The following is a 576,716-nucleotide window of genomic DNA, read 5'->3' as shown; positions in this document are numbered from 1 at the left end:
TGTAGGCAATAACTCACAGCCTTCTTAATAGGTGAACATGGTAACTAAACTTCCACTGGCAGGAAATGAGGCTTGCAGGTTACATGATACAGGTAGGACTTTGTTGAAGATGATCTTTATTTTTCTCTTCAATCAATACCTGTGTTGTTAGGAAGACCACATTTTATTATGGACTGCTATATACAGCAGGTCTGTTTTCTAGTATTTGAATCACTGACACACTCAAGATTATGTGATCCCAAATGAGACATGTTGCACAAAACATGCTGACAATTATTTCAACAATGGTTCCGTTAATTTGCTGTGCATTATGTTTAAAGTCCAAGGACAGAGACTGCTTCCTAGCAGTAAGCAATAAGTGAAATAGGCCTTTTTAAATGATTGTCACTGTTTTAGGTTGAAGGAACAGAGTCGAGCTGATGTGTTAAAGGCTAAAACTGTAGGCAGATGCACTCTAATGGAACTGAAGGAGAGACTACTCTGAGATACAACTGGCAATCTAGAACAAAGAACATGAAAACGTGTTAACAGATATTTCTGTCATTTAGATGGAAAATCACTTAGATGTTACAGTTTTCCTGCTTTCCCATCAAAATCTTCTAGAATTCAACATAGCAATCATGATCTAAATACATCAAACGGCAAGGATTCGTATTACAGATTGAACCTCTGTAGTCTGGCACCCTCAAGACTTGAATAGTGCAGAACCAGAGAATTTGCCAAACCATGGGAGATCAATATGGCCTAGCAGCATTACCAACACTTCCACTGCTAACCGGGCTCTTAGAAGACATTTGGGGGTAAATTACAGCTAAATAACAGCACAGAACAGGACTGGTGCCCATAATAAACTTTATGGGATGGCAGGAAACTTGGCCACACCCATGATAAGTGGACATCTGGTTAACCAAAATCATGCGAGACCACAGATGTTCTCAGATGAGAGAATGCCAGACTAGACAGGTTCAATTTTTATGAGAATAATACCTTAGAATCGGTACAGAAAATCTGATTGTGTCTCCAGCACAATGAGACCCAAAAAACCGAAAATCCACTACCTAGCCCAGCAGGTCAAAGAACCAAAGCCAACAGGCCCAAACTGGAGCTGAGTCAGAACTTTGGTCTTCTCTCCCAATCTGTACAGAACACTAGGGATAGGAAGACCTGGAGGGAACACAAAAGAAAGAAAAGTTATTCACTTTGTGTAGTAACGATGGTTCTTCGAGATGTGTGTCCCCCCCCGGATGCTCCATGGTAAGTGTTGGGCTCATCCATCTCCGCAGCATGGAGTCTCTTCCAAGCAGCAATGAGTGGGGCTACGGCTATGCTAACCCGACACGCCATTCACACCACTGGTAATAGCATGCATAGCCCCACTCTCTCCTCAGTTACTTCATTGACACCCTAACTATGTGTATTGCACCAAACAGAGGGGAGGCAGGTGGGACATGGAGCACCCACACAGACACACATCTTGAAGAACCAGCATTACTGCATGAAGTGAGTTACTTCTCTTTCTTCTTCAAGTGCTACCGCCGTGGATACTCCACAAGAGGTGACTGTAGAGCAGTACCCCACCAGATGAATGGTGGGTTTTGATTCAATGCAACTATTGTGGACAGTACTGCCTGAGCTACTGTCATATCTTTGTCTGCAGGGGCCTGCAATACATAGTATGTCATGAATGTGTGGTTAGAGGACCACGAGCCTGCACGACATATGTCATATAAGGGTACTCCCTTTAAAAAGACTGTGGATGTTGCTACTAATCTCGTGGAAGTGCCCTCAGAAAGGCTGGAAATGGTTTGTTTCTGATAGAATAGCATTGCACTATGCATGTAGATAAGAGTTTTAATATACATTGGGATGAAAAGGGGCAATCCCTTTCATCCTTCTGCAATGGATAAGAATAATATTTGTGATTTTCTAAAGGACCACATCTTGTCTATTAAAAAAAAAAGGGGATATGGCAGTTTGGCCTCCACATGGGAAGCACGTGGCTTAGCGTAGAAGGTGGGCAGAATTAAAAGTTAATTAATACGGAATTGGGAGCACACTTTCGGTGGAAATGCAAGATGTGGTCATAGGACCACTTTCTTTTTGTGGAAAGTTGCATATGGAGGAGAGTGAATCAGGGTTACTACGTCACTCACTCCTCAAGCTGATATTATTGCCACTAGAAACAATGTTTTCATTGTTAACGTGGCCAGAGAACATGTGGTCATTGATTCATATGGTGGTCTCATGAGGGTGTGAAGGGCCAGTTCCAAGTCCCAAGCCGGGGTATAGTCTGTGACGAGGCATGGTGTTTTGCAGGCCTTTCCAGATCTCTTTACAACCAGATGAGGGAACATTGAGAGGTCTTCCATAGGGGGATGGAAGACTGTGATTGCTGAAAGGTAGATTTGGAGTGAAGATGAGCATCTTTTAGGTAAAGGATGGAGTCAAAGATCGCATGCAGTGGAGCTTTGGTAGGTTGTATGCCCCTTTCAGAGCACCAGGATGAGAAACAGTTCCACTTGGGAAGGTAAGTTTTTTGTGTTTTTTCTCATCTACTCTGTAAGAGAACACCTCTCACTTGCTGGGTTTAGTGGTGTGCGCGCTCTGGTACTCACAGAGAAACCAGGCTGTCAGAAAGAGGGTATGCAGTCTGGGTGAAGCATGGACCCCTTGTTCTGGGTGAGCAGGTCTGGACAGCTGGGAAGCAGGTAAGGAGGATGACTAGATAAGCGAAAGAGTAAAGGAAACCAGATCTGTCTGGGCCATGCTGGAGCAAGGAAGATGGTTCATGCTCCATCTGTCTGGATTTTCCTGAGGATTCTGGAGATCAGAGGAATGGGTGGAAACACATACAAGAGGTGAGTGTTCCAGGAGAGGAGCAAGGCATGTTCTAGAGATATGTGCCCTTTGCCTGCTCTCAAGCAGTACAGACTGCATTTGGAATTCTCCTGTGTTGCAAAGAAATCTGCAGCTGTATGGCCCCACATACGAAAAAGGTGGTGGGTCACATTGTGGTAGAGCTCCCATTCACAGTGCAGGGAGAAATGGCAGCTTACAGTCTGCAAATGTGGTGTTCATGCCCAGCAGGTATGATGCCGTGAGGATGATGTTGTGCCCAATATACCAGTTCCAAAATTTTATGGCCTCAGCACAATGGGATTGTGACCAGGCCTCTGACAATTGATATAAAATGTTGTGGTATTGTCTGTGAGGATCAAGAGAGTCTTGTTTTGAATGTGCTGCTGAAAATGCTTGCAAGCACTGAAAACAGCATGTAACTCGACACGGTTGATATGTAAACTCTGTTCATTCCCGGTCCATCGACCCTGGTCATGATGCTGGTGGCAATGCACTCCCCAGCAGAAAAGAGAAGCGTCCATTGTAATTTGACAGGTGGGTTGGGCCAATGAAACGGGACCCCAACTAGGATGTTTCATTGTTGGGTCCACCATGGTAAAGACTCAAACTACCTTTCGAGGTAGTGAAACCCATCTGTGCATTTGATGCTTGCTGGGGTATACGCTGACACCAGCCAATGCTGCAGGCCGTGCAAATATAGCCAGACACTGGGGACAACATACATAGTGGCAGCCATGTGACCAAGGAGACAAATGCACATAAGCACAGGAACTGTAGGTCTGATGGTAAGTTGTGATATCAGGCACTTTATAGAATCTTAGAATGCTAAGACTGGAAGGGAGCTTGAGAGGTCATCGAGTCCAGCCCCCTACCCTCATGGCAGGACCAAGTACTGTCTAGACCATCCCTGACAGACATTTATCTAACCCGTTCTTAAATATCTCCAGAGATGGAGATAACACAACCTCCATAGGCAATTTATTCCAGTGTTTGACCACCCTGACAGTTAGGAACCTTTTCCTAATGTCCAACCTAAACCTCCCTTGCTGCAGTTTAATCCCATTGCTTCTTGTTCTATCCCCAGTAGCCAAGAAGAACAAGTTTTCTCCCTCCTCTTTATGACACTCTTTTAGATACCTGAAAACCGCTATCATGTCCCCCCTTAATCTTCTTTCTTCCAAAGTAAACAAGCCCAATTCTTTCAGCCTTTCTTCATAGGTCATGTGCTCTAGACCTTTGATCATTCTTGTTGCTCTTTTCTGGACCCTTTCCAATTTCGCCACATCTTTCTTGAAATGCAGCACCCAGAACTGGACACAATACTCCAACTGAGGCCTAACCAGAGCAGAGTAGAGCAGAAGAATGAGTTCTTGTGTCTTGTTCATAACACACCTGTTAATGCATCCCAGAATCATGTTTGCTTTTTTTGCAACAGCATCATACTGTAGACTCATATTTAGCTTGTGGTCCACTATAACCCCTAGATCCCTTTCTGCCACACTCCTTCCTAGATAGTCACTTCCCATTCTGTATGTGTGAAACTGATCGTTCCTTCCTGAGTGGAGCACTTTGCATTTGTCTTTATTAAACTTTATCCTGTTTACTTCCAACCATTTCTCCAATTTGTCCAGATCATTTTGAATTTTGACGCTATCCTCCAAAGCAATTGAAACCCCTCCTAGCTTGGTATCATCTGCAAACTTAATAAACATACTTTCTATGCCAATATGTGCATCGTTGATGAAGATATTGAACAGAACCAGTCTCAATACAGACCCCTGCGGAACCCCACTTGTTTTACCTTTCCAGCAGGATTGAGTATGGTTATCCAGCCAGTTTTGCACCCACCTTATAGCAGCCCCATTTAAGTTATATTTGCCTAGTTTATTGATAGCCTCTTGGTGTTGTGTAGGGAGATAAGCTTGAGCAGTTGTGGAGTCAAGCCAAACTCCTATGAAGTCTATGCATGTGGTAGGTTCCAGGGTTGACTTGGCAATATTTACAAGGAACTGCAGGGATTGTCGGAGATGTTTCGTGGATTGGACTGTGTCTCTTGTGATCTCCTGAGATGGTCCTTGGAAGAGGCAGTCATCAAGATATGGGAATATAGTAATGCCTTCCCATCTGAGGTGCAAAGCTATTGGAACAAGGACCTTGGTGAACACCCTGGTAGCAGCTGAAAGCCCAAAGGGCAGGACTCTGTATTGGCAATGTAGTGCTCCAAGGGCAAAGTGCAGAAAGCATCTTAGAGCAAGGTGAATGGTGACATGGAAAGAAGCATCACCTTCCTCACCCCAACCCTCTACCTCAGAACAGAGCCTCCTACCATGTGCTGACACCCATCCCGACCCCAGAGCCCCCTCCTGCATGCCAAACATCTCATCCTTGTCCCCACCCCAGCCAGATCCTTCACGTCCACCTCCACTTATTCCTGTTAACTCAACCAGAATACGTGACTAATCAGAATCCGCCCCCCACCCCCCACACACTCCCAACAACCTGCTGGATAAAAAAGTTTTTACTGTATTCCTTTTGGAAACCTATGACTGTGCCTTATTTACGTGTGTATGTATTAGTCTTGTAATTAACTTTTCCTTCTCCTAATAAACTTTTAGTGTTATGTAACATTAGCTACAAACATTGTTTTTGCTGAGAGATCTAAGATACAACTGACCTGGGTATGTGAATAGTTCTTCAGTTTGGCAGCAACCTGAATATTGTGATTTTTAGACCATATATAACAAAAGAGGCTTGCCTGGGTAGTAAGGCAAACCAAAGTTCCCAATGGGGCAGTCTGTGATTCTAAGCTGTTACAGTGCTTGGGGAGCTCACACTTAATACTTGGGTAGTGAAATCTTATTACACAACACAGTCATTTTCAGGTTTGTGTCCTGGTTTGTAACAGTCTGTCCTGAGATTGGCATCTCCACTGGAAAGCCACTCAACACAGCCAGATATCCATACAGAATTCTTTTGACACCATTTGCTAGAAAGATTGGAAAGCTTATGAATCACAAACAGCAGAACATGGCAAATCCAAGAGACAAGCAGGGAGTTATGCACTTTTGTGCATCTCTTAAAGTTTCAGCTTGTATCACATAGCAAACAGTAAACCCTGATGTCATTAGGATATTTGGAACAGGAGTCTGCCACAGCTCACTAGCATGATCTAGGGAAGAAGAATGACCAAATGATTAGGGTGTTAGTCTTTGACTTCAGTGACCCATTTTCTCTCTTTTTTCACAGGCTTTTGGTGTGACATTAGACAAAATATTTAATCTCAATTCCCAATCCCTCAAAAGGGAATAATAGCACTTCCCTAGCACCCAGTAATGTTGTACAAACACATTAAACACTGTGGTGCTCACTGTTGTAATGGGGGGACATTTAAGATTCTAAAATACATAAATATCATTAGGGCAAAAAAGCAACTGTAGCACCTGTCTTTATTTCCTTCCCATGATCCTGAGGCCAGAACAACAGTACCAAGGTTATTATTCTCTTCCCTATTCCTTTGATTTAGGGCTGGGGAAAGAGCACTGGAGCTATCTCAGTTCTATTGCTGGTGTTGGGTAGCCAAACATCCTACTGCCCCTAAGACTTCACCAAAAATACTTAAAAGGAGGAGTATTGCTGATGTTAATTTTCTTAGCACATTGATTATTTGATCTGCCTCCTTACAGATGATTAAAAAAGCATGTAATACTATAGAGAGAGCAAGTGGGTTAGATAATATTTTTCATTGTGCCAACTTCTGTTGGGGAGAGAACCAACCTTGTCTCTCTAACATTCTGCAATCAGCACTGCTCTAACAATACTACATATTATCTAACGTAACATTTCTATTGAATAGAGCAGAAAACCTTAAACTAACTCTTTCCATTCTGTTTTATATGTCTAAATGGAACATGGTGAACATTGGTTACCATAGTAATGACAGAAGTGAGGAAACTTATACCAAAACTAATTGCTCCATATATTCGTACAAATCATATCTCTCACTCTGAGCATTAAAACTGAAGAGTACTTTTGAACTCAATTTTTTAAAAAGAAATAGTGGTGAAATGAAGAAAAAGCATATTAGAATGGTTCATATACTTACAGATGATACACATGTGTAATCAACCATTTATATATTGTTTTATATTACTGTATATTTCTTATAACATGCCCCTTTGAATTATTTTTCTATTTGCTCATTGTAAACAAGCCAAAGTCTGATAATTTTACAAAATTTCAACATAATAAATTATAAGACTATTGTGTTTCTTTGGAATATTAGAAATAAGTATGGGGGAGAAGCAAGAAGAACTTGAAATGCTAGTAAATAAACACAATTATGATATAGTTGGCATCACAGTGACTTGTGAGATAATACACATGACTGGAATATTGGTATAGAAAGATACAGCTTGCTCAGGAAGGACATGTAGGGAAAATAAGGAGAAGGTGCTGCCTTCAATATTAAAAACGTATACACGGACTGAGGTTGAGATGGAAATAGGAGAGACTTGTTGAGATATTCTGCTTCAGAATAAAAGAGGCAAAATAGAAGTGTGTTGTCATGGTAGATCTACTACAGACCACGTAACTAAGAAGGAAAGGTGAATTAATCTTTTTTCTGTACTAACAAAATCATGTAAAGCATAGGGTTTGGTGTGATGGGGACTTCAACTATCCAGATATCTGATGGGAAAATATCACAGCAGGGCAAATATTATCCAACAAGTTCTTGCAATGTATTGGAGACTTTTTTCCATCCACAAGGTGGAAAAAGCTATTGGAAACTGGTCCATATCTGAGGGTGGAACTAGTTGAGAATTTGAAAGTGGAAAGCTGTGTGGATGAAAATGGTCATGAAATGATAGAGTTCATGATTATAAGGAATAGTCAGAGGGATAACAGCAAAATAAAGACAAAGGTAAGGTCCCAGGGGAAGCAAGTCTAAGAGGAAAAATCAACTGAAGACAGCAGTTTTTTGAAGAGACCTTATTAAGGGTGCAAGAGCAAATTATTTCACTGAATAATTATTCCACTGAATAATTATTCCACTACCATAGCTTAACCGTGAGAATGATCAAAAAGGATTCCTACAAAAAATGGAAACTAGGTTGAGTTGTAAAGGATGAATATGAACAACATAAATATGTAGGGGCAAAATTAGAAAAGCGAAGGCACAAAATGAGTTCAAATTAGAGACATAAGGCTAACAAGAAAACATTCTACAAATATTTTAGAAGCAAGAGGAAGACCAAGGACAGGGTAGGAGGAAAAAGTAACAGAAAATGTGGAAATGGCAGAGGTGCTTAATGATTTCTTTGCTTGGGTTTTCATGAAGAAGGCTAGTAGCAACTGGATGCCTAGCATAGCGAACGTCAGCGAAAGTGCAGGAGGTTCAGAAAAGAACAAGTTACTTAGTCTAGTTAAATGTCTTCAAGTCACCAAGCACACTGGAATACTCAAGGAACTGATTGAGACAATATCTAAGCCATTATCTTCGAAAAGTCATGGAAGACTGGAGAGATTCCAGAAGGCTGCAAAAATTCAGATATAGTGCCTGTCCATAATAAGGGAAATAGACAATCCAAGAAACTACAGACCAATCAGCTTAACTTCTGTACCATGAAAGATAATAGGACAAATAATCAAGGAATCAATATGCAAACATCTAGAAGATAAAAAGTTGATGAGTAACAGTCAGCATGGTGAATTTGTAAAGAACATGTCATGTCAAACCAACCTGATAGCTTACTTTGATAGGGTAACAAGCTCTACATATAAAGAGGAAGTGATAGATATGGTATACTCAGATTTTATTTTCCTTAACTTTGGATAAAACGAGAAGCAATGGGCTTAAATTGCAGCCAGCAAAGTTAAGTTGGGTATTAGGAAATAATTCCTAACTGTCATGGAAGTTAAGGGGGTCAGGTTGAGGCTCCAACGGGTTTAAGCCCAGGGGCAGTCTGGTGCTGTGAGGGGTTTAAGCCTGGGGGTAGAGGGGCCCGTTTGAGGCTGTGAGGGGTTTAAGCCTGGGGCGGGTGCATTTTAGGGCTGGAAGGGATTTAAGCCTGGGTGTGGGGCTGGGGAGGGTGAAAAATCAAGATTTATTAAAAAAAAAATTCCCAGCATCCCCCCTACCCCGATTTTGAATTGCCTTGGGTCACAAAGTCTTACTGAATTGTCAAAATAGGTCACTGTCTCAAAAAGGTTGGGAATCACTGGTCTAAATGGTACTTGGTCTTCCCACGAGTGCAGGGACTGGACTTGATCTCTCGACATTCCTTCTAGTTCTGATACTATAGAGTAACTGTAAATATTGATCCAGGGAACTAGGATCTTCTTCTGTTGACAACAAACTTAATCAAGTACCTCTGCAGCTTAAGAGATACTGTGGTTTGTTAGAGATCTGTTTTGACAGGTGTGTGCTAAATCACGACTTTCCTAGTTTTGTATGCGTTAAAGAATGTAATGGCATTTATGTATTATCACTTATAAGATGCTGCATCTACTCCATGCCTGCCAAAAACCACAGGAAAGGAAAAATTATGTTAACTGCTTTACCCGATATGACAATTTTGATTCTCCCCCAGCAACCTAGGGATATCAGCCTTCCAGCACCTATTGTTTTATCACATTAACCACAAGCCTTTTCTGAACAATCACGACTATCCCAACAACTATAGCAAATTTTCGCCCAATAAATTCTCAAGATCTGCTGGTAAGCACCCAATGAGTATAAGTCCTGATGCAATAGCCTCTGCTTGGAAATTACATAACTTAAAAACTGACTAATAATTCTATCACAACAGGAACCTTGCAGAAACACAGGGAAGCATAATCAAAGGCACACGATATCAATAAATCAAAACAAAGTACATACTACCTGTTTTACTCATGTGTCCCACTCCTTCCAAAGAACTACCTTTTCCAGCTCAATAACTGCATGTGACAGACTGTTTATGGTGGTAGCAATGGAAAAAGGGGCTTGGGGGAACTTTTCAAAGGTTTGGATAGTACATGTATTTTAGTAAAATCAAGACACATGGATAAGTGACTAGCTCATACAGAATATTTCTTGGGAAATTCTGTGCCAAAAATTAAAATATGCACACAATGTTTTAACACTCTGCGTGTTCTGTCAAAATAATATAATGCAGTTACATTAATTTCAATTTTTGATATTTTATTTCAAAATATCTGTCAGCAAGTATGTCTGTAACAATATAGACAATAAAAATAGTTTCAACAATATTTTTGACAAATAGATTCCTTACCAGATACATTAATACTGAATTTTAAGTAATTTATTTAAAACTACAATACAGGAACTTATTTCCCACGCCTCAGAAGCAGTGAGAAAGCTTGGAGACACAGGGGTAATGAAGGAGCTGAGAAGGAAGTAATTGCTGGGAAAGAGCCTGAGAGTAAACCTGGATGCTGTTGGATGGACATGTCCATCTGCGGCCCCACTCGCTCTCACCCGTCCCTTTGGTCCCTGCATGCTCATTCAGCCACCCCATTCCCCCGATGGCTCTCCACCTTCACTCACATTCAGCCCCTGGATCAATGCTGTCACTCCACTACTCCTGCGCCCTTGCCTCAGACTTTTCCTCCCCACCCCATTAGCCCTTCTGAACCCCAATCTGTGTGAGCTCACCAGCAGTCCCATGTGCCTCACCGCAAACCCCTTACCCATGCCTCCTCAAATGGTCCCTGCAGGCAGGGAGCTGTATGGAAGGCAGTCTCCCTTTTCCTCTCTGCAGCTGCCTGCTCTGGCTCATGAATTTGCTGCTCTGTCTCCTGACACCAATGGTGGGCTAAAAGCATAATTTCGGCTTTACTTCACTTCCCTGTCAAAATCTGCAGAAGATATTAATTATGAGATTGAGCCGCAGTGCAAAATTCCCCCAAGAGTAACAAAATAATTTATTTAATACCAATAGTGGAGCACACACTGCCTCCAAGAGCTTATAACAAAACAAACAACAAACCCATACACAGAGCCAGAACTGACTTAAAGGAGGATGGGATTTTTTTTTGGTAATTTGTTGTTTAGTCTGTTCATAAATTATATCTTCTGTACAATATACTATGAATAATTCAAATAACTGAGAGGGTAGAAGAAAACTGTGATCCACATACATATACCGCAGGTTAGGAGCCTCATGGAAGAACAAGGAAACAAAAGTGAGAGACGAGAAAGAAAACAGAACATGGAAACTGGCTTCATTGTAATATGGAGGAGGGGAAGTTGGGAAATTGTTGGCCTGAATGAAGCTTATAAGGCAAAACCAAGAAGTTCAAAGTTGATGCATTATGAAAGGGAGGAATCAGCAGGAAGATGTGCAGGGTGAGGAAGACACAGTAAGATCATCGGTGGTTTATTTTAGTGACTAGATTTTAATTTGAGCAGTGCATCCAAAGTGTGGGGAAAAAAAATCAGACTGTCAAGAAAGAGAACACTAAAGCTACAGCCACACTACAGCAGAAGATTGACCCACTCAGGTTATTCCTCTCAACCTTCCATGGACAAACATGGAAGTCACCCGCAGATAAAGATTTTAGCTACGCGATTGGTGTAGCTAAAATTGCGTATCAGCATTTGACTTCTATGTCTAATGTTGATATAGCCTGAGAAAGTCTTATGATGAATTAGAATGCAAGAAGCTAGAAAATGAAAAGTGAAGTAGGAATGTCTGTATTTAAAGAATGCGGCAAAGTGAAAGAACTGTGGCAACAGATTTCATTTTCAAAATAACCTCTCAGAGGATTGAGTTGGGCCTGTGAAAGGATCCTAGCTACATCAAAAGGTGTGGAAAATTACTACAAAGGACTCCCCAAAGAATAAAAAACAAGACAGATAATTCATACCATAGCAAATTCTTCTGAAATGAACAATCAAGAAAATGTATTGGAAAAAGGTAAAAAATACATTTGACCAGGACACAAATGTTATATTTTCCATAGATTCCAGAGTGAAGAAAGATGAAGAGCTGATTGTAACATAAGGAGATGATATTTGGAATTCTTTACCTAGATAAACTCAAAGAATGATATCCTAGCTCCACTGAAGTTAATGGCGAAAGTCATATGGTCTTCAGTGAAGCCAGGATTTGATATAATGTCACTTACAAAAATATACATTTTATAATTTTAGATCAGCTAACATCACCCCAGAAAACCCAAAAGCAGCAAGAAACTACACCACAAGACTGAAACTAACCAAACTTCAATTTTAATCTTCCCATTTTTTCCACATTCAACACTTCGTCAAATTTTTAGATGTTATTCAGAGTATCTGTGGTTTTATAATTTGATCAAAACAGCTCCTAGCCACAACTGGTCTTATTGCGGTGTGCTAAAATAGGATAGTCCCTCAAAAGTGAATGAAGGACAATTTTTAAAAGCCTATTTATTCTATTAATCAAGAATTCAAGACACTACTCCTCACCTGCAAACACTTACACTTGAACCTCCATACTCTGAGTGCCCCTAATTCAGGAGCAACCATGGTATGGACTTGGGCATGGGGAGGAGAAAGTGTGTCTGCTCGCTGGAACTTCCCTTCCCCCTCTGCTGGTGCAATGACAGCACAAGGAAGCACTCCTCCAAAAGCTTTACCTCACCACTCTGTAGCAGCAAGAGACAGAGTCCAGGAATGACAGAGCGCCTGGAGCCATGTGCGCTCCCAGCGCGCTTACCTAGGCCCAGCCTCCTGCACCTTCCCACACCAAAACCTGCAATATTCCTTAATTTGGCATACCCTGATTCCCGTTGTTGCTAAATAGATGTTAAGTCTACACTATGAAATAAAGCCAAATTGATTGAAGTCAACTTTTTACTGCTACATTCTATAAAGTTGAAGAGGTGTGTCGACAAATTTCCAGGAAGTTGACACAGTGTGTCTCCATTGCCTTAGCTAGGCTTGCCTGTGTCAGCAATGTATTGTAGATACCCATCTGACAGTGCCTGAAGCCCTGTTACATTCTGGGCTTTTGTGCCAGTATGTTACGGGAAAAAATAGCTACATCTACACTAGCCCGAAACTTCGAAATGGCCACGCAAATGGCCATTTCGAAGTTTACTAATGAAGCGCTGAAATGCATATTCAGCGCTTCATTAGCATGCGGGCAGCCACGACACTTCGAAATTGACGTGCCTCGCTGCCATGTGGCTTGTCCCAACGGGGCTCCTTTTCGAAAGGACCCCGCCTACTTCAAAGTCCCCTTATTCCCATGAGCAGATGGGAATAAGGGGACTTCAAGGTAGGCACGGTCCTTTTGAAAGGGAGCTCCGTCGGGATGAGCCGCACGGCAGCGAGGCACGTCAATTTTGAAGTGCCGCGGCCGCCCGCATGCTAATGAAGCGCTGAATATGCATTTCAGCACTTCATTAGTAAACTTCGAAATGGCCATTTGCATGGCCATTTCAAAGTTTGGGGCTAGTGTAGACACAGCCAATGTGTTGCACATGCTTGTGGGTGTCTCGTGTCATCATCTGAGCATGCAATGTCCCCACCCCCTCCACCATTAGAAAAGAGCCAGCCAGCCCAAGAAATTTTGCTTCATTGTTCAGGCCATTTTCCCAGTTCATGCTGCTGCACAGCTCTAGCATGGGTCATGAACAGCTTATAGCCATTGCACTGTGTTTTATGGCCACTTCCCGAAGCATCTTGCAGTATTTTACTGATAAAGCCAGTGACAGGATGAAGTGGATGAGGATGATTCAGATGATGATAATGAAGAACTGGAGACCAGGAATGCAGAGCTAGCATGGATATATTGCTTGCAGTGGAACACTGGTTCTACAGAAGTGAAACCAGCACACAGTGGTGGAACCACATCATTTTGGAGGTCTGGGACAACCGGCAGTGGCTGCAGAACTTCTGTATGTGGAAGGCAACTTTCATGGAACTTTGTGATTTGCTGTCCCCCACCCTGCAGCGCAGCAATACCCCACTATGAGACCTGCTTTGACAGTTCACAAGCGGGTGGCAATTGCTCTGTGGAAGTGTGCAATGCCTGACAGCTACTGTCAGCGGGAAATCAATTTGAGGGGGACAAGTCTACAGCACAGGCCACAGTGATCCATGTAAGCAAGGCAATATGTGCAAGTCTGGTGTGGAAGATTGTGACTCTGGGAAACGTGCAGGACATAGTGGATGCTTTGCTGCCATGGGGTTTCCTAACTGCGGTGGGGCCATAGATGGAATGCACATCCCCATCCTGGCCCCAGACCACCTGGCCTCAGAGTACATATACTGCAAAGGGGACTTTTCCATAGTGTCACAGGCGCTGGTGGATCACAAGCTCATTTCACCAATATCTACATGGGATGATCAGGAAAGGTGCATGATGCATGCATCTTTAGAAATCCAGGTCTGTACAAAAAGCTCCAGGATGGGACTTTCTTCCCAGACCAGAAAATCAAGATTGGTGATGTGGACATGCATATAGCGATACTGGTCAACCCTGCTTACCCTCTACTCCCTTGGCTCATGAAGCCATACACATGCACCCTGGACCACAGAAAGGAGCACTTCAACTATAAGATGAGCAAGTGCAGAATGGTGGTGGAATGTGCCTTTAGCCATTTAAAAGCCAGATTCAGGTGTCTTTTGACCTGTTTGCTCCTTTGCAAAGCCAACATTACCCCCGCCTCCTACCTCATTGTTGCAGCAGACTAATCTCCATAAGATTTGCAAATGAAAGGAGGAAAATTTCATGCCAGACTGCGTTGCAGAGGCAGATGCCCCGCAGTGCTTATGCACAGCTGAACACAAGGGCATTCATCAGCGTACATGCAGAAGCAACAGAAGTCAGGGAGACTTTAAAAACTAGCTTTGTGAATGAGCATACTCCACATGAATCTGCTGCATTTTACCCGTGTTATACCCTCCCCCACAAGGATGTGTGCTTGACCTTTATGAAAGCACCTCCAACTACACACCACGTGAACCAATAAATAACACTGTGGTTTTCATAAAAACATGTGAGCCATTTGCAGTATGGCAAGGTCCTGGGCGTAGACCACAAGACTGTCCTTGCCCTTCCCCTCCAAGTTCAGGACCCCTGATAAGGGGGAGTCAGACATTATCATGTGCAAGCCAGCCAACAGGATGAGGAGGCCACCTAACTGAGTCCTGTGGTGGATGTCCCTCTGCTATTCCAGCATGGACCACAGGGTATTGGTTTGATCCTTGACAGCCATCAGGAGTTCTGCTGAGTCCTGGTCCTGGACCAGAGCATGTTTTATTGACACTGCAACATGCTTTGTCACCACTGCTAGGTCCACTTTCTGTCAGCAGCGGCTTTGCCTTGCTCCCTATCTGCCTTTCCAAACTGCTGGGGAATGAGGCCCTGTTTGGGTCTTTCCCTGCAGTGCATTGCAGCAACCCTGTGTTCCCGCACTCACACTGTTTGTTGAAGATGGTCACGGTCAAAATTTAGATGCAATTTTTAATATGCAACAATACACTGACCCATATAATGCATGGGTCTCTGTTTGACAATCACTGCAACTTTTGTTTTCCAAGGATACTTTTGGCTTCTTAAGTATGACAATGAATCAACCTCTGCAGAACAGACGCTATTCATTATCCAGACCATTTCAACTGTGGACAGGGTAAGATACTGGTAGCTTAAGGCTGGTGTGGGTGAGTGTTGAAACAAAGCCCTGTAAAATGAAAGCATGGAAAAAAAACTTTTTCGGTGGCTCATGGATGGCTGTGGGGGTGGGACAGGTCTGTAAAATATAAAGTGCAGAAAAAATGTTTCTCAGAAGCTGCTCATAAATCTTATGCAGGGAAAAGACCATCTGAAGCAGGGAAAGCTCACACTGGACATGCTGGTGTCCAGGAGGACGGTCCACACAGCCCAGCAGCCATGTAGTGGGGGGAGGGGTCAAGTCCACCAGTTGCCTGGCGGGCTGAGCCAGGGGTCAGCCCTGTAAAACGTAAGTCACAGATAAAAAAAACTCTCTGTAGCTGCTCATAAATCCTTCACAGCCATGTGGTTGCAGGGGTGGGCAGAGAGAGGACCAGGAGAGCCTGCCAGCCACATGGAGGCAGGAGATAGAGAGCCCACCAGTCACATGGTGTGGCAGGGCAGTCCTGGAAAATGTAAATGTCCAGGGAGAAGTGCAATAATGTTAAGAGGACAAACTTTAATGAAACTTCCATTGCTGATTTTAGGTTGCAAAAAGAGACACCAGCTACCTAACGGAGTGAAAAAGAAAATGTGCTCATACTGTGAGAGCACAGGGCTGGAAAATTTGCCAGAATGCTGTGTGGTTCCCTGTTGCCAGATTACTTACTGGTTATCTGGCATGGCAAGGTGTGCTATTGTGGAAGTCACAATAAATCAGGCATCCCCAAAAACCTTGTGTGAACAATAACAGAGTAATTGCCTGAGACCTTTATGGAGATCTCCAAAAAGGATAACCAGGGCTCCCACCCCAGAAATATTAACAAGCTGTTTTAAGGAGCATACGTCCACCACACCTAACCCATAACCTGCTTGTCGCAGTTTAAAAAATATACTCAGCAGAAGAGCCCTCTTCACCATTGCTGGATCCTGGAGCATCAGGTGCTGATGAGGGGGTTGGCTGCAGGGTGACAAGGAGCTCCAGGCTGTCAGAATCAGTTTCCTTGGGCATCTGCAGAGCGGTGGTGTCTTCCTCTTTATCAGCCTCCACCTTCTCCTAACCCTCTCGGCTCTCAACAGAGACCCGAGGACCACTTCCTGAGGAGTTGATACTACCCTTAGGGAGTGTGGTTGGGTCCCTCCCAAAAATGGCATGGAGCTGCTTGCAATAGTGGCATGTTTTGGGAAACGTTCCAGATAACACGCTGGCTTCTCTCACCTTCTAATAATTCTGCCTGAGCTCCTTGATTTTAACCCAGCATTGCTGAGCATCACTGGCATGACTTTTTCCATCATGCCCTGGGAAATATTCCCACAAATGTCCACCTTTCTTTCGCTAGTTTGCAGTCTGCTCAGCACAGAAATGAGATCCAGGATCTTGATATGGACCCATGCTGGGGCTCTTTTGTGAACCTGAGAACTCAGATCAGAATTAAATCCATGAGAACTCATGATGGCAGGATGTGATGGCTCCTGAGGTGTGCTGTCCATGCTGGTCAAAAAGAAAACGAATTCCCAGGTTTCCTGTTACCTGCTTTCTGAGCATCTGGAGGGCAGCAGAGGTGAAAGTGACCATAATGGACACCTGTGGGGCATTGTGGGATACCTTTGGAGGCCAATAACATTGATTTAAAGGAACACCATTTCCACACAAGCATTAATTCAACCTTTAAAATTTGAACTTGGCATTGACTGCATCAGAGGGGCAGGGCTAGAAAGTCAGCCTTAGCAGCCCTTAAAATTGAGCTAACGGTAGTTGCAGTGAAGACAGTCACATTGTAAAATCAAGCTAAGTGCCTTAAAATCCACTTTATGACGCAACATAGACATAGCCTAAGGGGTTCAAGTGTACTAACTTGTTTAACCTTAAATATAGGAATAGTCCCATTAAACAGATAAGTTATCTATTGAACTTTGATTTAAGCAACTGCACAAATTTTTGCAGGATTTTGGTCTGAAAGTATGTTGGTTGTTAAAACAAAAACAGCTCTTTTCACAAATCTTATGGTTTAAATAGAGCCCGTGTTTCCCTTCTATGAAGATAACAGTATTGATTGGTTTTGGTTGGGTTTTTTGTTGTGTTTGTTTTGATTTTGATGATGGTTGATGGTTTCAGATTGATATGTACAACATAATACTATCATAAATAAATCAATACTTTAAATATAGAGCCACCTCTACTTTAATTTCCCATTTCAATTTATTTTAGGTTTTACAACTTCTATATGATTTGAAAGGAGAGGCACAACTTTTTAGAGACATATTACTTTTCGCTGTATTATACTTACTTCTATTGAGTTTAGCCACAGAAATCACAAAAATTAAATGACAAAAGTTTGGCAGGAACACACAAGTTATTTTAGAAACAGAAAATGAACAGATTACATTGCTAAGCTGTATGAATTTTCATTTATGTCTGCTATACTTTAATTGAACATTCCTTGCCAAAGACCACACCTAGTACTGCGTAACTTATAACAGATTTTTGACTGCAGCTGAACATGAATATTTTGTAGTAGTGTTCAGATCTTGGAAGCTAATTATTTCATTAGAAAATAATTAATAGAAGAATTCAAAATTTTGCTAAATGATCAAACTGCCTTTTGCACCAGGGTAGAATATTTCACACTAGTCAGTACCACTAACATAGGAGCACAACATATCTTGACCACCAATAAACTACATCTATAGAAGTACAAGAGAGTAAGATAACATCTTTTACTGTATCAACTTCTGTTGGTAAAAGAGACAAGCTTTCAAGCCACCAGAACCCATCTCAGAAAGGAACTCTAAGCAAAACAGCTAAATGCAGATTGTTTAAGCATAAAGTAGTTAGCTCACTCTGTTGGCGCCCCATCCCACCACCATACACACATCACCTCTTTCTAGGATGTACTAAGGCACTTGAAAACTCTAGGTTTTTTTTATAGAAAATTTAGCAATTAGCTGACAGACCACTATATCTAATTCCCATATAAAAGAAAGAAAATTAAATATATTTCACCCACTCAGCTCTTATACTAACACATATGAAGCTCCCCCCTCCCTCACCAGAGCTCCAGCATGGGGCCAGTGCCAGAGCATGGGTCCCCCTGCTGGACAGCAGGGCCACAGCACCAGGTCAGAGACCTCCAGTGGAGCCCTTGCTGTGGTGCGGTGCCTGCCTTTAACCCCACCAGAGCCTACTCTGTAGAGCCAGGGCCAGAGCCCTCCTCCCCCCGCTAGAGCCTCCTCCACAGGACTGGGTGGCAACATGGGATAGGGCCAGAGGCCTTCTCCAGAGTCCTAGCTACAAGATTAGGGCCCCCCTGCCCCTCCTCCAGAACCCTGCTCCCCTCCCCAAGCCTCCTCCACAGAGCTGGGGCTGGAGGCCTGTGGCAGAGTCCCCCACTGTGGTGGGGAGGCGGTCTCTGTCCCCATCCCCCAAAAGCATCCTCCACAGGGCTGGGGCTGGAGCCCTGCTACTAATTGCCCCCTCCACAGAACAGGGCTGAGGGCAGAGTCCCCATCATGCTATAAGTGGGACTCTTAGAGACTTTTAAAAGTATCAACAGCACTCAGGCCGTACAAAGAGGTTAAAAGGTAAAATTTCTGCACTCTGCTTCAAAATGGTTGCTGACCCCTGGTCTAGTGGGTTACAACAGGGGGGAGATACATTTGGGCTCTATGTAAGAACATCAGAATGGCAATAATGGATCAGACAAATAGTCCATCTAGCCCAGTATCTTGTTTTCCAACTGTATCCAATGCCAAGTTCTTCAAAACGTATGAACAGAAGAGGTAATCAAATGATCCAGCCTATCATCCATTTCCAGGTTCTGACAAACAGAAGCTAGGGACACCATCCCTGCCCATCCTGGCTAGTAGCTACTGATGGATCTATCCTCAAACTTCCTTTGTGCTTTCTGGAACCCTGTTATAGATTGGGCCTTTCCACCATCTCCTGCCAAATAGTTCCAGAGGTTGATCACAAAGAAATAATTTTTGTTTTAAACCTGCTGCCTATAAATTTCATTGTGTGAGCTTCTTGTGTTATGTTATTAAAGTACCAAATAATACTTCTTTATTCTATGTTTCCACATAATTCACAATTTTCTAGACTGCTATCATATCGCCTCACCTTCAGTCATTTCTTTTCCAAGCCGAAAAGTCCCACTCTTTTACTCTCCATATGAAAGTTGTTCTGTTTCTGTTTCCCTTTCTGTAACTTTTCAAAAGCCAATATAGTTTTTTAGATGGGGCATCCAGAGCCATACACAGTATTCAAGATATGGGCAGGCCAGATATTTTATACAGAGGTAATACGATATTTTCTGTCTTATTATCTATTCCTTTCCTAATGATTTCCAATATTCTGTTAGCTTGTGGATTGCCACTGCACATCGAACAGATGTTTTCAGGAACTATCCACAATTATTCCAAGACCTCTTTTTTGAGTGCTAACAGCGATTTTAGACCCCATCATTTTTGTATGTATTGTTGCGATTATAGTTTTTTGTGTGCTTTACTTTGCATTTATCAACACTGAATTCCGTCTGCCCTTGTGTTGCTCAATCATCCAGTTCTGTGAGATCCCTTTACAACTCTTAGCAGTTTGCTTTGGACTTAAAAATTGTGAGTAATTTCATACCATCTGCAAATTTGGCACCTCATTGCTCATCCCCTTTTTCAGGACAATTTACGAATAAGTTGAACAGCAGAAGTCCATGAAGAGCCCTGAAGCACATCACTGTTTAGTCCTACCTCTTTTTTACCTATCTTTTAAGTGGAGTTCTTGGCAGTGCTTTCATGATCACCTAGCCATTCTTCAATAACTTGAATGGCAAGCCTTTTGTTATCTTAATCACCCAGGCTTCCTCTGTTACACAAACTTCCTGCCCCAAAGCAAATCTGGGAGCAGCACAAGCTCTGCTGCAGTTAAAAGCTGCCTCTGGAGCTAGGACATGTGCTTTAATCAGACCTCAAGAATGAAATCCAGGGGATTTAAATTTTAGGGGAACTACTGGGTCTCCCTACCCCACTTAAATGGTGCCACTGGGCCCCAGCCACCCTCTCTTTCATGGGCTCATCACCAGCTCCATCCCCCAGCCAAGTCCCTGCCTCCTAGGTATGCCCATGGGCTGTGCCCAGCCCCCACTCACAAGGTGGTGGTGAATGGTGCAAGCACAGACTGGAGCACAGCAGAGGAGCAAAGGGCAGCTTCACAGCTGGTGGCTGGAAAGAAACAGTGGTTTCCCTTTCAAAATACTGTACCAGAGAGGTAGCCATGTTAGTCTGCATCTCCGAGAACAACAAGAAGTCCTGTGGCACCTGATAGAATAACATATTTTGGAGCTTAAGTTTTCATGGGCAAAGACCCGCTTCATCAGATGACCCAGATGCATCTGCTGAAGCGGATCTTTGCCCACGAAAGCTTATGCTCCAAAATATCTGTTAGTCTATAAGATGCCACAGGACTTCTCTTTAAAAACACTCTTTCTCTCCCGTCGGGTGTGCGGCAGTTCCCTGCTCCTCCAGTCTGTGCTCCCTGCAACCTGCCTGCTCTCTTGAGGCTGAAGATGAGCCTCCCTCCCTTCCTTCCAGGCTTCTAGTTAGGGTTGCCAACTCTCCAGGCCAGACATACTAAATACCATTTGTGGCAATGGCATCCCATCTGGTACAGTTGTCAATGTCCCCTCAGCCTGGCTGGGGGTGTGAGAAGCAGCAAGCAGGGGGCTCAAGTTCTTCCCTCTCTTTCCCACCTAGAAACCACTCAACCAAAACAAAACAAAAACAGCACCAGTGCTTTTTTTCCTAGGAAAAAAGGTGCCAGAACTCTGCCCCCACCGCCAGACTTTAATCCCCCCCCCCACACACCTGTGGCCCCAGCCCACTGCCAGGCTTTAACCCCCCACCACACACACACCTGTGGCCCCAGCCCACCACCAGGCTTTAACCCCAACCCTACCCCACACACACGTGGCCCCAACCCACCACCAGGCTTTAACCCCACCCCCACCCCACACACACGTGGCCCCAACCCACCACCAGGCTTTAACCCCACATCCCCCCGTGGTCCCAGCCTGCCGCCAGGCTTTAACCTCATACCCCTGTCTGCCGTCAGACTAACTCCCACCACACACACACACACCATAGCCCCAGCCCACTGTCAGGCTTTAATCCCACACCCACCCCTGTGGCCCCAGCCCACCACCAGGCTTTAACTACAACCCCCCTGCTGCCCCAAGCCACCACCAGCCTTAACCCCACATACCTCCTGTGGCCAGGCTTTAACCCCACACCCACCCGCAACCCTCCCATGGCCCCAACCCACTACCAGGCTTTAACACCCACCCATGGCTCCAATCTGCCATCAGCCCTAAACCCACACCCCAACCTGGCACCAGCCTTAACCCCCCTGCCTCCCTCACAGTCAGGCTTTAACCCTCCCCTCCCCACCCCACCACCAGCCTTTAACCCTGCCTCCCCATGGCCCCAAACCGCCACAGCCTTTAATCCCCCAAACCACCCCTCCACCCAACACAAGATTCCCTTACATTTCAAAAGGAGCGCCACAAGCTGCTGCTCCTTTGCTGGCTGCCATGTTCCCTTCCGCATGGCTATGTGGCTTCCCTCAGCCCTCTGGCTACCTCACATACAATGCAAGAGGGATAGCTCACTGACCTGCCACACTGAAAGAGCAGGGCTCAATTTAATAGGTTTAATGGCTGGCACCGGCCACTAAACCAACTAATTGAGTCCTGCTCTTTCACTGGCAGGCAGGGAACTGGAGCTGGAGCTGTGGCAGCCACAAGTAGCTGCTTGAAGAGCCGCATGTGGCTCAGAGATGCCTTTTTAAAAGAGATGCCATGTGGCTCAGAGATGCATTTTAAAAATCGGGGCCCAGAGAAAAAAGGTGGCGGAACTGAATTCCATTATGTTCTGTCAGAAAAGTAGCCCTGAACAGCACACATACACCTCAGGTTACAACATAAAACATATGAAAAAGAAAATGTAAATCCCGGCTTTACAATGTATCTACTCCACAGCTTAATAATGCAAATATAATAGCTCCTTACAACTGCATTCAAATAAAAGCTCTTTGGAAAATTTCTTAAAAAACAACTCCAATGTTTTACTTGATGAATTTAACACCTACCATTGTAATGGCAGGAAAATGTTGACTGTTACTAAATTGCTAGGTTTACAAGAGCCTCACACTTGTATTTCTATTGAGCATGAATGGATTCTTGGCACTATACAATCAAAAAGGCAACATCACAAGCAACCCATACACTAACAAACAAGGCAACACAGTTCAAACACATAATAACAAATAATTCAGTACTTAAACCTGGGTGTATGCATCAATTTTGTATTGGCACAACTATGTTAGCTAACGTTCTGATTTCTTTTAAATCAACCTAATTATCAAAGTATAATCCTGAATCTCCTTCCTGTGAGACAATAAGCATGCGTTAAATTATATCAGCATAGTTCAAGTGCAACACATTTTGTGTAAACAAGATCTTAGGAAAACAAAAAGCAGCCAAGTAACATTTTAATCTTAGGAAGTGAAGTATTGCAAGCTTGAAATAGTTGTACTGTTACTGATATTCAGTAATAATGGTTTCTTGCTCATACTTGTAAAGGCAAGAGATCCACAAAGGTTGATGTTTTATGTAAAATTATGTAACATGTTATATTGGTGCCTAATGCTTTTGCCATTTGAAAAAAGCACTTTTCTGTTCTTACCCCTAACACTGAGATGACAGGCAAACTACAAAAGTGAGCAACAATGATTTACTAGGACATTTGCCACAGGAGGAATCAGGTTAGTCTATATCTGCAAAAACAATGAGGAGTCCTGTGGCCCCTTAAAGACCAACAAGGCTGCCTGGCCACGCGCTGGGAACTTGCGACCCCCGTGCATCCCCAAGCAGCGGTCTGCCATTGCACCCAGCCAGGACCTGTCCCCCAGCTCCACCCAGCGCACCGGGGATGAAAAGCACCGCGCCGCACACCTAGCCCGCAGCCGCTACGTCCGTTTTCCCACGCCAGAAACGGGGGCACAGACTCAGGGGAGGGGCGGGAAGGGAACCCAGGGCGGGCGCACGGCCGGCTCCAGGTGGGGCAAAGGCAGGCTAGAAGCAGGGGTGGGGAGGGCTGGGGTCACGCAGAGCTCGAGGGAGAAACCGGTCGGCAGGCGCGGCGCAGGGGAGCGAGGCGGAGACAGAAGAGCGGGGCCATGCGGAGGAACCGAGCCTGTCCACGGCGAAAACGGCACGCTCCGTGACGAGTCACTCCCACCCGCAAGCCCGCACATTGGCCACCGCCCCGACTCCTCCCGAGGCCCCGCCCAACCCCCGCTACTCACGTGCTGAATCCGCCCACCAGAGGGGCAGGGCCGCCCCGTTCTGCAGGATGGGGAGGGGCTGGAGCCACGCCCCTTTGCCCTCCCCCGCATCCGTGGCGGTTGGGAGCGTTGTATCCCCCTCTGAGAGATCGTTAGTCCCGTCTCCCGGCAACGGCAGCTCCCTTCTAACCCCGCCCCTGCGGTAGGGATCGTCTGCAAATCCTCCTGGCCTCTGCGGCCCGTGTCCCTGAGCGCTGGGGCTGCAGGCCACCACGCCCCGCTTCCTCCGGCCGTGGCTGAGCCGGACACTTGTGGGGTGCGGGGGTGAGGAACTAATAGATATTGCGGGCAAAGGTACACTGCACGTGAGCAAGCGGATTTCTGGTTGCTCATACAGTCAGTGCCCGGACTAAAGTTATTTTACATCGCTCTGCGTCCATAATTTGGCGCGTACGCACCGTATCACCAGCTTGTTTGTTTCATTCCTTTGCCTGCTGTGCTGCCCCGTACAGCCTTTCCAAATCCCCAAGTGTTTCTAAAACTTGGTGCTCCCAGGAAAGAAAGAGCTGAATGCTACCACTGCAACATAATTGATTTTAAACGGGCACAGTAATACTGCCACCCCAAGTGGTCCGAAAATCCCACCTATATCATCTGTATCTATAACCATCTATCCACTTTTTATCTGTTCTCTGGTTCTTGAGTTTAAGATTTATAGTTTCAAGCTTCTTTGCCACAATGGTAAGGCTAGAAATCTGCTTAAAAATAGCAATGTGTCTTGCTTTCTCCCAGGAGTCCCGAAGCTGGAATTTTGAAAAACAAAAAAGAAAATGTGAGACTTGGAATAAATTTCTGAGATTTTATAACACTGGCAAATCAACTTTCAAATCATGTAGGCAGATTTGTTTCTTTGCCAATGTTGTTTATCACACTTTATACTTTTAAACAATCTATCCTGTTTTTAGATGTAGTGAAGGGGATTTCTAAAAATGATAAATGCTCCCACTAAAGTCTTTTCTTTTCGATCAGCTTAAAAGTCTGATTGGTAAAGATAATAATGTTGAAGTAGGACCTAATCAGATCAGCCACACCATTGTGGGTTCATTCAGCTGCACATCTACCAATATAATTTATGCCATCATGTGCCAGCGATGCCCCTCTGCTATATACATCAGACAAACTAGACAGTCTCTACGTAAAAGAATAAACGCACACAAATCAGATATCAGAAATGGCAATATACAAAAACCCGTAGGAGAGCACTTTAATCTTCCAGGCCACACAGTAGCAGACTTAAAAGTAGCTATCCTGCAGCAAAGAAATTTCAGGACCAGACTCCAAAGAGAAATTTCTGAGCTACAATTCATCTGCAAATTCGACGCCCTCAGCTCTGGCTTAAACAAAGACTGCGAATGGCTGGCTAAATACAGAAGAAGCTTCCCCTGCCTTGGCGTTCACACCTCCAGATCAACTGCTGGTAGTAAGCCTCATCCTTGCTGACTGAGCTGACCTTGTTATCCCCATCCTTGCTCTGGCTTATTTATACCTGGCCCTGCAGATTTCCAAGACCAGCATCTGATGAAGTGAGTCTGTGTTCATGAAAGCTCATGCTCAAATCTTTTATGTTAGTCTATAAGGTGCCACAGGACCCTTCGTTGCTGTTACAGATCCAGACTAACATGGCTACCCCTCTGCATGTTGAAGTAATAAACTTTTGGAACATATTTGACTTGATACTGTACATTTTGGTTTAAAAACAGCATGATGTAAGCATAGCACACATTAAAACGGATTAAAAGTTGGCTAATGCACATCTTAAAATATAACTGAAAAGGGGGATTCAAATAGGTGTTTCTCATGAGGTCCCATGGGGCTTACTTCTGGGTCCCCTACACATTTTTATTAATGACCTGGAAGAAAAGAGCAGCAGTCATACAAGTGCAAAATACACATATTTTTAAAAAATCTTCTGTTGAAGATTCCCCTTACACACTGAAGGATCACACCAGTCTTTATCACAACAGCATTGCACTGGGAATTTATGTTCTGCTGATTAATCACAACCACACCCACTTTTTTTCCATCACTTCTTCCCAGACCATGAAAGCAGTGGAGCTGACATACAGCCTGTGCAAGCTAATTGGCAAGGTGTGGGGAAGGAGGCTCTGTGCTCCTGGAAGGGGTGAAGCATTGGGTGGAAGGGGTAGGGGTGGAGGTGGGGCTGGGGCAGCCAGCCCTCAGTGTAGCCCAGGGTTTGGTGCAACCCCTGTTCTCTCCAGCCCTCAGAGACAGTAGCCTTTGACTTCTGAGGTGCTATGTTTAGAACATGGGTGCTTGATCCTGCAATCAGATACCTCCACATGGTGGATATTTGAAGTCACACAAATTGTCCCTCTTTAAATCCTTCTGTAAAAATCGCCCACTCATGCATCTGATGACATGGGTCTTTGCCCATGAAAGCTTATGCTCCAAAATATCTGTTAATCTATAAGGTGCCACAGGACTTCTTGTTGTTTTTGAAGTCATACAGACATTGGCATCAGTGGGGTTCTGCACTGTTGCAGAAGTCCTCTTAAACATGTCCAGTTGCTAGATGATGCCCAGTTCTGTGATCCCGGGATCAAATTGTGATAAGATTAGAAGTGGCTATGCCTACATTATTTAGTTTTCAAAGCCTTCAGTTTTCATATTTCTTAGATTTTCTATGTGCCTCCTAATTTAGGCCAAAGAAACATGATTGCAATTTCCAATGGAGCCCAAGTTGCAAAGTAACTCCTACATCTTGTATTGAATTGCCTATGAAACTTACTGCTAATAAAATGTAAAATACAGTATTACTATAAATTATAGTCTACTTTACAATTAAAACATTACTAAGTGTAATCTAACTATTTAGCTGTTAATTTTCAAATTTAATTATCTTCAAAACAAAGTCAAACATATTGGATAAATTCCTTAAACATCCAAGTTTTAAACTTAGCCATTTTCCATCTGGAGTTCAACAGATCGCACATAAACAAATTTGTTTGCATAGTCTCAGAAGCTGAACAGCTAAAACAAATCCACCTAAACACAGCACAAATTAAAATTTAAACATTCACTCCTACAATGACAGCCTATTTACCATGTTTCACCTCAGAGTTATTTTTTATAATCAAGTTGCAAACCCCCAAAAGGAGAATTTATAGTAGAAGTAATGTCACAATTTCAAGATATTGGACAGCAGCTGTCAAGGCTTTTCCCACATTATTTCCATTTATAAACTGGAGGCTTAAAATAAGTGTCACTTGATTGTTCATGTGCCATGTCATTTGTCTTATATTTTTAATTCTGCTATCTCATTAAACTTTGCTTACTTGCTCTTCAACCTAACTGCAAGATTTACTGAAACTAGACAGAAATATTAATTGACAGAAGCAGTGTCTTGGAGGCCAAGTGGCACAGTAAGTTACTGCCCAAGCCTTTCACATCTGGAAACCTACAGTAAATTACAATTCAGCTGGGGTCATAAGTGACAATAAATTTGCCTGAATATTTGTCACATCACACATTCACAACACAAATTGCTGACCACAATAGGACTGGAATACTAAATTGCTTTGCCAGCCTCTTCTGAAAAGAAGTGGGAATAGCATCTGCCTATATCTTTCTTAACACTTCTATTCAGTCACGGATTAAGATTTAATAATAATCACACTGCACATTAAAAATGTACATATGAAGAAAATGGTAATAATTAAATTCTAGTCCAAGCACCTATCATTTTATGGATATTTCTACAACTCTCTCAAAATCATCTTTTTATACTCCCTTCAAGTCCAAAAACATGCAGTATATCCTTCCAACTTTGATTTATTTGCAGTGTTTTTCCATTACATTTTCATAACATTTTGCACCAAAGTTACTGAACATAAATTGGAAAAAAGTCTTGTACCGATTTCTAAGCAGTCAAGTAGGGGTTAGATTCCTGGAGCATGCTAATTTTTTCATTGGAAGACAATGGCACTGACTGGGATCTCTCCTAGGCTGTGTCCACACTACAAAGAAATTTCAAAAGGAAGAACATCAAAAATCAAAATTGAAATAAAGGATTTCAAAATAGCGCAGCTACACACACAAAATGGATCACTGTACTGATCTGCTATTTCGAAAGAACCCCCCATGCTTCAAAAGGGAGCGTCCACACAGGAACATGGGCTCTTTCAAAATAATCAGCTAGGAAACACCACGCATGGGGTCACATGGCCGACAAGCCCTTCTGGGTCCCACAGCCCGCAGCCACCTTAAAGGACCCCTCCCAAACATGCCCACCCTTCACACACAGAGCACCACAGAGCAGTACACAGCACTGCGTGGAGCATGCTCTGAGGACAGGAGGAGAATGGAGCAACAGCAGCTGTCCGAGGCCAATGCCTCCACCCACACCGGGACCCAGGTGATGACTGCCATCCTGTGTCTGGCGGATGCCCAGGAGCCCACCTACCCCCGCCCTCCCCACTGGGGTCCTGCAGGCCCTGGTAATGGGGCAACCACTGCTCCCCATTCCCCATCCCCCACAGTGCCTCTGCAGTCACCCCAGCAGTGGGGACCGGTGGAAGAGGCTGGTACTGGGCCAGGGGAACGATGAAAGGTGGCTCAAGAACTTTAGAATGACAAAGCAGACATTCATGGAGCTGTGTCAATGGCTCACATCTGCCCTGCAGCACATGGACACCCGCATGTGGCCTGCGCTCCCAGTCAAGAAGCGTGTGGGGATCACCCTCTGAAAGCTTGCCACCTCAGACAGCCACCATTCAGTGAGGCACCAATTTAGGGTAGGCACGGCCACCACTGGAGCCATCCTCCTGGAGGTAAGTCAGACCAGGGCCCCACACCCACCCTGGGAAAGGGGGCACAGGGCCCCTGGGTTGGGGGCCTTCAGGGGAATGGGTAGGGAGCCCCCTGATGTGCAGGCCCCACATGTCAGTGCCCCCCTTCTACAGGTGGTCCAGGCTATCAATCGCATCACCCTGAGGAGGGCTGTCCGCCTTGGCGCCTTGGACGACGCCATGGCAGGATTTCCAGCCCTCAGTTTCCTGAACTGCTTCGGCACACTCGATGGCACGCACATAGCTATCCACACCCTGGACCACAGCGTGGGACACTGCATAAACTGCAAGGGGTACCACTCTGTGGTGCTCCAAGCGCTCGCTGATGCCCGGGGCCGGTTCTGTGACATTTGCGTGGGCTGGTCCGGGCGAGCCCATGAAGTCCGGATACTGTGCAACTCCTGGCTGGAGCGGCACATAGAAGAGGGCACCTATATCCCTGCCCAGGAGCTCCTTGTGGGGGACACAACGAGGCCACCATGTATAGTGTCCAATGGGGCGTACCCTTTGCAGCCGTGGCTGATGCGCCCCTACAATGGGCACACCACCACCAGCCAGGACACTTTTAACAACCGCCTGAGCCAAACCTGCAACACTGTAGAGTGGGCCTTCGGATGCCTCAAGGGGCGTTTCCGATGCCTGAATGCATGGCTGGACATCAGCCTGCCCAACATCCCCAGAGCAGTCATAAGAACATAAGAACGGCCATACTGGGTCAGACCAAAGGTCCATCCAGCCCAGTAGCCTGTCTGCCGATAGTGGCCAGTGCCAGGTGCCCCAGAGGGAGTGGACCGAAGACAATAATCAAGCAGTTTGTCTCCTGCCATCCATCTCCAGCCTTTGAGAATCAGAGGCCAAGGACACCATTCCTACCCTTGGCTAATAGTCTTTTATGGACCTAACCTCCATGAATTTATCTAGCTTTTTCTTAAATTCTGTTATAGTCCTAGCCTTCACAGTCTCCTCTGGCAAGGAGTTCCACAGGTTAACTATGCACTGAGTGAAGAAGAACTTTCTTTTATTAGTTTTAAACCCTAGTTTTAATTTCATTTGGTGTCCTCTAGTTCTTGTATTACGGGAACAAGTAAATAACTTCTCCTTATTCACCCTCTGCACACCTGTCATAATTTTATATACCTCTATCACGTCCCCCCTCAGTCTCCTCTTTTCTAAACTGAAAAGTCCCAATCTTTTTAGCCTCTCCTTATACGGGACCTATTCCAAGCCCCTAATCATTTTAGTTGCCCTTTTTTGAACCTTTTCCAGTGCCAGGATATCCTTTTTTAGGTGAGGAGACAACATTTGTACACAGTATCCAAGATGTGGGCGTACCACAGATTTATGTAGGGGCAATAAGATACTCCTTGTCTTATTTTCTATCCCTTTTTAAATAGTACCTAACATCCTATTTGCCTTTTTGACAGCCTCTGCACACTGCATGGATGTTTTCAAGGAACTATCCACAATAACTCCAAGATCTCCTTCCTGATTAGTTATAGCTAAATTAGCCCCCATCATATTGTAAGTATACTTGGGGTTATATTTTCCAGTGCGCATTACCTTACACTTATCCACATTAAATTTCATTTGCCATTTTGTTGCCCAGTCACTCAGTTTGATTATATCTTTTTAAAGTTCTTCACAGTCTGCCTTTGTCTTGACTATCTTGAACAGTTTAGTGTCATCTGCAAACTTTGCCACCTCACTGCTCACCCCCTTCTCCAGATCATTTATGAATAAATTGAACAGGACTGGTCCTAGGACTGACCCTTGGGGGACACCACTAGTTACCCATCTCCATTCAGAAAATTTACAATTTATGCCTACCCTTTGTTTCCTATCTTTTAACCAGTTCTCAGTCCATGAAAGGACCTTCCCTCTTATCCCACGACAACTTAATTTACATAAGAGCCTTTGATGAGGTACCTTGTCAAAGGCTTTCTGGAAATCTAAGTATAATATATCCACTAGATCTCCCCTGTCTGTATGTTTGTTAATCCCTTCAAAGAACTCTAACAGATTAGTAAGACATGATTTCCCTCTGCAGAAACCATGTTGACTTTTGCCCATCAAATTATGTTCTTCTATGCGCCTGACAATTTTATTCTTTACTATTGTTTCAACTAAACATTCACAGCCTGTTGTGGTCTGCACAATGTAGTGGAGGGCAAGCATGAGCACCACGTGCCAGGGTGGGCTGCGGACCGCAGCCCTGGCTATAAGCAGCTGCCCATGGCCCTGTGCCGCCAAGCACATCACGAGAGGGTTAGGGTCCAGGAAGCCCTCAGGGAAGCCTTCAAGCGGGAGCCACGCTGACCTCTACCTGCCACGCTGGCTCACACCCACCCTGCAGCACAGCCCCCCCCACACACACAGGGGACACTAGGGTGCGCAAAAAAGGGTTTAATAACTGGGAGCCAACTATATACATGTAAATAAATAGCACTGGTAAATATGGTGTGGGGTCTTCCTAACTGGGAGCTAAATATGGGGGAGAATGGGGGAGAACTATATACAATGTGGGGGGCATGCCCCTGTGGTCGGGGCCACAGGCATGGGTGGGTCTAGTCCCCCATGGGGGTAGGAGGGCAAGACCCCCCAGCGGGTACGGGGGACCCTTCCACCCCAGGTGCAGTGGTCCTGTTGGGGCCAGAAGGGGGCTGGCAGGATGGGGAGCTAGGATTGGCCAGGGGCTAGGGGACAGGGTGGGCTAGGTGAGGTGGGGAGGATGGGGTGCTGGGGGGACTGGGGGGAGAGAGCCTCCCCCAGGCTCGCACTGGCAATCAGCCAGTAGGCCAGGGTGAGCCAGGCGGACGAGGTGAGGGTGGGTGGGATAAGGGTGGTGATTTTGGGGGCGGCAGGAGCAGGTTCGGGGGTGGAAGGCGGGGCTGGCAGGGAGGCTAGCCATCTGACGGCTGCAGCTGCCTCAGCCCAGACCTCCCTCTGCCAGGCCTTGTCTTCCCGCTCCATCTGCAGCCACTCATGGAGCATGGCAGTCTGCTCCCGGATGGCTGCAGTGTGGGCCTCCGCCACCTCCTGAGGGTCATAACGGTGGCACCATTGTCCCCTCCGGGGGTGGGCAGGCAGCAGCCTGGGCAATGGGGAGGAGGGTTCTCTGGCTCCATCGGATGGTGGTGCGGGTGTGGTCCAGCCCTCAGAGGATGATGCTGTGGAGACACAAGGGAGAGAGAGGACACCCATCAGTGCTGTCACCTGAGCCCAGATGCTCCACCCGCACCTCCCCTGCCATCCCCTGACCATACCCCAAGGTGGTGCCTCCCTAGATGACCTCCCCCTTCGGGCTCCCACGTGCCCGCTGGAATCACATCTGTGGGGAGACAGCTGGCTGCGGCCTGGCCTCTGCACCCCTTCCCGGTCGGGAGGACTGGAGTGCTGTCCACAGGCGTGGGTGCTGGATGGGATGGGGGCATCCTGATTCTGGGATGGGGCAGGGGAACATGGGGTAGCCTCCCACCCCAGGCTGCCCGATCCATCCGTTACCTACCTGAGGCTCCTGAGAACAGGTCCAGGGACACCCGCCTCGAGGGAGCCTGGCCGGAGGTACCAGAGCTGATGGCGATCACAAGCGGCCATCCTCCTGCGAGTTGCTCCCTGGCTCCACCGGTGTGGTCTGGTTCCATGGTGCCGGCTGGTCATGTGGGTCCATCTCCCAGTCTGTGTCAGGCCCGCCTGTGTTGACCACCACTGCCGGCTTGGGGATGTCCTTCGGGCTGAGGAGCTGTTCCAATGCCCAGTAATGCAGGCACCATGGGCCGGCTCCTGCCCCCATTCGCCTGCAGGCGTCCCTTGCCTGGCTCTAGGACTGTCTCAGCTCCTTCACCTTGGATCAGACCTGATCAGCCGTGAGCTGGGGGTGTCCCTGCCTCCACAGCCCCAATGACAGGCGTTCGAAAGCTGCTGCGTTGCGGGGCTGCCCGGTGCTATTGGAAGAGCACCTCCTCCTCTGCCCAGAGGCTGAAGAGGTCTTTTACCTAGGCCTCTGCCCAGGAGGGGCCCCTCCTCTTCTGGCCCTGGCTGTCCTCTGGTGACCCCTCGGGCTGGGAGGCAGGGGCCTTCTGGGGGTCCCTGGAGTGTGGGGGGATTGCCATCCAGCTGGTGGGCTGAGTGGTGTGTCTGTCTGGGATGCTGGAGTGTTTGCCAGGCAGAGTTTGTGCTCCTCAGGCCCAGGGCACGCTCTCAGCTTCCTGCATGGGGTTTCCAGGGCTGTGCGGCTTTAAGGGACTAGCCCGGGGACCATAGAGCCCCGCCAGACCTTGCTACTGCGTCTCCACGCTTCCTGAAGCCGCCGCCATGGCAGACCTGCAATTTCGAAATTACAGGCCCAGAGTGTCTATACATGCCCTGTTTTGAAATTTGGTTTTCAAGGGGCTGCTCTTCTCGATCTCAGATGAGAAGAGCAGTTTTGAAATTCGTGCCCCTTTTTGCCAAAAACAATTTCAAAAGAGGCTGTTGGGCATGTAGATGCTCCGCAGCCTCTTTCGAAATTGGGCCCCTTTCAAAATTAATTTTGAAACAAGGGGCTAGTATAGAAGCACCCCTAATGTCCTTGCAATACACTAACAGGTTCTACTAGTACTGTAAGCAAGAATGGAAAAGCCCAGTGCTATACTTCACTCTTTTTTTCTCACACAGAAGTTGAACCTGAGAACATATACATACAAATATAATTTTCATCTTAAAACAGATTCATAGAATCATAGAACCATAGAACAATGGAGCTGGAAGAGACCTAAAAAAGTCATCAAGTCCAGCCCCCTGCCCTAGGCAGGACCAGACCCATCAGATGAGCCCAGCCAGGGCTTTGTCGAGGTGAGACTAAAACACCTCCAGGGATGGAGACTCCACCACTTCCCTGGGTAGACCATTCCAATGCTTCACCACCCTCCTCATGAAAAAACTTTTCCTAATGTTCAGCGTGGACCTTCCCAACCGCAACTTGAGACCGTTGTTCTGTGTTCTGCCATCTGTGACCACTGTGAACAGCCTCTCTCCAGCCTCTTTGCAACCTCCCTTCAGTAAGTTGAAGGCTGTTATCAAGTTCCCCTTCAGTCTTCTCTTCTGGAGACTAAACATACCCAATTCCCTCAACCTTTCTTCATAGGTCATATGCTCCAGCCCACTAATTATTTTGGTCACCCTCCACTTGACCCTCTCCAATGTGTCCAAATCCTTACTATAATTGGGGGCCCAGAACGGGACACAGTACTCCAGATGCGGCCTCACCAAAGCTGAATAAAGAGGAATAATCACTTCTCTGGAATGCTCTTCTTGATGCAACCTAATATGTCATTAGCCTTCTTGGCTACAACGGCACACTGTTGACTCATGTCCAGCTTCTCATCCACTACAACTCCCTGGTCCTTTTCTGCAGAACTACTGCTAAGCCAGTTGGACCCCAGCCTGCAACAATGCTTGAGATTCTTCTGGCCCAATTGCAGGCCTCTGCACTTGTCCTTATTGAACCTCATCAGATTTCTTGTGGCCCAGTCTTCCAATTTGTCTAATTATATTTGGCTGATTATATTAGTCAGCATGTCAGAGGAAGGTCAACAACATTTTACACTTGTTCTTTGCTGCATTAGGCAAGAGGTCAGAGTAATCAATTAATACAGTTTTTCAAATAATGGTTTAAAATTTGCATTATTTTACAGCTATGAACATAATCCTGCCCAGTGGTAAACAGCTTCTACTCTAGTCTTTGAACAACTCTTCCATTTACTAGTTATGTTGCAATGCACCCTGTATTTTCCACTTTTGAGAGAGTATCTCTGGAGTTAAACTAGAAGATATCGTCAAAGTTATCAGTGTAAAGGCTATTTTGTTTCTCCATCTTGAGTGAAATATTTTAATGTTTTTCAAAAAGTGACATGAAAAAGACTGGTTTTAAACAACTCCATTAAATCAACCAAGTGTCTACTTTACCAGTATGGTAATCTCTATGCCTAATGAGGGAAGAAAGTCCTGTATTTAAATATTTTCATTCCTGCCTGCCTCCAACAAGACTATTTCCCAGAGCCAGTTATGAGCCAGCACCTGGCTTGTTCCCTGTTTTCTGTCTTGTTGGACCATTGCTCTTCACCTTTATCTTTCTGAGGCCCACCCCAACATGCTATAAAAATTCCAGGGGTCTGCCTTGCCACAACAGCAGTTTTTTTCTGCATATCCAGTACATTAAAAGCCACTACCAGCATTGGAGGGTAGAAAGCAGGGCAATGGTCCCACACAGCTAAGTTGCTCAGGCTTTGTCTTCACACCCATGTGTCAGGGCTCAGGCTTCCACCCTGTACCATGGGGCTCAAGCATCAGCATTCTATCTTGAGCCACAGCAGCTCTCACTGGCCCTGCAATCTGGTTTATTTTTGGTGGAACCCCCAAAATCTGCTTGCAGCCTACTAGAAGGTCTTGGAACCCTAATGGAGAACCGTTGTTCTAGGCATCAAGTCCAATCCTTCACATATTACTTCATGAGAAGGAACCTAACTTTATAGCACTAACATCCTAGTCACTAAAATGGTCTCTAGCACCTCCAAAATTTGCTGTCAAATCACATTATTAAGGTCTTGATCCTAGAGCACAAAGCATATAATGGTGTGCAAGGTAGTTGTGCTGAAGTGTAAGTAGGGCTGCATGTGATTAAGTGTATGCTTAGACCTTGATGGTGAGAGGTAGTAATCCTCAAGCACCCTGTATGCTTGCTTCCTTACTTTCAAGTATATATAGTAAAAGTGAATTGCATATGTGAGAGAACAGGTAACTCCAGAGAGATCTGGGCTCATATGTAATCTTCAGTTACCCTCTATTTTCCCCCCTTAGATTTTGTGCCTATTACTAGGCAACAGAATTTTGGCAGCCAAGTAATAGCTCATCTACTAAATAAAGAATCAATTTCTTTTGTGCTCATTGTCCTCCTCAACAGTATTAACCTTGTGTTTACATGCACAGAGGCCATGTCTACACTAGCCAAAAACTTCGAAATGGCCATTTCGAAGTTTACTAATGAAGCGCTGAAATACATATTCAGCGCCTCATTAGCATGCGGGCAGCCGCGGCACTTCAAAATTGACACAGCTTGCCACTGCACGGCTCGTCCAGACGGGCTCCTTTTCGAAAGGACGCCAGCTACTTCGAAGTCCCCTTATTCCCATCTGCTCATAGGAATAAGGGGACTTCGAAGTAGGTGGGGTCCTTTCGAAAAGGAGCTCCATCTGGATGAGCCACGCGGCGGCGAGACGTGTCAATTTCGAAGTGCCGCGGACGCCTGCATGCTAATGAGGTGCTGAATATGTTTTTCAGTGCTTCATTAGTAAACTTTGAAATGGCCATTTGCATGGCCATTTCGAAGTTTTTGGCTAGTGTAGACATAGCAAGAATGCTATACTTACACCGTGCAGGTGCAGACCCTTAGGCTATCTCTTCACTGCAAAAAGAGTTGTTTACCTCAAGATATCCATCTCAAATCAGCTACCTCAATGGGAAACTTTAGTGGAGACAAGTGTAACAGGGTGTGTATACTCCCACACTGGTCATAAGAGGTTAATACACTGCGAATGGAGGAAGTTCCGTCCCTTTGTCACACTGAGTATGCACCAATTGCTGAGTTAGTATAAAAAGGAGCAACTCACCTCAGTCTGGGCTGGGTGCTGGAGAAGAAGTACCTGTAGTAGGTGCTCCAGAGGTGGACCAACTGCAGGTGCTAGCAGTGGCAGCTGCAGAACCAAGATAATGGAATGAGCCTCCAGATCCAGTGGAACCCTGGGCAGAGATTTGCACTGTGGATCATGAAGACCCTGAAGCTTCATGGATTGCCCTGCAGCCAGCAATGGCAGTAAGTGACCCAGGGAAGTTGAATGAGTGGTACCTCCCACATGGGTGAGCTTAGTGTATTTTGGTGGGATTCCCTGCTATGGCCCTGGTAGACTTGGATTGGTTTGACCTCCCTACTGGAGGTGTTGCTGCACCCCCCTCCTTCTAGTAACAATCCCCTTCCTATTGGACATTAGGCTGTGCTGCCATGCAGGCAAAGGCTAATCTGTAGACTGCTGCCATATTTGCCTGTTACTTTGTGGGTGTGCTCCTTCATTAGGGTTAGCCTTATGCAGGGGTGGGGGCATTGCTGATACTTCCACCAGTGTGCTACTTGTATTCTTCTATGGAGCTCTACTTCTCTCTTGCTCTGTCTCCCTCTACTGGGAGCTATTCTACAGAGTCTAAGTTCCCCAAGACTGGGTTCTACCCCACTGCCCCCAGAATCAAACACACACACTTGTCTGAGAAGACCAGTTAATCAGCACTCACAAGCTGTCCCTGAACTCAGTAGGTAGGTTACAAGGTAATGTGAAGCTGTAGCCCACATGTGCCCTTGGACTCAATAGTCTGGGTTTAAACAGTATGTTGAAGTGCTACCCTCATATGTCCCAGAATCAGCACCTCCCTATCCCACTTTTTTCCACTTTGCACCGCAGAGAATTTAACAGATTAGTGTATGAGGCTTCTGAGTTGGAGTAAATATTCAAATTTGACACACTAACACATGGTATGAACAGAGACATCAACTACCTCATGCATTACAAAGAGTGCTTCCCTTTGATGTTCGTAATTATCTCAGATGGCTATGGTCTGAAGAAGTGGGTCTGTCCCATGAAAGCTCACGACTTAATAAATTATTTTGTTAGCCTTTAAAGCGCTACTGGATTACTTTTTGTTTTGATAGTATCTAGACTAACATGGCTATCTCTTTATTACAAAGACTGCTTCCATTTTGTTGATGCTTGTAATTATCTCAGACAGGACAGCTAGCATTCCCCCACCTCTCATGCCCTTCCTTATATCTTATTTGATTTTGCAATAAAAACTGTCACTTTCTTCTTTCTGGTCGTCTGTACTCATAAGTCAGTCTGTATTGGAAATGAAATTGAGCTGAAGAAGGGGGTCTGTCCCACAAAAGCTCATAACCAAATAATTTTGTTAGTCTTTAAAGTGTTACATTGTTGCTGGTTTTGTTTTTTGTTGGAGTACAAACTAACACAGCTACCTCTCTGTTACTAATTGAAATTGAGGAATTAACACTGAAATCTCAGAATTACAATAGCTACAGTACACAACTTAATGTATTAACCATTCAGTGCATACATAATGAAGGGTAACAAATGTATAGGGAGCTAATGTAATCTTGACAATGGACTCCACTATGTCTCACAGTGCTATACTTTTATCCTATAGTGTCAATAGTCACTGGTGAAATCAACTGCTAATAGTCTCATACTTGCCTTGTCTGATATTGAGGCACTTTCATCACTGCATGCAAGTGATAATACACCCATGCACCAAGTTTGTGTGGCTTCTGCTCACTAAATACATGGACATCTGTTATTGAGACAAATAGTTCCTGTAAATAGTGCATCATTCTGATTTTATTGACACTGATATTATGCTACTGTAAAGCAAGAACAGATCTGCAACAAGGGTATATGTTACAGAAGCTTCAGAGATAGAAAAGAGTAGGAATATTTCTTCCCTTTGCTCCCTCCCCTATACATTGCTCCATTGTGCCCGAGAAATATAAATGAGCTGCAAGAGCCTGGGGTGAATTCCTCAAATGGTAAAGCAGCTTAAGGCTGATGTAAGCAATAGTGTGTAAAGCACTGGAGGTGGGTGAAGCTGCTGCTTGTGGAGGCAAGATCCCCAGCCCATGGCACCAACCATAATACAATGCTGTTCTTCCTAGGCCCTTCCCCCTCCCTGCCGTTTCACACCTTCCCCACTGTCTCCCTCTTCTCTCTGCTCAACCATTCCAGCCAAATCCTTGAACCTAAATGTAGGAAATGACATGTGGGGAAAACACTTGTCTAAAATTTCTTTCTAAAGACTATGGAACATGTTTTCCAGTGCATGCTGGATTGTGAAGGCTGGACATGCAGAAGATACCTAATAAAGCATTAAGTTTTGAAATAAAAATGTTAGTCACAGGTTTTGTGATATAACCTGAAGTTTGTCAGATTTATTTGAAGAAACTTTGTAATAATGGTAAACCAGTTGACTTGCTAAATACACCATTAAATATTATGGAAAAAATTGGTGCAACCCTTCTCTTTTATATTTTCTTAATCAGTATTTATAAGCTGCTTTTCTAGTTTAAATACTCTTACGCCTTCCTAAAATCATTCCAGGTTGTTTTAGTGAGTTTAAATATGCAACAAAGAAATTAGTCAGAGCTGTTGACTGTGGTCATAACAAAGTCCATTGCTTTTCAGCTAATTTATTGTGATTTTTTTTTTGTCTAACTCATAACATGCTTAGGAAACTTCACTATATGATTATGTTAAAATGTTTCCAAAGATTTTAGGCATAATGAGGGGGTTACATTTTGGTAAGATAGTGATTTTTTTTTTTTTGGTCCAGCGATTTCTTAAATAATTTGTCAAATAGAAGTAAAAGGGAAACTCATTTGACCAGCTATCTGGAAGAAAAGGAATGTTGTCTAAGGGGTCTCTTCAACAGTGGGGTGGAATGAAAGTAGGGCTGAACAGACAGGACAGATTTTGGAAGAAGTTTTTGTGCTATAATCGTGTGTGTTGAGTGGTCTTCTGAAGAATCTATTTTAAAAACTGTCTTAAAATCCAAGCATTTAAAGCTAAAGTTGAATACTCTGTGGCTGCATCTTATAAAATTACAGCTATAAACGAATTGCATAGATATTTAGATGCACAAACTATTGAAATATTAAAGCAAATTTTAAACTAAGATCCTGTAGGCATAGTAATGCACAACTGATTGTCAGTAAATTCAGGGTTGGCACATGCCTGCTAAATGGTTTTATTACTACTACGTGGCTCTTCCACAGTTTCAATGTTCTGCTAAAAGGTCTGGCAAGCTGAAGGGTTTTTCACTTTTAAGTTAATAGATACATTTGGGGGAAGAGTAACATGTCTGCAAGCAGCAATATAGTAAGCCCTCAAGTTACAGGAGGCCTGTGTTCTTGCAACACCTGCATAACTCGAATGTTCATGCAAGTTGAGGGGAGATGGGAACCAGGCTACAGCCTGGCTCCTGGATCCCCTCTGCTTGCAGAGAGGGGAAACTGAGCAGGGCAGCAGCCTTGGTCAGTTTCCTGGCTCCAGCCAGTGGCAGGGAGCTGGAAACCAGAGGCAGACAGGCCCCCCTGCACTCCACCAAGCTAGAGAACTAACCAGGGCTAATGCCCTGCTCAATTTCCTGGCTCTGCAAGAAGAGGGGAGCCAGTAGCCAGGTTGACATCTCATTCCCAGCTCCCTGCTATTCCAGGGCTAGGAAACCACTTTGCTCAGGGTCAGCAGCCTGACTCACAGCTGCCACCAGCAAGGAACTGCTCCTGTCAGTGGTGGGCAAGAATCAGGCTGCTGAGCCTTATAGGAGCAGTTTCCCTGCTCCTGTCAGGGGCAGCAGTCAGGTTAACTGGAGATGTGCAACTTGACTGTGCATATCTAGAGGGTTTACTGTAGTCTGTAAGCTTTCAGGAACTGGCAGAATAGGGACAGGAAGAGGGGTGAAGTTTAGCGTTAAGATCCAGGGGAGACATTACATCCTGAGAAGCAGGTGCAATAGGCAAAGGGTGGCAGTGGGAAGAGCCAAAGTGCTCAGCCCTACAGAGATTCTTGGCTGCAGCTGTGTACTCCAAGGGCAATGCACATTTATTTTACTTTGTCTTCCATAACATGAACACAGCAAAATGTCTTGTGATTGGGTGTATAATAGGGATGACTACCTGTAGCCAGACAGAACCCCCCTTTTGCTCTACTCCATCTTGCCTTCCCTAGGTGCTTCAGAGCACAAGTGTTAAAAGAAACAGCCCAGCCCTGGAAGGCCCGAGGGCACAGATGGGCTTCTCAGCCACGGTGTTTGATGCTCCAGGAGCAAAGCTGATAAGAACAATGGGCTAATTAACAGCCGGGCCTCCGACTGCCCTTGGCTGATTACCATCAGTTGATTTGCCTGCACACTTGGTCCCAGACGAAAGGAAAATCTCCGGCCCGTTAAGAAACAAATGCCCTCAATTGTCTCTACTTTGCAGGTGTGGACTAAGCCCTTGAACTCCCTGTGAGAACCAGCATCAGTCTAATTCAATTGGCATTTTTTTTTTAAAACAAGGAAGAAACGTACGTGACCCAATGGATATAAAAGAGGGGTCCAGCAGACCCCCTATTTGAGCTCCAATTATCTTTCCTGTTGGACAGGAGGGTGTGGTCTCCCGAGGTCCCTGGGGACGCCTGACTCCTCGAGGGGGAAAAAGGGAAAAGGACGACTTCCCAAGGGATTGAGAGAAACTGGCCAAGCCACATAGGTAATGCAGGGGTGAGAATAAGACCTACTAGATATTTTACTTTTCATTTTTGCGTGCTTTTAACAAGTATAGATCTATGAATTAGTGTATGCTAGCTATTTGTAATCAAAGTATAAACCTTGTAACAATTGTAACCACAACAGCTTACCTCGCTGAGTAAACAAAGTAATATTGTAACAGTAAGAGATTAACTTGTTAGATAAATAAACAAAGTAATTAAGTGGTAACCTGACTCCTCCTGTTACTGTGCAAACCAAACACAAAACAAAAAACCCAGCTGCTCTAAGCCTGGTCACTGGTGGGGCTCTGCCCTAGCAGCTGAAATCTCGTATTAATACAAGGGCATCTCACCAGACCATCGGCTAACACTACCCCAGTGGCAAAGGAAGGGTTAAATCCAGGCTCCAAGGGTATGTCAGCAAAGCAGTTACTTTGGAATAATGGCCACTATTCTGAAAACTTTGCAAGCGTCTACACAGCAAAACTGCTATTTTGAAATTGTAGACTGCTTATTTCAAGTTCTGTAAACCTTATTCTATGAGGAATAGTGCCTATTGCTCTACTCTAGACATAGCCCACAATACATTTTCTTTCATTGGCTATGCTTACTTAGCATGGCCATTCTGGAGTTTTTCCTAATGGCCAAATCAAGGAATACTAATGAGGTGCTAAAATGAATATTCAGCACTGTGAGCCGATCCCCAGGTGCCAGCTAAAGGTCCGGTGGGGCAAAGGGCGTGATGCCACACCAGCAGCTACGCTAAGCAGCCAGGGCAGGCTGGGTTCTTTGGTTTGTGTTTAGTTCGGGTACAGCAGCAAGAGGAAAATTACACTGCGAGAGGCTTTAACAGTTACTTTTTATTTATACAAAGATAGAAACAATTTAACTAAGACAAATGATTAAAGTCCAAGTTAGTACTCGGTGGTTTTTAAAGGGGAAACAACACAATTTAACTTAAGAAAAGTTTTAGACAAACTAGCTAGCTTAAATGAATACAATTAATGTGTACACAAGAAAGGCAAGTTGCAGGTGTGATTTTCACCCCTGCCTTAAGGCCTGGTGGAACCAGAGTCTTTCCCTCAATTCCTATAGGAAAGAAGTGTAATACAGGTGTAATTCTTACCCCTGCCTCCCAGATCCAGTGTGACCCAGAATCTTTCTCTCAATCCCTCAGGAAGAAGTAGATACCAACCAGGTGTCCCCAGTCTCGGGAGTTAATTCCAGACCTGACCAGCAGGTGTAGGTGATTGAACTCAAGGGGGGGGGGTGTCTGCCAAGCCCCTTTATACTCCTTTTGTCACGTACACTTCTTCCTGGTCTCAAGTGGCCAATTGAGAGGAATATGTTTTGAACCCCAGGTTTCCCAGGGAAGGTGCAAGGCTCAATTCGCACCTGTGAATTGTGGACAATTGGGCACCTTTGGAGGTGATGGGCGGAGGTTCCCTGTCCTTCCTGGGGACGTGATCAAGGCGTGTCAATTACCGAGATCAGCCAGAAGGGCGGCCATTAGCTAGCCCATTCACTGTCTAGTTTTTGTGTAGAGTAGAGGGGCTGGGCAAGACAGCACACCTATGTTCCCAGGACATCAAAGGCTACCTGTCTCCCCTGCTTATTTCTCTCTCTGTCTCTCCCAGTGGGGGGGAGAGGAAGAAAAGGCCAAGTGGGGGGTTCATGTCTGGCTACAAGCACCTCATTAGCATGCTGCCAGCCATGGTACTTTTTGAAAAGGACGCCCGTGTAGACAAGCCACACATGAGCGAAGTGCGGCACTTCTGGAGTGCTGTGGCTGGCGGCATGCTAATGAGGTGCTGAATATTCATTTTGGTGCCTCAGTAGTATTCCTCAATTTGGCCATTAACATGCCCTTTCAAAGTTTTTTCATAAGTGGAGACATAGCCATTGCGTAGTAAAATATTAAATAGAATCTTAATATAGTGCTAGATTAACAATCCCCCAATTCCTTCTAAGTGCCCATCGGCAGAGTCAGAATTAGTGTACTCCTTAGCTAGTTACTGCTTTCTATAGAAACTTAGTCCAGTAGGACTCTATTTTGTCCAGCTTCAGACCCCAGAAAACTAACAGAAATAAGTACATAAAAAGACTTCCAGATTTGTTCAAACCCATCTAACAGTTCAAATTTGGTCCAGGTCCTCCTAATAACTACCCCCTGATTTAATTTTATTAGTTACTTGGTTTATTTAGTTAGCTTCCTAAGTTTGGACTGTAGACCCATTGGCTTTATTAAAATGTATATATGACATAGAGCTCAAGTAGGTGTGAAATCTATCCAGTCTCTCTTAGCTCCTCAGTCATCAGGATTTGAATCATCCCCTTTGTATCCTTGAATCATACTAGGAGTTATTCTCCTCACAAATGGACACTATCACTGCCTATTTCATTTAGGAAAGCACAGCTTTCGCAAATGACTTATAGCACCATTTGGACTCTCTACAATGATCGACAAAACTAGAAACTGAATGCATGGACATCCTCCAATTCCAACAGGAACCCCATGATGAACGCCTTGCTGATAAGATGGATACCCATACCCATCAACAAATGGCTCAAGGGAAATTTATAGGAAATCCCCCATCAATTTACCAGAGCTGTGCCTGGTGCACAATGCCTGATGTTTCCTACCTTACATAAAGAATAAATCAAGTCACAGAGTCCAACAACAGTGCCTGTGTGTTTTACATCAATCACCAAAAAGTTAGGGCAGGGTCAATCCCATTCACTATGCTCGGAAGCCATGACACACGGGCTGGTGTATACACTGTATTATAAACACTTCAGCTTCCTACCTTCCTGTCTGTCAGAACTTGATGGCAGATATGGTAAGCGGACACTCCTCTTTAGACCACATGAGAAATGAACAAGGGAGTTCTGCAGTCAATATTTCACCAATGGAGCACTTTGCTTATTGACTTATTCATATCCCAAAGAATCACAAATGTGCAATATTCCGTTCGAGAGTGGGAATGAGACCCAATTGCTGGGGGATACCTTCATCATATTAGATGTACAAGTCATGTATGATCTCCCAATATCACACATGATAAACAAGATATTGACAGACAAAGTCTACATCATACTCATAGTTCTGACATGGTCCAGACAAACATGGTCACCTTATCTGATGTGAATAATATACACTTTTCAAGCTTTCCCTTGTGAGCTGGACTGGGTGTTTTCAGACTCATAGTGACATTCTTTACGCAAATCCAGAGAAATGCCACCTTGAAGCACGGGACCTGCATGGTTCCATCATGGTGAACTATCCTGTTCAGAACAAGTTAAACATCTCTTACTAAACATCAGGAAAGTAATGGTATGTAGTACTTATCTTCAAAATGGAAGTAATTTTCTTCATGGTGTCCAGAGAAATAAATGACGGCTTCAACAACACTGTTACTGAAAGTGCTGGAGTATCTGTTAGAGCTAAAATGATTGGGTTTAGCAATGAGCTTGATCAAAGTATGTCTCAGGGCCATTATAGCACTTCATCAGGAGATTGACAGGACCTTGATCTTCATGCACTCTGTTATTTGATGCCTCATCGTTGGCCTTCAGAAGACTTACAAGAGTTTCACAAGTGTATTCTTGCCTGGGACCTCAATCTGGTACTGAAATGTTTCACTAGACCACTGTTTGAAATCTAGTCATCTGTTCCCTTCTGCATTTATCCATGAAAACAATCTTTCTGGTCACTATTACTTCTGCCAGTTGAGTGAGAGAGATAGGGAGGATCACCATATAGGCCCCTTCACTCCATTCTTTAAAGACAAGGTCACCACACCCAAAATTGCTACTGAAGGTAACCTCACCATTTCATATGAACCATATTCTCTAACAGACCATCTTGCATATATGAGACACGCATTGTCCTTTTACTTGGAAAAGGACAATCTTTTGGAAGGTTTCCTAAACTTTTTGCACTACTACCAAGCATTCAAAAGGATGTGCAATATCTACTTGGACACAAAGTGGATAACTACACAAATTGTCCAATTATATCATATTTGGACTCTTCTGCACGTATCAGAGTTCATTCCACAAGCTGAGTATCCATGTCCATAGCATTCCTAAGCAATGTACCTATATTATAAATTTGCAGAGCAGCCACTTTGGTCTCTTTTCAGACACATTCACAGTTCATTATGCAGTCAAGGCTCCAAGTCTGACACCATACCTGGCTAAACCATTCTTTCTTCTACAATTCCAAACTGAAATCCCCCGGCGCATTGTTCTACTGCCACCTGAAGTGGAGCATCCACAGGGATAGCCTTTGAAGACGAGAACATTAGTAAACTTGCGCAGTAATGGAGATTCTTGGAGATACGTCCCTGTAGGTGCTCCATGGCGGCTCCTCCTCTCCTCTACTTTGGAGTCTGCAGTAAGAATATTGAACTAGAAAAGGAACTGGAGGGAGTGGGCCTGGCATGCACTGAAGGTGACACCAGCAGAAATGCAAAACCCTTACCCTGTATAGATAAGAGTGAGGACACTGCTTCTGTAAATCTTCTATCAATGGCACTGATGCACCTGAAGTGGAGCATCCACAGGCACAGGTCCGCTGACCAGATGTGGTCACTTTTCCCAGTGCCACAAGAGAAGAGAGCAGAATCCCACAGATCAAAGCATCTGGCAGCAGACATGGCTGCTTAGCAAAGGAATTTGGTACTAGAAGGATCTGCCTCTGTAAGAGACCAAGCTTCTTGGGAATGTTAAGGAATCCTTCAAAAGTCTTATTATAACTGTAGCAGGAAGGTTACTCTGCTCCAGGGGGAGAAAGTGAGTACTGCCATCTCAGTACCCCACTGATGGGATTGGTTGGGGGTGGGAAACTGGCTGAGTACCAGCTCCTCTTCCCGCCCCACCCCCCAAAAGGCACTACTTTTTTTGATCCTAAGATTCATGCATTTTGAGGGTATGCGGCAGATGGATACACAGTCTAAATCTATGGCTTGGCCAACTCAAATCAAATGGACAGAAAAATGGGTGTCTTAGAACAACTTCCTGTAAGGGAACTTCATAACCAAGGACAAGCAAGAATTTATAAATGTCTTGCTGAGAGAAAAATTGTTGTATCAGAATTATTCAGTGTCCCCCTATCCTGTTATCAGATTGCAACATTAGTTTTTCTGACTGAAAGCTCGCTAACTATATTGTTCCACATCAAATTCTTAAACAAAAATAACTTCCCTGGGTACAGCCTGACAGTCATTATTTTGATCAAAATCAAGAGGTCACAGGAAGTGACCACTTAAGTGTGACCGATACATTTGAGCAACACTTAATGTTTTAAAACACTAATTTATTAAAAGATTTTCTTGTTAATCACTTTAATGACCTTTTGTTCATTTCTGATGAAGAAAAATGAGCAATTACACTAATGTTAAAAACATCAATCTCTCCATTTGCATCTGATCTACATTTTTCTATGGTAACATTATCAAGAAACAATTTAGCAATTAACACTCAATTTAAATGAGGAATTAGTTTAAATAAATTATCTGTGTTCTCTTAAAGTAAAACTGTCAAACTAAATAGCAGGGGTCTGTTAATTATGTTTTCTCTCAAAGTTCAATAGTTATACTTTTTAATTATATTTTAGCCACTCGCTTCGGAGAAACACAAATATGTTGATGTCTGCTGACAGTTTATTTAAAAAAAACTTTTCCAAAAAAATTAGCCATGTCACTTTTGAGCAAACCCAGTTTTACATAATAATGAACACAAAATACAGGTAGACCCATGACATGGATTAACTGTAATTTCACTTGCTGATATTGCTACTGCTAGCAAGTTCTAAGATTCATTCTACAGTGACTGCATTATGGAAAAAATGAATTGCATGTTGAAAACAAAATTCTCATACCTGAATATGGATTTTGGATGAAATTCTGGTCCCTTTGAAGTTAATGGCAAAATTCTCACTACTGTAACCAGGATTTTGCTTATGGAGTCTGATATACTATTCTGTGGTGATTTCAGTTTAAAATTCCTTGTGGTGTTTTTAACTACTTTTGTCCATGTTTCCAGTATAAGTGGCATTTCTTTTTCATTTAAAATCATTTAATGAAGAACTTCTATACATATAAAATGAGAGAATTCCTCAGTGACTTATCCAGAAAATATTCAAAGACTTGGCTTTACTTATAAAACATGTGCCTTAAAGTGTGCCCTAAACATACCCCATCAAAAAACAAAAACCACAGACTGTTATGGATCTGGGGAAGAAGTGTGCTCCAAAATTATGAGGTGGGGTGGGTTGTTATGTTTAATCATCAGGACTGAATTGCCTGGCTTTGATTGTTTTAAGGGGAATTACAACATTGTCAGGATGTGAAGGATGAGCTCAAATTAGAACTCTAAGGAACAAATTAGTATTACCCTGCATATGGTCAGAATCAATCCATAAATTACTATGAGGCATATGAACAGCTCTATGAATAGTACTGTCTTTCATTTTTTGAAGTCACAAGAATGTAGTCCATTACTTGAATTACTTCTTTGGGAGGTGAACATGCCACTTTCCCAATAAAATGTGTCAGGAAGCTTCTTGTCTTTGAAATATAAATATCATAGGCATATAACTGCTCTGATCACAATCTTCTACATTTTTAAGCAACCAGTTACTGAACACATTGCAGCTTTTAACATGTGGAAGAAATAAATCATGAGGATTACAGGACCCTCAAAAGCTACAGAAATCTGGCTTTTAGTAAAAAGACCAAAATGTATAAGTTTCAGATGGACTATTACTCTGACGCCCTGTCTACACTACAAAAATAACATTGATGTTGTTTACTTCGAAGTTTAGTGTCTACACACACCCTAGTTCGAAATTAAACTTCAAAGTAGGGCACTACTCCATTCCCGTGAGTAAGGACTTCAAAGTTAACTTCAAAGTAAGGGAAAACGTGGGTAGACACTGTGCAGGCTACTTTGAAGTAGCCCCTAACTTTGAAGTTAACTTCAAAGTTAGTTCCTAGTGTAGCTGCACCCTGAAAGTGGGAAATTCCAAATGTTAGAGACTTTTACTGATAATGTTGAAAAAATATTGTGATTTTGAATTAAAAAATAACATTCTACAAAATGCAAAAAATGGTTGAAAGTGTTAATATAGCCTCTTTATAAATACTGCATTTTTATGATCATCCATTTTGAACACATTTACTTCATTTTGTAAGTGCCCTCTCAACGCTGCCTCTCTTTTCCCATTGACTTATGAGAAAATAAATACACATTTATACACAAATTGTTGCACATTTATTTATATAGATATAGGTATGAACAATGTAAATAAGTTTAAGTTGTAGTGATTTGTACCTCTCAGTGGACTCATGTGTCAAATATAATGTAAATCCATTCGCTACCTCTAGACTTTCAAATCAGCATGTGTGGTCTTACTACTACAAGGCCCAGAGCAGTTGCATAAGGAAGGCAAACCACATTGGGCCCATAATATCATCATACTAATGAAGGGAGAGTTACAGATGAGGTTGAATTATTGTACAAGAACCCTATTTTCAACTATATTGTGTTTTGTTCATATTTAACTTTGACAAAGTACTAGTCTTCATGTTAAAACTTTCTAGATTTATCTGAATGTGGTGTCTATGGTTTTGTTAGTTTCTTTTGCCAAATTTAAAAATGTTACACTTTTGTAACTCAAAAGAATAAATGAAATAAAGGAAAGTTTGAGTGTTAGAATGGGGCAAATCCTCACATGTCATAAAGCATCACAGCTGAATGGCACTTTGACAATTTATACCATCTGATGATCTGCTTCTGTGTTCTTAATACTCAAGTAAGTGAAAAATTTTCTTTGGTTAAAAACTGACACTAGCTGTGATCGTCACTCTTTTATTTAAGAAAACAATATTGACTACTGTGATGGTGTCTACAAACTACATACGGGGCTGAAAGTGGTTAAAGGATAGTACTGGGGCCAGGTAGCCTCATACCTACCACCCTAGAGAACTTGCTCCAAGTGGAGTCAGAGCTGAAAACGGAACAAGCCAGCTTAGCAAGTGGGAGGGTAGGGAAGTGTACAGATATACCTGGCAGGGTTCTAATAGACATACTGAAGAAGTCTCCCTGCGATAAGACTATATGCTGAACCCTGTTAGGACCAGCAGCTTGGTTTCTTCGTTTTTTTTTTTTAATCCCTTAGCTGGGACCAGAAGCTGATGGAGGACAGTAGTTGTCAGCAGTGACCCAGAGAGGGTTAATCAGCAGGTCCTTTAGGAGGCCAAATACTGTTGATTTCTGTAGGACCCTGGGTACCCTACCACTGGCCCATTACTGGGTGGGTGATAACCACTAAGCCACTTGGCCCACCAAAGACTCTCTTACATTTGGTGGAGAAGGAAGATAGTGTTCCAGGTCTGAGAGAGGGACAAACAAAGTGCAACACACACATACACAACATCATGGATAGGCATGGAGAAACTACCATGGGTTCTCAAAAACCAAAAGCAGTAGGCCACCCAGCAGCAGCAACAGCAGAGCCAATTGCTACAGTAGCTCACCACTCAACTACAGCAGGATGCGGCAAAGCAGCAGCAGCACCAGCAGCTGATTAAAGAGGTGACAATACCAGGAGTAACAACTCTGGCTCGTTTAGCAGCTGGTGAGACATATACCCTGGGCAACCTTAAGCCTAACCATTGGAGTGAGGGAGGGGAGGGAAGGACGGACATGGATCCAATCCAACACACTCAAGTAAAGCTGACCAAAATAGGACCCACAGATGACCTTAAAGTCTCCCTTCTCATCTTCAAGCAGATGCCTGTCACAGTGCAATGACCCAAAGAGAGCTGGGCCACGTTTTTGGCCCCTTACTTGACTGGATTGGCCCAAGCCACATCTTGGAGTCTTGATATGCTCAGTGTCCTAGACTATACACATGTCAAAGTGGTGACCTGAGATGCTTTCAACATATCACCAGAAACCTAACTGCACCAGCACTACCTCAAGAAAATCAGCTCAGGTGCATGGCCTTGGGTGACTGCTCAGAGCCTTAAAGAACATTGCTGGCACTGGTGCCAGCCAAAGGCACATACTGGGGTTCAGGGGCAGAAAAGATCATTATGGAACAATACACCCAAATCCTTCCAGCAGGGGCATGCAATAGGGTGGTGACACATCAGCCAGAAGCGGTGCAGAGGCACTGTCATTTACAATTATCTGATGTCCCTCAGGCTAGGGGCTGAAAAACTAGCTGCTGGCCTGTATGCCCCATGTTCCTGTGGAGCATCAATACCGGAACAGCAATAAGGATAACTGGGATTATCTGGATGTCCTATTATAGTGGGATGGGATACAAGGAACAAGAAAAGAACCTGATAGTTCTCCCCACAATCACCAGAGCTCTTCCTAGCCCCAGCCTTGCAATCTTATCCAAAAGGATGCCATCCCTTGAAAGAACTTAAGAAACTAACTCCACCCACTAGGAACTGTTTTGCAGCTAGTTCATCTCAAAAAGGGCTTCCTATTCATGGACAGTAATTACAGGCTGATCTGGACAGTCAAAGACAGAGCTCAAAAGAGTGGCTCTGGCAAGAAGCTGATCATATTACAAGTGGATGGACTAGCTGCACAAGGGCTAATAGACTTAGGCTGCAGCCAGACCCTAGTCTGGGAAAGGTAGATGGGGACAGAAGGTAAAGCTTCAGAGATAAACTACTTCCAGTGTGTCCACAGGGACATAAAACCCCATTCAATGAAAGAAGAACTGACTGCAAGAACACAAGGAGATGGTACAGGCTGGAGTGAAAAAGAGCTGGTCTATCTGGTTTTATTTGTGTGTGACCGCAAGTTATCTGAAGAAATAGTCAAATGGCAGCAGAGTCCCTCTGGAGAAAGCAGAGCTGGTGCCAGAGACTCAGGAAAACAACACATAGGTGCAGTAGATGAGAGGGGGCTCAAAGGAAGATGAAGATCTAGGAGAAGGACCACCCTTATGGGTGCAGGATCCATTTATTGTCTAAACCTAACCAGGGCCTTAGTGGCTTGCCACCCCGTTACCACAAGCATGCTATCCAAAAAAGAGGAACTTGGTAGAAGAATGGAGAAACAACTTCATACTGAGCAGGGTTTATAAACTGCTTGCCCATGCAAATAATAAAGTACTGGACTTCTAATAGTTGAAACAGTGGCCGCATGTTGAACTAATAGAGGAGATGGAATACTAGCTGATAAAGAATCATAGGATGGGAGAGATAAGAGTGCCACTTCTGGGACTGAGGAAGGTCAGAAGGGGGGTACTATAATTTGCTCATATAGTCCCATTTGGGACCACAGAGACCTTTCTTTGCAAATGACTTATGGCAGAGTGTTCTCCATCTGTGGACCTACTTTCACTCCCTTATTTCCTCATGTATCTCACAAGAGTTCCTGTGTGCAGTAGCAACTGAATTTTTGAATCCTTGAACTCCTTTGTGGAACAGGGAGTGTGAGGGTTGCCAGGCATCCAGTTTTTGACTGGAATGCTTGGTTGAAAAGAGACAGTGTGCCATCTGGCCATTAAAAGTCTGGTTGGTGGTGCAGTGGAGGCCTAGGGCTAAGGCACACTCCCTACCTGCCTTGGGTCTTTTGGCTCTTTGCATTACTACTGTGCCTGCAGGCACTGCACCCACAGCTCCCACTGGTTGTGGTTCCTGGTGATGGCTCTGAAGTGCCCATTGGCTGGGAATCACAGCTAGAGGAAGCAACAAAGGCAGTGCACAGAGATCCTTGCTGGCTGCTCATCCACCTGGGGCTGCAGAAACCTGGCAGTCACTTCCTGGGAGACATAGTAGGCACTGCTAGGACCCTGAACTCCCTTCCACACCCTGCCACTGCGCTAGCCCAGAGCTGCCTCCAACATTGCAAACACCTCATCCCCAGTTCCACTCCAGAGCCCACAATCCCCTGTACCTCAAACACCTGCCCCAGCCTGGATCCCCCCACTACACTCCGAACTCTTCATTCCCCACCATTCCTGAGCCCACACTCCCTACTGGAGTCCGCATCCCCTCTGCAATCTGAATCGCTTGGCCCCAATTTGGAGGCCTCTCCTGCACACTAACCCACTCATCCATGACCCCACCACAGAGCATGAACCCTCAGCCAGAGTGAAAGGGAGTGATGGAGGGAGAGAGGGGGGATGGAGTGTGCAGTGGGGGCCCCAGAGAAGTGGTGGGGAAGACTGGGACTTCAGGGCATGGGGCAGGGAGCAGTGTTTTCTTTTGCGCAATTAGAAAGCTGGCAACTCTTGTGAGTGCTGTCTGGGGTTCTCTGCTTATTTCCTCACCCAGAAAAATTATGACCCTTGTAACCATCCCTGTTGTTTCATTATTTGTACCCAGAATGCTGCTGTTTTTCTCAGTTGTGCCCCCTCTCTGTTAAGGTGCAGGCCTTTAGTTTTGGGTGGGCTTAGGTTTGCCAATCCATGGTACAAATAGTTACCTTGTTTCTGCGTGATCCATAATCACCACAAGAAAAAAGGAATTTAGAAAAGAAACCTTGAGCAGAAGAAATTAAGTTAAAAGCTCCACCAGAACTGAAACTCTCTAGACATGTGGAAGACAACTGAAGGAAGTTATAACAGAACTTCAGTCTGTATCTAAAAGATAAAAAGTAATAAATGAGTTAAAAGGAGTAATTCAGAAGACTGCCTTATATTTGACGGTAGCTGATTCTGAAGGATTTGATGCATGCATTTTCTGTTCACTGAGGCAGAGAGAGCTTACTATAAGAATGTATAGTGCACACTCCACATAAACACAAAACATGAATAATCTATTTTTAATCAGAGAGTACAAAAGGAATATGCAACTACAGAAGGGTTTGACTGATCTGAATCTACAAAGCCAGTCTTGGAATTTTGGGACTCTAACTGAATTCCTGATGAGAGACCAGATCATGTCTGACGTCTGCACCAAACTGCTGAGAGAGACTATGTGGATATCCAGTAGTAAACTTTGACCAAAAAAAAAAAGGCTGTTAGAATTTGCTACCCAATAGAAATTGTGCAGTCCAGAATGGATGTTATGGAAGGTGGCTGATATTCTGACTCTACAAGCATGGGATGACAATGCAAGTGCCAGACTAGCCACGGTGGCAGTAATGAAGGACTGTGGACCAAATCTTTCCCACGCCTGTATACCTGCTGAACATGTCAGAAGATAGGAGAGGAGTTAAAAGAAGAGGATTAAGTCAAGTGGTGGCTGTTCAAGAAAGAGAAAGGATCTATGTCTCTTCTTCTGGACCAGAGACAACTTGCCAGCTAGGCAAGCCTTTCTATTGATAGGGAGAATGGGATCAGGGAGACTGAATGGGCGATTTTGCTGGAACACCGATCTTGAAGAAAGGGTAAAGTCCTGCAAAAAAAAAAAACTTTGCTAGACAAACCTTTTTTGAATACCTGGGGTTTTTTCATTTTGGGACTCTGATACAGAAGAATGGCTTAGTTGGAGGGCTAGATTTCCACAGTATTGGACTTCGGAAGAGGCAGTGGCCAACCATTAAGCTGCATCTACACAGGCCCTCCCTTTCAGAAGGGGCATGCAAATACAGTCAATTGGAAATGCAAATGAGGCATGGGTTTCAATATCACACACCTCATTTGCATATTCTCACATGATCTGGCTTCTGTAAGAGCTGTTTCCAGAAGCCAAAGCAGCCATGTGGGTTGGGTTCCTTCGAAAGGAAACCCCGCTTTTGAAACTACCCTTCTTCCTGAAAAAAATTAGGAAGAAGGGTACTTTTGAAAGGGGGGGTTCCTTTCAAAGGAATCCCCTCCACACTGCTGCTTTGGCTTCTGGAAATAGCTCTTACAGAAGCCAGATCATGTGAGAATATGCAAATGAGGTGTGAGATATTTAAATCCATGTCGCATTTGCATTTTTGATCAGATATATTTAGCTGCCCCTTTTGAAAGGGAGAGGCCATGCAGATGCAGCTTTAGAGGACAACTGGGGCAGGATGAGTTCTTCTTCTTGGCAGTCACTTGATAAAGACTAGGATGTCTCCACGTCACCTCCTATTTATGAGTCCGTTGATGGCTGATTAGCCCAATTCTGGACCTGCTGATCTTATCACAGAAGGGGCAGGCGTTGGCATATGTTGGGGGAGGGGGTAGTTTTTGACAATGTTTTCCTCTACTCCCACCACTCCTCATCTGTACTGCAGCGGGATCTCTTAAATTGTCACTTCCTCAAGGATTACCAGTCTCCAATGTAGATGGTCTTGGGCAAGGTTCTCTCAAGTGTCGACACTGATGCTGTATTTTTTCACATGTGCCTTCAGCATGTCCTTATATTGCTTTCACTGCCCCTCAACGCTCCTCTGTCCCTTCTCCAACTCAGAAAACAGAATCTGTTTTGGGAGGCGCTGATCAAACATCCAAACTACATGGCCAGTCCAAAGAAGCTGAAGATGACTGATAATAGCTTCAATGCTGGACATGTTTGACTGTTCCAGGACACTAGTGTTTGTGCACCTTTCCTCCTCAGAGATATTTAGGATTGTCCTCAGGCAATGTTGATGATATTATTCAAGTGCCTTCATGCTACACTTGTATGTTGTCCAGGTTTCACTTGCATACAGTAGCATGGGAACAATCAGTGCATGGTATACAAGGAGCTTTGTCTGGGGATAGATGTCCCGGTTCTCAAAGACCCTTTGCCTCAGGTGGGCAAAAACAGACTTTGCACAGCTCATATGATGCTGTATTTCCTCCTCACTGTCAACTTTAGTGGAAAGATGACTTCCAAGGTATGGGAAGTGCTCCAGAGTTTCCAGCAATTCTACACTGACATCAATAAAAAGTACATGAGATTGCCCCATCGGTGAGGGTTGGTGAAGCACCTTGGTCTTTTTGGCATTCCGTGTGAAGCCAAGATTCTCATACACTTCAGTGAAGGCATTTAAGATGGGCCAAAGGGCTGTGGGAGAAAGCAGCAACCATGTTGTCATCTGCATACTGCAGCTCCATGATTGGGGTCATGGAGGTCTTCCTTTTAGTTGTCAGTCACCTGAGATTGAAAAGTTTCATGTTCATTCAATTAGCCCCATTTTGAAAATAAATCAGGCTCCTTCCTGGCATCTGAAATAAAAGGGCTGTCCCACCAGAAATACGACAGATGGCCACTCTATGTACAGCTGATGTTGCTCTGACAGGCTCTAAAGGCTTTCCTTTTTGCTGCAATCAAGCATTCAATTTCTACATCATTCTCATCAAACCAGTCCTGATGCTTCCTGGACGGGTAGGCGATGGTTTTTCCACAAACTCCAATGATGGCATTTTTCAGTTCAAACCAGTGCTCTCCCACATATTCAGGGTGTACTGCTGGCAGCTTCCTTTGGATTGCTATCTGGAAGTCACTTCATCCGAGGGGGTTCTTCGGGCCTTGTAAGTCAATCTTTCATCAGATCTGTTTCCTCTGACTTCTCTGTTTGGTGACAATCCTAACTGCCATTGTGGGTTGAATAAGGTAGTGATCGGTCCAGCAGTCATCAGCACTAGTCATTGCACATGTAAGAAGGATATCATGCTGGACCCAAGTGTGGATGATGACATAGTCTATGAGGTGCCAGTGCTTCAATTGAGGATGTTGCCATGAGGTCTTAAATTTGTTTTTTGGGCAGAAGAGGGTGTTCATGATGATGAGCCCATCTTCCGCACATTTCATAAAGAGGACCACTCCACAGGTGTTGCTGTTGCTGACTTCTTTTCCAATGGTAGTCTGACAGAGGTTCACGTCTCTACTGACCCTGGCATTGAAATCCCCCAAGAGATTAATCTTCTCTTCTTTGGGGATGCCTTTCAGGACTCCGTCCAACTGGACGTAGAACTTCTCCTTGACATCATCTTCGGCATCTAGAGTTGGCACATAAGCACTGATCACAGTTGCCTGTTGTTTTTCAGCACACTTCAAGTGGGGAGTCATGAGACACTCATTGATGCTGACAGGGACTTGAGATAGGATTTCTATCATTTTATTTTTGATTGCAAATCCTACTCCATGAATTCGTTTTTCTTCCTTTGGTGTTCCTTTCCAGAAAAATGTGTGCCCTCCACCTTCTTCTCTTAGCCGTCATTCTTTTGGTATATGCATTTCTGCCAGGGCAGCTGTATTGATGCTGAATTGTTGCAGCTCTCAGGTGATAACTGCCATGTGTCTTTTGGGTCACTCGCTGTCTGGCTTGTCTTTTGGAGTCTGAATATTCCATGTTCCAAAGTTTACTGTTCAATTTCAACTCCATGGAGGTGAACCCACTGGAAATGGTAATCCAGTTTTGGCGGGGGAGGGGGGGCGGGAGGGGCTGAGGTGGACTATGTTTAGGGCAGCTTTTCTAGCCCTGTCCCTATACGGGATGTCAAAGTTTGACTCAGACTCACAATTTATCAGACCACTCTGTTTTATTAGCAAAGCCGCTCTGCTAATACATTTAGAAGTGAGCCCCCCGAGTGGGGCTTGTGTCTCTTAATTTATACAGTTTTTTGGAGAACCAGTTACAGAGAAGTTACAGACAAAAGAAGAAAAAGATTTTAGTCACCACCCTTCGAGATCCCTGAGACCAGTCACATATCTTCAATTAGCTGCCACCCTTAACAATCTCCTTTAACAGCTTCCAGTCAACTTAACTAATTGCCCTTCACACCTTCCATTCTGATGCCTGCTTCTTAGACGTGCTGGCTCCATCTTAATTGCTTCTCCATTCAAAAGCTAACTGTCCCTACGTGTGCTCCCTCAGATACTTTGTAACATGTTTTGGCATGCCCTCTCATCTACAATGTATCCAGCATGTCCCCTTATACAACGTTATACTTATACAATGTTATACTTCCACAATCCCCCCTTTTGGTCAAGGCTACGCCCATGACCAACGACTTACTGGATTCCATACATCAATCGTTCTTTTTCATTACTTTCACTGGTGACATTTAACAACATTAGATTAGCACTCTGGTTTGATCCCAGGTTGAGAGGAAGTTTATCTTTCCATACCCGGTTCGCCATTCTCCAACCTTGTTTCAATAGTCCCATACACCATGGGACACGATGTATTGGAGACAGCTGCTCCTCCCTAGATTCAGCCCTGTCCCATTACACACCCAGCACCAGTGGCCCTTTCCTTTCACCACACTTATAAGTTTAGGAACATATGTTTTTCCCAGCCCCCAAGTGTCATTTTCCTTCCATGTCCTTTTACGTTGATAGGGTTCTCCAGCAAGCTCTGAGGAATTCAAAGGGATTGCCATGGTGGGGATACTAGCTTGTGAGTGAGCTGGGATGTGGCTGCAGACCCAGCAATTAGAAATATTCAGGATCTGGGCTATCTGCACCTGTTGTTGGATGAAAGAATTGTCACTGTCACTCTGGATTCCCCAGACCCTCAGGACACAGTAGCTGAGGATTAAGCTTCTCAAAGGACACATGTTTGAAGCAGGACCCTTTCTGGTTCCGACAACCCCTTTCGAGGGAACCGCAGTCACGGTTTTACATCCACCAGGCAGCAGGCGCTAGGCTCACTACTGCTTCTTGTTTGTTGGGTCCTGCTGTCTGCTTACCCTCTGCTTCTGGCAACCCTTACGAGAGCGCAGATTGTAAGGTATTGCAGGCTGTTCCTCTTTGTCTTCTGGGGTTGAAGCTGGTTCTGCGTGGTCTTGCAGAGGTGCTTGGTCCCCTGGAGGTGGCACTGGCTTACACTGTGAGGCGTGGATCCATGCAGCGATGCTGGATAATTTCACTGCTGTCTGGGTGGTGAGCAGTACCTGGTATGGACCCTTCCACCGGGGTTCCAAGGTGTGCTTCCGGAGGTGGTGCCACAGGTAGACCCAATCACCAGGCTCAAGAGTGTGACAGGCAGCAGAGGTGGGTTCCGTCAGCCAAGCTGCTTGCACCTGCGAATGGAAGGAGCTCACAGCTTGCATTAACCCTTTGCAGTACTGGAGGAGCGTGCTGTGAGTTAGGTTTAGGTCTGGGACTGGGGTAATAGTGGCCATTGTTCGCATAGGGCATCCCATGATGATTTCAAATGGACTCAATTTGTGTCTCTGGGATGGGGATGACCGAATTTCCATAAGGGCCAGTGGTAAAGCAGCTGGCCAGTTTAACCCTGTGGAACTACAGATTTTTGCCAGCTTATTTTTAAGCACACCATTTCGCCTTTCAACTGTCCCTGCACTCTGTGGATGGTAAGGGCAGTGCAACAGGTGGGTGACATGTAATTTAGATGTTGAACAATTTTTCCTGTAAAATGTGTTCCCCGGTCACTAGACAAAGTGGCAGGAATTCCCTTGGTAGGGATAATGTGGTTTAACAGACATTTTGCAACAGACAATGAATCAGCTTTGCGACAGGGAAAGGCTTCAATCCAACCCGAAAATAGACATATTATAACTAAAATGAATTCATATTTCTGACACTTTGGCATTTGTACAAAATCAAGTTGCCAGTGTAGGAAAGGTGCTTGAGGCAAACCCCGGAACCCTTGTGTTACTTTTACAGATTTGCCTACATTGTGGCTTTGACAAGTAACACAAGTGGCACAGTGGCGGGTTGCAAAGGAGCTGAAATGGGGAGCCCACCACCCCGCCTTACTCATAGCAGAGACCATCCCCTCCTTGCCGACATGCGAAACACCATGTAGCAGGGCGGCTAGAGACGGGTAGAGTGAGAGGAGAGCGGAGGACAAGGGACTCAGACATCTCGACCAGGCGCGCTGCAGCAGCTACAGCGCGTAGGCAAGGGGGTAAACCCTGGGCTACAGGGTCCAAGGTTGCAGAGAAATAAGCCACTGGGCGATTTCTGTCACCGTGCTCCTGAGTAAGAACCCCAAGGGCACATGCAGATTGTTCGTGACAGAAAAGGAGAAAAGGCTTGTCATAGTTAGGTAATCCTAAGGCAGGGGCAGAGGCTAAATTCTGCTTAAGGGAGATGAAAGCAGCATTTGCTTCAAGTGGCCATGGCATGGGGTTAGGTACAGAGGATCGAGTGAGTTCTTGGAGTGGTTTAGCCAGAGAAGCATATTGGGGAATCCGTTGCCTACAGAACCCTGTCATGCCTAAGAATTTTCTGACCTGGCGTGGACAGCAAGGCTGGGGAAAGCTAAGGATGGCTTGTACCCGGGCTGGAGAGAGTGTACGGGAGCCCTGGGAGAGAAGGAAGCCTAGGTATGTGACAGAGGTTTGGCAGAGCTGCAATTTTGTGCGAGAAGCCTTATGACCCTTGCTCGCTAAAGCTGTGAGAAGTGTTAGTGAATCAGTTTCTGAGGCAGACAGAGAGGGGGAGCACAGGAGTAAGTCGTCCACATATTGGATCAGTGTGGATCCTGATGGGAAAACCAGATCAGCGAGATCCCTGGCTAGGGCTTGAGAAAAATAGGATGGACTCTCTGTATACCCCTGGGGAAGGGTAGTCCATGTATATTGCTGACCCTTGTAGGAGAAGGCAAAGAGATACTGGGATTCAGAGTGAACTGGGACAGAGAAGAAAGCGGAGCACAAATCTACAACAGTAAAGTGGGTTGCATTTGGAGGAATAGACGCTAGTATTGTAGCGGGGTTAGGAACCACTGGAAAAGAAGGTATGACAATACAGTTAATAGCTCGAAGGTCTTGAACAAATCGCCACGATTTGCCATCAGCCTTTTGAACTGGGAGGATAGGGGTGTTACAGGGGCTGGAACAAGGGACAATAATTCCTTGTTCTTTTAATGTGGATATAACTGGAGCAATCCCAGCCTCTGCCTCAGGATTCAAAGGATACTGAGACAGGCGAGGCAGAGGTTTGGAATTGTCTACAGTAATCCGAACTGGGTCAGTATTTAATCGGCCCACTTCAGATGGGTGAGATGGCCATAGGGAGGAAGGAACCTGAGAGATTAGGTGCTCTAGGGACGGAGTTAAGGGACAGCAAGGGACCGGAGTGGAGAGGGAAGTTTCAGACAGCAGGGAGGATACAGAATCACATAAGGAAGACTGAGGGATTTGCAGATAGACACCATCTGGGGAGCAGTAAATAGAACAGCCAAGTTTGCATAGCAAGTCCAGTCCCAGAAGGTTTGCAGGGGTGGAATCAGAGAGGAGGAATGCATGCTCCTCAGAGAGGGGACCGACCTGAACAGACAAAGGTTTTGAGAGGGGAAAAGAGGTAGGGATCCCTGTAATGCCAACAGCAGACACAGATTTTCCAGATCGGGGAACCACAGGCAAGTCAGTGGTGCGGATTGTAGAAAGAGAAGCTCCAGTATCAACAAGGAAAGGGAGAGAGAGATCATTTACAGTCAGGACACATTCTCCAGTAGGGGACAGAGGTAATAAGGGAGCTAAAACTTTCTGAGGTTCCCCAGCATTCCGTCATTGTTGGGGTGAAAAATAGGGTTGGGGATCAGCTGGAGGAACCAGCGCGGGGTTCACTTGATTTCCCATACAATTATTAGGTCGTCTTGGACACTCTCTTTTCCAGTGTCCAGGCTGTTTACAGTAGTTACAAACCCCAGTTAATCCAGCCCCCCGCCCCCTTCTGCAACCCCGTCCCTGTCCCCGGTGTGGTCTGCTTAGCCCTGAATAATGCTGTATCTGCAGAGCCATTAACTTTTGGGAGGACTGTTCCTCCTTTCCTTTTAAAGTGCGGTGGCAATGCTCTGCTACTGCCAGCAATTTGTCCATGGTTTCAGTCTGCCATCCCACACTTATTCGTTTTAACATGCTGCCTGTGGCAGGGAGAAGACCATCAACAAATGCATGTGCCAAGGCCCCCTGCCCATTTACATCAGGCTCTTGAATTCCTGAATGTTGTAGGAAAATATCAGTTAGCCGGGACCTATAGTCACCTGGGCTTTCTCCTTGCCCTTGCTTACAGCAACGTATTGCTGTCCAGTTTGTTTTAGGAGACCACACTTTGGGAATGGTTTGATGCAGGCGCTTCCAAAGAGCCATACACTGGTCTCTGTACACCGAATCTGGGCCAGTACTTTTTATGGTTGAGTGGCATGCCTCAGCTGGCCAGTCTGCGGCAGCCAACCATTTATCATAATAACTGGCAGGAGCTAACAATTTGCACAGTTGGAGGAGATCTGTCTCAGAGGGTTCATAGGTTTCACAGATTAACAGAAACTCCTCAGCAAATTTGACAGAGTTTTCCTGTGGTTTGGGAAAACCTTTAACTATAGATAAAAGTTCTGTACGAGTCCAGGGCTTATAATCCCATATGGACTCACTTTCTCCCATCTTAAGGACTCGTAAGGGTGCCACAACAGTTTGATCAGAGTCTCTCATTCACCTCCCATCAGGTTCTCTTTTCCAAGAAGAGATGTCAAGAGAATCTTTGCAGTCTGCTTTGGATTTCTTCTTCATAATATTTTGCAGAGCTGCAAGGCCAATGAGGGTATCTTCTTCACTTTCATTATCTGTAGTCACTGAAGATTTTTCTTTTTCTGATTTCTTATTTGCGCAGGAGTATGGTGGGGGTCGGGTTTGATCCGGATCATTGCACAGGACTGGGCAAAGGGGAGCGCTCGGACTAGTGGTGGGAGAGACTGCATCCAATTGAACTTTTAGTTTTTTGCTAGAATTTTTAAGAGAGGTGAGTTTTGACTCAGTCCATCTACGATTTGCCTCTTCCCACCACTGCATGAAGCAGTTTACTTCTCCTCTCTCCAATTTGGTTTTTGGGAGGACGAGTTTGCTTTTTAAAGCGTCCACTCGATCCTTGTCCCAAGAACCTAACAGTGGCCACTGTAATTTGGGGTTCTCTAGAGCTAATTTGGACCATTTTTCAAGAAACCTACAAGAGTCCAGACCCCTCCTAAAATACACAAAATAAGCCAGAGTTCCCTTAGGGAACTGTTCTACCTTAGACTTCTGATTACCCATCCAGGAGGACTTCACACAGCACTCACACAAGAAGGAAATTCGGGCTCGGCAGAGTGGTACCCGGTGCAACACACAGAAAGGAGCCCACAGGCTACTGCCTCAACTGCCCTTGCTTTCACACCAGGGGTTATACCCAAGGTGTGGTGCGGCTGCAGCTGTGCAGATTCCACTTATTCAGACCGTGGGGACGGGGACCCCTTGGTCAGCCAGTCTCCGGACAGAGATGGCTCCCAGATTCACACACACACCACAGGGAAGACAGATAGACACAAAGACAAGACAGTCCTCAAACCGGTTAAAGCACAAAAATAATAATTACCTGAGACGTCTGATTCCAGAAGCTGGATCCAAAGACCCCTACCCGAACAGAGTGGGAACCAACAAGTTCAATGGCGTAGACTGCGCTGCTGCTGTGTACCTTTCTGTCTTGTGGAGGATCGCTTGGACTAAGCATCCAGGCGCCGGCTGCCACGATCGTCCTGCAAGGCAGTCAGGGATCACACAGCCTCAGCTAAGCCGCTTGCCATCTCAGTGGGACCTCCAAATTGTCAAAGTTTGACTCAGACTCACAATTTATCAGACCACTCTGTTTTATTAGCAAAGCCGCTCTGCTAATACATTTAGAAGTGAGCCTCCCGAGTGGGGCTTGTGTCTCTTAATTTATACAGTTTTTTGGAGAACCAGTTACAGAGAAGTTACAGACAAAAGAAGAAAAAGATTTTAGTCACCACCCTTCGAGATCCCTGAGACCAGTCACATATCTTCAATTAGCTGCCACCCTTAACAATCTCCTTTAACAGCTTCCAGTTAACTTAACTAATTGCCCTTCACACCTTCCATTCTGATGCCTGCTTCTTAGACGTGCTGGCTCCATCTTAATTGCTTCTCCGTTCAAAAGCTAACTGCCCCTACGTGTGCTCCCTCAGATACTTTGTAACATGTTTTGGCATGCCCTCTCATATACAATGTATCCAGCATGTCCCCTTATACAACGTTATACTTATACAATGTTATACGTCCACAGGGATAAGTGGAGTGGATCCAACATAGAGATGTTCTGTTGTGGATAGAGTAGCTGGACCTTTGTACCATCTCAGTCCTTGAAACAGAGTGATACATGCATCCACCACCTACGTGCTTGTCCATGACTAAAAGCTTCTGTATTTCACAATCCTGCTCCCATTGCCATCCACCAGTCACTGTGGGGCTTATGTTTAGGAGAGTAGTATGCACAGGAAGATGCCTGTGAGTGACTTCTTTTAACATGGGGGGACTGTTGCACTGCAGCCACCACACAATTCTTGATGGAGAAAAAGCTCAGGTCCAATAGCATGGAATCCATGATGACTGGGACACTCCTATCAGCTGCAGCCTTCACCTGCCATCACAGCCGTTGTGGCATGACCCTTGCTATCCTCTGCCTGTTCTGCCATTGAGGACTTTTAGGATCATTCTTCATCTGGATCCTCCTCCTGACTTTGCCGCCAAAGGTGACCCTTATGGGAGTATGAGACTTCCTACAGCATTACTCTCGGGTTCACCCTGACAAGGTGATGATCGGGAGAGTGAGGTAGGATGACTAGTACTGTAGTGTGCTGCAAGGGTGTGCTGTGGATGTCAGCCTTCCCACAGCATGATTGACAATCCAAAATGCTACAAGAGACCAGAGGCATAAAAGCACATAGAACAGGAAGTCAAAGTCAAGCAAAAACAGCGCAAGGAGCAACACGTGCTGTCACAGGCAATGAAACAGAGAATGCCCACCATATGGAAAAATGCAAATTTACAACGGACTACATCACTTGCAAGAATTTGCAACCACCACAGTCGGTGCAGAACTGATAACGAGCATGATGATAGGATCACTAGCTTATTGGAGTAATGGACTATGCTGAAGCACAAGATGAATAAACTATCAATCTGAAAACAAATGAGATATTTAGTACTTTTAAATTAAACACTAGTCCAACAATAGAAATACTGCTAATATCTCTAAAAAGCCATAGCTAGTGAAGGTAAATGTGTAAAACATATGGGCTATGTCTACACCAGCCAAAAACTTCAAAATGGCCATACAAATGACCATTTCGAAGTTTACTAACAAAGCACTGAAATACATATTCAGTGCCTCATTCCATGCGGGCAGCTGCAGCACTTAGAAATTGACGCGGCTCGCCCAGACGGGGCTCCTTTTCGAAAGGACCCCGGCTACTTCGAAGTCCCCTTATTCCTATCTGCTCATGGGAATAAGGGGACTTCGAAGTAGCTAGGGTCCGTTCGAAAAGGAGCCCCGTCTGGACAAGCTGCGCGGCGGCAAGCCACATCAATGTCGAAGTGCCACAGCCGCCCGCATGCTAATGGGGCGCTGAATATGTATTTCAGCGCTTCATTAGTAAACTTCAAAATGGCCATTTGCATGGCCATTTCAAAGTTTTTGGCTAGTGTAGACATAGCCATGGTCTATTATGTTGAGCTTACTCCCAATAGAGAAGTATATGAACTTCATGTATTGGTAAATAAACTGCAAAATAATACAATCTGTAATAGTACCAGGGGAAAGAGTATCCATTTCTAGGTCTTGGTGAATTCTTGTTAACTCTTTTAATGCATAAAAATGTGTGTTTAGTTTTATCTGCCTTTTTAAAAATATATGAAAAAGCTTTACATCAATTAAAGTAGGAAATTTATGAACAGATACTAAAATTAATTTCATTAGAATGTTGCAGTTTGAAAAAATAAAATTGAAAATCAGAAAATTCAGAAATAAAATGCCCCAAACAATCTTTATATTTTTATGGTGTATACCGTCCAGATAACATAATTATGGGTATATGGTAATTATCATAACTACATTTCAATCTTTAGACAACTAAGGAAAAGTTTCACAGGGGTAGCTATATCCATCTGTATCAGTACACACCACCAGTGGGTCCTTCAAAGAAGATCAACAGTTATTCCTTCTGTCCTCTGTCCAACCCAGAACACTTATTATTACGAGCAGTACTAATTATCAGGAGTACTTGCAGGACTGAGTTCTCCTGATTCTGAAGATACTGATTTATTTAACTCTCACCCTAAGTAGTTTCATTGACTTCAGAAGGGTTATTCACATACTCACAAATAAGCATGTGTGGAAGTCTGCAAGACAAGAACTTTAATTTATAGCCTGTTTTAGTATGAGACACTCTGGGACCAGTAGCCTCCCTTAGATAGGTCAGGATAGATATCCGTTCTGTATGTGGGTGGTAAAATGAATCATAGATAGGGATGTTGCAAGTCTGTTGAGAGGAAGGGGACTATATGTACAGAGTAAGACATGAAAATAGTGTAGTATCAACTCTAGTGGGAAGATATATGCAAGATAAGGTGTGAGGTGTTATTGCAAAGGCTGGTAAAGAGCAGGTGAACTGAAAGAGGAGGAGGAGGAGGTGGAACCACAGTGGGTCACACTTTGGGAGACAGAAGATAGAACGGAAAAAGGGTTTGTTTTGGTACCAGCAGCAGTGGGGCACTATTTGAGTGCTGGGGTGGTGGGGGAAGAGGGCATAGGTCTGTCCACCAAGGCCCGTCCCCCAGCCTAATGGGAAGGGCTACCGGACCCAGACTCGATGGGATACTTGGGACAAATAAGAAAGACTAGGGAAGGGTGGTGAGTGTCACAGATTTAAAGCAAGGGACCGGAAGGGGACCTAACAGAGAACCCCAGGCAGCACCCACACCTGCTCAAAGCTGCCTAAGGGGGCAGTGCACGCCACCCAAGAGAACTCTGCCCAGATGTGTGAGATAAGAGAAGAAGGGTAGTAGGCTCCACAGTCGCAGAGTACCCCCTCATCCACCATCCTCCTCTTGGCGTGATAAATCACAGCTTTGGCGAGGGCCAGGAGGAGGTCAATGAGGAGGTCTTGTGACTTTGTGGGGCAATGGATGGAGTGTGCATATAGGAACAGGTGGGGGGAAAAGTGCAGCCAAAACCTCAACAAGAGGTTCTGGAGCAGCCAGAACAGGGGCTGCCACCTGATGCATTCAAGGTAGGCATGTGCCAGGTTTTCTTGCATGCCCCAAGAGGGGCAAGCGTCCGGGATGAGGGTGAACCACACCAGGTACACACCTGTGCTCATGGCTCCATAAAGGAGCCACGAAATGATATCCCCAGTGGGCGTCGGGATCAAAGTGGAATACAGGCTGGCCCATCGGGGCTCCTCACCCCCCCTTAGGTGTCAGGTAGTCCTGCCATTTGGTGTCAGAGCAGGACTGGAGGATGAGGAAATGGAGAGTATGGAGCATAAGCGTGTATGGATGTGTTCTAGGTGCACTTCTAAAACAGGCTGCAATTAGCACAGCCGGCTGGGAGTATGGGGGACACAGGCTGGAGGGAGGGGGCTCGAAAACTGGGACCCCAAAACCAGTGCTGGAGGAGTTGCAGTGAAGACGAGCGCAGAGGGTAGACTCTCACAGGGCTCGCTTCAGGAAGGTGAGCGAAAGGCGCGTACGCGCAAGAGGGTGCAAAGAGTGCAGAGCCCCACGATGGCAGAAGGGAGCAGGAAGGTACGTTTCTCTCACACTACCAGTGCAGCAGGACTACACTGCGTGGGGTGGCAGCGTGCCGCGGGGGTGTACCTGGATGGAGGCTGAGGGTGCAAAAGGCAGGAAGGGGCTTAACGCGCACCGATCCAACTCCGGTATGTGTGTTGTGAGGCGATGGCCTTCAGAACCTGGGTGGGAGCTAAAACAATTCCATTTATAACCGAGAACAACCACGACAGCTCCAGTGTGCCTCCGCGCCTCACTTAAACGACTACGCCTCCAGCACTGCCCCGCCCACGACCAACGCGTACGCACAGGCTCTGACTTTGTCCAGCGCTGCCCCGCCCACGACCAACGCGTACGCACAGGCTCTGACTTTGTCCAGCGCTTTTGACGACGGCGCCCAAGGGAGACTACACTTCCCATGGGGCAATGCTCCAGCCGCCTCCGTCCGCGCTTTGCATCCTGGGATCTGTAGTCTCCCGCTTAGCCGCCCCTCTCTCCTTGTCTGGGGGGAATGGGGCAGCCGCCCTAGCAGCTCTCGCGAGGTTTTTGAATCGCGCTGGGGCTCGCGCGCGGCTTCCTCGCGAGGGCGGCCGCCTTGGCCGGGATGTTTGCTGCGGTCGCCATTCCCCTGTGTGACGTCATAGTGCATTGTTGTGAGAGTAGCGGAGCATCCCTCAAGCTGTCAGCTGTGCTGCTGCTGCTGCGGGAGCCCAAGCCCGAGCCGGCCCAGCCCCCTCCCCGCCGCCCCGCCCCGGGGGCTTTGGAGCTCCGCGCCCGCGCAGCGCTGTCTCTGTGCAACTCCTCCTGGCCCCCTTCTCCCGCACGTCCCAGTCCGCCCTCCCCCCGCCCCCCTAGAGCCACCTCAATGAGATGCAAACATGAAAGACAAGAGGAAGAAGAAGGACCGCACCTGGGCCGAGGCTGCCCGCCTGGTAGGTGCTGCGTTCGCGTGGTGCGGGCCCCCGGCGAGCGGAGGGGGCGACCAGCCCCCCGCAGGACCCCGCCGCCCCGGCTTTGTTGCAGTCCGGAGGGGATGTTGGAGTGAGCGTGCGGAGCTGGGCGATTGACTCGCCGGGCGGCAGGGGGGCGGGTGTGCTGCCTCCCCACTTACATGGGGCTAAGGGGCTAGCCAGGGGTTCCCCCGCCCTCGAGTGTGTGAAGTCCCCTCGTCCCCAGGGGGCGCCTCTTGTCCTGGTATGCGGGCGTGTGTGAAATTCCCAGGGCAGCCCCCTTCGTAGCATGTGTATGTGGGAGAGACGTACCTCGAGCCCCGTGCCCTGTACTGTGTGGGGAAAGAGCTACACTTTTCTTTAGCGCGTGTGGGATCGTAACTACTCTGTGTGTTTGTGTGTACAAGAGAGGGCGAGCATGGAATTCCCTTTTCCCTGCCCCTGTTTGTTCTTATTTCAAATATCCCAGGAAAGCACCCCCCCCTTCAATAATAAGTAAGTGAGAGATCCAAAGATTTCACTGTGTGGGAGAGAGAGTTATCTAGGGATTCCTCTCCACCCATCTGAATAGAGAAGTAGCCCAGGCAGTCAAGCCCACCTCTCAGAAAGCTGTCTGGCTCTATACATTTAATGCAGCCCCAGAGGGCTGGGGAATTATTTGTCTCCCTCTTTCTCCAGTATTTGTTTTTATGTGACTCTGTTTTATTGTTTGCTAAGTGTATTAGGACACATCATTTACTTTGTGCTTCAGGACCCTTTTGTGTGGATTCTCTCCATTCTAGGAATTTCACAAAGTGTGTGTGTACAATACAGCATGTGTGGTTGTATGCCAGAGTGTGTGCGCCTTCCCTGAAGACGGGGTTGGTTCAGCATCAGTTAGATGCAGTTACAGAAGAGAGGGCAGCTAGAAAGATGTGCTCCATTTTATATATATGTATTTGGTATCCATTTCAATTTCATATTTTGCCCATTATTTCAACAATTAAATTAGTATCAAAACAATGTGATCTTTTTCTTGTGATGGTAGCAAGTGTCTTGTTTCATTTTTTTTTGTCTGAGGATTGCTGTGAAGTACAGTCCTTTTAGAAAGGATGTATCTTATGGGATGCTGGACCATTACATCAGAATTGCAGCCTGTCAGTGCTTCAATTGTATTATTTATACCAAAATAGGAGGCAGTCCTAACTGTAGATGTCACTGCCCTTGCCTCATAGGAGTCTTGCAGTGATTGAACATATGAGGTTCAATGGATGTGTGACAAAAAATCAGTACAGTTAGTTTAGCATTAGCAAGCTTGGTTTGAAGCAGACACTTTTACATTTGTAAAATATGTCTGTCTAAAACAGGAAACATGCCGGCTCCAAGGTTCTTGCTTTCTCACTTTTGTCCTTCCACAAGTCAGTGGATCCCGGTAAAGGTGTAAGGGCACTAAAAAGCGCTCTCTTTCTCAAAGAAGTTACTAGAATAGATGTTCCAAAGTAGGTGGACTTCAAAGCTCTTCATTCATTGCTGGCTGCCTTCTTTGTATTGTAACCTGCCAGACTTCATTAACAGATGCTTAAAATACATGGAGTTCTGTCTTAAGGTTAACGTTACTTTTATGCAATTGTTGTAGCTGCCACAGTCCATGCAAGTGAGAAAATCTCTGTTAACTTTTCCACAGAGTCAGCTACACTTTAATAGTTTCTAGATGGAACATAAATGGATGTGATATAAATGGGGAAGAGTTAAGAATCAGTCCCTGTTTGAGTCACATTATTTTTCTTTCATTCCAAACAGACTTGATTGTAAAGACCCGTTAGGATTGGTAGTTGAAAAGTGGGCAAGGAAGGATGGTGCTTGTTGTATAGTGTTTTGTCCAGCCTTCCCAAATTACTAAATTATCCAAAACTTGTCCAAAATCTATTTCTTATACCTAGTGAATAGTACCTGCTTGCTTTGGCCCTGATTCTGCAACAGGATCTCATAGTGCAGGGATTTAGGTTTACCATATTCCTATTTAGGCCAAATTTGTGAGTCCTTATAGTGTTTTATGTACAGGACCTCATGGTTCATTATGATTGCATTTCTTGGAATGCATCAATAATGTAATACCGCAAGGCTTGATTGAATCAATTTTTCCAACAGCAAGTAAAGAATGAAGTGATTGATACGTACTCACAAGTAATGACTTGTGTTAGCTAGATCAATATCTGTTATAAAATTGAATGGCCAATGAATGTCTTTCATTTTAAGAACGAGAATTTTAGATTAATGTGGTATAAGTACAGATTTTTTTTTTTTAATTTCATATAAATAACCTACTAGAGATTGCACGTCTGAAAACTGGAATTCTCTTGCCTGGCAATATGCCTCATCCGGCAAGACTGAGGATGCTCCTGGGCCAGATCACTAGTTCAGGAAGGCACACGAGCTAGTCTCCTGACAGCATCACAGGAGGCAGTGGGTCTGGGTCTGGAGCTGGCATGGTGCCAGCGTCCCCCAGCAGCCCCGTTTGGACCTGGCCCCAGGGAGCACATTGCAGGAGGCCAGCAGGCGCACCCCAGGATCGGGGTGCATTCACCTCCCCTGGTCTATCAAAATCCTTTGTTTGGGACCACTGAGGTACCAAGGGTGCTGGACCAGGCAGATGCAACCTGTAATGTGTTAAGTTTGTACAGTGGAATACTCCAAAGTTATGAAATGACAAATTTAAGACTGTTCATTAGTGCAACCTTAACTCCGCTCCCTTGTGTATGTGTATGCATTACAGTACAGTCTTTAAATGATATGTTGATGCTTTAGTTTTTCCACAGCACCTTTAGCTCACACTATACAGTTTGGGGACAGTGCTCAGTGAATAAATTTTGAGGTTATTTTCACTTTATGATGGTTGTTCCTCTAGTATGTGTTCCCATGCTCCATGTACCATACCTCTTCCAAATCCACAATGTTATTCTCTTATTTACTTTTGTTTATCACCATTATGGTACCAGGAAGCCTTGCAGACATAAATTGATTTAGCATTACAACTTACTCTTGAAGTTGAGTTATCGTTACTTTAACGCATGCGGAGCCAAAGCTCAGAGGATTGTCTTGTCCAAGGTTGCATAGGAAATCTCTGAAAGAGGCAGAAAAAGAATGCGTATTCCCTGGGGTCCATTCCAGTTCCTTAGCCCTAAGCTGTTGTGGTAGAAGTGAATATAATGGCAACTGTGGTGTCTCCAGTTCAAACTCACATGTCCCCGACAACAGTTGTATTGAATAAAGCTGGGGTAGTCTGCACCCCACACTCAAATCATTACACAACTCTTTTTCCTTTTTCAACATGCTCAATGAACAAGGCAGCAGTTCTGCAGGAAAAAAAACCCCAGCAAATTATTTAATAGTAAGGCTGTATTGTAATGCATATGTTCATGTGGTCAGGCTTAAGGTTGATTGGCAACCTTAACTTGCTAATTTCTTCATACTTAAATAAATTATCTTTGTAATATTAACATTCTTGTAGTGTTCTTTGTATATAGTCTTATTTTAAGACTTATTTATTAGTTTCTTCTTAATTGCCATTGTAGTCAGCTGTTTGTGATACCACATTAAAATGTTCTCTACTGTGCAATCAGTAAGGTAGGAAAATTGGAGACATTCCTTTTATTTTATTTTATGCAGGATGGCGGGGTTAGTTTGAAGTCTTCTTTCCATATATAACACCCTACCTCTTTCCTCACTCACCTCCACTAATCATGGAGAAAAAACATGGCACTGCCTACAACATTCCTTGGCTATGAAACCATGCAAAGAACCAATAGAGAGGTGGCAGACTGTTAAGAGATTGTATTACAGAATCCATTGTGCAAAGTACATATTTTAAGTATGACAAATTTCAAGCAGCCACTGAAAGAGATATCTACAATCTATGACAAATCACAGCCAGTTTTCACCAGATTACTAAAAGGCACATATGCAACCTGTGGATTGTCGTCTTATCAGATTTTTGCTGTAGACCCCTGATATGCCAGAGCTTTTTATGTTAAAAAAATGTTTTTTGCAATGGGGGGAGGGAGAGAAGAGAATAGCTGCCCCCCTTTTCCTCCTACAATTGAATTATTATGGTTCATTTATTCTTTGAGTTTAGTTGTTTGTTCAGAGAGTGCAAACCCACCAACTTTCAGGAAAAAGCTTTAAAAAAAATTAAAGCAACTGAAAATGACTCCATTGCATGGAAAAGCTTGTTCAGTCTTAATTCTAGGTGTTTTTGTGCTCAGAATTATAATGTAATTGGAAGTCCTGAAATATTATTGACTTCAGTCCAATAGTAATTTGGTGCCTTGCATTGGATTTTTCAAGTTCGTTGGTTGCATAAGACATACACGGTACAGATGCATCACAGAAGAATTAATTACAGACCAGCTGTTGAAATTTTTAATAGCTGCAATAAGCCAGCAATTCTGGTAACTTTTCTCTAGATTACAGGGATTTGTCGACGGAGGTTTCTGTCAGAAGATATCTTCTGACAAAACTTCTGTTGACAGATCGTGACTAAACTGCCAAGTGGATAGCAAGGGTGATCCAGGCTGCCCGGCAGCTCTATCAGCAAAATGGCCAAACAGAAGCATAGCAGACAGGGCTGCCTTGTGTGCTAGAAGCCATGTCTGTTGGCAGAGGGACCCCCTGGAAAGTCCAGACCTCTTTTCTGTTGATGCAGGCGTTATTCCTCCTGAGGAGTGGGGTACAGCTGTCAACAAAAGTGCTGCATTCTGTTCACTTTCTGTTGAGAGAATGCCTTGGGAATCTTGGGCTTTGCTGGCAAAACCCTCTATTCTGGACCTACAGGCTGTGTCTACACATGCCGTTTCTTCCGGAAGCGGCATGGTAATGAGCAGCAGGAAGATGCTAATGAGGTGCGGATGTAAATTTCCCATGCCTGATGACTATATGGCCACATGATTCGGAGTCCGGATGAAGCTCTTCCGGACTCCAAAATACATGTGCAGATGTGTGGCCTGTTGGGATCTTCTGAAAGCAAACCGTCCTTCCAGAAGACCTCAGGAAGAGGGGGCTTCCAGAAGATCCTCTCAGGTCACTCATCTGCATGTGTATTTTGGAGTCTGAAAGAGCGTCTTCCGGACTCTGAATCACGTGGCCATATGCTAATAAGGCACAGGAAATTTGCATCCATGCCTCATTAGCATCTTCCAGGCTGGTCATTACCATGCCACTTCTGGAAGAAACTTCATGTGTAGACGCAGCCACAGTGTTTTCAAATTTTAAGTTCGTCAGTAACTTCAAAATTGAAGAAGCCTCAAAAATAATAATCAAATACAGATTTACAAATACGCGGATGTTGGGAATGGTCACTGGTATGTTACAAGAATGTATTTCTGGGAAAATTTCAATACAGATTTGGAGCGAATTGATGGCGTGTGTTCTTTTGAGAGTTAGTCTGGCAGTGGTGTATCTATGAGTTGTCATAGACCCACACTAAGCCATTAGTTATGGCTGCCAGGCAAGCTGCCTTGCTCTTTATGACCCAGAAAGGTAAAATAGGCTTGGCGGAAGCAGCTGAGGCAGACTGGTTAAACCCTCAAGCTCACTGTAACCAGTATAGTGCATGAGGCATTGAGCGTCTGCCTATGAAGTATGGTGTTTTATTGGAACTGTTTGAAAGTATTTCTTGAGTAAGTTGCCCTCATCACTGTCCTTCTCACTTTATTCTAAGTGCAGCTGTAATGCACACTTGAGCGATAGCTTACACTTGATACTAGGAGTAGCTGCAAATTCTAGAAGTGGCTGATTAGCACATTTATGTTTAGGGTCCTACCAAATTCATAGTCCATAGGATAAGGAAAAATTGTAAATTTCATAATTTAAACTATTTGTTTGAAATTTCATGGTGTATAATTGTAGTGCTCCTGATCCTAAAAGAATTTGTGGTGGGGTTGCAAGACTGTTGTAAAAGGAGTTGCAATATTGCTACTTTTCTTCTATGCTGCTTCTGGGGTGCTACATTCAGTGCTGGGCAGCTGGAGGATGGTGGCTGCAGGCCAGGAGCCCAGCTCTGAAGACAGAGCTGCTAACAGCAGCAGTGCAGATGTAAGAATGGCACATTATAGTATTGTCACCTTTAGTTCTGTGCTGCTCCTTCCAGGCTGAGACCTCACTTTGTAGCTTCAGCTATCCGACCACCCAGCTCTGAAGACAGCAGCATGTGGGTAAGCATGGTATGGTATGGTATTTCCACCCTTACTTCTGTACTGTGGCTGGGAGGGCACCGTCTTCAGAGCATGGCACCAGGCCAACAGCTGCCACTCTGGCTGCCTAGCTCTGAAGTCAGAGTAAAAGTAAAGGTGGTAATATTGCTCCCTCTTTAACATATGTTGGATGCCTCCCCCCGACTGCAACTCCCTTTTGAGTCAGGACCCCAGGAATTTGAGAAACTCTGGTCTCCCCTGTGAAATCTGTATAGTGTAGGGTAAAAGAACACAAAAGACCAGACTTCTCAAGGGGTGACTGGATTGCACAGCCTGCGGTCCATTTTTTTCATGGGCATGAATTAGATAGGACCGTGTTTAGGTTCGCTAGACTGTTCAGTGCATGCCTGTGTTTCCTCCTACAAGCCCTGTTCATAATGAAATCAATGTAGAGCAGGGTCAGCAACCTTTCCAAGGCAGAGTTCAGAAATTTGACCTCTTGACCTCATATGTCCAGCCCATGTCCCGCTGATACTTTTTAAAGTCACTAATGGTACTGCTTGCAGCACGGTAAGGGCTCTGTCCCCAGCTCCATGCTGCAGAGGGGACTCCGGGGGGAGGGAGGCTCTGTCCCCAGCCCCCAGAGGGGTTTTGGGGGTGGGGGGAAGCAGGATCCCAGTCCTGCGTTGTAGCTGGGGCTCCAGGGGAGGCCTCAGGCCACATGCTGCAGCAGGGCCCTGCACTCTGGCCCCAACCAGGCTCCCTGGTGCTGCAGAAGGAGCTTTGTGGGCACAGGGGGTCCCGACCCCTGCCCCATAGAGCAGACTCAGAGGGTGCGGGGTTCTGGCCTTGGCCCCATGGAGGCGGCTCTGGGTGTGGAGGGGAGGCTCTGGCCCTAGCCCTGCGCCATGGTGGGGCTCAGGCACTGTGCTTCCACCCCCTCCCATGCTGCATGGGGGAGTAGGGGTGGGGCTGGAGCATCTACCATGTACCACTCTAAATTGGCTCACGTGCTGAGAGTGGCACACGTGCTGGGGGTTGCTGACCCTTGATGTAGAAGTTTACTCAGATTGCTTAGCATTGTGCATGTTTTGTTGAGCAATGCAGAATTTTCTTGGTAAAGGTGATAAGTTGAGGAGGGGTTTTTTAATGTTTTGATGCTGCATGTTTCTTTTTGTAGCTTCCTGGTAGGCTTCAGGTCTTATTTAAGAATAGATTATTCTTGCATACTATTAAAACCTAGCCTTTTAATTTTAAGTGGGAAGTTTATATGACCGTTAAAGAAATTGTCCACATATTATTGCAATTCATTTGTTCTTTGCTTCAGTGAGAGAGTAAGTGGAAGTAGCTGATGCTGTATTTATGAAATATATTACACAGTTGAAGCTTAAAACCTTTTGAAAGAAACTTCATGGATTTCTAAAAATGGGAATTTTACATGACTTTGTTTTACTACATTAAAGGTTTCTTTGTTGTTGGCTTAACAGAGACCTACTATTATTTCCATATTTCTTCTAAGTTAATTCTTTTTGTGATATACAGAAATATTGATGATTCTGGAGGTTTTGATGGTTTTTCCCTTTGATCTGCAGTCAATGCTGCTTTGAAGATCTGTGGTGGTGGTGTGCGTGGGGAGGGTGGCGGGGATAATGTTATTTATTTGCCTAAAGGCTGCTTTAGATTTTTTTTCTTTCCCTATTCAAAGCAATTGCTGCACTTGTTAGGTAGCACAACGCCTGCATGTATGTCTTTATTGTTTGTGGTTCCATGTATGTGGCAGCACCACTGTTTTTAGCATGGCGTATTCTACAGATTAGTAGATTTAAAAAAAATGTAAACAATTTACTTTAGCAATATGTGGACGGTGACCCTATTAGGCAGGATGACAAACATTAATCTTACAACTAAGCCTTACCTTTTTCTCTGAGATGTACTGAAGACATGTCTGTCTATTAACTGTGATGCTTCAGATACAAATGAGGTACTCTGGAGCATGGAGCTGGATCTTTGAGCATAGATACCGAAAAAAAAGAGGAAAATGTTATTTGCTTTTAAAGTAACCTCGACAGCTACAAAAAGCCCTTGGAAGAGCCTTCATCTGCCTATAGATTATTGCAGTGCTCCGGACAGCTTCCTTAGTAGTTGTGATATCACAGCATGGGGGCTGGTGGAACATTGCAGAGAATCAGGAGACAGATGTCTGTAAATTCTGAAGACCTGGAATGAAATCAGAATAGGGCAAATTTGGATTGGTCATGGGCCCAATCCTGCAAGATACTAAGTGCCTTCAATCTCCTTTGTTGTCATTTGGAATGGAGCCTGCTCAGCATCTCCCAAGGGGTCCTCTGCTCATAGTGTTATCTAGGCTTATATTCTAAATGCCCTTTTCAATGAGAGTATTTAATATGTATTGCTGCAGTTAATGGAATTTACCTTTTATGTTTGCAGGTCACCTTTAGCTAACACTCGTGGGCTAAACTGTTTCCTGGTTCATATAGCATCATATTTCCTCTATCAGTTTTCTGATTCAGAAACTACTGTTGTCATCTTGCAATGTGAAAGGGTAAACATACTTTTATAAGCAGTTGTCTACTTCCCCCATCACAGGTGTTGCATTTGCAGATTTTTAATTTTTTTTAGAACAAGGCAACAAGCACATTGATTTATTTATTTTTTAAAATCTGTGTACAGTAAAACCTCACTTTGTGCATCTTCAGGCTGCGCAAAACTCACTTTCATGTGAGTTTCACACAACTTGAAGATACATGGATGTCAGCCTGCCAAGCTTCCCGCAGCGGCAGGCAGCTAAGACCCCTTCCCCCTGCCTTCCAAGAGCAGCACTAGGCACCACTCTGGGAAGGTAGGGGGAAGGCTTTTAACTCGCCTAGCTGCTTGCCACTGTGGGCAGCCAGGCGGGCTGAAGCCCCTTTCTCAGAGCAGTGTTGCTGTCAAGCTGACAGTGGTGCCTCTCTGAGAAGGTAAGGAGAAGGGTTTTAGCCCTCCAGCTGCCCGTTGCTGCAGGCAGCTGGGGGGGCTAACCCCCCTCTTGCCCCCTGCCAAGATCAGTGCCCCTGTCATGGCCCCAGCTCAGCCCCCGACCTGCATGTGGGGCTCCCAACCCCCAGCTCACTACAGCCCCGCACGGGGCTTGGGCTTCAGCCTCTGGTGTGGCACACAAGGCTCAGGCTCCAGCCCCCTGCCTACCACCCCTGTGGATCCTGCTACAGCCTCCGCAGACTCAACTCCAATCCCCACACACCCCGGCTCAGCTCCACCCTCCCCCCACCACAGCCCTAACCCACCCCAAGTTTAACCCCTTGGCCCTAACCCACCACCCAAGCCCCCCCTCCGACTTACCCAAAATTTGGGATACGTGAAGGTTGCGTGGAGCACAACCTTCACATATCTTGAGGGACTACCGTACTGTGATTTTTCTAAAGGTCCAGATCAGGATCTAAAGGAAAACATGATTCCTGACCCTGAAAAGTTAGAACCGAGATTGAAACAAAGCACAAGTGAGTGTTTAAAAAGCAATCAATCAAGAGGTGAAGGATGATGAAGTATCACTTGCTGACTTTGTGGATGGCTTGATGAGTCTGAATCATTTGAGTATTTTTAGTAAACAAACTGACATTAGTCATCAGTGATGTAAGTAATAATAGCATGAGTGGGTTTTGAGCTAGAAACTGTAGAGCTGTTTTAGTTAGTTCTGGGAAGGCTTTCAGTGCACAAAAGAAGCGTGTAAGAAAGCAGAAATGTGAAAGAATTGAACAAATGGATGGCTGGGAGGACTGACATCACTGGAGAAGGGCAGGATACAATACAAGTGATGAGGAACAATAGGTAGAGATGAGTGGAATGAAGGGCATGAGAATGAAATCAAGGCATAAATGTTAATAAAATGGGAGATAAGCCAGAGGACACATTAAAAAAATTAAAAGGTGTGATATACAGCAATGGATTAGAGTATTTTAGTGGTTGTGTTTTGTATGGATTAGAAGATGATGAACCCACGTCTGAGCCATGGCAGAGGTGGGGAACTCCAAGCCCGCAGCTTGTGTGTGCCCAGACCTCAGAGCTCCCTTCAAGCATCGGCTTGTGGTGGGGTGGAGGGTTTTGAGCCCTAATCCTCATGGGCTGGATCCATAGCATGGGCTCTGTTGGGGGCTGGAGGCAGGAAGTGGCTGAGGGCTCCGTTGCCACTTACCACTGTTCCCAAAGTTGGTAGAAGAGACTGGGGAGCAGCAGCAGCCTGCCCAGAAGCCTCATACCACTGCTCTGATTGGCTGGAATTCTGGCCAGTCACAGCAGTGGAAGGCAGTGTCTGGGAGCAGAGGGATGGGGAGCAGAGTCATGGGTGTCTGGGGATGAGTAGGTAAGCTGCATCCCTGTCGCCCTGACCCTGTGCCCCTCAACTGCTTCAGCCTGCTCCTGCACCATCTTCCCACCTGCCCAGATCACCATCCCTGTTCTACAACCCTTTCTGCCCAGACCCCCACCTATAGCCTTCTCCTGCCCAGACCCCCGACCCTCAGCCCTCTCCTGCATCCCACTCTGGCTCAGATCACCTACACCCAGCCCACTCCAGCAATTGAAGTTTGGATTATTATATTTAAAATATTTTTCACCATCTCAGCAGTTTTTTGTTTTTATTATGATTAGTTTGAGCTATGGAAATAAACTGGTTAACTTTACTGTAGTTTTCATGCAGTGGAAGAGACTACTTCTGTTTTTTGTTTAGTAACAGGATATGAAGATTATTTTCTTTTAACATTGAAGAATATAACACCTACATATTTAATAACTAAATTTGTTTTTATGGTTTAGACTATCTGGAACAGTTTAAGGCAAAATGTGTTCCTGAGCATGCGTCCTAAGATTCCTCTGGCTACTGCATGGTATTGCCTTAGAGGCACAAAATGAACTGGATAGTTGCGATGGAGGCTTCAGCTGAGGAAACAACCTTTGTGTAAAATGACCTTTCATCTTTATGTTAAGATGATTGTCTTTAGGGAAACAGAGTTTTCTAAGACCACAGTCTCTGGAGCTGGTTTCCAAGATTGCAGGTTGTTGCGGAGTCCGTTTAACTTGCATGGGGATTTTGGTAGTGAACATTTTAAATCTATGGTTATGACGTGTGTTAAATTATTTTCAGAGCTTTTGTGACGAGGCAAGGGGTTTTCCTTTTCCTAGAATACCAGTTTTACAAGAATGTTCCATATCCATGAAATGAAAATATTCCAAGACTGCTCCATTGAACAAAAGAGCTCATTTTGTGCTAGAGCTCCCAGAGAGTTGAAGGATAAAAAAGTTTTTTTTTTTTTTTTCCTGTGGACTGAAGATGACTTCAAATTATAGTCCTTCCTGTGCTGTCATATATTGCTTAAAGTGTGAGGAAGGCTCTTCTATCTCAGTCACTTCCTAGTTTATAGGCGTGCAACTGATTGACAGCTTGACATCATCCACAAACTTTGTAAAAGTACTCTCTGTGCCATTATCTAAATAACTGATGAAGATATTGAATAGTACCAGACCCAGAACGATTCCCTGAGGGACCCCACTCATTATGCCGTTTCAGCACAACTCTGAACCATAGATAACTACGCTCCGTGAATGGTTTTCCAACCATGTTTTTTTCCACCCATGTTAGAGTAGCTCCATCTAGGTCGCGTTTCCGTAGGTTTTTTATGAGAAGATCCTGCAAGATGGTATTAATAGCTTTACTAAAGGCTAGATATACCATGTCTACTGCTTCCCCCTTCTCCAGAAGGCTTGTTAGCCTATCAAAGAGAGCTTTCAGATTGATTTAACACAATTTCTTTTTGACAAATCTATGCTGACTGTTACTTATCACCATATCTTCTAGACTGTTCGGAAATGGATTGCTTAATTATTTGCTCCGTTATCTTTCCTGGCACAGAAGTTAAGCTGACTGTCTGTGATTTCCTGGATTTTCTTAATTTCCCTTTTTATAGATGGGTACTATTTTTGCTTTTTTTTCAGTCTTTTGGAATCTCTCCCACATTCCATAACTTTTTAGAGAAAATTACTAATGGTTCAGATATGTTAGGCCCTGGTCACTTGAAGACATGTAATTTTTAATTTCATTCTGGACATCTCTATAGACTTTAAGGTTACTGTATTGACATGTTCTACACTCAACTTGTACCATCAATGGACTGTTTTTAATCTGAACCTTTCCCTTTAACCTTATGTGTCTTGAGTGGCATTGCTCTCAGTGTCATTGAAACACTCAAGTCTTCTCACCATATCAAGGTGAAGTCTCCGGGGAAGGGCAGGTTGTTGAATCCACCAGTGAAATTCCCTAATTTCTTGGGGCTATAAAAATCCACACTGTGCAGTCAGAAAACTCTTACTTTAAAGGTGGCTTAAACATGAATTTAATTTCTTTCTTAAAGACTAGGCCTAAGTTAGTACTAGGAGCTGATAATGTTTGCTTTGTGGTTCTAAAGAAGGGCTTGCTTTAGGGGACAACTCCCCTCATCAAGGCCAGTGTAGAGTTCAAATAAGGCAGAATGAACCTTCAGTTGAATAAACCATATGCTAATTTCCCAATAGGCATTTTTTGCTCTTTACTGTAGGTTGACCCTCTCTTGTCCATCACCCTTGGGACCTGACTGGTGCCAGACAAGAGAATTTGCTGATCAACATGAGATCAATATTGTCTAGCACATTACTAACACTTCCTCTGCTTATTGGGCTCTTAGAAGACATTTAGGGGTAAATTACAGCTAAATAACAGCTCACAACACTGAGAACCGGAACTGGTGGCTGTAAACAAACTTTATAGGACCATGGGAAGCTTGGTTCCGCTCATGATATGTGGTTGTCCGGCTAACTAAAATCATGCCAGATTTCGGAGTTTGCTGCATGAGAGTGTTCTGGAGTAGAGAGGTTCACCCTGTAGTTGTTTTTTCCTTGGTGTTTTCACTTATCAGAAAATAAACAGACCATTGTGTTCAAAGTAGGGTGAAGATGGGATAGTGAGAGAGCGAGCAGTGAACTGAGAGAGGTACAAAATAAAGCTTAACTCCTGGTTCATCAGGAAACCCAGTTGTGTGAAAGTGATGTTCTTGTAACCTAAGAAAATCCTATGTTTCCCTATTGTCCAGATTAAAGTATCTACTTTGTTTGTATTTGGCAGGACAATGCTGAAATAAATTTGTGGCATGCAGGCTGATTTACTGTACTCCAGATTTCCCACCACTGCGTGTCGAATTCTTGTTTGTTCTGATTTTGGAATGAAGCAGGCTTATGGTCTCTGGAGCTTATGGCTGCTGTCAGCTAATGACCTGACCTAAGTGCTTTAAGGTTTTACTCAGACAAACTTGGCATCTTAATTTTGGGCTGTGGTGACAAACTGTTGGTATAAGGATCGCATCTTTTTCTCTGTTTTACTATTACCTCTGTGATTTTGAACTCAGAGTTCATCTTTGTTCCTTATGGCTGTTTCTACACAGGCCACTTCCTTTGGAAGTGGCATGCTAATACACAGAGCGAAAGATGCTAATGAGGTGCAGATGCAAATTCCTCGTGCCTCATTTGCATAATGTCGTACTTTAGGAAGAAGGGGCCTCCGGAAGAAGGATTCCTTCCGGAAGCGCCACCGCCCCCCCACCCCCAACCCGGTGGCTACACTTCTGCGTGGCATTTTGGAGTCCGGAAGAACTGTCGTCTGGACTCCACATCACATGATGTTATGCTAATGAGGCACAGGGAATTTGCATCTGCACCTCATTAGCATCTTTCGCTCTGTGTGTTAGCATGCCACTTCCTTCAGAAGTGGCCTGTACAGAAACGGTCTATGACTATGAGGCCCTGTTTAATTGGTCTGTCTATGAAGATTGGTACCTTCTATTGAATTTAAATCTCTAAGGGAAGATTTTGTTTATCTGAAAAACCACTGTGTTGACTATGTAAATACAGTGACTCCCAACTATACTGTATGGTACTTCCTCGTCCCGGCGATGTTGCCTTGTCGTATAGCTGATTTGTGTCATTTACTGTTGACATCAGAAAGGAATTTTTTAAAACCTTATGCTTGGGCTTCTTGAAGTCCTTTTTGAAGACAGGGAAGATAAAGATGTGGTTCTTGGGGAAAACTGATAATGCTTATCATTTGATGTATTCCGAAGGCAAAAGAATCATAGAATCATCTTTTGAGTCACAGGTTGAATGATAGATGTGGTCTAGCAATAGCCAGTGAAGGCGAACTTCTGTAAAAGGATCAGGGCAATTCTTCCTGTTAAAAACAAAACAAAAAAACCTGCTCTCCTTCATCAAATCTTGGTGGTTGGTATGCATTCCAAACACTTACAGTTCACCACAGTTGTAATCAAAAACACTTTCTGCCATGACAAAGACTGGGAATGTGAAAATACCATATGCTTTGTATGTTTTAAAAACAATCCCAACCCCAGAACAAACAAAAGAGCAACTGATGGTGGAAGGTACTATGAAAGGATTTTTTTTTCCACCAGCGATTAGGAGTGGTCACATTGTTCTCAAACAGAAAAGCTAAAAGTGATCATGGAAGTCTTCCCAGTAAAAGCACTAGGGCACCTCCTTGTTAAACAGACAGATCATCTTTTGTTCTATCAGATCTGCTTGTATCATGTCCGACTTTTGTTCATAATGGGTTTGAAACAGTGATATTTGCCAAACTTTATACTGTACTAACTACACAAACATAAATTGATTCCACCCAATGAGAACCCATTTCGGATGCAGCTAATGTAATTTAAAGCACAGTAAGTGGGAAGACAGTAGAAAGAGATTAGAATTGAGAATGAATAAGATAAAAAACCCAAGTAAAATGTGCATTGGTTGGTGCAGTGACACATCCAGGTCAGGGCATTCGAATGGGCCCTGACTTCAGATGGGCAGGCAATCGGGCAGAGGCATGACCTAGTGACTAGCTGGGGCCTAGTGTACTCTGCTCACCCAACCTCTGCTCCACCTGGAGAGTGGAGTTGGGGACTGTCCACCCGCATTCTTGCTGGGGAGTTGAGCTGGGACTTGGGCTTACTCCAAACCTGTTCTGGGCTGGAATGCTGGGTGAGTGGATGGAGCAGGACAAGCCCTTATGCTCCTACCCTGCTCCCCAGCTAGATCTCCAGGTGGAGCTGGGTAATCCCCTGTGCCTCAGTCCTGCTCCTGTCAGGAGTGCTGGGCAACTGGGCAGAACAGGGTGAGTGCTGGAGCCAAAACTGGGGCTGGGTGAGGAGGTGGGTGGATATGGATACTCGCAGGTATGCTGTGGGTCCGTGGCCCATCAGTGGCTATATCCCTGCTTTGGTGTGATGATATGAAGTACTGGTGTTCCCTTGTTTGACTTGCTTGAGCAACTGACAGCTGTACCATTTGCAAGTAAGATATTGGTGCCCAACTCATAACATCCCACACCCGCATGTGTTTTGCTTTGTATTATGTGCAGCTGGTATTGGTGACTAAGCTCTAGTTACTTTAATTATCTCATGAGGAGAGGTGGAATAATTCACAGTCGCCCTTCCTGGCCTCATTCATAAAGATAAATGCCTTAACATGACGGCTGATCTTTGCTATGACATTAGCCATTTTATATTTAACAAGGATAGCAAAATCCCACTGACAGCTAATAAAGAATTCTCTCTGTATATATGATTTGAGAAGGCAGTATTTCTCTAGTTCAAAAATGTGACTTTCCTGTCTGCTTTGGGAGCATTTGAATCACAAGAATTTGATTGTGCCTGTGAATTGACTAAGTACAGTGGTGTTATGTTACAGTTCAAATTGTTCAAGAGGGACTTGAAATCATTCTGTAAGTTTGGAAACTCCCAAATCCCATTCACGTGTAATATCTGCTCCTTCAAAAATGGAATGATTCTCCCCCTTAATAAAATAAGACAAGGGCTTTCATTTCACTTTTTTGCAGGCATTGTCTTTCCTTCTCTCCCTTCCCTCCCTACCTCCCACACACCTTAACAGATGGGGTTGGGGAAATCAGGTGCTTTTTTTCTTTTTTGAAGGAAATAGACTCTTCTCCTCTCTTGGTTTAGTTTTCTTTCTTCTGACCCTTCTTTCTTGCACCCCTGCCCATTGACTCTAGGCACGTACACTTTGGTCATCTTTACAAGGATAAAACTTACCAAACTTTCAACCAATATTTAATCCTTACATCAGTAATAATGCAGCCTGGCTCATCATCTTTCCATGTTTGGCAGTAGGTAACACTGTAGGGAGCAGCGCTGTAAAGCTGGCAATGGGAAAGGAAGAGAGCAAACACTGGGTCTTGCAAAGATCAGTAATCTCTGTACAAAGACAGACATGGAATGTAAATAAACTTTTCATCCAAACATCAAAATGCTGTGCAATGAGGATAAATATTATATTAGTTTTACAGATGGGAGAGTTGAGTCAGAGCTACAAGACTAAAGGGTCACATAGCTAAATAGTATCTCTTTCAGCATTATTGTTTAGATGTAGTATAATGTAACAATCTTATTTGTAAATAAAGCTTAGTATAATCAGCTCAGAGTGACATGGCTATAAAAGCTTAATTGTGTTCATGCCTCATAGTATACCCATAGGAGTCACAACACAAAATTTGCTTATTTTGTTAATTGTATAGATAACTCTGATCTGGAAAAAGTATTTTAAAAGCTGATAGGAAGTAACTGTAGCTAAACATGTATGTCCCTAAGCACATTTTGTTCTTAATTATATATGTTACGGTTTAGTGTTTTTTTTCTCTCTGTAATCTTATGCCTATATCTTTAGGACATCGTCTAACAAAATAACTCCTTGTCGGAGGGGAGTGGAAAGAAAACTGGCATAACTGTCTCCTCTTGTTAAATCTGGTACATTTAGAGTTTTGCCAGTAGGAATTATGTTACTCACTTTGGAAGTACTCCTTAAACATTACATTTGCCCAAGGAAAGTAAGTGAGGGAAGAATTCAGAAGACTACCTATTTATGTGTTTTGATTCTGACCATGTTGAAATACCAGCAACACTTTTAGTATCGGGGGAAAAAAAAACCAAAACCTATATTAGTTTTGATTAGAGTTATATAACATTTATAAAAAGTGAACATATTGAGGCTTTTGTCAGCTATTTTTCCTCTTCATCAGTCACATAGCAATCAATGTGCTCATAGTGTTTCTTTATATTGTTTCCTCATTGTTATCTACAGCATAGAATAAGGGGAAGCTGATGGAGGACCCAAGCTGCTGGGGTGGTAAGGAACAATCTCAGTCACATAAGCATAGTCTCTTTCTCCTCTTTTGGGCATTGAAAGAAGTATCCACTGCCTGCTGCAGGCAGTTAAGGATCATGGCTGTGAATTCAGGGCAGTTTTTAGCCAATTTGCAATATGGTCGTGGGGAGAGAGGGGCTACCTTTTCTTTGCTCTTGCCACAGTGGAGCTACCTCTCACTCACAAATAGTCACAAATGACGTAGAACCCATGTTTGTGAGCTAACTGCACGCATATGACACAGATTAGAACTCCCATCCTAATACTCTAAATCTGTAGCACCCTGTCACTTGAGCTTAAAAGAAACTTTTTAATTGCTAATAGCTCAGGCTGTAGTGGAAATGGGAACAAAATTCAGTGTGTCTTGTGATAGTTGCCTTTGATTTTGATCTGGATCTTGCCAAGCAATCTGGTAGCATGGACCCTGCACCTGTGCAAAATCATATTATAGTCAATCATACTATAGTCAATGGGAAGTGCCAGGGTCTGTGGTAATTGATCCCATTGCAGGTTTAGGATCATAGTCATTATTACTTCCAAAGTGATAAAATGGGAAATTTACCCTCTGCCTACTAGCTGGAGGGCCTATTTTACTAGCCATGACAAAAAATGTGTATGTTGCCACAGTCTCTGAAATTTAAAGGAATGAAAGAGCTGTTCTGTTCTGTTGTATATTGTATTCATTGAGACATTTATTTTGAATTCTAAATGCAAGTGTACCATTTATTTTGAATTTTCAAAGAGCCCTAGGTTCCGTTATATCAGTTAAAAAATGACATTATGCAAAACAAACAAACAAACAAACAAAAACCCCTCAAAACTGGTCCATTTCTCCTTTAAACCAGCCCATCCAAACAGTAGAACAGACTAATCATCTATCCTACCTTAAAGCTCCATTTTCTTACTTCACCTTCATCCTAACCTATGAACTGGACAGGCCTCATGTAGCCTGAAGGTCAGCTTATTGGGTCAGTTTCAGACCAAGATGGGGAGTAAATTGGAAAGTCGATATGCTGACAGAAAACATTCTGCCAGCTGTTTTCCCCCAGATCAACTGAAGGGATGGCAGCTCATGTGTCTGTGCTAACTGTGGTGTTGGCTGTATGAATTTTGAGGATAGTATATCTTAAGCAACTATAACTTTATGGGTCAGCTAGCAGATGTACCTGGCATTGCGCAAATCTTTAACTGAAGTAATTTTTTGAAAATAAATGAAAAACGTGTATCCTTTTTCTGAATGTATTATTTATTAAAGAAGTAGAAAAATGAAGGCTGATGTCAGGGTTTTTTGGGGTGAGAAGGGGGGCACGGTGGGTGAGTGCAGAGGTTTGGTGTGGACTCAAGGCAAGGGGTGGGGGTGCAGAAGTGGAATCAGGGGTCTCAGGACAAGGGGTGGGAGGTGAGGGTGTTACTGGGGCCACCTGTGGCTGTGAGGGTGGTGCTGCTCTGGCAGCAGCTCCTCTCGGGGGCCAGGGCAGCAGTCCCCAGCCAGTAGCTCCTTCTGGGAGGGAGGGATCCGGAGCTGCATGCTTGCTGGGTGGAAGCTGGGGCTCTGTGGACTGGCCTTGGCCTCCAGTTGCCCCCTCGCCTGCAGCCTGTCTGGTGGGTGAAGGACAGCCTCTGGTCTGCTGCTGCCCCCCCCACCCCGGCCTGCAGTTTTTCCAGGAGGTCTTTGGGATATTGTCTGCCCTATCCTGCAGCCTGTTGGAGGTGGTGTAGTGCTCTGCGGGCTGATGGAAGCCTCCAGCCGCCCCCCCTCATCTGGCACTGGTGGGGGGCAGTGCTCTGAGAGCTTCCCTCAGCCTCCAGTAGTCCCCTCCATTCTGTTGCCTGTTTGAGGTGCAGACACCACTCTCCCCTGAAGTCTGTAGGCTGTTAACATGGAGGTGAGGCTCTGGGGGCTGGCACCATTCTCCAGTGCTTCCCATTTAACCTGCAGACTGTCGGGGAGGCAGGCTCAGGGAGCTGCCTCCATTTGGCGCCCCTCCCCTGCAGGCTGTCTGGGGTGAGGCAGGCTTCAGTGGAATGCCTCCTCCAGTTGTGCCCTCTGCAACTCTCCCTCCCTCCTGCCCCATGATCCCCAGGCTGTTGGGGGGGCTGACTCTGGGGGGGTGCTCCCCTCCAAGAACCACCCGCCCCCCATGTGAACTGCTGGCTGTTTGGGGCTGAGCAGGCTTCGGTGGAATGCTCCCTCCGGTTGCCCCCCTCACCATTTACCCCCAGTGGTCTGTGGGCAATCTAGGGGAGCCAGGCTTCAGGGGCTGCTCCCCACTCCAGCTGGCTCCCTCCAGTTGCTTTGCTCCACCCTTAAAAAAGTGTCTCAGTAACACTTCCTCCCATTCATAACTGTATAACGTTGCTTATGGCAACAGTAATTGCTTAAATGGAAAAGTAATATTAGGAAAGTTATTAATATATTTTTAGTGTCTTTTAATGCAGCTGGAAATGAAGAGAGCTAGCATCATGTGACCAGCCAGCTATCTGTAGACCACCAACAAGCAAGTGCTCCATGAACCACAGTTTGACAACTGCTGCAGTAATTGTGGTGTATCTTTCTTCATTGTCATCAATCTTTTCTTCCTTTTATCCTTCACTCTGTTATATTCTTTTTCTCACCCACTGCATTCCCTACTTCCACCCCCTTGTCTCTTCTCATCCTCAGTCTCAATGGGATACATTTATCAAAATCTATCTTCTGAATGATTTACTCATCAGTCTCTCCTCTCACAACAGAAGACTTTGAAGTTTTACCAGAAGCCTAGTAGCCAGAAAGCTAAGTCAGCTATCCAAAAACCAATACTAAAGACTTGTGTGGGGCAATGCCTTGGTAAGAAGTCAACCCTCTTGCATGATGTCTGCCTCCCACCAGCCTGCCTATGAACACCGGAGAAGAAGCAGGTTGCAGTTTCTGTCAAGCTGCTGTCTGAACCCCTGTCTGGGATTCCATCTTTCTATTAGTTATCTAGGTAATAGATAACTTAAAGTGCGAATGTTTTCTGTCTACTGGAAAGAAGAAACAAATATTAATTCTGCTTTTGCCATCCATCCTTGTGCTTCTTGGCCATATGCATGGGTCTGTCTGTGGGCTTCAAGTCATCCTCTGGCATTTTGACTGATTAGAAAAATAGCTAGGCAGTATCACCCATCTCCCAGCTTGTGGTGTTGGGGTTTTGATCCAGTGTCTTTATGATTGCTTGGACAGTAGCTTTGGCAAATGGTAGAAGTGAAGAGTACCTGAATCTTCTCAGCTTTCCGGTTGTTCATAGGTATGAACAGCAGCAGAGCCGTGGGAGCAGTCTTGTCCACTAGTTTAAGAAGATGGTACTGTATCAGTTTGCACTGAGTTCATATTGAGAGCTTTTTTTTTCCCCTGCACACATAATTGCTAGAATCTACATGAGCGGATGGTACTTGTTTGCAAAAGCTTCCTACTTGCTACAGGAGAACAGCGTTCTTGACTTCTGTGATTGTTAAACCTGTAGATTGCACCGCTGTCTGTCTTCTCTGTGTTTTGAGTTGTTTGGTAATGGCTGAATTGCAAACGGTTGAGCAGGTCTGGTTTTGTGCATTAAAGAAGAGTTGTGCATGTATATTTTTAAAAAAAAGCCTGGTGATATGTTATATCTAGAGATGACCTTGCAGCCAAACAGGTTATGGTACAGAGTTGGGAGACATTGTTAATACAAAGAAGGATTGGGGGAAGAACTAAGTGATGATCTTGTGTGATGCTCTCTGATAGAAAATGACCACACAGATCATTGTTGTTTTATATTTGCAACAAATTTTGTCCAGTTTTTTTAATGAGATGTCTATGTAAAGATCATTCTTTGCTGGTTATGGTTATGCTTGTGGTATGCTTATATTGTTTTTTATTTGAATTTGAGTATTGGCTCTATATCTGATTTCTAATATTTGATTTTCGGGCAATGTCCATAAAGTATTTAGCCAGCATGTCTAGGAGGGACTATTCAAATGGAAGTGCTCATCAGAAGGACACTTAAACTCACAGTGAAGTATGGGAGGCACCCAACTACACTGAATGGACTTCTCTGCAAAGATTATCATGGGGACAATGGCTTTTATCAGGAAAGAACTGGGTCATGCATGGACAGGTGATTTGCCCATGTGATGGTTCATGTGACATACTCCATCTTGTTACTGTACTTTTCCACAGTAAGAACAATGAGAGTCGCTTTGCATGTGAGAAGATATAAAAGGCCTGGGGGACACCTCCCTTTTCCCTTTCCTGCTCCAGCTTCTCCACTGCTCAAGCCTCTGGATTGCGGACTTTAAACAAATGGGAGCATTCTAACAAAGGGTCTGAGGTCCTTCCAATGATTTGGAAGTAACCTGAGGCTTAACTTGAGCTAGCAGTTTATTTCATCTAAACCCAGGGTTGTGAGTTCAATCCTTGAGGAGGCCATTTAGGGATCTGGGGCAAAAAGATTTTTTTTAAAAAAGGAAAAGGGATGGTGCTTGGTCCTGTCAAGAGGACAGGGGACTAGACTCAATGACCTCCTCAGGTCTCTTCCAGTTCTATGAGATGTGTATCTCCAATTAAACCAAGGACTTTGCAGTTGTGTGTATTTGGTTTCTTTGATCAATTTTAGCTCTCACTACTATGTCTTTTATGAATACAATTTTCATTTTTAAATACTAAAGGATTGGCAACACGGTGATTTTTGGGTAAGGTCAGAATTACATATTGACCTGGGTGTGTGTCTTGTATTTTAGGATTGGAAGAACCTTTTATTTGATGAGATTGGTTTTCGTAATCATAGATCAATACTAGCAGCTTTCGTGGTGATACAAAGAAACTGGAGTGTTTGAGGGAGTTGCCTGTATGACATCCTGTTAGCCAATGTGGAAAAATAGAAGTTTTTTTTTTTTGTTTTTTTTTTTACTAGCTTGGTGTACATTGTAAGTCTTGGGTTATGACTGTCCTGTTTCTCAACAATTTGTCCTTAATTAGATACTGTCAGTAGTATGATACCAAAGCTCAACTTTTTTACACACTGAAGATCAGAGTGGCAGAAATGAGATGAAATTTAATACCAGGAAGTGCAGGTGCAGCACTTGAGGTCTAATAATAATAAGTATTTTTGCTATAAGATGGAGGCTTATCAACTGGATTTGACAGAAGGAGAGAGACCTGAATGTGCAGGTTGAGAACAGGATGTCTGAGTCACCAGGGGTGGTCGGGGTGCGCAAATGTGAGTCGAAGAGACATCAGGCAAGATATTTACATGATAAATAAACAAATATTAAAGACTTGATGAAAAGTTTGATAAGACCTCATTTGGATTATTGTGTATAGATTCTGATCACCCTATTAAAGAAAGAATTCAAACTGGAACAGTTGCAAAGGAGAGCTAGTAGAAGAATCAGGGAAGGGACGGCCTACATTATGAGAGAAGACTATGAGTTTGGCTTGCTTGCCTGGAAAAACAAAGGTTGACTGAGAATGCAGTTGATCTTTGTAAAATACGTTAGAGGAGTAAACACCAGTTAGAATGAATGAAGAGCTATGAAATCCAAAGGACAGTGTTGGCAGAAGAACAAATGGTGGTATAAATTGTCAGTGAATAAATTCAGCTTAGAAGAACATTTTTATCCATCAGAAGAATGAGCTTCGGGAACAGACTTCCTATAGAAACTGTAGGTGTAAACAACTTTCTTAATTTTTAATAGTGGACCAGATAAATTTGAGGTATGCGGGTGGGGATTTTTGGGTCTCTCCTTCCTCTGAAGCACCAGACGGTCACAGCTGGAGATGGGACTGGACAGGATAGGCTGGTGCTCTAAAGGGGAATTGAGCATTCTCTCAGCACTGGTTCTTGCTCAGATGGTCAGTGTCTGTCTAGAGGTTCATCATGAGTTGGGTCAAGAAGGAATTTTCTTTTGGACCAAATTGGCCCTAACCTTGGGATTGATTGGTTGGTTGGTTTGTTTTGGCACTTTCCAGTGCAGTGAGGGTTGCTTGCTAGGATCGTGTGGGTATCTCACACTTAATTCTCTTTCATGGCAGCAGCCTCCAGTATTGGTGCACCTTGATCTCTCCTATTTTCTGCTTGTGTCACATTATAGTTTAATCTCCTGTGGGCTATGATAATTTAGTCTAATATTGGCTGTTGGGTTCTTTGACTTAACTTGACTGAAACTCATCTACAACTCTCCTCCACTTGGCTGTCAGTTAATAGCCTGCAGGAGGTATGTTGTAATCGGAGGTCAGAGATGATCTTGTGGTCTTTTCTGTCCTTAAACCATATGACTGTGACTAACACAATGTTCTCGATATCTACCACCGAGACACGTAATTCAGTTCCAGAATTCTCTTGGCAACATATACTACCACTTTACAGAAAATTACGTTTTCTTGTGGTGGTCGTGACGTTAGGTACTGTAGGCCCACAAGGATAGGTGCAGTTTTCCCAGAACAGTATTTTTGATTTCTTTTTTCCTATCAGATGTAATTAATCTGAGCTAGCCAGTTAAATATATTTTGGTCACTCTGTACATCACCTGTACGTGGAAAAAATGGCATGAATTCAAAGAATTCATAAGTACTCCTGGAACAGTAATGTTTATTAATAGGTCTATTTTCTGCAAATAGCTCTCAAAAGTGCCATGTGACCAAATAGGGGTTTGGGGTCAGAGTCCTGCTCTTTTCATACTCTCCAGATCAGCAGAGTATGGGTGAACTGCAGAAGTATCTTGGTTGCTCTTGTACTGAACCCTCATCTTTCTTAAGGAGTGTCATGATAGGGTTCAATGGGATCTTCTTAGTCCTGCGTGGATGGTGAATTTTCATTGCTAGTTATGCTTAATGGCTAGGTCTACACTAGATACATCTGTTGACAGAAGTTACTGTCGACAGGGAATTCTCGCCAGTATTCTGTCGATGGATTGCATGTAGATGCAACTTGCTCTGTCAACAGAGAACTGCGAGGCTGCACTGCCCTCTGGTGCCAGAAAACAGAATGGCAGCTCTGCAAAGAGGGCTGCCCCACAACTGGAAGTCTTCTCTTTCGACACAAGTGTCTGTACTGCACTTTTGTCGACAGCAGTCTGTCCAGAGATTGTCTCAGATTTTTGAGGGATAATACTGTTGCGGAAAATACAGAGTTCTGTCGAGAGAATTCTTTAAGTGTGTGGATGTTCTCTGAGTTATGTTAACAGAAGACCCCTTCTGTTGACAAAACTCTGTAGTGTAGACCCAGCCAAAGTGGAAGAATGAATGGAGGATCCTCAGGGTTACAGTGTGAATTATTCCCTTCCTTCCCCAGTCTTAGAAAACATGTTGGCCTGTATCCCAAAGAGCTAGTGGGAGAAGACTCAAATTTTTCTTGGCTGTAATTTGACTTTGTTCTGGGGTCCTTAGCATTACTAGTCATTGAGCAGGTCCAAGTAAATTTTAAATTGTTGGTGAATGGGATGGGGAATAGGAGAAAGAGTTAAGAGATAAAACCTTCCTCCCTTTCTCTTGTCTTACCAAGGTGTTTAAAACTGTCTTAAGCTATTATTTTATGATTTTACTATTACCATTACATTACTACTGTCTTAGTGGACAATTTACTAGTTCAGTTTTAATTCTTTAGTGTTGTTTTGAAAATTCATGGAAATATAGTATTTTTCGGGGGAAGAGGTGCTCTCAGGAGGTTTGCGTTGTTGGTTCATGTATAAGTGCAGTCTGTTCATTAACTCAGGCTTTTTAATAATATTGCTGTATATGTGGTGTTCTGTATTGTCATCTCACTCTGTTTTCCATAGGTAGATGGAGTGGAGTGGGTATGTGTGAGGAGAAATCCTTGACCTTTATTGAACTTCTTCAACTAATCACTTTTACTTTCTTCAAATAATGAACTACTTTAAAATAAGCCTGTTAACATTTTTCCTTACACAAGAAATATAGTCTAGTTACTGCATATAGCTAAAATAGTCTTCTTAAAAATTATTTAAAAAAAAACCAACCCCTATACGTGCATAAGGATGACTTTTCTTTCAAGAAGTACTCTAAATCAAGAAATCTTTGCTTTTCCCTTAAGGTAACTTTTGTGGCATGTGTGTGTACACACTTACATAAATATATCTATCTATCTAACTATCTATATGTTCTGAATGGTTAGATGATTACAGTTAAATTTGTCAAGATATATGAAACCACAGCCCACACTGTGCATCCAGCGATGAAACCATTTCACACAATGGGCAATTGTTCATTTCAACACATTCAGCCTTTCTAACATTCACTCCATTTTAGCATGTCATTATATTCAGAATGTATTTGCTTCATACTGTGGTATTTAAAAGCTGCCTTGCGGGTTTGATGAAAATCAGTGTAGCGTTGTACATATTGCTATGTCAATTTCATTTTTTTTTGGTTTTGTTTTGTAAAGATGATCTTCTGTATCCATATGTCTGGCTATTGTTTCCACAATCTGTTCAGTGCAGCTTCCTCAGCACATACTGCCCTCCCTTCTCCCGCTTCCCCAGACAGGGTGATTTTTGATGTTTTGTTTAGCTTTATTGTTTCCTTCCCACTGTCATCAAATTCACATTGTAATACTTGGCACTTTTACTTCCTTTATAGAGTAGGATGTGATGTCATAGAGAAGGGGACAGGGCTACCCAAATTTTCTCAATTGCAGGGAGGAGCTGCCCAGGTGTGCTGAGGGGCCTGTACTCAGGAAGAGAAACAGGGAATCCTCCACAGTGAGTAACCCCACTTTCAAGTGCACCCAGTTTCCTTCATAGCCATATTCAGTACAGTGTAGTGTCCTCTTCTGCCCTTTCCAGTTTGCCCTCTGGAGTGTTCCCAGTTCAGTTCAGTTTCCCTCTTTCCCCTCCATTTTACTGCATATTCCTTTTTATTTTATCCTTTTCTGTTAACACTATGCTCCTTCCTTACTCTAAAGGTTGTATTTTCCCATTTTGTTCCTGGATGTTGCTAATATCCATCCTTCTGTTCTTAATCTTCACTAACATTGTCCTCTTTCAATGAATTAATCTGTCTTATTGCTACTACTTCCTGTTTTGTCTGTTCCTTTCTCTCCCTTGCAATTATCTCTTTCCAAGATCTTCGCTGATTCCTTTGCCTCTTTTAGTTACTTTCTTCCCTACTTTCCCCCTTTCAGGTAACCATTCCATTTTCCTTTCCTTCAACTTCCATGTATAATCTTTCCTCTTTACATACACATTGTTAAAAGCTCAGTTCCGCTCCCAAACCTTTCAAGTGCAGCCCTTGTTTCTGCATTTTTCTTTTGTAGAACTAAACTGTAAAAATAAGAAGCTGGTCTGATATGTCAAACAATATGGTGCCAAGGATTTTGGTAATTAGTGTTTTGAATTGAGATCAGGAAGCTACCAGAACTGTAAAATGGCAGAAGGGGCCTGGGGAGCTCAAGGAAATGGTGAAGGGTATGGAGGCTTTGCTTCCTCTAGGTCACCTGCTTGAATTACAGTCCTGGTTAGTAGTGATTGAAAATATTCACCATTCAGTCTTTGGTGATGTATGTGATATGTTTTGGTGGTATGTCTCTAGTTCTTACTGGACAGGTGTCCATGTTACAGCAGCTACCATCACAATTGGCATTAATTGGTAACTAATAAAGAGAGACAAAAGATTGAATGAGCATGGAGACCAAGCTAACTTCTCATTTGCCAGAGGTGGAAGTGCAAGTTGTTACTGAGTCATGTTGGAAAGACACTGTGTGGAAGCTTGCATTGCCATTGCCTGTGCTGTACCTTTTCTGTGGGTAAGGGATTTCAGGTTCCAGGGCTGTCAATCTGGCACTTTACCTAAGCTAAAGAATGGCCGAAAGAGTTAACTGGTTCAAACTGAAAGGGGATGTAAAGCAAATGAAAATTCCATGCCAGTATGTCTGGTTTGGGATGAGGAATGGATTAATTTGGGCTCAAGTGGAAAAGGCAAAGGAGTGGAAAACTGAGCTGAACTGGAAAACATACTACAATCTGGTGAGTCATGTGGCATCTTGTGTGCTTCTGTGACTGTTTTGACAACTTAATTGTGTATCGCTTTAAAAAAACATAAAAGCATTTAAAATTTGAAACCTATCATGTCACTTCTTACAGTGGCTCCTCCTTTGCAAACAGAGGTTTTTAGCCTTTTGTTTCTGAGGTCATCACAAAATGTAAGCACAGTACTTCATTGACCTCAGACTGTTTTAAAGTAATGAATAAAAACAAGCACTGTCTATCATGCTTTATTTATTTTATTTTTGCCCATCAGAGAAACTATACTGCAGTATTGGTCTCCTCAAATAGGTTTCATATTTTAACTCTTTTTAGTTTATTTTGTATATTTGGGTGACTATTCCCATGCATTTCAGCAGATGAGGCACACAAGCAGCAAGTAAATCTCACTTTTTCTGCAGTCCTGGACTATATCTGGCCTTCCATCAGACAGAGGACTCCAGTCTCAACACTACAATTCCCCCCTAAAAAATGATTAGGCAAAAAATGCATGAACACATGAATCTTTCGAATTCACAGAATGGCGTTGTCTTATTTACACATCTATATTATTTCTTCTTAGGCATTGGAAAAACACCCCAACTCACCAATGACTGCAAAGCAAATACTGGAAGTCATTCAGAAAGAAGGGTTAAAAGAAACAAGGTCAGTATTTATATGTTCAATATCTCTTACAATTTCTTAGAAAACAATTATATCTAGTATTCATGAGGTGCCACTTCTAAAATAGTATACATTAGCTAAATCAGTATGTCAGTACATGACAAATTTATTTGACTTTTTATAAAGTTTGCAGTGTTTTAGTTGTGTTGGTCGCAGGATAAGAGAGAGACAGGGTGGAGATGAGGTTGTTTTTTTTTTGTTTTTTTGGATATAATTATCTTTCAGCAACAAAAGTTGGACCGATTAAAAGATATTCTTTAGGTTTCTTAAATGATCATGTGACTCTCTTAGGCTGTGTGTACACTTACCAAAAACTCTGAAATGGCCATGCTAACGGCCAAATCGAAGAATACTAATGAGGTGCTGAAATGCATATCCAGTGCCTCATTAGCATGCCGCCTGCCATGGCACTTCAAAAGTGCTGCGGTTCGCTCCACTGCGGCTTGTCTACACAGGGTCCTTTTCAAAAGGACCCCACCACCATTGAAATCCCCTTATTTCTGTGAGGTGATCCAAGATATAACTGAGAGCTCGGACCTGAAAACAAACAACAGGAAAGGAGAGATTAGTTTGTGAAGAAAAGTAGTAATGAGGCTTGAATGTAGGGGATATCTTTTTTTCTTGTATGACTGGGTGTTGAGGAATAACTGGTTCGAGGGAATTTCTCTTCCAAGATAATGTGTCTTTAGGCATTCTCCTTATTTTGCTGCCACAGGTCAGCTTTTAGTTATATATTATTCCATCGTCTCACTGTGATGCCTAAAACGTAGGTTATCTTTTAAAAACAGCTAGTCTAGTAGAATAGTAATGCATTCTATCTGTTACATCTGAACATAAACTGTTTACCCCAAAGAATCTTCCCTTCGTATTATGTTATGTTTCTTGTATGCAGAAGCATTTCTTAAGAAGCAAAAGGAATAATGTTGTCTTTCACATTATATAACCATACAGATTACTAGTAAACTGGGGGCAAGCATGTTGTAAGATACAAGTGTGTTTTAGTGGAATGAACAGCAGCAGCCATTAAGTCTCATTGGAAGCTGTATTTGCCCCTAAAGCTCTGCAGATACAGTAGCTGTTCTGAAATCATTTAAAATGTTTTGTGCCGGTGCCAAGGAAGGAGGAGAGACCCTTAGAAAATAAATGTCGGAGCTTAGGCTCAGTGCCACGAGAATATGCAAACAACAAAGTCCTACAAAACAAATCGCTTGAAAATTGTGTGTTAAGATATTCCATGGCAGAGAAGGAGCTACGGATTGTTCTTTTGAGTCATGTGACATGAGACTACCGCACTTAGGCTTGCAATTCTATTCTAATTATTCTTGTTATTATAACAACACCTCTTCATAATTCTCAGTGTTATTCTCCTCATTGTGTTGTCTGAAAGAGGAAGCAGTGTGTAGAGACTGGGTAGCAGGTGAAGCTCGCTCTTTAATATGCTGAAAATACAGATAACAGAAACAGTACCGGACTGTAAATATAAATAAATTATACAACAGGAAGAAGAATCTACTAATGGGAAAATCAGCTTTGTAGTAATGCATATGCTCAGCATGACAGGCAAGAAAAGGATCGACAAGTGTCAGTTTTTGTATTTGTGATGTAGTTTGATCCGTATGCTGTAAAATGAGTACAGCACATGTGTGAGTTGTAGTAATTAACTGTACAGAATGTCATGTGTGGGCTTGAGCACTCCTATTGCTGAAGCCAGGATAAATCCCTATACTTTCTATTCTTTAACTGAAGAATTAGTATAATGTTAGAAAGCTGGGGAGCCCCAAACTGAGGACCCCAAAATGATTGTTGTAGTTTTCTGGAAATTATGACATTTGTAAGAATCTAATTTAAATTTAAACAAAGTTTAGGTTAAGTGTTTTCTACTGCACTGCACATTGGCAAAATTAAATGCTCATAAGAGGTTTTGGATTGACAATCTTGATGGTTAAATTCCTCTACTGGAGCAGCAGCCTGTCAAAATTTATTCTATTTAGCCTTGCTAATTTAACTATGATCTAAAGGAACCCATTTCTAGGGCTGTCAAGGCACTTGAGTCCCATGTTGCTATCTTCTTAGGACTAGTGGTAGATTTTGTGATGAATAGTCAGCTTGTAAACCCCACTTTCTCTTCCCTGTTTAAAAAAGAGAGAGCTGGAATCAGACCAGCAGTGTCTTGGTGCACTGAACAGCCTTTGTTCTTTGATGCCTTTCCTCTTCTCAGCTGCACTGCACTGGATTTGAACCAGCAGTAATGGGTATGTACCTACTCCTTTTTCTTTAAAGTGATAGGCTGGGTCTACACTAGAGAGTTTTGTCGACAGAAGGGGCTTTCTGTCGACATAACTCAGGGAGAGTCTACACACTTAAAGCATTCTGTTGACAAAGTCTCAACAGAACTCTGCATTTTCCTCGACAATCTTATCCCTCAAAAATGTGAGGCATAACAGTCTCTCGACAGAGTACTGTCGCCGACAGTGCAAGGTGGACACTTCTGTCAACAGAGAGGACTTCCAGTTGCTGGGCAGCCCTCTTTGCAGAGCTGCCATTGCACTTTCTGGCACCAGAGGGCAGTGCAGTCTGGCAGTTCTCTGTCGACAGAGCAAGTTGTGTGTAGATGCAGTCTGTTGAAAGAGGTTCTGTCGAGATTACCTTGTCGACAGTGAGTTCTGTCAACAGATGCTTCTAGTGTAGACATAGCCATACAGACTAGCATGGCTACCTGTCTGTGCTTATAGTGATATGTTTATTAGCAAACCTTAGCAATTGTGGATGAAGTTCTCTCAGACTTCTCCTCTGGCGTGTTCAGCGTACATCAAATAGGACTGCTAAGTTTGGTCATTTTGCATATATACAGGCTGCACCTCCCTCATTCAGCATGGTCAGGACCTGACATGTTCTGAACTACAGAATTTGCCAGACCAGGAGAAGTCTAGGGCTTCTGCCCCAGACAGCCCCAGCCTCCCACTCCCCTGGGACTCCAGGCTTTCTGTGCTGCCATAGCACACCATCTCCCAGCCTTGCACTCTTGGGGTTGCCACAGGGCTCCAGCAGGTGGGGGCTCTGGCTTCAGCCCCATGCTGTAGTGGAGGCTCTGGCCCTGGCCTTGTGCTCCATTGGGAGCCTCCAGCCCAGCCCCATGCTGTGGTGGAGACTTGAGGGAGGGCTTCAGCTCTGGACCCAGTCAGGCTGCTGGCCACTGCTCTAGGCCCAGGCGCTGCGCTGCAGATGCAGTTCTGGCCTCAGCCCCAAGAGTCTGGTGCTGCAACACCTGTGGTCTTGAGGGTCCACAGGTGGTGCCAGATGAGAGAGTACCAGGTTTAAGAAGTTCATCCTGTATTACAAAAGTAACTAATCTAAAATTTCTTGCTGTATTCACAGTTTAGAATTAATAACTTGCAGGTTTTGGCAGTTTTATTTTTTCGATTAGTTGCCAGATTTTTGGAGGACACTCTTACCCTTTTAGGCCCTTACATTTATTTCTCCTTATAACATCAAAGATGTGGTATTCCTCACAATTTTGTTATATTTTCAAATTATACTCTAAGTTAAGCACAGAGAAAATTTAAAAAACAAACGCACTATGGCTGTTTCTACACATGCCACTTTAAAGTGGCATGCTAATAAACAGCCTGAAATATGCTAATGAGGCACATATGTAAATTCTCAGTGCCTCATTAGCATAAGGTCACGTGATATGGTCCAAAAGACAGCATATTTAGGGCTGTTTATTAGCATATTTAGGGCTGTTTATTAGCATGCCACTTTCGGAGACAGTGGCATGTGTAGAAACAGCCTATCAGAAACCCACATGCACTACAAGGGAATAACAAACAAACCAATGGTCAGAGCTATTCAGGAGAGTACACTTAAACAGATTTATATTACGTTTGAGATGCATATTTGTTTTTGTTTTTTTTAAAAATATCTTTCCTGCTGTGACAATCATTTGTAAAAAGATCACCATCTGGACAGTCTCCTTTCTGTACTTGGAAAGAAAATACACTTGTAAAGTAAACAGTTTTGGGACTTGAATGCTTGTCATTTTTCTTAACTGAATAAAAAGAATTGAGTCTCTAAAGGCAAGTGTTGGCAAACAATGCCAAATTGACATCTTTTCCTCTTTTATTTACAGAACAGCTGTAATGCACACAATAATAGTGCAAACTTCAGGTTTACTTTTCATGTACCTCAACCTTATTCTGAAATAATTTGCTTTTTTTGGAGACAGTGTAGGTTATCAATGTGCCTGTTCAAACATTGACATGGCTGCTGAAACTGCAAATCAAGGTGTCACGTGCCACTAAGCTACTTTTAAGTAGATTCAGCTACAGGTTTAACCTCTCTAAGCCAGAATCCTTTCGTTTAGCAAAATCTGTAATCCAGCATGATTTTAGTTAGCCAGAGGACCACTTATTATGAGCATGGCCAAGTCTCCTGTGGTCCCATAAAGTTTGTTGATAGCTGCCAGTCCTGGCTCTCAGTGTTCTGTGCCGTTATTTAGCTTTAATTTACCTCTAAATGTCTTCTAAGAGCCCAGTAAGCAGTGGAAGTGTTGGTAAAGTGCTAGAAAATATTGACCTCCCATTGTCCAGCAAATTCTCTTGTCTAGCACCAGTCAGGTCCCAAGGGTGCTGGATGAGAGAGGCTCAACCTGTACTAAATTATTTCACACAGGTCACTAAGTAGTGGTTCAGTGGTAACAATTTTTCGATATTACTGGCAAGAGCCAAATTTTAATTCTGTTCCATTACCAACTTCCATAGCTTTCAAAGCTACCCGTTTCCTTATAAAAACAAATGCCATGTATGTGTACCATTGGAGCTTATGGTTAATTTTATTTCCGTGACACACATTTTGATGGAAACTTCTTTTAGCTGTAACGTTTCTTATAATAGAGTAAGATAAGAGGAGCTAGTGAGCCAGATAAGGAATGAAAATAAATACGTGTGTTCTAATATCATTTAAAAAATGAGGCAAAATCCGCAATGATTTTAAAGGTAGAAGTTTTATTTTGAGAGAGGAAAGAATCAGTATAAAAATTACATTATAGAAAACATCTTTTAAAGTTGCCAAAGTCCAGATGTGATTAAAAATAAATTTTCATGGTGATAAGGCCCTATGTCAGTCAGTTTCATCTATGGGAGAATTACACAATTAGACAGAGAAATTGATGTTCTGGCAACCATTCACAATGATGACTTGTAAATGGAAGTTAACTTTGACAGAAGTTGTTTGGCTTCCATATTTTAAATGTACAAATTTTTTCTCCATTATTTAGGTTTCAGACGATATAGTGTAGTTGGGAAGGACTTGAGAGAAATCTTTGTGCAGGAGATCTTCTGATGACTCTATTTCTAATTAAAAGGCATTATAATGGTAATTTGAGTGTGTCTGTAGGATGACAAGAAAGGGATTCTGGAAAGAACTGACTCATTTTTCAAACACAGGCAATGTTGGTTTTAAAGAAACTTCCAAGGGATTGAAAAAAATTTCAGGAACTTCGTTACCAGGTATTAGGGGATAGATATGAAAACTGGGGAGGAGTATACCCCTGATGATGTTGAAAGAGAGTGCTCTGATGAATAGATAAGCTCCCAACTATCCCTAGGTAATGGAAGAATGTGTGTGTAGGGATTTTTATAGTGGGCACTGATCCTGGGCTACTTTTCAGTGCTTTGTCTCTTTTATTAGTCTTGGTGCAGTAATTTTCTAATATAGGTGATGCTCAATCACCCTGTAGTTGTTGACTGGATCTTGGCATTTCCAGAGCCTCTTGGCTGCTGGGAGGGGAGTGAGGATGTAGTCCTTGGCTACTGCACCCAACTCATTGCCTTGACATTTTTTTGGAAGTGGATCAAGTTTGTGTGGGTTGTCGTGGAAAAAACTCCACTGCCCGCTTTTGATGCGTACAGGTTTCCTAGGCAGCCTCATCAAGTTGGCATGATTTGTGACAGCTCATTGCTGCTTACAGGTTTCAGCAACTATAGGGAAGCTGAGCTAGAGCCACTTAACTTCACTCTGTTGCTGTTTGAGAAAGCTGTGAACAGCAAAAGTGGCAGTGGAGATCTCTGTCTGAAGACTAGAAAATACAATGCTATGCTGGTTTACATAAGATTGACACTTGTAAGTATTAGAAACTTTTTCTTTCAAGTGAAAGTAAATGCTCCCAAAATTGATGGCTGGGGCTTCCATGCTCAACATGGAACACTTACCCACTGACCTAGGGCAAGTGATTTCTTTTTCAATTGCTGCAGTGCATACAGGGTTCCTTTATAGAAAGCTCCAAGTGTTTTAAATCACCATGGAACATCAAGGAAATTTATTTTCATTTTGTTAAAAAATGGAAACCAATTGCACTTCCCAAAAATAAAAAAGGCAACTGGTTCCATAGTCCTGAGGTAAATAAACTAAAAGTACAAACTCTGAATAGATCTGAATTATATTTAGAACAGAGTTAGAAGTAGCAGTATGAGTTACTTGTTTTAGTTAAGAACAAAACAAATGATTCCCAAGTAAAAGACTGTAATGTTGTGATTCACAGAATCTCCATTTCCCATTCCTTACTTATGTCTTCAGTCATGTAGTGATTGTCAGTTTCTGATGCTGCAATTTTTGTTGGTTTTTTCACTGCTCCGGAAAGGAGTATTGCATTCTACAACGTTATTTTTGAATTTTTATCCCAGATAACGCTTACAGTGCTAAACTGTACAAAATACTAAATCCCTGCTCACATGCAGACTTTCCAAAGATGAAGCTTTTTCCTGAAGAGTGTGTTTGTCGAGAAAGGCATGTTTGCAGCCAATGGAAGAAAAACACTATTAAACTTTCCACCTCCAGTTAGTGACTTCCCTGTTCCCCAATAGAGTAGCAAAAATAAATAAAGTTAAGGGAGAGATAGCTTGGTGGTTTGAGCGTTGGCCTGCTGAACCTAGGGTTATATGATTTCAATCCTTGAGGGGGCCATTTAAGGACCTGGGGCACATGGATTTAAATAAAGGGTGGAGGGATAGCTCAGTGATTTGAGCACTAGCTTGCTGAACCCAGGGTTGTGAGTTTAATCCTTGAGGGGGCTGTTTAGGGATCTGGCACAAAAAAGAAAAAAAAAAGTTGGTGCTTGGATGATGGTGCTTGGTCTCGCTATGAGGGCAGGAGACTAGATCCAATGACATCCCAAGGTCCCTTCCAGTTCTGTGAGATGTGTATCTCCATATAACTCAGAATTTTGAACACCTCAGGAATGGAGGTTTCTATTACTCTGAAGTGTTCGTTAACTATGAGCAAAGCAAAGTAGCAGTATGTGAGTGTCTTACAGAGAGAGACAATGTGTGTATGTGTATGTGCATGAGAGAGAGAGAGGGAGATGTACACGTCTCCTTTATGTACTCTGTCCTTTTAAGTAGATTCCCACCTTGAGATACTGCAGCAGCTGCCAGCAAGCTCCCTCTGTTCTGAGCCCTGGTGACCCCTTCATTCCTGCTCTGTGGAGATAGAGTACGGTGGCAGAGGGAGTGGGGCACCTTGACATCAGTACTCCAGTTCCCTCTGCTCTGCACAGTAAGTAGGTGGCTCCTGGGAGCAGCTCCAGTGCTGGGCAGGAGCAGCATGGTGGTGGAAGGAGGGACATCTGAAGTGCACAGCACTTGATCGTCTGCTGGGTGACCATCCAGCTATGTGGCTTAGAGGACATATTGCTGCCGAGGACTCCTGTTCATGACCTGTTTCTTGCTTGGTAACACTCAGAAACACCTTCCTGCTCTTTCTCTCTGGAATAGATTAAAGAAAAATTTACTAAATGAGAATTAAAAAGGCAATAAACTAAGAAAAGGGGCAAAAGAAAAGACTCTTGCAATTCAGATGTAGCCCATAGACCCTGTATCTCTCTGTCCTCCTTCCCCATCACGCTTGAGGATTCTGTACTTGGAAAAGATTGTTCCTTACCCTTCTTGCTCTTCAGGAAAGTTTGCTCTGAGTATCTTCAAGTAACTGTGATTGGATTATTGCACAAATCTATAGAGGAAGAAAGAAATCCTGCTCACTCTATTGACTGCATTGGTAATGACCAGTAGAATTCTTAATCGCACCTCTTCCCTTCTTGAACTGGGTTCTTTCTTAGCTGTCACATAAAATGTCAATTCGACTTTCTTCCTCACCTCCCATTCCTCTCTGAAATGTGCATTGGTTATCGTTCTTGTACAGTGATCACTCTGCCACACAAGGTCATGCTGTCTACAGAGTAGCAGATAGATTCTGGTGATGATGATAATCTGTATGAAGACTAAGAAGAGGTATTTGTCATCAGTAACAATGCTGGTTCAAACCTTTCTACTTTTTATCCACTAAGGTGTTAACAATCTTTTCTCATCTAGCTTGCCGATACTGAGATTTCAGAGCCCGAGGAGGCACCAGAGAAAGATTGTGATTGGGTCAAGATTTTTGCTGAAGGATTTACATACACTCTTTGTGTAGAAATATTACACCAGTGTATTTCCTTAAATAAACCCATTATGTCATCCGTTACCTGATAAGAGCCATCAAAGGAGAGCCCCTAATCTCATGTAGTTGTAATCTCTCCATCGATAAATGGCACCCTCCCTGGTCAATCTTAATATTATGCTCACCAGGTTCTTTAAGTGCCTAGCTTCTAAGGTGAAAGAAATGAACTGGATCCTGGAACTTTTTTTTGTTGCACCAGTTCTGTGTACAAGATGCCTTGAAGCAGAAACACTGTCACAAATGAAAATGTCTCTGTCTCTGCTTTCCCCTACATCCTCCTTCCTCCCCCAACCCCTGGCCACAGTCGCAGTACTGCTGTTGTGTCCTAGAGAAGCCGTGCCTACTGAATACCCTATCTAGTACAGGGATCAGCATCTCCCAGCATGTTTGCCAAGAATGGCATGTGAGACGATTTTCATTGGCACGAAAGGCAAAAGCTCAGTCCTGCCCCTCCTCCCTCATGCAGCTGGGAGCTTGCTCAAAGCTATGCCCCCTGTGGGTTAACAACAGACCAGCTAATGCTACCAACCACCACCTAAACGGTAAAGCTCTGCATCCTTGTTTATTTATTAATTAAGTTGTGAGTAGGACTATTAGTGACTTTATATGGTGCTGGTGATACTTTTTATAGAGGTCAAAAGATCAAATTTTGGTGCTCCACCTTGGAAAGGTTTCTGAGCTTCTGATCCCTGCTCTAGTACATTGCCTCAGTCTTACCTGGTTTCAGGTTCTCCAGCTGTTTCTGATCCTCTCTGGAATCAATGTGTCAGAAACACTCTTCATCGCCTTGTCCTTGTGGAAAGCATCCCTAGTTTGTTGGTTAATGAATCTGTTAACTGGAACTTCTGGTTTGATAATAGAGACAAATTGACACTAAGGGCCTTATTTTCAGTTCAGAAAGATTTTTAGGATATGATTCTAATTCAGAGGAAAAAATGTATATTAATTTCTTTGAATGTAGGGCTTTTGGGAAGGTACTAACAGGGACTCTGGAATTTCAAGGCACTGCATTTGGATCACAGCTGTAAGTACTTTATTTCGTGTGGGCATTTAGTCTTGTGATGTCTCTTAAACCTATTGGGTAAATTTTTAAAAAATGCCAAAGTCTTATCTAAAGTTATTGGGATATAGGCTCCTAAGTGACACAGGTGCTTTTCACATTTTACCCTGTGCTTCTACATCTTTTGATCTTTCTTTTACTTTCTCTCTAAGTCTGTGTTCAATGTCTGTGGGATGGCTAACTTTAAAGACCCTTTCTCAGTTGATGCTTTTCTGCAAATAAGGTAGATGAGGTTGGCAGCTCTATTCTCTTTATTGCCAATCTGTTTCTGGTTTTATATGGTATAGGGAGGCTTTTCTTCCTTTCTCCAGCAATTTCAAGGTGTCATCTTGCTCAAGAAATACTAGTATTTCCCAATTTTATTCTTCCACTCAAAATAAAGAAAAAATGTGTGCTCTTTGACGGTTAAAGAACCTTAAAATTCAGCTTTAAAACAACAAAAGATTTTTGGTCTTCATGGTCTTATAGGAAAACCCAAGGATGGGTAAGTAATTTGAGTTTCCAGAGCCTATTCAAGTGAAGCCCATGGGAGCCTATTCAAGTGAAGGGATGCATTTTTTTTTTCAGTGTCAGAAGTTGTTCTGCCTTGCATGTAGTCATACTCTGGGACAGAGACAGGAAATACTGATGTAAGAGAGAAATAAAGGTTACGTGTGCATTTGTTCATCTGATGTGATGAACATTCAGCAGATTTTTTGGTTATGGAGTGATGAGAGAAGTTGTCTGAGCAACTTCCACCCATTCTTTCAATAAAGACAGCTAGAAAGATCTCCTATGTCAGGGGTGGGCAAAATGTTTTTGATTGGAGGCCACTTCAAGATTTTGGAAAGTGGTCAAGGGTCACACTCCTGGGGGGGTGAGGTCTCGGATGGAAATTGGATGTAGAAGGAAGCTCAGGGTAGGGGGTGCACAAGGAGGAGTTTGGGTGAAGGAGGGGTTTGTGTCTTAGATATAAATTCAAAGTTAAGTTTATTATCATGTAGGTTAAATTTAAGAGGGAGTCGGAAAGGGAATTGACATTAAGTATTTGTATTTATAATAATGGACAGAAACACATAGTATGCAACAGCTTCTGTCCTGAAGAGTTTACTAAAAATATCAAGACAGAATAGGATGGGAGGGGAATTGTCGAGAAGTATGGAGACAGGCAGACTGGAGTGACTTGCCCAGGATCGCAAAAGAGGTCATTGGCAAAGCTGAGGATGGAAACCTGTTACTGTGATTCTCTACTGGTACTTTGTCCATGAGACCTTTCTCTTTGTGTGCATATATGTGTAAATATGAGGGCTATCAAGTGATTAGGAATTAATCATGCCATTGAAAATAATAGAAAGTCATTAGTTTAAATAGTTTTGGATATTTTGTACATTTTCGAATACTTTTATTTCAATTATCATACAGAGTAAAAAAGTGTACAGTGCTGACTATGTATTTTATTTTTGGTTCTGAGTATTTGCACTGTAAAAACAAAATAAATAGTTTTTGGTTCACCTAATACAAGTACTGTAGCACAGTCTCTTCATCATGACAGTTGAATTTACAAATATGGCAAAATGTACAAAAATAATTTCACTTAAAACAAGGTAAAACATTGGAGCTTAGAAAATTCACTCAGTTCCCCTGTCTGTACAGTCAATCACTCAGACAAGTTTGTTTATATTTACAGGCAACGATGCTGCCAGCTTCTTGTTTACAATGTCATCTGAAAGTGAGAACAAGCATTTATATAACACTATTGTAGCCAGCATCGCAAAATGTGTACATTCCAAATATGTTAGTCATCTGTCCTTTCATGCTTCAGTTAGCAGTCCTGAGGACATGCATCCATGCTGAAGATTGGTTCTGCTAGTGTGAACCCTGTACCTGACCATTTCATCATCTGAGTCAGATGCCATCATAACAGATAATTTTTCTTTTTGGTGGCTCCAGTTGTGTAATTTCTGCATCGGTGTTGTCGTCTTTTTAAGACTTCTGCTCCTCGCTTTGACCCTCTCAGATTTTGGAAGGCACTTCAGATTCTTAAACCTTGGGTTGCTGTAGCTGTCTTAAGAAATTTCACATTGGTGCCTTCTTTGCATTTTGTCAGCTCTTCAGTGAAAGTGTTCAAAAAATGAACAGTATGTGCTGGGTCATCATCTGAGACTGCTAGAACATGAAATATAAATGGCAGAATTCAGGTAAAACAGAGCAGGAGACATATATTTCTCGACCCGGAGTTCAGTCACAAATTTCATGCATTCTTTTCTTAACAAACATCATTCACATGGAAGCATATCCTCTGGAATGATGGTCAAAACAGGAAGATGCACATGAATTTTAGTATATCTGGCATATACATACTTGCAATGCCAGCTATAAAACAGGCATGTAAATTCCTGTTCTCACTTTCAGGTGACATTGTTGATAAAAGCACCCAGCATTGTCTTCTGTAAGTGTGAACGAAGTTATTTCTCTTAGCAACTGGCTAAACAAGGAGTGCATCTGAGTAGCCTTGCAGTTTCTGAAGTTTTGTATTGTTTTGTTTTGAATGGACTTATGTAACAAATCTGCATTTGTAAATTGCACTTTCACAATAAAAAGGTTGCTCTCCAGTACTTGTATGAAGTAAATTGAAAAAGTACTATTTTTTTCATTCTACAGGGCAAATATTTGCAATAAAAATGATGTAAAGTGAGCTCTGTGCACGTGGTATTCTGTGTTGGAATTGAATCGGTGTATTTGAAAATGTAGAAAAACACCCAAAAACATTTAATAAGCTACCAATTGAAATTTAATGGTGTGATTAATACTGGGATTACTCGTGATTAATTTTTAAAATTGTGATTAGCTTTTTATTGCATTTAACTTGCATGATCGACGGACCTAATATAAAGGGGGAAAGGTGGAGGCACCCTATAATATAGTTGTAGCCTAATGTAATACAGGATGAACCTCTCTAATCTGGTTCCTTTGGGACCTGACTAGTGCCGGATGAGAGAATTTGCCAAAGTATGGGAGATAATATTGTCTAGCAGCATTACCAACAGCTATACTGCTTCCTGGTCTCTTAGAAGACATTTAGGGGTAAATTACAGCTAAATAATAGCACAGAACACTGAGTGCCAGCACTGGTGGCTATAAACAAACTTTATGGGACCACAGGAGACATGGCCACACCCATGACAAGTGGTCATCCAGCTACCTAAAATCATACCAGATTACGGATTTTGCCGGATTAGAGAGGTTCAATCTGTAACTGACTGCAGATATTCAGGTTTTTTAACTAATTTGTAGGAATAAAAAACACCAATCTAATCACTCCATCCCTTTCCTTTGATCTTTCCAATTTTAGAACAGTTACATTGTTTTTTTAAGTGTTCCCCTTTTGTGCTTTGGCACTGATCATCAAAGAATTTAAGCATGTGCTTTAGCAAACTGGGGCCGTAGAATACTTGATATGCTTATTCAAAATATTTGATTTATTCTTTTTTATTTATGTTTGTGATTCTACATTGTTTAGTGCCTCAGTTTTCTGCCTAGTGAATTCTGTAATGCTATAGTCTAGTATGTCTGGTCCAGCCATGTGACATAACCATCTCTCCAGATTTTATGGAAGACATACAAAATATTGTTGCTTGTTTTTATAAAGGATCAACAACAAAATAAAGTTTATTTTAAATCAAGTAGTAACCTGGGAAGGTACTTCACGATAAAGGTCAGGAAAATGGGAGTGTAATCTATATGAGCAGCTTGCTTTCCTAGCTATAATATACATATATTTTAATTTTATTTATCTAGTTATTTCAGGGTATTTTTTTACCCATCCTGTCTACCCCCAGGGTTAGATAGGAGTGCTAAGTGCTTGAAGCCTGTTTAAAGGTAATACAGGCTATTTTGTAGTTACATTGCTATATTATAGCTTACCCAGAAAAAGTGTGAAGGTTTTACAGTTATTCCATGTTTAGTTGTAATTGGAAACAGTAGTAGAGTTACATTTTGTGATGTGCTAAATGTATGTCATTTAAGCTCTGTAAAGCAAAAACATTTTGGCCGCGTCTATACTACAGTGATCTTTTGAAAGATGATCTTCTTTTGACAGAGCATGTCCACACACAAAAAAGCTGATCAAAAGATTGATCTGCTTTTTCAACACAGAGCATTCACAGATCCCCTGCTCTTTTGAAGGAACAGGCCAGGAATCGAAAAATCCAGTGCCACGAGGACTGCTTTTTTGAATAAAGGGTCTATGGAGTGTCTATGCATGCTTTTTTTCGAAAGGAGGTGCTCTTCCTGAGCTGGGAGTGGAAGAGGGCTTGCAGAAGACACATTCTTTGTTTCAGGTTGGAAGAATGCATTTTGTGTGCGGACAGTGTATTCTTTCGAAAAAGGGCATGGTTTTCTGACAGAACTTGTTAGTGTAGATGGAGCATTTGTTTGAATATGTCAAAGTCTCTACTGTTGCAGTGTAACTCTGGAATTAGGATCCAAATTGTGAATGACTTTAATATTGCAGCAAACAAAATAGCAGTCAAGTAGCACTTTAAAGACTAACAAAATAATTTATTAGGTGATGAGCTTTCATGGAACAGACCCATTTCTTCAGATCATAGCAATACCAGAACAAACTCTCTGTTACTTGTCATATTGCAGATGTCACTTGTTTCTAAGTATAGAGGGATGGGGATTAAACAATTGTTACAATGAATAATGACTAATTTATTATACAGTCTTTTTTGTAAGATTTACAAACTTCCCTAGCTGAACTAAGAATCAGCACTTTCTCTCAGAAAAGCTGAAAATTTAAAGCTGATCTAAATTTGTTATTTTGAAGAAAAAAAGGAATTATAAAGTCAGGTTTTGCTAATATATTGCTTAAGGGGGGCGACAAGTCAGAAAAAAAACACACATCTGGTCTTGATGTCGTCTGTATCAAATTTTGAAGTGACAGAATGCATTTGGGAACTCCCGTTCATAATACTGTAGTTTCTATTTCCATACAGATTTTATGCGTTATTAATTTTGTGTCTCAAACATTTTTATATTTGAATTTCAAAGGATAGATGAACGCAGGTTGCCTTTGTTATACAGCACCAAAAAGTACAGAAAAACATACCTTGTGTTTCACTGTGAAAAGGAAGTGGATCATGGAATTTGTAGAAAGGGCCACACAACTGTAATTTTTGCAGGTGATGCCTATCTCCCACATCCAAACAATAAGTGGGTTGAACCAGTAAGAATTAAGATTTACAGATGTGTACAAATCTTAAATTAAACACACTCAGAAGTCACAGGGAGAAACTCTTCCTAGATCACTAATGCGTTTTCTTGCCAGTGCAAGTTTCTTCCCTGTATCCAATATGTATTCCAGTTTGGTTGAAAATGACTGAAATAATGAGATTTTCCACTGTTTTAGCTGATCTTACTTCTTGGAGAGCATTTTCCTGATATTCAACCTTAGAACTTTTCCTTGATCAGTTCAATCCTTTTTACCTGTATCAAATCCAAGTGGGTGATCATCTGAACACTTGCTAATTTAAACACTATTATTTAAAGAGTGGACCTGTTGTCTTAATCGGTCAGCTTTGGTAACATCTCCTGGTTCAGAGGGAAGCTGTAAAATGGCTTTCTAGTAATATGACCCCCACCCCACCCCCGCCTTACTGTCTGGCGCTCTTAGCATTTTGTCACTGAGATTGGGTGGAGGACACAGCTTGTGAAGGCCTATGCGCAGCTTAGTGGTTGTCTGCCTGTAATACAATAATTTGAACTTCTTTCAGTTCAGAATTTCAGACCATCTTCCAGGCATTGAAGACCAGAACCCTGCTGCTATTGGGGAAGATATGAAAACTGAAAGGGGAAAAGTGGGGGACAAGGGGAATGCTGACAGCTGATTACCAGAACAGCTGTATGCAAATCTGTAATTGGCTATAAGTACAAGGACTGTTGCTGGCACCCATTAACGCCAACCAGCATAACAATACTCAAGCTCTATTGCAGGGGTGGGGGAAACTTTTTTGAGTGGTGAGGCCACAGACCCACAGAAAAATCAGTTACTGGCCATATATGTTTTTAAAAAAAAAAAAAAAAGCCATCTGACTGATGTGGTCTCTGACAGACACAAGGACACTCACCTCCTGCCCCTCACATACCAGCCCCAGAGCCTAAAGGGGCTAGGGCTAGTAGATATTATGTCTCCCTAATGGTCTGAGGTGGGGCCTCAAAATGGGGGTTCAGTATGGGCAGAGGATGCCAGGAAGTGAGCTTGGAGTGTGGGGTTGGTGGAGGTCTAGGAGGGCGGTAGGGTTTGGGAACAGGTGGGGGAGGTCTGGGTAGGAGGGGGTGCAGGAGCAGTCTGGGGGAGTGGGTCTGGGCGATGGGGAGGGGCATGTACCCTGGTACAGCTCCCCTACTGCCCACCTGCTGCTCTAAGTTGCTGCAGTTCTGGCCAATCAGAATGGTGGGAGAAAAGCCTTTCCAGGCAGCACTGTGCTGCACTGCCATTCTCCAGCCAGGGGAGAGGGACAAGGAGCAGAGGCATTGTGCAGAGCTGCTTCCTGACCCCACCAGGCAGCCCAGACTTACCTGACTCCAGCCCACAAGGGTCAGGCTCCACATGGTCTGGATGCTTGAGCCTCTGGGGACAGATCCAGGTGAACTGCAGGGCTGAGGGTTCCCCACGCCTTCTCTGTTGGGAAGACAAGCAGATGAGATGAAGAGGCTGGTACCCTCAATTAATTATATCTCAGAAAGAAAGAAAGAAGACAAATGACTGGGAGGACTAGGAGGAAGCAGGGGCAGAATGGGGAAGTAAGTACAGTCTCTATGATAGGGGAAGGGGAGTAGAGACATACAGAACCCCTGCCAGGCAGGGGAAAGGTTAGGTGGTGGTGATAATGGGATGTGGGGACACACACAAAGCCACTACCATTCAGGCCTATCTTAACCAATGTGCACTTGGGGCACTTTCACAGGACTTCCATCTCAGTGCAGGGGAGGAAAAAAACCAAAACCTAAGTTTGAACTTTTTTGCTCTATTTGCCTTGACAAGTAAATGAGACAAAACAGGATCTCTTTCCTTACCCTAAAAGGACTCCCGTTTACTTGCACTTGGGAGCTGACAGATGGAAACTGGGCACTTATTACGTAGAAGATGCTTGTTTCATGAGCTGGAAAGAACAATAATCTGTAGCTTCTAGATCCCTTTTTAAGTTTTACCAGTTGCTTTATAGGACTGCTTTTGTCATGACTGAGATCAGCTTATCTACTATAAACAATCCAATAAAGGACTATCATTATGCTTTGTCTTTTAGAAGAGCTTGAAATGTCTCCATCTCTGTCATAGTATATGTATCTTAAAACAATTGTTCATTTGTATTGAAAATAACCATCATTGTTTTCCATTACTACTTTTTGTTGTGCTAGCTGTCTATCTCTTTGTTTAATAGACTATTAAAATACTTCAAATATCTTCATTAATTAGAAATTGAACCACATTACCTGAAGAATGACATCTTGAATAAATCATTTTGTTAGTCTTTAAAGTGCCACATTTCTGCTGCTTTGCTTTGTTTTGTTGGAGTACAGACTAACATGGTTACCTCTCTGTTACTATCTCTCCTTTACAACTACCTTCATCAAAAAGTGAGACACAGGTATCTAACACTTGAGGGGGGAAAGACTGAAAGAAACTTGCAAAAATGAATTGAAAACAAACAGAAGTTTACTCAAAAACTATTACATTTTTGGTCATATATATATTGATAGAAGGTGAAAGTCAGCCCAGTTTCAACCTTTTCATATATTTTAAACATCAAAGAAATTCTTGTTTTTGCAAGATTATTGTATGCATACATACCTCAAACTGGAAGGGACCTCGAGATGTCATACAGTCCAGTCCCCTGCACTCATAGCAGGATCTATCACCATCCCTCATAGTTTTTTTTTTTTTTTAAACAAAGAGCTAACCTGTCCCAGAATAGAGGCCACACTTATATGTATACCCCAAAGTAAAATACATACTAAGAGACTGAAAAAAGCGCCACCATGGGTGAACACCCATGTAAAACAAGCACTGAGTGATAAGAAGGCATCTTTCAAAAGGTGAAAGGCAAATTCTAGTAAGGTAAATAGAAAGGAACATAAACACCACCAAATTAAGTGTAAAACTGTAATAAGGAAAGCCAAAAAAGATTTTGTAGAACAGCTAGCCAAAAGCTCAAAAAGTACTAACAAAATGTTTTTTAAACACAATAGAAGCAGGAAGCCTGCTAAAAAAAAACAGTGGGTCCCTTAGACGATACAAATACAAAAAGAGCAATCAAGGACAGTGAAGCCATTGCAGAGAGACTAAATGATTTCTTTGCTTCAGTCTTCATGGCTGAGCATGTTGGGAGATTCCCAAACCTGTGCTGTTTTTTGTGGGAAATGAAACTGAGGAACTATTTCAGATTGAAGTGTCATTAGAGGAGGTTTTGGAACGAATAGATAAACTTAATGTTAACAAATCACCGGGACCAGATGACATTCATCCAAGGGTTCTGAAAGAACTCAAATGGGAAATTGCAGAGCTGTTAACACTAGTTTGTAACGTGCCCTTTGGATCAGCTTCCGTACCTAATGAATGGAAGATAGCTAATGTGAAACCAATATTTAAAAAGGGCTCTAGAGGTGACCCTGGCAATTACAGACCGGTCAGTTTAACATCAGTTTCGGGCAAACTGTTGAAACAATAGTAAAGAATAAAATGTCAGGCATGTACAAGAACACAATTTGATGGGCAGAAGTCAACATAGTTTCTGCAGAGGGAAATCATGTCTTACTAATCTGTTAGAGTTCTTTGAAGGAGTTAACAAACATGCAGACGGGAGATCCAGTAGATATGGTATACTTAGATTTCCAGAAAGCCTTTGACAAGGTACCTCATCAAAGGCTCTTATGTAAATTAAGTTGTCGTGGGATAAGAGAGAAGGTCTTTCCATGGATTGAGACCTGGTTAAAAGACAGGAAACAGAGGGTAGGCATACGTTATACATTTTCTGAATGGAGAGGAGTAACTAGTGGTGTCCCCAAGGGTCAGTCCTAGGACCAGTCCTGTTCAATTTATTCATAAATGATCTGGAGAAGTGGGTGAGTAGTGAGGTGGCAAAGTTTGCGGATGACACTAAACTGTTCAAGATAGTCAAGACAAAGGCGGACTGTGAAGAACTTCAAAAAAATCTCATCAAACTGAATGATTGGGCAACAAAATGGCAAATGAAATTTAATGTGGATAAGTGTAAGGTAATGCACATTGGAAAAAACCCCAAGTATACTTACAATATGATGGGGGCTAATTTAGCTATAACTTATCAGGAAAGAGATCTTGGAGTTGTTGTGGATAGTTCCTTGAAAACAACCATGCAGTGTGCAGAGGCTGTCAAAAAGGCAAATAGGATGTTAGGTATCATTAAAAAAGGGCTAGAAAATAAGACAAGGAGTATCTTACTATCCCTACATAAATCTATGGTACACCCACATCTTGAATACTGTGTACAGATGTGGTCTCCTCACCTAAAAAAAAGATATCGTGGCACTGGAAAAGGTTCAGAAAAGGGCAACTAAAACGACCAGGGGCTTGGAACAGGTCGCGTATGCGGAAAGGCTAAAAAGATTGGGACTTTTTAGTTTAGAAAAGAGGAACCTGAGGGGGGATGTGATAGAGGTATATAAAATTATGACAGGTGTGCAGAGGATGAATAAGGAGAAGTTCTTCATCGAGTGTCCCCGTGGGTGCTCCACAATAGGCGTCGGGCTCGCCCAGCGCCGCAGATCAGAAATCTTCCAGCAGTTTCTCCTGGATCACGCATGCGCCGGCGCGCGCCGCTCCCTTGCGCGTCCCTGGCCACGTGCGCTATCCGGTCCCCACCAGTTCCTTCTCAGCTGCCATCGGCTGCAGACGGAATCCGCTCAGGCTACGGCCAGAGTCAGATTAGACAGTGTTTTTAGGTGTAGATTGTTGTTTCTTTTCAAAAAAAAAAAAAAAAAAAAAAAGACAGAGAGAGGACAAAGAGAGTATTAAAAAAAAAAAAAAAGAAAATAATAAAAGAGAGAGAGAGGAGCGGAGAAGAGGAGTGGACGTGAAGGCCAGTAGGCCGCCTGCTGCCTGCAGGCGAGTGTCCGCGATTCGGGGAAACAGGCACGGACTAGGTGCTAAGTACCATATTAACAGTACAGACTCACCGCGATGGCTTCTTCAGGCTTTAAAAAGTGTGAGTCCTGCCGCGAAGCTATGCAAGCTTCCGATGGGCATAGTGAAAGCATCCGATGCCTGGGGGAATCACACGTTACCCAGAAGTGTTCCCACTGTGCTAAGCTCACAGCCAGGGCCAGGAAAGACAGAGAAATGTGTCTTAAAATGCTCTTGTTTGATAAGGCCCTCCAGCCAGATGTGCCGGAGAGGCAATCAGAAGGGCCCTCTGGGTTTCACAAGAGTAAGGCAGCTTCTCTCACCCCCTCAGTGCAAAAACGGAGGAAGCTCTCCCCAGCTCGATCGCTGCTGGCGGTTTCAGCGAGCGGGACGGGCAGAGTGCACAGCCCCCAGCCACATGCTCAGGCAAGCGGCACCGCGGCAGCGCACGTGGCAGAGGCTGAGCCTCTGATTACGAAACAGCTGGCACGCGCGGCGCCTAGAGCGTCCGCAAGGCAAGCGCCGGAACCGGCGGCAACCCCACAGGCAGCACCGACCCCTGCGGTACCAGCGGTGCAGGGCCGACAGGCACGGAGCCTGCAGGCACCGGAGGACATTATCCGCGCGGCACCGCAGCTGAGCGGGCCGAGCGCGGCACCGACAGCGGGGCCGAGATCTCCGGCACAGGAGGAGGCGGTGCCAGCCCTGCAGGGGAGGGGAAAGGCGAAAGCAAAAGCCCAGCACCGCAGCCCTTCTCCAGACAGGGCTGCGCTGCTGCTAGCAACAAGCCCTCCCCCTGTGCTACACACGCCGCCCACAAGGCCTGGGTCTCCTCCGGCCTATCCAGAACCTCCTTCTCCGTTCCTCCAACCAATGTCACCATGGCTTGGGCCACCTTCACCCTTTCTGGGCCTGGATCCACTGGAGTACTATCACAAACCAGTGTCACCGCTATCTGTGTCATCGCGGAGGTCTCACTCTCCCAGGCATTGGGGGTACGCACCCCGAGAGTGGTCCAGGTCTCTGTCCCCGGACCCGGGCCCGTGCTGCCTTGGTCGTTCTTATCATGCTGGACACAGGCACCCCAGGGCTATGCCCAGGGGCAAGTCCCCCCCGGCTGTCCAGTACCCCCATGGGCACTCCCGTTCGGGGATGGAAACTCAGTTATCTCAAGGGGAGTTAATTTTAGAACCCCGAGACTTTCCTTCGCAATCCTCCGGCGAGCAGGTGTACCATCAGCTGCAGGAACCTGTGAGTTCAAGGGAAGTTTACCCTAGTGGTTCCTCCTCATCCTCTCCAGATGAGGCCATGGCCCCCATGGATGTCACTCCCCTGGATGACCTTAAACAGTTTCAGGAGCTGTTTAAAAGGGTGGCTTTCATGCAAGGCATTCAGACGGCAGAAGTGCAGGAGAAACATCACAAACTCCTGAAAAATTTGAGACCCCCGGCTTCATCCAAAATTGCTATCCCGCTGGACGAAGCCATTATGGAGTCAGCCATTACCATATGGCAGACTCCTGCCTCCATTCCGCCTGTGAACAAGAGAGCGGATAAGAAGTACTTCGTCCCGGCAGAGGGCATGGAGCTCCTCTTCAGTCACCCACAACTGAACTCATTGGTAGTCGAATCGTCCCAGCAGAGGTCAAAGACTTCTCAGTACAAATCGGGGGGATCGGACAAAGATGCCAAGAAGTTAGAGCTGTTCGGCAGGAAGGTATGTTCCTCTTCCACCCTGCTATTGAGAATGGCAAATTATGCGGCACACCTAGCAAACCATAACTTTGATAATTACTCCAGGCTTACTTCTCTCATGGATTCACTTCCGGAAGATAAGAAGCCGGTGTTGAAGGCAATTGTGCAAGAGGGCTACGCAGCTTCGAGAACAGGAGTCCAGATCGCCCTGGATGTGACAGATACGGCGGCATGCTCAACGGCTACAGCAGTGGTCATGCGTAGAGAATCCTGGCTCCAGACATCGGGCATCCTGAGGGATCTAGAGGCGAAGATCGTGGATCTTCCCTTTGACACGCAAAAGTTGTTTGCAGACTCAACCGACTCGGTCCTCCACTCCAGTAAGGACTCGAGAGCTACACTTAGAACCCTGGGTATTTATACTCCTCCATATAGGAAGAAAAAATATTACCCTCAGCAAAGACACTACCCGTACCAACCACAGCGTGCGCAGTATCAACGGAGCTACGACCAAGGGCGACATCAACAGCAGCAACAGTACAGAACTCCCAGGCGACGTTCCCAACAAAGCCGTACACCCTCGGGACAGGCCCAAAGGCAACAAGTTAGACGGGCATGTCGAGGGCTGCACTATCACTCCCATCGCACAATGCCACTCTCATCTCATGTCCATCATCGCCTCAGACCGTTTCAATCGCAATGGCAAAAGATCACCGCAGACAAATGGGTGCTGGAGATCATAGCCACGGGTTATGCGATCCCTTTCCAGTCGCTCCCACCGACGAAGCCTCCCTCCAGGCCCCACCTCTAGGACACTACCCACGAGGCGAGGCTCAAACAGGAGGTGGACCACCTTATGTTCACAGGGACGGTGGAAATAGTGCCGGAACAATTCCAGGGGAAGGGATTTTATTCACGCTACTTCCTCACAGAGAATAAAACAGGAGGCTGGAGGCCCATCTTAGATCTTCAGGGCCTCAACCGCTACTTGCGCAAGCAACGTTTTCGGATGATTACAGTCGCCTCCATACTCATGGCACTGGACGATGGAGATTGGTTTGCAGCCCTCGACTTACAAGATGCTTACTTTCATATAACCATCCACCCGGCACACAGGCGCTTCCTCCGCTTCATGGTCGGCAAGGAACACTTCCAGCACAGGGTTCTTCCGTTCGGCCTCTCCTCGGCCCCCAGAGTCTTTACCAAAACTCTGGCAGTGGTGTCAGCCTACCTGCACAGACGGGGGTATTCATATTTCCATACCTGGACGACTGCCTATTGAAAGGGGCCTCAAAGGCAGAGGTCCTATGCATGATACGCGTCACAGCGGACACGTTTTCTTCGCTGGGCCTAGTCATCAACCTCGCGAAGTCAAAGACCGACCCCACACAGGACATAGAGTTCATAGGGGCAAGCATAAACTCTATCACAGCAAGAGTGTACCTACCCGACGCCCGCTTTCGCGCCATCAGTTCGCTGGTGCAAGTCATTACATACAGTCCCACGGTGCCAGTCTTAACGTGCTTACAGCTGCTGGGCCATATGGCGGCAGCAACATTTGTGGTACAGAATGCCAGATTGCACATGCAAAGCCTGCAGCATTGGCTGGTGAGCGTCTACAAACCGGCATCCCACACTGTTCACAGGGTGGTGTCACCTGCGACAGAGGTGCACAGATTCCTGGCGTGGTGGGTAAACCCCAAGAACTTGCTAGCTGGGGTGCCCTTTCACCAACCACAAATTTCTATTTTTCTTACTACCGATGCCTCCCACATAGGATGGGGAGCGCACATTGGCGACAAGGTGACGCAAGGGCTATGGTCCCCTGCGGAACAGTCACTGCACGTAAACATACTGGAGCTCAGAGCAGTGTTCAACGCCTGCAAGCATTTCCGAGAACACATATATGGCAAGGTAGTCGGGATCAATACAGACAATACCTCCACTATGTTTTACATAAATCGACAGGGAGGAGCCAGATCCCATGCCCTATGTGCAGAAGCAGTCCGACTGTGGAACTGGTGCATCGCCAACAACATTACGTTGAAAGCCTCGTACTTGCCGGGTGCTCACAACGTGAAAGCAGATCAGCTGAGCAGGCGCTTCGCACTCACGCACGAATGGCAGATCTGCTACGACCGATCTTTCATACATGGGGGTTTCCCCAGATCGATCTGTTCGCCACACAGCACAACAAGAAGTGTCCCCAGTACTGCTCCAGGGCAGGAGTGGGGCGGGGGTTCCTGGGGGACGCATTCATGATTCCATGGAAGGGCCCCCTACTTTACGCGTTCCCCCCCCACAGCACTTATCCACAAGGTCTTGCAGAAAGCCAGAAGGGAGAGAGCTCGCATGATACTAGTAGTCCCAACGTGGGATCGGCAGCAATGGTTTCCCTTGCTTCTGCGCATGTCGGACCGCCCACCGCTCCCTCTACCGGTGGCGCCGGACCTACTCACGGAGGCCCAGGGGTCCATAGTGCACCTGAACCCTCAGAGTCTGCGCCTACAAGCATGGCTAATCCATGGCTCAGCTCCTTAGAAAGTACATGCACGGAGGGAGTACAACAAGTCCTGGAAAGTAGCCGAAGGACCTCCACCAGGAAGACTTATAAGCAGAAATGGACTCGATTCACAGCCTGGTGTTCCACCAAGCAATTAGCTCCCCTTGACATTCCTATACCAATAATACTTGAATACTTATTGGACCTCAAGAGGGGCGGACTTTCCTTATCCTTGCTAAAAGTCCACCTCGCCGCTATATCAGCTTTTCGGCATACAGAGGAGGGGCCCACGGTATTTGCCTATCCTATCATTACCAGGTTCTTGAAGGGGTTGGTAAACCTGTATCCCCCTCGGAAACCGCTTCCACCATCGTGGAACCTGGACTTGGTGCTCAGCACGCTCACGGGTCCACCTTTTGAACCATTAGCCACGGTTCCCCTACGTCTCCTTACGATAAAAACAACCTTCCTCCTTGCAATTACGTCAGCTCGCAGGGTCAGTGAGCTCGCAGCAGTTATGGCAACGCCGCCCTGCGCAGTGTTCTCAAAGGAGGCGGTAACCTTATGGCTGCACCCAGCCTTTGTTCCAAAAGTTTCTTCAGAGTTCCACCTTAACGAACCAATAGTTTTACCTGAAGCCTCACAGCTCCAGCAAGGAGGCACACCTGCATCTCCTGGATGTGAGGAGGGCGTTGGCCTTCTACATAGACAGAACTAAGTCCTTCCGGAAAACAGACAGGCTTCTAGTTTCTCTTGCTCCCAGATCAAAAGGAGAAGGTCTCTCTTCACAGAGAATCTCAAAGCACATTGTGTCCTGTATAAAAATGTGCTACAAACTTCGAAAGACTCCTTTGCTGGCCCCGCCCAGGGCTCACTCCACCAGGGCGGTGGCGGCGTCAACAGCCTTCTTTAAGGGCATCACGTTGAAGGACATCTGTAGAGCGGCAACCTGGTCATCCTATGACACCTTCACCAAGCATTATGCCCTACATCGGGTATTCCAAGAGGATACCCGCCTCTCGACAGCAGTCCTTTCGGGGGCAAGCTGCACATAAACCGATTACCCACCTCCTTTCTTGGGTTACTGCTGGGTAGTCACCTATTGTGGAGCACCCACAGGGACACTCGATGAAGAAAGAGAAGTTACTCACCGTAGTAATGGTGGTTCTTCGAGATGTGTCCCCATGGGTGCTCCACCACCCGCCCATCCTCCCCGCTTCGGATATCTGTCTAGTGTCTTTCAGGAGCATCCGAGGTGGTTGGTCAAGGAACTGGCGGGGACCGGATCGTGCACGTGGCCCGGGACGCGCAAGGGAGCGGCGCGCGCCGGCGCATGCGCGATACAGGAGAAACTGCTGGAAGATTTCCGATCTGCGGCGCCGGGCGAGCCCGACACCTATTGTGGAGTACCCACAGGGACACATCTCGAAGAACCACCATTACTACGGTGAGTACATTCTCTTTATTTACTTGTGCCCATAATACAAGAACTAGAGGACACCAAATGAAATTAATGGGTAGCAGGTTTAAAACTAATAAAGGAAAGTTGTTCTTCACTCAGCACATAGTTAACCTGTGGAACTCCTTGCCAGAGGAGACTGTGAAGGCTAGGACTGTAACAGTATTTAAGAAAGAGCTACATAAATTTATGGAGGTTAGGTCCATAAAAGGCTATTAACCAAGGGTAGGAATGATGTCCCTGGCCTCTGATTGTCAGAGGCTGGAGATGGATGGCAGAAGACAAATGGCTTGATCATTGTCTTCAGTCCACCTCCTCTGGGGCACCTGGCACTGGCCACTGTTGGCAGACAGGCTACTGGGCCGGATAGACCTTTGGTCTGACCCAGTATGGCCGTTCTTATGTAACTTTGAAAGGCCTCCTCAAGGGTTTAACGCATAACCCTGGTTTTACAAGGTCAATGTTCTAACCACTGTGATGTCCCTCCCCTCACCATATTGTAACCTTAACTAACTACATCAGTATATCATTTCTCCAGATTATATATGGGAAGGCATGAAATAAGGCAGTGATGTCATAGAGAGAGTTGCCCTTTCTAGATTGGCACTAGACGGAGGAAAATTATGGAAATCTGAGACATCAAAATATTTTGAGTAGTTGTGCTAAACTACTCAACGTGGTCTAAAATCTTAGCTGGATAAAGAAGATTACGTATTTGGCCAGATTATCAGTAATTTCATGAGGTTGCGGGGAGGACTTGATTGAAACAGAAAACTACTTTTCCAAAGGGAGGCATTGACTTTTTGTTTAACCAATACCGTACCCATTTCTGTCATATTAATTAGTCTTTATAGTCCAGGAAGACATGGACCCACATAACATGGCATTCCCTCTGGTATCTCTGGGAGTGAGCGGCCAAAAGGCAGCCAAAGAGGTCTTAGTTTTTGCTGTCTGTGGCTATTCTCTTGTACCTGTAAAATGTAGTGTGGTCCTGAGTTTCCTCACAATGAGAGGAATTTGACCCAAGCATCACACTTCAGCTTATCAACCAAAACAAACATGGTAGTTGAAAATATAAGGCCTTATTGCGGGTGTGAAGGATGCTGCTTTACCTCCCAGGCCAACATCAGGATAGAAGTATGCTATCTCAGACTGTAAGAAGTCGTGGTTTGGCCTTGACATCAGTTAAAATTTGGAACTGCTGAACCTCCAGTGTTGAACCTATGAGCTAGATCACAGATGCAACCAAATGACTGTCAGTTGAACCAGTATCCATAATCCCATGGGCATCATGACAGTACAGTTCTCAGTTGCATCAGAAGATTAATCAACACTTCCAGCTCCTCCACAGTGGCTGTCTGTACCCAGAACCCTGTTGTTTACGTTTTCATGCAAATAAGCAGCCTCAAAAATGCAAAATGGCAAAAGGGAGTTTTTTGCCAGCAGTACCATGTCTACATTGCTTGATTTCTGCCACAAATATACAAACTGGCCTTATGAATATCAAATTGGCTGCATGAATATGCAAGTGAGTCCCCATTTTGCATTTTTGAGACTGCTCATTTGTCAAACTGTCGGCACTAGGGCTTAGTGTAAACACAGCCAGTGAGAGCCTTCGTCAGAGTACTGAGAACTATGCAACACTGTGGGGTATTGAGATTAAGTTGGGACTAGTTTTGATTTATGCATGCTGGTATTCACTTATAGGGTGGACACACTGCTTTCAGTCTTATTTTTGTGTGTCCACTTTTCAGGATTACTGCAGTCAGCACATCCACAGAACTGATGTATTCTCTCACCTCTGGCTTCTGCTGTTGCCTGCCTAGTTGCAGCCAATTATTGTGTCATGTAACCAGGTTTCTGTAGTGCATGAAAAATTAGGGAGTCTTGGCTTTAATTACATGATAGATAACTGAAATTTTTATTAACCTCTGATCTTTCATTTAACAGTAGGAACCAGAGAATGGGGTCTATGGGACACCAATACTCTAATGTCTTGAAGGGAGAAATCAATGAAGTTGAGATTAGACATTTGTTACAGTGTGTTTTTTTAAAGCCCTATTTCAGGTAACTGTCTAAGAAATCTCAGGTTTTAATTTTTATCAAAATTATTTTCTAGATGTCAGGGTTGAGGATTAAAGTTTGAAATCATGATGGTAAAGGTTGAAAAATAAGAAGGCAAATAAGAAGAGCCCAAAATATATTGTGGAGTCTTTTTACATATCCTGATTTTTAAAGCCAGTCTTAGGATTTTAATGGGCCAAAGTTTTGATAATTTTTCAACATGTGGAGTTGGCCCTACTAGAAAAAAAATAGTTATGTTTTACTCCACAATCCAAAAATAAGTCCTCAAATCTATGCCTGTTTTTCAGGGAAATTCATGGTATATAAATAAGGGAGGACATTTTTAAAAGTGGTCTTTTCTCTTCCAAAATGTTCTGTTTGGGTGGGAAAAGAGACAGAAGGGAGGCTCATGCTTTTTTGGTGTGAATGTTGCCTTTGCTAAGTGCTAAAATACATACTTGGTGAATGTACGTATATTTTCTGATCAAAGTTAGGCTCTGATATTCTGGACATATTAAGCACTTGCTTGGCTTCAGACCTTGTGCATGTCCAATGATGTGTGTATGTGCAGGATGAATGTTATAATTTTACCCTGGATACATAACGTAAGCATTAAATAGAGTTTTACTACACAATACATAAACAATATTTTCATTATCATCAATTACAAATGCTTACCAAACTTTCTACTCTGAGTATTATCAAATAATGTTTGCCACTTAATGGCTGTGTCTACACTAGCCCCAAACTTCGAAGTGGCCACGCAAATGGCCATTTCGAAGTTTACTAACAAAGCACTGAAATGCATATTCAGCGCTTCATTAGCATGCGGGCGGCCGCGGCACTTCGAAATTGACACGCCTCACCGCCGCGCATCTTGTCCCGACGGGGCTCCTTTTCGAAAGGACCCCGCCTACTTTGAAGTCCTCTTATTCCCATGACCAGATGGGAATAAGGGGACTTTGAAGTAGGCGGGGTCCTTTCGAAAAGGAGCCCCGTCGGGACAAGCCGTGCGGCGGCGAGGCGCATCAATTTCGAAGTGCCGTGGCCGCCCGCCCGCATGCTAATGAAGTGCTGCATATGCATTTCAGCGCTTCGTTAGTAAACTTCGAAATGGCCATTTGCGTGGCCGTTTCAAAGTTTGGGGCTAGTGTAGACGTGGCCAATGGTATTAATCCAAAAGGAAATATTTAGACATGGAAATCAAGATAATAAATGATTAAAAATAAAGATTGTGTTGTGATAAAATACACATCTCTTTGTAAGTAGCAGGTAAAACCCTTGACCCATTTAAGTTAACCAGTATTTTTGTTATTTACTTGGGATAAAGATTTCTCCCAGTAAAAGTAATGGGATTGTCTGTTAGGAGGGCAGTATTAAGATTTATCATGCCCTGAATAATTCATTTCTTCTCAGATTGGTGAATGAATTCTGAAAACGATGTGATAGGTAAAATTTTCACCTAACAGCCTTAACTGGTTATGTGAAGAAATTTTTAAAGTGTACTGAGATTATAATGTATACTAAATGAAAAAGCCACTGTTAGAATTAATAAACCAGTCCAGGAAAAAACAAACAAACAAACATAAAACAAAAACTCAAATAATTAGTAATAACATAATGGGCCCTGCTAACCATAACTCCCTCAGTATAGTGATACAGTGTGCATATTCCAATTCAAGCAACATACCTTCTATATTTAAAATGTGCGCCCTGCACAATAAAAAAAGACTGAAAAGACCACCCCCTCACACACAATGTTAACTTGTACCAGTAGTCTAGTACATGTAAAATGTGAATTGTTTCATAATTATATATACCATGACTTCAGAATATAGATGAGAGTTTTGGACAAAAATATTTTAAAGGCATGGGTGACTGTGCTAGGCAGAAAAACTTTTATCACTTACACTTACTTTGATGTGTTCAAAAGCAAGCAGATATCCTTTTGCTAATATTCTAATTCTGGTATCAAGAAGTATTACCATAAGATTCTTGATTTTTGGTATTCTTTGTTCTCTTGTCTTTTTGTTTGTGACACTGTGTCATTTCTGATATCACTTCACCAAGGATTGAGCTCAGGATATTTAAAGGCTAAATTACTACAGAAAGATAGGATTTTCCCAACTCAGCTTGTGTTATAGAGGAAAGATTCTTCCTTCTGTTGGTCTATTCCAGTGTCCCCCAAAATAGGTTCTGTTTTGTAAATCATTTTAAAATGATTTTTTAGTTATTGAAATATAATGATTATGCTGAAACTGGATATTTTCCCCACATGTGCTTTTCTCCTTGCCTCTTTCTACTACCCTGATTATAAAAAATTGGTGATGGATAAAAATGAAATTTGGAAAAACAACCCATTTGGTGTTCAGTGTCAAAATAGTAAACTGCCGCTCTCAAAACAAAACATATGAAAAATAGTGACCCATAAAAAGCAGAGGGAAAATTTTGGAATGGTTAGGAGAGGAAAATATTACTTTCTTGCATGTTTGGCATTTTAAAGAAGGACTAAAAGATGCAGTCTTTGCAGCGTCTTGCCCAGAAATGGGAGAAACGTAATGTGAGTCTTAGCTTGAGTTGTTAGAGATATGAGCTTTCTATTGGAAGTCTCTGAGTGATTGTTATCTTTGACTTCCGGCATACTTTGTACAAATAAAAAGAGATTTTATTTCTAAACGGCTGATTTAATCCACTGTTCTCCCTGCTTCTTTACTAGTAATCAATGCACCTTTGAGACAAGAGTGTTGTAGGGAAGGAGGGGGTCTTGTCTAAAAGTTTTGTTTGGTTATTTTCACAATCATTGTTTGTTGTCCTACCACTGTGTTCATCTTCCTCATCAGAGATTTGCATTGGACTCCTTGCATTGTGTATCTGTGATTGTTTTCTCCTTGTTGAGGAAGTCAGTAAAAACACGTAGCTTCATGTCTTATAGCATGCCGGTCAGAACTCCTTACATCTGAGGACAAAACAGATAGTTGCAACTCATCTTAAACACCCACACGTTTCAATAACCACTTAGTTTGGGGAGTGGGAAGGGAGGGGAAGAAAATAACTCTTCTAGGAATGAAATCTACCTGTGTGTCATCTTCATATGTTTTCCCTACCCATCCAACCTCCACCTTCTGAATTCTCAACAGCTAGCGTTTTGTTACTAATAACATTGCCGTAAAACATCTTTGTTCCTTGGTTCATGTTTTTCTGCTGGTTTTTCTTCTTTTGAAGTCAGTCTTTTGTTTTTATATTACCCCTGGGAATAATATGTCTGCACTTAAAAATATCCTTCCTAGGAAAGAGAAGTGTCCAGTGAGGGGGAATGAAATTAGGGGAGAGGGTCAAAATTGTTTCGAAACAGATTACTGTGTGGTCCCCACATTCGTGAATTTAACATTGGCAAATTCAGTTATTCTCGAGCATCTGCTTTGCAAGCTCCAGGGTGGGCAGCACCCAGGCCATGGGGCAGGGAGCGTCTGTGGCTGCTGCTTCCTGGGGCTTCGGTGAGCAGCACCCGCACTTGCCACTTCCTGGGGCTCCAGGACAGGGAACGCCATCAGCTGCTGCTTCCCTGGGGCTCTGAGCCCCGTCCCTCATGTTCACGAAAATCAACATTTGTGAGGGTTCTGTGTTCTGTATATTTCAATGCTTTTAATAGGATCTCAACATCTCTTAAAATAAAAAATGGAACCATAGTCACTGTGATCAGGGAAACAGTTATAGATGCTGTTAGCAGCAGAATCCAAATTTATTTGTGATTGGAGATAGCAATGTTGTGGTCTGTAGATGGTGCTAAGAAATCATCCTTGTGAAGTAAAACAGTTAAATCTCTATTGTATTGATATTTGTCTGACTGAATGATCATAGAATCATAGGGCTGGAAGGGACTTCAGGAGGTCGTCAAGTCCAACCCCCTGCTTCAAGAAGGATCCAATCCCAACTAAGTCGTCCCATCCATGACTATGTCAAGCCAGGACTTAACAACCTCTAGGGATGGAGATTCCACCACCTCTATAGGCAACACATTCCAGTGCTTTGCCACCCACCTGGTGAAGTAATTTTTCCTAATATCCAACCTACTCCTCTTCTTCAGTAACTTCAGACCAATACTCCTTGTTCTGTTATCTGTCACTACTGAGAACAGTTTCTCTCCATCCTCTTTAGAGCTCACCTTCAGGAAGTTGAAGGCTGCTATCAAATTACCCCTCAGTCTTTTCTGCTGCAAACTAAATAAGCCAAAATCCCTCAGCCTCTCCTCATAGGTCATGTGCTCCATCCCCTTAATCATTTTCGTTGCCCTCAGATGAACCTGCCACAGCACATCCACATCCTTTTTATCAATGCTCCAGATGTGGCCTCACCAGTGCTGAATAGAAGGGAACGACAGCTTCTCTAGATCTGCTTGAAATGCTCCCCGTAATGCAGCCCAATATGCTGTTGGCCTTTTTGGCTATAAGGGCACACTCTTTACTCATACCCAATCTTTCATCCATCATAATCTCTAGATCCCTTTCCACTGTACTGCTGCTTAGCCAGTCGGTCCCCAGCCTATAACAATGCTTGGGATTCTTCTGCCCCCAAGTGCTGGACTCTATGTTTCTCTTTGTTGAACCTCATCAGATTTCTTTTGGCCCCATCATCCAATTTATCTAGATCACTCTAGATCCTATCTCTACCCTCCAACGTATCTACCTCTCCCCCTAGATTGATGTCATCTGCAAACTTGCAGAGGGTGCAGTCCAGTCTCTCACCCAGGTCATTAATAAAGATGTTGAACAATACCGACCCCAGAACCAAGCCTTGGGGCACTCCACTTGAAACTGACCACCATCCAGATATTGAGCCACTGACCACTACGCGTTAGGCCCAACCTTGAAGCCAGCTTTCTATCCATTTTATAGTCCATATATCCAGTCCATACTTCCTTAACTTATGGGCAAGAATGTTGTGGGAGACTGTATCAAAAGCTTTGATGAAGTGAAAGTATATCATATCCACTGACTTCCCCATGCCCACAGAGCATGTTACCTCTTCGTAGAAGCCAATCAGATTGGTCAGGCATGACTTACCCTTGGTGAATCCATGACTACTTTTGATCACTTTCCCCTATTCCAAGTGCTCCAAAATAAATTCCCTGAGGATCCCCTCCACTATTTTCCCTGGTACTGAGGTAAGGCTGACCAATGTATAGTTCCCTGGATTGTCGTCCTTTCCTTTTTTAAAGATGGGCACTACACTTGCCTTTTTCCAATCATCTGGAATCTCTCCCGATCTCCAAGAGTCTTCAGAGATAATGGTCAAAGGCTCGGCAGTGACATCTGCTAATTCCCTCAGTATCCTTAGGTGCATTAAATCCAAACCAATGGATTTGTCTAGATCTAGTTTGTCTGAGTAGCTCTTGCCTTGTTCCTTCCCTACCGAGGGCTGCCCTCCCTCTTCCCATACTACATTATGTAGCACCTAGTGTGGGAGCTGGCCTTGTTTGTGAAGACTGAAGCAAAAAAAAGCATTGAGGACTTCAGCTTTTCTTACATCATCTGTCACCAAGTTACCTCTCTCATCCAGTAACTTCCCCACACCTTCCCTGATAATGCTTTTATTGTTAACATGCCTGTAGAAACACTTCTTGTTACCCTTCATATCTCTTGCCAGTTACAGTTCCAATTGTGCCTTTGCTGTTCTGAGTACTGCCCATAAAGTTAAGCATTGGGCATAAGGTTAATTTTGGATGGAGAAACAGTCAGAAATTGTAAGCAGGAATTCCCAGCCTTTTTATGAACTTGGGAAAGTGTGCATTAAATATTCCACTTTAATGTTGCAAATTCAAACAGGACTGCATATTGGTTTCTTTGAGTTTTAAAATACTGGATTAAAGTAGCAGCATAATTAGGATCAGCTAAACATATCAAGACTTTTGTTAGTGAAATAAGCTGAAAGAATATGCCCACTATTTTTCTGTGCCGCATATTCAAATTAAAACTGAGCAGAATGAGAGATTTTCATGAACAACTCCATTTGTAGATACTTCAGCTTCATTCTGGCTTTCAAATGGCCACTAATTTACTTAGGCTTTAGAAATTTCAGAGAGAGAAGATATACTTCTAAACATCCATCAAGTGAAACAAAATTGTTACATTAAATAATTGCTACTTATTTCACCAAGTAGTGTTTTTTGGATTTCTTAAACTGATTGGATGTTGGCACAATTCAGCACACTTTTCCTTTTAGCAATGTGTTGGGTTTCCTTTTTTTTTTTTTGCATGACTAAAGGTGATATGTGCTTCTGGACTTTGATATTTCCTTGGTGTAATTTTAGTTACATTTGCATTTGTCTTATCAGTGGATGCGATTGAAAAAACAGTATTTTTACACTTGTCATAAAAATAAGGATGAATAATTTCTCTGGGCTCAGTTCCATTGAGTTACATCAGAGGTTCTCAAACACTGAATACTCCTTCTTTGTGTCTATAGTCATTCAAGCTCCCCTGTGCCTCCCTGCGCGGGTCTGCCCTGTAGTTTGAGAACTGCTGAATTAGATGTATGTTCACAAGTGGGTAAGTTGTCTCTTCTGTATTGTGTGTGAGATTTTAATACAGTCACTTCCAAAATCTCTTCGGTGTTTACCACATGAGAATTTTTGTTACTTTCCACAGAAATGTGTCAGTCTGCTCTGAAGGTTCATATCCTTGTGGAATTGAATATTCATGGGGAGAAAACACAATTAGTAGTTTATTTCTCTGTTATGTTTTACCTCGTAAATTACTAACCAGTAAAATACTGACTCCATAAAGAAAAAAGCAAGTTAAAAAAAGAAAACCTTAGTGTGTGGCATTTCCCAGAACAGACTAAAGAAGCTTGTGAGGGTGAGGCTAGCCACTTTAAAAATAGCTAAGTTAAACATCACTAGTTAGTAATAACTTTCCACAGCTCCCTAGTGGGGGATTAAATGTTGGAAAAGCAAGTTGATTAAAATAATGCTAAATGTGTCTTGTTTGACATGGTCATTTAGTTTCATACTTAATTTGTTGAAGAATATGTGAAAAGCAATGGATAACTTTCTGAAATGATACAGAGATTTGGAAGCTAATGATTCATTTTGTATTCAAACATTTTGTGGCAGATTGTCTTGTGTTTAGTACATTTCTGAAAATAGCATTCTCCTAGTTTTTTCATTTTCTCAACAAATACATTTAAAATCACATGTGCCTGTGAAATACAATATAAATATCACATTTTCTGTACATATTGGCCGTGTCTACACTAGCCCCAAACTTTGAAATGGCCATGCAAATGGCCATTTCGAAGTTTACTATGAAGCACTGAAATACATATTCAGCGCCTCATTAGCATGCGGGCGGCCGCGGCACTTTGAAATTGACGCGGCTCGCCCCGACGGGGCTCCTTTTCGAAAGGACCCAGCCTACTTCGAAGTCCCCTTATTCCTATCTGCTCATAGGAATAAGGGGACTTCGAAGTAGGCTGGGTCCTTTCGAAAAGAAGCCCCGTCGGGGCGAGCCGCGTCAATTTCAAAGTGCCGCGGCCGCCCGCATGCTAATGAGGCGCTGAATATGTATTTCAGTGCTTCATTAGTAAACTTCGAAATGGCCATTTGTATGGCCATTTGGAACTTTGGGGCTAGTGTAGACACGGCTAATATGTATCAAAACCAGAATTTATGAGGCAGCGCGATTGGATTTATTGGCTTAGGGGTAATCTCCTTTTATGCCATTTACTACTCCTTCCTTGGCTTATTCTTCATTGCATAACCTTCTCTGTTGCCTTTTCTGCTATGTTTGTTCTTAATGCCAGCCATCAGCACTGGAGCAGAAACAGAAAGTAGATTATTTTTTATACTATTTGTTATAATTATTAGCAGGCCACTTTATAATGAAAAAGTGAAGAAAAAATCACACTTTCTTGCTTATTGCAGAAAATAACAATAACAAAGTTACATACTCTTTTAGTGGGTTTGCTCAAATACCTGCTCGTGGCTTCTTTTGAATGAAGAGGAAGTCCTTTGTTTGGTGTTAATATCTGTGGCAGATATTTTAGCGCATGCTGAGTTCTTCCTGCTTCTGTATCTGTTTATTCTAAAACAGTTTTTGATGAGGATTTCATGAAGTGCTTTTTTTAGTTCCTGCCTGAGTTTCATAACCATGCATTTTAAAATGTGGTGGTGGTGGTGGTGGTATTTCTGTATTCTGCATACTGAAACTATCACATTGGAAAAGGTTATTTAGGATGGCATGGAGCTTTGAAACTTCTAAGACTAGCCATAGCTGGATCAGATCAGTGGTTGATCTAATTCAATAGCTTGAAATGGTGAATGCTTTGGAGGGAATGAGCAGAATTAGCAATGATTAAATGATCCATCTAATGTTGTCCAGTCCCAACTTCAGAGGCTTAGGTGCACTTGAAGCATTGGGTTGTGTCTCTGACCATCTTGGCTAGTAGCCCTTGATGGAGTTATCCTCCATAAGCAAATCTAATCCTTTTCTGAACTCAGTTTTGTACTTTAAGCCCTCACAGCATCCCTTCTCAATGTATTCCACAGGGTCACTGTGTGTTGGGTGAAGCAGCCCTTTCTTACATTTGTTTGTTTTTGATCTGCTGCCTGTTAATTTTGTTACATTTTTTTATGTGAAGGGGAAAGAACATATCCTTATTCATGTTCTGCTCACCATTCATGATTTTATAGACGTCCATTATATACCCCAGTCTTCGCTTCTCTAATAAACCAAAACAGCAGTCATGTAGCACTTTAAAGATTAACAACATAATTTATTAGGTGGTGAGCTTTTGTGTGGCAGACCCACTTCCTCAGGCCTGGAGATATAACATTTCCAGTACAGAACTAACCATTTTATAATATAGAGATCCAAACAAATTCAGATAAAAACTGACAGATACATAGAACTGAAGGGGAGCAGCGAGGGGTGCAAAATGCTGAGCACTAATACTAATATGCATCCTACAACAAAGAGACTTTAACAGCAGATTACAAAGGGAGACATGTGAACTGGAGCTCATGCTCAAATTCGATACCTTGGCTCTTGGCCTTAATAAAGATAGTAATTACCTCACGCATTACAAGACAGTTTCCCTAGCTTTGATATTCATAATGATCTCAGGCAGAACATGTAGTATTTCACATCCTCACCCCTCCCTTTCGGTTCTATGTATCTGATTTGTCAGGTTTTATTTAAATTTTTTTGGATCTCCGTATTATAAAGTCTTCAGTTCTGTACTGGAAATGCTACATGTCCAGATCTGAGGAAGTGGGTCTCCCCCACGAAAGCTCATCACCTAATAAATTATTTTGTTAGTCTTTGAAGTGCTACATCACTGCTGTTTTTTTTATTAGAATACACACTGACATGGCTACCTTTCTGTTACTGTTCACTTTACTAATATGAACAATCCCAGCCTTTTTTAATTTCTTGACATATAGAAGCTATTTTATACACCTCATTTTTTGTTCCCTTTTCTGTACCTTTTTCCAATTCTAATATAGCTTTTTGAGGTGGGGCAGCCAGATGTGTACACAGTACAGGTTGCACCTCTCTAGTCTGGCACCCTCAGGACCTCAGTGGTCCCACAGGAGTGTTTTTGCTGGACCAGGGAAGGTTAATATGCCTCCATCCCTGGCCGCCCCCTATTGGCTGGCTGCAGTTCCATGGCTCTGCAGATGTGGCTTGCCACCACAGCCAGTTCCCCAGCACCCCAAGTGGCTGCCAGTGGATGAGGGCACTCTGGCCCTGGCGCAGCCAGAAGACACTGGTACTCTGTCCCCGCCACCCACAGAGCAGCTTGGGGATGCCACCTTCAGTCCCAGCCACACTGCCTCCTGTGGGGCTGCCGGGAGTTTGGCTGGTCTTGTCTTCCAGCTGTATGGCCCAGAGAGTACCAGTTTTAGGAGGTACAACCTGTACTGAGGATGTGGATGTACCATGGATTTATAAACTGGCATTATGATATTTTCTACCTCATTAAATATCCCTTTCTAAATGGCTTCTTAACATTCCATTTATTTTCTGACATTGCTGCACATTGAGCAGATGTTTTCAGAGAACTGTTCATTATAACTATGTCCACATTAGAGCAATCTGTCTACAGAAGATTTTGTTGGAAGATACTTTCTGACAAAACTTGTGTTGACACACAGCAAAGCGGTTTGCTCTGTCGATCTTCTCTGTCAACAGAGAGTGACCAGACTGCCCAGCCGCTCCCTTGTCAAAACGGCCACCCGGAACGCTATCAGATTGGGTCACATGGCTGGGAATCCCTTCTGGGAGCTCCAGCAAGATGCACCCTTAAATGCCCCCCCGAGACTCCCGTTCCCTGCCCATGCTGAGGCGTGCCTACCTCCATGAGGGCCAGCACAGCTGCTAGAGCAGGACTTCAACACTTCCTGGGAGACGCAGCTCTTTCCAGTGAGCCATGGTGCCAGAGCAGCTCTGGACTTGTGTTGGCCCCATGCAGAGGTGCTTCAGCACCTGCTGTGCCTCCTCATTGCCATCCTTTTCTTCGTCGTGGAGGGCAAGCCTGGCGCCACTTTTGAGGTACTTGAACTGCATAGTGCCTGCCCTCCCTGGGTGCACAGGCAGATGTGGAGGCACTGCACGAGTTCCAGCTGGTAGAACCAGCTGGTCATGGGGCACTGGCATGACCAGCAGTAGCTCCAAAATTTCTGCATGCAGAAGGACACCTTCCTGGAGCTCTGTGCCTGGCTCGCCCCCACCTTCTGGAGACAGGACACCCAGCTGCAGCCTGCCATCCCTGTGGAGAAGTGGGTCGCAGTTGCCCTCTGGAAGCTTGACACCTCCAGTAGCTATTGCTCAGTGAGAAACCACTTTGGTGTGGGGAAGTCCACCGTCATGGCTCTCCTCATGGAGGTAAGGCACTCTTAGGCTGCAGTCCTCGCATGTGGGGGGCCCTTGGGAATTGGGGTTGAGGGTGCGAGAGGAGCCCTGTCTTGTCCCCAGGGGACCAGGCCATCTCACCCTTACACAGCCCTACTGCCATGGGTGGGCAGTCGTGTGTGTGTGTGTGTGTGTGTGTGAGGCACCTGGAGAGCTCAGGGGGGGAAGGAATGGGAGGGGGCAGGGGACCCCCCCTGGGGTCCAGGGATTCCCTCCCTTAGGCCCTGACGTATGTTTGGTCCCCTCCCCCTGCAGGTTGCGACAGCAATCCCCTGCCGTCCTGCTGTGGAGGGTTGTTCGTATGGGAGATATGGATGCAGTCGTGGATAGACTTGCCACCCTGGGGTTCCTGAACTGCATCAGGGCCAGCGATGGGACCCACATACTGATCTGTTCCCTGGACCATAGCACAGCCAAGTATATCAACTGAAAGGGATAATTCTCCCTGGTAATGCAGTCCGTGGTTGACCAGCAGGGACGGTTCACAGACATTTATGTAGGGTGGTCAGGCCAGGCATGCAACATGCACACGTTCCACAACTATGTGGCTGTGGCAGAGGATGGAGGCAGGCACGTTCGTCCCCCACCGTGAGCTGGCGGTTGGGGATGTGCACATGCCACTGTGCATATGGGGGACATAGCATACCTTCTCTTGCCATGGCTTGCGAGGTCTTACATCAACCAGCTGGACTCAAGCCAGGAACTCTTCATTGCCTGCCTCAGTCAGGCCCGGATTCCGGTCAAATCCACCTTTGGCCACCTCAAGACATGTTTTCAGTGCTGCCCGGGGTAGAGGGCGGATGCTAGCCGTGGGTATGAGCAACCACGCTCAGCTCTAATTCACCAGGCCCATCGGGATAGGTGCAGATTCAGGAGGCCCTCATTGACAGCTTCTCCCACGGTCCCCAATACCCTCCCCAGTCCCACAGCCCTAAACTGTCCCAACCATGACCCCTCACTTAATCTCCTTAGGTTACCCAACACCTACCCATTAAAGAGGGATGTGGGCATGGTGAACAACTAACTGTTTTAGTTAAGCAAAGAAAAATGTGTTGAAAAGAACCGGTGTAATTACAAATTGTTTACAATAAAGCAAAGTGCAAAAATCCTTGAACTAGTGTGTGGGGGAGCTCGGGACAGTGGGTGGGGGCATCAGAACTTGTATGTGGGTGCTTGGAACAGGTGTGGGGGTGGCTTCAGTCCATAGAGGGAGTGGGGGCCTGCAAAAATGAGGGGGAATGGGACCCTGAGTGGCATCAGCCCCAGGATGCCCTCCTGCTGTGGGTTGGGGGCCCCAGTTGGGGCTGGGTTGGGTCAGAACCAGGGACATATGGATGCGGTGGGGCTGTGGTGGGGTCTGGGTGGGCAGGAGGAGTGGGGTGGCCTGGGGAGTGTGGGGGGTGGACATGGCCCTCAGCCATTGCAGGAGGTCCAAGACGCCTTGCAGGATGGCTGGCAGTGCCAGGGCCAGGGTGGGGAGGCACGTCCTCTCCTGCCAGATGCTGGTGGTAGCGTCAAAGCGGGGCATGAGTTGGTCCCAATCTTGTGACCACCACTCCCCGTTGTCCCACAGCCACTGCTCCAAGAGTTTGGTCATCCTTCAGACAGCAGCACTGCGGTCTCTCTGGAGGTCCTCCTGCATGCGGCGACAGCCCCTCTGGCTGGGGGTCTGCACTGGTGGTGAGGTGGGGCTGGTCCGGCCCTTAGACAATGCGGGTCCAGCTGTAAGGGAGACAAGGGGGGAAGGTGAGTCATTCACGTAACAGCCCCTAAGGCCCTGCTCCCCACCATGAGTGGCAAACAACACTCCCCTGGGCCAAGGGACAGGAATGTTCTGAGAGCAAACCCATGTGTGGCCTGCACAGTGGGCCTTGCCACACGGGGGCTCTGTGGTGCCTCCTGGACCTTGCTGACCTCGCTCTCCCCAGGAAACGGGCTAGCAGCCAAGGCGGGTGTCCAGCCACAGAGTGGTCCCCTCGTGGGTGGTTCATGGGCTGGGAGCAATCTGGCCCTGCCTTCCTCCACCATCTCCCCCCACAGCTGCAGCTTGCAACACTGTCTGCAGGAGCAGGTACTCCCTGTTGTCTGTGGGTGTGCTAGGTGCCACATTTTTGGTGTGTTGGAGGTCAGGCTGGTTACCTTGTGGTCAGCTCACTTCCAGCTGTGGCAGGTGCTGGCAGCCCTTTCCTCCCCCTCTTTCCCTCTGGGACCTGGGGCTCATTCAGCCTCCCATGAGGCTGGCAGCAGGCTGACGCCAGCACTTGGGAGCTGTCTGCTGGGTTCAGGTAATGCACACTACCCTGCATATGGTTCTGCGTGCCGGGACTGCAGCGTGAGGTCCTGCCTGAGGTGGCCTGGCGACGCTCGCAACATGCCCCGTCTGTACTCGCCTCCTATGCCCTGGGGTGTGTGATGCATGGGGTACTCCCTGGAGAGACCCTTGCTGAGCTCCACAGATGCCCAGGAGGCGGCCTGGTTGGCGGGGGCCAACTCCCAGCTTATGACCAGGGTGGGGCTGCTGGCCTCCAAGGCTGTGCCTGCCTCTGGCTGCAGCGGGGGTTGGATCTCAAAGTCCTGCTCCTCCTCTTCTGGGGGCTCCAGCTGTGGTGGTGGGGGGACTCCAGCACGTCTTAGTGTTATAGGTTGGAAGTGGTCTCCCCCACCAGGCTGTCATGTAGCTGCTTGTAATGGGGGCAGGTCAACAAAACCCTCTAGTGTAGACATAGCCTATGACTCCCAAGACATCTTTCTTGAATGGAAACAGCTGATTTAGACCGCATCATTTTGTATGTACAGTTGGGATTATGTTTTCAAATGTGCGTTACTTTGCATGTATCAACACTGAATTTCATCTACCATTTTGTTACGATGTCATCCAGTTTACTCAGATCCTTGCAGTCAGCCTGGTACTTAATTATCTTGAGTAATTTTGTGTCATCTGCAAATTTTCACACCTCTCTTTTCACCCCCTTTCCAGATCATGTATGAATGCATTGAATAGTACAGGTCCAGTGTAGGTATTTGGGGAAAACTGCTTATTTCTCTCCATTGTGAAAATTAAGCATTTATTCTTTATTTTGTTTCCTGTCTTTTAACCAGTCAGTGACCCATGAGAGAACTTCCCCTCTTATTCCATGATTGTTGAAGAGCCTTTGGTTCAAGACTTTATAAAAAGCTTTCTGAAAGTAAAATAATGTTATATCAGTTGGGTCACTTGTCCATGTGCTTATTGACACCTTGAGAGAATTCAGATAGTTGAGTTGACTCCTCATCCATAGATGTGTATTCATATATGTGTCTGAAAATTCTGCCAAGTGTCTGATACTGAAGTCAGTTGTACTTGGCAGAATTGCCTCTGGAGCCTTTTTAAGAATTTGTTACGTTAGCTAACCTCCAGTCTTCTAATGCAGAAGCTGATTTAAGCAAGGTTGTATGTCACTTACATGTCATTTCAAAGTTGAGGTCTTTATGAACTGTAGGGTAAACACTATTTGGTCTTATTGTTCAATGTAGGACAGTTCCCCAAATTTGTCACCGAAAATGATTAGATAAGGTGTGGGAATCTTCCTCAAATTCTCAGCAGTGAAGATTGCTGCAGAGAATTCATTTAGCTTATCTGCCACATCTTTGCGTTTGAGAGCTCCTTTAGAACTCTGATCATTCAGTGGCTCCACTGGCTGTTTTGCAGACTTAACTGCTAATGAGGTACTTTTTTTTGCTGTTTGCTAGTTGCTTTTGCTAGTTGCTCTTCAAATTGTTTTTTGGCCTGCGTAATTATATTCTTACCTTAGCTTGCCAGAGTTTTTGCTCCTTTCTAGTTTTCTTAGAAGGATCTGACTTCCAATTTTTAAAAGATGCCTTTTTGTCTCCTCTTCTGTTCTGTTGTTTAGCCATGGTGGCATTTCTTATAATCTTAAATAAATACATGGGGGTATATAATTAGTTTTAGCTTTTGTTATGGCATTTTTTTAAAGTAGCTTCCAGGTATTTCATCCATGCAACTGTGCATTTTAATTTCCATTTAACTAGCTTTCTAATTTTTAGGGAGATCTCCTTTTGAAGCTAAATTCTGATGTGCTGGGTTTCTTCCGGTATTTTTCTTCAACTTCAGTATGTTTATCTCTCATCTTGTTTTTTTCCTCTCTACTTTCCCTCAAATGCAGAACAAAATACATCGTAAGCATATTTTGTAAAATGTTGTTTTCATTTCCTTTCTTTTCAGGGAATGCTCATTAGCATAAGTGAATGTCATTTAATGATATATCCTAATGATATGCTTATGATATGTCCTATTCTTTAGAAGCTAAAAATAAATATGCAGGGATGTATTTTAGATAATGCCTCACAGAAGGGCACATATGATCAGTTAAAAGAAAACAAGCATAGACTTTCTTACCAAAGTGAACATAATTTTTAAATCCCATTTCTGTCCATTCACTGTATGTTGACTTTTGTATTACAGTGCACACATTTTTCTAGTTTAGCCACCTACAGTATGGTTAGCATCTTATTCAGTACAGTTTTTTCTTTGTACTGTACCCTTATATGAGAAGTTTTTCTTTGTTCAGAAAAACAATGTCACATTATTGGTTAAAGGTCCACGTCAGCAGCTCTTGCTTTCTAAAGTGTATATACTCTGTGGGAGATTAAATAATCTGTAACAGAATACCTTCTCTGTCTGCTTCAGTGAACCACTATTTTACATTATTACCACTTTGTTTATATGGGGATGAGTAGAAGTCCCAAAAGCCTTATGAGAACTATAAATTATTTTAATCTCGTGTAATATCAATAGTCCCTATGTTGGTGTAATTTCTGTTACATTGAATTTCTGGACCTGTTGCTTTAAATTAGATGTGAATGCTGTAGAATTACTTTTTCTACTCAAATTGCTTTATAAGTGTGAGCTACTGTATGAGTGTGGAACTTAGACCTGGGCAGCTCTAAGCAAACAGAATTGAAAATTTGACAATGGCCCCACCCTGATCTTGTAGGGCATGTGGATTTGATGAAATGGACAAGTTTGCGGGATCAGAGCTGTGTATGTGTTCATGTGTATTTCCTGGTTGAAATGGTTTTGCTTACTTCAAGTTTTATGTCCGATGGCTCTTGAAAAGGAGAGGGTAATAACTTCATGCTAATTTGCTACTGTGTAAGAAGGATCTTGATCCAGAGCTGTTTGAAGTCAATGAAGGTATTTCAATGGTCTCCAAAAGGGTTTTGGGTCAGATCCCATATGTGCTGCATTACAGTGAGCGAGCAACACGCTCAGTCACGGCTTCCCCCAGCATTTGTGACTGTGATATATATTGAAAAAATATTAGCTTAATTTATGTATAGTCTAGGGAAAATGTCTTGCTTTTATAACATACTTGCATAGTACAAAATGACTTGGCTTTTTATTAGCTCTAGGAATTAGTAATAAGTTGCAGAACTTTCACTTCTGGTTTGTTTCCAGTAGTGGTCAAAATTTTAGTGTCTGTTGGCTTTTTGGTTGTCTGAGTGAGATGAATAGGTGATTTTAGGACCACGCTCGACTGTCATCTGTCTCATTCTAGAAATTGTCCTCAGATTTGGAACTAAGTGATGCCTTTCTAAATAGCCTTTATAAGGAACCTACATGTGTGTGGTGGCTAAACTCCTCTCACTGCTACTTGCGGTACTGTAGGGAAGTATTTGTCTGCTATGCTGTACTTGTTTAAATTGAATCTGATCAATTAATTTTCCTTATTTAAACTAGTGTACTTGCCGAGCTATCTTTCTCATTGCACTCCATCTAGCAAAGCAAAAAGCAGTCAAGTAGCACTTTAAAGACTACCAAAATAGTTTATTAGGTGAGCTTTCGTGGGACAGACCCACTAAACTATTTTGCTAGTCTTTAAAGTGCTGCTTGACTGCTTTTTGTTTTGATAGTGTATGGACTAGCACGGCTTCCTCTCTGTTACATCTAGCAAAGATGATTCAAATTAAACTTATGCGAGAACTTAAAGGTTTTAATTTATTTAAAATATTTTTCATTGTGTTTAGTAATCTTTTAAAATTTGACTTTTGTCCTTTTCTCTGTGGCAGAAATTGTTCTTCAGTTCCCCCTGATGTTTTGTGGAGGATAATTGAACATAGTCAGATTTCTTGCCTGCTTCCAGAGGTTTGATTTAATTAATTCCTGCTGCAGAACCAGCAGAGGGAGCTCAAAAGTACAAAATACAGAATACTTTTTAAAGGGAAAGAACAGAAGCTGGCCCCTTCAATGGAAGTTTATGTGCATATTAGGAAGAAGGTATCACACAAAGTGTTTAAGAACTTGTGTCCTTCCAAATCATAACAGTTTTAGAAAAGAAAAAAATTTGGATCCTAAACTACTTGTCAATGTCTTTTTAATTATGAAAAAGTCTTGACACCATTTTTATATTGGAAGGTTAACCGATTATTCTTTTCTTTCTTTCTTTTGTATGTGGTTGCTTTGTGACTCTCTCTTCTTTATAGGAAGTAAGTATCTTTTAAAATATTATATATTTTTGAAATTATTTTCTAAAAGCACTTGATATTTGTGTGCAAGAGAATAAATTGGTTTTATTGTGGTAACAGGAAATGCCCACCTCAAAGACACACATTGCTAGATATAAAAGAACTCAAATATATTTTTCATAATAGCAAAATAGTTTTCAGCATTAATACCACAGTATAAATTTTATTTTTCTGAAGGTTGAAATAATTTACACATATGGTCATTTATAGTAACAAACACTTTTTTGGCATGTAGGTTTATAACGTGTCTCTCTGAGAGCCACAAATACCAAGGTACAAGGGGCAGCTTGATCAAAATTGAACTGATTCTGGTACTTAAAGAACTTTGGATCATTTTGTATCCTCTGATGTTCATGGAATAAAATAAGGGCAGCGGTAATTGTAGAATGGTTAGGAAGGCCATAGGGAATGGGAAAAAAAACAACTGTGTAGCTTTTCAAGATACTCTGGGGCATCTACAGCTTTGACTGTATCAAATGCAAGACAGAGTGGTAGCCTGTGAAAAGAGGAGTGTATCCTTCAAGAAGGGAGATTAGGTTGGTGTGCTCATTATATGTGGCATACATTCCTAGCAAACTTGGGTAATAGTCAGCCTCAGTTCCATTTAGTTGCCATCACATTGAATGGTTGGGTCTTTGGTCGCTGGATGTAGGATGCAGCCCTGTGCTTTCTGATCCTGTATGTGGCAAGTGTCTTATGAGAATAAAATAATGCAGCTTTAAATCAAGGAGTGGTAAATCTCCACTTCCCCCTCTTGGGTGTGCTACAGGAGGGAAGCCTCTGTAGGGAATGTGGAAGTTGGCACACCAGATACATGTATGAAACAAGTATATCAATAATTAAAGTACTTACTGCTGTGTTTGTTGGGATGGATTCCTTTGTAACTCCAGAAGTGGTTACTATTGTTTATTTACCAGTTGGCAGTATTTGTTTGAAGATTAAGATATGTGATGTAAGAACAATAATGGCAGAGGGGGAGAAGTTCTATATTTTGAGTTAATTCGTCTCGTGTTAATTGCCTAATGAGATATCTAAACCGAAGTGTTGTGACCAGAATATCTCTAGATGGGCCAGCAGCAACAGTAACAAGACAACTCAGTGTATTCCAGCTATACAATAACTGTACTTATTATTTACTTATATTCCTGAACTGATCACATAGTGTTGTATCAGCGCAAAATCACACGTAGGATTCTTTATATTCACAGGAAAAATAATTTTGGTAAAGAAATAACCCCGTTAAAATGGTATGTTGTATGTTTTAACATTTACCATTTAATATCTGGCATGAAAATCTGTCAGAAGCTGTTTTAGCTGTAGTATTGTGTTTTTAATGAAGAAGAATGATGTATACAGTCTGAAAGTCAATGCCGAAATGGATATTGTGCTAATATGGTATGTGGGGTAACCCGTAATAAATTATATTACACAACTCTTCTGTTATGAAGATACCTTATGACTACTTACAAGCTGTACTGGAACAACCAATAAATGACCATATCTTGCCATAAACTTAATTTACTTGTGTTGTGGACAAATTCTGCATTGAGATACAACCGCTGAACTTATTAGGAGCAGAGAGCACATAACAGGCTAGAATTCAGCTCCTACCAGTAAATTCTGCCAAAAATTTTTGAAACACTTTAAATAGGGACCAGTATATTTAAAAATTATAATGGTCTTATGAACCATAAGTCCTGCAGAATTTTTGTATTGCCTTAAAACTGTGTGTTAGTTTCTGAGGAACTTTTAAGTCCCAGGTCCAGAATTTAGCTGAATGTAGTGTGAGTCCTGCAAGCACAAATACTTAACTTCTGCACATTAATAGTCCCATTGAGTTAAGTGTAATTACTCATGTGCATAAAGTTAAGCATGTGTGTATCCAATATCTGAGTCTGTGTGAAGAAAGAGTTGGAAGTTCAGTCTCTAATCATAAGTAGGGCGGTGTGTATGGGGAAATATAATACCCCTATAAATCCCATACGTAACTTTAGTTGTTCCATTAATATGAAAGAGGATACGATTGTGAATACTCTCTGCACTGTCACTGTCCCCCTGCCCTCCCCACCCAATTAACTTTTCAGAATAATATAGATTTAGCCAGAGCACAAATGTCTGCTTTGCTTTTCCCTGGCATGTAAAATCTGGTCTTGCCATATGTTACATAAAGATATTTGTGTAAATTAAACATTATGTGAAGGCATTGATTTTATTTGATCATTTTAAAAGGTATTTTGAAGTTCATTTCAATATATTACATGTAATTACTGTTCCACTAAAAGAATTAACAATGTTCATGCATGTTTCTATAGTAGCTGATGTTGGACATGTTAGGAAAATACTGTCCTAAGTAATTTTAACTTATGTTAGTTTAAATGCGTTTTTCCTTGGGCCCTTTATTATTCTTTTGTTGTCTTTCATCCTATAGGATACAGCTGCCCTTAAACTTGCAACTATTGATCATTCATGTGCAGCAGCCACATTGTCTGTAACATTTTGAAAATGAGGCTTCGTGGTGTTATTTGTGAAGTAGTTTCATGTAAATATTTGGACTTTGGTTCCTTTAAAATGTGGAGCTGGTTGCTGTATGAAGGAAAGCATAATTATAATTCACAGACTTTTTGCCTGAAGCGTAGGGGACAGATGCATATGATTAAGTTTGAAACTGGACTGTTATTGTAATGTAGATGTTTTCAAGGTTGGGAGAATTTAAAAAAAAAGAAGGTAAGGGAAGCATGAGGTTAAAAAAAGACAGAGGGAATAGTTTTACAAGAGGCACTCGATCTTGGACTGCTTTATTTTTGCACAATTTTATTTTTCAGTGGAACCTCTCCATTAGCTTGTCTGAATGCAATGCTACATACTAACACTCGTGTGGGTGATGGAACATTCTTCAAAATCCCCGGGAAGTCAGGACTGTATGCTCTCAAAGTAAGTTGAATTTTTGAAGATACATAAAGTGGATTAATAGCTCATGTGCCTTAATAGATATAAAGATAAACAAATTAGATTCTCTGTGGAGTAGAGGATCTGAATGTGTTTCTTCTAACTGTTTTCAGATGTCTTATAATGGAAGTAAGTGCAAAATGCTTTATCTCAGAGAGAGTATTTGTGTTCTTGAATTTGTGGTATGCTAAGAAAAAAACATGCTGTAGCTGAAATATAGCTTTTTTTCAGAGTTGTTAACAGAAAAGCCTTTGTTTTATAAGCAGTGAGTTTAAGAGGGTCGCTGACTTTTTCATGAAATAATTGTGTTACAATTTCAATTTTGAATGGTTGAAGAATATTTGAAAGTTCATTACAGTATAAATAGCATTAAAGTTACAGGTTATTTTAAATCAGCAATGTAATTACAGTGATAAAATCCTGACTGGTTTGATATTAAGTAGTGATGATGGTTGTAGTTGTGTTTTTTTTTCTTGTGGCTGGTGGAGGCTGTGCTGGTTGGAATTTTTCTCCCTGATACTAATGGTCAAGCGAGAGTAGCTTGATGCTGGAAGTGGGGGAGGGTGAAGTAGGGGTAAGAAGCTAATAATGTGAAATTATATCTGTCATGGTCTAGATTCAGCCTGTTGAAATTTTGAGAGGAATCCTTTGATATTTGTCATACAAAAATAGCTGTGCACAATTTAGAAGCAATAAAAGTGCTATGGACAATGCTGCTCATTAGAAATAAAAAAGCACTATTTTCAAATTAAAAATGAATGGATTTTAGTATCACCATTTTCCTATTTGCTAAAAGAAGAATGTTTAGTTTGGTATTGTTTTAAATCTGAAGATATCCCTGGCTCAAATCCAGGTATTTGCAATCATTCCCATGGCTTGTGAGTTCCAGGTTGCTGCAGCTATTTGAATTCAGGAAACAGGCACAGGCAGAAGGAGAAACATTAAAGGATTTGTATCTCTGTTGCAGCACTTTGGACGTTCAGCTAGATGACTAGAATTTTTAAGTGCCAAACAAGTCTGTTCAAACACAAAATGTGAAAGGCATTACATTTTGATTTATAACTTTTCATAAAAATCTAAATTGTGAGTTTGAGAACTTGAAAATCAAAAGCTTAAGAGCTATCTCATAAAGGTCATGTTTTATGTCTTTCCATAAAATAACTCTTATACAGAAAGCAGATTAGTTTTTTTTGAAATGTAGACACTCAAATGTGTTTCAACAGTTTACCTTTGGGAAAACCTAAAAGTAATATAAATATTTTTAGTGGCTGGCTTCAAGTTATTTTTCTTTTCTCTCCCCCCACTTCCCTTAAAAAATTGCAGAAAGAAGAATCTACATGCCCAGCAGATGGAACATTGGATTTAGGATGTGAATCTGAATTAGATGGCACTGAAATGGCTGAGACAAACAATAGTAATGGAGAAGAAAATGGAGGTAGGTATTCTTAATTTCACTCTAAAGGAACTACAGTGGAAAGACTATATACCAGTTAGGTTCAGTATTCATGTTTTCAAAATTATGGTGGTTTTTTTTTTTTTTCAACTAATTCAGATAATTTTTAAAAACAGCTTTCCAATTTTGTTCTTATAAAGGCCACAAGAGCAAAGTGGCCTTTTTTTGTTTTTAAAAGACAGGTATATTGTGAAGTCATGGATTATTAATGTTCTGAGTATACTTGGCTCTCACTTAGTATTTCCCCCCTTCTCCCTCTAGTATCTCATATTCCTTCTCAGGCCCCAATCTTATAAAATGTGGATAGAGTCTGTCTGGAGCCCCATTGACTTCAGTGGATTTTGCATGAGCACAGGTTCTTCCAACACAATTCTTTGTGTAGAAGTATGATTTTAAGTTTATAAACTCTTTGTGCTGGGGGACTTATCTTTGTGTGGGTATAGTGCCCACCATAATGGTGGCAGTGTCACCTAAGTCTTAAATACTAATACTCTGAACAATCATATTTCAAAATTCTACCCTTGGGCACTAAAATTTTTATATTTTAGTGGCAATAAATTCATATAAAAAGAGAACCTAATCCCTCAAATATTCATCATCTATAAACTTCTAAACCAAGTAATGAGAAATAGTGATGAATTCCATAGTTCTTGAAGATAACTAGTGAAGTGTTTATATTGTACATACTTTACAGTATATTGGAACTTTTCAGGGCTATATGCCACTGAAATAGTCCTTTTTAAACATTTTCTCTCTTTTTCCTCCCCTCTTGGAATTTGACCCACTAGTGGGTTGCAGTTTACCCTTCTGGAGTCCTCTGTAGGATAGGGATGGATGAATGTTCATGTTTGGATTGATGTATTCTTAGGAGCTTTTATTACTCAGATAAATATAAGGAATACTAAAACAAGGAAGTATTTTCAAGTGGTTTGGGCATTTGGGTGTGCTGGGTTCATGGCCCTGCTTTGCCAGCAAATTCCTGTGGGCATGTCAGTTAGTCCCTTTGGCTACATCTACACTGACTACAGAAAATCAACCACTTAGGTTCATTCTTCCAGGGTGCTGTTTTATGCATGCATAAAACTCTGCATTCTGGGGTCAGCGTCAACACGGAACTCCTTGCAAGCCGTGAGGATTAAAGAAGATCAACAGGAGGAATGCTTACATCAACCTTCTGCCATGAAGATAGCCGCGGAAGTCGGTGGCTGCAAAGTCGATTTTTGGCACACAATTGGCGTCCCAAAAATCACATAGCAGCCCTCGACCTTCCGGGTAAATGTAGATGTCACCTCAGTGCCTTGTTGTTCATTTGTAAAATGGGGCTGATTATATTTATCTGCCTTGCAGGGGTGTTGTGCGAATAAATATACTAAAGATTTTGAGGTGCTCGGATACCATGGTTATGAGGCCATTTCTGTACTTAAAGTAGAAGACATTTGAGAATGGCATGATGAGATTGTGAAGTACAGCTTCTCATGGGGGTACTAGCATTCATAACAATAACGAGTTTAGTCAGTGGCCATTTCTAATAAGACTTTTAATATTGGTGTTATCCATTTCTCATCATATTTGCACTAATCATCCTAGTTAAAGATAACTTAAATGAAGAACAAAATGCTGGCCTGCTGTTCACTAGTCTAGAATAAAGAAAGACATTTTCATGGATAGCTGCCTTTTTATCTTGCATATCTTCAGATTTTTGAAGCTGGATAGAGCAATAAAGCGTATGTACTGTTAGGTGGCTTAACTTTTAATTTCCTTGCTTTTTGATATCTGTTAGATATATAATGTGTGTGGCCTTCAGTAGTACACGGGGTAGTGTTTTTCTATAAATACTGTTCATACATGTATATGTAGCATTGCAATCTCCTAGCCCACATTTGACCCCTCTTTTGGACTCTGGTAAATAGCTGAATTCTAGCAAGTAGGGTGGATAAGATGAAGATAGTATTTAGCAACAAAAAGTTTGAAAAATGTAATACAAATGTAAAAAGGGGGAAGTCGATACCAATGACTATAGTAACACCTATGGAAAACAGAAAACTGGTAAGGGAACTAAAGCTCTGCAATAGGCCTCCAAGGAAGATTGTGGAATATTGTGGAAGATTTTTTTTTTCCCCAAGAACAGGTTGGAGAAGCACTTGTCAATGATTGTATAGCTTTGCTTGGTTCTGCCTTAGTGCAGGGGCCAGATGTGATGTCTCATGAGGTCCCTTCCATTTTACCTTTCTGTGATTCTGTGTACTCACATTTGTCAGTCATAGTGATGTACCTTATAGTCAAACATTTACTAGACAGGATGTTAAACAGCAACTGCCACAGATAAACATTTTAAATCTCCAGGTCTTGATAATGTATACTCAGTTATTCAAAAATGTTGGCCCTGGTGTTCTCTGAATTAATGGTGGTGATTTTTAAATAAATCTTGGAATATGGTAAATTCCAGAGGATTTGAAAAAATTACTGTTTTGTCAGCAATTGAAAAGATAAAGGGGGCGAGCCTGGTAACTATAGCGAGGTTGGTCTGACATTCTTGGGCAAAATGATGGGAAAGCTTGTGTGAGATAAAATCAGTAAATAATTAAAGCTTGTACCATTGCTAATGTCAATCAACATAATTTTATGAAAAGTAGGTCTTATCAGACAAACTTGTTACCATTTTTTTATGAGAATACAAGTTTAGTTCATAAAGTGCTGCTGACATAACAGACATAAGGCATTTGACTTAGTACCGCACAACATTGTGGTTAAAAATGAGCAGTGTAGATGATAATTGCAGCTCGTATTTCACAGATTAAGAACTTGCCAATTGAGTGATCTCAGTAGGAATCATCCAGCATGATATTCTAGCCAATTAGGCTAATGCAGTCCTTGAACGTATAGATAGGGGAATATCAAGCAGAAAAAGGGAGGTGGTATTACTTCTATATGAAGCATTGGTAACACCATTAGTAGCATACTGTTTCAATTTTTGATGTGAAGAGTGTAGAAAAATAGGAAAAGTTCAGAAGAGAACTATACAAATAATATGAGCTTTGGAGACATGCCTTACAGCGAGACTCTTAGGGTGCTCAATCTCGTTGTTTCATCAAAGAGAAAACTGAGAGGTGATGTATTGTTATTGATAAGTACTGTATGGAGAGAAGATTCCTAGTAGAACAGAGCCGCTTTTAATCTAGCAGGCAGAGGTTTTACAAGATTCTGTGGCCAAAAGGTGGAGCTAAATAAAATCAGGTTTGAATTAAGACACGTATTTTGAACAGAGTAAGTAGTTAGTGGAACAGTTTACGAGGGGATGTGGTAGATTTTCAATTACTTGAAGCCTTTAATATCTCTTGCCTTTTTTAAGAGTTTCTAGTTCACCTGTAACTACGATGACTACATTACCCTACGGCAAATACGTGACACTGGCCTCTAGGCATGGGGGAGCTGTTGAACCATGTCAGAGCTCCTCCATGATGGGAGCAGCTTCCCCATAGTGAGGCACCAGGGATGGGAGCTCTGCGGCCTCCTGATGAGGGGGAGTGGAGGATGGGGGTTCCACAACATCCAAGCAGGGGTGTGCCAGGGAATGAGGAGGCTGCCCCATGTCAGAGCTCACCAGCAGTGGGGTTTGCCTCCATGGGGTTCCAGGGAATGGGGCAGCTGCCCAGCAGAGGAGCTCCCTGGCAGCAGGGGCTGCTATAATCAGATCCCGGATGCAAGGGAACAGGATCCCCACAAAATACGAGACAATTAGCCCGTTTTCTTAAAGAAGTTGGAGCGCCTGTGAGACAGCTTACATAGGGTCCCGTCCCAGGAAAAACAGGATGGATGATGACCCTAACTGTGGCAGGTCATGATACAAAAATAACTGAATAAAATGTTTTGGCCTGGATGTTATGGGAAGTAACACTAGAAGATCATAATTTCTTTTGCCTTAAAATCTACAAATCTGTAAAACTTCAAAATTCTGGGTATTATCTGTACAGAGTATTTCTTTCTTCTTGTCTCTATAAAACACAATCTTCTCTCCAGATTTTTTATTTTAATATTTTAGTCTTAAATAGGAGCCTCAGGCAAGGATCAGGACCCCATTGTGCTGGACACCATACAGACACAGAACACTAAGATCATTACTGTCCCAATGATGTTGAAAATGTGAAATGACAAAATAGATGCTAGAAGTTGGGTGCACCTTGCTAAAAATAAGATGAGCAATAAATCTATTGTGCTTTATGAGTCCTCTTTCAAAGAAAGGAATATAGCCACTTGAGTGAGTCTGTGTATCTTTGCTTGGGTTGTAAATGTGTCAGCATTAGTTTGTGGGCAGCAGCATCCAACTGCCTGAAAGAATCAGCATGAGTACCCAGTCTTCATCCATTGACAGAAGAAAGTCAGCAGCTGATGTAAGTGCAATCTCTGTAACATATTGAATGGGTGAGAAGACTTAGTTTCAGAGGTTGCCAGAGTGGTTCTACCTGACCTTCTTGATGGTCTTTTCCCAACATGAAGATTGAAGACAGGGTGATAATTGGAGTAATTTTTCATCCTGAGCAAGTTTGTTGAGCAGGAGAGTACCATCCAACAATATCTTCTGTAAAAGTAGGTAGTACCTAGCAGGGTGCACTGAGGGTCAGCTTCCCCCAGTGTCTTTTCATCCCTTGTCTTTCAGTCATAGCCTTCAGGTTTCTCAGTGCATGTTGAAATTCAGGTAGAGAATACTACGCTCTTCTACTCTTCCTTTTCCCTACACCCTGCTACGGTTTGTCCAGAACAGATATGAACTTCTGGATTTGGATCTGAAAAAATTTTTTAGAAAAATAATTTTAGAATTCTTTAGTGATTCATATGTGATTATTTCACTGACTGCTGTGCTAACAACTTGGATTAATTAGGTGGATGACCATCTGGAATGGCTGCACATCAAGATTTTGCAGATGTTAAGGTGAAATCTTTCTTCTTTTCCAGGCATATGCTAAAAAAAAATATTCATGCCCCAGTTACCTGGTTTGGAATGAGAATTCCATCAGTAGCCTTCAGGCAGGTTTTCTTCTCATCAGTTTTAGGTCATCCCCTAGACCCTGAAAAAATGAAGCCGTGACTAATGTGTAAAATGCAGAATAGTATAGTCTAGGTTACGTTATGGCTACAGAATCCTGGTGTCTGTAATAGATCACAGTACCAAGGTTTATAGTCAAAACAGTATCCATTTCCAAATTATTTGAAACCCATTGGGTTCTGTCTGCCAACTTGGTCCTTCGCTCCAATCAGAAGAGTGCATCGTAGTCTCAAGGTGGAGACAGCAGCAATCCATTAGAAGGTGTGACTGCCACTTCCTATCCTAATCTGTTCATAGACCCTAAAGTGTGACCAACTCTGAGCAGGGCCAGGTCTACACTAGGAAATTAGGCCTGTAAAACTGATCGATCAGGGATGTGAAAAATCCACATCTCTGAATGATGAAGTTAAGCCTATTCAATCTCAGTGAAGACAGCATCAGGCCAACAGAATTCACCCATCCACTGCTTTTCAGGGAGGTGGAGCACTTATGCTGATGGGAAAACCCCAGCTGCAGCCTTCGAAGTGTACAGAAGCCCTTGGTGAACTTATTACCTCCTAACAAAGACTAAAGTTGCCAGCGCTTATATTAATTTTGGAATTTCTTTATTTGCAAAAGTGAAACTGAATACATTGTGACAAATTCATCTCTAGTGTAACACTAATGAATGTCAAAACAAAAAGCAGTCAAGGAGCACTTTAAAGACTAGCAAAATAATTTATTAGGTGAGCTTTCATGGGACAGACCCACTTCTTCAGACCATAGCCATACCAGAACAGACTCAATATTTAAGACAGGCTCTTAGATACAATTGCTTTTGCTCTGATCAAACTGACAGAGACCAAAAACTACAGGATCTTTACCAAATATACATAAACCTGAATTACCCACCAGGAGAAGTAACAAAACAAATCGACAGGGCCAGACGAATACCCAGAGAACAGCTACTCCAAGATCGGCCCAAAATAGCCAAGAACAGAACACCACTGGTCATCACCTACAGCCCCCAACTCAAACCACTGCAACGAATTATTAAAGACCTACAACCTATCCTTAATCAGGATGCCACACTCCAGAAGGCCCTAGGTGACAGGCCTGTTCTCTCCTACAGACAACCTCCGAACCTTATGAGGATCCTCACGAACAGCCACTGTCTATACCCCAGGAATACCAGTCCTGGAACCTTTCCTTGCAACAAAGCCTGCTGCCACCTTTGTCCACATATCTTTCTGGAAATACCATCACTGGACCTAACCAGGTTATTCACAGAATCACAGGCACTTTCTCATGCTCCTCTACTAACATCATATATGCCATCATGTGCCAGCAATGCCCAGATGCTTTGTATATTGGACAGACTTCTAACTCCCTTAGACAAAGGGTTAATGGGCACAAAACAGACATCAAAACACTCCAGATCCACAAACCAATTAGTCAGCATTTTAATGGAATGGGCCGTTCTGTTAATGACTTAAGAGTATGCATGTTACTGAAAAAAAATTTCTCACTGCTATTCAAAGGGAAACAGCTGGGCTGTCTTTTATATTCAAATTCGGCACATTAACATGTGGTTTGAACCGGGATGGGTATTTTCTGAGTCACTGTCGGGGCTCGTCTGCATACTTGGCTTAATCTAATTCTTGACCTCGCCCCCCACACCTCCACTCTCTGATTTGCTCACCTAGATCATTCTTTTCTGCTTTGTCCTCCTTGATTCCTGTTTTTGGTTCTCTGTGCCTTAAATATTGAGTCTGTTCTGGTATGGCTATGGTCTGAAGAAGTGGGTCTGTCCCATGAAAGCTCACCTAATAAATTACTTTGCTAGTCTTTAAAGTGCTACTTGACTGCTTTTTGGTTTGATAGTATATAGACTAGCACGGCTCCCTCTCTGTTACTAATGAATGTGGTAGTTTAGCCATTTAATGTAGTGGATATAGTAGTTTAGCTGTTCAGAAGTTGAAAGATCAGATTCCTCCTTAGTCTTGAAATTTTGTCTTTGCAGTTGCTAGTTAGTTGAAATTCTGTATGTATTCTGGGCTAAAAAATCACAAGGATATAACTTATGACTGTGTGGAACTCATATTCCTCCTTCATTGAGACTTTCCACACTGTTTCTTCCTAGGAATGCCGTTTTGGCTCATTCAGTTTAGCCAGTGACTTACAGCAATTGGACTCTTGGGAAAGATGCTCAGAGATTCCACTGAATGTGTTTGATGTATATTCTGATACTAATATTCAGTGGGTTTTTCCCTAGCAGAAATTTACGGGGCTCTTCATCAGCCTATAAACTGAACAGATAACCCAGATTTGATTTGTTTTCTTCATTTCTCCACTAGCAGTTATAAAGGAAATCTATCACTCTCCTCTCTCTAGGGCAAGATTGACCTACCCTTTTCTTCATTGCTGTGGGTGGGAGGGTCCCAGTTACAGATATGGTGCAGTGTGAGAAGTTGGTAGCTAGTCAGGTGAGGTCTTTTGGCTCTGTTATTTTCTGCTATTGAGATGAATCGGTAAAGCCTATAGTGTGGGTGGTTGGTTAGTGACAGATCATATGCCTCAGATGGAAACATGTTGATTTGCTATGGAATGAAGATATACACAGATTTCTGTTACTTATGGAGTTTTTAGTTTCCGCTGTATTTTGTGCTTCATTGGCTATTTTAACATAAGCATATAATTTTTTCCTGTTTTTTTCTTTTCCAAAATAAGTGTTCAAGCACTGCTACTGATGTTTTCACAATGCAACTATATCCTCATACAAAGAACCTCACAATCACAATTACTTCACTTCCCAAACTATATTTTGTTTTATAAAGAATCAAGCTAAAAATTGGAGATGTGAACTCTTCTGATTTTGCAAGTTAAGCTCTGCAGATCAAAGAGAGATTTAGGTGAATTGCTTGATATATCTGTGTTGGCAACCCATGACCAATTATGTCAAAACAAGTGTACATCTGTGTCATCCAAAGAAAATATATGAAATTTTGAGGGATATTTTAGTCAGATGCATATGTTTTTGAGGATGATTTCTATATTGTTTAATATTAAGAATGTGGGCATGGATTTGATTCTTGGATAGACAACAGTTTTTAGCATATGGTAGCAATATTGATTTGTTTTGTTGTATGGCTATTAGTAGATAAACTTTCTCATCTGCTGTGATTAGCACAATAAGGAAGAAATTGTAGTTCTGTTGATGATTATGGCCTGATTTTAAGTCAGTCTGGCCTTTGCCTTTATGAAATCAAAATCGGCTGTTTAATTAATTTGGAAAGAGGGGGCTACATAAGCTTTCAGGGATATTTTCTTTTTCTGTAGATCATAGATAAATATGCTTATTATTATTCCTAATAACTTTCAGTGCTGTTGGTGCATAGGCGTTTTGAATTATATTTCAGTAAATATTTTTGAGTGCATCGGTATACTTAATATTGGTTTGCCAAGCCTCGGTTAATGTTTTGGGAAAGCTATTGAGCCACACTGTCAAAAGATGACATGCTCGTTTTGTTACTTTTTTAACCCTTTTTCACATTAGGCTTTCTGAATACTCATTAAGGAATTTTTGCCTTCTACTTCCTCTCTACCTGAAACCCAGCTCCTCTTGTCAATTCAAAGATCTAATAATTTGTGACCTCCCAGCCACTTGCTATTCACTTCCTCTACTGGGTTCTGTACCCTTGGAGGAGATGACATGTGGAGTAGAACACTAGTGCTAATTATACCACTGAATGAAGCATCTCCCTTGCCTTAATTCTGCTTGCTGCCTTTTTCTTCCCCTATTTTCTCTTGGCACTAGCTGTAAATAATTGCTAACAACCCAGGTGTTTCTTGCATTCTGCTCCATGTTACTCAGAACTTTTGGCATAGACAAACAGTTGTATCGCTTCTGCTTTATAATCCAGAGAGAACAAAGGATTCCACACTACTGATCCAGTGTTTGAGTTCATGTGGCAGTTACATCTTCTTACCTTTGGTGTGTATGGGCATGTGCCCTGTTACTTCTAGCCCTTACTGCTTGTAACTACTTTTTCCCGTTATGCTATTCTTCATTCTGCTTTGCGTATTTAGAGTGGACTGTTTCATTGCTGAGGTGTTGCTTTTCTCAATGCTGGTTTTCCCTCGGCAGTATTGCTTTTGCTTGTCTTCTTTGACTTTTCCATTTAGTTTTGCTTCTTTCATTCATGGGAAGAAAGATAGTGGACTCTCCTTCCTCCCCCTATTATATAGTCTTACAAACATTGTGGCTTTGCCCTGAAGTTTTTGCATCAAGAATATGACGTGTCCTGTGTCCTCTTATCATTTGAATGGGGATACAGGTTGAACCTCTGTAGTCCGGCATCCTCAGGATCTGACCGAATGAGAGAATTTGCCAGATTATGGGAGGTCAATATTGCACAGCAGCATTACCAACACTTCTACTGCTTAATGAGCTCTTAGAAGATGTTTGTGGTAAATGACAGTTAAATAACAGCACAAGAAAACTGAGATTCAGGATTGGTAGCTGTAAATAAACATTATGGGCCTATGGGAAACTTGGCTGCACCCATGATAAGCGGTAGTCCGGCTAACTAAAATCATGCTGGATTATGGATGTTGCTGGCTGACAGAGTTCTGGATTAGAGAGGTTTCACCTGTGCAGCATCATGATATTAAGAATTTGTATAATCACCAAAGTAAATGAAGGGGAGTTGGGTTTATATCCTGGAAGCTGCATGAAAATTAGAACTGCCTATTTATATAAGGAGAGGTTAGGGTTCTCAGTCACCATGAAGGAATAAAATATATGCTTTGAGACAGCTACCTTACTTCTTACTTTCTTATGAAGGACACTTTGTGGCTTTGCTGTTGTATTTTTTTCTAAAATTCATTTGTTTTTAAAATGTTTCAGATTTTATGTACATAGAACTCCTCTTGCCTTTCCTTCAGTTCTGTGGCCCCTTCGCTTTGCCGGCACCACAAAGCTAATAGCAATGTAAAAATCATGAAAATTTCTTACCTAAAGCAAAAACGCATGTGGAAACAGAAGTTGAGCAATTTAAAAATATCAAGCTTCTGTTTTTGGCTTGTGTGTTTTGTATCTCATGCGCACAAATATTGCGGAGATGGAGTTAAATAATTATTTCGACTAGTATGTATGTTTGCTGCTGACACTTTCTTGCTGCATGTCTCTTAGATAGTGAGCCTTGCTGGTAATGTGGAAAAAGACTGATCCGCACCATTGTGATGCAGTTTAACTGAAGGCATTTTTGCTTATCACCTCCCCTGGGTGTTGTGAGGCATGATTTCAGCATCAGGGGAAAAAAAAGACAAATTTCACATATAAGCTTCTGGCAAAACTCATTTCCGATCCACTGTGAGACCTGTACTGACATAGTGATAGAACTTAAAAATAATTCTTTCTCCACTATTTATGAGATGAATATTGATTATTTTTTCCTTCCAAGGTGAAAACAAATGTTCGATATGTTACCAGGTATACCTCATACTGGCAATGAATTATTGAAAATGAAGTTGTTGGAACTTCATACTTTTGTAAATACAAGCAAACAATTCAATAATATTAATGGTTAAAGGCAATACTGAAGATGAAGAATTTGAGTAGAAGTCAATTTTCTGTGTGGTCTGCTGAGCAATAAAAAGAAAAACACACAGCAAGGCAAGATAAAAGTATAAGGCCAAATTCACTGCTGACATGTGTCATTGCAACTCTTTTGAGTATCCCAAACCTACTTTTAAAGATGTGGCTCATGCCATTGCACTTTATGAGATACTATCTACTGGGTTGTTCACATGAGCATAGAATTATAGTAGATGTTCCAAAATATGTGTCAATCTTTGCTGTGTATCTGAGGGCAGGATTGAAATCAATTGCTGTGTGTGCACGAGGAAGTTTATCCAAAATTCAAACTGGTTCTAATACAGTTTCTGCTGGATTGATGTTCAGAATTGGTGGGAGCAGGAGTAGAGACAAGGCTTCTGTGTGTGCTCATATATTTGCAGACATTTTATTTATATCCACTGAAAAGTGCAACGGGATTTCTTGGCTGTTTTTGCACACTTAATATTTTTAAATATATTTGGTGTTAAAAATTAAGGTACTTTGCTGTTTTTATTCTAGAGACCCTCACACAAGCACATATTCAGGCAGCTGTTTAAAGCAAGTACTGTAACATTAACTTATCAAAACATGTATTTTTAAGAGACATGAAAAATAGCAACATATATTTGCTTGGGACACCAAAGCTCCTCCTTGTGAGCTATTCCAGTCTATCATTCAAATGAGCATGTGTGTGGGGTTGGTTTACCAAGCAATATTTATATGATGGGCTCCTTAGAAGTAATTGCAATCTGTTGTTCGGTTACATATTTATAAATATTTTTAGAACATAGGGCCATCAGTGTCTCTCTTCTAAATATATATTGAGACATATAATAATCATGTTTAACTTCCCAGGGAAAAGAAGTTAATGTCTATTTCTCTTTAGAAAATGGTGAGATGTGTAAAATATTTCAATTACCACTTCAAGGCTTGATGACATGGAAAATATCCGTGAGTTCCTGGCTGGACAGATTTTGATTCTACAACAAACAGCCTGGCTTGCTCAAGAGAACAGTTTAGTTTTCTGATATGAGGAGAACCCTGCATGGGAAGGAGTGTGTGTGGGAAGGGGAAGAGGCTTGAAAAAGAGCTTAGGGTATATGATTTAGCATCCCAGACTCCACAATTTCTCTCCTAGCCCAGCCCCTGTTGCCACTTAAAGTTTCGATGTATACAAGGGGAAATTTAACAGTATAATTAGCCTGCTCTTGTCATACTGGTGTAATTCCCAACGTGAATGTTTTAAACTGGAACTCAGCTCTCACCTCTGTTAAAACCTAGGGTTGAACATGATTGGGAGTGAACATTTGTGAAGTGATGCATTAGACAGTAGGGAATGGCTGAAAATTCAAGTTGATGCAGACTCTGGGATTCCATGACTTTAGTGGGCCATCAGCCATAGAGACTGCTTTCTGGGAATAGGGACCCCTTCTTCCATTTTTATGAGCCTATAAGACCTCAAGTGCCTAAAAAATCCTGTTCTTAAAATGCCTTTTTTTTTTCATAGTTTGTCCGAAGCAGGTACCTGAAGAAGTGTCTTCCAATCGAGACTCGAGCCTTATTAACACACCAGTGCAAAGCAAGCTAGTGTCTTCCTTCCAGCAGCACACCAAAAAGGCACTTAAACAGGTAAGCTGGTATTCATTCGTAGTCAGGTGGCTTTCTATTCAGCATATTGCTTATGAGTATTTAAACAAGAAATCAATAAGAATATGCCACAGAAATATTTTGAGACATTTCTGATAAAGATTCCAGGAATTTATTTAGCTGGACTTTTTTTCTTGGTCTATAAATATCTGCAATAAGAATTGTTAGGGGGAAAGTTTTCAAGCTTTTGCATTCTGTACACTAGTGTTGTACTGCTGCTTATTGTGTACTTGAGTGTTTTCAAAATGGTCTCTGTGTAAGTGAAAAAAATTATATATTGTCACTTGCTAGGTTTTGTTTGTACAGTATACTCTTTCATGTCCATCATTCTGTCACCCAAACTCTCAAATAAACAGCATTTTAATCATAAGTAAATTTTAATTACATTTTCCATAAGTACAGAATAGTGATAGTAAATACAGCAAATACAGTATAAGTTTACAGTGTACAATCCTACTGTGGTTGGTAAATAAAGTACTCTACATACATTTTTGTTTGTTTCTTAATAGCTAATCTTGTTATTCTTTGGTGTTATGCATTGCTAGGTATACCTCTCTATTAGCCAGAATATTTGACTATCCGGCAACCTCCCGGTCCCAGGGCTGCTGGATATGAAGGAGTTTACTGCATAAACGTTTTCATAGAAAACCATTTTTTTTACCATAAACATTGCAAAATAGATTTTATGAGAGGTTGTAGCACTGAAAAGTGAGTGCACTGAATAGAACAGGCCCACATGCTGTATTTAATGCAAACATACAGTACTGGAGAGTGTCTTTATTTTGAGTAAATAGAGATTGGATGGATTTGGGTAGCACAATGAATAATAAAACTTAGAACAGGTGATTAAGTATTCATGGTTTGATGTTAACTAAACCATATAATGATGTGAGACGTACGTTGCTAATAGTGTTAATCAATTGCATGTCAGAGCAAAATGAAGGAAAAAAAATCATAGAAATTCTTATCATTCTTCCCCTGCTGTCTATTTGGCAAGGCAGAAATTGTTTCCATTTCTTATAAAATTTTACTTAAACAAATAAAATAAAACTTTTCTTAAATAGTGGTGTATTGAGGTTGTGGTTGTTTTAAATGTTTCCCTTATTTTGTTTCCAGGTTACATGTAGTAAACGAAAATGGTAGATGAAGCCAACTATCTCACACTAGGCCATTCCAGAGTTATTAATGTAGGCCACAGCTCAGCAAAGCGCTTAACCATGTGCTTATGTCCATCCTTGTTCATCAGAACATTTTAGCACTATAGGATAAATTCCATTAAAGTCAGTAGCATTTAAGCATGTGTTTGAAGTTAACTTTAAACACAGTCCTTAATGAATTGCACAATAGGGTGACTTCTTAAATTGGAGTCTTTAGGCTCAGTAAGTCCAGCAGAAGTAGAGCAATGGGTGCAGCAGACTTTACTAATGGTGTGGAATATGTGTGAGTCGTGAGTGAGGCAAACACATTCATGAAATGTCATTGTATGTATATTTTCTGTAATATGAATGTCTACTGAAATTTGAGTAAGCCACTATTGTTTTATATGAACTCCTAACCTTTATAGTAGAAAAGAGTCAACATTCATCAAAACACTTAGGCTATGGTTACACTACAGAGTTCTGTAAACAGAAGTGACTGTCAGGAAAGGTTTCCCAGCAAAACTTCTGTTGACAGAGTGCAGCCACATGGAAAAGCCAATTGGGAGAATGCTTGGCTCTGTCGACAAAGCAGTCGGACTGCCCAGCTGCTCCCTCAATAAAACAGGCACCCAGAAGAACAGCAGACAGAACTGCCCATTGTTGTGGATGCCCTGTGTGTTGAGAGAAGGCCCCCCACAAGAGCGGCCACACAGCTTTTTTGTTGACAGACTCTGTCGACAGCAGCGTTATGCCTCAAAGCTTTGGGGCAGAACACTGCTGGCAAAAGTGCTGTGTTTTGTCCAGATACCGTTGACAAAATGCATTTTGTGCGTGCATGTTCCATGAGTTTTGTTGACAAAACCAGGGTTTTTTGCCAACAAAACTTGCTAGTGTAACTGTAGATTTAATAGTAACAGAGAGGACGTGGGTCTGTCCCATGAAAGCTCACCTAATAAACTATTTTGCTAGTCTTTAAAGTGCTACTTGTCTGCTTTTTTTTTTTGTAGATTTAATGTCAGATTTGTCACTTATCTGCTTTTGGTGGAATGAAGGATTTGGAAAATAGTGAAAAGAAAAATAAATGAACAGAGACCAGAAGCTTAATTAACATAAAATTTTATATAGGAGGTGGCACTCCTTGCAAAGCTGGCCATAGGACAGTATGGCTGGGTCTACACTTACCTTGAATATCAATGGCTGCTATGCAATTTTAGGTACATCAGTTGCATATCAAAAATCAATTTTGCAACAATCAAATTTGCCCTGTCCTCACTGCAGAATGTCGATAGGAGTGCTCCTCCCATTAGCATTCCTTAATCCTTGCGGCTCGCAAGGAGTTCCAGGGTTGACACTGGCACCAGAACGCACTGTTTCGTGCATATGTCAAACAGCACCGCAGAAGATTCAACTGAAGCTTTTGATCTTTCGCGGCCAGTGTAGACCCGGCCTAGGTGTGCAGGAGCCCCAGAAGTCAAAGTAGTCAATAGAAAGAATGGAAAGCAGTTATAATTTAGATTGTGATAATTAGCTTTCATGTTCCAGGTTATGAGATTATTATTATTACTACTGTCTTCAAAGAATGTTTTACTCAGAGTACAACATTGCACTCTTGAATTGGTGTATTGGGCTGATGAGGTGTTTTGCTCTACTTTACTTGCCTATAAACCATTGGGTATTGGCCACCTCCATAGGCAAGATGCTGTAAATTCTATAAGATAGGTAAATGGACTTAACAGCAGTTTTATTAAGATAATTACCGTTTGAATCTTTATTCACGTATCATCTAGCCTCTCTTGAGAGTTCCTATTATTTTATGGACACGTATATTGCTTTGTTCAAAGAGATGCTGTAGTATGCTTGAATACAGAGAAACATTAGGCAATTGTGTGTGACATTTCACTAACTGATATTAATTTATACTGGTTCTGTTCTGTGATAACAAGCTAAACTTCCGTTATGTACATAGTAAGAGCTATGTATGCTGTACAATGTCACTGTGAGTGCCTGTCAAATTGTACATTTATTTTTTCTTTAATAAAACAGTCCCTCACCAAATCACAATCTAGAAAGCATTCTTTCAGCCATTTTCCCTTTGCCATGTTAAACAAGGGTAATTTTTTTAAAAATTACTATTGGTCTTTTGCTTAATTTTAGCCCATTAAGTGTAAATGAAAGTCAGGCTGATCAAATGAAATACACCTCTCTCTTGATTTACAAACTTCAAATTTATGAATTTTCATTACAATGAACCAGGTAAATGTATACCTATTTTTCAATTTATGAACACTGTTTTTGCTATAGCGAAGAAACAAGTTTTATCCAAACATCCACAGTATAGCCAGTGCTCCACTAGCAGCTCCATTTTTAATTTACAAATTTTTACCTTACAGTTTTCATCGAACAAATTACTTTCATTAATCGAGGGATAGTTGTATTTCTCGAACTCAGGTGGAATGGTCTGCTCTGTTAACATAGTCATTAAACCACACAAATCAAATGGAGTTGGTTTTAGAATATTATGTCAGAGTTTGGGTTGCTTTTTTAAAAAGATTTCTATAAATATTATTTTTAGACCACTAAGAGTAGTCTTAGCTTCCCCACAACTTTGTGCATCTTAGGACATGCTTTCACTTGGGTACTGGGATTTGTTCCAGTACCACTATGCTTCTGTAACTATGCTTGTTGTGAGAGGAGGGCATCTTTTGAGCTCTGGGACCAGCCCATGACTAATTCAATATGACACTGGGGAATGGGAACTGTGCTTAATCCCTGGGGAAGGTGTAGTACCAGTCCACTATAAGAATGTGTGACATAGCTCATTTCTTTTGTCCTCATCTTGCAAGGCCTGTGTTAATGTCCCAGTCATGGTGCTTTTGGCATTGGTGCTCTTGCTTTTGGGGCCAGCATTTTGAGTATTTCAGTCTTGGGTGTTTTTCCAGTGTATGGCACATTTGTCTCCACTTCGTATAGAGTGTGTTATGGATTTCTACCACCTGACTTTCCTCTTGTTTAGATCAGAATGGAGGGTTCCACAGTTTATGCTGGCTTTCTCTAAAAAAGTTCCTGAGATAGAGCTCCCATCTATGTGTGGCTTCTGCTGGCAGGTTCTTCTTTGCTAGCTTCTTATTTCTTCCTTGCTTTTAGAAGCAGGTGCATGCCACACAGCTCTTCTTATCCAGCATCATTGGAGAGGGAATGTGGCATACATTCCAGTGTTGTTTTGCCTTCTCTGATCTTGTCTACACAAGATGATTTTGGTCTGCTGACCAGTATGGGGATCTCCTGCCATGCCAATAACAATCTGCACACAGTTACTACCAATGGAAAACAGGTGCTCCCACCACTATTTCAGTTGTACTTTCTTTGCTGCATCTACACTACTGTGATCTTTCGAAAGATGGTCTTCCGCAAGATCTTCTTTCAAAAGAGTGTGTCAACACACAAAAAAGTGGATCGAAAGATTGATCCACTCTTTTGGTAGAGAGCATCCATACAGGCCCCACTGTTTTGAAAGAATGGGCCGGATAGAAAAATCTGGCACCATAAGGACCGCTCTTTCAAAAAAAAAAAAAAGGGCCCGCAGAGCATGTACATATACTTTTTTTTTTCCCCCCCAAAAGAAGCTTTTGAAAGGAGGCACTCTTCCTGATTCGGGAGCAGAAGAGGGCTTCTGGAAGAAGAGCTGCATTCTTTCGATTTCGGATCAAATGAGTGCATTTTGTGTGTGGACACTCCATGTGTTGTTTTGAAAAAGGGCATGACTTTCTGAAAGACCTTGCTAGTTTAGAGGTGGGCTTTGTGAGCAAAGTTATCTCAGCTATAGATCTCAAGTGCAGCTGACTCAGCAACAGTGATGGGCAACACTCCATACTCCACTGCGCCTCTCTGGAAAAATTTATGTTCTGTTGATTTGAGGTCAAGTTTTCATCACATCACTCACCTGTAGTGAACAGGCTGCAGCATGCACGTTAGATCCCCAGGTTCACACATTCTCACCAGCATCCACTTCTTTGCATTTGCTGTATTTGCTAAGCTGGTCTTGGAACCTTTCTCTGAAGAAGCTCTCATGTGGTCATATCTACTTACTAGTCTGATGCAGCTGCCACAGTACATTTTGGAGCATCTGGGATGGTGAAGTGATGGTGTCTGCTGAACTCTTTTGTGACCAGGTGAAAAGGATTTTGCCAAGGAACTTATTTGCTCCATGAGACCATGCCGGAAGACAATAAAAAGCCTGACACTGCAGTGAAACAAAGTGTGAGATGCTAGAAGACCATTAAGGCAGGGAAGAAAATCTTCCTCATTTTTGGGACTTTGGAATTAAAGGAGCAGAATTCCTTTTTGAGTACACCACGGCACCCAGCTGTATGCCGTGGAGAGAAGAGGAGGACAGATTGAGGATCAGAACATATTTGCAACTGTACTGGACCCCAAGCCCTCTTGTTAGAGACAAGTTCCAGAAACAGCAGCCAAGTGGGTTTTGGAGGAAATGGTGCTCAGGAAATGAGGGGACCTCCACAAAAGGTATGTTGCTGCTGCTGTTTTTACTGCTTTGGGCTTTATCTGCATGCTTGATGCCTGGGTTCATCAGAGCACTTCTGTAACTGTCACGATATGGGTGGATGCAGTCTCTCATGAGGGAGGAAGGAAACCCTCCATATCCTTTGTTGTCGTAGCATAAATGGCAGCCTCATACCCTATACTCTAGTGAATGCTGCCAGATTCAGGGGCTCTGTCCATATGCCCCATGCACAATGCCCCTTTTGTCAGCTACACTTGCTATTCCAAGTAAGGATACAAGTACATGTTGAACCTCTCTAGTCCGGAACACTCTCATCCAGCAAACTCCATAGTCTGGCATGATTTTAGTTAGCCAGAAGACCACTTATCATGGGTATGGCCAAGCTTGCCATGGTCCCATAGAGTTTATTTACAGTCACCAGTCCTGGCTCTCAGAGTTCTGTGCTGTTATTTAGTTGTAATTTACCACTAATTGTCTTCTAACCGCCCAGTAAGCAGTGAAAGTGCTGGTAATGTGCTAGAAAACATTGACCTCCCATCGTCTGGCGAATGATCTCATCCAGCACCAGTCAGATTCTATGGGTGCTGGACTAGAAAGGTTCAACATGTATTTAGAAAATTCTGCGTAGTTTCTGAGCCACGCCACTAGACCACAAGGTGACCAAGCAGGGAAAACTAAAAATGCATTTACAGAAACAGATAGAAAATGACAAAATAGAATGCTTTCAGAAAGCTACATGATGGGGACTGTGGCTTGGTTCATACGTTGTTTTGGGGTGAGAGACCATGAAGCACATATCTGTTTCCAACCACATTTCATTCTGCCTTTCTATCAAACACATGAGACATAATTATGTGGTAGCAACCTGCTTTAAAACAGCTATAGGCCAGAACAGTGGAAGCATGGCTTTGTCAATCAGCACAAGGCAGTGGCTTATCAGAAAATGGTATAATTTAGCCCAGTTTCCCAAGTGTTCTAAAAAAACATTTCTGATGAAGAGGGTGGTGTAGACATTAACCCTTAATTCAGTTCCCAAACTCCCTGACCACTCATATTAACTCTCTTCACTTTCTTCAGCTCCATTGCACATCTTGTATTACCACTTGATATATAATTGAGCTAATACCTCTGTCTCTGTGCCTACCCTCTCTCTACCCTGCTAGCAATTCCTTTCCTTGCTAGAAGCTAGTGTAGAGGTTCTTTCAGGCATCTTGCATTCTTCAGTAAGTAACCCAATGTTAGTCTACATTCTACTGCAGTGTACATCTTTTACCTCATATAACATATTCAGACCCCTTCCAGCTAACCTAAAAGCTCATAGAGGAACAAAAACAAATAAATGTTAGAGAGACAATCATTTTCATCTCAAATTGCAGCAGAGGATATCTTTCTTGAAGGTTTGGAATTCCAGAATGGACTGAGAAAGTGTTTCTTGTATTTCATTCTTGGTATTGTAAAGGCTCTAGTGTATTCATATGCATATTAACTGTTCCCTTATATTTCATTTTAGAAACCACCACTTTATCAAGGCCACAACTGGGAAGTGCTGTCTCAACATAAACTGAGTGTGATCAGACATCAGGCAACACGAGTGGCAGATGCTTGACAAATCTTCGTGTCAAAAGGTGACAAATGAGAAAGATGAGTTGTTTCTTTACCTTCAGGGAAACACAGAAAGGAGCAGTGGCAGCACATACTAGGTGCAGACAAAAAATAAAAGTCTTAGGAGGACAAACTAAGTTGCTTTTTTGACTGCTGAGACAAATGGAGGGAAGAGAACTGAGAAGTCATGATTTAAAAATACCATGGCAGGACAAAGAGACTGAAAGCGCAAGTGTTCAAGAGATTGCTTTTCAGGGAGTATGTGCAGAGCCCAGAAACTAAGTGCTTGGCTTGTCCTTTCACAGGTTACTGTGCATGGACACCAGTTCCTCAGCAGTGTGTCACAGTAGGGGACAGTAGCAGTATGTATAGAACTTGCCTCCTGGTCATTTCCACTCGACCCTTGCCTATTGTCAGGGAAAAGAACAGGAGCACCTTTGTTCTCTGTTCTTATTATGTTCAGTAACTAACTGTGTGTGGGGTTGTGGTTGATTGTGTTGGGTGCTTATTGCAGTCGGCCTACGTGTTTTAGTGTTTTAATAAACATGGTTTTCAGAAGTTTTCTCTAAAAATTTGTTAAGCAGAATTTTTAGGCTCAATAACATTACCATATTAAATTCTTCTGGGCACTTTTCTCCTTCACTTTCTCTCTCACCCACAATCATGAAAATGTGTCCTTGTATTCATTGCTATCTCAGGTCAAATCCACTACAACTGCACTGTTGTGATCATTTCTTGAGACTGGGAGGGAAGGCGGGGGAAGGCTCTTTATTTATTTAGGGTTGCATTTATACTACATTCATTCCCCTTTTGAAAGGGGAATGTAAATGAGCGAGATTGAAAATGCAAATGAGGCACAGATTTACGAATCTTGTGCCTCCTTTGCATATTCTCTTACGATCTCATTTCCAAAAGAGACTGCTGAAACAAAATAGGAAGAAGGGTTCTTTCAAAAACGGGGCTTGTTTTCGAAGTAACCCTGTCTACACGGCTGTTTTTGTTTGGAAAGCAAGATAGCACAAGAGCATGCGAATGAAGCATGAGATATGTAAATTCACACCTCATTTGTGTTTTTGATCTCACTCATTTGCATTCCCCTTTTGAAAGTCCTCCAAGTGACTCATGGAGCCAGTTAGGCTGGGATGAGTGTATATCGAGTCTCTCTCTCTAAGTTGCCCTATGTTTTACCTGTACTGCTCATTTAGATGTCCCCTGCCCCCTCTGTTGGGCCACATGTAATGTCTAGCCATTAATTTTTCATTACCTCTAGCAGAAAATTCTCCATGAGCAAAGAACTAGCTCCACCCATTCAGCCTCACTGCCATTTTGAAAATATTTTGCGGAAATGGCTGTATTTCCCAGGGCGACATAGAAGTTGGACCACCTTCTTCCATGACGCTCTTGGATTCCAAGTAGCCTTCTCAGATCTCTCACAGCCTATCGCTTTCAGTGCTATGCTGCAAAGTGTGGGATAGGCGCACAGATGGCAGAGCATCTGCAATATCTGGTTGTCATGCTGAGTGGGAGAATGGGACAAATCTGGAGAGCAGCAAAATGCATTGCACAATTGCTGTTTACATGGGCGCAGTTTCACTAGTGCTGTTAAAAATGGTATGATCCATGTTTGACTTGGGGAAAACAGAGAGGAAAATAGCTGGGCATATCCTTTGTGTGCTCTGTGCACCATGCTTGGAGAATTTGGCTTAAAGGAAAATAACAGGTTTTTATTTTAAGAACAAATCAGCATTAGGGCGTGGCCGCATGGCCCAGTAGTTCAGATCAGGGGGCTATGAATTGCAGTGCAGATTAGTGTGCTGCACTGCACCGCACCATGTAGACCCTGCTAGTGTGAACTAACCAGTACCTAGATCACAGTAACATACTCCTGTTTTGTTATTAAAATAGAAACCTGGGGCACAAGCTGCTTCCTGTGTCTTTTGTGTGCCTGTTGCTAAGTTGGGAGAGAGTAATTCTCCATGGAAAATATTTCAGTTGATCACTGTTAACCACTTAATACTACATAAACCATTTTTTTTCTTTTTTGAAAGCAAAAACACCAGCGAGCCAACGCACATGCCATCCTTGTCCCCATTCGCGTGCAAGTCAGAATGGTTTTTTTTTTTTTTTTTACCACAGACATCAGCTCTTTTATCTTTCCAATTACTTTGTGCTGTTGAAAAGCAACAAATAAAACAGATTTACTTTTGTCTTGTAATGATCTGTGGAAACTGTCGCTGTGAATGTATGATCAAGCTTCTTATTGAAGTACTGCACGTTTAACACATACATGCCGATGTGTGCTTTATTACCTTTTGCCTCCATGCCGGCACAGATGTACACAATGTTCGGTTGTTAATTTGTAATACAGTGGCATACAGAAGCCAGACCAGGAATAGCACCCCATTGTACCACTATGCAAACACATTACAGCAGTAGGCTCTGCTCCAAAGAACTTGCAGTGTAAATGGACACAACAAAAGGTGGGACTCCAAAAAAGAATTGGAAGTGTCATGCTCAAGGCTACAGAAGAGGCTGGTGGTAGAGATGAGTCTACAACCCGGGTCTCTGATTTCCAGACCAGTACTCTATCCACCAGACTACACTGACTCTCAGAATTGCTTACCTTTGACTCTTACATACAATGCTAATCCTGGTCCACAGGTTTAACATGGAATAAATAAATTCCTTCCATGTATTTGGATCTTACTCTGATGTTCTGTAGCAGTTTTCATGAGACTGTTTTAATATAATAGTACGTGGTGCATAGTGTTGCATTTGTGTATTTGTAATTCAGCCTTTTTAATGTGTGTTTAAAAATCTTAAGTATGTAGCAGTCACATTAGAGTGTTGTAAGTATGTTGTAATGCTTACTGCTGTGGGCTTTTTTAAGTATCTATGAAAAAAAGTGCCAGTGAGATTTTAATTTAATGGAGAAACAGCAATTGTTAGACTTTTTTAATTTGGCTAGTATACTTAATTTTAAGCAAAGGTGCAAAAACTGAATTTATGGTTATGTGAAATGAGTTGGTGTTACACTGTAGATCTATTTACCCTTTCCAATTTAGAATCCCTGGCGTTGGTGTTGGCTCATTATTTAATCTGCGTAAAAGAGTTTCTTCAGCATGTCATAGGTACTTGTTTTCATATGGCAGAACAGAAAAAGTCTGTAGCCCAACATTTCTGATTCATAAGGTGTGAAATTTCAAAGGTTATGTTTCATGATAAGAGTTTCAGAATGTAGACTTGACATTTAGAGAACAAAGTAGTAATCCAGGATGATGGTGCCTAATTCAACCAAGTGTTACAGATCTGTGATGTTAATAACTGACTTTTTTAACATTCTCAGCACGTCATGCATTTAATCTCAGATAGAAATGTTCCTCTGTCTTCTTCATCGGTGTGCTGTACTGTTGTGTTATAAATTGTAGATATGTAAAAAATAAGACACTGCTAAAACACAGATTTCAGAGCAGTATAAAGTATGAACACAACACCTGGGCTACATCTAAGCTAGAGAGTTTTGTCGACAACCCCGGGGTTTTGTTGACAAAACTCTCAGAGCATCAACACACAAAATGTGTTTTGTCAACAGTCTTTGGACAGAACTCAACACCTGCTCTTCCAGTCTGCTTTTGTGTGTGGACGTGATCTGTCGAGAAGTTTTGCCAGAAGATTTCTTCTGACAGTAACTTCTGTTGACAGATTGCCGAAGTGTGGACGTAGCCTTGATGTTTTGCTCTTCTGGGTTTAGAGGGGAATTTAGGATACATGTTTTTTCTTCTTCGCAGTTACTGTTTGGCTTGATAACATTTTCTTTTATTCCTCCACTAAGGGAAGCTTTTTAGAGTCGTTAGAAAGGAGAACAGCCATTTTCTTTCCTACTTTAAAATCAGTTAAATATAACTGGTCTTTATTTTAGGAAATATGATGAGACCGCCACTGAATTGCTGCTCTCTAGTGTGGGTATTTTTTTTTAAATGCTTCCCTTTGTGACTACTTAATAGAGATCAGCTGGGAATTAGATTTCTTCAGTTAGCATAGTGCACTGTGTATCAGAAAATGTGTATTCTCTTTTTGACTCTTGTGTTTTACAGTGTCTAGACAAATCACTTTGCATCAGTTTCCATAATAGGCACGTTTATAGGGCATTTGAGTATTTTGGATCAAAGTCGCCAGCTAGGCGACAAGTGTTTTGGTTGCTTTCAATCAATTTTTATTGCTCAAAAGGTGAACGCAAATTCATTATGCCAGGCTTTGTAAGGAACATGAACATAATATACAACAAGCTATCATTAATTTTCCTCTTTGAGGGGAAAAATGAGGAATATTTCATGTTTGTCATTGGCAGAAAGTCCACAGGTTAAAGAATGAGCTTTACAAATCTACGTGGAAAGTTTGATGTATGGATTATTTTTTAAATGACAGGTTTTAAAAACTTATCTGCATCCTATCTGCACCCCCCCTGTGCCCCTGGTTGCTCTTTTTTTTCTCTTATGCTTCTGTATATGGTTTCCTGGGTGGTGTGGTGTGGTAATACTGTGCAGAAATGAGCCATATTGCTAGGAGTCTGCAGATTTTGTGCTGGTTTGTGTGTAGGGTAGGGTGGGGGTGAGAGTGGTTTTCCCCCTGGCATCTACCACAAAAGTAGTTTATAAATGACTAGATATATTTTTTAAAACAACATGTGTTTCATTTAAAGGGCAAATACATTGTCTGTAAGATTATGGATATGTGAACCTAATTTCTCTTTTAAAAATGGCTCTAAAGGTCCCTTCACCCACTTTCCTCTTCCTCAGTTTTCTGTTTTTCTTTCAAACCGCAAACGCCCCAGCTAGGAATTCACGTCTGTATATGCATCACAGGTGTTAGGCCATAGATGTATAAGATGCAGACTTAGTGTCCTTTAAGCCTTTTCTGGTATTGCAATAAAATACCCACAGTTGGTCTGTGTCAGCTGACTCAAGACTACTGGGATTGGGCTGCCGGGCTATAAAATTGCAGTGTAGATATTCAGGCTCAGGGACCATACCCCACATGGGATCCCAGAGCCTAGGCTCCAGCCTGGGTCTGGATCTGCAGATTGATAGCCCCTCAGCCTGAGTCAGCTGATGCAGGTCACATGTGGATGTTTCATTGTAGTAGAGACATGCCGAGGCCTTTCAATGGGGAGTTGGGGCAAAGAGGAGGAATGACAAAGGGGGTGGTTGCCATGGGGCCTGGTAATTCAAAGAGGCCTGGAGCTCCTGGCCACTGCCCCTGCTGCTGGTGTCTCAGGTCCTTTAAATTGCCATTGGAATGCTGCACCATGTGCTCCGCGTGGCTCTCAGGGCTGGGGGGAGGGGTGCTAGTGCTGTCATTTGGGCACTGCTGAAGGTGGAATGGCCCCACCCCATCTGCCTGAAGTTCCACCCCTTGTGAGGGCACAGAGTCTGGCACTTCCACACCTTGCCTGGGGACCCACAGAAGCATTTGGCTCCCCTGCACATACCATTACTCCATTTCCACGCCCATTGTCAAATCTGGAAAAACTTTTCTCTAGGAAAAAAAATTACAATTCGTTGTTCAAATGTGGCTCATCTGGTTTGTGCCCTGCTCTTCTTCCCACATTCCCTCTGCACTGCCCTTTCTGCTAATCAGAAGATTCAAGCCTAGGGATTTCTGTGATAATAGTAGAATACAGGAGCACTAACTATAGCCTTATATACGAAAGCCCCAATCCAGCGAACCACTGAAGTGTTGCATCTGATGAATCGGGTCTTTGCCCCCGAAAGCTTATGTTCCAAAATATCTGTTAGTCCATAAGGTGCCACAGGACTTCTCATTGCTTTTGGAGTTAGACTAACACAGCTACCCCCTAATACTGAAGTGTGTCTAACTTAGTATATGAGTAATCCCATTCACTGAGAGGTCAGTAGAATTATTATCATATAGGAGTCTTCTCATATCCTACAGTAGTCTTGTATCCTAAAATTCATCCTCCTTGGGCTAGGTAAATGCAGATAATTTCCATCTCAAAAGAGTATGGACACAGTTTTTTAGTCCAAATTTACTGCTTCTGGATTTTGGTTTTATGGGTGTCTAAAAGGACGATAAAACCATAAACCTGTGCGTGAGATTTATTCTTAAACTTCTCTTTCAGCAGTTTTCTTTCACAAACCTCTCTCTACTAGACTTCCACTTCAACTGCCCAAAAGGCCTTAAATACAGGGTACAGCTAAGAAGCTCCATCTGCCCTGATGAGTCAGAAGGGTTTAGCATCCCCCTCACACAAGCTGGGCTGACAAAAAACCCAAGCACCCCCTTACAACACGTGTCAACTTCAAATTATCCCAGGTTTTTGTTTTGTTTTGTTTTTCATATCTTTCCTTTGGGAGGTTTGAGGGAGGACAGGAACGGATTGTGATAATATTTATATATTTTTTCCCGGAAACCATATTCTTCATTGGTAGTTTCATAACTAACTCTGGTAAAAATAGAACGTGTATGTAACTTTCTATCTTTCATCATCCTAGGCCCCAGTCCAGCATATATCTGCATGTATAGATTCTTACTTCTGCTGGGACTCCAGACACAAGGGTCAATGCATGGCAATAAATTTCCAGGATTGTTCCCATAGTTAGCTGCTTGATTGTTAAATAGGATACCATTGGTCACAAAACCCTATTATGAAAATTTAATTTATAAATTAATCTAAGTGATAAAGAGAAGGGTAGTTTTGTATTGGATGCTCAGATACATTGGAGATGGGTTCATTAGGAAATGCCTAAGATCAAAATAAACTAAAATTTCTTGTTGATGGAAAGTGCCACATCTCTTACTTTCCACATCAAACTGTGAGGTATCAGGAAGAAAATATGCCTCTTGTACAAATGTCCTAAGTAGTATGAACAGTGAATGGAGATCTACACAGTACAGTGTTCACACCAAGCTTAAGCTGTACCAGAGCTGTGTCATATCAACACTACTATACAGCTCAGAATGCTGGCAGATGACAGAGTGAGACCTTGCCAAGCTCTCGTCCTTTCACGCCACCAGCCTTTGCAAGATACTTCTCATCTTTTGGCCAAAAAAAATCTCCATCCGTGACCTGCTCCTGTGATGCCACCAGGAGGACATGACCACTGTCTTCATGAGAAGACACTGCAGATGGATAGGGTAGGCGATGAGAAGGGAGGCAGGTGCCATTGTAAAGATAAACAAGAAGTCCTGTGGCACCTTATAGACTAACAGATATTTTGGAGTATAAGCTTTCATGGACAAAGACCCACTTAGTCAGATGCATGAGTCATGCATCTGATGAAGCAGGTCTTTGCCCCTGAAAGTTATGCTCCAAAATATCTGTTAGTCTATAAGGTGCCGCAGGACTTCTTGTTGCTCTCGAAGATACAGAGTAACCTGACTACCTCTCTGATAATTGTAAAGATAGCACTTCACTGGACTCCTGATGGATGACGGAAATGTGAGAGGCTCAAGACAACGTGGTGGCGTTCTGTTGAGGCAGACGTGAAGAGAATGAACTACAGCTGAGACACTGGAGAAAATGGCTAAAGACAGACAGAAGTGGTAGAGGACCTTCATTGCTGCCCTACACACCAGCGGGTGTAACAGGCTTTAATTGTAACTATATAGGAAATACTGGTTGTCATTAGGTGCTCATGATAAGGTTGAGGTCAGTGGTGGAGGTGAGTGAAAGTGTCCTGAAGGGTTGGGCTCAGTCTTGAGGAGAGGTGGACTCTGTTCATGGGCACTTGCTCAATTTCATTATAGGAGTTTCCCACAGGAGACTACTGGTATATAATTGTCTCTCTACAGTTGAACTCGTATATGAAGTTGCCCAGGGAGTTAGAGAGGTGGGTTGTTGTTACATCAGTATATTGTTATCACACAATTGTTCATCTGTTTCAATTAATCCTTCATTGTCCTTTTTTAAATTTGTCATTGAAATGACATTGTTATTTGGGTAAGTGACATCTGGGTTTCATTTTAGCTAGGCAATACTATGGATTGAGGGAAATGTTCTGAGAGAATTTTTTGTACTGTGTGCATGCTGGCATGGCAGGTGAGGTGTGAAATATGGGGTTAGTTGGTTTCTACTTGTGCTGACCTTTGGGGTAACCTCATGTGAGTGGCTCTTTGCTTTGTCTCTTTTGTTTGATTTCCAGACATTGTATTTTTGTTTGCAATGTATGGTGTTTAGATGCCTTTGGATAAACATCTTCTAAAGAAATTAATGAATAATTTTACTATGTTTTACATGTCAGAATATATTTTACAATGTATAAAATGACATAAATGGTTTGGAAGTGTTCTACCTTTGCAAAATGTTTTATTGTTGTATTACATCTGAAGTACAGAATTAACTCCAGTCACTGATATTTAGTAAGAATAATCCCTTTAGTCCTCATAAACATATCCTTTGTTTGGGTATCATCTGAAATAAAACAGAATTCAGAGAGTAGATAAAAGTGTAATATTAGTATTACAGAAAATTAGACTTTATATAAGATCTGTTATTGACTCATTAATGATGACTTTTTCCAAACTTTCAGTTTTTGTAAATTTCTTAATTGGCAAATGTTCGTATTCATATAATGTAAAACTGACTCTCCTGTCATTTTTGTTATAAAAAAAACGTGGCAGATATGCACCATTTCTAAACTTTTAATATTATTCTATTACGTTATTAGCCCCTTGTAGTTGAGCCATTTATGAAACTCAGAGTGCTCCCATTTGCAGGGATTTATTCTTCTATCATTTTTTTCCTTTTTTTTTTTTTTTGCCAGAACACCGTCATGTTCGTGTTCTGAAGGTTAATGCCCAAAGTCAAGCAGACAGAAGCCAAGTGCTGCAAGGTTTCCAAGATTAGGACTGATTCCCTTCACAGAAATAAATGATTCCTGCCATGTTCAGTGATTTTGTGCAGCGCTACTCACGGCTGAGCGAGTGCATCAATACTGTAGTCCTTACATGCTGTACATACTGATGACACTCTGTGTTAACTTGATTGACTGAGCAGTATACTGGAGAGGATGCACCTGCAAGAGATGTGCAGACACACATTTTTATTCTGGTTTCAAAACATTTATTTTACATTTATTTTACTTGGATGTCTTAGTTTCAAATTCCATGCATTATCATGTTGAGCTGCTAAGGTAGAGCAAACCATTCTGTGCTTCTTTGTTGTTAGAGCTTTATTGGGAAATGATCTGAGGTGCACCTTCTTTATTTTTTTAAACCAAAAGCCTGATTTTATGCTTTTAAAGGAAAATTACATAAAAGGGACTACTCTGAAATCTGAAAATCAGTAACCATGTAAAGTACAGATGTCTTAGTTTAATGATAAGTAAGTAGCTCGTGTAATCCACTTAAAAGCAGTATTTTTGTTACATTTTTTTATGTTTTGTTATTTTTATAGGCTTTAAGACAACAGCAGAAAAGAAGAAATGGAGTCTCAATGATGGTAAACAAGACTGTTCCTCGTGTTGTTTTGACACCATTGAAGGTGTCTGATGAGCAGTCGGATTCACCTTCAGGTAAATAGCTAAAGGAGTGTGTGAAATATCAGTTTTAGTCACAAAGCCTTCCTCTGAATGATTCTGTAGCATACAAAATTTAGAATTGCTGCAAATAATGGTACTTCCACAGAGTAGTTTTGTTTAACTTCTTTATTTCCTTACCAAATCTAGTGAGTCAAAAATGGAGGATTTTTCTTTGTTTTAATAAAGGACTGAAAGTACATAATAAAACAACAGTTGCTAGGAGCAGCTTTAAGGGAATGCAAAGTAACATTTCTTTTGGCTATGGAACTCTAATGGAAGACCACATGCTGGCATTCAACGCCATCAAAAAACAGCTCCTCTGTGAGTGTGAATTTTTGTCTCAGTTCTCCATTGCAATATCAGAGTTCCCTACATTAGCTTTTTTGTTCTGGCAACATTCTTATTACCACAGTGCAACCCTGACCTTTAGCTGCTTCATTTTAAAAAAGATCCTACAGAGATGTACTTCCATGTTTATAATAGATTGATGATTGTGTTTTCCAGGTATTCTACTTTTGTAAAAATTACTTTGCAAAGAATTGTTTTTCCCCCTTTGTTTGCTTTATTACTTCATAACATGGAGTTTAATTATTTTAAAGATATTTCTTGAACATCATAGCAGTGCCCTATTTAAATTGGATTAGTGAACATTTTGATTGACTGCAGTGTTCAGCAAAATTTATTTTTCTCCACTTACTTGATTTATTGAGTTTTTCCTTCTATTTCCTCCAGTGCTCATGAATCAAAGTGTGACCAAAAAGGTTTATTACTTTTCAGCAAGTATCACATAAAATAGATGTTGTTCTTGATTTAAAAAAAAAATGGTTTTTGTTGTGAAGGGGAAAGAAGATGCATCCCTACAATGTTTTTTCTCTCTTTTATTTTTAAGGATCTGAATCTAAAAATGGAGAAGCAGACAGTTCTGATAAAGAAATGAAACATGGGCAAAAATCGCCAACTGGAAAACAAACAAGTCAGCACTTAAAGAGATTAAAAAAGTCTGGTTTAGGTGAGTAGGACTTGTCGTTTGTTAGTTTGATACTGAAGTTTAAGTTTTTATAAACCGTGTAATCTCCCTTTAGAGAGGGTTTTCTTTTTTTTTTGGCCACTGTCGTATGACAATGCTATTATCAATGCAAAAGCAGGCCCTTTCCCAATAGCACATCTCCTTTGGTGGCTACCTCATCTCTGTGAACTCACAGTGTTGCCTCCATTTAGGAATCTTTTTCCTAGCATGCCGTCCTTCATCTGGCCTGTAAATTTGACAACACCACGTAGCTGCAGTCTAAAGTGGCCATTTTGTAACTAAGTCTTGCTTGCTGCATTGCCCTCTTTATTAGCTGGGAAGTATTCCTATCTCCTCCTATGCTTTCCCAGTCTTCTCGTTCTTATTCCCAAAGAAAATGGCACATTCTTACATACTTGTGAGGAGAAATCCTGTTAGTTTAATTGTATTTTCGTATTCTGTCCCGTAACGAGGCATGGTACCTTCCTTTTTATACTGATTTTAGGACTTGTGCATTATTTTGAAGCTAAGTGGCTAGAGTGGTAAATACCATTTAATAATTAAGATTTTTTTTCATCTTGTTCATCCAATGTAGTGGATGATGATCTGCACTTGATGTAAAATCTTGTGCTAATAGGACAGAAAGTAATCCTTCAGAACCCAGATATTCCTGTTCTGTTGTGATTTTTTTCTTTTCTGTAGAAAATAGTTTACTGTTCACACAGGCTACATCTACATGGCCATTTAGCCCAACGCTGCTGCCAGCAACGCTATGCTAATGACAGTTCATGAAATTGCAAATGGAGGACAGTTTGCAAACTTGCTCGGCTAATTAGCATAGATTTTTTTCAGGCATAAGGGACTGGTGACAGAGAGGGGCTTAGCCAGCAGAGGCACATCCACACAGCCTCTGTACTGCTGGCACACCACTTGCCGACAGCAAAATCAGTTAATTACCACAACTGCGTGAGTTTGCCAGCGATCCTCCATTTGCAGTTTCATGATCTGTCATTAGCATAGCGCTGCCGGCCGCCACACTGCGCTAAACGGCTGTGTAGATGCAGACATACAGAATAGGGTGTTTCATTTCGTCAAATTCTTGGCTCAGCTTTGCTCCTATCCCCAGTTTAGAAGCATCAGTTTGCAAAATAAATGGTTTTTCAAAGACTGGTCTGTGTAAAACAGGGTAATCACTTAACTGTTTATCTCCACAAAGGATTGTTCACATTCAACAGTCTGAGTTCTTTTGACATGTCTGGTGAAATCTGTTAGTGGAGCAGGCATCCCGGAGAAGTTAAGAATAAACTTTCTGTAGTAGCAGGCTAATCTTAAGGATTTAAATTTTACTTTGGTAATAAGAGCCTTGGTCACCTTTAGTGTCCTGTCTTTGCCTTGTTTTATTTTTATTAATCCATTTTCTGAAGAAGGAAAAAACCTACAAGGTATTGTATTTCTCTGTTTGTGAAGCAACGTCTTGCTATAAACAGCTGTAAGTAATTCTTAGACTGCTTCTCCTGGGTGTGCCCGATAGTTCACCCAAGTCTTTTTAAATAAGAGACCATCATCGAGTTATGTGACTCAGTTTCATACATTGCCTTGCAGCAGACTATCCATCAGTCTTTGAAAAGTGGCTGGTGGGTCATATAGACCAAATGGCATGGTTGTTAAAGAAATAAAAATAATCCCTACGGTGCTAGAATTTGTTTTACAATGGGCTGTTGGGTATAGAGGGATCTTCCACTAATCTTTGTCTACTGTTGAGCGAGATTTTGCCGCCTCCCTTTTCCTTAGTATTTTGTTAGTTACTGGAATTGGATAGTTATCAAATGTAGAGACAGCATTATTTTTTTTTTCGGAAATCTATATAGAAGTAGCTCCCTTGTCTTTTGGGGTTACTGGGGAATACCATGGGCTTCTGGAGGTGTCAGGAATTTTTAATTTGAGCATGTTTTCTTCTTCCTCTGCCAAAGTTTTAATCAATTCAGATATATGCTTGAATCTTTGATTTAAGGGTTTATGGCCCTCAACATCTATTATGTGAGTAAGTATCATAGTGTGTTCCGAGGTACTAGTAAAATAATTGCTATCTACCTTTAAGGTCCAAATCTCAGTGATGTGCCTAACTATCTGAATTTCCAGACACTTTCTTGGTCTCCCAAATTTCTTCTGGTGCACTCACTGATTTACTTGTCATACTACAAAAAGATAAACAAACAAACAAAAAACATTCTGACCACTTTGGGGTTCATTTTACCCTTTAGGACAAATTCACAGAATATAATTTTTGTCCTTGTTTACCAGTAGTGTTAATTGCATGAGATGTACAGGACTTACACATCTCAAAGACAACATGATCCTCGCCCTTTTGCTGCTAATTTAGTTTTGCTGCTGTGGAGAAGAAGCAAAACTTTTTTCACCTGATCTATATTAAATTCCCTTGCTTTGTTATCACATCATGAGTTCTGGTTTATTGAGACTTATGTTAATTTTCTCAGCTTGAAATAAGATAATCAGAGTGAGTTTCTATCATCTTTGGAGTGTACTCTGTAACTGTGGGGGTCCTTTTTTTTTTTTTTCTTTTTTTCTGACCTCAGTTTCCGGTTCTTTGATAGCCCTGGGTCTCCTAGATTGATGGTCATAAAATAATCCAAAAGGTGGCTGCCCAAGATACTTTTCTGTAGGAAAAGAAGAAATAGATCATCTCATCTCTATGTTGGCATCCTCCTGAGTATATTTTAAGTGTGTTTTTTCAAGGTTTCTTTACAGTAGTCTACCTGCACATTATTCTGGGATGATATGTTGTGGTGTTAAAGCAGTTACTCCTACTAGTCTCTGCAGTAATACTGAATTGAAGTTGGTATTGATAGCAGCGTGAAAAAGCCAACACATCTATGCCTCAGCTCTGTGAAGATGAACCCTTTAATTCTAGAGCAGATCTTGGAGGGTTAAACAAATGTTTATTTTTTGATACATCTTTTCCATTTCTATTAATTTTTCCATAGAAGGGGAAGCTACTAGCAGGGAGGAACAATTTTTCTCCAATTTGCACCTAAAACATGAAGACAGATGCATCCTACATTGTTAATAGAAAGGAATGTAAACATGTTTAAATCATATACCTCATGCTTACTCGTATTGCTCTTGGGAATTGTGTTTTTTCTGCATGTATAGTTAGTGAGTGGAACAGATGGTGAAGACGATTTAATGTGATGTGCTCATTAAAATGAGCACTTCTTCAACATGATTGTCCTACATAAGAGGAGATTCATTTGTTTTTCTTGGAGCTTTTGCAGTATTGAAATGCAATATATTGGACACATGTATTTGTATAAAGATACACTTTGTTGAAGCCAAACTAATCCTTAGTCAGTATTGTTTGTTGAGAAGTAACAAGGAATTACAGGAAAATTTGTTTAAAGGGGAAAACTGGAGAACTGGCAAATTGGCTGCAAACTTTTAATTGGATAATATAATAGCTTTTCAGCAGAGACCGAACAATGAAGTTCCTAAGAAATTCAGAAAAATCAAATTGTAATATATTTTTATTAATGTTACTCTCCATACTGAGTGACCTTCAGTAAAGGTCTCTTTGCCCATTTCCCGATCCATTAAATAGGGATATTAATCCTCCTTTCTAGATCATCTGGGGGAGCCTCAGAGGAAAGACCCAATGCGAATATTGAGTATGCTCATCATTAACAATAACAGAATAATAAACAATCCGTGAGACTCCTTCAAAACTGTGGTATGAATCACCTTTTGCTTGGGTTTGATCTTCATGAAGTGCATCTCTTTTTAGGACTTTTGAAATATTAAAAATGCAATTAAATAAGAATCTCTGGTGATTGGCCTCAGCAGATTCTGTCTTCAACATTTCTGCTGAACCTTCTGGTTATAAATCTACTCTTTTTTTAATCTCACCTGGAACTTGCAGGTTCTTTTGGACTAGCTAGGTCTTGTGAGCTAATTTCATGAACCTCTGTCCAGTTTGATAGAATCTTAGCTGGAGCCACTGCTGACACACACTTGTCCCACACAGTGGTGGGGCATGTGAACAGAGCAGATGGAGGATGTGCCATGTGTGCAGCCCGAAGGAGTCACATTTCACCATGCTGCAGTGTCCAGTTCACTACATGTGGTGAACGGCAAGCGTATTAGACACAACAGTTTCAACTAATAAACTAGACAGTCTTCTCCTTTCTGATCACATATGTCTCAAGCAGCGATAGTGCACTGGGTGTTTTTTTGAGAGGTAGTAAAAATACAGAAGAGTGGCAATACGTAGAAAAAGCAAATACATAGGTTAGGTGGACAACAATGTGCTGCAGGAACACAAATTAACACTTCACTCTGTGTAATAATTTCACCAACCTGGGCCTATTCAAGTAGCCATGTGTTCTAATAGACACTCAGTCTTGTGTGAACTAATTTTGCTTAGCGGTATATACTTAAAATATGTTAGTGAAATGACAGGAAAATGTACTTGTTCAGCCAAATCAAGATATCCTGACTTCTAGTTCAAGAAAGAGAATATTGGTCATAGTGTAGACTGAAACATGGTTGCTGAGAAAGGTGAGGTAGTACGCTTTGGGATGTAAAGAAAGAAGCTCCTAGGCTCCAGGAGAAGAAAGCTGTATTTCTTTTAACAAAGCTCTATCTTATTGGTGTGCACTGTAATATATAAAATATTAATAACTTTTGAGAAAAATTGCTCCTATTTGCTTTATCTGTGGTAAAGGTGAATATGTTGTTTATTTACTCCAGGACATTTGAAATGGACCAAAGCAGAGGATATTGACATAGAAACACCAGGATCAATTCTAGTGAACACTAACCTGAGGGCTTTAATAAACAAACACACCTTTGCTTCCTTGCCTCAGCATTTTCAACAATACCTCCTGCTTTTGCTTCCAGAAGTAGACAGGCAGGTAAGTAGAAACATAAAATATTTGCTTCCTTACTAATAACTTTTGTTTTGGAAGTAGTTACAAAGTCTTACTGGATTCCATTCAAAATCATTGTTAAATGAAACTTGTAAAATAATTGTTTTTAGTAGCTGTTTTACATCAGCTAGTTTTAATTAACATTCATGTGCCGATCATGTGCTGTCCCCTTGCTTCCTCCACCTCATCTCTGATCTCCCTGAAACCCAAGCCACTCCATTACATCCTGTACAAAATGCAGCTGGTCGGATTTACCTTTCTCACCTGTTCAGTTCCTCTAGTGTTTCTCCTTTGTGTTCTGTGGCATGCTTAATCTTTCAAAGCTCTGCACGGTCTCCCTGCACATCTTATTTTTTGCTGTGCTCCCATCAGCCTCTGCACTTTCCAAGTACATTAGCCTCTCTCACTCCTATGTCCGTGCCTTCTTCCACACTTCAGCTTACTCTGAAACAAAATTCTCAGTTCCAGTGCACAAGGCCCCCAGCCTCTCACCTCATTCATATCCCTGTTAGAAGACTTAATTCTTGCATTGGCCCCTCTAGTGCTGTGGACTCTGGCTCTGTGCCCACTCTGCTAGGCATAATGGGAGTGGCATGGAAGGAGGAGATACAGTTGTCAAGGTATTAGTTCAGATTTCCCAACATGTGTTGTCCCATCTGTATGTGTCCTATAAACTCTGTTCCTTGGGTAGTGGAGCCTCTCTATCTTTTGTCCAACATGTTGTTAGGTTACCAATTAGAAAAATAGTAGTTTAGGTAGGTGCATGAACACTTGCTTCATTTAAACACAAGTATAGGCTCAGTGACTTCTATCCTCCCGCCCCTGCCTGGGTGGTGGACACTGGGTCCCGCAGCAGCCGGCCCAGGCAAGCAGCCCCAGCTGTGCAGCATGGTGGTTAACCAAATGTGCTGGTTATCCAAATGCCAGGTAACCAGGCTTTTACTGTATGTCAGTGGTTCACAAACTTTTCGGCGTCACGGCCCTCTTTTGATTTTTGAGAAACCCTCACGGCTCGCCTCCACCTCGTCTTTACCATCATCCAACATCCCCTTTAACAAAAAATTCAATTTGCAATTTAAAGTAAACACAACAGCTTAATATACAAATGTTATTTAAAATTAAAAATAAGTACAAATAATTTTTCTTGGCCCCTTGTGGGTGCCTGGTGCAGCCCCAGCTGGCCAGCTGCCTGAGCCCAGTGCCAGCCTCCAGAGCTGCCCACATGCCAGCTGCCCACCCGCCTGAGATCTGTGCTGCCAGAGCTGCCTGCCTGAGCCCCACACTGCTGGGACCAGCCACCCACCCCAGCCACAGGCCAGCTGCCCAAGCCCCATGCTGCCAGGGCCAGCCACCAGCCCGAGCCGCCCAAGCCCTGCTCTGCCGTGGCCAGCTGTCAGAGCCCCACCAGTCCCCCAAGCTGGCCAGCCACCTGACCCCTGCGAGCTGTCCACCCGAGTCCCTCTCCTGCCCTCCCACAAAGCCAGGCACCCCCAGCCCCCCATCTAACCCCATCCTCCTTCCCCCCCAGCCCACACTCACTCTCATTTGCAGAAGGCAACCATCTCCACACGGGTCTTTGCCAGCTGCCTGCTTTTTATAGCAGCTGTGCCAGGTCACCCATGTAAAATGGCAGGGGTTGAGAGCCGGAAGCAAAGGCTTGATCTTTCTTCAGTAGGGGGGAATAATGCGGGGAGATAGGTCACCTCACTCCCCCCCCCTTGGAATTTCTTTACGCCCCTTCAGCGGGGCACACCCCCCAGTTTGGGAAATCATGCTGTATATGCTTAAATACTTTGCTGAATCAGGGATTGATGTTGTATGCAGACCATCAGAGAATTAGGTTTCCTTGTGTTCCAGGTCCACAAAGGATTTGATTCTGTTACAGCCCCAGTTACAGAGCTGGCTCTTAGGTCAAACTGTTGTGACTCATGGCTTTAGCTCTTGAGCTCTTTGGTTCATTCTTCAGTTTTTGTCAAGATGTCAGATGCCACAAAAACACAACAGAAAGCAGTGAAATATAAGATCATCAGCAAGAGGGCAATTCAAGTGCTGATGTAAATTGACTCCATCTTAACAAATTATTATATGGTGTATTTTAAGGGCTCTTCAAACCATGTTATTTGTCAGCAAGGAGTATTTGAAGTGAATGAAAGCCAGATTTGCATCAGAAGTTATGTAAAAATATTTATTCTCATGCTCCTCAGATGCACTTTAAATTATTATGAACCAAATTAAAAAGGACAGTGTTTCATCAGGCAGAAAAAGAGAATTAGTCTTAAATTTGTGATGTAGTTAAAATTTTATTGATAATTTTCGGTTATCTAAGATCCTTAGTGATTCAGAAGAGATAGGATTGTCTTGTTAGATTTCATTGTTTCCTATCCAGTGCAGTCATAGCTAAACATTCATACTTCAATCTGTAAAACTACTGGTATTATTTACAAGCTTCCTAACATGAAATTTTAAAAAGATAGGAACCATGGTAATGACTTATTGACTTACTTTCATTTAAGATAATGTACTTAGTAAAAACCACACCCATGTGCTGTACCATTGCAAATCTATTTTTTGAGTTTTATATTGGCTTTCTTATGAGCAAGAATGTTTGTTGAATGAGGCCCTAAATTAGAAATATTTTTTTCATTAATAGTTCCTTCTCATTTTTGTTTCAGTAAATTTTGATGTAATACATAAGAGTGCAGCAGGCACAGTACCACAAAACAAAACACATCTCATCTATGGCCAAGAAAAATAGTTTTGAAAGACTACACCATCAGCCTCAGACTCTTGCAGCAATATTTTTCTTTATTCTCATGTTTTTCCTGTGCCCCTTTTTGTCTTTCATTTGTCTGAACAGAAACCCAAGCTCTTTTTTAAAAGTGCATTAGTAAAAGAGGAGTGGAAGCACAAGTCTGCGAGTAATGGGCAGGTTTGGTAGCTGGAAGAATGTTTATTTCAGGCTTTTTTGTCTCTTGAAGAAGAAATGGAAGTTCTTGGGGCCTGTCCCTGACCTTTATTTTTAGAGGTTATAACATGGAATGTGCCGATCTGACATCTGAAAAGTTGCCCCCTAAGGCATGCTCCTGTCTGCCACAGGAGTGAGCTGATCAAAGTAACAACGCTCTGTCATAATCTGCCTTCGGGAGTGGGTCCTGGGCATTAATACAGATGGGAATGGGGGTGGAGAAGTGGGAACAGTGAAACGTAGGGCCTGTTGGGTTTCTGTTTTCTGAGCCTCTCCCACTGAAGCAGGCTGGGCATCTCTTGGCAATCTCTTTTTTGTTCCCTGTAGCAGCATTGAGAACAACAAGAAGTCTTGTGGCACCTTATAGACTAACAGATATTTTGGAGCATAAGCTTTCGTGGGCAAAGACCGGCTTCATCGATTTATTACATTTATGTAGCATCTTTCATCACGGCATTTCACATTGCATATCCTTATCATACTGCTGAAATGCAGCCATCTCTGGGGAGGACAGTATCAGACAACTACTGAGTGCACAGTAGTATGGGAAGGGGAAAAATATTTTGCAGTGTAATTCCATTGGATTTTGTTATTTTTAATTTTTTTAGTGTAATTTATGGAGAAAAGAAATATTTTTGGGTTCTCTGTGAAAGAGTATGGAGCTCTGTCTTTGGGGGAGTCTGCCTGGTGGGCTTCCCAGAGCCTTGTTCCCAGAAAACAATGTTGTCCTTATAACACATTGGCAGCCTGCTTGGCAGGCTGCTCAGGAGTAGGGAACCTAATAGTCCTGGGGACCCCTAGTATGCATGGTGGGGCTCCCAGGGCTTCTGGGCCGTTGACAATATAGACAATTGCTTGATCACACTTTGGTTTGTTGTGAAATATACTCGAGAGATTGAATAACCACTGTTAATTGTGTTTATTAATATGGTACAGGAAAAAGGTCTATGCAGCCAGGCTCCAAGGAGCTGTCCCTTGCGGCTACGTGTTTTATCCACCTAGCACAGAAGATGTTCTCCCCCAGTTACACATTTCTGATGGCCTTAGCAATAGGATTATAGAGTTTATACATCTCTTTACACATCGCTGTAAATCAACTCAGAAGTTCCTTCCTGATCTTTGGTTTGGATACGTGCATTCCATGTACTGGCCAGTGAAGGTAGAACAAATGCATGTCGACTTCTGACAAGTTTCTTATGCCATATGCTTTAGCAGATGCACAGAAATATGGTATATTTGTAAGTGAACAAAATTATTATATGGGCCAGTGTAGGCTATTTCATTGTTACAATATTTGTGCTTCCTGGTGGTGGTGGTGGTTGTGTGTTTATATATGTGGGTGTGGATAATATATATTACGATACATATTTATATGCTTTCCAGTGTATTTTAGCCAACAGGACTCTTGCCCTCCAGGTGAATTTGCAGGAAGCTAGGCAGGTTTTGAAAGTAGCCTTGCAGGCAGAGTTCTATCAGAATGGTATTAAAATCAAACCATTTCTTCAAATGTTTAAGTTTTGAAAAACTGGCGATTTCCAATGGCAAAAGTCTTTTTCAGATGTTTTGTGGCCTATTCTAATTGGGACGTTTCTGTTATTCATCAGCAGTGTTTTCTGGACTAAAGAAACCAATACTTTTATTAGTAGTTTGCACAGAAACCACAGTCTAAGTGTCTGAAGAGGCTTTCAACATACTCCAGTAAATATACGTGTTGGGACCATAGAGTCTCCCTTCATCTCAGTTGCAACACTCCACTGGAATCTTTTAGAACTAAGTGTTCGTTTAAACACACCCTTCATTTATGTGTATATGCATATGTGTTCAAATCCATTGGTACCAACAGTGTAAACAGTAACGTGGAGTTGGCTCTCAGTGGCTGGTAGCATGTTAAGCACTGTGTTGTCTCATTTTTCTTGAAGCAGGTCTGTGTAACGTGGTGCTTGACGGATTGGGAGCTGGTAATGTCCTGTATACATTCTACTGCTTCTGTTGCTGGTGGAGCTGAAATTGTGATGACTACAGTGGGGAAAATGTCCTAATCTAAAGAAGTTTTGGAGAGGAAATAAGTCCTTTTAATGAGACCCTGATTATAAAAGTGCCATCTGCTCTGATAAATTCAGTTTCAGCAAGAAAGTAAGGTGCTTTTCCTCATTGTCACAGAGCTGAACAAAATGGACTTCCCGTTGTTTGTTTAGGAACACTGATCTTAGGGACCCTCCAAGCCCAACTAGCTTCTGAAGTGTGAGAATTTAGCTCTTAATCCTGGGAAGTATATGGTTCCTTTGAGGTTGCCTCTCAGCTTAAATCTGTTCCCATGCCCTCTCCTAGGCCAGTGGGACTTCCTTCTGAAGAAATGATCCAGTGCACCTCAGTGCTTCCTTGTAAGACTTGGATACATAGGGAAGGTCTGAAACACCCCTGAAGATTGACTTACTCATGGTCGATCCTCCAGGGCTTGATTTCACATGTCTGGTATGGACGCTGGGAATCAACCTTGCAGGGGACGCAGTTGACTCCTATATTCCTCGCAAGACACAAGGAGTAAGGAAGATCAACGTCAGAAACTCCCCCATAGACCTTCCCTTGTATAGACAGTCAAATTAGCCAAGCACATATACTTTAATTTTAGCTATGCAATTGACAAAGCTAGAATTGCCTATCAGTGATTGACTTTCTTAGGTTAGTGTAGACGTAGCCTTGGTGTCATGACTGTGATTTGTTTTACAGATGATGTCAGCTCCAGAGGGTGTAAGACAAAAATGAGCAATAGCAAATGGATAGCAAAAATTAAATCTCTCCTTATCCACATTCATTTTATGTAACTGAAACAGAAATCTTTTGGTTTGACTTCAGGTCACCCTGGCTATTTCTGGCAAGAGCTAGGTAGTCAGTAGGGCAAAAAAAAATCTACTAGGCAAATGCATAAATAAGAAATCACAAGAGGACGTGAATATTTATGGTTCATAAAAACAATTTCTTGACACAAGACACTGCATAATGTCTCCTCTTAAACCAAAAGATTATCACACTTTCCTCAAACACTTTTGTTTGTAGCTCTGTGACAGCAGCACTGAAGCCTATCGTATGGATCAGTGCCAGTAATACTGATTTACGACGGTAATGGGCTGCCATGTTCAGGTCAATTCCACATAGAGAATATTTTGTTTCTGTTTCACATTACTGCCCTCACTCAGTAGGATTAATGCTGGCATTTCACATCTAAAGCAATTCTCCATGCTAAAACTCCTTTCAGATTCTTCACCGAAAAAATGTATAGATCATTTTTAAATAAGTTTGTGGTTTCGTACACTGTAATCCCTTGATTTAAGTGGAGGTTGTATCCTGGACAACCTCCATGTAAATCAAATTTCGCGTAAATTGTGGGGCGGGTAGGGGAGATCCCTGGAATTCCCCTGGCTGGGGGAGCGAGCAGCTGGAGCCTTTGCAGAGCCCTGCTGCTCCTCAGCTTCCCCCAGCTGGGGGAAGCCGGGGAAAAGCAGCACTCCACTCCCATTCCAGCCTCCTATTTCCCCTGGTTGGGAGAAGCGGTGCGGCCGCCATCTCCAGCTGCCGGCTTCCCCCACCTGGCGGACGTCTGGGGGGGGCAGCCACATGGCCTCCCGGCTTCTCCCAGCTGGGGGGCACACAGCTGCTTGCTCTCCAGCTGGGAGAAACTGCGCCGCAAGCATGTGTGTTCTCATCGGGCTCTCCCAACTGAGGGAGCTGGGGTGGGGGTGGGGGTTCAATTTGTACTTAACTCACATTAATGTGAGCTAAGTGCAAATCGAAATCACACTTTGAGGGTTTACTGTGTTGCTTTAAAAGAGGCAAAGTGATCCAGAGACCAGAGACCAGCAAAACTTTGTTTTGAAAAAGTTGTTGCTTTTCTTTAGCATACAGCAGAAAAACATCTATAAAAAGAACTTCCTTATTTTTAAGCCTTTGCTGAAATGGTCTGTATTTAGGTTGAGATACTCAAGTATTTCAGCAGTGATCAGAGAAGGCAATTGTCAGCTGCAACATTTGAGCGGAACAAGATGAGACAAAGATGGTTTGGCAGTTCTCAGTTATTTCTTTCTGTCATTTTTATTAATGCTTTAATATTGTTTTAACAGATAGCCCTGCTGTGTCAGGAGAGAGCAAGTTCAGCTTCTTTTACACACTGTACGTTTTTAATAGTACAGCCCATCATTTTGATGGCTTTCTTTGCAACGGTTGTACTTCAGGCAAACGGTTTGACATTTTATGCAGTGTCTCATTAACCCTTCTGTGTACATCTTTCTATTCAGAATTCATCCTATCTTTTGTATTGTTTTCACATGATTCCTTTTACATTTTTCTCTGTAGAATTATTGTGTGACAGATATCCAACCTCAGACATCACCTCAATTTATATTTATTTTCAGCCAATTGTACTAATGCTTTTTTCTTTATTGGTGGTTTGTTTTTGTCAATTCTTTATCATTGGTACTGAGCTTTCTGTTACTCTTTATAATTGCTCATGTAACTGTTTACTCATTCAAGAACTACACTGAAATAATTTTTAGGTTGTGATAGAAACAGATGTGTTAGAAGGAAAAATTCATGATACGGGTGAAGTGCGCCACAGATCTTGTGTATGCAGGCACAACTGGGCACATTGGAAAAAGTGATTAAAATGGCATCTTATGGTGTTTGGAAACTGAAGGCCATATGGTATGTTTCCACCCTTAACTGATTTCACCTGTGACAATCTGAACATTTTTCAAGTTTACTTTACTTTCAAGTTTAGCTTTATAATGCATAATTCATATATAATTTCTAAAGTCATAGCAGTTACAAAAGTAGAAAAATTAATTTTATATGGATATGTTGGTTCATTTTATAGTACATTTTCAAAAACACCAACATTGAAATATCTTTGCCACTTTTGAAAATGTGAACATGTTCCTAAGTCACTTAGACATTATTGAAACTTTTATCTGTGCCCTACAGCGCAAGGTAATGGCTGACTTAAAATTAAATTTACTGAGCCAGTGGCTCTGTACTCAGTACAAATGTATCTTTCAATGGCTATTGAAGTCAGTCTCTTGATAGTGATTTCACTCCTGACTGCTTTTTAGTATTCACAATATTTTGACAAATTTAATATTTCCAGGGTGCACAGATTACTGTTGAGTGACACGGTAGAAAATATACCCATACCCATCTAAACTTGTATTCCAACCATCTCGCTCCTAGTGGTGAATCTGTGTTAGTGGTAATGCGGCCGTGAAAAGGTTTCTAAAACCATGCTGCTGCTGCTAAATAATAGTAATAATAATAATAATAATAATAAATAAAAGTGTAAGTGAATTGAAAAAACTATGGGACTTGGCTCTTAACCGGGAGGATTGACAATTTAATTCATTTCATTTAAGCTAAGCATGGCTTCTTGAAACAAAATTTTGTATGGTCGCAAAAGTACAGTCAGCAACTATTGCAGGTGGCTGCAGTGAAAAAAATTCCCAAAATGCTTCAGAGAAAACAAGTAAATGTGCATATATGCATATCCAAATCATTGTGAATTATTTATGAAGAGGGTTTTTTGCAAACTCACTAATGTACAGTTGTATTTGGTGCTTCTGGTCCCAGCTGACTTCTGCCATTTTCCTGGATGTCCCTGGCTCCTGCTGCTGACCCTCCCAGCAGATCTGGTCAAAAAGGGATCCTGGGAGCTCCGGTCAGTATCATTGACCAGGCTGTTGACTCTCCAGTTGGCAGCATGGCGCAGCGGGGCTGGCAGGCTCCTTTTCTGCCTCTACCCAATGCAGTTCCCAAGATGCAGCCAGCACATCCCCCTTTGGGTCTAATGCATTGAAGCAATCAGGGGTATCCGTGTGCTGCCTCTGCTCCAAGCATCGTCCTCACCAGTGCTATTGGCCTGGAGCCAGAGTCAGTGGGAGATGTGGGGCAGGTTCCTGTGGCTGGGGCAGTGCACAGAGCAGCCTGGCTGTGCCTTCAAGTAGAAGCCTCAGGGGGAGCACGCTGCAGCTTCCAGGAGCTGCTTGAGATAACCCCCTGGAGCCTGCACCCTTAATCCCTAGTCCTGAGCTCCTCCTGCCCTTTGACTCCAGCCCAGAGCACCCTTCTACACCCCAAGTGTCTCAGCCCCCCCCCAGGCCCCAACTTTCTGTCCCAACCTGCAGCTCCCTCCCACATACTGAACCACTCATTTCTGGCCCTGCCCCAGAGCTCTCTCTCACTCTTACGCCCCAGTGCCTGAGCCAGCCTAATGAAAATGAGGGAGTGAGGGTGGGGAGAGCAACCTTAGGAGAGGGTTATAGGAGGAAGGGGATGGAGTAAGTTGGGGGAGGTCCTTATAGGAAGGTGAGTCAGGGGGCTGGGCAAGAGTTTTGCATTCATAGAAAGTTGACAGCTATAGCCCTATGCTCATCCCCCCTCCTTGCCTTTTGACCACATGCCTGAGAATATCAGCCCTGGGCTAAAGCACAGAGCTGGAGACCCTCAGCCAGAAGGGGGTCAGTAAAGAGAGGCTGACGCCTGGAGCCCTGTAGGTGCAGCAGGTCAGGAGAGTCTGAAGACAGAGCCCACTTCCAGAGCCACAAGCCTAGGGAGGGGAGAGAAAGGGGCTTAAGCTTGCTCCCAGATGCGTGAGGCTGAAATGTGTGGGGAGGATGGATGCAGGCTGAAGTACCTTATTTTTCTTTTCTTTTCTTTTTGCAGTGGAAGCCCCAGTCAAGATCAGAGCAATGTCATGCTGGGGGTTGTGCAAACACTACAATGGACCGTTTTTGCCTAAATACCATGTTTTTTTGAGTCTCTGCAAGCCTTTTGGTGATTGTTGAGAAGTGTAAATGTTTTCTAGAACCCATAGGCTTAGTGCTCTGGAAGCTGTTTGTTCTGCAGACAGGCTTGCTGATGGGAAGAAGGGTAAAGAGGTAGTTGACCCAGGATCTAGCAATTCAGAAAGGTCTCTGGCTCCTGGTGATGGTAGCAGTGGTGGCTGGAGCCCCAGGCCATTTAAATTGCTGCCAGAGTGCCATGAGGCAGATTTAAAGCAACTCTCAGGGCTGCTTGCGCGGTGCAAGGCTGTCTGGCGTGCTCCAGGAGGTGCTGAGGAATGGTTGCCCATCAGCCCCACCCCTTCCGCCTGAGGCTTTTACCCTTCTGCAAGTACAGAGTCCAGTCTCCCCCACCAACTCCCAGCCTTGCCCAGGGGCCCAGCAAGTCTGTCAACCCACCTGTGTGCAAGCTGTCCTCATGCTTCTTTGTAATGTCTCACTGCACCACACGTGCTTGCTGCAATACACAGGTCTGGACAGAACTATTGAAATTGCTGCTAGTTGGAGCCAGGCTCCACCTACATTGGGACAATGTGATGTTACTGTTAGCTGTAGGCTGCAATTCGTTGCTGAAGAATTGCTGTTGCCATCATTCTTATCCAGGTTGCACTGTTGTGCAATCTGACCATATAAGCATAGTGTGCTATGTGTCTCGCACTTCTGATTGTAGTTTGTTTGTTTCCAGCTAGTGCAGATTTCTGTCATTGAGTTTTTGGTTTTATATGGCACAGTGCAAGTAATCTCTAGCTTTTCTTGTTCAAAAAATGGATTTTTACATGGAATATTGATATCATTTAATTTTACAAAATATATTATTTACACTGGAAAATATTTTTATTGCATGTTTAAAGAACTTTGGTGCAGCATTTCTATAACTGAGATGCTCTTACAGTCAACCTTCTAAGGGGCTGCTGCTGGAAACTGTGGTATGGATACACACAATGCACTAGGCAAGAAGTGTACTAGACTAGGGCAACTAAAACACTATGACTAGTGAGAATATACTGCATAACAGCAAATTAAAATGGGTGTCAAATCTCAATAACGTGGCAGCAAAATAGTGAAAGCTACTCTCCAGTGTTGCCATTGGTGTAAAAGCATTGGAGATAGATCAGTGGTTCTCTTCCTCCCCTAATTGCAGCGGGGGCGGGGGGGGGGGGCATATGCAGCTATCTGTGTGCTATGTTGGCCGCAGTTCCTCCCCCACACAAACAATCTGTATAGCTTTGAGGATGTCACATGGACCACAGCTATGTGCTTTTAACTACTGGGCTAGACTACTGGTGGAAGAATACCATAAAATTCTTAGCTTACCTGCATCCAGGGAGTTATTAGTAAGATGGATTTGGCAGGTGATGGGGAGAGAGAGGCATAACCATGTTTCCCTCTTTCCCTGGGCTAAGCAAATCACTGCTTCTTTCCTAGCCACCCTTTTTCCTCTCATAATGAAAACATGGCATGTTAAAATAAAGGGTAGGGCATGGGACAAAACAGCATTTACTGTTGTATCTACTTTATTGTTCTCTACCCTGCCTGGCTCACCCTATTATATTTTGACACCAAAATTGCAGTCTGATCTTTTGTATATATTTTAAACCTCTGCTGATTGCTCCTTTATTTTTTAATAATTTCTCTGTTTGTGGGGGAGGGTTCTTTTTCCTCTGGGTTTTGACCTCATATTTTTTATATCATTTTTTCTCTTTTCCTAGGGGTCAAAATCTCTTTATCCTTGTATGTGGGGATGTAGTGTTGTTGAATGGTTAGAAGAGAGGTTGTTAACCTTTCTGTGGCAGACTGCCAAAATTTGACCTTTTGACCTCTGTGTATCTGTGCATTCCCTTAGTAGTAATATAAACACAAGGGTTTTATGGGTCTAATAATTATTTGTAAAATATTTGAGATTGCCAGATGGAAAGTGCTGGCAATTACCATTTGTGTTCCTTTGGCATTGGGTGAATTATAGCAAAAGATTGGCTTGGTTATTTTTTACTGAAATTAAGACAATTAGGTTTTTATATATACGATCCTACCAAATTTGTGGTATATTTTGGTCAATTTCATGAACAAAGGGTTTTAAAATTAGTAAATTTCATGATTTCAGATAATTGTCTGAAATTTCATGGTGTTGTAATTGTAAAGGTGCTGACCCAAAAAGGAATTGTGTGAAGATCTTAAGGTTCTTGTGTTTGTGAAGAGGCATGGGGCGGGGGGTGCAACACTGCTACCCTTATTTAGTGCTGCCACCAACAGTGGCACATGTCCTTCAGAGCTGGGCAGCTGACGAGCAGCAGCTGTTGGGGAGAGTCCAGCTCTGAAGGCAGAGCAGCAGGACAGTAGATGGGATAGGATGGTACTGCCACCCTTATTTCTGCACGGCTGCCTGCTGAGCTGGGATCTTAGTCAACAAATTTGACACCACAAACCAAGGATTGAACGGAGACTGAGAGTGACTGTCCAATTACAGAAGTAGTTTCTTCGCTCTTGATGTTCACATCTCCACGTTAGCTACTGATAATGGGCACCATCCTCCCAAACTGAACTGACCTGATTTCTCCTCTCTTGGTGTGCACAACTCTCACATTAACTGCTGATGATGGGCCACATCCTCCGTGAGTGAACAGACCTTATGAACTTTGGCCCTCCCCTTGACTGACCCCCTCTTTAAACCCTCCTCTGGAACCCCCCACTCATGCATCTGACGAAGTGGGTCGTTGCCCACAGACGCTTATGCTCCAAAATATCTGTTAGTCTATAAGATGCCACAGGACTTCTTGTTGTTTTTGAAGATACAGACTATCTCAGCTACCCCTCTGATACTAGTCAGCAGCTGCCGCTCTCTGGGTACTTAGCACTGAAACCAGCAGTACAAAAGGACAACATGGGCATAATATTACCACCCTTCTGCCCTGCTGCTGCCAGGGTGCTGCCTTCAGAACTAGGCACCCAGCCAACATTACAGACACTGCTCTCCAGCTGCCCAGTTCTGAAGGCTATACCAAAGTAATGGTCGCAATACTTTGACCATCATGAAATAACCTTGCGATCCCCCTGCAACTCCCTTGTGGGTCAGGACCTGTGGTTTGAGAAACCCTGGTCTACCTTGTGAAATCTGATTTATAGAGGGTAGATGCACATACAAGGCCAGATTTCACAGGAGGACACCAGGTTTTATGGTCCATGACATGTTTTTTGCATGGCTGTGAATTTGGTAGGAACCTATTTATATTCATGACTAAATATTTACAACTGGCTATTCACGGTAAACCTTTTTTATGTTTAATAATCACTAATTTTTCCTGTTTAACATACTACAATGCCATGTGAAATTGTTTACTTACTTATGTGCAATACTCTACTTTTCTCCTTTTTGTCATGGAGAGAAGTATACATGTTTTATTTTTGTTAGCCGGTAGGCCTAAAGGCATCTAATTCTTTACAGTTATTTTTCCTCCTCCTTCAATTCCTCACCTCCTCTGCCTTGTTTGATGACTTCCTCTTTATTCATTTATTTTCAAATTCTCAAAGCCTATTAAAGACGCTGTTCTTCATTCATGCTTTTGCAGATCACAACCAACAGCTGATCGTCTTTACCTCACCAGTATTTGGGGGTGAAGGTGAGAAAGTGAAGGATGTTTTGAATTTTCCTCAATATGTTATGAGCTTTACAGTGTCTCAACTTTGTAACTTGTTCTGAAGCATTTGTTAGTGATACATGTATGAGACATGCTGTGTGAAAATAATAGTGACGGAGAGATAGTTGTGCTAGTCTATATACTATCAAAACAAAAAAGCAGTCCAGTAGCACTTTAAAAACTAACAAAATAATTTATTAGGTGTTGAGCTTTCGTGGGACAGACCCACTACTTCAGATCATAGCCATACCAGAACAGACTCAATATTTAAGGTACTCCTCCTGATTCACAAACCTGTCAGCCAGCACTTTAATGGAATGGGTCATTCTGTTAATGACGTGAAAGTCTGTGTTTTACTGAAAACGAACTTTCACGGCTGTTTGGAAAAAAAGGCTGCTGGACTCTTTTTTATATTCAAATTCGACACATAAACACATGGTTTGAACCAGGATGGCAATTTTCTAGCTCATTATAGGGGCTCTTATACATACTTTGCTTTATCTAATTCTTGAGTCTCCCGCCCCCTTTCTGCCCCTCTGCTATCTGATTTGCTCACCTTGACGATAATTTTCCTGATTCAGCCTTGATTACTGTTTTTGGTTCTCTGTGCCTTAAATATTAAGTTTGTTCTGGTATGACTATGGTCTGAGGAAGGGTCTGTCCCAAGAAAGCTCATCACCTAATAAATGATTTTGCTAGTCTTTAAAGTGGTACTGGAGTGCTTTTTTGTGTGAAAATAAATTTTAGTTGTACTTCTTTAATACATATGCAGTTACAAGATGACATCGTATTTTTTCTTTTAATTTACTGTAGCTTAGTTTTAAAACCTCCATATCTTTTCATATTTCCAGATTTATTATTCTGTTTCAATTGTTCATGTAATTTCTGTCATCTCAGCTGTGCCACATTGGATTCCATTATCGTTCTTGACATGACAGTGTAATGGAATAAATATAGCTATCCCAACTGACTGCTTGATTTAAACAGGATCTGAATTGACCAAATCACATTTCCCTTTGAAAATATATGGCTATACTTCTGTGATCTTATTGGTATATTCCCGTTATCAAAGAAGATGGCGGGCTGTATCTCAGTTTTGTTGTTTTTTAAACTTTTCAAAATATTCTTACTATTTTGTTTTGCTGCATTATAGTTCTTGTGGAACAGGCATTTTTAGCAGAAGCTTTTCTTTTCTTTTCTCTCTGTATCTCCCCATTCAGATTTAGATGTTTAGATAAAATAATATTTAGCATTATCCGTAGAATCTGTTTCTCTCTTCTGTATAGAGATGTAACTTATTTTTCTTGTATTATGCTGATGCTCATTTGGAGTTTGTTCTGTTCTCCCCATGAGATAATAACCATTTTCTGGGCTAAATAAACTATAGCTAAAGGCTGAAACCTCTGTAAGAGACATTGTTATTGGGTAAACAGTAATATTCAGATTTATCATTATGCCAAAATGCCACAGAGTTCTGAGGAATAATTTGCAATTGTTCTTTTTCTTTTTCTTGGCATCAGGATGAAATGCGATATTGAGGTTGGCTGCGTATGTGAGCCAAAAAGGTATTGAGTTCTGAGGGTAGTAAAGAATCATCTGCATAAATTTGCATAGAGTACGATTACTGGCAACTACCTTCATTTTGAGTCTGTATCTGTTTTGGCATTCGTGCACTTGTCAATTTTAGTGTAGTGTGCTGTGTTGTCAAAGAAATGTCCTGATTAGCTGCATGTTCACATGTGTTTGGTTTGTGTAACCCTCTGATTCCTCATTATCTTTTTTTTTGGAAACTCAGAACCTCCCTTTCCTTCAGAGACTAACAATACCTATTAAATATATTTTGACAGTCTCCAGAAAAGATACGTTTATCTGCAAATTCCCAGACTGTTTTCTCTGTATCGTAAAAACCCATATGTATGTGAATATATGTAATTACACACAGCTCTGCTTCTGTTTCAAATTAACCTCTCTCAACAGTTCCTTATCTTCAGTCAGTGAAATACAAGTCTATTCTTCAGTCTTTGTTTTTGGCAAGTCCCACTGTTTTTAAAAGGTTCTATATTTTCCAGCTGCCATCATGTCTCATTTCCACAATCCATGTCCTTGAGAACCTGAAATATACGATTTATGTTATACTTCTTAATCTTCTACTCCTTTATTGTTTGTTCTCCATTTTATTGCACATCTACCTATGTACTTAGCTCTCTCTTTTCCTCTGCTTATTTTCATAGGATGCATCATTCTTTTTTGTTTTTATTTTTTAATATCAAACAGTTGATGGAGCGGTTGAAGTGTCATAGTGGAGTTAAGTGAAGAATCAGTTTTAAAAGGGCATTGACAAGAGTAGGGGAGAAGGAGCTAAACTTAGCTGCCTTTGATCTGCATACAAAAACCACCTCTTACCGTGTTCTTGCAGTGTTCTTGTAGACTGTTGAGAGGACTTTACAACTTTTTAATTCATTTTTTTCTCTCTTGCATCTATTTGATTGGTGCTTTCTTTCCCTAGCTTCTTTGCTTTGAAGTGATACGCTGTAAAGACTGGATTTGGCTAAACCACCTTACCACCAAAAGGCACTTGGTATATCACAGTGGTTCCCAATCTTTTCAGTAGTGCAGATCCCCAATTGTCCCCCCCACCAAAACTGTTCATGGAATGCTATCAAAGCCAATTCTAACTGCTATGTACACTTTATTAAATGAAAAAGGAAACCAAAACATAGATTTTTGGACAGAAATTAATATTATTATTGTAAGATATTTATTTAAAAATAATTGATTGTAACTTTGCAGTTTATTTAAAACTTATTTTCTGTGATCATTTTTGTTTATCTTTTATTTTTTTCACAGACCCCCTGCAATACAGTAGGGTTTGAACATTCGCGACCTGAGGTTCACAAATTCAATTATTCATGATCGCCAATGAGTGGCTGCTTCTCCAGGGTATGGAGCTCTGGCAGCCACCACTTCCCGGAGCTCCGTGGCAGAGAACATCAACAGCTGCTGCTTCCCCGGGGCTCCGGGCAGGGAGCGCCAGCAGCCACCTCTTCCCCCAGGGCCCCGGGCAGGGAACACCGGTAGCCAGGCTCCATGCGAGAGCAGCTGCCATACAAGATTTGCAAAAATTCAGCATTTGTGAGGGTTCTCAATGTGGAACCCTTGTGAATGTTGAGACCCTACTGTACCTACAAACCCAAGTTGAGAAGCACTGGTATAATATTTTGGTTTCTGGGCATGGTGAGAGTATGACTCAAAGTCCCGTGCATATTGCTTACCAGTTTCTTAGGATGAAGAGCGTAGTGGTAGAAAGTGCTTTCTGAGGGTGTTTCACAGGAGACAGTTTGAAGAACGTCACTATAAAGACTCAGCTTTTGTCCACAATAACTGGGATATCATAAAGTCATTTAACATTTCCTTATGTCTTTGTTGAGTTTCCTTTACATATGCTCTGTGATGTTGTTCAGCATCCCATGGGAAAGCCTTGAGTATTAAATGTCCTTAGGGCCTGTTACAGCAGCTCTGGAGCAAACTACATTGTATCCTGAAAGAAACAGATTCTCAGCGTAGCTCAACATCAACCATTTCAGGAGTCATGCTCTTCAGAAATCTGTTTCTGCAAAATACTTAGTGTCTGCAACGCCTAAAAGTTTAAATGAGCATTGCAGTCATTCAGTAGTTTTCTAAGGAGTTGTTTCTATGATGGGGCTTCAATTCTTTGTGAACAAAACCCTTATAAATGTCAATACTTAGTTTACTAAGCACAGAGTAAGGAAAGTGGGAGGTTTGGCCCATATAAATATACAATGACCATAACCATCGTGAGGATGAATACTGAGGTGCGCCAGGGATTCAGGCTAGGGTAGATATTTAATATATTAATCGGGAAAAGCAAATGTGGTGAAAAAATTTGCTGATGATTCAGTTATTTAGGTTAGTAGAGTATGAAAAGGGAGAAACTACTGAAGGCTGGAGCTAAGAGGGGCTTTGGGCAAGATTGTCATAAGAAATTCAGTGTGGATGGGCGTAAAGTAATGAACACTGGAAGGAAAGTTTTGAAATACTCATTGTTGGTTTCTAAGGTAGCTCTAACCACTCAGAAACAATGCTCTAGCAGTTATTGTAGACAGCTCAGTAAAAGAACAGATGAACAGAAAAGAAAACCATGTAAAATGTTAGGTTATATATACGGAGTAAGATGACTTTTAAAATATTGTTACATTATGTCAATTGATAATCGGCCATCATCTTCAGTATTATGGTCAGTACTGGTCGTCCCATCTCAAAAAACATGTCGCAGAAATTGAAAGGGTCCAGTGTAGGGCAGCAGAAACAATGAGAGATATGAGAACAGAATAAGGTTAGAAAAATGTAATTTAGAGAGGAGAAAAATAAGTGATGACATGATGGAAGAATATAAAATAATGAACGGTATAGGGAAGGTAAATCAAACTGTCCTCTTCTGTCTTTTTCATAATGCCAGAGTCCAGTGAAATTTAAAAGGCAACACATTTTACACTTATAAAAACAATGTACTGTGTTTTTACGCAACATACAACTAATGCATGGAATGCCTTGCCATACGACAAGAAGGTATTGAAAACAAGCAATTTATCAGCTTTCCGTTAAAATTACATGCTTATTTAGCTAACAGCATCTACAGTAATATTAAATGAGCTAATCTATTTATGAGACAAAACCATTTATACTTACAGACCTATGCCAATTAACTCCTGATGTTAGGAAGAAACCTCCCTCAATGGTAGCTTGTCTAATGATTGGCCTTTGTGAGGTCTCTTGTACCTTCCTCTAAAGAGTAAACAGGCTGATTCTTGGCCTCTGTTAAGAATATGATACCAGACTTGATGGACCACTGGTCTGATCTGGCATGATAAACCTTATGTTCTTGTCTACAGAGAAATCCAATATCTTTGTTCTTGGTAGGTTTTTTAACAGAAACATTGGTATTTTATCACTAACGAAGCCATTGTTTTGCAGAGCTGATAGATTTTCACTGGCAAGTAGAGCAGTTTAAATGAAAACCACTATAGTAAACTCTTTCATATCTGGTAGCCCTGGGATCAGGAGGTTGCCAAATAGTCAAATATTTTGGATTATAGAGAGGTATACCTGATGGTGCAGAACACTAAAGAAAACCAAGATTAGATGTTAAGAAACAAACAAAAATGTATGCAGAGTATGTTATTTATGAAACAGGTCTTTTTCCACTAAAGCTTATGCTCCAAAATATCAGTTAGTCTATAAGGTGCCACAGGACTTCTTGTAAGTATTGTACACTGTAAATTTATACTGTATTTATTTGTATTTACTTTCACTATACTGCACTTAGGGAAAACGTTACTAAAATTTACTTATGGCTAAATGACAGTTATTTGAGAGTTCCAGATAATAGAGTGCAATATATGGAAGAGGTTACTGTATTCTGGTGTTGTCAGTCATGGCAGTGTCCTAGTTACCTGCTTCCACTTGTTGCATTCTGGGTCCCTGGAATGAGTGTAGTGACAGAAGCAGTCTATTGAGAGGTGACATCAAGATGTTGCAGTTATAGAAAATCAGGGGGATAATCTTCCAACCTCTTGGCCAGCAGGTATCTTAATCTTATTCTTTGGATGGATAATATGTAGAGTTTTGTATTAACTGTCCCATGCTTTAATATGGAGTGTAGAAGGTTTCAGAGAACTCCCTGGCAAAACTGACTCTCAGGAGATTTGACTAGTGTGAAGGACAGGACAGAGCATTGCTCTTCATTAATGTACCGAGCTGAGTCTTAAAGGAATTAAGGCAAAACCAGTTAGGAATTTCTGAACATTGAACGTCAGTCTGATTGTTAAACAGCACAGAGACTGGCAGGAACAAATATAAAGCTTGAAATATTTAGGTTCTGTTTGTATAATGCATGCCATATTCTGTTGCAGAGGCAGCATGTTTATTTTAAAAAGTGTTGAAGTGAGCAGAACAGATGAACTACTTATAATGCTGTACACAGCCATGCTTGAGATCTGGGATTCAACTCCCAGTGTTAATCTTTTGCTTCCCAGTCTAGCAATAAGGCAATACTTCCTACCCCATAGGCTTAGAGTATTTTGCCTTGCTATTTTGATGGCCTTCTCCAGCTGTACAATGAGAGGTATTGTTGTACCATAAGCGATGTCCCTCATGCCCATTCTCACTCAGTAGCATAATGAGTGGTCATTATGAAGGGTATAAAGTTGGGAAAAATCTTGTGTGAAAGAAACAGAGGCAAGATGGAATTTTGAGGGATACCAGGCTGCCTTTGAAGGCATGCCCATTTAACATTTAGGGGACAACATGTGATCCAAGTCGTATTTAACAAAAGAGATAGTGCCTTATTGAGACACTAATATTTTCTAAAGATTATGTAGTCTGGACTATTGGGTGCTTCTGAGATGATTCAGTAAGAGTTAGTGAATTGCGCTATAAAGCAGATTGTTATATAGCCTGACAAAAGCAAGATGGGTACTGTGGCTTGACTGGAAAGTAGACTGAGAAGTTGAAGTCGATATTGAAGCAGGTAGAATATGACTACCTTTCAAATACCTTTCTCACAACAAGGGGATTATCAATTAATCAGAGGAATGATGAGAGTAAGGATTTACTTTTTTTTTTTTTAATAGTAGTGTAGTGAATAACAGTTTTATAAGCAAGGGACTGTGATGGGATATATTGAGCAGGCAGTACTGGTATATTATTTTTAACGGGCTATTTAATCAGATTTAAGGAGGAATTAAGGTTTGTATCTGAATATAGTATTGTGACCTGACAGACTTTTGCTGATCTGGTAGTATATAACCTTTTTGTGGGGGGATGTGGGGGGGTCACTTATATATAAATGTTATACTTGGGAAACAAGCAATTCCACAAATAAGTAACTGTGCGTGAAAAATCAGTTTTTACACATCCAGCACCTGTTTTCTATATGCTATTTTAGAGTCTTAAAAATAAGTGCTCTCAATGTCCATTAAGGTTATCTCACTGCACTGTGACTGTCTCCTCCACTATAGTGCGTCATAAGCACTTTTTCATAGTACTGCACAGTAGTGCCTCAAGTTATGCGAGGGTGAGGCTCCCGCACAACCCTTGCATAACTTGAGTTTCATGTAAGTTGGGGGGCAGCTTTTTTCCTGGCAGAACACACGTTCTGCAGTCAGGAAAGCAACAGGAGCAGCTGGAGCTCCTTTGGAAAAGTGAGTCCTGAGGTTGGGGGTGCAGCTGGGGAGGGCCAGGGGGTTAAGCCTGGGGTGGGTTAAAGCTGCAGGAGTGCGGGGGGTGGAGTTGAGCTGGAGCCACACACAAGGGTGGTGAGCAGGGGCCGTGCCGGGGTTGCAGGGTAAGCTGGACCCTAGGGGGTTTGAACCAGGGCAGTGCGGAGGGGTGTTGAACTGAAGCCATGGGGGGTTGAGCCAGGGCTGGGGGGAAGTGGGATTTTGAGTTGAGCTTAATGCACGTTAATGTGACTTAAGCGCAACTCGAAATCATGCATTTTGAGGGTTTACTGTACATTGTCACTTATGTACTCCCTTTCACTTGCAAGGCAAGTACTGTCCCCTCAAGACTCATTGGTAGTATGATGCCCGTGGTAGAACTGCCAGCTGGCTTTGGCTACCTGGCTGGCCTGTGGAGTTGCATTAATGTGTTCTTTTGTTTAAAAATAATGCAGCTTGTCTCTTCAACCTCATGAGCTTGTTACTGTTGCCATCATCTCCCTTGCATTGTAAAGAGGTGCATGTTGCAGACCTCGTCTGGCTTTTGAACTCTCTGAGACAAAGGGGTGTTTTATTGTACGTTTGTACAGTACAGGTTGAACCTCTCTAATCCAGAAGTCTCTTTTCTGGGAACATGAATAATCTGACATGATTTTTAGTTAGCCAGACAACCACTTATCATGGGAGTGGCCAAGTTCCCCATACTCCCATATTTTAATCCAAAATGTACAGTATCATGGTAGAGTATTTTATGATCCTACATATTTACAAAATTGTGGCTGTCCTTACAGAGACCCATATTTGTATAATGTAGTAGAAAATATCATTTTCTTTTAAAAATTTGGAACTTGTATTATTGCATGCTTCTTGTCAGTGTTAAGTGCTTTCAAAACCAGTGTTACAACCAAACACATAACTAAAGATGGCAAGGTGTATTTTCTTACAGGCCTTGTCCTCTTTTATGTAACTCTTTTTAAGTACCTTTGGGAAATTCTATTAATTATAGGCCCATTTTCCCCCACACTAAAAATGAAAGCATAATTGTGGTTTGTAAAATTTATCACATGACATAAGACACATGGTTTAAAAGCGCCTTCGCTTTTAAAGCTGGATCTCCTATTTTAGTACTATGAGGTACTATTGTCAGATCAAACAGTATTACTGCCTGGGTTATTTGGGCTCAGACATATTTTTTTATTTAAGAAACATATGTGGTACTTCAAAGAAGTAATGTGGAAAGAATTAGTAGTAGTTTTGTAAATAAGTTGGAGAAAGGACTGATTTTAGGGGAGAAATAATGTATTGGCCTATTTAGTGCCCTCTTAGGGAACAGCAGCTATATGGGGCAAAATGCACCCATGTGAATATTTTCATGTCCCTCCTGACATGCCAACAACATTTGCATTTCATTGGAACTGCAGAAAATATCCCTCATTTTATTGCCATGCAGATTCTGCAGTAAGGGAACCCATCCACAAAGGATTAAAATTAGACCTTGGCAGAAAATTCCTAGTGAAGTAAGTTTCATGTTACTGTTTGGCATTACCATGTCCTGTTATGAAAACAGCCACTGAGGTGTGACAGTCTTTTTTTTTTTTTTTTAAGTCTTATCTTTTTAATTTAAGTTCCTAGTTTGAACTCTTCATAAAAGAATTGTGGGCTTGTTTTAGACTGAGCACTTCTAGACAAATAGGAATTCAAAGCCAGACAGAAAAGAATATTAAGCTTTCAAGATATGTTTGGTGTTCCAGCTCATTAATGCACTGTCTCTGTAGGACAACATTTCTAAAAGACCATAAAAATTAATAGTGTATTTTAAAAGTGCTTTATTGGCATTTTACTCCAAATTCTAATTTAGCTCTAGCTCTTAATTGTGCCATCTCCATGGATGGGATATAGGAGTAAATGCTCCCTTTGGCTTCAGAAATTTAAATTCTTCTCATGCTTTTTCAGTTCAAGTAGAAATTAATCTTCTGTTAGATGCATGATCCACCACCAAACACCTTGGGACCAAAGGGCTCTTGGTCCTCTTTTTGAATATAGTCTTTGGAGAGAATTGGAAGCTATGCATGGCTTCTCTCATCATGCTCATATCACTTTCAGATCTGCATTAAATCAGTGACTATAAACAAATCTAATGCTTCAGGTCAGATTGGCAGGGATCTTGGGAGTCTTTTGCCTTTCTCTGTGATATGGGGGAGATATCACCTGCTACAAGTACCTGAATGTGTCCCTTATCAATTCCCAACCATTCCAGGGATATCAGACATTGGTGGTAGCTCAGTCTCCCCTGTTTTCTGCCTGTTGCATGCAGCAGCTTAGAACATGGACAATATTGTTCTGATTTCACTTGGGTATTATATTTTGCCAAAAAGATTTCAAATATTTGTTTACTGTCAGTGTTAGTTGTGACACAGTCTTTTGTTTGGCACTGCTGAGAGAGAAAAGGGAGAAGAGGGATTTAGAAAACTGATTAGCCCCCTCCCCCCGGCAGTTGGGTTCTTGTTTATTCCTGAGTTTGCTCCATTGAAATGGAGAGAAGTTCAGTGTTTGGAAGCAGGACACTACTGCCTTGTCCTGATGCAGTCATTTCTATGCTACGCTTAAATAAAGTAGCAGTAGCTCGGGAGGGGGAGGGGGAGGGGGAGGAACCAGGGCAGACTAGGAATCAATGGATTCATGGCATTTTAAAAGTGCTGGGAGGGCTGGAGAGAAGTAGAAAGTTCATGGCTTCAGTCCCCTGGTGCGTGAGCAGTACAAGGGGGAGGGGAGCAGATGGAGAGGGGGTGTTTGCAGCCTATAGGTGGAACCCCAGTGGGCTATATGCAGCCTGCAGATTGCCCACAACTGGACTAGGTAGTGGTCACTGGTTCCATGCTTCATTATTGTTCTTTCTTTCTTAAACAATTCCTCCAGATTAGTTTGAAAAATAAATCATGACCAATTTCTCTTATTGGAGTGGTTTCACTTTCTGGATCATGAAATTATTTTCTGTGTAATTTAGGAACTGTTTCTTTAATGTCTGTTTTGGTTGTATGTCCCCCTACCCTGCCCCCCTCCGCCCCAACAGATACTTGTTAAAATCACCCATCAGCACCAGAGCCTTAAAAAACTAGTCTAGGAATTTTTTAGTCTCTTTCCTGTCCTTTTGATGTCCACAGTAATTTCTGCTTTGTTTTTTCATTTCTTGCACCTTTCCCCAAAGATTTTCTGCACCCTTTGTTTGGTCATCTAAAGGCATCTCTGCAGTAGTATATAGAAACTAAATTCCCATCTTCTTATCAGTTCCTTTTTCCTGGATGTAGATCATCTTCTCTATTTGCAATCTCTGCTCCAGTTCATGCTAGACCATTGAGCTGATGAAAAAGATGCATGACTCAAACCTTGGTCTCCTTAGGTGTAGGGTGTAGGAGCTCTGCAGCGACAACACATGCCGCTTTGGACCAAGAAAGGAAGCAGGATATTACTTTCCAACAGCTATTGATATTGTATTGGTATTGCTGTGTTCAGACAAACAAAAAAACAAAACAAAGCAGAACAAAAAGCAGGCTAAGGTCCCAATCCTGCAAAGAGAACCACCTCGACAGACACCTGTGTCCCTACAGAGCCCCAATGAAGTCAGTGTGGGCCCTGTACTGTTTTCCATGCAGGGCTGAGGTACCCAGCTCTCAAACTCCACATTGATCAGTTGCCTTGTTTTCACTGCTTTGCATTTTAAAATGTGCTCTTGTGTTCCTTCGTTCGTAAAGCAGAATACTATGGGATTGGTCATCAGCAGTGACATGATTAAATGGGTAAAACTGGAGAGCGATAAATCAGGAAAACAATTAGGTAGATATGGTTAAATATTATTAAATGTGATTGTGACATCTGCTCCTTTCTCAGTTCCAGATTTGGGAGTGGGGAAGGCAGCTGGAGTTATGTTCACAGTTAAAATTAGTGTGCTGGCATGCTGAGAATTGTGACGCTTTGCACTAGCAGCTGACAGAACAAGCAGTCAAGCCTTTATCTCTTAGCAACCTCAAAGAAATGTATAATGAACTATACAGAGCGCGGGTTACCTTTGACCTGAACAAATTGGCTCCTACTAACCCCTTTCTGTCTGATGTTTGTATCTGTTTTTTTGTTGTTGCTGCTGTTACAGGAAAATTACTATAGATTTGATGTACCTGTAATGTATTTTGTGTATTGATTTTCCTAGTTAATAATTTATTATCTACAGTATTTCAATATGCTCCCATAAAATTAAAAAGGAAGCATGTCCAATAGGCAATAAAAAAGACTCATATTCGAATTGTTTAAATCACTTATTGCAGATGAAGTAGTTAAAATAGTATTTTCGTAATCATGTTTTATATAGTAAAAATAATTACTGTTTTGGCACACCAGCCATTTTCACCCTGCTGATGCCTGTAAAATTACATGTACATGTTTTTATTGCTTTTTTATTGATAATGTTATACTATTTTTCTCCTTTTAATGTTTTTGTTAAGGATTTTTTTTCTCCACCGTGCTGTGAGCAAGTATGGTATGTTAGTTGGCTTGGGAGCTAGGTTTCTTCAGCATAGAGAAATATGCTGCAGTTAATGCCTTCATTACATTTAATGAATTTGTTTTTGTGTTGTATTCCAGGAAGATGCACAAGTACAGTAATGATCTGGATTTTTGGTTGTTTGCAACTCTGGACATATTGGTCTCAAGATAGATAGCAGTGATTAAACCACATCAATCAGTTGCAAATTGTGTAATCATCAGAAATACTGATAATTTTTAAAGTAGGCACATAGACGTTGGATTAGGCCACTTGCATTTACAGTAATGACTATAATGAAAATGCTGTTTTAATTCTAGTATTTGATTTCCTTTGTTATTCCCACTTCCTATCCCTTCCCATTCCTCTTAATTGGAACTCTATTTTTATATAATCTTAGTTGAAGCTATTTCTGACAGTTTCTTCTGCTACCATCGGCTTATTTTCTAGATGGGAAGTGATGGAGTTTTGCGCCTCAGTAGTTCTGCTCTAAATAATGAATTCTTTGCATATGCAGCACAAGGGTGGAAACAACGATTGGCAGAAGGTAACTCTCTATTTGTTCTCAGATTTACCAAATATTAATTTTTAGGAAGGATGCCTTTGTTTCTTAGCCAAGATAAAAAAATACATATTTGAGAAATATTTTTGAATGGAAAATGCAATACAGCAGAAATTCAGCAACAGTAATTGCTGATTCAGTTTTGAATTTATTCTAGAGAATCTCTTTTCAGTTAATTTAATAGTTCGCTATGGCAGCTTATTTGGGCAGTTTAAAAATAACTAAATAAGCATTTTCATCACTGTCAGCTTTGGAAACATAAATGCATGTGACTAAATCCCTCCAATATACTTCAGGAATAGCAAAAGTGTTAGTCTTTCTGGTTACACTCACGTTTGTTTTTCATTAAATTGCTATTTGGATGGCTGTAACAAAGAACAGGGTATATGTGTATCTTTATACAATATATAATGGTCCCCTGTTAGAGTAAACCTAGAAAACTTTTATTCAATATGTTAGTATTTGTTTTTTAGGAGAGTTTACTCCAGAAATGCAGTTGCGCATCAGACAAGAGATTGAAAAGGAAAAGAAAACAGAACCTTGGAAGGACAGGTTCTTTGAAAGGTTTTATGGTGAAAAGTAAGTATTGGACCAAAAACCATTTTGTTTCATTTTCTTTTAGAAGGAAATGAAAATATATTCTGTGCATCACATGGTACAGTCACATATGTTGTAAAACTTAATAAACCAGTTAGCAAAGGCTACACTTCCTCAGTGTAAGAAATTGAGTAAGATTATATTGGCGTGTCAACATTTACATGAAAAATATATTTTATGGGGTTCAAAACTCATCCACAAAAATCATTCTGTACAGAAGTTAAGATAGAGTCTGAACATGAGAATAATTTCTATTTCAAAAGTATTTTAGCAAGCCAGTTTTTGCCTTAAATTATAAACAAAGCTTTTGTAGAACCTAAGACCTGCAGTGATATTTTTAAACATTTTTCAAAAATCAGTTTAGAATCTGTCTCTTAAGGGACCCAAATATTCCAGCTTAGGCTACATGCACACAGTATAGAGTTAAAATTGACTAGAGAATAACCTCACAGAGGTGAAAATGAGTAGTTTAATTTTTTTGATTTGGTTTGGTTTGTTTGGGATGAGGTGCAAACACAAAATAAATATCAGAAGAGGGGTCAAGTGAATTAGATGTATCAGACCAAAGGCTCAGCTGGTATAAGTCATAGTTCTGATGTCAGTATATGTATTCCAGTTAACAGCGGCCAAAGATCTGGCCCTTAAATTCTTTCTGTTTTAAAAATCTAATGTAGGTAAAGAAATGTTAGGGTTTTTTTCTAAACCCGAGAATGTCCTTTTAGTTTTTTTCAAGTCAGTCCAGTTGTCTTTGACTCACATAGTGCTAAAACATAGACTTAGATTTTTGGTTTTTACTTAATTTTTGTGCACTTGTAACTTTAAAGTAGCTTCATTTTATAGCTTAGAATACATCCTACGTAACATTTTTGTGGACAGCGTCTGTGTTTAATAGAAACAAAAGGCCAAAGGCACCAATATAATGTGTGGGATTGTTTATATTTTATTTTAAAACAGCATTTATTTAGTTACACAAGCAAGGACGTTCAGTCTATGTCTACACAGCCAAGTTATCCTGAAATATCAGCAATTAAATGATGCACATGCTATTTCAAAATAAATTCAAAATAGCAGGTGCGTCATTTGCTATTTCAATTCCAGTAAACATTTCCTGAGGAAAAATGCCTACTTCGAAATAGGCCATAATGGGCTCCAGTGGCACTATTTTGAAATAGCACTATGGACCTGGAAATGCTATTTTGAAATGTGTTTTTGTGTGTGGTTGTGATATTTCAAAATAAGATATTTTGAAATGGCCATTTTGAAATACTTTATTTCAAAATAGAGCTGTCGTGTAGATGTAGCCTCAGTTGCCAAAATCTGTCTGTCTATCAGGATAAGTCAGGACTAAGGCAGTAACTAAAGCATTGTGCTTTGACACTACACCATATGTGCTAGCATAGATTTTTACACCCCTGTAATATTTAGGTAAAACAAGGCAGGAGACTAAAGGACTTAATTTAAAGTTAAACTTTACATTTCCTTCCTAGCAACTTCTTATAACATCAGCACTATTTGTACACTATTTTTATCTGTTACGCTAGGGCCTCACAGTATGTCAACAGGACAGCTCTTTTTGATCAAGTGACAGAGCATTTTCCTTGAAAGCCTGGAGACCTGGATATAATCCAGCTGTTGACCTCTTCATTTGAATATATATAAAGCTAGCCATTTGTGTATGGAGTCTGATGGCCTTTAATTATGCACATTAGTATTAAAGTCAGAGTTACGAAACTCCATGCGGAGGGGAGGACTGTTTTGAAAGATGGCCTTCAGACTTCCTACTGTAATTAAAAGTGTAAGCACAAACTAAGCACAATGATTAGCTTATTTTAATGGAAACAGTGTTCCAAATGTTCTAATGGACGTATTACTTATTGGGGGTAGAACAGGTTGAACCTCTGAAATCCAGGACACTCTGGTCTGGCTGGAGAGTAGATTTGCTGGACCAGAGAGCCCTGATGGGTGGGAGTGGGCGATAGCTGTGAGTCTTGCAGCTAAAAGCCCAAGCTGGGGCCAGGCAGCTGCAGCAAGGATCGGAAGCCAGAAGGGACTGAGAAGCTGGCAGGGGCTGGGCCACAGCTGCCAACGGCTGGGAAGCACCTGGGGAGTTGCATCCGAGAATCGAGACTGGGAAGCCTGGGCTGGGAGCTGCGGCTCTATGGCTTCAGAGACATGACAGCCAAGAGAAGGGGCTCCCCTGATCTGGCAAAATCCCTGATTTGGAACCATGGAGGTCCCAAGGATGCCGGACTAGGGAGACACAATCTATTAAATATTTTAAGGATGCCACAAAGGCCAACAGATAAGGTTCTGTATATGGTGACACATGGCAATACTGTAAGTTCTGTATTGCAGGCTGTAATACTTGCAATGTCTTTTCACCATTAGATTGAACCTGTTTTTCACTATCTGCTCTGTTTCATCTGCATCTTTATTGTCTGGCTAATCTGTTGGCATCAGCTATTTCACCTCCCCAGGTCCCTCCACTGCTTGACTTGTCTTATGTATTTTTTGTCTTAGTAGAGTACTTTTTGTCTAGCAATATCTTTAGTGTCCTGTGCCCTAATAAATCTGTTAGGCTACGTCTACACTAGAAGCATCTGTCTACAGAAGTTACTGTTGGAAGAGATGTTCCAACAAAAGTTCTGTTGACAGATCGCATCTACACATAAAAACGATCGATCTTTTGATCTGCTCTGTTGACAAAACGGCCTCCGCTGGAGCTTCTACACAGCTTTTTTGACAGTTTGTGTCGATAAAACCCCCTGTGGCTGGGTCTATACTAGAGAGTTTTGTCGACAGAAGGGGTGTTCTGTTGACATAACTCAGGGAGTGTCTACACACTGAAAGCATCCTGACCACAGAGTTTCAACAGAACTCTGCATTTTCCTCGACATGATTATCCCTCAAAAATTTGAGGCATAACAGTCTCTTGACATAGTACTGTCAACAGAAGTACAGCACAGACACTTCTGTCAACAGAGGACTTCCACTTGTCGGGCAGCCCTCTTTGCAGAACTGCCATTGCGCGGCTACCTCTCTGATAGTAGAGCAGGTTGCATGTGGATGCAGTCTGTTGACAGAAGTTCTGTCAAGATTTCCCTGTTGACAGTAATTTCTGTCAACAGATGAGTCTAGCGTAGACATAGCCGGTGAATTTTATCTACAAAACCCAAAGTTTTGTGTACAAAACTCTCTAGTGTAGATGTAGCCTGTCTTTAAGGTGCTTTTGGACCCTTCATTGCTTTTGCAGATCCAGACTAATACAGCTACGCCTCTGAGATATTTATTAAAAGTGTTCGGTCTACTTGCTGCTTCCTACCTTGTTTTGACTTAGGTTATTTAAACTTGTTTTGAATATGGTTTGGATTGTGTGCCTTCAAATAATTTGATTCCATTGAAATGGAAGCTTTTGAGAGCTCCAGTTATTCATCAGCTGTTTCTCAATGGTGTTGGTAGCAAACTGGTTCTCATATTAGGATCTAACTTATTTTCCATCTTCAGTTAGTGGAGTTATTTTGTTGTGGCCTCTGCTAAGTTTAACTGCTTTTAACTCACTAAGTTTCATCATCTACCCTGGAGCAGGATCTTTAATAAATTGAGAATCTTGGGATCATCCTGTTTAAACATCCTGTTTAGCACCCCTACACCCCCTTTGAATTCATAGCTCTAGACTATATCCCGGAGGCCTTCTATCTGTTTGCTGCATTCTGTGTATTACATAATATACAACAAAGTCTCCTTCCTATTATTCACATCCATCCATTTTATTTTCTGTTTTCTCTGTGACCATTTTGGTAATCTGATTTTGAAATAGTAAATATCAGGTCAATTGATGTGCTTGATAATGACAAGGTGATGTGTAATTCTAGGTATATTATTTATTTACACATTAGAAAAATTAATAATAAATATTAAATAAACAAATAAAAATAAATGAATAATAAATAAATAAAAAATAAAAATCAATATTTATTATTTATTTACACATTAGAAAAACTTGATTGTCATGTGATGAATTCATTGACTCTAGTGATTTTAGACCATAGTGGCTACATCTTTTCTCACTCTCAGAGATCAGATTGACTCTGATGGTGCTAACAGGCTGTTATCTCTAAACACTCAATTTAGACCAGTACTGTCTGAATTTTTATACTGTTTAAAACCCTTAATTAAATGCCAAAATAGTCACATTGTTTTCCCTTTACTGTGAATTACTGTATCATCCTCCATTTAACTTTGATGTCTATTTTTAATTTCAAGACTGGCTCTCAGGTTTTACCAAATAATTCCACATTTGTCAGTTATATTCACTTTCAGTACAGTGAACACCTTTACTGTCAGCCTGATCCTTTCCATGTAGTTTCAGGTTTGTCTCTTTTTGAAAGAGTAGAAAGACTTGCCAGCTGTGCACATTATTATTGCCTTATAACCAATGATCTTAAAGCATTCCTGTGTTCCAAGCTTCTTGCTTTACTGTTCTTCGAGCCCATGGAAACATCTTTTAAGTCATAAGATCAGAAATAATATTGCCCCGATGCCTTTAATGAATACATGCCATTGAAATGGAATTGTCAAATTAAAATAATGGGATAGGTTCAGCAGATTAATCCCTCCTCCTTTTTATTTCAGTTGTATCTCTTCCCCATCATTGAAATTACTGGCATGACTGTATCTGATTATATTCAGCTTTTTCTTGCATTTCCTCATTCTTGTGCTGAAATATTTTTTCTATATTACAGTGTTTTTCTACTATGTATTCTATTTTCATATGTTCAGGGGAGCTTCAGCAATTTCTATCGTGGAGATGCTGATCATGGTATTTGCTGTCTGTTATTACTTCTTCAAACTAGAGGGTGTGGCGTCAATGCCAGCACCTCCAGTTCTAGCACTACTGCCTATATTACTTAGCATTTGGTAGACATTTAGGGTCAGATGCTCTCCAATGGCTTCCTATTTAAAAAGGCTAAAACCAGCGTCCTCTTCCTGGCTGTCAGTTGTGCACTACCCTTTCCATCCCACTCCCTTTCCTGCCTCTCAAGAGACTGGGAGTTCTTTTTGGTTCCTGATTATGGATTATTTTTATAACATGATTGTTATCACATAGTCAACAATGCCATCTGTTAGGAATTCCTACAGTGTACCACTAAAAATGTTGATTCATTCCATGGTTATTCCATAATTGTAGCTGTTACAGTGCAGAACAAAATGAACTTCCTATTTCCTCTGTCAGCCTTTGCAAATTATTCAAAACCAATGCTTGCATAATTTCCGTTACCTTTCATTCTTGCACATCACTCAATTATTCAGTTATACATTCAGTTGACATATAATACTTCAGACCATCATACTCCTCCCACATCTACAGCCTAGAATGTGTGTAGTTGCCAGCATTCTGGAGTTTTACACTGCCATTGGGCTGGCCATCGATGGTCCATTGCAAAGATGCTGCGTATTCTCTTCCTCCATTGCTTGTGTTCAGAAAAGATGGTGAAGAGGGCCTTAAGGGATCGTGCTCTTTTTATGGTTTTCTGTCAGTCTATCTTGTTTCTAAATTCAATTGTCATTTTTCTACCTAATTCAATGACTTCATAATTTTTTACCAATTGTCAGCAACTCTTAGATGAGTAGTTAGTTTTATTTGTGTGAAGCTATAGAATTACATGTAAATTAATAGATAATCTTTTAGGTAAGAAAGGGATTAAGGAAATACCTTAAAATAGAAGTGTAATCAAGGGGCAACATTTTGGCTTTTTTGCACTTCCATCACTTAAAATGTACAGATTATAAATGCCTTATTTATTGTGTGTGTAAGAATGTTAAATGTTTTCTGTAAAGAAATCTGGTGATTTGTGTATTCGTATACATACATATTAAAAAATGTCTAGTGTATTATCTTAAAAGAGTGCTGTTTTATATGCTTCTGAAATGGAGTGAAAAACACGTGAGCTGGCCATTGATATTTTCATACCTTGTGTAGTAGACTCTTGATTGAAAAATAAATGAGGATGAAATAGGGTTCTTTTAATCTTCAGTTAAGAAACATGAAATGATTAGAAGTTTATAAAGAAAACAAAAACAGTTCATCAGCTGGAGGCAAGAATGAGATTTTTGAAGTGCAACTTTCCTTGATAATTTAGGCAAAAAATGATACAAATATTTTTTTCTAAACCACCTTTAAATGTCAAGCCAGAATCTTTTTATTGGTTTTAAGTAATATTCCTGCAGTATTTGCAATGCTACTAATGCAGCATTGCCCTAGCATATGAAAATCAGAAAGGGAAATGGAGTGTAAATAAAATCAAAGTCTGCATTTTATGTGCAGTTTGGATAAAATACCAAATGTTTAAATAATAAATAAATAAATTGTGTTTGTAAAATTCCTGAAGTGTTACTTATCAAAGGCAATATAAGTAGTATAGATAAGGGTGTTTGTTTTCCTAAACATATACAGCCAAATCCTCAGCTAGTGTAAATTAGCATCACTCTGTTAACTCGACCTCATCTATTTTAATATGACAATGCCCTTTTAGCAGTGTATGTTCAGTAAAGGTGTAAGACAAAAATCAAGTCATAGCTTAATTCTGTCTGTGATTATATGGCATTTTAACTTAAGTGATTTGTGTTTTAGGCTGGGAATGTCAAGAGAAGAATCTATGAAGCTTACTGCAGTCCGGAACAGTAATGAAGATGAGAGTAGTTTGCTGTGTGGATCTTCTGGCATACCTGGCCCTTCTAAACAAGCACCTTTTGAGGACCACGAAGAGGAAAGCATGAAAATTGCACCTCTTCCTGAAAGAGATATCTGTCAGTCTCTTTGTAACATGGAACAGGTTCCAGTCAAGGATCTAATGGGGGAATCAGATTCTGAGGATATATTGGTGCCTGATGAATCTGTAATTCAGGAAGAGATTGCTGAGGAGGTTGAGACAAGTATTTGTGAATGCCAAGAGGAGAACCATAAAACAGAACGTGAGTTTTCTGAGGAGCCAGTGAGCCCAGCTGGTGCTAGTGAAGAAGTGGAAGCAGTGCCACTTGCAGACGACTCTGCAACCTGTGTTATGATGAATGATGGAATTGATACTTTATCTCATATTGAAATTAAAATGGAGTTGAAATCAGAATGTCCTCAGGAAGACATGTCAGTTGTGATTGATCAGCTGGAGGATTGCTTATCACCTGCAAAATCTGCTTCACCTACGAATTCTCTCATTGATACAGTAGAGAAGGATTCTGAGTCTACAAAACAGCTAAGTGCTCCAGAAATACAAAGCTCTGCTCTAGAAGGTTCATTTTTCACTGATGGAGGCATTGCTGTGGATATGGAGCTACAGAGCGACCCCGATGAACAGTTATCTGAAAATGCTTGTATTTCTGAAACTTCCTTTTCCTCGGAAAGCCCAGAGGGACCTTGTATTGGTATTGCCTCTCCAGGAGGTGACACACAGTCTACTTCAGAGGAACCTTGTACTCCAGCGTCTCTTGAAACAGCTTCTTCAACCGAGGCATCCAGCAATGAAAATATTGAAGCTGATAGTCAGCAGAAGATCATGGAGGAAAGCCTGCATGCACCTTTAGTGTCAGAAATATCTCCAGTGTCCAATTCGTCTGTAACCTCAGAAGCATCTCTGACTTCAAATTTACTTTTGACATCAGAGGCATCACCAGCTTCTAATTTACCTTTAACATCAGAAACCTCTCCCATGTCTGATTTACCTTTGACATCAGAAACCTCTTCTGTGTCTTCTGTACTTCTAGCTTCTGAAATATCTGTGACAGCTAGTTTACCTTTTCTGTCAGAAACATCTCCAATTTCTAATTCTCCACAGAGTGAAAGACTTACCCTGCAACAAAGGAAATCACCATGTTTATCTGAAGAATCCCTCTCCCCTTTAAAAGAAGATACTTCAGTCATCCCCAAGCTATCTCCAGAGGAAAATCTTGTTGTGCAAGAGAAACAGAATCAGAGTACAAGTGATACTGTGAAATTAGGTCCACTAGCAAATATACCTGAAAGTTCAATATTGGAAGAGCCCCAGAGCAAAAATCTTACTCATCAGTCATGCAGATCGCATGCTGAAAATGACAAATCTTACATTGCTTCCATTTCAGAACTCTCTTCAGCAGAAGTCATCAAAATTAAAAATCATAATGTTCAGCAAAGAGCTGAAAAGAAAAGTGTACTCCTGCCATCAGAGGTATCTGTTGTATCAGAAGGAACAGCGGGGAAAAGCACTGAACTCCTTCCAGTAAAACTACACGATAAACTATATACCTCATCTCTAGAAAAGACTTCATTCTCAGAAGTGTGCAGGAGCAAGTCACACAAACAAATCAGTACACAGAGCCGGCTGGAGAGTAACCATTCTTCTAAGTTATTAGAACCCACAAAATCGCCTGAACTAAGAACTGAAAATAGAGATGCCGATGTACCAAAAAGGAAGACTGCAGAGCAGCACACTTTTGGAATCTGTAAGGAGAAAAGAGCTAGAATAGAAGATGATCAGTCTAATCGTAATGCTCCATTGACAAGCCCAGCTGAGAAAGAGCAACCACCCAGAGAAGAGCCCCGAGTCCCACCCCTCAAGGTAAAGTGATGATAAAAGCACAGTGAGTTAAAAGGCTGAAGTTTGATATTTGCTGATTGCTTCTATATATTTTTTCAGTGTCTAGTATAGGGACAGAAGCAATCACAAGTATCTTTCTCTCTGTGTTGAACAGTTTGAGTTACCTCTTTTGTTGCAAAGGTACTTTTTATGAGGGAAAGCTGCCCAAATGTACATATGGATGTATATCTGAATAAAAATAAATTAATGGACTTTTCCATTCTTTCTTATTACCTTTGCTAATTCCTCAGTGGCTACGTCTACACTTGGTAAAATCTTAGAAATGACCATGCTAATGGCCAGATTGAAGAATACTAATGAGGTGCTGAAATGCATATTCAGTGCCTCATTAGCATGCCAGTGGCAAAAGCATTTCAAAATTGTCACTTTTCACTGCCGCACGGCTTGTCTACACTGGGGTCCTTTTCAAAAGACCCCGCCAACTTTGAAATCCCCTTATTCCTATCAGCAGATAGGAACAAGAGGATTTTGAAGTTGGCGGGGTCCTTTCGAAAAGGACCCCCTTCTGGACGAGCTGCATGGCAGCGAAAAGCAAGAATTTTGAAGTATCGTGGCTGCTAGCATGCTAGTGAAGCGCTGAATATGCATTTCAGCGCCTCATTAGTATTCATCGATATGGCCATGTCGAAATTTTTATTAAGTGTAGACATGGCCAGTCTACAACATTCATCATTAAGTGAGGGCTTGCTTTCTCACAGTCTGTTTTTCTTTCTAGTTGACTTCCTCAGGGAAGTTAAAATATTGAATTTGTTACATCAGAGTCATTTTTATGACAACTGGTCAATTCTTCAGTCTTCCAAAGGGATCCAGATTGAAGGCAGAGAGGTGCGGTATGGATTCTGGAACACTGAGGTGCATAATGGCTGACGTATGAGATTTCCCTGTACCGTTAGGGGGCAGAATGCCAGTTGTAAGGGAGAAGATCCTTATTAGAATGCAGATGTCTTTCCCAGCAGAAAAGCAAAGGTGGCAAAATATTGACTAGATAAATTGCTTTGTGTGCAACTATCTGTTTTTTTCTTTTTCTTTTTTAAAGTTAGCCCCAGTTGGAAAGTTCTTTTTAATATCTGAGGACAATCAACTTACTGAGCCTATTTTATGATGTTTTGCCCATCTTAGTTTTATATATTGATGATGCTGGCCAACATTTATGTCCAGTCTGCTTAACTCAAGACACTGGTTGTGCAGTGTGAGTTCCCAATTATTCATTTATTTGTTACTGCTGTAGTCATTGAATATTGCTGATCTGGCAGGAGGGCAAATACAGTAAATGTTTCGATTACAAATACTACGGTATGGATCAGCTAACAATTGTAGACGAGCAAGGATATACTTAGAAGATAGCCTGCTCTAACTTTAGTGTTACAAAGACTCCAGCTTCACATATGGCATTCTAATAACTATGTAATGACAAGAAAAAGTAGATCACGAGGACGAAAAGAGTACTGTAATTACAATTTAAAAAATTTAACAAATAATAGTTTCCATTTTACCAATCTTCAAATTGCAAAATAGAATTGAAAAATACCTGCTTTTGAACTTCTGAAAGCAAAATATTTCAAAGGAGCATTTTAAAGTAGCAGTGTATTTTGAGATGTGTTAATTTAAGGTTGGTTTGTTTTTTTAACTCAACTGTTAAAGTAACCCTTTTTGAAAAATTAGGGGAGGAAAATATTCAAGAGATGAGTTCTAGATGATGGTACCTTTTGTTGGTTGCTAGTTCAAACCCAGCTGGAATCAGCAACACTGATTTTTGGTCATGATCTGGTAGGTATTCATTGGTAAATGTGAAATTACTTTGATCTCATTCTATTTCCCAGCTAAGAAGTTTCCACATTAAAAAACCGCCACCATAACTAGTACTAACTGGCAGACAGGACAAGATTTGGCAGACAGGACAAGAATTGAACTGGCATGTAGAATTAACTGCTCCTTCCTTCTAGGTCAGGACTGAGGCCCATTGGCAGAGCTGTGTGTGGGAAGTTATGTTGACCCTGTTGTGCTGCACTGTAGAGTAGCATAAAATGTATGTTACTATAGCTCTTGAACTTGTAGTTCCCCTGTTTTCTACTAGAAAGCCAGATTCTTTCAATACCACATGGCACCATCAAATTGGAGACAATGGCAGATCCTCTCAATAGCGAGCCTCATAGACATTGAAAGGAGATACAGAACAATGACAAGCATTTCTTAAAACTAATTTTGGAAAATGTTAATCGTAACTTTATTTAATTAGTATTTAGGTCTGTAAACTGTGCCACTGATAACTACTACCTTTCTTTATAAAAAAAAATGCCAATGTCACAGATTGTAATGGCTCTTCTGTAGCGTTCACTTCCTTTCATTTACATTTATCACAAGGGTACTTTTCCTGTAAATGTTACGTAGCTCATTTCTCTTCTGTTGTGCAAAGGAAAGTCACCACACTGATCACTGAGGTCCCACTAACTTGGACAGCTGAAAAATGTGTCCCTTTTGAGACGTTAAAATACTGTTCTGCCTGGCTACATATATTTAATTAAAGTGAATTGCAGTGATTGTGGTTGGTTGGAGCTTGTTTTTGATGTGGCCTCCTGACTCTTACATCCCAATCTTGCAAACATCTGTGCATGTGCCTGCCTTCATGTGTCATACAAATAATCCCACTACTTTCAGTGAGATCATTCATGTGTGCTCATTTAATACCTAAATATTTGCAGGATTGGGGTCACACAATAGTGAGGAGGTGATACACTACAAAGATACTACAATAGTGTCCTAAAGTCAGGGTGCTAGGGGAAGAAATTAGAAATTTTTGTGATTCACCCCTCTTAGGTCACAGTCAGTAATTGACCCTTTGTACAGTATGAATTTCACACTGAGAGGAATCTCAGATGACTCCTAGTGGGAGGAAGGGTTTTTTGGTTCCATTTATTATTGCAGTAAATGTTTGGTATAACAAGGAAAAGGTTGAGTAGTTACCAAGGCTTGCATGCCCTGAAGTCAGAAGCAAACCCCTATATGATTATTCTTCAAATATTTGCAGTAGGTATTACCTAGGAAGCCTTTCTGCAGGCCCATTGTGCTGGACCAACTAGATACAATGTCGATTAGGAAGATGCCATGAATTATATCAGATAACCATTATATTTTGTCACATTAAATCAACTTCCTTTCTCAGCAAAAGAGTGGGTCTGTGGAGGCTAACTCTGGTGCTTCTGTTAGAGGAAGATACAATAGTATAAAGAACATACTATTAATTTATAGCTTTTTTTCTGCCTAACTGCGTGGAGTTCAAGGTTGGAAGTGATGTCCAGATCATCTGATTTGACCTCTAGTTAACTCATTATCATGCTCTGAACCTTTTAGGAGACAGCTGAGAAATGTAATCTATATGATAGCCAATTAAAATGGTTTTCTTTTTTCTTCTTTTAGATTCAACTTTCAAAAGTTGGACCACCCTTTATCATAAAGAGCCAGCCTGTTTCGAAACCAGAACCTAGGGTTTCCCCAAGTACATCAGTCAGCAGTGGAAGGAACACTGGGGCTAGAACTCTTGCCGATATCAAGGCAAGAGCTCAACAAGCAAGAGCCCAGAGAGAGGCGGCCGCCGCAGCTGCTGTGGCAGCAGCTGCAAGCATAGTATCTGGAGCCATGGGGAGTCCCTGTGAAGGTGGGAAGACAAGAACACTGGCACACATCAAGGAACAAACAAAAGCCAAACTCTTCGCAAAACATCAAGCCAGAGCTCACTTGCTCCAGACCAGTAAGGAAACAAAATCACAGCTTAGTTCAAGGGAAGGTCCTTTGTCCTTAGAGCCTTCAACTCCTTCTGACACAAAGGTAGAAGTATCTACTGGTGTCATTATAGTTAATCCTAACTGCAGATCTCCTAGCAACAAGTCTGCTCACCTTCGGGAGACTAGCAGTTTACTGCAGCAGTCACTTAACACAGCTACATTGCCAGAAACTGCTAGCGACATATCGGTGCACAGTTCTGACGAAAACATACCTATGCCACATTTGTGTGAGAAAAGCATCTCATCTACCTCCACTGAAAATAACAATGTGCCAGTGCTTTATAGTAAAAATTCAGTCCCTGTGTCTGTTTGCAGTGCTGCTATGCCAGAAACCATTCAAGACCTCCCCTTTGCAAGTTCAGTTGACAAATCCTCTGTTTTAATGTCTATTGACAGTACAAACACAACAATTTCGCCTTGCAGTGTAAACATGCTGAAGTCCACCCCAGCAGCTGATACACCATGCATAGCCATTGTACCAAAAGGTATTGATAACACTATTGTCCCAGCCTCTATAGACAGTACAGTCTTATCAAATTCCATTAATGAGAAGAGGCTGCCAATATCAAGTAGCAGTGCTAATAATGCAGTCTCTAGTCAATATACCACTGTGCCAACTTCATCCATTGCAAGTAACTTGCCAAATCCTCTCCCAGGCAGCTCTGTACTTATTCCCCCTGTGGGGACTGCTACTAGATTTTCTTCTGATAAGATAGCCATAACTGGATGCAATGAGCAAAGTACTGTATCCCTTAACACTACTGTTAGAGCAGCTTTAAGCTGCAGTGATGCAGCTGCAGTCATAGACTCCATTGCAAGACCCCCCATTTCAGTGTTTTCCGGTCATATGGTGTCAGTAAGTTCTTATGACAACACTACTAAATTAAGCGCTGATAACTTAGAAAAAGGTTCCGGACCCCGAAACCGAATAGATCTTTCCTGTAAATCTCAACCAGTGAGCTTTACACAAACAGCGATGAACAGGTCTATACCTTGTAAAGTCATTGTTGACCACACTACGACATTAAACTCCAATTTATCACTGTCTGCTTCCATTGAAAATACAGAGAACTGCATAGATCTGCAGAGCAGACTAGTGAGGGTGGAAACTGCCTTACAAAATGTAGCATGTCCTCAAGTGTCTGTAATAAGCAGGCCTGAAATAGTCAGTAATGAAAGCCTTGAGCACAGTTCCAGCTTCTTAACTGTTACTGCAAAGCAAGAGGGCAAAACGTTGCAGGCAGCTTGTACAACTCTTCAAGAAGTGCCTCTTACTCAAGATAAATTAATTGAGGTTGTTGCCCCCAGCCAAGGTTTTGTGGAGCAGTTACGAGGTCCTTCGGCCTTTAAAAGTGAAGCAGATGCTGCCTGTGTAAATCAGTTTAACACTAACAACAGAATTTGCTGGCATGATGAAGAGGCAATGCACACAGACCAACCAGTGGTTAGCCATCTTAACCCAAATAAGCATAAAGAATATACAGAGCAAAACTGTTTAAAAAATGTCAAAACTGAACCTTCAAGTTATACACAAATCTCAGAGTTGCAGTCAAGGAGTCTTCTGACAAGCATCAATGTTCCTGTTAAATCAGAAACTAATGAATCTGACAAGTGCTTCAGGATGGACACGGAAGATTTTACAGGACCTGAAATGCCTAGCCAGGCTGCAGATATAGCCACAAGTACACAGCCAACACAGGCCTCCAAGACATCTGTTACAGATTCCATGGAGGACTCTTTGTCATTGACGACGGAAACCCTAAAAAGAGTTACAAGTGCTGGAAGCTCTAGCTGTCGTTTGTCATCAGTTGAAGCCAATAATCCTCTCGTGACACAGTTACTGCAAGGCAACCTGCCTTTGGAAAAAGTGCTGCCACAGCCCAGATCAGGAGCCAGACTAGAAATTAACAGGCTTCCCTTGCCTCTGCAAACTACCTCAGTGTGTAAAACATCAGCATCTGAGAGAGGTATGGTTGAAAATCCTTCCAGCTCACCCAATCCAGATGGCAAAGGATTTACAGCAGGCAACATAGCCTCGCTGCAAATAAGAAAGCGTGAAAACCACCCAAAAAAGAGGATGGCCAGGATTGTGGGTGAGCACACTCAAATGAAAGGTGAGCCTGGGAAGCTCCCAATGGACACAGATGTTAAAGTGGCTCCTTGTGTAATTAGTTCCAACACAAATCAGCTAGGGCACGGTCAGCCATTTAAGCAAGAGTGGCTGAGCAAACATGCCATTCAAAACAGAATTGCTCACAGTCCGGAGATCAAGCAGCAGAAGAGGCCACTGCCTTCATGCAGTTTCCAACAGAATTTATTTCACGTTGACAAAAATGGCAGTTTTCATGTAGAAGCTAGTACCTCACATAGACAGCATTTTTACCAAATGTCCATGGCTGCAAGAGGCCCCATGCCTACGGCAGCTTTGTTGCAAACGACTTCAAAAGTCCCATCTGGCTGCAGTGCTTTTGCTTTCAGTAGACACCTGGAACAGAAGGGCTTGGGAGAGGTCAACATTTCTACAGCAGCTCATCAATTGAGGCTAGGAAGTGTTTTTTCACCTAATATTCAAATTAAGGAAGGTGATGACATTGCTTGTGCCTCACAAACTGTACAGAATAAAACATTAGTTCCTCCTCCTCCTCCTCCTCCTCTTCTTCCTCCCCCTATTCCTAACACAGAAGTCCCATCTGATCAAAAACAACCAACAGTTACTATGGAAACCACTAAAAGACTTAATTGGCCTCAGCCAGCAAGCATCTGTAGCAATATAAAATCTGAGCCTATTTCTTTTGAGGAAGGTTTAAGCAACAGCTGCGAACTGGGCATAAAACAAGCTTCCTACGATCAGAATGAAGTAAAAGAACAGTTAAAAGCATTTGCATTAAAAAATGCAGATTTCTCTTCCTATTTACTCTCTGAGCCACAGAAGCCTTTTACCCAATTAGCAGCGCAGAAAATACAAACACAGCACCCGCAGCAGCAGCAGCAGCTCTGTGGAAACTACCCAACTATACACTTTGGTAGCACAAGCTTCAAAAGAGCAGCATCTGCAATTGAAAAATCTATTGGAATTCTGGGAAGTGGCTCAAATACAGCCACAGGTCTGTCTAATCAGAACGTGCAGATTCCAGTTCAGAAATTTGCTGACAGCAGCAATGCAGATGAACTGGAACTGAAATGCTCTTGCAGGCTGAAAGCCATGATAGTATGCAAAGGCTGTGGAGCCTTCTGCCATGATGACTGCATAGGCCCTTCAAAACTGTGTGTAGCTTGTTTGGTTGTACGGTAGAAACTGAGTCAAAGATGCAGTATCCCTTGTCAGCATGGGAGAGCAAAACAAAGTGGAGGAATTGTAACATTTTAGGCCATTTTTTTTCTGGTGATACTCTCTTTCAAGCTTTAATTACTTCTGCTTGCATGACATTCCATGGAAAGAGGAAGAAATCATTACAATTTCTTTTTTAAAAAATGACCAACGGTTCCTAAACTTCTGTAACCTTTCTTGCTGTCCAAAAGAAAAGGTTTAAAATGTTATTCCTGGATTCTGTTTATTCGCACAAAGTGCAGCACCCTATTTACCTGCTTATAGATTATGATAAAAGACCCTCTAGGTTAAGAATGACGGGTTAGTTGTGTGCTCATAATTTTAACTGCTGGGATACTGTATTGCAGAGATAACAAGATAGCTAACAAATTGAGTAAATGCTGCATTGGATACTTTAGCTTGGTGTTCTGTTACAAGTCAGCCATCAGGGCTATTAAATTAGCATGCAGTTTTTTTAATGATGATTGCTTTCTTGAACTCACCTTTAGTACCCATGACTAATTTATAAAGTCAACCTAGAGAGAGAGAGAGAGAGAGATTTAATTAAAGGAACTTTCTCATTCCTACACAAAGCATTGTGGAGGTGAGGTTTTAACTGTCTGCTGTTCTTGCTGATATCCTAAGAATTAGTTTTGTAAATGTGCTTTGATCAGCTGGACCTGTCTAGAATCTTGTTGGCTTTATTGGGGTATAGAAGTAACTGACTTCTCCTAGAGATCTGATCACCATGTCTTTTATCCTGTCCTCCCTACACCTCCCTTGTAAACCTATTTAGTTATCTATCTCAAAAACATATATTGGTCAGCTTTAGATAACGGGTTCTGGATTTCAGTAGCATTTTCAGGTCCTAAGGTTGATCCTAAGGTATAATTCATGACTGAGGAGAGATTATAGTTGTGTTGAGCTGAATGGTAGAAAATCAGTTTTTTCCTCCTGCCTGTATGATTTACTATCTATTTAAATATGTTTCAGAATTTTTACTTTTAAGAAATATTTTCAAAAATGGCTTAACACTATATTTTTTTCTTTAAGATTTCAGACCACTTAATAGTATTGTTTGGGCAGCTTGGAGTAAAGTGGTAATTTTTTAAAGGGATACTGCATCTTTTAAATCTTCAGTATTTATCCAGTACTGTATTTATGTTGGGAACTGCAGGTGCGTTCCAGGTGCATTAACCACCATAACATCCGGGGACAATAGTGGTAATTTTGGGGCCCTCTTTCCACCTAAATTGAAAATATTATAAAAGGATAAAGCACATGCTGGTGTTGGGGAGAGGAAAAAAATAATCTTGCTTTTTTTTCTTTTGCTTCAAATTCAAGAACACAAAATGTGCAGTATGAGCACCCATACATTGACTTGTGGCTGTGACCACCCAAACAAATATGAGCCTAGAGAACAACATAATTTTTACCATGACAGTAGAGCCTCACTAATACATAGACCTTACTGTCTGCACCAAATCCTGACATTCTCTCCCTGGTTCTCAGTGAAACAGGTAATGGCCATGAGTTGTGAGGTCTCACATTATTTAGATTTTAGTATTTATACAAAACATCTAATGCTACGCATTTAATAATATATTCTGAATTATTGACGTGAACAATAAAACTATCCAGTGGAAAAGCACATCAGATATTCAGGTTTAATTGTTTATGATCATTTTTGACTCACTGATTTATAATCTTGTATTTTTTAATTGGTCTCCCTGGCATCAGTGCATATCAGTGAGAGCCAACTGTGTATTTACATCACATTTATTTGCTTGTGGGACCATTTTCACAAACATAAAATATGCTGTTCCTTTTGGTTGTCTTTAAAGGTTAGCTGGAACATTTGTAGGATGCCCGTTCCTGCCCAAAGAAGTTTTGTGGTGCAAGTAGAGTTCTGTTTTGCTATTGTGGCAACATCTAAGTATTGAAGTTTGACACCATGTGAGCCAAAGCTGTTGAAGATTCCACTAACAAAATAGTCGCTGATACAGTAATATATTTTGTGTATACAAAAATGCTCCTTGACACGAGGTGAAAGATCATACCCGTTTTCCACTTATTCAAGCCTTTCCATGGCATGAAAAACAAACCAAAAATAAACATTTGAAAAGTAATACCCAGTGGTATGCTAATAGCTACCCACGTAGGAGCTATAATGGTCACATGGGTAAACATTAATATATTGTATTCATACATTCCAAAACATGTTTAAGGAGCCTTGTGTATTGGATTTATATCTTATTGTATTTACACATGGCATAGATAGAATTTATACCCTTAAATAAACAGATTGGCCAGTTCTTAGAATCAAGATAACCTGTGTTTATATAAACCCCCTGAAAGCTGGGAATATTGATTTCTGGCTCAGAATTCCCTGTCCACTTCACATACCAGTATTTGGTTTGAATTGCAATTTTATAAATCCATTCTACCTGTGACTGGCATGGTATTGAAAGGAAGTGCAGCAGCATCCAAAAATGTTGTATTATTTTTTTAATGGCAGAAAATACTAATTCATGTCAATGGCATTTTTGTACCATGACTGCACTTTGCATATTTGAGATAAGCTGTTACATGAAACTATTTTGGACAAAGTGATGTTTAATAATATAACAAAATCTACCATGTGCCAGTCCACTGACTTCTATTTGATGCCAGTGGAGTTTCATTAGGAATGAATTTGACCCATTGCATAGAAATATCTTGTGATTGACGTAAGTGGTTCTGCGTCATGGGGTAAAATTCCAAAAGCATTTAAGTGATTGAGGAGCCTCAGTCTCATTGACTTTTAATTTTAAAGTGGGATTTATGTTTCTAAATTATTCACGTGCTTTTGAAAATTTTACTTCTGGTCTTAATTTAAATGAGAATACACCTAAAATTAGAAATGACTTTTGGATTGCTCCTGTTTTTGTCTTAATTTTGTCTGGATTTCTGTCCCCATTTGACTCTGGATTCTAGTGATCGTGCAGTTTGCACTGTTGAGCATTTAAGGTTTATGCACTGAAGAGTGGTGAAAAGAAGCATTGCTTAAGAAGACACCTCTGTGTGTTTGTGTTTGTGTCAGTCCGTCCATCCTTCCTGCAAAAATAATTTATGCACATGCATTTTTGGAAAATATCCAAAGTTTTTTTCCTTAGTTGCAGCACTTTTAGGAGAGAGGAAGAAAGAGTCTTGTTCTCCTTCTTCTCTTTCTTCTGTCCTTCCTTCCTTCCTTTTTTGTAATCTGCCTATATTTGAGGTGTATAGCTAACATTAGGGCATTTGTAGTGTGTATGTTTTGTGCAGAACTAATTTTTGAAGCAGAAATTCTCTTAGTTGAAATAGTGGAAAACAATTGGTGAACTAGGCACTCCATATCAGCATTCTGTTTACCTGCTGAGGTTTAGCACATGAAATCAATTAACTTAAAAATAAGGTTGAGCCATAAAGGGAAATTATGCGCCTTTTCTTGACGAGGGCAGTCTGTGCTTTTAGAATAAGCTCCAGAATGTTCAGATCTTTTTAGGGCCCTGGAATTCCTTGCACGGGTTATAAACTGGTGCATATGGTGCTTTGTAATGCAGTTTCTGAAGTAAAATTATCTTATGCTGCACCTCCCTTTCCCCTTACAAAAACACGCACAATTTCAGAATAGTTATTGTAGCCTCTGGTTTAGCAAGTTCACCATGGGGTGGTGAAGTACCAGGATGAACACTCAGAAGCTCAGAAATGTCATGTAAAGGGATCATCTTAGCTGACACGTGAATGGCCTGGCTTTAAACACTGAATGGGTTTCTACAGTTTTGTGACAGTCACACAGCTGTTTTTGTTTTTGATTTTCTTTGTTTCTGTAGAACACTGAGGGGAGCAAAAAGCAAAAAAAAAAAAAAAAAAAAAAAAAATCAGTGTGGCTAATCATGGACCTGTGTAGCTAAATGTTTCTGGATCTAAAAATCCTGTTTTCAGTCATCATGCTTTTGTCACTCTTAAACCAACAACATTTTTAGTCTAATTTAAAGGAGCTGCTTCTTTTATAGCACATAATATTTCGCTTTGTACTATATTTGATAGTTACAGAATAATTTAGTCTGTAGAATAACTTCATTGTATTTGTACTGTTCATGAACGTTACAAGAAAAGTGCTTTACTTTGTTGCCATAATTCTCTTGTACTGCTGTAAAATATTTCTGCTTTACAGAAACCTAACTCAATTCACAATGTCAGTACAGGGTTTTTTATAATTTTAATTTTGTTTTATTTGTCAGTATTTTGAATGTTTACATCTGTTTGACATTAGCCATTCAATGCCTTTTTAGGGCAGTATTACTCCTGGAGTGTAACAGCAATGTGAAATCAACCCATACTTACCATGCATGAGAAATGCAGATTTAAGAGGGAAATTCCGAACATTCGTAATTATTTTTTTTATCAGCATATGGAGAAGTAAAAACCCTCCTTCAGTCCTCTACCAAAGAAAATCTTATTCCCACAAGAGATGCTCAGAAATGGTTCTCTGAATCCTTGGAAGTGGGGGTAGTTAATTTCAGTGGGGTTGCTACAATTTAATACTGTTATGCTTGCTTTGTTACCTGACTAAATGTGACTAAGTGAAAGAAGCATTTTAACGATTTTTTGAAAGACAGTGTTTTCTTTAGAATTCAGGGATCATGGCTTTCTTTAATGGTGCTGTTTGTTTTTATTTAAAAAAAAAAAAACCTACAAAAACGACCACTCACAAAACCATAAATAAATTCAGTTGTCTCCATATTTTCTCTCTTCTCCCCTTTTTACCTTCCTTGTCCCCTGAAAATAACAACATGGGCTTCAATATTAAAATATTCTGGAAAAAAATAAAGAGATAAAATATATTTGTCATATGTTTTTCTTTTGTGCTTGTTCACTGAACATTCCAGCCAGTGATGGAGAAAGAGATTCGGAAAATCTGTTCTTTTTAAACTTGATGATCATTTATTGTATGATTGAGACTGGGCATCATCTGTTATGGCATAGCTATGGCCATAGGAAAGTAAAACTGGGTGTGAATATATTGGGTTTTAAGTAGAGGATTCACACAATGTAACAGATTAGCTGTATTAGCTTTCAGTGCAACTCCTACGTATGCACTAAGTGTTTTTGGAAACCTGACTCTGACTAGGTCTACACTATGAGATATATTCAAAATTAAGGCAGTTAGTTCAATATTACCATGTGATTGTCTTCACTGTAAATACCGTTAGCTAGATTCAGGGAGCCCTAATTTCGTAATTATCATCATATCATCAGAACCTGCTGGGTGTAGCATCAAGTTCAAATTGGAAAGTTTAAATAGAGGTGAGTGTGGAAGCACCATGTTCTAAAATGGAATTTATTAGCCTCCAGAGGTGCCCCGTATGTAACCCACTATGCCCCTCAATGCTCCACTCTGGCTGCTGCTCTCCTGGGCTACGTCTACACGTGAAGCCTACATCGAAATAGCTTATTTCGATGTAGCAACATCGAAATAGGCTATTTCGATGAGTAACGTCTACACGTCCTCCAGGGCTCGCAACGTCGATGTTCAACTTCGACGTTGCGCAGCACCACATCGAAATAGGCACTGCGAGGGAACGTCTACACGCCAAAGTAGCACACATCGAAATAAGGGTGCCAGGCACAGCTGCAGACAGGGTCACAGGGCGGACTCAACAGCAAGCCACTCCCTTAAAGGGCCCCTCCCAGACACAGTTGCACTAAACAACACAAGATCCACAGAGCCGACAACTGGTTGCAGACCCTGTGCCTGCAGCATGGATCCCCAGCTGCCGCAGCAGCAGCCAGAAGCCCTGGGCTAAGGGCTGCTGCCCACGGTGACCATAGAGCCCCGCAGGGGCTGGAGCTAGAGCGTCTCTCAACCCCTCAGCTGATGGCTGCCATGGCGGACCCCGCTATTTCGAAGTTGCGGGACGCGCAACAACTACACGGTCCCTACTTTGACGTTGAACGTCAAAGTAGGGCGCTATTCCTATCCCCTCATGGGGTTAGCGACTTCAACGTCTCGCCGCCTAACATCGAAGTTAACTTCGAAATAGCATCCGACGCGTGTAGCCGTGACGGGCACTATTTCGAAGTTAGTGCCGCTACTTCGAAGTAGCGTGCACGTGTAGACACGGCTCTGATGTGCTGGAATTAGGTAACAGGAAGACTGTGAATTTCAAAGCGGGAGCAGGAAGCCTGTGGGCTCATGTTTGTATGAGAGCCCGAGAAATGTCTCTCTTTCTTTGCTACTAGTTCTGTGAGTGCATCTACCCATTACAAATAGCCCCTGCTGGGAGTTTGTGGTTCTCTCTCTATACCTGGTATTCTTTTTCACGCTGTGTGGGGGTTGTGGGATGCCGAGAAACTTCTCAGTGGTTTGCGTTTGTGCGCAAACCGCTTCTCCCTCCACAGGCACCACACAGTTGGGGTCTTTCCCATGATCGGCCACATCATGTGGCTAGCCCCCGACCCAATAAAAGGACACGCCTGCTGTTCAGTGCTGACCGTGCTGCCAGGCAGCACCATGTCCTGGCTTGAATGCAGTTAGGGCTCTGAGGGTAGCTAAGATTTTCTGGAGGTTGCAGCTGTTTGGGGAGACTGCTTGAACTGGCCCTCCACCAAAAATATTTTTGGAGCCTTTCTGCTGGCTAAGCAGCTAAGCCTTTTGTGGGCTTGCAGCTGCCTGGGGGCCTACTTCAACTGCACCCCCTACTGAACCCCCCTCCCACACCCCAACAAGGACCTGGAGGGCTAGCTGCCACCAGGAGAAGTTTCCCCAAGTAGCTGAGATTTTTGGGGCCTTTCTGCCACTAGGGGGGAAGTCTCCTCTGGTGGCTATGAATTGCAGGGGCTTGCAGCCACCAGGAGGAACAGTTCAAATGGCCCTGAAGCCCTGGACCCCGCACTCCAAAACCAAAAAAAAAAAGATTTTCGGGGACCATGTCAACTGACCATTCAACCTCCCAAATACCAAACCGCCGCACAATGGCAATGAAATTTGGTGAGCTCAATCCCTCACGTTGACAATTTCTGTGTAGTACAGAGGGAAGATAAAAATCTTTTTTCCTAGCCTTTTCTATCCTCTTTCGTCTAACTCTGCACCCCTTCATGCAGGGAAGAGAGGGTGGAGGGCCAGTTGAGAATACAGGCTGCACAAAAGCTGTATAATTCACTGGGAAGCCAAATACCGTCCCCTCAGCAACTCTCTTTTTTCAAGAACTTTGCTTTTGACTCTTTCTTCAAGCTTTTCATTTTCCCTGTGTTATATTCAGGGATCAGATACAATCAAGGGAAGGGAGCCAGTTGAGAAGACAGACACTTCCTAATTTTTATAAAATCCATGTTAATTCAGTTTCAGCTGCAGTTTTAAAAAGCAATTCAGTTATGGAAGACAGATTTCTGTTGATTTGCCAGTCTTTGTTGATGCCCTATGTGAGGGAATGAGAGGAAGTTCTGGCAGTGCAGGAGCTAAACAGAGCCTGTTTGCCCAATCAGCCCCACCCCGTTTCACCTGAAGCCAGGGTCAGGCCTGAAGGCTGGATAAAAGGAGGGAAGCTAGCCCAGTTCAGGGCTGACCAGCAAAGAGGCAGGAGCTGGCTCTCACTCCCACAGAGCCTGAACCAGAGCTGCCCCTGGCCTGGCTGCCAGAGGGGACAGCCACCAACAACCCCCCCAACCCCCTCCCCCCAACACCCCTCAAGTGCAAGGAAACCTGAGGGAACCCTGCCCCACTAAGGAGGGGAAAATTAGACTCGGGGGGCCACATCCCAAACTTAACCTACAGTATCTAGTAAGCAGGCTGAAGTCCTATACCTTGGGCCCCTAGGTACTATGGGGGACGTAGCCACTAGTGAGATCCACCTACATCCTACTTTTCCTTCCTTCTGCCTAGAAAAAGGGATGTTTGCTTACCATGGGAGGGGAATGACGAAAATGCAATGTGGGAATGTGCCAAATGCTAACGAAAATATCCAGAATGCTACAGAGATGAGGGAACTGTGGGATAGGTTCCCATAATGCACTGCTTTCACAGTCAGTGTTTGCCACCTGAGTGTGGCAGCAATAAGTTGACTTTATGAGGAGCACATGAGAAGGTGAAGATCTCAAATTTGAATTGATAAAATCCAGTGTTACAAAATTGGTATTAATTAGTTTGAATTTACCTCATAGTGTACGTGTAGTCTCAGCACACATGAATGCCACATCCTCCTGTGATCTCCATTCCTCTTTACTACCAACGAGAACTTAAAAAGCCATGCCTCAGTGGCCTGTGGGTGACTTGTTCTCAGTTCAAACCCATTACCAAGTGATAAAACCTGAGTTGGTTTATAAAACCTGCTAGACCCACAGCAGATAGAAATAGAGTGGGGAACTCATGACGCAAGAGACAAAATGTTCCTAGAGCTTTTTCCTTGGAAAGAACTTTGCAAGCATAAGCCACTTGGTAGGATGGAGGGATAAAAGCATAGACAGCAAATAATTTTTTCATGGGCCTGCTCAAAAATGTTAAGGTCCAATCCTTTGCTATGCCTTTCTAGTAGTTAGGCCACTTCAGGGCCCCATTCATGCATCAGCAATGTGCTAGGCACTGTGCAAACAACAAAACCAAAAGACAGTGTCTGTCCTAAGTAGTTCACAATCTAATGAGTTACTGGGATTTCCCCACCCACCTTGGACTTCAGTTGTGCTTTGCAGGTTATCCAGCTCTGCCAGGAGTCGCAGATGGGCTTGCAGAGCCTAGACCAGCCTTCTTTTATTTAGTAACCAGAAGATTCACATGGCATAGCTCAGGTCCTTCAGCACAGTAGCTGAGGATGGGGGCATGCAGGAGTATGGGAGGTGGGGGCTCAGTGCAGGGGGGGTGGGTTGCAGGAGTCAGGAAAGGGGGCTGGGAGGGCAGCAGCTTTCCCCATGGCCTTGCTACCTAGCTGCTGGCATTGCTCCCTGGGGCTGGCCCCAGGTGGCAGGGGCTGTGCTGTCTAGCTAGTGGCACTCTGAGGCTGTTGGAGGCATGCGTGCATGCTAGCTGCTCTCCTGTGGTCATTCTATAGCGTAACTCCCCATGCTGGTGGCCCCCTTCTGCTCAGTTGGACTATGACCATCCCTGCGACCAGATCCCTCCTTTTCCATTTGGTGAGAAATAATCACATTCCGTGCACGTCCCATCGTCCTGACACAGCCAAACCCTGACCTGCATACCAAATTCAGAGGTCATCGCTCTTAAACAAGCGGGACTCTTGGACAGACAGACATTCACATTCTCAAATATATAATAGTTGTTCAGCCATAGACTGCAATAGGTTTTTATCTTACTTCTTCAGGTGAACGCCAAACAGAATTTCAATATGTTTACAGTCACCTGTTTACTGTTGCATCTGTTACTTTAAATAAAACTTTTCAAAAAAGCTTTTTGTAGTGTTTTGTGTTTCTAGAGCAGAGGTTCTCAAACTGGTCCATGAGCTCCATTCAGGTGGTCCCCGGATAGTTTCCCCTAAGGTGCAGGTCTGGATGGCCACACATGACAGAATGGAGAGCTCTCCTCCTAGTAAGTGGAGCTGTGCAGGTATGTCTCCACTAACTGGGTGCCTGGACCCTGGAGAAGACACACAGAAGGTGAGGTGGTGCCCTTGTGGGGGTTTAGGGGCAAGTGAAGAGAGGGCAGTAGAGTGAGATGGGCAATAGGAGGTAGGTGTGGCGTGAGAAGAGGGGATGGGGAAATTTGAGACATGCTTGGCTGTAGTGGCCAGAGAGAAGCAATCTTCCCCGGCGCCAGAGCTGCAGTTGCTCAGGGGAAATGACCCTCCTTCCAAGCCTCAGCTCTTGGGTGCTGTGGCAGGGGGGAGAGGGAGAGGTTCCCCCCTCCTGCCCAGCTCAGTAGCTGCCTGTGACCAGTCCCAGCTTTATATCAGCTGTGGAAGAGGAGAGACATTTGGAAATATCCTTATATGGAGAGCCAAGACCCTCAGCAATTTTCACATGGTCCACAAATAAAAAGTCTGAGAACCACTATTATAGGTTATCTTCTGTCTGAGCATCCCAGCATTCCCCATACAATATTCAATTTAATCCTCATAGCACTCTTGGGTGATCCTCACTTTTATAGTTGTGGTTGTTGAACTTCAGAGAAATGAAATAACTCGCCAAGGTCACACAAGAAGTCTGCAGCAGAATTGTGGGGAAACCATGTACCTTTTACTTCCTAGTTCAATACTTTGATCAGAGGATCTGTTTAAAATAAAGGACAATAGGCCTGAACTCTCCTCCTTAGTCAGTTGGGTGGGGAGGGAGAGAGAAAACACATTTGAGTTTAAAATCTCAGCAGTGTAATTTAATGTTTGTGGAAAACTCCAGCAGTGGAGAGAGGGGGTAATTCACTGTCCCCTGCAGCCTGGAACATGGGCCATTTGCAGATTTAAACAGGTGTAAATTATAGATTCTTTGCCATTTGAAATCTTTAAATCATGATTTGATGATTTCAGTAACTCAGCCAGAGGTTAGAGGCCTGTTCCAGGTGTGGGTGAGTGAGGCTTTGTGGCCTGCGAAGTGCAGGAGCTCAAACTAGTTGATCATGACAAGTTTGAGCCTACGGTGCAATACAAACTAATATCGTGCTTCTTTAGCACTGCTCTATGTCTCTCTGTAGAGAGAGGATATAGGTGCTACCAACAGATGGACACAGTCTTGTTGTCTGTGTAGGCAGGTAGAGTGCTCTTTTTTTCTCTTAGTAGTCTTCTCTTTCCAACAATCTGTACCCATACATTAAGATTAAATATGTCAGAGTACGGTGGGAGTCTGTGGATTGTGTTCTCATCCTGTATTCATATATGGGAGAGATGGAGATGGCTTTCTGAGAGTGGTGTGCCTCATCTCTTCTAGTGGTCAGGGATCGCCCTGAGAGAATGTGGCCCTCTGGTTACATATCCAACATTCTCTCCCATTTTGAGCTGTGGTTGGAGTCTGCAGAATCCTTCCTTCCTTGACTTATTTAGTGGTATGACCAATAGTGCACACTTTCATGGTTTCCCATCCTGCACTGTCTGCACCGAAAGCATTTTGAGCTCATTTTCCTTTGTGTGTGTTAGTCCTGTAGGCAACTGTGCTGAAGTAAGGTGGAGGCACTCACAGCTACAGTATTTCTAGCGAGAATTAGGAACTTTGTCATTTACTGTGCCGCTCACGGTAGGGAGCACACCCCTGCCCAACAGCAGAGAAAGCACGAATAACCCTGTAGTAGTGCCTTTTGTATTTATGCCTTTCTAGGATAGATGTGTTGGCATTTTCAGTGTCTTATGGGCAGAGGGCCTCATTCTCTCATTTTCCACAGATATGGCTGCTGAAGTCCCACCCGCTTGCAGTGGAAAATCTATTGAATTGATGTATCTTCCTATAAACGTTACCTTCTTCTAGGAATTTTTGAGTGACAGAGTAGATGGATGCATGGGCTTTGGCCTCCGGCAGGAAGCCCAGAATTTCACTTGGGAACAATCCACTGGAGCAAAATGAGGAGAAGATGGATGGAAGTGAGCCATTGTGTGTCATCCTCTTCCTGTTGTGGCCTTGATCCTGGTGGTCTGAGCGTGCTCAGCACTGCCTTTGTGTTCTTCCCAAGCATCCTCTTCCATCAAGAGGCTGAGAGTTTTCTTCTGCATCCTCAGGCATGTTACCGCCAATATAGAGGATGATATAGGACTGGGTGTCCCAAAGAAGACACGTTTCATCTGAAGAGAAGCTGGGATATCTTGGATGTTCACTTCAGAACTCCAACTGTGTTGTGTGGAATTGCGAGTGTCCCCTTCTGTCCTGAAAAGGAAGAGGCCATCTTTTGGAAATTATTCTGAACCTTCAACTCAAGGCATACTAGAATATGAGGCTCTAATGTGATGGAATTGTGATGTTCTGGCTTTTAAACACCCATACGGGGAGAATTTGTGTTTTTCAGCATGGATGACATGCTCCTCCAGATCCCTAGAAGGTTTACATCTTCCACATACTACAGGTTGGGTTGCCTATGGCATAAGCTAAAATCCTTTGGGTGTTATTGTCAGAGGCTACAATGTGAGCAGTTGTGCATGCTGGTTGCAGCTAGAGTCAGAAGTCAGGAGGTGGAGTGCAGGTTCAAAGCTGCGTTACCTCGTGTTGAGGCCAGGCAGGAGCAGGGCTGGGAACAAGCAGGCACACAAGCTATCCTCAGCCATGGGTGAAGGCTTTGAGCAGCTACAAACTGCTGCTGGGCTTAAAAACTGGTCTTCCAATTCTTCCCGTCCGTCAGACTGTGTAGCCAATCAGGCAGCCTACTGCAAGCCAGCTGTGCTCTGAGCTTGCCTAGAGACTGATTTGTTGCCAGCTCTAATTCCTGACCAAGATCATTTGCCTTTTTTTAAGTAGGGCAGAAGAGAGGCCTGAGCTTTAGCTTTCTGTGGGTGTAAGCAGCTAAGTGTTATAAAGCAAAATAGAGCCTAGCATTCTTATGCACCATGAATACTTAAAAAAAATTGTATTTACAAATTAGCTACTCCAAATTACATGCCTCCTAGAGTATTAAGAATATACCCAACAAGCTTACTCTACCATTGAATATTTTTTGAAAAGCTGTCAGCAGTTGAGGGAGTTTCTATGAGATTAATGAAAGCAAAGGAAGTTCCACATTTTTCAAAAGTGACCCTGGCAATTACAGTTCCAAAAGGTCAGCATCCGTCTATAAGTAAAGTCCTGCTGCAAATACTATGAAAAAAATGATGTAGAAATGTCTATGGGGAAAGAGGGTTTAGGGGCTGGTGCTTGCTCCTTTACCCTACATAAGAACATAAGAATGGCCATACTGGGTCAGACCAAAGGTCCATCGAGCCCAGCATCCCATCTGCCGACGGTGGCCAATGCCAGGTGCCCCAGAGAAGGAGAACAGAAGACAATGATCAAGTGATTTATCTCCTGCCATCCATCTCCTGCCCTTGTTATGAAGGCTGGGGCACCATACTTTATCCCTGGCTAATAGCCATTCATGGACCTAACCTGCAAAAATTTATCAAGCTCTTTTTTAAACCCTAATAGAGTCCTGGCCTTCACAGCCTCCTCGGGCAAGGAGTTCCACAGGTTGACTGTGCGCTGTGTGAAGAAAAATTTCCTTTTATTAGTTTTGAACCTACTACCCATCAATTTCATTTGGTGTCCCCTAGTTCTTGTATTATGGGAAAAGGTAAATAATTTTTCTATATTCACTTTCTCCACACCATTCATGATTTTATATACCTCTATCATATCGCCCCTCAATCGCCTTTTTTCCAAACTGAAAAGTCCCAGTCTCTCTAGCCTCTCCCCATATGGGACCCTTTCCAAGCCCCTAATCATCTTAGTCGCCCTTTTCTGAACCTTTTCTAATGCCAATATATCTTTTTTGAGGTGAGGAGACCACATCTGCACGCAGTACTCGAGATGTGGGCGTACCATAGTTTTATATAGGAGAAGTATGATCTCTTTTGTCTTTTGTCTGACCTCTGGGTGCATAGAAGAACCTAAGAAACCCTTCAAACAGATATTTCTCAGTAGCTAAGGCAGGGGTCAGCAACCTTTCTGAGCTAGAGTGCTGAAATTTGACCTTTGGACCTCTGTATGGTCCAGTGATACTTTTAAAAGTCACTTATATTCCTACTTACAATGGCTTAATACATAGTTAAATAAATTGAGATGCAGCACTTTATTGTTTAGCTGGTGGTTTTTAGCATTAACTGGTCTTTTGTTAATCCACAGACATAAGGCTTTTAGCAAGTGTATGGCTGCACTGGGAAGATGGTGGGGCCGAGCTCCTACTTCACATGCCAATGAATATCAGCTCACAACCATTCTGGGCACCAGGGCTGGTGGTTGCTGACCCCTGAATGAAAGCAATATAAAGTAAAAAGGGTGTAATTTACTGCTGCTTTGTACCTTGTGTAGTTATTGACAAAGTGTGAAGTGGATGAACAGGCTATCAGCAAAATGGTCATGCTGCATATCCACTCTGAATTGCCATTATGCTGGTGCAAATGACTATGCAAGGTGCAAAGGAATGGTGAATTGGACCTCATGCATGCAGACATTCAGAGAATCTACTCAAAAAAATCAAATCACAATGTTAGGTTTTGATTGACTAGCTATTTGCTTATCATGTACTGACGTTGGATTTCAATCAGAACGGTGCAGAATGAATACATAATGGCCAGGAATCTCTGCACACTTAACCAGTCAACCAATGTGCAGAAAGACCACATTCAAGCTGTGGAAAAAGCACAATGCGGTAATGCCCCCTGCCAACTGGCCAAGGAAACGCTTCTGCTGAAGAAAAAAATGATTATCTGTCATCCTACTAAAAAGAGCAGAACCCAGGTTTGACAGACACAATATTGTAGAGGAAATAAATGTCAATCATAATATTAAAAAAAAAACTATGATGGTGTTGGATGCTGAGAATTGCTAGTAAGTGTAAGCATTTTCAGGTATGGATTTCTTTGTAAATTTTTATTCGGAAATTATTCATAGTGAGGAACAGTTTTATATAGGGTCTGATTGATTGTCAGAGACAGTTATTCTTTGGGTATACTCCGATTTGGATTACAATGCTGTCCACATTTTAAAGATTTTAAAGGTCAATATTGAGCTGTCTAGCTCTCTGCACCCACAAAGGCTTAGATTGTAACCCCAAAGTGAACTCCTTGGGTAGTCCCCTTGAATTAAATGGGAATTCTTCTAGAATAAGATGTTACCCAACACAAGTAAGGGAAAAACAAATTTATGCCTAAGGAGTTTGGTGTCCAATGATCTTTGTTACTAACTTACTAGTGTTGTATATGGAGGTGAAGTCTGGCTGAAAATCAGACCCATAATGCTTGAACGTGCATAGCTTAGATCCGGGATGGGCTGGTGCTCTCCCTCCCCAGGCTCTACAGCAGTTACCTCTGGTGTCCCCTGTTCAAGATGGGGTCCTAAAAATAGTAAAAGTCCTCTGGTAGATGCATTTTCCATCCCTTCCACCTCCATGAGGACCAAGAAAAAGTATTTTGTCCTAGTCAAGGGTTTTGAGTGCCTGGATGCAAACCCACCTTTGGGCTCACGGGTCATCTCAGTGGGCAACAAGAAAATCATGGGACAATCTAGTTCAATCCTCAAAAATAAGGGGGCCTAGAGGCTAGACTTTTTTTGGGGAGAGAGATTTATTTAATAGTCAGCCTCAGTTTCAGGTGGCTAATCACCAGGATCTCTTCAGGAGGTACAACTTTAATTTATGGGACTCCCCCATGAGTTCAACGAGTCCCTTATCCCAAGACTCAACTCAGGGATTTGAGGCCCTAGAGGATGGTAGGGCAGCAGCTAGATGATTCCTCCAAACGATATGGGCCACTGCCAATTTCACATCTCAGGCGGTTGCGTTAGTGGTGGTCACAAAGTGCAGCTTTTGGCTTCAGACCACTGACCTGTCCCCAGAAATGCAGGCCTCAGCGTAAGATCTTCCCTTCGATGGGAACAGACATTTTTGCAGAGCAGACCAATGTCAGGCTACACAGTCTGAAGGGCACCCAAGCTACCCTCCACTCACCAGACCTGCACATGCTGCATTTGGTGCAGAAGAAGTTCCAGCTGCCCATCCTGCAAAGCCCTGCAGCCTCAGCAAGGGCCTGCATGGAGAAGGGATAGAGAAACTAGGTATATTAGTTACCACCCTCCATCCTCATTCTCAACCTTTGCAAACCAGCCTGGCAAAGTATCACGGGGGCCAAAAGCATTCATTCTGGAGGTGCTCTTGAGAGCAATGTCTTAGGAAGCTTCATAGGTCTGTTTCATTCTTTCCTCAGCTGCCCTCATCCCTATTGTTCAGCCTGCTCTTGGGCTACCTGAGACCATTGGGTGTTAGAGATCTTGGAACTACGCTCTGCAATTCTCAGCTGACCCATCTTTCCCGTCCCTCTTCAGTGACCTGGCTTGTGAGCAGTTCCAGTTCATGAAGCTCATGCAGTTGCGGGCAGGGGTGGAAGTCCCTGGAGCATGAGGGGAAAAGGGTTTTACTCCCATTACTTCCTAATCCCAAAAGCATGCCCAGCCTCATCTGTGGCCACTGCAAGTGTGTTTGATGTTGGTTTACCTCACCAACAAACACAATCTGGATCAGGTAGTCAGGAGATCTGTCTGCCTTTGGTCATCTGTGAATTGGTGGTTGGGCCCACGAGTTGGTGTAGGAGGGAGTTCCCTTGGTGGCCCCACCCCATCACTGACACTGGTTTCCAATGCTTCAAACCCACCTGAGCTAAATCAGCATCTAGAAACACTGGCTGCAGGATCATCTATTTCTCACATAAATGTCTGGGAACTCAAAAGTGGTTTGCTTGACCTCCCCGGTCTTCCTGCCCCACCTGAAGTAAATGACAATACCGGGTCGTAAATGGTAACACCACCATAATGTATGACAACAATAGGCAAGGTGGAGTGAGATCATCAGTCAGATGCCAAGAAGCTCTCCACCTTTGGGGCTCCTACGAAAAGTATGCCATTCATCTGCCAGAGCCAGGAACACGTTAGCAGATCACTTTTCAGCAGGGTCGCCTTGTCTCACCATGAGAGGTCACTTCACCCAGAGGTGGTCAGGGTGATCTTCCAGAGCTGGGGGACTCCCAAATGGACATGTTTGCATCTGGTCAGCCCAGGAAATGTCACACCTTCTGCTTGGTCTGGAGAAGGGAAAGAGACTCCCTGTTGCTCCCATGGTCAGGGGATCTGATGTATGCCTGCCTTCTGGTGGTGTTGATCCACAGAGTTCTTAGGATACCTTCATACTGTTCTATTTGATTTTCATGATTGCCCCTTGTGGTCTCGGCACCACTGGCTCACCATGCTACTGCACTTTTCAGTGGCCACTCCACTGAAGCTTCCTCTTTTGCAAGACATGCTGTCCCAGAACCATGGCAGTCTTCTGCACCCAGCCCTGGTGGAGCTGCATCTGGCAGCCTGGTTACATGGTTAAATGCTGAGGAAGGGAATAGTTGGCCTGTGCCCAACAGATCTTTTTGAGTACCAGAAAACCCCTCACCAGAGCAACCTCCCTGTCCAAGCAGCAAAGGTTTGTGTGTGTTGGACCTTGGATGGGGTATCCAGGCTAAACATGCATCACTGCAGGTGATCCTGAACTATCTTCTGCACCTAATGCTCCAGGGGTTCTCCATGTCTTCATTTAAAACCCACTTGGCCACTGTTTTGGACTTCTACCCTCTGCTCCTGGGCAGGTTGGTCTGTGTTCATGACATGACAGTTTAGTTTTTGAATGGGAAGGAAAGCCTCTACGCACACATCCAGGATCCCACTCCTCCCTGGGACCTGAATCTCATGCTGCTGCAGCTCGTGGGTTCACCCCTTCAAGCCTCCAACTTCCTGCTTTCTTCTTCTGGAAGGTTTCATTCCCAGTCCTGGTAATGATATGCAGCATGTTCCTTTGTAGCTATATTGATTCAGTGTTCATCTGTTTGCGGGGTTTCTGAGGTCAGGGTGCTTACTTTGGAGCCAAGCTATATGGTGTTCTTTCAAAAACAAGGTCCAGCTGTGGTTGAATTCAGCAATCCTGCACAAGATAGTGCACAGTTTCAAACCTGCCAGGACATATACTTATGTCTTCTTTCTAAAATCTCCTAAATCAAAGAGAAGTACAAATTGTATGCCCTGAATGCCCAGAGCATGCTTGCCGTCTTATATCAGCTGAACTAAGTTTTTTCACAGGTTAGAGTCATTGTTTGATACCAGGCTGGGGAGGGTGGAAGGTTGTTCAGTGTCTGTTCAGAGGACTTTGTCCTGGATTATGGCCTGCATCCATTACTGCTACATTCTGGCTACAGCATCTCCATCACCATGACTGCCTATCTGACCATGATGCAGACTACTCACAGGCTTCCTGGCCCAGGTGTTGATTCAGGATATCTGAAGAGCTGTTGCCTGGTCATCCACTCGTGCATTTACAGCTCATTACGTGCTTATTTATGTGCACGTTTACAACTCATTATGTGCTTATCTGGCAAGCCCTAGATGATGCTTGCTTTGGTAGAGCAGTATTACAAGCTGCTTAACCATGAACTTTGAGTCCCCATTCATGGGTCCTGCTTGTGAGTCACCTCGAATGGAATCAATATGAGAAAAAAAACAAAAACAAAACCTGTTGCCTGTCTTTTGTAACTGTTGTTCTTTTGAGATTTGTTTCTCATATCCATTCCATTACCTGCCCTCTGATCCCTCTGTTAGAGTTGGTGGCAGAAAGGCACTGAAAGGGCATTGAGCCTAGGGTGCCTAACGCACACTGATGCGTGAGTGTGGTGTTCAAGACAGTGCCACAGCTGACCCTATTCATACCAACGGCTGAGCATATGGTCACGCACACCCTTATAATGGAACGGACATGAGTAACACAGCTGAAGAACAACACTTATGAATGAAAGGTATGGAACCATTTTTCATAAATCAAAACATTTTGGCTGGGCCTACACTACAGAGTTTTGTCAACAGAAGGGTCCTTCTGTCGACATAACTCAGGGAACGTCCACACACTTAAAGCATTCTCTCGACAGAACTCTGCATTTTCCTCGACAGTATTATCCCTCAAAAATTTGAGGCATAACAATCTCTGGGCAGACTGCTGTCGACAAAAGTGCAGTGTGGCCACTTCTGTCGACAGAGAGGACTTCCGGTCGTGGGGCAGCCCTCTTTGCAGAGCTGCCATTCCATTTTCTAGCACCAGAGGGCAGTGCAGTCTGGCAGTTTGCTGTCGACAGAGCAAGTTGCACATAGATACAATACATCGACAGAATACTAGCGAGATTTTCCTGTCGACAGTGACGTCTGTTGACCGATGCTTCTAGTGTACACATGGCCTTTTAGTATAAATACCTCTAGTGTTTTTATTCATGCAGCTACTCACATCTTTTTTTCTTTGACTGCTCCTCTCTCCTCTAACTCTTCCAGCTCTGCTTTTCTCCTCACTTCCCTCTCACACCATGGCTCCTTCTGTACATCTTCAGAGGGTGCCACAAGCCTCTTGTGCTGCACAGCTCCAGCCAAGCTGGTTCCTCAACTGTGTTTTCATGGTTTGCCTGCCTCCTCACTGTCACTCACATTCTGGAAATGGCAGAAGAATTTGGGTCTTTCGTGGTGTGTCTACAATGGATTTAAAAACACATGGCTGGTCTATGCCCACTGACTCTGGCTTGTGGGACTGTTTAGGTATGATGTAGATGTTTGGGCTCTGACACAGCCCCAGATGAAGGACCGACCGCTGTGAGGTTGTAGGGTCCAGATCTTGGGCTGCAGCTCATGCCTCAATGTCTACATTGCAGTTAGCCCAAACTCCACAAGCCCAAATTAGCTGGTGTTGGCTCCCCACAGCCCTTAGGATACGTCTGTACAGCATTTTGGAGCCCACGGGAGCAAGCCACCATCCTGGGTCAATAGACTCCACTTAGCAATCTAAAACCAGCTATGTAGACAGTGCTTTGAAGTTTCAGTTCAGGCTTTGAAGTCTGGGGAAGGGGTGGCCTAGGCTTGGATGTTCACTCCTATAGGCCCAAAATGCTGTGTAAACATACCATTAGAATGTATCTTCATGGTGAATGATTCTAGACTAGCTATTACTGATTCATTCCTTATGTGGATACTCCAAAACACATGTCCACATAGGGACTTAATCAAGCATAGCTGTTCTGCTTGGCATTCACCCTGTCTTAATCAGAATTAATTTCTCTGGACAGAAGAGCCATTAATATAGGCCGCTACCATCACCAGTCTCTCACTGTTGCTGATCCTGGAGGGAAGATGGGGGAAGTCAAGAACATAATGTGTTTGAGAGCATGGATGGTTCATATATGGACTTATAAGTTACAAACAGAAAAATAACCCCATACACACCCATGTAGGATATACCAGCTTAGCTTGACGTCTGGGTATGTTCTTTTGTTTCCACAGCACTGTCAAATGAAAATGGTTAAAAAAAAGTTGCTTTTTATAACACTGACCTGGAAACTTTTCTAGAATTGTCTGCCCCTTTCCACCTCCCCCAGCCTGACCCAGCCTTTCAATATACAGCTTCTGCTAGAATCTTTTCTAGACCTCATGTCTGGCTTCCCTCACAAATGTAAAGAATCAGTATCTGTCTCCTCACAAGTCCTTGTACAGTAGTTCATATTATTGGACTGCTGTAAGAAAATACAGCCACAAGAAAATAAAAGCTCATCAGTGTCTGGCAAAAGGGCGCACAATGAAGAGCAAAGTACCGTTAGCAAAAGAAGCTTAACAATACATTGCTGCACATAAATGGCTGTAAATGTCTTTAGATCTAATTAATAATAGCAGTTGGAGGGCATGGGATTATTATTAATTCATTATTTAATTAACTAGCATTAGGGTAATGGTGGTAATGGAATACAGGATACTGAAGCGTTGGGGAGATGTGTGTGTGTTTTCATGTTCCCCATAAAAGGATAAAATTTATGAGGGTCTGGGCAATACAGAGGATGTGACATAGACACAGTGTTAATGATGGTATATGAATAGGTAAGAATACTCTTTAGTCTGCAGAGAAAAAGAGCCCCTCACAGGGCAAGCCAGGTCCTGGTAGACGTGCTGCTAAGCAACTACCCAGGCCTACCATAACATTTGGGATTAAGAACAAGAGAGGCTCTGAGGTAGGGGAAGAAGGCATTTTGGACAAGGATGCTGAGGTCAGTGCTTGAGGGCAAGAATGCCGGGAAGTGCTAGTCAACATGCTGAAATGCAGGTATTCCAGCTCTGTGAAGCCTTGCTGAGATGTGGGTGCCAGTTTTGTGCCAAGTCTAAAGGGCCTATCCAAATATTATGGATAGACTAGTCCTACAGGTACTAGTTACACGCTCTGACTGGATCCAAAGCCCACTGATGCCAATGGAAAGACAGCAATAGGCTCAGGCAGGACTGCCAATAGGGGAGGGCAAAGGGGTTCATGGCTGCTGCTACCGCGACAGACATATGGCATGCTCCGGGCAGTGCAAAGAGGTGTCTGGTGGGGAATGCAGCATGTTCCTGGTGGCACTGAGGCTGCCCCACCCATTCTGCTTGAGGCCCTGCCCCTTCTGGGAGCATGTAGCCTGTCATTCCCCCCACCTTACCTAGGTGCCTAGTGAGGCTGTTGGCTTCCCTGGGCTTGGGCTCTGCTGCTAAGTCACTAATTTGTATCCAGAAATGAATTTACCATCTGTCAAGTCCACTTAAATGAGGACCAATATGAATTTAGTTAATATGAGGCAGCATTCTTTGTGGTTTGAGAATCTCTCATATACCATTGGTTTGTCAAATAATTTTATGTTGTTTCTTGTTTCAGGAACTAAAATCCCGTTGACCAAGATCTTAATAATGCAATCTGTCTTGGCATTCCTGGAATTTACAAGACTGAAACAACTGAGATGCATGTCCTGTGAAGCTCTGCTAATCACCATATTTTAAATAGAATTGTGGTATCTTTCCCATTTAAGCAGCCAAATACCGAGTAAAAGCAAAATTTGTGTAGCTAGTATAAAATATATTTAGTCAGAAAAGTCTGGGCATTTCAAATAGTGGTTTAATTTCCAACTTTAAATAAAGCTCAGACACTAATCTTTCAGGGGAGCAGTTTTATGAGTCAAACTTACCAAATCATTAATGAATAATTTAAAATTCATATTAGATTCAGAGGAGTGGAACTGCATTAGTGAAGAAGAAAATTAAGAAAAAAAAATAGTAACCAGTAAATCATGAGAAAGGGCAAGATTTTATTTCTGCTGTCTCAGTGCAGCAGTTCTTGAATGGTGGGTTGGTTTCCTTTAATCAGAACAGAGAAACGCATCAGTCCTGGCTAGAGAAATATTGGGTCATTCTTTAGCCCTCTGGTGACAGCTTCCTTGTTTCCCCCACAGCTCTCTCTTAACAAGTCAGTTACGATTACAGTTACTCTCATTTTTTTAATTTTTCTCATAATTGGGATTCTTTGTTGTTTGTTTGTTTGGGGCTATTGCTTTAAAAATACTGCATGATTTGGTCTTAATGAGCAGAAAATGTGGAGTACATTTGTCCCACTGCAACTGCCTGCCTGTGAACCAGTCTGCAGCTTTGGGTACATTATGGCTTTTCCCATCACCAATAAGACAGCAAAAGTAGGAAGCAAAGGAGACAGTAGCGCAGTTTTTTCTCAACTCCAAATGCTACTTGAGAATCTTCAGTATGGATTCAGCACCAGAGCTTCAATTCTTAGCCATTTGAGTGCTGCGACTGGCATAGAGTAAGTATGTAAGTACTGTTTGTTGAAATCTGTAGTGGGAATCAAGACGTGAACTTCTGGGGACAATTCCTGTCAGAAGAACTACAGTGAAGCGCAGACAGAGGCATTGTAGCTTTAGGGATAATACTGTTTTCTTCTGATTAAGTTGCTTGTTCAGTGTTGGAAGAACGTGATTCTTTGGCCTGTCATATCTGGGTGTCAAATCATCTCTGGTGGCCCATGAGGCACAGCATTTAATTTTCAACCTGTTTTTCTGTGCAGAAACTAAAGATATTTGTGATTTTTTCTCTCTTTCTTGATCTGTAACAGAATTGCAAGGGGAAAGGGTCCAAAATCTTCTATGTACAGAGAGGCAATGAATCTAACCAGGTTACTAAGGTACAAATCTCTTGAGTTTTCTAAGCCATCCTCTAAATCTAGTCAGAAAGGAAGTCTACCCCATCACAAGCAGATGGGTCTCCTCACTGTAAAGAAGGACTGCCATTAAGTTGAGTCCAGGGAAGCTAGAGCTAAAACTGTTTGCTGGTAGCCAAGATGATAGATTAAAAACATCTGGCTACTGAATGTTGAACCTGAGGCATGAGAATCTCATATGGGGGATAGATCCCTGCTTGAATACTGCATACACATGTGCTCACCTCATCTCAGAACAGATATATGGGCATTGGAAAAAGTTCAGAAAAGGGCAACAAAACGATTAGGGCTTTGGAATGGGTGTCATATGAAAAAAGATTAAAAAGACTCAGGCTTTTCAGCTTGAAAAACAGGAGACAAGGGGAGATGTGATAGAGATCTATAAAATCATGACGAGTTTGGAAACAGTGAATAAGCAAAAGTTATCTATTTGTTCCCATAAGAACTAGGAGGTTACCAAATAAAATTAATGGGTAGCAGATTTAAAATGAACAAGGGGAAGTTCTTCTGCACACAATGTCCGGTAGGCCTGTGTGAGTCCTTGCAAGAAGATGTTGTGAAGAACCGGACTTTAACAGGGTTCAAAAAAAGATAAGTTCATAGAGGTTAGGTCCATCAGCAGCAGAACAGGTAGGAATGTTGCCCCTAGCCTCCCTTTGTCAGAGGCTGGAAAAGGATGACAGGAGAGGGATCATTTTGATGATTATCTGTTCTGTTCATTCTCTTTGGGGCATCAGCCATTGGCCTCTATTGGAGGACAGGATAACTGGGCTAGAAGGACCTTTAGTCAAACTCAGTATGGTCATGCTTATGTTCTTCTGCAGTAGAGCGGGTCAGTAGATCTCAGAATGAGTGGTGGGAATGATAATTCTCCATTTTGGAAATGATTCAGGTGGATCAAGGATCCCAGTGCAAGAAGGGAAGACATTTTTTATGGTCTTTGAAGGGAGAGATTTCTACCAGAACATTCTACTGTGCCTGAGAAAAAATTTGCTGTATTAGTCAGTCCAGACTATCTTAATTAGTTTATTCCAGAAAAGATTCCCAGAACTTCATCAATGGCCCTGGTCGAAACCTCCCCTTAATGGGCCAGTTTCCCAGAAGCCAGGTGCCTCCATCTGTGACAGCAGTCTGAAAAGTTGTTCTTCTCAGCAGCTAACATTTTGGACCAAGAAAACATTTCTGCAACCATCTTTAGTAATCAAATAGAATCTACTCACTTATCAATCTATTTTCAATAGGTAAAGGAGTAAACTCTATTTTTGACTTTCCCAGGACGCTTTTCTGTTCTGTATTTAATTTCTTCAGTCTTATGTCCTCTGCTTTGGCTGCTCAGTAGGCCTGGTTTGTGTGTAGTAGTGGATACATAGGTTAGCTGGACAGTGTTCAGAAATCACCTCTTCTGGAAGAATATTATCAGTTAGGGACCCCTTTTCCAATTGAGTTTTGGTGACCCAATTCATTAAGATCATATTATATATCATATTTCAGGTTCCCCCATTTGGCCCACAATCAAATGCTTCCCTATCTAGCTGCTTCCTAGCTCTCTGGGTCTATTGAAGTGCTGTTATCTGGTATATCTTTGGAGCTAAGACACTGTGCAGAGCCCTAGATGCACCAATGCCAAAGTGTTTTTATCTCAGCTATCCTGCCTTGGGTGTGATTGAGGAAAAGTGAATTTTGGTTAGGCTTGAAAGGGAACATATTGTCTTTGGGTACTATGTTGGTCCAATTGTGAGGGCATTGGCTTAAAATTTGGGTGATGTTGGCTCATGTTCCTGCTCTGCCACAGACTGCTTGGACAAAACACTTAGGCCACATCTACACGATCAAGGACTTTCAGAAAGTCAGGTCCTTTTTCGAAAGAACACACGGTGCGTCCACACGCAAAATGCGCTCTTTTGTTCCAAAATCAAAAGGATGAGGCTCTTCCTCTGGAAGCCCTTTTCTGGTCCTGCATCAGGGAGATTGCCACCTTTAGAAATCTTCTTTAGAAGAAAAGCATGTGTAGATGCTCCATGGGTCCTTTTGTCAGGAGAGAAGTCCTCATGACATCGGATTTTTCGATCCCTGGCCTGTTCTTTCGAAACAGTTGGGGCTGTGTGGACGCTCTCTATCGAAAGTGCGGCTCAATCTTTCAATCCACTTTTATGTGTGTGGAGACACTTTTTCGAAGGAAGATCTTCCTGAAGACCATGTTTCGAAGAATGGCTGTAGCCTAGACACAGCCTATGTCTCTCCATGTCTCAGTTCCCTGTGTGCAAAATGGGGACAGTAGCACTTTGGTTTCTCACAAGGATACTGTTTAGATAAATACATTAAAGATGATTAGATACTCAAACACTGTAGAAGGGGGCCTTTATCAGGTTTGGGGGTGTATGGGGTGTACAGGGAGGGGTAGTACCTCTGTTGGAGGGACTTGTCGTACCCCTTTGGGGGTAGTCCGTCCACTTTGGTCCCCGCCTGTCACTCAGCTCTCACTTGTGGCTCCAAGTAGCTGCAGCATGCGCAGCGGCCACACCCCGGGCAACGGCTTTGACAGGCCGGCCGAACCAAGTGAGTGTAACCGATGGGGCTCAAACCCTCGGTGAATTTTCGGATGTGCCTACCCAGCATGTGAAGTCAGTTCTGGTGGACTAGGCGGAAGAGATCATTTAGATCCAATGGCCAAGAGGGCAGTTCTGCAATGCTTTGTGGAAAGTGAAGGGCTTGACAAGGCACGAACAACGTCAAGGCCATCCACTGCAACCAAAGAAGTTACCAGTCGTGATGATTCTGTGTACCACTGGTGCCTGGCTTCTAAGGTCAAGAGAGTGGGATTGCTCCTGTGCAACAGCTCTACCACTTAAAAAGCTTTCACACACAGGTCCTGTGCAAATCATCATATCATCACATTACCCAAGTCCTGCGGCGGTGGGGGAGGGGTGAAGCGACAGGTGGAGGTTACCACTGGGAGTCATAGTCCCAATCCCGCACATAGGCGGCCTGTGGACAAGTGGTCGTCCAGCTCTGTACCTGGTACAGCAGAGTTGCCCGGCAGCAGCCCAGGCATCTGAGCAGTCCTCTTTAGGACAGCACTGCTCACCCTGGTAAGGGAAGGGCCTAGAAAAGGTGGCCTAAAAATTGCCTGCCCTACAACAATAACTGGCCAGCAAGCCATGGCTGGCTGTTCAACCCTTCTTGCAGTCGAACCCAAAAGAAAGATTTGAGAAAACTTACCATTGGTGTATGGAATGTTCATACTTTCATGAATTGAGAAGCTCTTGCAAGACCTGAGAGAAGGATAGCTCTCGTTGCTTGTGAACTAGCCTGCTGTAACATCGATATAGCAGCATTAAGTGGAACAAGATTGGCTGGGGAAGGTTTCTTGAGTGAACCAAGAAGTGGTTATACCTTCTTCTGGAAGTGTAAGACTGAGACAGAGGATAGAATACATGGAGTCGGTCTGGCAATAAAAACCTCATTGATGCGTCAACTCCCAGACCTTCCAGTGGGTATCAATGAAAGATTGCTGAAACTACGCTTCCCACTGAACACCAAATGTCTTGCCACCATCATCAGTGCATATGCACCCACTCTAAGATGCCCTGACAACTCAAAGGAACAATTCTATGAAGATCTTGACAGACTGATCAAGGCCACACCTGCAACAGGCAAACTACTCCTACTTGGAGATTTCAATGCCCGAGTCGGGGCTGACAACGAGAACTGGAAAGGAGTAGCCAGGCCACATGGTGTAGGCAAAATGAACAACAATGGACTACTCCTTTTGAGCCTTTGTTCTGAAAACGACCTGACTATTACCAACACTCTGTTCTGACAAGCGGATAAATACAAAACGACGTGGATGCACCCTAGGTCTAAACAGTGGCATCTGATAGATTATGCCATTGTCAGAAGGCAAGACATCCAAGACGTACTGATCACCAGAGTAATGCGAGGCACAGAGTGCTGGACAGATCACAGATTAGTCAGGATGTCTCTCCAACTTTACATCGCTCCCTCTCGGCACAAATGCCTTAAGCATGTGCGACCTGCTTTTAACATAGCCAAATGGAAGGATGCCCAATGTTTAAACAATTTTCAGAAGAGTCTTGATGACAAATTAACATCCCACGGTCAACTGGTTGGTACTGTAACTGAAAAGTGGGATCAGTTCAAGCAGATAGTGACTGACACAGCAATAACATCGCTTGGACCAAAGAAAAGAATACATCAGGATTGGTTTGATGAGAACCAAGAAGAAATATGTTCAGCACTGGAAGCAAAGAGAAAAGCCTTTATTGAAGGGCACAATGACCCCTCCTCAGCCTCCAAGTGGGACCATTTCAAGCACCTTCACAGCAAAACACAGAAAGACCTCCGTCAGATACAAGACAGCTGGTGGGAGAGCAAAGCCAAAGAAATTGAGCACTATGCTGAGACCCACAACTCAAAGATGTTCTTCAGTGCTATTAAGACTGTCTATGGACCTTCTAAACCAAGGACTACCCCATTGCTCTCATCAGACAACACAACGCTGGTCAAAGACAAAGAGGGCATCAACGAAAGATGGTGAGAGCACTTTAGCAACCTCCTTAACAGACCATCGACTGTGAATAACAACGTCCTCAATAAAATTCCACAACAACCCATCCTGACAGATCTTGACTTTTCACCCACTATAGATGAGATTAAGAAAGCTGTTAGCCAGATGAGTTCAGGAAAAGCTCCCGGAAAAGATGGGATACCAGCAGAGATATATAAAGCGGCAAGTCCAGCAGCACTAGCAGCGTTCCATAGCGTGATCATCAGCATCTGGGAGGACGAAAACTTACCACAGGACCTCTGCGATGCTATTATTGTCTCCCTTTTTAAGAATAAAGGCAGCAAAGCAGAATGTGGAAACTACAGAGGCATATCCCTCCTCTCCGTTGGAGGGAAGATCATCTCCTGCATCATCTTGAACGACCTAATAGCCACTATTTCTGAGGCAAATCTACCTGAAAGTCAGTGCGGTTTTTGACCTGGCCGGAGCACAGCCGATATGGTGTTTGCTGTCAGACAAATACAAGAGAAGTGCATTGAACAGAACATGCACCTGTATGCTGTCTTCATAGATCTGACAGAGGTGTTTGATACCGTCACCAGGGAAGCCCTTTGGACCATTCTAATACGACTTGGCTGCCCAAGAAAATTTGTCCAGATTATATGCCTTTTCCATGACGACATGACAGGCGAAGTACCATCTGATGGAGCCACATCAGCCCCCTCCAACATCACCAATGGCGTGAAACAAGGATGTGTTCTCGCTCCTGTCTTATTTAACCTGTTCTTTGCATGCGTCCTTAACCATGCAATGAAAGATCTGGACCGAGGTATATACTTGAAATACCGGCACGATGGTTCACTTTTTGATCTCCGTCGCCTGAACGCAAAGACTAAGACAGTGCAGAAACTCCTTTCTGAGGCACTCTTTGCTGACGACTGTGCCCTTATGGCTCACACTGAAAATGATCTTCAGCACATTGTCAACAAGTTTGCTGAGGCCTCGCAACTTTTCAGACTACCTATTAGCCTCGGAAAGACAGAAGTTCTCCATCAACCTGCACCTGCATCAAATGCTCCTGTCCCGAGCATCTCCATTGATGGCACTCAGCTTAAAGTAGTGGAGAACTTGAAATACCTGGGTAGTGTCATATCCAGTGATGGATCACTGGATAATGAGATCAACGCGCGAATATCCAAAGCGAGCCAGGCACTTGGCTGTCTGCATGTCAAAGTTCTAAACCAGCATAACATCCAGATGTCAACAAAACTGCTTGTGTACAGAGCTGTTGTTCTCTCATCTCTTTTGTACGGGTGCGAAACATGGACACTGTATAGGCGTCACATCAAGCAGCTTGAAGCATTCCACACGCGCTGCCTCCGTAACATCATGAAGATCCACTGGCAAGACAAAGTGCCCAACCTTGAGGTCCTCGAGACAGCCCAGATGACAAGCATCGAAACGATGATTATGAAGTCACAACTACATTGGACCGGTCATGTCAGCCGCATGGATGCCAACAGAATCCCTCGCCAGCTTCTGTATGGTGAACTCTCCCAGGGCACCCGGCGTATAGGTCGTCCACGGAAATGCTACAAGGATACCATCAAAGCCAATCTGCAGTACAGCAATATCAAACCTAGGGACCTTGAGGACGCCACCAGTGACAGAACACAGTGGCGTGCAACAGTCAGAAATACCTGCATTGCCTTTGAGGAAGACCACTGCTGATATCTACAAGAGGCACGCGAACGACATCACAGAGCATCAGCAATGCACAACCCCCAGATTGCAAACTTCCCATGCACCATCTGCGGCAAAATGTGCACCTCTAGAATTGGCTTATACAGTCACCAGAGGGCCCTCCATAAGACCAGTAACAGATGATCTGCACAGATTTGTCATCATCGGATCAATGGACTACCATTACTCGCTGCTGTTATGTCAATCCAGGAGTTAGCTCTGTTCCAGCCTGGAGTGCTCCCTTCTGGGCAATATCTCCCCTGCCATTACCTGCTTCGCACAAACCACCACCACAGCACTGTCTCATAAGCTGTGTCCCTTTCTGGCTGTGGCACTCCCTTCCCCTGAGTACTGCCTGACTGCAGAACCCATGTTCTGCGGTCTTCTCTTCTCAGAAATCCCAGTTACCCTGAAGCCTGATACTTGCCTCAGTGCCTGACTGCTGTCCTTCCAGTAACCCCCATTCCTGCAGGGACAAATTGCAGTCCAACTCGGCCATGCTCATCATTGGCAAGGGGGTAGGACCTCACTGCCTGATCTTACCTTGGCTGCCTTTGCTGCCCTAGTGCTGCCTCTGCATGGGAGTTCACCAGGCGGGAACTTCCCAGCCCCCACTTACCTTCCCCAGGACTGTTCTGTCCAAGGTACCTCCATTTGTATAGGCAGAAAATCCTTCTCTCTCCCAAGCTGAAGAAAACCTGACTGTGTTCTGCAAACCATTTCATAGGTCCTAGCTGGGCCCTGATTAGTTGCCTCACATTCCCTCCTGACTGTCTCCTACATTAGACCTTCTTCCAGCGCTGATTCAGTTCTTTATGCTCCACTGTAGGGCAATTGCCCTGTCACAGGGCCCCAAAGAAACACTTAAGACAAATGTTATTTGAGTGGCAAGGTATATTAACTGAACTTAATGTGAATGTTGTCTTAATTTGAGATTTCCTTGATTTTTAGTGACCCTGGTGCTAGAGAATAGAGTTGAGGAACTGTAATCATAAGTGTAATGTGTTTCATGGGGGATATACTCAAGGAACAGCAAGCAATCCTATCTATACCTTAGGAAAAGCATATTACACTACTGCAAACAGCACTAAAATTCAGTTTTAAAATGGAGTCATATAAACATTTCTAAACCATCCTGTGTGTGAATTTTTGTTTCTACTCAGTTTCCAAGGCTGTGAAGATATCACAACATAGTTGAGTGTCATTTCTCTAGAGCAATGCAATATTTGCTTCTGGAGGAAATGATTTTGCTATTGTTTGCTGCAGTTAATGACATCTGTAGCCTGTAGTAAATTTAGACAGTAAATTACACCTTGCATTCTATTGACTAATTCTATCTAATATACCAGCTTTGCACTACAGTATGTCCCCTGGGTTATTCTACATGGTAATAATAGCATGTGCTCTATCTTGTACATATTAATTTTTAATTATGTTTGCATAATGTGTGAAGGCAAATCAATTGAAGGTTGACACCCCTATTTCAGAGTAGGAAAAACTAGTCAATATGAGCTCATATTATGGATTGGACTACTTGTGTGTCTGATATGCAAACTATACAGGTAATAAATATCAATATAGGAGAGCCTGCAGAAATATTTTACTATCAAAAGTATGAAGAGTTCACTGACTGTGAAAGCCAGTCTTCTGTGATGAAAGGCAGCTGACAATACTTTGGTAAATTCTTCATTCAGGTGAAGTACCTAAAAGCGAAAAATACTCAGTGTTAAAGGGAACACAGCAATGAATGATTTGTGATACACTTGTGAACTCCAGCATCTCTCAATCCAGCATTCCTTTGTTTTGATCAGATACATGTTTTGTGAATGGAATTTGTGATACAACTTCACTGAGGTCAGAAAAGTGATATAATTTACCAGGGAAAACCTGCCCCCCAACAATTGGCTGGCATATCATCATTCTAAATCATGCTTAGAGGTTACATCTCTTGAATTTAGGGTAACCATATTTCCCAAACTCAAAACAGGACGCAGCATAAGGCTAGCCCAATGCCACCGCTTATGGGGTTGACATTGTTGCACATTCCAGTCCCACTTCCCATGTGGGGCTGGCCCAAGCCCTGCCTCCCTGCCATCACCCCAAAGCTGGAGCTGTCATCACTGCTTGGCCAAGTCCTGCTTGCCCCATCCAAGCCCTGTCTCTCCCTGCATGGGGCTGGCATTGCTGCTCATGCCCCTTTATGTTCCTCCGTACCCTGCTTTTTCAACTAATGCCCACTTTTGCCAAAGAAGTTGGATCTCTGGGCCAGAACTCAAGAGAGGGACTGCCCTGTCCAAAATGGAACATAGGGGCAGCCGACCTTAATTGCAATGTGTACAAAAAAACAGGCTAAATCCGTTACTCATAAATAATTATTGAGACTTTAATTATGGGCTCAATTATTGACTCGGCCACAGAGCCTGAGTAAGATGCAGCGCGTAGCTGCAGTGCCGCAGAAGCAGACCAAAACTCAACATGTGACTTTGAGAATGACTCTGGGTCCTTCCTCCCACCACCCCTTGATTTCTAGGGAAACCACTTTGTGCCAGTCTTATACCTAGTGCTGATGCTTTCCCCTGGTGTTGCCAGCTACACCGCATTGCCTGTCTCTACCTGCCTGAGCCTAACAGAATAATTCTTTGGAAGTGGCAATTTATAAACGGAATATATTTCTGAGCTTTTCCTGTTAACCACAAATTGATCTGAGGTACATGACAGTGTGCCAGCCAAGATAAGCCCAACTGTGAAGAAACTGCCTAGATCTGACTTGTCTCAACCTGTCCTCAACCTTTGCACGATTCGACAAAGTGCAAAGCAATAGAATGCCAGGCCCTGTATTCTACATGCCGTATCACAAAGTAGATTGCGAGCTGAATTTAAAAATGGACCTTAGAGCTGCAGATGAATGTCTTCTATCACCAACAGTAATGCTCATATGGTTCCACGTTGCCTGCTGTGGCCATTTCTCTTTATGCAGTAGTAGAAGAGTAAGGAACAAGCATCTTCCATTTTAATTAGTGTGCTATCGTCAGCATAAATACTAAAGCACTTTTGGATCCTCATGGGCCTACCATGTTTAATTGGCATGCAGAAATTACAGCTGTTTTATATTATTGCAGATAGAAAACTGGAAAACAGATGAAAAATATTGATTGTATGGAATAGCTGCACTATTCCTAATGAAGAGAATAACATGATGAATACATCATCAGAGTCCTGATTTTTTATGTAGTTCAAAATATAATTAAAATTTTAACTGTTCTACTGTCACACTATTTGCCTGGCTCTCTTTGGGACAGTCACTAGGCCCAGCTCTGTAAAATTCTGAAGGAAACACTATATAAGTAAGTAGATTTAAAACTATAATTGTCAGGAATTTTGTACCTTATTGTAAGGGAGTGAGAAGAAGGCTGGGCAAGGCAGGAGTTAAACAGGGCTTGTTTACCCAATTAGCCCCACCCCGGTTCACCTGCAGCCGGTGTCAGGCTTGGAGGCAGTATAAAGAGGAGAAGCTAGTCCAGTTTGGGGCTGACCAGCAAAGGGGCAGGAGCTGCCTCTGGCACATGCAGACTCTTGAGTCAGAGCTGCCACCAGGTCGGCTGTCAGAGGAAGGAGCCTCCTCACCCTTCCCCAGGCAGAGAGGGGGGAGAATCCCAGAGAGTTCACCCCCCACAGAGGGGAAGCTAGACTCTTGGGGCCACGCTGCAAACAAAGACCACAGCACTTAGGAGTGGGCTGCAGACCTACAACCCGGGCCTCTAGGCTCCACAAGGGGCCTAGCCACTAGACCACCCCAGCCCTGCTGAATGGCTGTCCTACTGTGACAGCCATAGACCCAGCGAGTGCAAAGCACTGAAGCACAATGGAGCCCTTGCTGAAGTGGATGGTGGAGCAACATGCTAGCCAGCAGCAGTAGCAGCAGCAGTAGCAGCTGCTCCAACAGATGACCCAGCAGCAACAACAGCTAATGGGGAATTAGCAACTCACCAACAACAGCTGATGAAGCAGGTGAGTTCCCTGCTATGACCCAGAGCCCTGGAGGAGCTGCCAGCACCTGCACCGGTGCCAATCAATCTCGCACAGATGGGGCAAGGAGATGATCCAGAGGCATTTCTAGAGATGTTTGAGCAGTGGCCACCATAGAGCAGTGGGCCTGAGAGCTGGGGGTGGCCATCTTGGCACCGTACTTCACAGGGGTCGCTCAAACTGTGTACCTGGCTCTGGATACTGTGACAGCTCAGGACTATGCTCAGGTCAAGGCTGCAATCTTGGATGTCCTGGACATCTCAGAAGAGACTTTCTGCCAACACATCCGGGGGAAGCATATCCCCCTGGAGGCCAACACCGCCTCATTGCCCAGAAGCTGCGGGATGCCTACTGGAGACGGGTGAAGCCCAAAACAAAGACTGGGGTCCAGGTAGCTGAGCAGATAATGCTTGAATAATTCACCTGGATTCTGCCCTCTGGGGGAAGGGAGTGGGTGATGCAGAACCAAATGGAAAGCATAACCACAGCCATCCAGTTGATGGAGAACTATCTAGCGGCCAAGTCTCCTGCAGCGACTCCATCTCTATGCCCCAGGGCAGCCAGAGGCACCGTGGCTGAAGAGAACCAGGGGTTGCAAGGCCAGGGTGGACTGCAGTGCCTGCCACCCCTCCCTGAGTCCCGAAAGATGTGGGGCTCCTGGCTGCAACCCTGGGGCCTCAGACCAGCCCACCAGCTCCTCCATTGGGAAACCAGCCACCCATCAGACAAGGCACCAGGGTCCCCACTCATGCCCAAGCCTTAAGACACTGCTCCATACCCATCCTCACCCCAGACACCTTGAGGAGATCTCCCAAAGTCCACCTCAGAACAGGACCCAGGCTTTTTGTGAGGGGGCTTTGGGCACTGGTCCCAAGACTGCCCATACATGGAATGCAACTTTGGGAAGCTCTGGACCCCACAAACACAGGTGTGCCCCATGACCCTGCGAAGCTCCCCATCCCCCTGGGCATCAATGGGGCAGAGGCAATTGGGCTTGCTGTGCTTTAAATGAAGCACACGAGATCTTTTATAGAGGAAAAGGCAGTATGCAGCATTTATTGAGAATACAACAATAGCATATGCTTTTCAGACACTCACACACTATGCAAGCAGTCCTACCAGATGATGTTATAGTTACCAATCCAGAGCCTAGATCAATTTAGTGGCCAGCTAGATTGATAACAGAGGGGTAGCAGGGCCTTGCTGGTTGCGATCCGATGCTCTCTTGGAGTTGGTAGCAAGACAAACCCAAAGTCCCATGGCAAAGCACCCTGCTTTTATAATTCTTTCTCTGTTGAAGTCTGCCATGTCAGTCTGTGACTGGTGTGTTATCTTTTTGATGCCAGTCGTTCTCAAAACATCTCCAAAAGGTTCATTCTGTCTTAAGGGGTGCCTGCTCCATGCTTTAGAATCATCAATCTGCCATTCTGATCACTTATTGATCAGGGGTACCCACTGGGTTAAGTCTGTCTTCACCCATGCTTTGCCCCTCCTTCCTTGGCCATCTGGCTCTGGGTATAACCTTCACACCTTTATCTCAACACAGACATACCACTTTCACACATGAACAATTCTTACAAGGACTCTCAGAGAAAAGCAGAGCAAAAGGCATTATAAATCAAACAGTTAAGGCTTCAGCCTTCAACATCATCCTGTAATTTTGTTAACATAGTCATAATACCAAAACTGTCTCTTTACCCACTAAACTCACTAAATTTTAAAACAGAGACGTATATTCAATTAAAGAACTTAATCGATAAAATGAATAACATATTAACACATTTAACGTTTTACCTTACATCGCTACATTCTTAAGCCTCAAATTCAAAGTATAAAGAAAATAAAAGAGAATACAACTTTCAGCTCCAACAGGCTGATTGACTTGGCGTATGCCCAGATCCTGGTTCGGCAAATGCTCGTGCCTGACCTGGGGTCTCCTCAGTGCACTATCAGGCTGCAGTGTGTCCACGAGGACGTGCAGGCCTACCCCTGCACCCAGGTAACCGTACGAGTGGGAAAGCACGAAGAACCGTTGATGGCTGGCCAAGCCCCAGCCCTTGCCTATCCAGTGATACTGGGTAGAGATTGGAGATATTTTGGAGAACCTGTAGACTATTATCCCTTCCTACTTCTCCATGTAGGAACTAATGATGCATTCAAAAGTGACCTTGACAAGATCATGGCAGATTATGTAACCCTAGGAAGAAAGATGAAGGAATGTGGAGCACAAATGGTGTTCTTGGCCTTGCTCCCTGTGAAAGGAAGAGGTCTGGGTAGGAATTGTCAACTTGGAGAGGTTAATGTGTGGTTGCATAGGTGGTGTTGCAGAGAATGATTTGGTTTCTTTGACCATGGTATTCTCTTTTGTGAACAGGGGTTGCTTAGAAAAGATGGGATCCACCCAATGAAGAGAGGAAAGAGCATCTTTGCGGGCAGGCTTGCAAACCTAGTGAGGAGGGCTTTAAACTAGGCTCATCGGAGGACAGTGACACGAGCCCTGAGATAAGTGGGGAAGGAGTAGGAAACAATAAAGTAGGTTTTCTGGGTGAAGAGGAGAAAGTGGGCCAATCAGTCACTTCTCTAACATGCTTGTACACAAATGCAAGAAGCCTGGGAACAAACAAGAAGAATTTTAGAGTCCCTGGCACAGTCAAAGTATGAGGTGGTTGGAGTAACAGAGACTTGGTGGGATTATTTGCATAACTGGAGCATGGTCATGGAAGGGTAAACCATTTAGGAAGCATAGACGGGGAGAAAAGGAGGAGGGGCTGTGCTCTATGTGAGGGAGCAGTGTGATTGCTCAGAGCTCCACTATAAGGAGGGAGAAAAACTGGCTGATTGTCTTTAGGTTAAGCTTAGAGGCAGAAACAACAGTGGTCATGTTGTAGTTGGTGTCTGCTATAGACTGCCAGATCAGGGAGATGAGGTAGATGAGGCTTTCTTCAGACAGCTAAGAGAAGTTTCCAAATCACAGGCCCTGGTTCTCATGGGAGACTTTAATCATCTGGACATTTGTTGGGAGACCCATAAAGCAGACAATCCAGGAAGATTTTGGAGAATGTTGGAGATAACTTTTTGTTACAAGTGCTGATGGAACTGACCAGGGGCTGTGCACAACTTGACCTGCTGCTCACAAACAGGGAAGAATTAGTAGGAGAAATAGAAGTGGGTGGAAACCTGGGCTGCAGCGACCATGAGATGGTAGATTTCATGATCCGGACAAAACGAAGAAGGGTGAGCAGTAATATACAGAGGGCATCTTGCTGCACACAAGATCTGATGGGAAACTGTTTAATCTTGCAAAGCTCAAAGCTAAGTCTAAGGTGCGGGAAGTCCTCATCACCTACATGCTGTTCGCAGACGATGCTGCTGTCGTGTCTCACACAGAAGACCACCTTCAAAAACTGCTGGATCAGTTCTCCAAAGCGTGCAAGGACTTTGGGCTTACCATCAGCCTAAAGAAGACAAACATACTCGGTCAGGATGTTGCTGAATCCCCATCAATCAGCATTGACAACTATACGTTAGAGGTCGTCCACGAGTTCATTTACCTCCAGTCCACCATCACTGACACCCTGTCGGACACTGAGCTAAATAGGAGGTTCAGAAAAGTGGCCACAACTCTGTCCAGACTCAGCAAGAGAGTGTGGAATAACAACAAGCTGTACACTCACACCAAAATGCAAGTCTACAGAGCCTGCATCCTCAGCACCCTCCTTTATGGCAGCGAGACTTGGACCCTGTATGCCCGCCAGGAAAAGAGGCTGAACGTCTTCCACTTGCGCTGCCTCAGGCGCATCCTTGGAATATCATGGAAGGACAGTGACCAACACCGCCGTCCTTGAGCAAGCTGGAATCCCAACCATGCACACCCTCCTCAGGCAGCGTCGGCTCCGCTGGCTTGGCCACGTCCACAGGATGAACGATGGAAGGATTCCAAAAGACATCCTGTATGGTGAGCTAGCCTCTGGCAAAAGACCTCCCGGACGCCTCCAGTTGCGCTACAAAGATGTCTGCAAGAGGGACCTCAGAGAGGTAGACATCGAGCTGGACAACTGGGAAGAACTAGCAGATGACTGCATCAGATGGAGGCAGGGGTTACACAAGGGCCTTCAGAAGGCCGAGATGAGGATTAGACAGCTAGCAGAGGAGAAGCGAGCACACAGAAAGCACACTAAGGACTTGCCAGACACCCACCACATCTGCAAGAGATGCAGCAAGAACTGTCACTCTTGGGTGGGTCTTCATAGTCACAGTAGATGCTGTAAATGAAGTCCTCAATTGAAACTATAAAGGGCGCTATCCATAGTCTATGCAGACTGAAGGATGCCTACTCCAGACCCTTGATTTCAGCAGAGCAGACTTCGACTCCCTGAGAGAACTGATGGGCAGGATCCCTTGGGAAATGAAGATGAAGGGGAAAAGAGTTCATGAGAACTGGCAGTATTTTAAAGAAGTCTTACTGAAGGCACAGGAACAAACCATCCTGCTGCATAGTAAGAAATGCAAACAGAGTAGGCAACCAGCTTGACTTAACAGGGAAATCCTTGGTCAGCTTAAACTCAGAAAGGATGTGTATAAGAAATGGAAACATGGACAGTTGACTGAGGAGTATGTATATACAGCTGGAGAATACTGGGCAGTAATCAGGAAAGTGAAAGCACAATTGGAACTGCAGCTAGCAAGGGACATGAATGGTAACAAGAAGGGTTTCTACAGCTTATTAACAATAACAGGGTTGTCAGGGAAGGTGTGTGGTGGGGGGTTACTGGATGAAAGAGGTGCGCTAGTGACAGATGATGTAAGAAAAGCTGAAGTACTCAATGCTTTTTTTTGCCTCAGTCTTCACGGACAAGGACAGCTCCCACACTGTGGTGTTAGACAATGCAGTATGGGAAGGTGGAGGGCAGCCATCAGTGGGGAGGGAATGAGGTAAGAGCTACCTAGAAAAACAAGAGAGACTTTTAACATTCCCCTGTTTATACTGCCAGAGATCATATTTGCCCCCTTTGGCCAGTGTTGGACTGGGAGCTCAGGTTCACCTGATTATCCACCATTGCTCCATGCCTCCCCCACCACCCCCAGAGCCACTGCTTTGCAGGATAAGAACTGCCCAGCCTGTGAATCTGGCCTGCATTCTTTTCTTCCAATCTTTTTCATTATATTTGGTCTTATTGAAGTACACATTGTTAGCTTGCGAGCAGTTTATGAAGCGATCCAGCTTGCTCTCTGTCTGGTAACCTGTTCATTATTTACCACTCCCTCACTCTTCCTGTCACCTGCAAACTTTATCAGTAATTTGATGGTTTCTTCTGTGTCACTGATAAAAAATTTCAATAGCATGGGGCCATGAATTGATCCCTGTGGGACACCTGTAAACTGCTCCCCCCAGAGGGTTTCCTATTTACAGTTACCTTTTGAGACCTGTCAGTTAGCCAGTTCTACATCCATTTAATGTGTGCTGCATTCATTTTCTGTCAGCCTAGTTCCTTAATCAAACTGTCATGCAGTGCCAAGTCAAATGCCTTACAGAAATGTATGTTACACAAACGCCATTGCCTTTATTGAGCAAACATGTAATCTCATCAAAAAATGCTATCCAGTTAGTTTGACAAGACCTATTTTCCATAAGCTTGTGTTGATTTGCATTAATTATATTACCTTCCTCTAATTCTTTATTAATTGAGCCAGGAGTCAGCCAAACCATTATTTTGCCTGGGATCGATGTCAGGCTGACAAACCTGTAATTACTTGGGTGACAATTGCTGACAATTAAGCCTGTTGCGTCTCATGATGTCTCCTTAAGCCTCTGTATGAGTGTGCTTATGGTGAAGGGAAGAATCTGTCCTTCATGACCTTCTGAGAGCTGTCTTAGAGAACAGAAAAGTTCACTTGATTCCTGCTAGGCACTACAGACAGTCTCATAGTACCAGTGAAATACTGTGTCCAAGGAGCCAGGAAAGTCCACTAAATAGAGTATGAATTTCTTGCCACTGTTTATGACTGTAAGGAGACCATCCAATGATGCAAACAGATTCAAGACAGGACTGTAGTAAGCAAGATCACTTGCATCCATCAATATTTTTGAAAATGATAAAATAATGCAAAATATATTTTCAAATATTTTAAGCAATATGAAGGACAGTAGTTCAATCCAGAGCAAGGTCTGCTCCCAAAGGTCAATAGTTCTTGGTACTGAAGACCTTGTCTCATTGCTGTTATAGCTATGATTCAGTGATATGCTGACAAAAATCATTTGCTCACTTTCACTGTCAGTAGATTTCCCTAAGGGATCTTATAGTCTATTATTCCTTTTTTTCCATACCGTTGTAAACTCTTTTATTGTCTGCCCTGACATCTCTTGCAATTATCTTTTGATTTTCCTTTATGCTATTCTAATAGGCCTTTCAAATTTCACTTACTGTTATATTTTCTTCAACCACCTGAGCTGATGATCAGCTCTGTGTTCCTATGAGTTTGCTTCTATTGCGGCTTCTAATTTCCAGACATAATTCTGTTTCATCTGCCTTGAATGTTGTCAACCTCTGCTTTTTCCTTACTCTGTCTTTGACATATAAAACTGCCCATCTTCCCAATTTGTGTCTTTTAAATAGCCTGTAATTCCTCAGTATTTAACCCTCGTCCTTTTCATGCACCTCCCTGTCTTCTGTTGCACAGATACAGCTTTACCATTTTCTGCAGATATTTTTATTTCCTGTTTTCTGGTAATTGTATATAAAGTTTAGCACACCTCCTCCAGAGTACATTTGTTTATTGGCTATGCTAGGAACCCTTTCTTTGTATCATGCAGGAATCAAAGTAGATAATCACAATGGTTCCTTGAGGCTTTAAAAACCATGAATCTGTATTTCTTCTACTTTTCCCTTCCTCTGTCACTTTCCACACACTGACCAATTTAATATTCATCCCACTCATCTTTACCCTTCAATAGCACGTTGAATTCTCTCATGTTCAGATGAAAGGCCTTTTGCTTTTGAGTCCCATTGTGAAGGAGCCTCCATGTTTCAGTAAGCTAACCTCTTTCAAAAGCTATTCCTCATTTCTGTTCAATCTGGCTTTCTTCAAAGGGTCCTTTAGGGTGAATATTTTTAGATAATGACTTACCTCTTTCATTCTTTCCTAAAAGATTTCCATCTTCACTCTGCATATGTCAAGGCTTCCAGTTTTAATAACCACGACCGATTTCACCACAACCCCTTGTGAAGCTTGTTCATGCATCCTGTGCTCCTATTGGCCAAGTTCATCTCTGGTATAAGCAGATTCAACTCTGATTTAATCAGAAAGACCTTCTTCCACTAAAAAGTTACTCTTCATCCATCCTCATAAACTTTAGAACTTGAAAGTATATCTTAAGATCCTTGTCCATCCTAGAGCAGGGATGAGGAAACTTTTTATGTTGGGCCTCATTTTTCATCCCTGCAGATGACAGGGCCCGCGCCAAACCTATCTAACGTAATCCAAACCAAAGGAGATGTTGGTTATGTTCATATGAAAAAAAAAAAAAAAGCTTTCAGTGCATGTAAGAAAATAAATAGAATGTAAAAACTTTATTTGGTATGCGAATACACATACATAAAAACAGTAACATATTTCAACATTTTTAAATAGATGGATGAGTCTGAGACCCAGGAGCTGATCGTGCTGCACACCTGCTCACTATCAAAATTTCATGCACCTGCAAGGAGGCCCACCCCCGACTTTGCATACCTCTATCCTAGAGAACAGATTCAGAACTAAATTCTGCCATTAACTTAAGACCCTCAAAAACTACAGGGATAAGGATCATGTAAGTACCTATATAGATGGGCCATCCTGCCTTTTCCACGTCTCTACTTTTTTTTTGTGTCATAAATTAATATTTTTCTTTCTTTTTCACTGTTTTCATTACATTCACTTTCTCTGCTCATATGCTAGGAGGAGATGTTTGTAGAGTGTAAGTCAGCCATATGATGGAGGAACAGATTGACTTCATATTTTTTTGGTCGGAAGGTGGAAGATCGTGACTATTCTGGATGATGTCTGCTATGTGTCCCTTTGTGGTGGATGGTCCCACTGAGATATGAGACTGTTTATGACATTAGCTGGTAGCACTAATCTTTTTTGCTCAGATTCTTTTAGTTCTGGTGGGCCTTACTTTCCGTCTGTATTGATGATTCACGCTGAGGGGAGGTATATTGTACTTGCATAAGTCAAATGCTTCCACTGTATCTGCTTCGTGAATCACGCTGGGGATCTAAACTATATGAAAATTAGTCCTAGAGGGCACTCAAATCAAGCACTCACATGAGGCAAAAAGGACTGTTACAGTCTACACCAAGCCCAGTAGTATATGGAGCACAGTTCGACTATGGCCATTAATAGCTCCCAGAAAGAGTTAAAAATCCTTATGAGCTCTGTACATACTTACATGTATTAACCTTGTCATATTATTCCGTGTTCTAAGAAATTCTCTCTGCCGTTTTGACTGTGGGGGCCAGCCACTAGAAGGCAATGTAATCACACAAACTGAGTCAAAGTATTGCACAAGGTTCCCACTAAAGTAATTGACCTGAAATCAACAATGCTCTCCCAGGAGAACCACCTGGGTGTATGATAGGCAAGATGACATTAAAAACTCAACCTTTGTTTTTCATGCACTAATTCCAGTGTTGCGATAGTTCCCAGTCTAAGCATAGGAAGGTACTGTGACTATTGCCAGTAGCTGGGCATTTCAGTGCTGAGATTTTAACATCAGCGAGCATATGTAATTTATATACAGTTCAGTGTTGTGTTTGCAAACTGATTAGCTTATGGCAAAGTACTAAAAACAGTTAACTGCAAGTAACAGCATTTCTTGAGAATTACTTGTTTCTCGGAAGTGTAGCTCTGAGGAAAAAAAATAATTGCTTCTGTGGACTTGCTGCCTAGAACCGTGAGTAATAAATAACGTCCCCATCAGGAGTTAATGCAGCCTAAGGCTCAGTTCATATGTACAGACTTCTATTGGGCTAGAATAACATACACGGGGAAAACATTCTGTTGTTTACCACCCAAAGCATAATTTGGCTTAGTTACCATCAGAGATGATACTTCCCTGCATCTTGGATTTTTCAAGGAGAAAACAGGCCCTATGCACCTGTTCCACTCTTTTCATAATTTTACATATTCAGTCAAGAGTCCCAGCAAATGGTCCTTTCAGCGGCTTTCTGAGGGAAATGTTATATGAAGCCTGCTTTTGAGTATTTTCTACTTTTTAATTTCCAGTGAAATATCTAAACAGGAAGAAGTGGGGGAAGCCTTGCTTCATAAATCAAAAGACTGTCAGCTAGTTGGCATGAATCTCTTTCTTTCCAAGACACATGGGCTGCTTCTACATAGGCAGGATCTTCCAGAAGAACGGCTCCTTCTTCCGGAAGATCCACAGTGTCTACACATGCAAGGTGCTCTTCCAGAAGAAATCTGGAAGAAGGAGCCCCGTCTTCTGGATTCCCTACTCTGCTGTGGACTCAGGAAGAGGGCCTTCTTCTGGAAGATTCTTCTGGAAGAAGGCAAGGGTAGACGATCCCAGATTGCTTCCTCCAAAAGAAGAGGTCCACCATGGCGGTGGCCCGTCGAAGAGCAGGGACGTGCCAGGCAACCCTGGCGGACCTCTGTGGTCTCTGGATCATGCAGCGTTTAAAGCTGCAAGGACCCGGAGACCCCATGGCAGGAAGCTGAGAGTATGAAAGAGGCAGCCCATCAGGGCTGCCTGCCACTCTCCCGCAAGGCCCTGCAGTGGCTAGCGAGCCCCAACCTGCAGAGATGGCCAGCAGGCCAGCACTCCGCATTGCTCAGGAGAGTCCCAGGGACCCAGACCAGGGCAGGCAAGACCCCGCCCAGGCTCCAAAACAGGGGGTGCCCTCCTGGACTGAGCCAGAGCACCAGAACCTCCTGGGGTTCTGGCGCGATGAGGATGTCCTCTGGGACACCACTGGGCACCGGAGGAATGCCCCAGCCTTTGCCTGCCTCGCCCAGGGCCTGGCTGCCTGTGGTCATGCCTCCCGGACACCAGAGCAAGTCAGGTGCAAAGTGAAGCTGCTGCAGCAGGGGTACGTGTGGGTCCAGGACAGCACCTGCAGATCCAGTCTTGCCCCTGCCAGCTGCCCCTTCTACCGGGAGCTTCGGGACCTCCTGGCTGCAGATGACTCCTCACCACCCCACTCCTCAGTGGAGACAGCCGCACCTGAGCCCCCCGCCGTGCTGGAGGAGGACGAGGGACCTGCCACTGTGGACATCCCATCTGATGGGGAGTCCACAGGCAGGCCCCTCATCATCGCGGTACCCTCCATTGCCAGCAGCCAGGCCCCCTCCAGTCAGGCATCACCTGATATATACAAGGCCTCCTCGGGTAAGTGTGCACCACGGCAAAGCCCTGGGGAGAGGGAGGGGAACACCTGGGCATGGGCCTCGAGGCCCCAAAAGCCCCAAGCATGCTGAGGCCCCCCCAGGCAGCAAGGTTAGATCCAGAACCCCCCATGGCCAAGTGCCTCCACAGTCTGCAAGCCTGTTGCCAGGGTGGGCTACCATGAACAGTGCCCCAGACCCAGCATCGTGCTGTGGCTAGTGCATGCAGGCCTGCACAGCAGCCTCCCCTGGCACAGGGCCATCTCGTGGGTCCATGGAGGGCGTAACTAGCCAGGGAGACTGGGGCCATGCCACCCAGGTTCTGGATGTGGCAATGACTCTCCACTCTAACCCCACCCTCTCTCTCTCTTAACAGCAGCACCATCCGAGAGTCAGAGTAGCCAGACGAGGAGTCCAGGGCCTGCCAGTCCTGTCCAGGCTGGAGGACCCAGCAGCCCGCCAGCTGGGCCTGGACACGCCCCCGCAATGCGGTGGCCACGGGTGCGCCAGACCAGGTGCAGCTGCCACGGGGACAAGCTTGCAGCCTACACCAAGGCCCTCCATGACCAGAATGCCCTCTCCGAGAGGCAGCTGGCCCTTGATGAGGCCAAGCTGTGATGGAGGCAAGACACATGGGGAGAGGTGGTGGGGATGCTCCTCACTGTGTGTGGGACTACCCAGCCCCCTCTGATGCCCCCCTGCTGTCCCCGTCTGAGCCCCCCCACTGTTGCCCCAAGGCCCCCCCGCTGTCCCCCCCTCCTGTCCCCCATGCTGGCCCATTGCTGCTCCCTTTCCCCCAAGCCCATGACCCTGAGGCCCTGGCCACACTACTGCCCCCAGGCCTGCCCAATGCTGTGCTGAAGGATCTCACAGAATGGCTTGTGGGCCCTTTGGAGGGTCTTCCAAACCACGACCTTCCCTCCCCCGGCTCCTCTGCTGAGGCTGGGCCAGGTGTTGATTGGCCCTACCTGCCGGTGCTTCCAGCCCCATCGGTGCCCCACAGGGGACTGTGCACTTGGGGTGGGCGGGGCACCCGTGGGCACTGGAGCTCATGCTCTTCCACCCCATCCCTTGATTAGGGCCTCCACCATTCCTGCCCCAGTTCCTGTGCAAGCTAAAGTGCCCCTGTCCCCTTACACCCATGTATATAGTTAACTCCATATGAGGTTTTAGGTGTTAATATTATTATTCCCTATTTACTATTTACATTGGTTACTGGTCTTAAAAGTTAAGTGTTAAATACACATTTACATTTTGCACCCCTGTGTCCCTGATTATTGTGGGGGAGGGTGGGGTGTTGGGGGTGTGTGTATGGGGGGCCTGTGGGGAAGGGTGGGGGGGTTAGTAGTCTCCTCGGCTGAATGCCTCCTGAAGCACCTCTCATATCTGGAGGCCATCACGTTCGAGCTGCCTGTTGGGGGCCCAAGTGGGCTGCTGTTAGCTGGGGGCCAGCTCCACCATCCAGTCGTGAGGCAGGGTCCCCTCACGTGCCTCGATGAGGTTATGGAATGTGCAGCACGTGGCCACCACCTGCGGGACATTCTCCACTCCCACATCGAGGTGTATGAGGAGACACCTGAACCATGCCTTCACATGGCCGAAAGCACCCTCAACGGGATACCAGGCCCATGTGAGCCAGGCGTTAAATAGCGCCTGGGAGGGTGTGAGGTGGCCCAAGTCTGGGTACATCAACCAGGGCTGGAGTCGGTAGGCCGGGTTGCCCACGAGGCAGAGGGTCATCACGATGTCCCCGATGGTGCACTCTCGCCAGGGCATGAATGTCCCAGACTCCATCCTGTGGAACAGAGCGGAATTCCACAGCATCCACACGTCACGTGTCCTGTCTGGCCAGCTGACGTAAATGTCCGTGAACTTCCTACGGGCACCCACCACCACCTGGGGCATGATGGAGTGGTACCCCTTGCAGTTGACCTATCGGCCGCCACTGTGGTCCGAGGCCCTGATGAGGGTGTGCGTCCCATCCATTGCTCTGAAGCTCTGGGAGAACTCAAGTACGGAGAAGCCCTCAACAACTGCGTCCAAGTCCCTGATGTGCACCAGCTGCCACACCAGCATGTGGTTGATGGCCCTCATGACTTGCAGGGGAACGGATGCACTCATGGACATATGCAGAGGGGTCCCTGCCCCCTTCCCCGTCCACCCCCTCCTTCTCTACTGGGCTCCCCCTGCTGGGGAACCACTCTGGTAGTGGCCATGTGGTATCCCCTCTGGGATAGAACTGCCCTCCCACAGCCATGCCCCCTCCCAATCGGCATCTGTGGTTCCCCGAGCCCGCTGGCCCCCTCCCTCCCGCCAGTGGGGCAGGGTCTGGAGCAGGGCTTAACTGGAGGATGAAGTCCCTGACAGTGGATGTACCCACCCTGAACTGCTGCTCGATGGACCGGTAGCTGTCCGAGGTGGCCAATTTCCATATGGCAATGGCCATGTGCTTCTCCGAGGAGAGGGCTGACCTCATCCAGGTATCCTGGCATTGTAGCATGGTGGTGAACCAGCTGCAGGTCTCCAGGAAGGTCTCTTCCTTCATCCTCTGGTTCTGCAGCCAGCAGTCATTGTCCCACTCCCCCATGATGACATTGTCCCACCAGTCTGTGCTGGTGGTGTGGGTCTAGACGTGCTGAATGGGTTGGAGGGGGCCCGGCAGGGGCGGTGGGGTTTCAGGACCCAAGGGCCTGGGACTCTGTCTCCACAGGAGGCCAAGGAAGGTGGTCAGGAGGATGGCTAGCCTGTGGGTGAGGGAAAGCCTGATGTCCTGCAGCTGCTGGGAGTCCATGCCTGCTGATCAGTGGGAGCTGGACAGGGACCTGGGTCTGGCTTGCTGTGCACGGACGTGGCAGGCCTCAGCAGCGTTTGCAGGGAAGGGGCTGCTTGGATGGGGCCCTCTAAAAGGTCGTGTGGCCAGCAGCCCTGGAAGGACTACCTGCCCATGTGACCCCGTTTGCGTCGTTTCCTGGCCTGTTCTTCCAGAACAGCACAGTGCATGTGTAGATGTGTTCTTCTGGGAGAAGGGGCGGCTCTTTCGGGAGCTCCTTTGGTATTTAGGTGCGCTCTTCCGGAAGAGAATCATCCGGAGGATCATCTTCCAGAAAAAGTGGCATGTGTAGAAACGGCCTTAGTGTGTTGTTCAAGTTTATATGGATCATCCTGATATTTTGTCAACTCTTTTTCTGATGGTCACTCAGAATGCCCTCCCTCGCTTTGCCTTGCCAATAGTTCCTCTCCTGCAGTTTGTCTTTTGGCTCATGGGCATAGCGAGGGTCTTTGCACTCCTTTTCCTTTCTGCTTGTGGTAAATGTGCAACCCTGACAGGCACCTGCCACTGTCTGAAATAGATGCTGCTCTGTGACTCAAAAGCTGTGTCTACACGTGCACGCTACTTCGAAGTAGCGGCACTAACTTCGAAATAGCGCCCGTCGCGGCTACATGCGTCGGGCGCTATTTTGAAGTTAACTTCGACGTTGAAGTCACTAACCTCATGAGGGGATGGGAATAGCGCCCTACTTCGACGTTGAACATCGAAGTAGGGACCGTGTAGACGATCCGCATCCCGCAACGTCGAAATTGCCGGGTCCTCCATGGAGGCCATCAGCTGGGGGGTTGAGAGACGCTCTCTCCAGCCCCTCAGCTCACTGGTGGCTGCGTGGAGCAGCCCCTTAAAGGTCCCCTCCCCCTCCCTGCCTCTGCAGGAAGCTGAGGGAACGTGCAGGCTGCAGCCTGCACACGCGGCCAGCCTGCACCTCCCTCAGCGACCCAGCCAGCTGCGATGGCTGCCCGGCAGCCCCCCCAGCACCCCCAAGGGACCCCCCCAAGGGGAGCCAGGGCTCACAGCCCAGCCAGAGGGGCAGCCAGTCTGGGAAGCGGCAGCGGGGCCCCTCCTGGACGGAGGCCGAGCTGCGGGACCTGCTGGGGCTCTGGAGCGAGGAGGAGGTGCTCCAGGTAATGGGGAGCAAGAGGCGGAACACGGATGCGTTCGCTCGGCTGGCCGAGGGCCTGGCTGCCCGGGGTCACCCTGCCCACACTCCTGACCACATCAGGAGTAAGGTCAAGGAGCTGCGGCAGGGTTACTCCCGGGCCCGGGATGCGGCCAGCTGATCTGGGGCCGCCCCCGTCACTTGCCCCTTTTACAGGGAGCTCAGGGACATCCTGCGCTCCCGGCACACCTCCTCCCCTCTGGCCACCCTTGATACCTCGGCTGACGAGCCCCAGCAGGCCCTGCAGACGGAGTCCGCCCCGGAGGCAAGCCCCGCACCCTGGGGGCCCCCCCCAGAGGCCACCCCCGGGACATCGCGGCAGGAGGAGGAGGAGGAGGAGCAGGGGGGCTCCTCCTCTGCAGAATCCAGCCTGCAGATCCTCCTCCTGCCATCCCAGAGCAGCAGCCGGGCCTCCACCCCCCGGGGATCTCTGGACCGTGGAAGCGGACCGACAGGTAGGTACCCCCCTCTGGTGGACACCCCTGGGCTTGAGGGGCGGGGGTAAGAGATATGTGTCCAGGGCCCCCCACATGCTCACATGGCTATGGCCCCAAGGACACCAGGGCCATGGCCATCACAGCACTGCAGCCATCAGCCCCTGCCCCCCCCACCCCGCATGACAGTGCCATGCCCCATCCCCGGGCCAGGGGGGAGCGGAACCTCGAGGGGCCCCCGGGAGGAGGGGGTGGGACACCCCGCAGCAGCAGCATGTGATGGAGTAGGGGGAGTGCCAAAGGGAGACTCAGGCTACATATGAGCAACAAGAGCCGAATAGCTCCCAGGGCCAAAGGAGGATCCTGGGGCTACAGCTGGCAGGTGACACCTCTGCCCTGAACAAACAGGAGGGAGGAGCCGAGCTGGCTTGGAATTGGGGGGCGAGGGCGGGGGCCACAGGTAGAGCCTAGGGGAAGGGAGAGCTGGTAGGCAGCCAGCCTGAGGAGGGGGAAAGCTGCATCCCAGAGGGGCACCCCTTGGGTTCTTCTCCCCACGACGGGTTGGAAGGACTGTCTCTTCCGACAGCTGGTGCTGTCACTCCTGGGAGAAACTGGGCATCTGTGGCCTAAGAAATCTCTCCTGCTGTCAGACCCTGCGGAGTGAAGTGAGAGTCGCTCCCACCAGGGGATGGGGTGCAGGGCAGGGGGACCCCTGAACCCCATCCATCACAGCAGCATCTCCCGGGGATGGGGATGGGGAACCTGCAGCACAGGGCTGGGGGGACAAAGGCCACGGCTCGGGGCCCACACTAACACCTGTCTCCATTCTTCTTCCCCCCTTCCTCTCCTGTGTCCTGCACCTGCACCATCAGAAGGACCGGAAGAGAGCGCTGGCGAGGCGTCAGTCGTCCCGGAGAGCCCTCCGGGACCATCGCTCCAGGGCAGCCCCTCGGCTGAGGACCGACCGGCCCCACGGCGGGCTAGACGGCGGACCCTGCGCCTTCAACCGCCGACGGCAACGGACCCCCAGCTGCTGGCCATCCACCGTCGGCAGCTGGAGCTCGCGGAGCAGCACCTCCAGCTGCAGGAGCGGGCGCTGGCCTGGTGCCAGGAGGCATGGGGGGCCTAAATGGACACATTTAACCGCCTGGTGGACTACCTGGCCCCCCATGCCACGCCAGCTGAAACATCGCCCGCCCTGCCTGCTCCTGCAGCCCCACCACCAGCTGCTCCGCCTGTCACCAGCCCGTCCGCCGTCGCCCCGCCACCCACCGGCGAGGGCCGGAGCACCGAGGGACCCCTGGAGCCACCTGACACTCGCCGGCCACCATACCTTCCGGTCCAGCCCGCTCCCACCCAGCCACGGACCAGGCTGCAAGCACGGCGGGGCTCCCGGCCGGCCACGCCCAGTGCCGGGCTATAGGGGCGAGGGGCCCGGGACGTGGCGCCCCCCCTTGTATATAGTTGGACCCTGTTTTTTTCGGCCCCCCGTTTGCCCCGTCCCGCCCATGTACATAGTTCTCCCCTTTATCCTCCCTGGTTTTCTTTTTATTATGTCAGACAGTTGTTTCTTTGTATTGTTTTATTTTTGTAAATATTGCTTTTGTTGAACGTTTGTACATAGTTTTCTGTTTGTGGTTCACATATTTATTTACATCCAAAAAAAAAAGGGTTCGGAAAGAAAAAAAAAATTTACGTTCAGCCACAGGTGCGTGCTGTCATTTGTCCAGGACAAGTGGGAGCGGGGGGCGGTGGGGTGCTCCATGGTGTGGGGGAGGAAGGGGCGGGCAGTAGGGGGCCTGGGCAGAGTTCACCCCGCGGCCTGTTCATCGAAGTGGGCCCGCAAGGCCTCCCAGACCCAGGTCCCCTCGGGGTCCACCTGCCGACTGGGGGCAGCAGGTGGCTGGACGTGTGCCCTAGCAGCCTCCGCAGCCCAGCCCTGGAAAAAGGTCTCCCCCTTGCTCTCGACCAAATTGTGCAGGGCGCAGCAGGCACCCACAATCTGGGGGATGTTGTTGGGGCCCGCATCCAGGCGGGTCAGGAGACATCTCCAGCGTCCCTTCAGGCGGCCAAATGAGCGCTCCACCACCTGGCGCGCGTGGTTCAGGCGCTCGTTGAAGCGCTCCTGGCTAGCGGAGAGATGGCCCGTGTAGGGGTGCATGAGCCAGGGCCGGAGGGGGTAGGCCACATCTGCGATGACGCAGAAGGGCATGGTGGTGTCCCCCAGAGGGATCTCCCGCTGGGGGATGTAGGTCCCCGCCTCCAGCCGGCGGCACAGGCCCGAGTTCCGGAAAACACGGGCGTCGTGGGTGCTGCCAGGCCAGCCCACGTAAATGTCCTGGAAATGTCCCCGGCTGTCCACCAAGGCCTGGAGGACGACAGAATGGTAGCCCTTGAGATTCACGTATCGTCCTCCACTGTGATGCGGGGCGCGGATGGGGATGTGAGTCCCATCCAGAGCCCCGAAGCAGCTGGGGAAGCCCAGGGTGGCAAAGGCGGCGATGGTGGCATCTGGGTCCCCCAGCCTCACGAGCCTGTGCAGGAGCATGGCGTTGATGGCACGCACAACCTGCAGAGAAAGCACATGGGACAGCACGAATGAGGGGTGAGCAGGGTGTGCGTGGCCCTGCCCTGCCCTGCTCTGCCCTGCTCTGGCCCCCCTGCCCTGCCCTGCCCTGGCCTCCCCTCCCCTGGCCTCCCCCCATGGGTTCGCTTACCTCCATGAAGACAGCCCCGACGGTGGCCTTGCCGAAACCAAACTGCTGGCCCATGGATTGGTAGGTGTCCGGAGTGGCCAGCTTCCAGACAGCGATGCCGACCCGTTTCTGCACTGTGAGGGCACGCCGCATGGCAGTGTCCTGGTGCCTGAGTGCGGGGGTGAGCCACTGGCACACCTCCAGGAATGTCTGCCGGGTCATCCTGAAGTTCCTGAGCCAGCGGTCGTCGTCCCACTCCCCAAGCACCAGCCGCTCCCACCAGTCGGTGCTGGTGGGGTAGCTCCACAGCCGCCGGCGTGTGAGGCGGGGGGGGGGCGTGGTGCTGCAGGGGTAGGGGTTGAGCCCTGCTGCCCTGGGGGCATCTCCTCCCCTGGGGCAAGGAGGTGCTCAGCTGCCTCCCACATGGCATGGGTCAGGGCAAGCCCTGCTCCTGCCGGGAGGGCTGGGTGGACCTCTGGCTGCTGCTGCTGCTGCTGCTGCTGGGGGGTCCATGACTGCGGCGCCCGGGGTCTGTTTGCCTATGGCTCCTCAGACCACGTGCTGTGCAGGCTGTGTGTGTTTGGGAGGGGCCCTTTAAGGGAGCGGCTAGCTGTTGCCCCGGAAGCGCTAGTCCGCCCGTTGACCCTGTCTGCAGCTGTGCCTGGCATCCCTATTTCGATGTGTGCTACTTGGGCGTGTAGACGTTCCCTCGCTGCGCCTATTTCGATGTTGGGCTGCGCAACGTCGAAGTTGAACATCGACGTTGCCGGCCCTGGAGGACATGTAGACGCTATTCATCGAAATAGCCTATTTCGATGTCGCCACATCGAAATAGGCTACTTCGATGTAGGCTTCACGTGTAGACGTAGCCAAAATGTTTCATTGCAAAGAGTAAGGAGGTGCGGAGGAGGACTCTTTTGCTTGTAAATAGCCCTTCCCTGGTGCTACAGCTCCATTCCTGGTAATCCAGCTGGTTTCAGTTAGCTCATCAAACCAAATGCCTCTGTTTGTTATAGCAATTCATTCATCTGGCATTGAGATGTTATTTAGCTAACCCTGGCTGCAAGTAGAATTATAAAACAATCTCTTCATAGCTTTTGAGATAGATACTGCTTGGTGTAAATCAGCATCTGTAGCGCCTTTGACTTCAGGGTCAGGTTACACCGATTCAGTGTCTGGTCTTTCCCTCCTTTGTCCTTGGAGAATAAAGACTCTAGCAGGACCAATACAATGCTGCTCAGAAACACCTTGTAATCATCCTTTGTTCTATCAGGGTCCCACTACAAAGGCTTAAACAGTTGGATGGTATGCCTCAATTACTACCAATCTGCTTTTATGTCAGAGAGTTTGTGTGCAGTGCGAGAAAAGCAAAATCGGCCCTAAACCAAATCTAATTAGCAAGATTTTCACGTGTCTTGCCTGAATAGATCATAGTGAAGAGAAAGGCAGGGCAAATCATAGCTGCGGAAGGACAAGTCAATACTGATAGACTCCCTCTAATCCACAAGGCCATTGTGTCTGAGGGCAGGAGGGCAGAGTTACCTGTGTGTCTCCTGATTGGCCGAGAGTGAGGTCAGGGTTTTGTTCAAGCAGGTGCAGAACCTGTTGTTTATTTAACAAGGTTGGCAGCTGTTGCTGCTGCTTCAGAGCAATTAAAGAATATGTTGTTGAGTAGGAAGTTGCCAGGTGCTGGCTGGCCTATAGGTTGTGACAAGTGGGGCAAAATTTCACACAAACACCTGCCAGCATCCCAGGCAAACCTGTACTATTATGTTCCTGCCATTAAAGCCTTTGTGGGTTTTGCTGACAGCACATTGTGTACTTCAGCGATCACAGTAAAGGGTTTGAAAAGATAAGATACATAAGTGCCTCCTTACTTTTGACAGCTGCAAGACCCAAATGCTTGTGAAACATAATGATTATTCCTGATGTTACCCTTTTATACAAACTGGCATGATTTCGCCTCCGGCAGTGGAGCTACGCTGATTTATGCCTATGGGCAATTGAGCCTGCCATATGCATTGAGGCTAGGGCCAAGTGGTCACCCTGGTCTGCATGGTGGGGAGGGGCATGCTTATACTTAGAACTGCTTGTGTCCTAAACTCTAGCGGTTACGCAGGTGACTGATTGGAAACTGCAATATTTAACTGATACATAGGCATGGGTAAGTATTTGTGAGGAAAAAGTGAGGTCTCTGTTGCAATTCTGGCCATTCACATACCTAGGCATAAAACTTGGCCTGAGTAATAGGTAATCTTTTGGGAGTGCTCTGTTAGGTTTCAGATATTAACCCTTCTGTGTTGTCTGCAGCATCACGTCTCTGCGGGGTGCAGCAAAGACGGAGCTAGTGACAGGTCCCTGAGTCTCTGTGCTGGTTTTGTCAAAGTTTAAAAGAGGTTTGGGGATGCTCTGTGCTATCCCAGCTGGCAATGGCCCTCAAAGGGGTCTTCCACCAGCTGAAAAGAGCTAACCCTCTGCGGTGCTTTGACCTCCACACCCCATCCTTCCTGATCCCAGCCAGCCTATTTACAGCACTGAAGTGAGGGTGGTGTGGTTCACAAAACTCGGCTGGGTCCGTATGAGCAGAGGATTCCTATAGACTGAAGAGTTTTGAGAGTTTTTCTTCTTTGAGTGCAAAACCTACAGTCTCTTGCCCTCTTGGGTGAAAGTTAATTACATTTTCCTCTTGTGGAAAACAGCCTTGCACTGTAGATCATCTCTCTTCTTGATTCCATCCCCCACTCCCACCATCTTCTTCCAGGAAGGTGATTCAAAGCTTTTTTGACTCAATTTGCTCACACCTCAGAGTTAGTTTTTTTGAGGTCATCAGGTTCAGGTGCCCTTCAACATTTCATTTTGTCTGGTGTAGGATCTTCATTAATATGCAGCATTCAGGATTAAGGTAGCATATAAAGGCCTATCGCAGAGTAACAATAGGTTGTTTTGTTTCACATGAATCACTCTACCACTGGCCCATGAAGTCCATATTTCAGCTGTGATCTGCATGGAACTGCTTTTAAAAATGTGTTGAGGTTTCTCTTCATTCAGGAAATGCACTATTTGTTTAAATACGACCTCCTGCCATTCCTGAGCATGTTGGTGGGAAAGAGCCAAAGGGAGAAGGTTTCGCATGGTGGTTGGGGAAGCATGTTAATTTCAAAAGGAACACAAAAAATTCTCTTGATTAACAAATTTCATTTACTCAATAGTAACTGAATTGTTTTCCTCTCATAAGCTTAGACTACAACTGCATTTCCATAGTTACTCTGGTGTGGTACCAGTGAATGAGTGCTGATTCCCTGTCGGTGTCTGTTTTACATTGCAATTTGAAAATAAAATCCAAAATGGTATTTTGAAGTACATCCTTTGGGCAAAAGCTACATTTAAATAGCAAGCAATAAAAGAAGGAAGAAATAATAGGCATCAAATATTATTGAAGCAGGTAATAAATCTAAGGCCGTGTCTACACTGGCCCCAAACTTCAAAATGGCCATGCAAATGGCCAGTTTACTAATGAAGTGCTGAAATACATATTCAGCGCTTCATTTGCATGCGGGCGGCAGCGGCACTTCGAAATTGATGTGCCTCGCCGGCGCATGGCTTGTCCCGACGGGGCTCCTTTTCGAAAGGACCCCGCCTACTTCGAAGTCCCCTTATTCCCATCTGCTCATAGGAATAAGGGGACTTTAAAGTAGGCGGGGTCCTTTCGAAAAGGAGCCCCGTCAGGACGAGCTGCGCGGTGGCGAGGCGCATCAATTTCGAAGTGCCGCGGCCGCCCGCATGCTAATGAAGCACTGAATATGTATTTCAGTGCTTCATTAGTAAACTTTGAAATGGCCATTTCCATGGCAATTTCGAAGTTTGGGGCTAGTGTAGACACGGCCTAAGCGGTGAATGAAAGGGGTCAGTGTGTAAAAGGCTATTGTGGGATAGGCAAGTCAACTAGAGAAGTTATAAATGAAGGACTAATAAGCAGCCTCAGTATTATCAAGAGGAGAAAGGGAGGCAGGGGCATTGGTGAATACAGCAAGAGAGTCAGAACACATTCCATAAGGGTTGAAATTTTTCTTTGACTTCATTCTGTTTCTGTTACTAGCGTGTGTCACAGGATGCCACCTTGTGTGCATGACTGAATGTCTGAGATCAGCATTCCATGGTGGGGCAAAAGCTGATGAGAAAAAGCTGGGAGGTCAGTGAGCCTACATAAAATGGCCAGAGACAGAATAACATGGCTGACTCAAGGTTGGAAACATGTTAATTCTACATAGAGTTGGACCAAATACTCAGTGCTAACCCTTCCACCCATGCCCCTGGTACTACTGATCTAGCTATTAGGCACTATAGGTATGTGGAGAACACCAGCTCCACAGAGTGGGCAGCCAAGAACAAAGAGGGCCCAGGCTGGGAGACTGACAGACATGACTTGGATCTCAGATCCTCATTCTAGTGACGGGGGTTTAGCAACTGAAACAGATGGGAATTGAGCCAGTGTGGCAGGACAGAGAAGACGCAGATGTGCAGGCGATGATCATTAAATAGGCGGCTTTTGCAGGCTTGGAAAGGGTAGTGGTGTGAATACAGCACTAATGAGCTGTAGCAGGATAGAGAACCAAGAACAATAAGATGTAAGAGAGAGCTCGGGTTGCTTTCATTTCACCACATCCCCTAGTCTGAGTTACCATCGTCACTTGAATGTCTGGTGGGTAGTGTGGGCAAACTCACTATCCTTGGCAGGGCCTTCCCGTTCCTCACCCCAGCTTTGCTTGTTTTGAGCAAAGTATCAGGTAGTGTGTAAGTCACGCATTTTTTTATAGAAATGCTAATTTGCATAATATTGCATATTTGCATATTGCGCTCAGCCACCATGTTCTCATGCAGTGCAAAATTCCGAAGACAGGGGTGTGTGCCATTCATTTATGTGTTCTATTACCTTCTGTTGTTTTAAAACTGGTAGCATGCTGGAAAATGGTTGGAGGGCAAATACAAGGAAACCAATGACGGCCAAAGCCCAGAATAACTGAGCGACTGTATACAGCTATCTGCTCCCCTTTTTCCCTGAGAGCTGTTTGTGTTTTCAAAATGACAAGTGGTGTGGTTTCCCAGGGAAGAGCTGGGGGATAAGGGATGTTAGTGGGGAAGTGAAAAGAGGGTCCCTCTCTTCTTCCCCCACTTTCAGAATGGAAAATTAGAACACTTCACAATGGAGGGCCCGGTGGGGGAAAAAACAGTAGTAAGTCTCCATTCGGGCCTAGTTCCAGCCTTTTCCCTTGTGATCTAGCTCCCACTCTGCCATTGTGGGCTCCATCTATACACTTCAGCAAATAAACAACACTTTCTTGACCATTTGACTCATTTCCCCAGGCACACCAGCCCTACAGGTCCTCAGCTCAGAACTGAGAAGACAAAGATTTTTGAGGAAGCAGAAAACAACTCCAGTCTCAGGTAACTCGGGTCAGAGGGAAATCCTGTCGAAGTTGTTTTGACAGGTTGTTCACTTTAGAAAGTGTGGCATTCAAAGTCAATGAAATGAACTGTGCATTTTGATAATTAAACCCGCTTTTCTTGCAGTCCCATCAATTAGCTTATAACACTGTTACAAAGAAAAGCATTTGTCAGGATTTTGCCTTGAGCAGCAGTCAATACAAGATGTTCAGCCATTACATCATCTGTGTGTAACACAGTGTTTTTTAAAGTATTTATTTATTATTGCAGAACACCCAGAAGACAAGGAAAAACCTCTAGCAAAGAGAAGTAAGCTAGAATTTAAAGGCACAAGGGCAATCCTTCAAATGTATCTTTTATGCGTCTAAAGTGATCCATAGCATTGTGACCAAGATCCCATTAAACAGAGCAGCTTCCAGCTGAATCTTCCCATGACATTTTCTGATATTACTCTCCAGGCAAGGCACAGAACTATCAGTGCTCCTCTTCCTTCAACGGAGCTGGAATTTGATTGTTACTTTCAGTTCAGACACTCGGGTGGAAAGCTAAACTTTTAAGCTGATTGTGGGTGAAATGGGAGCTACTGTACCTTACCTGGAGAAAAACTGTGTACTTAATTCTAGGGTCAAAAAAATTAGGTTTTGGAAGGTGGATTCAGAAAGAGACCCAAGGTCTGTCCTCCAGGGGCTGGGAGAACACTGGCATCATGTAATGTGTAGCCCTTCAGAGGGAACCTGTCACACTGGCTTTAGTGGTCACCTACAGAATAGCCCAACCAGCAGATGCCCAGCCCATCCTCAGTTGGCACCACTGACCTGTCCTATGCTGAGTGACCAGAAATTATTCCAAGGAGATGCTCTTAGTTGCTACTGTTCTGATCATTTCCCCTTCGGGCATTTGAGCCATGCTGTAGCTTCTGAAGTGCACAGTACTAGCATCTTGGATAGTACATGAAAAGCAATTCCAATGATCTAAACAGTAGTAGCTGCTATTAAAATCAACCATCATCCACTGTTGCCAAGTAGTATCAGAGATATCCCATTCTAAGTAGGAGGAAGATTGCAGCATCTCCGATATCACCACAGGGCAGCGATTGATAAATGCTGACTTCTTAATCGCAAGTGCTGTCCTCCTACCAGGCATGAGGGTCCTTCAGAGATTCAGGCTTTGAGTCAGAGAAGCATCCAAATTGGGCAAATGTTTTACTGCCTCTTTTAAAGCCAGATCTCCCACACCTACACAATTATTGACAAGGGAACAGTGATATTTTAAATGTTCCTTCTTAAAGCCTCTTAACTTCACATAGTTGTTACTATGTCCTTTGTGAGAGTTAAACCAATATGCCTTATAGGCAGGCAAAAGTTCTCACCTTTTTCAGTTTGTAGGACGTAGCGTAGGTGTGATTAACATAACATAGCCAACACCTGCATTCTTTTCTTGGATGGTGAAGTATACGGTAAAGTACTTTACCGTTAGTGACAAGTTTCAGAGGGGTAGCTGTGTTAGTTTTTTTTCTGCAAACACAACAAGGAGTCAAGTGGCAACTTACGCACTGACCCATTTATTTGGGCGTTAGCTTTTATGAGTTGGAGCCCACGAAAGCCAATGCCCAAATAAATGTGTTAGTCTTTTAGATGCCACAGGTCTCCTTGTTTGTTTTGTTTTTTTTTTAACCTGCAATTCTTTCTTTCTGGGAATAGTTTATTTGTATATTTATATGGATACCAGTATGTAGTGTCAGTAGTTCAGCGTGTTTAGTGTATTAGTTGGGAATACTGTTGCAATGTCCTCTATTGTCTTAATTTTTAAATGTCTTGTTTTGAAATTTATACCACCAATTTTGTTAGACACTCAAAGGATGTCTTATATGCCTGATAACTGTAGCGTATGAAGCCTCTCACCTCTATGTTTTTGCTTCTTTCCCCATGAATAATGCCTGAACGAAGTTACAAGCTTTGGTATATTTCTAGTAGGTGGTTTGATGGGCCCATTGGGAAGTTGACTGAGACAGTGTACGCATCACAAAAATTACTGGCATGGTTGGGCACTTACAACAGAGCCACCAAGGCAGAAATGGAAGAGCAGATGATCTGTCTATAACTCCTAGAGATGGTGTCTCCAAGTCAGGGCTCAGCCACGGTGACTGAACAGTACAGAGCAGTACCTCTGACCTGTTCTGACTCAGACTACAGTTTTCCATGAGCCCCTTTACCCCCCAAATTAAATTCAGTTAATAAAATGAGACATGAATACACTGAATGGGGGTTGAGAGGGTACGTGGACCACAAGCCCCATTTCTTCCATGCCCACAGACTGCTCTGAGCACTTCTTATTTGCAGCCACCATTGTGTAGTTTGTTTAGTACAGGTTCATCCTCTCTTGTCTGGTACCCCTGGGGCCTGACCAGTGCTGGACCATGGGAAGTCAATATTGTGTAGCACATTACCAACATTTCCACTGCTTACTGGGCTCTTAGAAGATATTTAGGGATTAATTACAGCCAAATAACAGCACAAAACACTGACAGCCAGGACTGGTGGCTGAAGCAAACTTTTTGGACCCTGTGAAACTCGGTCCCACCCAAGATAAGTCATCATTTGGTTAACTAAAATCATGCTGTATTACGGATGTTGTCAGACCAGAGTGTGCTGGCCTAGAGAAGGTCAACCTGCATTTTAATCCCACCACGCCCTTATGCTCTGTAGCTTATGTTTCCACCTCCTCCTCCAAAAGGTGGGGGGGGCAGAGAGCTTATTTGTAGACGTTCCTTTGTCTGGCCCTCCTCACCTTGTCCTCCTCTCTCCCCTCACCCCATGCTTCTTTCTGTCACTTCCCTGTTAATTCACAAATAGACACATTGTGTTATGGGCCAGAGAACCAGTTACACCCCAGCCTATTTAGAGGAACCTACTAAATACTAGTGGAGCTCACAATGCTGGCTCAGGTGCTAAGCCCTCTGCACTGGGGAGACGGGGCAGAGAATTTCAAACATGGTGTCTCTCAGGTAACTAACTGGGCCCATAGTTTGTTTGAAGTGTGTCCAATTGGTTTCCTTGCCCTCAATGCTATAAATCAAAGCTCCTTGTTTAAATAAGGCCTCCCAGCCTGTCTGCTTATTCCTGCAGTGAAATCAGTGTGCTGAGTTTAAGACACAATAGTAATTACTGTACCACACACAACCGATGCCAGAAACACACAGTTGTGACTAACAATACGGAATCAAGCCGAAAGGGAGGATAGATGGAAAAGGTGAGAAGGGGAGAGTCTGCTATTCAAACATGAATTCAAGCAGGGTAATGCTGAAACCACTGCCAGAGTAAAAAGTTTATTGTGCAAGTGCCTCTTTCAAGTTTGCTCCATTGTCAAAGTGCTCCTCCATGTACAATATTGCTGTGCTGTAAAGCCCACAGAGAGCCAAACGCTTGTGAACAAAAACTCTTCTCCTGCTGGGGCTTATTACTGTAACTTTTATTAGCAACAAGTGACTGCAGTCTTGCCTTCCTTCTTTTTCTAGCTGATTACAGTCTGAGGCTGATTGACTGTGTTGACTAAAGGCAGCTGTCGAGACACGCTTCCCTCTTACCCACACAAAGGCACATGAAGAAAATAAACGCCAGAGTTCATATGTGCAGGAGAAGCTTAAGATTTTGATTGCCTGGGTGGAGGTGGGAAATTGGCTCCTGTCTCTCAGGAGCTTGGGACTGATAAAGGGCACAATTTCCACATACGTACAGAAGACAGCAAGGTTATCACATTTGACATCCTAGACTTGAGATTTGCTCTCTTGGGCCCTTTGCCCTAGATCACTGCTCTGAGAGGTGTTGGGGATGCTTGTTCCACCTGACGTAGAATGATGCACATATATCAGAGCTGGGATCTCAAGGTTAGCAGCTTCCAGGAGGAAAAATACAAATGTTGGTGAATCAAACACAAACAGCTTGTCCCATTTCTAAAATGTCTCAGGACACATAGAAGCACACCTGTAAAACTGACTAGGTTTTCACCAGTGAATTAGTTACTGCTTCTGCAGCTGCTGCCACCCAGGTCTTTTCCTTCCACCCCTTTATCAGAGCAAATACTTTCTGCAACAGCCATCAGCAAATGCGCTGGCACTTCTCCGGTAACTGGGGACTCTTGTCTGCCTCAGTGCACTGGTGCCTCATTAGGGACTAGGACATGGTTCTTCACATGAAATTCAAACAGTGCATGGACGGCAGAAGCTACTCTGGAACAGAGAGCACCGTTACACTGTATAGTCTCTGGATAAATTACCCTTTTCCATTCCACGCACAAGGAGTATTTGGAGGAGGAACTTACCGGTTAAAAAGACATCCAGCCCTGTAGAAGAACAGATTTAAGTAATCTGGTTTGCATTTGAACTGGTGCACACAGGTATACAGGAGGAAGTGCTCCAGGGAAAGGGACTGTGCCAAGCAGGTGGACTGGACTGTTTCCATTCGATTTGAGGAACAGTGTGCTTTGGATATCTCCTTCACCTTATCTAGAATCCTATTAATGGGGAAAACCATCTCCTTTATAAATGGAGTTTTCTGACTCAGTGTATCTTGGTTGGCTTTAGCACAAAGTAAATCAATTGTGTCCATTACAAATGTCTGAACAGGTGGGCCTAGCGAGGGGCCTGCTACAGCTCTTATACCTCAGGTAAGAAGCAATTTGATGCTGGAAGAGGTACAGCTGACCTAATACCGTAACAATGAGACCCATCTGACAGTGATCTTATGTAGCCGCCTACAGGTGGTCTCAAACCTGGGTCCTTGGGAGCTGAGTGCAGGCATCTCTACAGTTTGAGCTAAAACCCATCTGGCGCTCAGCTAAGGCTGTAGAGGAGATGCAGTCTTTCTTGCTGTAAGTGATCTGGGTGCCACTACACAGGAGAGCGACCCGCACCCAGTTACACTTACACTTATGGTGCGAGAGGAATGAAGCAACAATGACTATACAAAGGCAATAATGCTCATAGTTTTCAGAACAGGTGAAGCCAACCTGCAAAATTCAGGGAGAAATTTCATTACCTCTCACCCCTTGACAAAGGTGTGGGGTGTTTGGATGCAACTACTGGCTCAAGGCCAGTTCTATAGCATATGGCAAATGCAAGCCCTGTTCACACGGAGAGATTCTGAAGCATGTAGGACATGGTATGTGGTCCCAGCTTTTCATAAGTGTCTCTGCTTAACGAAGTTTTCCATAACTTTGGCTGTGGCTGTTATTGACCCACGGCAGGTTTCTCAAACTTCATTGCACAGCGACACCCTTCTGAGAACAAAAGTTACAATGTGACCATGGGACAGGGAACTGAAGCCTGAGCCCTGCTGCCCTGACTGGAGGGACTAAAGCCTGAGCCCCCTCTCCTGGCTGGGGTAGGGCAGAACAGAAGCTTGAGGCCTTTGAATTCAGCCCAGGGCAGTGAGGCTCAAAATTTAGGCTTAGCCAGAGGCCCCAGCAACTCTAACACCAGCTGTGGCAACCCCATTAAAATGGGGTCGCAGCTCACTTTGGGGTTCAACCCACAGTTTGGGAATGGCTGGTCCACAGTAATTTTCTGTTGTTCAGCAGTACTGCCATCTTTTGGCCTTTCCTCATGAGATGAACAATAGAAGAGAACAGTAACAGGGAGGGAGCCGTGCTCGTCTGTACACTATCAAAACAAAAAGCAGTCAAGTAGCACTTTAAAGACTAGCAAAATAATTCATTAGTTGAGCTTTCGTGGGACAGACCCACTTCTTCAGACCAGAGCCAGACCAGAACGGAACTCTTAAATATTGAGTCTGTTCTGGTCTGGCTCTGGTCTGAAGAAGTGGGTCTGTCCCACGAAAGCTCAACTAGTAAACTATTTTGCTAGTCTTTAAAGTGCTACTTGACTGCTTTTTGTTTTAACAGAAGAGAATATGGAATTGTGACACCTGAGCAGAGATTCCCCATCTCATTTTGTCTGTGTAGGCAAAATGGCTCTGTGAGTCCGTGATGGGGATGGCAGCAGACTCAGCCACGGCCTTTTTGGGAAAGTTGTCCTTACAGCGGCTGCCAGACAAAATCAGAGTATTTCAAAGCTGCTGTGTGGCAAATTCTTTGCATTCAATCCTTTATTGTGATTAGGTTAAGACAAGTCTGTGCTACCCACAGCTGAACTGATCGTTTTTGAATGTTCCGGATGGCAGAATGTGTTAGTAATTCCTTCTACTTTGTTAATAAAGGCGGTGTTTAAAATCTCCAAATCTATGTTTATGCTGCGGAGCTATTTCGGGATAATATCCCAAAATAATACCTCTGCATCTGGTAAATGCACCCAGTGTTTTGAAATACTCTTTGAAATATCAGGAATATTGTTTCAGCATCCCTCTACCCTCCCGTTGCAGGAGGAATAAGGGATGCCTCGAAATAGTGCAGTATTTCACACCAAATCCTGGTGTGTTGACACCACCAAATCCCGAAATAGCCTGTTTTAAAACTGACACGAAATAGGCTTAGCAATTTGTATAACGTAAATGGCATATCTTAGTTTGAGATAGGGGCACAGTGTAAGCGTAGCTGAGATATTACACAGGAGTTTTCCAAGTTGTGGGCTGGAGCTGTGTATGAAGGCTTCGCCAGTGGAAGTGACACTGATATATTTTCAATAGAAGAAAATAGCCGCAAATTTGTCAGAGCTGGTTATATTCTCAAGTCAGGATGTAAAGCTCAGGAAAGACAGCCACCTCTGTAACAGATTTTAAATGATCATTCATTTCATTCTGCCTTCTTTGTTTGTGCTTATGTTCTTTTTGCTACTAGGAATGCTTTTTAAATGGCAAGTCCTTTGTACTTTAGGGCCAGGTCTGTGACCCTCATGTGAGTAACTGATTTCATACAGGCTAATCACATGAGTTTGGCCTTTGGGCTTGAGCTGTATTAAGACAGAATCTTGGAATTCAGATGTGTCTGAAAGTAGATCTAAAGGATGGCTCTTATGCCTAGAAATGCTTAAAAAATATACTTGGGCCTTGAACCTTCAACAACTCTACCTAGAAACCTAAATCCTGACTGAGTTTATTTGTTTTGAATTTGCATTAAATATTGAAAGCTCGACTCAGTACTCACTGTCGGCAATGGAAAGACCCCTTCACTTTCAATGGGCACTCCTTTAATAATAATTTTTCTTCCACCTTCAATTCCAGTGCTTTAAGTGGGGCTGTCAAGGACCAAATGTATTTTTAAAAGTATTCCTTAGAATGAGAACCATCAGTTTCAGTAAAGTCTAAATTCCAGGCTTCATCTTTGTAAATGCTAGCTCCAGGAGAAAATTAAAATTATTCTGTTATTCCAAACTATAATCTGCAAACATGACTTGCAAAAAGAGGCATAACTTCTATTAGAAAACTGTCCCACCTCCAGATAGGGCATCTGAATTTGTAATATGTAATGGTACTATTGCCATGCAGCAATTAATATAAGCCAAATTCAAGCTCTGCCTGCCAGCTCCCTCTCCAGTTTAAGAAAGGGAGCTGGAAAAAATAAAAAAGTGAAGTTAAGGCATAAAATGATGTATGTAATTGCTGCTGTTTGGGAGGAATTGCCCAAGCATACTCAACAAACTGTGGGAGAACGGTTGATTTTCATTTTTATAATATAGAAATGGATTTATGCAAGTCTGAAGGATCCAACCATGGCAACAAGTTGGTGCCTGATATTATTACAGCAATTTCATAAGGTAGGAGGACAAAACATAGAATACAGCTGAAAAGCTTGAGTAGGCATTAATAACTGCTCACTGGTAAACCATTATGTGGGAGCTGAAACTGCCTCCAGCGTACCACAGATAATGTCTGACCAATAATGAAATAGGGCAATTCAACAGCTAAGCAGAAGTGTTTCAACTAAACAGCCTTAAAAGCAGTATGAATATAGGTCAGAGTAGAATCAAATGGACATATTTGAAATAGGCTGGTAAGAATGGGTACCATAAAACCTGAATTTAGAACTGGAGAGATGAGAAAAGCACCCCTCAAAACATTCTGTGGAACTTTCGAAAATTGCATTTCTGTATAAATTCAACACCTACACAATAAATGGTGCAGAGCTGAGGGGTTAAGTGACTATCTCAGATTGGTGCCAGTAAGGCTTCCCTACCACTCAACCCTGTTTTCCATGTAAGGTCTTCATGTATTTGTGCACCAAGGCAGAAAACAAGCCCGTTTGGTCAAGATCATGAGTTTATGAGGGTGCAAGGCCAATAAATTTGGGTAGTCAGCAGGAGGGAATAAACCTGTGACCACAGGGGAGAAAGCCCTGCACTCTACTGCTTGAACTAAAAGCCAGCCGCCTTTCAGCTAGGCCTGTAGAGTAGACTTCACTCTCACTTGTCAGTGGTCTCAGTGCCTCTGAGAATACATAGGGAGAAATAATTGTAGAGTCTAATTCTGCTACCCGCCTTGAATAGTGCTTCAATTATTTCTTATACTGTTAGTTTTAAATTAATTTGAAACACATTATGCTTCACACAAGAGGCCTGTAAACCTCCTACCCAATCATAGTACAAGGTTGTGGAAAACAATAGCTGTAGCAGTCAAATTTCTTCCATTTCTTTGTTACGCTTATCAGTTTGAAACTACCTTTTACATAATTATTTTTCCTTCCTTTAGAAGGTAAAAAAACCCAAATGTGGTTTGCAGGAAGGGGAAAAAACACAGTCAACTTAAAAACCTGCTTCTTGATCAAGATTGAAGGGGATAGTATCATTTCAAAAGAGTTATACCCATATATGTTTTTGGTTGTCTCTGCCAGTAGGTGTCATGATACATCAACCTGTGAAACTGTTTCATATTCTAAAGGGTTAAATGTGTAAATTAAGACTAACAATTACTGACTGCTCCCTAAATTATTAGCTGGTGATGGTTAAAATAGTGGTTAATTTTCTTATGTGCCCCAGCAAGGGAGTCTACTGTGTGGGTGAGGCTGCGTTACAAATAAAAACAGCTGTCACTACGAAACAATTGCCTTTTTAATGCCTGTGGAATACAGTAATTTCCTCCTGCGCTAGACACCTTACCTGGCATTTGGTAGAATAATAATAAAGGAGGGGGTAAAAAAAAAAAACTGCAGAGACAACCTCCTCAACCCTGTGTGTTAAATAGAGTTTAATGCTCAGTTAAAGATTAAATACATAGGTAAACAGGGCTGGATTCAAAAGGGCTGAGATGACTGAAACTAGGATTCATTAAACCCCTTGTGATGGCCCCCAAGTCCCATATATACCTACAGTCATTGGACAACTGAATGTTTGGAGTGAAATTTCCTTAGGTTTCTACATTTGAGAGTGCACATCCCAGCCCCCTGCCAGGCATTCAGAAGCTAAGGCCCATGGTAACAAACAAACAAACAAACCAGAAGAATGTTCCTTTCCCTCACTCACCTGCAGGACCCAATCTAGTATGTGTGAGCTGAGCACAGAAGTTTGGCCCTATATGGTGCTAAAAGGTTTGCTGAACTAACTCTTTGGCCCAATGGGTGGGAGTGTCCAATGGCCCTGAGAACTGAGCTTAGGAGAGAGGTCCCTTAAGCCATGCATGTTTTTTTTAAAATGGAAAAAGACTGAATCTTGATTATATAACTAAAACCTGGGATAAAGAGCCAAGTGCTTCTTTTAAAGGCTTTACAATGGCCAAATGCACTATACAATGCCATGCTCCTATCAATTTATGATTATATTTAATTAAACAAAAAACACTCTTCAGACTATACTGGACACCACAGACATGCCATACAATTGAAACTCTTCATTTGGCTTTATATATGCTGGTGTTGCAGTGCAGTACAGTTCAGGGCACCTTTCTCCAGCTGTTATGGGACCATCCTCTGGTTAAATATCTGTGGAAAGAAGATGACAATGAAATTAAAATATTTTGGGGCTTTAGCAAGCAAACATCACTCAAGAATTACATAGTAGGCTGTTTACTTATGAATTTGGGCATTTGTGGTTTTTGAGAGCAGCTATGAGGACGAGGCAAGTAAAGATTTACAGAAGGGCAAAGTACATCAAGGCAGAGAATAAATGAGTGTCAAATAACAGGTAGTCAGCAAACAGCATTGAACCTGTAACTAGAGAAGCTAAAGCCCTATGCATTACCAATGAGCTAGAAGCCAGTTAGCCTCCAAACAAACCTGTAGAACAGGGACTTCACTGTCTCTTGTCAGGGTCTCAGTGCCTCTAGGGTTGCACATATTTTTCAGACGTCTCTGACCTACTGACTGAGGAAGACCCATTTTGAGACATGAGGAGTAACTGCATGAGTTAAGCTTTGTCTAGATTACAGGGTTTTGTTGACAAAAATGGCTATTTTGTCAACCAACCCTGCAGAGTGTTCAGCTTGCAAAGCGTGTGCAGGCAATGCTAAGTCAACATTGGCATGGTACTGGCACAACAGAATGCAGCTCATCGTGGCTAGGTGTAGACTGCAGGGGTCTGTGGACAAAAGTTTTGTTGACAGCATGCATCCAGACTGTAGGTATGACGGCAGAGATCTGCTGGTTGGGAGCATTCTGTCGGCATCCTTATATACCGAGTTCCACAAGGAAGAAGGGATGTCGCAACACAGGTGGGTTAATCTGACATTTGGCCTCACATGGACAGGCCAAATGCTGGACAAGCCTCTCCCAACAGACCTGTCGGAAAAGCTACGCAAACGCAGTGCACAATTTCCTTATTTTTGCTGATGGTTCTCGGCACTTTAGACACAGGCTATGCGGAGACACACGGCTGTCAGCAGCTCTGTTGCCTACATGCTACTCTGGATGTTCCGGGGGGCGGCGTCTGTCAACAGAAAAGGCCTCCAAGGTGCCGTTTAGGTGCCTCGGTGGACACCTTTGCCCTCAGCAATCAGTACTCTATGGGTCCTGCCTCCAGCCATTCTTAAAGCCACAGGGACCCCGGGCAACACTGAGGCAGGAAGCTGAGCACATACGCGCAGCACGGCTAGCAGCTGCTGTGTCCCATGCCCTCATTCCCCCCCCCCCCCCCCGCACACACATGTCATCCAGATGCAATGGCAGAGGCCCCCTCCCAGGGCCTGTAAGGGAGCAGCCTGAGAGGGCCAAATGCCATGCACCTTCCTGGAGCGAGGCAGAAATCCAGGCCCACCTGGATTTGTAGGCAGAGGAGGAATGCCTGCAGGAGTCCATGACCCACCACAGAACTGTAGCGCTTTACACCAGAATGGCCATTGCCCTGGCTGACCAAGGCCCCCCGCGCCCCCGCCCCGACCACTACAGCATGGAGCAGGTCCAGGCCAACGTAAAGGACCTTCGCCAGCGTGATAGCTGTACTCAGGTAGCTGTCTGATGCTCCAGGGCTGGACCAGGCACCTGCCCCTTTTATTGGGCGTGCCAAGGGAGTCTGAAGGTGGTGGTGCAGCGTGTTCCACCCACCCCACCCAGCCTCACACCACAGCATCAACATGATGCTGAGGCCCCCCCCCCCCCCCCCGCCTCAGCACATAGAACCACACACAGCGCATGTGTGTGCGTTTTTTGTGTGTGTGTGTGTGTGTGTGCGCGCGCGCGCGGTGCACACACACCACCTGGAGCCAGCACACAATGCCCAGGCATGGATGGCATCCTGCTGCTAGCCTCAAGGGAGGCTGCATGAGCCCCAGACCCTGGGGGTGGGGGTGGGGGTGGGGGTGGGGGTGGGCCCTCCCCTCCCCTCCCCTCCCAGCACCTGCCACAGCTGGACGTGGGCTAGCCACAAGGGCACGGGCCTGACCCCATGGCCAGACACATGGAGGCGTGCAGCACCCAACACGCGAGCATGCCCGCAGGCACGAGGCAGCACCTGCTCTTGCGGGCAGTGCTGCAAGCCACATGGCTATGAGTGGGCAGGCTGCACCCAGCTCACCCATCACACATGAGGGGATTCCGCTGTGTCCAGACACCACCTTTGCCAACCACCCCACTGGGCAGGGGGTGGTGGGGGGGTGTCATGCAGCAGTCAGCACAGTGCCGGAGGCATGACAGAGCCCCCCCCCCGCCCAACATGGCAGGGCCCACTGTGCAGGCCACATATTGCTTTGCTCCTGGGACAGTCCTGTGCCTTGGCCCAAGGGGTGTTGGCTGCTGCTTATGGTCAAGGGCAGGACCTTAGGGGCTGCATTGCATGAATGACTCACCGTTTCTCCTCCTTTTCTGCCATACAACTGGATCCACCCTGGCCAAAGGCTGAGAAATCCCTCACCTTGCCACCAGGCTGAGCCTGCAGACAGAGGGGCCATTGGAAGATTTTTGAGGCCACGCAGTGGGACCATAATGCCACTCTGTGGGTCATGCAGGGGAGAATGGAGCACCACCTCAGGACTGACATGGAGTGGTGTTCATGGGCCTGGGACCAACTCATCACCCACTTTGACACCATTACCAGCATCTGGGGGACATGATGGACCAACTGCCTGTGGCTGGCCTCCACTCTTGCTGCCCTGCACCCATCAGCCCTCCTGCAGGGCATCCTGGATCCCTACTTACTCCAGTGGGTGATGGCCATGGCCAACCCCACTGCTCCCCTCACCCACCCAGCCCTTGCTGGAGTGCCCCCGCTCTGCCTGCACACCCTGTCGAGGTGCAGCCCCCCCCCCCCCCGAGTCCCAGCCCAGCCCAGCCCTGAACCTGCAGTGGGAAGGGGGTGGGGATTCCAGGGTTGATGCTGCTTAAGATCCTCTTCCCCTTGGGTTTGCATTCCCTGCCCCCTGCAATTCAAAGGTCTGCCCCCCCCCGCAGCTCCCTATCCAAGATGTGAGGCCCTCACCCCTTGTTCCAAGCCTTCCCCATCCCACACCCCCCCCCCACTGTAAAAGGCTATGTGCATCATTTCCCTGTAAGTAGGTTGGAATGGCATGGTATTGGCATATTTTGCTTTGTTTTGAGTAAAACCCACTTATTTGTTCATGACACCCACATCCACGATTGCTGTGCAGGCGTTGGAGAGGGGTGAAGGGGCAAAAGGTGGGATCATGGTGGGGCTGGGGTATGACTGTGGGCCTCAGGCCCCTGCTGTGGTGCCCTGGGGAAGGTAAGTGGGGGCCAGGGGAGCAGCTCTCCCTCAGTGCTTTGCAGATCTGCAGCCTGTCCTGATGTGCTTGGTGGATGGCAGCTGTGCCTGGCTGCTCATAAACATGTCCCTTGTCACCAGCAGCTGTGCCCCATCCCAGCAGGAAGGCCATCGCTTTACCCTCCACAGTGTTGTGCAAGGTACAACACGCTACCACAGCTTGGTGGATGTTGTGCTCCCCCCACATCCAGGTAGGTGAGCAGGCACCTGAAGCATGCCTAGAGGTGGTCAAAGGTGCAGTCAGTCTGCGTCCTGGCTCAGTTCATCGAACAGGACATCAAATTGTTACTGGCTGGGGTCCAGCTGGTCAGTTTAAGGTTTCAGCTGCCTGGGCATAAGGGGATAGGCCACTTCCCTCACAATGCAGAGTGGCATCTGAATGTCCCCAACCATCAGCTCATAGCAGGAGATAAATGTGCCCCCTCCAACCTTCAGCACAGGCTGGAGTTATGGAACATGGGAGCCTTGTGTGCCCATCCCACTCACAATGTTAATGACTGCAAACTGGCCACGGTGGTCAACCAGGACCTGCAGCACCATTGAGAAGTAGCCCTTGTAATTTATGTACTTGGCTACGCTATGCCCTGGGGCACAGATTGGGATGTGAGTCCCATTGATGGCCCTGATGCGGTTCAGGAATCCTAGGTTGGCAAATCCAGCCACAACCTCATCAAAGTCTCCCATACAGATGACTCTCTGCAGCAGGATCGTGTTGATGTCCAGCACGACCTGCAGAGGGAGGTGACAACACACGTCGGGGACTGAGGGAGGGAGTACCTGGGCCTTGCGGGGAAGTCCCCATCCCCCTCCGACCCCCCGAGGGATCCAGGCACTCCACCACCCTGCCTCCGCTCGGCAGCAGGCCTGTGTAAGGGTGGGTTCCCAACCAAATTGCAAAATAGGGCATGTATAGACACTCTGGGACTGCAATTTCGAAATTGCAGGTCCGCCATGGCACCGGTTTCAGGGAGCACGGAGACACACTAGCAAGATCTCAACCCCACTCCTTGCACTCTCGGCCCTGCTTCCCAAGGGTCCCCCTTTGAGGGAACACCCCACCCCCCCTACCCATGCAGGGACTGTAGCCCAAGAGTGTTTTACTGCCATGAGGTGTGCTCCAATGCTGGACTTCCCCATGCCAAACTGGTTGCGTACGGTAGATGTTGGGGGTGTTGAACTTCCAGGGGTTGCTTGCAAGCCACTTCACCATGTGGCTGGTGGGCTGCAGCCAGGTGTCCTCTCTCCAGAGGGTTGGTGGGCGAGCCAGGCACAGAGCTCAAGGAAGGTGTCTGTCCACATTTGAAAGTTATGGAGCCACTGCTGGCTGTCCCACTGCCCCATGACCAGCCCATCCCACCAGTCACAACTGGCGTAGTGCCGCCAGAGCCGCCTGTGCACAGTGGGGTGGGTGCAGGTGTGACCAGCCTTAAAGGTGGTCTCAGGCTCACCTGCCACAAGGAAGAGGAGGATGGCTGTTAGGAAGATTAGCAGCTGCTGCAGCGCTTGCGGTGGGGCCACCACCAGGAACTCTGGCAGCAAAAGTCTCCACAGGACCAGCTGTATTACCCACCAAGAAGCGAAGCCCTGTGCTAGCTGTGCTGTCCTTTGAGGAGGTAGGTATGCCTGCAGCAGAGGTAAGGAATGGGTGTTGGGTTGGGGGGGGTTCCCTTTAAGGGCGCATTTGTCAGGGCTCCCAGAAGGAAATGGTGACCTACAACCCAGTCAGACGGAGTTCTGAGTGGCCATTTTGCCGATAGAGGGCCTGGCAGTCTGGCTACTTTCTGTCAACAGAGCGGATCGCTCTTTCGATCTGCCCTGCGGCCTGGATGCAATCTGTCAACAGAAGTTTTGTCACAAGATGCATTCTGACACGAACTTCTGCCAACAAATCCCTGCAAGCTAGCCACAGTCTCAGAGGGAGTCCGGGCTCTGGTTTTAGAAACATTTGTCTAAGGAACAGCCCAGAGCCCATTGCAGATCTCCTTTCTTTTCCTCCATCCACTCCCTCCACTCAGGTTTTCACACTTTCTCTTCCTTGCCTTTGATTTCTCCCCATTCACGATAAAGTTTGGATTTAAAACGTTAGTGTGTAAAAATGTTCTGCATATGTAAGTTATGGCTATGCTGCATGTTCTATGTGCTAACAGCCATTTATAATTGCCATGTCTTCTTCCTTTTTGTATCAAAATGCTTAACTGAAAAGTAAAAATTATTAAGAAACCCTTAATTATGAAAAAAAAACCCCAAAAACAAACAAACAACAACGAATCAGTCAAAGCCCTTGGGTGACTTTACTTAATGAGTGACCTGGATAGTATTGTAATTGAGGCGCAAACTAAGAACATTGAAGTTTTCACTCATTTGCTGGCTCTGCTACCTGCAATGGAAAGCTCCCTGTTGGCTAAGCCAATGGGAGTTTCTATCAGTTGAAAGCTCTTCCAACCATCAAAGTCCCCCACCGTCCCCACACCCCTCATATGGAAGATGAGAGGAAATAAGTATGCCACGATTGTGGTTCTACACTTCTCAAATTTTTGTAATGAAAAATAAGTAAAGAATTTTGTTGGTTCAAAAAAAAAAAACCTCTTCTTTCCTACCCCCATGTTTCCCATGTGTATTCGCCTAAACATGTAAATTGGGTCTACTCTACAAAGTTCTGTGTACAGAAGTCACTGTCAACAGAGTTTTGCAAACAGAACCTCTGTCTACAGAACATATCCACATCTAATAGGGGCTTCCCCTGTTGACGCCCTCTGTCAACAGAGAGCGGCCAGCCTGCCCAGGCTTCTGCCAACAGAACAAGCCAACTGGAAGCTCTGGAAACAGGGCAGCCCACTGAACCAGAAGCCCTCTCTATCGACAGAGGACACCCTGCAGTGTCTACATTACTCTTCTATCTACAGAATCTGTTTATAGAGGCGCTATACCTCAAACTTTCAAGATAGCACTCTGCCGGGAAAAAGGTTGTGTTCTGCCAACAGATCCTAGACAGAACGTACTTGTAGTGTGGATGTTCCCTAGTTTTGTCAACAAAGGCCTCCTCTGTCAAAAGAAATTTGTAGTGTAGACACAGCGGTACTGAAGTACTCTTGCTTCTAATCGTAAAGAAATGCCAGGATCTGAGATCACATAAGCAACGCTACAATAATAAACCAGCAGGCATGTGGAATGGAAGTGAAAACAATTTTAAGTTTCCATGTGGATGTTGTAAAACACTTCAAGCAAAAATAATGCTGAAAACACTTTGACTGTAAATCTTAATTAACCACTGTAATCTATACCCCTCCAGCTTGTGGGGTTGCATGGCATCTCAGAAGAAGACATTGACACGTGCACCTATCTGCCATTGATATATTGTAACTGCACCTTTACAGCACCATTTTACAAAGATAAATAGGGTACCAAAGCAAAGATGTAATTATAAGCTGAATTACATATATTCACAATCATTAGGAGCCGTTTCAAGTTTGTTTTCATACATTCATTAGTGGTAAAGAAATTAAAAATGCTGACATAAAGCTCTCTCTCCATACTGAAAAAAATTAAATTATGTTTTACATTAAAAACCCAAATGATTAGTGGCATTACCATGGGCACCTGCATGGCCCCACAATATGTTAATATATTTATGGCTGACTGGGAGCAATGATTCCTCAGCTCTCATCCCCCATCAGCCCTCCTTTACTTACGACACATCAATAACATCCTCATCATTCAGAGCCAGGGTAGAGACCCTAGAAGAATTCCACAGAGACTTTAACAATCTGCAAGTCACCATCAACTTATGCCTTGACCACTCCACACAAGAGAGAAATTTTCTGGACACTACAGTACAAATCACTTATGGCCTGATCAATACCACTCTCTACTGGAAACCCACTGACTGCTATACTTACCTACACGCTTCCAGCTTCCATTCTGCACAAAGGACACAATCCATCATTTATAGTCAAACCCTGAGATATAATCACATCTGCTCTGATCCTAGTAACAGAGACTGAAAACTACAAGATCTCTACCAAGCATTCATAAACCTCAATTACCCACCGGGAGAAGTGAAAACACAAATTGACAGGGCCAGATGAATACCCAGAAACCAGCTACTCCCAGATAGGACCAAAAAAGCCAATAACAGAACACCACTTTTCATTACCTATAGCCCCAACTCAAACCGCTGCAATGTATCAGAAAAGACCTACAACCTATCCTAAATCATGATGCCACACTCCAGAAGGCGCTAGGTGACAGGCCTGTTTTTTTCTGTAGACAACCTCCCAACATTATGAGAATTCTCACTAGCAACCACAGGCTACACCACAATAGTACTAATCCTGGAACTTTTCCTTGCAACAAACCCGTTGCCAACTTTTGTCCACACATCTATTCTGGAGATGCCATCATTGGACCTAACCATGGTAATTACAGAATCACGGGCACAGTCTCCTGTTCCTCAACTAACATCAAATATGCCATCATGTGCCAACAATGCCCACACACCATGTACATAGGACAGATTGCAAACACTCCTTGACAAAGAGTGAATGGACATAGTACAGACATCAAAAAACTCCACATACACAAGCCTGTCAGCCAGCACTTTAATGGAGTGGGCCATTCTGTTAAAGACCTGAAAGTCTGTGTTCTACTGAAAAGGGACTTTAATAGCCCTCTACAGAGGGACTGCTCAGAACTATCATTCATATTCAAATTTGACACATTAACACGTGGTTTGAACAGGGACAGCCATTACCTGACTCATTATAAGGCCTCTTCGAATACTTTGATGTTTTACCTAACTCTTAACTTCTCACCCCTCATCCTCCGCTCTTCTGATTTGTCAACTTTGATAACAATTTTTGGACCTCTCTGCTTTATATATTGAGTCTGTTCTGGTGTGGCTATGATCTGAAGAAGTGGGTCTATCCCATGAAAGCTCATCACCCAATAAATTATTTTGCTAGTCTTTAAAGTGCTACCTGACTGCTTTTTTGTTTTGACAGAATACAGACTAACACGTCTACCCCTCTGTCACTATTCAAAAATGAATTGAGTTGAGGATCTGAGCAATGCCAGGAAAATCTTCTAGTACACTATAAAATACCCTGGGAGAGGTTAACTGTCTTACCTTTTCTTTGTCTCAGCTGTCCCTGGCATCAAGTTGAGGCCTGGCTTTGGCATGGTGAGCCCCAGAGTTCTGGTTCTTTTCCGCTGTCAGGCAGCTGGATGGACAGACTGCTTAACTGAACATTTGAAGCACATCCACCCTGCAAGAGAAGACTTGGGAAATTCTGCAGTCCTGGCACCATTACAACCTCCTTGCACATGGAGAGCAAAAGCCTGCATTAGTTGGGCTCTCTTCTGTGGCTCTTGCGGCTGAGGACTATAGAGGACTCTTGTTGTCTCAGCAAGAGACGCCCCCTACCTCCCTCACTCTGAGGCAGGAAGTTGCAGAGGAGTGTGGACATATTGCCTGAAAACATAAGGGGCTGACATAAAATCTCTTGCTCCTGATTGGCCCTTCAGTTTCTGATGCACACTAGAGGAAAGGAGCAAAGCAGTCTCTCCCCTGGGAAGAAGAGCCACAGCACGTTTTAAGACAAGAGCAAGAAAAGAGCATTAATTATAGTAGGAGAGAAATACATACACGAAATGAGAGGCAGGAATTAACAAGAACTTGCTACAAGATTCACAGCTTCAATGGCAAGTGCCTTTAAAGGACACGATGGATTTTTTAAGAATAAATTATACTCGTTAGATTATATTCCCTGGAGCCAGGTTTAAGCTGTGAAACCTCAGTGATTTGGACCTCATGATTTATGCACTGCCTGTCCCTGCTCTTATTGAAGAAATTCTTCGTTAGGGCCAAGTTCCGGCTAGATCTCACAAATGGATTCACTCAATGATTTTGGGAACTGAGCCATTGCAACTCCCATGGCTGGAGCGGACATCCCCTTTTCCTATTTAAAGAGGACAATGTTGATAACTAAAGGGACACTATGTTTGTTTCAAACTTTATAATATTTCACAATCATTAAACACAGAAATATGTTTATTTACCCAAACAAAACAGAGGAAATAATTCCAGCCCTCAGTTTTTTGAATTTTCATTTAAATTTGTGAACATGAGTTCACAACTTAGACGTTTGTGTAACTATGTACCTCCAAAATACTCATATTTCATAGCCTTTTTCACATTAATATTCACCAACAGTATCACAAAAGTTCTTTTTTTTTCCTTTTTTTTTTCTTTACATAACTGTAAGCAATAGTCATTCTAGAAACACTAGAGGGGAAAAAAAGCATAGCAATGTCCACGTTACATGAAAAAGTGCACATTACTGGGTCACAATCACAGTCATTACTTGGAAAACTATAGGTAACAAGTAGATATAAAATATCACTGATGCCTTAAACTCATTGTCAAACTGAATTACATAAAATTTTGTACATGAAATAAGGCAAATCCAGGAATGCACAAGGAACTTGATATTCAACAAAAGCTTAACAGAACAAATAGTACAGTAAGCATGAACTAAAGTACTTGTCTCTATATAGTCAAAATAAGCTTGCCTTTGTGCACAAAAACCACTATTAATGTGTATTCAATCTTATAAAAGAAGAAATAGGGGGTGGGAGAATTTAGGGGAGAAGAGAGAAGAATTTAATTAAAGTTGCAGCTGCATCCATTTAGCTGTTGTACAGTTTTCAGCTAGGTGTGGGCATTATATAAACCATACTGGCAATGTCAGTGGCCTTTTTTTTTTCCTGTACGTCTTTTGTTTAAAGGAATAAATAAATAAATAAATAAAACAAACAAACACAAGAGTGCAAATTTTCAGATTGTCACTTGCAACCTCTTCACATTCAATCATCTACAGCCAATCGCTACTTATGGGACTGGTATAAGACAGCAGCAGCGATCACGGAGTTAAACGAGCTAGCTGTAAGAAACCAATTTTTTTTTTTTTAAAAAATGATATGTTTTTAAAAAACCCTTCATCTCTATTCATGGCTAATAAAGTACAGGATGAAGGTGAGAATGGCATGAATGTCAGGAAATGCATGCTTCCTTTTGAAGTGATTCCAGTGATAACCGTTAACAGTACGTAAGGGAAGGGTTATCCAGCATCCAGAGTTATTTGTTGTAGAAAGAATATGAAGTTGGGGAGACGGGCAGGGTCTGGGGTTTCTGGAGAGGAAAAGAAGGACTTACAATAGCTCCTCAAAATGTTTTTAGGACCAGTGAAAAAGATTACCAAAGTAAAAATGAAAAATTTTGAATGAAAAAAAAAAGTTTTTTTTTCTGTTTTGTTTTTATAAAAATTACATTTTTGAAAATACAAGATCCTTTTCATTGCAATTGTGTCCTGTGGCAACAGGACTTTTGGCAACTTTTTGCCATATACTGCAGCTTAAAGTCCAATGAGTCAGTAGCACATTTCACTAATATTGCACTTGGATCTTGAACCAATTTTTACCACCACAGCATCTTCACTTTTCCTCCACTTGTTAGAACGAGTTAACATTTTCAAGCCACTCTTTTGATATTTATGCTGACGCACTGAAACAAAAAACAATAGGCTGGACACATTAAAGTACCTCAGAACTATTGGAGGTCAAAGTTCACTTGAAGCACCTTAACACATCACTTTGCGGATGAAGAACAGTGTGGCATTATGGTAATTAACCCTCCTAAAAAGCCTCTGCTCTGGGAACTCAAAATGTCATTAGTGGAAACTCCGAGATAAGACTAGGCCAGCCTGAGGGTCATGTGACTCAGTTCTGCTGCAAAATAAGGTTTTCTAGTTCATCTGCAGAACGCAATAGAAACGCTGCTGATTCTCGATACCCTGCAACAAGCTGCCGTACTGCATTTATTTCAGTTGGACTCAGCTGGGGTCTAGAGCTTGTACTACTGGAGGATCCGGAGCTGGTTGCTAACTGCCTCTTCATACTGAGATCTGTTGGACCTGGACATAACACACAGAAATAAAACAAGAAGCATTAGTTTTCTTCTTCCAGCAGGTGGGGGTGGGGGAAAAGTTTTCTCTGATAGATTTGTAGACACAATTCAAGGAGAACAAGCTCCTTGCCACTGAGTGTCAGTAAGTGGTGGACAGTAGTAGCTATTTGCTGCAGTTCATTTTTGTATGTAATACGGTTCTTTTATTCCTTGGCTTCTGCTAATATAACCCAAGGTACAGGCTCACCAACAGTGGAAAATCTGCCTCCCTGGACAGCTCAGCAGTTTAACCCATTTGCAAACTCTCTCTATTGGGGAGTTCTGGAGCTGGTGGGCAAGGAAGAAAGGGGTACAGCCAGCACATGCTGTGCGTGTCTCAGCCCCACTGTCAATTATGTTGTTACCCACCCATCTCCGAACTGTGATTCTCCCTTGGGTGCATTACCCTGCCTGGCCATAGGCTTGTATAAATTGCTTACTTGCCCCTACACAGTGACACAAGCTCATTGACTAAATAGACTCACACCTATTTATACTGCAGTTATCCAGAGGCCAGATCATGAACTCCTTACTCCCACTGATGAGCAGTTACTCTCTCAAACTTCATCAGACCAGTCATGTAAGCATCTGCTCATGTTTGCCCGCTAGACCTAATGTTGGGTGTAAGCTATCGTGAAAGAAATGTAGCTCTGTGGGACAGCTGGGCCATATAGCAACAGTCTGTATGTTGATGCATACGGAATCTCTGACAATTGCCCTACTGAACAGGGAGCTAACACCAATCATGTGTCAGTGCCTTTGATTAGAATATATTTTATGAAGAGAGTGCAGTAAGCCCTGGATTTAATAGACCCCCCATTTAATGGACTTTGGAAATAACGGATGTTTCCTGCCAGCCCCACCCCGCTGAGTAAATGCCGACGACTCACCAGAGCTGCTGGGGCTGCCGCCACGGCCAGAGCTGCTGGGGCTGTAGGAGCCACCTGGGGGACGGAGGGCTGTGATGGGGTGCGGCAGCTCTGCTTCCCCGGCCCTGTGCACATGGAGCATGCTGGGGCTCAGCTGCTGCTGCCTGCCATGATGGTGAGCAGCAGCCATGGCACTGGAGCCTGCTGCCCGCTGGCAGGCTGAGGGCAGCAGCCATGCTCTGCCTTCACGCTGGTGGCTCGGAGCCAGGGGCTGGAGGAGCTGTAGTGCCGAGCGTACCAAGAGCCGCAGGAGGTGGAAGGAGCCAGGCTGGCATGCAGCTCCTTTTCCAGTAACTGGGAGAGGGAGTCAGAGGTGTGAGGGGAGGAATGGGGCAGGATGGGGAAGGGAAGAGGGTAGCAAAGGACAGGAGTGAGTGATGGGCTGGGAAGGGCAGTGCAGTGCCATACAGTATAACCATTCAGATTTAATGGACTTTCAGCATTAATGGACACCCATTTCCCCCCAGCTAGTCCATTAAATCGAGGGTATACTGTATTATCAAGACAGTTTAGTGATCTCACACACAAGTACAGCTTTCTGCTAAGGTGTAAGAATGACTACTAATCAGCTAGTTTTCATAAAAGCCTGAGTTGTGTGAAATGTCACTGAAAAACTGCTATATCATGACACTTCTCTTGCTATTACACATAATTTGATCAGATGATTTGCATTTTACCTGTGGATTTGTTCAGGATGGACGTCTGTTTTGGTGGGTGAAAGCCTGTTTCGTTTTGTCAGTAAACTAAGTAGTCAAACTCTAGTCTGTTGTTTGTAAGTCTAACAATATGTTGCTCAAAGATTTTCCCACGGGTGCGAATTTACATTTTTGTGTGCAAGAGGACCAAGCTAACATAGTCCTCATCTCTGAAACCCTCCAGCACATTGGGCTCAATTTACCTGAGGGACTGCCTCACACTACCAACCAAACCACCAACTTCTTCCATAGAAGTTACATTCCAACATTAAAAATAGATGTCAATCTCAAGAGTAAATCTTGTATGTGCAGGGGCCAGAGCTTCTCCGGAACTGCGCTGCGTACAGGACTTCCTTCCTGAAGAGACTGGGATAAATATGAAGCTCCAGAACAAAAATGCAAAACCATCTCATTTCCAGCTGTCCCTCAGTATCTCCAACAGAATCACAGTTTAAGATGTGATGAGGGAACCAACAACTTCCTCCTCAGTGGAGGAATGGAAGGGAGGCAGAGAGAGGTAATACTATAGTGGTAAGGCCCTGGTGATGGGAGCAGTAGGTAATTGGATGTTCACAGAAGCACTAAGGCTAGGAGCTATATCCACTGTAGGTAAGAACTAGCCTTAAATGTTACTTAATTCTATTTCTTTTTTTGAAAACCCTGAGATTAAAGCTAACAGCAGGTAACGCTGATAATGCTAAATTCCTGCAATCACTGAAATCAACGGCAAACCATCCAATGGCTTCAAGGGGGAGCAGGCAGAGTCAGAAACACAAAAACACTGGTCATACACAGCCTCCTGTTAAACGTATTCCAGTCTGTAACTGGTGGTATGAACAGGTGAAATATAAAAACAGCATAGTCTTCCATTCCCAGCCTAGCCCTCCAAGGGTAAGATTGTTTGTGTGAACAGTTATTCCAATGCATGATGAATGAGAGAAGAAGATTAGAAAATCTCCTTAACTGTTGTCATAAGCTATAGGGCAATCATCATGAACCGCTAAAGGAGAGCTCTAAGGAAGTAAAACTTACTAAAGCATATTGAAAAAGAGTATACAAATCATACTGTCAGCTTAGTTGAATGGTGGCAAGAAGCCACTAAACACTTCTATGTTGTGTCTATACTGAACAATTGGTCACTGAAATTTAGAAATCGCCATACACCAGATGAACCTTCTTTAATTTGTATGTTCTTCCCTGGACTCTCATTCATGTCACATCCAGAACCACACAACAGAGATGGCAGAACAAAGGTTTTGTGGCAAAACAAATCTTTTTTGAAATGAGAATGAATGGTTTTGCTCCTCTTTACATTTCTCGGCTTTTCCTTGCAGTATTTCAGCACATGTAGCAAGACACCTCTCTCCAAGGAAAACTAGAGGTAGGTCTGATCCACAAGTAGCATGAACTGGTGTGGTTCAATCAAATCAACTGAAGCTGAGGATCCAGCCCAGTATCTCAAAATGAACTCCCACATGGAGATTTTAACTCCACAGTGTGTATTTTGCTAAAATCCCAAAAGAAGCTAGAAGGAAAATTCTATGCCTACTGCAACCAAACTCTGCACATGGCATATGCAATGGATCATCAAAACTCAGTCAGAATTCACCTGTGACAGACAAACTTACACGGTAAACTGAATAGGGGTACACTGGATTACTGAAGATGTGGGAGGTCCAGCTATATCCACATCTATATCCAGTTGCCTGTTTGTGGCACCTCAGTCCCCTGGGCCTACAGGTCTTCTGGAGCCCCTTTAAAGATCTTGGGTACACCACCTGATAAAAGATGAGGAGGTGCGAAGGGAAGCAGCTGGATGAGCTGCAGGGTTGGAATCCCACATGTAAAGAGCAGATTGAGCAGGTATCAGTGACCCAGGTTACATCCTGAAAACAGTTTGAAAAATAAAGATGAACTCTGGAACACAGAGTTTTAAAGTCCAAAAGAAACCAGCCACCCTCCCCTCCCCTCTTTAATGTTGCCTTTTCTAAAAAAATTTCCCACCTTAAGTGCAGTGAACCACCCCTTCCTTGATGGTTGAATCATCTCTTCCTAAATAGCTGTGCTGAGCCCTTATCTCACTGAGTACATATACGGTGCCACAGAAAGCCACAGGAACCAGGCAGACACTGTTTTCGAGTCATGGAAACTTTATGTACCCAATCAACATAGAGCCCCATTGTGCTGTGCTCTGTATCGTGTCACCCAAAGACTTGGCGCTACATTAAAAAGTTTATAATCTAAAATGGAAAGCAACATTTGAAGCATTGGAGGAAAAACTACTACCAAACCTGTGTTGGGGCTTTTTGGATGACTGTACTCAGTTAAGTCCAGCCAGTCCCATCTGTGCTTAGTGTGTCAGGGCCGAGGTGGCCATGGTGTAGGAAAGAGTAGTGGGCTTACAGATCAGTGCAGGGACCACAGTGTGTGTGTATTTGGGGCAGCATGGAAGAAGCTCCAGAGCCTTTTGTGTGAGCAGACCTGTGGCCATGGGGAGGAGGGGCAGTAAAGAGGAGCGATTGCTCAAAGGCCCAGTGATACAAAAGAGCCTGGGATTCCCAGCCACTGCTGCGTCTACTGTGGCAGTGATGGCGGTCGGAGCCCTGAAGTGCCACATGGCGTGCTCTGGGCAGTGCAAAGGACTGCCTAGCTCCAGCCCTGCCCCTTCTACCTGAGACCCAACTTCTTCTGAGGCATGGAGCTGGGCCACCACCCTCACCTTGCCCAGAGGTCTGGCATGTTTATCAGACCCACTGTGTGTAGGAAGCTGCTAGAAGCCAACAAGGCTCTCACAGCGGCAGACAGGAGCAAGCACAAGGCAACGTGATACATGAGTAAGGCCAATGAGGTCAGGCAGATTTGTGAGGGGCCTACAGAGATCAAACAGAGAAGCTTGAACTTGATGTGACAAAACGGTGGAGCAAGTGGAGGAATCCAGTACGATGGACAATGAAATCGGAGTGCCACGCAGCCCTAGCAGACACATAGTGTGTGGACAGAAGGGAAAGCTGCTAAAAAGTCATTAAACATCAAATCCATTGCACTGCTCAGAGACATCCCTACCAATTTCAGTCAGGACAACGGTAGTTGTTTCCGTACCACATAATTTTCCATCCCTGGCCATTTTGAAAATACAGTGGAAGAATTTATTTTGTAAAGGGAAAGGTATTTTCCATTCACGCTTCTTGTACTCTGAAGCAGCTGAACCATCGTTTCTCCAGTTTTCCAAAGGGACTGACTACACAGAGCCACACTGGCCCCTGTGAGCTCCAGGAGACACAAGGAAAGTGCCAGCTACTACCCCTTTGTAAGATGCAGCATGCTCCTCTCTCCCACCCATGCTGCAGGACTGCAAATAGTGGAGGAAGAGTCTATACTTTCCCTTGACTGCCGGAACAGAAACTGTGCTTCTACAGCGTATATGGTAAGGGATAGGCTGCACTCACCTAAAAGAATTCCCTTGGGTTGGAGAACGAACCTAGGCAATTTCATCCTGAAAGATTTAAAACATTCAGAATGACTGCAAATAAAAGGGCTAGAGTGGAAACATGTACACCGCTTTGCCTAGCGCTGTCACGAACACCCCCTGGGTAATAAATATAGTGCAGCGATATTTCCATTTGTGCTAAATCACTATCCACTTCACCTCCACCTCAGTCTGAAAAGAAATGAAGTGTGTATGACACATAGTGGCTACACTGTGGTACCCATACACAGTAGTACACGTTTAGAACAACATAACTCATTTGTAACTTCATCAGTCAGACTGCTTTCTACGTGAAATAAGGCACAAACATGTCATACTCTTCCCTGTCTGTACTTCTCTGCCCGTCCCTCTGCAATACCATATACTCAGAGCAAGCGGAAGCTTCGTTAATAAGAATTAATCTATAAAGATGTACACACCCAGCTGACAAATTGTATGAACATAAACCATCATCTATACAGAAGTGTAGCTGGGATTTAGGCACCTAAAGTGGCATTTTGGCACGTAAGGTCTTTTGTGAAATCTAGTCCTGGGTGTACTCCAGCAGTTAGCAATGCATATAACTACAGGGCTATAAATGGTCTCCTCTGAGACTGCTTCACATTTGTCCTGTTGAAGCTGATCCACTCATACAAGTAAATACATTTCCTGCTTCTGCGAGACTAGATTCTGGGACTCTCACTTCCCCGGTGAGGGCTCTAACCAGCCAGCCACATGCTGGCTAGCTCAGGCCTAGTCTTGCTGCCCTGCGGATAAATAAGGAAAGAATCACACCTGGGGATTACTCTCTGTGCCCAGATTCTCTGTTGCTCCTGGGTTGCAATGCTGACCCTACTTCCGCCTGAAGAGCTGGCCACTTCTGATTTGGGACCTTACCTTTCCTCTTGTCTGGCCAGGAGGAGAGCAATGTGGAGCAGCAGTCTCTTGCTTAGCAAATCTATCATTCATGTTCAGGATACATATTCATGAATGTATCATTCATCAGTAAATCTTTCATGGACCTTTATCTCCTGAAGCCACTGACACAAATTATCAAATCTGGGGAAAACTGGGTAGCATACACAGAGTTTGTACTCTGACACTCCAAGTGCAGAAGGTGGAAGCCTGCAACAAACTTTAAAAATACGTTGCCTTTATAGGCTTCTGCTTAGAAGCTTACCAAGGCCACAGATTCCCTGGTCTTGGAGGTAGTAGCAGCTATCACCCAAGTGAGAAAACCCCTTTTAGGAACCCAGGAAGCCACACTTGAGATGTCTCCCTGTGGGGTAACCCCAAGCTATTAGCCCTTCCTTAGCAGACAGCTTCAGAAAAAAAGGAAGAAATTAAGCAGCAAGCTGTTAGCTGAGCTTTCAGTTTTAGGCATAAACATACACAGATCCTTCTCCAGGACACAAAAATCGAATAGTTACCTTAAAAAACCAATCGTTTATCAAATTAGCTACTGAGCATATCTGATATTAAATACATTGCTGGGCAAATGACTTCACTATAAACTGCAAAATCTGAAAATAAACTAGCTATTGCCTCATAAACTGCTCAGTGGCAAAGACAGTTATTTAAAATTCAAGGGTCAGATGGACGATATGACCAGCGGTGATAAAAACACTAATGGCTCATGAGTGGTAACAGCATATATGCGTTGTCTCAGTAATAATTGCTTCAGAATTGTGCATCACCAGCGGGTAACTGCCAATTTGATAGTTAATAGCCTGCTGAAAACAAATGACATTCTAATAAATTTATCATAGATTATCAAATTGGTTGTTCTTATTGTAGACAATAATTATAACAGCAATACATCATTAAAAGCCTCACATGTTTAAGTATGTGTTAAAAATGTCAAATTATTTTACTCCATAACAATTAACTACATTTTTTTCATCAAATAAGATGCAAAAGTCAATGCCACTTAGCTATAAAGAGTTGTGTTCCCCAGAAATAGGTCACTTTTCATACCTTGAATGCTATTATTTATATTCTTTTAATTGTATAATTTTATTCAACTTTTTCAAGTGCCACTGCAAGATGTTAACTGCATTCAGACTGTTACATATCCCACTCCAATATAATTAGCCTTTGATAATTGTTTACTATTTATTTTTCATAGTAAGCATTATTTATTACGATTTTATTTTGCATCAACCGTGTTTCTCATCTTCCTCTCTCCCAAATGAGGGCAGATATGTGAGAAGCAATAATTTCCAGGGCTGTGACATGTCAGACCACGCTAACAGACACTAATGAATTGCACTATGTCTTTTTTCTCTCTTCCCCTTCCCTGTTTTTTTCTTCAGTTGCATGGGAAACTAAAAAACTCAGCTCATTCAGTTAATGGACCCACAGCTTTGCAGCTTGATGCAGAAGAAAAAGATGTCTGTAACTATTCGCTGTCACACATTTTCAAGTGACAAACACAAGATGCTTGGAGCTGGAGGTGATGACTGAGGTCCGGCAGTGTCGGCCCTTACCATCACAGGAAAGCCTCGTGGGAAGTATACTGACCTTCTTCTCCTTTTTCTGGTTTTAAATAAAGTACCCCCTTTTAAAAAAATTATAAGTACCCTCAGACTTCTCTCGCATACCCCTAAGGGTACGCATGCCACCTGTTGAGAAGCATGGCCCTAAGGTAATCTGAGGTCTTGAAACGAGTGCCATTCAACCTTTCCGTATTGCTGTGACCTTTTCAGGAGTCAGAATTGTTTTGCATACCACCAAGTTATACCTCACTTAAAAACTACTTACCTAAAAAAACATGCAAAAATGTCATAGGAGACTACTGCTGAAAACTTGCTTTCTTTCCACTGTCTTATTATCACATTAAATTAATTGGAATAGAAATATTGTACTTACATTTCAGTGTAAGGCATATGAAGCAGGAGAAACAAGTCATTGTCTGAATGACTTCACAAGTGTTTTAATGTAAGCTGCTGTAAAACTAGGCGACTATCCAGAGGAGTTGATATACCCCGTGCAAGATGTTGGTGTTCCCCCAAAGGTACACGTACCTCTTGTAGACAAACACTGGAGTACACCTGCCTCTCATAAGAACATAAGAACAGCTATACTGGGTCAGACCAAAGGTCCATCCAGCCTAGTAGCCTGTTTGTTGACAATGGCCAGTGCCAGGTGCCCCAGAGGGAGTGGACCGAAGACAATGATCAAGCAATTTGTCTCCTGCCATCCATCTCCAGCCTCTGAGAATCAGAGGCCAGGGACACCTTTCCTACCCTTGGCTAATAGTTTATGGACCTAACCTCCATGAATTTATCTAGCTCTTTCTTAAATTCTGTTATAGTCCTTGCCTTCACAGTCTCCTCTGTGTGTCCTCTAGTTCTTGTATTATGGGCACAAGCAAATAACTTCTCCTTATTCAACCTCTCCACACCTGTCATAATTTTGTATACCTCTATCATGTCCCCCCTCAGTCTCCTCTTTTCTAAACTCAAAAGTCCCAATCTTTTTAGCCTCTCCCCATAAAGGACCTGTTCCAAGCCCTTAATCATTTTAGTTGCCCTTTGCTGAACTGCTCACCCCCATCTCCAGATCAGTTATGAATAAATTGAACAGGATTGGTCCTAGGACTGACCCTTGGGGGACACCACTAGTTACCCCTCTCCATTTGGAAAATTTACCATTTATGCCCACCCTCTGTTTCCTGTCTTTTGACCAGTTCTCAATTCATGAAAGGACCTTCCCTCTTATCCCATCACAACTTAATTTACATAAGAGCCTTTGATGAGGTACCTTGTCAAAGGCTTTCTGGAAATCTAAGTATAATATATCCAGTGGATCTCCCCTGTCTGCATGTTTGTTAACCCCTTCAAAGAACTCTAACAGATTAGTAAGACATGATTTCCCTCTGCAGAAACCATGTTGACTTCTGCCCACCAAATGATGTTCTTCTACATGCCTGACAATTTTATTCTTTACTATTGTTTCAACTAATTTGCCTGGAACTGACGTTAGACTTACTGGTCTGTAATTGCCAGGGTCACCTCTAGAGCCCTTTTTGAATATTGGTGTCACATTTGCTATCTTCCAGTCATTAGGTACGGAAGCTGATCCAAAGGACAGGTTACAAATGAGTGTTAATAGTTCTGCAGTTTCCCATTTGAGTTCTTTCAGAACCCTTGGATGAATGCCATCCAGTCCCGGTGATTTGTTAACATTAAGTTTATCTATTTGTTCCAAAACATCCTCTAATGACACTTCAGTGTGGGACAGTTCTGCAGTTGCATTTCCCACAAAAAACTCTCTCTCCCTTATAGATGATCCCTACTCCACTGTGCCAACAACTGTACTAAATATGTTCTTTCCAGTATACCCTGTCAGGTAAATTTCTTCCTGACTCCAGTTTAATTAAGCCTGACTCACCATAGGTAAACATGATGGGGCCCCCAGAATGTAGAAAAGAACCAGCATTTTGGAAAACTGTTTCCATTGCTCTCAGTAAGAGGAAAGACGATGGTACACTGGAATCCTGGCAATAGTTTTAGATGGCAGGAGATTCCCAGCTCTGCTTTAGAGTTGGCTAAGTCACTTAACTTCTCTGAACTTTTTTCTCTTTTGTAAAATGGGGCTAATCATCCTTGCCCAAGCTCCTACCCATTTTCCCACCTCTGCATCTCTTCTCCTTTCCTCCAACCTCTCCATCCTTACCTCACACATCAAAGTCATGTTACCTCCTCCTTCTCCTAATCACTATTAGGATGATGACAGGATAAGCACTGAAAACACGGCAAAAAAACTCTTCCTGCTCTCAGGTCTTGTGCCTAACAACACAACAGACCCCACCAGCTGGGAGAAGCAAATACCTGGGAAGTCCTGCTCACCTCCTACAACACTAGTCAGGATCAGGCTCAAACACACTGGCCCCCACACAGTCCAATCAGCATGTGAGAGATGTGAGGGGGGTGGTGCTTGCTCAGTACAGACAATCTATGGAGAATTTAGCTGCCAAACTCTAACAGGACTTGCCTGAGTGTGTGTGAATTGAAAATTTCCAGAAGGTCAGAACATGGCAAAATCTGGGTGAATTTTCATGGGGACAGCAAGCAGCATGGTCCTGACAACAGGATGATTCTTTCCCTGTGCCAAACTTCAAGCCCCTGCTCAAAATCATGGAGGTGCTAGAGCATCTCAGTCAAACAGCTTGAGAATTATTTTAATGTGGGAAAAAATGTTTTCTCCTCCTAATCATTTTTCTCAGAAATGGCTGAACTACTTCAGCTGCAACTTCCCCAAAATATTCAGCCTGAAGCAGTCCCTTGACATGGAAAATTTCTGCTCATAAAATTTAAGTTTGGCAAACAACCAACAACAGGGCTGTGTAATGAACAGTCTGAAGCAACCTTAACTAGAATCATTGCTACCCATAATGATAGTATTGTTTACAGCAATTGTTATGGGGCCTCATGCGTCCTTTCTAGAATTATTACCGGATACGGCCGTAAACTGGGAGGGCCTGACTGGCACACTATGCTGTCTTTATAATGCTCTGGCAGCATAAAGGGGTTTGAATATGGGAGAAAAATTAGATCTACACTCACTTCAAGGCCCCTTTATATGACCATTGTCAGTCTTTGCAGAACTTTTCTATTCATTCGCACAATCCAGAGAAGTGTTTCTCCCTTAAAAGTTCAAGCTCCTAAAATTACAATGCCTCTTTTCTCCTTATTGACTGTAGGGAATTACAACAGCCAAGAGCAATCTGCTTGGAGGTTTCTCGCTTTCCACGACACTCTCTTTCTTCACAACAGCCTAACTCGTTCAGGGGCTGTTAAGGTCTCCGCCCATACAGAAAGCTTCACTATTGCAGACTCCTTGTTAAAGAAGTTCAGCTGATTTAGTCTGTGGGTTTGAGGTGGGGAGAGAGTATTTATTTGGCTCTTTCCACCTAAAGTCTGCCCTACTGAAATCCTTACATAAAAAGGTTGTGGTTCTTGTTCAGACTGCTGCAGCACCACCCTCTCTTTTCTTGCCCATCCTTCCCTTTCATAACCCATCCCAGACACCTGCGTAAAGAGCTAATTATGATTCTATCATTAGCGATGTGGAAGTGCAGGCTGAGGAGGCACAGCAGGGGGGAGTGGGTTCCCTGCTGAGGAGTGGAGCATTAGCAATTGGGTCAGGGGATGCCTAGATTTGAAAGATGGGATCAGAGAGGAGAGGAAATTTACAGGGCAGGAGGCAAACAAATTAAATGTGTTCCGTCATATAAAATACATATGTCGATTTCACTATTAGACCAGAGAGCTAACTGGAGTCAGTAATTATATTACTGCAGGGAAGCATCCAGAAATAGCTATTCAAGCCATGAGTTTTTAATGCAGCTTTTGCAAACTGCTTTATTTAGCAGCAGATACAAATGACAGTATGTGCCTATGCACATCATGGCGAAAGTGTGGGTTTGTTTTTACACTGTCAGAACATTTGTAAGCCAGGCAAGACTGTTTAATGGGGATTATTGAATTCAGAAGAAAATGCCTTCTCACAATAAAGACTTCAACAATCAACACAATAATGCCCTCCAGAGAGGGGGCACATCGACCCTTCCCAGTCAACTCATGTACATGCTAAAGGGGAACCGTGCATCTGCCTGCAAAGAAGCCTTGGGTGCAGAAGAACAATTGCCCGCAGCTTCCCTTTGGCCTCTCACAGAAAGGTGAGACTAGCACCCCTCCACAACAGCCCCATACACCCTTAACATGTCCACAGACAGTGCAACAAAATCTCACAGCCAATCATATCGAAGGCTGGTGACAGATCTAATCAGCACAGACATTCCGTCCTCTTCCACTGACAGGAGGAGACCATCAACTTCTACAGTCAGTGCACTTTTTACCCCACATAAACACCTGCAATCAGATTGAGGGCAATCAAGGAAATCTAAGGAATCAAAAAAGTGCCACAACCTGCTCAATTAACTTTCCTAAAGCTCCGAAGAAAAGCTCTATGTGGCTCCAACACTTGTGTTTCTCACCAACAGAAGTTGACCCGATAAAAGATGTTACCTTGCCCACCTCATCTCCCTAATTGCCTAAAGGCAGCTGATGGGACACAGGCCAATAGTCATCCAGACTGTCAACATCAAGGGTTGCTTTCTGAACTCTGGCGGACCCTGGGTGTTGATAAGAGGAATTTTGAAAAGTAGTTGGACTGAGTAACTTTTCTCACCAGCAGACTCACACTGGGTATGCTGAGGCAAGAAGGATGCTGAGAAGACATTCTAATTATTTTCAGCAGGAGTGGGCACACCTGTGCAATCTTCTGATTATGTACTAGTCTGGGCCTGGTGGGAAGAGGGTTTGCTAGTCACCTGGGGCAGAGGAACTGGACAATTTCCAGTACAAAATGCAGAGTGGTAGTGGGGCCATGTATGGGGAGGACTAGCACCCTGCGAATCCAGAGCACTCAAAAATGAAAGACACAATGACATTAAAAAGAAAGCATAGTTCACAATCCCAATTGCTAGTGAAAGGAACACCTTTTCAGAATACTGAGACTAGTAGCTAATTCTTTGCAAACTGAAACGAAATTGAACACAGCCAATGTAGCTGCCCAATTCAATGAATGAGGGGAAACAACAGCAATGTATCCTATTATAAAGAGTATGAAACAAAAAAAGCATGGTTCAGAAAAATCCCTGTTGTAGTTAACCAGGACCTGGCTTTAAGTGAAGTGTAACATGACAACATCGATGACCTTTGCTGAGTAATGATATGGATAACTGGTTAGAGGCCAAACTCCGCTCCCCTTCAAGTCAATGACAAAAGACTCCCTGACTTCAGTGGAAGCTGGGTTAGTCCTCAGTTGCTCCCAATTTAAAAAGACGTTGTGAAGCAATCAGCATTTTCTCAAGAAACCTGGTTTTCAGGTGTCTTATTTGCATGCAAACATTTTCTCAGAGATCATTTGCAGCATTTTAAACAAGTCTTCTGTGCTTATGGAAACAATTACAACCGTAGTTGTCTAGCACTGAGCTAAAAGAACTTGATAGTTAAAATACTGCTATTTTAAAGAGATCCAAAAACTCTGTTTAAGTCAATCTCTAACTTTGAAGACAGACGAATATTTTATTTTGGGTCTTCTGTTTCCAGGGGCATCACATTCAAGTTCCATGTTGATGCTCTGATAACTTCAGTAACAGTTTGAAACAGGTCCAAGAAAACTAATTGGCATAGAGAAAACTGAGGATGAGACTGAACAATTAATTTCTTGTCAAACTAGACCTATTGATTTACCTTTCGCACCTGAGGCGCCACTGTCTTCAGCCAGAGAAGCATCACCCAGGACAAAAGACCAGCCTTCCCTGTCCTCTGAGACATTCTGTAACTCTGCCTCTTGGACACCAGACAGCCCTGGCCTTTCAACGTAAACACTTTTGACTGACAGATAACAGCATATTCCTCTTACCACAAGGGACAAATCATTTTCTGTAGTCTATATTGAGAGGAAATCAATGTTTTTACTCTTCCAAACAAATCACCCAATCCCTGTTTGTTTGATTGTGGCTCCTATTTGCTACTGCAATGAGCAAGCAACACTGGTTAAACAAAAGGAACCACTATATTTTTCTGAGGCTCTTGTCACCTCATCATCATATCACAGAACTGGAAGGTACCTTGAGGGCTCATTGAGTCCATTTCCCTACCCTCAAAGCAGAACCTATCACCACCCCTGACAGACTTTTTTTTTTTTTTAAATCTAACCTGCCCCAAACATTGGAAAGCTCCCTCCACGATCGAGTTTGCAACCCTGGAGTTACAAGGGCATTGCAATAACCACTGAGCTAGTCCTTCCTCATGGTGACAAAAAATTACCTACATCATTTTTGGCTCTGCATAAATAAGAACTCAACCTTTCCTTTTAACACGTCATGTCTGATCCTCAACTCCAGGTAAATCAGCGAAGTCAGTGAAGTCTGTGGAGCTATGTAGACTTACATAAACTGAGAAACTGGTCCAAATTCATTTAAATTTTCAAGCACTAATCAGAAGAATGCTAGCTAATAGCCACCTTTTGTGCTCTCCTTAAAACCAGACGCAACAACAGACCAGGGCTTCATGCAGCTTTGCCGATTTCAGTCAGTGGAGGATCTGACCCAATAGTGTGTTCAGCTTTCTTAAGCACTTCAGGCTTGATGCAGCCCTGTTGTGAAGAGCCCTGTCTAAGCCACAGGGGGCCTAAACACTGCACTAAGCAGTATGCCCAGCAGTTAGCAAGACCAAGCTCCTAATCATGTACCGGATGTATGCCCATAGCTACCGTACCCTCTCAATTAGTTTTCAGTATTGTGGGAGCGAAATGCACCCCCCCAACACACATACAAATACATTGGTAAGGAAACTCACCACTGCTAGAAGCATCGCTGAGATTTAGCAGCCCACTTCCTAACCCTCTGTAACTATGGTAACTGTAGGTCCCATTACCATTGATGTACAACACCTCCTGAGTGCTGGAAACTGCTGATGTTGAGTAAGTGACCTGGCCCGGCTCTTGTTTATATTGTTTGTCAGCTGGAGCAGCTTCATCCTGCCAAAACAAACCAGGTTTCATTATAAGGTTTCAAATCATTGCTACAGTTCACCTAGAATGAAAGGGGCTAGTTTATTATTATTTAAAGCTCCCCAAATACTACTTTGACAACACTGTAATTAACAAGAAACAAGCACATGTATGTTTTCAACCCATAGTTGATCAACTGAACAGAAATCGTGAGAATAACCACAGACACAGATTTCTTACAGACACTATTACTAATTATTTATTTACATTTTACTAGAAAACCACAATGTGCCCGGCAGTATCCCAGCAGTGAGGAAGACACAGTCCCTGATCAAAAAAGATACTATCTCTAGAAAAACAAAACTCTAAATCAAAATAAACAAAACAAAAGGGTACTATTTTCCAATAACCTATGCTTACTCACTACTAACGACGCATAGGGTGTGAATGAACCTGAAAGGAGCAGTGGTCAGACTGTCTCTCACATTGTCACATTATAACCACAATTCTCCTACATTTGCACTAATCTTAGGGGCTGTACCTATACTAGCAAGTTCTTTCAAAATACTGCAAGGTTGCGACATTTGCGAGTGAAACACTCGTGAATTCAATTATTTGAGAGTGGCTGCCACTTCCCCGGGGCTCTGGGTGGGGAATGATGGGGGCTGCCATTTCTCTAGGGCTCTGGGTAGGGAGCACGGGTGGCTGCCACTTCCCCAGGGCTCAAGGTGGTGAGTGCCGGTGGCCGCCGCTTCCCTGGGGCTCTGGGCAGGGGATGCTGGCAGCTGCCACTTCCCTGGGACTCTGGGGCCAGAAGCGCTGGTGGCTGCTGCTTCGCTGGGGCTCCTATGGAGGACTGCCAGTGGCTGCTTCCCCACGGCTCTGACAGGGGAGCCTCTAGCCAGGGGCATGGCAGGGCCACTGACCAGCTCCCCACGGACCCACACCTGGTCTCCGTCTCTCTCTGCTGCTGCCCAGAGTTGCCTGGGAGGCCACTGACTTCCTCTTTCCCCTGCCAGGGTAAAATGGGGTAAAAAGATATTTGCAAAATGCTATTCGTGAAATTCAACATTTGCGAGGGTTCTTAACACCAAACCCGTGCGAATGTTGCGACCCTGGTGTATTTTCCAAAAGAAGGAGGCTCCTTCGAAATATCCACCGGGGCATCTACACACAAAAAGCGTTGTTTCAAAATTAAATCAAAAGAATGTGGTGCTCCTTTCCAAAACACTCTTCCACTCTGCTTTCAGGAATAGCGCCTTCTTTTGAAAGCTTCTTTCTAAAGAAAATGTGTGTGGATGCTCCACGGGCCCTTTTTTTCAAAAGAGCAGCCCTCACGGGGCCTGATTTGTCAATCCCTGGCTTGTTCTTTTGAAAGAGCAGGGGCTGTGTGAACGCTCTCTTTCGAAAGAGCAGATCACTCTTTTGATCTGATTTTTGGGCGTGGACGCACTCTTTGGAAAGAAGCTCTTTTGGAAGAGATCACCTGGAAGGACTTCTTTTGAAAGATCACTGTACTGTAGCCATAGCCAGGATGTTCATGAAAGCAGATGGCAGCTGCAAATTCCTTTTACACAGGCATGTATATTTTTAAAACAGAGTAATAGAGCTGTATGTAATTTACTAACAACATAAAAGATTTTTGTCCTATTATTTGACCCAACATATCAGAACAGACTAAAACTAACAATTTAGAACAATACTAAAACCGATTGTGTTCCTGTCTGCTTCGACAACCACAACCAAAATTCTTATGTTCATCAGTCTCATGTTCAAGATCTTCACCATTTTGAAAATAAATGAGATCACCTCCTTCTAAAAGCATTTCCCTTTCCATTTGGCAAAACAGGTACCTAGACCTGAGCATATTCTCCAGGAGCTGCTCGGAGATATGGGTTAGATCAGAGCAGACCATAAATGCCTTTCTGGCACAATTCACACTGAGAAATAAGTTACTTACGTGCTTTGTAACTAGGGGATTAAGCAAGCACTCAGTATGATCATTACCATAGCATTTATCACAAGAAATACATTTTACGTATGAGCCTATGTGTGCAATGAAGGAGAATTTTTTCTTAAGGTAGTAGGCACATACATATTTGCTAACCATAGATGTGACTAAGTAACCATTAAAGAGTAGGGCATTTGAAAAAGGTACATTAGCTATAAAATGTACATTAGACAAAACTTGCATTTTAAATTCCAAGCATCTGGAGACTAGCATAAAAGAAAAAAAACCCACCCACCCAGCAATAAGGGCTAAACGTAACCCCGACCAATCACATAGGTATTGACTTAGTGCTGGGGGGGTTGGTGGGGGGCTGGGGGTGCCTGGCTATGGGGGGAGGGGGTACCTATGAATATCTTTGATCTGAAGGGAAGCAGAACTGCCATGGCCCTGCTGCATGAGACAGGCCGGCAGGATAAGTTGTAGAGAGACTCTGCAACTTGTATGTCCACACTACAGCTGGGCCTACAGCTGGGCGTATGCTTCCCAGACCCAGTTTGGGTAGACACTCACAAGTCTGCTTCAGCAGAGGCTCTGCCAATGTCAGTGTACTCAGGAGTAGCGCAGATGGCAGGCTGGAGTCTGGGTAGGTTTGCGCTGCTACTTTAGTGCACTAGCTCAAGCAGAGTTAACACAAGTCTATCTAAGCTGGGACGCATGTTTCCTGCTGCAGCGCAGAGGTACCCAGAGCACTGCTCCACTGCAGCTTGTACCATAGGCCAGAGGAGAGAGAACCTGCAGATTTTTCGCTGTCGCTACACTGACACCCCATTTGGCCACACAACACCGAGCAACCACGTCAATAACAAGAAATTAATGATCTATTAAAGTAGCCCCTCACAATGCTAAACCAAACTTAGCTTTGACCCCCAAAAGGAACAAGAGAAAAAGAATCTATAAAGTCCTCTAGGGACTTCACTGTTGCTGTTGATTTTCTAGGAAAGATGTTCAGACACTACATTGATAGGCAATAGGATAAAACCCTAACGCTGGCAGATAGATAGACTGATGACTGACTGCACTTGGGCTAGCCAAAAAACTGTGTATGGGGTGGGCAAGAGGCATAACTGCTACTACAGTTCATTTGTTGTAACTGTGGTACAATAGCTTCATGCAAATCCCCCAGCTTGCCACTGTGTGGTAGGAGATTTTATGCTTCCTACATTGGTGCAGCTCTAATGTACAACAGCCATTTATCCTCACCTTGCTCAGTGAAATAGCACATGATCAGTATTCCTTATGGGATTAAATTAACACACACCATTAAGACTGTGTGTTTCTAATAATCCTTTATATCCTCTTACACATTTGTTCCCTCTGCACACCTAAAACATAAGATTGGCTTTAGACAAATTCTTAAAGTTTTCCTATCAAAATCTACAAAATGCTAACGCAAAAGAAAAAAACAAGATGTCAAAATGGGTTGAATTTACTACTTTTTGTACAATGAATGGCCCAGTAGGCTGGTAAATGTATAATTTCATGACTTTTAGCTTTTTAACTGTCATAGGCTACGTCTACATGAGCCCCAAACTTCGAAATGGCCACACAAATGGCCATTTCAAAGTTTACTAATGAAGCGCTGAAATGCATATTCAGCACTTCATTAGCATGAGGGCGGCAGCGGCACTTCAAAATTGACGCGCCTTGCAGCTGCGCGTCTCATCCCGACGGGGCTCCTTTTCGAAAGGATCCTGCCTACTTCGAAGTCCCCTTATTCCCATCAGCTCATGGGAATAAGGGGACTTTGAAGTAGGGGGGGTCCTTTCGAAAAGGAGCCCTGTTGGGACGAGACACGTGGCGGCAAAACGTGTCAATTTCGAAGTGCCGCGGCCGCCCGCATGCTAATGAAGCACTGAATATGCATTTCAGCGCTTCATTAGTAAACTTAGAAATGGCCATTTGCGTGGCCATTTCGAAGTTTGGGGCTCATGTAGAGATGGCCATAGAGTCAAAGAGAATCTTTTCCCAGCCAAAACTAGAAAAGATGGCAGGGGGGAAAGGACATATAAGTTCTGTCTCATATCAGTTGATAGCTACGTCTACATGTGTATGCTACATTGAAATAGCTTATTTCGATGTAGCGAAATCGAAATAAGCTATTTCGATGAATAGCGTCTACACATTCTCCAGGGCTGGTGCCGTCGACGTTCAACATCGATGTTGGGCAGCACCACATCGAAGTAGGCGCTGCAGGGGAGCGTCTACACGCCAAAGCGGCCCACATCGAAATAAGGGTGCCAGGAACAGCTGCAGACAGGGTCACAGGGCGGACTAGCACTTCCCGGGCAACTGCTAGCCGCTCCCTTAAAGGGCCCCTCCCAGACACACTTGCACTAAACAGCACAAGATCCACAGAGCCAACAACTGGTTGCAGACCCTGTGCATGCAGCATGGATCCCCAGCTGCAGCAGCAGCAGCCAGAAGCCCTGGGCTAAGGGCTGCTGCACACGGTGACCATAGAGCCCTGCAGGGGCTGGAGAGAGCGTCTCTCAACCCCTCAGCTGATGGCCACCATGGCGGACCCCGCTATTTCGATGTTGCGGGATGCGGATCGTCTACACGTGCCCAACTTCGACGTCAATGTCGAAGTAGGGCGCTATTCCCATCTCCTGTTGGGGATAGCGACTTCGACGTCTCGCCGCCTTACGTCGATTTCAACTTCGAAATAGCACTCGCCACGTGTAGACATGGCGGGCGCTATTTCGAAGTTGGCGCGGCTACTTCGAAGTAGCTGGCACGTGTAGACGCGGCTGATGTGTTCTATTTGAATATGTTAAACTTTTATTCATGGATAGCTTGTTGTTCTTTCCAATAAACACTTTTTTTAAAACACCAAGTTGAGCTTATAAGTACCTAAATGCAGATTAGTGTTCAAACAGAGACAGAAGCTGTGGAGCTTATATTTGCATGTGATCTCATTTTTTCCTTTAAGCTGACAAACACAAATTGTTCAAACTAAAAAAAAAACGCACAAGCTTTCATGCATACTAACTTTTTTAGCCTTTCTATGTAACCTTTTATTTTTTCCCATTTGCAAAAGTATTTATTTATTTCCATGTATTTTGAATATGAATTAAAATAAAAATAAATCACAATATTTAGCTGATAAATATTCACAATACTCTAGTTATGTAGGTTTGCAACCTTAACTCAGTTCCCTTGTCCATATGCATAACAATATAATCTTCAATTACATGATCATATACTATTTACAAAGGGTTCCTGCTTCTTTCAGTTCACAGAATGGGTTGTGTTCATTCAATAAGTACCTATTCTGTATATTTTTTCTCCTTAGTATTCAGTGTATGGCTCTGAGCCTTGTTTAATGCACACTCTTCAAACCCTGCTCTGATGATGGAATTATTAATTTTCTCAGAGGCTTTTCTATGGCCTTGAGTATCTAAAGGTTGCACAAATACTAGTGAATTTATTTTCACAACTCTCCCTGTGAGATGAGATGCTATTACCTGTGTTTTACAGATGGGGAACTGAAGCACAGAGGAGTCAAAAGTACCCAATGACATTGGGTGCCCAGCTTGAGACATTTAGGACTTGATTTTTCAGAATACTCACTATTATATGGCACATTATATGTTCCATCACTCCAGGAAGAGAAAGCTGGAGAGAGATGCACTGCAATACTGGGGCTTATCTCCAACCCTTAGTGAAGTCATACTTCTAAGTAGACTTCTTTTAGGCACAGTAACAGAGAGAAAGCCGTGCTAGTCTATATGCTACCAAAACAAAAAAACAGTCAGGAAGCATTTTAAAGACTAACAAAATAATTTATTAGGTGAGCTTCCATGGGACAGACCCACTTCTTCAGACCATAGCCACACCCGAACAGACTCAATATTTAAGGCACAGAGAACCAAAAATAGTAATCACGGTTGACAAATCAGAAAAAAAATTTTAGGCAGAGTCAACTGACTGAGATGCCCTTGAGGACTAGTGGGCACTGGGGTCATCTGTTTGGTGATCCCACCTGGTTCCCTGATTATTAATGTATGATCTTTTCTCTCTAGAATCAGTCAGCTGTACGCTCCACCTTGCCTATGTCCAACAGGGGTGGTGGCAATTACGTCACCAAGAACACAGGAGAGACGGGCTTCCTTCTCTCCAGTCAGGCACTTAGACCTTGAGCCAACGTGGCATGGCCCACAGAAGCCCAGAGCTGCAACTGTAGCTGAGGTATTCCTGAGCCCAGAGCTTTTGAGGAACGTAGCTGCTAAATTCTCAGCCTTTACTGAGCTGTGTGAAGTCCCATTTTGCAGAGGTTTACATTCTACAGGGCGGGGGGAACCTTTGGCTGATTTGTCTTGATCCAGCCTGCGAGGCTTGGAGCTTCCTCCCCACCCCACAGTGGGGTGAGTTGGTGCTGCCACTCCAGCCACGAGGGGAGGCACCGCGCCTCGCAGGCTGGAGCAAGGCAAACTGTGGGTGGTATCCGGCCTGTGGGCACTGCCTGGTGGGTGGAAGAAGTGCCTCTGTTCACTGCCATTCCCCTCCCCCTTGGCTGGGGGAACAGCCACACAGGGAAGCTCTGTCACTATACTCACTTGCAGGCTCCACCCTGCATTGCTTCCTCTGTCCTGGAACAATGGCCAATGTGAGGGGTTGTGTGTGTATGTGTGCGGGGCGAGAGGGGTGTGATCGCAAGCACAGGGTAGTGTGGAGCCATCTGTGTTCCTGGGAGCTGTGCCAGGTAGGCGCCTCAATCTGCTTCCCCCTCCCACCCAGACCCCTCACCTTCACCCCACTTCTGTACTTTACCTCCTGCCCAGACCCCGCAGCCCATTCCTGAACCCTACCTCCCACCCAGACCCCACAGTCCCACCTCCAGCCTGCTCCTGCACCCTGCCTCCTGCCCAGACCCCACACCCGCATTCTGTTCCTGCCCCCTACCCCACCCTGACCCTGCTTCCAGGCACTTCGCTCCTGCACAATGAATGCCTTATTTTTGGCCCCACGCCAGAGCCTAGCCCACAAAATCTGCTACACCTGGGCTGCTAGAAGAGTTAATACAGCCCTGGGGGTAAGCCCTCAGTCTTAGCACCTTCTCAATGGGGTTGGAGTGTAAGGGGAGTGAAGTGAGTGTTTCTCTTTTTTTTCCTGCTCCTGAACTGGGGGGCTATGTCTCTGAGGTTTTTTCTTCTGCTTCTCACTTGGGGCTAGGTTAATTAAGGTTTGTTTTTTCCACCTGTGTGTGGTCCCTGACTGCTTTTTGTCTGTAAGTCAGTGAACCCTGGCCCAAAAAAGGTTCTCTGTCCTTGGTTTACAATTTGTCCAAGGTGGATTTTCATGAGGACAGCAGAAAGCTTATCTCTGGCACATAACCCTGCCAAATCTGAAGCATGGAAATGCTAGAGCTTTGCAAAGGAAAGGTCATCAGAATTTTTTGACATGGGCAATCTATTTCCTTAGCTTTGTTCTTGAAACCACATGAATAATTTTGGTTAAAATTAAAATCAGGCATAGAAGCATTCAGCCCAAATGGGTAAAACTTATAAGCAATCAAAAATAGGCCCTTCCAATGGCACTTGTGAAGTAATTTTAGTAATATGCATTGCTAACAGCTCTGTGTGTGTATACACTACTGTACTTTTCATTAGGTTTATCACATCAAATTAATTCTCCTGGGTTTGAATGTTATGAACAAAAAACCTGGAAGCACAGACATCAGAATATGACTCAGGCAAACCACACTTATTGTTTTAATTTGAATAAAGTTGTTGATTTAGTGTGATCAGCAGTGATGGAAATTTTATTTCTGAAGAGAGCACAGATGTGATTTTGTTTGGCTCTAGTTTTGGTTCCCACTTCATTAAACCCCATTAACAATGTTTGCTCTGGGATCACTAACCACTAAATAAGACAAAGATGCATTTACCCTCCTAAGAGGCCTGAACCAAATAAATACAGGCATACAATGTGTACAGAGTGAAGCTCAATGGAGGACTCAAGAATAGGCCTTGTGTGGACTGTTTGCCTGGGGTAAATTTAAAGTATTAATTTTTATATTCCTTTAAAATGACAATTTTTAAGAGTGGGGTGCCAGATCCTCAGCTGGAATAAGTTAGCCTTAATTCTACTGACATCAGTGGAACTATTATGTTTACAATTTGTACTGGGGGAACAGACACGTTGTTTACTATTTGTTTACTATTGCCCACATACAGGGTTGCCAAATTTTGCTGGTATCTATCCACGGATGTTTTTCCTACGTGTACTACTAAAGCGACATGCATGTAAAGCAAAGGCACAGGAAGAGAGATGTGTGCTGACTGCACACAACACAGACTATGAGAGCCATGTGCTCTCTCTGCATCCAAACAAAGCACAGCTATGGTTCAACCAGCACAACCACAAATTGTAGGTACACAAACACAGGTCACAACGCTACCCTATCTCAGGAGACAGTCTTGCTTATGACAGTCTTGTGGCACACTGAGATGAAGGAGGGCCACTCATGTGACCCACTTGCTAGGCAGGTTGCCCTTTGCTCCTACATACAAAGGAAGATGGCTTATTTTGTATTTGTGTGGCCTATTTTTAGTATTGTACAACGCTTTCATGACTCCACAGGAAGTCTCATAAATGTTTCCACTTCTATGTCAAGGTGATAACAATTCAACCATAAAGTTTATTTCTGGCTGAAACTTGTGCAGAATTTCCCTCTGGAAACTGAATGTCTGGAGACCAAGTATGTCAGAGTAACTGTGGTTCTTCAAGATGTGTGTGTCCCCACTGGGGCTCCAGTTTTGGGGTATGTGCAGCCCATATGCACTGGATAGGAGATTTCCATTAGTGGTGTCTGTTCAGCCTGCACATGAGCTGTTGGCATCTTCATGCTCTGCACTGGGTAATAAGAGGCTGGGTGGACAACTGCCACTTCATTTCATTCTGCATCACTGAGTCGCAGAAGAGTTCAAAGCAGAGCAGAAGGAAGGTGGGTGGTAGAGCACTCAAAGAGACAGACTTCTCAAAGAACTACAGTTATCACATAAGGTGAGTAACCTCTTCTTTATGTCCCTGTGGATAGTACACTCTGGGTGACTCCTGAGTAGGAGCTGCAGGTGGAAGGTGCAGCTACAGAATGGAGTCCATCCCAGAAGAAATAACTGCATGGAAGCATCTCACCTGGAGACTTCCAACAAGGTTTAGCATCTAGAGAAGATATGTAATGAAGGCTGTTTGGTGGCCTTACAGATTTCTGGAATTGGAACATTTTTAAGCAGACCCATCGATGTACAGTGGGATCTAGTCAAGCATGCCAAAATGCTGACAGAAAGTGGAATGTCGACAGCCTGATGGCAATCTATTCTGCATTCAGAAATCCATTGAAAGTCTCTGGGTAGAAGGGATGGAACCCTAGATCTGCATGCAATCCAAAATAGCTTACTGGGTTTATGAGATGGTCTAGTTACAACCACACAGAAGGATATCCCCCTCTTGACATCTCGAGTGTGCACAATGGTCTCCATTTGGATGTATGCAGTTTTGGGAAGAATACAAGCAGGTGTATAATATAGTTGAATGTCAGGAGTCTATTTAGGGAGAATCCTGGGATGCCACCAGGACACCTTATTCTTGTGAAATGTTTTGAAAGGGGAATTTGCCAGTAGCCCCATCTCTTCGAGTCTGTGGCCAGAGGTAATCACTGCTAGGAAAGCTGCTTTTTTTATTTTTTAATGTAATAGGGAGCAGGTGGCCATTGGTTGACACAAGAACTTTGTGAAGCTTTTGAGAATGAAATTCAGGTTCCAAGCAGGAATAGGAACCTTTATCTGTGGGAAGAGATTTGACAAACTTTTAATATATCTTGCAGTTGTGGGTGTGAACAAACAGGGAGAAGCCTTTTATGAAGATCTGTCGGGGTGCCAAGTGAACTTAAATGGAATCGGGAGACATTCCAGAATTAGAGGAATCAGGGCAGATTCAGGAGCAGCACTGTGGAGTTCATACCAGTGGGTGAATCTTTTTCATTCCTAAGTTAATTAGTTGTGGTAGAAACTTTTCCACTATTTAATAGTATATGTTGTATTTTCACAGAACAGGATGACTCTAGCCCTGCACCCAGAAACCTTGAGGCAAAGAATGCCCAAATTGGGATGCATAAGGTGTCCTGTGAGAGGACCTGAGGGATGGTTGGAAGATCTATCAGAGGACGGAGAGCCTGGTGGAAAAGGTAAGGGAAAAAGCCTCACCCTGACCACATCAGAGCTATTAGTATGACCGTGTCACAGCATTGCTTTGCTTGATCTTGCTCATCTCTTGTGAGTGAGAGGCATCAGAGGCAAGGCACAAAACACTACATCCAGCCAAGGCTGGAGGAAGGCATCCCCCAGTGAACTGTGACCTCCCCATGAGCAAAAATGGAGGCACTTTTTGATCTCTGTTGTAGGGAAAAGGTCTATTTCTGGAAACCCCCAAGTCTGAAGGATTCTGTACAGAACCCAAGAATCCAAATCCCAGCTGTATTCTTCAAAGAAGCACCTGCAGACTGAGTTGGCCATGACATTCTGTATGCTGGGCAGATACATTGCTGAGCTCTTTATGTGATTATTTATGCAGCAGTTCAACAACTTTATTGCTTCAGTGCAGAGAGAAGGGGATCATGTCCCTTCCTTGCAGATTCATATAAAACGTGCAAGCCATGGTCTCTGTCATGATTGACAGATTTGTGTCTGATGAGAGGAAGGAAATGATAGCAGGCATTTCTAACCACTCTGAGCTCCGGGTGGTTCACATGGAGTGTGGTCTTCAGAGGTGATCATTTGCCTTATGCTGTCACTGAGTCAAAGTGCCCTCCATGCCAACCCAACAGAAATGCCTCTGTGGTTACAATCATTGTTGCACCTGGTTGGAGGAAGGGAAGGGAATGCGTCACCCACTTGGGAACAGACACCTGCTTGTCTAGACCAGTGATTCTCAGGACTATACAGACATCTACAAGAGCTTATATCAATTCATCTAGATATTTGTTTAGTTTTACAAAGGTTACATGGAAAATACTTGCAAAGTCAGCACACACTAAATTTTCATAGGCAATGACTTGTTTATACTGCTTGATATACACTATACAGTGAAATACAAGTACAACATTTATAATCCAATTGTTTTATTTTATAATTATATGGACAAAATAAGAAAGTAGGCAATAGCTCCGTAATAGTGCCCACTGCTTTTTTTTGCGCTCTTCTGTCTGGTTTTGTAACCAAGTTGTTTTTAAGTGAGGTATGTATCCAGAGTACAAAGATCAGAATGCGTCGCTCCACAGTTTCAGTTTAGAAGAGCAGCAGGTTCCTTCAGCTTTCAGAGTATGGATACTAAAACAGCCCACATCATCATTTTCACCATCCACTATCAAATTAATAGATGCCAACATTTCATATGATATGAAAGCAGAGGATTGCAATTGAAAAGATTAGGAAGATCAAAATAAAAATGTACCATATGTAGGAGAGAAGAAAAACGACCTCATTCTTCTTCATTTCTGATCAAACTATAATTCTAGACTGAAATGGTTAACGTGACATTAAATAAAATATCAATGCTTTTATACTGCAGTATTTCAGTCTTGTTCTTTGGTCACTGCTACTTCACTCACAGACTGAGAAAATTTCAGAAACAGCACTGGACATCAGATCAAAGCAATCATAGCAGCGTGTGTTGATTAAATGGTTTTGTTTGAGCAACAGTACAGCAAAGGATAATCTTTCATGTCAACGGCAGCTTCAGCAAAGTTCTTTATCCACTTTAATAATAGGAGAACAACATACACTGTCCTCTTTTGACATTTCACTTTCACTAATAAAACCCGGAGGCCAAGGTGTGAATAACTCCAGAAGCAAGCTACTAGAGAAGGAGAATTTTTTTTTCTTTTAAAAAGCAGGACCGATTCCTCTTCAAATTAAAAAAAGAAATGCGAAGCCTATGAGTTTCTATAGGTTCTGGGAGAAGTCTGCCATTCTTTAATGAGTGTCTAGAAAAAGTGAGTTAGTATATTTGCTTTACCCATGACTTGATCTTTTTTCACCAATGGACAAAGAGATACAAAAGTCTTTCAGTTTAAAACAAGTGGTTGAATTTAATACTCACAAAGGGGGAAACTAAAGACAGATGCTTGAGCCAGGTACAATGGCAGCAGCTGCTTTGCAAATTAATCCACATAATGTTGCAGCCCCTGCTATTTTAGCTCTGAGCTGAGACAACTAGCCTTGCCAAATTGTTTGGGGAGAGGGTTGTGTTATGCAAAAAAAGGGGAGACTCTATGCAGGAACATGGCTGAAGTCTGCCTTTGCCTTAAAGTTTTGAACATGTGGACGAAGTGGATAACTTAACTAATTAATGGTTTCAGCGCTGATGTCTTTGGCAGCAGCTGCAAATGGTTTCCAGCAGGTGTTCCAGCATGGCACATTGAGCAGAATGAAAAACAATGCCTCCCTGATGTCATTTTAAATGAGATGTCCAAAGATTTCTATTTTCTGATTAACTCTTCAGTCAAGTAGGAGGTAGAATTCCGTCTGGTTTGCATATTCATTCAGGCTGAAGCCTCTTTGGGGTTTTGTGGAGTGATTAAAACGGGCACAGACTTTTTGTAATGTACCTACTGTGATCACTGCTTCAGTATTCAGTATGAAGAAACTCGTGCATTCAAACTAAAGCAGTAGCTGAAGGGTTGCAGTGCTTTGAGGAGAGCAGTCTCCACAGCTGCTATGTCCCTGCTACACAGCTGGACAGAATCAGGCAGGCAGTAAGTGGAGCCTTGGCCCACCATCAGTGGACTAGTTAGTCTAGCTGTTGTGTTGGGGAGGGATGCTACTCTGGGTATAGGCCTCCTGCATGAAACTGCCCCTGAAGAGTTACAAGGAGATAGGGGAGCAGGCTGTGATTCTGAGTCACAGTCACCTTCCTGGGAAGACCCAGAGGCAACGCAACAATGCATGGGGCCTTCCCCAGGGCTCATGAGAAATTCAAGATTTAGTTGCTGGTTTGGTGGGAGTGTCCTTCCAGGATCCTCATATAAGTTTGCCATGTTGACTTCACACAGTGAGCAACATTTCTTGTGCAAAGAAAGGCTGCATGCATTCTTCTCTGCCGATGTGCACTTACTCTTCCAGCCTACCAGAGGTGAGCAGCTGGAGGGGAAGTTGTCTCCACAGAGTTCAGAGCCCAAGCTGACTTGGAAGCAAGGGAATATGAGAACAGATGAGCCCTAACAGAGTCTTTAAATTAAATATATAATAGAAGCAAGGCACTGAATAAAGAATTCCAGCTTCCAGGACTCTCTCATAAAAATAAAAGTAAATGTCAATCTGAGAGAATAAATGAACACCCAGCAAAGGATTTGTGGAGAGGGAGTTAGGATTCTGCTGAGGAGAGAATTGTGTGGTTTGGTGAAACCTCTAAGGATCTCTGGAACCCAGCTTGTCTACAATGGACAACTACTTGCAGAAGCAGGATGATGATCATTTTTGCTATTTTCCAATTTATGGATAGTGCGAATGAATGACTTTGAAATATCTGGCTCTTCTTTAAGAGAAAAGCAAACTGAAACCCCTGGAAACAATGCCATCTTTCCTCAACTTGTGAATGGTTTTGCCTTGAGGTAATGGATCAGATGAATCATACACTGCTGACAATGACAGCATTTATTGAAGAATTGTGATGATGCAAAGCAGGACAAATTCCTCCTTTCTTGGTTTACTGTTCTCATGCATCACAAGTTTTGCTGCGCAGCACCCTCTGAGCATGATATATGCACATTTGAAAATTAAAATATCTCATTTTAGCAATCCTAGTTAAACCAACCACCTCTTTTTTAATCTAACATATGTACATTTTGCAGTGGCCACAATGGGCTAGGTTTTCAACTGCTGTAGGTTAGCATAGCTTCATTGAAGCCAACAGTTCTGTTGCAGATGGAGTGCCAAAAATAAAAAAATAGACATTTCAGTGGTGGCAGATTAATTAGGGATAATTTGGGGGAACTGTGTGGGACTCTTGGAGTGCTGCTTGTGTCAGTGTTGCAGATTTGATGATTGCACTATTATCAGGGTTATCACAGGTAAACTCCTTCCTGCCCCTATCACTTCCACCGCTGATAGCACTTTGCCTTGACACCTAGCAGTTTGCTCTACATCTACCAGATCTGAGGCTTGGTAAACAAAAGAAATCTGTTGAAACACTATGGGGCAGAATTACATGTGGCATCTTCTTGAGCTTTATCCTGTTCTAACCTTTGGATTACATGTGCTGGAATATGCAGATTATGCTATTAAAAATTAGATTTTGAATGAAGGTTTTCTGTTTTAGAATCAGAAGTCACCAAGACTGCCAGAAAGATTGAGTCTGATCCTGGTTGAATTTTCTTGATTTTAACTAAATAAAAATGTATATATGTTAGAGAATTCTTTCTTTAGAAGAAAAAAAAGGACTTGCAGGAGTTTGACTACTGAACAGCTTACATAAATTGTCTCCCTCACGGGTGAATTCTAGTATGGAGTGATTGATAGCTGTCTTTATCAACCTACTCCTCCTGACAGGGAAAAAAATAAAAAGTGAGCAAGCACTTTTCAGGATAACAAGAAGTCTTGTGGCACCTTATAGACTAACTGATATTTTGGAGCATAAGCTTTCGTGGGCACTTTTCAGGGTGCATTTAATGCTTACTGCCTGACTTCAGACACAGGCTCAGGTATTTACTGTATGGATTTACAAGTAAAAAAGACTAAATGAAATAATTTAAGAAAAACTGCTACTTACATAGTGTGCACATACACTGTACATTTTGCATTTAGCAATTTCCATTTTTTTCCCATCAAGTTAAATGGAACGAAATTCTCTGCAGAGTGAGAAGCCAGTTGGAGAGCTTTTAATAGCCAAAGTTTAAACATTATTTTTGTGAACAGTGAATCATAGATACGGAAGTGTTTTGCCTTTTATTCCATTATGGGTGTTTGATATGCAGTTCCTTTATTTCAAGCCTGCCTTGTTAAATTTGACCAGTAAACACAACAAAAGTAAAATTCCTTGCATACGTTTGATGTGCACTGTCTGCTTTCATACACTGCCTCCAGTATAACCTGACTTTTATGGTTTAAAGCAAAAAAGTCTTAGAAGCAAATGCATACATTCTGGACACTTTAAATAAAAACATTTACTGGAAAGGGAAATATGGCCCTAGGGGAAAGGAAATTTCTCCTGTTATAAATTTCACTTTGACCTGTTACTGTGCAGTGTGTGAGCCAAGTTCCAAAATCATTATCTTTGCTACAGTAGGATCTTCATATTTGAAAACAAGAGACAATAGATAAACAGGAGCTGTTCTTGGAGTATGACCCTCATTCTCTTATAGAGTCTCAATGACCTTTCAAAGTAGAATGCATAAACAAGAAAAACAAAGAAACAACTTTTGACTGACCTTAGGAAAGTGCAGATTCTGATTTGTTTAATTTGAGGAGTCAGTAAAGAAGGAGGTTAATAAAAATATCATACGTAACAAGCAGTGACTTGGTGCACTGTATAAAGATTAGTGCCTCTAAATTCTTAATTCTGGAGAAGGATTCTTCTGGCATATTGCCTGAGTTGAAGGCCACAGGGTGCCTTGCTCCATACTTGGCCTCTGGCAGCTAGTGCTGCTCCATTGATGTGTATTTGGTTCTCACCCCCGCAGAATATTACATTTAGATTATTCTGACTTTGAAAAAAATAGTCTTAGTTTGGGAACATCTGGCCAATGTTTGAATTACATGCATCTCCCCTCCTGCTGCACATAAGCAACTTGGTGATACAGGGCTTGTCTATGTGTCCAATAAGACATGAATTTTCAGACATGGAGTTAAACCCCATGTGGACAATTATTTTGGTTTATGAGTGATTTAATTCAGTTTAACTCTCATTGACTAGGTGCTGGCTTCAACTAAACCAAAATAAACCATGTCTACACATGGGTTTTTGTACTCGTTTAACTAAACCGGTTTAACTAAAGTGGCGCAAGTTTGTGTGTTGACAAGGCTTCCCTCTCAAACACTTAATTCCCTCCCTCTGGCCTCCCCTGCCACGCTACAGGCAGCAGGATTTCCTCTGTAATACTTATAGGTGATCAGAGGCAGGAAACACCAGAGGAACAAGCTCTTAGACACTAGTCTCCACCTAGTCAAGACAAGGGATGGTTGGACTGGTTTAAAAAATAGATCATATTTCATTTTGTATCTCCACATGAAAGGACGGGGAAGAAATGTCTGCATGTTCCAGAGTGGTGGGGAGAGAAAATCCCTAACTGTATTTTTGGTTCTGGCTAGCAGAGATCTGTGCTTCCTTCTTAACTGGCTCGCGGGGAAAGAAGAATCCATGATCCTCATTCAGGCTTTGTGGAGAACATTACTGTTGCTGCTACCTACTCACATTGCCCCAGCCTTCAAAGAGGAATAGACAAGAACTGGGGCTGCTCTATAGACATTGCCCAAGCCACTTTCACCTGTCTGCCCACCTCTCATCCTTCAGCTCCAAAGGATTCAGATAAGTTTGTGTATTAATTTTAACCCACATCAAATGTTGTATTACACCACTGTCTCTTTGGTGCCTCTACAGAAACAAGAATATTCTGTTTCAGCTGTGCATGTACAGGTTCTGCTGCAGACAGATCCTTTTGGACAACCCTGAAGAGGAATTAGCACATGTTAAAAATGAATCCGTAATCTTTTTAATCTACTAACAGCCATGTTTAAACAAAAAATTAGGAGCGCTCCCTTAGCCCTCACTGTGTGTTCAAGGCATGAAATTATTTACAACTGATTATTTGCATTGTTTGCATTATCTGCATGATTGGTGCATATTCCTGTCAAATACATATATTAAATTTAGTACATTTTGAACTGGGAAATATTTTTGTCTGCAATAGCCAAGATACCATTCTAACTGCATCTATTAATAACAAAGAGCCCAGTCCTGAACTGGTGAAATAGCTAGGACTTGGTCTACATGAGAAGCCTCTGTCAACAGAAGTCACTGTTGGAAGGGATTTCCTGGCAAAACTCTGGTTGACAGATTGGCCACGTCTACACAGGCAGCCTCTGTCAACAGAGGTCACTGTCAACAGAGAAACATTGGCAGTACCTCTGTTGACAGCGTCTACACACAAAAGCAGATTGAAAGAGCAAGATGCTCTGTCGACAGAGAGCAGCCAGAACGCCCGGCCCTCTCTCAACAGAATGGCTGACCAGAAGCTCTGCAAACAGGGCTGTCCAGGAAACTGGAAGCCCTCTCTGTCGACAGAACTGTCTACATGGGTACTCTGTTGACAAAACATTGTCGACAGAGGCGTTATACCTTATCGGGGAGAGGTATAATGGAGTCGGCTGAACAGCTGAGTTTTGTCAACAAACACTTGACAGGGCACTTTAAAAGTGTAGATATTTGGCAACTTTTGTCAACAAAAGCCCAGTTTTGCCGACAGAATCTGCTCATGTAGATGTGGCCATTGTGTCCCCACACAAAAGCAGATTCAGAGAGCAATCTGCTCTGTCGACAGAGAGCAGCCAGACTGCCCGGCCTTCTATTGACAGAATGGCTCACCAGAAGCTCTGCAAACAGCGTTGCCTGGTGAACTGGAAGCCCTGTCTGTTGACAAAAGGGCCCTGGAGTGTCTACACAGCTGTTTTGTCAACAGAAGACTGTCACAAGAGGTGTTACACCCGACTGGGGAGAGGTAGAACGGTGCCAGCAGATGTGTCAAGTTTTGTCAACAAACTGTTTCTAATTTTTCTTTTATATTCAAAAACCTCCACCCTCAACAAAACTTCCATTCTGTGATGCAAAACATTTTGAGCCTGATTCTGCTAATTTCTTATGCAGATACACACTGCAGTGATGGTTCAACAAGCCTTCCCTATGTTCCCTGCAATGCTGTCAAGTACAGTGTCTTTTCTCTTTGCTTTTCCAGGGGCACTTGGTGCTCCAACACACACCAGGGGGAGGCAAGACTCTGATACTTCCAGACCAGCCTGCACAGAAGGAGTGGGAAAAATATGCACCCTATAATGGGATGTTGTCCTCCATGCATACTGAGGAGCATTAGGAGGCTTTGTGAGTTCTTGAGGCGGAATATGTCCTGTGTGACCATTGGGCAGTGTAGCCTCATACTTCGCTATGAGCATTCCCTTAAAGGCACTATCTAGCCTTTCGCTGACAGGTATTTTTGCGTGCTCTCTTTCTCTGAAAGCCATGCTGCCCGTGTCTGCCCTTGCTACAGAAATGTGGAATATAAAAATACAATAAAAGAGACCTCTAGGAACACTGAAGTTTGTTTCTTGCTTATTTTCAGGAGCAGTAGTGCACATGTATCAGGACAGAAAACTGTATATTCACCTAATTCTCTTTCTTACTCTCTGAACTGTAATCAGGGAGATAACTTCTCACAGCCAAGTTTAGAACATATACATTAATGGCAGTGTTGAGATTCACATTCTTAATCCTCAAGCACACAGGGTTAGATAGAATAGTACTAGAATCTTCCACTCCCTCATTGCCATATAAATTAATTTCTTCCAAAACAGTTTTGCAATTATCTATAATTTGTCCAAAGATAATTTCTTCCTTTCTTAACAATATTGTCTTGCTCCTAGTTAGGAACAGCTGAAGATCTCTTTTGTTAACAAAACTGTACCTGAAGAGTCTTCCCCAAGCATCAACCCCTTTTTTACCATGGAGCGTCCTAGGGAGACGGCTGCACAAATTGGCTGTGGGTAGATCATTAACATAATCTAGCAAACCTGCATCGATTTAAAAGTGAACATTTAGGAATTAGACAAACGGAATGCAACACAGTACCAAAGGCTTAAATTAAGTGGCAGTAAGTGTGCACTTTTACTAACATTCAGATGTATTGCATTCGTGCAGAACTTCCATCCACTCTGCGGCATGCACTCGTATCAAGCTGCTCTATTCAGGCTGCTGCTATGACAACTATCCAGAGGCAAATGTCAGGTCACCTCCCAGCATATGTGGCTAGGCCATAATTGCTTTGTCAGAAACCTACTAGTCATCTACTTCTATTCCTCTATCTGCTAAAAGCGATACTGTTAAAATTATTATATGAAGCAGAATTCTTTACCAATGCATCATCATCTAGAGCATTTAGATCCATAGAGGTGTGTCTATTTTGCCAAAATCTGGAATGGGAGAGAGAGGAGTGCAGAGTTTGTTTTATTAGTCTCCATGCTTTTGCCAATTTATCTTTCATTTATTACTCTGTACAGCATAAAACATGGGATCTTCAAATGTATTCTTCTTCTGGGTGTTGAATATTATATTTTAGTTTTCCAGGACATTACTAGTGGATAATCTGTCGGGCACATTAAAAAAAGTCAAAGGTTTCTTTTGGACGGAAAGGGGATTCATTTTTTAAAATATGTGTAATGGTTACAATAATGCACAATATAACTTGTCATACTCATAGGGCCATGACAAGTTTGAATAATTAACAGATAACTTTTTTTTTAATTACAGAAACTGATTATTTCCACAGAGTTCAGAAGTGTAACATGAAAGTTTATCCTAATGTTGTCACTAAATCAGAACCAGATTTAACACTTAGATAAATAGATACTTCCTTGGTAGTTGAAGAAAAAATGAAACTACAGACAGATAAGAAGAGTTTCACACTGAGCTGTCTTTAAGCTACCTCCTGTATGTAATCTTATACCAAGAATTAAATAAAAGCTGAATATAACTGGTTTCTTCCCTGGAAGAGCAATTGTCTCCCATGTGCATATGGAGAAATGCACATATTCTGGCAGCTTCATTGTACTACCTAACATTTGCCTTATAGGCAATAATAAATAATAGTTGTATTAAATCAAACTAAATTAATTTGGACTTCTGGCTTTTGCATGCCAAGTATTATTATGGTGTTTCTGTATAGGAAGTACATGATGACATCAGCTGTGGCTGGCTAGGAAGCAGTCTGATTTTTATTACTCAGAACTGATCTCTGATATCAAAAGGAAGCTGAACTCTTTACATTTACTTGTTTTTTATGAAGTGAGGAAAGCGACAGAAGTACACTTGTTAATGTGTGCATTCTGTACAATATTCACAGCTGCGCACTGTCTGAGGACTCAGCTAATTTAAAAATCATAGCTGTTTAGTCATAATGAACCTAAAATATCAAATCATTTCTCATGAAATAATGAATGCTTGCTGTTCTAATATCAGGCTGAAAATTAAAAGCATTGAATATATAGTGAGCTAAATACTTGGTTCTGGCAAAGGGGCAAATGTTGGGAGAGGAATGGAGTACAAAGGGGGATTTAAAACACTTTCTAAAACACCACCTAATACTGGCTGTCCATGTGCTGGACCTGTCTTCTGGCATAGTGGAGAAAGATCTGGTGGTATTCTGTCTTCACACACTAACCCTGACTACAGAGGGAGATCAGTACAAGCCATTGTGTTGGTCTACACCTCTAACAAATTCCCAGAGCTAAGGTGCTCTTTTCCATATCAAGGTATATTGACTTGAAGGTCACTTTGCATGAGTAGTGCACAAGAACCTGAAATGAGGGGACAATGTGATCTACTATCTTCAGCGATAGGCATGAATATTATTACACACATAATATTATGAGAGCCATCTGAGCTCCAATGGATAAGCATAGATACTCTTTGGCTGTGGCCACACGTGGCCAAAACTTCGAAATGGCCATGCAAATGGTCACTTTGAAGATTACTAATGAGGAGCTGAACTGCATATTCAGCCCCTCATTAGCATTAGGGACGCTTCCAGCTGGGGCACTTCGAAACCGCTGCTTTCGAAAGCGCGCGGCTCGGCGCGGATACATGGGGGTCCTTTTCAAAAGGACCCCCATGTAGCCATGCCGAGCCACGCGCTTTCAAAAGCAGCGCTTTTGAAGTGCTGTGGCCAGAAGCGTCCTAATGCTAATGAGGCACTGAATATTCAATTCAGCGCCTCATTAGTAATCTTCAAAATGGCCATTTGCATGGCCATTTTGAAGTTTTAGCCAAGTGTGGCCACAGCCTTTTAGTGGCAAGCTTCCTCTCACTTTTTTGCCTCCTTTAAAAGTGAGCATTTTTTAGACATAAAATCTACAATGTACACAATTGGAAAACAACAAGAATTAATCTCAAATAAAATAGCGAAAAAGGTGCATAATGTTATATAAATTGATGTCCAAATAACAATAAAGATGATATTTCTAATATTATTCTGATTTCCTTATTTTCCTGTTTGAAATGATTATTTTCCTCAGGTTCTCTTTTAAAAAGAGTCAGATGTAAATTATATGCAATTTAGTGAGAGAGTGTGAAAGGAAGCGAAAATTTCTCTGTTCCCCTTTCATTATTCCGCAGAGGAAGAAGAGAACCATTCTTACTTTCCCCTGAAAGCCAAGAACTCACACATATTTTAGTAAGTTCATGTGAGATCTAAGGCTCCTTGCTGGCAGCCACAAAAAATCTAGTTAGCCCCCTCTGCTTTGGAAGAAGAGGACCCGGTAGCCAATCCCTAGGTCTCTTTTCTCACTGGGAGCCACATGTCAAAGTGGCTCCTAGGCTGCCTTTATGGAGGTGTGGGTTGGTGTGGGGAAGGCCATATCATAACTTTACCATGAGCCCAGCATTGGCTATGCTAAAATGATGCAGAGTCAGAATTAGCTAAAATTTAAGATCACCCAGAAGCACTAACACACCTGTGGCTGAAGTCCAGCCATGTAGCACAGGCTTCCACGCAAGGCACCTTCCCTCAGAAACCCCCACAGAGTTCCACAGTGAGGCACAGAAGCTGGAATTCGAGGTCCTGCTACACACCTTGTCTTGACATAGTAACAACAACCCAAATGCACAGCTTCTGCTTACAGCACCACTACAGGGAGAAGGCAGTGCACACACAAGTTCATGCTGCCATAGTCATTGCAACTCTTCTGCAGATTGCCTATATGCTTACTGAGCAGACATTTTTTTTCCATGGTTTATTACACATCTCCCTATCAGTCTAATGAACCCAGGCCTAACTAAGGTCCTAGCATGAAGCATACAATAAAAGAAGCCACTATCACTGCCATGAACCCATGCATGCAAATGTGTTTTTATTCTGTCTGTACTAATTTTCATTCAAAACTTTCCATTTAAAAACAGATTAGACCCTCTGACTCAGTTTAACTACTCAGCATTGCATTTCATCAGCAGTGCAATATGGCTCTTAAAAGTTTAATGCTGACTCAGAGAAGATCACCCCACCAGTAAACATGATCCTTCAGTGCCAGAGGCTTGCTCTGATGATGCCATAATCTCTCCCAGTTACAAAAGGAAAAGGTAAAAAGAGTTAAACTCGTTTTCAGCTGTAGTCTTGATCCCTTCCGGCCATTAGATGTCAACATGAATTAGGGAAGTCCTCAGCACACAGGCTGGAAGCAGCTCTGTCCAGAATTCAGACCTGGGTCTGATCCCAAACACTGATTTCGGGGAGGGATAGCTCACTGGTTTGCGCATTGGCCTGCTAATCCCAGGGTTACGAGCTCAATCCTTGAGGAGACCATTTAGGGATTGGGGCAAATAGATGTCAGGGATGGTGCTTGATCCTGCCAAGAGGGCAGGGGACTGGACTAGATGACCTCCCTAGGTCCTTTCCAGCTCTAGGAGATGTGTATCTCCAATTATATACATTATGAGGCAGGGCCAGAGTAGTAGAAACATGAGGTTTGGCCTACTTTTGCATACCACTTCCTGGCCAGGGCTCTGGGCAGATCAGCTAGGCCCTAGCACCTGGGCCAGAATCTTTTTTCTTCAGGTAGTTATCACTGTGTAGTGGGATAAATCCATGTAGTTACAAAACATAAGTATTAACTGCTGGATAGCTGACACAAACTGAAATCATAATACTCTGAAATCAGGTAATATTCCTCTTAAATGTAAATCCTTTGCACTATTTCAGGCCAATCACTCGAGCCTAACCTCAAAGCAATCTAGATACACTCCAGCTAAAAAGAGCAGTTAGGTAACATCTAACATGGTCAAACTATGAAGCAGCTCAGGCTACCATAACCTAGTAAACGTGTGTATTCATTTCAAGAAATAAACAACTCCACAACTGACGATGCTTTAATGTTACACATTGTAATATTACGGAAAGTTGTTGGTCTCTCCACATTTAAAGTGGAAACTGGTTTCCCATTAGGAGCCTGATATTAATAAATCACATATTTTGAAATAGATATTTGCTTCACTAAAGGCACATCTTTACTACCATATTTAAAAAATTGGACTTTTACATGAGGGCTTTAGAGCTTTGATCTAGCAAGGCATGTAAGCAGTCCCAATGGCTTCTCCCATGCTGCATGTTAAGCATAGGCTTGAGTGCTCTTCTGGATCAGGGCCACATTTATCATTGCACTTGTCAGACTACAGCAAGGAAGTTGCTCATAAAATGCAATATTTGTCACTGTCACACTAAAGAGTAAACAAAGAGAACTTGCATCTTTACGATGACTTTTGGATACTACTGGGGATATATTTTTATCCCTAGTGGACAAAATGTTATATGTGGATAATATAATAAAGCACTGAACATCAAATGCTATGTTTTGTATTTGTTGCCTTCTAATTTAATATCTGGGAATGAATGTAGTTAGCACCATCAACCATTCTGCTTGTCTGATAAAAAACTAAAAGAAAACAATTTGGGGTTACCTTTGATTTGACTTTTGCACTAGATCATCTTTTCATTAACTTCAACTGTTGTTGGGTTGATTATTCATCAAAACATTTGTTAAGATGAGCACCATTTACCAAATCATTTTTAAAAACACTTGTTTTGGAAGGTAAAATACTTTAAAACATCAAACTCCTTTCTGAGATCTGTACATACCACACGCCCAACAGCCTGTTACAGGACGCATTCCGCTGGAGGGAATGGCAGGATCAGAGTGAAGAGCATTTAGGAAGTCACCACCACATATACCCAGTGCAGGAGCCAGTACAATCCCGTCTTTCGGCTCAGGGAGTGCAAGGATTGCAATTATAACACCAAGAGTAGGAGACTCTCTAAAGTATGTGGGGAGAGGCAAGGAAGGGTCTCTGCCACCCTCCCCACCTTCTCATGGAGCTGGCTCCCTACAGTGGGAAACGAATGCTGTAAAACTTGAAAGAGCTTATCAACAGCTGCAAAACCTATGCACTCTGAGAGGCAATACACCCGCTTTGGGCAGCTTTCAGCATAGATGGACACATGTTTTCTGCATGGCTGGATTTATATATCATAACTACTGCTAGACTTTTTTAGGAGTCTAAGGAAATTAAGTGCCTAACTTAAGTGGTGCCAACAGCTGTTGAAGGCTCTGGGGCAAGATGGGAGTTGGGGCCAGCTCTGCATCCCTGAAGGGGTGGGGCCAAGAGTGGAAGGGGCAGGGCTAAGAACAGTCAGCCCTCCGCCCTGGTGTCCCATCCTTCTTATGGCCGCAGGCAGCTGGAGCAGCACTGCCATGGCATTTCAAAGGGGCCTGGAGCTCTGGCTGCTTCCATCACTGCCAGAATAGGCTAATTGCCCCTTTGTCTCCCCCACACCCCTGTCAGTGGGCATGCCTAACTTCCTTTGGTTTGAAAAGGAATCTGATTGGTTAATCCATTAATTCCATCCTATACCTCATACATATGATAGATAGATAGATAGGCCATATTCTGAAAAGGTTGCAGCAGGATGCACACTACACCTTGCTTCCCAGGTGAGTCTGACTCCTTTGGAAGATCAATATTGATACCACCACTTATCTCCATTGGGTTTTGCACAAATGGAGAACTGATTTAATTCTAGGATCTTAAGGCCTGAAACAATGAAGGAGGAGCTGAATGTGTATGCTCACTAGACACAGTTTCCAAACTTCTGCAGGACTGCTTAATTGCTGTGCATTGCTATGGTTCTCCTGGCATAACCGATTCTACAGTTTTTTTTCACCACTGCAACATCATCCCTGTACAGGCTCCACTGCTGGGATGTCTGGCAGAGCCTATGCTTGAGCAAACAGGCATAAGACTCAAGTGAATCTGCTCACATGTTAAACAAAATTGTGAAACTTTAGAATGAAAAAGTATATAGTTATGGCATTCTGTAAGTACTTACAATTGTCTCTGTAGTGCTACAAACCCCTACTGCCAAAAAAGAGTGAGGAAGCTGAAAGACTCAAGAATCCAACGTATCTTCTGTGCAGGCAGCTTTGTGCACTTAACATGAACTTTTTAATGAAAAAGATTAATGTGGACAGAACTTGCAGGTGAGAGGATTTATCCAAACCAAGAATGCCTCAGTGATACTCAATTAGGCTGCCATCTAAAGTGCTTCGATTTCAGTCAATCTTTCACATTCTGGAGGAGTCCCAAGGGTTCTATTTTACTTCACTGTCAATTTCTTTGTCTCCCTGATTTGACCTGACACCATCTTTGCAATCACAGAGGAACAGTCAGGACAACTCTCCCTTTGGAGACTATCAGAGCGACCAAAATATCTGCTGTTAACATAAGGCTTTCCCTCTTCTTGTGAGCTAAGCACAATGATTCTGCAGCTCTGTTGCTTCTCAGAGAGCGAATAACAGAATATAAAAACTTCAAAATCTACATAACAGCCACTAAACTAATCAGCGCTTAATATTAGATGTTCTTTACCTACCTGTAACCAGTAGAGATTAAGGTACATCCATAGTTTTAATTAAAATGTCATAAAAGAGAAAATACATCAGCAAAAAAGAGATAGCAATATGCACTCTCAGCTATCAGCATTCTAAGGATAACCGTAAGTGTGGGCTGGTCTGAGAAAGGCTAGGAAGAAAGGTTACAGAAAGCAGATAATGACAAAAGGTCTATCTATTTGAAAAATGTGCAAACAAAGAAAAAGTTTAACGGACATGAATTTAAGTCAAGTTTCATTATACTTGTGACGTCTTTGGGCTTTTACATTACAGTATCATGATCAGATGAAATAAACCAAACTTTTTTTTTTAAATAAAAGGGTCAGACCTTCACCAACATTTTGGAGTAATTAAATAAGGAAAATCTAAGACAGGCTGCTACTTTGACTGTAAGAAATTGAAAAGGAAGCATGCTGTTTCCAGCAAAAAAAAAAAAATATAAAATAGTTAAAATTCTATTACATATTATATTAGATACAGAATTACATCAGCATGGAAATAAAATAAATATTTATATGAATTTTAAAACATAGATTTAAAAAAGAACTGACAATACAGTAGTCTGGGAAATTATCTCAGTAACCTTTCTACTAAAACCAAATAGCTGTTTTCACCCTTCATTATATTTACAAATTCACACAGTGAGGAAGATTACACATACATAAAATATAATTATATATTTTATGCATGTACTGTACATTAAGTATGCACACCCAACACAATAAGTACACAATTCTGACACATAGATGTACAATAATCTCTTTATCTATCCTTTCATGCTAAATATGCTCAATCCATTTCTAAACACCTACACAATGCAGTTACAAGGCTTTTTCATGCATTTATTTAAAACATAAAATCCATAGACATTGAATTATTTTTATGAACAGTAAATATAAGATGTACCACCCCTCCGTGCAATGCACTATGTAAATTACCCTCATTCACTTCATTGTCAGTACAGATGTGGTAGACCCCGAACAACAGTACCTGCTGTCTATCCAACCGCATTCTTTTTGCAGCATTTCTGCTTTCGCTCTCACAGGCTGAAGCCAGGATACTCTCTGCTACTGCTGAAGTAAGGTGTGAGGGAATAGGTCGTGACTAAGAAAGAGAAAAAAAAAGACCAAAAAATTATTATTAGGATAATAACCAGTCCTGCTGTTTCCTTATCAGATCATTGTCACATAGGCAGGAGGGTCCATTCATTGAAATGTAATTTATATCAACAAAAAGGGGAAATGGAAATTGTAAAGATGAAAAATGAAGACTAGTTAGAGGTTAAAGCTGCAGTTGTTCTGCACAGATCCATCACAAGCACTCTCTTTTCCCACAGCTCTATTGTCCATTACATTTAGTCTTGCTCATTAGGCTGCATTTTGAACAGACAGCAGCATATTCTCTGGGTTCCAGCAGCATTCTGTCTGTCTGATTCTTGCTAAGAAAATGGAAAAGGCTTTTATCACATACAGCATATGACAGAGATGAGCACTGTTTTTAAACTCGTAAAAAAAAAAAAGACGGAGTCGAAATATCACTCAAACATAGCCGACTGTCAGAACATTTCAGAGCAGTCCATATGGAATGCCATGAACATTTACATTGTTGCCGCAACGAGTTATGTTATAAACATGATTTTTTAGAAAAATGTATACGTATTTTGACATAGTCACATGTCAGGCTACTATCAATTTACATAGCTTTCATGATTCCAGATAAATTCTGGAAAACTCACATTACTAGTTTTACAGAATTTACATATTTTACATCTAAATTGCATATAAATCAAGCGATTCCTAAAGTTTTATTAGCTCTACAGCTGGCTGTGAAATGCTTAAGACCTTCTACAATAATTAAATAAGGACAATCACAGACTGTTTGTGTTCTTATCTCTGTAATTGTATGCAAAAAATTATGTCGCTGAAAGGTGAAGCCCATCATGAATATCTCAACATTGCTTCTTAATTAAGCTACAGAGATCAGAACTTTCAAGAAAATAAGCCATATGAGGATGATGCCAATCACACAGTTATGGATACACGCACATTTTGGGGGCTAAAACATATCAGAGCACATCCTCTTGTTTAAGTTAATATAACTCCCCTTCCTCCCAAGTAAAGGGCTCAGCATTTACTCTCTATAAAATTTCATCAAATTTTATTCAACAGAATAAATATGTACCAGCTATAAAATATCACTGTGTAACAGAAGCATATATTTTATAGCATTTTCAGGCATTTCCCAGATAAACTCAGAACAGGTTCTTTGAACAATATAGCAAAACTATGATCAATCTGTTACCAAGCCTTTATATTTAACTAATAGAAAAAAAGTAACATGTCATATTTCTTAGCTTTGGCAAACTGTACTTTCACATGTGGTATCAATTTACTATCTGATATTGTCCCTCCAGTAATGGGTAGAATATAGCCTATCTTTGCAGAGATGGAATGGGTGAACACATACATTCTCTTCACACCTACACCAGAGTAAACGAAGAGTGAAATCCATTGAACACAATGGTGCTCTGGTGGTGAAAAACACATATGAATAATGGACAAATTAGTTGTTATCCTGTAATAGAACACGCATTCTGACATGCCAGTCCAAAATCAAGTTAAAAAACTTGTTATTCAACATAAACAATGAATTCTCATGTATGAAAGAAAATCAAGTTTAAGATGAGACTTGTGTCTCTGATGTTAAATCATGATGTCATGAACTATCAAACAATTTCAATATTACAACACATGCAGATGTGTTCCTCAGCATTCTAGTTCAAGGCAGTGGCCTTATTAGAGAGAGATATTTTAACTGAGGTAGAGCTGTAGCACTAATTTTGTCTTATGGCATTGTTAGATTACTCAGAGCACACCGTTGCTTAACTTGGCCACGCTACTTTCATGTTATACCCTCCTATGTATTAGGTGGCTGGTCCTCACCATTAATACCATTGTTTTATGAGCTCCTGAAGGTATACTGAGTAAGAAGTCTGGCAGACAATATGGAAACTGTCACACTATGGCAAACCTGATTTCCACAGTACCAGAAACTAAGAGTTAATATCTAACAAATTCCTCCAGGTCAAATCTTTAGTTAGAGTCCATGTACAACCCTATCAGCAAATAAATGTGCCAGAAAATTATATGTCCAACCCGATATTAAAATGAATCCACACTCTTGGAGATTATGTTCGAACAGAGGAAACGGTTCACTGAATCATTTGTAAAACAGTGTTTTGGCCACCAGTAATATAAACCAGCCAAGTGATCTTCACATATCCAGAAAGTGGAAATAATATCTTATTAACTAAAATACAGAGTCTGGTATTTATCATCTGGAGAGTCAGAGGAAACCTTTTTATCAGAGAACAGGGTGGTCATGGGAGAACAGAAAGAGAACATCTACTTCTTCCAAGATGTGCTATTAAATCCTTGTCTTTTATCCTGCTTGCTATGCATGACTCTTGGTACACTAGTGTGAAGGACAAAGTGGGGCAAACATAGCAGGAAAATTCAGCTTAAGTCTGAATTATCTCAGAAACAAAAATATTACATCATACAGGGGGCTGTTCAAGAGGCTAATTTAGGCGCAAATTTTGCTGCTTTTAGTCAGGTTGAGTAATATCTTACTTTGAGATCGATTCACTGACAACATCAAGCCCTTTGTTATTTGTTACTGGTAGAAGATAATGTACATACATTGCTGTTTCATATATAATAACTCCTTCCTTGACTCACAGCCAGGGTTTGGTTCTCTTTACACTTTTTACACTTAACAATGGAATAAATCAGGAAAAAATCCACTGGAATTACACAAACGTAAAATGACAGAGAAGTAGGTCTCTAATTTTTTCTGCACCACTATAGAACACTCAGTTTTGATTCCTGTGGTATTAAGTAAGACAAACTGCTTCAAAAAAACAAAGAAAATATAGAACATGGAAGGGAGGCAAGAGACAGTATCTGTATCCTCCTTTTTTATTTTCCAGTAATTTTAAGAGGTAAATAGAATATCAGTGGAGAAAACTGGAAGTTGATCTTAAAAACAGTTTGGTAGATTGACCCTTGAAATGAACCTACTATACCTCTGCCCACCACATAACATTTGTTCATTTGGAAAATGGAAAGAGACACTCATATAACTAAAATAATACTAGGATTTTTCATATGTATATATTAAGGGTGAGTAATTCTCCAGGGGTAGCCCGATAGGCTGCTGTACTTGTTATTTACCTGCACATCCACAGTTGCAGCCACTTGCAGCTCCTATTAGCCATGATTGGACACTTGTGGCCGATGGGAGCAGCAAAAAGAGCTGGCCCAATCTGTGCTGCTTCCCATAGCTCTCATTGGCTGGGAATTGTGAACTGCAGCCAACTGGAGTCGCAAGCAGCCCTACCTGTAGATGCACAGGTAAACACCACATCTGGAGGCCCAACCAGGGCTAACCCTGGCAAAATGCATCTACCCTGGGTCCGCTTATTGGCCACCCCTGGTCTATACAAGAGAACCTCAGAGTTATGATCACTTGCAACATAGGCTGTGTCTATCCTACCACCTTCCTTTGAAGGAAGGATGGTAATTAGGATGTTGGGAGTTTACTAATAAAGTGCTGCCATGCATAAGGCACGTGTCTAGCATCTTTTGAGCAGTAAGGGGACTTCGAAGTTGCCCCGACACTTCGAAGTACTGATGGGTAAGCCACCGCTAGATGCGTGCTCGTACTTCAAAGTTTAAAACTTTGGAGTTTGCCGCTGGGAGTGCAATTTGCTTACTGAAGGGCTGCCTATGCATGGCAGCACTTCATTAGTAAACTCCCAACACCCTTATTACCATCCTTCCTTCCAAGGAAGGTGGTAGTGTAGACAAGCCCATAAAGTTTGTTTGTAACTCTGAAACATTCATAACTCTAAACAAAATGTTATGTTTGTTCTTTTCAAAAGTTTACATCTGAATATTGACTTAATGCAACTTTGAAACTTTAAAATGCTGCTTTTAACATCTTAAGTTAAATGAAACAAGCACAAAAACAGTTTCTGTATCTTGTCATATTTTAAACAGCTTGCCTTTTCTATTTTAGTATTTTATGTTTAACATGCTATTATATTGTAGAGTATTTTTTTTTGGAAGCTGTTATCTGATTTCCTACGGCAGTTCCACATGAGGTTCTACCACAGTGCCTTTCATCTATACACCATTGAGGGCAACAGCCAATTTCTGCTCAAAATGTAACATAGCAGGTGAGGTAAGTAAATTTTGGCCAAGGACAAAAGGACTACCTCCTTGTCCTTACACAAAAGATCACAAGATTGGGTCTTTGGCATCTGCTTAGAAGGGATCTTGGTTTTTAAGGGTTTCTTCAAATGCCACTCATGTTCTAGGCTTAGGGCAGGTCTACACCAGGCAGGTAAGTCAATTGTAGATATACAGTTTTTGCTACAGCAATTGTACAGCTAGAACTGACTTATTTGCAATTGACTTACCTGGCCGTCTTCACAGAGGGAGGTCAACGTGAGAAACTCGAAATATTGAGGAGTACAGGAGTCAACTGCCAACCCAAAATAGTTCAATTTCATGCTTCTCTGCCAGGCACACAAAATCAAACTCCAGAATATCTACCCTGACTGGGTCGCTATTCTGCATAGTCTAGACATATCCTTAGGGGAACTTGATTTACCAACCTCAGAGACACTAAGAGCCAAGCCCCTCCTGCAGGATTTGAAGCTGCGTTTCCAGTGCATTCATAAACGATAACGCTTATACCAGTAAGGAGTATTAAACAGGCTGCTGAACTGCACATAAGTCCCCAAATACATCTTGCAGAAGGATTATACCTAGAAAAGTTCTGTTGGTGGAACACTTGTGGCCCACTTCTGTTATTGGGGTAGCAGGAAAATGTTCCCTCTTCCTAATTAAATTGTCAATATATTGCTTCATTTTCAGGTCACATCCTGGGAAAGTCAGAGGTAGCTTCAATATGCTTCTGTCTAAACAAGTATCTGTATTTAAAGCAGCAGTGATGATTTCATTATATGAGCACAAAATCATCCCATTCATCATCATGTTACGCAAGTGTAAGGGGATGAGTATTTCATCCAGATCCAGAACAGCGGTTGGCACTAGCATGAAGATGCCCATATGCTATCGCTTCACAGTCATGTACCCTCACTGCCCCATTTGTAGAAAACTTACTAAATACTGGCAGCAGGATTTGTAGATTTTATTGTATAATATTAAATAAGCTGATGGCATTGCTCTGTAACATTGATGGTTGAAGAACTATGGGCCTAATTTAAAACAATTTGAAAGCAATAGAATATCTGCCTTTACCGTAATGAGATTTGGATCTGGCATTCAAAAATGTATATCAATAGCATATTTAACTAATTGGTCAATGGAAAAGTGCTGCAAGATGGCTGATTCTTTACTAACTTGAAACTTTAAAAGCTTGGTCCTGTTTCATAAAAATTGGCTAACCTCTGTATGCTATGCATATAACAGAGACTGTCATATTTCATAGTAGGGCTATAATATGCATCTACTGTGCAAGTCACCAAAATATAATATAACCATATGCTCATTTTAAAGTGATGTACATAAACAGTATCTTTACTGAAAACATAAGTATCCTTTTTGACATATAATACAAACCCTATATTTCTACATAAAATATAAATAGGCTGACATATTTTAGGTTTAGCGACATATTTTAGGTTTAGGTTTAGCGACCGGGTGCTTGAGAACAGGAGGGAGTTTTGAGAGGCTCTCCTGGAGGAGGAGAAGGAAGGAGCAAACTAAAGCACCTTGGGGTAAGTGGCTGCTTGCGTTTGGGGGTTCTGGGCTTGTGTTTGTTTGTTTGGAGTTTGGAGTGCTGAGCTGAGTGTTTGTTTGAAAGGCCGTGTGCTCAGGCAGGCAGTTGGAAGCTGTGTCTTGATTAGGTTTGAATTGAAACACCGTGTGCTGATTGGCTGAGCTGTAGGCAGAGGGAGGAGCTATCAGGGAGGCCGAGCACTTAAAGCCCGCTAGTAAGCGACCAGGGAGCTTTGTGACTGGGTGCTTGCGAACAGGGTGAGTGCTAACAGGAGGGAGTTTTGAGAGGGGAGTTGAGAGGGGGAGCTTGGAGGGAGCCAGTGACTTCTATTGCCCTTAAACTTAAATCCTTTATAGCAACCTCTATCTGAAACATTTAATTAAACCCTCATATATAATTAGAGTAGGAAATGGAGGCAGAAGCCCAGCAGCAGAGTGGGGGCTATCCTGTTTATTGTGTCGAGTGCAATATGTATGACTACCTACCCTGTGGGTGGGTGGCGTATGTGTGCACTCGATGCAAGGAGCTCCTGGCCCTCAGAGACCGAGTGCATGCTTTGGAGGCCAGGGTGGCTGAATTGGAGGAGCTAAGGAAGGCAGAGGTGTTTGTTGATGAGACTTTCCGGGATACAGTAGGGCTGTCCCACCTCCAATCTGACAGTCCTGATGCTGTTACGGAGGATGAAAGGCTCAGGGAAGGAGAGCAGTCAATGGGAGCAGAGGGAAACCATCCCATAGTTGGGACATTCCTTCCAGAGGGTGCTATGGTATCCTCTCGCGCTGAGGATACTTCTCCGGGGAAGGGAGCACCAGCTGTTAGGAAGAAGCAGGTTTTAGTAGTGGGGGATTCGATCATTAGAAATATAAATAGTTGGGTTTGTGATGACCAGGAGAACCGTATGGTGACTTGCCTGCCTGGTGCGAAGGTTGCGGATCTCTCGAGGCATCTAGACAGACTTATGGGCAGTGCTGGGGAGGAGCTGGTGGTCGTGGTACATGTCGGTACCAATGACATAGGGAAGGGTAGAAGAGATGTTCTGGAGGCCAAATTTAGGTTACTAGGAATGAGACTGAAATCCAGAACATCTATGGTGGCATTCTCTGAAATGCTTCCAGTTCCACGCGCAGGGCCAGATAGACAGGCAGAACTTCAGAGTCTCAATGCGTGGATGAGACGATGGTGTAGGGAAGAGGGGTTTAGATTTATTAGGAACTGGGGACACTTTTGGGGTAGGGGGAGCCTATACAGGAATGATGGGCTCCACCTAAATCAAGGCGGATCCAGACTGCTGGCATTAAACATTAAAAAGGTCGTAGAGCAGTTTTTAAACTAAGAGGTGGGGGAAAGCCGATTGGTGCGGGGGAGCATCTGGATCGGACGGAGACTTCTCTTACACGAGGCTCCATAGATAGGGATTCCCTAGAAGTTAGTCAGATAGGGAACGTGGGAAATAATATATGGGCAAGATCAGATGTGAAACAATCGCATATAAAAAAATCCAACGCGTCTGTGAAAGGTGGACATATAAATAGTGGTAGTTTTTTAAAGTGCTTTTACACAAATGCTAGGACTCTGTCTAATAAGATGGGTGAACTGGAGCACCTCATATCAAAGGAGGAAGTTGACATAATAGGCATCACAGAAACATGGTGGAATGAAGACAATCAGTCAGACACTATCATACCGGGATATAAATTATATCGGAAAGACAGAACAGGTCGTGCGGGTGGCGGAGTGGTACTATATGTGAAGGATAATATAGAATCAAATGAAACAAAAATCCTAAAAGAATCAAAATGTTCCATAGAATCATTATGGATAACAATTCATTCCTCTAATATGAATATGGCATTAGGAATATATTACCGACCACCTAACCGGGACAGTGATAGTGATGCTGAAATGTTAAGGGAGATTAGAGAGGCTATCACAATAAAAAACACAGTAATAATAGGAGATTTCAATTACCCCCATGTTGATTGGGTACATGTCACCTCAGGACGGGATTCAGAGATTAAATTTCTTGATGCCTTAAATGACTGCTTCTTGGAGCAGCTAGTACAGGAACCCACAAGGGGAGAGTCAATTCTCGATCTAGTCCTGACTGGAACGCAGGATCTGCTCCAAGAGGTAACTGTTACTGGACCGCTTGGAAATAGTGACCACAATATAATAACTTTTAATATTCCTGTGTTGGGAAGAACACCGCAGCGGTCAAACATTCCGGCATTTAATTTCAAAAAGGGGAATTACACTAAAATGAGGAAGCTAGTTAAACAGAAACTAAAAGGTAGAGTAACTAAACTAAAATCCCTGGAAGCTGCATGGAAACTGTTTAAAGACACCATACTAGAGGCCCAACTTAAATGTATACCCCAAATAAAAAAACACAGTAAGAGACCTAACAATGAACCACCATGGCTTAACAGCCATGTTAAAAAGGCAGTGAGAGAGAAAAGGGCAGCTTTTAAAAAGTGGAAGTCAAATCCTAGTGAGGAAAATAGAAAGGAACATAAACACTCCCAAATTAAGTGTCATAATGTAGTAAGAAAAGCCAAAAAAGATTTTGAGGAACAGCTAGCCAAAAATTCAAAAAATGATAGTAAAATGTTTTTTAAATACATTAGAAGCAGGAAGCCCGCTAAAAAAGCAGTGGGGCCCTTGGACGATAAAGATATAAAAGGAGTGATCAAGGAAGACAGTGCCATTGTGGAGCGATTAAATGATTTCTTTGCTTCAGTCTTCATGCCTGAGGATGTTACAGAGGTTCCTAAATCTGAGCCAGCCTTTTTAGGTGACAAATCTGAGGAACTCTCCCAGATTGAAGTGACATTAGAGGAGGTTTTGGAGTTAATTGATAAGCTGAATAGTAACAAGTCTCCAGGACCAGACGGTATTCACCCAAGGGTTCTGAAAGAACTCAAATGTGAAATTGCGGAGTTATTAACAGTGGTTTGTAACCTATCCTTTAAATCCGCTTCGGTACCCAGTGACTGGAAGACGGCCAATATAACGCCAATATTTAAAAAAGGCTCCAGAGGAGACCCTGGCAATTATAGACCGATAAGTCTAACATCAGTACCAGACAAATTAGTAGAAACAATAGTAAAGAATAAAATTGCAAGGCATGTAGAATAGCACGAATTGTTGGGCAAAAGTCAGCATGGTTTCTGCAGAGGGAAGTCGTGTCTAACTAACCTATTAGAATTCTTTGAAGGGGATAATAAACATGCGGACAAGGGGCACCCAGTGGACATAATATACCTAGATTTCCAGAAAGCCTTTGACACGGTCCCACACCAAAGGCTTTTATGTAAATTAGGCGGTCATGGGATAGGAGGAAAGATCCTTTCATGGATCGGGAATTGGTTAAAAGACAGAAAACAAAGGGTTGGAATAAATGGTGAATTTTCACAATGGAGGGGGGTAATTAGTGGTGTTCCCCAGGGGTCAGTCCTGGGACCGATCCTGTTCAACTTGTTCATCAATCATCTAGAAAATGAGGTAAGCAGTGAGGTGGCAAAGTTTGCAGATGACACCAAGTTGTTCAGGACAATCAAAACCAAAAGGGATTGTGAAGAACTACAAAAAGATCTCAGCAAACTGAGTGATTGGGCAGCAAAATGGCAAATGAAATTTAATGTGGGTAAGTGTAAGGTAATGCATGTTGGAAAAAATAACCCAAATTACACGTACTACATGATGGGGTCAAATTTAGCTACGACAGATCAGGAAAGGGATCTTGGAGTTATAGTGGATAGTTCTCTGAAGACATCCACGCAGTGTGCAGCGGCAGTTAGTAAAGCAAATAGGATGTTAGGAATTATTAAAAAAGGGATAGATAATAAGACAAGAGATATCATACTTCCCCTATATAAAACTATGGTATGCCCACGTCTTGAGTACTGTGTGCAGATGTGGTCTCCTCATCTCAAAAAAGATATATTGGCATTAGAAAAGGTTCAGAAAAGGCTGGCTAAGATGATTAGGGGTTTGGAACGGGTCCCATATGGGGAGAGGCTAGAGAGACTGGGACTTTTCAGTCTGGAAAAGAGGCGATTGAGGGGCGATATGATAGAGGTATATAAAATCATGAATGGTGTGGAGAAAGTGAATATAGAAAAATTATTTACCTTTTCCCATAATACAAGAACTAGGGGACACCAAATGAAATTGATGGGTAGTAGGTTCAAAACTAATAAAAGGAAATTTTTCTTCACACAGCGCACAGTCAACCTGTGGAACTCCTTGCCGGAGGAGGCTGTGAAGGCCAGGACTCTATTAGGGTTTAAAAAAGAGCTCGATAAATTTTTGCAGGTTAGGTCCATAAATGGCTATTAGCCAGGGGTAAAGTATGGTGCCCTAGCCTTCAGTACAAGGGCAGGAGATGGATGGCAGGAGATAAATCACTTGATCATTGTCTTCTGTTCTCGTTCTCTGGGGCACCTGGCATTGGCCACTGTCGGCAGACGGGATACTGGGCTAGATGAACCTTTGGCCAGTATGGCCCAGTATGGCCATTCTTATGTTCTTATGTTCTTATACATATTTATTGGTGGAAATCTGACGTAATTTAGACAATGATTTCCTGGACATCATTTGTTTAACCTGAAAAGGTCCAGCGATTCCATATGGAGAAATATGCAATGCTACTGCACATATTCTAAACAGAGAGCTGTAATGTGCAGGATTACTATTTTGGCACATGTCACAATGGCTAATTCTGACTTAGAGCACAAATAAATGCTGAAGTTTTCACGCTGAAATTTGGTCTAGGTGTGCTAAGATTTATGTTTCATGTAGGTCTGAGCCAGTTAATAAAAAGCTTAGAATTAACAATAAAGTATGGATGAGGCATGCGTGCTTCCCCCATCTCTGCTGGAAAACTGAATTTTACACCAGGGTATTAATGCAGAAATACTCCCTAGTATTTTAGGCCAACTAATACAGGAAACTAGAATCTCCAAATCCCAGTTGATGGTACTTGTAAACACAGACTTCTGCATATTGCTTTCTCCTTTGCTTACAGATGCCAGTACCAATATATGGATGGAAATTAACCTTAAATGATATCTTAATACAAAAAGCATAAGGGTTCAAATTTTCAAAGGTATGTAAATTAGGCAGGTGTCTTGTCAGATTCTCTAAAGGGCCTAAGTGCCTAATTCCCACTGATTTCCTACTAGGTGCTGTCTGCATCTTCAGGTAGCAAAATATCTTTGGCATATAGTGCTCTAATTGTACCTCAGGTCTTGTAATGCACAGCTTAAGAATGGTTTAATACTAACACACATTATTATGTCACAACTTTTTTACCACAACGTATAAGATCTTCCATACATTTTTATTAATTTTTAACACATATATAACACTTTTCCTATAAAAACCTTTAATTGATTTACAAAAGAAAGTAATCATCATCTTCAAATTACAGATATTTAATAATTTTAATTGTATACTGCAGAGCCGGGCTATATTTACTTTTTGTCTCCTCTAACACATTTTTCAGCCTACACAAAACTGTGATGTTAATTAAATAGGAAAATCTCCAATATAAAAGCACCACATACTTATACTCACCGACATCTTGTTAAAGAATTCACATTGCAGTTGATTCTTGAGAAATACATTAGGTTTTTTTTCTTTTTCTGAAGCATTCACATACACTAGGAAGCATGCAATTCAAACCTAGCACAATAGGCTTGTTTGAGCTTTATACTGTTTACAGATTGAAGTACAGTACTGCACTCTATTGGATGTACTGGTATAAATTTTATTTAGCACTAGCTCTTCACAAAATATGAAGAATTTTATTGTCATTTTAGTGTTTTCAGCACTGTATCTTTCCTTGAGTTTTGACATATTTTACTTATTCCTTCAGTCTGTACAAATGCTAGGATAAGTATCCAATTCTAACACCTATTAGTGAAATAAAAAATATCAGGAAAAAAATAAAAATGGAGGGGATTTTTTTGTATCCCATCTGGAGGTCACGTTATTTTTCAGTTTTCAGAATAAAAGCACAGTTACCTGAATGATCATATATTACCATTTGAATATAAGACAAGTAGGAGGGTAACTCAGTGATATTCAGGTCCTTAACTTAATCAAGGTTTTTTTTGGGAGGGAAAATTAAAAGGAAAATGTACATGCTTTATTTAAATGATTGCATTCTTTTCAAAAATACTGTGTTATTTTTATTAAGTTTATTACGTTAATTGTTATTTTCAATTTCTTACAAAAAGGTATTGTTAAAGTGTGTCTAACTTTTTTAGTAAATTTGTTAAATGGGAATTTCATCAAGTGTATTTTTTATTCTTCCCTGTAAACCCTTATAATTCACTGGCTGTGTCTATATGGAAATGACGTGGAAATGACATGGACTATGCTAGTGTAGACAGAACCGGTAAGTTTACATTACAGAGTTATTCCGGAATAGCTCATTCTGGAGTTATTATTCCAAAATAAGCAATTCCAAAATAATTCGCCCACACAACAGGGAAGTCCTAAAATAAACAAAAGTTATGCTGATATAGTGTGTCCACACACAATAAATCTTATTGCTACTTCCATGGGCTCTAGTCTAAAATACCACATCTACACAGCACAGTTATTTTAGAATAAGCTATTCTGGAATAGCTTATTATGAAATAGCCCCTACCCCCAGTCTACACAGCCCCTAGTCCAAAAAAATCTATTTTGGAACAGGCGCTATCCCTTGTGGAATGAGGTTTACCAAATTTGAAATAAGGTGCCCACTATTTCAAAATTATTTTGAAGTTGTAGTTGCATTGTATAGACACAAAGTTATTTATCTCTACTAAATAGTGGTCATTATTCCGAAATAACTTTTTTGTGTAGATCAATTGTGTATCAATTTTGAGGACTACCTGATCTGGTGATTCTGTCTCTTTTCTGTTTGTTTTTAGGAGAAGTAATCCCATTCCAGGCACATCCCATTTTCATGGCACAACCAAACCCCTATCTTACTTTAAGTAATGGTAAGAGGAAGCCGAATGCTGAATTTGATGGTCCTAGCTCATAGGCTATGTCTAGATTAGAGGGATTTGTTGGCAGAAGTTATCGGACAATATCTTCCTACAAATCTTCTGTTGACAGATCAAGCCAGACTGCCAAAGTGGGTTGAAAGGACTATCATCTCTGTTGACAGAGAGTGGCCAGACTACCTGGCTACTCTATCGGCAAAATGACCAACTGGAAGCACAGCAGACAGGGTTGCTTGGTGTTCTAGAAGCTCTTTCTGTTGATAGAAGGGCCCCTGGAACATCCAGACCTGCTTTTTATCAACATAGATCTGTTGACAGAAGTGTTCTTCCTCATGGTGAGTGGGGTACAGCTGTTAACGAAATTGCTGCATTCTGTTGACTTACTGTTGATAGAACACCCTTGGGAAGCTGGATGTTCTGTGGGTTTTGTCAACAAAACAGCCATTTCGTCGACAAAACCCTCTAGTCTAGACATAGCCCCATCATTTAGGAGGTGTTCTTGACCAAACAGACAGACATACTGTCTTAAATTTATAGTAGATAAATGATGGATAGTTACTGGTATTGGAGAAAGGGTGGCATATGGTATGGATCAGGCTGCCTAAAGCCATTTATTGAAGATCTGTAGCTAACTGTATTTTTGGTTCTTTTCTAAATGTTTCCATCTTATTTATCAGGATTAAGTATACATCTTTGCTCTAATATGTCTGAAAAACACTTGATCTCTACAGCTGTGAAAGCCTTCACAGGTTGTGAATCCCTACTGAAAGAAGGCTGACCTATTCAGCATTAAGTTCAATACATTGCTGAAAGCTTCTCCCCATCCCTCCAAAACCCAGACTTTCAAGTGATTAATTCAGTGGCCAGAGGTCCTAGGGCAAGTTGGGGAAGGGGGGGTCCCACTCGGTTCCCAGGAATGGGCAGGGCCTATGGCAGAAGGGGAGGGCTTAAGAATTTGGTCCTCAATGCTCCCCAGACCATGGCACTGGCCCCTCTCCACCTCCTGGCTTACTCACAGCTGCAGCAGTGCTGCTGTGGCCATTAGAGGGGACCCCAGGGAGCTTCAGCCAGCACCGCTGCCAAAGTAGTAGCAGGGGTGATCATTGCTCTGGACCCTTTTGAAACACCAGGCCCCAGGGCAATTTCCCCATTCTCCCCACCCCAGTTGGTGGGCCTGGATTAAATTATTTTGATGCTCACCTTGAGACACATTAATGGGGCTGCCTTTCTCCAAGCCCTTTGAAAACCAGGCCCCTTTAAAATTCTGAAGCGGGGCACCAAAAAAATCAAGATGTTTGAAATCAGGAGCTACTTTTGAAAATCTTGGCTCATGCATACATCTCCATTGCAAATGCTGATTTTTCACCCCTTCAGTCCTCTTTCCAATCACATCTATAGCCACGCAGTTGTCAAGCGCAGGTGGCAGTGGTGAAAGATGGACAAGGAAAAAAGGTGGAAACTGTTCTTTTTTTTTTTTTTTTGTACTGGGATAAGGTGTGCAGGAGCGGTTGCTGTTAAAATGTCCTAATTGGGACAATACACTCAGGCATTCATTCTCTCCTTTCTTCCTCATCCTGACTTTCAAATCCATTCTAAAGATCACACAGGGAAAGCCACGTATGATTAACCTGCACTTGCCAGTTTGTAATAAATAACAACGTGCCTTTTCATAGTATTACTTTGGCTTTAGTCAGGATGTGGGCCTCATTGTGCTGGGAACTCTGTGTTTTTCACAATCTCTTCCCCACAGAGCTTGCCACTTTGATCTTGCCAATGATGGGTATGGTTGGAAAAGTCTACCCACACATATCACATTCCACAACTATAGAATCATAGAAGAGTAGGACTGGAAGGGACCTCAAGAGGCCATCGAGTCCAGCCCCCTGCCCTCATGGCAGGACCAAGCACTTTCTAGACCATCCCTGAAAGCCATCTATCTAACCTCTTCTTAAATAGCTCCAGTGATGGAGATTCTACCACCTTCCTTGGCAATTTGTTCCAGTGTTTGATCACCCTGACAGAAACTTTTTCCTAATGTCCAACCTGAACCTCCCCTGCTGCACTTTAAGTCCATTGCCTCTTGTTCTATCCTCAGAGGCAAGGAAGAACAAGTTCCCTCCCTCTGCCTTGTGACACCCTTTTAGATACCTGAAAACTGCTATCATGTCCCCCCTCAGTCTTCTCTTTTCCAAACTAAACAAGCCCAATTCCGTCAGCCTTTCTTCAAAGGTCATGTTCTCTAGACCTTTGATCATTCTCGTTGCTCTCCTCTGGACCCTCTCCAATTTCTCCACATCCTTCCTGAACTGCGGTGCCCAGAACTGGACACAATACTCCAGCTAAGGTCTAACCAGCGCAGAGTAGAGCAGGAGAATGACTTCTTGTGTTTTGTTGACAACACACCTGTTAATGCATCCTAGAATCATGTTTGCTTTTTTTGCAACAGCATCACACTGTTGACTCATATTTAACTTGTGGTCCACTATAACTCCTACGTACTTTTCTGCTGTACTCACTCCTAGGCAGTCCTTTCCCATTCTGTATGTGTGACACTGATTGTTCCTTCCTAAGTGGAGCACTTTGCATTTGTCCTTATTAAACTTCATCCTGTGTACCTCAGCCCATTTCTCCAGTTTATCCAGATCCTTTTGAATTATGACCCTATCCTCCAAAGAAGTTGCAACCCCTCCCAGCTTGGTATCATCTGTGAACTTAATAAGTGTACTTTCCATGTCAATATCTAAATCGTTAATGAAGATATTGAACAGAACCGGTCCTAAAACAGACCCCTGTGGAACCCCACTAGTTATACTTTTCCAGCAGGATTGAAAGCCATTAATAACTACTCTCTGGGTACGGTTATCCAGCCAGTTGTTCACCCACCTTATAGTAGCCCCATCTAAGTTGTATTTGAGTAGTTTATTGATAAGTATATTATGTGAGACTGTGTCAAATGCTTTACTGAAGTCTAGGTATATCACATCCACCACTTCTCCCTTATCCACAAGGCTCATTATTCTATCAAAGAAAGCTATTAGATTGGTTTGACATGATCTGTTTTTAACAAAACCATGCTGGCTGTTCCCTATCACCTTACCACCTTCCAAATGCTTGCAGATGATTTCTTTAATTACCTGCTCCATTATCTTTCCTGGCACAGAAGTTAAGCTAACTGGCTTGTAGTTTCCCGGGTTATTCTTGTTCCCCTTTTTATAAATGGGTACTATATTTGCCCTTTTCCAGTCTTCTGGAATCTCTCCCGTCTCCCATGATTTTCCAAAAATGATTGCTAAAGGCTCAGATACCTCTTCTGTCAGCTCCTTGAGGATTCTAGGATGCATTTCATCAGGCCCTGGTGATTTGCAGACATCTAATTTTTCTAAGTAAATTTTAATTTGTTCTTTTTGTATTTCAACTTCTAAACCTACCCCTTTTTCACTAGCATTCTCTGTGTCAGGCATTCCTTCAGATTTCTCAGTGAAGACCGAAACAAAGAAATCATTAAACATCTCTGCCATTTCCAAATTCCCTGTTACTGTTTCTCCCTTGTCACTGACCAATGGCCCTACCCTCTCCTTGGTCTTCCTCTTGTTACCAATGTATTCGTAAAAAGCCTTCTTGTTTCCCTTTATGCTTGTAGCTAGTTTGAGCTCAGTTTGTGCCTTAGCTTTTCTAATCTTGCTCCTGCATGCTCGTGTTGTTTGCCTATACTCATCCTTTGTAATTTGTCCTTGTTTCCATTTTTTATATGATTCCTTTTTTAGTTTGAGATCATGCAAGATCTCCTGGTTAAGCCAAGGCAGTCTTTTCCCATGTTTTCTATCTTTCCTACGCAGCGGGATAGCTTGCTTTTGGGCCCTTAATAATGTCCCTTTGAAAAACTGCCAACTCTCCTCAGCCGTTTTTCCCCTCAGTTTAGCTTCCCATGGGACCTTACCTGCCAGCTGTCTGAGTTTACCAGAATCTGCCTTCCTGAAATCCATTATCTCTATTGTACTGTTTTCCCTTCTACCCTTCCTTAGAATTGTGAACTCTATGATTTCATGATCACTTTCACCCAAGCACCCTTCCACTTTCAAATTCTCAATAATTTCCTCCCTATTTGTTAAAATTAAATCTAGAACAGCTTACCCCCGGTAGCTTTTTCAACCTTTTGGAATAAAAAGTTGTCTGCAATGCAATCCAAGAATTTATTGGACAGTCTGTCCCCTGCTGTATTAGTTTCCCAACATATACCTGGATAGTTGAAGTCCCCCATCACCACCAAATTCTGGGCCCTGGATGATTTTGTTCGCTGTTTAAAGAAAGCCTCATCCACCTCTTTCACCTGGCTAGGGGGCCTGTAGTAGACGCCTAGTAGGACCTCATCCTTGTTTTTAACTCCTCTGAGTCTAACCCAGAGACTTTCAACCCGTCCATCTCCTACGTCCATCTCCACCTCTGTCCAGGTGTGTACATTTTTAATATACAAGGCAACACCTCCTCCCTTCTTTCCCTGTCTGTCCTTCCTAAGCAGGCTGTACCCTTCAATACCAACATTCCAATCATGAGTATTATCCCACCAAGTTTCTGTGATGCCAACGATATCATAGTTGTATTCATTTATTAGTACTTCTAATTCTATGGCCTAAGTTAAGACTGGACATAGAAACTGAGAGTAACAAGAAGTGAAAAGGGGAGTAAAGAGAAAGATAATGGTAACAAGACCACATATTACTTAGACCTAACTTGTTTCCAGATCATCCTAAGGTTTGCTTGTTTGCCAGCATATAAATACATAAACAGACATAAGCAAGTACTAGTGGTCCTCTGTGTAGCTTTCCTCAGTTACCAGTTTCCCACAGACATATAAGTAGCGGTGATTCTTGAGAAAGGATATGAAGAAAAGTGCAGTAGCCATGGGGATGTTCAGAGAAGCCACTCCACTTATAGAACACATTCCGTCTGAGGCTCTCAAGCAACCGTAGAAATATTAAAGAATTAAGCCTTTTAACCATCCCCCATGAATTAGGTCTGTATTATTAACCACATTTTACAGATGGGGAGACCAAGAGAAAGCAGTTAAATGACTGGCCCAACATCACAGAGTTCCACAGTGGTAGAGGTAGGAGTACAACTTAGATCTCCCAATTTCCAGTCCCACTAAATAAGTTCCTTCTTCATTAAATGCTAAGATTAAAGAAAAATAAGCACATCTGCTAGTTTTAATCTTTCAATGGATTATTATAAATCACATAAGCTGTGTCTGCACGTGCGCGCTACTTCGAAGTAGTGGCACTAACTTCGACGTTAGGCAGCGAGACGTCGAAGTCGCTAACCTCATGAGGGGATCGGAATAGCGCCCTACTTCGACGTTCAACGTCGAAGTAGGGACCGTGTAGACGATCTGCGTCCCGCAACGTCGAAATTGCCAGGTCCTCCATGGCGGCCATCAGCTGGGAGGTTGAGAGATGCTCTCTCTCCAGCCCCTGCGGGGCTCTATGGTCACCGTAGGCAGCAGCCCTTAGCCCAGGGCTTCTGGCTGCTGCTGCGGCAGCTGGGGATCCATGCTGCAGGCACAGGGTCTGCAACCAGTTGTAGGCTCTGTGTATCTTGTGTTGTATAGTGCAACTGTGTCTGGGAGAGGCCCTTTAAGGGAGCGGCTTGCTGTTGAGTCCGCCCTGTGACCCTGTCTGCAGCTGTTCCTGGCACCCTTATTTCGATGTGTGCTACTTTGGCGTGTAGACGTTCCCTCGCAGCGCCTATTTCGATGTGGTGCCGCGCAACGTCGAAGTTGAACATTGACATTGCCAGCCCTGGAGGACGTGTAGACGTTATTCATCGAAATAGCCTATTTCGATGTTGCTACATCGAAATAAGCTATTTCGATGTAGGCTTCACGTGTAGACGTAGCCATAGAGTGGAAGAGGAAACACGATTTTACAATTAACTAGACATACATTGACAACAAATAGTCACAGAGAGGTAGCCGTGATAATCTGTATCTTCACAAAACAAAAAAGCAGTCCTGTAGCACTTTACAGAGTAGCAAAATAATTTATTAGGTGATGAGCTTTTGTGGGACAGACCCACTTCAGACTAATTTCATATCTGAAGAAGTGGGTCTGTCCCATGAAAGCTCATCACCTAATAAATTATTTTGCTACTCTGTAAAGTGCTACAGGACTGCTTTTTTGTTTTGTGAAGATACAGATTATAAATTATTTTGTTAGTCTTTAAAGTGCTACATGACCACTTTTTACTTTTTTACTGTGGCCTTTTAATGGATTTGTTTGTCAGAAAACAACAACAACAACACAATGCATGTTTAAGAGAGAAATAAACAAAGGCTGGAAAGATTCCAGTTATGGAAAATTCTCTTTCAGCTAAACATTTTTAACAGGAAATGAAGCAAACAGATTCAGGGTCCATGAAAAGGTCAGCTGTCACAAGCATAAATAGGGTAACTGTGAGCAACCTTTTAAAAACAGGATATTAATACTGAGAAGTGCATTAACTAGCAACATGAACACTCATGAAACCAAATCTTTTTTTATGCCTCAGATCTGCTGGCCTGCTATGCAGTAAAAGATATTGTTTGGATTACAAATGGCAAATAAGTGATAGAGGCAAGCCTCGGGCATGCTTTATATTCTTTACCACACAGAATCTTTCACTAATTACACTTAGGGTAAAGGCTACACTTACTGGAAAAGCGACACACTGCAGTAGATGTTCCAGAGTTCCATTTTACACGTCTGATAAAGATGTAGCAAAACCGAACTCTGTGCTCAGCCCTCAACCTCGGTACTCTGTGCTATTGTGTGGAGTAAAGAACATTGATGTGAGACTAACGAGGCTCAGACTATTACTAGGGAAGTAAGTTGATTCTGATATGTCAATTCTAGCTACACTAATGCTGTAGTTAGAATTGCATATTTGAAATCGACTTATTTCTCTAATAAACTTACCCTTAGTATTTACAGTTTCTCGTAAACAGCACAGCAGCAAACCATAGTGAGATATGCTATTTCACAAGTATTGCTGAATTGTTATATGTCACATGCACTATCAAATGATGCTATTTCCTCTTGCTCAACCTGCTCAACATGTATCATTTTTGCCCTGAACAAAATGAAATTGTATTAAATACATCTAGGATAAAAAGGCGTCTCCTGTGGAGATCATTATCTGATGTCCTATTTAATATAACAACAGTTCTTCTCTAGCTCCCGAGGATATCATTATCCTGTTTTGTTGTATTTCAGCATAATACCTGATTCATATCAACACCAAAGTGTCTTTTTCATGATAGTCCTAAACAAATGCCGTTCCAGGCAAAATGAGTTTTCCCCCTAGTGAAATGGTAAGAAATGTTATAATAATTGGCTAGTCAATTGTCTCTGTCCAACGTAGTATTTTTCAAAACTGCTTTCTGACAGGAATTAGAGTTAGAGAAGCTAATTTAAAAATTAAAGTGTTATCACATCTTCTTGAGAGGTGCTACTTTTCAGAAGGATTTGAAATCAAGTCATGAAGGCCGCATGGCAGCAGGGGTCCAAGGAGCATCCCTATTGTTCATATAAGTCAATGGGAGATTTTCCACAGAGATCTAAAAGCTTCTAGTTTATGCTTCAGTCTGAAACAGAGTTAAGGAAGGGGAAGTGTTGGTACATTTCCCTTCTTGCCTACCAGTGCTGTCACTGCTGGCATAGAGAGCAATGCCCTGCCCACCCCATTGCAACACATCAAAACACATTATTTTTAGAGTAGGTTGAAACCACCACCTGATCTGATTAAACTTATCATTTTTCAAAGTGGGGAGATTTTTGTGCTAAAAAAGTTGCCTGCTTTATAATAATTCTCATGAGGGTTTGAAATGCACAAGAATATAAACCTGAACTTGAAAACAGTACTCACATGAGTAATCACTATAATGATGACTAGTCCACTGAAGTTAAACTAACCTAATTGTACAGATCAGGTTGTAAACTCCTTATACCACTGAGCAGTTATTCACACAAGAAGTTCCACTGTTTTCAACAGGCTCAGCTCATGGGAGTTACTGCTCACCAATGCAAGTAAGGCAGTTGTGGGCTACCTGCGGCCTATTTGGGTTTTATGTGTGGCCTGCACACAACTCCACCCACTCCTGCTGGGGTCCCAGCACTTACCGACTCCTTCCCATCCCTCCCAGCATTTCCAGAGCACTGTGGAACAGCTGATTTGTGCCCCATCTCCATTCCTTCCCCTCCCTCCTGGAGCTTGAATGCCACAAATCACAGTGCTCCAGAAATGCGGAGGGGGTGGGGGAGGAGGAGGGATGAGGCATACTCAGGAGAGGAGATAGGGAAAAGGCAGGGTGGTGGCTTGAGGGAAGGGGTGGAGTGATGGCAGGGCCTGGAATGCAGAGATGGGTCGAGCAGCCTCTGGCAAAATGCGAAGTGACAAGCATTTAGAGCAAGGGTGCATGTAAGGTGCCTGCTGATTGCACACAACATCAGTAGAGCCAGGCACTCCCTCCGCTTCTTTATGTTACTTTTTCCAGCAATATAATTTGCCCTTTATAATGGATGTATCAAAAAGGCACAATAAAGAAGGAAAATTAAGTGCAATGCATTTAACCTTTTTCTTCAGGTCAAGGTTAGTCAGCCCACAGAGATGAAGGAGCACTGGTTGCCCATTGCTGGAGTAAGGGGCTCACAATTTGGCCTGATATAAAAAACGGTAAGTTTCTCTATTAGCATCAGTTAGCTGTATATTAAGTATTGTGAGCACTAGTATAAGTAATATTTGTCACAATGATATCTCAGTCTCACACTCCTGGGTTACCTTCAGCCAAAGAGAATGGATGTGAAAAGATGCTACTTACTGTATGATAACAAGTGTTTTATCCATCTCCTACTCTGGATGGCTACAACCTAACACACCGTCTAGCACTTTTTAGCACTTCTATCTGTACAGATGTTCGTTATTCTGTCTCTGGCTAAGTTTCTGTTGGTTGAAAGCAGCATGAATCAGAGTCTCAGACAATAAAACTGTATGGTAAATTAGAATCACAAAAGTTTACAAAGGATTAAAGGCTCTGTCTCCACATTTTATATCTCATACTATTCTGTTCTTGTTCCACAATCACATGTGGTACTTTGTTTTTAAACTTGTCAACAAACTTTTTGAAATCATCAAGTGAACTCATACGTACTATATTCACAGTGCTTGGAAAAGAAAGAAAGAAACAAAGAAAGAAAGAAATTTAAACTTGAACCTGGTATTTTAAAAAAATATGGATGGGTTTTCAAATGATTTAGCCTTGAAAATGATACACTTAATTAAAAATGATGTTTGTAATGATGAAGTGATTTTATCTTATCGAAAGGAGAGAGAGAAAATAAAATCAAATGTACCACGCTATAATTTTATTTGCTTGTGTCTCTGCTGGATTGTGAAAATATCAAAGTTCTCTGATGTTTCTGAAGTTGACTAACTGATAAATTGGGAGGAGAGCTATTCCTGACCACTTCTATGCAACACAAGAGGCCAAGGATGTGTATGGTCTAGGAATACCACCAGTTGTATTCGTAATAGAGTATTCATAGTCTGCAAATTAATAATAAAGGCTATACCCTGGGAAATAAATGACAGAACTGTAAAATTGGCCAGGGATGTTTTAATAATATTGAGTGCCCTCTGTACACCTGAATATCAACCCAAAGAAGATAGTGAGGGCATATTTTCACTGACTGCTAAATAAATCCAAATGTACAAAAAACTTACCTAAAACTTAAAGCCACTGTCAATACACTTGCCACAAAACCTTTGTTTTACTGAAGTGTTTTAAAAATTCTTTCACCATTGTAGTTGTTAAGCTTTCATGACCTTCCCTTCAGTGACCACTACTATGATTTCATAGATCTACCAGAAGGGGGGGAAAAAGGCAGAATTCCAAAGAAATTCCATATCAGTGCAAGATTTTACAACCTAAACAGAATATTTATATGTGTGTGTGTGTGCATATAGATATATGATACTCACACATGCACACACACACACACACACATATATATATGATACTCTTCCCTTTGGTCTCCCCTCACATTTTGCTTGAGCCCTCACTTTCATGGATTCACACAGACCTTTGAACTACATCGTTCCCAGATGGTTTTTAAATCAGTGAACAGAGGGAATAAATTCAGGAAAGATGAAAAGGGGAAGAGGAAAGAAACCTCTGACCTGACATTAGCAAATAAAAAGACACTAAGATGAAAACAAAATAGTGCCATGGATTTACATATGGGGTTTTGATGGAAACTAGGGCTGGGTTTTAAATCAAAACTCACCATCTCAAAACCACTTCTTTTCATCCGCCTGCAGGACTTGAGGTAAGTACGTATGCGTTTTCTGGCACGCTCTTGATACTCAGGGAATTGTCGCCTGCATGAGTCAATGATAGCCTGGATCTTTTCTTTGGGCTGCTTAGAGATTGGGACCATTCGGTCCAAGTTTTCATCTACAAACAGCCTGACAAACATCTGTTGGTAAGAGGGAGACAGAGGAAAAGGGTTTGGAGGGCAGCTCTTTCTCTTCCTAGTCTTGATTACTGATAGGAAGATACTTTTTCTGTGCGCTGAAGAAACCAGAATGTAATGGGAAGCCAGAAATGTTAAGCAAACAACTCTTTAAAGGATTTTGTTTTTCTCAGGGCAGATAAAGACAAGAAAAGAATAGTCTATAGTGTATAGAAATTGTGAGATAAATCACAATGGACTGTGAAAATAGGCAGCACTTAACTTTTGTTATTAATAATAAGTTATGATTGCTCCCTGTTTTTACGGAACTGTATATTTATTGTTCTCCTAGCTTGAACAATTGCTTGTGTTATCATGCATAGTTACGTACAGCGGGAAGGCAACAGAAACAGGGTGCACTGGAATGTACTTCCAAAAAAATTAGCTGCAGTCCCCCTCCCCTCCATTCACTGGGTCAACATGCACATATACACAAAACACAGCTTAGTTCTCATTGATAAATATGGCACTTTGCCTTACAGTTCTAAATAAAAGACAGTAAATATAGTGTCTGGTGGCAAGAGTTTAATGTGCATTAAAAAGGACTCTTTCGTAAATTAATGTGCCTCCAATATTGCCAAACTTACCCATAAGTAACAGTACAAAAGGAAACTTGTAAAGATAAGCAAGGCAGTGAATGCTGTGGGACTTACATTAAAAGCCTTCAGTCGCTCAGCCTCCACTCCATCCGATTCATTAACCTTTTCAGCATCTTCATGTTCATCGTGGTCATCCTCATCCTCATCACCTCTGTTCAGAGACAGGTCTTCAGCACCTCTGTCTATGCTCTCGTTCTTACCAGAGTCGTAGCTGGAGTAGCTATGTGCAGGGGACTGAGAATAAAGAAAAAAAATTAGTGTACCAGATTAACAGGTTTCTGGGACTCATCAAATAACTTCGTTTTAAAATTAGCACATCAGAAGATGTTTAAAAATTCCATGATTTTTTCTGTTATATACTCAAATTACTTTGTCCAGCCACAACAAAAACGCTCACAGTCAACAAGAGAATGTTTCCCTCTCATCTTGTCTGCTTCAGTACATTAAAACAACAGTCTGAGGAAACATCAAGTAAATCAATCCATAAATGACTCTCCTGTGATAATCAAATTCCAGATGAGCTGTTTTCACAAAGGCTTGTTTTGTACTCAGGTTTCTTCCTGATTACATTACCAGAGTTCCTTCCGCATTACATTGAATTGCTGCAGTTTTATTCAAAATCCCATGGAATAAAAATGTCAAATTTTAAGGCAAGGCAGAATAAAAAGATAATGATTTCTGCTAATGGAAGACTATCTATAACCATAATAAGCTATGCATAAATATAGAAATAAGAATGCCTTAGTAGATCACTTTCCAAAATTCAAGCAGAATTTAAATAGTCAAGTTTTCATAGTTATCACAGAAGCAGTTACAATGGTAACACACACACACACACACACGCACGTGTTTTACCTTTCTTTACAGAGAGTATTCAGAATTTCCCCTGAGCAGAATTAGTGGCTTTTTGGATAAATAACACATGATTATTTCATTAGAATAGTATCCATTCACAGTGTCAAAAAAAAAGAACAACTATCAAGAGTGTCAAATACTGTACATTTCCCCTAACAGTACTTGATTGGCTAGTCACTCTTTGTGTATAATTCACATTAAATCACACTAAGCAAAACAGTAGTGAAAAACAAACAAACATGAGAACATCAAGATATGGGACCAATTTTTTCCTCTTAGTTAGAACAGTGTAGGTTTAGAGTAATTCCACTGAAATTGTTATTAGTTTATATCAAGGTAGGGCAACAAAAAACCAAGGGCACACCATGGTTAGCCCCAGCAGGCCACCACAGGTATCACAACACTTGTTGGGTATGGATTCACCGTTTGCAGCCAATGGGAGCGGTGGGAAGTGGCGCAGACTGGGACACCACTTCCTACCACTCCCATTAGCTGTGAACAGTGAGCTTAGGCCAATGAGAGCTGTAATGTATGGTGAAGTCAATTAATCCCAGAGGATTTACAATCTAGCCTTATATGATGAACCTCATTCTATCTATATTGCAAGGTTTTATACAGCTCCTGTCACAGTAGAAATTTAGGCATTGTACAAAATTTAGGAGCACAAAGCCCAAAACAAAATGAGACAAAATTGTCAAGCATGGGTGCCTAAAGTTATAAGCTCCGATTTAGGGCCCTGTGTAAATACCTCACTTGAGAGGTGTTGCGAAATGACAGATAGAAATCCATAAAGAACACCTGGCACCCTGCGGGCTGGGGTAAATCAACTGTGAGTAACCATGGCACTATCCAGCTGGGTTGGAGGAGCAGCAAAGGAAAAGCCTGACAGGAAAACAAATAGAAATATGCCCAGTCTTAGTGCCTCATTTTTGCTTTTTCTCCTTTCTTTCTACTTGTTTAATCTTCCTTTACTCTCTGGTCATGTTTCACCACTTTCTTTTCCTTTCCATTCTCTTCCTGTAATTACTTTTACCATTGCTTCTGTCTCCTTCATTTCCCTGGATTCCCCTATTTCTTTCCCACATTGATTCTCAGACCCCAGCCCCTACTTATTTACAGGATCCAGGGCCCCACAATAAAATCCTCTCTTAACCCCATCACATCCTATTTCTGGGCACTTCATGGTCCTCTCTCTGTTCTCAACTCTAGGTTTCTTCACCCTCTCCTCCCAGTGTGCTGCTCACTCTGTGTACACCATCAGGGGCAGGAGGAAAAGAAAGTTTGCCAATGCTTCTACAGAGTCAGGGTGGCAGAGATTGAGGGGCCTAAGAAGGGAAAGGCCTGAGGAAGCCAGCGAAGTGGAAAAAGAGCTGCTCCTTTGCTAGTGCACGGCAATCATTTATTTACACAGGCTATGTCTACACGTGCACGCTACATCGAGATACCTTATTTCGATGAATAACGTCTACACGTCCTCCAGGGCTGGCAACATCGACGTTCAACATCGACATTGGGCAGCACCACATTGAAATAGGCACTGCGAGGGAACGTCTACACTCCAAAATAGCACACATCGAAATAAGGGTGCCAGGAACAGCTGCAGACAGGGTCACAGGGCGGACTAGAGCTTCTGGGGCAACAGCTAGCCGCTCCCTTAAAGGGCCCCTCCCAGACATACTCAGCCTGCACAGCACGCGGTCTGCAGAGCCATAGGCACGCACACCTCGAGCGACGCAGTTATGGACCCCCAGCAGCAGCAGCAGCAGGAGCAGCAGCAGCCAGAGGTCCACCCAGCCACCCCTGTAGGAGCAGTGCTCGCCCTGCTCCATGCCATACATGAGGCAGCTGAGCACATCCTTGCCACAGAGGAGGAGCTGCCCGCAGGGGAGGAGGATGCAACCCCCAACCCTGCAGCACCACACCCTCCGCCGCCTCATACGCCGCCGGCTGTGGAGCTACCCCACCAGCACTAACTTGTGGGAGCGGCTGGTGCTCGGAGAGTGGGACGACAACTGCTGGCTCCAGAACTTTCGCATGAGCCGGCAGACATTTCTGGAGCTCTGCCAGTGGCTCACCCCCTCACTGAGGCACCAGGACACCGCCATGCGGTGTGCCCTCAGCGTCGAGAAACAGGTCGGCATCGCTGTCTGGAAGCTGGCCACTCCAGACAGCTACTGATCCGTGGGCCAGCAGTTTGGCGTCGGCAAGGCCACCGTCGGGGCTGTCCTCATGGAGGTAAGAGGACCCACGGGGGGAGGCAGAGGCAGCCCTGGCAGGGGAGGGCCACACACACCCTGCACACCTCTCATTGGTGCTCTCCCATGTGCTTCCCCTGCAGGTCGTCCGTGCCATCAACGCCCTGCTCCTCCACAGGCTTGTGAGGCTTGGGGACCTGGATGCTGCCATCGCGGGGTTTGCCACCCTTGGCTTCCCCAGTTGCTTCGGGGCTCTGGATGGGACCCACATCCCCATCCACGGCCCGGAGCACAGTGGAGGATGCTACTTAAACAGGAAGGGCTGCCATTCTGTGGTCCTCCAGGCCTTGGTGGACAGCCGGGGCCATTTCTTGGACACTTATGTGGGCTGGCCGGGCAGCACCCATGACGCCTGGGTATTCCGGAACTCGGGCCTGTGCCTCCGACTGGAGGCGGGGACCTACATCCCCCAGCGGGAGATCCCTGTGGGGGACACCACCATGCCCCTCTGCATCATCGCAGATGCGGCATACCCCCTCTGGCCTTTGCTCATGCACCCTTACACGGGCCACCTGTCAGCCAGCCAGGAGCGCTTCAACCTGAGCCAGAACCACGCGCGCCAGGTGGTGAAGCGCACATTTGGCCGCCTCAAAGGGCGCTGGAGGTGTCTCCTCACCCACCTTGATGCAGGCCCCACCAACATCCCCCAGATTGTGGGCACGTGCAGCGCCCTCCACAACCTGGTGGAGAGCAAGGGGGAGGCATTCTTTCAGGGCTGGGCTGTGGAGGCTGGCAGGGCCGATGTGCAGCCATGCGCTGCCCCCAGTTGCCAGGTGGACCCCGAAGGGACCCGGGTCCGGGAGGCCCTGCGGGCCCAGTTTGATGAGGCCACGGGGTGAACGCTGGCAGGCCCCCCACTGCACCCCCCCCATCCTCCACAACACTCCCTGCCCCTACGCCCACACCACAGATCACCCAAGAGCACACCCCCCGACCTTTCTTGTAAATAAAAGCAGACATTTGTTCGTCAAATCAAATATCTATAGAACTCTTATTATTATTATCAAGACTAACTATTTACAGGCAAAATCAAAATTATATATATGTATTATAAATAAGATAAGATGAAAGGGGAAGACAAGGAAGGGGAGAACTATGTACACGGGGGCGCAAGGATCAGCATAACAACAAGGGTCTAATATAAAAACTATTTACAAAAGAACATAACACTGGGGGGAATATATACAAAGGGGAAGGGGGGGGGCACGTCCTGGGCCCCACACCCCCTAATGTCCAGCGCTGGGGGTGGGTGGCCGCGACCCATGCCTTGGCCTTAGCCCTGGCCGGGGCTGGCTGGGGGCCGGGCGGACCAGTAGATATGGCCGGCGGGTGTCAGCTGGCCCCAGGTCCCCCTCAGCGGAAGGGCCCTCGGTGGTGGGTGGCGGTGCGACGGCAGATGGCGCAGCGGGTGGCACAGTGGGTGGAGCAGTGGGTGGAGCAGGCAGGGCAGGCACAGCGGCGGCCGGCGCGGCATGGGGGGCCAGGTAGTCGGTGATACGGTCGAATGTCCGCATAAAGGCCCCCCATGCCTCCTGGCGCCAGGCCAGTGCCCGCTCCCGGAGTTGGAGGCGGTGCTCCTCCACTCGCAGCCGCTGCTCTGTGACCTCCAGCTGCCGATGAAGTATGGCCAGCAGCTGGGGGTCCGTCGCCGTCGGGTGGTGGTGCTGGGTCCACCGTCGTCCCCGCTGTGGGGCTGGTCGGTCCTCCGCCAAGGGGCTGGCCTGGAGTGATGGCCCCGGTGGGCTGTCCGGGACCACTGACACCTCACCGGCGCTCTCTGGTCCTTCCGATGGCGCAGCTGCGGAACACGGGGGGAAGAAGAGTGGAGACAGCCGTTAGTGTGGGCCCTGAGTCGTGGCCCTTGTCCCCCCACCCCTCTGCTGCTGGTTCCCCATCCCCGTCCCCGGGAGATGCTGCTGCTGCTGCTGATGGGTGTCCCACCCCCTTCCCCCGGGGGACCCTAGAGGTTCCGCTCCCCCCAGCCCCGGGGATGGGGCATGGCACTATCGTGCTGGGGGGCAGGGGCTGATGCACTCTTCTGAGGGACATGCCACTGCTATCCTTGGGGCCATGGTCATCTGGGCATGTGGAGGGCCCTGGTCATATCTATTACCCCCGCCCCTCAACCCCGGGGGTGTGCACCGGGGGGGGTACATACCTGATGGTCCACTCCCACGGTCGGGGGACACCCGGTGGGTGGACGCCCTACTGGAGCTCCGGGATGGGATGGCGAGCCTCAGGCCGGCGTCACTGGAGGAGGACTCCCCGCCCTCCTCCTCCTCCGCCTCCAGTGCCCTGGGGGTGGGCTCCTGGGAGGGCCCCCGGGGTGCAGGGCTTGCCTCCGGGGCGGATTCCGCCTCTGGGGCCTGCTGGGGCTCGTTGGCCGAGGTATCAAGAGTGGCCGGAGGGGAGGAGGTGTGCCGGGGGCCCAGGATGGCCCTGAGCTCCCTGTAAAAGGGGCAAGTGATGGGGGCGGCCCCAGCTCGGCCGGCCGCATCCCGGGCCTGGGTGTAACCCTGCTGCAGCTCCTTCACTTTACTGCGTGCATGATCCGGAGTGCGGGCAGGGTGACCCCAGGCGGCCAGGCCCTCGGCCAGCCGAGCGAACGCATCCGTGTTCCGCCTCTTCCTCCCCATTACCTGGAGCACCTCTTCCTCACTCCAGAGCCCCAGCAGGTCCCGAAGCTCGGCCTCCATCCAGGAGGGGCCCCGCTGCCGCTTCCTCACCTGGCTGCTGGGCTGGGAGCCCTGGTTCCCCTTGGGGGGGGTCCCCTGGGGGTGCTTGGGGGGGCTGGGGGGCGGCCATCACGGCGGGTGGGGGTGTGTGGGCGTGGAGGAGCGTGCAGGCCAGCCTCGTGGCTGTGCTGCCACCTGCACGCTCTCTCAGCTTCCTGCACAGGGAGGCAGAGGGCGGGGAGCTTTAAGGGGCCGCCGCACGCAGCGACCATCGAGATCAGGGGCTGGGCAGAGCATCTCTCAACCCCTCAGCTGATGGCTGCCATGGCGGACCCTGCTATTTCGATGTTGCGGGACGCGCAACGACTACACGTTCCCTACTTCGACGTTGAACATTGAAGTAGGGCGCTATTCCCATCCCCTCATGGGGTTAGCGACTTCAACGTCTCACTGCCTAACGTCGATGTCAACTTTGAAATAGCGCCCAACACGTGTAGCCGTGATGGGCACTATTTCGAAGTTGGCGCCGCTACTTCGAAGTAGCCGGCACGTGTAGACGTGGCCACAGTGAGCAGGCAAGAGGTCAGATGCCAAATGTTGACAAAAAGAGCTGTGATAGAGCATCTCGTAAACCAATGACAAAATGGGCCTGATGAATCACACATTGAATATTTGGGGCAAAGGAGTCCCATTAAAGAATAGTTGAATCCAGTCTCTTATGCAGTTCAGATCAAAGATTCTCTAACTGTGGCTTGGGACCCCAACGTGGTTCATGATCCCATTTTAATCGGGTCACAGAGGCTGGTGTTAGATTTGCTGGTGCCCAGGGCCAAGGCTAAAGCCAAAGCCTGATCCCCACCTCCTAGGGCTGAAGCTGGAACATGCCCATTCACCTATGGTCATTTACTAAGTTTTGCTGTCAGAAGTGGGAGTCACAGTGCAATGGAGTTTAGAACTGCTGATCTAGAGAGACTGTGGAGAGGGCACATTTTGATGCAACTAAAGAGTATTATCAGTAATCCCAGAAAGTTCCAACACATTGCCAGCTGGTGTGGGCTCTAGCATTTCCATCTGATGGATCCTTTCTCATCAACATACAAAGAAGAAACTGTCAAGGAACAAGGTAACAAAATGACCTGGACAACCTGGAGAAATGCTTCGAGGTAAATAGGTTGAAGTTTAATAAGGACAAATATAAAGGAAGGGGAACAATCAGTTTCACATATACAAAACGGGAAGTGACTATCTAGGAAGGAGTACTGCAGAAAGAGGCCTAGGGGTCATAGCAGACCACAAGCTAACAGTGTGACGTTGTTGCAAAAGAAGCAAACATTATTCTGGCATGAATTAACAGGAGTGTTGTGAGCAAAACACAGTGACCATGTCTACACTAGCCAAAAACTTTGAAATGGCCATGCAAATGGCCATTTTGAAGTTTACTAATGAAGCGCTGAAATACATATTCAGCGCCTCATTAGCATGCGGGCGGCTGCAGCACTTCGAAATTGACATGGCTCGCCACTGCGCGGCTCGTCCAGACGGGGCTCCTTTTCGAAGGGACCCCGGCTACTTCGAAATCCCCTGATTCCTATGAGCAGATGGGAATAAGGGGATTTCGAAGTAGGCGGGGTCCTTTCGAAAAGGAGCCTCGTTGGGACGAGCTGCGCAGCGGCGAGCCGCATCAATTTTGAAGTGCCGCGGCCGCCGACATGCTAATGAGGCACTGAATATGTATTTCAGCGCTTCATCAGTAAACTTTGAAATGGCCATTTGCATGGCCATTTTGAAGGTTTTGGCTAGTGTAAACATAGCCAGTAAGTAATTCTTCCTTTCTACTTCAGCTGAGGCCTAATCAGCCCAGGGTATTGTGTCCAGTTGCAGGTACCACTTTTCAAGAAAGATGTGAGAAATTGGAGACAGTCCAGAGAAGAACAAAAAAGGTCTAGAAAACATGACTTATAAGGGACCATGATAGCGGTTTTCAAGTACCTAAAAGTGTGTTACAAGGAGGAAGGAGAATAATTGTTTGACCTCTGATGATAGGACAAGAAGCAATGGGCTTAAATTGCAGCAAGGGAGGATTAGGTTGTACATTAGGAAAATCTTCCCGTCATAGTGGTTAAACACTGGAATAAACTGCTTACAGAGATTACAAAATGTTCATCATGGGAGATATTAAAGAGCAGGTTAGATAAACATTTATCAGGGATGATCTTGATGGTGCCCTGTCGTGCCATGAGGGCAGTGAACTGAACTCGATCACCTCTCATGGTCTTTTCCTGCTCTAGTATTCTATGATTCTATGAAGAATAGGATCACTTTGAAGAATTATTTGTTGGTAGGTTTGGGATGACAGTATTTCATGGGTTACACAAGGTTCACATTTGGAAGACTGTCTTCACAATTATAAGAGCTATATACTTAAATTGTATAAAGCCAGAAACAAATAAAAGTGAATGCAGTCCAGCAGTGAGCTGCTTAGTAGCCACGACTTTGATCTACTCGTAACAAACCACAGAATCAGTGGCAAACCATCAGAGACAGGCAAAGAATCAGGCTTAATCACAATCAACATCCAGGATTGCACCTAGAAAGAGTGCAGAACCTGATCACAGGTATTATCAAGTATTCAGAGCTGCACACTCAGAGGGCACCTGCATTCGTTGCCAGCTGTAGCTTCCAGTTCTAAGGCAAGAGTTACTTTTATTGGGGATTTACTCTGTTTGGCACGCATATATCTAACTTGTTTGTGCAACTACAGCAGAGCATGTACCTGAGATGTGGAGATGTCCAAGTCATTTGCTTAACAAACTGCAGTTTGATTGGGTGAAGAAACAATCTATGCAGTTATCTTCCAGTAGTTAAGATACTACACTTGTTAAGATACCAATTCCTCCCCAGACTGTTCTCATTCTGTATTCAAGCAAACAATATTCATATAAAATGTTTTATAATTTTCTGAAATTACTCCCCTATTCTTATCTTTTCTCCTCTCCCCTTGTTCCAGTCCACATACTTCCTTGAGCCTCTCCTTTTCTCTCCTTAGTTTGCCTTCCCGCTCCACGCTGCACATTTCAGCCACCTTTATCCCCCTCCTCCAGATGCATTTAAAATCAGTAATCACAGTAATTGTGCTCATAAATAAGGGATGAATATGCATACACATTTGTTCATGAGCACTTGTGCATATACCTTTCTGAAAGTTACACCATTCTGTGCAGAAAGCAATTATAATACCTGTATTTGGACCTGGTTACTTTTTGATGAAAATTTATCAAAATTCAATGAAGAATGTAAGGGAAGAATATTGACAAAATTGACTTTTTTCTTTTCGTAGCCAATTCTGATGATGATGCTTGGGATTTTTGGGGATGGGTGGCTGAGAGTTTGAGTTTTGGACAGAGTTGCAGGTATTATATTTTGTACATTTTTTTTTAAATCAAACTTATCAGGTATAGTAGAACATCTTTAGGGCTGTTTTTTCAGGTGAGTTGAGGACACAGGTTTTATAAGGGGAAAATGGAATATATTTCCCCTTTCGGCTTGTATGTTCATTTCTTGCATTCCAGCTCCACTGCTGGGTTGTGGATCCATATGTGGATTGTGAATTTAGTTGTTGACACATTTCACTGAGCTTTTCTTCAGGAAGCTTTTTGTAACTGAGAAAGCTAAGTAATTAAATAACACATTAGATAACTTCAAGATAGATGTGCTCCTCTCTGATGTTTGGAACATTTTCATTCACAGCTCCATCTCCTCTAACATTTTCCCCTGGCACAATGGCTTCCATTTGCCTAGCCTATTAACAGTTTTAGCTTCATCATTTACCTTGAACTTTCCATCTCCTCTTCTAGCAATTCCATTGTCTTGGACTGCTAATCTTGAATGCCAGTCCACACGGCTCTTAGTCAGTAAGTTCCGACCTCCTTCTGGTGACATGCTAATAGTTGCCAGAACTAGAAGTTCAACTGACAGAGGACTCTACTCCTGGGATCTCATCACACGAATTCTGGGTGGTTCTGACTGGTTCTCTGCATCTGGTTAAATTAAGCACATGAATAGGAAGTTGTACCCACAGCTGGGTTTCCCCTGCTGAGGACTGCTTCCCTTGGGCTATCCGCTCATACTACCTGATTCTGCTCTCCTGACACCTGACACTAGGGCTAAGTCTAAACTAGGTGAGCTAAGTTGACCACTAGAGATACACATTTCTGGCTATGGCAATTGTGTAGCTAAAATTGATGTATCTGCACTTGGCCAACTTGTCTGTCTATACCGGGGAAGGCTGACAGAAGAGTTTCTCCTGTTGACCTCTCTTATTGCTCACACCTCTTATGAGGCTCTATCAGTATCTGACTTGTCTTGGCTCCAGACTCCTGACCACTAAGAATGGCTGCATATGCCCTGGTCCCGATACAGACATGAATCTCCTTATTTCAGTTTCCATGATGCTGCTGTCCTAGGTCACTTCCCTGACTCCTGTAAGTGAGCCTGCTGTGTGTCCCCAGTGCAGGGCAGAAAAGCAGCAGTCCAGTGATTTTCTCTTTGTTTGTTCCCCAAACAGAGCCGCACACTCTGCTGCCAGATAGTTTCAGGAGCTTTGAAAGGAGCAGAGTGCATCCTCACAGGCAACAGAGATCCAAACACTGAGCACAGCTATCTGGGGAGGCATTGTGGGATACTGGCAGAGGCCAGTTCCGTTAAATGAAAAAAAAACCCAAGAATTTACACTGGCTCTTTGTTGGCAATAATGGAAAGGGAAAAGCAAAAGGCTCTCGGAGGGCTGGAAGTTCTTTGTCACTGAAAAAGGATATTTTTCCTGACAAAAGTCACACTGCAGTGTGTACGCTTTCACTGTTTTGTTGCCAAAAGGCAATTCTTGGTGACAAAACATGGTAGCACAGACAAAGCCTTCATCTCTTCCAGCTTTGACTGTTGTAACTCCCATCTACATGGCCTCTCCAAGTTCTTCAGACTACAGCAAGTGCAGAACCTTGTTGTCCATCTTCTCACTTTATAAAGAAGTTATGACTTCTCATCCTCAAACAATTTCAATGGATTTCCAAACATTTCACGGTCCAATTCACAAATTGCTTGCCTTCTTTTTAAACTCATCATAGAATTGCTCAGGACTTTGTATCTCACCAGTGACCCACCCTAGTCCCTCCACTACACCAACAATGGCAGGGGTGTCGGAACAAGAGGTACTGGGGTGGCAGCACCTCCTGGCTTGAAGTGCTTTCCCTCATATCCATAGTGTCTTGCTCAAGTGCTTTCTCCATCCCCTCTCCCATAAAAGTTCCAACACCATTGAACACCGGCCTCTTTGGTTCCTCCATGCACTCTCATTAGTGCTGGTGCAAAAGCCTGCTTCTCCGCAACTCTTGCCATTTGGACAATCCAGGGGAATGGTACTCATTGTGGAACAGCCAAGAATCACAAATATAGCATAGTATTCAGTAGGCTTAATTTTACAGCTATTACCTAATATGGAAACTGTTTTGAAACTGCTTATATAAAATGTTATATGAAATCAGGTTGTACTGTATTTTAGTATATTACAATATAAAAGGAACTTTTATACCCTCCATTGGCAAGATGGCCATGTTCAGGAAGAGAACTGCTGAGTTACGTACCGGAGTACTTAGTAGGTAAAGAGTATATTTTTCTGAGCCACCTCAGACATGCCCTTCCTGCATCTTCTATGTCTGCAATAGTCACTCACAGACTTCCATAACACAGACCACCCATCTACCTTCCCTCAGCAAGTTACTGAATCAGACTACAGGGTATGTTTGTCTGTGATGTGTCCTAGTACAGAGACACATTTAACCAGTGTTTTTATTGTGATTGTATCAGTCCCATAATACTATTGGTCCAATAAAAGATATTATCTCACCCACCTTGTTTCTCAGTTACCTGGTCACTTCCATTCCAGCAGGTTTCATCTAGATAGACAGAAGTCTTGATAATTAAAAGATGAAAAGATCATTGAAAGACCCTGTGAGAGTGACTTTTCTTTTGGTATGCTTCTTCTATTAGGTGAAAGATACTTTATGTTCCACTTGTCCTCACTGATATTGACCCACACTATTGAAGCATATCACTTTGCCCTCATAGAAATGCCACCAGAAATTAGCATGAATGTAGTATGAAGAGACAGAGGCTGGAGAAAATCCCTGTCTAGACAGAAAGTGCAAAGTCTGCTTAGAAACAATAATTTAACCAACTTCTTTCTAATTCTAAATTCTTCCCCCACCCAGTCTCCACTTATCCATATTTTGAATTCAGCCGGCCTTCCTCATCATACTCACCAATCCATCACCAGCCTAATCATTCTGAAAGGGTAGGACTCTTTGACTGATGATCAGCAGAAGCAAGTGGGAGTATGTCTGCCTTGAGTGAATAGCATAGCACAGAAGGTTTAACGCAAGCAGCTTGCATGTCTCCTACAGTTTGTTATTTGTTTTCTTGATCTATAGAGCACCTGTCATTATGAACTTATAAGCCACATGCCACTGATTCCATGGCAAAACCAATGTTGCTGCCTACAGAAATGTTAGCAAAAATATTGTCATTTCTGGTACTAAAAGGCCAAAGAACAAAAAACAGAAGTTAAAGTTAATGTGCGCTCAAGTTCAGTAGACTTGGTAGGCTCTGCCAGATTCCCCAAGAGGAATGAAATTTCAGAGATGAGGACTCTCTGCTGAGGAAGTTCCATTCTCCAGTCCCAGAGACCTTTTTTTTCCAAGAACCAACAGAAGATGCTAGATTATGTTACTTGCCACGACAAGATACAGCATTAGAGGCAGTCTTTCTGAGAAAGGACTTTTGTTTAAGGCTCTAAATATTTACCATCAATATCTCCGATTTCACCCAGAGTCAAATGAAAAGCTTTGAGGGAAGATGCTGTATACATGTGACTGGCCTTACTCAGAACAGATTTAGATGTCCTCTTCACAGAAGAGTATCTTGACAGGGAGCCTTGGGCTACGTCTACACGTGCACGCTACATCGAAATAGCTTATTTTGATGTAGCGACATCAAAATAGTCTATTTCGATGAATAACATCTACACGTCCTCCAGGGCTGGCAACGTCGACATTCAACTTCGACGTTGGGCAGCACCACATCGAAATAGGAGCAGCAAGGGAACGTCTACGCGCCAAAGTAGCACACATCGAAATAAGGGTGCCAGGAACAGCTGCAGACAGGGTCACAGGGTGGACTCAACAGCAAGCCGCTCCCTTAAAGGGCCCCTCCCAGACACAGTTGCACTAAACAACACAAGATCCACAGAGCCGACAACTGGTTGCAGACCCTGTGCATGCAGCATGGATCCCCAGCTGCTGCAGCAGCAGCCAGAACCCCTGGGCTAAGGGCTGCTGCACACGATGACCATAGAGCCCCGCAGGGGCTGGAGAGAGAGCGTCTCTCAACCCCTCAGCTGATGGCTGCCATGGCGGACCCCGCTATTTCGATGTTGCGGGACGCAGATCCTCTACACGTGCCCTACTTCGACGTTCAACTTCGAAGTAGGGCGCTATTCCCATCCCCTCATGGGGTTAGCGACTTTGACGTCTCGCCACCTAACGTCGATTTCAACTTCGAAATAGTGCCCAACACGTGTAGCCGTGACTGGCGCTATTTCGAAGTTGGCGCCGCTACTTCGAAGTAGCGTGCACGTGTAGACGCGGCCTTGGTCTGACAAATGTCTATGGCTGGTTGACATTTTTCTGACAAATGTGGTTTTTGATAAAACAAGAAATTGAAGTTTTAGGTATACTTTTCCCCCCTTGGTTTGTTAAGAGTATCTGCTTTTTGACAGTTTTGATCTTTCATCAGAAAACTGAAAACCTGTCCACTTTCTGCACAAACACCAAAAACTGATTTCGCTGCTGACTTTTTACTTTTCAGGTGAAGTTAAATTTTCCATGGGAAACCCCGCCACCCCATCCCCCACGTTCTGACCAGCTCTACCTGGATGGCTCCGGTTACACTACAGCGCTCTGTTGATGGAAGTCACTGTTGGAAGAGGTTTCCCAACAAAACTTCGGTTGACAGAGTGCAGCCACCCACAAAAACCAATTGGGAGAGCGCTCTGCTCTGTCGACAGAGCAGCAGTAATGCCCTGCTGCTCTTTCAACAAATCAGGCACCCAGAAGCACAGCAGTCAGGGCTGCCCATTGTTGTGCATACCCTGTCTGTTCAGAGAAGGCCCCATGAGAGCATCCACACTGCCTTTTTGTCCACAGAATCTGTCAACAGCAGCCTTCTGCCTCAAAGCTTTGAAGCAGAATGCTGCTGGCACAAGTGCTGTATTTTGTCCAGATACTGTCAACAAATCCCATTTTGTGTGTGCATGTTCCATGAATTTTGTTGCTCGTGTAACCACATCCGATACACATTGTGAGATCTGCGTTTGGGAGAGCTTGCTAGTTGAAGATGCTAAAACATACTTGTTAGCCTCTGCTGGGACTTCTTAATCCAGGCTGCAAACGACTTGGGTAAAAAGCCTCAAGAGAAGATGCAAAAACCAGCTCTGGCAATTCATCATAGTGCTTCCTTCTGCCAACAAGCAACCCTTCTGATGTACTCAGATTGAGCAACACAGTTTGGCTCTGCCTACATTTGCCCCAGAACTTCAAAAGGGGCATGATAATGAACCTAATCAAAAGATGCAAATGAGGTGCTCCCATCAATATGCAGCACCTCATTAGCATAACGGCAGCCATGGCACTTTCACTTTGATAGAGCGCGGCTCATCTACATGGGGTCCTTTTCAAAAGGACCCTGCAGCCGTGTCTACACGTGCACGCTACTTCAAAGTAGCGGCACTAACTTCGAAATAGCACCCGTCACGGCTACACGCGCCGGGCGCTATTTCGAAGTTAACTTCGATGTTAGGCGGCGAGACGTCGAAGTCGCTAACCTCATGAGGGGATAGGAATAGCGCCCTACTTCGACGTTCAACGTCGAAGTAGGGACCGTGTAGTCGTTGCGCGTCCCGCAACTTCGAAATAGCGGGGTCCTCCATGGCGGCCATCAGCTGAGGGGTTGAGAGACGCTCTCTCTCCAGCCCCTGCGGGGCTTTATGGTCACTGTGGGCAGCAGCCCTTAGCCCAGAGCTTCTGGCTGCTGCTGCGGCAGCTGGGGATCCATGCTGCAGGCACAGGGTCTGCAACCAGTTGTCAGCTCTGTGTATTTTGTGTTGTTTAGTGCAACTGTGTCTGGGAGGGGCCCTTTAAGGGAGCGGCTTGCTGTTGAGTCCGCCCTGTGACCCTGTCTGCAGCTGTGCCTGGCACCCTTATTTCGATGTGTGCTACTTTGGCATGTAGACGTTCCCTCGCAGCGCCTATTTCGATGTGGTGCTGCGCAACATCGAAGTTGAACATCGACGTTGGCAGCCCTGGAGGACGTGTAGACGTTATTCATCGAAATAGCCTATTTTGATGTTGCTACATCGAAATAAGCTATTTCGATGTAGGCTTCACGTGTAGACGTAGCCTGCATGTTTTGAAATACCCTAATTCCTATTTGGTTCTAGGAATAAGGGGATTTCCAATTGTGTAGGGTCCTTTCAAAAAGGACTCTGTGTAGATGAGCCGCGCGCAATCAAAAGCAGAACTTTCGAAGCGCCATGGCTGCCATTATGCTAATGAGGCACTGCATATTTATGGCAGCACCTCATTTGCATCTTTTGATTAGGTTCATTATCATGTCCCTCTCGAAGTTCTGGGGCTAGTGTAGACATAGCCTTTGTGTTTTTCCAGAACACTACCCTTGTCAAACACACATAGGAGGATAATCATGCTGAAGAAAAGGGGGACAGAACTAATCATCATAAGGACAAGGCAGTGCCTAGTCTCTTATTCTATCTTTTTAACCTTTTGTGTTCAATGCATGTGAAGAGTGCTAAAACCTGACCCACAGGACCCATGGTTTTGGGAAGTACATGAATTGCCCAGCCCTACTCTCTTTGACCTCTCTGATAAGAAGCAGAAGAATCATATTCCTTCCTGCAAGATCCAACGTCCAAGCCAATAATATTGTATCTCATGGTCAAGGACATCCAAAGCTGCAGATGCTTTTTTTAAAACAAAACACTCACCATGAACACCTTTACCTTCTTCACACCTAGAAGGAGCTCCTGAGCTTTTTCCATCAATACAGACAATTTAGTTTAAGGCCTTTGGTGTTGGTCAGGGGACAGGAGACGGGGTACAGGATGAAAGTACACTTTTAAAAGATACCTTAGTTGTCTTGATGTTACCTTTTAGTTTGCTCAATAATGGTAAACACCTGCATACAGGACAACAAAGAGCAATATGAACAGAGAGGAGCAGTTATGTTTGGCAAGACTGGAGTAATTTGGCATTTTCTTTCTGCTGGGCAGGACACTTTACTCCATTCTCAGTCTTGAATGCGCCACTTATCACACAGGGTTGGGGACAACAGTGCCTCAATACTATGGATTACAAACCACTCTTAATACATTATTTTAAACCACACAGAGATTGCTACAGTTTGTGGAAAGTTACACTAGAAAAACACCATGTCCCTTTGTTTTAATTTTCCCTTCCATTTTTACTCCTGCTGTTCGTGATCTTTGTTCCCAGATATTTAAGTATATTTTACTACATGCTGTTTTTATAGAAATGTTAAGTGTCTACTCCAGTGGTGGGCAATAATTTTTGATGAGGGGACATTCCAAGGGTTTGATAAGAGGTTCAGGGCTGCACTTTCCTATGGAAGGGATATGGGGTCTGGGTAGAGGTTATGTGCAGAAGGGAGCTTAAGATAAGGGACAGAGATGTAGGAGTTGTGTGGTGTATGGGAGGCAATTTGGGTGAAGGAAGGGGTTGTGACCTGGGGCAAGGTATTGGGGTGCAGGGTCCGGAAGTGGGTAGGGGTGCAGAAGAGGATTCTGGCTTGGGGAAGGGTTGCAGGACAGGATGCAAGGTATGGGAGGAAGTTGGGGGTACAGTGCCAGAGGTAGGCTCTGGACTGGAGGCACTTACCTAAGCAACTTCTGGCCAGAAGCTTCGGTCCATTGGCTGTCAGTGATGGGGGGGTTGTGCGCTGCCCTTGCACCTCACAAAATCTCTCAGCTCCTATTGGCTGTAAACCAGCCACAGGGAGCTGAGAAATTGTGCTGCATTGCCCTCACTGCCAGCAAAATCTCTCAGCTCCCATTGTCTGTTTCCAACCAGTAAGAGCTGAGAGATTTTCCGGGGTTAGGAACAGCATAAGAAGCTGCTCCCTGGTGAGATTAAAAGGCTTCGCAGGCTGGATATGGCCACAGGTTACATCTTTCCTGACCCCACTCTACTCTCTGCCTTGATCTCATTCACACATTCTGTCCTTACTCCCCCCGTTTTCACTTGTAGTTTTTCCCCCCCTCACCGCCCACTTGTTTTCTTCACTTCTCCTTTGTTTTCTCTCTTTTCCCATCTCCCTCACATACTGTGTGAAATACACAGGTTCAATTAACTAATTTCTGCTTTAAAATCCAGGCTTAGTAGTATTTATTCTTCCATAGTCCTGTACAATGAATCTATTTTGGAAAATCATGTGCTTATTTGTGAACCCTGTCCATGAAAGTATCATCCATGAGTTAGCTGTGGGTGAGAGACCACAAGTACTGGAGAAACAGACTTCTTGTCACTCCTATTCTTGTCTTTCCTTCCCTCTCATTATCTTCTGTGCCTTTCCCACAGTAACTGCTCTGGAACATGTAGTGAATACTGCTGATAAACAGACTCATTACTAGGTAAATGGCTGAGGCTCTGCCAGTAAATCTGAACGGGAGTTGTCAGGCTTTAGCCACTTGTTTTTGTCCTGTGTTGGTGGCTTTAGCAGTCTGTGCGTATCCCAAGAAGGCTGAATTTGAAATCCCTTCATGAAGTAGGGCTGCAAGTGTCTCAATCTGAGACCAAGAAAAAAGCTTCACAGACAGATGTGTGGTAGCTGTGCAAAGTTTATGCAGCATTCCTGGGCAACAAGAAATGCAACAGTCTGGGAGTGGAGCTCCTGTTTTTCCTAAGCACAGGGAGTGGTGCAGGGAGTAACAAAACAGTAAGGATGATCCTGTCCTCCTTCCATGGCCTATCCTTCAAAAAGATGTCCTGTCCTGCACCAAGACTCCTTTTTCAGTCTGGAGAACTCAGCTGTTTCCTGTTCTAAAGCCTGCCTCAGACCACACAATCGGATGAATGATGAATGAATGAACTCAGTGCAGATGGCTAAGTGCAGGTGCAAGGCCTGGTCAGTGTAGTGTCCTCCTGTGCAGGATTCATTTCATAGGCTAAAGCCCTTGAAGGTTCCCTTCAGCACCACAGCCAGCGAGCACGATATTCAAAGTAAGTAGGAAGTGACCTGTTGAGCTTTTTTCCCCAGAAAGGAAGGAGTATCACTATTTCTGAATTTAATTTTTATTTTTACTGAGTTATATGAATAAGAGACACATGGAGCAGAGTGCTGAAGTATGAAATATGTGGAGCTTTCAAATTCTGATATGACAAAAAAGAACAACTTTTCTACGATTCTGAGAAGACCTTTCTATATGTACGCATTCCCAATTTATCAGACTCTGCTCTGTCTTGCTCCCCCACCCACGTCATACCTATAAAACAGTAGATGGGTCGCAGCCCACCTTTCTCCTTCCCACTCTGAGCAGTGTGGGAGTATAAACGTATAGCAGGGTTGGGAGAAGATGTAAAGAAACATTTGGTGGGACCAGTGAAGGCGAGAACTCCAAATCATCTTTCTCCCTTCTCTGAGGCAAATTTAGACTCTTCCTACTCAACAGTGATATTTTGTCATAAGAGTCATAAGCCAGAACAGGTGAGAGGAGACACTCCTATCACAGCTGGTCTACTAGTCACGTGAGTTTGGCAGATTATTTGCAGCTTGAGAAGTATGGACCAGAAAAGAAAAAGCAGCAACGGTAGCGTATTGAATCAGAGACTCATTCTGAAAGAAAGCCAAATGGTTAATGACATGCACATTATCTGTAATTATCTGTTCAGACTGAACAGTCACTGGACACATTGGTACTCGCCATCAAAAGACAAACTGGCTATCGACCCATTTTCAGGAAAGCTCTACACCAGCCTTACCAGCAGCCCATCGTGCTTAGACATGGTTGTGACTCCAGTGTGAGACAACCCACAGGAGCTCCCATTTACCAGATATCCATTTTCCCTCATGTCCTTACTAATAATGTGAAATTTGTCTAACACGTTCATTGTGCCTCTCGCGGGATGCGCCTGATGCTGATAGAAATGCTCACTGACGCCTACCATTTTGAATATTCAGAGGCAGGTCCTGATGCCTTTTTAAAAACAAAAGGAAAACCAAAACACAGTTGCAGGGATTTTGATATAAAAGAGACTAAAATCTTTTGGGTGGTTCTGCCAAGAGACAGTATCAAGATTTTACATACAATCTCTTAAGCTTAGCGCCACTGGAGCCCTCTACTTCCTCTTGGTAGCCTGTCAGTAGAGCATGTGGACGAGCTTTCTGGGTTGGGAATGTAAGTGAGATTTTCTTGCCTGTCACAGTGGTAGAAATCACTGCAGAATTTGTCATTTGACTGCATATCTCTGTGCTTTCTCCTACCGTGCTAAGCTTTGCTGGCTGGGAATATTCTTTGCCACAGTGTTTTTCACTTCAGTTACAGGAAATTGCATAATTATCTAGAAGCACAGCAGTTTTCAAAATTATCCAGCATTCATACTGTATAGAAGCCATTATGGGATCAGTTTATATTGCAATATTGCTTAAGACAAAAGCTATTTTTGTTGCTATTTTTAGAGAGGTGTTTGAGCTGTGACATCTGGGGACCAGATTCTGTGTTAAACAACAGCTTTTTTGCACTATGCAGTCAGTGCAAAGAGGAGGAATCTGGCTGCAACTGGCCAGTGGAGAAATCCTTTAGTGGAAAGATAAGTCCTTGTGTTAGAAAGCCAGATCTGGACCAGCCACTCCATCTCAATTACTTGTAGGGAAAGAACTGTGGAAAGGATGGCATGCTACCAGTGAGGCAGGGGCTAGACAGCCCATGGGGCTTCTCGGTTTAATGCCAGGACTGGGTTTGTGCAGAATTAGAGGCCTGCATGCCGGCTCTGAAATCACTTCTCTATTCTATGCCAAAAAGAACTCAAATGCTGAGAAGAACTGAGCCCCCTAGATCTGAATCTGAACTTCCCCCTCCCACTCTGCTGTGGGTTTTGATTGAGGGCTGAAGTTCAACCGCTTATGGAAAAAGAATTAAAAGAAAAAGTTCAGTTCTGGATCTAAAACTGAACCAGAATTTATGGAAACCTTTGAAGCTGTTTGTGTCCAGGTCTATCTGGTTACTGCTCGATCCCGCCGTTTTGCCTCTTTCCATGAAGACCCCAGACGTTTCTTGTTTGAGAAAGATGCACCCATTTCACGCCCAGGGTTTTTATTGTAAACCCATATTCTCTTCACAAGGGTCTGGCTTATTGCGTTGTTGGTACACAAGCTAAGAGGCATCTGTGTGGGAGTCAATATGACGGCAAGGGCTTCACCCTTATGTGCAGTAAGATACACACAAGAAAGTCTTGCTACCATATACTTTATGGCTTCTTAAATTATTGTATCAATAGTGTGTGCACTAAGGCGATATCTACACTGTGCACTTGCAGATATGCTGTTGTACGGTACGCTGTGTGAACACACTATTGCTGGGAGAGAACTCTAGTGCTAGGAGAGCAATATGTAAATAAATCCACCTCCACCAGCAGGTGGTAGCTTCATCACCAGGCTCATGGTTCCCACTGACAATGCGCTATCCACATCGGCGCCTTTTGCCACAAAAATTATCATCATTCAGAGGGATTTTTTTTTAACTCTCCTGAGCAGCAAACATTTTAGCAACAAAAGCTCCATTGTGGACAAACCCTAAGCGTCAGCTCTTAACCTGAGTTCTGTGACTTGATTTCTTACATGTTTTAAAAAGTGTTCTTGTGCTCTGCTGACTCCCATGTACATCACAACAGATTTCCTGAGATCCCCTGCAGTGCAGCTGAGATTAGAATACATCTCAGGCATGTGCCAAGTTAGAATCAGGACATTAGGAGTCAAGGCTCCCTACATTTAGGAATCCTCAACTACATTGTGATTCAACAGACCATAAATAATTTGAAGGGTAACAAACAAAATTACAGTCTATTTTTTGTGTTTGGGAATCATAAGACAGTTTCTGAACATACAAGCAGTATTATTTACATTAATCAGCTAAATCACACACCTCAGAAAATGCACTTCAAGTAACAGGTGTCTCAGGCATTTTTGCAACAGTGCAAACTTCATTAATATAGTCAGTCAAACTTTGGCAAACTAAAATTTCTGAAACAGTCATGTTTACTTGTCTATAAAGTAATGGAACCAATAATACTTTTTTATAGTACGTGAATTCTCTTTATAGTATGTTACATGTGCTAAACTTGTCCATCTATCCTAAATTCTACGGGACAGATATTAGGAATTAAAATTATAGACTCTGATCCTGCAACTTGTTACAGATCCCTTCAAAAGGGACTTTGCATGGACATTCACATTCAGTACAATGCAGCATGAGGCCCAGGTTTTGTTTTCCATAGTTGGCTGCATAAAACCAGAAAAATTTGTTTTCTTTTGCAAATACAATTTTAACTGTTGTTCAGATGGTCTCAGATATCACTGTTATTTTTATGAATAACCCACTCAGCAAAATATCAAGAGCCTGAGTTATTCAGATTTTCTATACAGCAAGTATGTTCCTCAAAATAAAAACAAGTAAACATGAGACTCAATCTTGTCAAAAGTGGACAACCTGTTGGAACATGTATGATCTTTAAGATAAAAACAACTGACCTCTACTGAACCCAGAGAGCGGTGGTCCTCTTAACCTTTTTGGGCTCAGGACTCATTTCTAAATGTTTGTGGACTGTCACAATGCAGTAAATAGTCTGGGGGTGAGGGTCTTGGGGTGGTTATGGACAGATCTTGCTCCCCGGGGAGGTTGGAACTTACCTGGCACTCACCTGACAATGGTGCTCCTGCAGCAACTATGCTGTGGGGGTGGATGGGCTTAGCTACCTGCTCCAGGCATTGCAACTTACAGGATGGCAGCACTGCTCAGATTTGGCAAAGTCCCCATCTGGACCAAATTTGTGCAAATGGAGTTGTGACCTGGCTCAAAGAGTTGTAGGGACACTCATTCAAAATTAGCCTCCCAGGGCTTCCTATGTCATCACAAGTCAGCCAAACTTGAGTGGTGCTGGAACCCAGAGGTTGAAGTGCCTGGAGCAGGGAGGCGAGCCCAGGCACCCTGATAGGATCAGACTTGCCACACATCCCTTCGAAAAATTCTGGTGAATTGATTTTGGGTCCTAACCCATGAACTGAGAAATTTCTGCTCTGCAGGATTAGTCTTCACACCCATTTAGTTATTCCCAGGAAGAAGTATGCAAAACCCAGATTTTTAACACACACACACACACACACGGAGTTCTTTTACTGACCAGAATGAACAGTAAAGTGTTGACAGCAAAGCTGTATCACTTCTGTTATATGACCTTCAATAGTAGCAACTCAACAAAATTTCATGTAGGGGATGTTACTGGGGTTTCCACACTGGGGACCCCATGCCCCAGCTCTCTCTCAGAACCTTGTTCTGCAGTGTCAGCTGTTTCGGCACATCAGTCTGGCCTGAAGAAGCTCTCTGGCTGAGCCTGGGATATTCATCCTCGCTGAGGATTTGTCAGTAAACATAAATTAAGTAACCATAGCTGTGTCTACACGTGCACGCTACTTCGAAGTAGCGGCACTAACTTCGAAATAGCGCGCGTCGCGGCTACACGCGTCGGGCGCTATTTCGAAGTTAACTTCGACGTTAGGCGGCGAGACATCGAAGTCGCTAACGTCATGAGGGGATCGGAATAGCGCCCTACTTCGACGTTGAACGTCGAAGTAGGGACCGTGTAGACGATCTGCGTCCCGCAACATCGAAATTGTGGGGTCCTCCATGGCAGCCATCAGCTGGGGGGTTGAGAGACGCTCTCTCTCCAGCCCCTGCGGGGCTCTATGGTCACCGTGTGCAGCAGCCCTTAGCCCAGGGCTTCTGGCTGCTGCTGCTGCAGCGGGGGATTCATGCTGCATGCACAGGGTCTGCAACTCGTCGGCTCTGTGGATCTTGTGCTGTTTAGTGCAAGTGTGTCTGGGAGGGGCCCTTTAAGGGAGCGGCTGGCTGTTGAGTCCGCCCTGTGACCCTGTCTGCAGCTGTGCCTGGCACCCTTATTTCGATGTGTGCTACTGTGGCGTGTAGACATTCCCTCGCTGCGCCTATTTCGATGTGGTGCTGCGCAACGTCGATGTTGAACATCGACGTTGCCAGCCCTGGAGGACGTGTAGACGTTATTCATCGAAATAGCCTATTTCGATGTCACCACATTGAAATAGGCTACTTCGATGTAGGCTTCACGTGTAGACGTAGCCCATAAATGACATATCACAAGGAAGAGTGAGTTCTGTACCCTCAGAGGGAGTGTCTGTAAAGCTGTGAGCCCCCAGCCAGACTCACAGGCTACTGTCAAAGAATAGTCCTATCCTGAGCCAACATAATGTAGACTAAATTAGCTGTTAACACTCCAGAGAAAGATCTTGGAATCATTGTGAACTGATCTCTGAAATCATCCACTCGTGTTGCAGCAGTCAAAAAGGCAAACAGAATATTCAGACTCATTAAAAAAGAGATAAAGAATAAGAGAATATCTTATTACCACTGTATAAATCGACAGTACACCCACATGTTGACTATGGCGTTAGATGTGGTTGCCTCATCTCAAAACAGATATCTCTGCACTGGCAAAAGTTCAGAAAATGGACAACAAAAGTGACTAGGAGTATGGAAAGGTTGCCATATGGGGATTAATAAGACTGGGACTTTATAGCTTAGAAAAGTGAAGACTAAGGGGGTAAGGGATTGATAGAGGTCTATAAAATCATGTCCAGTGAGGAGAAAGTAAATGAGGAAAAGTTATTTACTTGTTCCCATAACACACACACACACACACACACACACACACACAGACAGAGAAAACAAAAGGAAGTATTTTGTCACACAGTGCTTAGTCACCCTGTGGAACTCCTTGCCAGAAGATGTTGAGAAGGCCAGGACTTTGAACAGGTTTTTTAAAAAAACAGCTAGATAAACTCATGAAGGATAGGTCCGTCAATGGTCTTTAGCCAGAATAGGAAGGAATGGTGACGCCAGCCCCTTGTTTGTTAGAAACGTGGAAAGGGTGACAGGAAATGGATCATATGATAACTACCTGTTCTGTTCATTTGTACTGGGCAACCTGGCATTGGCCACCGTCGGAAGACAGGGTACTGGGCTAGATGTACTTTTGGTCTGACCCAGTATGGCCATTCTTATGTTCCACAACACGTCCTTCCTTTCTTTGAGAAACCCAGGTTGCTGGTATCAATTGGCTGAGAAATTCTTAACTTAGCTGGACCTCGCTCCAGAAGCAAAGGATGGAGTTTGCCTCTCCTTGCTTGTTTGCTCCAAACTGATCTTCGTTCCTCCTTTTGAAGCTCCTCTATCTAATTCAGACATGTCCCACAGGAGTAGCTGGGTAGCACCACCTGTGCATTACCCCCCTATTGCCCATGACAGAATTTGTATATCCATTGTGCTAGGGAGTGCATCAAATCAAGTACAAAGTCTCAACAAGAGATTGAGTGAATACATGGTTCAACGCCCTTCCCTTCCCTTACAGCCAGGCACCCCCAGTCCCTAACTCTAACTCAGTCCCTTGCTTCTTCTCCAGAGCCAGGCACCCCTCAGCTCCCCACTCTAATTCAATGCAGGCAACTCACCAGAACCGCTGATGCTGCCCCAGAGCTGCCACCTCCACTGTTGGCACCATGCAATTCTCCCACCAAGCAGTGGGGCACATGTGCAGAGCTGCAGATGGCACTCCTGCCACTTGGCTTTGAGGAGCTGCATGTAATGGCTCAAAGAGCTGCAGCAGCTCGAGAGCCACGGGTTGGCCACCCCTGAGCTACTATGTACCTTGTAAATACTTTCTCAACATGGGGTGAATTTTGAAGCATTGTGTGGAAGGTTCACACCAAAATGCAAGTCTACAGAGCCTGCATCCTCAGCACCCTCCTCTACAGCAGCGAGTCTTGTACCTTGTACGCTCGCCAGGAAAAGAGGCTGAATGTCTTCCACTTGCGCTGCCTCAGGTGCATTCTTGGGATATCATGGAAGGACAGAGTGCCCAACAACGCCATCCTCGAGCAAGCTGGAATTCCAACCATGCATACCCTCCTCAGGCAGCGGTGGCTCCTCTGGCTTGGCCACGTCCACAGGATGAATGATGGAAGGATCCCAAAAGACATCCTGTATGGCGAGCTAGCCTCTGGCAAAAGACCTCCCAGACGCCCCCACTTGTGCTACAAAGACGTCTGTAAGAGGAACCTCAAGGAGGTAGACATTGACCCAGATAGTTGGGAAGAGCTGGCAGAAGACTGCAGCAGTTGGAAGCAGGAACTACACACGGGCCTTCAGAAGGGCGCAATGAAGATCAGACAGCTGGCAGAGGAGAAGCGAGCCCGTAGAAAGGACAGCAAGGACCTGCCAGACACCCACTACATATGCAGCAGATGTAGCAAGGACTGTCGCTCTCATGTGGGCCTCCACAGTCACAGTCAACGCTGCAAATGACGATGTTAAATGGAGTTACGAAGGGCGTGATCCATAGTCTATGCAGACTGAAGGATGCCCTGTGTGGAAGGTACCCATGCAGAGAAGAGTCATGTATTTATGAATCACTTCTTTACTGCTTTGAAAATGTACCTCTTATTTTCCTGAAATATGTTCACGTATGAGTTTTTGTCATGGCATTAGTATGCAGAGCACAATATAGAGTGAGACTGAGAGGTAATTTTTCTATATTTATTTTGTATAACTTCACTTTAGCTTTTCTGGCCTGCAATCATGCTGTAAAGTAATGATTGTAGAAAACATGTTGATGGCATGAAATAATTCTTTCATTAGATGACCTAATAGGATAATTTTTTTAAAAAAGATTCTACTAGCCAAGAAGCCACTTTTAGTTAAGAAATTTATGTCTGATTAATGGATATAAAGCAATATGTCTGTGAATGATTGTATTTCTATCAACTTACTACCTACCTAGGGCCTGATCATAAGACATTGTGTGTGACAAATTAAGCTTCAAGTTGTTTTTAATTATAGATAAATTCTAGGTGCTATACATAATCAGAGTTCCCCATGGGTCCTCAGGTGATGGTAGTGTATCCCTGAAACTGGGACTATCCTGGTTCAGAACTAATTTTAACCAGTAATGTGCAGTCCAATAGCACAAATCTAGAGAACAAAAGGCATACATTCATGCACACATATGCACAGAAATATTTGTGAAATAACAAGTGGAAGAAGCCTGCTACTCTCCCCAGCCCTTACACTTACTGCTCTGGACAAATTCTTCCTACAAACTTTTCCCTCAGGTATTCCCCAGGTGGTAAAAAGGGAGTTATATTTATGTTCTACTTTAAAGTGGTTTTCCCACCAGTTGTTGCCACAAGTCGGTCTCCAAAAAAGAGCCAGCCTTTTAAACTTATCTCAGGAAAGAGTAATTCAAGCCCACTGTACTATAGGATTGCTAGAACTTGGGACAACTCCTGTCTTATCACCATATTGCTACCTAGGATCACTTCTGCCCCTTCAATGACTCTGCTCCCTGACCTGATACATAAATTAGAGGCAAGTTTGTCTTCTCTCTTAAGAGTCTGGTGCTATATTCTACAGTCTATATATAAAGAATGTGTTCATGTCTTACATAAACAAATTTTTATTCTGTATCAAGGAAAAAGTAGAAAGGATAAATTTAAAGTAGCCACACATATCACCTAAAACTTTTCACTAAAGGCAAAAAATAGCTCTGCTAAGAAGGACTACTACCATTTGATTTGCTGAACGGACAGTGATCTTTACTATTGTACATGTTAACATTCCAACAAGATGACATTCATTGAGGTAAAACTTTGCAGACATTTTCTTCCTCATGATTTTGGTTCTCTGAAGTTACAGAAGGAAATCAGACAACATCTACCATTGAATAGTGCTGATCTTTGACTCTAAACCACACAGCTTAAGTAACAGATCAATGCAAGTAAATTCAAGGTATGAGCTCTGAATTACTACATGCCTGAAATCCACCGCTGGCAGAGGAAACATCAAGCCCAGCTTCGATCCCCTGCTCACGTCCACTTTGCAAATTTCACAGTCTAGAGTTTTAAAGAGATGGAGCTGTGGAAAGACAGTCTAGGACTTGTCTACACAGAAAGGTGTGTGTTCAGCTTCCTGATCTATAACACTACCTGTTAAGTGATGTAAAGATCACAAACTGTCTTATCTTGACTATGATGTTAAACTGAAGTTGCCTCACGAGAGTTAAGAACATGGTTTCCCCCTTTTATTTTATTATTTTTTTGTGATGAAGGTCCTAGTGTGGCCCAGCTCATGGGATCCAGACACTTTAGCAATTAGACTCCTTACTGTGCTATTCCATATCTTTCACATATTTCTACTGAAGACTAAACTAATATCAGCATGGAGGGAGGGAGCTGGGTCTAATCTCATTGGCTACGTCTACACTAGCCCCAAACTTCGAAATGGCCACGCAAATGGCCATTTCGAAGTTTACTAATGAAGCGCCTAAATGCATATTCAGCGCTTCATTAGCATGCGGGCAGCCGCGGCACTTCGAAATTGAGGCGCCTCGCTGCCGCGCGTCTCGTCCCAACAGGGCTCCTTTTCGAAAGGACCCCGCCTACTTCGAAGTCCCCTTATTCCCATCTGCTCATGGGAATAAGGGGACTTCGAAGTAGGCGGGGTCCTTTCGAAAAGGAGCCCTGTCGGGACGAGACGCGCGGCGGCGAGGCGCCTCAATTTCGAAGTGCCGCGGCTGCCCGCATGCTAATGAAGCGTTGAAATCATTAGTAAACTTCGAAATGGCCATTTGCGTGGCCATTTCGAAGTTTGGGGCTAGTGTAGACACGGCCATACAGTCCCCAGTCTTCATATTATTCACAAAAAAAGAAGGGAATCCCTAGGGGAAAACCACCAAACATGAGGGCTTCAGAGCCTGAAGAACCTTTCACAAATGTGCTCTGGGAGCACCCAGCTGACTGTGCCCTATCAACACAGGTCACTCAGCTACCTTTCCCGCAGTGAAAATACAGCTAACAGGCCACTGCTGAGCCTGTGGCTCCCCCGAGCCACAGGCTTTGGGAAGGGAGAGTACTAGAGCAGGGGCCAGGGACTAGCCCACCAAAAAAACTCAGCAGGGGCCAGCGGAGGGACCAGTTGACATGGTTCAGTCTGTGGGTGCCTATGTGGGGGGGGGCATCCCCAAAAATGCATGCTGCCATCTGTTAGGCCAGCCCCCCCAGTAACCTCGGGACCTTTTTTGATCAGTTGCCATTGGGGGACAGCTCCCCAATAAAACACAGCTGGCAGGGGCAGCTGAAGAACCAGTTGACATGGTTTGGTCTGTGGGTGCTTAGGCAGGGGATGAACCCCTGAAAATATCTGCTGGTAGGAGAGCCATTGTCCTGGTGTGTGTTGCCTCTCAGGGGCCAACCAGCCCCCAAAAATATTTGCCACTGGGGGAGCCAGCCCCCAGTGCTTGGTGAGTCCCAGAAAACATGAAGCACAGAAGCCTTCACCTCATGCAGGCCAGGACATGCTGTGGTCTGGAACCTGGGCCACAATGCACAGCTGACACGTGGTGTGGTGTGGTTGGGGCCAGGGCTAGCTCACCAGCCGCATGGCATCTGGGGTGGGGAGTTGCCCTGTACAAATGTGAAGGGCAGAAAAGAAGTTTCTTGGCCTCTGCGGCTACACCCCCTGCCAGGAAGAAGCCTTCCCCGCCACGCAGGGTAGGACAGGCCACTGCCTGATGCAACCCTGTCCAGTCCCTTTAGAACTTTCTTGTTCAATTTCTTTTATCCTTCAGCACAAAGCTTAAGAACTATTAAGACATCCCTTTATTCATTCAGACTTGCATCATCCCTAATTTGAAAGGGACGCAGTCATTCTGAAGCCTAAGAAGTTACTGCTGGATTACAAATGAAATAAAAATAATAATTTTTAAAGCAGTTCAAAATAAGTACTACACCCACTCTTCAATTTTCCTGCCATTTTTTTGTGTCTTTATAATCACATATTCTGGTTTATAAAAATGTTCCTCTTTTCTCTGTAAGTGTTAAAAACCCAAGAAAATAACAAGTGAGCACGGCAAAGACTCTGGTACTGCCAGCACTTATGTGTATGGCTCAGGGCATACTTGAGGCACTACTAACTCAGAAGGAGCATAGTGGTACCTCTGAGTTTGTTACCAACGATTCTCCCTCCAACCCCATTCCTGATTGTCCTAAGAGCACACATTTGGTCCCAGCTCACCCTTCCCCCATACATCCCTCAGCCCACTCAGCTGCAAGGATCCAGCAAGGCTTTTAGAACTTTATTTTGTTTTTTTACTACAGGCGTTGGAACAGGTGCAATCCCCCGGGGTTCCATCTGTAAAACAAGTTTTAAAAAGGTGAGAAATGAATGGCTTTAACTCCCTGCAGCAGTTATCACAGTCAGGACCAGAGGCATGGCTATGGGTGGGCCCGAGTAGGCCATGGGCTGCAGGACACCCCCTTGGCACGCAGGCCCACCTAAATGAGAGTCAGAGCCCCTGGAGCCCACAGCCTATCCACATTGTCTCCTGCTGGCACCTTGCACTGTTGCCCTGGTCTCCAGCCCAGCACTAGCCCCGCAGAGGGTGAACCTCAGGGAGGAAGCTCTGGGCAGGGGTAGTATTGGGGCTGGAAACTGGGGAAGCAGTGTGCAGTGCCAGCAGGGGAATGATGCGGCAGGACTGCCTGCTGAGCAGTAACGGGAGAAGGGAGGGGTCAAAGCCCGCATTTCTTCCTGTTCCTCTCCTCAGAGCACTGGATCCCTCCCCCTCCCTTCCTCATGGCACTGGAATCCTCCTCCATACCTAATCCTTCTGGCTGCTCTGGAGGCCTCCACATCCCTCCCGACTTCCCACCATTGCCGGCCCACTTGATAGCTGGGCCCACCCACTTTTCCTATCCCAGGTGTGCCACTGGTCCATACCATCTAGCTGCTCCACTCACACTAGCTGGAATAAGAGCAGTGACCACCACACTGAGCAATTCTGGAGCTATCCAGGGCATTCGAATTAGCAGCTGATAAGGTGTTGCAATTTAGGATGCTGTCTTCCCAAAGGATTACCAGACCAAGTACCAACATTGTTAGAACTATGCCAACCCCTGCCCCTATAGGCTGTCTGGCTTGAGCTTAAAGCAACACTTAACTTGAACTAGCGGGTTTTTTGTGTGCTTGGGAGTTGGGTTAGGGACAAAACTTGTGTTATGGCCGAAGCTAACTGCAGTAAAACAGACACACTGCATATCAAAGGAGGGCAAGGAAAACACACGCCTATCCTTGGGGACTGTCCAAAGGATCCAACCCCAGCTGAAAGAGCATCCACTCTGCCCTAAGCACAGAGACAGAGAACACTGCACAGGGATGTGACTGAGAACACACAACATGGGACCAACCACCCCATCGCGCCAAAGAAGTTCATTTACGTCTCCATGCTTCTCAGACAGCTACCTGCCTTCCCCTTTTCCTCTGACATGCAAAGCAGTCCTGGCAGCTCCGGTAGAAGTCACACAAGGCAAAGGTGCTGGGTCAGTCAAGGAGTTTCCCTGATGAAGATACATCCTTCTCACTGCCAAGGACGGTGCCCAAAGAAAACACAAGAGCAGAAAAATGTCAGTGCATCATCAGTACCCAACACTGATTAAGTAAAACAGAGACAGGGATGACAGATCATTTTGCTTTTAGTTCAAATATACATGAAAGACACATAAACTTACCTGGTAGAGCACCACGCCTGAAAGGTGGTGTTGTTTGTCACTGTTGATCCCAGGGTGATGTGGGCAGACATGGGTAGGGTATCTGGTGGCTCCGGACACATTTCCAGCTTGCCACCATGATGACCTTGTGTGTGAGGGCACAGGTACTGTTTTGCATGGCACACATCCGGATTGATGCCGTTTCAGACCATGGGATAAGAGAAGCATGAGAACAGAGCACACACAAGTTTGCACACCCACCAGAACCAGGGAGAAATGCAGGACAGCGATAGGAAAAGGGTCAGCAAATCACAGGCTGAAATAGGTGGGCAGGATACTTGGAGTGATAGCACCACACAAAGTGACAAATAGGAATGAGCAGGTGCTTGAAGAAGTTTCAGGGCTAGATCCAACACCTGCCTTCTGATGTGACCTGCAATATTTAACAGAAACACAGTTTGGAAGCCCAGTTAAGTGATGTTGCCATCAAAAAGGTCTGGTTGTTTAAGAAATGTATGAAATATTAAAGTACCTTTTGCAATTCACCAATTCTCTCTTGAATGGCCATAATGAATCCTTCTAGAAAGCCAAATCTGAAAATAACCCTTCAGGGTCTGCACATCTGTATACATCCTTAGCCTCTGATCTTAAAATGGCATACTTTCACACTCTTTGAGTATTTTGATTACTCTTGTGCTAGTGAATGCCAGGTTAATAATTACTTCTGAAACAACTGCATGTCAACTACTAAGTCTCTGGGTTATTTACCTCCTTTCTACCACTTGCAGATGAACATATCAAAAGAAGCCACCCACACGCAGGTTTCGCCAGGTTCCTGAATCACAAGAAGGTCTATTTCCCCTTCTCATCTCACTAGTGCCTAGCCAGAACCTTCTTCAAACTGGACATCACCAGCATCTAGGCTGTATGTAGGCTTCAGGAGTCGCAGAGACTTAAGTGTCAAAGGGCTGCATTGCTACGTCAAGCTAAATTTTCCCTGCAAAGTGCTGATTTGCATCTTCATTGGGTAGCCCCTGACAGACATCACCTAACACAAGCAACAGGTATTGAAGCCAGGCTGCAAATATCACAATCTCACAAAAATATCACTCTCAAAAATTAAGATCCTTCAACTGGAGAATAGCATTATCTGTCCATCTTTCTGGTTTTTCTAGTGTACCACACAATCAGTAGTGATGGCTTTCTGATCCTAATGGACTGTATCATCTATCAATGCTGTCCATTTTGATGATATGAACCAAACCTGATCAACGCCTCTCTAGGAAGCTAAACTGGTGGGAGGCGGGGAAAATGAATGGATGGGAAATGGAATGGAAATAGCAGTAGCAAAAGGGGAAGTCAAGATTAAAACACTATTAGTGAAAATGAGGAATTATTGAAGGAGAAATACAAAAAACATATAGTCTACTAAAATTACTTCCAAACTGATAATTTTTCCCAACAAAACAAGAAAAAGCCCCAGGAAATAAATCAGTTCTTTCACCTCAGCTAGATTTGCAGACTACCTTTTCTGGGCTCACCTCTTTCAATGCACTGAGTAATAGAACAAGGCTGTACTTCCCTTGCGAGACCTGAAGAGAACACTCAACCCTACTTTTCTTTTTGCTCTTTGGTATTTGTAGATGTTTGACTCCAGGGACTTCTATGAATGGTAATGATATTGGAGAAGCCAGATCTTCTGGGTCCTTAGGCTGCCTGCCTAGTCATGTGGTCTTGAAAGTTCTAAATAAACATTACTTAGTCTTGCAGTGGGTAGGAAGGAGGGAGCATTTTGCCCACAGGAAGCACTATGGATGTGAAGAAGTGTCAAACTGCCAACAAACTATGTGACTGCTTTTGCTCAAGAAAATATGAGCAATGTCTTCCTTGTTTAAAAAAAGAGCTACACTAACGTAGTTAGTAACCAAACACAATTTATTTACAAATATCTAAAATATTATGTAAAAAACCTACAAACACTTAATCATAAAAATGAGAGGCACCATTGGTTTTTTTCCTCCGCTCATGGCTGGCTCTTGGTATTATACACAAACAGACACTTATCCTTTTGATGGCACTTCACATAAAATTACAGTTTTGGAAGACTATGAAGTAGATAGGAAGTAGCCAGATACCATGCTACGTATCAGAGAGTGGTTTGAGGGCCAGCTCTTCAACTCCTGACATCTGCAAAGTAAAAAATGACAGTTTGTTAGCTACAAATAAAATTAAAACTAAATACAGTTGCCAGGAATGGTAATTAGGATCTTCTGCAACCAGAAATCCCTGCCTGCCCGAATCCCCATATATCTTCAGCTTGTAGAAGAGCAGGAACATAGTAGGAGAGAGAAGGAGACATCTGCTCTGAGCCAGCTGATCTGATTGCACTTCAGAAACCGTCCTGCAGAAATCAGCCTCTTAAGTGGGGAAGGGGGAGTAAATGTATAAGAAACAGGGGGTGAGAATTCTAATGCAAATGCAAAGCCCAAATCAAGTTTGTCTTCTGGAACAGCTCCCAGCCGACACTAGAACCGAGAGCTAAATGCATGGTGCAGACTTGGTCTCCAGCATTCACAGCTTAATGAAGCCGTGGACTGCACAAATAGAATCAGTTAGGAGTTCCAGAATTTCCTTACCTCTGTTGCTGCTACTGCTGCTTCAATATCTTTCACCCTCATCCAAGTTCTCGCTTGGCTGCTAAATCCAGGTGTAGTTAGACAGAGCTCAACATCTCCTGATGTTGCCATTGCTTCTACTTCAGCACCAGGGAGTAGTGACTCTTAAGGTAAGTGCAAATGAGTTCACAGAATGGATAGCTGGGTCATGAGCAATGTGCAAGCAAATTGAAACCAATAGCACCACTGTTTCACGAGAGATCATCACATACTTTTAAAAAAAATCAGAGAAAATGTAAAGTCACTCCAAAAGACTCTCTCCACAAGGTAAGCAGTATAATAGGAGGGCAGGACTTAACAAACAGATTGGGTCACATTCTGCTTTGTATTACACCTGCACAGATCTACAGTAACTTCATGGACTTAATAGGATTACTGTGAATTTATATCACTGTAACAGATGCCTTGCAAACATATCATCTCATTGTCAAGAGTTTTCTCTGAACTTGAGTCCCAGGTACTAAGTGTGCCTCTGTGTGAGAGGAATTAGACATTCAACTGATGTCATCACAGACAAAGAGATTTGATACACATAATTTTTTTCACTAGAGCATCTCCATGTTACTGATAAACACTGCACTAGCTATTTAGCGCCTGTATATCAAGTTGATTAATTTCTTTAAGTAATCCTTTTCTGTCAAACAATTTAGATCTAGGCAGCTCCTCAAACTAAAGCTTGACAATCACAGAGCCTCATCAAACATATTGTTTTCTCAAAGGAAAGATTCAGTCTGCCACATGGAACAAGGTAGCCTTGAATGGTTACCAGGCAGCACTTGAGTAGTCTTCATTGTCTACCGATATTAGAAAGAGTGACAAATTTATATATATAAACACACACACATATTCTCTCCCCCCCAAAAAAAAACCACCAGAAAAGCTGCATTCTTAGAACTATACAATCTTCTCCAAAAATGGACAATAGACTAATTTCTGGAGCTAGTTCAGCAGTCCTCTTGTTTCCCAGAAGCAGGGAAGAGTAAAGCTAAAAGTAGACTGATAAAGAGCTAACTCTTCACAGTATTATGGCATTAACAAACATAAATAAAATGAGTTGCAAGAGAAAGAGATGAAGGGGTAGATTGTCTCCAGGTTTTTTTTCTGGGTGAGCTGGAATGGAGGAGAAAGATCCAAGAACCTTTGCTGTGAATCTTCTTCAAGAGCTAGGGGCAGACACTGGGGGCTGCAGGCTCCACCATCCACAGATATGTTTAAACCCTTATGCTCCCAACCCTGAACATGCCTAAGATCTGGGAATGCTCTCCTTAGGGTAGCATAGCTTTCAATCAGAAAATCCTTACCCAAGACTGTGAGCAATGGATGCATTCTACCCCAAAGGATAAATACCTCTTTTATGCCACATTATTTCTATTTCTATTTCTTACTTGAGAAGCACAACACAAAATATTTTTAGTAATTTAAGCAAAGACAATGAACATGGAATTAATCTGATTACAATTAGCGGGCACTTGAAGGAATTCCCAGATTTTTCTCTTTATTGGGGAAAGCAGCACCATTCAGAAGGACATTTAGGGCTGGTTCAGCCCCAGCATGATTTGTTTATGTCCTGTGGCATAAGAAGGTGTGTGTCATGCTGGAACAACACCATGCCTCATAAGAATGGCCATACTGGGTCAGACCAAAGGTCCATCTAGCCCATTCTCCTGTCTTCTGACAGAGGCCAATGCCTGATGCCCCAGAGGGAGTGAACATAATAGGTAGTCACAAAAACAATCCCTCTCCTGGCATCCATTTCCAACTTCTGACAAACAGAGGCTAGGGACACCGTTCCTACCTGTCCTGGCTAATAGCCATTGATGGACCTAAACTCCATAAATTTATCTAGTTCTTTTTTGAGCCCTGTTAAAGTCTTCACAACCTCCTCCGGCAAGGAGTTCCACAGGCCTACTATGCGCTGTGTGAAGAAAAACTTCCTTCTGTTAGTTTTAAACCTGCTACCCATTAATTTCATTTGGTGACCCCTCGTTACTTATTCAATTTTTCCACACCAGTCTTGATTTTATATACCTCTATCATAACCTCATCATAACTTTGTTGCATGTTGAAGAGTCCAATGTCACTCTGAACATTACCTTGTACCATGATTTTTGTTTTCTCCCTATCTAGCGCGACCATATCTCCCTGTCCCAAATACAGGACAGGATGATATGGGGAGGCAGTAAACAGCTTCTCTCTGCTCATCCAGGCCCCAGTAAGCTGGGAAGGAGGCAGTAGCCACCCGCACTCCCCGAACCCTAGGTCGCAGCAGCCCCCAGCACTCCCAAGAGTCCCAAGGAAGAGGCAGAGACCGGGCAGCTGCAGTGCTTCTCCCTGCCTTCCCCATGCCTCAGCGGAAGGGATGGGGCAGCTGTGGTGCTTTCCTCACCCCATTTCCCCAAGCCCCGGGAAAGCAGCAGGGACAGGGCAACTGCCCACACTCCTCCCACTTCCACGAGCCCCAGGGAAGGGGAAAGCAGGCTCATCTGTGGGCTCCCTGCACAGCTGCTGGCAGAAAATAAGGGACAATTATTCCCTTTTCTAAAATAAGTTGGGATGCCTTTTTGGCATCCCAAATGCGGGACCATCCCACCAAAAATGGGATGGATGATCACCCTATCCCTATCAGTTAAAAGACAATACGGCAGCCCAACAGAATTTCATACTGAAGATTCTACTAGCCTTACAATTAAGCAAAAAATAGGGGTGTAAAACAGGTCCACAGGATCTTGAGGTATTTGCTATTGTATCATCAAAACCAATATTCAACAGACATCAACATAATTCTCAGAAGCATTTCCTAGCAGCCTGCAGAGCTGAGGTCAAAGTAAAACTTCAGGGTAGAAAAAATTCCCAGCTTGCTCTGAGGCCTCTGATGATAGGACAGGGAGAAACAGGCTTAATCTGCAGCAAAGGAGGCTTAGATTAGACATTAGGAAAAGCTTCCTAACTGTCTAGGTGGTTAAACACTTGCATAAGTTACCTAGGGAGGTTGTGGAATCTCTGTCGCTGAGATATTTAAGAGCAGGTTAGACAGACACCTATCGGGGATGGTCTAGATGGTGTTTGGTCCCGCCAAGAGGGCAGGGAACTGGACTCAATCACTTCTTGAAATCCCTTCCAGTCCTAGTGTTCTATGATTCTATGATTCCTGCCATGACCTATTTACAAGATGAGTTCCAGCTGCAAGAGAGGCTTTCAAGAGTAATACACTTTTCACAAGAAAAGCCAAAGCCAAAACCCATGACTGTGATCCTGATGCAAATTCACAATTCATATGCTGGCACATCTCTAGCTTCATCTAGTCAGACTGTTGCACAAAGAAAGAAAGTACTCTTTGCACAAAAACAGCCAATGAACTAGAAGTTCTAATGGTCCTGGTAAAGGAGCTGGTGCTGTTGAGATTTCCCTGGCATGTGCAATTGGTGCTCCAGTCTTGGTAGAAAGCTCTGTGCATGACTGTAATTCAAACACTAGATGACGATGAAATGGAAAGGAGAAGAGAAAGAAAAAAAAGAATTTCAGCAGCTCAAAGAAAGAAAAAACTATATTCATACTCAAAGCTACCAAACTCATGGGGTCTATCTTCTATGCACTAATGGACCTCTGGTGAGGATGATATCAGATTCCCAGTTCCCTTTTTCAGGTGTCTTTTCAAGTAACTGTTTATAAGGCAACCCCATCAATGACTATAGCCTGTATATAAAGACCACTGTCATCTCATGAACAGACCATTTGCTCTAGAAAAGGACATAAGACCCCCAAGTTCCCACAATCTCATCAAGCAGGCACTTAAACAAAAAAACATGGATGGAGACAACTAGTTGAACTGTATCTCCCACTGCCTCAGAGACATAATGCTCAGCTGTAATGAGGCTCCCACTTGATATTGTCTGATTTTTGATATTGAGCTAGGATGTTATCATAACTTGAAAAAAAAAGACCCCAGGACTTACGCATCTCAGTGAGTGCCTCTTTTCCTATAACCCACCACAATAGCCATGCTCGGCAGGATGCTAATCCCAACAGAATCCATGTTTGACCCTGAGAGGGCTGGGGGAAATTTATTCATGGCACAGGGAACATGAATGTGGAACTGGCTACCCTTGCATTTGTAGATCATGCTGAGCATGATTCTTACCATGTGTAGGACCTGATCCAGCATCCACAAGCAGCCAGGGAAACCCTTCTCCTGACTTCAATGGGCATAGAGCCCTGACCATGATGCAATGCCCATTTATTCACTAGGCAGTCCTCCATTAATGTCATGAATAATCATTATAACAGTTGTTGGAAAGCCAGCTGCCAAGATATGACCACAATAAGACAGCAGCTTTAACAATGTAATTGGAGACAAGTTCAGAGATGTTATAACAAAGCCCCATATTTCTGTAGTGCAAGAGGAACTGACAATGATGTGCACATTAGAAAGCTATAATACAATCCAAGTGAAAAGTCACATAATGCAGTGTTCTTTATTTATTGCTCTGCCGCTAATTTTTATGAAGGAAAAAAATCTTATGGGCCTGTCTACCAAGTTTCACTGTCTAAATGTATGAACTAATAATAATGCATTTCACAATATTGGCCTGATGACCTAATCTATGATAAATAAAATCAATCACCTCTAACTCCTCTGACTAGCAGTGACAAAACTACATAACTGTGATTTCTGATATTTTAAATCAAAAAAATATTTTTCCATATATTGTCAATCTAATATCATCAAAATGCAGATGAGGAAAAAACATAATAGAAAAGGGGAAGTGGTTCACTCTATTTAAATAAATGACACGGTAAAGATAAAGATTGGTACACCCAAAGGTTCTTCCAGAAAGGGAACTCACAATCTAACAGAGAACAACAATACATTCATCATGATTAATCAGAAATCTAGGTGCCTCAGAATAAAACCTCCATCCTGCAATGATTTACACATGGCTTTAACAGCATACCTGCCATAGGCGCACATTTAACTGTTTGAGTTAAATCTCTATCACTATTATATATGTTGGAAATCAGGTATTTTCTCATTGTCTTTTAATATAACTTTTGTCAACTTTCATCTTACACGTGGCTCCTAAATGTATTACAAGAGCATTATTAAAATGGATAAGAAATGGATATAAATGTGGTTATTGAACAATAATTCTGATTTTACCTCATACATTGCTTGGATTATGAGGTGGGGGAGGTTCTGAATGAAATCACATTTTTCAAACAATAATGATCATTGTAAATGATGCCATTGCTCAGGTCTGACTACAGCTGACATGTTTATGCATTAAACCCTCAAAATGCATGATTTTGAGTTGCACTTAACTCACATGAATGTGATTAATCAGAACCCCCCAACCCACCCCAGCCCTGGTTCAAACTATCCCATGTGGCTCCGGTTCAAACCCCCCTCCCCCTAACCCCCGTACGACCCTGGTTCAACCTCCCTCCAACCCTGTGCGGCTCCAGCTCACCCTACCCCACCCCGCCCCACGTGGCCCCAGTTCAAACACCCACTGGCCCTGGTTCACCCCCACCCCACACGGCTCCTGCACACTGCCCAAGCCGCACCCAGCTCTGACTCTGGCTCATCCTCCCTGTGCAGCCCCAGGTTTGGCTCACCTCCCACCCCTCCCGCACAGCCCCAGCTCATCACACCCTGCCCCTCCTGCAGCCCTAACACACCCCAGACTTAACTCCCCAGTCCCCTCCCACATCCACAATCCACCGCCAGGCTTAACCCTTTCCAATTGCCTGCCCCCCCCAGCTCCAGGATTTACGTTTCCAAAGGAGCTCCAGGTGTTCCTGCTGCTTCCCTGGCTGCAGAAAATGACTTACACCTCCAACTCACATGACATTCGAGTTATGAGGGGGTGTATGTTGGGAATGACCAGGGACTGAGTTTCAGCTGCACTCTTGTACTTTTGTGCCACGTTGCCTATGAGGGGATTACAGAGGCACAGGGGAATCCTCAGATCATTTCTATTCTTCCGCCACACGAAGGGTGCATTTGGACATTTGGAGAATGGTGAAAGAGAATGCAGTCTGGCTATTTTTTTTATAATGGATAGTCCCTGTGATGTATTAGCCAGCCACATAGTTCAAAGCAATCTCCAAGGAGAACAGGGATGTTGCAGAGAAGTTAGATTAATGATTATTAAGACTGGGACTGTTGAATTTAGTAAAGAGACAGCTAAGGTGGGTGGATAGGATAAAGACCTATACAATCATTTGAAAGGTAAATAATTTGATTACGCGTTATTCACTCAGATATTAAGAACTAGGGGTCACACAATGAAATCAATCGGGGGGTGGATTAAAAACATACAAAAGGAAGGACTTGTTCACACAATGCATAGTCAACCTGTAGAATTCATTCCCTGGGGATCTTGTGAAGGTCAAAACTATAACTGGGTTAAAAAAAGAGTTAGATAAGTTCTTGGAGGCTAGGACCATCAACGGCTAATATCCAGGATCCTCACAGATGCAACCACATGCTCTGGATGTCCCTAACCTTTTGACTTTCAGAAGGGGGACTGGCTCTTGGGGATGGCTCACTCAATTGGCCTGTTCTCTTTATTCCTCTGAAGTACCTGTGACTGGCCACTGTGGGGAGACAGGGTACCGGGTAGATGGACCATTGGTTTGACTCACTATGGCCATTGTTATGTAGTAGAAAGAGAGCCTGAGACATAAGTCCTGGTATACGACCTAAGCCATGAACTAAAGGCAGCCCCTGCTGAAATAAAGAAAGGTTAGGAAGAGTCAAACTAGGCATAAAGTCAGGCCCTGTTACAGGCAGATGTCTCCTTGCAGGTTCACTGTTGGATACATGAACTTGACAAGAATAGGGCTGGCACTCCAAAAACCACAAGCACTCCTAGGCACTATGTATTCATATATGGACACATTCCAGAGCACCCAGATAAAAGGTTCTGATGTAAACACACTCCTTGGAGAGGAGAGATGAACACATTTGCTCCTCCTAAAGATAAGGTGAGGATGGCAGGGTGATGAACAGAGATGTTTTCATTGAACCAACATGAAAGTGACTGTAACTAACGATGTCAGAGGGCAATGTTTAACCTGCTTGTATCAGTGCATAAAAGAGGAGTCACAAAGGGTGTCTTCTTCTGGTTGCAGGAAACAGAAACTCTGCCTGTTCACTGAACTGGTCTACTGTAACAATAGGCATACATGTGTTCATAGCCCTGTAGTGTCAATGGGACACTAGGACTGTGCTTCATCGACAATAAATCTAGCCAAGTGCCTTCGCTACCCAGCCAAGTCTTGATCAAGGTCTGTTGTGCCAGCTATCTGTGCAGAACCACACAGTGCACAGAGAGAACACACAGCTGACAACAGCTGGCAACACTTACACTGTAAACGACCAGGGAAGAACAGGGCAAGGAATTAAAGAATGGCAGCAAGCTCTCAGCTGTGGCAAATGGATTTAGCCACTGGGCAGCTGACAAGCTTACCCTGTATCATTAGCAACTTAAAACTGCTCAACTATGTGTGGAAACCTCTTTTGGGGCAGAGCCCTGGGAGGTACTGAGCATCCTCAGATCTCATTCGGAGTTGAGTGTTTAGGACCTCTTTAATCAATGTAAAATATTTTGATATTCTTCAACATTTAAAGGTACAAAACTATTAATTACTGGTATGTGTGACGGTGTGTGTGTCACAGAGGGTGTTAACAACTGTCAGGTTTTACACTGGTACACTAGAACTACAGTACTTTACATGTCTTATTGCATCTAAACATGTTTTTAAATATATTCTTATTTTTCAAAATAATTAAGACTAGAACTCATTCACACGAATATACTTACTCCACCCACCCACCACACTGTTGAAAAGCTCCACTACAACTTGCTTTACTTGGAGACTACACTTCCTTATGAAATCTGAAATCTGCACTCATAATAAACAATATATAAAAATTAATATGAACATTAACAATTTTCCATTTTAGGCCACAAGAAGGGGGAAAATTTACATCAGCAAATGGGATAGGAGTGTAGTGAGTGATCTGAAAGATTATATGGCCGTTGGTTACTGACTGGGTCACTTAATACTGTTAGGCCACGTCTACACAGGTGGCTTCTCCTGACTAAACATGGCTTTTGTTGACAAAACTCATGGAGCATTACACATTTAAAGTGCTCTGGTGGGAATGTGTTGACAAAACTCAGTTATTCATCGGGCAGTGTTATACCTCTCCCTGATCAGGTATAGTGCCTTTGTTGACAGTGTTTAGTTGACAGAGCGTCTGTATAGACAGATCTGTTGACAGAGTGGGCCTTCCATGCTGGCGGCCCACCAGAGCCAGGAGACGTGCTCTCCACAGCAAGCAGGACTCTATGGTCACTGCTTCCACCTGCACTTAAAGGAACAAGGCTCCAGGAAGCCCCTTGCAGCAGGTGCCCAGTGACACACCCCAGCAGCCACACCTCAGACCCTGACAGATGGCTGAGGCTGCCTGGGACCAGCCTGGCCCCTCCCAGGACTCTTGTGAGGCATCCCAGCAGCCCACTTGGGAGACCTGCAAGTGGGCCTCATCCTGATCCAGCACCAAGATCCAGGACCTGCTGGCCCTCTTGGTGGATGAGTCTGTGGTGCTGGGTTCCAGCACCAAGCACTGGAATGCCCCTGGCTATGCCTACATAGCCAGACCCCTGGCACAGCGTGGACACCCTGCATGTACCCTCAAACAGGGGCATGCAAAGATGAAGGAGCTGCACCTCATTGGGTGAGGGTCGAGGGGTGGGGCAGAGGGAAGGGAGGGGTGATGGTGGGGAGGTGGAAGGGCTGCAGGCATGGGGCAACCCCCGGAGGTGACCTGGGGAGGGTTTTTGAGGGCCGCAAGTGAGATGCCCGTCTGCGTGTGCTTGGTGGCTGGGCGCGGCACCTGGCTGTTTGCAGGAGCTGCCACCGTCTGGCCCCAACCCCTGGAGAAAGCCCTCGCACTTGTATTCCACCAGATTATGGAAGGTGCAGCAGCTGCCCACGACATGGGGGGCCATTCTGCTCCCCCACATCCAGTTGGTTCAGGAGGCACTGGAACCTCCCCTTTAGGCATCTGAAGTTGAGCTCCACGGGGTTTCATGCTTGTGCCACCCATGTATTGAATTGCTCCTGGGTGGGGTCCAGGTGCCTGGTGTAGGGCTTCATTAGCCATGGGAGGAGTGGGTAGGCCGCATCTCCAATAGACGGGGATCTGTGTGCCCCTGACAGCCAGCTCCCGGTGTGCGGGGGTATGCAGGTGCCCACTTCCATCCTCCGGAACAGGCTGGAGTTCCAGAACACCCTTGCATCATGGCTCCGGCCTGATCACCCAATGTAGACATCGAGGGTCAGGTGAGGAGGCCTTTGAGCGTATGTGGGGCCAGTGCTCCAGGAAAGGCTGTCCCTCCATGCATGCCTGGCTTCTAGGGTTACAGGGCTGGTTCTGTCAACAGAGCAGCCAATGCACGTGGCTGCTTTCTGCTGAGTGAGGGGATTGCTGTTCCGGGCTGCTTCTGTGTGTAGCCGCAATCTGTCAACAGAGATACTGCTGAGCTATCTCTGTCGACAGTAACCTCTCCAGACAGAAGCTTCCTGTGTAGATGTGGCCTTAAAGTATAGGACGGAAGTAAATAAAGCATAATACTGGTTCGGATGTTAGCTGGAATTCACTGACACACGTGCAATTTTAACCCTTTTTAGCACTTTTTTTGTTTCAGAATATAGTATGGTGTTATGGTTCTGATTGCATTTGAGAACAGAGCCAAGCCATATTTTGTCACAGCTGTAAATTAGCTCTACCTTAAAGCCTTTTCTCTCTCCTTCCTTCTCCAAGCTTATTTGCGTATTTGCAAAAGTACTGGCAATAGCAGCAGTGTACCTCAGGCAAAAGAGCCGATGTGTCTATCAATATCTGGGCGACTGCTTGTAAAGGGATCATTGCAACAATATGCCCTGGAGCATGTGAAGACACTGCTTACATTTAGCCAAGTTAGAATTCACTCTGTGTCGGGTAGAAGCCTTGAGTACTTTTAGCACTAGAATATACAGAACAGTAAGTCAGAGCTAGTCGGAAGACTCTTGATAAAATAACATTTATTGAAGTGAAACCACTTTGCAGAGACACTATCTTCTACTAAATTTGTATCAGTGAGGTGTTCAGGTCCAGGGCTTGCTGGTTTAAAAAAAAATAAAATCAAAGACACTCACTCTACCTGTGATAAGGACACTACTGAGGAAAGTGAGGAAACTTGATTCAAATCCTTGATCCTCTCAACCCAGATCTCTCTGAATCACAAGGAACAAGGATTTGTGCCTGAATGTTCCACATCCAATATCAGCATCCTATCCCACCAGCCTGGAGGGATGGAGAGCACACAGTGGTGTGTCTATGTCTCCTTGCAGACTCAAAAAGTAGGGGTTTCAGTGCCATTGAAATTTAGTTTTCATTAAATATTCAAAAAGTTTTGTTTTCATTCCAATGCAGAACAAAAATTTTTCAAAACCTCATATGTTACTTTGAAACAAAATTGTTTTCCTCTGGAGAGCCCTAACTGTGGCCCATCCCTGAACACATCAAGAAAGACTTTTTCCACCATAGTCCCTTTACATAAAACCCTTCAAGTAGATGTAGAAAATTTTAAAGCATATTTAATTAATTTATATTCTTTTACTAAATACTAGTGAGCAGCATTAATAGAGTTTGGATCCAGTATTATAATAGCAATAATTGAATTTTAGAAAGTGCTAGTCCAATTTGGCATGTCAGATTAAAAAGCAGGACTTGTCATAAATAGGAGCAGAACAAATCAATGGGAAATTCTATTAAATAAATCATCTCTTCGTGTTCCTTAAATCAGGGGTGAGCAAACTTTTTACATTGGGCCCCACTTTTCATTCCTGAAATTAGCAGGGCCCACCTCCAGCAACCTGCCTAATGTAATCCAAAACAACAGAAATTTCAGTTACATTCATATGAAAAAGCCTCCTCTCAACACATGTAAGAAAATTAGTACATACAAAAACTTCATCAATAGGTATACAAATGTGACTACACATACAGAAAAACAGTCACTTATTTCAACATTTTAATGAAATGGATGAGCCGGAAACATAGTAGCCAAACATGCTGCTCCCCCCTTTTGAAATTTCACCCCCCACCCAACACGGCCTGCTGTCCATTTTGCTCACCCCTGCCTTCGATGCATATTCATAGAATCACAGAACACTAGAACTGGAGGGGACCTCAAGAGGTTACTGAGTCCAGTTTCCTGCCTTCTTGGCAGGACCAAACACCATCTAGATCATCCCCAATAGGTGCCTATCTAACCTGCTCTTGAATATCTCCAGCGATGGAAATTCCATAACCTCCCTAGGTAACTTATCCCCGTGCTTAACCACCTTGACAGTCAGGAAGTTTTTCCTAATGTCTAATGTAAGCCTACCTTGCTGCAGTTTAAGTCCATTGCTTCTTTTCCTATCCTCAGAGGCCAAGGAGAACAATTTTTCTCCCTCCTCCTTGTAACCCTCTGAACTACTTGAAAACTGCTATCATGTCCCCTCTAAGTCTTCTCTTTTCTAAACTAAACAAACCCAGTTCTTTCAGTCTTCCCTCATAGCTCATGTTCTCTAGACCTTTAATCATTCTTGTTGCTCTATTCTGGACATTTTCTAATTTCGCTACATCTTTCTTGAAATGTGGTGCCCAGAACTGGACACAAATACTCCAATTGAGGCCTAATGAGTGCTGAGTAGAGCAGAAGAATGACTTCTTGTGTCTTGCTCACAGCACTCCTGTTAATATACCCCAGCATCATGTTTGCTTTTTTGGCAACAGCATCACACTGTTGACTCATATTTAGCTTGTTGTCCATCATGACCCCTAAGTCCCTTTCTGCAGTACTCCTTCCCCGACAGTCTCTTCCCATTCTATATGTATGAAGCTGATTGTTTCTTCCTAAGTGGAGTACTTTGCATTTGTCCTTATTAAACTTCATCCTGTTTACCTCAGACCATTTCCCTAGTTTGTCCAGATCATTCTGAATTATGAGCCTATCCTTCAAAGCAGTTGCAACCCGTCCCAGCTTGGTATCATCTGCAAACTTAATAAGCATACTCTCTATGCCAATATCTAAATTGTTGATGAAGATACTGAATAGAACCAGTCCCCAAACAGATCACTGCGGAACCCCACCTGTTATGCCCTTCCAGCATAGAATCATAGAACACTAGGACTGGAAGGGACCTCGAGAGGCCATCGAGTCCAGCCCCCTACCCCTTTCCCACTAGCATTCACTATGTTGGGCACTCTTTCATCAGACTTCTCAGTGAAGACCAAAACAAAGAAGTCATTGAGAATCTCTGCCATTTCCAAGTTCCCTGTTGTTGTTTCTCCCTCCTCACTGAGCAATGGCCCTACCCTATCCCTGGTCTTCCTCTTGTTTCTAATATATTTATGAAAAGCCTTCTTGTTTCCCTTTATGCCTGTAGCTAGTTTGAGCTCATTTTGTGCCTTAGCCTTTCTAATCTTTCTCCTGCATTCTTGTGTTGTTTGCTATATTCATCCTTTGTAATTTTTCCTTGTTTCCATTTTTGATACAATTCCTTTTTTATTCTGAGATCATGCAAGATCTCCTGGTCAAGCCAAGGCGGTCTTTTGCCATATTTTCTATCTTTCCTACGCAGCAGGATAGCTTGCTTTTGGGCCCTTAATAATGTCCCTTTGAAAAACTGCCAACTCTCCTCAGCCGTTTTTCCCCTCAGCTTTGCTTCCCATGGGACCTTACCTACCAGCTCTCTGAGTTTACCAAAATCTGCCCTTCTGAAATCCATTATCTCTATTTTGCTGTTTTCTGTTCTACCCTTCCTTAGGATTGTGAACTCTATGATTTCGTGGTCAATTTCACCCAAGCTGCCTTCCACCTTCAAGTTCTCTACCAACTCCTCCCTTTGACTGCTAACCATTAATAATTACACTCTGAGAACTGTCATGCAGCCAGTTATGCATCCGCTTTATGTATGTCTCATCTAAGTTGTATCTGCTTAGTTTATTGACAAGAAAATCATGAGAGGCCATGTCAAATGCCTTACTAAAATCTAGGTATACCACGTACACCACCTCTCCCTTATCCACAAGACTTGTTATACTGTCAAAAAAAGCTATCAGATTGGTCTGGCATGATTTGTTCTTTATAAATCCATGCTGGTTGTTACCTATCACCTTATTTTCATCCAGCTGTTTGCAGATTAATTCCTTAATTATTTGCTCCATCTTTCCTGGCACAGAAATTAAACTGACTGGTATGTCATTTCCTGGGTTGCTCTTTCTTCACTTTTTATACAATGGGCACTATGTTTCCCCTTTTCCAGTCTTCTGGAATCTCTCTTGACTTCCAGGACTTTTCAAAGATGATAGCTAAAGGCTCAGAATCCTCCTCTATCAGCTCCTTAAATATTCTAGGATGTACTTCATCAGGCTCTAGTGACTTGAAGATATCTAATTTTTCTAATTTTTAACTTGTTCTTTATGTATTTTATCCTCTAAACCTACCCCCTTCCCAATACCATGCATTATGATAGGCATTTCTGCATCAGTCTTCTTTGTGAAGACCAAAACAAAGAAGTCATTAAGCACCTCTGCCATTTCCAAGTTTCCTGATATTGTTTCTCCCTCCTCACTGAGCAGTGGGCCTTCCCTGTCCTTGGTCTTCCTCTTGCTTCTTATATATTTATAGAATGACTTCTTGTTACCCTTTATGTCTCTAGCTAATTTGAACTCATTCTGTGCTTTGGTCTTTCTAATCTTGCCCCTGCAGACATTCACTGTTTGCTTATATACATCTTTTGTAATTTCTCCTACTTCCTGCTTTTTATACAACTCCTTTTTGATTTTGAGATCATGCAAGATCTGCTGGCTAAGCCAAGGTGGTCTTTTACCATACTTCTAGTTTTTCTATGCAGCAGTATAGTTTGTTCTTAGGCACTTAATAATATCCCTTTGAGAAACTGCCAACTCTCCTCAGTTGTTTTTTCTCCTAATCTTGTTTCCCATGGGACCTTACCTACCAGGTCCCTGAGTTTACCAATATTTGCTTTCTTGAAATCCATTATCTCTATTTTGCTGTTCTCCCTTTCACTATGCTTGGAATTATGAGCTCTACGATGTCATGGCCACTTTCTCCCAAGCTACCTTCCACTTTCAAATCCTCAACGAGTTCCTCCCTCTTTCTTAAAATCAAATCTAGAACTGCTTCCCCCCTTAGTAGCTTTTTCTACCTTCTGAAATAAAAAAATTGTCATCCATGCAGTCCAAAAACTTTCTGGATATTCTTTGCCTCACTGTGTTAGTTTCCCAACATACGCCTGGATAGTTGAAGTACCCCATCACCACAAAGTCCCATGTTGTGGATAATTTTGTTAATTGTTTAGAGAATGTCTCATCCACCTCTTCCACCTGGCTAGGTGGTCTGTAGTAGACTCCTATCATGACATCACACTTGTTTTTTACTCCTTATAACTTAACCCAGAGACTCTCAACATGTCTGTCTCCTGCACCCATCTCCACCTCCATCCACACTTTGTGCATATTTTTGATATATAAGCAACACCTCCTCCCTGTTCACCATGCCTGTCCTTCCCGAGTAAGTTGTACCCTTCTATACCAACATTCCAGTCATGCAGATTTTCCCATCAAGTTTCTGTGATACCAAGTATATCATAGCTGTGTTTGTTTATTAGGATTTCAAGTTCTTTCTGCTCATTACCCATACTTCTTGCATTTGTATATAGGCATCTAAGATATTGATTTGCTTTTGCTCCCCTGTTCTGCCTAGTCCCTCTTTTTTCTCTGCTATTATAGCCCATGATCCCTCCCATTTCCAACCCAGCTCCCGGATCTCCAGGTTTTTTACTTACCTGGTGGGCTTTGGTCACCTGTCCCCATCAAACCTTGTTTAAAGCCCTCCAAACTAGATTAGCCAGTCTCAATCCAAATACATCCTTCTCAGACCTCAAAAGGTGAATTCCATCCCTGCTTAGCAGTCCTTCTTGGAACAGCATCCTGTGATGAGGAAGCCAAATTTCTCCTGGCAACACCATCCTCACAGACAGGCATTCACCTCCAGAATGCACCTGTCTCTGCCTGGGCCCCTACCCTGGACAGGAAGGATTGAGGAGGACACCACCTGTGCTCCCATCTCCTTCATCCGTACTCCCAGAGCCCAGGAGTCACACTTGATCTGGTCAAAGTTACACCTTGCAGTATCTTTGATGCCCACATGGATGAGTAGCATGGTTAGTAGTCAGTAGGCCAGATAATCTTTGACAATGCCTCCGTAACATTTCTGATACTGGCTCCTACCAGGTAGTATGCCTGCTGGCATGACATGTCAGGGCGACAGATGGGTGCCTCCGCCCCCCTCAGAAGGGAGTCTCCTACCACATCTACCTTATGCTTTTCTCATAGTGGTGGCAGCAGACCTCCCAGCCTCAGGGGTACAAGGCTTCTCTGATTCACCTGAAGGGGGTGATTCCTTATCTCCTCTATCTCCCATACCCAGAATGGCGTAACAGTTTCCCAGTACCACAGTGGGAGGATTGGGAGTAGGATTAGAGCACTGCCGGCTGCTAGTGTCCCTCCGAGCCATCTCCATCTCCACTGATGGTGTGTCAGCGCTCTTTTGTGGTGGGACAACTATCTTAACCCCAGCTGTCTCCACAGGAATACTGTTCAGGAATTGCTCATGGAGTCTAATACTCCTAAGCCTCACTACTTCTTCCTGCAGCTCCACCACCTGCTTCCTGAGAGCTTTTATCAGAAAACTCCTTCCACGTTGGATGGTCCCCACAGCCAGAACTTCATTAGGCGGGAATTTCAAGTCACAGTCCCTGTAAAACCACACCAGGGTCTGGGTAGAGGCATCCCTGGTCGGGAGGTCTGCCTGACTACAGGCACAGGTGCAGGAGAGAGCAGTGCTGGCTTACATGTTGCAGGTCTTCCTAACCATAGTGGAACCCCTCTGCCAAACTCCCTTTTTAAATTGACCTGTCTGCAGCTCCCTGCCCGCTTCGCTCCGCTGATCTCTCCGACTCTGGCTTTTAAAGCCTGCGAACCTTAGTCAGGCCTCCCCCTCATTAGTCACACAGGGTAAGGCTGATCCTGCGGCTGATCAAAGGCAATCAAAGGAACGAGGGATCAAAAAGATTCCAACCCTCCCAGGCACACAATCCCAACTGCCACAGTAACTGAAACTGAAATCACCTGCAATCAGAAATCAAAATGTAAACAGACAGGCAAACTCAGTGTGGTAGTTTTGGATATAATTTTTTGTATAAAAGTTTTAGACAATGCGAAAATGGAACTAGCTCTCCTCTCAATTTCTCCAGTAAACTCCCTTCTCAAAACTCCCTCCTGTTTGCAATCACCTGTTCACAGGCTCCCCTGGTCGGTTACTAGCAGGCTTTATAGGCTCTGGCCTTCCTGACTGGTAGTCCTGCCCCCGGCTATGGCTCAACCACTGAGCAGAGAGTTCTAGATTTCAAACCCTAACTGGCAGCTTCAGTACAGCCTTTCAAACAAACAAACAGCTCAGCACATGGATCTCCAAACACACACACACAGAGACAGGCAAACAAGCCCAGTACACAGTCACAAGTAACCCTCAAGCACAAACACACACACTCCAGATAGCCACTTACCCCAAGGTTCTGTGATCTGTTCCTCCTTCACCTGGAGAGCACCCTTCTCAAAACTCCCTCCTGTTTGCAACCACCATTCATGGCAAATGCCTTCTTAGCAAGCTAGCTATCTAATGTGTAGGATCTGTCTTTATCCACAATATAAACATATTACTTTTCTCCTGACCATATATGGAGACTACAGCGATAAGACCTCAAGGAATATCAGCTTCATAGAGCAAACTTGTCAATTTTAATACAAGTTTGGTGGCTGCATAATACACAAACAATCAGGAAGGAACCAAATCAAGCTTTTTTCAAATACTGATGATTTCTAAGTAATAATCCACAGTGTGTGCATTTAAACAGATTCATTCTGTGGAGATAGAGTGTACACAATAGGATGGCCTTCTAAAAATATTTCAAATAATTACTCAGTTTATAATACTGCTTTATAACATCTGTTCTTAAAAGGAAATCACACTAATTTTTTAATGTATGCACATATGTATATGCTGTATAAATAAGCTAGTGTGTGCAAGTTTATATACACTATCTGAGTAACAAGGTGACACATATCACAACATTCATTAAATGCTCAACTGGCAATAACCTTTGAGTCTGTCTTGCAAATCTTTTCCTTTTCTAAGCTATACATTTAATACCTGCAGAATGTGGAAGCATCTTACCTTGCTTCCATTTTCTCTCGCCTCTCTTTCCATCTTGAGATCGGACATTAGGAGATTCTTGTATTTGTTTTTTCCATTACTGTTGTCATCATCTAGTCTGTATTCTGAAGTCAGCTGAGCAGAGAGGGGACTGTCACTCAGGTTCAAAGGCTGATCATCCTGCTCCAGATCTGTTTTGCCATTACTGTTGGTTTCTGCCATCTCCCTGCAGTGTATTCCACCTGATGCATTGGAACTGTGTCCCACAGTCTCATTGCCATTAAAACTCTCTGCAGCCGAATCATCTATTTAAAAAATACATATTTTCAGTAACAGGTCACCATTGTTATCTCTGTGACAGATCAAATAAAATTTACAGATTCATGCTGTCTTCCATAGCAAAATTAAAACAGCTTGAAAGCTTTCTTTGTAATTAACCACAATAGTCTTCAAGTCAATTTAAGCTTGGAAAATAAATCTATGGAAAGATGGTCAAAGTTAAGGGTAAAGATCTGGGTTGACACACTAATACAAGTGTGCATATGAGAACCAACCTCACTTCGATTTTTTAAGAGCAAACTCTATCCTTGTCCAGATATACATGCACCCATTCTTTTAAGCTCTTATAATCAAACCCATCATTGTAGCATTGTATTTTAAGCCAATGTAGTTGTAGGAGATGAGGGGGCAGAATCTGTCTCTCAGTTTTCAGAGTGTACAAAATATTGTACTATGAATTAGATATTTAAATGCAGCATAAGTGGCAATTAAAAAATAAACACTGGGTCATAAGTAGTTTAACATAAAAATTCATTAGCTCCCTGACAGCAAATTCATTGCAGGCCCAGGACACTGATTACTAGAACAAAAGATCAGGTCTCAATTGTTTTCAAAGTATTTAATTATAATTTAAATAATACAAATAACTGGTTAATAAAAGACTAAAAGAAGTTTTTGTACAATTGTTACAAGGAACTTCTAAAATTGCTGTAACTAGAAGTAAATATATATTTTTTCTCTAACCTTTCAGAGACAGATTCTGTCAACTGTGCATTCAGTACCTTACTCCATGAATGGTCTCACTGAAATCATCAGGGCTTCTCAAACAGCAGTGTGTTACACAATATAGGAAAAGATGTCAACATCTGGCTTCAGTTGCTTATTGGCTGCATTCAGCAGTCGATTTGAATAGTCACCATCTCTGATTTGCTAAGAGTGCACAAGCTTCCCCTGGTTCCACAAGGCTTTTTATCAATAACAGCAACAGTAATGCAAAAATTGATGAAAAGGCAGCAGTCAAGCATGCACAGAGAGAAACTGGAGGTTTGAATGGGAACTGAGCTGTGTTTCACATAATTACTCTCATACCTTCCTCAACATCAACAGGCACATGAACGCATGTGCACACCTGTGTAAAAGAGAAGTGTCAAAAATACTAACTAAAAATAGCACTCTGATGTAGTTTAACTATTCTATACATTATAAACAATATGAAAATCTCATTCAGTGATCACATTTGTGAGATCATAATATGCCCACATTCAGCTTCCTATACTAACCCAATAACAGGTCTTGCTTGAGAAAAGCAAAAAAGATTTAGCCTATATTCTACATATGGACATTTGTTTAATGCCTGAAAGGATGCATACTTTAATGAAAACATGCAGTAGTGACAGTATTTTTGGAACTCTTTAGTTTAAGGAAACATCTTCCCACATAATACTTTGCAAGAAATTACTACAGTAGCAAAGATTTAGAAGCTCCTTAGTTAACACATGTATTGGGATAAGTGGTAACAGAAGACAGAAAAATGTATTAAATGTAACAGTTAATTACTTAATTAGGCAATTACTTAACAAATGAAAAATCCCTGGAAATTAGCAAATTTACTCAAACATTAAAACAGTGATACGAGTATTATCAACCTATTATTTCGTGGCACCTACAAATGACTTAATTACTGTATAGTAAACTCTTCTCTCTCTTCGAAAGTCAAACGCCTACAGCAAATAATGCAATTATAGACATTTTACCATTCTTCTTAGGAATAAAAATCTATGTCTAGGAGGCAATGCTCAGAGGTATGGCTATAAACATGTTTGCTACAGAAACATAAATATGAATTAGCACAAAAGAACCATTAAAAAAAAACATTTTAGAACTGGTAGATTCTTACAGCTGTTACCAAGGTAACTAAATTACACAGTTTAGCACATTTCATTCATGGGCAGTTGAGCTATTTTTGTAGGAATACGCTAACAGTGAAACAACAGCTGTTTTGTGACTGAGACCAAGAGCCTGATCCTCTAGAGACCCGTACCTCTGTGAATAGAATTTACTTGCATAAATAATGCTATTGACTTCTAGGGAAGGGAATCTGACCCAAAAGGTGAAGCATACTTTCCCCACCCCAGTTCATGTACCAAGCAAGATCTACTTCCAGGATCCTGGCCATTTCCCCTCCCCGCTTCCCATTGTTTTGCTGAGTCTTATGCCCAGCCAGGGCAGTCCCTGCACTTGGGGCGTGTAGACATGGTGATTATACCTGGCCTCTGTATGAGGGCGAAAGAGGGGCAACTTCTTGCACCCCCGCACAGAGCCTTGTGCCTCATTGGAGCATCCCAGGCATCATTTCATCCTCTGATGATAAACTTTTCTGTTCTGAGAATTTATCTTTGTATTTTACTTATGAAACATTTAGTACACTGTTGTCTTCATACAAATGACAGACAAGGACTTTGTCCTGGTATTGGCATATTTTTCTAATGCTGATCGCTGCCCCTCAACATCAGTAAACTGTTGACTTGGAAAATGTGTTTACTTACCAAATATTTTTTCTTCCATCATCCAGCAACAGACACTGATTTGTAGAGATGCTGGAAGGTTTGGAAATATAATAGGATCACACGTCCAGCTAGGATAGATCTTGCATGAATGGACAGCTAGGTTTCAAATGCTCAGTGTCACCTGTGCATATTCCTAGTGGACAACTTTCATTGACTCATTTTTAGAAAAACCTCATACATTTGGAACATTTCTTGGGGGAGGAAGCAGAAAAAAAATCCCTGAACATCCAGGGCCTTTAGCAACAGAGGGAAGGTGGGTTGTTGTAGCAACAGAGAGAGAGAGAGAGAGGAGGGGGGGGGAGAGCACACAAGCACAAGCCACTTGTAGATTATATGGGGAGCAGTGTGTGGAATGTGATGACATCAGGACGGCAGTTGGATTTTTGTTTTGTGCTGTGATTGGCTGCAGCTTCTTCTCTGCATATCTCACAATATGATGCCTCCTCTTGGTGTGCATGTGCCCCTACATGTGAGAGACTGGAATCTTTAACCAGCAGTGTCCATTGAGGCCATACACTGCATACCATTGCTCTCAAACCCTCAATGCATAAGAGGTTAAATGGACCTGAAAGCCACTGAATTCCCTCCGTGTGCTGAAACAACCTCAGTATCCTTCTGTTACTTCTTGTATCACTGTTACTTAGTTATTAACTTTACTAGCTGTAGCTGTTAGTGGTGCCTCATTTCTAACAGCCCATTGACAGCACAACACAATTTACACATCATCCCCAACTACGAGAGTGTAATTAGTTTAATTTCTGGATGCTCGACTTCCAAACCTTCACCTGAATGGTTGACCTGAAGTCCTCCAGTAACCTGCCTGTCCAGCAATAGAGCCACATCAATTAATAATGGCCACATCATACATCTGTTTGGTGAGGGGGAATGAGTGGGACATATTCCCTGGAAAATTGTGCACTTCAAGTCCTTTCCCCAGTGTCTTTGCTCAAAGAAATCGAGAGAACAAGTACCACTGTAAAATGTTTTTTGTTGGGAAAATCCATGAAGGTAGCATCTGACTCAAGCAGCTCCTGTTTCTGAGAGTATTATTCAGTCTTTATAAACACAGTCAGTATGTGCCCCATATGGTACAGAGGCTACTCTGGTTCCTTTGGAACAAAGAGACCACAGAAAAAACCATCTTTAAAACTGTAGTGTAGATTCCCTTGGATCAGTCAGCAACCTCTGCTGTCCACGTAAGGAAAGACTACCATTCAGATCTGTAGCTCAGCACTGATCTCTCATCTGAGTATTGTCAAAAAACAAGTTATTAACATTTAAAGATCTCAGTGCCAACATAATTAGTGCTGCTAACTCAGTGCCACATGCTACTTCTGTCTCAGTAAAGGTTGTGCTCTAAACATCCACTGCTAGTGTACACCCATTGTTTACCTGTGATTATACCTGTCCCATTTCCTTTTATTTCATCTGAGCGTCTGGCCTGGGCCAGAGTTTCCTTCACTGGAGATTTTGCCTGGAGTTTCTAAATCCAGAATAGTACTAGCACCTAGTTTGCAAATATGACAATGTCATCACCTCACCCTTCACTGGTACTGACTTCTCACTGAATGCTTCTGAGTCACACTAACTTCCTAGGACTGCATTGGGAAATGAACCTCCTAAAAAGAAGTTTTACTGTTCATCATTATGTCTGTCGAACAGAGGGCTTTTTTAAGAAGTTGCTAATTTATCACCTGGGCCAGCTAAGGAGGAGGTTCAAAAAAGGAGTGCTATCCCTTCTGTCTCTCATCATATGAGACCCAAATGAGAGAGATGTCAAACCCTTGATTACATCCTTCTGAGCACCACACAATTTAATCCTGGATGTAATAATCTGATTGGAGACCTCATTCTCATTTCTCAACTTGACAACGGAACATCACACAAATCTGTTCAGCTACCACAACTTGAAATTGCTTGTGCACAGGATCACGAAATGCAGTGTGAGGACACACGATTTTGAACAAGAACATCTAGTGACACATGGCTTTTTCTTCATCATCAGATGAAATTGTAGTTCCAACAGCTTCAACTCTGATGGAAAACTCTGAAGTTGCCTAAGACCACCTAATGAGGATGGACAATACCAGGGACATTCCACTAGAGGGGGTACAAAAAATTATATTTTGCCCATCAATGAGAGTATTTTAGATCGTGTCAAGGATCTTGGCAGACTCCAGCTTCTATCACTGCAACATCTAAGTTGACAGACTACAGATAAAAAGCACTCTTCCAGGTATTTTGACTATTTTTCATACTGGCCCATCTATTAGTTATATTAGCAACAAAGGAAAAGTCCATATAAACAAGTCTACCAAATTGATCCCAAAACATACAGGAAAGAAAAACATTAAATAATATATTTTTCTCCAGAAGTGCTCCAGATATACTATAGGTCAGACTGGCCAACTGACAGACTTTTATAGCCAATGAACTTTCTCTGAGATGGATGTTCATGGGTTTTAGACTCTAAAGAGGAACTTAAGTCTCCAAACCATCACTGAAAGTATAATTTCATGTTGCAGATACATCTTGAAAGGTCAGTGGCTTTGTGGATTATAATGAACAGAGCATCTTGGTTGACCACATCTGGTTTGAACCATGTGAGGTTCAAATCAACAAAGGACCTAGTTTTGTAGAGAGAATTTTAGGGCAACCCTCTGATCTCTATCTGTTATAGCCTACCATAGAAAAGAAATTCAAACTGCAGATGACCTTAAGGCAAACATAATCTCCTAATTCTGTCATCTGAGACTGGTTGAAATATTCAGGAAGGGGCCCTGATACAAGGCCTGATATACAGATTTCTTCCTTGGTGACATCCCTTCCTGGAACGTAACCAAAGACAGCAAGTCTTACTTTGTGAGCAAGAGTTTTGACTAATCTGTACAGATCTTTACTGCTTCCTCCTCTTCTAGTACTTGGTAACTCTGTATTATTTTCAAGGAGGCACGGACTGAAATTACATTTAACCAATGGGACCTGGAAGTCATCTCAGAAGGCTGCCTCATCCAGTTTCAAGTATTGCCTCTGTCCCTTCCCCAGCAAACGCTTCTTCAAGAACCTTTTTATATGAGTCTTCAACAAGTGAACTCTGCTTCAACTGGATAAGGCAGAATGAGGGCCTTGCTCCTTCTAGCTGCGTCTACACGTGCACTCTACTTCGAAGTAGCGGCAGTAACTTCGAAATAGCGCCCGTCACGTCTACACGTGTTGGGCGCTATTTCGAAGTTGAAATCGACGTTAGGCGGCGAGACGTCGAAGTCGCTAACCCCATGAGGGGATGGGAATAGCGCCCTACTTCGACGTTCAACATCGAAGTAGGGACGTGTAGACGATCCGCGTCCCGCAACATCGAAATAGCGGGGTCCTCCATGGCGGCCATCAGCTGGGGGGTTGAGAGATACTCTCTCTCCAGCCCTTGCGGGGCTCTGTGGTCACCGTGGGCAGCAGCCCTTAGCCCAGGGCTTCTGGCTGCTGCTGCTGCAGCTGGGGGTCCGTGCTGCATATACAGGGTCTGCAACTAGTTGTTGGCTCTGTGTATCTTGCACTGTTTAATGAAAGTGTGTCTGGGAGGGGCCCTTTAAGGGAGCGACTTGCTGTTGAGTCCGCCCCGTGACCCTGTCTGCAGCTGTGCCTGGCTCCCTTATTTCGATGTGTGCTACTTTGGCGTGTAGACGTTCCCTCGCTGCGCCTATTTCGATGTTGGGCTGAGCAACGTCGAAGTTGAACATCGACGTTGCTGGCCCTGGAGGACGTGTAGACGTTATTCATCGAAATAGACTATTTCGATGTCGCAACATCGAAATAAGCTATTTCGATGTTGGCTGCACGTGTAGACGTAGCCTCTGAGGCAAGGAATTCTATTCTGCATATTTCCTGATTCCAAAGAAAAACAAGATGTTGACATCCTACTCTGGACCTCGAGAAACACATTTGTCATATGCATTACGTGTCGAATGATTACTCACATGTCTACAATCCCATTCTTAAATCCCATACATAGGTTTATAATTCTCAATTTATGGGACTCTAAAGTCCATCTGTCCATCCATCTCACAGAAAGCATCTACAGTTCACAGCACCAACAAAGCAATGCCAATTCAGAGTACTACTTTTCTGTTTCTCCTCTGTCCCAATTGCATTTACAAGTCTCTCTTTGTGGTGGCTGCTCATCTCAGAAGACAAGTTCTCTGCATTCAGCCTTATTCAAATTACTAATTCAAAGAAAATCATCTCACTAGACCACAGACCTCCTCCATGAGGCTGCCATTCTTTCCTTGCTCATTTTGTCTTCTGTTCAAAAAAGCACATCAGTGCTATTCTCACTCAGCTGGGTTCACATAGCAATCCCTGACTCAAGAACCTCAGAAGCTGTCTTGCCTCTGTACAGGCCTTGCTCAATTGATCACATCTGTCCAGATCTTCCATTTCATCCAATAACTTTGGTAGGAGGCTATTTCAAATTCCTAGGGAGCATGGCTTTGTGCACTTTCACAACACTGAATGCCAGATTTCATCTCAGATCACTCCAGGGATGGCTGAATTCAGCCTTTCAACCAGGCAGACCCAGTATGAACTTAATAGGTGTCAGTTGCAGCATGAGTCTTACTCTTTCTCCTGTAGTGGAAGAATGTACTGAAATCTTGCCAAAGGGTGTCATTCATCTCCTCATAAAGGCTAATGTGTATGTATATAATTGGAGATACATATCTCCTAGAGCTTGGAGGGACCTTGGGAGATCATCTAGTCCAGTCCCCTGCCCTCTTGGCAGGGCTAAGCACCATCCCTGACATCTATTTGCCCTAACTGGCCTCCTCAAGGATTGAGCTCACAGCCCTGGGTTTAGCAGACCAATGCTCAAACCACCAAGCTATCTGTTCCCCCACCCCTTTGACCCCAGGCACCTCCAGGGGTGATTGGGGACTACATATAACTCTTTTTCAGCCTCACTGGACTATGTGGACTTCCAATCTCACATTAATGTTTTGGAAATCAGAATGATAAGAGAACTGTGCTAATTGTTTCTGCCTCTACTAAAGGGAATGACCACTCAGGTCCTTATATACACAACACTACAGTAGTAAATTACATCAATTGTCAAGAGGGGGAGCAATTGCTCCATGGCAGTGATGCATTCAGAATCACATCAGTCTTATGGTTCTACATATACAAAGAGCACAAATCAATTTAATGGACTATCTCAATGCAAAAATGGACTCTCAGGGATGTAGTTCATACTCAAGTGTATCAGGAGTGAAGAATTTCCCTCAGAGACCTCTGCCATTAGCCAGAAAACAAAACATCACATTTTGCTCTTGAAAAGGCATGAGTCCAGGCTTTGGCTCAGCTGGTCTACTGTGATTCACTGGAGCAACCACTGACGACATGCTTTCTTATCATTTCCAGTAACTCCCATGGTCCTTCAGAAGGAAAGACAAGGCCCAGCTGCTACTTACAACACCAGGTGGACTGTGTGAAAATGTGGTTCTCATAACGACTGCATATCTCATCTCAGAAACCTATTATACTACCAATTCTTTAAAACAGTTCACAAAAACAGTCTCAGCATTTAACAGCTTGGATGTTGGCTTGTTGACATCTACAGACAGAACTGCTCAGCAGAGGTTGAGGACATTCAGATTCAGAGCAGGAAAGCATTCACTAGATTAACAGATAGGGTAAAATGGAAAGCATTTGTCACAGAAGGCTATTCAACATCACTTTCATCCGTTGGAGACTTCCATGCCTGACATATTGGGCTATCTGTTGTCTCTAAAGCAGGACGGACTATAAATTAGTTCAGTGATAATCCATTTGGCTGCAATCCATCTTTGTAAGGCTGCACAGTATTCTCTCACCTAACAGCAGCTAGATTTCAGAAAGGGTTAATCAATGTATTCTCTACAAATAGGGTTTGTTTGTTTTTTTTCTGTATGGATTTACATATGGTTTTTGGCTTTCTGATATATTTGCCCTTTGAACCACGGACATCAAATTCTCTGTACCTGTACCTATTAAGAGTGCATTCATAGTAAGTTACCTCTGATCATATGGGCTACGTCTACACGTGCACCCAACTTCGAAATAGCTTATTTCGATGTAGCGACATCGAAATAGTCTATTTCGATGAATAACGTCTACACGTCCTCCAGGGCTGGCAACGTCGATGTTCAACTTCGACGTTGCTCAGCCCAACATCGAAATAGGCACAGCGAGGGAACGTCTACACGCCAAAGTAGCACACATCGAAATAAGGGAGCCAGGCACAGCTGCAGACAGGGTCACGGGGCGGACTCAACAGCAAGTCGCTCCCTTAAAGGGCCCCTCCCAGACACACTTTCATTAAACAGTGCAAGATACACAGAGCCAACAACTAGTTGCAGACCCTGTATATGCAGCACGGACCCCCAGCTGCAGCAGCAGCAGCCAGAAGCCCTGGGCTAAGGGCTGCTGCCCACGGTGACCACAGAGCCCCGCAAGGGCTGGAGAGAGAGTATCTCTCAACCCCCCAGCTGATGGCCGCCATGGAGGACCCCGCTATTTCGATGTTGCGGGACGCGGATCGTCTACACGTCCCTACTTCGATGTTGAACGTCGAAGTAGGGCGCTATTCCCATCCCCTCATGGGGTTAGCGACTTTGACGTCTCGCCGCCTAACGTCGATTTCAACTTCGAAATAGCGCCCAACACGTGTAGACGTGACGGGCGCTATTTCGAAGTTGGTGCCGCTACTTCGAAGTAGCGTGCACGTGTAGACGCAGCTATGGTGAGCAGGGATCAGGCCATTAATCATATTATATTTTTCATAAGAGTGACTTCAAGAATTTTACCTTAAGTTTACATCAAAAGATAGCCTCAGACTTTCACTATATACATTTACTAGGATTTTTGTTTTTTTGGGTGTTTTTTTCCCCAACGCCTCAGTAATGCCTTGTCGAGGCAAAATTTCATGCTATTGCCTTCACAGAACAAAACAATTTCAAGAATTGTCCTGACCTTTCATAACCTTTCAAGCCTATAATACCAGCCCCACTCTCCTCCCGGCATGCTCAGCCTGTATCCCTCCCAACATGCTCAGCCCCTGTCCCTATCCCTGTCCGCTGAACTCAGGCAGGGAATGGTCTGCCTTTGCCTCCCAGCCAGACTCTCTCTGACAGAAGCACTACTGTCCTGCTCACTAGCCAAATGCCACAGGGAACAGCCAGAAGTGCAAGATGGAGGAGCAGCGAGGGAAGCACAGAGCATATCCCACACAGGTAACATGGGGCAAGGAGAGCACTGTGGCTCCAGGCTGAACACAGGGCAGGGAAAGTGATAATTAAGCAGGGAAGATGTATGTCTTCCTCTTTAGATTGTGCCATCCCTCAGTATGAGGAGGTACCAGTCATCTCTGAAAAGAAGCATTCCAATCAATGGACTAGGGATCTTCCAATCTTTTGGAAACTACCCAAAACTGTACAAGGCAGTAACCAGCAACATCATTGCCTCAAGATGGATCCAAGAACTTTGCAATGATTGTAGATATATGATTTTTGATCATTTCAACTCTCTCGTCTTTCTACTCTCTTATAAACCAACCTTTAGATACAAACAAAACAAGCCAGCAGCACTTTAAAGACTAACAAAATAATTTATTAGGCGATGAGCTCTTGTGGGGCAGACCCACTTATTCAGATCTGGAGCTCGTGCTGTACTGGAAATGGTGCTGAAAGTGAATTGGCATGATGATTATTTAACACAGAGATACAAACAAAAAAAAACTGAAATGAAAATTGACAAATCAGATACATAAGACAGAAGGGAAAGTGGGTGGGGGGTGAAGGGTGCGGAGAAGTGGAGAGAGAAAATTACCAACTGTTAGCATCTATTGAGGTAAGTGACCTGCCTGAGATCTCTACAAATATCAAAGATGGGAATGCAGTCTTCATAATGTGTGAGGTAACTGCTATCTCGAGTAAGACCAAAATTCGAAGTATCTAATTTGAGCTTAAACTCCAGTTCAGGTGTTTCCCTTTGTAATCTGGTGTTAAAGTCTGCCCCACGAAAGCTCGTCACCTAATAAATTATTGCTGGTCTTTAAAGTGCAACAGGACTGCTGATTTGGTTTGTTAGGATACAGACTAACAGCCCACTGACACCTTATAATGATTGTGGTGCTTGATGATGATAATCTATCCATGTGGATCCCACCCACAACTCACTCTCCTACCCTATTGCCACACAGTCCTATTACCTAAGATTCTGTGTGGAGAAGAGACACCAGCAGCAGCAAAAACACTGAGAAGGCAGTAGCTCCCTCAGGTGGAACCTCTCTCTGTAGTAGGGAAAGGCTTCAGCTGGGGACAGAAGCAAAGCTTTGCCAGATCTCCACTGGCAGGAGGGAAAGACTCTGGCAGCTCCATGTTTCTGGAGCCTTTTTCCCATCACAGGCACAAACTCCAGCAACAGAGAAAGGCTCTGCCAGCTCCTGCTGAAGGAGCCTTTCTGTGCAGCAGGGCCGTTCCCCACTGTTTCCCCCTTTCCAAGCCTGTCCTCACCACAGTGAGGAAATCTTCCCCCTGCTGCCTCCCTTCCTCCAGGAGCCTTTCACTGACACATGTACCTACGCACCACATTGTGGACACAACCTGCTTCTCCTGGCACCGGGGGACCCCCTGGGTCCTAAATGTCACCACGAGGGGTGTGTAACATAGACGTAGCCACAGGTAACCAGAAGCAACTCGAACTCAGTCAACAATGAGAAAAAGAATACGTATAATGAGTCCCCTTTATCGATTAGCAAGTTGTTCTCCCCTTAATAATGCATATAATTTTTCTTACTTCCATGGCAAATTATCCCATCTGTGAATTAAAATACAGAGTTTTTGCATTAAAAGCCTAATCCTGCATCTTTGAAATCAATGAATGATTTGCCATTGGCTTCAATTGAGGAAGTCCTGCTCATTCACAAACACAAATAAAAGCCGGGGGCGGGGGGAAACAGAACAGCTTTTAGGGATTAGCCAATGCCCTCTAAAGTCAATGGGACCAGGGTGTGGTCTTCAGATAGTAGGTTTAACCCACGCACACACAGTATTATTCAAAATAGAATCAACATGAAATTGACATCTTTTCAGGAAAACAAATTAAACAAAATTGGAAGTTTTTCAGAAGCTAACAGTCAATCTGAGAAATTTTGTCCATTCAAAATACAGCTTGCATAACCAGAAGCAAAAAACAGGCAGCTCATTTTATTCAGTTACAGTTTACTTAATAGTACAGTGAATGGCCATTCTACAGTGCTAACAGCCATCAGAAAAGTATGAGCTGTGTCAGTCACTGTGGAAGCAGTGTCAGTGGAAAAGGATAAATATACAAAGTCTCTCCATAATTGTGCACCTACTTTGCATGCACAATTCCCTAATTGCACATGTAAATTGGGAGACAGAATAATGGGGAAAAGAAGACAATCCAGTTAGATGTAAAGTTGAATTTCATATGCACAGAGCTGTCAGCCGAGGTTGCAGATGTAATGAGATATGAACCAAAGGGGGAAGACATTTGTAAAAGAGAAGGCTGAGATGGAAGCACTTCAAAAATGGAAAAGGAGGAGGTATAAAGTCTATTCTAGAAATAAGAAAAGATAATGTGAAAGATAGGATTCAAACCCCAGGGAAAGAGCGCTAGAGACACTGGCTATTTATTGAAGGAGCTCAATTGGAAAAAAAAAGTTACCAATAATACTCAAACATGCACAAAGTGCTAGTACCGACATGTTAAAAAGCAAGAGCTCAAAGTTAGGACCACTCAGCCTCCATAGTTTGGTACCTAAATAAATGACATGATTTTCAAGAGTACTCAGCATACTCCAGCTCCATTGAGCTCTTTTCCTCTGCCTTGCCCAAAGCCTTAGAAGCATCTGAGCTTCTAGCAAGGCTCAACTCCTGAGAATAACAGCTGCCACTCTCTGCAGTGGCAAGGAACGGGAATGTTGCCATCTCCAAACAAAATGAAAACAAAAGAGTTTAATTTTTGATTCTTAATTTTGAACCTCTGATGTTTGAGTAGAGTTAAGGTTTTGCTAAATGCATTTTCCAAACCCTACTTTTGTTCCATTGTGCAAACTGACCTATATTTATACGGTCATTTTCGACTTCAGAGCCAAGACAGACACAGATCTGCCGGGAGACACAGAGAGATAAAAGGCCAACTCTATGGTATCTTCTCTGAACACTGGTATTTCTAACAAGTACTTTTACAGTCACCATTAAGACCTAAAATTAGAACTAGCAGCATTCTGATGGTTTGTGGGAGCACACAAATAATTTTTTCTGTAATTCCACTCTTCAAGGCTTTCCATGAGATCAAGCAAGACAAATGACTGGTTGGGGGCCCTGCATACCCTTGGCAATGCACAGCTTGCTGCTCCCTTTGTTCAGGACTGGAGAGAAGCATAATACTCTTCCTTCGGTCGCATCTCCAGCAGCAAAGAAGACAGAAAGGCCTTAAGAACAAAGGTAACATGATTGCTTTGCGTCCCACATATCCTAAGTGACATTAATCGCAAATTCTTGCCTGAGGCACAAAACTTTACAAGACTCTACCTATCTTCTCCATTCCTGAAAGCAGGAAAGGGCCTGAAAAAAGAAGCCTTCTCTTAACAGAAAGCAGGACTCTTAAATTACGGTAGCCCGTGTGCTCACTGAAAGAGATCAGGAAAGCAGAAATGAGAGTCTTACATACCTCTAATGACAAAGAAACCAAAAATTGTAGTTTTGTTGGTGGCGAATAGACAATTTTTTTGTACACTCTTAATGCCCTAATTTGGGGGAACAGGAAGTTTTTCCAGATCTTAAGAAGCAGTGTAACCAGACCCACTGATGGGGATCAAGCAGGGAGGCAAAAGGAGAAGTTGCCCCAGCCTAGCAACACAAATGGGCCTGGGGCTCCAGGCTACCCGCTACCAGAGGCCAGAGCCCTTTTGAATCACTGCCACAGTGCCATGCAGCATGCTCCAGGCAGCTCTGAGGGCTGCTTGAGGGGTAGGGCCTGTGATACTTTCCAGATGGTGCTCAGAGCCGCATGTCCCCTGGCCTGCTTCATCTCCTTAAGGCCTCACCCCATCCCACCTTGAGCAGAGGCCTGGCAAGTCTGCCACACATACACATACGCACACACACACACTGCTTATTTTCAGTCTTGTTTTAGGCACTGATCCCGGCAAAAGCCTTCACACATTTTGAAATATGCATGAGTGAGCCCCAAAACCTCAGGGTTATTATTTTATCATCAAGTAGAGCATAGGTGTGAGCCTTTGCCAGATCAGGGCCATATTTCCTGCATCTCCATCTTGACATCATTCTTTTTAAATAGTTCACGGCATAAATTATTATAACACTGTTATTCATTTTTTGAAAGCACCTTGACTACAAAGGGGTCAGTCCTCATAGGCATGCTCTGTGACTTTAAATGAGACTAGTCATTAGAGTTGTGCCTAGGACGGAAGTTCTGTTTTGTGAACAATTCTGAGCTGTGGCTTTGTTTCAAATCTTAACAAAACTGATTTTTTTGAAGTTGTCTGTGAAAGAAAATTCAGGAGTGAGGAGAAGGGAGATGATTGTTTTAAGTTAAGCAAAACATTTCTTTTCATTTTTTTTAGTTAAAATATTTATAAGATCAAAATTCAGAATTCAGTCATTTGAAAATGAACAATGGAGTCATCCTGTTCCAACCAGGCTGAAATGTGATGTGCCAACAACAGCAACGATTTTTCCCTAGTTTTTTTTTTTTTCAAAATTCTTTTAAGTCAGCCTGATTGCCCATGTGTTTTGATTTTAACAAAATATGGTTCCACTAAGATTTCTCCTTTCAGCAGTGCTTCTTAAGTTCATTAAGTTCTTCAGGATCAGGCCCTGATGCAGAGGGACATTGTATTTAAGACTGTAATAATATAATTTCATTTACTGAAAATCAAGTACATATCTTGAACCAGCAACTTACACCCAGAGGAGGTGGAGGAAGTGCCCATGGCTGCAGCGTACTGTGTCTCACATGTGGAGCATTGCGTCCAGTTCCAGGGCCCCCAGTATAGAAAGGATGTGGATGCACTGGAGTGGGTTCAGTGGAAGACAACTAAAATGATTAAGGGGCTGGAGCACATGACCTATGAGGAGAGGCTGAGGGATTTGGGCTTATTTAGTTTGCAGAAGAGAAGACTGAAGGGTGATTTGATAGCAGCCTTCAATGTCCTGAAAGGGGGTTCTGAAGAGGATGGAGAGAGACTGTTCACAGTGGTGACAGATGGCAGAAAAAGGAGCAATGCTCTGAAGTTACAGAAGGAGAGGTGTAGGTTGGATGTTAGGAAAAACTATTTCACCATGAGGGTGGTGAAGCTCTGGAATGCGTTACCGAGAGAGGTGATGGAATCTCCACCCCTAGAGGTTTTTAAGTCCTTGCTTGACATGGTCCTTGCTGGGATGATTTAATTGGGCTTGATCCTACTTTGGGCAGGGGGCTGGACTAGATGACCTCCTGAGGTCCCTTCCAGACTTGGAATTCTATGATTCTATGTAGAGTGGGGGTTTCTTTAAATTACTGTCTCTTATCATCAGTGTATCAGCCACACCAGCTCAGCTCCCTGAGATCTACATTCATCCGCTCTATTGAGAGCCTGGTTTCTCCTCTCCCAGACTCCTATGTACTTTGAATTTCTGATGTCTTACACAGCTCTAGACACGTGATACCCGATCTCTGCCTCTGACCCCTGCCCACGCACCTGACGCTGGTCTCCAGTACTTGACACTATCTTCAATTTTGAGCTTTGGATCCAACATCTAGGAGTGACTGTACCCCCAACCACCTGGAGTGAAGATACAGACTAACACGGCTACCTCTCTGATATTTGTCACCGTGCAAGGCACTGCATTTAGCTGTATTGAGTGGAAATTCATCAACCTCATGAAAAAACTTGCACAGACATCGTTTTCCTCTCCAAATGCAAACAGAAAGATATCATACCAAAAGGACTGAAGGTGAAAAACCCACTGAAATCAACATACTACACAGATTATAGTGATTGTGCCACATACTTTCTAAGAAACTGAGGAACCACCTGATCAACATCCTGTACAGCAAACAGGAAAATATCAAAAGAGAGCTCTCAAATCTGGAGACCCTCATAAATCAACAGTATTCCACACAAATGTCCACATGGCTGGACTTTATTAAAACAAGACAAGAGATTTACAATGCACATTTCTCTTCTCTACAGAAGAAAAAGGACTGTAAACTATCTAAACTCCTACTTTCCACATGGGGCCACAATAGGGGTACACTTAACTCACCCAGCAATACTGTCAATCTATCCAGCTACACACTCAGCCCAGCAGAAGAATCTGCCCTTTCTCAGGGACTCTCTTTCTGTCCCAACACCCCCACAAACTTGATACAGTTCTGTGGTGATCTGGAAGCCCACTTTCACCGTCTCCGACTCAAGGAATACTTCCAACATGACACGGAACAGCGCACTGACCCACAGGTACACTTCCACCTATGGTACAAGAAGAAGAATTCCTCATGGACTCCCCTGATGGTCAAAATGACAAACTGGACCTATACATAGAATGTTTCCGCTGATGTGCAAAGGGAGAAATTGTGGAAAAGCAGCATTGCTTACCCCATAACCTCAGCTGTGCAGAATGCAATGCCATCAACAGCCTCAGAAACAACTTTGACATTGTCATCCAAGAGGCCAACAAAGGAGGTGCTGTTGTCATCATGCATAGGACAGACTACCAAAAGGAGGCTGCCAGGCAACTCTCCAAAACCACATTCCACAAGCCTTGTAAGGAACACAAGAGAACACCACTGTCCATCACATACAGCCCCTACCTAAGACCTCTCCAGCGCATCATCAGTGATCTGCAACCCATCCTGGACAATGATCCTTCACTCTCATAGACCTTGGGAGGAAGGTCTGTCCTTGCCTACAGACAGCCTGCCAACCTTAAACAAATTCTCACCAGCAATTATAGATCACAACACAGTAACTCTAAACCTGGAACCTATCCCTGCAATAAACCTCTCTGCCAGCTCTGCTCACATATCTCTACCAGTGATATCATCACAGGACTTAGTATCAACCATACCATCAGGGCTCCTTTACCTGCATATCTGCTAATATAATATATGCCATCATGTGCCAGCAATGCCCCACTGCAATTTACATTGGCCAAATTGGACAGTCTCTAAATAAAAGAATAGAGGGACATAAATCAGACACCAGGAACTGTAATGTACAGAAACCCGTGGGAGAGCACTTCAGTCTCCCTGGCCCCCTACAAAAGCAGTTTCTCTGCCCTGGGTGTTAATATCTCCCCATTAGACTCTGACAATGGGCTACATCCCCCTGTCTGATCTGGCTTGTTTTTTCCTATTGTGATACATACTACTGATAATGAGCCATTTCTACCTTGCTGAATAGACCTTGCCAGCTTTGGCCCTCCTTTTTACTGGGGCCCCATTCTTTAAATATCCCTCTGGAAATACCCCTCCCCCATTCATGCATCTGATGAAGCAGGTCTTTGCCCACGAAAGCTTGCGCTCCAAAATATCTATTAGTCTATAAGGTGCCACAGGACTTCTTGTTGTTCCCACACACCAGTCATTGCATTCAGTAGATATACACATTAACATGGAAGTCAATTTGTGAAAAGTAAGAAACGCTCTTTTGTATGTAGAGAAATATTTTTGAGAGAGATTTAGAACCCAAAGGCTACGTCTACACGTGCATGCTACATCGAAATAGTCTATTTCGATGAATAACGTCTACACATCCTCCAGGGCTGGCAACGTCGACGTTCAACTTTGACGTTTGGCAGCACCACATCGAAATTGGCGCTGCGACAGAACGTCTACACGCCAAAGTATCACACATCGAAATAAGGGTGCCAGGAACAGCTGCAGACAGGGTCACAGGGCAGACTCAACAGCAAGCCGCTCCCTTAAAGGGCCCCTCCCAGACACAGTTGCACTAAACAACACAAGATCCACAGAGCCGACAACTGGTTGCAGACCCTGTGCATGCAGCATGGATCCCCAGCTGCCGCAGCAGCAGCCAGAAGCCCTGGGCTAAGGGCTGCTGCACACGGTGACCATAGAGCCCCGCAGGGGCTGGAGAGAGAGCATCTCTCAACCCCTCAGCTGATGGCTGCCATGGTGGACCCCACTATTTCGATGTTGCAGGACGCGGATCGTCTACACGTGCCCTACTTCGACGTTCAACTTCGAAGTAGGGTGCTATTCCCATCCCCTCATGGGGTTAGCGACTTCGACGTCTCGCCGCCTAACGTCGATTTCAACTTCGAAATAGCGCCCAACACGTGTAGCCGTGACGGGTGCTATTTCGAAGTTGGCGCCGCTACTTCGAAGTAGCGTGCACGTGTAGACGCGGCCAAAGAGAACAATTTCTTGCAACTCCCTCAAGGTAGCAATGCATTTGGTCACCTATCTACTTCAAAACTTACCAGAATGAGAAACACAGAGCAGTTTTGGAAGTTCTGTTGTTATATAGAGCTAATAAACAGTAAGCAGATACCAAGGCCAGAAATCTGCATAGATCCCACCAAAGAGTGTGAGATAACTGGACATATTGTTATGGCATTTACAATGCTATTTCCTACCACAGCAGTGGATTTAAGCTCACCCAGAGTTAAACTGGTCAGTCTATCAATCAAATATCTGATGTTTTAATGCAATGGATGACACTTCAGCAGGGAACAGTGTGAGTAAAGGGGAATGAATGAAATGGTGTAAACATACATAAACCAAAAAAAAAAAAGGCAAAGTGGACACACAGGTGGAAAAAAAATGTTTTTATAATTGCTGTCTGAGGAGTACTGACATCCACTGGCACACACTTTGCAGAGAACTCTTGCACACAATGCAATTTTTTGGGGCATCTGACATTGTTCCTCCTGTTAAGTGCAGCTGACTTGCACTTGCCTGAACTATATTTACGGGTAGATCCAGAAGTATAATACTTAGCAATGCCAGAAAATGTAGCAAACAGGAGGATTTTGAAATTCCTTAACTAATATTCATTATTGCAGAGTTCTTCCACGATAAGACTGATTTCTCTACAAAAAGGAAATCTGACTGCACTCCATTGTTGAAGAATCTAGTATCAGGTCAACTTTCAAGACTGGTTCAATGAAGCACTTAATGTTCCTGTGTTGATACTGCTGATAGTGGTCAACGATAGAAAAACATTTGGGCAACATTCTTATGACAGTGCATCCTTATGAAAACATTACAGAAGCTGCCATGCATGCACGCAATACTATTCAAAGTGTCGTAGATAGATTACATACAGCTCATAACTGAAGACAATTCCATTGCCCATCAAGAAACAAAAAATCAGTAATGAAGAGTTCTACTGTAAGGTATCCTTTCCATTTCAAGATACCTGGTCAAGACTGAAGATGAGTGGCAACAAAAAACTCCAAGAAATGATTCTTGGATGAACTGGAACAATAGTTTTGTGTGTTATCAGTAGACCAACAATGACACACACATAGCTAAATAATGTAAGTAAATGTAAGTAAAAGAGGAACTCAGGTCAAGAGCCTTAAAGCAATTGTTTGTCAATGTTCTAAGTAATCATGTAATTGCTGATGATACTGTACTGGGAACACTGCAGTACAATTTTTCCCCTAAAAACTTGCTAAGAATGAGACTACCTAGCCCAAGTAACATTTCACATTTTGATTGGATGGCCATTATACTATTCCAGCATGCATCTGAATCAGTTAATGGTCAGTCCAAACAGTGACTAACAATCCACACGGGAAGCAGAGAATTTTATCCAGATTGAGAAAATAAACCCAACTGAATGCAAGAAAATTTGTCTAAATATTTTAAAAGTAAAAAATCTGGGTTAAAGGAAGTAACACCTTGGAGACAGGGGTTTTGTTTATTTATTTATTTGTTTTTGTGCATTAAAACAAGTGTAAATACAGATCAGAATTATTATTATGGGCAACAAGTCATTTTGAAGATACTGTGGTGAAATACAGGAAATGGCAAACAAATTCCCTACATGGGAAGATGATTACAAGATAAAGGTTGAATGAGAGCTTCAGTTGTTAGAAGTCCACCAGTAAAGGATGAGTACAAATTTGGAGTTAAGGAAAATCCTTTTCTTTATGAATGACTGGTTGTTTCTGACACAGGACCAAATTCACTATGTGGGCATGTTGAAACTGGATTGTATGGTATATAGACCTCAGTCATGACCGGAAAACCACTTATATCTTTGAGATCTTTGATTTTTTACACCTACATCAAAAACAAATAATAATGCTCAGCAATATGAAATGCCAAATGTGATCTTTTACGCAAAAAAGAGCAGATTTGAGCTCTATGGCAGAAGCAAATAGCTGTCATTAGGCAGCAAACTAGAACCAATGAGACAAAAAAAGTCATAATCCACAGGAAAGCTGGGAGCAGTAAAAGCACTGTGACCAAGTCGATTATTTGGCTTTGAATGGTGAATTTGAGTCTGAGAGATGTTTACTGATTGTATCAACTGGTGCTGCAGCTATAAATGTTACTGAATCCCATAATCATTCAGCTCTGCATGCTGGGATCAAAAATATTTAAAAGCTAGACAGTAAATCAAAGTTATAGAGCTATTTGGAAAATTACATAATAATTGGTTAAGTGAGCATAGTAGGCTGATGAATACTAAACAAACGTGAGATATAGAGATGCAATGCTACGGATGTCAATGAAACCATCTGGAGAAAATTTGTATTTGTTTGCATGGAGATTTTGAAGTGTAGATATTATTTCCTGATGGTCCATTCTATGGGGATATCTTCATAAAGGATTTGCAGGATCAGGGAATAAGCTACTTTCTTAGAAAACTGAAAATGCTTCTTTCTTAGTGTATCTCTACAAATCTCATTACAAGCAATGTAAGGCCCGAGTATTTAAAAATATCTTGGATCATTTGAGCTTATGCAGTGGGGGAAATCTATTCTTTCAGTGGAAATAATCACCAGAATTAGGAACGCAAAGAGACTATATCCTCAAATGGATTAGTTTCTGATCTTAGCCTTGAAACACTGCAATCTCTGGAGACTGCTTGCTTGAAAACCTGCAACTCATCACTTCTATAGCTGCAGCTGCATTATTTTGTGTTGCAGATATTCAAGCAATCAAGTCCAGAGTTTGCAGTATTGCTGAAAACAAATTTGTGGTCAGAAAAAGGAAAGGTCACTGGTGCTCTTGATACAGTTAATGAAGCTAGCATGTGAACTGGGGCACTAGCCAGGAGAAGACAAGACCACATTATTTTGTGTGTAGCATTTGATAAGCACCCAGACTGATTCTAAAAATACCATACCATAGTGTAGCTCATGATATATGTGTAATACTCATACCAAAATGTAGCTTTCTTTACAATCCAAATTCCATTGATTTTTGGCATGGACTGTGACTATTTGTAAGTTGTAGTGTCTCACATTATGAAAAGTTGTCAAGGTACGCCATCTTGAACCTGTACCAGTTGCACTTATATATGTAATCCTTTCTAGTGCCAAATGGATGAGAGAGTTATGTGGGACCATATACTTCCAGCTACTCATGGATAAAAAAGAACTTAAAATATTAAACTCATAAAAAGAGAAAAAGAAGCATCTTACACGACAAAAAAAAAATTTGGTTTAATCATAGAATATAAGAATTGGAAGGGACCTGGAGGGGTTATCAAGTCCAGTTCTCTGCCCTTATAGCACTGTCCTTCAAAATTTCTAGAGGTTAAAGTCTATGCTTAAGATTTTGCTATATACGTTGGGCTTGTAGGATTTTTTTCAAAACTTTAAAAGCCATTTTCACTTAAGGAACTGCATAACATGCAAGTCAGCCTACATATCAATATAAGTGTGTGACCTGCAATAATATACATAAAATGCCAGTACTGCTTTTCATCCACCTCCCATGTAGGTGACACATTCTACATTAACCCACAGTGTCTAGATAAAAAACAATTTAGTAACAAAACAAAAAGCAGTCAAGTAGCACTTTAAAGACTAGCAAAATAGTTTATTAGGTGAGCTTTCGTGGGACAGACCCACTGTGGGTCTGTCCCACGAAAGCTCACCTAATAAACTATTTTGCTAGTCTTTAAAGTGCTATTTGACTGCTTTTTGTTTTGATAGTGTACAGGCTAGCACGGCTTCCTCTCTGTTACTATTCAACAATTTAGTAAATTACTGCGACTCTTAGGATAGACCCACTAGCTGTGACCAGGTGCTAGTCTGCTGTACAGGAAAAGAATGGAGTGAGTAACTAAATCACTATGCAAACAGAGATTGCCAGCTCAAAATGATGAACCTATTGAAGGCAACATTGTGTTATGACTAGAACTAGTCAGGAATTTTAAGTCCTTATTTTTTTCAAGGGAAAATGCTGTTTTCACAGACATCAAAATTTGTCATGAAAAGTCTAACTTTTTCTGAAATCTTTCAGTTTTGTGTCAGGAAGTGTACTTCTTGAAGCAAAAGCCAGCTCATACACTTATCTTAAAAACCAAGGGAGTGTTTGGGGAGAAGACATCCATGTGAAGATTCCTCAAAAATACTATATGTGGAATCTCTGTAAAAGAGTATGTATACAAGTGTACCTGTTTTGGATACATACTTCTCGCTTTATTTGAGCACCCCCACATTTATTTTTACCTAGTATCTTATTCATGCAAGCAGCTCCATTCAGGCAGTTACTAAAATGTGTGTATAAATATAAACTAGAAACCCAACTCCCTTAGTATAAATACAAAACAAACAAAGAAAAACACACAAACAAACAAACAAACAAAAACAGGCAAATTCAAAATCCAGGTTAATCATTCCAGAAAAATATTATAGGCAACTTTCAGAAATGGGTACAGAGAGAATTTAATTTTTCATGAAGGAAAGAACAGTTGCCTTTAAAAGCTCTCTGAAATTCCAATCCTGCAAAAATTCACTCAGTCATGCCCCATCAAGAGACTAAAGACTGAAAAAGAAAGTCAAGTGATCTCAGCATGGAAAAAGTTCAATAAATTGCTTACCTTGCATTTACAGAGATACACAAATCTGATACATTCACACCACTAAGTGTCTACAATTTTTGTAAGTCTACAGACAGCTATGTTAAGTGGAAAGTATTTCAATATGTTGTTTGCAATATTGTAGCTATCTTCCCAGGAGATGAAAAGACAAGGTAGGTGAGATTATAACATTTATTGGATCAATTTCTGTTGGCCAAACCTACATGATTTTGTGCTACAGAGAACTTTCCTTGAGTTCTGTCTAGAGCTTCTGGTTGAAATAAGAGCTCTGTATAACCTGAAAGATTGTATCTTTCACCAACAGTAAAAATACTGGTCCAGTAAAAATATTATCTGATCTACTCTGTGTATTAATATTAAATATCTCCATATTTCAATATACAGTTGAGTACAAAGGACTGAATGCATGCAAAAATCTCAGATAAATACCTGTGTTTTTTAATTGGTAGGACTTTTGAAAAATAAACATTACATTTTAAATGTAATTGGAGTTCACAGGACTTACTACTTCTAATTAAAACTGTTGCATTAGACTACCTGTAAATTCTCTCTTTCAAAATCCCTTCTCTGCCTGGTATTTGTATAGATTCCTCATCACTATGGCTGGCTTTGGCTCAAAGGACAGCCTGGGCTATGATGTAATGTTTTAGTACCTTTCCTTGATCATTCCTAAACTCCACTCTTTGTGGTACATATATAGTATTGATGCACCTAACTGAATGAACAACAAATATACTCCCATAGCAGCAATGTTATTACTGTAACTGTAAAATAGCCAAGAGAAAAGGAAACCAAACCCATTTCATTAACCAAATAAAGGCTCAAGTCTGGTTGTTTGTGAGCACCACAGGAAGACGTATACATTTTCTGAACCCTCTTCTCCTTCAGTGGGTGTTGGGGTTGCTGGGGGAAGCCTCAGGTCTCTGACATAACAACTCAATGAGGTCTATATTTTTGTGCGTGTGTGGTCTGAAGTGGGAAACAGGTTGTTTCATTAACTGGCCTGTGTGTGTACGTTGAGTTTTTGCAAAAAACACAATATTTTAAAATTACAGAAATATCTTGTTTTTAGAAATTGGAAAAAAAAATTCTTCCATGTCAGAGTAATTTAAATAAATGTTAAGACAATCTTTCTCAAAGTATGCTATACTAGCAAATTCTCCTGGCATTGCTTGGGTAGTAAAGTGAAATAAGATTTTTTTTCCTGTTTTGAAAATAAAAAGGAAAAGGAAATGATTTATGCAAATGATTGTGACCAATTGTGTGGCAGAGCTGCAGGGAGGGAGTAGGGCTCCCCCTGCATGGCACTGTGACTGAGCCGTGGGGGTGGTGTTGGGGTAGAGCGGCACTTACCTCTTACAGCAGGGTGGAAAGCCCTGTCTCCAAGTGGCCACTGTTACTCTGCTGAGGCTGTCCGCAGTGGTGCGTGTGAAGTATGTTATCCCTCCTGCTGGTGCCACACCCTATTCAAGTTCTGGGAAATACTGGGATTTCTGGTGTTTCCCACTTTCCAGCCACAACCAAACTGACCCTGGCTTAAGTTACGGTAAGAGAAAGCTGCATACCAAATTTTGTGGTCCTGGTTCTTACAGTTTGAGAGGAGCTCGTGAACAAAGATAGCAGCTGTGTCTACACTTGCATTCCTCTTTTGAAAGAGGTATGCAAATGAGGGAAGTCAAAAATGCAAACGAGGTACAAATTTACATATCTGGCACCTTATTTGCATATCCTTGTTTCAAAATAGCTATTTTCAAAATAAGAATATACAAATGAGGTGTCAGATATGCAAATTTGCACCTCATTTGCATTTTCTATTTACCTCATCTGCATACCTCTTTCAAAAGAGGAATGCAAGTATAGACATGGCCAGCATGCACAGACAGACTCTAAAATATAATCTCAGAGGGGTCACTGTGCTAGTCTGCAGTTTCAAAAAAAACAAGCAGTCCTGTAGCACCTTAAAGACTAATAATAAAGTTGTTAGTCTTTAAGGTGAATCTAAAACATATAGTAGATTACTATTGTTATTTACAAAGAAATCCTCTCATAAATAACAAAGAAGATAAATGGGGGAGAAACAGTATAGATGTATTTGCTTTGCATTACAGTTTTTGTAGTTGTCAAACTAACCAGAACGTTTAAGTCAAAAGCCAACATGAAATTATATTGCACACAAACAATGTGAACAACCAATATTTTGAATTTTTGAAATATTCATACTCTGTGTATTTGCTAATTAACATGTAAACTCTGTCCACAAAAATTAACTTTAGTGAAAACTGACAACAAAAATAAATGTCAGCATCAGACAATTCAGAGTTTATTGTAATGTTTATAACTAACAAAGATTTAAGCATCTACTAAAAGTGGAAGAGTAGGACCACATCAAAGATAAGCTACAACATCCAAAAATATACACCAAGGAACAATTAAAATACACCCTTTCTAGACAGCAAAATAAAGACAGCCAGCTATATTTCCCACATTTGTATCATGTCAAGTGATAACAGCATCACATAAAGTAAGCTTAATTTAAAAAAAAATAGTTTTTACTCTTCCTCAAAGAACAGCTAGTATTAGAATGGGATTGTCCATTTAATAAAAAACCTTATTTTCTCCGTGCAGGTTTTAAAGAAAGAACACGCTAGGTTTTCATTATTAAAATGCATAGATCAGCATTTCTGCAGTTGAAGATTATAGCAGCACAGATACATTTCCTCACGCTTTCCCACTTATTTTTCGGCACACAGGAATTCTGAAGCATTCAATACATCACATACACAACTGCTTGCTCACTAAAAATTTGTAAGGCACACTTTTCATCACTTGTCCAGTTTTGCATACTAAACAAGAGATGCTTACGGTTTTTAGGTGTGCCTCTTAAGATGAGGCTTTAAAAATTTACCCCCTCCACAGTTTCCTCAGGAGTTAAAGCTTTTTGCCTCAATGTTTGAAATACCACTTCAACTAGCAAAACGTATTGCTATTCCAGACACAGCTTCCTGCTGTCATTCCACGGTTGGCATGGGACTGTCCTCCACAAGACTTAGAAAACCTCATTCAATATTCCACTCGGGAGGAGCTGACACTTACTGTGAATTCTGCTCTTCAACTTAAATACCAGTGTCTGTGGCAGGCCAATTCTATCACTGCAGATACAGCATCCCTCAGGCGAGGTCCAACCTTTCTCTCACAGTGCACCCAGGGATTAGCCTGACTTCCCCTAAATTCTCTCCACTGCACAGTAAGAGCTAATCTTTCCTGTATGAAGCAGGAGATGGGGTTGCTATGACAACTGAGCACATTCTAGCAGTGGGACTACTGAGATGAGCTGAAAAGACGACAGTGAAACATGCACTCAGCCTTCCTCCAGGGCTATGGGCTTCTTCCTCAAGGATTAAATTCTCCCAACAAGTTTACTGACAGGCTGGGATGTTGATTATCTACATACTTTGCTACAGGGAGACTACTAGTTAAGAATATGGTTGGAAGATCATGGAGTTACTTAATGAAGCTGCCGCTCCCAGTTAGGTTAAACTGCTGATTTTAAATGCAATGTAGCTGTTTTTAACCTACTACATGTTCATAAACATTAGCCTATGCTTAGTCTGCACTAAAAACTCTCACTGTAAAAAAGAAAAATCAAGTCACAAACCAAGTCTGGTCTCTCAACTTTTCTTTTCCTACTATTTATTAACAATTTCTTTTGAGATCAGAATCTCTCTCTCTCTCTCTCTCTCTCTCACACACACACACACAGAGTCACACATACACACCCATCAGTGTTTGAAGCGCTAAGGTTCCAGTGGTGGGGGAGGGGATGCTGACAAAAGGAAATCCCAGCAGCCACATTTCTCATATAAATCAGAGAACAGCCACGGTAACCTTATGGAGCCCTATTCATAAAGGAAAATGGAAACTGAGTAAACTATATGGTAAATAACATATGTTTACTGCTGCAGAATGTCAGACTACATGTTCAACACTTTTTTCTTAATGAAAAATAAAAAACGGTTTCAGAATCTGTATAGTTTATTTACACATTTTAAACACTCAATCTTACATAAAAATAAAAATTTTGCATACACATTTAATTGCTTTATTTAAAAAAATCCTAATGTTTCATTATTGCATAGCTGCTGGAAATTTAAGCACAATCATGTCTTCTTCAGTTATCTCAACCAAGGTCACATGCCAAGAAATCTTCACTTCCAAGGGCAAGTCTACATGACTGGGAAAGTCAATTTTAGCTATGCAACTTGAGTTACATTAGTAGCATAACTCAGTACAGAGTACCTTTGATCTACTTATCACAGGATCCATACTGCATTGGGTTGATGGGATAAATTGTCTCACTGACTTCCCCTGCTCTTCTTATTCTGATGGAGTACCAGAGTCAAAGGGAGATCGGTCAGTGGTCGATTTAGTGAGTTTTCAGTAGATCCACTAAATCGACTCCTGGTGCATCAATCTCTGCAGTGTGCCCAAGGTAATGGAGACACGGTTCAAGAATCAAACATGGTATTACATGACAATTAATTGAATTTGCACCTATCCAATTATGTGGAGCTGATTTCTTTACTCCCTGAAGTTTACATTATCACCCTATGGATCATTCTCCTCTGCCATGTTTGCTACTATACACATTGCTGCAGCAGCAGATATGGTATGCCACACCTCCTTAAGATTTGCACTGACTGTCTGTAAATAGTTACTCAGGAAACTCCAGAGGAATTCAGCTTACACCACCCTAATGTACCTCATCCTCCGTGGAAACCACTAGGGAAAAAATCACTGCAGAGAAGGTAATTATCCAGAAGTGCAAAAATCCAGAGATTAGACCTGATCCCAGTTTCTTATTAGGCTGGCAGCCAAGTCAGTGGCTATGTAACAATCTTCCCTGTATACCAAGCTGGATGTGATTTGTAATGTGCCTTGTGTCTACCTAACCTACCCTGTATCCCAATACTGCACTGAATGTATTTACACTGAGTAACTCGCAAATCAGAAATGACATGTAGCGTATTTTTCTAAGGCCACATCATACGTCACTTGTTAGGTCATTACACTACTCATTTAGATTTGCCTTAATTTGAGTCTTGGCATACCTCTGCAATACAGATATATACAACACTGAAAAAACACTGAATAAAACAAAACAAAAAAAAAACCCTGTTGGGCCCTGACTCTATTGCCATAGCTAGCTATGAAGACATATTAATGTAATTCACTAAACAGTTATAGCACCTGTATCATTATCATCTAATTAGTGTGAGGTTTCTTCCTTTTTGCATCTTCCTACTCCCATTTATAATATTGGAGAAAGGGTAAGGCAGGTAAACAACATATGGTTTTCTTTTAAAATCGACCAACCAGAATTCTTAAACACTGAAGAACCTCTTGGTTAAATAATTTTCAGCTCAAGAGGTAATACTTTATACCCTGTATTCCACTGGGAAAGTCTGATATTTGTAGGCATGCAAATTGGTTTTGGGGGAAAAGGGCATGTAAGCAGATGCTGGATGATGTTACAGATTTCTCCTATTATATCCTTCTTACAGACTGTGCATACATGACATCATTATGAATGGTGAACAAGACTGCCAATTGATTATTCAGCATGGTATTGGATGTAGATGCCACATTTTATGTCCATTTCAAAAATAAGTCCTGACTGCTTTTAGTTATTAAATACTCCATAAGGTTTTTCTCCCTCTCCAGCTCCCTAGCCGTATGCCAGTTAGTTAGTAAGGTGGACATGAGTGTTCCACTGCATTGCTTATTCCAAAACAGAACTGGAAACTTCCTGACTTGGTTCTCAGTAGTTCTTCCTGATCATTCTGTCAGGAGAAATGCCCCCACCCCACTATTCCTCTCAGAAGAACCACGAGTTTCTGCTTCCAAAGCTCAGAGAGCTACTGAGGTATTCAGGAGGCCAGAATCACCGTCACTCCACAATGGAAAGACCCCATGGAAAGGCAGCTCCTTCTACTGAATTCAGTGGCAATTTGCCTGAGCAAGGAATGAACAGAATGGAGCAGAGTGTCACCCAAGGAACAGTGCAGTACAACATGAATCCTTCCCATTCTGTCTTTGCTCCTTACCACATTCATCTTATTCCTCTTTCTCCCCGTGCCCTCTCAGCTGTGCTGCCAGGCATCCAGAGTAGAAACCAATCTTTGTACATTTTCTGCATGGATACTTTATGAGGTAACAAAGCAAAGCACCTGATTTTCCTTGGCACACAGACTTAAGGTTCAGGGTGCCCAAGGAGGGGCTTGGAGGAGATGTTTCCTCTTACGTCTGTTGACAGCTACACAACCTGGACTGTAATTTGGGCATAAACAAGGACCTCAAGATTTTGCCCAGTATGAAGAAGAAAGTAAAAAAAATACTATGTATGTGGGTCCAGCATAGACAAGTTACTTTGGGCAGAGGGACCTTCACTTTTGTGCTCCCTGACTTTTTTTTATGTTTAACTGTGAAAATATAGCGTGATTTTATCATAGCTGTGCACATATACAGGTTGAATGTCTCTAATCTGAAACCCCTTGCCCAGCAATGTCTGTAATACAGCGTGATTTTACATAGACGACCACTTATCACAGGTGTGGCCAAGCTTCCCTTAGTCCCATAAAGTTTGTTTACAACCACCAGTGCTGGCTCTCAGTGTTCTGTGCTGTTAATTAGCTGCAATTTACCCCTAAGGGTGTGTCTACACTTGCATTCCTCTTTTGAAAGAAGTATGTAAATGAGGGAAATAGAAAATGCAAATGAGATGCATATTTGCGTATTTGGCACCTCATTTGCATATTCTTATTTCAAAAGAGCTTCTTTCAAAAGAAGAAAACCAGTGTAGACACTGCTCTTTTGAAAGTAAACCCCATCTTCAAAAGAATCCTTCTTCCCATTAACTAAAGGCAAGAAGGATTCTCTCAAAGATGGGGTTTACTTTCAAAAGAGCAGCGTCTACACTGGTTTTCTTCTTTCGAAAGAAGCTCTTTCGAAATAATATGCAAATGATGTACCAAATATGCAAATATGTACCTCATTTGCATTTCATTTCCCTCATTTGCATGCTTCTTTCGAAAGAGGAATGCAAGTGTAGACGCACCTACATGTCTTCTAAGAGCCCAGTGAGCAGTAGAAATGTTGATAATGTACTACACAATATTGAACTCCCATGGTCAGCAAATTCTCTCATCCAGCACCTCTCAGGTCCTGAGGTGCTGGATGAGAGAAGTTCAACATATACTGTTTTTTTAGATCTTTATACGAAAGCCCCCATTTGTTGCAAGTGGATATCTTTTTATTTGAAGTATTCATATAATGCAAAGCATTCAGCCCAGAACAAAAAACTGAAGCACACACAAGCTTTGCTGAATCAGGCCACAGTGCCTAACACTTAGCAGAATCTAACTCTGGGCTCCAAATTTTTAACACTTCTCAGTTTTTCAGCTCCTTGCTAACTGTGGATCTGATTCTGTCAGAACACAATTGTCTCCTACGAAGTGCTGAGTGTCTTCAGCTACTATGACAATTAAAAGCCAAATTAATGGGAAGGCAACAAAAACTGATGGTGTTGCAGGATCAGATCTTCAATTTTAACATTCAAAACACAGGAACTGGTGATGTTGAGTTAATGCAGAGAATAAACTTAAATAAGTAAAGTGGAAATCGTTGGGTTTACACTGCAACGTGAGAACCACAAATCTACACCTTACATACAATGCACCATCCTTATTTTGCCTTTGGAAATGTGTAATTTTGTTTCACTTTTTTCATCCTGCAGTTCCGTCCTCTGTATCACTCTGATCTCACTTACACTGGTTTTTTTCTATTTGTACTGCCACTGACGTCAGTGGAATTAGTCCAGACTAAGAGACAGCAGAATCAGGTCTTCATGGCTGCTGAAGAATTCAGAAGAGATGGGTCATCCATTATGAGAAAAAGGGATTAGATAATTTTTTTAAAAAAAATTCAATTTCCTGTTATACAGGATATTTTACACATGGGCCATGTCTACACGAGCCAAAAACTTCGAAATGGCAATGCAAATGGCCATTTTGAAGTTTACTAATGAAGCACTGAAATGCATATTCAGTGCCTCATTAGCACGCGGGCAGCTGCGCCACTTTGAAATTGATGCGGCTTGCCGCCACGCGGCTCGTCCAGATGGGGCTCCTTTTCGAAAGGACCCTGCCTACTTCCAAGTCTCCTTATTCCCATCTGCTCATAGGAATAAGGGGACATCGAAGTAGCCAGGGTCCTTTCAAAAAGGAGCCCCATCTGGACGAGCCGCACGGCTGCGAGCTGCATCAATTTCGAAGTGCTGCAGCCTTCCGCATGCTAATGAGGCGCTGAATATGTATTTCAGTGCTTCATTAGTAAACTTCAAAATGGCCATTTGCATGGCCATTGCAAAGTTTTTGGCTATTGTAGACGTAGCCATGAAAATAGAAAGATCTGAACCCATAAAAATATTAATATATGTCTTCCTGCATAAGTTGTTTGCATTTTGGATTTGTACTGGTAAATGCAAAGATGTAAATAGGTACTTGCAGAACAAAAACAAACAGTAAGATACAAGCATCTCTATATTAAACAAATAATTTCTACATAAAAATCAACAATTTTTTATCTGGTTTTGCATTAAGATATAATAGGGTGTTATATTTCCCAGATTTTGGAAGATTCCTTTGTCTGCTTGGATGCGTGCAAGGCAAATCAATGACAAAACTGCTCTTGTTAATGTGCATTATTTACACATCTTCAAAAAACTGAGTTTCATCACAGTTTAAAGCAGGTCATTACATGAGGCTATTCTGCGTGAATGCAATCTCTGATGAACAAGACTGACAAATTATACTGTATACTGATCTGATAGACATGCTTATTCAAATGGATGTACAAAAAATAACAACAGCATCAAAAAACCTACTGCTTTATTTTCTAAGCATAGCTTGAAAGTTTCCAACTCAAGTGTCTGAAGTTAGATGCCTTAGCCTATATTAGACATCTAAATAAAAGTGGTTTCATTTTCAGAGATGCTGAGCACCCTCAATCTCCTTTTAAGATAATGGAGGGGACTGACCATCTTTCAAAAATCAGGCCATTTAAGTACTCATTTTGGAAAATCTGAAGTTTGGAAATAAAAAAAACACAGTTATCTTTTTAACATACAAAAACAAAGGAAACAAAGTTAAGTTAGGATAACTGAAAAAACATAAAATGAAGAAACTCTTCCTAGTCTGAATGTATTTCTCCTGCTAAGGTTTTTCAGCTATCCAAACTCCAGAATAATATAGTTGGTTCCCAAAGGTATTTTTTCTGGGTTCACTTCTGATAGCAACTACAGTATATTATTCAGGAAACTTTAGACATTTCATTTCAGATTCTGTAACTTACAAGGTCAGTTACAGTTAACTATTAGTACACCTCATTGTCTTCTGTTTCACTTTACTGATGTGCATTGGGTTTGTAGAACAGGAGCCATTGTCGACAATGTATCTAAATAGTGAGGGCTTAGTTAGACAGCTAAAGGGCAATTAAGAGAATAAGATTGCCAGTTTATTCATGGCTCTTTCCTCCTCAGTAAAATAGCCTGTATACCCCTCCAATACCTTGACATGTCCTCTCTTACCCTCTAGTTTAGTAGATCTGAGGCAACACATGGATTTTGAAAACAATATTTTGATTAATGGTATTTTTGCTGCAATTTTAATAAGTAAGTTTCTTAACAGGGGCTGGTGGACTTCGTCAGAGAAACCTCTCCCACAGTATTCAAGACCTTTCATTGAAGTATCCTGTTCAAAATGACCACTGTTTCCAGTGACACTGAAGCCTTTAATCATCTTTGTTAAGGATAACCAGTGGTCTCAATCATAGTAGACACCATGGGAAGTGGCAGCCATTTTAAAAGAGGACAGTTCAATATGAAATTCTCTGTAGCAGAACACCATATGTTATGCTCTGCTAAAAAAACCTTTCATGTATGCACAATAGTTAGGAAAGTTACTATACATCTTTTTTTTAAAGTTACGCATAAAATTTCAGTGGGTTTTAATGATAAGGAAATTTTGGAATGTCTGTTGTTCTATTATTAAGATCATTCCGAAGGAACAGTCTGACACCCATGCTAAATTTCTTAAAAGAACCATTCAATTATTTTAACTCAAACTAATTAACTAACTTGTTAAATATCAGAATATACCTTCTGTACTCCATCAGTAAGAGCTATAATTCTGAGATGAATACACTATATTGCACTTACACAGGACAGAGATTTAATCCCCTTGTTAAGTGCAAAACAGCCTCACTAGCGGAACAAGAAGCAGTGCTTCCATAATAAATCTGCCAAATAGGCCATTGTTGTGACACAACTTTGTGCTCTGGGGAACATGACCAAGGCAACAACTTGTAGGATCTGAGGGTTTTGAACCAAGTGAATATTGTTATGGGTATTTTATGGAAGTGCCTTGAGAACTCACAATAAGATTAGTACCCCATTGCTTTAGGCATCATACAAATTAGTGAGACAGTCCTTCCTTTATGTGAGGTAACCTGTTAAAAAGGTGTACAAGTAGCTTTGCAAGAAGGTGCTCAGCTTATTTTGAAAGGCCTTTTTAGAGCAAGATCAGGAAAATGGAGAGAAACCAAGGAAAAAGAATGAAGAACTGCAGAAGAGAGTACAAGCAGTAAGACAGCTGCTTTCTTATTACCCAATTACACAGCATGGAGACCACACCAACCCTTTGTGTTGTACACAGATGCATCCTAGAACAGTGAGATGCCAGTCGAGCAATGGCAAGAAGAACTAGTAGTAAGCGGGCATAAGTTCTACAAAACAAAACCATGAATATATGAATTCTTTAGAACAACATGGACAGTTTGTCACTGGCTCCAAATTTTACTGTGTACATAGAGAACATCCTTTCGATCTATGCCCAAAAAACGGCTAAACTGACTCTCCTGTGATTGTGTGGGTTGTAGCACTGTCAGATTTTAATTTCACTCATAAACACTGACTAGAGGAGAGCAGCTAACTAAAATACTGTCTTACCAAGCATCAGAGCTGGAGGATTATACAAACAAAATGTTCCAAGGACACCTCCCCAGAAGTAATCCCTTCTGTACTGCAGATAACAATCAGGATGCTACAGCATTACCTGGGTGAAAGCCTTGATGGCTTACTTCATCTGCCCTCATTTCTCACACATACACAATGCTCCAGTGACGGAAATATTCAAAAGGATAGAATGAATATAGCTACCTGCAAGTTAACCAGCTATTTCCAGGATCCTTCATCATAAAGTAGCAGTGTGAGACAAATAGTAACAGAGGGGGAGCCGTGCTAGTCTATATACTATGAAAACAAAAAAAGCAGCCTATGCCTTAAATATAGAGTCTGTTCTGGTGTGGCTATGGTCTGAAGAAGTGGGTCTGCCCCATGAAAGCTCATCACTGAATAAATTATTTTGTTAGTCTTTAAAGTGCTACTTGACTGCTTTTTTGTTTTGATAGCGTGAGACAAAGAGTATCATAACCACATTATAATGAAGTGCTCCGGCACTAGTAGACTAGATGCATGTGGCTCCCTAGGCAAATAAATAAATAAATAAATACATAAAAATCAAGTCAAGACAACAGGTGGCATCTCACTGGCAGCAGATCGTTCAGTGTCCAAAGACAGAAAAATTGTTCACGTATGTCAGTAGTCTGCAAATCCAATTAATCGAAGCTCTCCCCCAAGGCTGGTCACCTCAGTAATTTTAACAACACAGTGTAGACAAACCATACAGTATGTTGGTCAACAAAGCACATCATAAGAGAGGCTCTACTCTAAGTAGTTTAGAATATTTGAAATTGCACAAGAATTAACTTAGGATACTTCAGGGGATGGGTTTTGTTCTCCCACTTACAAAATTGAAGCAGTCTCCAGAGTCACTATAACATGTCATTTTGATCAAAAATATGACTAATATCAAAGACAAATTTCTCTTTGCAATTTTTTAAACACAAACCATTTGCATAACAAACTGTATCTGTATAATTGAACTCTCTGGGGTGCGGGAGGCAAGAATATTCTAAAGCAGAGGAGAGTGCACTGTAACAGTACAAGAAATAGGTTTTTTCTATAACCATATTGAGAGGCCTAGAGCTCCTCTGCAGCCACAATAAAGAGCAGCAGCCACCATTAACTGTAGAGCTAGCAGTCACATGCTCACGTCTACATTTCATTACAGTAGTGTTGTGACACCAGGTTGCTAAGAGGGAGACCACATCCTAATGCCATCCACTGTCATCAAATAAAAGAACACAGATCTCAAGATGGGTAAAGAAAACAAAGTTAACAACATTCTGTCTGGCAAGAAACTACTTATCAATAATTGGGGTTGTGGAATCCTTATTCTAAGATGATTTTCCTCACTTGCCTACTGTCTTCTGTATGATGTCTGTCTGGCTTGTAATTATTTCTGTCTACTGTATAATTAATTTTGCAAGGTGTAAATCAAATTAATGTGGGCTGTTTCGTTCGTGAGGTAATTTGGTTACAGTAGGTTACAACCAGTTAGTAAAATGATACTAAAATGATTGGTCAAGGTAAAGCTAAGCAGTTTCACTACTTCAATTTGTACTACTTAAACTGGAGTCCAAGAGAGCAAGGCAGAAAGGAGGGAAAAAAGGAATAGAATAGCAAGAAGAGGAAGAAGGAAAAAAGCCTGGGAGGACTCACCCCCAAGACCAGAGCTGTGAAACCCTGAGGCGCAGCATTGCTACCAGCATCCAGAGAGACTGACTTAGTCTGGCCAAGAGGGAAAGTCTGTCTGCCTCTGTCAGGATTGGTGAACATGACACTGAGTGCTTAGCATGTATTGTGTTTTCTTGGTAATTGTAATAAATAAAGAATCAGAATATTACTGGGTAAGGGTTTTTTTCAGTGGCACAGATCCTGTATACCCTCAAGTAATAATGCTCTGAGCCCTAGAAATTGGGTTAGGGTGAGAGTTTAAATTAACAGGGTCACACCTTCAGCCCCAGCGCTTGGGCAAAGGTGTTGTGTCCCTGAAGTGTGGAAGAGATAAAGAAATGTGTGTGGGTCACAGCGCAACTTTGAGGTACACATTTGTAACATGGTTTATTTAAAAGGAGATAGAAATGAAAATGCCAACGAACAATAGCGGCTGCAGTACAGAACTCATAAGGCAATTCTAGGTGGAAAAAGTCCAAGGGCATACTAGGAACCCAAGAAGAGACACAAAATTGGAAAGTCAGAGATAAGGCTTTTGTGGAAGGGAGGAGCAAGTCATCAACAGATAAGTGGAAATCAACTGTCCAGTTCTGGAATTACAGGGGACAGCTACCGTACCAATGAACTGTCATGAAAATCATGATTGAAACCAGGGCATAACAAACGCCAAACAAGTAAGAGAATAAGGTTTTTATTCCAAGTCTAAGTGAAAATATTTTGTATCAAAATGTGTCATACCTTGAGGACAATTTAAAATAAAATTTTACAAATAGATTAGAGAGCAGAACTGGTGAGTCAAGCTACAGCATCTTGAAATACCATAGTAAGTACTTGGGGGGAAGTAGGTGAGTACAATTGCAGTGAATATAGGCTGAACCTCTCTAGTCCAGCACTCTATCATACAGCAACATTCATAATCTAGCATAACTTTAATTAGCCAGATGCCCAATTATCATGGGTGTGACCAAGTTTCCAGTGGTCCCATAAAGTCTGTTTACCGCCACCAGCCCTGGCTCTCAGTGTTCTGTGCTGTTATTTAGCAGTAACATACTTCTAAGTGTCCTCTAAGAGACCAGTAGGTAGTGGAAGTGTTGGTAATGCTGCTAAACAATATTAACCTCCTGTGCTCCAGCAAATTCTCTTGTTTGGGTCAGTCAGGTCCCGAGAGAGCCGGACTAGAGATGTTCAACCTGTACAACATTTCTCAAAACACTTACTTTTTTCCTTTCAGGCAGTTCTATCACAGGGATCCATGCTTTTGTTTATGGTGTTAAAACAATTTTCTTACTATTCAGTTAAGATTGCGGAAAGGAATAGAGGGTTGAAACGCAAAAGGAGAGTGGGAGAAACTGGAAGATAGGATGAAGAAGAAGGAAGAATAAGGGAAAGGAGAAGAAGAGAACATTTGGGCAGAGAAAGGAAGCCTGGAACTTTAAAGATTCTGTGGACCCAAGTTAAAAAGTTATATTGGTATTACTTTAGCACCTGGCTTTGTCAGTTTCGATCAGGGCCCAATTGTGCTAGGCACTATTCATACACATACTGACTGAGAGTCCCTGCCCAGAACAGTGTATAAGGTATGCTCATGCTGCAGTCAGCAGATGTGATTGTAGCACATGCAAACACATCCAACCTAGTTTAAGTCCAGCTGGCTCAAAGTTAGCTTGAGTAACAATAGCTCTAAAGACACAGCGGCAAAGGTTGTGATGCAGGCTAGACCCTGCCAGCCCAGGACTTGAGCATGTACTTGAGCAGCCACTGCCCATGCTGCCGCAGTTTCAGTTCTATTGTTACTCAAACTAGCTTTGATCTCGGTGGGTCACAGCCAGCTTAGGTATGGGAGCACTATCCATGTGTCAGATAGAAATCATGCAGTGCCAGTGTTATATTTCTGGACACAGCAGAGAAGGAGATAGACAGAGGGAGCTGATGAAAACATGGCTGTCTGCTTTGCTCACGTTACTGTTCCAGCTGCAAAACAAACTACAGGAAAGGAGGCTTTGCACTGGGCTGGGGAAAGTACTCAAACGTTTAAAGGGATGGGACACCACAACAGGTAGTGCAATCACACCACCCAATTGCAATGTGGGTATGTCCACAGTTTAACAGCCAAGACAAAATGTGGAATAAACTACATATTAATATTCCCACCATGCAGATGGGAAATTGAGATAAAAATATTGAATGGCTTGTCCAAGGTCATACAAAGGAGCTCTGGGACAGAGCCAGGAACTGGATGCAGTTTTCCTTCATCCAAGTCCTGTGCCTTAGCTACAAAACCATCTTCCTCTGTTTCCTCTGAAACAGACCTACACAATACCACTCTCTTGCTAGCCCTTGTGCACTTCCTGCACCTCACTCAAAAACAAACAAACAAACAAACAATTTTCTATGCATAAATTTGAAATCCTTTGTTTCCAGGAACAACAGATTTGAGTCTGTGTGCAGTGAGTCAATGTAACCATTAATTTTAATTTTAAAAAGATCAAGAAAACAAGGAATAATTATCAGTCATAAACATAACGTTGTTAAAAACTCTAAGAATGGGTGTGTCACACTCTTTTCTACACATCTATCAGACACTTCTCCATGAAGAATTCCATCCTTCCTGCTGTTCACTACATTGATGAGACCACTGGGGGAAATAAGACAAAAATATGGGTAGCAGTTAGCCATTAGGATGGTGCATAATGATAATTAGCATACCCTATTTGCAAGTCCAAACAGCCTGCTAAAGATACAGCATATAACACTAATACTCCAATGCACCTGAATCATTCCAGGCCGTCTCTTAGCTACGATATAAGAGTGGCTGATTCTAGTAAACCCTTCTATTTGCAAAGTCCTGCAAATCTGGGGATATCTGCTTTATATCCCCAGGCATCCACACTGTGAATGTGGATGTGAATATCTGCAGATCATTTATGCACATGCAGATACCAAGTCTGTATCTGCGAAGGGCCCTCCCACATTGGATGAGAGGTTTTATTGTTTTGTATTGTGAAGTTCAAGCCACATAGAACACATATACCTCGCAGTACTGTGGTGGTGCAGTACTTATATAAGTAAACAGCTCTCAACTGTTACCTAACCTCAGTGTTCTAGGACCAGTATTTCCTATAGCAAGTACAGGGAAGCACAAAGAAATAATGGGTATGTGGAGGTAACCACTCTTATCTAGCCTAAGTGAAGTTGGGAATATTTTCATTATCTGCACCCTGAGTAATATTTTTACCATGTGCAGACAACTTGCATATAAACAACTTATATATGAATTTAATACACAGCTGCAGATTTTTGCTAACATTTCTGTTTAATCTGACTGTAGGTCAAACAAATCTAAGCACAAAAGGGCAGGGAGACCTTGTAAAATGGAAGTATTACATTCCTATGCTCATCCAATGCAAGATGATGATTTTAAAAAACTATTAATTTTCCATGCTTACACTTATTTTTGACATCCATTGCTAGGCCTCCTGAGAGCCAGACAATTTATTCATCTCAAGTTTTCATCTAAACCAACTACAATCAGGGTACTCATCCTACCATAGTAACAATGCAATAAGAGTCTATCGTCAAGCACACACTTGAACAAAACACGACTTGTGCTGTGCCCTGAAGACCTACAGGTTCCAGTTCTTGCAGAATACCAGTGACAGCAAATTTCAGAGCCTTCCATTGAAAACGTCTAACACCTTTAGTCTTTAAACATGCACACCTAAGGACTGTCAGCAAACACACATCAGCTGATTTCAGCCATTGGGATGGATCTTAACTGAAACACAACAGTTTGTAAACATATGGTTAATAGTAGAAAGACTACTGACCTAAAGGATCCTCCTAACAACATATTTATGTAAGATCAGGCTCTCTGGCATAGCCTCATAAGAGATTTCAGTATCTCTCATCTTAATGAGCTTCCCATCAGGACAGCAGTTGGATAATTATCAGAGAGGTAGCTGTGTTAGTCTGTGTCTTCAAGAACAACAAGAAGTCCTATGGCACCTTACAGACTAACAGATACTGGCCGTGTCTACACTAGCCAAAAACTTCAAAATGGCCATACAAATGGCCATTTCGAAGTTTACTAATGAAGCACTGAAATACATATTCAGCGGTTCATTAGCATGCGGGCGGCCGCAGCACTTTGAAATTGATGAGGCTCGCCACCGTGCAGCTCGTCCAGAGGGGGCTCCTTTTCGAAAGGACCCTGCCTACTTCGAAGTCCCCTTATTCCCATCTGCTCATAGGAATAAGGGGACTTCGAAGTAGGTGGGGTCCTTTCAAAAAGGAGCCCCGTCTGGACGAGCCGCGCGGCAGCGAGCCATGTCAATTTCGAAGTGCCGTGGCCGCCTGCATGCAAATGAGGTGCTGATTATGTATTTCAGCACTTCATTAGTAAACTTCAAAATGGCCATTTGCATGGCCATTTCAAAGTTTTTGGCTAGTGTAGACATAGCCACTTTGGAGCATAAGCTTTCATGGGCAAAGACCTGTTCAGATCTCAGTTGGACAGTATTATCAAAACATTATCCCACAAACAGTAGGATGCAGAATGGATATTCTAGAATAACAGATGCCACCACAAATCATCTCTGTATTCTGCCTAGGTGAGTAGAATTTTAAATATAGGGATATTAATATGCTCAAAACTGAAGCCACACTACAAATCACGCATGTTCTGTCTCCACATATACAAATGTATATAGCTGAATGCCAGAGGGAATCTCTTTCAAAGCCTCATTTCACCCAGCTTGACACACACACACCAGGGGCTTGTCAAAAGAGTTGGAGAGTACTCTATTTATAGTACATTGATTCAGTTAATAAAACCAGCCCCAAAGCTGCCTTTCTCCAGTATTTTATCAATATTCAGTACACCAAGGTTATGAAATGCATTAATGTTCTTCTCAGGAACACAGTACCTAAATAGTTTAGGGTGCCATGATTTCTGGTCTTATACATATACATAATGAGAAAAATATAGCAAGTGGATTGCAAATGTATTGCTGCTATCCCAAAACAGGAACCCAAATTCCAAACCGATTCTTCTGTGCACTGCAAGTAGGTTGACAAATTGGTTTTGCCTAACCAGACTGAGATTTGGAGGTAGGGACAAGAGGTAGGGCAGTTCAAGCGACGGTTTGAGCTGTAAAGATTTAAGCCCTTCTGCTCGCAGCTTTCTTCAAACTGACCATATTTAAGACCCTATCATTTTCTGGAGAAAATAACCTTAAAAAAAAAAGTTTGGCTCTTATCATTCCAAAGATAGGTTTCCATACTTCGACCTTTGTTACCGGGTGGGCTGCATGGGCAGGTATGAGGCTGGGGTTGGAGACTTAAGATGGCCACCTTTCCTCTCACTGACTCTTGATACCTTTCCAGCTGAGGTTCCCAGAAATGGGTGGGAGTAGGTAGAGCCATTCCCCCTTTGCCCAAGAAGTGGGTAAGACAAGGAGAAACACTATTGCTCAATTGTCCCACACCATACCTGGAGGAAAGAGTGTAATAAACTCGACTTCCCTACTTCCTTCCCCGCAAACCATAAGAGCAGGAAAGAAGAGAATTTACTGCCAAAAATCCATGTGAATATTTTTCTTTGGAGCCTGCACCATGGTTTCCTACCCCATATGATCACTATGAGGGTACTTTGAGATACATATATATATATATATATATATATATATATATATATATATATATATATCAGAGGTGCTCGTATACCATCAGATGGATGGACATAGGAGCTCTGTCTACGTGTGCCCCCTCTTTTTAGAGGGGTCATGTTCATGAGGGACTTTGGAAGATGCTAATGAGGTGCTGACATGAATATGCAGCACCTCTTTAGCCTAATGGTGGCTTCACATGATTCAAAAGTGCTGCTTTCGGTACGCGCAGCACCCATGTAGATGGGGGCCTTTCAAAAGGACTCCCCAACTTTGAAAGCCCCTTCTTTCTCAAACCAAATAGGAAGAAGGGGCTTTTAAAGTTAGAGGGTCCTTTCGAAAGGCCCCCGTCTACACAGGTGATGTGGTTTCCGAAAGCGGCACCTTTGAATCACACACAGATGCTGCTTTGCTAATGAGGTGCTGCATATTCATGTCAGCACTTCATTACCATCTTCCAAAGTGCTTCATTAACGTGCCTCCTCCAAAAGGAAGGGGCGTGTGTAGACGCAGCTAGGGAATCAACTACTGAAAAGGGAAATCACAAGTTGAGGGGAAAAGACACAGAGTTGAACATTGGGAAGAAAAGTTATTCTGGCTCCTCTCCAGTTTGTGTACAGTTCTGTTTAAATACTGTTTTGAATTTAAAATATATTTCCTTTAGTTTTGCCTCATTGAAACTCTATGGTTGCATCTACCCTACAGCAATCTTCCGAAAGATGATCTTCTGGAGGATCACAAAAAAAAGCAGATCGAAAAATCGATGCACTCTTTCAATAGAGAGTGTCCACACAGCCCCAGCTCTTTGAAAGAACTGTCCAGGGATTGAAAAATCTGGCACCATGAGAACTGCTTTTTTGAAAAAAGGGCCCATGGAGCATCTACACACAATTTTTCTAAAGGTTTTGAAAGGAGGTGGTCTTCCTCATTTGGGAGAGGAAAAGGGCTTCTGGAAGAACTACATTCTTTTGATTTTGGATTAAAAGAGTATATTTTGTGTGTGGATGCTCTGGGTGTTCTTGCAAAAAAGACCCTGAATTTCCAAAAGAACATGCTAGTGTAGGCATAGCCTAAAACAGATTCTCCATTAGCCTCACACAGCTTACGCCCACTGTTACTTAAACACAACAGAACATCCAATAATATATCTTATACATTTATTCCGCCAGTCAGTTTTAGAATTTAATCCTGCTCAGTAACAGAATGCTCAGGAAATGAGTTAATTCCATTATGTTACTTTGCACCCTATACCAAGCATAGGCCACCTGAGGGGTATACAATGGCTTTACCACTATCGGCACTGGCAGAGGTTCCAGATGTCGTAACTTGCTGGGGAGGGTATGAGAGAAAGGTTGTGGTAGTAAAAAAACAACAGCTACAGCTCTCATTTTTCTGCCACCCCAGCAGCGGGCCAGAGAGGGGTGCTATCCAAGGAAGACTTTCTATATCAGAAGGATAAGTGCTTATTCACCCCCTGAATAGAACTGGCTTAGGCAGAGTGGTTAGAGGCTGCACTAATTTAGTATTTCCCCTGGGCAGCTTCATTGGCAAGACTCTTATGGAGCCCTGACTACGACTTAAAAGTTACCCTTCCCCAGCAGAAACCCTGAGGGAGTGCAAGCAGTAGCTCTGGCACAGGAAGCTATAATCACATCTCACAGTGCCCACTTGAATGAGTCTAGACATTTGCATAAAGGACTAACCAGCTATTGCCCATTTCAGAGGTGGGAATGAGGGGGTCACTAAAAGCCTGATTCTGTGGGTGGTTCTGGGCAAATGAAAAGAAAATGATATCTCCAGGTTGTAATTTCTGTCAAAGAGATAAAAACTGAATGTTTCCAGAAAGGACAAACAGTTTGACATGCCTCAGGCATCATTAACATCCACTCTGGCCATTTATGCAAGATGTTACCCAAGTATGTAATGAAAAGTTAAACCTGAAGTTGTTCCAGTACCATGCTAATGATGCTACTACCTGTGTGCTGCACAGAGCTCTCTCTGCTCCTGAGACGAGAAAACACTCCAGCCACGATTGTAATGGAAATAGCAGGGATGCTATACAGCATTAAGATTGACAGCTGTGGCTTCCAGAATTTTAGTAATAAAGGTAAAGAAAATGGATGGGGTTATAGATTTTAGAGATACTTATTTTCCAACGTGCCAGCCACCCACCAACACCTCCACAAACACACCTAATTGAAGTTGTCATTGCCACTATGGTACTCACTCTCCAGGCAGGGAGATTATGAAGTCACTGTTGATGCTCCCCTAATAACAGGTGGCTAGTATGAGCTCATACAGCAGTGCAGCAAGTGTCCCTACCAAGAAGCTGTCATCACCTAAGGCCCCAATTCAGCAAAGCTCTTCAGATGCATGGAATGGGGGCTTACTTGGGTTTTCAGCAGGACAGCTCCAAGATTGGCAAAACCTGGCTCCTTTGTTTGAAAGAGAATGTTTAAATCGACTCTTTTTCAGTTTTTTTAAATCATGCTTTTTGGGGGAGGGTGCCTCTAGCCCCACCATTCCTCTCTAAAAAGTTAGGATGAGTCTAGTTTGTAGGATACAGAATTGCAAGTACCACATAAAAGACAACTGAGGAATATGCTTCTATGGTACCATCACGTGGTTGGTCTGGGGCAATGGAAAAACAGTACATAACACTTTATTGAACAAAAAAGGATCAATTTGCATTCAGGTGTGAATGCCAGTTCTTATGCGGGGCTTGCTCAAACACACAGGCACTCCTGCAAACTCTCTGAAGGAAAATTCAAGTCATTATTCAAATGTGTAACCCACACAGTAATTTATTGTTTTAGAGTCAGTAGCTATGTTGTTATCTTGATTACAGGGAAAAGCCAAAAATGGAAAGTTACTGATCTCACATGCAACTCTTTTCACTAATGAATACATCCCTGTCATCAAGATGAAGAACTAACTACACCAACAACAGAAGCAATCATCTTATTCACAGTTCTCCTTGGAAATTGAATGGGCTCTTTGTAGGTTATCAACATTTTAAAATATTTGAAACTTCTGTTTCTGTTTTTATAAAATATCTGAAAAATAAAAATGAGCCTCAAACAAAAGAAATTAATATAATAAAATTATTAAAACATTTTAAAGACAGAATTTGTAACAAGGTTAACAGCTAAGAGGAAACAATGACACAACAACATAGTTCCTAGTGGGATGTATTTGAGTCTGTTTTGTCACTCTTCCATTCAGCTACAATTTTTGTATTGGAATTCTTCTGTACTTCATCAGCACGGTATACAATTAAAATAACACTAATGAGTAAAAAATTTGAATGACGATACATACAACAAAACAATGATTAATAGTTAATGAAAGACTTTATTCTGGGCAAAACAGTAGTATTTTAATACTTGCAGAAATAAGTGATGTTGGCATAATTTTGATATCAGTAGACCTCTAGTGGCTATTGCAGTAATTGTTGATTACATTATTTTTCTTTCCTTATTTCCCCTCTAGAATGGCCACGTCCACAATAGCTCCCTCCTTTCAGAAGGGGCATGGTAATGATGGATTCTGACAGATGCTAATGAGGTGCTGCCAGGAATATGCAGTGCCTCATTAGCCTAATGGAGGCCATGCACGATTCGAAAGTGCTGCTTTCAAAACACATGCTGCCTGTATAGCCAGGGGCCTTTTGAAAGGACCTCCTGATTTCAAAAGCCCCTTCTTCCCAAAACCAAATGAAAGGAAGGGGCTTTTGAAATCAGGGGGTCCTTTCAAAAGGCCCCCGGCTACACAGGCGGTGTGCGTTTTGAAAGCAGCACTTTTGAATCACGCATGACCAGCATTAGGCTAACGAGGCACTGCATATTCATGGCAGTGCCTCATTAAATTATGCTGAAATTCCTCGTTACCATGCCTCTTCCAAAAGGAGGGGGCTAGTGTAGAGGCAGCCAATGAGAATACTCGTTAGGAACAAAAGTATCATGTATGGTTAGTGGTACACAGAAATAGTAGTAAACCCCAGATTCCTACTTTGCCAGGACAGGTAAACATCTGACCCTGCAGACTGGGCTGTATCGGTTAATAGTCACTGTTGATCTATCTGTAATAAATGCATTTATTTAAATTATATTTGCCAGTTTTATTAGGATGAATATTTTTCACATTGGCATACAATAAAGAAGAAAGTAGCTTTTGACCAAAGGAATCTACAATCCAATAAAAAAGCAATTCCTACAAAAGCATATCAAACAGCTTATGATCTAAGCTTACTAAATTATACATTAGTATTTGCTAGAAATTAAAAGCATTTAGTCCTGAGAAGCAAAATAAATTCTGATGGTGAAAGCAAAGACCAAACTCCATGAACGAGTACTAGGGAAGTATGTTTCCTGACTGAAAGGGAGACAGTCAACATTACATCTCACTTTAGATCTAGATCAAGTTTGAAATGCAACGAACGTGGAACCCCTAGACCAGGGGTCAAAACACAGTTTGTCAGTATTGGCCATGCCATTCAAATCTCCATGTGGAGAATATAAAGGTTGATAGTCCATGAAAAAAATTAGATCTGTCATTTCTAACAATATTATTACAACAGGGTCTTGGGTGGCACTATGGGTAAGTCACACTCCTATTACAAAGCCCACTTTCAAAAGACCTACATCACAACCAAAAATACATTCTCTAGTACAGTACTGCACAATTTGCAAGTCCCCCTACGGGGACTACACCTTTCCCTGAAGCATCAATCCTGGGCCGTTGCAAAACACAATACTGAGTTAAACTGACAAAACAATTAGTTCCAATACAGCAATTTTTATGCCCCATATTAGATATCGTCTAAAGCTGCATTATACAAGACAAACCAATATGCATTTTAAACAGTGTGTAAGCATACATTCTCACACTAAATTTTGACTGGCTCAGAAGCAATTACTCTGTTACATCCCCAGCTCGGTGAAAGAGCAGCATCCTGAATAAAACACATTTGGTGATGTTTCCATTTTAGGCCATTTGGGCCTTATTCACTGTGGCTAAAAATTTCAAACGTGAGTACCTAACAACAAGCATCTAATGCGATACTTCAGAGCTCACTGCCATGGCTACACTGCAGTCACAGAATGTGAGTACAGCTTGCACAGACATACGTAAACTGGTTTTAATCTGAGTAGCTCAGATATCAGAAGCAATGAAAACACAGCAGTAAGGACTTACCTGGGCAACTAGCTGCCCAGGTAATTAATTACACAGGATGCCAGATGGGCTTGTGCAGCTTAGGCTGAAGCCTGTGTGGCCTCAGTGTCACACTAATTATGAACACAGAAAAATATTTCAATTTTATTTCTTTATGTTCATGCTTATCCTAAGATCTATCTGCATTACAGACCTTAAATATAACCTCTGCTGAATCATCAAATATTCTTTGTGACTATAATGAATGATCTCAGTAAAATGGGTAGTCTTCCAAACCACACGACTGCACACTTGGACGAGTCCATATACAATGACCTCAGGAGAGAGCCACAAGAAAAATAGAGTCATTGTTGTCAAAGGTCCAAATTCCCAAACTCTAGTTGCCTGGCTGGAGGCACCCAATCTTTTTTATGCACCTATATAAAAATTAGTCTGATTTTCAGAGGGGCTCAGCCCCTGTAGTTACCACTTACTTCAATGGTCACTGCGGGCTCTCAGCAGCAGGCCACACAAGGTATGTCTCTACTGTAGTTCTGGAGCGTGATTGCAGCTTGAGAAGAAATACATGGCCTAACTTCAATTTAGCTAGATTGGGTACTGAGCTTCTGGATGCCAGGTGTACACGGTCACAATACAAAACACGTTAAGGGACTCAGCAGGGCCTACATATCTTTAGCGCTATATAAAGGCTGCACACTTCAAGAAAATATAAATGAAAGGTAACTACATTACTTAATAGCAAAGACATGCAATGTATATGCCGGACATCTCTTTACCCAGGGTTAGGAAGGCTGTAATTTGGCATATGGTGTGGAGGTTATGTGGGGTTCCTATTTTGTTCTTGTGGCATCCTGCATTGGTCATAATAATGTAAGATCCTGAACTTATGTGGGCCTTTGAATATTTTAACCTCCCCCACCAAGCCCCACTCACACACACCAGTTTCCTACAAGGAAAGGGTCTAGACTCTTCTTTTACAATCACAACATTTGGAAAGGTGTACACAGGAGGGGGATGGTTTACCACAGAGCAGCACATGGCTGAAATGCACCTTAATGTTGCCTTATGCACAGCTAAATTACCTGGGTGGGTTTTGACTCTTAACATGAGCATCTGTATTTGATGTGTAAGGTGCTCAGCATTCTTATCTCATGGGCAAACCAGTGGGAGGCCAGGGTGCTCAGCTCCTCACAGGATGCACTCAGCATCTTGCAGGATCCATCTATACATCATCACGAAAACTAACAAGCTCAATTATGGGCAGCAGGTGAAGCTGCCGCTTGGGGAGCCAATCTCCCCAGTGTGTTGCTCCACCGACTCTCCACCATCTCTCTCTCTTTTCTTCCCTCCCTGTACATCCTCTCCCAGCCAAATCCATTGAAACAAGTGTGGCAAATGTCATTAAAACACACACAAACGTGCACGCACGCATGCACACACTCGTACTATTTCTTTCTAAAGAAAATGGAGCCTACTTCCCACTGCATGCCACACTGTGAAGACTGGACATGCAGAAAGTACTCTTCAAAAGTACTAAATGTGGGAATAAAAGTTTCAGTCACAAGCTTTTGACACAGTGTGAAGTTTGTCCGAGATTTATTTGCAAAAAACTTTGTAGTAAGGGCAAGCCAGCTGTCCTGCTCAATACAGCATCAAATATTATGGAATACAGGATGCAGCTCTTGTCTGTTTTCCATGTCCTTAAATCAGTCTTGCTAAGCTGATTTCATTCCAGAGTTCATTCCAGATTCCAACCATTCTACATATTCAACATCCTGAAACAAAGACATTATCTTGGGCAACCCTTGCTGCAGGGGATAGTCCCCTAGACTGTGTCTCTTGTGGGAGGGAGCTTGGGAAAGGGATGGGTTGAGGGCAGGAAAGAGGGTGGGGAGGGAGCTAAAGGGAAGGGATGTAGTGTGGGTGAGATGAGGTCAGAGCAAGGGTGGAGCAGGGGTGTGTGTGGTGTCCCTAGGGATGGCCCTGCTAGGTAAGCCCATGGGTGGGGGCTGGTCAGATGAGGGGGCTAGCCCCAAAAGCTGGTGCCACCCCATAAGCAGCAGGCAGCTGCATAGGGAAACACTAAATTTGGGGCCCCAAAATTCACAGCACTCTTTGTGGCTATGTATTTTGCACATTGGTAGGGATGGCCTTGCTCCTGAGGAAGGCTCACCAGATGGCAATAGCCCGCTGTGGGAGCCTGCAGGAATGGCCAGAATAGGGATAGAAAGATGTGAGATGTTGAGTGCTGAGACCCAGGGGAGCTTATGCCTTCCCCAGTCTCTTATACCTGCCACCCATGAGCTCCATGGTCACTTTCTTCCCATCTCTCCTTTAACATGTTCTGTTCTGTTTATTGTGTACTGCCCAATCTCCCCACTAAGTTATGAATATATTCATAAATTCAAAAATGTGTCCACCAGTTCAAAACTGCCATTTTATCCCCACACACCATCATATCTGCAGTAAACCGCTACTTTAAAAGTAACATAACTAAAGTAAAAGTTGCTCAGTTGATCTTCTAGAATGCTTGGTATACCCTCTACATACTGGAAAAATAACCGAACAATCTAATGTTGGAAAAAGCCAATTATATTTGAAGCCAACTGTGTTCACTTTATAGGTGAAACTCGCCCCTGTGCAGAGAACCCATGCTACACTGAAGTCCCACTTAAACTCAGCATAGGGTTTATGTTGTACACAGATACTTATTGGACCTCAACACAGTCATGAATTTCACCCTGTAAAAAACATAGAAGATAATGCGGTCCCTGAGCATCAGAATTTTCAACCTAGATTCGACTAAAAGAGTACAATCTGAACATAATCTCATATATATACAGAAAAATACATATAGCGCCCTATAGGAAGGAGGAACCCCGATTCAGTCACAGGATTCTTTTTTTCTTTTTAGAAGGGTATGTATGTTGAAGGCTAGGAAATTTTCGCTGAAGCTACATTGTAGAAGGGAGCTTTACAAGCCAATTTTAACATGTAGATAGAGCGAGAAGAACAGATGCAGGATGAACAGTTTTTTAAACAGTTTCAGCTGAGGAATCATGCCTCCATCAAATACAGGTTGCACTTCCCCAAACCAGGACTCTCTGGTCTAGCAACTTCTGTGGTTAGGCAGGATCATGAATGTTTCTGGACCAGAGAGCCCCAGGGCCATGAATTCAGTGGCAGCAGGGCTGGCAGCTGGGAGCCCAGCCAGGCTGAGAGCCCAGTGACAGGAGGGCCAGTGGTCCACAGCATCTGTGGGGCTGGCATCATCTATAGGGATGACATTCGGAAGCCCATCCATGGCCAGATGCAGAGTCATTGGTGTGAAGAAGCAAGGGGGCTGGGAGGTTGGTGGCAAGGTACCTCCCCAGTACAGCAAATTCCCTCATTTCGAACCAGTCAGTTCCCATGGGTGTCAGACCAGGGAGGCCCAACCTGTACCCCAGTGGTTGATTTCTTGGCCATCTACACCTCATGCTTGTCCATGAAGATAGGATGATGGCTACTCATAACCCAGTCACATCCTTGCCCAAGACATTATCAACGATCAGTCTGTATAATACTGGAAGTAATATTAAATCTGCAAAAACCTCCTGGTTTGTGACATCAGGCACATTGGTGCTAGAAGTCTTCTTACTCTTGGCTGGGTGAATGATGGTAGAAGTGATTTGTAAATATTTCTGCATATAAAGGCAGAAAGTTTGATTCACTCATTTGTGAGATTTTATTTTCATTGTTTATGAATATTCAGTCACTGGATTTGGCATTTTTAAAAATGTATATGAATCACCAATGTTTCATAAATGCTAGCACCTGAAAATTTCTACTGGAAGTGTGTTATTTATTATCCTTCATTCATTTATTATCTGTTTCAAATGCATCAGTAATTCATAGAGTAGAAAAAATGGGTGACTTAGATAACCAAACATATACTACAAATTACTCTTGATTTAATTCTTTCAAATGTATGATCAGCAAATAATATTACAAGTGGGATATGGCTGAGAAGATGCTCACAGATGCTTTTAATCTGGAAGCCTGGGAAGATCACCTCTATATAGGGATATGTTAAAATTATAGGAGTGACTACTAATGAGATGTAATGCTAGTATGAGAATGACTATGCTAATACTTGAATTAAGGCTCTTTGTTTTTTTCCATTATCAATATTTTCTATAAGACTGAACACTCTTACTCCACATTAGGTGCTAGTTGCTTTTCTCCAAACAACCAGACTCCTTTCCTAAACACTATGCCCCAATCGCTGACAAGAACTACTAGTAGTTCCTTATAGTAAAACTAAGGAAGAAACTAATAAATTACTGAATAGGAGTAATTTTTTATATACCCACCCTATCTATATGTTTGCAGGAGTTAGCAACATGCCAAAGAGGTAATTTCACATGAAGAATACCTACTCTTATGAAATTACCATTATTAATAATAAATACATTTATAATAGAAGTGTAAACCAGTTTGTACATAAATAGACATTGTTCCATTGGGAAACCATAAAAGACTCATGCAATGAAAATGCAGGCTCTTGGAGTACAAGAATATCTAAAACATCAAGACCACTAGTTATTAGCAAAGACTTCTAAAAGGTTCTGTGATAAGTGGAGTTTAAATAAAAAACCTGAGAGATGTGGTATTTGTACTAATGGTCGCATAATCCTTGAGGATGCTTCAAACCTGAAAAACAAATCTAGTTCAGCACATGGCTCAAAATCATCAACTGAAGATCATGAAACTAAGCCAGCCACTGACCCTAAAGACACATCATCAGGACCTGACAGATCCTGCAGGTATTTATATGCTACTAACACAGAGCAAGTAATGATACAGCCAGGAAAGTTCATGATGTGTCTTTATATCCTCTTTCTTCTTCTTCGTCTGAAGACATGTGTCAATAGGCCCTTTTGTCTCAGATGGCTTTGGGGCACAGTATTATGAGCATGTGAATTGACTTTTCTCTTACAGGGCATATTAAGAGAATCATTTTTGTTTGCTTGTTTGTTTGTTTGTTTGTTTTTAAAAAAGGAATTTACCCTTAGTGGCAAAGACAACTTTTCTCAGAAATAAAGACATTAAGATATTACCCAGAGTTATGGCAAATGTTGAAAGCCAGGTCCCTTTAAATATCAGAAGTGGTTAACTAGCATTGTAAAGAGGAGCTCCATATTTCATATGAGAGGGCTGTCAGTGTGGGCTGCCAGAGAGTGCAACTCCACATCAATTCCCCTGTTTTAGGGTCACAAAAACCAGCCTCTCTTTGCACATTCTGGTCACAGCACATTAAAGTATTCTGGAGAATTTTAGCCACTGAGACCACAGCTCCCCATCCACACTTGTGGTAGCCAATAAATATCCATCAAGTACTTTCAAGGCAGAGACACAGCTGTAATGCAGTCTCTCCTTTTTTTTTTTTAACCTCTCTGGAGAGTCCCAAGCTCTGCTGCTTAGAGCTCAGTAAACCCCGACATCTCCAAATAGACAATTCAGTTCTCGAAACCATAACCTATAAGAGGTGGCTTGTTTTATTTCACAGCCTCAACCTCTGGTCTGAACATGTATTACTAGTAAAACCAGGCATTTCAGGGCTGTGAATAAGCTGTAAGAGCTGAGGCCTAGACATTTTTCCTTCTGTCAATGACCTCCCGCCCTCATTTTTCCAATATCTTTGGACTTCTTGGGGAGCTGATGATACCTGTGGCCCCCCAGGCAACATGGGGGCAGTGGCTCCATACCCCTGGAAGGAGCAGGCCCCAGGGCAGAAGGGGTGGGGCTGGGCAACCAGCCCTCAGCACTGCACGGAGCATGGTGCTGGGCCCCCCACAACCCTGTGTGCCAGAGAGAGCATGGCACAACCCCTCCCCCACCAGCAGCCTTCAGAGCTACCTGTAGCACCTGGCATGGTGCCGAGCAAAGTGCTCGGACAGCAATTTAAAGGGCCCAGGGCTCAAGGGGGCACTGCTGCCATGGTAGCAGTGGCAAAGACTGGGAGTCCTTGGCCCCTTTGAATTGCCAGGCCCTGGGGCAATTGTCTGCTCCTACACCCACATCAGAAGTCCAGGGCCTTCTAAGTTAACTTGGAAGATATGAAAGCAGCCTGAGGTTTGTAACCACTTCTAGTAGCAAGGAGCATTATGGATTAGCAATGCTCTGACTCACTGAAGACTGCTGTTGTTCTTTAAGGGGAGATACATTTGACAAAGATGGTAATAGTCCCCCAGAGGCTCCAACTGAAAATGTGTCCTTAGCATCACTAGTTAGAAAGCTAAAATTACTGAATACAGCCTTTGATTTAAATGCACAGGCAAACACATTGCCTTGACAAGATTTGGCCTTCCAAACGAAGAGGGTGGGTGGAACAGGTGACAGAGACTCTCTTCTAGAATTTAGCCTACATAACACAGCACAACATTTCTGCCATCTCTCTTGACTAGTTGTTAACCCTGAGCATACTGTGCTATAGTGAAATCAAGCAGAAAATTAGCACAGACATACAATGGACTAGTTTACCAGATACAGATCACAGTGGATTGCTCATGAACTCCAGGGGATCAATACGAAAAGGGCTCTTTCTAACTCATTTGTAAATGTGCCCACAAATTGATTAGGAACAAGAGTAACCTTTCATCTTTACATGAATGTGACCCTTACCAGCCAACACATTAATCAATTTTATAATCTAGAAAAAAAAAAAGATTAACAAAAAATAACCTCACAAACCCCGCCCCCCAGGGCCATATCTTCAGTTGGTGTGTAACTCAGCCTAGTGCCGCTAAAGACCAGCCCCTTGATATCAAGGTTAAACCTCTCTGGACACAAGCCTACCTTATTCTGGCAAACAAAAGACTCTTCAGAAACATTATTTTCATGAGGTGAACTTAAGGTACTGTGAAACCACCACTACAGGTGCCCAACTAGCTATTTGTGCCCTTGAAGATCTCCCTGCCAGTGTCTAGCTTCCTGTTTCTAAGGCAACTGTTTGGAAACTGGTTTTTAGTGAGATTCTCAAACCAACTGCTATTTCCTAGTATTCTGGAACTCTCTTAGTCGGGCTCCAGGGCAGAATACAGTACAGAGCGAATACACCTTAGAACATAAAAATGAGTGGATTGGGTCAGATGCTGGTCCATGTAGCCCAGTGCTTCAGAGGAAATTAACAGAACAAGGCAATATTGGGTGATCTTATCTGCCAGTCTCAGGTTCTAGAACCACTGCCTAGTAATCACTGATGGACCTATCCTCCAGGAACTTATTTAATTCTTTTTTGAAACACATATTTTTGGCCTGCACGATATCCCCTGGCAACAAGTTCCGCAGGTTGACTGTGCTCTGTGAGAAATATTTCCTGTTCGTTTTAAACCTGCTGCTAATTAATTTCAATTGACTTTTGTTTTGTATGTTTCCTGAAGGCATAAACATTTTCTCCATTCACTTTTTACACCCCAGTCATGCTTTTAAAGACCTTTATCCAATCCCCCTATAGCCATCTTTTCCAAGCTCTCCTCATAAGACTCCTCTACTGGATACGTTTTTGCTTTCCAGAGATCAGGAACATGCCACCACACTCCTGCCGGGTCACTCTGCCACATTCAAAATAGCATTAATTGCCAAATATCCCTGTCCTTCGCCTCTCAAGGCAGCAATGGACACATATGCCCTGAAATACTTTGCACCTTTCATCTCAGACTGAAATCATAGTATTATTATCGGCAACTGTGCATTCACCTCCAAAGAACCACAACCATGAATTGCCCTCCAGAGAATAGTGATATGAAGCTTTTGTGAAAACCAGTTCTAAATATATTTTATCTCAAATGTAAAAAGCCTCATCTCCCAGTTTTCCCAATGGAGAGACAAAACCAGCAACTGGAGAAAGAGCAGCCATCCTACCAAATGCTGAAACAAAGCAAGACCAAGGTGACGCCTGTACGAAGGAAGAAGCGATCTGAAGAACGTCTCCTTCATACCACCTCCCACTATAGAGAATATCTGTACTCAGATTATTTAGTCAATGTCCTCAATTCAATTTTGATGATCTTTTGGGACTCAGTGTTACTGGCTACCCAAATAGCCATGGTAGCAGAAAAACCACATTCTCTTCCACCTGCAAGCAGCCAGCTCATATCCTGGCCCATGTGGCACAGACCTAACCATGGTGACCTAGGCTTTCACAGCCTCTAGGTTGGATTAGTGCAAATGTTACACTCAACAGAGAAGCCACATATCCTGAAAAAGCTTCAACTGATACAAAACACAGCAGCTCATTTGCTTAGGAATTCAGGTTGCCATGACCACATCATCTAAGTCATCTCTGCGGTAATTCTTTCCTGCATCTGAAGCCCTCCATGAGGCTGGCACTAACTACTCAAGACAACGCCTCAACCTTTATGACAATCACCTCCCCCCAACAGCTGTGTTTCCCTGAGCAGTGGAATGCTGACCAGGAGCAGGATGTGGAGACTTGTAAGCATGGAAGGAGCTAGATCTAAAATACAGAAGAGATTAGTGATTTCTATAAGAGACTAGTGACCAAACTTGATTTCACATATATTTCCCATACGAAGTCATCTCTTTCTGAATACATTCCATTCTTTCTCTCTCACACACACATATGGTCATTAAAAACTATAAAGTAACCATTCCATTCCTCTTACAGGCAGGGAAGGGAGTGCGTGAAAGAATTATTTTCTATTTTTAAAAGCTTGCTTAAATAGGATGTTGATAATGACCATACAAATAAGAAAACAAAAATGAGGCTGGACAAATAATTAGTGGCACTCAGCTATCAACTTCATTTTCCGTGATGATATCTGTATTCTTTGTTCCTTACCCAATTCAGAATGCTAATTCCTGTACCTGGTAGGACTACTGAGAATGAAGTGGGAGAGAGATATAGCTCATTGGCTGGGAACTAGCCCATCCTTTCTGGAAAGAAGATCCATGTATGAGATTCAGATCCTAGTTGTACCAGCCCTCCATTTAATTGTTCATGCTGCAAATGTCAGAGGAGCTGTAACTGCTCCAGAGCATTTTTTTGATGACCCTGAGAACTAGAGCTGCTCAAATTCCATTTCAGATAAAAAAAAATCCCTGGAAGAATGAAAGTGGGGCCAGGCACAGAGAGACAAGACATAAGACCTTACATAGAGGCACAGAAAAAGGTACCCGTGTGTAGCAGGCACTTATGGAACAAGTCTTAATGAGGCAGAAGTGTTCTCTTGGAAATGGGTGGGTATTGAAATACACTTGATTTGACAGAAATACAATACAGTAAACTGGGAGGTTGCCAGATATTCAAATATTCTGGATGATAGAGAGGTATATCTAACAATGCATAACACTTAAGAAAAACAAGATTAGATATTAAGAAACAAACAAAAATGTATGCAGTGTACCATATTTACCCACAACAGTAGGATTGTATGCTGTAATCTTATAGTGTATTTATTTGTATTTACTTTCACTAGACTGTACTTATAGAAAACATAACTGAAATTTACTTATGGTTAAAATGCTGGTTGTTTGAGAGTTCTGGATCATAGAATGCCAGATGTAAAAGAGTTTACTGTATAAATCAGACTATAAGACAAATGCCTCTATCAATTACCTCAGTATATGTATAAATGTTTATATTGGGGGTGTCTTCATGTGCCCCACATCCTAAGACTAGGAAGGGCTGCTATGTCATTGTTTACAACCCTTTGAGACTACTGTTAACTTTCAGACTATGTGTATACCACATTAAAAGATCTGCAGCAAGAAATCTCAGTGCGCTACTTGTGCTCACACCACAGGTCTAAAATAGTAGTGCAAACATTTGGACTTGGGCTGGAGTCCACGTTTTGGTACCTGGTTACAGTGGAGGGTCTTAAAGCCCAAGTTCTACATTGCTACTTCAGCCCTGTAGCACAAGCCCCAGTCAGTTGACCCAGGCACCAAGACTTGGAGCTGAAGGTTGTTTTTTTTTGTTTGTTTCAGTGCACCTCAGATATTAATGTGCTCTACAGCTTCTACAAACATTGACGTCCAACCCTTCCAAGAACTGCTCCTAGTGGAAGATGCAGCATGAGACTTGTGAGATGATTCCTGTCCAATGCCTTCTCGGTGGGCTGGAAAATCATTGTCTTGAATAGACTGAAGCTTCCCCACCTACATACAAATTTTAGATAGTGACGTCTTTTTATTTGGCACTTAGAATGTGTATACCCAAGAGTACAGGAAGGATTTTTCTTTGATGGCATTTGGACCCATCTTCTAGACAGTCATAAATCTTATGGCTTTAGAAACTCAGGGTCATTATATAACAGGACCTTCCTAGAAGGTCTATGCTTTCGGCTAAGAAACATCATCAGGTGAGCCATCAGCCTTGCCGGGACCCTGTGCAAGATGGTGGTGGAAGGCTCTATGCCCCTGAAAGGCAGAGGGGGTAGAGCAGATAGTTCTTGGCCCCGCCTGAAGCCTGCCACCTTGGGGCCTTGCAGAATGCTGCATGGGGTTCTGGCAGCCTCTTAAAGGGCATGGGGCTTCAGCCACTGCCACTCCCATAGTAGCAGCTGTGCAGCTAGGATCCCTGAGCCACTTTCAGTCGCCAGGCCCTGGCGCAATTGTTCTCCTTTTGCCCTGCCCTGTTGGTACGTGGGCCTAAACATGACCTGCTGATCATGGGGGACTTGTAAAAATCTATATAGGCACTTCCTGAATTACAAACCTGTAACTTTACAAACAGCTGAACCTGCAAACCAAAGCTCACTTGCAGCCTCAGACAGGGACATCTTTACGATCTATGGCGCCCTACGCAGTACTATTAAACTGGTGCCTCTATGCCCAATGGCAGCCCGAGGGGAATGAATGAACTGGTTTTAGAGATGTGATTCTATAATCTTCATTAACACACTAATGAAGCATTTTAGACCAAATTATAAACTAAAGTCCTGTAGACTCATAAAGTAAATTCAGAAACTGGGGTTAGCAAATGCCTGTTAAATTACTTCACTATCACTTGAAGGGCTCTTTCACAGGTTGAATGTTCTGCTCATAGGTCTACCAGGCTTCTTCACTTTCAAGTCGAGTAGATCTTCTCTGGAGGAAGCAGAGCCCCAGAAGAGGGACAGGAAGAAGGAGGTGGGCACTAAGGAACAGTGGTACTACACATTTTTGGATGCTCTGTGCAGCTCCACCGCATATTCTGTGTAGGAGTGAGGACAACCCTGGCCACCCAGGGGGCAGGCAAGCAACACGGATGATGGTGAGCAGCACAAGTGCTGGCTGAAGGATTCCACAGGAGTAGAAGGCAGTTGCACAGAGCGCAGCTGAAGAGAAACAGTGCTGCGACTTGGAAACTGCTGCTTCTCTCCAGCCACTGGCTGCCCAGCTGACCCTGCGTCTCTGGCATTCTCCATCCCATAGTCACACCACTTGCTACTTCCTGGTGAGAGGAGCCCATGAGGGAAGACAACTGGGGATTATGGCTAACTGAAGGAGCTGGCACAGGGTCCCCCAGGGCAGAGAGGTTTGCAGCCATGCAATACTCTGATGCCCCCATCAGAATCTCCACCTCATACTCCTCTAATTACACCTGTCTTTCCTCAAGCACCAGCATTCAAGGTTAATAAAAAAAATCTATTTCTACTATTTTTCATTGCAAATGTATTGTATTTCAGCAACATCGTGGGTTAAATAGGGTTTTGTGGGCTAGTCTGAGAATTTAAGTACCATTTAGTACATTGTTTCTATGGAAAAATGTGTTCCAAATTCCAAACACATTACAAACTTTAGGAACATTACCCATTTGTAAATCAGGAGCTTCCTATACATCTTTTCTGTAATCTTGATTTTATTTATTTCTTGGTACTTTGAAACATTTTTCTTTGGTTTTGTGTAGACAGATTATTTTTCCCTGAACAATACCTTTTTAAATGTTTAAATACCTCTGTGCATGTTCTATATTGTCATCTTTTTTCCATGCTAGCACTGATGGCTATGTGACTCAGTGCTTGTTTTAATTTAATAATAAATGTCTTGCAAAGAAACATGGGGAATGATTTCCAATGTAAAGGGATGATTTCTTGACTATAATATTGAATGATTATTTTAGCTTTATTGTACATTAGAACATAACTCAGATAATCTTGTTATTTCAGAAAAAAAACTGAACTATAAAGTAGTTAAAAAAACCTTTCTGCTAAAAATAAATACAGCCAAATTCTACTTTCAGTTATACATTCTGAAGTACAGAAAAATCCACTAAAGTTACTCCATACATGCAGGGTTTTATCTTTAAATTACTTATGATACCCACAACCATAAACCTGAGTGCCTCCCTAGTATTAAAAATAGAAATAATCTCAGTCTTCCTTTCCAGCCCGAAGGAGAAGGTTTTATTAGTTGTTGGAATAGGTTAAGTGTGCCTGAAGAAATTAAGAGAAAACCTTGCCACAGCACTGAGTTTCACATTTAATTCTGAAAGTGCTAAAGCCTATTGTCATTTATCATTTGCAGAAGTGAGTGACTTAGAGGAGGTCCAGCTTCTGGGCAAGGTTTATTTTTCATAGTTGCAGGCCTCACTCCTTTGATGGAAAGAGGTTTTTTTCCAAGAGAATGTAGATGCCACAATCACCGGGAAAATGCTGATATCTCAGGTAAGGTCACTCCCCTGGAGAGCTTCGAATGCCTGACATTAATATACTATGGTCATGTCAGACTCTATAAAAAATGTACACTATTCTGTGCAGTGTTGTTCTAGCCCTGTTAGTTCCAGGATATTAGATAGACAAGGGGGGTGAAATCATATCTTCTACTGGACCAACTTCTGTTGGTGAGAAAGACAAGCTTTTGAGTTTACACAGAACTCTTCTTCAGGGCAGGGAAATATACCCAGTGTGTTCCAGTTAAACAGCAGGTGGAACAGATTGTTTAGTATAAGTAGTTAACATATATTTCAAAGACCATTCAAAGTGAAGTGGCTTTTTAACACCTCTCCAGTGATGGGGTGGATTTAGTGAGTTGCAGAGTGTTGTAATAAGCCACAAATCCACTCTCTATTCAATCCATGAGTTTTAGCATTTTGCAAATTCATGGCCTGAATAGAGACAGTGGATTTATGGCTTCACCCACCCCTAAGTGTTTTTCCCCCTCCCACTATGACTGGAAAGGTGTTAACAGGCCAGTTCACCTTGAACGATCCCATGAAATATGTGTAAGCTAAACTATCTGTTCCTTCTTGGATGTATGGCATGTGGTTGGGTACATCTATACCACAGAGAAAACCCTTCCAGGTTTGGCGGCTAGGACCCAATGATGTGGAAGAGTCCCAGAGCCCAGACTCCAAACCAAGACAAAACAGTCCTGGCTAAGCCCTACAAGTGCGAGTTGTCTGGCACAGGCCAGATGCAAGTTTTTCTTTGCAGTATAGGCGTACCCTCTGAGTACATTTCTCAGACCTGAGGAGCACTCTCCTTCCACCAAAGTGGCATCCCCTTCATAGGAGGTGGAGGTATTTTGTCAGCAAGTGTGCTCACGACCAGCAGTCACACAAGCTGACCTAGCAGCAAGGCTGCATGAAAGAGGGAGAACATCTCTTAGGAACACACACTGCTTCAGAGCACTTCACTTTTCAGGGTAGAAGATTTTAGGTTCCATTACTACATCTACCCATTCTATTTTTTAATACTTGATGGAGTATGGTGATTCGGCTGTTAAGAATTCATAGAATATTAGGGTTGGAAGAGAAATCATTCCAGACAGGGTTCTGTCAAGCCTGGACTTAGAAACTTCTAAAGGATGGAGGTTCCCCAACCTCCCTAGGTGACCCATTCCAGTGCTTCATCACCGAGCTAGTGAAATAGTTTTTCCTAATATCCAACCTAGACTCCCCCCACTGCTTCTTGTTCTGTCATCTCCCACCATCAAAGAGAGTCTGGCTCCATCCTCTTTGGAGCTCGCCTTCAGGTAGTTGAAGACTGCTATCATCTCTCACCCTTACCACCCCCCCGCCACATCCTTCTCTTCTACTGAATAAGTAAGCCCAGTTCCCTCAGCCTCTCCTCATATGTCATGTGCCCCAGCCCATGTCAGTTACTCTTCACCAGACTTCCTCCAATTTATTCACATCCTTTCCATAGGGGGGGCCTGAAACTGGATGCAATATTCCAGATGTGGCCTCACCAATGCTGAATAGAAGTGAATAATTAATTTCTTCCCTCAATCTGTTGGCAATACTCCTACTAATGCAGTCCAATAAGCCATTAGTTTTCTTGGCAACAAGGGCACCCTGTCGACTCATATCTGGCTTTTCATCTACTGTAATCCCCAGGTCCTTTTCTGCCAATCTGCTGGTTAGCCAGTTGGTTCCCACCTTCTACCAATGCATGGGATTCTTCCATTCTATGTGTAGGATTCTGCACTTGTCCTTGTTGAACCTCACCAGATTTTTTTTGCCCAATCCTCCAATTTGTCTTGATCACTTTGGATCCTATCCTACTCTCCAGTATATCTACCTTTCTCCCCATTTTAGTGTCATTCATGAGCTTGCTGAGGCAGCAGTCCCTCCCATCATCCAGATTATTAATGAAGTTGTAGAACAAAACCAGACTCAGGACCAATCTCTGGGGAAATCCATTTGACACTGACTGCCAACTAGATATTGAGTCACTGATGACCACCTATGGAGCAAGACAATCTAGCCAAATTCCTATCCACCTTATGATCAATTCATCCAAGCCATACTAATTAAACTTGCTGGCAAGAATATTGCAGGGGTGGCAAAATAAAAACAGATGGCTGAAAAGTCAAGGTATATGATATTTCCCCACATCCACATAGTCAATTATCTCACACTAGAAGGCAATTAGGCTGGTTAGGAATGACTTGCCCTTTGTGAATCCATGTTGACTTCCTGATCACCGTCTTCTCCTTCAAGTGTTTCAAGATGAATTCTTTGAGGACCTGCTCCAGGATTTTTTCCAGAGACTGCGGTGAGGTTGACTAGTCCATAATTCCCTGGATTTTCCTTCCCTTTTTTAAAGATGGGTGCTACATTTGTCCTTGTTATCCTAGACCTCCCCCGATCACCAGGAGTTTTCAAAGATGAGGGTCAATGGGTGTGCAATCACATCAACAATTCTCTCAGCACCCTCAAAATGTTGGATACAGCCCCAAGGATTTAGGTATATCCAGATTTTCTAAATAGACTTTCATCTGCTCTTTCACCACTGAGGGCTGCTCACCTCCTTCCAATACTGTGCTGCCCAGTGCAGCAGTCTGCGAGCTGACCTTGTCTCAAAGACTAAGGCAAAAGCAAGCACTGAGTACTTCAGCTTTTTCCACATCACTTGACATTAAGTTGCCTTCCACATTAAACAAGGGTCCCACACTTTCCCTGATCATCTTCTTGTTGCTAAGCTACCTGTAGAAACCCTTCTTTTTATCTTTCACACCACTTGCTAGCTGCAACTCCAGTTGTGCTTTGGCCTTCGTTATTATACTCCTGCATGCTAAAGCAATAGTTTTATAGTCCTCCCTAGTCATCTGTTTTGTGAGCTTCTTTTTTGTGTTTAAGATCACCAAACATTTTTCTTTTAAGCCAAGCTGATTGCCTGCCATAATTCCTATCCTTTCTGGGCGTTGGAATAGTTTGTTCTTTTGCCTTTGATAAGGCTTCTTTAAAATATATCCAGTTCTCCTGGACTTCTGTCCCCCTCATATTAGCCTCCCAAAAGAATTTTCTCACAAACTCCCTGAGGGAGTCCAAGTCTGCCTTTTTTTTTTTTAAGCCCAGGGTCCATGTTCTGCTGCTCTTCTTTCTCTTATCAGGATCCTGAACACAACCATCTAACAGTCAGTTCTGCCTAGGATGCCGCCCACTTCTACTTCCCCTATCAACCCCTCCCTGTCTGTGAGCAGCAGGGTCCCTAGTTCTTCCAGCACTTGCACCAGGACGTTGTCCCCAACACTCTCCCAGAACTTCTTGGATTGTCAGCACATTGCTGATAAGGCTTATCATTGCTTAGGGTGCTTTTGTGATTAGAACTGATCTAAATTTTTGGACTGAAACTATTTCCTATCAAAATGTGCTCCATGAACTGGTAGCTCCTGACCTTTCTGGAGATAGTAACAAATATAAACTCAGAGTTTAATTATTCAGCCTTCACTTGCTGTTCAGTTTCCAGATGATGTAACAGCAAGCATATGGGTGCATGCATTTGTTGATTAATACTTAGAAATAAAAGGTTCAAACCCACCTACATTATTTATTAGACAAAGGAGATTTTGGCCTTTCCTTCACTACTCCTTCCCACTTGCGTTCCCCAGGCGTTTATATAAATTACCAAAATAATCAGAATTAGCATGATTATATTGTGCTATTTTGACAAATAAAATGAGCAAAATTTCAAAATATTGTGTGCAGAACTTTAAACTATTGGTACCAAATTTCCCCAGAAGTAATTCTAGATTAAAGCTATCCTTGGTCTACCCATGCTGCAGTTACACTTTCAGCATAAATGTAACCTTTTATGCCAGATTCAGTGGCCACTGCCGCCAATGGAAAGGCTCCTGTTGACTTCAGTTTGCTTTAGATTATGTTCTTATTGCATTTTTACTTAAAACAAAGCAGAAAGATCAGAATATTAAGAAAACTCAGCAACTAGAATCATTCACGCTTAACAGGAACATTATTTCCTAACTATCCACTTGCCTTCTAGTTTTGCAAATTATTATTGATGGATTAAGTGCCAGGTAGAGTAAGACGTCTTTCTAAAAAGATTCATCAGCAGCCTTAGCACAGAATAATGAATGCCACAACTGCCATTTTTCCAATATCAAGTAAACTCTGTCTGAAAATATTGCTTTTCACATCTCAGGTAAAAAATACAATCACTTATGTTCCAGCATAGCAAATATTACAAAATACTTTAATGATGACAAGAACTATTCTTCTTTTCATAGGCAAAATACTTGTTTATGATTAGCAAGTGACTTTACATTTTAAACTATTCAGCATCACAGAACAGTTTACCAAATGAAAAAACACTTCATTACCACAAAAAACAACCCCAACTGTTTCACCAGGCAGGCTGATACCACTAGGGAATTTGGTGTTCAGAAAAAAGCCACTTCATACTTCCTTAAATAAAAACTAGAACACGAACTTACTGATAAATTTCATTTTCTATTAAGCATATTGTTTTACATCCCTTCTATTAAAGTAAAAAAAGATTTTGTTATTTTCACTAAATTAGTCTGTGCTATGTGGCACATTTATGTAAAATGCCAGTATATATTTTAACAATAGTTACATGAGTCAATGCCCTGCCCTGTACATCTGTAATGGAAAAGGTGCTTGAATTTAGTCAATGTGTATGTGTAGTACCCTCTGAAGTCTACCAGTATGTATCCAGAAAAGGAACGGAGTAAAGTTAATGGAAAAGAAAGCCATATCCAGGACCAAAACACCTCCATAATACTGAGACTATTGAAAAACAAAACAAAACAAAACAAAAATGAACAGAAAGCAACATACGTAGGACTGAAATACAGCATTCTAAAAAAAAGGTGGAGTAAATGTTTTAGGCTTACTGAAATCTACCTAAAATGGGCTTGGTCAAATAAGTGAACAGGAGAAAAGGGAAACATTCCTAGGGACAGTTACTTCTACTGGCCAAAATTCATGTCAGTAGTGACTCATCATAGTGCCAGTGCACCACTTAACTCCTGAAAATTAGGCGTAAGTAGAAATGTAGGCTTGGTGCTGGCTCTCTATATAAGGGTAAATATCACTCCTGAAGTCATGCAAACAGGATGGATCTAACTACAATGGAACATCAGCAAGTATTTTAGTGTTTTTCTGCAAGAATAATTTTCATTTTTGAACTATTATTTGTTGAATATATTCCCTCAATTACGCAACAAAGAACTTGACTGCAACCAACAGTTAGTAGTTTGTTGCTAACAAGTCAAACGTGACAAACAATTTAAAGACAATTATTGTCATTATACGCCATCCTCAATTGTTCAAGGCAAAAGTAATAGAAAGTGACAGTTGTGCAGCTGGGAGTATGGTATGGTAAATGCAATTGTTCCCTGGTTGCAATGAACCAGTCAGAAAGCAGCACAGAGTCTGCTAAATGCATAATTTATGTTCAGTAATATTTTAGTCTCTAAAGAAATTAAAGTATAAACAAAATAACTCAAAAACAGAAGTTTAAGAAAAATGATTAAAGAACATATGTCATTAGCAACTAAGGCAGAGCAGGTATTTTCTTCAACACAATGACCCATACAGTGCTTGCAGACCTGCATGACAAATGGGAAGAGAGAATTTTGCACATGAACAGTGTATTGTCCCAGCAGATTGTCACAAACTGCATTACTAAGGGGACGTGTGGTATATTAATCTTGATCTCTCACTCCTGTTTCTTGAGGCTGCACTGATATAGCATTTGTTTGGAAGATAGAGTGCAGAACCTGAGGTACAGGTAATACTTAATGACACTAATATTTGGGATGGGATGAGAAAGTAATGTCTTTGTTGGAAATAGGCAAGTATTTAATCTCACCACAGGTCTGAGCCACATCAGGTAGAGTATAGAAAGCAAATTACCCACTATGATCCAAAAATGCAAATCGAATACTTGCCTATGCAAAAATCAGTTGTCATGCCAACAGAAGGCAGTATTTTAAAATATTTGACATTGAAAATTCCACTCAATACTTCAAAGGATCCATGATAACATTAAAGACTAAAAGTACCTAATACAGCTGCATTGACATTAAGAACTGTTACACATTCTTAGTGCAGTACATTAGCATGGACATCCTATTAGTGCCAAAGAGACTTTGCAGGGTCACTAGTAGAATTTCATTCACTTGGACTAGTACCCCATCATCTCGAATGACGTCATCAAAATGTCAATGAAATTCAATTTTGACAATTGTATTGGTATTAATGATAATTTTAGTGCATTTTGCAGTCATGTATTTGTGCAAATTAAATTATGTCTAAGCAAATCCAATGGGCCATATTCACTGGCATGAAATAATACTACAGGTTGAACCTCTCTAATCCGGCAATCTCTCATCCAGCAACATCCATAATAAAGCATGGATTTAGGTAGCTGGACAACCACTTATCATGGGTGTGCCGAAGTTTTCTGTAGTCCCGGAAAGTTTGTTTCCAGCCACCAGCCCTGACTCTCAGTGTTCGGTGCTGTTATTTAGCTGTAACTTACCCCTAAAAGCCTTCTAAGAGCCCAGTTAGCAGTGGAAGCGTTGCTAAAGCTGCTGCACAGTTGGCCTGCTGTGGTTGGGCAAATTCTCTCATTCCGCACCAGTCAGGTCCTGAGGGTGCTGTACTAGAGAGGTTCAACTTATACTGCATTTTTCTGCATCACACTTGATTAAGCTGTTTAAGTTCAAACACCTCAAGGATGAATATAACATGCATATATATGATAAAAATCATGGTGCTTTGCTGGGCAGCTGGCTTCCTAGCTCTATGTCCAAAGCCAGTTCTTTGCAAGAGACCCTATATGTTATTTACCTGAAGGCAGAGCTCAGCCAAACAGCTGGGCTCCATTTGATCCCTGATGCTGGTCTGGGCTCTCAGATTCACTGGATGTAAGGGAAGTGCTCAGAACCGTAAAGGATTTAGGCCCAAATATTTTGCAGGGTTTTTCTTGATATAGTAATTTGAGTTTTTAAGATTTCAAAAAAAAGTGGCAAACTATTGAAATGGTGTTTTAATGTGCAAGGATTACTGGGAATTTAGTAAGGCATAACACTCAGGAACAATAAAAATAAAAGAGCCTGGTAGTGTGGTCCCTTTATTTTCTTGTCAGTTGTTGTACTGCATTTTCTATGCATAAAAACTTCACTTATATACTTTGCAAAATCCTGTTTTTAAACTAGATTTTGGCTTTACTACTGCTTGATCAGTTTTGTAATCTGCATGCTACAGTGAGTACAGCTGCAATACTATACATGTCCTTTATGCCTAGTATTTCAGACTTAAAAAAAATGCGTTAATCTTAAAAACAAATATTTTAAGCAACTTAGTCTCAGCTTTTGGTTACTGTAGGAAGTTTAGACCAAAGTTTGCAGGATGTGGCCTTATGTTGTGACAAGAAAAGGGACACTATCATTTTAAAATCTCACGGGGCAATTTTTAAAGTGTAGTGTGCATGGTTTAACTACAGAGTTGACTCCTGTGATGTCACTCAAGGGATTCAGCACATGAGTTTCTAGATGATGTTTTAACCAAGATGCTCATTCATTTCATGGAAGTGCCAAAAAGGTTAGCAATATAAGGATATCAATAAAAAGACCTCGTCAGTTGAGTATAATGATCTTAGTCCCATTCCTTTTAAACGTCTGGCCACAATATAAATAGCCACCACCAAAATTGGCATTAAATGGTATCTTTGGGTAGGCTCAGTTGAAGGTGTAAGGACTGAAACCCCAAGGGCCTTTGCCTGAAAGATTATCTCAAAGATGAGGGCTGAGGCAAATAGGCAGGACATCATGAGGAATCTTTCTGCTTCTGCTGTGGGGTATCTATTCTGGGGCTGTGTAGTGAGCTGCTGTGGCCTCCCGCTGACTCAGAGGCAGAGGAGGCTGTGCAGAGGCCCTGGTGGGCAGGCCCAGAGCCAGAACACCAGTGGCCCGCCCCTCAGAGGGCAGGGCCTAGAGCCAGAAGGGCCAAGGGCAGAGCTCGGGACCCATTAAAGCCTGGGCCTCCAGGCAGGGAGGTAGCACCTTCGCGGGCTCCCGGATGCCAGGGGCAGAGAGCCCGCTGCCGCCCAGCCGGTCGGGAGGAACAAGCCCCCAGTGGCCCAGACCAGCCAGGACAGCTACGGATCCAGGTACCCCAGGGGACCTACCCGGACTTCCCAGATCTGCCAGGACCCTCACGCCGGTGGAGGACCTCCTCCTTGGAGAAAACCCCAGGCCCAGCCAGACAGGTGGGGCTGGCAACCACGAGGCCCCAGGAGCGGCCTGCTCCAGAGTTCCAGCGGACCCCTGCAGCCCCCAGGCCCAGGATCGCCTTGGACCTGCCGTGCTACCGCCGCCGGAATACCCCAACGATGTGGAGATGACCGACTGGCTGGAGCCCCCAAAGGTAGATGATTTGGAGGGGGCCGACCCCTCGGGACCCCCTGACCAGAGGGACTGGGACCTTCCCCCGATGGAGGTGGAGGTAGGAAGTGGCCCAGGGAACGCTGCACCAGAACCCATGGCGGTGTGTTGCAGCCTGGATCCCCACCGCCGTGGTCGTGTGTAAGCGACCTGCAGGGCCCCGGGCCGGGTCGCAGTGGTGTGGGAGGGCCTGTGGCCCCCTACCCCATCCCCAACAGGGTAAGCCCTCACTGGGCTTTTTCCCCAAACCTTGTGCTTTTGCCCCGCCCTGAACTGAGGGCTGGGCTTGTTCCCCAAACCTTGTGCTGTTGCCCCACCCTGAACTAAGGACTGGGCTTCCCAGGACAGCGGCTGTGACTGCGGTCCCGCCCGGAGCTAAGGGCCAACCCTGGACTGTTTGACTGGCCGCGGCCCCGCCCCAGCCTTTAAGGCGGGGCCTTCCAGCTGCAGGCTGACCCAATCGCCTACCCTTAAAGGGGACAAAGCCCTGGGACGGCTAGGCCCAGGGCAAGCGGTAGGGGCCTGCGTCGCCCAGAGGGGCGCGGCCATAGCACCCGGGTGCCTACAGGCTGCCAATGTGCCACCTTTTGCAAGCACTACATTCATTTTCGAAGAAGGAGAAGGACTAGATTGTTTAATTTTGGTTGTTTTGGTAGAAGTCATGCTGAATGGTTGAGAAATTAAAACACTGTTTTATGTCAACATCACAAAGGTTTATTCAGTCAGGAAGTGATTTTATAGTATACCACGCAATCTAAAAAAAATAATACCTTGTTCACTTAAAAGTTTAAGTGGAACTGAGAATTTGGTGTATTGCAGTACAGGTTGAACCTCTGTTGTCCAGCCCCATCAGGACCAGACCAGTGCCAAACAAGAGAATTTGCCAGACTATAGACAGTCAATATTGTCTAGCAGCATTACCAACACTTCCACTGCTTACTGGGCTCTTATAAAACATGTAGGCGTAAATTACACCTAAATAGCAGCACAGAACACTGAGAGCCGGGACTGGTGGCTGTAAGACTTTCTGAGACCACAGTAAACTTGGCCACACTCATCATAAATGCTCACCTGGCTAACTAAAATCATGCCAGATTATGGATATTGCCAGGCGAGAGTGCTTCAGATTAGAGAGATTTAACCTGTAGAAGACAATGAGAATCCCTAAATCGCAATTCTTCCAGTATGCTTTCTGCCGCTCATGACATTGGGCCCCTAACTGAATATTATGTTAATGAATTAGTGGAACAATATTTACAATCAGGGTCTAATACAGTATCAGAAAGGTAGCTGTGTTAGTCTGTATCTTCAAAAACAAGAAGTCCTATGGCACCTTATACACTAACAGATATTCTGGAGCATAAGCTTTCGTGGGCAAAGACCTGCTTCGTCAATATCATCTGACCAAGCGGGTTTTTGCCCACGAAAGCTTATCCCCCAAAATATCTGTTAGTCTATAAGGTGCCACAGGACTTCTTGTTGTTTTTGGTCTAATACAGTGACATTCTGACTTCAGCAGTTCAGGAGCCCAATTAGTGATCAGTGAGTGATTCCAATGTTTCATTTGTTATTTGTTGTATTTCTACCAGGCTATGAATACAATTTTCTTGGTTATTCTAACCAAGTATTATTTTATCATCTACAATCAGTTAATAGCATAGCAAAAGCATCCTGATTGGTTAATAATTAAACAATACTGTCTTAATATCGTGCTACAAAAAGTCACAGAAGACACAGTAAAGACCCATTTGAACTCCTGAGCCTTGGCAAGAGTATCACTGACCTAAGACACTGAAATAGTAGGTCTTACAAAGCAATTGCCTTTCACCCTGTGGTTCACCTTTAGTACTAGGCCCTGGTTCACGACTGCATTACTCCAGTGGATAGTGATGTAACATCATGATATAAAATTGAACTATACCAATGAAAAACTGGGTACCACAGTCGTGAATCAGGACTTGTATTTCTCAGGACACTTGGGTTCCATGGTGTTGTGAATATATATGAATATCAATAGGAAGCATTACATACTTGTATTCACACACTACACCAAGGTCATAAATTTATGAGCCATGCCTGCCCTCAATCCAAAGCAGAACTTTTGCTGAAATCAATGACAGGTTTGTGCAGAGATCCAGGGTAGAATTCTGGCTTTATGCAGAAACTAAATTTTAAAGCTTAACACTTCATCTTCATACCGCAATTACTTCTACCCTTTGTTTCTCTTTCTTCACTATCTTCCTTTTTTTGTTACTCTCCTTCCCTGTCTTTGTGGGTCTCCTCTATTCTTCATTCTGTATTTCCTTTCCCGCACAGCTACCAGATCTCAACCGATGCTGTTTCATTCCCATCTCTACCCCCCATTCCATACACTAAAATTATTGGCATTAAATAGTTACTATGACACTGCTGTGTCTTCTCTGAGCTTTGGAAACACCCAAATAAGATAAATAAAGATGGAGGTGGAAAAGGTACTCAAAAAGTTACTCGAGTAAAAGTGCTGTCACTTCTGGACACTTGAATACAATCAACATGTGACCCATGTGCATGCACTTTTACTCACAGTTTTCCAGAGGGACACTGGTGACTTCTACTGAAGTACATCCCCACCTGCAAACAGCAGTGCTTTTACTCAAGTAACTTTTTCGGTTCTTTTTCCACCTCTGAGTAAAGGGCAAGGGAGTTCACACCCCGAGCCAGTCTGAAGCACTGCAGAGCCAGAAAGAAGTTGCTGTATTGATTTATATTCTTTTCGTGTGGAAAATTTTCTTCACAATCACAAGGGCTAGAAACTTGCTCTTTGTTTTTAACAAAAGCTTAGTTTCTGAATCATGTGACTACTTCTCTTGGGCCAAACAAATGCACCAAGTGGGCGAGATTTGGCTCATAGGCCATGTTTGACAACACTGCTTAAAGCAGCAGTCCTGAAACCCGAACTTCCTTTCAACTAAATCTCATAGATCATTTTCTGCAAAGCAGAAAATATATGTATGGTTGCAGTGCATACCCTTTGTCTGGCTTACACTAATTCTTTTGTTCTGCCATCTGTTTTAGATTTACTATATAATAAAGAATGTATTGTGTTTTCACAGCGGATTTTGTTATGGTCTTCAGATTTTGCTGCGGTCTTGGAAAAAAACATAAAAGGCCATCTGTGTAGAAATAAGGTGTAACCTACGACTGAATGTAAAGGTAGAATCTACCCAAACTATAGGCTCGATTGGGTCCCCAGAGCACCCGTTGTTCATTGCTGCACCAGCCTCGGTCAGCCCAGGGAAGGATCCGTAGGGCAGGCGTCCACAATTCCTTCTGCTTTCCCCTTGATTTTAGCTGTAGATCAGGGTTGAGAACCAAGATTCCAGGTGAGGGAAGCAGGCAGCCAAGCAGCACCCTTTGTTTCTCCACTCTAGGACCCAATATCTAGACAGCCATGCAGAGTTTCAGGATTTTGCTTCCCCTCATACCATATATAAAAACACTACGTATTTAAATCACATAAAACCCCTGTCTGCAGTGTTATGATTACCTGTAAGCACCACTAGACTCATGAGCAGTATGTAAATACCCAGCTGCATAAAATAAACCCCCAGCCCTGACCCTTCTGCCTGAGGCCCTGTCCCTTCCACAACTTGCCCTTGCTCACAGAGCCAAGCCCAGCCCCCCCCCCCGCCACTGGAGCAGGCAGCCCTCACCCCAGGCTATTGCCCCCACTTCCCGTATCCCAGTGGCTGGCATGGCCCCACCCTGCCTGGCTGGACTGAGTGCTGATTCACCAGGCAGTCATGCTGCGGCCCCAGCCTTCCCAGACAGCCGGAGCATGGGCAGTTGTGCCAATGTTACCTGCTGCCCATGGTTAGCTGCCCATAATTAGGCTACAAAAAGCAAAACAAGCAAAAAATAAAATCCGAACCCCAACAACCACCACCCTGTAATCTTCTTGTTGAGACATGTCTCAAGTTGCCTATCAAAATAGATTGTCAAGGATAGGACGCAGCAGGTGCTGTGTGAAGATAATGCACAAAAGAAGGACAACAATGGTATTTTCATCATTATCGTTAGCAAAAGGCTTACCATCTTGCTGGCTCTGAAGATTCTGGGGACTTTGCATTCTTTCTTCAAGATTAGAACTGAGGTCAGAGTTCACAGCTGACATCCTGGTGGAGTCACTCATGTCAAACTCATCGCTTTCTATAGAACTTTCATCCTGAAAGTTTAAAAAGTCATGTTTCAGTTGCATTAGGAAATGTCAAGACTTTCAGATATGATGTTCGTGCTACACCTATCTTGTTAATTCATACTAATGACTGGGGCACCCTTGGTGAATTAGTGAGTAAGGAAACAAACGTTAGAAGACGATTGAGGCTAATGCATCAAAAATGTACCACCATCATTTACTTGACAAGTGCTCTTCAGGTTCAATTAGCTATGAAAATGCTCCATAAAATACTGGTAAGTGCTCTTTTGAATATTTCATACAAGCAAAGTGTTAGTAGTCTGAGAATTCAAGTCAACTTCCACTTATGAAATCTTGGTGGAACAGGGGAGTTCTCCATTTTTTGTGCTTGAATTGCTCTCCTTACCAGAACGGGTGGTCCCGCTGACAATATGAGACTTTAGGATGAAATTCTAGCCCCAGTGAAGCAGTAAAATTCTCTGCGACTGCAAAGGAGTAGGATGGCAAGCTCAAGCTGCTGTTTCAGTAAGAAAAGTGAATGAAAAGATGGCATCGTCTTACTCCCCTCAGGCCCCACTGGGCTCACATTGAAATCAAAGGCAATACTAGTTAATTCAATCATAGAAAAGTGATCTGGATTTTATTCTGGCTCACACATCTTCAATATACTTCTTAACGATTAATTTTGGTTACAGAATCCTTATTACTGATAACGATGGGAGAGCCAGAAGAGATCCAGCTTGAATTTCAGTTCCCTGGTGGGTAGTTGTACAGGAAACCAGGGGACCCACAGTCCAGCTAATGTCATCTTTACTGCCTAACTCTATTCATGCTAATAGTCCCACTGAAAGTCAGTGGCGCCACAAACGTGCCTGAAGTTAAGCATGCTCATGAGTGTTTGTATGGTTTGGAACTTGAGCCAGAAGTCAATGAGACACAAACATGAAAAACCTCCGTGACATTTTTGCAATCACTTTGAAGAGTATAACGACATGTTCCAGAGGCTTTTCTGTTCGTAGTAAGAGAGTTTTAGAAAAATGAAAAAAAATATATATATAAGACTGATGAAGCCGTATCCACTGAAGAAGAGTTTCAAGTGCTTTATGAAGAACTTGAACCATATTTGTTCCTTTTAAAGACAACTTCAACTAGCAGGCAATGACCTACGTTTTAATTTTTCATTTGTTAGTAACCATGAGTGATGTAGAAAGTACAGCTAATGCTAGAATTAGAGGTAAATATGTTTATGAACTTTTTGGAGGGAGGTTAATATTTTCTTTTTGCATGGGCTATGAATGAACTCCGCTTTCTTTTGTCTCAATGGATTTCAGGACAATATTGACATTTCTTTAGCAGTGGGGAGAATGGCTTCCTAGAGCCTGTGTCTCTAGCTGCTAAACTGGAAGGATAAAGGGCTACACTGTTCCTAACCCCATGCAGGCTCTTGGAGTGGAGAGAGGGTGCTGGAAGATTCCCCCTTGTACCTCAACACAGGAGTTATTGATGGGGGAAAAGCCAGAACATCCATAAAGAGCATTGGGCCTAAGTGATCTCATTACTGTGGGAGCGTCTCAGATTCTGAAGTGGTGGGTATTACAACAAACCCAGACAGACCAACTGACTAGAACGTAAGAGCTGCTGGACACTAGCACTCACAGCAGCACTAGGCTCCAAGTAGGAAGGGGTGATGCAAGGGCAAGTTTCTGTCTCCCTCTGCACCTATAAGGATGACACTTTTTCCTGTAGCCACATTATAAGGCTTGAGACCTTTTTCTACAGCGGTATTAGAAGAGAAGCAGCCATGACTCAGTAAGCAGAAAGTCACATCCTCACATCCCATCTAAATTACATTAAAACCATGTAACACTGGGTTGTTAAGAAGCTGCCTCTGTCCAAATAATGCTCACCATTATCAGGTAAAGAAACAGCTCTTAAGGTGGTTAAAGAAAACTTTCTTTGATAGCATTCTATCCGGCAAGAAACCACTTATCAACAGTTGTGGTTGTCAAATCTATACTTCTATTGTTTTGCCTTTATGGTGTCTACTTCTCTACTGTTTTTCTGTTTGGTCTCTGTCAGGTTTTGTGATTGTCTCTATCTGGTACGTAGCTAATTCTGAGAGGATCACTTTAGCTGTGTCTGCACTAGCAAGTTCTTTTGAAAGATTTTTGAAAGGAAGGGGGCTCTTTTGAAAGATCCCATGGAGCTTCTACACACAAGAAGTGTTCCTTTGAAAGTAAATTGAAAGAATGTGGTGCTCCTTTCAAAAGTGCTCTTCCTTCCCCATTTCAGGAAGAGTGGCCCCTTTCAAAAGCTATGTCTACACTCGAGCACATTTTCAAAAGGGCACCTCTCAAAAACGAGGAGTCAAAAGGTAGCGTCCACACACGAGCCAGGGCAGGAGCTGTCAATTCGCACCTTTGAAAGGACTATCCACCCTCTTGAAAGGGGTCACCCACTCTTTCGAAAAAGTATCTACACTGTCCCATGCTTTCTTTCAAAAGAATGTGCCAGGGAACGCCACGGACAAGATCGCATGGCAGATATGCCCATCTGCGGCCGCAGCCAGCCGCTCCTTTAAAGGACCCCTCCCCAACACCCTTGCCCTGCACAGCACGAGGCCTGCAGAGCTGCCACAAGCCCTGCAGATGCATTGCCTACAGGGACAACCATGGATGAGCAGCAGCAGCAGCTCGAGACCCAGCTGGCTGCCGCCAGCAGCGTGGTCACCCTGTTGGCCACAGCAGTGGCGGACTCCATGCACCTATTGCTGGGGGATGCCCCACCAGGCACAGCCACAGACACCCCTGACCTACAGCTCCTCCACCCCAACCCTGAGTGCTCCACCAACTCTGGAGCTATCCCACCAACTCCGAGTGGTGTCATGGGGTAGTGGGATGACAACTGGTGATTCCAGAATTTCCAGATGTGGCAGCAGACCTAATTGGAGCTGTGCCAGTGGCTGTCCCCAGCCCTGAGACACCAGGAAACATGGATGTGGTGCACCCTCCCTGTTGAGAAGAGGGTCTCGACAGCTGTCTGGAAGCTGGCCACTCCAGATAGCTACCACTCCATGGGCCACCAATTTGGTGTGGGCTAGGTCACAGTCAGGGCTGTCGTGATGATTTCAGAGGTAAATGTGTGGTTGTGTAGGTGGTGTAGCAGGGAAGGATTTGATTTCTTTGACCATGGGATTGTCTTTCGTGAACAGGGATTGCTGGGTAGAGATGGGATCCACCTAACAAAAAGAGGAAAGAGCATCTTTGCGGGCAGGCTTGCAAACCTAGTGAGGAGGGCTTTAAACTAGGTTTGTCGGGAGAAGGTGACACAAGCCCTGAGGTAAGTGGGGAAGGAGGAGGGAACAATCAAGTGGGTTTCCTGGATGAGGAGGAGAAAGTGGGCCAATCAGCCACTTCTCTAACATGCTTGTACACTAATGCCAGAAGCCTAGGGAACAAACAGGAAGAATTAGAGGCCTTGGCACAGTCAAAGACATATGAGGTGGTTGGAATAACGGAGACTTGGTGGGACAATTAGCATAACTGGAACACGGTCATAGAAGGTTACAAACTGTTTAGGAAGGAGAGATGGGAGAAAAGGAGGAGGAGTTGCGCTCTATGTGAGGCAGCAGTATGAATGCTCAGAGCTCCAGTATAAGGAGTGAGTAAATCCAGTTGAGTGTCTTTGGGTTAAGCTTAGAGGCAGAAAGAACAGAGGTGATGTTGTAGTTGGTGTCGGCTATAGACCACCAGATCAGGGAGATGAGGTAGATAAGGCTTTCTTCAGGCAGCTAAGTGAAGCTTCCAAATCACAGGCCTTGGTTCTCATGGGAGACTTTAATCATCCAGATATTTGTTGGGAGACCAATACAGCAGCACACAGACAATCCAGGAAGTTTTTGGAGAATGTTGTGGATAACTTTTTGGTACAAGTGCTGAAGGAACCGATCAGGGGATGTGCACAGCTTGACCTGCTGCTCACAAACAGGGAAGAACTAGTAGGAGAAATAGAAGTGGGTGGAAACCTGGGCTGCAGCGACCATTAGATGGTAGATCTAAGGATCCGGACAAAAGGAAGAAAGGTGAGCAGTAATATACAGACCCTTGATTTCGAAAGAGCAGACTTCGACTCCCTGAGACAACTGATGAGCAGGATCCCTTGGGAAATGAAGACGAAGGAGAAAAGAGTTCATGAGAACTGGCAGCATTTTATAGAAGTTTTACTGAAAGCACAGGAACAAACCATCCCACTACATAGTGAGAAATGCAAACATAGTAGGCAACCAGCTTGGCTTAGCAGGGAAATACTAAGTCAGCTTAAACTCAGAAAGGATGCATAGAAGAAATGGAAACATGGACAGTTGACTAAGGAGGAGTATAAACAAATGGCTGGAGAATGCTGGGCAGTAATCAGGAAAGCGAAAGCACAATTGGAATTAAGCTGGCAATGGATGTGAAGAGTAACAAGAAGGGTTTCTACAGGCATGTGAACAATATACAGGTTATCAGAGACGGTGTGGGGCCATTACTGGATGAGAGAGGTAACCTAGTGACAGATGATGTAGGAAAAGCTGAAGTACTCAATGCTTTTTTTGCCTCAGTCTTCACAGACAAAGTCAACTCCCACATGACGATCCTAGACAATGCAGTATGGGAAGGTGGAGGGCAGCCATCTGTGGGGAAGGAACAAGTTCTGAGCTATCTAGAAAAATTAGATGTACACAAATCCATGGGTCTGGATTTAATGCACCTGAAGGTACTGAGGGAAATGGCAGAGGTCATTGCTGAACCTTTGGCCATTATTTTTGAAGACCCTTGGAGATCGGGGGAGATACCGGATGACTGGAAAAAGGCAAACATCATGCCCATCTTTTAAAAAGGAAGAAGGACAATCCAGGGAACTATAGACCAGTCAGACTAACCTCAAATCTCTGGGAAAATAATGGAGGGGATCCTCAAGGAATCTATTCTGGAGCACTTGGAAGAGAGGAAAGTGATCAAAAGAAGCCAACATGGATTCACCAGGGGCAAGTCCTGCCTGACCAATCTGATTACCTTCTATGACAAGGTGACAGGCTCTGTGGATATGGGGAAGTCAGTGGATGTGATATACCTTGACTTCAGCAAAGCTTTTGATACAGTCTCCCACAACATTCTTGCTCATGAGATAAGGAACTTAGACTATAAGATGGATAGAAAGCTGGCTTGACAGCTGGGCCCAACGGGTAGTGGTCAATGGATCAATATCTGGATGGAGGTCGGTTTCAAGCAGAGTGCCACAAGGCTTGGTTCTGGGGCCAGTGTTGTTCAACATCTTTATTAATGACCTGGATAAGGGACTGGATTGCACCCTCAGCAAGTCTGCAGATGACACAAAACTAGGGGGAGAGGTAGATACATTGGAGGGTAGAGAGAGAATCCAGAGTGACCTGGATAAATTGGAGGAGTGGGCCAAAAGAAACCTGATTCAGTTCAGCAAAGAGAAGTGTGGAGTCCTGCACCTGGGGCAGAAGAATCCCAAGCATTGTTATAGGCTGGGGATCAACTGGCTCAGCAGCAGTATGACTGAAAGAGACCTAGGGATTATGGTGGATGAAAGGCTGGATATGAATAAACAGTATGCCCTGGTAGCCAAGAAGGCTAACAGCATATTAGGGTGCATGAAGAGGAGCATTTCAAGCAGATCTAGAGAAGTAGTTGTTCCCCTCTATTCAGCACTGGTGAGGCCACATCTGGAATATTGTGTCCAGTTTTGGGCCCCCCAATATAAAAAGGATATGGATGTGCTGGAGCAGGTTCAGCGGAGGGCAACAAAAATGATTAAGGGGCTGGAGCAGAAGACCTATAAGGATAGGCTGAGGGATTTGGGCTTGTTTAGTTTACAGAAGAGAAAACTGAGGGGTGATTTTATAGCAGCCTTCAACTTCCTGAAGGGGAGCTCTAAAGAGGAGAGTGACAAACTGTTCTCAGTGGTGTCAGAGGGCAGAACAAGGAGTAATGATCTGAAGTTGAAGAGGGAGAGATGTAGGTTGGATATTAGGAAAAACTACTTCACCAGGAGGGTGGTGAAGCATTGGAATGCGTTGCCTCGGAGGTGGTGGATTCTCCATCCCTTAAGGTTTTTAAGTCCTGGCTTGACAAGGTCCTGGCTGGGATGACTTAGTGGGGATTGATCCTGCTTGAAGCAGAGGGCTGGACTAGACGACCTCCTGAGGTCCCTTCCAGCCCTATGATTCCATGAGTCTATGAAGGAGGTAAGGAAGCTCTGGCCACACGCCCACCACAGGGAGGGGGAGCCCAGGAAAGGGGGGCAATTGGGTACCAGGAGTGGGGGGAATCCTGGGAGTCTGGGGGGCTTGGGTGGGGCCTGGGGGCCTGGGTGGAGCCAGGGTGGGGCCAGGGTGGGGCCTGGGGGGACCTGGCACACCCTGTGTGCCCTCACGGGTGCATACGTCCCCCCTCCCATGCAGGTGATGCATGCACTGAATGTGATGCTCCTCCAGAGGCTGATCCGCATCAGAGATCTGGATGTGGCCATCACAGGCTTCATGGCACTGGGGCTGCCGAATTGGTTCGGGGCCCTCGACGGGATCCATATCCCAATCTGTGCCCTGTAGCACAGTGGAGGCATTAACAGAAAAGGGTACTACTCTGTGGTGCTGCAGGCCATGGTGGACAGCTGGGGCCAGTTCCAGGACATATACTTGGGCCATCCTGGCTGCACCCATCATGTGCGGGTCTTCAGAAACTCCAGGCTGTGCTGCAGGCAGGAGGAGGGGACGTGCATCCCCCAAAAGGAAATCTCACTCAGGGACACCATGTGCCCCTGTGCTTGGTGGTGGGTGCTGCCTATCCCCTCCAGCCCTGGCTCACGTGGCCCTATATGGCCACCCCACCCCCAGCCAGGAGTGCTTCAACACCCTGTTCGACCACGCCTGCAACGTGGTAGAGTGCACCTTTGGGCATCTGAAGGGCTGGAGGTTCTGTCTCCTGGCTGGAGGTGGGACTTCTCAATGTTCCCCAGGTAGCGAGTGCCTGCTGCACTCTGTATAATATTGTAGGGAGCAAGAGGGGGGCCTTTATGCAAGGGTGGGAGGATGAGACCAGCACGGGCTACTCACAGCCAGCCACTGCCTCTCACCACCAGGCCCACCATGATGGGGTCCGCATTCGGGAGGCCCTGTGCAAATACTTCACTCAGGGGCTCCAGTGAGTGCTGCCCTGGCCACCCCCAGTGGGGCCACTGCACACTCCCCTCCACCAAGCACACCACCCGTCACCACCTCCCACACATTGCCCCAGACCTCCTGCACACTGACCCCCACCCAACGAGCACACAGTACGTGGGGATATGGGTAAAATCAACTGTTATTATTGTACACGACAACGTCTTCTTATTGAGATATATAGAGAACATAACCATACAACTATTTACAGGTGGGAGGGGGCAACTACAAACAGGAGGAGGGGGACATGGTTGGCCTGCATGGGGGGCCCTGACTGCAGGGCAGGGGTGGAGGGCCTCAATCCCGTCCGGCCCCGGGACCCATGACCCCCTCCCCCCTGCTCAGGGGTACCCAGTGGGGCTGGGAGGTAGCAGGGAGCACAGGGAGGTAGGGCCAGGGGTCTGCGTCAGCTGGGACATCAGCCACAGCTGGGGCCCCTCCAGGGGGCTGGCAGGTGGGGTCGCAGTGGGAGGGGCAGGAGGAGGGGCAGCAGGGGGGACGGCGGGAAGGTGCATCTGGGTCAGCAGCTCCCAGAATGTGCCCGTCACATTCCGGAGGGTCCCCATGAGCTCCCCCCTAGGCTGCCAGGTGGCTTCGCCCTCCTCCAGGTGGAGGTGACACTCCACCAGCTCCACCTGCCAGCAGAGGGAGGCAGTGATGTGGAGGCCCTCCACCGCCCGCCTTTGGCCCCTTCTGGAGCGGAGACACTCTGGTGGCAGTGGTGAGACTGCCCGGTCATCATCCCTGGCCTCCGGGTGGGGGGGGGGCTGTCTGGCACAACAGAGGGTGTGAGGCTCTCCCGGCACTCGGACGGCACAGCTGCAAGTATAGGAGGGATGAGAAGGACAGACCGTGAGTCCTGACCTCTGGCCCATGGCCCACATCCCCGCCTCCCTGTGGGTGGCGGGTCCCCATCCCCCATCTGCGGGTGGGGCAGCGCTGGAGGATGATGGCGGCAGTGGAGGTCCCCATTCCCCTGGGGATGGCCCCCAAGTGCAGGCCAGCCCTGCCCACCCCCGCCCCCCAGGAGCAGGCCGCAGCACCGTCCACAGGAGTGGGTGCTGAAGGCTACTGGCAGCCGTGACATCCTCCCAAGAGCCACAGCCCAGCTGGGCCAGCCAGGGCCTGCTGGAGGCATGGGGGTCCCTCTGGTGAATATGGAGCCCCTGCCCTGTGATCCACGGTGTGTGCCCTGTCAGGTATGTACCTGACAGTCCATTGCCAAGTTTGGGGGATGCCCAGCTAGCTGAGGCGCAGCTGGAGATGCAGGAGGGGAGGTCTATTACTACGCCCCCTCCTCACTGAACCACTCCACTGCTGCTGCTGGCGCCGGCTCTGGCCCTGCTGTCATAGGGCTCGCTGACAGTCCCGGCTAGTCAGTGTCCCTGGGCTGGGGCTCCTCGGTTGAGGTGTCAAGGATGGCGAGTGGGGAAGTGGTGTTCCATGGGCCCAGCAGGATCCAGAGCTCCTGATAAAATGGGCATGAGGTGGGGACAGACCCTGGCCAGCTGGCCACCTCCCGAGCCCGGGTGTTACCCTGCCACAACTCCTTGAACTTGCTGCACACTCGGCCAGGAGTGCGGGCAGGGAGGTCACAGGTAGTCAGGCCCTTGGCCAGCCAGGAGAAAGCAGTCACGTTCCACTGCTTCACGCCCCTTTCATGCAGGATCTCCTCCTCCTGCCATAGGCCCAGCAAGTCCCAGAGCTCATTCTCCATCCAAGGAAGGGGCTCGTTTCCCCGCCTCCAGACCCCCAGTGGACCCCTGTGAGCTGTGGGCATGCTCGGGGGTGGGGGTCCTGGGGCTCCTGACCTGGCTGGGTGCTGGCCATGCTGCTGTAAGCACTGCCAGGGGTCGTGCTGGGGCGTGCAGGGGCAGCATATGTAAAGGTTGCTGCCTGTGTGCTCTCAGCTTCCTGCAAAAGCGCTTCTGGGACCGTGCAGCCTTAAGGGCTGCTGCATGCACAGACCATAGAGCCCTGCAGGTGCTGGGCACCATGTCTCTGCATCCCAGCTGACCAGCACCATAGTGGACCCTGCTCTTTCAAAAGAGCACGTCGCGGAGCATCTACACACGTCTTCCTTTGGAAGAGGCTTTCAAAAGGGTGGGCTTTTCCAATTTCAAGTTTGGAAGGGTGACTTTGAAAGCTGGGGTGCATTCCTTTGATTTCGCCTTCAAAACAGCGTGCAGCATGAGTAGATGCACTGCACGCTCTTTCGAAAGAGGGCCTGGAATTTCAAAAATAATGGCTAGTGTAGATGTGGCTATTATATTGCTCCTGCTGGTTGACCTGGATGGACAACTTAATGGGAGGAAAGGGAAAAATGGAAGACGAATAATAGCTTTAACAGCACTGCAAGAACAAGGCCTCCAATCTACCACTGCTGGTGGTTTTGGTATTTGTTTCCCAACTTAAGGAAGCCAAACCAGAGAAACATTGGCTGTGGGGAAGAAGAAATCAGGTGTCAATTTTGTGAAGTTCTCACAAGGAATTGCAGAAAACCCCCAACAAAGAAGAGAGATCCAGGCTATTTTTGGAGAAGTATTGACAATCCAGTTTTTGTGGGGATTTGAATCATGAATCTCCATTAAGTTTCCATATCTATTTATTTTGAAAGAAAATCTGGCTGGCTTTAGCGAGTTTCAAGAGTCAAGCAGGGTCTTTGCCACAATCCAGCTGTTAGGATTGTTTTTGAAGTGTTTTGTTTAAAAAAATCAAATTCAGATTATTTCTTGCTGGTGGGCAGAAGGACACAGCATGCAAGACTGTTTTGGCCGGCGCAGAGCTCGGCTCCTAACTATTTGGCAGCTCCTGTGGTAAATGAACACATTTCTATCAAAGTGAGTGTATTATAAATAATTAGCCAGCTCCTATACAAAGTGTGAAGCACTCTCCAAAATCCAAAAAAGCACTGCAGGAACCAAGGAAATGACATCATCAAGACAGCATTTTGGTTCCAATAAAGGGAAGCCCAGTTCTTATCCTGGTTCCCTTTTTATTCATTCTGGTAGAAATGCCAATTCAGCAAGCACTTAGGTTTGTGCTGAGAGTTAAGCATGTGCCTAAGTGCTTGCTAAACTAGAGGAGGAGGCTCTAGGAAGGATGGATTAAATCCCTGTATATTTTCCAGCGAGCTCCTTTATCCTAGTGGTCCAACCAATTTTGTTATTCCTTCCATTTGCACTCCCATAATATGATGTGTCTTGGAGAACTGGAGGGTGTTTTCAGGGCCTGATAGCAATGTCCCTTCTGAAAGTGGACATAGAGATCACTGCTGAGCACAGGACTAATTCAGGGCTTGACCTCCTGTTTCCATACCTTTTACAGACCTCACTGGCCCAATCACATGGAAGGCAATCGCTAACACTTTACCTAATATCTCTAGGACAGCTGCACACAACGCTTCACCAAAGCCACTGTGTCTGAATAGACTGCCAGTATCTTGCTCACAACACCAACTGTGAACAAACTTTGACTACTGGAATTTTTACCTCATCTTGTTGTGAATTTAGTAGCTGCAGTTTCATGTGCTTCATGTAGGCCATCGTAATTGGCATATTGTAATCAATCATACTGGTCACCAAAGTTGGAGGTTTTCCATTATCTGTAACATAAATATATTTATTATGCGTGATATATTGGAGGCAGCTTTTGCCTCATCTGCAGTCAAATGGCACATAATTTCTGTCATTTGGCTCCAACTTTGGCATTTTTAATTGCTCGTTGACTATACGTGAAAAAAAATAGTGAATCAAGCATGAGCAACAGGAAAAAATATGAGCTCTTCTATCCTAAATGACTGCAGTGCGTGCACACATCCATCCCCTACTTTTAAATGGATGTACAAACATTTCCAGAGAAAAACAATGATTTCCTTCAGGTAAAAATCATCTTTCTATTGAGGGTGAGCATGGCATTTCATTCCATCCCTTATGGGATTGCAGAAGATTCACTGGTTTCTAACTTTACTAAACGCGACAATCTGACTTGTTGAACTGTTCCAGTCTACCAAATTTCTATGAAACTTCACTTCAAGTAGGAAAGTATAAATGGGTATTAAGAATAAAATTACTTTACATCCCACCATTTGACACTAAACTACCTTTATGATCCGCTCCATCTGGGTTTAAATGCATTCTCTTCTGGCACTCTGAGCAGCTCATTAAAAATCGTGTCACTGCTTCTCTCGGCAAGAAGGCATAGGTCTCTGAAATCTGAAATGAATAACAAAATATAGGTGTTATTATACAATCTTACTGAACATGATTTAACAAAACTGATCATTATATTTCCGTATAAGGCACATTATTTCATAATGCCAGGAAGCACAATGAAAGCATGTACTACATACTAAGCAGAATTTCCAGAAGCATCTATCTAACTTCATTTAATGTCTAAAATAGACGATTCTTTAAAAATGCTCTCATTTCAAATGGCATTTTCTTATTTATATTCTTGGAAATTTCTTTTCAGCAAAAATATTCATATGTTAAAGAGCACACAAGTGAGGGTTTTATCTTAAATCACACTGAAAAGCTACCAGCTATTTTTGTTATGGCTTGTACCACAAAATCTTCCTCTCTTTATACATTTAATTTATTTTAATTTTAACAATATGGACTGGGCCCAACAGACTGTCAACATTCCCAATCTCCTTCCTTACTGTTGTTGTTATACCTTTTATTGAAAACTTCAGAGTCAATGACACTGGTTTCAGTAAATCCTTTCTGCTAATCACTATAGAATTTAGCAGTCAATCAACCACAATAGTTCCTTTGGTGCCTCTTAAAATATGTATATGGAGATACACATCTCATAGAGCTGGAAGGGACCTTGGGAGGTCATTGAGTCCAGTGCAGTCTCCTGCCCTCTTGCCAGGACGAAGCATCACTCTCTCTTTTTTTTTTAATTATATCTATTTGCCCCAGATCCCTAAAAGAGACCCCTCAAGGATTGAGGCCACAACCCTAGATTTACCAGGCTAAGGCTCAAACCACCAAGCCATCCCTCCTCAGCCTTGAGGGGATACATTTTGTCCATCCTGTTAAAAATGATCAGATTTTCATATTTTACATTCAGACGCACAACCGTGAAGTTTGACATTAGAAGGTGTATTAATCTAGTCTCTTGCAGATCAGCAAACAAAACTAGTGACACAATGAATTTCTAGCCCTCTCTTTGCCAATAGACAGGACTGCTTTGCAAAGCAGATAGCTTTCAAAGAGATATTTACAATCAGTAGCAGAAATTAAAAGAAGAGTAGATTGACACCCACTTGTACTCTGCTACTGGGAAGTCTGCAGCTGGATTCCACTTAATTATTCACAGCTGGCAATAACAATGCAAGCTGATCTAGAGAACCAACATGAAAACATGGAGGGCTAGATTCAGAGGAGGTATGTGTAAAGTGGTGTAAGTTACATTTCAGAACATGGGTGTGATTACAGTTAATATTTGCAACTGACTCTAATAAAGCATAAGGAAGCTAAAAGAAGGTGAGCTGCATATTTTAACCATCTTATCTCCTTCTTTTTGCAGTCTGTCTCCTGACTTCTAGCTGATGTAAGTTATGCTCCCTCAAACACTTCAGTGGAGACCATTCGGAAATGAAAATGTCATTATGTTGGTGTGAGTTTAAACTGGTGTAATTTGTATGTGGATGGGCCCTGGGAGTCACCCATGAATTCACTGAAGGGATAAAGTAAGCAGCAAACTATGAATTAAAAATTACAAAGAATATGAACTATACCATTATGTCTACACTACTAATGTTAAGGCTGTATGATTGTTTCCATTATAAACCTCTATTTCTGTATTATTACATGAGTAAATTTTTTTCTGAGGTGACATTTGGCACATGTTGTCTTAGTTCCAAAAGATGTTTGTCTAAAAACATTACACTAAACAACTTATTCAGTTAGAAATTCTGCAAAATAATTTTTTAAAAAATGTATTGCAGATCAATTTCACCTACTTTTTTACCCAATAAAGGCAGCTGATTTTTTTAAACCACGAAAATATGAATTGGACTGAATTTTTACAGACTCTTAAAAAAACATTAAAAATCAGCTCAAAATTAACATTTAGAAATTAGTAAGTGCACATATGCAGCCAGCTCTCTTTCATAACATTTTAACACATTTGGAGTTTAGCCACACTGAAATTAATGGAGCTTACCCGTGGATTCATTAGTAGCCTGGATTTGATAGGAATGCTCCATTTATTCTAATCAAGCATTTCTGTTGAATTCTGGTTCTACTTAAATAGTATTGAAATCCTGTGGTTTACAACTGTGAACAACTGAGTTAAGCTCCCAGTTTGAAGGGAATGCTCCCCAGACTACAAGGAAACATCAACTCCCACAACTAAAATTTCTTCAGAAGCTAGATCCTTCTGTCTCCAAACTCTCGCTAAAATATGTATTCATAGATACCGTCCCTATATATTTTCCCCTTTCTTTTACAGAGTTGGCTCAAATTACTTAGATTTTTAAGGACCAAATATTCACTTGATGTACTCAAGTTTAGTTCAATCAGCATTAAGTCATTGGAACTATGTCAATTTTCACCAGCTGAGGATCTGGCTCAGGTATCTTTATGCATTTATCTGTAAGTGATAAATTCTGTTTCCCAATATGTTGCTGCAGCACTGCTTGCGTGTATGTAGTCCAAGGGGTAGAAAATGATGCATTTTGCTTCCACTACCAGAAAAATAAAAACTGTGGGGTCAAATCCTTCACAAACAAGGATTCCTGTAAGTTAATTAGGCCTTTTCATGTCAGTGAGGACAGTAAGGGCAGGTCTATAAAGCAAAGTTATTTTGAAATAGGACATTACTTTAAATAACTATCCCATGGTCTACACAATGCAACCATAATTTTGAAATAATTTTGAAATAACAGTTGGTTTATTTTGAAATTGGTAAACCTCATTCTACAAGGAACAGTGCCTATTTTGGAATAGGTGCTGCTATCACAGGGAATAGGGCCTATTTTGAAATCAGACATAGTGCATCCAATGGCTCTATTTTGAAATAGGTTCTGTGTGTAAACACTATATTTTGAAATAGCTAAGTGGTATTTTGAAATGCATTTTTGTGTGTAGCAGCGTTTATTCCAACATATAAGCTATTCCAGAACAGTGTTTCTGGAATAGCTTATTTGGAAATAAGGTTGCTATGTAGACATACCCTACAATTTGGTCAATGATCTATTTTATAAGAAAATGTTCTTTGTTTCCTTCCAGTTCTATAAAAAAACCAAAAAAACACAAACAAAAACAAAACCCTGATAATGACCCAGTTCTGCAACCCTTGCTCATGTGACTATTCACATGCGTGTCAGTGGCATTGCTCCTTCGAGTAAAGACTATAGTTAAGGGCTGTAAGAGAAAAGGACTTGTTTCCAAAGATGCTCAGCATCAGATTCTCTCACACAAAGATGGAAAAGTAGGGGAAGGCTTGCACAAATCATGAGAAAATTCCATATGTACAAGTGTACAGAACTGTGACAGGTGGAGCTGCCCCACGGCAAGGCCAAGCATGGCATTGTAGATGCTCCTTGATCCAGTCCAGTAATGGCCATAAGCTTGGTATCAGTCTATAACTATGACTGACTCAGACTCTGGTGATGTGCACCTTTAACCTCTGAAACAACACAAAAGTCAAGGGCAAACACCTATCTGCAATTCTTGTAGGAAGGCAAATCCTGCATCCCAATCTTACCCTGCATGTCTCTGAGAAGAAGCCGGCAAGCCTCCTTAACAGGCTGCTGGCTTTGATTGGTCAGCATTTCCTCTGGCACTTAATGAGGCCTTGAATCTTCCTCTGTTCCTCTGTAATTTTAACATGTGGAGATAATTTCCTGTGTGTTCTGCCTTCAACGTTTAGATTATTTTAGTGCATTATGTCACCTATTTAGCTACAATGTTTTTTTTGTAAAACAAGCACTAATCTGAAATAGGTTTTAGGATGCAGGTGACAAATGTGAAGAACAGAAGTGACATTTTGAAAGTGAGCTTACTAACCCTTCTGGCATGAACAGCAGACAATACGCATGTGTGGTATGGAAGAGATGATGTGTCAAGAAAACATGTAGTTTCATTTCATTTTTTTAAAAAAAAAATTCAGAAAAGAACCAGAGGAAAAAATATAAGATAATATGTAACCCCATACACAGGTCTATCAAATCAGGTAGTTGAGCCAGATTCCTGGATGACATAACGAAACAGAGGTAGAAGTCAAGGGTTGCCTTCTTCCTCCCTGACATTAGGCTGACAAATGAAGACAGATTTATTTCATTGTAAGCAGATTTACCTGGAATTGCTCAGGTCCTTCACTCAATTAATTTTTAAATTAAAAGAAAATATGCATGATTTCAATGACTGTATTTTTGAAAAACAATTTCATTTTTATGAAGTTAATTTTTATTGTGGATTTCTTTAGAAAAGAGGATTGCTAAAATTTTTAGGTTTAATTTTTTGGGTTTTTTTATTTTATTTTTTCCTTTATCCCTATAAACTCTTACCATTTGCTATATTTTAACAAGAAAACAAAAGGTAATACAGGTTGCACCTCCCTGGTATGGCACCCTCGGGACCCCAGTGGCCCCAGATGAGGGATTTTGCTGGACGAGGATGGTGAATACTCCCCAATCCCTGGGTGCCTCCACTGTTCTGCCACAGCAGGCTCTCCAGCTCCATACAGGGCTGCCAGGGGATGCTGGCTCCTCGGACCCAGCTCTGTGCAGGGCTGCCGAGGGACACTGGTGCCCTGACCCCTTGCAGGGCTGCCCAGGGATGTCAGCACCCCCGTCTTGAGTAGGGGAAACTGCCGCTGGACCTGGTCCACTGTGGGGCTGCCAGGAGGCCAACTTGGGCTGCCTTCCTGCCCTGGCCTTTGAGATTCTGCCAGACCAGGGAATGCCGGTTTTTGGAGGTGCAACCTGTAGTCAGTTTGGTTACCAGCAATGTTTTCTTCTAACTTTCAAACCTTAAGCATTCTTTTAGCTGTATCAAAATAGAGCGCTGTTCCAAATTTCTCCATTTTATCTCTTTTCTGTAAGGTTTACTGAGAAGCAATCCTATTCCAGGTTCATCCTACTTTTCTGGCTCATCCCAGTTCAGCCTCTTTCAACATTTACTCAGTCATGTTCGTTTTGAGGACTGTGCTTAATTTGGTGATTCTGTCTCTTTTCTGTTTGGTTTTAGAAGACGCAATCCCATTCCAGGCACATCCCGTTTTCCTGGCACAACCAAATCCTTACATTTCTTTAAGTTATGATAAGAGGAAGTTATACAATCAATTATTATTATTGGTGGCCCTACTGCTGACCATTGAGGAGGAGTTCTTGATCAGACAAACTGTCTAAAATATATAGTAGATTGCTATTACACACAGTTTTATAGGGAATTGGGGTGTACCATATACAGTTTAGATCAAAGACCAAACAGTGCCATGTTCAAAATTAGGAGATCATGCTGTAAAATCCCCATTCCCTGCTGCTAATAATGGAACAAACTTCCCAAATGGGCTAGAGATGGGGAACAGCAATCTGCTGCCAAAATGCCAGGAGATTCCAAAACTGCAGCATGTAGAAAGCCAGAACCAAAATGCTGACTAAAAATACATAGGATTGGATTGTGCTCAGCCTGTGTGTGGTTGTGCAAAGGGATGAAGAAAATGCAAAGAATCTCCCCCAAACTTTGAGGCCTCGTTCTTTATGATTCCAAGACAGCAAGGTCCAGGCAAATGATGCTGGTGAAGGGAAAGTGGTGGCCTGTGTTCCATTAGTGCTGACTAATGAAGCTGGCCTGGCAGGTGTGACTATGGGAACACATGCAGCACACTGTCAAAGAGTGGCACTTCCCCTGGAAACAAGAGTTAGAATGTTTAGAGGGCAATGGCCAAGGTGTTTGTGTGATCTGATTTTTCAAACTAGCACACGTCTGTCACTGTTCAAACCTGCTTTAGCAGGTAGGAGAGAAGAGGGATAAGCTACACAAGCTCAAACTGGAAAGCTCTCATGTCAAACCCTTTGTGTGAACTGTTAAACTCTGGTGTACTGGTCCCATATCCAACACTGGCTCATCTGCCCACCTATGTTCACCACTCCTCCATCTATGTATGCACTAGATACACGATGAGAGACTTTCCACTAAATTGGTTTTCTTTGACATGGCAGCAACATTAACATCTCGTATCTTACACTTCATAGACGCACCACAGACCTATCCCTCTCCCATCTCATCTTCTGCTTTCATTTTCCTTGCTCCAAATGCTGCAAGTAACTGGTCTCTACCCACATTGGTCTTGCTGCTTAGACACTGTAAGCCTCATTTCCAACTTGCTGTTTAGACATGCAGGCCCCTCTTAAATCCTTTTAACATGTCAGTTATCTGTGATGTTGTCACAGACCCTTATCTTACAGGGAGGGGGTACACACTGAAAGTGATGTGATGTTTTTAAGTATAACTTTAACAATGAATTTCATGGACTTTTGATTTTTTTTTATTAACTTCAATTTTTTTCTTAGGTGAGCAAAGGCAGAGTGGTGAAGAAGCATTCACAGGGACTGCTGCTTGTAGTCATCACAGTTAATGAAGAGAAAAAACTGAAATTAGAAATAGTATTTTTTTTCTAAAGGGGGATTCAATTGTAGATGGTGTTATGCATTTCTTTGAAGACTTTTTAAAAATCTATAAAATGTATTTGTTCATAGGGTTGTCATATTTGTGTGAACACAGAATAGTTTAATGAATGCACGATCAATACTTAGGCATTTCTGCAGGAGATAAGCTAGTCGTCATGTACTTGGGACCTGTTTCAAGAAGACTAGTCTAGTTTCAACACCAAATTTTGCTCTCACATTGGTGTAAATCCAGAGTAAGCCCACTGACTCCAATATGCAGAGTAATACGGTGGTGAAGCAGGACCTGAATATACTCCTGAGCCCTGTTCCCAGTGGTGGATTAGCCAATGAGCCTGTGGAGCCCATGCCCAGGGGCCATGACCTCCCATCTCACCCAGCCCCCATTTTGCCACTGCAATATTCCTTCCATGGTTTGAGGTCTACACTCTCTGTGGGCTCAGCTGTATCTTTAAGCCACAATACTATAGGTGGAATTCCAGGAGGAAGCCTATCTCAGGGAAAGAGATTGCCTCCTGGAGCTCCCAGCTGCACAGGAGGATTGTGCTGGCTGTACACCCTTTTGGGGAGAGCAGCATACTTTCCCCTGCTTGCCTAACCAGCTGTGCTAGCCAGTGCATCCTACCTCTGTCTCCCCTCAAACAGGCATTGTAGAGTCATGGAGTGCAGATCCTGTGCTGCACAGAATAGGTTCTTTTCACTTTCCTGTCCTCCCCTGACCATCTGGGTGCCTGTGGAAGAACAAGGCATAACCTGTCTTTGTGCTAACTATACCATCTACATGCTCATGTGATCTCTGCAGGACCAGGACTTTGCTTTTTTTAAATGTTTGTAAACACCACAAGCGTTTCTGGGACTAAATAATACAGAGGTTATACACTGTTTCTCTATTCTGCTAGAGTACTTTCAAAAATCTGTTTAAAATGTTATAGCTGTGATTTAAAATGGCAAAAAGAAAGAAAATTCTTGTTTCACTGCAACATGTATTGAGCTGAATTTTCTGCTTGTGCAACTTCACTGACATCAGTAGAGTTCCACCAGCAGAGAATGTGGCTCATAGACACGTAACAGTGAAATCTAATAATGTCAGTCTCTAGGTAATCTTACATACCATATGAACTTGGACACCTACATGTAGCAGGGTGAGTCTGAAAGAAGGAAAAAAAGAATGTACTTGCTTTTGTTAGCTAAATTACCAACTTCCTGTCTTTTTTTTTCTTCATTGTTAAGGGTAATATACTGAGCCATATGGAAAAAAGTCTTAGCTCTGCATGATACAGTTTGTATCATCCCTACAGGGCACTTGGATTGAAGGTAGAAGGAGGGAATGCGAGCTTGCTATATAACCACATACTATAACACAGGTAGTTTCCCAAGCAATTAATGGAGTCAGTGTTGAGGAATCCTGCAGTCTGAGTTTGACACACTTTTCAGCTGATGAAAATGTACAGCAGCTCCTTCCAAAAGACTATTATCACAGAACCATTGGAAAGCAGGGTTCTCTTCCTGTGCAGCATCATTATGCAAAGTCCACTGAAACCGTATGAGTGCCATTCATTTCCACAAAGCCTTGCAATTTAAAATTAATACCTGTGGTGAAGAATAGGGATGTTCAGTTCATAAAGTGAGCCTACATATGCCAGAATGTTACGCTGGGCAAGTATGCAGTATGAAAACTAAAGAGAATGGAGAGAGACTGTTCTCAGTGATGACAAATGGCAGAACAAGGAGCAATGGTCTGAAGTTATAGCATAAGAGATTTAGGTTGGATATTAGGATAAACTATTTCACCATGAGGGTGATAAAGCTCTGGAATGCATTATTGAGAGAGGTGGTGGAATCTCCATCCCTAGAGGTTTTTAAGTTCTGGCTTAACATGGACCTGGCTGGGATGATCTAGTTGGAGTTGAGCCTGATTTGAGCAGGGGGCTGGACTAGATGACCTCCTGAAGTCCCTTCCAGCCCTAGAATTCTCTGATTCTATGTATTCTAGCATTTCCACACGGGGAACAGAATGGGAGGGGAGTCTTCTTTCCAAACTGAAAAAGAAAAGGCTTAAGCTTTGTTCAAAACAGAGACTAGGTGAAGTTTCAGGCCACTTCTTACATTTTCCAAACTTGTTTACCTAGATAAATTCAAGCTATGGTTAATTTAATTCTACCATACCTTTACAAGTTTCTTTGCTTTACTAATCCTGCGGGGGCAATATGCAAATTTTTAACTGGTGCTGATATAATTATGAAAAATAACAGATTCACTACTAATCTATTTGGATTTCACTTGCTGCTGTTCATGGGGCCATACTATTTATTATGTGTGAGCAGTGCCTTTTTGGTAAAAAAAGAAAAAAAAATAAATGCTGGTACACAGCAGGTTCCCCACCCCCTCCTCCCAGCCAATACCCTTTCTGGAGCTGCTGAGATGTTGGTACTCAGTACTGGCAAGTACTAGCACCAAAAGAGCACCCTTTGTGAGCAGTCAGGAAACTGGGAATTCACAAGTATTTTAATAAATGTCAGCAAAGTTCCATGAATTTGCACCAGACAAGTGGTTGACATTCAGAATTTCTCTTTCATCAGTCCCATGTTAAAAAGTTTTAGTCATCCCATCAGAAAGCAGAAGTAATACCATGTGACCAATCACACACCATGAATTTTGAACATCAAATACCAAACAATTATAGCAAAGAGATAATGAACCACCTGTACTCTAAAAATTTGTTCACCCAAACAATTTGATGAATACTCATGACAAATACATTCACGGAAATCTGGAAAGATTCAATGATGATGTGTGAAGGTTGAAAAACACAGATTTGGTTCAACTAATACTTTGCAGTAGTTGCTGTACTGCCTTTGATTTATAAAACTCCAAGGCCTAAATGGTTTGGGATATGATTACATGAGAGATGTCCTCCCTCTGTTCAAGGCCCCACAGCAGAAGTCAGCTGGCTTGCTTGAGCTAACAGACCCAAGATTTAATCCTCCCAGGGCTCAAGAGATCCAAGATACAGGGAATTTGTTTTCCCAGCTAGTCCAGAGAGATCTAATTAAGGTTTCAGTTAAAAGTGGAGTGCAAAAGCTGATGTGGGTTTGGTGTGGAATTTTTCACAGAATATTTTTAAAAATATATATGCAGCTTGTCCTTGGGACAAATAATCAGGTGCACTTTGTAAACCAACAAATAACACTAATGCACACATACATTGACTATTACATAGTAACTTACACATGGACTGCTGTATCATCAGCTGATTACTATGTAATAAATTTGTCACCACTGTAATAAAAATTAACATCAAATGAAACTACTGTACAAGCTACTTAATCTACACAAATTGCTCCAAGGCACATCATTTGCCTTTGTACATATTATTCATAATATTGTATATGAAGGCTTGAGCCAATTGAAATCATTGGCACTACTCACAGTAGTATTTTATCTGGTACATATTTACAGGGTTGTGTCCCAAAATACTTTATATACAGGCAAGAAACAGTGAATACACTTACTGTACGAAGTCTCTTTGAAAGTAAGAGTGCAAGTGACCTGTTCATTACACAGTAGCAAAACTAATGCAGTGCTATAGGACAGTGAATTATTAATTCACAGATAGTGATCAATTAAGTTAATACTAAATGTTATTAGTGCTCTGAAGACCAACCTGCAAAACTGGCTATGGTGACAGGTAAAAGTTATCTGGACAGTTACTCTTTGTCTACATTGGGAGAGCAGTACATAACTTGGCATAATTTGTCATGGTGACTGCAAATATCACTCTCTCTATATATTTATCTATCTATCTATATAAATATATCCTGTAGATCTATAATGTTGAGGTCATGTTGTGAGAACTCTTACTCAGACCTGGCTCACAACATACACTACAAAATAGCCTAGATATGAAATATATTGAAAGAGAGTAAATGTCCCACACAGTAAAAATTATATGCTTACGAAGTTTCAATATTACATGAAAAAGGAATGGAAAGTCAACTATTTCTTATGCTCATTTTAACTAAATTTTAAATTTATCTAACATTTTGAGGGTTTTTTTACACATATTGCTGTTGTGTGTATTAAAAATGGTTCAAGTAACTTACTTTCATTGTTTGCTAATTTATTTTCTTTCTCAAGATTGCATCCAGGCTGACATGTGTAAAGTTCCAACTTACTGAAGCTGGAAACCCCTGAGATAATGGTTCCAGTGCAGAAAAAAACTATACTAACTATGGAGACACTACTGAAAGCTACTATACTAAAAAGTGTGTGTGTGTGTGTGTGGGCGCGCGCACACACATAAATCTGGTTGCCTGTCTCATATGAGAAAGCACCATTAAAACCAGGAGTAAGATCACTGATTTACAGGCAGAGAGATACATTTCATTCAGCTTGGGAAGTAGCAGTAAACATTTTATTAAGTCTCTTTAAGAAGTGAAAATGTCATATTTGCAGATATTGCTCTGTTAAACATCAGTTTACAAATGTTTCAAGACCAAGGTTGAACTGAAGCATCTAGCTCAAACTATAAAAACAAACTTAAGGAGTTAGAATTTTCTCTCATGTCATCCAATTTACAAGGGTTTAACATCTGACCAGTTAAAGGATATGCTATCGAATCAACTTACTTCTGAAAAGGAAAAGTTGAAAAGCTTTACAAATCTTCAGACCATTAAATAAAACATATGCACTCTAGAATAACCACATATAATGGAGATTTCTATCATCTGCTGGACTACAGTAATTCATTTAACAAACCTTATTGGTTGTATCTTTCCAATGTTCATAAAGTGGAAAAATGTTTGCATTTCCATTTAATAAATTAAATACTATCAACATGGAGCTTAATTTTAAGAAATTATCAAATCATATTAGAATGCCCTGTACCAGTAGCCTTGATGGTCCCAAAAGAAAGACAAGGTGGGTGAGGTAATATCTTTTCTTGGACCAGCTTCTGCTGGTGAGAGAAACAAACTTTTTCATCAATATAAGTTGGTCCAAGAAAAGGTATTACCTCACCCATCTTGTCTTTAACCAAATTCCCTGTTGGTCCAAATGGGCAAAACTCCACTGAAGTCAATGGACTTGCATCTATTGCAACAGTAGAAAATTCAACCCTAAGCATTTTCAATCTATACGTTTGTGTATATGCACATGTATGTACCCACGCAGATCTCTGAAAGAAAGCTGGAAGAGAAGGGCTGTATTACTTCTGTCCCAACTGTGAAAAACACAACATCTAAACATAAATTAAAAAAAACTGCAATTGTGTTATATTTTAACTTACAGATATTCTTTTGTTTTGTTTTGTTTTGTTTACTTACTGCTTTATAAGTTCTCTTTTGTCCAGCGTGCTTTCGGATTTGTTCTCCATTGGGCCCTGTTTCCACATGCATGGAATAGATAATGTCAAAGAAATCTTCAACCACAGCTACCCGCCTTAAAGACAGCTTCTCATCTACACCTACTCCATCCTGAAAAAAAAGATAAGGAGTGCAGGATGAATAAAGGAATTATCATAATCATGGAACTCATCCCTCTTTAGTGAGATCTGATTAAATAAAGATCTTGCATGGAGATCTGAAATTCCCTGTCCCAGTGCAATTCAATAGATCACAGTAACATCATTATACAAAAATTGCATGATCATAAGAATAAGAAAAGAGCTCCTTTTAAAAACAGGTCATTTGCCTGAACTGCTATATTATGCAGACAACACTTTTCTTACATTTTGCTATATTTTAAACAATTACTTGCACTTGTTTCTGTTGCTCCATGAACAGCATTTTATAAGAGACATTTATTCAAAGGTAACTTAGTAACTATAAATATACAGGAAATTTTTGCCATAAAGAGTTCATCTCTTAGAAAAAAAAACTCTTTGAAAATTCCTTTTTTAAAACTCACCACACCCTGGATTAAATTAGTATTATTTTAAAATATCAAGATTTTGCACATTGATGTCTTCCTGGAAAAAGTGACAGCAAGTTGTTAGCATATATAGCTTAATTCTAAAAGGTGGTGGAAGCTATGGAAGCTCAGTGTGTCTAAAAAGTCAGACACATCTGTCCTAGCAGTTAATCAGCATAGTTCAACTATTTTCATTCAGATAGGAAGTTTTTTTAAAAAAAAAAGGTATATGTGAATATTTACTGATTAAAGGGACCATAGTGCAAGCAGGGCTGGTACAAGTTTCTCTGTACAACACTGTCAAGGACCATCAGTCTTCCATGACAGTGGTCCTGGTTTTCTACGCTAGCAATCTCATGAGCAAGCTGAGTTGGGTGATCTGATACAAGCATGTGTAGACTAGGATGAGAACAGCTAATTCATTTCCACTCATGAGCCGAGACAGAATTTGAATGTAGGTCTCCATAGGCAACAGTGCCTCCTACCTTCAACATTCTTATTTTATTTTCAACAAAGTTCACAAATGGACTCCTCTCACAGTGTAAACAGAGGTTTTGCATTTCTGCATCTCTTTCCACTCATAGATCATGAGGCACTTACATTGACAACTGTAGTTTCTTAGTAATGCTCAGGGTGCTTCAAGGCTATTCCCCATTGTGCATTGAAAATCCTGAATAGAGATGGATCCAACCCAAATCCAAAGCTGAACAACCCTAAACCTGGGGAAGTTTGCACCTGAAACTCTGCAACAGAGACTCATCTCTAATCTCTTCCTTTTCAACAGCCAGAAAACTCTGTGGATTCCCTAATGTTTATAATCATTCTTGTTATAGTGACAGCGTTGTTTCGTGTAGTTTTCAGAACACTTAAAAGTGCATGTTGTTGATAAATTGATAAGGACTTAATCTGTTTATTCTTTATGGGTATTGTTAGGAAATATGCTAGAGGGGTATTCTCTTATAATTAAAGATGAATGCATTACAGCCACATTAATTTGAAAACAGAGAGGTTACATCACCACAGTTGACGGCATCAGAAAGGGGCTCGAAGAATAATCTTCTAGAGGAAATTGTTGTGCGAAAATGTATTTTGGGGCTTGGGAGTATGCAGGAGTCTTTTTATAAGTTGCCCAAACTCTCCTTTCAAGAAAAGAAAAAGCCTCTACCACTTTCAACCCTCTTTTCTGTATATCAGAGAATCAGAGCAAACTTTCAGATTTGGGGCAGTCAGTGTAAATGACAGACACTGTTTAATATTAAGACAGTGCTATTATTTAACATTTAAAGTGTTCCGTGTCTACAGACTAGCCAACAGAGAGGTGCATCCTGCTATACAAGTACACACTGACAAACCTGGCTTCAAAGAGCTTGCAACCTAAAAGAGAAGTTGTAACAGGTGGATAAGACTAACAAACAAGCCAGCATGGAGGACCAGAGTTGGGCTTAAGGACTATAAAAATAACGGAATGTGAGCAGTTCTTGGTCAGTCTGGAACAGTATAACTAGCCATGATCTGACTGCAGTTTCCTTATGTATTACAGCACAGGTAAGTTTTGACGAATAACATGACAAATGATAAATTAGCTTTAAAGATTTTGGGGGTAGGGTGCAAAATAGAAACCGCGATCTCCCAATTCTCCAAAGTCAATCAGGGAAAAGCAGTGGGAATGAGAAGGTCCAAAATTTCCATCCAGAATGAAACAGTTTTGAAGTGGGCACCAGCCCTCATGAGTTCTTTGCTGCCCTATCCCATCATATTTTTCTTCCAATATTATAATTCGTTAAAAGCATGAAAGTCCAGTTCTACTTTAAAAGTAGATTTTGGGTGACTTTTTCCAACAAGTGCCCAGGTGACTTAGGAATCTAAATCCCATTTTCAAAGTGACATAGGTATTCAGGAACCAAAATCTCACTTCAATCTCCTTGTGACACAGACATGTCGTGAAACACTCAGGTATTCCCTGGCAGGTATATTATGTCTGTGTTTGTCCATCTTCTCAATAGTTCACCAAAGGGGGAACACTGGTTTTCATGATTACTGTGGGATGTTTCTGTGGAAAACATTTGCAGTTATGTAACATGTAGAACATTGGCTTCCAAAACTGGTAGAAGTGAAACTTGTCACTGGGAACACCGAGAACATTTGACATCTTTGGATTCAGTCCAGGCCTGTGCATGTACTCTGGGACAGAGGGAGACTTGAGCATTGACAAAGACAGAAGTTTGGGACTGTACTAGAGAGGGAAAGATGGCACTATTGTTATCCATTAGGGAAGCAACAGTCTGCCAGTGGGAATGTCTTGTGAAAGGTGGATCCTGGCCCTCTGTACTGGACAGGTGCTGTAAGGCCTGACCCCTGGGTGAGAAAATCGCAAGTAATCTCTTAATAAGAACAGGCTATTGTTTGCATTTCATAATTTTCTTTTATATGTAACCCTCTGTTTCCAAACCCTTTTACTTTCTTTTATGTGAATCTGTAACTGAAACTTTGTTAAAAAAATCTCAGTTTAGTAGAGATACATTCTAAGTGCTGTGCTACAGGGAGTTGTTGAGCCGAGATGAAGCCTGTAAATTGGGTTGCATGGAGGCAGTGGGTCAAAGCACACTCCAGAGAAGAAATGGGAATGAGCATTCATGTAACAAAGCAGAGTGTGTAACTGCTAACCTGCAGAGAGAAAAAGCCCAGCTCATGGAGCCAAGAGCAGAGAGTTTACACCACTGGTGGCAGCGCTTGGTTGGCAGAGACGAAACCCTCACAATCTGTAAGCAGGTGGTGGTGACTCACTTACGGTGACCATCTGTCCTGAATTGGGCAGGACAATCCCAAAAAGTGGAGCTCAAGTCCCTCGCTGAATGACTCTGGGACAGCATTTGTCCCGGATTCCCCAAGGAGTGCCTGCCTAAGGCTCAGGGCAGTGCCAGCCTCTTCCTGCACTTTCCATGAGGCCTGGCTCCCTCCTTTTCCTGAGTCCCTGCCCCTTGGCCAAGACAGAAGCCAGGACTGGACAGCAGTAAGAGCACCCAGAGAGCCTGAACTCTTGTGAGGAGCCCTTACCCCTCTACCTGCCCTAGATGTACCACCGGTAACCCTGTAAAGTGCCACACTCACATTTAAATTTCTTTGGGGGGGGGGGAGGAAATGAGCCTAATAAAACATTGTCTTCAGGCTTGAATATGACTAACAGAATCTTTACAGTCTTTGAAAAACAGTGCTATAAAACAAAACATCTGATGGATCTAAATAAAAGCAAAAATAAGAGGATTGACTGAGCTATAAAAACTTGCTTAGGTCCAGAAAAAATGCTGCTATAAAACACCAGTAAGGGTAGCATCTACAACACATTATGAGTAGATATCAACAGCAATCAACATACATACTTTAATTACAAGATATAAATTACACACAAACCTGGTGGTGCTGGGAATGCAGCAGAAAGCAGATTTAAAATTTTTCTGACCCCCCGCCACTCGTTTATGAGGGCAGCAGGACTAAACCAGGCTGTGTACTGCTGCCCCTCTGCCACGTAGTAGCTGATTTTGAGGCCTTGCAGACTGGGTTTCCAGTTAGAGGAGGAATCAGCAACATGGAGTCAAAATGTATTCTTGATGGAACTTGTTTTAGTTATACCACTGGTTGTCAACTGGGGGTCTGCAGCCCCCTAGCGGTCCATGAGCCCCTGTCTGAAAGCTGGTGTCCCAAGCTTCAGAACCCCCTATGGGCTGATGCCAGGAGCAGCATGGAGGCTGAAGCCAGCAGCCCTCCTTTCCCCAGAAGCCAGGCACAGTGCAAGACTGAAGCCAGCACCAGCTGCCCCCACAAGCTGGGAGCAGTGCAGGGCAGAAGTTAGCAGCCTCCTCTGCCTCCCCAGCCAGGTGCAGCTAAGAACCCCTGTGCCGCTGCCCCCACTGAAGCTGGGAACCACACTGGGAGCTCCCCATGCATACTTATACACCCTTCCTGTCTATCCTGTACTGGTATCCTGCCCATGAACAGCCTGTCTCCCCTCCCTTCACCCTGAGCACACCACTCACTCCACACATCCTCTAGCTACACCCGTCTGTACCCTGAGTGGTTTTCAAACTTTTTAAGCTGTCTCCTCTTTCAGTTAATTTTTTCGTTGTGTCCCCACATAGCCCAGTCAGGCTGGGTGGCCTGCTGAGGTGAGTCGGGGGTGGAGGTGGCACTCCCTCTTTGGACCCCACCGCATGGAGCTGGCCTGAGCCTTGCCCTTGCCCAGATAAAAGTAAAACTATGCCTATGTCCAAGGTTCTTCCCTGTCCCCCACCACCATCATCAGGCCCTGGAATTCTCATAGCATGCTTAAGGGGGCCTTGGCAAGAAAACATTTGAGCCCACCCTGATTTATGCTACATACACCAGTCCTTTAGCAAAGGTAATCACAAGTGGCAATCAGGCAAACCCGTTTTTCAGAAGTCTGAGCCCAGGACTAGAGCCCAATTTCCAGGAAGTTACTTTGCACCAAACATTGACACATTTTAGGCTAAGGCAGAGAGAAAACTCTCGTGCTGCTTGCTGCAGCTCATGCAAAAAAGAATAGCATCACCACACCTAACAATGAGGTATTTCTTCAAAGGCTGAGCACTACCTGAATACTAAGAAAGAAAACTTGTTAAACTATGTGTAATAGCACAACTTAGTGACACCTGCAAAATTTGTATGCAACTGTTTAATTACTTTTACCATTTCCTGTACTTATTATTGTAAATATATTGTATTTGCTAGCAGAAGGTAATTGTAGTGTATGTAAAGCAGAAGCATGGTACACCTGCCTTGCAAAAAAAAAAAAAGAAACCATTTGAAATGCATTTTGAATAGTAACAGAGAGAAAGCCGTGCTAGTCTATATACTATCAAAACAAAAAAGCAGTAAAGTAGCACTTTAAAGACTAACAAAATAATTTATTAGGTGAGTTTTTGGGGGATGCTTTGTATATTGGACAGACTTCAAACTGTCTTAGACAAAGAGATAATAGGCACAAAACAGACATAAAAACACTACTGATCCACAAACAGGTCAGCCAACATTTTAATGGAGTGGGCCATTCTGTTAATGACTTAAAAGTCTGTGTTTTACTGAAGAGGAATTTTCACAACAGTCTAGAAAGAGAGGCTGCTGAACTCTCTTTTATATTCAAATTCGACACATTAACACGTGGTTTGAACCAGGATGTGAATTTTTTGGTTCACTATAGGGGCTCTTTTGCATACCTGGCTTAATCTAATTCTTGACTCCCCACCCCAACCCCTCTACTCTCTGATTTGCTCACTTTGATATTTTTTTTTCTGATGTGTCAACCTTGATTACTATTTTTGGTTCTCTGTGCCTTAAATATTGAGTCTGTTCTGGTATGGCTATGGTCTGAAGAAGTGGGTCTGTTCCACGAAAGCTCACCTAATAAATTATTTTGTTAGTCTTTAAAATGCTACTTTACTGATTTTTTGTTTTGAAATGCATTGTTGAGCATGTGGAAATCCCTGCTATGCAATTCTCCATTCATCTATTTAATCAGTGATTTTTTTTTAAATGAGTAACATATATGAACTGAAAACTATTCAGAAAGGTCTCTAACACGATCTTAAACGAACAAATTTCCATCTTGCATCAGCACATCAATCTGCAGTAGCAGGAATCTTAACCACAAACTTTTCAGCATAGTTCAAAATACAACACACTTTGGAGAACATATGTCCCAGGGTATTAGAAATGGGATACGCAGCCTTGAATATATGTTATTCCTTTCTATTCATTTCAGATCTGTACATGGTCTAAAGCTATTTTCATTTAATAGTAAGCATTTTGTGGCTTTGGTGAAATAAACTGCCAGTTCCTACTAGAAAGTATACATAGCATTACAAGGAAAATGTACCTACTCATATTTATAGTTTCTGCATTTCCATACTGGTTTAGTTTGGATAGGTAACATCTCTTTTTACCAGCAGAGGGAGAGAGACAAATCAAAGACATTTATGCTATCAGGCCCATAGAAAGGGTCAAATTCAGCTGAGGAACCCAGTTTCTGAAACTTCCTGAGCCACAAAATCCACATTGAACTAGCTGATAAATGAACAGATCAAACAAATTGTGAAAATAAGTAATGAAATAAAGAGAAATCAAATGAGATAAATGGGCAACCTTTATTGCTAGTTCACGTGCCAAAGAGACAAGAGATTAAAAATAACAACGCAATCTTGATTACATTAAAAGTGTGATGTTTTTGTTGTGCTTTGTTCTGAAAGAATTTGTATAAAATCCTCAAGTGAAAGAGCGTTTTCTGGTTCTACATGTGAGCATCTCAGTGGACTCACAAGAAACTAGGAGAAATCAAATCAGATTAACTTGAAGTCCCTTCCTCCTATGGCTGCTGGGCCAGTCCAGAAAAAGGGGGACCCTCAAAGCAATATTCTGACACAATAACAATAGGGTGAATATGACACTTACTGAGATAAGTCTGAATTTTTACTTGACTGGTGCATAGAGAACCTTTTTCATCAGGCAGTGACCAAGACACCTGTACATTTTGGATGAGGTCACCATCTGGTGGGAATCAGTGTAGCTCTTGAATTCTGTTGCTATGAGAGAGGTTGCAGTACTACAGCATTCGAGTGGGGAGACAACTCCCCTTTCTCTCCATGAAAAGAATCAAATTTTAGTGAAATGATCTTCTGGTCGAACGGGCATGGGGCTTCACCTCTAGCAATATAGGCCCTATTGATGCAGCATTGCACTTCATAGTACCCTCACAAGCTCATGAAGCCTTTTGAGCTTCTAGACTGAAATGGCCTGATACACTGGCCTCCATGGTTCAACTGAAGTAAATATTCTAGCTATATTTATATGCTGCATTTACAGCATCTTTTTCATTATCATCCTCAAGAGTGAGGGTGAAGGACACAAGTATCATATTGTCATTAAGTTGGTGCAGAAAGGGGTCTTAGGAAATGAGGAACCTGCCCAGGCACCCCGGGCTCTTCCTGTCCCGAGAAAGGAAGAGTGATTTTGAAAGTTACGACATGATCTTTTGAAATTAGTTTCAAACGAGTGTTTTGTGTGTATGGACACTTTGTGGGTTCTTTCAAAAGGGGCCCTCCTTTCTATTTCGATTTCGAAAGGGCTTGCTAGTTTAGAGGTGCCCGCCTCCACCCTCCAGTCCTTGTAAAATCAAAATTGGGAAGGGAGAAAGATATGGTTACTAGGAATAAGGTCTTGAGACTGAGGAGTTTCTCTCAAACCAACCATAGAGTCTTGATGGGATGGAAGGAGGTGCAAAGGATTGTGTGAAACATGGAACACTAGAGGCAGAGCCATGCATTGAGTTTATCGACTTCTTTTAAAGATAGCGAGAGAATACTTCATACAATATAATGATTGATGTCATCCAACTGAGCACTCAAGCCTGCTACTCCTACTCTTAGGTAGCTGACGCTTTCAGTTTTCCACATACCATATTGGAGGAAAGCCACAGGCTCCGGTTACACTAGCAAGTTTTGCTGGCAAAACCCTGTTTTTTGCAACAAAACTCACAGTGTACACACACAAAATACGTTTTGTCGACAGTATCTGGACAAAACACAGCACCTTTGCCAGCAGAGTTCTGCCTCAAAGCCTTGAAGCATTATGCTGCTGTCAACAGATTCTGTCAACAGAACAGCTGTGCAACAAGCCCAGAGGGCCTCTCTCAACAGACAAGGCAGCCACAAAAATGGGCAGCCCTGTCTGCCCTGCTTCCCTGTGCCTGTTTTGTTGAGAAAGCAGCCAGGCAGTCCAGCACTCTCCCAACTGGCTCTCCTGACAGAGACCTCTGTTGACAGAGTGCTGTAGGGTAACTGTCGGCATAACAGGATCACAGCACAGGTCACAGATTAATATTTGAGGCTGACCTGCAGCAGACTAAGGAAACACCCCTGCCACTTCAGTAAGGATGATTTTTTGCATGTGCCCGATACATAATGCACATGTGCCCGATACATAATGTTGTTTGTGCGAATACTCACCAGACGCGTGGGGCCACAGGAGACCTGTGTGCATTTCAGCACTTAGCTAGTGCTCAGCTTGTTTAAATGTCTGGTTATACTATCAGTGTTTGATGCCAGCATTTATTATTACACGATCTGTCTCTTGCTTGCTTTGTTTCTGTAGCAGAGAGCAAGATAACAAATCTTTGTGTGCTGTCTACATTGTCTTGATTTTCTTAATACAAGAATGATAAGCCCCTACATAAAATAAATCGTACATAGTGATGAGGATTGGATGATTGCAATTAAATTGATGCTAAAATCAGAAAGCAAGAAAAGAAATGACTTGATCTAGAGGGGAAGTGAAAGCAGCTTGTGTGACAAACTGGTGAAGTGAGAGCTGAGGATTTGCTTTCCACACAGGAAGTTATGCCCCACTACCCACATGTTCACAGTGAAGACAGACCAGCTGTGTGTTGCAGCCTCCTGCAGAGAAGCTGGTGAGGTTCCTAGCAGCTGAGACCAGCCCTTATGGTCAAGCTGCCACAGACCTCTTCAGTTGCAGAGGCTGAGGATGATTAGATGCTGCAGACAGAAGGAGACCCCTTGGAGAGTGAACCAAGCAAACATCAAGGAGGATCACAAGGCAGACCAGTGCCGCCAGCAGAAGAACCAAAGCCACAGTAGGAAGTGGCTCAGTGAAAGGGAACTGTACCCACCCTCTAGCCCATATACTTTAAATTACTGTTTCTTTGGGCTCTGAGTTAGAACCTGGTGGAGCAGGAAGGACCTGGATTCCTCTGCCACTGATGCCAGCTACTAAGCAAAGCAGCCACTGTTTTCTGTCATTGGGTGGCACAACAACTGACTCATGATGCTAGGTGAAGTGGACATTGCCTCTCTCCATAGGTGACACAATCCAGAATATTGCTGTGAGGCAGTATTGCTGGCCTTGAATCCAAAGCCCCCTTTGACAAGCTATAAAAATGTAAAAATAATAATATGGAAGAAAGGGAAAGTTGACAGTAATGAAAATAAAACAGAAGATAGGAATTGTAGAAAATTGATAAGGGAAGCAAAGGGACACAAGGAGACTTCTATGGCCAGCACAGTTAAGGACAGTAAAAAGGAAAATTTTAAATATACTAGGAACAAAAAGAATCATACTAATTACCTGGTTGGTTACTAAATGTAATTATGTAAAATGCATATTTGTTCAATACATATTTCTGTCCTGAATTTGGGGAAAAAACATACAATATGATAGTATTCCTTCCATTCCACTACTGTTTCAGGCTATTAAACAACAGCTAATAAAATTAGACATTTTTAACTCCACAAATATGGATAACTTGCATCCAAGAGTTTTTAGAGTACTGACTGAGGACTTTGCTGGACCATTTGTGTTGATCTTCAAGTGCTGGAAGAAAGCTAACATTGTGCCAATATTGAAAAGGAATTAATGGGGTGACCCAGGGGTTTATAGACCCGGGGAAAATAATAGCTGATTTGGGACTTAATAAAGAAGTAAATGAGGATAATATAAGTAATGCCAACTAACATGTTTTTATGGAAAATTGATTCTGTCAAACTAACTTGATTTTTATGCGTTTACAAGTTTGAATGACAAAGGTAATAATGTTAACCTGATGCACTCAGATTTCTGATAGGCTTTTGACTTGTTACCACAAAACATTTTGATTAAGAATGCAGAAAGATATAAAATGAAAATGGCATATATTAAATTGATTTAAAATTGGCTAAATGAAAGGTCTGAAAATGTAATTGTAAACAGGGAATCATCATGAAGCTAAGTATGTTTCTCGTGAGGTCCCACAGGTATCAGTTCTTAGCCTGCACTGTTTAACATTTGTGACCTGAAATATTTTTTACATTAATGACCTGGAATAGAACATAAAATCATCACCACTAAACAGAAAAAGCAGTACTGTAGCACCTTAAAGACTAATAATTGTATTTATTAGTTAATGAGCTTCATCAGATATGGAGCAGATATAAGAATCCAGGGTTAATATAGCAGGGAGGGGGCACAGAAGGAAGAAGGAGGGAAAAAAGGGAGGGAAAAGTCACCTGCCATTAGTAGGATCTGTGGAAGAAGTAAATTAAGTGGGATGGATGCCATTCCTGCATATATCAAAGGTGGGGAAATTCCCCTTGAAATGCATAAATTAATTGAGATCTCTATTAAGCCCCAGGTTAAATGTATTAAACTTGTAAATAAATTCCAGTTCAGACATCTCCTTTTGTAATTTTGTGGTAAAATCCTTTTGTAGCAAAATGGCCATTTTAAGATCCATTATTGAATGTCCTGGGAGGTTAAAGTGGTCCACTACAGGTTTATGTGTATTCCAATTCCTGACGCCTGATTTATGTCCATTTATCCTTTGGCACAGAGGCTGTCAAGTATGTCCAATGTACATGGCAGAGGGGCATTGCTGACACATGATGACATATATCACATTAGTGGATATGCAGGTGTATGAGCCCTTGCTGGTGCAGCTGATATAGGTAGGTCCACTGTGGGTGTCACTAGTATAGGTATGTCAACAGAGCTGGCGGGGGGGTTGTTGCAGGGATAGGTTCCTCAGTCAGTGTTTCTGTGGTATGGTGTGTGGCTGCTAGTGAGTTTTTTTTTTGTTTTTTTTTTGAGACTGGGTGGCTGTCTGTAGGAAAGAACAGGCCTGTCACTCAAGGTGTGTGTGGGAGAGGGATCATGTTCCAGTGTAAGTTGTAGATTGTCAATAATGCACTGGAGACATTTAAGCTGAAGACTATAGGTGATGACAAGTGGTGTTCTGTTATTTTTCTTCTTGGGCCTATCATGAAGTAGCTGTCTTCTGGGCATTCCGATCACCCTGTCAATCTGTTTCTGTTCTCCTCCCAGTGGATAATTAAGTTTTACGAAGGCTTGGTAAATATCTTGTCATTTTTTTGTCTCTGCTGGTGGGACTGGAGCAGATACCATTATATCTTAGGGCTTGGCTGTAAACAATGGATGACAGATATGTCCTTGCTGGAAGCTGGAGGCACGTAGGTAAGAATAGTGGTCCGTGGGTTTCCAGTATAAAGTGGTATTAATTTGAACATCATTGATTTGTACTGTACTGTCCAGGAAAAGGATCTCTAGTGTGGATGGTGGGGTGCAAATTGTTGAAAACCCTTGTGGAATTCTCCAAGGGTCTCCTTACTATGGGTCCATATGATGAAGATATCATTGATGTAGCTTAAGTAAAAGAGGGTTGCTAGAGGACAGGACCTAAGAATACGTTCTAAGTCAATAATAAAAGTGTTGACATATTGTGTGGCCACACAGGTACCCATAGCAGTGCCACTGACTTGGAAGAATAAATTGTCCCCAAGTTGGAAATACAGTACAGTCCCCGGGGCCCTGGGGCAGGGAGTGCCAGCAGCCACCGCCATGCCAGGGCTCCGAGCAGGAGCACCAGCAGCCACTACTTCTCTGGGGCTCTGGGCTGGAGCTCTGACAGCCATGCTCCAGGCAGGGAGTGCAGGCAGCTGCCATATTCGGGAAATTCAGCGTTCGCAAGGGTTCTCAACATGGAATCTTCACAGATATTGTAACCCTACTGTAGTTGTGGATGAGGACAAAGTCACATAGCTCAGCAAACAGATGTGCCACAGCATCATCAGTGCTGGTGTTCTTGACAGCCTCTAATCCATTCTCATGTGGAATATTGATATAGAAAGTTTCTGTATCCATGATGGCAAGGATGATGTTTTCAGGAAGATTACAGATGTTCTGTAGTTTCCTCAGGAAGTCAGTGCTGACTCGGAGATAGCTAGGAGTCCTGGTAGCATAGGGTTTGAGAGAGCCAACAGAGCAGGTTAGTCCTGTTGTAAGGGTGCTAATACCTGAAATGATAGGATGTTTGGGGTTTCCAGATTTATGGAACTTGGGTAGCAGATAGAATACTCCAGGCCAGGGATCTGTAGGTGTGTCTGTGTGAATTTGGTTCCAAGTTGAAGCAAGGAGTTTGCTGAGCAGATGGTAAGTTCCTTTTGGTATTCTTCAGTGGAATCAGAAGAAAGAGGTGTGTAGAATGCGGTGTTGGAGAGTTGCCTGGTTCATAGTCTGACATATTCATGATGACTAAAGCAAAGTTTGCTGATGACACAAAAATTTGGAGAGTGATAAATAATGGTCACTGATAGAGAGCCATCTGAATTTCTTGACAAACTGGTACGACAAACAACAAGTATTTTCATATAGCTAAATGTCAATGTATACATCTAGGAATAAAGAATGTTGGCCATACTTACATAATAGGGGGTGGGGAAGTTTCTACCTTGGGAAGAAGTGATTATGAAAAATATTTGAAGTTTCAAGAGGGTAATTATGTGAATATAATGCTATGGTCAAAAAGTCTACTGCAATACTTGGATACATAAACAGGTGAATCTTAAACAGCAGTAGAGCAGATATTTTACCTCTGGCTTTAGCACTGATAAGAGCAATGAGAATAATTAAAGAAGTAGACAACATAACTTATTGTGATAAACTCCAGGAGTTCAATATATTTAGTTTAAAACAGAACAGATTAAAGGGTGATTTGATTATAGCCCATAAATATGAACATGGAGAACAAATATTTGACAATGGATTCTCCCATCTAGCAGAGAAAGATGCAACATGACCCAGCAGCTGGAAGTGGAAGTGAGACAAAATCAGACTGGCAATAAAGCATGTATTTTTAGCTGCAGACCAATTAAGTATGGCAACAATTTACTCAATACTGAGGTGGATTTTTCATCCCTGATAATTTTTACATCTAGATTGGATGTTTTTGAAAACAGAGGTGCTCTAGGAATTATTTGGAGGAAGTTCTATGGCCTATGTTACACAGGAGGTCAGAAGAGAAGATTGCTATGGTCCCTTTTGGCTTTGGAATCTGTCCACCTATGATGCATGTGTATATCACTTACAATGAGAGAGCCGCCCTTCATGGAAATGGTGGATGGGTCTGAGTCTTACACTGCTACTACTTCCTGGCTCTATGGATCATGAATATCCTTGGCCATAGGCTGTAGGGGGTACTGAAGCAACCCCAGGTTTTGCACAGGTTTTCACTCCCAGCCCTGCACAATGGGTCCCAGATACTGACCCTTCACACAGGCTCCACAGCTGGCCCTGTGCACAGGCTCCTGGTTCAGGATCCCAGGCTCCACTTCTGGCCCTCTATGTGGGGTCCTGGCTGCCAGCCTTATTCCCATGGCTCTGTTCTCAGCCCCACAGAGGAGATGGGAGGGAGATTCCAGTTGCTGGCCCCATGCCCAAGGTCCCAGCTGCTCGTCCAGCCTCTGCCCCCTTAACCCTTTCCGGGTTCCCCTCTCCTGGCGACACGGCTCTGCTCCTGGCCCCAGACCTTGAGAGAGGGGTGAAGAAAGGCTAACTGGGCTAACTTTCAGTCCCTCCACTATTATAAGTATTCCAGAGCCACTATCGTTGGTTGTTCTCACGATATGCCCCCTCTTCTTTCTGTAATGGGCATATTCGTCTCATTTAATTCCTTAAACAGAGAGAACAATTGATTCAACAAATTTTGTATTTTCATCATACAAAATAGTACATTGCCCCAAACTGTATGGTCTCTGATTTTCATCACTACATTCATGATTAAAATTATTCTGGAAAATAATTAATTTTAATATTTTGTTTGAATTCTCTAGACTTGAAATCTGAGAAGTATTGACTACTGTGCATATTAGGCACAGGTTATTGTTTTTTGTTCCCTGACAGATGGCAAATCTTATAATCAGGTTTCTAGTAGGAAAACTCAAATTTTGATTTTGAAAGCCACTTGCTGACAATATTTGCTACTACTTCAAATTTGCTGTTGCTGCAAACATTGCTGTTAAGGAATTTGTCAGCTAGAAAAATGGATATTGAACATAAATGGTGTGTAATTCAGCCAAAATCAATGTGATGGGTTTGTTTGAGCAAATATTCATGAGCAATGTTTTCAGGCATTTGCTTCTTTTTCTTGATGACTCACTGGTTGATTTGCCTAGCTGTGAGCAACTTCTACAATAGTTTTTTCATAACTCTGTGAATATAAACACCTGATCTACACTAGGCATGCTTTTGTGAGCATAGCAGTGCCAATGTCCTATACCAGATGCAAAATATACCACTAAAACTGTGCTTTTTCCAGTATAGATTATTCGAGCCTGCAGACATGCAATCCATTTTATCAGCACAAGCAGTTTCATGATTTATTAATATTTATATTACTGTTCTTTTCAGTGTGACTGTGTCGACAGTAGGGCCCTTTTCCCAGCATAGCTATGTCAGAGATCACCCGTCACTACTCCTGTGAATAACTTAGCCATACCAATGAAAGACTGAAATGTAGACCCAACTTCTGAAACAGAAGTCTGCACTTTTAAGCTCTCTTTGTTGCCAAGACTGCAGTTTCAGCACAAAAAGTGCAGAAAGTTTGAAAAAATGACTCTATTCAGAGTCTGTCTACACTTACAGAGTTGCAACGGCAAAGCGGCACAGGTGTTTTAACACTCAGGGACAGCATTGTCTCTGCAGATGGGAGAGCTTCTCCCTTTAGCATAGATAATCTACCTGCCCAAAAAGCGGGAGCTATGTTGATGGGAGAACATAGCACAGTCTTCTCCAGGGATGAGGTCAGTATAATTGTGCGTGACATGACTGGATTTTTATATTGGATATGGAAGCCATTTTATGTGCCCATTGTTTCCACTGGCACCAAATATTATGCCACGGGGGGGGGGGTGTCTGAAGAACGTTGAGGATGCCCTGACTGTATAGCCGCGTCTACACGAGCCGGCTACTTCGAAGTAGCCGCGCCAACTTCGAAATAGCACCTGCCACGGCTACACGTGGCAAGCACTATTTCGAAGTTGAAATCGACGTAAGGCGGCGAGACATCAAAGTCACTATCCCCAACAGGAGATGGGAATAGCGCCCTACTTTGACGCTGAACGTCGAAGTAGGGCATGTGTAGATGATCCGCGTCCCGCAACATCAAAAAAGCGGGGTCCGCCATGGTGGCCATCAGCTGAGGGGTTGAGAGACGCTCTCTCCAGCCCCTGCGGGGCTCTATGGTCACCGTGTGCAGCAGCCTCTAGCCCAGGGCTTCTGGCTGCGGCTGCTGCTGCTGCAGCTGGGGATCCATGCTGCATGCACAGGGTCTGCAACCAGTTGTCGGCTCTGTGGATCTTGTGCTGTTTAGTGCAAGTGTGTCTGGGAGGGGCCCTTTAAGGGAGCGGCTAGCTGTTGCCCCGGAAGTGCTAGTCCACCTTGTGACCCTGTCTGCAGCTGTTCCTGGCAACCTTATTTCGATGTGGGCTGCTTTGGTGTGTAGACGCTCCCCTGCAGCACCTACTTCGATGTAGTGCTGCCCAACGTCGACGGCACCAGCCCTGGAGGACGTGTAGATGCTATTCATCAAAATAGCTTATTTCAATGCTATTTCGATGTAGCAGCCCCGTGTAGACGTAGCTTATGTGTACTACATATATGTCTGTGCCATGTTTGTAGGTAGTTACAGATTTTAACTCTGTAGCTGTATTAGAAACATTTTAGTGCTAAGATTCACAATATTAGGTGTGATCTCAACCCCAGCCAGGATGAATGGACAGTAAACAAAGGCTCAGACAGCTAGTATACATCTCAGGAATGGGGGACTTCTGTCGTGGGATGCAACCAATGGTGATGGGCCACATTAGCCCACCAGGGTCAGGTGACTTTGGGCTAAGCAATGGGATGGAATTCAGATGCCCAGACACCATTCCATTATGCATTTGGACTGGGGTGTACTAGAAAGCTCAACAACCAATGGGAGAGTGCCACAACAGCCTACCTGAGTCAGGTGATCTGAACTCTCCAGTGCCTGATGGGAAGGAGAAAGGGCTTTTTCCTTCCACAGGAGAAAACCATAAAATGTGCCTAGCAGAGCCCATCTCGGATTCAGGCCCAATTTCTGTTCCTGTTTCAAAGTTCCATGTTCCAGCGTGCTGGCTCCCACTCACCAGATCTCCAGTTCTCCAGTAACTAAGACTATGTCATCTGGAATCATACCCCTTATGGGGTGTACTTTCAGGGGCTTTCAAGAATCAGCATAGAACACCGCTGGCCTTCCTCAATAACTGTAATTGATGTATGTAAATTAGCACTTTAACAGTTTTCTCTCTATCCCTGTTTTTCTTTCTTTGTTAATAACCTTTACTTTGAAGGATTGGCAAGCATGTTGTTTTGGGTAAGGTCCAAGTATATATTGACCAGGGACTGTGGCTGAACCCTTTGGGGCCTGGAAGAATCTGTGTGGAGTTGGTGAAATAGACTTTAAGAACCTCTCACCTCAGTAGGGGGCTTTTGGTCTGGGCTTTTGTAGCATCTAGGAAGTCTGTGGGTTTTCTTGTTTGCCCTCTGGCTGGCTAGTGTGGCTGGTAGTTGTACTTTTGTGGCTGATTGGATTTTCCCGTAGTGAGAAGGAAATCCCATCCTGGGACTGTAAGTGGTCTGGTTTTAAGCAATGATACTGTTGATTGATTTCCTTAGCTGTGCCCAGAAACCCTATCATATCACACTGCAACACTCAGGAGTGTGAATTTTCCACACCACTGACTAATGTTGTTATGCTGTCCTAAGTTTGTAGTACAGACCAGGACAGTGTGTTATTTGTGTTATTTGGTAGTGTGTTATTTGTGTCCAGAAAAATAACTGGATATAGGGTAGAGTATCAGCTTAACATAAAACACAAACTTCTTTTAACAGGCAGGCAACAAGAAAGTATGGAAGACATACCAGTATGTATAAGGGTGACGATAACCACATCACACAAAGTTCTGAAGAAGCGGGTCTGTCCCACGAAAGCTCATCACCAAATAAATCATTTTGTAAGACTTTAAAGTGCTACGTTTCTGCTGCTTTGTTTTATCACATCACACACAGCTTATCTTCAAACAAGAAAAAAAGTGAGGCTGCAACCTGACTGACCTGGAGGCAGGGGGAAGGTACAGGTCAGAAATATTAGAGGTCCTTGGGAATGGGCAGAAATATTGGCATAAAAACTCTCAAAACTCATTTTGCACAGGACAGAACAAGATTTCCACCTCTCAAGTTGCTTTATATGTTAACTATCACCACTTAAGCTGCAAACAGGTGCTTAAATAATTTTGTGAGAGACACTTCAATGGACAGGCTAAGAACTGATTAAGCTTGGAGAGCAAACTACACTTCAGGCTTGTCTACACTGCCTCCCTACTTCGAAGGGAGGATGGTAAGTAGGGTGTTGGGAGTTTATTAATGAAGTGCTGCAGTGCATATGCAGCACTTCATTTAGCAAATTCCCCCTCCACAGCAACTCCAAAGCGTTAAACTGCTGGGCACTTTGAAGTATCAGTTAAACCACTGGGCAAACCCTGGGCACTTTGAAGTATCAGTGGGTAAGCCATGGCTAGATGTGAGCTGCCACTTCGAAGTTTAACACTTTGAACTTGCCACAGGGGTGGCGGGCGGGCGGGGGGAAATTTGCTTAATGAAGTGCTGCATATGCACCGCAGCACTTCATTAATAAACTCCCAACACCCTACTTACCATCCTCCCTTCAAAGTAGAGAGGTAGTATAGACACAGCCTTCTAGTTCTACGCAGAGCTTGGCTGGGTCAGCTTCTGCTGCCACTACTAGTGTTTTATATATTCTGAGCATTGAGGACTTCATCTCCTAGTGCTGGCAATTCAGCACTTTTCATATAATAAAATTCACTTTTTCCTTACTTTGAAACTGACTGTTCTCTGTATTTGTGTTACGTGTGGCGATAGTGAGAAATCTTTTCCCCTAAACAGGTAATTGTAGGAAAGCAACTGAGTCTATTCCTGTTGGTGATGCTTAGGGGTGTAATGTGTGAGTGCATACATGTAGGGTTTCAAAAGAAAACTATATTCTCTGATCCTGTAATCTTGCTATTAATTATTTGCTCCAGATTACTGAAATGTAGTAAGAAACCTAATTACATTTTCGCTTTTAACATTTTTTCTTGTCTCAACAAAACTTAACAGTTAACTTGTTATACTTTAAATCATGCTATACATTACAAGTAATCATGCACTTGCAGAAAGCAGTGTAGACCTATAATGCCACCTTTTTTCAGACAAATGAAATGCAACTACTGTATGCCAAAAGTAACCTAACACTGAAGCACAGTTTACATGAGAACTCATTACTCCAAAGTGCTGCTAGTGAAATTAAATGTGTGTTTTTGAATTATTTCCCAAATAGTCATAACCCCAGATGTAAGGATGTTCCCAGAGGGAGCAATTTTGATAAATAACGTGATATGAATACACCCAGATCCACATATTATAATTGGGTTCCTGGAGAATTCCACAGCCATAGATCAACACAGCTCAGTAAGAAAACCACAAAAAAATTATTATTTAAAAATAATCCTGGCTAAATCATAAAAAACTTTGAAAAGTCAGGAAAGATCAGGAGACTTCTAACAAGATATAGAGCTCTTGCCTCTGGCTCACTGGTTCAAATTTTGTCTAGGACTGTTGTTCCTGAGAGTTGTTACTTACTCCCTAATATGTTGTAAGGAACAATCCTGGACTGGCAGGGGGATGGACTGGAGGACCTAATCTCTTCCATCTGTGATTCAGTGGCCACCTTTCAGTGGCCTACAAGTAATGGACTCATAATCTTAGCACAGCTCCCAGTGGACAGCCATCTCCATCGCCAAATCCACTGCTGCAACAAACCATTAACTCGTACCTTTGTTAGCAATCTCAGAAGAGAGACAAAGAGCCAGTGCTTAAAGTGCACTGATCCTTTGCCTGGCATAGCTGATGGTAGAGTCAGATAAAGAGACATAAATGGCTTTATGTCACCTTTACAAACCCTGAACTCTTGGGCCATAACTCTTGGTTATGTAGACATAATTATAAACAGCTTTGAAACGTGGATCTTTGGTGAAGTCCTATCACACCATTTACTAATGCAGCACCCAGCAGATATAGTAAATCACACCATGCTCCAATGACAAAGAAGCCAGGAAATGCCAGAGCACAGAGGTACTCCATCCCTTCCCCGTTCTCCTGACCAAATATGCACACTGGCGTAGAGCTGAGTAGACTTACCTACTCTGCTAGAAGGGATTGAGAGACCTGAGCAAGGTGCTAGAGGTGGGGCTGGCACTGCACCTACTTTTCCTTGTTGTGTGAACAGGAGAGTTTGATCTCCAGCCCTGTTGGGATGACAGCTTTCACAAACACTAAACTAGCTGGCTGATATTGTTTTGAAAGATGGTTTCTGTACTATAGTTTCTGCAAAGATTGATTTTTGAGAAATATAGTTCCCTAAAGTAAATGTGGTGACTTTTAAAGAGTTACTTGAGTATTTTGTGCCTGACTAAATTATATTTCCATAATTCAAAGGACAAACCCTCTTTTATTTTTATTTCTCTTACAACAGCTGCTCAGTTTGCAAGAGCAGACACAATCAAATCTACTGCTCGCAAAGGCCTGACTTACAGCACAGGCCAATGTAGACTACAAAGCCTGTGTTTCTGTGAGGAAAGGACAGTTGGGACTGTTCAAACCATTTATTCCAACTCTCACTCCCTCACTATTCTCTCTCCTCCCCCACTGCAAAGTCCCAAGCCCTAACAGCCCAATCACTGCCAACAGAACCAAGATTAGAAAAACACTGCTCAACCACATGTTCAGACCAGACCAGCATGATCATTAGGAGCCGGACATCTGCAGATGGAGAGCACCTTTCACCGTTCAGCTGTAACATGCAGCTTCTGCATATTGAAGTCAGCGTTAGCAGGGTTTTACTGGGAAGATATTTGCAGCCCTGGCACATAGCCTCATGATTCCAATTAATTTTTCACAACAGCCATTGATGTGAACAACCAAATATCTGAAGATGATCTAAGAGAAAATGAATCATGAGGCAGAGACTGAAAACATGAACCCATACAAACCATTTTGGTGACTTCCTTTAGATGGGAAAATCTCTCACAGCAAATGTTCAGCCAAAAGTGACCCCAGAGCTAATTGTGCTGTAGGAATGCTTGCCAATTTTAGATCTGACTCCTCCTCCTTAAGAAAACCCATGCAACATATCAGCTCTATTTGGCTTTTAGGGCTGTATGATAAGAGAAGAGAATGAACTAATACAGTTTTTAAAAATTATTTTGAAGATCCACTGGACTCAGTTTTTGTTTTTTTTAAATAAAACCCATCTGCCTTCTTTATTAGTCTGTGTTAATTACAGAAATCTTTCCTGCCTTTCTCATGAGAACTCACAGTGCAATCAAACACTTCTATAGTGAAAGCAATGGGACGATTTTATTTGCATGAGTAAGAGGTGCAGAATTGGGCACTCTTTCTAGAAGCAATAAGATAACATGTACTTTTCCACCATGTTTCTCCTAGTTACTTCTCCTTCCCCCCAGTTGAGCCACTCCTCTTCCTGTAATCCAAGCCCCTGGCTTCTTTCAGAGCTTTAGCAAATTTACAGTTTGCACCTTCCACAGGGATTATGTGTATCTTCTCAGGCATGTTCAGACACCACTCATCTGAGGGCTGGGAATCAAAACCTGCTCCTGAACCACAATTAGCAATGAAAATTCACTGACTCCTTGTTTTCAGTTTCTCTTTTCATATTGCTAGTTCCTGCATTTATCAAAGCCCAAATTCTGAAGGATACTAGTGTACAAACTTTCCTTTTTAATGTACAGTATTTGGTTGCAATCTCATATCTAAAATGAACAGATCACAAAATAGGACTCTGAATACAATTTCGTCCCTTACGAATGTTGTTTTGCTGTTGAAATGAGAAAGAAAAAAAGGAAATCAGAGAACTTCCCTCAAAAGTGATCACTATTACAATCACACTTGTGAAGATCCTTGTCCTAATCTATTCATCCCCTTGTGTTTACTAACTCATAGAATGGGTTTATACCAATAAACTTAAGGCACAATTTATCCAGCACAAAGATTAGGGTGAAAATAGCCTACTCCTGTACAATTAAGATTAATGATTATTCTTTTATTTCTGCAGCAGTTAAACTGCACATGGTGAGAATCTTCATAATTGTTATTAGCAATATTCTGTGCTCAAACTGAGCATGCATCCAGTGCTAGGTTCAAATTTTTCCCATAGCCTTTGTTGCATTTTTTCTCTTTTCATGTAAAAAGGAAGAATGTTTTCTATTCTTTAACTGTTACTGTCAATGAACAATCTGAAAAAAAAGAGTTAGGATTAAAGGATGTTCCAAATACAACATAGTAATCTATTAAAGGTTTAACTGAAATTCGTCTCCCTGTCTGCACTGAATCACATCCATGTGTTGATCTTTAGTTAGAACTACAGCATTCAATGATGCACCCACTTTTTCTTTCCCCTGTGTACACTGGCTGTAGAAGGATATTGGAATACAGCACTCATATTAGTTCAATAATGAAAAAAATATAATAATGGTTCTGCTTTTCCTCATTATTGTACAACGTGTGCAGGCTGACTGATGGCTACAGCTATCTGCCTCAGAGGTGGTTGTATTTTCTGGTTTATTGTTTGTGACATGATGTGGTATCCCTTGAAATAAAGGAGCATTGTAAGCAGAGATATTAGAGGTGAAGAAAAAGCTATCAGGTCATCAAGTCCATCCCCTGATACTGAAAGATTTTTTTCTTGGTGTGTATTATTCTGTGCTTTGTCCAGTCTTGCTTTAAATGACTCACACAATATGGCTTTTTCCTCCTTCCTTGGAAGACTACTCCACAATCTAATAGATATGAATGCAAAATATTAGGCTGTCTCTAGAAACAGCATACCTCAAAAACTTTGTAGACAGCCATGTTACCAGCCCTGAATGTTGTTTACTGAGAAGCTGGAGACTGCACCAACACCCTCTAAGGCACATGAAGATAATATAACTACTGGAGGTTGTGATGCTGGAGAAAGCTAACTGCAGGAAAGGAGGGCCAAGCCCCAGTTCTTCCAGATCTTTTCAGTGTCATTCCCGCTTGTAGGAGACCCCTTCCTTCAGCCAGCTTCTCCAGATTCCAAAACTTTCTCTTCTTCTTGGGGAGGTAGGATCTGGAGACCCTTTTTCTCACTTCTTTGAGAAGAAGGGTATGATTCAAAGCCTCCTGAAGACATCAATTGATTTTAATAAAGTATAACTCTGACTCCAGCCTCCTCCCATTCTCTCAAAAAAACTGCTCTGCTCCCAGAAATGCAGGGCCTTTAGTAGCACTGGTCCTCCACCAGATGTGATGCAGAGAAAGTGAAAGAGGACATAGTGGCTACGTCTACACTGCAGAGATCTTTCAAAAGAAGTTATTCTGGAACATCTCTTCCAAAAACTTATTTCATAAAAGCGAATCCACACACAAAAAAGCATATCAAATATCGATCTGCTCTTTTGATAGCGAGTGTCCACACAGCCCCCAGCTCTTTTGAATAAACGGGCCGGGGATCAAAAAATCTGGCGCCATGAGGACTGCTCTTTTGAAAAAAGGGCCTCTGCACTGTCTACATACTTTCTTTCTGAAAGAATCTTTTGGCAAAAAGCGCTCTTCCTCATCAGGAAGAGGGCCGCTGGAATAAGTGTTGAGTTCTTTCAATTTCAGATTGAAAGAGCGCAATTTGTGTGTAGACGTTCCGTGAGATCTCTCAGAAAAGGCCTGTATTTTCAAAAGAACTTGCTAGTATAGATGCAGCCAGTATGTGTGTCTACACTAGAGCCATTTGTGGGTTCACTCTAAGATTGCCCGCTCTCCTAGCTTGGCTGACAGTCTCCTGGAATCAAAGTAAATCTCCCAGTGACTACTGAAACCAATCTGGGAGATTTTAATAAGCAGCTAAAAGTTTAGTTGGTGGCAGAGTGGGGCTAAGGCAGGCTCCCTATCTGTCCTGGCTCTGCATGGCTCCCAGAAGCTACTGGCACATCCATCTGGTTTCTAGGCACAAGAGCAGCCAGAGGGCCTCTGCACACTGCCCCAGAGCTTAGCACTGACTCTGAGGCTCACATTGGCCAGAAACTGCAGCCAATGGGAGTTGTAAGGGCGGTGCCTACTGGCAAGGGAAGCATTCAGAGCCACCTGGCTGCTTATGAGTCTAGGAGCCAGGCATGCCAGTTGCTTCCAAGAGCTACACAAGGTAAGCACCACCTGGCTAGAGCCCACACCCTTCCTCCTTCCCACACCCCAAATCCCTGTCCCAGCCCTGAGCTCCCTCCTATACCCAAACTCCCTCCCAGAGCCTGTACCCCAAACTCCCTCCTGCACTCCAACCTCCTGCCCCAGCCCTGTGAAGGTGAGTGAGGGTAGGGGAAAGCAAGCAAAGAAAAGAGTGAACAGTGAACAGGACCTCAGGGAAGGGGTGTGGCAAGGGTGTTCGGGTATGTGCAGTTAGACACTTGGCAACCCTAGTTCATTCACAAATGTTAGTCATATAGGGACAGTTACTTTAAATGCCATCTCTTGTAAACAAACATACGTATAACACTCTAGATTACTCAGAGTGGAAAAAAAATTAAAATCCAACTGTTTTCTCACTATTTACACTCTTTGTTTACATATATATATTTTTGGCTCATGAACCAATTCTTCTTTTGAGGCTGTGCAGTGCTTAGCACAATGGTTCCTTGATCCTGAATAGGGCCTTTTGGTGCTGCTGCAGTACAAAGCCTGTGGTTGCCACCTCTGAGCTACAAAAACCTAGAACATCAGGATACCCATGGCTGGTAAAACTGCACAGCCAGCAGCGTGTACTTAGTATTTTCCCAGGAAACCTACCACAAAAGAGAGACCGGCCTGCGGAAAACTTGCTAGGTAGCAACTCTAATACAAATACATGTAATAGTAAAAATAATGTTCCATTTCTCTCAGCTTGGACAGTGGCAACATATTACCTTAGTTTCAATTCTGTTTACAGTTCCTTTCCCTACTAGTAATTGACAGTGCTACATTGTGGTATTTAAATTCAAGCAACCCCTCTGCCCAGCTATGGACATATTGCTATAAATGTTAGGTTTTAGAAAACCTGACTTTACCTAAGTTTAATTTTGGGCCAAATTTCAGCTGATAGGCTCTCTGTGGAGAACGTACTGTAAGACCACCATGGTAATACTAAGGGTAGTAGTAGGATGGTTGTACATGAGCACAGCTGCTGTCAAAATATTATCTAAAGAATTGGATTTACTCCAATCTCCATCACAAGCATAGCTAAGCAAAAATAGTAATTTCAGTCCTGTGAGAAGTTCTGACGTGTTTTCATACTGCATTGAGACCAAAAGTCAAAAAAGCTAAATTTTTCATGTTGCGAAATGTTCTGAAATGCTTCATTTTTATATTTTTGATCAAACTGAAGTGCTCCAACTTTCCTGAATCAAAACATTTCAACATAAAGTTGTACCTGCCTTCCCTGCTGAGGTGCAGATTGAGAACCTCATGGCCTCTTCCTTCCTTACGGGCTCAGCTCCCTGACCAGACTTCATCTGTCATGATGCACCATGGTCTCAATGAAGATGCATCATGGGATTGTAGTCCTGACAAGAAGCCCAGCCCTCTGGAGAGAATGGAGGCATGAAGCACATCCTCTATTTCATAATTCAGCTGTGAAATACATTATACATGGCCAATTTTTTCTGCCTTTCATAACAACCACAATACTCACACATCCAGAAATGCGCAGCAGCATTGGCATCCTTGGATAGGCCTACCTATGTGACTGGGGTGTGTGCAGCATCTACAGAACTCTGAATGGCAGAGGAAAACAGGGTGTTTTTCTCATGAACCAAACTTCTCACTCAAACCAAATGTAAGACCAGGTTGCACTAACCAAAGAAATCACGGATTTCAAACCATCTCTACCCTGGCTGGGGAAAGATGGTTCACTAGAAGAATGCTAGCCCTTTTCACTGGTCATTGTAGGCTAGTCCTTCTTTACTTTGTCCTTCTATGATGATTTACTGCAATATTGTAGTTTGGTCTTCAGTGCAGTATTTTCTACAAGGAAAAGATACGGTTATTTCTCATCAAACAGAAATGACTCAGACTGCCTTAAGTGTGTGTGGCCGGGGGCATATCCTAGAGGCTTGTTTGCCAAGGAGACAGCAGGAGCAGCTGCAGCTCTGTTGTTATTAGTGTGTGCTCATGAGACTGTTTGTTGTTATGTGTATGTCAGTGCTCATGTTACTGTGTGTATCTGTGAAATCAAATTCAATTTGATTCAATAGTACTTTATTGGCATGATAAGCTGTACAAATATTACCAGGGCAAAAGAAATAACCCCCTCCCCACCCTGCCTTAGGTATTTGTCAACGGTAGGTACACACTGTCCAGGATGTGGTGTCATTCTGTGCCTAGAGTTTTATCTCATGTATCCATTTGTCATCAGAGTTCATTGCTAATCCTGGTTTTGTAGGGTTTTTTTTTTTTGTTTTTTGTTTTTTTGGTTTTTTTTTAAATGGGGACTTTAAATGATCTGCTGGCAGGTTACCAGACCTAACAGTTCCATCTCTGAAATTTTTCTCTCTGGGTCATGTTTTATTTGAGCTTTTTGGGTTTTTTTTTATTTTATTTTTGTCTTTTTTTAATTTTGTTTTCTACTCAATGCTTTTTGATAAAAATATTTTTGGATTCCTGATAATTTGGTGAAATGTCTTTGCCAAACGCACTCATGATTTAGATGTTGAAGTAGAAAGCATCACACCATCTGTATTACACTGGTGGTTCAGACCCTCCTCTTTCTAGCATCTTGATCATTTTTCAGCTTTGGTTGGGGTTGTTTCTTTCATAGGTAGGCCATGAGGATTATGCAACTCAGAGAGTCGGAGTCAATAATCATACTTTCATTTACGTTTAATGTATGATCCTCTGAATCCTTGCAATGGAGAGAGTGTTTGCTGCCTTGCTTGGGATGCCATCAGAATGGAATGTTCTTTAGCAGTAGATTTATTCAAACGCTGCGTTTACCTAGTGGTTTCTTTATGTAAGATAATGCCCACAGAATTTTCTTCCTACAGTGATTTTATAGCCAATCTGAACTTCACTGACCTGTCTAATATGAGGCCCTGATACATGTAGTTTAAGGAGTGTTCAATTTTCCTGTCTCTGTTATAAAATTTCATGTTATTTTGTTTAGGGCTTTTTTTTTATTCTTTTTTTTCTGGCTTAATCGTGCTACAGTAGGTTTCTAGCAGATGTAGACATCTTTGTAGACTTTCTTGTGTAGGAGAAGATAGTATTTTGGGGCATTAACCTGCAGTAATCTTTTTATCTCTGAATTGTTTTGTTGGAGTGTGAGGTTTGGGAAGTTTTGCAAAGAGAGTAGTAGATGTTATATTGGGAAGTGCTGCACAGAGATGACTTCCCTGTTTTACTCCTCTGTCTCCCTTAGAGTTTCTGTTCCAATTTTTTTTACCCTATATATTATGGAGTCATACACAGATTGAATTAACTCGTATATTTTCCCATTATTTCTAAGGTATGTCAGTTCACAGTTCAGTCCTGGGTGTCAAAATGAGTTGAAAACTCTGCACTGTGAACTTCAAGTATTCAAAAATCATGAGCCAAGCACAGGCTCCAAAAATCTTTTGATTTTAATAACATAATATGATTTGGTTTCCTTGTACTGCCTTCTGGTTTTTGAGCCTTTAGGATAGTCAGGTTACATTTTCAAGCTTTACTTTGCAACCATGAGGGTTGTAACCCTTCCTTTCCCCATGAAAGCTGGTATTTTCACATAATCGCCAGTCTACAGGAACTGGGGCTTTAAGAAAAATAGCATATATCATGAGACTTGCAAGAAGATAACAAGAGCTGGCAACAGTCCATTTTCAAGCTATATTCAAGTCTGTAAGGAGAGCGGGTATCTTTCTGCTATTTTTTTCTGGGTGTATTTAGAGTAAAGATTTTGTTGGTTGTGTTGTTTTCTTCACAGAGGAGACCAATTTGATTTTCATAGATTGTACTGTTATTGGTCTGGTATTTTATTATCATTTGTGCTGTTATTAGTCTGGTATTTTATTATCATTTGGAGTCTCAGTCCTGCAATATTGAAGGCAATGGTAGTTTTCCAGCTGTCTTCAATGATATAGAGTCAGGCCCTTACTGAAGATGGTATAGAACAGTTTGCTGATCCTCCACCTAAAACAGAAACCTCTGTGGCTGTTAGGGTTAAGGACACCTGTGCTCCCTGCCCCCTCCACTATCCCAATTTCCTGATCCTCCCCAGAAAGCTGTGTGGCAGAAGGGAGTCAACTATGTGCTCACCTCTGTTTGAGTAGGACCAATCAAATTGCTATCTGCTCTCTCCAGGGCTCCTGTCGTCCAGCGAGGAAGCAAGTAACACAGCAGCCTGAGTTCTTTCCTTCCTCCTCCCTACAATGCAAGAGTCAGCCAGCAGGGGAGCACTTGAACAGCTGAGGCAGAGAAGGGGAAACAACTGTTCAGAGCAGTGGCACTGTGATACTTTTAATCGTGGGGATGCTGAAAGCCAATTCCCTTAGCCAGATTGCCCCTCCTACCCTGCGCTGGGGCCAGGAGCAGGGCCATGTCTCCAGAAGTGGGGACCCAGGCAGTGGTAATGGGGCTGAGGCTGGGATCACAGCTGTGGGTAGGTGTGGGCCAGGTGGGGGGCCAGCATCCAGAACCCCAGGCACAGTGCTAGCAGCTGGGATCCAAGCTGCAGGGCCAGCAGTGGAGCCCACATGGGAGCTGGGCTGTCCTTAGGCATGTGTAACATGTGGCCGTGTAGGCCACCCAAAACTGTGAGGCTCCACTAAGACTGAACACGTGAGCTCCGACACACCCAGTGCATGCTTGCAGGCTCCTCAGGCAGAGGTCATATTCACAGAACCAAATGCACCAACACAGGGCATTCTGCATGAGGGAGAGTGTGTAAGGGTCTCTGCTGGGAACTGTGACTCTGCCACTGTGAGGTGGGCCCAGTGGCTCAGTATCCTTCTGCCTCATCCCTGACAGCCCCCGAGCTGTAAGGCCAGGCTGCAACAGGCTGTCCACTGTTTATAAAGCTCGATGTTTGTCAGCAAAGCGGGGTGGTTTTTGCGGGGGGGGTCAGTAGTTTAATAATACTGTTTAGGGCCCCATAAATCCTGAGGATGGTTATGCATGCAGGGCTGGCAACAAGGAGCCAATGTGGGGCCAGAAAAATAGACTAGGCACAGGGCTGGAAGCAGGGGCCTCTCCTGCAGGGCCAGTAGCGGAGCCTCTTGTGAAATCCTGGGTTGCTGTAGCACCCACCCTGCCACTGCAGCCCTAGTTCCTGTGCCTATGGTGCAGGGTGCTCTTTGCTCAAGCCAGAGCTTGTGCTAGGGCTGCAGGTGGGAGGTAATCGGGCAGACAAACCTCTCTCTCATCCCCAGAGTGACAGAACTTGTTCAAACTCTCATCAGGTTTAAAATTGCAGGGTTCAGGGATCATATTTTCAAATTGCAACTGAATACATTTTCTTTTAACACATTTTGCCCTATAGGGCCACAAATTAGTGCCTCAAAAGCCACGGATTAGACACCACAACTTTACAGCATGTATTTAGCTGTTCCTTATCGCTACTGTGGCAGTGTACAGGGCTATCTTTGCCTAATCAGGTATCGTGTAATATGGTCCTGTCATGGCAGTCTGAATAAATCAGAGATGTAGGTCTGTGACCAAAGATCAAGGTCAGTCTTGTATCTTCCAGCTACTTATAGCACATTAGGTAATTTTCATAATGTTGCGAATAGGGGATTATGTTTAGATTTATGAAGAGCATGCAGAATATGAGACATCACTGCATTGTGTTCATGCGTGCTCATAAATAGATTTTATTTCTATCTTGTTTTCTTTATGCGTCTCCCTATTGTATGCAGGTTTGTTTATCCATGTTTCAACTATTTAGGGACTATTGCTAGGTATGGGGCTGAGTGGGCTGTATCATGAATTGATTCTCTGGAATTTTTCTGTGTAGGTGGTACTGCGGGGGAAGTCACTGAAGTCTTCTGTTGTCCAGTTCTCAACTGAGTGGTCTACCAGATCCAAGTTCAGGGCTACATCTTTAATTAGACTTGCAATTACTAATCTTACTATCCCTTCCTTGCCAAAGAGCACCTTGTCACATAAGTGATTTTTTGTTGTCTGTGTTGCTATATATCCGTGTCACCATATATGTGTAAGTGTTGATGTTGTGTATCAGTTTTGCTGTATGGTAGCCTGTGTATCTGTCACTGCAAGTGTCATTATTTGGGGGGGGGGGTTGTATGTGTGCAGCAGTGAGAGTGTGATTGTCACTGTCTATCAGTATGGGAGGTGTCATTGTCACTGTGCATGTCAGTACTGGTGTACGTTTGTGTCTGTCAGTGTCACTCTATGTCAGCATTGGTGAATGTGTGTGTCACTGTCTATGTCAGTATTGAGGTTGTCAGTGTCAGTAGCTCCAAGTGGTGTACGTGTGTCAGTATCAGTGTAAGAGTCAGTACTGGGAGTATATCATTTTTACTGTGTATGTCAGTGATAGAGTTGTCACGGTCATTGGGTAGTAATATAAATTGGTGTGTGTGTGTGTGAGAGAGAGAGAGAGATCATAGAATCATAGGGCTGGAAGGGACCTCAAGAGGTCATCTAGTCCAGCCCCCTCCTTCAAGCAGGATCAACCCCCACTAGGTCATCCCAGCCAGGAACTTGTCAAGCTGGGACTTAAAAACCTCGAGGGATGGAGAATCCACCACGTCTCGAGGCAACACATTCCAGTGCTTCAGCACCCTCCTGGTGAAGTAATTTTTCCTAATATCTAACATACGCCTCTCCCTCTTCAACTTCAGACCATTACTCCTTGTTCTGCCATCTGACACTACTGAGAATAGTTTCTCACCCTCTTCTTTAGAGCTCCCCTTCAGGAAGTTGAAGACTGCTATTAAATCATCTCTAAGTCTTTCCTTCTGTAAACTAAACATGTCCAAATCCCTCAGCCTGTCCTCATAGGTCTTGTGCTCCAGACCCTTAATCATTTTTGTTGCCCTCCACTGAACCTGCTCCAGCACATCCATATCCTTTTTATACTGGGGCGCCCAAAACTGGACACAATATTCCAGATGCCGAATAGAGGGGAACAACTACTCTCTAGATCTGCTCAAAATGCCCCTCCTAATGCATGCTTGTATGCCCTTAGCCTTCTTGGATACTAGGGCACGCTGTTTACTCATATCCAGCCTTTCATCCACCATAACCCCTAGGTCCCTTTCCGTTGTACTCCTGCTAAGCCAGTCAGTCCCCAGCCTAGAACAATACTTGTGATTCTTCTGCCCCAGGTGCAGAACTCTACACTCCTCTTTGTTGAACTGAATCAGGTTTCTTTTGGCCCACTCCTCCAATTTACCCAGGTCACTCTGGATTCTCTCTCTACCCTCCAATGTATCTACCTCTCCCCCTAGTTTTGTGTCATTTGCAGACTTGCTGAGGGTGCAATCCAGTCCCTTATCCAGGTCATTAATAAAGATGCTGAACAACACCAGGCCCAGAACTGAGCCTTGTAGCACTCTGCTCGAAACTGACCACCATCCAGATATTGAGCCATTGACCGCTACCCTTTGGGCCCAACCATCAAGCCAGCTTTCTATCCATCTTATAGTCCAAGGATCCAATCCATATTTCCTTAACTTATGGGCAAGAATGTTGGGGGAGACCATATCAAAAGCTTTGCTGAAGTCAAGGTATATCACATCCACTGACTTCCGCACATCCACAGGGCCTGTTACCTCATCATAGAAGCTAACCAGATTGCTCAAGCAGGACTTGCCCCTGGTGAATCCATGTTGGCTACTTTTGATCAGTTTCCCCTCTTCCAAGTGCTCCAGAATACGTTCCTTCAGGATCCCCTCCATTATTTTCCCAGGGATTGAGGTAAGGTTGACCAGTCTATAGTTCCCTGCATTGTCCTTCTTTCCTTTTTTAAAGATGGGCACTATGTTTGCCTTTTTCCAGTCATCCGGTATCTCCCCGGATCTCCAAGAGTCTTCAAAGATAATGGCCAAAGGTTCAGCAATGACATCTGCCAATTCCCTCAGTACCCTTGAGTGCATTAAATCCAGACCTGTGGATTAGTGCACATCGAGTTTTTTAGATAGCTCAGAACTTGTTCCTTCCCCACAGATGGCTGCCCTCCACCTTCCCATACTGCATGGTCTAGGACCGTAGTGTGGGAGTTGACTTTGTCTGTGAAGACTGAGGCAAAATAGCATTAGGTACTTCAGCTTTTTCTACATCATCTGTCACTAGCTTACCTCTCTCATCCAGTAATGGCCCCATACCTTCTCTGATAACCTACTTATTGTTAACATGCCTGTAGAAACCCTTCTTCACATCCGTTGACAGCTGCAGTTCCAATTGTGCTTTCACTTTCCTGATTAATCCCCGGCATTCTCCAGCCATATGTTGATACTCCTCCTTAGTCAACTGTCCACATTTCCATTTCTTGTACGCATCCTTTTTGAGATTAAGCTGACTAAGGATTTCCCTGTTCGTATTGATGACAATAGTTGTGTGTTTTTGTGTGTATCAGTCTGGCTGTATGTCAGTGTTGGGGGAATGTCTGTCCTTGGATGGCATTATGTGTTGGTGTGACTGTTGTTATGATTGTATGTGTGTCAGTGTCACTGAATATCAGTATTGGGGTTGTCTGTGTCACTGGCAGAGGGGCTGACAGCCTCAATGGACCCAGGGCAAAATAAGAGGGGGGCCTGGCTCTGCACCCCTGGAAGGGGTTGGGCAAAGGGCAGTAGAGGCAGGGTAGTCAGCCATTAGCACCTCTTGCACCATGGAGCCAGGTCTCTTCCCCGACCTCCCGACCAAGACATGAAGAACAGCACTGCCACAGCACTTCAAAGGGGCCCAGACCTCCTGCTGCCACTGCTGCCAACTGCTGCCATTGCCCCCCACCCCTGCACTGTCCGTCAAGCTGGTCATTGATAGGCATATTTTGGGATGTATCTCATGACTGCGTCCGTCAATACTGGTGTGTGTGTAATGCAAATTCACTGCAAGTCAAACTCACTGTGTGTCAGCTTTCGAGCTTTAATGTCACTCAATAGCACTATATGTTGGAATGTCAGTGTGAGTGGGGTCCGTGTCACTAGGGATGTCAGTGTGTGTCATCATTAGGGTTTCAATGTCATTAAGTAGTAGCAGTATGTTTTGGGTATCAGTGTGTGTTGGTGTCACTGGGTTACAGCACATGTTGGGATGTAACGTTTCAGCAGTAAGGTGTTGGTGTGACTGGATAACAGTCGGTATTGGGATGTCAGTGTATATATGTGTGCGTGTGTCAGTGTTAGGGTGTCACTGAGTAGTAACAGTATATGTTTAGTATCAGAGGGGTAGCCGTGTTAGTCTGGATCTGTAGCAGCAACGAAGGGTCCTGTGGCACCTTATAGACTAACAGAAAAGTTTAGAGCATGAGCTTTCGTGAGTTAACTCACTTCTTCAGATGCTGGTCCTGGAAATCTGCAAGGCCAGGTATAAATAGGCCAGAGCAAGGCTGGGGATAACGAGGTTAGCTCAGTCAGGAAGGCTGAGTTGTATTGTCATCAGTAGATCTGGAGGTGTGAACTCCAAGAGAGGGGAAGCTGCTTTTGTATTTAGCCAGCCATTCACAGTCTTTGTTTAATCCTGAGCTGAGGGTATTGAATTTGCAGATGAAATGTAGCTCAGCAATTTCTCTTTGGAGTCTGGTCTTGAAATTTCTTTGCTGCAGGATAGCTACTTTTAAATCTGCTACTGTGTGTCCTGGGAGATTGAAGTGCTCTCCTATGGGTTTTTGTATATTGCCATTTCTGATGTCTGATTTGTGCGCATTTATTCTTTTACGTAGAGACTGTCCAGTTTGTCCGATGTATATGGCAGAGGGGCATTGCTGGCACATGATGGCATAAATTACATTGGTAGATGTGCAGCTGAATGAACCCACGATGGTGTGGCTGATCCGGTTAGGTCCTGTAATGATGTTGCTGGTGTGTATATGTGGGCAGAGCTGGCAACGAGGTTTGTTGCATGGATGGGTCCCTGAGATAGAGTGACTGTGGTGCGGTGTATAGTTGCTTGTTAGGATTTGTTTTAGGTTGGCAGGTTGTCTGTGAGCAATGATAGGTCTGCCTCCCAAGGCCTGTGAAAGTGTGGGATCATTGTCCAGGATGGGTTGTAGATCCCTGATGATGCGCTGTAGAGGTTTTAGCTGAGGACTGTAGGTGATGGCTAGTGGTGTTCTGTTGGTTTCTCTCTTGGGCTTGTCCTGTAGCAGGAGGCTTTGTGGCACACATCTGGCTCTGTTGATTTGTTTTCTCACTTCCTCAGGTGGGTATTGCAGTCTCAAGAATGCTTGGTGCAGATCCTGTAGGTGTTTGTCTCTGTTGGAGGGGTTGGAGTGTCAATGTCACTGGGTAGGAGTACACATTGTAACCTCAGTGTGTGTCATTATTGGGACATCAGTGTCACTGGGCAGCAGTACATTTTGGAGTATCAGTGTGTTAGTGTTGGGCTGTCAATATCATTGGGTACCAGGACATGTTGACATATGCATTTCAGTGTTGGGGTCTCTATAACTGGGCAGCAGTACATATTGGGGTGTTAGTGTGTTTCAGTGATGGGGTGTCAGTGTCACTGGACAGCAGTACATGTTGGAGTATCAGTGTCATAGTCCATGGGTACATATTGTGGTGTGCCTGTCAGTGGCCCTGCACAGCAATAGGTGTTGGGGTGTCAGTGCCAGTGTGCCCTGTCCCTGGGTAGCAGAACATGTTGCAATCTCCCTGTCTGTGTCACTGGCTAGCAGGACATGTTGCAGTGTGACTGTCATTGTCCCTGGCTAGCAGAAGATTTTGGGGTGTCAGTATGTGTCCATGTCTCTAGGTAGCAGGATGTGTTCTAGTGTGCATGTCAGTACCCCTGGGTAGCAGGACACGTTGGGATGTCAGTGCTGGAGTGTCCATGTCCCTGGATAACAGGACATGTGGTGGTGTGCCTGTCAGAGTCCCTCAGTAGCAGTAAGTGTTGGGGTGTCAGTAAGTCTCATTGCCGGGGTGGCAGTGTTCCTGGATAGCAGGACATGTTGTGGTGTGCCTGTCCATGCCCCTGGGTGTGCCTATCAGTGTCTCTGGGTAGCAGGATGTGTGGCAGTTTGCTTGTCTGTGTCTCTGGGTAGCAGGACATGTTGTGGTGTGCCTATCAGTGTCGCTGGGTAGCAGGATGTGTTGCAGTTTGCTTATCTGTGTCCCTGGGTAGCAGGACATGTTGGCGTGTGCCTGTCTGTGTCCCTGGGTGTGCCTGCCCATATCACTAGGTAGCAGAACATGTTGGGGTGTTGGTGCCAGAGTGTCAGTATCAATGGGTAGCAGAAATGTGTTGCGGTGTGTCAGTCTGTGTCCCTGGGGAGCAGCACGTGCTGGGGTGTGTCTGACCGTGTCTTGGGGAACAGCACGTGCTGGGTGTGTCAGTCCATGTCCCAGAAGTGCAGCACGTGCTGGGGTGTGTCTGTCCGTGTCCCTGGCGAGCAGCACGTGTTGGGTGTGTCAGTCCGTGTCCCAGAGGAGCAGCACGTGCTGGGGTGTGTCTGTCCGTGTCCCCGGGGAGCAGCACGTGCTGGGGTGTGTCTGTCCGTGTCCCCGGGGAGCAGCACGTGCTGGGTGCCAGCGCGGGCGGGCGGGCGCCTTTCCGTGCCCCTGCATGTCTCCAGGCGGCTGTCCATGCAGGTGCTGCGGCTGCTGCTCTTGCCGCACACACAGTCGCCATGGGAACACGAGTCGCCGCGGCTCGGTGGGGGCGGGGAGGAGGAGGATGCGCTCAGCCTCTGCTGCTGCCGGGCCTGCCCCAGCCCCGCTCTGCCCCCGCCCCCTCGGCCCGAGCTCCACCAATCCGGAGGGGCTTCGCGAGCCCTGCCGGCGCTGGAGGTATTTCACTGTTACTATAGGAACAGGAGGGGCGGAAGGCGCCCCCGCCCCACGGGGCCTTGAGTGCCAGGCCGGGCCCTGAATCAATTAACCCCGCAGCCGCCGTGGAGGAGCGGGAGGCGGGGGGAGGAGGCAGCCCAAGCAGCCGCCACAGCCGCAGCCGGAGAGCGGCCCCGCAGCCTGCCCGCCTCCCTGTCCCGGCTGCTCCCGCCCTGCCGCCCCCGGGCCTGCACAGCTGCTGGGGCGGGCGGCCTCGTGCCGCCCGGAGCCCCGGGGGGAGGCCGCTGCGCCTGCCTCGCGCCGCAGTGCCACCGGCTCGGTCTCCCACTGCCCGTGCTTGGGGCGCCTCGGCCTGCCCCGCCCAAAGGCCGGCGGCGGGGCGCTGCTGCTCCCCCGGATGTCACCGGCAGGGCCCCGTCCTCCTCCACGTCCTTTGTGTTTCTGAGCCCACGGAGTGGGTCGGAGCCAGAGCCACCTGGAGGACCCGCTAGAGAAGCCAGGCCGGGCAGGTGGCCCGTCCTACACTGCCCGCGCTAAGCTCTCCGACTCACCCCATCGTCTCTCTGCCAAGGTGTATGCTAAACCCTGGGCGCCGGAGATCGGTTTCTAGGTCATTATCCGGCTGCTGAACGCACAAGCAGGGAGAAGTGCTTGGAAGGGACAAACGTTGTGTACTGTGCAATGGCTATCACACAGGAACCCTGTTTTCAAAAAGACAACTGGATGGTACCTAGCTTAGGAAAACCCATAGCACTTATTTTCTCTACTATATGGTTGTGGGGGGAAGAAATGTCCGCCAATTGCTTAACCTGTGGTATTTCTTATTCATTCATTGTATCCATGAGCCATTGCAAAACATACCTAATGTTTCACTGTTAAGAAAGTCAAATTATTTTCATTAATTTCAGTAGGTATTTTAGCCCTCACAGATACTTGTCTTTGGGACTTTCAAGGTTTTTTCACCAATTAGGCTTGAGATGTTTTCCTCTTGCTGCATGCTCTGAACAAAGTTTTTCTAGAAAACACATCAATATAAAAAGCAAAGGTTTATCCTCAATACCATACTCAAAATACAATAGTAATTACATCACTCCCATTTTTATTTTATGCACAAATATTGACCAGATAGAAATTTAACTGTTCCTGAATCAGGTTCCAACTTGTTAATATCTATGCAGAGCCTATAGTAATTTAAAGAATATATAGAATTTATTATAAATGACAGAACGCTTATGCTTGTAAGGAAAAAGCACTGGACTAGAAAAATAGTACTAAAATTAAATCCAAATGGGAAAGTTAATGCAAAATTGAGCACACAAAAAGTTAAGAAAATTCAGTTAAGGTTCGCAGAACAATGATAACTTGGCAATGGCACACTCATAACAGATGTGATATTTTGGTGCCCATGCTGTTAAATATATGCTTTAATATGACAAAACTAGTACTGTGGTGCTGACCTCAACTTTTGAATTTCTTATGGAACTTCTTTCCTTGGTCTTCTCTGGATTCAGCATTAGCTTTCCAGGTGTAAATTATATGTAAATTATTGAGAATGCTGGAGATTGTGTTGTTTAGTTTTGGCACAAAGAGATGGTGTTGCCTGTACACTATCTATACTTTAGCCCATCTTGGTTCACGGGCTCTCCCAGTGGTGTAAAAATAGATCTTGAATAACAAGAGGAGATAATTGATACTTGCTGAATAATATGGGGGAGAGGAATAATTGCCCATAATGACCATCTGGTTCAGTTTGAAAGAACCTGAACCATTTAAAGGCATTCACCTTTAAAGTTTTTTTTTTCTGGGTAGGTGTATTTGGTAGCCAGTGTCATAGTACAGCATGAGTACAGGTGTGCTTTATCTCTTGGCAGGAAGAGATCTTCTCCCTATTTTAGAGAAGCCCTTAGTGCTTGGCCAAGGAGACAGGACTTTGACTCATCTGCACCAAGTAAAAGCCTACTCTGCTTCCAAAGAGTTTAGACCATAAATATAAACATTGTAAAATGACTCAAGCCCTGTGAGTTGTAGAAGCTGGATGCTTGCGAAAATCTGACCTTATGTATTTTTTTTTAGGTAGTGGAAGTGCTGACACCCAAATACTAGTGTGGTAATGTGTAGTATTACAGGCAAATTTAGTGTCATTTGTATCACCATCTTCAATTTTTAGATGTATTAGTACCAAATCCTGCTTCTACTGAAATCAGTATGATATTGATACTGGCTTCAGTATGAATTTCAGATTACAATGGTATCATCATTCAGTAATTTCTAAATTCAGTCATTCTGGCTTTGAAAATTTGATAAAATTAATATGCAAATGATTGCAACTAAACTCAAGAAGTTTACCATATTTCCACTCTCATCATGTCCAAAATTTTGTTTAGATAAATAAATAAAACAGATAAGTTATTGCTCCACATGGTTGTGGGTGGATTGGACCTAATAGATTCTCCAGTTAATTGATTTTTTTTTATTTTACAGTATCCTAGATTTAGAAGCCCATTTGTAGATCTCCTTTTGTGTGCATCTGGTTACTCACCAAAATAATATGATTTCCAAGCAAAGATTAAAAATATTAAAATGCAGGCAACATAGTGGTTCAACTATTACACAACTGAATTGATCCTGTTACTCATAGATTATATGTACATTTGACTAAACATCTGCAGTTTGGCTGGACTACAAACAATGTAAAGAAACATAAATCTATTAGTAAATGACAGTCTGTCATCACAAAGGCAGAAATGACAAAAATTTAAGAAAATGGACATTATTGACATTATCAAAGTATATTGGACCATATTCATAAATCATAAAGTAGTTTGCAATTTATTACTTAAATTATGTTCTGTACTAAGTGACTGCAGGATAAGTAACATGATATCAACTTTTAAAAAGGCTCCAGAGCTGTACCTGGCAATAGCGGGCTGGTAAGACTAACTTCTGTACCAAGCAAATAGGTTTAGACTATAGTAGAGTACAGAATTATTAGACACATAGATGAATGTGGTTTGTTGGAGGAAAAGTCCACATAACTTTTGTAAAGGGATATCATGCCTAACCATTCTACTGGAATTTTTTGAGGTTATCAACAAACATGTAGACAAGGATGATCCAAAGGATAGCAAAAGCCTTCAGAAAGCCTTTGAAAAGTCCTTCACCAGGGCTAGGTCTACACTAAAGTGGCCCTTCGAAAGAAGTTCTGTCAGAAGATCTCTTCCAAAAAAACTTCTTTTGAAAGATCACGATCACACACAAAAAAGCTGATCAAAAAATTGATCCATTTTTTCGATAGAGACAAGCCACACCTGACCACTCTTTTGAAAGAACAGGCCAGAAATTGTGTGGATTGAAAACTCCGATACCATGGAGAACTGCTCTTTTGAAAAAAAAGGCCCCCAGGGCATCTACATATGTTTTGTTCCCAAGGAATTTTTCAGAAAAAGGTGTTCTTCCTCATCTGGAAGTGGAGGAAGGCTGCCGGAAAAAGTACCATGTTCTTCCGATTTAATATCAAAAGAACGCATTTTGTGTGTAGACACACTGCAGGATTTTTTGAAAGAGCCCTGGCTTTTTCAAAAAAAAACCTTGTTAGTGTAGAAGTAGCCCAGAGACCCTTAAGCCAAGTAAGTAGTCCAGGGCATAAGAGAGGAGGTCCTCTCTTGGATCAGTAACTGGTTAAAAGGCAAGAAACAAAGGACTGGAATAGATGGTCAGTTTTCAGAATGGAAAGAGGTAAATATTGCTGTCCCACAGGGATCTGTATTGGAACCAGTGCGGTTCAATGTGCTCATCAATGATCTGGAAAACCAGGTAAATATTGAGGTGGCAAAATTTGAAGATGATACAAAATTAAGATAATTAAGTCCAAAGCAGACTGTGAAGAGTTACAAAGGAATTTCAGACCTAGGTGACTGGGCAACAAAATGACAGGTGAAATTCAATGTTGATTAAGGTAAAATAATGCAAATTGGAAAACAAAACCACAATTTTTGATTCAAAAGATACTGACTAGATTCCATGCAAGGACAGATTAAAAAGACTGGGACTGTTCAACTTGAAAAACACAGGTAAGACTATCACATCGTGAATGGTATGGAGAAAGTGAACAAGAAAGTAATATTTACTCTTCACATAACATAAGAACCAGGGGTTACTCATGAAATTAATAGGCAGCAGGTTTAAAGCAAACAGAAGGAAGTATGTCTTCACACAATGCAGAGTCAACGTGTGGAACTCATTACTTGGGGATGTTGTGAAGGACAATAACTGGGTTCAAAAAGAATTAAGTAAGTTTATGGAGGATAGGTCTAGCAATGGCAACCCAACATCCTGTGTGCCTTTAAGCCTTGAATTGCCAGATGATGTGACTTAACAGCAGTGGGTGGATCACTTGATAAGTACCCTATTCTCTTTGAAACATTTGGCATTGACCACTGTTGTAAGACAGCATAATGAACTAGATGGACCACTGGACTGACTTAGTGTAGTCATTCTTATGGTCTTCCATTCTTAAAGTAGATCTTATATCTATGCTCAGGTTTGCCAGTGTATTTAAAGAAAAAGCTTTTGAGTATTAGCACCTAATAAATTCTACTAAGCTACCAAGTCACCATGATGATGGGTGCTACACTAATGTTTAAAATAAATAATATTGCATTGTCGAGTCATAAACTGTACTTGGAAATAAAATGTGGCAGCATTCATAGTCAGAAGGCCAAATTTCTGCTGGAATAAAACTTTAGTGAAAAATGGAAAACATGTGTCCCTCCCCTATCATTTTCCAAATATTTCCAGTAGTCAGGCAGTTGATAAATTGTGATTGATTCATTTGCAGATAGCATTGCATTAGAATGTCCTAAACACTGAGGTGAAAAGCCAATAGCCTAAGATATGGAAAATTTCCTAACTCTTTACCTCATTTATTTCATAACTCATTACCTTTGTTACAATTATTCTGAATTTGGTACTGTTTGCCAATGGTGCTGCTGTTGCAAAAACTGTGGAAGAGAGAAAACGGAAAGCTCTTAATCAAAAAATATGTAGGAGGAGAATGTTTAGTTGGAAAAGGAAAAGGTAAGATAACCATCTTTCAAATGCATGCATACATGTGTAGAGTTCAAAAGTCTAAAGCCAACAAAACATATTTTCCAATTCAGAGCCTCTGAAACAATCACTGTGAGGATTTCCATAAATAGGAAGAATACCTTTTACTGTGATTGGCTGTGACCATTACAGTAGATTATAAACAAATAGTAAAGTCTATATTCAAGAGTTGTGTGAACCAGTGCAACTCAGCAAGGTCACTCTGAGGATTACATCAAAGCTAAATTTGCCTGTAAGCATGCACTGAAATGAATGAGATAAAATCAACCCCCTTTAATGAGTCTGTTTATTTATTGGACAGTAGTATCTGAATTGGAATATTTTATGGTAAAGTAAGTAGGACAATTATGATTAAATTAAAAATATGAAATAAGGAACTTTATTTTAGTAGGTCATGTTGCTGCCTTGCTTCAGAACAGATTCTGTCTACTCATTGATATATTTGGACTTAGGCCTGGAGTTAAGTATGGTGTACTACTCAATAGGTGAACATCAGCCCCAGGCAGAGGATCAGTATTAGGCCTATTCATCACGGAAGACCTACAAAAGCCCTCAAAGTAGGCTGCCTAATCTTTGTGCTATGAAGTTATTTATATACCTGTGAGGGCCCTCTCCTAGTGATGAATTATACCCCATGCACATAAGAATGGTGGAATTGGACCCTTATTAGCAACTTACCCAAATTCATCTGTATGTCCTCCTCTGGCTCACTTACTGGTCCTACTAAGTGAGTTTTATTAAAAGATTCATGATTTATTCTAACCTAAACAAATATGTTCCACTTTATTTATTGCCTGCTTTCAAATGATAGTGGACAGTGATAGCTGCTAATTTGTTAAATGCTTATATTAAAAAACATACACGTTGCTAAAATTTCCCAATATTTATGAAAGCTGTTTTCATATAGAAAAATCACTAATTACCAATAGAATTATTTGGTAAAATTCACAGATAAATCGTGATCAGAAAAAGCTTTCATTAATTACAATTTTAGAAATTTAATAAAACCTAGCCTAATGTTCTTAAACATGAAGCTAGCACCACTATCTTCTGTTTAAGAGTACATTGTCCCACTCCCTCTTGAAAATAGTCTCCATGATTCAAGTAGACAGATGCAGCTAAAGTTGTATTTACATTTGCACTACTACATTATCACGCTCCTGAATTCCAGGTGTATTCTTTGCAAAGTTAGGATGTTCTGGAGAGGACAACATTGTGTTTGCTGCACAGAAAAGCAGCTAGGGAGCTAAAATGTGATACTTTAATCAGAGGTGGAAAACTGGTTGAGGTGGAAAACTGGTTTGTATTTTTAAATGCACATTTAACTCCTTGAATGCCCATCATGCACCAAAGTTATCTCTCAGTTATGCCAATCCAAATGGTCCCTAGTCAATAAGGTGGCACAGGTAAAACCAACAGAAGAATTTGTCCCCGTATATTTACTCCCAAGAATAAATTAGCAGACTTAGGGTAGAGCTACACAGCAAAGTTATTTTGAAATAACTATCCTAGCATCTATACAACACAGCCACTATTTTCAAAATAGCAGTTGCCTTATTTTGAAATTGGTAATTGGAAATTGAAAGAATACAACCTATTTCAAAATAGCTCTTTCAAAATAGGTGCTGATAAGACAGGGAATAGAGCCTATTTTGAAATAAGCCACCTACACATATGGGCTGCATCTATACTAGCTCCTTCCTTTCAGAAGGGGCGTGGTAATGAGTGAGTTGGGAAGACGCTAATGAGTCACTGCCATGAATATGTGACACCATATTAGCATTATGGTGCTTTCAAATCGCGCACCATCCATGTAGAGAGGGGCCTTGTGAAAGGATCCCCTAGACTTCAAAAGCCCCTTCTTCCTAAAACCAAATAGGAAGAAGAGGCTTTTGAAATCTTGGGGGTCCTTTTGAAAGACCCCCCCCCGCCGTCTACACATGTGGTGCATGATTTGAAAGCATCTCTTTCAAATCGTGCGCAGCTGCCATTATGCTAATGAGGGGCTGCATATTCATGGAGCACCTCATTAGCATCTTCCCAACTTGCTCTTTACCACACCCTTTCCAAAAGGAAGGGGCTAGTGTACATGTAGCCTATATGTGTAGGTGCTATATTTTGAAATAGCTAAGCGCTATTTCAAAATGCATTTTTGTGTGTAGCTATTTCGAAATAAGCTGTTGAAGAACAGCTCTTCTGGAATTGCTTATTTCAAAATACGGCTCCTCTGTAGACATAACCTTTCATCCCCAATGAATTTGCATTATTCCTTTTGTGGAAACTTGGATGATTTTGTAAATGAGCATAGCCTCTTGGTACTGTGTGTACTTACATGCTGATTTTGTGTTTGAACCTGTTGGGCAATCCTAACTCCAGGAAAAGCCAGGTAAAAATATTTTTTGGAATTCTGTCATTCTCAGGGTTTGGCACTGGCAACACTCACCACAGTATCTGAGTGTAAACTCTGTTGACAGGAACTATGAAAACTGAAGGGTTTAACTGTCTGCTCTAATTAGAATTCTTGTATATAAAGTAAATCCTCAATTTTACAGACCCCAATTTAGCATACTTCCGGAACAACGGATGTCCCCCCCATTGTTCCCAAAGTCCACTGGGGTTTGTAAAATCATTTCCCCCACTCCTCCCCCCGCAAAAAAAAAAAAGTGTAGAGACTTATGCTGCCTCAGCCTGGAAAAACCACCATCTCCTCTGTATGTGGGCAGACTGGCAAGTGTGTATGTGCTCCACCCCTACTGGGAGAAGCAAGTGGCAGCTCAGGCCGCGGTCCCTCTAGCCCCCTGCTGTGAGGCCGCTCCAGCTACCATGTGCAGTTTGAGGTGCCTCACCATGCAGCACTGACGCGGTTCCAGCCATGCATCAGAATCCAGCGGCTCTTCCAGCAGTGGCAGCTATGGTGAATGTCAGGGGTTTTTTGGGTGGGGGGACTGAGGCTGGGGGAGCCTGGCGGGGGTGTGTGGGCAGTAAGCCCTCAGATTTAACAGGCTTTCAGGAATAGTGGACACCCTCCCCTCCATTAGTCCCTTAAATTGAGGCTCTGCTGCACAGCAAACTCTTACATCTGGCCGCCCTGGGAGAGGGAGGTTGTCAGGTATTCAAATATTCTGGATAATAAAGAGGTACACCTAGCAATGCATAACACTACAGAAAACCAAGATTAGATATAAAGAAACAAACAAAATATATGCAGAGTACCTTATTTATCAACAACAGTAGTATTGAAAACTGTGAACGTATACTGTATTTGCTCTATTTATTTGCATTTACTTTCACTATACTGTACTTATGGGTCAAATGCCGGTTATTTGAAAATATCAGATGACAGAATGCCGGATATTAAAGAGTTTACAGTATAATGGAGCAACGGCTGTAGTATTTGTTGATTTACTTTTATAAAACAATAGAAAGCTACCAGAAGAGGATATGAACAACTATCTTTTTGCCAACAAAGAGTGAATAGCACGAGTTCTTTTGTACCAAAGGGGCCTGGCAGGAGCAGAAAGTTTAAGGGTTGGGCCCTGTGGGTCAGACTGGACCAAGTCATGGGAGGAGGCAGACCCCTCACAGCCACTCTCCAGTGGGAGATTATCTCTGCATCTGGGTGTCGAGGTGACAGGTTGGGAGATCTCCAACCAGAAGCAAAAATTGATCATGGCAAGTAGTGACAGCCACACTGAGGGGGCTGCCTGGGATCTCAGACCCCCAGACGCACCTGAAACAGAGGAACTGTTGAGATTACCACTCACCATGTACCCTGAGGAGTTTGAGGAAGAGTTGTGAATGCAGATACGACTGAGGGGGAGTTTAGGAAGGAGCCCAAGGAATCTGACTACTCTCTGGGTGTGGACCTCCAAGAGCAGCAGTCAGCATGTTCCAGTGGGATCCCCAGCTATCATAGAATCATAGAACACTAGGACTGGAAGGGACCTCGAGAAGCCATCCAGTCCAGCCCCCTGCCCCAATGGCAGGACCAAGTACTATCTAAACCATCCCTGAAAGACATCTATCTAACCTGTTCTTAAATATCTCCAGCGATGGAGATTCCACAACCTCCCTCGGCAATTTATTCCACTGTTTGACCGCCCTGACAGTTAGGAACTTTTTCCTAATGTCCAACCTAAACCTCCCTTGCTGCAGTTTAAGCCCATTGCCTCTTGTTTTATCCTCAGAGGTCAAAGAGAACAAGTTGTCTCCTTCCTCCTTATGACTCCCTTTTAGATACCTGAAAACCGCTATCATGTCTCCCCTCAATCTTCTCTTTTCCAAACTAAACAAGCCCAATTCCTTCAACCTTTTTTCGTAGGTCACATTCTCTAGACTTTTAATCATTCTTGTCGCTCTTTTCTGGACTATGGATTCTTCTGTCACTGAAAGGGACTTGGGCTGGGACACGGTGGAGTCAGGCAGGTCCACATCCACTTGCCAGCCATGCCTGGGGTGGCAGTACTCCCAGACATCTGTGGACTGGGCACCTCATCCCTGTGTCCCATACCCTATACTGTTGCTGGGTGCCCCACTCCTGCATCTGGCACTTGAAACTTATTGGGCACCTGCAGCCTGTGCTCAACAGATGTGAGGACCTAGGCCACTGGGCACATAAGCCCACTCTAGAGGAGGGGTTGGAGCCAGACAATGCTAAGTCCCCACTACTGAGCCTGTTACAGAGCCAGAGGAGCAAAGAGGTGTGGTCTTCCACAGAGAATTTCAGTGTGGTGGAGTCCAACCCCCTTGACAGGAAGGCCTCAGGATGCCCAACTGATGACATGCCTACAGTTTTGTACTTCCTTTTCACAGTGTTGTATACAGAAAAGTGTAGCGGACATGTCATATAAACACACACTTACACCCCATATTCCCTCCAGAGACCTGGGTTATCAACTACCATGGGGGGAAAAAACACACTTCCCTCTAGAAATTATCTTTCAATTAGAGGAGGTAATTATGGCTAGTGCTTGTAATTCTTTTCATAGATAGTATTGGTCTAGTTATCTGCTCTTGTCACCTAGTAATAATTATATAATATTTCCGCATGAACTAAATATGCCAGCACAGCAGCTCTGCAAAAAAAAAAAGTTTAGGTGGAAACAACATATATTTCCTTCAATCAGAGATGGAGGAACATCATCATGGGGCAGTGGGGAGAGCTGGTCATAAACTTTTTGCCTAAGTCATTATCAGTGTCACTGTGCATTCACGTATATAGAGTATTGCCAGAATGTTACAGCTAACACATCTTTCTCTCCTCTAGACTAAGTACATTGGCAATAAATACCTAGGAATTGCCATACTGGAACTGACCAGTGATCTAGCTAGTCCTTGTTGCCATGGCAGCCTATACAACATGTTTCCAGGGAAAATAGTAAAATAAAGTCCAAAACATAATATACCTGGGCAATTACACAGTACTATACCATGGAATGATTTTATTTTATTCTCTAACCTCAGCCAAAATCCACACATAAACTTGAAACCTACTAGCTGAGGATTAAACCTACTAGACAGATATGAAATGAGAGAGTGATGGAGGGGGCAACAAGCGTTTGGCAAGGAAGGATGCAGGGAGTTTACTGCGAGCCACAGGTTAGCTATACAGTAACATTTGTCTAAGACTCCTTCCTTTTATTGATTCTGTGGGCCAGAATGTGCCTGAACCAGGCAGTGGAGCTCATTGGGAAAGACCACGAGACACCTCCCTCACTGCAATATCAAGGACTGCTTCAGGCTAATGCCATCACTGATAACTAGCAATCCAAAAGCAGAATGGGAGAAACAGGGTGCAGGGGGGACCATGACCTTGCCATTGGCTCTGCCCCAGTCAGCAGAGAGGAACTGGCACAATGGAGCACAGACTGCACCTCTCCAAAAACCGCTCTATAATCTGCAGTAAAAATTTTGATTGAGTCAGTTAGAATTCCTGCAGGAGCTGCAGTGAAGACTTTTCACCCAGCTTCCTGGGATCTAAAGCTACAGTCTAGCTCTGTACTTGCAATTTTTAATGTCAGTTGTCATATTTCTCTCTGATGGGATAGAGTAAAAACTGCATCTAACTGGCCATCTCTACCTTAGTCACTAATTAAGGTGTTCCTTTCATACTTTATTTTAACTATTTCTTTCCAAAATTGTATAATTCTAGTTATTTTAATATTTCCTCTTTTGGAAGTATCTAGGCCTTATAATTAGTTTTATTGCCCTTCTCTGGACATTTTTATGCTATCTACTATATATCCATTTAGAGACCAGGTAATCAAATTGAATATATTATTAAAAGCATGGGTAGACCACTGAATTAATTAGCAGAATGTTATTTCCATACAAGTCTATCCCCTGCTTAAAACAACCTAACAATTTTTTACTCTTTCCGAGCATTAAGAAGATTGTTCCTAGATATTTTCTCTAGGAAGTTACACATACTCTAGCAACTCAAATGTGTCCAAATACTTTAAATTGTTTCTTTCAATGATCAAAGGGCAATGACACTGAATTTCATGTGCTACATTTCTTATTTTTCTACTTTTGATGGTACTTTGTCTCCTCTCTGTGCCCCCTAGACTTGACTATCCTAAACAATTTGCATGTCCCTTGCCCACCAAATGTTGACCATTTTGTGTGTGTGTGTGTGTGTGTGTATTCTGGACTCCATTCCAAAAATTAGTCTTTTTTCCAATCCTTCATTCCTTAACCAGTTTTCACAAGACTTTTTGTGTCTTATGCCATCATTTCCAAGGATCTGATCATGCTCCCATGAAAGTCAACATCAGACTCATTTAGAGTTCAGTGGAGGCAGACTCAGGTCCTAAGTTGCGTCTTCTGAATTATTTTATAAAAATACAGTCTAAAGTTATATACACCAATTTGTTATTGTTTTTAATTCAAATACTTCTAACTCAAAGGACTTTTCACAGGCTTTCGAAATATAATTAATCCCTGCAGAAGTCTTGCTTGTTTATATCAACCCTGTAACTCTCATCTAAGGATTTAAATGCTCTGGAATGATTTTTGAATGTTTCTTTTTTGGTACTGAAACACAGCTCACAGGTGTATGATTCCTAGGAATATCCTTTCCATGTTTCTAGAGTTCTGTCCACCCCCCAGTATCATAGCTGAATGACAAATGAAAAAGGTTAATATTCTATTTATTTCTTTATTTAATTCTTCAGAACTCTTTCATTTGTCCTAGTGAGTTACTGCAATTTATCTAGAGTTGTCCCACTGCCTCTTCTATTATACCTCTATTTCTGTCAGGGCCTCAGTTTCATTACCTGGAAAGTGTAATCCAGGATTACATACTTCCTTGTCATTCACAGTGGGGAAACCTTGGAAGGAAATAATACATTTTCAGTGAAACTTCTCATCCTCTTTAATTACCCTGCTGCCTGGCAAAACCAGTGGCCCAATCATAGGCTTCCTGCACTCAATGAATTTAAATAATTGTTTAATTGTCAGCTCAGAAAATGTAAGTCACTTTTAAAACTTTAATTTTGCACATGCCACTAAAATCACTGCCTTATCCAACAAAAAGCTCAGAATTTAGTATTAACTACTACAGTATTGTGTCTCTCTTGAATTTAGGCCTTGCACAACTTCATAGGTAATGTTATGACAAGGCTTTTGGCTAGTGGACATTGGCTACAGCTACACCAGTGAGTTTTGCCATCAAAACTGGTTGGAACATCTAAACACAAAATGCATTTTGTTGACAGAATGTTGACAAAGTCAGCACTCCCACCGATAACTTTTCTGATAACAGGTTCTGGGGGGCCTTCTCTCAACAGACAGGGTGTGTAAGACAAGGGGCAGCTCTGTCTGCTGTTCTTATGGGTGCCTGTTTTGTTGAGAGAGTGGCTGGGCAGTCCTGCCACTCTGTCGACAGAAGTTTTGTCGGGAAATCTCTTCTGACAGTGACTTCTGACAACAGATCACTGTAGTGTAACTGACGCCATTGAGATAAAACACAAAACATATTTCTCCATGTTAGAAATTGCACATCAGTCTGCAATCAGAGTGATTCAAGTATAAGTGGCCACACTATCTGGGTTTATATTTCTGAATGAAGCCAAGGCACAATAGCATTCATAGGCTACGTCTACACGTGAAGCCAACATCGAAATAGCTTATTTCGATGTAGCAACATCGAAATAGTCTATTTCGATGAATAACGTCTACACATCCTCCAGGGCTGGCAACGTCGACGTTCAACTTCGACGTTGCGCGGCACCACATCGAAATAGGCGCTGCGAGGGTACGTCTACACGCCAAAGTAGCACACATCGAAATAAGGGTGCCAGGCACAGCTGCAGACAGGGTCACAGGGCGGACTCAACAGCAAGCCGCTCCCTTAAAGGGCCCCTCCCAGACACAGTTGCACTAAACAACACAAGATACACAGAGCCGACAACTGGTTGCAGACCCTGTGCCTGCAGCATGGATCCCCAGCTGCCGCAGCAGCAGCCAGAAGCCCTGGGCTAAGGGCTGCTGCCCACGGTGACCATAGAGCCCCGCAGGGGCTGGAGAGAAAGCATCTCTCAACCCCCCAGCTGATGGCCGCCATGGAGGACCCAGCAATTTCGACGTTGCTGGACGCAGATCGTCTACACAGTCCCTACTTCGACGTTGAACGTCGAAGTAGGGCGCTATTCCGATCCCCTCATGAGGTTAGCGACTTCGACGTCTCGCTGCCTAACGTCGAAGTTAACTTCGAAATAGCGCCCGACGCGTGTAGCCGCGACGGGCGCTATTTCGAAGTTAGTGCCGCTACTTCGAAGTAGCGTGCACGTGTAGACACAGCTATAGTCCACTGCTAAATCAAAGAGTTTACAAATTTACAAAACTTTCAGACACAGTGAGTTTATTGGTAAAAATATGGCCTGTTGTTGCCTAGAAGAACTTATTTACTTTTCAGGTGAAAATAGTTGCATGAATTTAAGCCTAGTTTCAAGTAGATCATTTGTCAAAATACCAATGTTCATACTGTACATTTTTGTCTGGGGGAAAAAAAAGTATTTGCTTAAGGTGAATTCTGCCATAGAACAGATTTATTAAGTAAAATGTCCTTTACAGACAGTTCCTTGAATTGATATGTATTCACAGGAATAAATTAGTGGTTCAAATCCTTCATTAAATTTAAGGGACTATCTTTAGTCCTTGTACACATATATCTCCAAATGTCAAGGAATTCAATTTACAAAACTTTGTATTTTTGTGGAGAATGCTATACTAATAGCCATAAAACTCTTGCTGAATGAATGGGTAGGATGTTTCCATTCATCAGACAAAGAAAAGGTAACCTTTAACAAAGTCCCTTGTATATACAAGGATGCTCAACATTCATTAATTGTGGCAAATGTCGCTTATCTATATGGATATTTTAACTCAGTATACCTATTTAAAAGTGGTGATTGATTAGCTGATGCCCATCTACTTAAATATGGAAAAAAGTCTTAGGTGAAAAAGATCAGGTTCACACTTGCAAGTGCAGAGTTGAACAAACTGCACCTTCATTTACCAGACTAGCCAGCTTTCCTCCTTTGGGGACTTCACCAGCCCGAGGCAGCTTCATTTGCTTCTGGCAGCTCCCTAGAAAACATGTAGAATCATACTTCTTTCAGCCACACTTGTTCAGTCAGTGCTGCCCACTTTGTGAGCTGAGTTGGCCAATGCAAACTACTGAGGAATTAAGTTTCTGTGGTGCCTTGTGCCACTGCATTTCCCTGAAGAGTTTCTGCTCCCAGGGGCTCTCCACCTAGATAAATCTGAGCTGTGGAATCAGTGTTTCTTTTGATGTTTCCTTATTTCCTGTTTCCTAATGTACAGCCTCAATTTTCTGTTCAATATTTGTGCTGCCTTTTCTGCCGGCTAGTTCTTCTTTTGGCTGTGCCCAGCTCTCATCAGCTGCCTCCTGCGCTTTGCCCAAAGCCCAGGGAAGAATCTAGTCCTCTTTCCCCCTAATATTCCAAGCACAGTTCCAAAATTTCATATAAATTAAACTTACATTTGGAACATTGCTTCAACGAGACATTGCTGGACAAAGGTGGGGATCAAAACCTCTATTGCATATCATGAAATCTTTATTGGGGTGATCATTTTTTGGTAAGTTAGGTGGCTATTAAACTGCATTGTATGAATAAATATATGCAAAATTGAGATGTCCTAGTAACTTTTGTTCAGATAAGGTTACACATAAGGGAGACAAATGCTTGTTTCACACTCAAGTGATTTAATTTGGTTTCTAACTTTAGCACACTATCCAAAGAACAACAGTATTTTGTACGTAATATTAAAATAGTTTCTGATTTTACAGAGGAAGCATTTACAGATTATTTCTTTTTGAAAAAATTGCTGTTTTCTCTTACACTTCTTTGTGTCATTCTAGCTAAACAAACACAGTTACTACAAACTCCAAAATATCAGAGATATCATCTTAAGGCTATCTTACTTTCAACTTTTAAATTTAATAACAGATTATTCTCTTTGTTCGTGAAAACCTAATTGAGCTATATCACAAATAACCACGTGAAAAGCCTAGGTCCATCAGATATGTCCATTTTCTGACACAATTAAGCTGTGTCTACACGTGCACGCTACTTCGAAGTAGCGGCACTAACTTCGAAATAGCGCCCGTCGCGGATACATGCGTCGGGCGCTATTTCGAAGTTAACTTCGACATTAGGCAGCAAGACGTCGAAGTCACTAACCTCATGAGGGGATCGGAATAGCGCCCTACTTCGACGTTCAACGTCGAAGTAGGGACCGTGTAGACGATCCGCGTCCCGCAACGTCGAAATTGCTGGGTCCTCCATGGCGGCCATCAGCTGGGGGGTTGAGAGACGCTCTCTGCAGCCCCTCAGCTCACTGGTGGCCGCGTGGAGCGGCCCCTTAAAGGTCCCCTCCCCCTCCCTGCCTCTGCAGGAAGCTGAGGCAACGTGCAGGCTGCAGCCTGCACACGCAGCGAGCCTGCACCACCCTCAGCCCCACAGACCTGCGATGGCCACCCGGCAGCCCCCCCAGCGCCCCCAGGGGACCCCCCCCAAGGGGAGCCAGGGCAGCCAGCCCAGCCAGAGGGGCAGCCAGGCTGGCAAGCGGCAGCGGGGCCCCTCCTGGACGGAGGCCGAGCTGCGGGACCTGCTGGGGCTCTGGAGCGAGGAGGAGGTGCTCCAGGTAATGGGGAGCAAGAGGCGGAACGCGGATGCGTTCGCTTGGCTGGCCGACGGCCTGGCTGCCCGGGGTCACCCTGCCCGCACTCCTGACCACGTCAGGAGTAAGGTCAAGGAGCTGCGGCAGGGTTACTCCCGGGCCCGGGATGCGGCCAGTCGATCTGGGGCCGCCCCCGTCACTTGCCCCTTTTACAGGGAGCTCAGGGACATCCTGGGCCCCTGGCACACCTCCTCCCCTCCGGCCACCCTTGATACCTTGGCCAATGAGCCCCAGCAGGCCCTGCAGACGGAGTCCACCCCGGAGGCAAGCCCCGCACCCCGGGGGCCCCCCCCGGAGGCCACCCCCGGGATATCACGGCAGGAGGAGGAGGAGGAGGAGGAGGGGGGCTCCTACTCCGCAGAATCCAGCCTGCAGATCCTCCTCCTGCCATCCCGGAGCAGCAGCAGGGCCTCCGACCCCTGGGGATCTCCGGACCGTGGGAGCGGACCGACAGGTAGGTACCCCTCTCTGGTGGACACCCCTGGGCTTGAGGGGCGGGGGTAAGAGATATGTGTCCAGGGCCCCCCACATGCTCACATGGCCATGGCCCCAAGGACACCAGGGCCATGGCCCTCACAGCACTGCATCCATCAGCCTCTGCCCCCGCCCCACCCCGCATGACAGTGCCATGCCCCATCCCCGGGCCAGGGAGGAGCGGAACCTCGAGGGGCCCCTGGGAGGAGGGGGTGGGACACCCCGCAGCAGCAGCATGTGATGGAGTGGGGGGAGTGCCAAAGGGAGACTCACGCTACATATGAGCAACAAGAGCCGAATAGCTCCCAGGGCCAAAGGAGGATCCTGGCGCTACAGCTGGCAGGTGACACCTCTGCCCTGAACAAACAGGAGGGAGGAGCCGAGCTGGCTTGGAATTGGGGGGCAAGGGCGGGGGCCACAGGTAGAGGCTAGGGGAAGGGAGAGCTGGTAGGCAGCCAGCCTGAGGAGGGGGAAAGCTGCATCCCAGAGGGGCCCCCCTTGGGGTCTTCTCCCCACGACGGGTTGGAAGGACTGTCTCTTCCGACAGCTGGTGCTGTCACTCCTGGCAGAAACTGGGCATCTGTGGCCTAAGAAACCTCTCCTGCTCTCAGACCCTGCGGGGTGAAGTGAGAGTCGCTCCCACCAGGGGACAGGGTGCAGGGCAGGGGGACCCCTGAACCCCATCCATCACAGCAGCATCTCCCGGGGACGGGGATGGGGAACCTGCAGCACAGGGCTGGGGGGACAAAGGCCACGGCTCGGGGCCCACACTAACGCCTGTCTCCATTCTTCTTCCCCCCCTCCTCTCCTGTGTCCTGCACCTGCACCATCAGAAGGACCGGAAGAGAGCGCCGGCGAGGCATCAGTCGTCCCGGAGAGCCCTCCGGGACCATCGCTCCAGGGCAGCCCCTCGGCCGAGGACCGACCGGCCCCGCGGCGGGCTAGACGGCGGACCCCGCGCCTACAACCGCCGACGGCGACGGACCCCCAGCTGCTGGCCATCCACCGTCGGCAGCTGGAGGTCGCGGAGCAGCACCTGCAGCTGCAGGAGCGGGCGCTGGCCTGGCGCCAAGAGGCATGGGGGGCCTACATGGAGACTTTCAACCGCCTGGTGGACTACCTGCCCCCCCCTGCCGCGCCGGCCGAACCATCGCCCGCCCTGCCTGCTCCTGCAGCCCCACCACCAGCTGCTCCGCCCGTCGCCGGCCCGTCTGCCGTCGCCCCGCCACCCACCCGCGAGGGCTGGAGCGCCGAGGGACCCCTGGAGCCACCTGACACTCGCCGGCCCCCATACCTTCCGGTCCAGCCCGCTCCCACCCAGCCACGAACCAGGCTGCAAGCGCGGCGGGGCTCCCGGCCGGCCACGCCCAGTGCCGGGCTATAGGGGCGAGGGGCCTGGGACGTGGCCCCCCCCCTTGTATATAGTTGGACCCTGTTTTTTTGGTCCCCCCGTTTGCCCCGTCCCCCCCATGTAAATAGTTCTCCCCTTTATCCTCCCTGGTTTTCTTTTTATTATTTATGGCAGACAGTTGTTTCTTTGGATTGTTTTATTTTTGTACATATTGCTTTTCTTGAACGTTTGTACCTCGTTGTTTTCTGTTTGTGGTTCACATATATTTATTTACATCAAAAAACAAATTTTTTCTGAAAGAAAAAAAAAGGTTTGGAAAGGAAAAAGAAAATTTACGTTCAGCCACAAGTGCGTGCTGTCATTTGTCCAGGACAAGTGGGGGGGGGGGCGGTGGGGTGCTCCATGGTGTGGGCGTTGGGGCAGGAGTGTGGGGGAGGAAGGGGCGGGCAGTAGGGGGCCTGGGCAGAGTTCACCCCGCGGCCTGTTCGTCGAAGTGGGCCCGCAGGGCCTCCCGGACCCAGGTCCCCTCGGGGTCCACCTGCCGACTGGGGGCAGCAGGTGGCTGGACGTGTGCCCTGCCGGCCTCCGCGGCCCAGCCCTGCAGAAAGGTCTCTCCCTTGCTCTCGACCAAATTGTGCAGGGTGCAGCAGGCACCCACAATCTGGGGGATGTTGTTGGGGCCCGCATCCAGGCGGGTCAGGAGACATCTCCAGCGTCCCTTCAGGCGGCCAAATGAGCGCTCCACCACCTGGCGCACACGGTTCAGGCGCTCATTGAAGCGCTCCTGGCTAGCCGAGAGATGGCCCGCGTAGGGGTGCATGAGCCACGGCCGGAGGGGGTAGGCCGCATCTGCGATGACGCAGAAGGGCATGGTGGTGTCCCCCAGAGGGATCTCCCGCTGGGGGATGTAGGTCCCCGCCTCCAGCCGGCGGCACAGGCCCGAGTTCCGGAAAACCTGGGCGTCGTGGGTGCTGCCAGGCCAGCCCACGTAAATGTCCTGGAAACATCCCTGGCTGTCCACCAAGGCCTGCAGGACGACAGAATGGTAGCCCTTTCGATTGAGGTATCGTCTGCCACTGTGATGCGGGGCGCGGATGGGCATGTGAGTCCCATCCAGAGCCCCGAAGCAGTTGGGGAAGCCCAGGGTGGCAAAGGCGGCGATGGTGGCATCTGGGTCCCCCAGCCTCACGAGCCTGTGCAGGAGCATGGCGTTGATGGCACGCACAACCTGCAGAGAAAGCACATGGGACAGCACCAATGAGGGGTGAGCAGGGTGTGCGTGGCCCTGCCCTGCCCTGCCCTGCCCTGCTCTGGCCCCCCTGCCCTGCTCTGGCCCCCCTGCTCTGGCTCCCCTGCCCTGCCCTGCCCTGCCCTGCTCTGGCCCCCCCCCGTGGGTTCGCTTACCTCCATGAAGACAGCCCCGACGGTGGCCTTGCCGACACCAAACTGCTGTCCCACGGATCGGTAGCTGTCCGGAGTGGCCAGCTTCCAGACAGCGATGCCGACCCGTTTCTGCACTGTGAGGGCACGCCGCATGGCGGTGTCGTGGTGCCTGAGTGCGGGGGTGAGCCACTGGCACAGCTCCAGGAATGTCTGCCGGGTCATCCTGAAGTTCCTGAGCCAGTGGTCGTCGTCCCACTCCCCAAGCACCAGCCGCTCCCACCAGTCGGTGCTGGTGGGGTAGCTCCACAGCTGCCGGCGTGTGAGGCGGGGGGTGGAGCGGGGTGCTGCAGGGGTAGGGGTTGAGCCCTGCTGCCCTGGGGGCATCTCCTCCCCTGGGGCAAGGAGGTGCTCAGCTGCCTCCCACATGGCATGGGTCAGGGCAAGCCCTGCTCCTGCCGGGAGGGCTGGGTGGACCTCTAGCTGCTGCTGCTGCTGCTGCTGCTGCTGGGGGTCCATGACTGCGGCGCCCGGGGTCTGTGTGCCTATGGCTCCTCAGACTGCGTGCTGTGCAGGCTGCGTGTGTCTGGGAGGGGCCCTTTAAGGGAGCGGCTAGCTGTTGCCCCGGAAGCGCTAGTCCGCCCGGTGACCCTGTCGGCAGCTGTGCCTGGCATCCCTGTTTCGATGTGTGCTACTTTGGCGTGTAGACGTTCCCTCGCTGCGCCTATTTCAATGTTGGGCTGCGCAACGTCGAAGTTGAACATCGACGTTGCCGGCCCTGGAGGACGTGTAGATGCTATTCATCGAAATAGCCTATTTCGATGTCGCCACATCAAAATAGGCTACTTCGATGTAGGCTTCACGTGTAGACGTAGCCTTAGTCACAGAGACCATTGGGAGACCAATGGAAGCAAGCTGGACAGCAGTTATAGGTAGTAGATAAGAAGAATGGGAATATAGATGGAAAGGTGAAGAATTGAGCAAAGATGTGATTGTGAGGAGATCACAAAGAAGCAGAATATTTCAGGATATGAGGGGCTGAGTGAAGCTTTTGAGAAAAGTGGAAGTGTTTAGTAGGACTATGAACTACTGTGCATGTGTACTCTGGGATAAACTACAGACAACTTTCAACATCACCCTCTTAATTCCATTGTTTCACTTTTATGTGTCACTTATATCTGTTACATTTTGATAGTTCAGGCATACAGCTACCAACACATATTTTCCAAACTCTCTTGTTCCCTTTTAATACTAACTGCTACAAAAATAAGGAGAAAAGTAATGAAATGGCCCTGCACACTTTCACATTGCTGTGACGTGTCCCACAAGGGAAAAACACTGAAAACCCATGATGACAATGCCACTCTCTTTTAACATATATAATATTTTTCTTTGATGTATTTCTTGTATGTTAGTACTTATTTTTACAACTGCACCCTTCAAATTATACAGTCAGGAAACGGCCCCATGAAGAGATGTATGGAGATACAAACTGGTCTACTGAACCGTAATCATTCATTTTTAAGCCCCCAAGCTTGTAAACAAATCCATTAATGCAGCCACTTAGCCTGTTTGGAGCTCCAGTGTTCCACTAAGATATATCATCTTGGAGGGTCAAGAGCTAAGGATCCAATGAAAGTTAACATATTTTTGTTTCTGAATAAATGTTGGTTTTATATTCCCAAGTGGAAAAATTATAAAATACATGGGTCAATGCTGGACTGTGATGTCAGTTATTCAACAGTAAATCTATTACGGTCAGTGCAGTTACTCCAGATTTACACTAGTATTGGATCTGGCCCTTCAGCTCCTACTCCTGTAGATTTCTGTACAAAGTACATTCTGTACTTTGGGGCATATCTTATAATCAGTTCCTAGACAGAATTTCTTTTTTAAGTGTGGAGTTCTACTTAACATCTGATTGTATTCATTGGCCCATTATGTCTTACCCTATTTTTGAGCAATTTCTAAATCTAGGAAGATTTTAGGAATCACATTTTAGCCAGGAATAATACTAGCCAAGCAAAATAGTACTGATAATTTATTACTATTAATTACTATTATATATTTTAATTTTGTTCTACCATTTACAATCAGTCAGGAAATTCAGCAAAGTGGCTAGACAGAGAAAGCAAACCAATCATAACAGTCATTTACACAGTTTAAGAAGATATTACACTAGTAATATTGGTTCTATACATTCTTAAGTGATTGTGGTGCCAATCATTAAAAGACTGTGCTAATGATTGTCAGACATGTAGCATATTTCTCAATTTAGCACTTTTTTGAAATGCAGCTTGGGCTTAATGAAAAAAGAACATATGACAAAAATGTAACAATGTGAAAAGTAGCAGAAGGTGGATATTCACTGCAGTGTGTATTCAAATACTTCACTATGTGTTGTCCCACTCTGGACCTAAAATGGCTGGTTTGCAGGATGTTGTTGCCTGGTGACCAAGAGTACATCTCCTAGACCACAGAGGGATGTGAACATTCAGAGACCGATTTGTTCCTGTTGCTCCTGAGGAGCCCAGGCCAGTAAAATAGAAGAAGTCTGTGTGTAACTATCTAAATAGCCCACTTGCATGCCTATTTAAGTTGATGTTTAAAACAGGCTTGTAATTTTGGGATGCTCACCAAACAAGCAATGGGAAACAAGGAACAAAACCTAACACACTGCTGCCCATAAAATACAAAAAGAAGGCTGAGCCTTAGCTACCTTAAGCCTACAAGATACCCTTGCTCCAATTAAGTTTGTATTGTATATCTGGTCTGTTCCGATGCAACCTCCCAGTTCCTATCAGTCTCTCTTTCTTTCATTAGAATCAAGTAGTTAATTAGCCCCAGTCTGTCCTCTCCCCTTCTCTCTTTCCCTTTAAAGCAACAGTAATGATGTCTAATTACCAGCAGCAGTGGATTACAGCACCATCAGGAGCAAATCTCTATGGCTGACAGCAAAGCTGAGCAGCAAACCTTAGAGCTTCAAGGAAAGAATAATTCCTAACAATGTAGTTGAACACTATTTGCTTATTTTTGACCAGCTTATGACTCAGAAGTTGAAATTGTAATTTCATTTATCTTATTAATGCAGAGAGGGCGCTTGTGCTGGCCAGAATTACCATTGATGATTAGATGTATGTTGAAATTACTTTTACCTATAGGGAGGTCAAGTGATGGAGAAAGTTTTTACTCTTTTAGGCTTTGATACCATTTCTAGCTGTTTTTGGGAGCAGGAGGAGGTCACACTTCTGTGAAAAGACTATGACAAAAATGGTGTCAGGAGAAACTAAACAATAAGGATGATTTTGAATTATCAGAAATAAATCAACATTTTAATAGTTAAGGCATGTCTACACAGCAGCATTATTCTGAAATAAACTATTCTGAAAGAGTTATTCCAGAATAATTTGTTTTGAAATAACGCTGCTACACACAAATTGCATTTCAAAATAGCACTTAGCTATTTCAGAATACAGCATCACACACAATAGAGCCTATTTCAGATTAGAGCCATTGGACACACTATGGCTTATTTCAAAATAGGCTCTATCTCCTCTCTGAACGGTCCCTACTTCGAATTAGACACTAGCGAAGTTATTTTGAAATAACTCTGCTGTGTAGACATACTCTTAGGCTACTTCTACATGAGATGCTTTTCCCAGCAAAACTGGGCTTTGTTTTTTTGGAAAAACAGTGGAGCATCTACATGCAAAATGTGCTTTGTGGACAAAACCCGGCACATCCGCTGGCAGCATTATGCCTCTCCCTGTTCCGGTACAATGCTTCTTTCAACAGTGTTCTGTCAACAAAGCAGCCACGTAGATGTTCCATGGACCTTTTGTCAACAGACAGGGCTTCCAATTCACTGGGTCACCCTGCTTGCAGAGCTTCTGGTCAGCCATTCTGTTGAGAGAGGGCCAGGTTGTCTGGCTGCTCTCGGTCAACACAGCGGATTGCTCTTTTGATATGCTTTTAGGTACAGACTCAATCTGTCGACAAAAGTTTTTCTGGGAAATCCCTTCTGACAGTGACTTTTGTCAACAGAGGCTTCCCATGTAGACATAGCCTTAATGTGGATTTCACGCAGTGAATGCAAGGGTGGGGTTTGAGAACTCCACAAGAGTAACTTGTAAGGATGCCACCTGAAAACATCAGATTATTCCTATACAAAACATAATTTTGAGTTATAGAATGAAATCACAGCATTATTTAATTCAATGGGAGCTTTGTAATTAGCTTTCATAGAATTAAGATTTCACCCATAATGTGTAACACAATTTCTGTTGGTGCATAGAGCATTTGGTACACTTTGGCATGTAATACCATATCAAACAAATAGATGTCACATTACAGATCTGCTTACACAATCCTACTTCACTTTGTGACTGGAGCATGAAGTTGGTTGAATGTGTTAACTGTGGGGGTGACATTTGTTTTTAGCAATTCGTAAGTCATTCCTCAATGCTGTGTATACTCTTTTCTTGTTTATACTGTAAAAAAGATTTTGGAAAACAAACACTTGGGCAAATGGAAGTTAGTGGACCTTTCCCCTGAGCAAAGACTTCAGGATCTGTTACTTAATATTTTGTGTTTAATAATTCAATGTAATGCAGAAATGCTTTGATTTTTATGGGTGTATCATGGTAGCTCTTTTGTCCTGCTTTTGTTATGGTACCTGGTTGATTGTTATAATATTTATCCATATATTGAGAGAGGGAGGGAGGAAGAGGGGGGGAGGGAGAGAGAGACAAATATTCAGAGGATTCCAAATGCAAGCAGAAGCAAGACTACAATTTACACCAATATTTATGTAAAATCTCTGAACACATCAAGAAATGTTCTAGACCTGGGGACCTGAGGCTTAAAAAAAATCAACAACAACAACAACAACAAAACACAGGGAAGAAATCCAACTCTTCCTGGCCTAGTAAAGATGCCAGACAAATGTACAAGTTGGTAACATAAAGAAGGGTTGTTTTTGAAAGGCCCAGAATAGCTCTACCCCTTAGTAAATCTCCAAAAAATAAAGTTGGTCTTTTTTATCCATAGTGTTCATTAGTTAAATTTTATCCCAAAATAAAGAATTAGCATGCAGTTCTGAACTTGTGGGGAAAAGTAAACTCGTAAGACATGGAAGATCTTTCATTAAGACACTTAAAACCACTGTTCCAATTAGTGGAAGAATAAATCAACCCAGAAGCATAATCTGTTTGAGATCACCTTTCCTTTGTTTTATGCTTGATATTCAACATCCATCTCAAAATATATTTCATGCACATAAAATGTCAGGATCAAATATTAATAATCTGATGCTTAACTTTAGAAAAGTAACACACCGTTCTCCTGTAAAGCCTGGACCTATAGGCATACCTAGAACCTTTTGTGACTAGAAGTGGAAGGAAGGGAACACAAAGATTGCCCAGAACGTTCTCTATCCCTTGCCTTTTAACTCCTTTACAACATGAAGTCCACATCTATTCATCCTGACAACAGTTAATCTGATGATTAGAAAGAGGAGAAATACAAACTAGCCTCCTAACTGCCTTGATTTAGTAATACTTTGAAGAAGATACTTGCAAGGGATTTCCAGATTTTTTCCCAGAAACACGTTTTAATTAACCTACTATACTTTTCAAGAAGCCTCCCACATTATGCCATCCAGGAGCGTTTTTCTTAGATCACAATGAGATTTCTTGGCAAAAGAAACCATGTATCAAACCAAAAGGTCAAAGCAGAAATCAATATGGCCCGCGTTGCCCTCTTTAGATCCCCAAATGACGAGCCTGGATTCTGGGAAGTCGTTCAGAGGTGGGAAATGACCAATCAAGGAGTTCCATATGCAAACCTACTTGTGGCCAATCCTTCCCATCTTCTTAAATAGGAGAGGCTGTAGCTGCTGCCATCCCCAAGCCTAGCAGCTCCGCCGCTGTTCGCGCTGCCGAGTCCGAGCCTGGGGAGGCCCGCGCCGCTCCTGGATGGCATCAATCGACTTTAAGCTTTAGAGCCGTGCGACTGGAGCGAGCCCCGAAGGAGAAGCCGCCTCGCCCGGGCGGTCATATGGCCACCTCTCCCCTCTCTTTGTTGCTCATCCTCTCCTCGCCTCCGTACCCAAACGCCACGCTCCCGAGCCAGCCAGGCGCGTCCCTGCTGCGCCGCGGCTCGGGGGCTGCGGTGGAACAATACCCCCTCCCCCCCCGTTCTGGGGAAGCCCCCCGATAAACGCCCCGCGCCACGCTTGGCGCGCCGCCCGCCAGGCCACCGCGCGCTCTCTGCAGCTCGGGCTCGTGTGGCCTGTCTGCAATGGCAGGGCACGCGCCGCGCACCGCCCGGCCAGGCGCCGGGACAATGGCCCGCCCCAGCCCCAGCTCCAGCTCCAGCCCCGGCCCCGGCTCGCTCTCCCTCCGCAGGGCCGCCGAGGGGTCCCCCCCGGCCCTCTCCCCCGCTGGAGGCCGCGCCGGCCGGCGGGGAGCGGGGGCCCCTTCCCCACTCACCGTGGTTTTGACGGGCACGTAGAGCACTTGCCTGCCCCCGCCGCCAGCCCCGAGGAGCTCGTCCGAGTCGCCGAGCTGGAAGCCTTTGGACTTGACCCAGAATTTGAATTTGGCGTTATCCGTGGAGCTGGGCTCCGAGCCGCTCAGCAGCTGCACGATGCGCTCGTATTTCTTACGGGTCACCGTCTTGGTTTTGCCCGAGTCCCCGTAAGTGCGGAGGCACCAGTCCTGGAACTGGCGGTACATGTCCCGGTCGCCGCTCTCCATGGTCGCCCTGCGAGGCGCGCCCGCCGCGCTGCACCGCGGGCCGGGCCGGGCTCTGCTCCGCGTACTTTGCACCTGTTCGCCGAGTGCTCATGCAAAAGGCAGCCCCCGCCAGGCTGGAGCGAGAGCGGGTCCCGGCGCGAGCTGAGCCCAGCGGATTGTGTGTGCGCGTGTGTGTGTTATTGTGTGTGTGTGGTGGGGGGGAAGGGGAGCTGCGATCAATGCAATAGTGGAGCAATGGTCTGATTCATTGAACTGTGCCGGACCACAGAAGGCAAATGGGTCTGGGGGAGGCGTCTCTTATCCGTCCGGCCGAGATCGCCAATATCGTGCCAGGCAGGACTATCCCGGTATCTCCGACAGCGGCTGCCCGGCGGGGTTTTGACTGCTAAATAATTAAAAGCCCAGGCCTGGGCTGAAGGAAAAGAGAAAAGAGGAGAGCGACTGGTCTTCTCCTCGCTCAGACATCAGCCCCACCCGCCTGCACCCTGGATGGTGCAGGTGAAAACACCACCCACTACCCCAGCCAGCCCTGGCCGCTTTTTCAACGGGCTTTCTCCGTCTGTCCTGGAGGCTGGAGAAAACACTGAAGGGCAAATTGGTTTCTGTTCCTCCTTTCTTCCTGGGCTGCTTTTGCTTTAAATTTCTCCGCGTCGGGCGTTCAAGTCCTGGGAAGAGAAAGTTCTTACCTGTTATTTTCCCTCCTAACAAATCCCATCCACATTGTAGATAGAGATATATTTATTTTTTTTAAAAGCTGAGAAAATGTCCCTTGCTCCTGCTCAGTCCCATTGAATGGCAGATGCCCTTCCAGGAATTCTCGGGTATTTATGTCCAATGCAAGCGGATGGAGGAAAAATGCATAGAGGCTATGATCAGCTCTCAGAGCCAAGGAGAGAGCTCACTCCCAGGAGGATGTTGGTAAAGGAAAGAAGGCGGCCCTCAGCTGGTCTGCCAGTTTAATAATGGTGCTCACACATGTAGGACTCTTCTGGTCCGGGCTTTCCTTTGGTGACTGGGCTAAACTGGCTACGATGCGTCGTACAAGTAAGTTTGCGTGCGGATGCTGGATAGAACCCCCCCTCCCGCTTTCTAGGGGATCGATGTTTTTCCTCCCCTTGCTTGGCCGGGTTCGAGTCACCCTGGAGATTTCTGCTCTCTGCCTTCCCCCCGAGCCACCGCGTAAGGAAGGACAGCGGCCAAATTGCGAGCTCCTCTCGACGCTCCCGCAAGGCACAGGCAGGCTGCAGCTCCTCCATTCAGCACCTACTTCCCAGCATTAAAGGAACCAGAAGGGGAGTTCCCATCCTCCTCTCCCAGGCTCTGCAAGATGCCCTGCCTGAGACACACACACACACACTCCCCCCCCCCGCCTGTGTGTGCGCGCGCGCGCCACCCGTCCTGTTCAGCTCCTCCGCTAAACTGCCTGCCAGACAAGTGTTCTCACATCCCCGGGCCGCTTCACAGCCAGCCTTGCCCCATTTTGAGGTGCGTGCACGCCGAGCCAGAGAGAGCCCACCCCGCCGCTCTCCGGGCGGAAGGCGACGCCCGGGCTTGCGGCACCCCGGCGGAGGAGCCGTGTCCCAGGCGGGCGCTTGCAAAATGGTCAGCTCCCTCCTCCTCCTCCGCCGCCGCCGCCGCCGCCGCCTCCTCCCAAGCTCGCGCGCGGATGCGGGGCTCCCGCGGAAGGTCTCGCGGCGGCTGGCGCCGGGACTGACAGCAGCCGCCCAGGCTGAGCCAGAGCAAAGCTCCACACGAACCCTCTCGCCCCCCGCCCTCCCCCGCCCCGGCCGCCCGCGCGCTGATTGGCCAGCGGGACAAAAGTTTCTGTGGAGACGGCTGAGCAGCTACGTGATGGGCAGAATCGTCCCATTTAGGGATCCCAGGCAGTGCGCATGCCGCAGGCGGCGGCCGGCTCCCGAGCGCGGGGCAGGCGGGGCGGCCAGGCTGCAAGGTGGCGCAGGGAAGCAGAGGCGGCTGCGAGCACATCCTCAGCCAGAGCCGGGCGGGGGGGGGGAAGGCAAGGGGAGGGTTTCCATGGAGATTTCACCGAGCCCCCCCCCCACCACACTCACAGGCAGATCAGCTGACACATCATTAGCTTAGGACCTAATTATTGCTTATTGGAGCAACAAATGAGAGAGGGCCAGCTGCAGGAGGCAGAGCGGCTCTCCCTTGCACCCGCTGGACAAGGCAACGCTCAGCAGCCCCGCGTGGATTCTCCTTAACTTGCAGGGCTCCCACAGAAGCGGGAGCAGCAGACCCCAGTCTGGCTGCCTCGCCGCCCTCCCACGCACAGGCCCTGCCTACTACTTGTTTTAAAAAAGCACATGCAAAAGTGTTGGGAGATTATTTTCCGTCTCGGAAATTAACTGGCCTGTGGCTGGGAAGCTGCATTAGCCGGCGAGCCGGAGCGGCACAGCTGGGGAAGGGCACTACAGCAAACACAGCTGGGAGAGAGACAGCCGAGCTCCCCAGTGACCATTAGGAGAGGACATGGAAGCCTTTTGTGGATCAGCTTAGCCAGTTTGAAAAAAACGCTGCTGGTTTTGCTTCCATTTCACTCACCCAGGAGTCGGCACAGCAGGATAGCTTCTGACTGGCGGCATCATCTTTGGGTAGGGGTGGACAACCTGCACCTCACAGGCCACATGCGGCCAATCAGGGTTATGTGTGTGGCCTGCCAGACATTTTGTTTACAGCTGTCCTCACCCAGGGTTGCCAGCTTTTGTTGGTTTGCATCCCCCTAGGTGTTCTTCCTTCTGGTTTTACTCAAGTGAGGCGCATATAAAGCAAGGGCCCATGAAGTCAGGTGTGTGTTGATTATATACAACACTGACTGTGATAACTGTGTACTCCTTCTGCATCCAATCAAAGTACTTATCGTTCGTTTGGCATGCCCTGCAAATTCTAGATATATAAGCACAGTTAGCAAAACTGCCCCATCCTGAGAGGCCCTCTTGGTTATGACAGTCTTATGGCCCACTGAGATGGAGAGCCACTTATGCAGCCTACTCACTAGCCCAAGTTGACCATTACTGTCTTTGGGCAACATAAGACCATCACCAATAAAAACCTAATTGGTGGGCTTCTCCAGGCATTAGGGCATTCTCTACCACTCTTCACAGGCACAAAATTCATAGAGACTCAAGAACTCCAAATCTACTCCACAAAGTGGTTTCTGATTCCTAGATTCCAAGTCCAGAAGGAATCACTGTGATCATCTCATCTGACCACCCATAGAACACAGACCATAGGACTTCTCCAAGATAATGCCTACAGCTGGTCTTTTAGAAAAAGAGAAGTGTTTCACTTTCCTGTGGCCCAAGCGTAGTACAGACACCCCACAATGAACACAGGGCAAGACTGAAGCTACTACAAAAGCTATGGCATCAGATAACACTGTTGATATTCTCAGCTTCATGAGTCCATATTTCAGATATTGCTAATTTCCAGAAATAAAAGTGAATGGTCACACGATAGATAAGGGGCTAAGCCCAGGGACAATAGAGGAACACACCACCTCTTTCTGCATCCAACTGACTTAACATTTTACATTTTTATTTTCAAAGGTTTAATTTATTGTTTCTTTCCTAGCAGAAGGTGATGTGTCAGATAATAGATTGTATTGTAATAAAAGAGCTGCTGAGTCTCCAGAGGTGAGATACTGACCCTTAGTGCTCCCCATCTCTCCTTGCTCAATGACCTGTGAAAGATGAAGGCAGGGTCCCTTGGAACAGAGACAATGCAGGAGAGAATTCAACATATGTAAATGTGTAGTAGAGAGCTCCACTCTGGCCAGCCTATGATGGTATACTTTTTAATTAAAAAACTTTCATATTGGCTGCAAGGACCACCCCTTCCATGCTAGTTAAATCTTGTGAAATACAGAGTATGCTCGGAAGGAGTTGAAAGCCCTGCACTCCAGTGGATCAAGCTCAAATCCGTTGAGTTTGAGTTCTGTTCATGTTCAGGGTTTAAGAATCTGGAGCACCTTCCAAAATCTGAGACAGACAAGGTGCGGCATATGCTTTCCAGTGTGAAAACTACAGAATTCAAACCACTGCAAAAGAAAATCAACCTTCTGCTGGTGGCATCTGACTCAGATGATGAAAATGACCATGCATCAGCCCTCGCTGCTTTGGATTGTTAGCAAGCACAACTCATCATCAAGATGAGGATGTGCCTTCTGGAATAGTGGTTGATGCCTGAAGAGATAAATAAATCTTAGCACATCCAGCATCCATGTATCTTGAAATGCTGGCTACAGAAGTGGCATGTGAATGCCTGGTCTCACTTTCAGGTAACATTGTAAACAAGAAAGAGCTGCATTATCTCCTGCAAATGTAAACACACTTTTTGACTGAGTGATTGGCTGAACAAGAAGTAGGACTGAGTGAACTAAGATGCTAAAGTTTTCCATTGTTCTATTTTTGAATGCAGTCTTTTTTGCACGTCTACTTTTATAGATTCAACCTTCATGATAAAGAGATTGCACTACACTACAGTACTTGTATTAAGTAAAGTAAATCCCATTTCTTTTGTTATTACAGTGCAAATATTTGTAATAAAATACAAAGTGAGAACGGTACACTTTGTATTCCATGTTGTAACTAAAATAAATATATTTGGAAATGTAGAAAACATAAAAAATGTATATAAATGCTATTCTAATTAACAGCATGATTAATCATTATTAATCTTTTTAATAGTGTGACTATCCTAATAATTTTAGGTATTAGTTCCACTGTAGCAGCTGGGAGCTTCAGTCATGAATCACGACCCATTATGGTAGGCACTATATAATCCCATAACAAAAAGTCCCTGGCACAAAGAATTTACAATCTAAATAGTGTGAATGTTAGGTAGGGTTACCATAGAAAAAAGAGGATGCCCCTGCGAGGGAGTGTATCTG

The 576,716-nt window shown here is 43.4% G+C and overlaps 2 protein-coding genes and 1 long non-coding RNA gene across 6 annotated transcripts; 1 reads left to right on the top strand and 2 right to left on the bottom strand.

Annotated features, from left to right (window-relative positions):
* The first annotated feature begins 67,363 nt into the window (after window positions 1-67,363).
* Window positions 67,364-226,697, top strand: ASXL3 (ASXL transcriptional regulator 3). 3 transcript variants are annotated; one of them, XM_074987226.1, is made up of 14 exons: window positions 67,364-67,384; window positions 93,474-93,537; window positions 95,381-95,463; window positions 106,362-106,364; window positions 143,156-143,264; window positions 144,603-144,714; window positions 156,880-157,001; window positions 173,698-173,815; window positions 174,711-174,830; window positions 179,592-179,755; window positions 205,411-205,507; window positions 205,996-206,101; window positions 212,751-214,707; window positions 218,161-226,697. In XM_074987226.1, the coding sequence occupies exons 3-14, from the start codon at window positions 95,408-95,410 to the stop codon at window positions 221,815-221,817; spliced, it is 6,621 nt and encodes a 2,206-aa protein (XP_074843327.1). In that variant the 5' UTR covers window positions 67,364-67,384; window positions 93,474-93,537; window positions 95,381-95,407; the 3' UTR covers window positions 221,818-226,697. The 3 variants fall into 3 exon arrangements, with proteins under 3 accessions (XP_074843327.1, XP_074843325.1, XP_074843326.1); XM_074987224.1 differs by lacking the exons at window positions 67,364-67,384; window positions 93,474-93,537; window positions 95,381-95,463; window positions 106,362-106,364 and having other exon boundaries at window positions 143,184-143,264; XM_074987225.1 differs by lacking the exons at window positions 67,364-67,384; window positions 93,474-93,537; window positions 95,381-95,463; ... (5 more) ...; window positions 174,711-174,830; window positions 205,411-205,507 and having other exon boundaries at window positions 179,630-179,755.
* A 69,992-nt stretch (window positions 226,698-296,689) lies between these two features.
* NOL4 (nucleolar protein 4) lies at window positions 296,690-571,868 on the bottom strand. Of its 2 annotated transcripts, XM_074985807.1 has the most exons (11): window positions 571,538-571,868; window positions 509,999-510,148; window positions 498,132-498,243; window positions 497,521-497,633; window positions 486,702-486,834; window positions 414,972-415,255; window positions 364,216-364,395; window positions 363,335-363,526; window positions 340,189-340,302; window positions 313,338-313,518; window positions 296,690-298,841 (listed from the first exon to the last, which is right to left on the bottom strand). In XM_074985807.1, the coding sequence occupies exons 1-11, from the start codon at window positions 571,802-571,804 to the stop codon at window positions 298,648-298,650; spliced, it is 1,920 nt and encodes a 639-aa protein (XP_074841908.1). In that variant the 5' UTR covers window positions 571,805-571,868; the 3' UTR covers window positions 296,690-298,647. The 2 variants fall into 2 exon arrangements, with proteins under 2 accessions (XP_074841908.1, XP_074841909.1); XM_074985808.1 differs by lacking the exons at window positions 340,189-340,302; window positions 363,335-363,526.
* LOC142008576 (uncharacterized) lies at window positions 393,510-395,081 on the bottom strand. The gene is made up of 3 exons (XR_012644178.1): window positions 394,952-395,081; window positions 394,686-394,803; window positions 393,510-393,575 (listed from the first exon to the last, which is right to left on the bottom strand). It is a non-coding gene; the product is annotated as an uncharacterized LOC142008576 (long non-coding RNA).
* Window positions 571,869-576,716: the final 4,848 nt, after the last annotated feature.

This window comes from Carettochelys insculpta, chromosome 2 (genome assembly GCF_033958435.1).
Source record: "Carettochelys insculpta isolate YL-2023 chromosome 2, ASM3395843v1, whole genome shotgun sequence".
Classification (NCBI taxonomy): domain Eukaryota; kingdom Metazoa; phylum Chordata; order Testudines; family Carettochelyidae; genus Carettochelys; species Carettochelys insculpta.
The sequence above is the reverse complement of the archived record's forward strand: the minus strand, read 5'-3'. Positions and strand labels throughout refer to the sequence as shown.

Bases quoted from the DNA above. Each gene is read 5' to 3' on its own strand.
- ASXL3 (XM_074987226.1), top strand. From the start codon at position 95,408: ATGACTGCAAAGCAAATACTGGAAGTCATTCAGAAAGAAGGGTTAAAA. The intron at 143,265-144,602 runs GTAAGTTGAATT...AAAAAATTGCAG, and splicing joins CAGGACTGTATGCTCTCAAA to AAAGAAGAATCTACATGCCC. The intron at 179,756-205,410 runs GTAAGTAGAAAC...CTTATTTTCTAG, and splicing joins TTCCAGAAGTAGACAGGCAG to ATGGGAAGTGATGGAGTTTT.
- NOL4 (XM_074985807.1), bottom strand. From the start codon at position 571,804: ATGGAGAGCGGCGACCGGGACATGTACCGCCAGTTCCAGGACTGGTGC. The intron at 415,256-486,701 runs GTAAGCCTTTTG...TTTTTTAAATAG, and splicing joins TCTTCAGAGCCAGCAAGATG to ATGATTCGGCTGCAGAGAGT. The intron at 364,396-414,971 runs GTAAGATGCTTC...CTTTATTCTCAG, and splicing joins CGAGAGAAAATGGAAGCAAG to TCCCCTGCACATAGCTACTC.